The 576,716-nt window shown below is 45.7% G+C and overlaps 2 protein-coding genes across 5 annotated transcripts; both read left to right on the top strand.

Annotated features, from left to right (window-relative positions):
- Nucleotides 1-197,081: 197,081 nt before the first annotated feature.
- Nucleotides 197,082-201,216, top strand: PRMT6 (protein arginine methyltransferase 6). Its single transcript, XM_066247212.1, has 2 exons — nt 197,082-198,565; nt 200,802-201,216. The coding sequence occupies exon 1, from the start codon at nt 197,342-197,344 to the stop codon at nt 198,467-198,469; it is 1,128 nt and encodes a 375-aa protein (XP_066103309.1). The 5' UTR covers nt 197,082-197,341; the 3' UTR covers nt 198,470-198,565; nt 200,802-201,216.
- A 65,779-nt stretch (nt 201,217-266,995) lies between these two features.
- Nucleotides 266,996-571,116, top strand: NTNG1 (netrin G1). 4 transcript variants are annotated; one of them, XM_066247204.1, is made up of 8 exons: nt 266,996-267,825; nt 275,512-276,275; nt 426,821-427,461; nt 482,876-483,048; nt 496,173-496,199; nt 506,306-506,371; nt 508,692-508,751; nt 569,285-571,116. In XM_066247204.1, the coding sequence occupies exons 2-8, from the start codon at nt 276,030-276,032 to the stop codon at nt 569,530-569,532; spliced, it is 1,461 nt and encodes a 486-aa protein (XP_066103301.1). In that variant the 5' UTR covers nt 266,996-267,825; nt 275,512-276,029; the 3' UTR covers nt 569,533-571,116. The 4 variants fall into 4 exon arrangements, with proteins under 4 accessions (XP_066103301.1, XP_066103303.1, XP_066103300.1 ...); XM_066247206.1 differs by lacking the exons at nt 506,306-506,371; nt 508,692-508,751 and adding exons at nt 515,950-516,117; nt 521,469-521,603 and having other exon boundaries at nt 266,996-267,889; XM_066247203.1 differs by having other exon boundaries at nt 266,996-267,889.
- Nucleotides 571,117-576,716: the final 5,600 nt, after the last annotated feature.

The following is a 576,716-nucleotide window of genomic DNA, read 5'->3' as shown; positions in this document are numbered from 1 at the left end:
TTCTGCTTTGCTGTCTCCGAGAAAGGCAGGTGTCTTCCCGCCTCGGAAGACACCTCTGCCGCTGCCGCCTCTCTGCCTCCACATGGGTACAACGTTCTTCTCCCTCCCAAGGGGCCTGACGCTCCGGACCCTTTGTCTCTCTTCCTTTCAGAACGTCTCCCTTAGTGCTTCCTTCCCATTCGCTAGTCAGGTTCAATCACTTTGTTCTTTAAACTTGTTTTAGTTCATTTTCCTTAGTAGCATCTGATCCTAGTAACCACTATCTCTGTAGTAAGAAATAGTTCCTTCCCTCAGTTCTCCCTGACTGCTCTCTCTTCCTTCTACTCGGTGGCTGTCCTATCAGAGTACTGGGTTGCCATCCGTTCTTGCAGGTGGAGATGCCCCTGGGGTTCTGTTTTGGGGACCTCTTCTCCGCATGGCATGCTCCCGTCCATGGTGGTGGTTCTCGGGTCCCAACCACCACGCCCTCTCTCCATGCTGAGCACCGGAGCCACGTGTCCAATTGCCTATTAGACCTCTGTCTTGAAGGCCCCACGACCCTCAAACTCGTCATGTCTGATTATCCTATTGCTCTTGCAACAAATGATCACAAATACAGAAGTTTGAAACAACGCAAACACGTTGTTTTCTGTCACTTCACAGCTCAGGAGGTCAGAAGCCTGCGGCCCCTGTGTCGTCAGGGCTGGGCTCCTGGCAGCCATAGGAGAATCGACGTCCCTGCCGTCCCCAGCTCCCAACCTGTCCTCACATCACTCCAGCCTCTGCTTCCTTCCTTATTTCCCCTCTGACTCCAACTCTCCTGCCTCCCTCTTCTTATGGTTGATCCCACAGGGTCCCCCTGGGCTGTCCACGTCACCTCCGTATCTCATTTCCTTGCATCTTTAAAATCCCTTTCAGGACCAAGACACGGACATCTTTGGGGTCCTAGTATTCTGTCTACCAATGGTGTTCAACACTGAACCAGTCCCCCCCCTCCCCAACTCTCTTCTCCCTCTCACACCAGGTGAATAGCACTGTCACACACCACGCTGTTCAACTCAGACACCTGCAGGGTCCTCCTGATCCTTTTCTTTACCTTCTTGTTCCCCAGACCCAATCACCAAGTCCTACTGATTCTATGTCCTAAATATCTTTCGAACCAGTTCGGTTTTCTCCATCTTTCTGTCACTTACAGAAATCAGGCCACCATCACCTCTCAGCCTTTTCACGGACCTTCCTACCAGTGGCCTGTCGTCGTCTGCTCCATGTTCCTGAGCCTCATGATGCTGATTCTGACAGTTCTCTGCTTGACGTCCATCCAGGCTATTTCCTTTCCCCCCAACTAGAAATCAAACATTAGGGCCCTGGCCGGGTAGCTCAGTCGTTTAGAGCGTCGTCCTGATACGCCACGGTTGTGGGCTCAATCCCAGGTCAGGGCACATACAAGAGTCAATCAATGAAAACGGAACAACAAATCAATGTTTCTCCCATGCTCTCTCTCTCTACCTCCCCCTCTTTCTCTAACATAAATAAATAAATAATGTAAAATACAAACACTACTAGCTGATATATATTTAAAACACATCTCGCGCTGTCCCATCACCATTCTCCACTTCCTCGCTGACCTCGAGCTCCGTGAGCTCTTCCAGCCCCAGGTCACCGTGAGGAGAGCTGCTCATCCTGTCTGGAACACTATGTCCTGTCTGAACCCTACTTGACTCAATGGCCGCCACCCAGACCTCATGCCCCAGCTTTGACGTCATTGTACTGGAAGCCACCATTCTTCCCCTGGTTGAGCTCCTCACCACCCAGCCTCCCCTCCCGTTACTCTGAGACTTGACCAATTCAGCGTTATTAGGTGACTTTCAGGTTCCTTCTCTGCACCGCCCTTTGTACCATACTTTGTTCTCTGATGCTTAGGGAGGAAGAGAAAGAGCAGAGGAAAGAACAGCTGGAGCAGAAATTGTGGAATAATAACTAATAAGTAAGATTTGCCAATGGTTCGTGTTGGGGCTGGATCTGGGATTCGAAGCCAACGATGTGAGGCTACAGAAGCCGTCCTTTGCCCTCTGAATTTGTGTATTCAAAACTTTAGATTGTTCATCCAATGCCTTAAAGAGTTTTTGCTAATGCTGTATACACCCGTGGTATTACTTTGTATTTTTCTATAAACGTTTGTTATTTTAAATTGAGTTTATATTACAAGGAAGACTTTCATCCTTGTCAACAATGGACTGTGTGTGTGAAGGTATCGATACAAATCCTGAGTCTGTTGGCCTGAACATTGTCACTCCATGCCAATGGACACTCCTTCCATTCTTAAGATGGGAGAACAATGGAATTGGCAAACCTTGCCTATTCAGCAAGTTACACAAAGGTATATGCCTCCTTTTCCGGAAAAATTATATACGCATCACAGCAAGGAAAGAAAACAGATACTGCTCACAAAAATTAGGGGATCAGGGAAGGTGCAGGTCCTCCAGGACTTTCAGCCTTTTGTCTAGCGCATTTCCACCAATGAAATCAGAGTTGGTTTTGCATCTCATTTGCATAATCGGACAACTTTCTTTGACTTGCCATTTGTTTTTCTGATGTTCTTGTTTAATAAAAAAATCAAATGCTGTGTTTTTGTTTTTGTTTTATAGCTTCATATTCATTTTGAAATATTCCCTAATTTTTGTGAACAGTAGGTTTGGGGAAAATGCTACAAGAATCTTTCCTGACCAGAGGTTCCACTTTTTAGATTTTTTTATTATTTATATCAGTAAACAGAGAGTGACTTGCTCCCGGTGAAGACACAGGGTGACACCACGTCTCTGCTAAAATGACACCTGATGTCACCCCAGCACGTGGGTTGGCTTTCGGGGGATCAATAAGTCCCCTCTGTAGCGACTGTGTGGCCATGCCTGTTGGGCCCAGCTAGGAGTTGGGTATCCACCTTTCTCGAATTCAGAGCCCTGCGGATGACTGAAGTCACCCCCCCCCCCCCCCCCGCTTTGGCCAGAGGACTACAGCAGTGGTGGAAGGTCAGCTATGGTGTTCAGTGTTGTCTAGGGCAGAGGAGAAAGAGAGAGGAGAAAGAGGTGGATCCACACAACAATCTTTGACTGGTGTGTAATTAATCCTTCTCTATGTCCACCTCATTGAAATGGAATAAAAGGAGAATTAAACTCAGAGAGGGTTTGGTGGAATCCCACAATAATTATAGAAATAAAAGAATGCTTCTGAACTCTGGCTTGACATTGTGCCTGTGAAGGTCTGAGCCCTGAGATCAGCTCATCTATTTTCTGTAAAACTGGGTGATTACCTAGTGTCAGCCGAACATCAAAGATGCGGGTTCTCTTTGCTGCCATCAAGGGGCCTTGGCGGTACTGTTCGGAGGGAGAGAAGGGAGGTGTGTCCAGGGGCGGTAAGAACAGTTGTGCGCGTCAGGGAGCTCATTGCAGAAGGCTCTGGGAGAAATGCGAGTGGGCAGCAGGCAGATCAAAGTCTCGCTGGAGTTCTCAGTGATTGAAACGCCAGGCTGGAGAGTCCGGGGAAGATTTCAGTGGGGGCTGCAGGGCCAGCGAGACAGAGAGCGTTTGAGAAGGGCACAGAGGTTTCCCGATCAGAGGCGAATTAAATGAGGATGTCCTCAAGGTAAGCGGAGATGGCAGGAGGCAGAGCGGATGTCCCCATGGGACGGAGGGGGTTAGGATACGTTTCTGGCAGAGTCGAAGTGCATGGGAAACCCCTTGTTGGATGTACCCGGGAGGCGGCGGAAAGTGAGTGAGATGACCCAGCAGAAGCACAGAGGAACCAGAACAGCAACAAAGGCAGAGACCCCGCCCAGGTCGGTCCTACCCGTCAGGGGAGGCCAGAGGGCAGAGGCAAGGGCCCCGCGATGCAGGTGACGCTGTGAAGAGCGACATGGTGGAAACAGATTGGTTGAAAATCAGTAACTCGGAAATGGAGAAAGAGAGCTTGGGGAGACGCTCAGAAGGAGAGGAATAGAATGGGAGCTTCATGCCTGTCGCACCTGATCTTGTCACTTGTGGTTCCTGGAGCCTCCATGCTTCCTCTCGTGCTTTGTACTTCAAACCCACTGAATGCCCCAGATGGAGCCCCTTCTCTCCATCTTCCTCCTGGCTAACGCCTACTCACACTTACTCTTGCTTACCTGTATGCCCACCTTCAGATTTTGCCCTCACACTGTCCTTTAGTAAAACTGTGTGCCAGCCTGACCAGGCAGTGGCGCGGTGGATAGAGCGTGGGCCTGGGATGCGGAGGACCCAGGTTTGAGACCCCGAGGTCACTGGCTTGAGCACGGGTTCATCTGGTTTGGGCAAGGCTCACCAGCTTGAGCCCAAGGTCACTAGCTTGAGCGAAGGGGTCACTCGGACTGTTGTAGCCCATGGTTAAGGCACATATGAGAAAGCAATCACAAAACAACTAAGGTGCTGCAGTGAAGAATTGATGTTTCTCATTGCTCTCCCTTCCTGTCTGTCTGTCCCTCTCTCTGACTATCTCACACACACACACACACACACACACACACACACACAAACCCCCACAAAAACAAACAACCAAAAAAACATGAGTCAGCCTCTACCATACACTGAGACCCTGGGTGGCTGACCTACTTGTCTTTTTTCCCAGAAAATACATGAGCTCTTGGAAGCAAGGCTGTTAGACCTATTTCTGAACCGGGCGAGACCCAGCTCACTGTAGACGTATCTAGACCACTGCTCAGCCCCTCAGTGAGCACTGAGAGAGTTTGGCTGGATGAAGTCCATCTCAAACAACTTTGGTGACATATTGACTGGAGGTAAAGGAGGACTCAGGCAAAAACAATTAGGAAGAAAACACTGGAGCTTCTTTGTCAAGGGCACACAGTGAAAGTGGGCTTGTAGGCAGAGAGAGCGGGAAATGACTAAATGCCTGGTTTTCACTTCCATTGTCATGGTCCCGGCTGCTGGACCAGCACCTTCTGAGAACCTCGCATAACCAGCATCTCTCTTCTCTGTCCCTAATTGTGTTTCCTCACTTTCCTTGCCTGTCTCACTCCTGGCTTACTGCCTTCAAATCTCCTGATGGAACACTAGCTCGTAGTCCCCCAGCTTGAGGACTGGGACGGTTTCACTCTCTGATGGACCTCAGTGTGAAGTGAACTGGACACATCAGTGAGTCTCGCTTCCAAGGAAGTGAATGACTTCTTGCCTGTACTGGTTTGTCTCAAGATTATTATTATTATTATTTTTTTTTAAGAAAGCCAGGTAGAGAGAGGCTCCCAACCATTCTCAGTATAAACTGTATGACAGTCATATAGGACAAAAAAGTATAGGAGGTTTAATTCTGTTTTTCATGATGGGGACCTAACAATACATTTCAATAAAAAACTGAGGGGGCAAAACTTCAAGTCAGTGCCAAGACATTCCCTCATGTGCCTTACTGTCCAGTAGGGAAAGCAGATGAAGGTTTAATTATCAAATAAATGAACCAATAAATAAATGAATAGCTAAATGATATCACAAAGGACAAAAGTATCTATCATTAATTTAATGGTTGGATTTGTTGGAATTTTAAAAAATGGTTTTAAATGTCCTTCGAGACTCCGTTAACTCAAGAAAATTTCAGTAAATCGTGAAGATATTAAAATAATCCTTCACAGGTTTTCTTTTCATTGGAAAACAAAGCTCTTATTGTAACAAGACCAATGTCGAAAAGATCCTCAAACCCACCTGTCCTTCACAACCCCCCCCCCGATTTCTACAACACTGATATGACCACACTATGCCCGGCTTAAATATTTTTGGTTGGTTCCTGTTACCCACAGATGAAGCCCAAGTTCTTTTACATAACCAGGGTTTGTCTGAGGTTCTGTGATCCATCCACTAGCTCTGAACATTCATCTCTATGTCTACCCAATACCCCGCTGCCTCCAGGTCTCCACCTCACACACATGAACACTTTATGCTTCCTAATATAAAACCAGCGGTTCTTGGATCGTCTTCTGAGAGCGCACACCGTTCACCTTGCATAAATCACTCCTCGTACCTGCAAGCCCTCCCTGCCATTGCTGCTGACTCTCTCCTGACTGCATTCTCCTAACTCCTTCCTCCTTCGGGACAGAACTTCTACGTCTCTCCTTCCTCCCCCAGGGAGTGTGGCAAGAGCTCCTTCTCCCTCTCACTGCTCTCTGTGTCCCCCAACCCCGGCATCCTTTGCGTGCCTCTGTCTCCACGACTGCCACACCGGGTTGATTCATGCCATCTCTCCTGCTAGTCTATAGGAACTTGAAAAGCAAAAACTGTTTATTACAATATTTTCATATCCCTGGTGCCTCAGCCAACACCTGGCATATAGTATACACTCAATACACATTTACTGAATAATCCATGCATCCAAAAGAAATTTGTGCCATTAACAGTAATAAATATGTCACACAACGCCATGATGCTCAAATAAAAGAGCAAGTAATAAAAGAACATGCTTTTAGCCCTGGCCGGTTGGCTCAGCGGTAGAGCGTCGGCCTAGCATGCGGAGGACCCGGGTTCGATTCCCGGCCAGGGCACACAGGAGAAGCGCCCATTTGCTTCTCCACCCCTCCGCCGCGCTTTCCTCTCTGTCTCTCTCGTCCCCTCCCGCAGCCAAGGCTCCATTGGAGCAAAGATGGCCCGGGCGCTGGGGATGGCTCTGTGGCCTCTGCCCCAGGCGCTAGAGTGGCTCTGGTCGCAACATGGCGATGCCCGGGATGGGCAGAGCATCGCCCCCTGGTGGGCAGAGCGTCGCCCCTGGTGGGCGTGCCGGGTGGATCCCGGTCGGGCGCATGCGGGAGTCTGTCTGACTGTCTCTCCCTGTTTCCAGCTTCAGAAAAATGGAAAAAAATAAAAAATAAAAAAAAATAAAAGAACATGCTTTTAAACTAATTTGGCAGGGCCTGGAATTCTGTTTCTGTAAAAGCTGTCATGTATCAGAAGCTGATCCAGGGCCCAGCAGGTGCGAGCCTGGTTCTTGGGGAATGTGACAAGGCATAAGTAAGTAGTAGGCACTTTTTTTTTCCTTAATGGCTATAGAGATAAATTGGTCTTAAATGCTGTAGTCTTAAGAGGTTGGGCATAATGTTGGTGACTAACATTTGGATGGTCTTTTAAATAATGTAATTTGTAAACACAAGTACGCAGAACAGTAAGCTGAGAACGGCTCGATCAAGCCACCTTCATAGCAAACTTAAAGCCTTACTGAATTTTTCTGTTTTAATTTAAATATATATGTATATGTAAGTATTTAAATATATATATATTTCACAATAATCTTACTATGGCCTGCACTCAGACTGTCACGGATAAGAGTATCAGATTTTTATGGCTGATTTTCTGCGGCATAGCCGATGTACAATGAAGCCTTCGATGTTTGCTTCATAAGGAAGTTTAAATACAGATTATGTGACTCCTCCTTGCAACACTTTCTGCTTTCTGCCCTCGTTCTGCGGGGATTTCATTAGCATAAGCCCGGCTCTTGTCCTCCAAGCCCTCATTGCCTCAGACAAGCATGGGTTTGAGACAAAACCAAGCTGTGACTGACTCAGGTGTGAAGGCTGCTTCTCTCGGCAAATTCAACCCAGTGAAACGAGTGTGTTCCTTCCCATCCCCTTCTGACAGCGTTAATACTGTATGTTAACTGTTCTCGTTTCCTCTGCTCTGTGACTATTTTTCCCGGGATCCCACGGAGGGTGATGGATGTTCAGATACACGTGATGGTTTCATATAGAGAAAGAAAGATTAACATCGGCTAGTAAGGACGCCGGGTTACAAAATCTTAGATTAGCCTAAATATTAACACAATATTAATGCATGCTTTTGCAGATTACACAAGGAAGGGTCCGGTAAATAAAATTCCAAGCTGATCATCATTGTCAGGAAAAAAAACAAACAAACATAAAACCTGGTTTCTTAGGGTATCATTGATAATACCTTGTCCTTGTGACTAACAAAGAGATGTACCTTTTGGTTTACCAGTTAGCCCAACTGGAAAGATACTCCCCCTTCCCTCTAAAGTAAGAAGCTGGGGCAGACAGATCGACTCCCACATGTGGTGAACTAGGATCCCCCTGGCAAGCCCACCAGGGGGTGATACTCTGCCCATCTGGGGTGCTGCTCCTCTGCAACTGGAGCCATTCTAGCGCCTGAGGCGAAGGCCATGGAGCCATCCTCAGTGCCCAGGCCAACTTTGCTCCAATGGAGCCTTGGCTGCAGGAGGGGAAGAGAGAGATAGAAAGAAAAGAGAAAGGGAAGGTGGAGAAGCAGATAGGCGCTTCTCCTATGTGCCCTGACTGGGAATCAAACCTGGGACTTCTACACGCCAGGCCAAAGCTCTACCGCTGAGCCAACTGACCAGGGCTGGAAAGATACTTTTTAATTGTGTTCAAGCCATGCTAACAAAATTGAGGGGAAGATACAGATGTTAACCACTACCTCAACCCCTCGCTGAACTGTAAGGCTCTGCAGGACAGGGTCAGTGTCCTTGGTCACACTGCTCAGAGGCTCTATGCATGTCTCATAAACTTGAATTTCACTGTAATATATATATATACACACACACACACACACACACACACACATATATGTATATATATAAAAGTTGACTTAGAACATGAATCAAGGTATAAATTTTTAAACCAATGCTCATTTTCCTCCCTCCCTGATTTCTTTGTATATATTTTTCTTATTATTGAGCATTTATTTTTACACATAGCCTCATGTGCTTTATGAAACCAGGCCGAACATAAAAACAGAATGAAAGAAAGAAAGAAAATTCAGCCTGACCAGGCGGTGGCGCAGTGGATAGAGCGTCGGACTGGGACGCGGAGGTCCCAGGTTTGAAACCCAGAGGTCGCCAGCTTGAGCATGGGCTCATCTGGTTTGAGCAAGGCTCACCAGCTTGAGCCCAAGGTCTCTGGTTTGCACAAGGGGTCACTTGATCTGCTGTAGCCCCCCACCCCTGTCAAGGCACATATGAGAAAGCAATCAATGAACAACTAAGGAGCCGCAACAAAGAACCGATATTTCTCATCTCTCTCCCTTCCTGTCTGTCTGTCCCTATCTGTCTCTGTCTCTGTCACAAAGAGAAAGAAGGAAGGAAGGGAGGGAGGAGGGGAGGAAGGAAGGAAAGAAAGAAAAAAGAAAATTCAACATTTTCACAGAGGAAGAAAGGGGAAATGGGCGAATTCACTTTTTTAATGGTATTTCTCATTTACTTTACATTAGAAGAGTATTGTTTCACCGGAGGTTTCTGGGGCAGCAAAGAGTTTATGTAAAATGTCTTAGCTAAATTGGACTCCTCAGGGTGAAGCAAGTTTACTTGTGAAATCCAAACCACATCTTTATTAACCAAAGGCCATAATGAAGGTTGAATTTCTTGCTGGAAGAAAATATATTACCTTGGGTATAGGGGTTAATCTATAACCCACCTCATGAATCTGCTTATTTTTCCTGCTCCCCTCAGACATTAGCCAGCAAAAGCCATTACACATACATTAATTACACCAATTAGTCCCAACTGCACATACCCATACATTCAAGACTTGATTATCTGAGCTAAAAAAAAAAAAAAAAAAAAGTGATTAGGTATGGCACAAAAAATACAAATGAGCAGAAAAATTCAAATCCCATGTACTTTGAAGTAATGAATGCATTATACATTTTTGGCACAGCTCAGTCACCTTATTATGCTTTTCTTAATTTAATAATGCGATTACATTACATTTCCTAATCGCACCCAAGTAACGACGGGGAGAGCAGGTCCAGATTGATGGCGGGTTTGGGAAGAGCCGGCCTGCCGTGTAAGGATGTTGTCGTGGTCTTTGATTTCTTCTTTATCTATCAAATATGTTTTTGTAAATCTAGCTGCATGTCCTTCTTACTGCTGCTTCAATGCCCCACAATGTTTAACACACACACACACACACACACACACACACACATTCTCCTCACAGGTGTGACAATAAGGATTTCATACATCCATTTCCTGTGACGAAAGGAAGTGGGAAGGCAGCCAGTCCCTACCCAAGCGTCATTCTAAACTTCCCTTCCGTTGGATTTGGGGCAGCTGATACTTTTTTTCAGTTAACCTTTATAAGGTTTGGCCAGTTGCGATCACCCGTTGCAAGACAGCACAGTTAAATGCAGTGGTTGTCAGACTGTAGGGTGCAAATCCACATAAATTTATAGAGAGCTTGTTAAAACACAGATTGCTAGGCTCCCGCTCCCAGAGTTTTTGATTCAGCAAGTCTAGTATGAGGGCTATAATTTGCATAATTAACAAGTTTTCAGGTAATGCTGATGCTGCTGTCTAGGGAACCTCACTTTGATAATCACTGGTGTAATGAGTAAGAATGTAGCTTCGGTGGCCGGGCAGCTCAGCTGGTTAGAGCATCATCTCCACACGCCGAGGTTGCGGGTTTGATCCCTGCACGAATGAAACAACAGATTGATGTTCCTTTCTCTCTCGCAATCTGTCTCTGTCTCTCTCCCTTCCTCTCTAACACATCAATGAATGAAAATTTAAAAAGAATTAATATAGCATTATGGGTTTAATCCCAGCTCACCTAGCTGTGCAATCTAGGGCAATATATTTAACCTTAGTTTCAGTTTTCTTATCTGTGAGCTGAGGGTAATCACAGCAAACCTACTTCGTACTTGTTTTGGTGATTAAATGAATCGTACAATTCTTGCAGGGAGCTCCTGTCAAGATGGCAGTGTAGATCAAGGCAGTCACCGGAACCTCCCACAACCACATCAAACTTACAACTAAATTACAAAACACCATCATTCAGAAACACCTGAAATCTAACAGGGCAGAAGTCCTACAAGTGGGGAAGAGAAGTCCCTGTAACTTCTGGCTATAAAAAACAGTGGAGATTGAGACAGAGAAACAGAGGCTGCTGGAGTCCCAGGCAGCTCCTCTTAAAGGGCTGATGCACAGACTTACTCAGACGTGCTCCCTCTGAGCTCCAGCACTGGGGCAGCAGCTTGAAATGCAATAGGGACACATGGGGAAGAACTGAACGGTGTGGCATCAGAATGAGACCTGGAGGGGCAGCTTTCTTTCAGATATCCCCAGCACTAGCCAGAGCTGGACTTGGTTTGCAGCGTGGCCTCCTCCGAGGCACCTCCAAGCCCAGCACAAGTATTAGGCATCTGCTGATTGCTCTGTCGCTAATGCCAAGTGGCCCTGGACAGAGCACAGGTGGTGACTGACATTGGCCTACACCTTCCAGAGGCCCCAGGCCAGCACACCCAGTGAACAGCTCAGAGCACACTGAAGCACCACTCAATCACTTCCACAGGCAACACACTCAAGGAACAGGCTCAGGGGGGCAACTAAGCCACAGGGAAGCAAGTTCTCAGTGGGCTGGGCCTGCACACAGCTGATGCTCCACCACAGTCACAGCCAGTTCTGACAGGCAGTTGGGCTGAGGGGAGGGAACAATTCCTCCCACCGACATGCCAACAACAATCAAGGCTCAACTACAACAGGAGGGTGCACACAGTCTACACAGGGGTGCACGACGGGGCCCTACATAACACCTGCTACGTAAGGCCACCCTGCCAAGTCCAGGAGACACAGCAGCTCTGCATGGACGCAAGCAAAGGGAAGATGCAAACCTAGACGCAAAATGAGGAGACAAAGAAACAGGTCCCAAATGAAAGGAACAGAAGAAAACTCCAGAAAAAAGAACTGGAGAGTTCCAAACAAGGGTTATCAGGATGCTCAAGGAAATTAGTGATAACTTCAACAGCATAGAAAAAGGACATGGAAAAAATAAAAAAAGAACCAGTCAGCCTGACCGGATGGTGGCTCAATGGATAGATGTCAGACTAGGACATGGAGGACCCAGGTTCAAAACCCTGAGGTCGCCAGCTTGAGCATGGGCTCATCTGGTTTGAACAAGGCTCACCAGCTTGAGCCCAAAGTCACTGGCTTGAGCAAGGGGTCACTTGGTCTGCTGTAGCCCCCTGGTCAAGGTACATATGAGAAAGCAATCAATGAACAACTAAGGTACCACAACAAAGAATTGATGCTTCTCATCTCTCTCCCTTCCTATCTGTCTGTCCCTATCTGTCTCTCTATCACAAAATAGGAAAAAGTCAGAAAACTGAAATGAAGAATAAATGAAAGAGACTCAAAAGTGGAGTAGATGAAGCAGAGAATCAAATCAGCTCTTGGAAGATAAAGAAGAACAAAACACCCACTCAGAAAAGAAAAAAAGAATCCCAAAAGAATGAACATAGCTATAAATAAGGACCCTCTGGGACAACTTCAGGCATGCCAACAATCACACCATGGGGTTCCAGAAGGAGAAGGGAGAGACCAAGGAATTTAAAACCTATTTGAAAAAATAATAACAGAACACTTCCCTAACCTGGTCAAAGAACTACACATTCAAGCCTAGGAGCCACAGAGAGACCCAGACAAGATGAACCCAACGAGGCCCACACCAAGACACATCGCAATTAAAGTGCTAAAGGTTAAAGGCAAAGAGAGGATCTTAAAAGCAACAAGAGAAAAGCAGTCAGTTACCTACCATGGAGCTCCCATAAGACTGTCAGCTGCTTTCTCAACAGAAACTTCGCAGGCCAGAGAGGAGTGACATGAAATATTTAAAGTGATAAAAAAAAAAGGCCCTAAAACCAAGATTACTCTACCCAGCAAAGCTATCATTTAGAATTGAAGAACAGCTAAAGAGTTACCCAGGCCAGAAAAAGCTACAAGAATTCATTACCACCAAACCAATATTTCAAGGAATGTCAAAGAGTCTTCTTTATGAAAAAGAAGAAAGACAAAGACCAAAAATATAAATAATAATATGACAATGAATACATATCTATCAACAATTACTTTAAATGCAAATGAATTCAATTCTCTAATAAAAGACACAGGGTGGATAAATGGATAAGGAAACAAGACTCTTGCACATGCTGTCTAGAAGAGACTCACTTCACATCAAAAGACACACACAGACTGAAAGTAAAGGAATGGAAAAAATATTTTATGCAAGTGGAAATTAAAAAAAAAAAAATCTGGGTAGCAATACTTATACCAGACAAAATAGATTTTAAATCAAAGCCAATGACAAGAGATTAAAGAATGACTTAGCAATTTGACTTCTTGGTATTTATCCAAAAAAACCCAAAACTTTAATTGAAAAAGACATATGCATTCATAAGTTCATTGCACCATTGTTTACAATAACCAAGATATGGGAGCAACCTAGGTGTCCATCAATAGATGAATGGATAAAGAAGAAGTAATGCATCTATGCAATGGAATATTACTCAGCCATAAAAAAGAAGGAAGTCTTGTCATCTGCAACAACATGGTTGGACATAGAGAGTCTTGTGCTGAATGAAATAAATCAGACAGAGGAAGACAAATGCCAGATGATTTCACTTATATGTGGAAGCTACAAAATAAACCAATGAGCAAAACAGAAACAGGCCCAGAGATGCAGAGAACATTTTGATAGTTGCCAGATGGGAGAGGGAGGGGGAGATGGGTGGGGGGATGGGTGAACAACGTGAAGAGATTAAGAAGTTCTAATTCATAGTCACAGAATAGCCGTGGGGATATGAGTAAGCACAGGGAATACAGTCAACACGATTGTGACAACTATGTGTTCTGTCAGGTGGGTGCTAGACTTTTCCAGGTGATCACTTCGTTAGTTACATAAATGTCTGATCATTAGGTTGTACACACACCTGAAACTAATATAATATTGTACATCCACTGTATTTTAAAGGTAAAAATATTATTAAAAATTACTTTTAAAACATCACATGTATTATGTCACACACATAAGCTTTCCCCTTCAACTCCTGCCTTGCAAACCCCGTCCATCCAAGGAATGCACTTTCTGGAGCACCAGCTGCCTGAGGGACTCGGTGGGAAAGCGGAGTGCCACCCCAGCAGTCTCCTGAACAACAGAGAGGGGCCCACCAGACGGGCCACGCCCCTTCAGCCTGAGGACGAGCCAGGGAGCTCCTTGCCCAGTGGAGGTAGGTGCGCTGGGGCCAGCAAGATGGGCGGCAAAGGTCTGGCTGGGAGACTTGGGAGCCAGCCAGTGGCTAATGGTGGAAAGATACATGCTCGGGGTTATGTGGGAAGAATGACCGGCTTTTATCTATGGGCTGTTTCAATAAGACTCCAACTGTTTTCTTCCTCTGAAGCGTAAGGGGTGGGGGTGGGGGGGATTACAGGCCACATCTCTCCGAAGAGTCTCATCAAGATGGGGAGATTTTTTCTATTAGCAGTGGTGATTTCCCAAATTTTAACAAAGGGGTGGTGACGCAGGCCAAATATATTAAGAGTATTGAACACGAAATAACACCGAAATTACCTGATTGGGTTGGTGCCAAAAGAAAAGACAGAGAGAAGTCGGCTGGGATTTAAAAATGTAGTTTGAGTCAGCTGTTCCGGACTTGCAAAGTGACCCGGCAGCACCAATTCTGAGGAGGATGTATTTTGAGTAACAGAAAGGCAAAAGGTGGAGTGTCCTAGCCACAGGGTGCGGAAGGAAGGGGGGAACGGCGCAGGGAAAGGAATTGCTCTTAGTAAGATTTTAGAGTGGTCTGAAAAAGCAATTTCCTGGTTCCCTTGTCTGTTCGTCTGCAAGGATGGTTTCTGAACTCAGTGGCCGGGGCGGTCACGCATCCCCGTGTGTCAGAGCTCAGTCACGTCCACGAGCCTCCTGAGACCTGAGCTCTTTTCTGAGCAGTCCATGAGCTCCCCTGCCCCGCCCCCCAGAGCCGTGGGGTGGCCGGGGGTGGGGAGGTCATCCTGAGCGAGCACGCGTTCTGCATCCACAAGCAGGACAGGACGAGGTACTTCAAAGCCGTGTCCCCTCCTTGGGGACCCGCAGTGAGCCTGGACACAGGCCCCCACGGCTCTGCGCGTCTGCTGGCTGACCTGGCACTTGCTCTGCTCTGGATGCAGCAGCAGCGGGGAGCAGCCCAGGGTCTGGCACAGCCCAAGGCAGCCTGGAACATTTAGAAACAGAGCAGCGTGCTGGAAAGCTCTGAGCTGGGAGACAGGTGCAGGGAGGGCACGCCACTCAGAACCTTCCCGATCGCAGACTGATTCTGAATTGTGGCGGGGGAGCCAAGACTAAGGTTAAGACAGGCATCCGGGGCCTGTCCTCGGACTCTCACAACACCACCTGTCTGGACATGGAGGGTAATAAGCCTTAGGAAAACCTTTTAATCCCATTTTCTCTAAGAGTCTGGAAGCCCGAGGGCAGGTAGGAGCCAGGACTGGAACCGCGGTGGGAGGTGACTGCTGCTGCGCGGGCACCTGCAGCCCGAGGCAGTGCCGCGTGTCAGCCCCTCGCGGCAGCGGGGACACTCCTTCCTGTCCCCCCTGTCTCATTACAACTGTGCCGGCAGCTGTTTTCTGTCTTCACTTGCAGTCTTGAGCTTCTAATGTTTTCAAACTGGGGACAGGGGGTGGAGGAACCACAGCCCGTCCACCTTCAGCAGAAAAGCAGTTACAAAATGATCTGCCCCTTCCCGTTCCCATTCCCTCAAGGAAGAGGAGTGAGGAATGGGGGGGGGGTTGTTATATAGGACAAGGGTCTCAAGGCTCAAAATCTGGGCAGTTCTTACAAAATGCTATTCTTTTTTTTTTTTCTTTTTTTAAAATGAGAAGCAGGGAGGCAGAAAGACAGACTCCTGCATGTACCCGACCGGGATCCACCCGGCAAGACTTCTACTGGGGGTGCTCTGCCCATTTGGGGCCCTTGTTCAGATGCTCCTGAGGTGGAGGCCATGGAGCCTTCCTCAGCACCTGGGGCCAAATAGGGCCATGGCTGCAGGAGGGGAGGAGAGAAAGAGAGAGAGAGACAGAGACAGAGCCAGAGAGAGGTAAGAGAGAGGGAAGGAGTGGAGAAGCAGATGGGTGCTTCTTCTGTGTGCCCTGGCTGGGAATCAGACCTGGGACTTCCACACACCGGGCTGGTGCTCTACCACTAAGCCAATGGGGCAGGGCCACAAAATGCTATTCTTGATAAATGTGTAAAGCTAGCACAGTATTTTTCTGACCAGCTGTAAAGCAGGATGAGCTTGAGAGGAACCATACCAGAAAAATGTAGCCAACTGCAGAGAAGAAATCAACATGTAACTGATAAAGGAGTGTATATAAGCAATGGCCACCCTCCTTTCCAGGAGGTAGAGCTTCAGCTGTGAATCCCTGTGTCCTTTACTTGCTGCTAGTAAACAAAAACTACCTTACCGCAGACAACCAGGTCTCATTCTTGAATAGAGCACCCCCAGGAGGAAACCCCTTGCGTTCAACAACAGTAGCCTTCTGACTTGAGCATTCTGGCCCCTGGATTACAGCTACCGTGATTTGGTTTGAAAAAAATAAACTAATGACCTCCTCCTACCCCAGTCACCACTGTGATTCAGTTTGGGAACGTCCTGTGTCTTACTCATCTTTCCGTTTTCTGTATTTGATGATGCTTGGACACTTAGGGGACCTTGCTGAGCAGGGAGAGACTGCTACTCCCAGGGCTAGCTAATTCCTAGAGATATAGCAAAGGAATCCCTCCTGAGCGATATTTTCATATGCCGATTAACCCACCCAAATCCCACATTCCCGACCACCTCCATAATCTAACCCTCACTCACCCAGCCAAAGTTCCCCTTCCCCTTCCCCTTCGCTCCCGGGCCAGCTACCAAACTGAAGACCACCTTTACGGCTCACAGGGCACCAAAATTCTTCAAACCACCAAACCCAAAATGGTGAACCAGCCCTTCCTTGCCTTCCATAGCGGCTTCTGCCCTTGCCTCCCAGCTGACCTTGGAACTATCCCAGGTAGCCCTGCATGGATAGCGTGGTGTGCCCCTCCCTTTGGCAACTGTAAGTGATAAAGCTCTTCTTTCAAAGGCAATTGTCCCCATGTCTGATACCTTACTTACATGATTAACAGTAATCCTGGTACAAATGAAGACATTCTGGGAGTCATTTCTACAGCTGTTAGGGTAGACTCCTGTCCTTTCCCCTGTTCAAATATTTTGTTACACACTGCTGCCTGTATTAAATTGCTTAGTTCATAAAATACCCGGGTGTTGTCTCTTTCTTCTATGACTTACATGCAGCCACATGAGGGAGACTAAGAAAAACTCTCACATTCTTCAAAGCTATAACCATACGGTATTATTAAAAGTCACATGCGTAAGACTAAGTAAGTGAAGGGAACAGTCTGGCTGTAGAACGGAGGATGTGAAGAGCCCATGGGTAGAAAGCCTACCGAGTTATGGAGCATTAAGAACAGTCTCAGGTAAGCTGAGATACCACCAACGATGCACACGGTGTGTGTCCACCACGGAGTGCCGACCTGTTTTCCCGTGGGGGGACCCAAGCTGCCTCTGACTCCCACAGTGAAGATTCTCACACGTGTTCCTTTGCGGACACAAAAAATACAACAGTACTCGCAAAAGGAAATATTTGTTGGGATAAAGAAACCATGTTCTCAACAAAGGTATTAAGTGTGTTTAACAAAAATTCGGCAAGAAGGACCAGGGCCACAGCCACGCCTTCTTCAGCGCGCAGTGATTAGGACCTGAGACCTGAGTCCGTGAGGACACAGCACCAGCACACACACGACTCCCGTCACCCACAGACCTAGACTACACCACTCCGGGCGGGCTGCACATCTCACACTTCATTTGCCGGCTAGGGCTTCCTTCTCTCTCCCGTAGCAGAGCAGCCGTGTTGGCATGCTTCCACAGAGGGCACCGAGCAGGTGCCCGCCCCACACGTCCCATCCACACAGCTCGGCCGCCACCATACCAGGGCATGGCCTTGGGGGTGACAGGGGAAGACAGGCTGTCTCTTTCAGGAACAACCCATTATTCACATAAACCAAATGTAGGAGCTCTATGTGACCTACAACCAAAAAGAAGAAGCCAAATCAACAGAGGTCCCCACCCCCAAAGGGACAATTGAGTGTAGCAGGATGGCGGGTACAGAGAATGTCTCCCTGGCTCGGGATGCTCATCACCTATCAGGACCAGAGTGGCATCTTATCTAGGTGTTCAGGTGGGCTGTGGTCATTTCCCTTCACCCTCTAAAGCAAAGACTTTACTGTGACTTCGGGTCCTTTCTTTCCCCAAGGACACTACGGGTTATGCTTCACTGGGACCAGATGTTCCAATCAGTGTGTCTGCTCATTTCCTCTGAGACACAATAATTATTTATTTGTCCTTCCAACACACTCAGTCACCAGCTCTTTTTGCAGGAAATGTCACTCGTGCTGGGTGTGCTCAGCTGACCCCTTCTAGCCTCCTGCGCTAAGTCTGTGCGCCTGAACGCAGACCACAGCACCAAAGCCCGCGCAGGCCAGCCAGTGACGTCTGAAATCAGACACGCGGCTTTCATTTCCAGTGTTTCTCTGTTTCCCTACCAGCATCCTAAAGTCTACCGAGTTCTCTTGAAATGCCAGTTCTACAAAGATGGAGGGAACTTCAACGGATACTTCAATATAAGACTCACAATTCTGAGTTAAAAGTACAGTAGCAAAAAAAAAAAAAAAGCATAAATATAAAAGATTTGAGCAATAAAAGAAAAATATTAACCTAATAGACCTATGTCAAATCTGTATCCAAAAATTGAACAGTTCAAGTGGACATTTCACGAGTTGTGGCGTCTCAAATTTCGTATTTCACTGTTATTTAGGACTGTTATATTCTTATAAACTTTCAGCACAATTTCTTCTTTGACTAATGAATTCCCTAGAAGTATGTTTTTAAACCAAGTATTAAAAATTTAATTTTTCTCTACAGGGGTATGCTTTGATTCCTTTATCTTTTGTGTACCTACTGTAGGTTTTCTTTGGTAGTTACCATGAGACTTACATAAAGCATCTTACATTACACCATTGAGGCGGAACAATCCACTCATAATTTTATGGTGTTTTTCATGTATGCAGTGAATTGCTTTTCTTTGGCTGTTTGAAGACTCTCTTTTCATCTTTAACTTTTGACAATTTAAATATAATGTACCTTTATGCAGGTCTATTTCGATGTATCTTCTTTGGTAATTTCTTTAGGTCATCTCTAGGTTCATCTCCCAGTTCTTTTTCTTAGTTATGGAAATTTTTAGTCATTATTTCTTTGAAGTATCTTTCTGCCCTGTTTTTTCTCTTCTCCTTCTGGGATCCCTATAGTCCCCTAAGTCCTTTAACCTATCATCACTTTCTTTTTTATCCTTTTTTCCTCTATGTCACTTACCATTTCATATATTTTTACAGTTTTTAATTTCTCTTTATTGCATTCTGGAAATTACCTCAGAAATACCTTTCTTTTCTCTGAATCACCCTCCAGCTGTGTCTATTATGCTGTTTAATACACCCATGAAGGTCATTACCTGATCAATTTATTTTTAAATCTCTAGAGACTTCTGATAGTTTCTTTTTTTACCTTTGCAATTATATTCTTACTTTCTTTAAAGACTCCCCTTGCATAATCTACCTATGTTTTTTCTCATCCCTATCGGAATATATGGCTCTGGTGATCTTGCTTCGAGATCACCATTGTTTTTCATTTATGTGAATCTAGTTGGCCCAACCTGGGAGAAGTTTTCTCCAAAGAGGATCTGCTTTTGTTCTGAACATGTCAGAGGCTGAGACTCACAGCGGGTGTTTCAGACATGGCTTTCCACTCCTGGCTATTTCAAGGACGAATATGCCTGTGACCAAGTCCCCACTCAGAATCCGTCTCAGAGCAGCCACGCCCACTCTGTTTCTGCATCTCTGGGCGTTCCTGGATCCCTGACATTCCCGATGAACCCATTGTGTTCTAAACTCCATATTTTTTCTTCCTTTTCTTTTTCTCAGAAAGAAATAATTATGAAAAGAATTCGATTGTGTATAGCAAAACATAAAAATAAAAGATAGAGACTATCATTTTCTTTGAAATCTGGCTAACTTTTAAGCACAATAAACAATATTTCTGCTGGGATCCGAAAAGATGTCGAAGATCTCCGTTGCCATGGTAACACCCAATATTAGCGATCTAAACTTGGGCTTATATGTAAAACTATTGAAAAGAGGTGGATGCAGGAAACCCCCAAAGGAACTGTTTTTTTCAGCGAGAACAGTCCTTTATCCATGACTGTCAAGCGGCAGCGGTTTCTGGTGACAAGGACGCAGCAGGAAGCCCGCTGAGCCTGAGTCGGAGGGGCCGCTGGTTGGGGCGTGGGGAGGGAGGGACCCGCGGGAGGTGCACACATTCTGCGGGATCTCAAAGACAGCAATAATTTACCTGACCTGAAATTTATTTCTGGATTTCTACTCCTGTTTTACTAAAAAAAATAAAAATAAAAAGGGCAGCAATGGTATAGCTAAAAAGCAGAAAGAAATCTCTGAAGTCATGCGTTCTCATGGTAACTAGAAACAACGTGCTGATTCAAAAGATAACACTGAGGTCCAGCTCCCAGCAGGCTCCAGGATTAAACACTGCGAAGAGCTAAGAAATTACACTTGGGCCAGAACAGCTGTGGAACCAGGAGGAAAGCTAACCAGAAATAAGGTCATTTTTTAAATATATATTTAGAATAAACTCAAAATTCTTTACCCTGACTTTTAAATTTCTACATATTATGGTCCCATCTGATACATACACACACACACACACACACACACACGTGTGTGTGTATGTGTGTGTGTGTGTGTTTATATGACCATTTTCATTAAATTTGTTGGGGTGATACTGGTTAATAAAATTATGCAGGTTTCAAGTGTACATTCTGTAACACACCATCTGTGTATCGCATTGTGTATTTACCACCCCAAATCAAATCTCCTTTCCTCGCTGTATATTTGACCTCACTGACCTTTTACTATCCCCCCACCCGCCTTTCCTTCTGGTGACCGCCAGCCATACTATTGTCCGTGTCTATGAGTTTTTGCTTCTTGGTCTTGTTTGTTCATTTGTTTGCTTACAAGTTTTCTATTTCACATATGAGTGGAATCGTATGGTTCTTGGCTTTTCTGTCTGACTTATTTTGCTTAGCATAGTGTCAAAATACATTCATGTTGTCACAAATGGCCGCATTTCATCTTTTCTTATGGCTGAGTAGTATCCCGTTGTCTATATGTACGACATCTTCTTTATCCAGTCATCTAGCAAAGGATCCTTTGGTTGTTTCCTTGTCTTGGCCATTAGTGGAGGGAGTGGGTGACTGCTGGGTCTCAACCTCATAGCTCATGGTTGTGGTGATCCGGGCTGGGGCTGTCTACAAGGTCAGCCATGGCGCCTCCTGGAGTGTGGCGGTAATCAGGGAGGCAGCAGCACGGGGGCTGCTCAGGGCTCCCTGGGATCCACTCCCCACTCCTGCTCTCAAGTGAACCCAAGTCTTAATGTTTTGAGGAACCACCATACTGTTTTCCACAGTGCTTGTAAGTTTACATTCCCACTGGCAGTGAATGAGGTTTTCTTTATCTCCACAAAAAGATAAAGGTCAATGTTTCAAATTGCTGCCTAGGCCAAGATAAACTTGATACTCAAGAGAAATCTGAATAATTACTCCCTCTTGTTAGTAGCCATGCATTGGAAAGAAATGGCACATGCTTTGAAATAAAAACAAAGCAAAATAGATGTATAAATAAAATTCCACCATTATCTCTATACAGCCATAAAATATTGTGGGATACATTAGAAAAAAGAGACATTTAAAAAATCAACAAATCAAAAGATAGTACCATAGAATAACCCAGATATTGAAACTAGGAGAAAAGGAATTTTAAACTAGTATTATCATGCCTGACCAGGCAGTGGCGTAGTGGGTAGAGTGTCAGACTGGGATGTAGAAAACCCAGTTTCAAGACCCTGAGGTCGCCAGCTTGAGTGCAGGCTCATCAGGTTTGAGCAAGACTTACCAGCTTGAGCCCAAGGTCACTGGCTCAAGCAAGGGGTTACTCAGTCTGCTGTAGCCCCCCAGTCAAAGAACGTATGAGAAATCAATCAATGAACAACTAAGGAGACTAAGGAGCTACAACGAAGAATTGATGTTTCTCATCTCTCTCCCTTTCTGTCTGTCTGTCCCTATATGTCCCTCTCTCTGACTCTCTCTGTCTCTGCCACAAAAAATAAAATAAAATAAAACTAGTATTATCACTCTATTTAGCTTGTGGCACTGTCATGGGCAGGCTCTGTCCCTCGAGTAGAGATCACTGCTCCTCTCCAGAGGGCTTACTCTACGTTACTCTTTCTCATTCCAGGTGTCAGTAATGATGCCCTCTCTTTAGCCAGTGAGGCCCAGAGCTGGTGACAGCTGCTTTGCAACTAGCTGCATGTTACTTCACCTGAGGTCCTCCTACCTCATGTGATTAGTCCTTTTCACATAATATATAAAAATATTTTTAAAAATACAGATGTCCTAGAATGTGTTCTGAAAAACAAAAAAAACATATTGCATGACCTTAACAGCATAATAAACACTGTAGAAGAAAGAGTCAGTGATCTTGAAGAAAGGGCAATAGAAATTGCCTCAAATAAAACACTGAGAAAAAAGATAAGATTGAAAGACTAATGGAACTATCAAAACAGTGCCTATAACTTGTGTTATAATAATCAAATTTGAGGCAGAAAAACATTTTTTTAAAAAATAATGACAAAATTTTTCCAAAAAAGTTGATGATAAAGATAAATTCAGAAAATCAAAATTTTTATAAATCCCAAGCAGCATAATTTTAAAGGAAACTACAGCAATGTATATCAAAGTCAAAATACTGAAAACCGGAGATACAGAGAAAATCCAAAAAGTATCCATAAAAGGAAAGAAACATAGAACACACAGAGGACCAGTGGTCAGAATGATATTTGACTGCTCATTAGAAACATAAGCTAGAGGATAATGGAATGACATCTTCTAACTGGTGTGGGGGGAGGGGGGCTGTCAACTTAGAATTTTATAGAATGCTGGGCATGTCCAGAAATAGTATCTGCCACAAAGAAATGTAGGATAAAGAAACGAGAGGATTTGTTGCCAGTAGACTTACTAAGAATTGCTACAGGAAGTCCTTTCAGATAAAGAGAACTCATACAAGCTCATAAATGCCAATATATAAGACCAAAGAAATCTGGAAATAGTAAATAAGGGAAATATATCATGATGCTAAAATGACCAGTTCATTAAAAAGGCATTAAAATCCTGTCAATACACGTAATAAGAAAACTTCAAAATTCATCATGGAAAGATTGAAGAATTAAGGAGAAATAAACAAATCACAGTCATGACTGGAGACTTTAACACACCTTTTCTCAGCAATTGATAGAATAAGTGAACAAAATCCAATAAGGATACAGAGGTTTGAACAACACTATAACCAACGTGACCTAATAGGTACTTATTGAACTATAAATTCTGCATATGTGTCTTTTTCCCAGCACCCATGAAACATTTGTCATCACAGACCGTTTAAGCCAGGCCATAGACATGTCTCAAATATCAGAGGACTCAGATCACTCTGAGTATATTCAATTGTTTGGGAGACAGCCTTCCAAAATTTCTCTAAGGGCATTGGTTGTTTTCTGAAATGCCCCTCCTGCGATAAGAGATCGTTTCTTATCCCCTCTTCTGATCTGCTTGATTGCGAGTCAGCTCTGTTAGAAAAGCTGCTTCTCACTAAGTCAACTCTTCGTTAGCCAATAAGACCACAAGCACCAGGCACGTGACAACCCGAGGGTTTAGGAGCCGCTGTCATTTATACATCAGGGCAGACTTAGAACGTGACGATGGTCACTGAACGTACAGCATTAGAACTGGAGGTTTCACTGAACTGGGGGTACCTTTTTTTTTTTTTTTTAGGTTCTTTACTTTCCATGACCTGCTTTTAATTCTGAAAGGAGACAGTGATAGAGAATGCAACACATTGAGTGACGCCCAGCGCGTGTCAGGGAATAAGAGAGAGTTCTGGGCAGTACAGGATTTCTCTCCAGAGGACGCTGGCAGGAACGAGAGGTGAAGGGGCAGCCAGCACCCGCAGGGGTCCCTTCCCAAGATGGCCAGCCCCGGGACAATTACCATCACACAGGACAATCGCCTCTTCGGTCTCTTAGGCGCAGAGACAAAATACATCAAAGCAGTTGCAAGGCTTGGCTTTGCGATGCTGCTGCTTTTCTGTTTTCGGGGTTTCCTGATCCTCTGAGTGATTTATTTATTCGTGTTCGTTTTGTAAGTAATTCATTAATATTAGAGAAGGGCCGGGGCTTGATCTTCCGTGGGAGAGGGCCCCCCGCGCAGAGAGGAGTGTTTGTTAATGTGTTCCGTTGCGTGTCTCCGCCCTCCCGTGAGAATTCCATCTACTTTCATTCTGTTCCAACTTGGCTTTCTTAGATCCGGGGGTCACTGTGAGGTTATGAAACGTTAGCCAACTATCCCCGGTGACCTGTGAGACGTACGTAGGAGAGAAATGCTGACGTGGAGCATTCGGTTTAATTTTTGATGCTATTTTGTATCTTGAAAAAACTTCAAAAAAATATAAAAATGAAGGCGGAGAACTACCCAACAGGGCTACTGGGCTAAGAAACGGACCTGAAATACAGTCTGCAAGCCTCCATCTCTGCCCCTCACCTGTCATTTTACTCAGAGTAAACCACCTCCTCCCTGTTGTATCAGCATCTTCTGTTCACTAGGAAACACAATGAAACTCACACTATTGAAATGGGGGATTTGGGAGCTGAAACGGATCACACAGTTCCTGGCGGAGAAAACGTGTCTGCCTCTGGTGTTGGCAAAGTCACACGGCGGAGTCTGAGGAGACGAGAGTCGGGACTCCCCACCTGAGGAGTCTTCTGCAATCCTCTACTGACCACAGGCCAGCAGTTCCTGGGCAATTTATAATGACAAATAAGAAATCGAGGTGTTCTTTTTTTTTTTTTTTTTTTAATGGGGTTATTTGCTTCATATTTCTGTGCATCTAGTTCCTTAAGTAGAACAGGAGGGTCTCGAAAGTGACATTGATGTTGTGAATTCCTTACACAAATATCTTTCAGATCCACCGACCATCCAGAAACACAAGCAAAGCATCACCAGGCAAAGACGGGGCGGCTGGGCGAAAGCCCCATTAGGAAAGTCCAATGATGTATCTGACAGCCCGCGGATTATAAAGAAAACTCCACCTTCTATAAAGGCCGCAGCCGGTGGAGTTCAGGGCCAAGGCTGGGCTTCCTGAAATGAGTTCCTGCCCGGCTGCCTGTCTGAGTCTGGGCTCACAGCATTCTGTAGAGACCACACGGTGGTTGTGACTTTTTTTTTTTAATGAGTTTTGGTTTTTTTTTTGTATTTTTCTGAAGCTGGACACGGGGAGAGACAGACTCCCGCATGCGCCCGACCGGGATCCACCTGGCTCGCCCACCAGGGGGCGATGCTCTGCCCCTCCGGGGCGTCGTTCTGCCGCGACCAGAGCCACTCTAGTACCTGGGGCAGAGGCCAAGGAGCCATCCCCAGCGCCCGGGCCATCTTTGCTCCAATGAAGCCTTCGCTGCGGGAGGGGAAGAGAGAGACAGAGAGGAAGGAGAGGGGGGAGGTGGAGAAGCAAATGGGCCTTCTCCTATGTGCCCTGGCCGGGAATCGAACCTGGGTCCCCCACATGCCAGGCCGACGCTCTACCGCTGAGCCAACCGGCCAGGGCCAATGAGCTTTTTTATTGTTTATGGATATACAATATGTAGCTAAATGGTAACACGGACAGGAAATATACTCACGGATTTCATAACAGTTATTTCTGGGAAGGTAGGGAGGAAAATGGGATTAGAGAGTAATAAAAGATCCTAATTATACCTTCAATTTCTTAAGAATTTATCTGAAGCAAATAGGGTAAAATACTAACATCGGTTAAAACCAGGGGGGGGGGGGTGAGGACCTACATGGAATTTATTCTCTATATTTGTCTGTGTATTGAATATAATTCATAACTTAAAAATATAAATAGTATTGCTTTGTAAATATAGTTTTTAGAATTTATAGAAATTGAATGCTATGGTAAACACTGTTCTGTATCTTGCTTATTTTACTCAACGTCTGGGTCGGAGCGTCATCCACATTGGCTTACGCAGATCTAGTCAATTCCGTTTCGTGACTGCCGTTGGTATCCCATCATGGGCTACGTTACCGTTAATTTATCTGTCATTCTGCTGATGGACATGTAGGTCATTTCTAAGTTTTCTAGATGACAAGCAGTGCTGCGGTGAACAGTCTTGTAGGGACCTTGTGTGCAAGAATTTCTCTCTAGAACAGTGGTCTTTAAACTGGAGCATGTGTACCCCCGAGGATACCCAAAAACTTTTCAAGAAGTGTGGAGGCATCATTAGATGTTTAAAAATTAAATTCTCAAATCCTCAACCGGAATGTGCATGTGTATTCCACATGTTGAGCTCAGCCACAGGCCTGGGTATGGACCTGTGGCTAGGGAGTTAGGCTGGCTCTTTCTCCCCTCCCTACACCATCGTCCTTCTGTCATTTGACTACAGGAAGATGCAGTTTGCACCCAAATCAAATGTCATTTGCGATTTTATGCATAAAACGCTACATAGCTATATACCACCATCTTCTCAGAATTCCCCAGAGGTGTAGTGGTCACGTGACACCGTCTGGCCAATGAGATATTAGGTCTGCTACGAATTAGTGGGAAGATTTTTGGACTTCTTGAGGCAAACACTGCCTCTTGCTCCTTTTTCCTGAATGTACTTATGATGCCTGGAGGGGAAGCAACCTTCTTTCCAACCCTCCCAGGAAGGCTTGTCTCAGGGAGAGCTGAGTCTATTCCTTTCCTGGTTGGTCTAAGGATCATTCCATTCGTGTTGCCGAGGGTTCGTTTAGTTACCGCGTGTGTGAACGAGTTCTGCAGACTTTCCAAAGTTTGCTGTCAGGTCCTGGGAATGTTATCCCTGCTCTTAAAGGAGACACATGGTGTGGTTGCGCATCGTAAAGGTCATAGGGGATTCTGGGTGAAGAAACCTGTTTATCCTTCCTTAATCAACATTTCAAGAAGCATCACTGACCAGAAAATTATTTTATTCAGGGCCTATTGATATGTTTTATAAATATTCCACATAGCACATACTGGGAAGCCCTGGGCAAATGCCTCGTCCAGGAAGAGCCTGTAGGGCCAGCCCTCTGCTCTCTTCTCAGTCCCGACAGCAGTACTGTTAGAAAATATTGGTGAGTTTATTCGTGCCAGGAAGCGGCGTGACATTGCTCACGCAAAAAGAATAAATCAACGTCACAAAATGCACCATCAGTTTAATAAGAGTCTGTATTTATTGAGCACTAATTATGAGCCAGGCTCTGCAATGAGTGATTTACATAACATTATTTTACGAAACTGTCACTGCAGGCTTATGAAGCAGGTACTTTGATCATTCCCCAGCTTACAGATGATGTAGCGAAGATTTAGATAGGTTACGTAACACGCTCAAGGTCACAGAGCTTGGAAGTGGATGAGGAAAGATTATAATCCATCACTCTCTGGCTCCCCCCCCCTGCATTTGTCCTTCCATTAATAGACGATAACCTCACACATTAATGCGTGGGAATAGATAAAGCTCTAAATAAGCGACAGTCAACTTTAAAAACATGAGAAAGGTACTTGCTAAAATCATGGGGTGATCAAATGTTTAAAAAAAAATTGGGAAAAGCCTCCAGAGCAGAAACATTAGCTTTATAGCATTTGCAAATCAGTGAGTTTCTCTTCAGGACCCCACCCCCAAGGACATCTTCATGGGAATATGGGATGAGTCATAGTCAAGTTCATCAAAACTCAGTGGAGGGGCCCTGGCCCGTTGGCTCAGCGGTAGAGCATTGACCTGGCGTGCGGGGGACCTGGGTTCGATTCCCGGCCAGGGCACATAGGAGAAGCGCCCATTTGCTTCTCCACCCCCTCCCTCCTTCCTCTCTGTCTCTCTCTTCCCCTCCCACAGCCGCAGCCGAGGCTCCATTGGAGCAAAGATGGCCTGGGCGCTGGGGATGGCTCCTTGGCCTCTGCCCCAGGCGCTAGAGTGGCTCTGGTCGCGGCAGAGCGACGCCCCGGAGGGGCAGAGTATCGCCCCCTGGTGGGCAGAGCGTCGCCCCCTGGTGGGCATGCCGGGTGGATCCCGGTCGGGCGCATGCGGGAGTCTGACTGTCTCTCCCCGTTTCCAGCTTCAGAAAAATACAAAATAAATAAATAAATAAATAAATAAAAAACAAATAGAAAAACTCAGTGGAGGTAACTACCACTCTAGTTAGTTATGAAGCAATGGCTCTTGTGCGGAGCAGGTAACGCACTCAGTGTGTGTCCCTGTCTCCGCTGGCTCGGTGTCCCAGATCCCACCCGCCAGTGTTTTATGGGATCCCGGATCCCTCTCCCCCCAGTCCGCTGAACACCACTTGTCATCCACCCCTTCCGCTGACTCACCGGCATCTGGAATCTCTCAGTGACTCTCACTCTGATCTCTCTTCCTTTATATCTCTGACTCCTGTGTCTCTTTGCCTTGGGGTCCGAGCCTCTCCTCCTCTCCTTACTGAAAGAGCCCTCCTCCTGGTAGGACTTGCTGTTGAATGTGAGTCTCCGACATTCATTGAGATAGGGGCCTCTTTTATACAATATATATATATATATATATATATATATATGCTCAAGTGTCATTTTCCAGATCAAAAATCACACAATTTCCACCCTAGACACTGAATTATTGTCTATTAAGTGACATCACTCAACTGTTAAGTGACATTAAACTGTAAATTCTGTATCATTTATTTAGCAGAAAAAGTATAACATTTTAGATACATATTGACAACCTGAGAGCTGTCTGAAGAGTGTGGGTTTGGGAGGCAGAGGAAGAGTAAATGCTGGCTCTACTGCTTATACCCACGTGACTTACTTCACCGCACCATGCCTCAGTTTTCTCGTGTGTAAAATGGGGATAATTATATTAGCTGGTCCATAGGGTTGTTATGAATATAAAGTAAATTCATGTATAAAAAACATTCATGAGAGTAGCTGGTTTATGGTCAGCACTCCATGACAGTGTAGTTATTATAATTTACAATGCCAACAGACCCGCTCTAATAAACCAGAGAAATGATTGACAGATTTTCTTAGGCTGACCAAGAAAACTTCCTCCTACATTCATAAATATGTGCTTAAGATTTATCGTCAGTCTATGCAATGACATACAAGTACTTTCTACACATACTTGCCCAAAAATAGAAGAGAGAGAAAAAAAAAAGAACTTAGCTATTTTAAGATATTGTTGTGATAGGAAGAATATGGGATTTGATATCAGAAGAGTTAGCTTCTACCTCTTAATAAGTCTCATTTATGAGTTTCAAGAACTTCTGAGCCTCTTTGGTTTTAACTGTAAAAACAATACTGCTAACCACAGCAATGTCCCAAACTCAGGTCAGTAAAATGAAATAAAATATTGAAACCATGTTATAACTTAGAAGTCACTGCATCCTTCCGATGGGTAGCGTTTTGTTTCACAGAAAGCATTTCGGACATCAGCGCACGGCACTACAGTCACTGAGCAGAGCTTTGTACCCGGCGATCCGACACGGGCCGGAGGTTTCTGTCCGTGTATTCTGGTTCTCCTAACAGCCTACCGCACAGGTCACGTGTGGGAAACCCACGGCTCAGAAAGATTGCAGAGAGCTCAAAGTTATTTGAAAACAACATGCCATCACATGACAGGATTTATATCTATCAATGAGCACAACTCAAGCTACAAAAATAAACCTTAAAATGCAGGAGTTTTCAGAAGAAAAAAATATATACATATATATTTCTCAGTCACTTAACAACACAACGGGGGTGTTTCGGGGCAGTGAGCAGCTCTGCTCCCTCTGGACATTCAGGGACCCAGGTTCCTTGCTTCCTGTGGACCTGCCCTCTCTCCCTGGACATCGAAACCCTCTGCCTTCAGCCAGCAGCAGGAGAAAGAAAGACTGCATGCTTCACAAGAAGGTCTCAGCCCTGAAGTGCCACTTCTCACCCACGCTCATTCTCTAGTGGTGCCAGCTAGGCATGGGATCACATCAGCAGCAAGACGGGCCAGGCGACGTAATGCCAGGGTGAGCAGCGGCCCCAGAAATAACTCCACACTCTACGAGAGGGTTCGTTGTCAGCCAGACCTGCTAGAGAACGCCATATATAGAATAAGGGATAGAAGTCAGTCATCCCCTAAAGGAAAACCCCGGGACTCATTGGGATTTAGAATTCAGAAATGTTCAAATTTTAGGAAGATCATCCAATCCCTGTACCACACAGTACATGACACCCACGTGTGAGTCTAGAGAGGACCGCCTATAATCAAATACAGCAGTGGTATTTCCGCATGGAAACAACTTAATATCCACACTCACATGGGATAACAAAAGATAGAAATCAGCTCGCATTAGTTGAAGACAGGGTTTGCCACCCAACAGGTATTCCAAAAACATAGGCCACATGGCTAACCCTTGAGATCTCCGAGCTGCACATAGGAGCTGTGAATGTGGCTCTGGGCTACCGCTGGGACTCACAGACACAGAAGGGAAGCGCTCGCGGACGTGAAGAACTCCGGCTGGAATGGACGAGCTCACACGTGACCGGCCAGTAACCATAGGCTTCGGCTCCAGAGCAAGTCAAATGTTTTGACCTCGTGCATTTCCAAATGCACAGCCACAGCGTGGTGAGGCCAAGTGATAGAATAAGTCCTTAGCCCTTGATTACGTAGCCCGAGCAGCTGCTGCATGACATTTTGGCCCCATGTACGACACCAGTTAGATGAGTTGACACTTTGAAACTGATCATCAAAATGCTAGTCCTCTCCAATAGGCCCCTGTGAATGAGTCATAAGCCTTTCAACCCCATCACAGGAAAGCTTATGTTTACCTTTACGAAATCACTGTTCCATGTCGGACTCCTTTTTCCATTCAAATTTAAGAGATAATTGATGGGTTTCATGGTGTGCTCTATAAGTTGCCTGTAAACCCTGAATATTCTCTTTGACTTAGGACCTTCCTGAAGCCAAATTTTTTTATCCTGGTGCCAAATGCAGATGACCACAGGAGATACACACTATTTTGCTATGAATTAATCATGGTGAGCTTTAATCGTTAGTGATTCAAGTCTGCGAACAGCAAAATCTGGTGATGTAACCTTGATGTTAATTTTTTTTTAATTATATAATTTTTTGCAAATATAGGCCAGTTAACTTCTCTCGTGATTTCCAATACCTTAGCCGATCTCCAGGGCTCTAAACAAAGGCATTCACCTCAGGCAATTTCGAAAGGCTTTGTTGTATGATAATGAGAACTTAAACAGCACATACAAAAACCTGATATTTATTTAAATAGAGTCATGAATTTAAAAAAAAATTTTAAAAACCTGATAGATTGCCATATTCATCTCCTGACAACAAACTGTTTGAAAAGGCTGTAAAACCTAAAAATAATGCATTTTAATTTTGCTAACAGCATGAAGCAAAATTGGATGTTTTAAAATTAAAACCATATAGGGCATTGACTGGTGGGTCTTCAGTCATACAATGAGGCTGTATGTGATATAGTATTTCATATTAAATCTTAAGACATTAGTTCAAATATTTTTATTGGTTTAAGAAAGAGATTATATTCGGTGGGACACTTGAATCTATGTAAACACAAATTAAAATCATAAGTTTAAATAAATAAATAAATAAGAAAGAGACTATGACCATTTATAATGGCTTCCCGAACCCTGCAATTGTTCCCAAATTCTTTATCAGAGTCGTGATCAGACCTTACGTAGTTAAGATGTGCTTTTGTGACTAGTAGCTTGAAGATGCTCGGATGAATATACAGCAGATAGATATAATACACAGGGCAGCCCAAAGATGGTGTGGAAAGACCAGCTTTACAATACCAACTGTGTGATCAATGGGTGACTTTGGGCAGGTGACTTTTTCCTCCCTGGGAAATTGAAGACATTGGACTTACCGATATTGAGAGTCCATTTCAGCTCTAGCATACAATGGTTTCACATAATATTATTTCAGAAATAGGAACTGGTTTTACTAGAAGGGGTGTATACAGGATTCTACGGTTTGTGGCTCAAGTCACACATGTGACAGAAACTCTTAGTCACCTCATCCTGGTTTTCCTGGTTTCTCTGTACCCAGTGCACATGAATCCAAGTCCAAGTCCCATCAAAAAAGTTAAACTTGCCCTGGCCGGGTAGCTCAGTTGGTTAGAGCATTGTCTCAAAGTGCAGAGGTTGCTGGTTCGATCCCTGGTTAGGGCACATATAGAAACAGCTCAATGTTCCTATCTCTTTCTCTCTCTTTCTCTATCTACCTTCTTCTCTCACTAAAATCAATAAATAAAAATTTTTTAAAAGTTAAACAGGGCACTGACCAGTTGGCTCAGTACTAGTGTGTTGACCTGGTGTGTGGAAGTCCCAGGTTCAATTCCTGGTCAGGGCACAAAGGAGAGGCAATAATCTGCTTTTCCTCCCTCCCCTCACCTTCCCTCTTCTCTCTCTCTCTCTCTTTCCTCCTGCAGCCATGGCTCAATTGATTTAAGTGTGTTGGCCCTGTGATGCTAAAAATAGCTCTGTTGAGCCTCCACTTCAGGGGCTAAAAATAGCTCGGTTACAAGCATCGGCCCCAGATGGGCAGAACATCAGCCCTAGATGGGGGTCACCAATTGGATCCCAATCAGGGCACATGTGGATGTCTATCTCAGTATCTCCCCCCCTCACTTAAAAGAAAAGTTAAACAGGCAAGGAAGACTTTATTGGAGACTATTGCAAAAGAAGCAAGAGATTGAACTCAACTCTGCTGAAACAAAAGGCAGACAGATTTTTAAGCACTAGGACAAGCCACTGGAAAAGTACTGTACTGGAGGACTGTAGAAGTCAAGGTGATGAAGACTCTACTAGGATCTGCTTGTCATCTGTGTTTGCCAGTTGTTGCTTATCGAAATTAGGTCCCTACCCTCCCACAGATATTGGGAGCTGGGGGCCTAACCTTCCTTGAGAATTACATTTCAAAGGGATGGCCAGGTCCTTGACAAGGACATTCCTAAGTTGTATAAGATCTGTATCTCAAAGGTGCCAAGACAGAATTTACAATCTCAAATTTTCTTTTTTCTTTTTTTTAATTGGTGCCCTGACCAGGGATTGAACCTGCCACCCTGGTATATGGGAACAAGGCTGTAACCAACTGAGCTACCCAGCCAGGGCTACCATCACAGATTTTCTACAGTGAGTGTTCAAGGAAAAAGGAAAGTCAGGGATTCAGGGTCAGAATGTAACCTGCCTACCATTTAGTCAAACCACAGGGAAAAGTAAGGCCATCTTGGTGATGTGTCCTTGTAAACTGAACACTGTAGGATGATGGAGGCCGAACAGGAAATCCCCAGAGGTCAACAACACCTAGGAATGAGCCCCACTAATGTTCAAATGCTCACAGATGTGACAGGACATTTGAATTAACCTCTTAACAGGCAGTTTATTTACCAACCTTTCTCTGGTACCCAGCAGGTGCCTGGGTGTCAATAATACATTTATATTAGCATATATATATTATTTCCATATAATTTTATGTCTATATAAAAAATATACAACATACAGATATAAACAGAGAACTGAGGAAGCCTACTAAAAGGAGCCAATTAATTCTCAGTAGGAGCTCTGATAGCTTTGTGTCACACTTGAATCTTCCAAACCACCATTATTACATCTTATTTAAAAAAGAAAGAAAGAAAGAAAGAAAGCCATTCAGGCTAAAGACATTGAGACGTCACTGCTCTACTTTAAGTGTCCGGCCTGGAAATTTAATTTAAATCAAAGCTCCATAATTCCCTAAGTAGTCTCTACCCCGGGTTTATGAGTTATATCAAACCCAAAGGCATTTTGGATGTGTCACATAGCCTTCTCTTCATAAGTCTGATCAATTCATTCTTTCTTTAAAATTCAGAACTTGTGTAAAAAATTAGGAGGCATGTCACTCCTCCGCACTTCAGCAGAATGTTAAATAACTCATCCGGGAGACCATCAGTGAAATACCCTTTAAGGATCTGAAAACACTTGCTACACAATTAATGATTTTCTTCCTCTTTCAAGAAAAAGAAATGACTCTAATAAAATAGGGTTGCTATATATACTATTATTAAGAAAAAGACACCAACCTGGATATGTCCACAAAGTAAATTACATATACATGTTGCAGATAGAAAACATTTGCAACATGCTGAGAAAAAAACAAAAAACAACTTCCCTTGTTCAGAAAGCGCCCTTGTTTGCTATTTAATAAACAGAGAAGGAACTCCTGGTCAAAGCTCACTCAGATGTTGTTATGAAGGTGTGACGAGTTATCATTGTGGTCTATTATTTCTGTCCCAGAAGAAATCAAATCAGAACGTCTCTGTGCCTATCCTGAAGTCATGCCACCGTGCACACAGAGCTTGCCTGAGACTGTGAACAAGCACGTCTCCTCTCTGCCTCCAAGTGACCTCTGCCCACGAGGAACCTGGAGATGCTCGGACACACACACAGCACCCCTCCCCTCCGGCCAGGGTGCTGAAAACCAAGGGTGGCTATCTGCAGCGGTGTGCCCACGAGGGACCTGGAAATGCTCGGACACACACAGCACCCCTCCCCTCCGGCCAGGGTGCTGAAAACCACGGGTGGCTATCTGCAGCAGTGAGCCCACGAGGGACCTGGAAGTGCTCGGACACATACAGCACCCCTCCCCTCTGGCCAGGGTGCTGAAAACCACGGGTGGCTCTCTGCAGCGGTGTGCCCAGGAGGAACCTGGAAATGCTGGGACACACACACAGCACCCCTCCCCTCTGGCCAGGGTGCTGAAAACCACGGGTGGCTCTCTGCAGCGGTGTGCCCACGAGGGACCTGGAAGTGCTCGGACACATACAGCACCCTCCCCTCCGGCCAGGGTGCTGAAAACCACGGGTGGCTCTCTGCAGCGGGGAGCCCACGAGGGACCTGGAGATGCTCGGACACACACACAGCATCCCTCCCCTCTGGCCAGGGTGCTGAAAACCACGGGTGGCTCTCCGCAGCGGGGAGCCCACGAGGGACCTGGAGATGCTCGGACACACACACAGCATCCCTCCCCTCCGGCCAGGGTGCTGAAAACCACGGGTGGCTCTCTGCAGCGGGGAGCCCACGAGGGACCTGGAGATGCTCGGACACACACACAGCACCCCTCCCCTCTGGCCAGGGTGCTGAAAACCACGGGTGGCTCTCTGCAGCGGGGAGCCCACGAGGGACCTGGAAGTGCTCGGACACACACAGCACCCCTCCCCTCCGGCCAGGGTGCTGAAAACCACGGGTGGCTCTCTGCAGCGGGGAGCACACTCACCTTTTAAGCAGACTCATTCTTTAGTGTCCTCAAACATCCCATTTTCATTTTTACAAAGAGGCAGAAGGAGGCCTTCTATCCAGAGAAGGAAGTCATCCCTAATTGGTGTAGTTCTAAAACAATGCACAAGTGGGCCCTGGCCAAGTGGCTCAGTGGATTAAGCTTCATCCCAGCCCACCGGGGTTCTGGGTTCGATCCCTGGTGACGGCACGTGAAAGCAGCAATCAGTGAGTGCACAACTAGATGCAACAAGTCAGTGGAACAACGAGTTGATGCTTCTCTCTCTCTCTCTCTCTCTTTCTCTCTCTTCTCAGTCAATGGAAAAAATAAAAAATTAAATGAAATAAAACAATGCAGAATTGCATCATCACCCTTAATCATATTACACTAGATTATCATTATCTGGTTACCCATTTGCTTGTCCACCAGCCTGTGACCAACTCAAAAAGAAGAATTTTAATCCATGCTGTGTTTGACACAATATTTAGTACGTGGTTGGCACACAACAAACATTTTCTAAAAGAATTCACAAAAGCGAAGCTCATGAAATCTGAGAGGGATAGAAAGCTAGGGAAATGGGCACATCATCCGAGGAGTTCCACACACAACACCCCAAAGCATTTCAAATCGAGCTAAAAACCTCATACATGACCTTTCCAAAACTTCTATTCAAAGTTTTTAATAAAGGACCCAAAATATAGCTATGAAGAAAAATTGGCTGAACTGCATGCAGTTCATGAAGAAACCCTGTCAATTCCAGTTCACAACACGCTCAAACTGAGCCCACGTGAACTGGCCTGGGGGGGTGTGGGGGGGAAATAAGGCGGGGTTATCGCCGCACTCCAGGCATCACCATCCTCGCCCCCGGGATCCGGGATCCCCGCCTCGGCCACAAGGGGCGTGAAGCCCTTCTGCCGTCTTCACAAGGAAGGGCCATGTTGAGCTCTGCGGAGGATGGAACTCACTGTTGAAAAGATCTACCTAAGACACAGATAGCCAAGGTCAAAGACCGTGCAGAGAAACTGCACAGAGTCCCCACAGAGAAGCAATAAGCAAGATCTGAGCATATTAATAACTCGGGAATGGGCGCTGTCTGGCCAGAAAATAACTGCCTCCCAGTGGAGCTGGAGCCTCTCCGAAAAGCGACAGTGTGAACCCCGCCCGGGGATTTCAGCATCAGAGAGCGGCCCTGGGAAGACGCAGAGCACGAAAGGTTAATTACAAGACCATAGTGGAGCTGGACAAGCGAATGGTGATCAGCGCAGCAGGCAAAAGGAGCCTCTGTCCAGCCGGGAAGAGTTTGAGCTCGACTTGAATGAAACCATGAGAGGAAACACCTTTCTGGAAAGACAGCTTGGTGTTGAGAAGGTCTTCAAATCTGTTCACCGGATGAAAAATGAAGCTAAGGATTTGTTGGATGGGGGGGTGGGGGGGGGGAATTGGCAGAACCGTGGAAGCAGGAGAAGCCCAGAACACCCATGCCTGCCCATTCTTTGAAAGCTGTGCTGTTGGACGTAGCCACCTAAGCCCAAAGCAATGGCTCCACGGAGATCACCAAGAAGGGCCTGGCTCCGGTCTAAACATACTGGGTGTATCAGGTGCAACCTGTCACATTACCCACCCCTCCTCCACTCCCCAATGCCCGTGGCCTCAATGTCCCCATCCATCTTAAAGTGAACTTACTGTCGTAAATAGGGCATCCCATTAGACCTTCGTGTGTGACTGGTCTCCAACCCGTGCAGGTGTTCTGGTGTGAGTGAGGGCAGGGACAGGACGGCAGTGACCGATAAGACAGCAGCAATCCATGTGCTTTTCAGCCATAACATGTTGGGACATATTTGGAATTTGGGATGTCACCTTCAGGAATTTCCTCACCATCACTGTCATCCCCACAGGGTCTAGTCAAGATGCTTTTAGGAAAACCAGAAAGCCCTTGATTGGTCTGTCCATTCAATTGGTTCACGCACGCCTTTAACATAGATGAGCTCTCAATCTGTTAGCCGTCCAAACTGTCATCCACGTCTACTAGAACGAAACCTGCAATGCCTGTGACACAGTCAGGATCAACATCTTAAACTTGTTTCCAGAATTTGAATGGCAATCAATCAGATAAATTTTTTTTTTTTTTAAATGATAGCAAGCTACCTCGATGCCTAGCTAGAAACTGATGAGTCTTCCTCTCACGGGCTTCCAGCGGTGTGCTAACACAGACTTCTGCTTGAGGCTGAAGGGAAACTTCATTTTGACCGAGGTCAGTGGAAAGTCTTTCCTTTTTTAGGGACTTCCTGACCACTAGTCTGTCTGACTCTCCTGGGTGTGGCTGACCTCACTCTCTGGCCTCAAGGACAGCCTGTCAGGACGGGCTGGTCTTAGAAACTATGGTTTCTGCTAACAGTCTTTATTTAAAACCTCACTGAACTGATAGAGACATCTTTCAAAGGAGATTTACATAGGAAGGTAGTTGTCAAAAGCCTGTTTTTCAAAGGAGTAAAAGAACACAGGATAGCAAATGACCTGCGGTGTGTATCCTCATCACTGATAGTCATGAATGGAAGGAACCTTGCATTTTTAGACCGGAGTAGAAGAACACACTAATTTCAGGTATATTATTCTCAGCTTAATAACTTTTCTTTTGTTACAAATTATTTTCTAGGAAATAAAAACTAAAAAAAGTAAATGTGTCTTGGAGCTTGGAACATAATTTTTATGTACTACTAAAATTCGGTAGAAGAGATAAGTCAATGCCAGGCTTCTTAAAATTTTTTCTTAATTTGCATCAAAAAGATAGGCTTTTATTTAACAAAAAAGAGAGAGAGAGAGAGAGAGAGAGAGAGGTGTTCAATTTTTTTCCGGCTGAGTGATAACCCATGATGATATTTAATACAGTAATATACTTAAATCTCTCGGTGGTCTCACATGGTGATAAAAAGCTATCTGGGCTTCTGTTTGCTTTTATTTAACTTAAATCATTAAATATAAAAAATAAAATATACTTTTAATTTTTTTTTCCATTCAAGCAGGCTTTTGGTAACATATTTTGGAGACATTTATACACTGCTGAAAGCATTTTCACATTTGATCGTTTAATTTAGTCTTGTAAGCGTCCATTAGAGATGGGAACTCGTGCACGTGTCCCCCAAGGGGAGTGGGCAGGGCACCTTCCACTGCAGCGGGGGTTGTGTGGGGGGGAGGCCAATGGCCTGGGAGACATTTTCCGGCCACGGGGCAGAGGCCCACCACCACAGCCCGGTCTCACGGTCCCTTCTCTATTCTATAAAGTGTTGTTCCGTCCTGTGTCTGATGGCATTGTGTTTCCCTTGGTGACTCTTAGCCCCAAGATTCCGTGAGCAGAGAGTTTGGCCTGTTCCCAGTGGCTGGCAGGGTGGTGATTGTAGCTGTCCTCCATGAAGGTAGAGCCCACCACTGGCAGTGACCATCAGTGCTGGTGCCATGCCCAACACCTCCCAGACCACCTAGATTTATAATTCCTCCGTCTCTCCTGGCAGGAACACCATCATCCCCTGTAGGAGTCCCTTGGGAGAGTTAGGCGAAGAGCCATCAGAATCTGTCTCTGTGCCTCCAAAATATTAACTTTTTTTTTTTTTTTTTTGTATTTTTCTGAAGTGAGAAGCAGGGAAGCAGGGAGGCAGAGAGACAGACTCCCATATGCGCCCGACCAGGATCCACCCAGATTGCCCACCAGGGGGTGATGCTCTGGCCATCTGGGGTGTTGCTCTGTTACAACCGAAGCCATTCTAATGCCTGAAGCAGAGGCGCCGGGACCAACTTTGCTCCAATGGAGCCTTGGCTGCGGGAGGGGAAGAGAGAGACAGAGAGGAAGGAGAGGGGGAGGGGTGGAGAAGCAGATGGGCGCTTTTCCTGTGTGCCCTGACCAGGAATCAAACCTGGGACTTCCACATGCTGGGCTGATGCTCAACTGCTGAACCAACTGGCCAGGGCAGATATTAACTCTTTATGCTATTTGTACACACCAAAAAAATGAAGGATCCTTAAAGAAAGTCCCAAACTCCGTAGCAGGGCTGACAGGCAGGGCGGGGCTGGGGCAAGACCTGCGGTCCACACTGTAAGGAGATGTTCCTTCTCAGCATCAGGCTAAGAGGCCTTTCACGAGCTGACCTTCTCCGCTGCCCTCCCAGTCTCTAGGCCTCACATGCGCCGCCCCAGGCGCAGGGAAACACATACTCCTCCAGGGGGCAGGGGGGTTGGGGACGGTCCCCTCAGTAGGTAGGGCTGCCACAGCAGACATTTACCTATGAACACAGTGCTACCCGACAAAATGGCAGCTTGACCGACCTAATGCCAAGAAGAAATAGAATGCCCCGATTTTCGAAACAGGTACCAGAGGGTTATCTAAATTTGACAGCAAGATCCGCAGATGATGTGGCTCCCTCCGCTCCGTCACTGAGTCCGCATGCTAGTGAAGAATGTCACCACTCATTCTAGAACAGGGGTCCCCAAACTATGGCCCGTGGGCCGCATGTGACCCCCTAAGGCCATTTATCCAGCCCCTGCCACACTTCTGGAAGGGGCACCTCTTTCATTGGTGGTCAGTGAGAGGAGCACATTGACCATCTCATTAGCCAAAAGCAGGCCCATAATTCCCATTGAAATACTGGTCAGTTTGTTGATTTAAATTTACTTGTTCTTTATTTTAAATATTGTATTTGTTCCCATTTTGTTTTTTTACTTTAAAATAAGATATGTGCATAGGGATTTGTTCATAGTTTTCTTTATAGTTCGGCCCTCCAACAGTCTGAGGGACAGTGAACTGGCCCCCTGTGTAAAAAGTTTGGGGACCCCTGCTCTAGAAGGAAAGCACACCCCAGCAAAGCAGAGCGCTCGGTAACGGCGCTCAGGAACAGTCTTGTCAGAACTTGTTCTGGCATCAAACTTGGTCCCCCAGACAAGTCGCCAACTTCTGCACATCAATCTCCCTTCTCCGTGGGCCACTGGGCCAGAGCGTTCCCGGGCTCACTTCACCTTCTTCCCTGTGTTCTTTCTCTCCCGTAAAGCAGAGGCCAGCCCTGTCACCTCAGACTGCCTTCTCCCTTTCATCGTCTTATAACGAATTCTCCTCCGTTTCCAACAAGCAGTCTGTCCTGGGAACGAAGTCGGGATAAAAGCTTCAGTAAGAGCTTAAGTCCTTTAGAGGTTTTTGCATATGTGTTTCTTTTCTCCGAAAAAAACCCCGAAAACCTGTGACAGCACATGAGACACAGTCCCTGTTTAATAAATACTTGTTGGGTAAACAGTGAGTACATGGATGGATGGATGGATGGATGGATGAATGAATGAATGAAGTTAGCTTAAAGGTCATTTTCTTGGATCAGCCTTCTCCAAACCACCAGGACAGCTCGTGTTCCTGAAGGAAACCGGAAAAATGTCACCCCCAAATGCGCCATTTTGGCTAACTGTTCTGAATCAACCACACTTAAGAAACAGTGGAGCAAGAACACTGCGACCTTCCTTTCTCTTCCTAAGAACAGGGGCTAACACGCCCCATGTGAAAGGCACCCTCCTTGAGCCAGGAGGGAGGGACCGGAACTCATCGCCAACGACAAGGAATTTGGGGCTGAGAGACCTATACAAACCGACCTTGTTCAGCTCGCCCTCCTCTTCCTAGTCACTTCTTCATCATCTGCTACTCCGTGCCCAAATCCTCCCTTCCTCACAAATTTACGGTCTCTTTGTTTAAAAGGTAGGAAAGCTGACTGCTCTCGGCACCCCTGCCGGTCTGTATGTACTCTCTTGCGAAGGCTCCCATGGGACATTCTAATGAAATCTATTCTTTTCTCTTATTAATACGATCTACCTCACAGTTTAATTCTTTGGCCCAGCCGAAGAGCCAAAGTAGGTAGAAGGGAAGTCCCTTCCCCTCCATTCCCTACTGACCACTCTGGTACCTTCCCATCCTTCTCCTCCAGGGCGCCATTGGCCATTGTATTTAAGCAATTAACTAGGTAATTGTCTAACTTACCTATGACAGAATGCTCTGAGCTCCGTGACAGCAGGAATCATGATGTCTTATCAGCTGTCGTTATTCCTCCTGGTGCCTACTACTGAGCCTGGCACGGGCAGGGAGCATCAGCTTTATTGAAACAATAATGTCAACATTTGCGTATCTGTCACCAAATGAATCGACGGTAAGTAAAACAATCATGACTTAGGGAGACGCTTAGATATGGGAAGGGAGTTGCAGTTTAGATGCCCCCCCAGTTTTGCAGGTAAGGGCACAGAGACCAGAGAAGCTGAGCGACCTGCTCAGGGTTTCATAGCTAATAGCTAGCCAGGGTTGTGTCTCAGGCCCAGTTCTCCCCACCTCTGTGGCTTGTGCTCTGAAATGGAAACACTCCGCCAAGCTGTCCCATTTAAGCAATGATACATTCATTTAAAGCACCAGAGATCCCATTTTAGTAAGAAAAAGGATTTGTAGTATGAGATGAATCAATCAGCCATATGGAAGGAAGGGGAAAAAAAAAACACACACACCAAAAAACAGGCCGAGAGCTTTCTTTCACTTTGCAGAATATAAATTGTCACAGGAATCAAATCTGGCACCTTCTGTAGAGCAGAGGAAAAAGTGATCCCACGTTGGATGCAAAATGCAACTCGCATTTGGTCTGTTTGTGAAACCCTCAGGAGGACACCGAAGGGCCTCCGGAGTTGGGGACACCATTACTTTGGTGATCAGCGTTTTGTGGACTTGTCCCCAAGCAAGGAGATGAGGACCTGAACCATTACAGCCAACCTCAAACATAATGAATGCGTTAGACGTCAAAGCAGCCAGCCAACGTCAGGCAGCCTCTCCGAAGCAGGGGGCGGTGTCTCAGGACCTGGCGTCCCCAGACAGAGGCAGGGTCAGGGGCCAGGAAAGGGCCCAGCAGGCCATAAAACACTGGCATCTGTCCCTTCTCCTCCTTGATCTGGCTTCCCTTGCCTTCAGCAGCATTCCAATTTCACAACCAGATTCTAAAGCCCACCCGCTCATTAGAAGAGAAGTCTAACAGCAGCCACCAGGTCTCTGTCTGTGACTGGCACCCAACTCTAACCATAACAGGTAGATAATGGAGCTTATGGACGTTAATTGTTAACTCCATCTCACCTGCCACATGCAGATTCCACAGACTGTCACTCCCGCGCGATTCTGCAATACTGCCTGGGCCACTCGGGAATCTCAAGCCCCCCCCCACCCCCTTTTATGGTCTTTATCACAGAATTTCAGAATTGGAAGGTGTTTTAGAGATCACCAAGTACATCACATGGCACATGCAGTAATCGTCTTGAAAACATCTGTCTTACAGACTCAGGGGGCCTCTGTGACTCTGTGATGGAGATCGCTGCCCCGCGAGGCAGCCTCACGCCTCTCATTGTTGGACAGCTCAAAATCGTTGGAAAAATCTTCCATCGTTAAACCAGCATTGACTTTCCTGTGGCTTCTGGTCCTGTGGTTTCCTCTGCTCTCCGGAATTGCATACATGTTATAAAAAAAAATGTAGCATAGCCTGCCCAGACGGTGGCGCAGTGGATAGAGCGTCAGACTGGGATGTGGAGGACCCAGGTTCAAACCCCCAGGTCGCCAGCTTGAACGCGGGCTCATCTGGTTTGAGCAAGGCTCACCAGCTTGAGCCCAAGGTCGCTGGCTTGAGCAAGGGGTCACTTGGTCTGCTGTAGCCCCCCGGTCAAGGCACATATAAGAAAGCAACAATGAACAACTAAAGTGCTGCAATGAAGAATTGATGCTTCTCATCTCTCTCCCTTCCTGTCTATCTGTCCCTATCTGTCCCTCTCTTTGTCTCTCTCTCTGTCTCTGTCACACACAAAAAAATAAAAATTAAAAAAAATTTTAAAATACAGCATATGAAAAACAGCCCTGGGCTCTTAAAAACTTGGGCTCCAATGCTAACTCGGGAACTCAGTCATCATGCCGCCTTCCCCAAGTTCAATGTCCTCGCTTATGTAATCGAGGTAACACCGCAGGGCACTGCCGCGAGCATGAAGCGAGGTCCGTGCTGCCTGGTGCCAAGGAGTCCAGTCTGGTGGTGAAGAGTGGACTCTGGGGCCAGCCAGCTTGCTCTGCAACCTGGCCCCACCACTGAGTGGCTGTGTCATCTCGGGCCAGTGACTTACAAACGCTCTGGTCTCATCTTTCTCATCTACATAAGGACAATGATACGACCTGTGTCCAGGCTGCCCCTATCTGGATAATAGCCAAGCACAAGAGTGGAAGCCACAGTGGGCTCTCAGCCAGCACCGCCCAGAGCTGACACCACTCTCTTCCACTCACAGTCGTGAGTGTTCGAAACACAGAGTTTATTCTTCTAGTGTTCACTAATTATTGTGTTATTTTCCATACAAACAACTGTCAACCCACTTTTGCTCCGCCCTGTCTGTTGAATAAGTCAGACACAAACAATAAATACTGTCATTCCACTTCTGTGAGGTCCCTAGAGTCATCCAGTTCATAGAGGCAGAAAGTAGGAGGGCATTTGTCCGAGTCTAGGGGCTGGGGACACAGGGAGATAGTGTTTCCTGGATACAAAGATTCGGTAGGAAAGGATGAAAAGTGCTCTAGAAGTGGATAGGGGTGATGGCCCCGCGGCAATGTGAAGGCACTGATTTACTGACCTGTGCACTTAACCCTGGTTAAAATCCTCAACTTGGTTATGTATTATTATCACAATATGAAACTATTGGCTGCCTCACACTTCAGGGAGGCGGGTCTCGTTTTAGGAAACACTTACTTCATATGTATGCCTGTTCCTTAGTCCTGAGGGTAGACATATTTCTTAGCATGGATCAGGGTTAAAAAGCCACTGACCCAGGGGCCAGTGATCAAAACCATAGAACAAAGTATATACACTATTTTTCCTGAGAGTTGCCCTTGCTGAATCCCAGATTCTTAACAGTTCTTGCTTTTGAAGTTCCCGAAGTAGTTGCAGCAGGGTTTATAAACACACACGTCCACATCCACACACCACCTTCCAGCACTGAAATAACTCTGTGCTCTGACATTCCTTTCTTCTCTCCTGCTCACTTCTTCCTTTCCTCAGGGGGTCAACTTGGACATCCTCCTTCTTAGAGTCCTCCTTGACCTTGACTGTGACCTTGACCCGGGAAGAACATACTTCTCTGTTAACGGCATTTATTATTCTATCTACTCTGCTTCTTTGTTTCGGCCTCCTCTGCTCAGTGAGAACCTCTAGGAAGTGTTGATCTTGCTCACTTCTAAATCTCCAGGATTTAGAACAATGCCTGACACACTATTTTTTAATAATTATTCATGAATGATGGCTGCCTATGAAGTAGAACTGCCTCATAACCAAATCAAACTAAAAATATATCACCTGCCCTGTTAGATAGCCTAGAATAAATACCAATTCATTTTTATCCCTGTCTTTTTGATTCGTCATGGTCTATCCTCCAGAGAGGAGGACACAGCATAGATATTTATTTCCTGATGGCTGGCATGGACCCTCCTTCCAATATGAAGGTGTGGAGCTGAGAGCGAAAGGAACGGATGCAGTGAGACCCTCAAAGCAAAGGGACTTCTACTTTGGAGACATGAAGTGCAGACATGATTGTGAGGGCTTACAGCCATGGGGACACTGAGCTTGACTTTTACTCTGGGTTTCCCGGCAACCACAGATGTGTCTACAGACTCCTCGCCCCTACAACCTTCGCTCGTTCCTTCGAAGATGTTGCTTACCCAGGTGCATCTTTAGAGGGAGGTATTATCCCCAAGCCTGCAGACACAACCCCGTGAAGCTCTGCTGTACTGCTGTTCGCTCCTGCCGTTACCTTCTTACTCTCTTCTTGCCTCCGAAGCGATTGAAAGCTGGAGAGACACTTGACTCACACGCTGTCAGGATTGCAGGGAGGGGGCTAGCCTGGCATTTGGGGAGGGCTGGGGAGGGAGGCTGGAAGCAGGTAGGTGAAAGGTCAAGTGGAGCCCTTCCTGCCCCTCCCCCTTTCTTAACCCACTGCTCCTACTGCTGGATCCTCTAAGGGGGGGGGAGGGGCATACAAGAATCAACTTTGAAGCCTTCATTTTCACTGTCGAATCAACCTCTCATGGTTATTTAAAGTGCAATTTGGTTCCCTGATGCCATTCTCCACATTGCATTTAGAATCTCCTGCTAATTTTCTTTTCCTTCGCTGGAGACACTGATGAATATGTATGAGCACGGGCTCCCGGACCACCCCTGCAGCACGCCATCCATAAAGGGCTGACCAGGGACAGGACTGCGTTGAAGCAGCGCTCCTCAGGGGACAGGCCCCTCCAGGAAATTCTGACCTTGACCACCTAGAGTAGCCATCAGAGGTTGCCTGACCAGGCCGTGGCGCAGTGGATAGAGCGTCAGGCTGGGATGCAGAGGACTCAGGTTCGAAAACCCAAGGTCATTGGCTTGAGCGTGGGCTCATCCAGCTTGAGTACAGGGTCACTGGCTTGAGCCCAAAGGTCACTGACTTGAGCAGGGGATCATTCACTCTGCTGTAGCCCCCTGGTCAAGGCACATATGAGAAAGCAATCAATGAGCAACTAAGGAGCTGCAATGAAGAATTGATGCTTCTCATCTCTCTCCCTTCTTATCTGTCTGTCCTTATCTGTCCCTCTATCTGTCTCTGTCACACACACACACACACACACACACACACACACAAAGGGAAAGCTAACAGTTGCCTTTATAGCGAGCAAATCACAATCATAGGCTCTCACTGTTCCCGAGGGCCCCCCAAGCCCTTAGATTCGAATTAATTTCCCCAACATTAAACACCATGCTCCATCCAGCCTCGGACATCCATAGTCCATCCTTGGCAGGGTACCACAATGAGATGTGAAAATGTACTTAGTATCTACATTTTCAGGTACCATGTTCAAGAAAAGAGAAAAAACAAGGAACGTTTCTAAAACTTTAGAGAAGTTTTGTCTGGCCTGGGAAAATGGAAATGCAATGCAAACAAGGCGTCTCTGCTTCTGAACACGGAAGTAGAACAGAACCTAATAAAGCATCGTTTCCAGCGAGTAAAGTGGCCAGTGCTGTTCTGGTACCACAGGGTTCTGGGACCGCCTAAGGCAGGGGTCGGGAACCTACGGCTCGCGAGCCAGATGTGGCTCCTTTGATGGCTGCATCTGGCTCGCAGACAAATCTTTAATAAAAAAACATAATAACGTTAAAAATATAAAACATTCTCATGTATTACAATCCATTCATTTCCTACCGCTCATGTTCATGGTTGCGGGTGGCTGGAGCCAATCACAGCTGTCCTCCGGGACAACACCAACTTTTTATTGGATAATGCGTAATGTACATGGGTCGTTGTATGGCTCTCACGGAATTACATTTTAAAATATGTGGCGTTCATGGCTCTCTCAGCCAAAAAGGTTCCCGACCCCTGACCTAAGGGGTGCCTCTCGGGCCAGCTAGAGGGGAGCCAGGCTATGCCAGGGACAAGGGGCTAAGCTGGAGAGCCAAGGTGCTGAATTCTGTACTTTCTCCCCCCGCCTGGAATACTTTTCTGCACCACTGCATGATTCTTTTTCATACTCTTCAATTCTCAGTTCACATGACACTCAGAAAGGCTTTCTCTGACCCCGCCTTACCTACTCTTAGTACTCCCGATATTCTTGACTTCATGTCTAGCTTGCGTTTTCTATAGTCTTATGCATCTTTTTTTTTTAACGATTTTTTAGAGAGAGGAGACAGAGAGAGAGAGAGAAAGAAACATGAATTTGCTGTTCCACTTATCCATGCATTCATTGGTTGCTTCTTGTATGTGCCCTGACCAGGGATCAAACCTGCAACCTTGGGGTGTTGGGACGACGCTCTAACCAATTGAACTACACTACCAGGGCCATTACATATCTTAAATTATCTTATCGAGGATTTCATTTTTATCTGTCAACCCTTATAGAGAATGTAACTTTTTTTTTAATTTTATTTTTTTATTTTATTTATTCATTTTAGAAAGGAGAGAGAGAGGGAGAGAGAGAGAGGAGAGAGATAGAGAAGAGGGTAGGAGCAGGAAGCATCAACTCCCATATGTGCCTTGACCAGGCAAGCCCAGGGTTTCAAACCGGTGACCTCAGCATTTCCAGGTCGACACTTTATCCACTGTGCCACCACAGGTCAGGCTAGAATGTAGCTTTCATAAGAGCAGGGACTTTATCTTCCCCACAGCTCAGAGGATGACTGTGCATGGTAGAGGTACTCAGCCAATATTTGTTATGTGAATGAATCAATGAATGAATGATGGAATGTATTCATGCATGTCACATATAGGCATTGGCATGCACACTACATACTCTGCCACCTCGCAGACTTGCCTTGATTGGACATGCATTTCCTCCTGATGGGGGGTAGGACAATGCTTTCATTCCTTTCTAAAGGATCTGAGATCTTTTGTTATATTAAGGATGCCTTATTGCTGCAAGAGGCCTCATGTAATCCTCACAATCCCTGGAAGAGTGGAGTTCTTACCCCACCGCAGAGATGAGGAAAGTCACACGCAGTACACACACCAGGATTCTGACTCCAAATCCCTTGCTGTTTCCTTCAAATGAAATTTTGAGCCTTTCAATGTGCGTGGAGCTAAAATGAGAGAGACGTGAGTGTTGGTAGTTTACCAGGGTCCTTTTGCTTCTTTTTCTTTCTCTTGGTTTTCATGTGTGAGAGATGGGCATGAGGAGAGGGAGAGAGAGTGGAGGGGGGGGGGGAGAGAAAGAGAGAAAAAGAGAGAACAGACTCTGTGCTGGTGTCCATCCAACATTGCTACATTTCCTGAAATGAATAAGCTAACACTTTTTCAACCTGCCTTTTAGCCTCCTGGGTCAGGGCTATATATTAGAAAAAACATAGACTTTGAAGATGGAAAATACAAATTCTAATACTGACATCATTCTGTATTAACTCTGTGGCTCTGGCCAAATTACTTACCCTTGCTAAATCTCAGTTTCCCCATTCCTAAAATGAGAATGACGTCATTCACCTCATGAAGTTGTTATGACACTTTGCTGAGAGTTTGTCTTTAAAAGTCCTAACGCCATGCTGGGCACCCAGAAGGTCTCCCTCCATGAAAGTTTGTTCTTCTCTTCCTTTTTAGGTTCCATTTTTTTCCTTTTCCTTATTCTAAACATAGTTAGAAACTCTGCACCCAGTTACAATGGAGTAGGAGAGAAGTGGGGTGGTTTACCACTGATAATTCTCAGGAGGCCATCCGGGTACCCTACAATTCAATGCAATTCTGCACAATCTACCCAAAGATATTCTCCAAGGAGTACTGGGGGGGCCGTGAGCGAGGGACTGTGGATGAGGACCAACTGTACACACAAATATATTTCTTATTCTAAACCATAATACCACAACCATACATATCACAATTGCTTATTGCTTAGGCCTATCTATATTTACTCAAGTAATAAATGTTTTGTTTGCATCCACTATTTTTTTTATATATCTCTCATAAACAAAGTTGAGGTGATTGTTGGTGTTAGGGATCTATTGTGTTTCTGACCTTTGACCCGGTCCTCCTGATAATCTACAAGTGCGGAAGAGAAAGCTGTTGGAGGGGGCGGTTTTATTTTTCTAGTTGAAACTGTAACTGAACTTAAAAAGAATTATAGAGTCTTAACATTTGGAAAGAGACTTAGAGGTCATTAGTTTCAAAAGCCAGCTGGAAAAAACTTGCCCGGGGAGCTTGGTAAAAATCAGGCATCTCCACCCAGCCCCATCGAGTCTGGTTCGGGAGGTATGGAAAAATACCCAGAAATTAGTATTTTTATGAAGCTCTCCACGGGAATCTGATGCACGGCCAAGTTTTAGAATCGGTGAAATATAGCAGTTTTCAAATGTTGTTAAATCAGTGGAAGACTTTTTTTTTCACTTCTTCACTTGGAACCTTAATATGTAAAACTAATAAAAGTTGAGCTGTTCTGATGAAAAAGGACGCTGGGAAGCCCTGTCTGCTCCCGCCTGGATGAGGCCTGAGGACCACCAAAGAACTCAAATGGGGGGCACTGTTTGCAAACTACTGATTTGGATCGAGTCTTCCAAAATGTTACTGATACCTGGTCATTCAGCTCCAATTAGAATGCTCCCAGGATGTAAATCTTCCTCTTATAAATAGTCTTTACAATTGAGACATACTTAGTTCTTATGTGCTAGTTATATATTGCTCCCCCCAGAACTCCACAGGTTTGTGTACTTACATTATTCAATAGTTCAATTAAGCATAAAACTAAAATTCCCCCCGGGGTGAATGCGACCCTTAACTTCTCATCTCTGCCTCCTGGGAGTCCACCCAGCCTCTTACCTCTTTCCCCCTTAATTCTTTCCCAAATCCTTCTCTTCTACACAGATAGTCATAATACAACAAAGAAATAGCACGAAGAACGAGGAAACATTAACCATTTTCTTTTTTTTTCTTTTTTTTCTGTATTTTTCTGAAGCCGGAAACGGGGAGAGACAGTCAGACCCCGCATGCGCCCGACCGGGATCCACCCGGCACGCCCACCAGGGGGCGACGCTCTGCCCACCAGGGGGCAACGCTCTGCCCCTCCAGGGCGTCGCTCTGTTGCAACCAGAGCCACTCTAGCGCCTGGGGCAGAGGCGGAGGAGCCATCCCCAGTGCCCGGGCCATCTCTGATCCAGTGGAGCCTCGGCTGTAGGAGGGGAAGAGAGAGACAGAGAGGAAGGAGAGGGGGAGGGGTGGAGAAGAGATGGGCGCCTCTCCTGTGTGCCCTGGCCGGGAATCGAACCAGGGACTTCTGCACGCCAGGCCGACGCTCTACCACTGAGCCAACTGGCCAGGGCCAACCATTTTCTTTTAAATGGGAAATCTGGTCCTTTGACAAAGAGAAAAAAAGGTAAACTAGCTTATCTTGATGTAGTTTGTAAATATAACTGTTTATTCTACAGTACCAGCTCACCAAAACATTTTGAGCACTGATTCTGTGCCCAGACATAGGCCAACACTGAGTACACAAAGAAAAGTCCAATTTGGCTTCTGCCCTCCATAAAATCACAAAGACATAAACAGCTGTAACATAAAGAATGAGGAAAGTGCTGAAAAGTCGTAATAGGAGCTAAAAGGGGATGCAGATTACCTCCAGGGGCAAAGAGACGTTTGAGTTGGGCCAGGAAGAAGAGTCAATGCAAGAACCAGAAGAAGAAGTTAAAGAGAAAAAGAAGAGAATGAAGAGATCAGAAACATGACAAGAAATCAGTCTTCTCAAGATTAAAATATTTAAAAAAGGAATGAAACACTTGGAATTTTTTCCCCCAAAATAATGAGAAACACAAGATCTCTAAGAAATCTCTCATTTTCAACTGTGAATTCTATATAAATCCGAGCTGGGAAAGAAAACAATGTTATTGTATCTGCATCACAACTCAAGAGAGATGTGTTAATCTGAGATCAGCAGGATAAACTTTATTTTGTTAAAGAATCTATGGATGAGGGTTGTGGTTTGATGGGGCAAGAATTGCTTATTTCACTGTTAGCCTTATAAGACTGTTTGACTTTTTAAGCTATGGCTAAAAGCATTTCCAAAAAGAGCATTATAGCAACACAAAAGATATTTAAATTCACTTGAGAAGGAAAACATTATTATGGATCAGCCTGCTTGCATGTTATTAAATTAGCATCCCTGCCCCCAAGACCGCCCCACCATTGCAAAGAAGCTGGGACCACATTTCCCAGAATCCCCTTTCCTGCTAATGCAAGGCCTGCATGCAGGATTGGAAATCCTGAAGAAAGCAGAAGCCAGCCTCTCTCAGAAGATGTGGCAGCCAAAGGCATGGGCAGAAAGCAGACCTGAAATTGAAAACAGCTTATGGATGACCTTGAGGACCATCCAAGTCAGTGATACAGACTAAGAGAGTTTAGTGGGAGCTCCCCTGAGCTTCTTGGGATCTTCAGCCAGGTCCAGGAAGCTCTTGAAATGCACAAGCATCAACGCTTATGAGTAGACAGTCTGTGATTGCATCCTTGATCTTTGAGCCTTACTCAGTCCCTTATACTAAAGCCCTCTATACTTGGAATATATAGACTGACTTTTTCCCTGGCTGAACCAGACGCAATCAGTTTTAGAAAATTCTTCATTAACTTGCTCATTATATCTACGTGGTCATAAATACAGTGTGGTCATGACAATCACCGTACTAGAAATAGAAACCGAGGAGAGGATGGTGGGCAGTCAGAATGTGCTCTGTGGAGCCGGGTCCCCTGGGTTCACATCCCAGCTCAGCAACTTTCCGGCAATGTTGCTTTGGGAAGAGTCTTCACTCCGGGTGCTCCATTTTTCTCACCTGTAAAATCGGAATAATACTAGTACCTATCTTGGAGGGTCACCAGGAGACTTAAATGAGCTAACACAGGGAAGTGTTTATAAAAAAACCTTTGGCAGTAAGTAAACTTCCAACATCTGTGACCTGTCGTTATCATTTTTAATCTTTGAAATTTCTCAGATATCTCCTAAGAGCTCCCACATGGTAAATCATTACAGAAAATCCCTCCTTGGCCAAACTTTAGTCCAATGACTCTGAGCCCTCCTTTTGAGGAGGTCCTGTCCTGGGCCTGCTGAGTCCAGGAGTAAGTAGCAAAAAAGCAAAAGCAAAAAAAGCAAAATCCTCCTAAGCCAGGTTAATAAAAAATCTCCACCTCTGCTATCAAACAAAGCTGGGTTTTTTTTCCCCTGAAACCTTGATACTTAACCAAATTCCTCTTAGTAATTTTCCATTCACTCTCTCAGCCTGCCTGTCAGCTATAGATCCCCATGTGTTCCTCCTGTACTCAGTGTTCCTCTCCCCCATTGCAACAGTCTTTAATAAAGCCTTTCTTGCCATTTGTGACAAGTGTCCAGTAAATATTCTTCTGTAATAGTTAAAGGACAGATAGAGAGCTTCCCAGACAAGACCAAGCTAAAAATGTTCATCATCACCAAACCAGTATTACATGAAATATTGAAGGCTCTTATTTAATAAAAAGAATTTAAAACATATATTTAAAAATATGAACAATACAATGGCAATAAATACATATCTATCAGCCATGGAATCTAAAAATCAAAATAAGTGAAAAAGCAGAACAGAAACAGACTCATAGATACAGAAAAAAGTTTTTGATGGTTGTCGGATGGGAAGGGGTTGGGGAGTGAAAAAGGTGAAGTAATTAAGAAGTACAAACTGGTTCTTACAGAATAGTCATGGGGATGTAAAGTACAGCACAGGGAATGCCGTCAATAATCTAATAACTGTGTACGGTGTCAGGTGGCTATGAGATCTATTGGGATAATCACTTTATAAGTTATATAATGTCTAATCACTCAGGTGTACACCTGAAACTAATATAATATTGTATGTCAACTGTAATTGAAAAATAAAAAAATAATCTAAAGAATAAAAATTTTAAAAACCAGTAGCAGAAGAACAAAATCTAATTTTAGAGAAATCCTTTTACACGTAATCTAATCTAATAGTCTTTTTACACTGAATCTAATCTAATTTAAATATTCTCTTTAGAGTTGGCCTATTCTTTTTGTATTTTTTATGGCCTATTATTTTCCTTCTTTTTTATACCCCTGTTTAAAATGCCACCTGGGTATGCAGGAGGGCCTTACCTGACCTTGTGTCAGTCTTTGGATGAGTGCCCTGTTGAGTCCAGTAGTGTCTGCCTGGCTTTAATCCTCTCCTTGGCTGTTGAGCTCCTCTCCTTGACTGTTGAAATCGTGATCCACCATTTCTCAGCTTGATCAGAACATGGCGCTCTGTCTCTGCTGTCGAAGCCTTTCATGAGCTCTCCATGGTGCTGAAGACCGCTATGAAGTCTCCTTGAGACTCTGCTTGCACCTGGTTCAGCAGCCTCTCCCCTCTCCAACCCTGCTCTGCTGTAATGACACATGCCTTCCTCTAGGGCCCCCATTGCCTTCATACTGGTGCTCAAATCTGTGTGTCCATGCCACACAAGACTCAAGGGAGGCCCTCACGTACAAAACAGACCCTCTCTGTGATCACCTATGATTCTATATGGGCATGGGCTTAGTGATCTCTTCAGCTCACTATTGAGAATAGAGTAAGAGTCCTCATACATCTAGGATTTCAAAACTGACAAGATCTTGTGAACCTGAAGATTTCATTCAACATTTCTCCAACCTCAGTCTCAGTTTCTTTTAGTTGTCTCTACCCACAATCCTCTCAGGATCAAAACAAGTAGAGCTCCCTTTTAATTTTTCTGTGTCATATCTTGTGATAACTTCAACTCAGTATGGAAGAAACTCTAAGACGTGACATCAAGCCCAGTGATTTATAGTTTAAATGGGAGATAAAGGACATTAAAAATCTTTCTGTTTGAAAAATATCCAATTACTTTACTGTAATAGTTTACTAACTCTCTATTTTTCTACAAATTTCTTTTATAGCAATTCTAATTTCTACTCCAAGCCCTCAAACACACGAATAAAAACAGAAGCGAAATACTCTGGTAACAGAGCTACTAAGATTAAGTAGAAAGATTAGTAAAGAGGATAAAAACAAGATATAATACAAAAATCAATAGCTTTTTCTATACTGGCCAGCACTGCTTGAAATTGGAATGGGACAAAATAATTCTTTACAATAACAACTTACTAAATGCTACGGCACTAATTTAAGAAGAAAACTCAAGATTTATGTGAAGATCGTAATAGAAAACCTTCTTATTAAAAGGCACAAAACCAAGTACAAAAAAATGAAAAGACATAATCTTTTATTCTGGGGAAGACTTAATATCACAAAAATGTTCATTTCTTCCAAATTAATATTTACTTTTAATTCAAATCCCAAAGTTTTTTTTTAGGAGAGGAATAAAATTATCTTAAAGTTAATGTGGCAAAATTAAAAGACATGATAAAAAAAACAGTATAATATAGTAGGGCTAATCCTACATGGTATTAATAAATTTCCTGTAATTCATAATGTCACAGGAAGAAAAAAATAAATCAATGGAAGAAAACAGTCTAGAAATTATCACAGCATATGATTCACTGTTTGACAAAGGTGGTTTTCAATCAATCAACAAAAATATAGTTTATTTAATAAATGCTATTGGCACAATTGGCTTACCACCTGGAAGATGATAAAGTTGAACTGGTCCCTCACACTGTGAGATACAAAAATAAGTTCCTGATGGATTAAGGAAAAAGCAAACTACCGAGTAGAGAAATGGTCAAATGATACATATAGGCAAATTTAAATGTGATAGATCTGTAGTCCATAGACTTATAACCTCATCTGTGGTTAAGGACATACCAACTCAGCTATCACTGAGATGTTTTGGTCATTATCATATTGACAAAGTTAAAATTTAAAAGAGAAAGATTCTCTGGTAAGGATGAAGGTAAAATATAATATAGGAAATAGAAATCATTTTTTCATCTGGTAAATCAGTATCTTTTTTTTTTATGGCAGAGATAGAGAGAGCCTGAGAGAGGGACAGATAGGGACAGACAGACAGGAAGGGAGAGAGATGAGAAACATTAATTCTTTGTTGCGGCTCCTTAGTTGTTCATTGATTGATTTCTCATATGTGCCTTGACGGGGGGGGGGGCAATAGCAGACCCAGTGACCCCTTGCTCAAGCCAGCGACCTTGGGCTGGTGAGCCTTGCTCAAACCAGATGAGCCCACACTCAAGCTGGTGACCTCGGGGTCTCGAACCTGAGTCCTCCACATCCCAGTCCGATGCTCTATCCACTGCTCCACTGCCTGGTAAGGCAATCAGTATCTTAATATATATTAAAAATAAGAATACAGATATCCTTTCTACCAGCTAGAGTTCTTGGCTACAATGAGAGATATGTGCTCTGCATGATTTAAATAGATATGTATTGAAAGGAGATTAATCATTGACTGAATTCAGAAATACTAGAGAACGATGCAAAGACAATGGACAGGGGTCATTGACATCTGAACAGCTGGACCCACAGCCAAGGGCAAGCCCAGGAACAGCCAGGTCAGGGGGTCTCTGATTCTTCCAGTGGACAGTGAAAAAATGGTGTTGGCACCCAACTCTAGTCTTAGGAAAAGAAAGGCTTTAACCTCTCAATTTTAAGACTTGGATTCTTTTTTTAACATAAAAAGGAAGTTAAGAAATGAATTATCTCTTTAGGTGAAAACATCCTTTAAAAAGTTTTGAGTTTATATATAGACACATATTTGAATGATGGCCATCACTTTTTAATGATCATTTCTGGGTAGTGGAATATTTTGGATAATTTTTATGCATTTTTAAAGGTGACTAGTTTTTATAATTAGGAATATCAACCTTATTAAAACAACCATGCCATTATTTGATCAAAAGTAGACCGGGTCATTGACTTATATTGGAAAAAGAATTATATGACTTGAAATACTTTAAACCTGTAAATATCAGATTAATTTTTTCCATAATAGGGTGACTGAGGAGAATCAGTCCCAGATCTGATTCCTGAATTAGATTTTCCCTATTTTTCAAGGTTTCCTCCTCCTGGTTCAAGGAGGCTGCAGCACCTACTGTATTTTGACCATATGACTACGTTCAAAAGTCAAAAACATAGGGCACAGCCTCTCTCCCTGAGGACACTGCTCAGGAGTGTCCTCCTTCGATCTCACTGCCACCCACACCCCTCAGGACCCTCCTGAGTTAAGGAAGGGAGCTCTTCCTGACATCAGAGCAAAACTGGGGTTGTTACCCAGGAAAGGGGGAGAAGGAGGCAATAACTTTTGAGGAATTAATCTATGTTGTCCACTAGACAATGTAAGGAGAGAGAGAGGCTTCATAAATAGCTCTGAATTTCTTTCGAGTTTTATTTTTATGTCAAATGTAATCAGGAATTACACTTCAGTAGTGAAGTGTGGCGTTTTCATGAGATTGCTATCTGTTTTGCTTCTTCATCAGTCCTTAAGTACATAGTTTATATGGTAACTATCATTTCTCTTTCCAATATATTTCCTTGAAGCAATGGAATTTATGCCGGAGACTAAGGTTTAAAACATTTAGCCAACCGGTGGACTCATAATCCAATGATAGTTGTCTGTAAATCAGGGAGAATTAACTATATAGGAATTAGCATTTAGTTGAGAAATTATGGTGTTTTCCATAATCTTTGGGAAATTAATTACCAACAAATTAAAACCCCAAAGCTCTATAAATGTTTTCTCCAAAAAACAAAAAACAAAAACCCAAATGTGATTTTTGTTTTTGTACAGACTTTTGTTTTATAGTTTTGCAATACATTGGGTTTTGAGTGAGGAACTTTAAGGATACAATTTAATAGAAACTGGACGGTGCTAGTCAAAGATTTTCATGCAGCAGTGACTGATTTCTTCCTCCATTTTTTCCCCCCAAATCCCAGCTAAATGGCCGATTGAGAGTATTGGAGAAGCAAATACAGACCTTAGTGAAAGAGGCAAGTCAGTTATAAAATTCTTATCCCAGAAACAAAATCAAGAGCGTTGAAGGAAGCTACTTTTAATCTCTATGAACATTTTTTTTTTTTTTTTGTGGTCCAGAAAGGCTTGTCTGGCCCCTACATTAAGAGAAACTGGCGAATTTTAAGGGAACATTCTCATTGAAGAGCAGTCAGATTGGTTTGGGAATAAGTAGGTATCCATTACAGGTAATGAAAAAGGTATCCAATTGCACCTAACTGTTCGTTTTCCTCAAGATCTGCATCTCTTTGTATAATCTTTAAAAGAGGGTAGTTAGGAATCCTGCTTAATGTTTTGCTGTTTTAATAAAACATTCTATTTTTGTATTAAATGACACATAGTCAAATCTCTTTTAGTTAATTCCATGGAGCCCACGGAACCCACTGAGTGAATGCATGTCCTAAACCCAAGCTCAACTCAGAGGGAATGCACCGAGCTTCCCGTGAAACACCCACCCCGATTCCAGGACCTCCGCTTCAAAGGGAAGAGTGGCTGTGGTCCGGTCCCTTTCCTTCACGAAGAATCGGACCATGACACCTACGAACACTAACAGGAAGAAAGAAAAGAAAGAGAAAGGGTAATCCAGAACGCTGACAATAAATACGTGCAACCAACCAAAACATTAAGCCATCAAATAAGACCAAAATACGTCAAGAGTATGTATTTCGGCCAATGAAAGCGCAGCCCATTTTATTCTTTCTCTCATCCATGTTTGGTTAGTAGCTTGAGGCAAACAGAACAAGTGGGCAAAGGTTTAGAACCAGGTTGCAACATGTGGGGCATTAGGGCCCAGTGTGGAAACAACTGTATCTGACTCAAATGCACTTTGAATTTGAACCAGTCGTTTAGATGCCGTATTTTTTTTTACTATTTCCTCTTCTTTAATCAAATAACCTTGTTATTTTCTGTTATTTCTGGGATCCTTCCATTTTAAAATGTGCAGGCTACAGCCTGACCAGGTGGTGGCACAGTGGATAGGGCATCAGACTGAGATATGGAGGACCCAGGCTTGAGACCTCGAGGTCACTGGCTTGAGCGTAGGCTCATCTGGTTTGAGCAAAGCTTACCAGCTTGGAACCAAGGTCGCTGGCTTGAGCAAGGGGTCACTCACTCTGCTGTAGCCACCCCCCCCCCCCACCCCCGTCAAGGCACATATGAGAAAGCAATCAATGAACAACTAAGGAGCTGCAACAAAGAATTGATGCCTCTCATCTCTCTCCCTTCCTGTCTGTCTGTCCTTATCTGTCCTTCTATTTCTGTCACAAAAACAAAACAAACAAACAAAAAACGTGCAGGCTGCAACCTGGGGTTTTATTTGGTAGTTTCCAGCTGGCTGTTATAGAACCGTCTTGTTTGTGTGGCTGGAAGAGTGGAAATTTGGGCGGTAAGATTTAATTAAGATGAGTCATTTTATAAAAGAATTGGCAATGTTTTCTCCCTGAACGATGCTTCAGTAGATGCTTCACAAGCAGAGAACATCGCTGACTGATTTGATTATTGAAAAATGAACAAAACCTGCATCAAATCGCTCCAAACTAATTCTGAGTTTGAGTCATTTTGCCTGATCCTGTGGAAGTCTAATATTTAAACTCCAGTAAATTACAAATTGAGAGACAATGAAAATTCTTAAAGGAAATCAAAGAAGACCAGCAGACATCTAAGGTATTTAAATGGAATATTCACTGGTAGGGCATCAGAAAAGAAATAAAAGACCTATTTGAGATTCTTTCCTTCAATGTTTGTCACTTTATTTTGAGACATGGAAATAAATTCACAAAGATGTATATAATAGGCACAGGCAAGGGAATTCTGAATAGTCTCTTTCTCCTTCATGGAATATACAAAATGTCAGGAGGAAAGATTCCGTCACTGTCCTATTCATTCATTATTTCTGTTTCCCCCTCTCTTTCTTCCTCTCTGTCTCTCTCTCTCTCTCTCCAAAATTTTCCAGAGAAAGTGTGTCTCTAAGTGGTAACACAGCTTTCCTAATTCAATTTCCAGCCCTCGGTTTTATGCAGAGGCTATAAGCTTAAGAAGAAAACAAAATCCCAGCGAGGAGTGTCCACTCAAGGGTTAAAGCTGTCATGTTAGTTTACTTATTTTTCTTTATTCTGCATCTCAGATGGGGGCAACAAAGAGCTCTACCAGTGGGAATTAATTACTTAATCATAGGAAATTCTTGAAAGTGGCCATGTGCTCTAACTGTCAAGCACAACACTCAGCAGACTCTCATCGAAGGGTGTATTTGCAAAATAGGAGAGAGCCTTGGATTCCCCGGAGACAGAAAGGGAGTCTGCAGGGTGACTGTAAATTGACTAATGAAAGCTGCTACAAGTTGAAAATATCCCTTAGTTTTGTTTTTTTTTGTGTGTGTGTGTGGTATTTTTTGTATTTTTCTGAAGCTGGAAACGGGGAGAGACAGTCAGACAGACTCCTGCATGCGCCTGACGGGGGGGGGGGCGACGCTCTGCCCACCAGGGGGCGATGCTCTGCCCCTCCAGGGCGTCGCTCTGTTGCGACCAGAGCCACTCTAGCGCCTGGGGCAGAGGCCAAGGAGCCATCCCCAGCACCCAGGCCATCTTTGCTCCAATGGAGCCTTGGCTGTGGGAAGGGAAGAGAGAGACAGAGAGGAAGGAGAGGGGGAGGGGTGGAGAAGCAGATGGGCGCTTCTCCTGTGTGCCCTGGCCGGGAATCGAACCCGGGACCCCTTGCATGCCAGGCCGACGCTCTACCACTGAGCCAACTGGCCAGGGCTATCCCTTAGTTTTTAAAATTTTTAAAAAAATAAAACCTTTAAAATGTAACTTCCATAAACTTTATTTTCCTTTGTCTGATTTTAGCTCAAATCCTGATAGCCATCTTATTTCACTACCCTTTTAGCGACTTTTTTTTTTTTTTTGCCTGACCGCAACAGGTCTACCTTAGACTAGAAAATGGAAGATGCCCTTTTAAAGGATAACGCCTTTAAAAATACCTACAATAAAATTGTCGTCTATACATCTCAAACCAAAATGCTCATCCTTTCTCACAGTGATGGACTGACAGCTCTGTCCTTCAGAATTCATATGTTGAAGCCCTGTCCTTGACGTGATGGCATCTGAAGATGTGCCCTTGGGGGGGTCAGGGTTAGATAAGGTCAGGAGGTTGGGGCCCTCACGATAAGATTAATGCCCTTGTAAGAAGAGACACCTGAGAACTTGGTGTCACTCCAGCATGTAAGGACACAGAGAGAAGGTGGCCATCTGAAAGCCAGAAAGAGAGCTCTTGCCAAGAACCAAATTGGCCAGCACCTTGATCTTGGACTTCCCAGTTTCCGGAACTGTGAGAAAACTAATCAATTAATTTCTATTGTTTAAGCTGTCCAGTCTATGGTATTTCGTTATGAACCCCAAACAGACTCATACATGTGGTCTATAAGACACTGACATGATGCAAAGACTTCCTTGTTTAGGATGCAGAAATCAGACAGACCTTACCTCTGCGTGACCCTGAGCAAGTCATGAATGTGTCTTCTGCTATATCTTTACCTAAAAGATAAGAGTAATAATGCTTGCCTCATTCAAGAGTGTGTCAATTCAAACAAGATGGAACTAAAGGCTTCACGGGGTGTATGGCAAGTAGCAAATACTGAAATAATATTTATTGTTTGCACCCACCCTCATCACTCTACTCTGTACGGGGTCATCATAGTCGCTTCACAGAGAGGAGCACAGCATCTGACCTGATCTAGCCCCTACTATGTTTACAGAACTCCAGCAGATTCCGTCTTTATTTCTACCAGTCCTTCATCGCACATTAATCAGTACTTGTTGAGGCCAACAAGAGGTACTGCAGGGCTATACATCTTCTGAAATGCGTTACCACTTTGCTGGAATAAGATGTTACCCTCTAAAACCTGGTTGTTTTCCAAGAGGCTTGAAACAGAATTCTAACCCCAACTGAATAATTTAATAATGATTCAATATAGTAAATATTTTTGAACACTTGATATATGCTGGAAAAGTTGTCCTGGGAGCCGTGGGGCACACAAGGGCAGCTAAGACAGGGCCTGTCCCCAAAGAGCCCAGAGCAGGTGGACTAATACCAAACAATACTAGCAAGTGACCACCACTGACTACTATATTACTAGTGTATTACTACTGCATTACCAGTACTACCCATACTACTAGTACTACCATTGCTAGTGCTACTAATAACATCTAACATCTGTAGAGCTCTTCACAAAGTGCCTCCACCCATTTCCTTACCATTCTGCCCTCCAGCTGCTATTCTTAACTTAGTCCCAAATGAGGAAACTGAGGTTCACACAAACCCAACAATCTGCAAACTTAATTCTCTTTTAATTAGGAATAGCAAGAAAACATCAGTCGGTGCTGGCACATCTTTCTCAAAAGTGATGGAGGATTAGAAGACACAGGAAGCAATTCTATCCCCTCCGGATGCTCCGCCCAAATCGTGTCTGGCTGGTTCCCAGGGCACCTGTTCTTCACTACTTGAGGAAATCAGCCACCGTTCTCATTTGCATCAATTAACATTCTGAGAACTCTAACCGATGCTGTTCATAAACTGTGTTTATACTACATTGCTTTCTTTTATTTTTTTTAAATTTTTAATTATAAAAGTAAAATATGCTCATTACAGGCAACTGAAAAAATATATATAGGCAAATATTAAGGGGAGAAAAAATTAATCCCTAACTCAAACCCAAAGATAACCACAGTTAATATCTGAAGATATAAAGGATGGCACAATAGTTTGTGTGGAAAATAATACAATAATTTATAAACAAGAATAGAAGAATAAAAAAAATAAATAAAAAGAATAGAAGAATAAACTCAGGGTTCTAGTACGCACAACTGTAAATCTAATTCTACTTCACCCATGTAATTCTCTCTAGCTCATTTTCCTTTTCATTTGTGTGTTTCTGCATGTATTTTTATTGGGGAGTTTACTTTAAAAACAGATATGTTATGCTGTATTATTATTTATTTTTTGTATTATTATTGTAATAAACTTCTTGGGGAAAATGTTTTATTTCAAAGAATAGGTGCAAAGATGTTCCAGAGTTGCTGTAAATCTTTTCCCAGGCTTTCGCTACATAGTTGCTTTAGTTTTCCCTGTTGTTACTGCCAGCATCCTTCTGTCTCAGGATGCAATCTACATTATCATCACATTGCATTTAGTTGTCATGTTGTTATTGATGTCTGCTGACCTGTGCCAGTTGCTGAGTTTTTTCTTGTTTGTCTTCTGTGAAGACTACTGATCAGGTATGCCATAGAGAGCATTCCTCTACTTGGATGTTTTTCTTTAATGTTCCCTCCTGAGGAGTATCCTTATCATATCATTTCAGGAACTACATACTATCAACATAATGTATCATTGGAGAAGTAAACCTTGATCTTTTCTTCACTGAGATGAAAATTAGAATATACACTAAATACCAGTAAAGAAATGTTTTTCGCTCCAGGTCATCAAGATTTCAGTTTCATTTTAAATCTATGAACTCTGTCAATGTTGAGGTTTTCACAGACTTCTTTCTGTTTTCAGTAACTTCCTTTGGAGGCTCAGTTATGTAAATTTTAGCAAGCCAGTAACTAGGCTTCAAAAATATCCAATGTGACAATCATTCAGAAAAAAAAGGGGTTCTGCTTCTTACAGCTTATAAATTTTTGACACAAGTATTCTTTTACATGGGCAACACAATTCCGAATGAAATGGCAGAGGGTGAAGTCTGATCCCATTTCTTTACATTTAGCGTCCCCGTTTTGATGACATCGTTTAATGTGCAATTCTATTCTACAGCAATGTCAACATCCCAAAGCCTCACGGTAAAAGAAAATGAATTTCTTGACTCTTAAGATATATAATATAATCTGGATGCAAAAGCTTTTACAACTTTCTGTCATTATTCTCTCACTATCAGGAGACAAACATTTATATAGGGTTTCCGTAACATCTGGTTGTATCAAAATATTTGCTTATTAATTTAAATATTTTATCTCCTCAAAACATTTTAAAGTAATGTACCAAGGAATTTGCTTACAACCAATGATTCCTTTGTTAATATTCCTTGCAAAAAGATATTTAAAGTGAGGGAGGAAAGCATTATAGGCACTCTGCAATGCATATTTGAAGAGACTCTCCTTAATTGTTTAATGAGAGCTTAATCTTTTTGTACTATTGGACTAATCTTGAGAGGAAGATAGCTTTCTGGCTTTAATCAAAAGTTTGTCCATTAAGATGAGAAAACATATGTCTCCAAAAATCATCTAAATAGAAAATATTGAAAGGGGTCACAGGCTACGATACTTTAAAATAATTCATTTTCAAAAAATAAATTAAGTAAATATAAAAACATTTTCTAAAAACATGAATTAAACATGTATTATGCAATATTGGAAATAAGAAAAGGATCATTTTCACTACTTTAATAAAATTCTGAAAATGTCACATTAAAAACATTCCTGATTGTCATATGTAATCATACATATCGGTTTCTGGAATTGTAATATTCCATAGTCCCTTTTAAAAATCAATTTAATTGCATTTTATTCTATTATTATTTGTTCTGAGTAATGTTTATTTTTACTTTGAAAAGCAAAAATGATTATAAAATTTAATCAAGCATCAGATTTTGAATCCTTATTAGTAAAAATAATAAAATAACTACATAAGAATGAAAAAGTACATTTGGAAATGTTTTGAATCATTTAGATGTTATCTATGTAAATCTGATAAAAAATCATAATTATAATTATACTCTCTACCACTCACTGATCATGACCGCATGTCAGGCATTGTTCTAACTATTCTATAAACTTATTTAATCCCCACAATAAGCCTATGAGGGAGATATTGTTGTTATCCCCATTTTATAGATGAGGAAGCTGAGTCACAAAGAAATTTCTTAATTTTTCTCAAGGTCTAATGCAGTGATGGGTAATCTTTTGAGCTCGGTGTGTCAAAATTTGCCAAAAAACCAAGCATAACTCGGTTGGTGTGTCATTTCAAGAAAAAAAAACATAATTTCGCGATATTTATAGTTTAAATAACAAAAATGTATAATTGTAATATATAACTGTATTTAATAAACCAAAAACTAATTATTTAACTTACCTGCTTAGTGACTTCTTTGTTCATCTGTCAGTCGGTTTCTTTTGTTGGTCTTGATATTATTTAACCTGTGTGGGTGCCATGAACTAAGATAAGTGAGGGGGAGGGGGAATTCTTTAACTAACCTGCCTATTAGTGACTTTTTTTTTTTGCTGAATTTCATTGGCTAAATCTTCAATTGAAGGTTGGTATTTTGTACACTTCAAGCCCAAGCAAGCGCTACTGACTTCATCTGTCAATCTGTTTCTTTTGTTAGTTTTAATATTATTTAACGCTGAGAATAAGGTCTCACAAAAGTATGTAGAGGGAAAAATTGTGAGTAAAGCCATTGCTATATTTTTCAGGATACTAAAAGTGTCTGGTAATCGGTTCCAGGCACTCCAAATTTCCTGTTCGTAGTGGCATTCCTCTTAATTCTCCAAGGGGCACCTTTCCAGATTCTCAAGCTTTGACCTCAAGTCGACAAACACCTGAGCCCAGATGCTGTCCTGAAATTCTGCAAGTTGCATCTTATGTAAATTAAGATGGCTGCCGCTATTTCTAATGGTGGGAAACGGCACCCATAGCACAGGCCCTTGCCTCTCCCAGCCTCCCCCTCACTTATCTCAGTAATGATGGTCAATTAGAAATCCAGGACACCCCAGAACAGTAGATTGGATGATGGTTGCTGTGGTTATGTGGTTGCTGGTAAGGGTGATCACATCGCCCCCAGAGATGCACCCCCCCGGGGCATTCTGCTGCTCCCTGTAGCCGGAAGTGAAGTCAAAGATCCCCTGACGGCCTAACCGGAAGTCCCAGGACTAGACGCTCTGTGCCGGAGTTCTGTTGTTTGGCCTATAGACCTCCAGCACAGAGTGTCTACACTACAGCAAATGTTTTATCCTCGGCTACTGCACCTGGCCATGCAGGAGCCGAGGATGAAACGTCCTTCTTGGCCTGCGGCCCCATACTTCTCTGGTATGCGGCTGCATGCAGCCACGTGTCATCGAAAATGGCTACGCATGTCAGTGCTGACACGCATGTCATAGGTTCGCCATCACTGGTCTAATGACTAACAAGTAGTAAATCTAGAGTTAGAACCCAAGTGGGCTAGATTCAGGGTCTGTGCTCTCAAAAAAACATCCACTGAAGAGTTAACTAAAATGAATGAAGGGGATTTGAGAAGAGGGAGGCAAGGAGAGGATGTGGTGCCTTTGCTCCTCCAGAGCTGTCTCTGCAGCGGATGCTACCTAGGAAGTCTCGGCCCTGGGTGGTTAGCTCCATGTGTCCTCCAGAAACACCAGGGTTGCTGGTTCGATCCCTGGTCAGGGCACATAGGGGAAGCGACCAGTGGACGCACAGCTCAGTGGAACAACAAACGAATGTTTCCCTGTCTCTTTCTCTCTGTCCCTCTGAAATCAATTAATAGAAAAATAAAAGAAAGTCTTATGTACTAAAACCACTATTCTGCTATTCAACCATTTAAAAGCATTTGCATTTAAAAAATATTCAAATATTAAATTTTTGTAAATTTATAACATTTTAAAAACTGGTTTCAATTTCCTTCTCTATAAAAAAAAAAAAATTGACCATTACAGCTAATTAGTGTGTTACCCTCACTGAACTTCCCCGGTCCCGTTAACTTGTTAAGACCTCTCCTCAAGTACTTGAAAAAATAACATTTCAGGCCCTGGCTGGTTGGCTCAGTGGTAGAGCGTCAGCCTGGCGTGCAAAAGTCCCGGGTTCGATTCCCGGCCAGGGCACACAGGAGAAGTGCCCATCTGCTTCTCCACCCTTCCCCCTCTCCTTCCTCTCTGTCTCTCTCTTCCCCTCCTGCAGCCAAGGCTCCATTGGAGCAAAGTTGGCCTGGGCGCTGAGGATGGCTCCATGGCCTCTGCCTCAGGCACTAGAACAGCTCTGGTTGCGACAGAGTGATGCCCCAGATGGGCAGAGCATCGCCCCCTGGTGGGCATGCCGGGTGGATCCCGGTCAGGCGTATGTGGGAGTCTGTCTGACTGTCTCCCCGTTTCCAGCTTTGGAAAAATACAAAATAAATAAATAAATAAATAAATAACATTTCAGCTCAGACTTCAAAAGAAAATACTAAACAGATCTCCCAAAAAGTGCAGAAAGGAGAAGGAGGGAAAGGAGAGAACAGGGATAAGAGAAGAACATTCTAGATGGAAAGGGGAAAGCACATTTAAAAGGTCCTGAGGTGAGAAAGAGCCTGGTTTTCAGGAAAATTAAAAAGAGCCCAAAGTTATACACTGCGCTGAGAGGTCACAGAGGACGAACCTGAGAGTGTCTGCTGGACTGGAGGTTGAAAGGAGCCAGCCAAGCGGTAGGATATTTAAGAATCACAATGAAAACGGATACCCAAATTCATCAACCTTTAGAGTCAGCATATTTGACAGCAAACTTTGACCAGACTTTCCCAGGGACAGACGCAGAGTAAGACACGTGTTCGTAATTGGACAAACTCTGCTCTAGATCACCTGGCTCGCCCTGGACCAACACGATTCCAAAGCAAAATGAACGCCTCCGTGCTATTTCCCCGTTTTGTGTTTTTAATCCTCAACAGGTTTTCATTTCTTTGCCCAAGGAAGAATCACCTCTAAAGGAGCTTGCAGAAGGGTCATTACACCTCGAGGGACGTGGCCCTACCTGGCAAACACAAAAGGAAAAGCATAGGATGATTGAGGGATGTGAGAGGGTGTTCGGGGGGGGAAAGAGAACATAAGGAAATACAGTTTCCAGACCTTGCGAGATACCCCCCGAGGATGTGACTCATTGAACACAAATGAGTCCTCATAAATATCATTCACATTCCTACTTCTGATTTGTAACCCCTCCACTGGGAGCTGTCATACGATTTTGATATGGTTTAGTACAGGTGATGTAGAAGAAGGCAATCACTATTCAATCTGCTACAAGTTACTATTAAAATCTCTTAACAATATTTTTAAATAATGGGTGGGTGGAAAAGTAGAAGGGAATTAGTTGTACATTGTAATGTGACAGGTCTTTTCATAAGGGTTAGGACATCTTCTAATTCATTGTTGAATTTAAAACCCATCCACTCTGGATCAGTGCAGAGAAAATTTATGCAAGAATACTGTATCTGTTATCCCACTTCTCTCCTTAATCATAAATAATTTCCCCTAGAGAATGGGTCCAACCAGCCAGTGGCACAATGGATAGAGCATTCGCCTGGGATGCTGAGGACCCAGGTTTGAAACCCCGAGGTTGCCGGCTTGAGTGAGAGTTCACTGGCTTGAGCATGGGATCGTAGACATGACCCCATGGTCGCTGGCTTGAGTCCAAGGTCACTGACTTGAGTCTAAGGTTGCTTGCGTGATTCCAAGGTCGCTGGCTTGAGCAAGGGGTCACTCACTCTGCTGGAGCCCCCCAGTCAAGGCACGTATGAGAAAGCAATCAATGAACAACTAAGCAACTACAACAAAGAATTGATGCTTCTCATCTCTCTCCCTTCCTGTCTTTCTGTCCCTGTCCCTGTCTGCCCTTCCCTCCCACCCTCCCTCTCTTGCTAAAAATAATAATAATAATAATAATAATAATAATAATAATTTTAACTAGAGAATGAATGCTCTGATAAAAACTGAGACAGTGACCATGAGTACCATCCTACTATTTACTAAACCACATTTGAAGAAGGAACTTTTTACTATACTTCTATTTATAATTTTTAAAGAAGTATATTTTACATTAATGGCAGTGTTACCAAGTCCATCCGGCTAGTAGAGCCTTGATTGATGATCAATGAAATAAGCCCGTATTTAAATTTCAAGTCAGTTTTTAGCAAAGGCATTATTTGAGTGTAATATAACATTGCAGTGTTGAGGATGTGTGATCTCAGACTCTACAGAGCTTAAAAGACTATGGATTTGCTCAGTTACCTTCACCCCAATGTGCACTTTATAAAGAGATGCTGCATTAGCTGTTTCCCAGATTTCAACTCAAACAAACATGTACCTACTGAGGGCCTTCAAGGCACCCACCCCATGTTTACACAATGCACGGTGATGCAAAGGTGCCTGAGACGCTCTCTGCCCGGACATCTCCCATTCTAGAAGGGAAGCGAAGCTATCCACACAAAGAAGGATAAGTAGAATGCAAGAACTGCTAACGAAGAAATCCATGAACAATTAATGGTTAAGGGCACACAGAAGGAATAGAGGTTAATGGCTGCTAAACCCGGAAGAAAAAAAAAAAGTGGTATTGGTCCTAACTGAGGAAGACAGAGGGCTCAATAAGGCTTCATTGAAGACAATGGATTTAAATTATAAGGGCGCATCATCCAAGTCATACATCACTCTTCTCTAAATATAGTGGCTGTGTCTTTATTTAATAATTATCTCATAGGTTTGTAATTCAGGGGGTTTTATAAAATCTAAATTGTTACATGATTGTCGTAAAACCATTATTGCAGCAGCATCATGGCTGTGTCCACAGCTCCAGGCTAAGACTCACGAAGAGGGCAAAACACTGTGAATGCTGCCATGAAGGGCTTGGATGCAGTAGGTACGAAGAGAATACCCGGGGACGCCCAGGCGACAGTGCAAGGAAACACGCAAAGGATTTTCACGGGGATTTTCTGCGGTGCCCATAGACTGGCCCACAGCTGGGCCCCAGCCACAGACTTCTGCATTGGAGAACTCAGGGAGCCAGCCAGTGGCCTCTGTTTGCGCTCCGGCTGCAGGTAGAAACCACAGATATTAAGCGTGGACCTGTTATTGACCTGCGTGCATAGAACAGTTGCAAGATATCCTGTGACCCATCGTCAGAAGCAGGAATCCCGACACACTCTCCTGTACGAGATGCTTTGAAGGAGGACAGGAAAACCATGATCAAATACCAGGTCGAACTCTTCAGTTCATTTGGTGTCTTCTAATAACGTCACCGGCTCCTGCTAACCTAACCGTTGCTGAAGAATGCATTTATCTTACGTAGAAAATAACGGAAAGTGAGAGGGCAACCTTCTTCCGCACCGTGTTTGCAAATTTACAAACGAGTGTTGGACGCGTACCACGAGCCAGTCTATGGACTATTTCAGATCTGACCCTGAAAGAGGTAAACTAGGAATTCGATCATTTAAATTCCGTAAGGCTCTTGCTGACTTTTTGGAAAACATTGAAAACAGACACTGAGAAGACCGTGCTGCCTGCGCCCCTGAACGACCTTTTTCGCCTGAAAGCTGGCAGGGTGTTTATTGGTGGGGCATGGGCCCTGTGGAGATGGGGGGGGGGGGCATGGCTGGAGTGGAGACACCCGAACCAGCAGCCCTGTGGCATCAAGGGTGTGCTTCCCTTTCCGTCGCTGAGATGACACAGCCCGTATTAAAAAAAAGAGTGCTTGAATCCAAATCTACTCTGAGGAGATCTGCAGGGTTTGCTCTGAAACACTTGCCCACCTGCTTCCTGAGGGAGTTCAATGCCCCAGGGAGCCACCCGGGTCTCGGGACTCGGGACTCGGGTCTCGGGTGGCCGGTGACCCTTAGGTGGCATGGAAATAGGCCATCAGCAGGTTGCTGAGGGCCCAGAGGTGACAATGCCGCTTCCCAAAGTGCCGAGCTCATCCAGAGAGTAGCTCTCCGGAAACAGAGCCCAAAGTGCAGACATAGATTCATTAAAGCAAAGTGAAAAAAAAAAAAAAAAAAGTTAGAGAAAGGAAAGGGAAATACCAAGAGATACCCTTGCGTAGAATACCGCTTAACCGAATAAATAATGCACCTCATAAAATATGTATTTGTTTTGTGAACGCCAGGTATGCCACAACATCAGTCACAAAAATCACCCTGGTTTTGCAACTGAATAATGAATACGGCGCCTTGAGATAGCTCGCTGCCAAGAGGGATAAAAGAGAGAAGCAGGCAGCGCCTGCGCAGACCTCAGACTGACCCGCCTCCCCCTGCGTCTGGGGGAGGAGACACAGCGCATGCCCAGTGATGAGGCCGTGGGGGCCACGGCGCACCGGGCCCTGAATAATTCGTATCCTTGGGAACCATGGGTGGAGGTCGCAGGAGCCTAGCTGCTGTGGGAGGAAGGGAGGCTATTGAAGCTATTGAAGCACCGAAGGGTCCCACAGCACGTGGGGGAGGGGAAGGGCAGAAAAGCTGCGTTCGGCAATGAATCTTCTGATAGCCCTGTATCCAAGCAGAAGGGCTGGCAGATAAAGGATTTGATCCGCTTCCGCACAAGAGCATTTATTCTCTTGCAGTACTAGTCACTCGTGGGAAATGAACATCTTCATGCACTTAGGTCCAGTCTGACCACGATGGACCAGCATTACCCATTGGAACCCTTGGGTTGTTTAACCCTGGTTTGCAGATGAGCACAGATTACCTGACAGAACATACGTGGCCGGGAATTTTCAGAACACTTTCCAGATGGTTCAACGGAGACACTTGATTGATCAGAGACGTAGGCATGCTGAGGAGGTGCCGCTGTCTAGACATGCAGGTCAGGGCCATCAGCAACCCTTCCCCCACCAAGCCTTCAGCCTGTGGTCACTATGCAGCCCTGACCTTCCCACGCTGACAGCGTGTGAGCTCACATTCTCACTCCGCCACAGTCGGAGCGAGGGCTTGACAAATTCATTCCCATGTCCTGACAGCTCACGCAGGGCATAGTTCTGGGAGCTTTCAGCCGTTGCCGAAATCAACATTTTGATTTCCAAATGGTAGTAATCCGTAAAGAAGAAATGTCTCCAAAGTACTGATTTCTGATAAGGAGTGAAGATCTGCATAAAAAGAATTGCTTTAAGAGTCTGTGAATAAGGGTGCGCTGGAGCACAGAGGGAAAGAGGACGGAGGCTATAACAGGACAAAAAAGAGAAGGACGTGGGTTGTGGGAAGTACTGAAGGAAGAGAGAGCCGCCATCAGTGGTCAGTGGCCTGCTGGGAAGAATTCAGCCAGCACTCCTCTGGCCCTACAGTAGACAGTGCCTTTTTGTCAATGTCCTTTCCACGACCTTCTTCCTGAGTAGTATTCCGCTGTATGTATGTATGTGTGTGTGTATATATATATATATATACCACCTCCTCTTTTCCTAATCATCTATCAAAGGACACTTTGGTTGCGTCCATGTCTTGGCCACCATGACTCATGCTGCAGCAAACACAGGGCTACATATAAATCTTTGCGATTAAATTATCTCAAAATTTTCGGGTAGATCCCCAGAAGAGAGGTTGCTGGGTCATATACTATTCAGCCATAAGGAAAGATGAAACGCTGTGACTTGTGACAGCACGGTTGGACCTTGAGAATATCGTGCTAAGCAGAATTAAGTTTGACGGAAAAAGTTAAGAACCACATGCTTCCACTCATATGTGGAATATCAAACTGAAAGCAAAAAAAAATGGACAAACAAGAAAATGAATGAACAAAAGCCCAGAGACATAGCCAGCAGTATGGCAGTTCGCCTCTGGTACCTGAAAGAGAGGTGGGGAAGGGAACTTAAGGATACCGTGGGTCAACTATATGGTGGCAGGAGGAGTCTTAACTGTGGATAGTGGGTACACAATGCAACATACAGATGATGTATCACAGAATTATTTATTTTTTGCTCCATAAGATGTGCTTTTTCCTCCAAAAAAGTGGAGGGGAAAATACCCGTGCATCTTATGGAGCAAAAAATGTGGTATTTTATTAAATATTTTAACACACCATTTGGTTCAGAATTTTTTTTTTCTCATTTTCCTCCCTAAAACCATAAGTGTGTCTTATGGTCAGGTGCATCCTATGGAATGAAAAATATGGCGTATGCTTGAAACCTCTATCATCTTATTAACGAATGTCACCCTAATAAATTTAGTAAAAAAAGAGTAATCCTTCTTTTTCCTTCAAATGATTGAAGTCTGTTAGGCACATACATTGGTAGATGTTTTATAGGAAAGGAAAATGAAGGAAGAAAGCTGTTGTTTTCGAAGGCAGAATGTCTCTTAGTTTAATACGTAACTTGCATGTGTGTTATAAATGATCTAATCTCAAATGTTAAAGGTCATATCTAAGTGTAAGAATTACTGTCCCTTATTATAAAGTGAAGAGAGGCTGTTTCAATGTATGAATAAGATGGGCTCTTTGTGACCCCTAATAGAGATACGAAACAAGATTTGTCTTGAATTATCAACATTTCCCCTTGAAATGAGAACACGCCAGGAAAGACCTCTACATTCCTTTTTTGTTCCCTCAGAAATCAGTCATTCAAAAATTCGGTAGCCACTACCAGCATTTTCTGCACCTCTAAGAGATGGTAGTTTTCTACAGAATAAGACAAAGCTGAAATTATTTCCACAAACAAAAGAGAAATGGGCATAGGATCAGACTGGGGAAAAAATCATGGAGTTTTAAATGGAGGAAAATGTTCTGAAATAAAAACCTATTACTGTAGCCCTAGAGCAAAAGGTAATTTATAGGTAGACCAGTAAAACATGTGTTGCTCAATAACACAGTCACTTCACCTGGAATCTAGCCAATCAGCAGTGTAAGTCTCTAGCATGGATCTAGATTTTTTGTTATGCTGCTATTAGTCTGATAGCTTTGAATGACTTCTACTTTTAGACAACAGTTTGGGCTATTTAAATCTATAATTCGCCGTACATTTCTTCTTGAACATACACGCTGACATTGCTTATTTTCAGAACAGGGAAAGCAAATGGTTATAACACATGGGCTTCAGAAGCATCAATTATTCAGGGATAAAAAAGTTTCTGCCACTAACATTTCTTTTCAATTTCTTTATAAGGTATGATTTACATACAGTGAATTTCATTCCTTTTAGTGCACTACTTTGTGAAGTTTGACAAACACATACAGCCATGTAACCACCATCACAAGGAAACTACAGAATAGTTCAACAATCCCTCCAGATTCTCCCCTGCCCCTCAGTAATCAACCTCTCCCACACCCTCAGCCCCCGACAACTATTGATCTGTTTCCCTTCCTTGGAGTCTTTTGTTTCCTAGAATGTCATATCACTGCAATCAGATAGTATGTAGCCTTTTAAACCTGGAAACTTTCACATAGAGAACTGTGATTTAGCTCCATCTATGTTGTTGTGTGTACCAGGAATACATTCTTTTGATTGCTGAGTAGTATTTCATTGTATTACAATTTGAATTAATTCCAGTCTTCAGAGATTGTTAACAAAGCCACTATAAATATTAACATACAAGTTTTTGTGTGAATATAAGATTTCATTTAGCTTGGATAAAGACCTAGGATTAAGGTGAGCTAAGTGGTATGCTGAGTATATATTTAATGTTACAAAAATTACCCAACTGTTTGGAGAAGTGGCTATACCATTTTAAATCCCTGCAGGCAATCAGTGTGGGAGTTTCAGTTGCTCCACACCCTTGTCAGCACTTGGTATTGTCTGTTATTTTATGTGTTTGTGGTACCTATTTTAATAGATATGCTGTGGTCTCATATAATGGTTTTTAGTTTTCATTTTCCTAATAATATGTTTTAAGCATCTTCTCCTGTGCTTATTTGACATTTTTGCCTTTTCTTTGATGAAATACCTGTGTAAATATTTTGCTTGCTTTTTGATAATTATCTTATTACTGCATTTTAAGAGCGTTTATGTAAGCTGGAAACAAGTCCTTTTCAGATATGAGATTTCAAATATTCCAGTCTGGGTCTTTTAATTCTCTCAACAGTGTCATACATATGGGAAAGGGCTTCATTTCAATGCAATCAACTTATCAATCTTTTTTTTTTATGGGTTTGCTTTATATATTCTACCTAAGAAATCCTGGTTTAGTTCAAGATCACAATAATTTTCTCTAATGTTTTCATCTATTCTATAGATTATTCACAACAAAGTTTAAAATATATTAGTATTCATGAAATATCAGTGATAGTTAAAACAATGGATAATTTTTTTATACAATTTGAAAAAATACAAAGACCTTCAGTAGATCACATACTTGAAAATCCTGCAATCATTATTTGTTCCCTAAAACATAACAAATCACACAGCACAATAGTCAATCACCAATTTATTTATTTATCAAGTATTCATTAATGGCCCTACTATTTTTCAATTATTCTGTTAGATGGTGAGGTCAGAGAGTTGAAAATGTAGTTGGTCTCTTCCCTCAGGAAGTTCACACCAAATACAAATACATAAATAACTATTTAATTACCAATGTTTTCAGCTATGAAAGAAAGTTAAAGAAAATAAAGAGAATGTAGAAGAAGAGATAATTCAGTCTAGAAGCCTAAGGGAAGCCATCCTTAAAGATAAAAGTAACATGCAAACTGGAAGCATAATTAGAAATTACTCTTGGAACAAGAGGGGAAAAATTCACATTCTAGACAGAGGAAACTGCATATTTAATGACTCTAAAATAGGAAATAAATGAACATAGTTGAAGAACAGAGCAAAGGGCAGGCCAATAGGGGATTATGTAGTGGTTTTCTCATTTTCATTTATATGAGCATCACCCAGGAAGCTTGATTAAAATCAAGATGACCAGGCCTCGCATATAGAAATGTCTATGGTCTAAAAGAACAAGGTGATTATCGTGTGATGTAGCAACCACCACACCCCAATAAATTCTGGAAGAGAGAGAGACAGGATAAGAGTGGTAGGGAGAGACAGTGGGTGGGAACTAAGTCATTCAGAGGAAGGAGAGTTGAGCCAAGCATTAGCCTAAACCCTCTGGGAAGCCTCTGAAGGCTATAAACTGGGGATGAGACAGGACCCAGTTTGCATGAAAACTAATTCCTTGGGAGTGACATCATCAAAGCACTTCTCTCTGATTTGGATCATCAGCCACAGGGCTGTCCTACATATTCACAGTCCCACCCTGGCAGGGAAACAAACTCACAGTCCCATCCAATAGTCAAACATGCAGTCTGACTACAACATCTGGCAGCCTAGGGCACATCCGATGGCCTGCCTGGGCAGGGAGCCAAGTTCGCCAACTGCTGGGTGCACCTTCCAGCCCCACAGAAACAGGGAGCATGAACACAAACCCCGAGAAGCCCTAGCGCCCATTCTACAGTACTGCTCAGCCACCGAGCCCAGACTATAATCCAACCCAGTGGCTGAGCCCAGCCTAGGGTCCTGCTCAACTGTTGAACAGCCAGTGACCCTGCCCATGTGTGGAACAGAGCTGGAGGCCCCACTTGGCCAAGAAGCCAGGCCAGTGACTTTGCCAGACTGAAGAGCACAGTCACTATCAACAATGGATTTAGGAATCAAGGAAAGAGTGAGTGTGAACAGCAACATAAATAACATGGAACTAACAGGCGTGCCACAGCAGCAGAGTGCACGTTCTTCAATAGCACACGTGGAATGTTTTCTAGGGTAGATCATAGCACATTTTTGAGGCCAGGTCATATTGTTGGCCACAAGTCTCAACAAATTCAAGAAGATGCAAATTACATCCACTATCGTTTCTTAAAACAGTGGTATGAAACTAGAAATCAGTAACAGGAGGAAGGTTGGAACATTCACAAATATGTGGAAATTAAACAGCACAGTTCTGAACAAACACTGGATCAAAGATGAAATCCTAAGTTAAGTAAAAAAAATACTTTGAGACAAAAATGAAGAACACACCATAAAAAACTTACTGGATGCAGTAAAAGCAGTTCTAAGAGGAAATTTTTTAGCTATAAATACATTTATTAAGAAAAAAAAGAAAGATTTCAAATAATCTAACAATTTGCCTCAAGGAACTAGTAAAAAAGAACAAAATAGGCTCAAAGTTAGCAGAAGGAAGGAAATACAAATTAGAGCAGAAACAATTGAAATAGAGAACAGGAATACTATAGAAAAGATGAACAAAACTAAGAATTGTTTTAAAAAAAATACCCAGAAAGTTGACAATGAGCTAGAGTAACAGAAAAAAAAAGAAAACAGATTCAAATAAATTTATAAACATCTGTCACCACAGAACTACAAAGGCTCCTAAGCGACTACTCTAACCAGTTATATGCCAAGGAATTAGATAAACCTAGAAGAAATGGGTAAATTCCTAGAAATACACACCCTACATACACTACATCATGAAGAAATAGAAAATCTGAAAAGACCAGTAATGACTACAGAGATTAATCCACTAATCAAAAACCTCCCAACAAAGAGCCCAACACTTCAGCATCACACTGTACACCTTAAATTTGCAAGAGGTGAAATGTCAATTATATCTCCGTGAAGCTAAAAAATAAATGCTTAAACCAAAATTGCTTTGGCTTCCAGGCAGATAAGAGGGACCACAAAATGGATTGGAAAATCCACTGGGAGTGAGTCCGTGGACCTAAGTGAGTTCTTAGGCAAGGGTGGCATGTAAAAATAAAAAGAAAGTAAAAAATCCATAAAAGATAACTATATAGTTTTTGTTTATTTTAAGAGAAAATTTATTTAGAAAGTCACAAGAGGGAAAAGAAATGGACTTTAGGAAACAAGTTATAGAGTCAAAAAAGGAGAACTTAGCCTGACCTGTGGTGGCGCAGTGGACAAAGCATTGACCTGGAATGCTGAGGTCGCCAGTTCGAAACCCTGGGCTTGCCCGGTCAAGGCACATATGGGAGTTGGTGCTTCCTGCTCCTCCCCCTTTTCTCTCTCTCTTTCCTATCTCTAAAATGAATGAATGAATGAATGGAAGAAGAGGAGCTTAGGAGAAAGAGAAATATGCCTGGGGCGGGCGAGGAGAAAGGTGCAGTGTGCTCCAGGGACAGACATCGCCAAGATAACTAATTATCAATTCATCTCAAAAGCTCTGGTCCGCTTGCCCTGTCACAGTCAAAATAGGCCAGCTAGTCAGTGTACTCTCTAATCTCTGGGTTTTGCCTAGGAACTTCTGGTGAGCTTGTATGCGGTTAACCAAACATCTTCAAACCGCTGCTACCCCCTTCTTTATATTTCAATTTAGAATTGTTTAAAAAAATGGGTTGGGTATGCTTAAAGACAATAGCTTTCTTCAGACACTTTAGAGAAAGCACTCCCAAATCTGGTGAACTGTTTCCGAATCATCACACTAAAATTTAAGTCGAAGCTTCTCTACGTGGATGTGTAAATTCCAACACTTCTAATCCAGTCTGGAGAGTCCTTTCCTCCTGCTACCATGTGCTCTCCGCTTCCCTCCACCAGCCCCACACACATATCCCTGGCTGCTGACATTGCCTGAGGGGCATAAAAAACCTAAGAGCATAAGTTGACATCATTTCCCAGTCCCGGAGACACAATGATCTGTGTGAACACAGCCAGGAAGCCAAGCCATAGTTGTGAAACAGTTTAGGCAGTAAATGTCTTCACTCATTTTTGTGTGTGTGTGTGACAGACAAAGAGATAGAGAGATAGGGACAGACAGGAAGGAGAGAGATGAGAAGCATCAATTCCTCATTGAGGCACCTTAGTTGTTCATTGATTGCTTTCTCATATGTGCCTTGACCAGGGGGCTATAGCAGACCAAGTGACCCCTTGCTCAAGCTGGTGACCTCGGCCTTTTGAACCTGGGTCCTCCACGTCCCAGTCCAATGCTCTATCCACTGTGCTACCACTTGGTCAGGCTCTTTCTTGTTTTTAAGTTAAAATATATTTTTCTTTTTTATTAATTTTACAGAGGTAGGCAGCTGGACAATGAGAGGTATCAACTCATAGTTGCTTCACATTAATTGTTCACTGATTGCTTGTCCTATGTGCCTTGACCAAGCAACCCCAGGGCGACCTCGGTATTATGGATCAATGCTGTATGTCCACTGCACCACCACAGGTCAGGCTACATTTCTTTTAAATGCTCTTAATGGCCAAAATAAACAGTTGGCAACTCTTTGTCAGACTTCCACATTTTCTTAAACTTAAAGACTATAAATGTCTGAGACTTTAAAACACTGATAAGACAATCAGATTAAAACTATCTCTTCATCCTAAGCAGCTCCCATTAAAATACCTCACACACAGAAGCAACTCACTGAATATCTTAACGGGTTTAACCGTTTTTCTTCCTGTGAATGTTCTCATTAGAAATCAAATCCTCCTTCCTTACTCCCTTTGTCCTATATTCTAACAACTTAGCACGTGACCGACGTGTGTGCCTGGTGATTCTGTAGAATGAATCGGTGTGTTTCCGCCATATGCACAAAGTCAGATTTACTCTAACTCAAGTCCAGGCACTCATGAGAGGGACGAGGGAGGGAGAATGAAATAGTATGAGCTTTCCACTTGTCATTCCCCTCGCTGAGCATATGCCCCAGCGAGAGCATGAGATGGAAAATGGGATTCTGCCTTTTCCTCTGCTGGGTTCACATCCCACGCATCTCTCGTAGTGATCATCTTGTGGCCACTCTGAGTATTCTAGCTTTAAAGATATGTATTACATATAAAAGGACTCCGAAAGTCAATGCAGTTACTTCATCTGGTACTCAACCAAAATAGAAAAAAAAATCTATCTGTTCCACAGCCAGAGGGAAAACTGGCTGTACTGGACTTACTAAAAAGGGATATCAGTTTCCAGCTTGGCACCTTCCTACGGGACTTTCAAGGGCGAGTTTGCCTACACTGAACTTTTGCTGCACCTGCTGACTCGAGACTTCATTCCCACCTAAGATGCCACTCTGACCGCAGGCCACTCCACTCTAGCCTACGAAGAATTTCTGACTGTGACATGTAATGTACTGGATGCAAGGCGTCCTCTACTCCTAACTGCTGATTCCCAACATCCAGATCACCGGCCACCATTTCAGAAGTGCCGTGATTGATAACAAACAAGCAGAGATGGCAAATCACAAGAAGAGGGGGAAAGGTGTACCGTAAAGGTCCCGTAGCAAGGGCCCAAAGGAAAAGGGCATGAGGGTGCGGGGAGGTCTGGAGAGCGCGGGGAAGGGGACAGCACAGTGGCTCAGCATCAACCTACCGTTCTGAGGCGGGAATGTCAGCTCAGTGGTGCCTTTTACTTCCCCTAAGAGAAGCTGAAAATTGGGCTTTATATATGAAAGGCTCCCAAGGAGTTTTAAAAATAATAGAGAACCCTCTGGGTCAAGACCACAAGAAACAAGATCCGAAGGTGTGACTTAACACAGTGACCCTCCACGGGCAATCTCTTGCTACCACACTTTCTTCACAGATATATATATGTAAAAAATAACCATCTGAGCAAATACAGTTAATTAACATTCCAAAAATTGCATGATGTGTGTTTTTCTTTCTATTGGGGTATTACAGTATTTTGTTGAATAAGGAAAAAATGCAATTTGTAGTTTGCTTGAGAGAAAGTATGAAATAACCCCCCACAGAAGAGGACATTTCAGTCTGTGCCTGGAGTTCTTTCTCTTGATTAAGAAGAAAGGTTTGCAGATACCTGTTTACCTAAGAGTTAAGAAATAAAATTATTTAACCCTGGCTGGGTAGCTCAATTGATTAGCACATCGTCCGGATATACCAAGGTTGAAAGTTTGATCCCTGGTCAGGGCACATACAAAAGTCAATCAATGAATGCATAAATAAGTGGAACAATAAATTGATGTTTCTTGCTTTCTTCCCTCTCTTAAATCAAGAAAAGAAAAAAGAAAAAAAAGAAAAGAAATAAAGTGATCTAAATAATTCTCTGCATCTGGAAGACAAATTAGATTTATTCTTTACGGGATCACAGTACTAGATCGCTGTCGTACATACCTGTAAACACAATTTGATGGTTTCTCTAGACTCAAAAAAAAAAAAAATTCTGTAGCCCCCAAATCAAGCCTTCAGTATGACTCGGGAAATTCTCATCACAGGTTGCATTTCTGAGAAAGTCAGGGCTCTACCAATATAGTTGTTGGCAAAGCATTGTCTGACTTTGATATACACAACAGCCGAAGCCATAGCTTGGAGGTCGGACCCTCAAATCATTATTCCATACATACCAAACCTATTTGCTCATTTCTATAATCATTCACGGAGCACAGAAACCATCAGAGGGGAATAAGTCCAGGAAGGCAAATTGTGCTGCTTATGGCCATAAGGGACGTAGGGCTCGGTAGAGTGGAATTACTTTCCTAGCAAAATAAATCAGAGGGGCTCCTCGAGATTTTTAAACCTCAAATCATGAATGATGTTTGCATTTCTTGTTGGCTTTTAGTTTCACATCCAACATATGGCGAGTAAAAAAAAAAATATCCAAACCCATCCCGGACATGAAAGGGGAAAAGCTACTTCACAATGTGAGGGGCCCCCAATAGCCTGGTGGCCAAGGTTGTATATCTACCTTTTTGCTGTACATCTCTTTCTGATGAGCGTGTTTTAAACCTGCAGGAAAAATAGTTCCATCGGAACTACTGTGTCTATAACTATTGTCTAGTAACGTATACTGCCTGGCGTAGTAGAATAAACGTGAGAACCACTACGAGCTTAAATATAGGAAATCTCTTAAGAAACCTGGAACGAACTCTCATCTCCTAGATATGGGATAATGTGACGTGCAGTTAATCAAACGGGGGCAACAAATATCTTCCTGTCACAGCTGGGCCAAAATTACCCAGCAGAAATTGGCAGTTTTTCCTTATGGGCAAAGAAAGGGGGAAGGGGCGGGATGAATTGATATTGACTGACGTTGGGTTTCCTGATCGTTGCTGTTCCGTGTTAGTGTGCCAAGGTCGTGGGAAAAGTGATGTTCACAGACATGCCCAGAAATTTGACGGGAGACATTCCCCATCTCTGGCCCTTAAGAGGACCCATCTCTCACAAAGAAATACTTGATGACTGCTCTGTATTTATTCCTATTTTATTTTTTAAAAGGATCTCAAATAATTATTTATCACTCATAGGCAAGGGCTATTCGAACAAAGGCAGGCATTTTAATTACATGTAGTCAATTCAGAATTCTTTTTTTTTGTTTGTTTGTTTTTTTTGTTTTTTTTGTTTTGCATTTTTCTGAAGCTGGAAACAGGGAGAGACAGTCAGACAGACTCCCGCATGCGCCCGACCGGGATCCACCCGGCATGCCCACCATGGGGCGATGCTCTGCCCATCCTGGGCGTCGCCATGTTGCGACCAGAGCCACTCTAGCGCCTGAGGCAGAGGCCACAGAGCCATCCCCAGCGCCTGGGCCATCTTTGCTCCAATGGAGCCTTGGCTGCGGGAGGGGAAGAGAGAGACAGAGAGGAAGGCGCGGTGGAGGGGTGGAGAAGCAAATGGGCGCTTCTCCTGTGTGCCCTGGCTGGGAATCGAACCCGGGTCCTCCGCACGCTAGGCCGATGCTCTACCGCTGAGCCAACCGGCCAGGGCTCAATTCAGAATTCTATGTTTCGTTTTGTTTGCTTAATCTTCAGAGCTATACAATGCTGGTGGGATTCAAAGGTGTAAAACAGTCTGCATGGTGGGGGTGCTATGTGCCGTCCAGAGATCATGAAATTAATGAGGTCAGCTATAAAGGGGCCAACTTTTTTTGAACTAGTTTGATTTGAGCAAAGGGGACTCGTTTTCATGTAGTCTTACAACATTTTTTATTAGAGCGATTTAATTTTATGACACTGGTCCAAAGACTTTGCTAAAAGTCAGGGAATTCTAGCTCTCTCTCTCTCTCTCTCTCTCCCCCCCACACCTCCATCCCTTTCTCTCTCCACCCACCATATTTTATTCTCCCTATATTGAAATACAGGGCCTAATTTATTTCATAACTTAGAATCGTATATAATTTCTTATCTACTAGAACACTCAGATTCTAAGGGTGTTTATAGATTTGGGGTGAGTTTTGAATCTTGAACTCAACGTCAACAACAATGTAAGCTTTGTGTACCTCTCTCTACCTTCCCCAGTTTCCAAAACTTGTTTTAGACGCTCCTACGAAATGCATAGAAAATTTCCACCTCTCCCAATAGGAAATAACCGCCACAAAAATAAACAAACTATTATTTCTAACCCAGGTATGGAAAGATATAGGTGTTGAATCCATTTCCATGAATTGGAAAAGAACATTGCCTCAGTTCTCTTATAGCAGTGTTGAGCTAGACCCCCACAGAGTCCTAGGGAAATGATGAATTAAAAAGCTGTGTAGAACACTGTAAAAACATATATATCCGTTTGACACATTCTTATTACTACTCATAATAATGATAATAATAAGTTCACCATCAAAATCACAGCCTTTCATTTATCCCTTTGTTCCTTCCCCGTCATTATTCCACTGTGAAAATCAACACAAAATGTTTGGGCACCTTCTGTAACCCTGTCACTGGAAAATAGGTAGATGACGTTGTTCTCACCCTGACGTAACGTCACGTCTCATTGGCAAGCTACCAATACACACGCACAAGCTTTTGAAAAATCATATATAGTTGATAAAAAAAAATCATGGCTAATATATAATCTTGTATTGTGAGGGATGGACTCAGAGTGTCACACGAGGGAGAGCACAGTTTTAGCGGAGTCATTGGGGGAAATTTGACAGGAGGTATCTGTGTGGCTGGCCTTGACATCTGGGTAGGATTTCATGAAGTATGGAGCAGAGGGCACGTGTGCTGTGGGGGCCCGCGTGGGCGTGGGCGTGCATCCAGGAGGAGGGACAGGTGCCAAAGGTACTAGATTTCATGAGAACAACCCATTTAATGAGGAAAACGAGGGGGTACACCTGGCTTTTCCAGGGAGTTTTGAGCTATGTGGATTTTTATTTAATAATGAATTAGAAACATCACATCTCTTTTACCTTTTCCATCATCTTAATGATTACTATTTTCTTATCTTTGTTATTTTTTAATCGAATTTTGTGTGTTTTCCCTGTTGTACCCATCCTATCTCTGTGCTTTCAGTCACTTTCATTATATTTTAAATTGCTTTAAAGTATGGCTTCACTTCCGATATGTTTTCTTTGTCCCCAACATTTCTTATCAATATTTTGACAAATAATCACTCGTTTTTAACTTTCTTCTATCACGTGGGTTGTCTTATCGGGCCCTTATATTTCTTTTTTGACGTCTTTGAGAAGTTACGTAGCTACTTCCTTCCTGTATGTTTTTAGGCAAGAATTCTTACGGTGTGTTTCCTTTGCAAACATCTGCTTCCGCCTCGTTTCCCTCCTCGTGTCCTTGTTGGCCCCTGAATTTCCCCCCAAGTTTGACTGAGGCTAGCGACCTGCTGGAAAAAAAAAAAAAAAACCATGTAGCGGAGCACTAGGGAGAATGTACTAGAAGACAGGGAAATCTGTGGGCTCAAATAGTCTCTACCCTATCAATCATCTCTCCTGTCACCGGGGCATGACTCCCGTCTGTGAGTAGTCGCTGTGACTCACAGATGGCCCCATCCCATGGAATGTTTCCCGTGCCACAACCTCATCTTTGCGTCCCCGCCCCACCCCCACCCCGGGAAAGGACGCCAGCCAGGCTGCGGTCATTCCCTGCCTTGACTGACAGCTGGGTTTCCAATCAGGGCCACCGCCCCTGCCACGACGCACTATTAAACGTCTATTCCACAGAGGAGGCTCTGGACTTTGCTGCAGCCACTATGCCCCCTGGATCCTGTCATCTTAAATCAGAGAGTCCCTGGCTAGGCCTTTGTCTGGCTGGTAGCATTTACTTTTTTAAAAAAAAAATCGATATCCACCCATGTTCCAGAAGGCATGTGTGGGCTCTCATCACCCTGCCCTGTTTGGGACCCAGATTTGACATCATTTTGAGGATGTGCAGATAGTTTAGAGTTTGATATTTTAGCCATTTCTTGTGTCATTTGAGCTAGATGTGGGTTTGTTTGTTTTATTAAAATCACTGGTCATTGTTTTTAATGGATCTGAGAGAGAATAAAATCGCCTCGACCCCACCCTCTGAAACCTGAAGCTTCTGGGCATTGAATGAAAAGTCTAGAGAGACAGTGCAGCAGTTTGATAGTTATGCAAAGAGTTGACCTGTTGTTGTGTCCCTCAAAGAGCTCAAGAGCTTTAAAAGCTACACAACTCCAGGACAGAAAACACTTCCTTTAGGAATCTGGACCTTTAGGGCGTATTCAGAAAAGCAAGGAAACAAACTGGCCAGGATATAAAAGAGAAATGTGATCCCAGCGTCATTAGAAGCAAGAGAAAGTCGCCTGCCTTGTTTCTTCTAATGTGAGACCTGTGAACGTTAAAAGCCACCCGCCCCGTTCATCGGCTTGATTTTAAAAAGGTACCTGCCCTAACGCACTCTCTCTTTCTCACTCTTAACAAGGAGAATAAAAAGTTTCTGCCCTGAATGATTCCACCCCTTACAATCCATCCCCCCCCCCACAACCTGACCTGCAGTGAAGTCAAAATGACAAATTTGTGACATCATAATAATTTTTTTTCCTCCGGGAACAAACTGTGAAGCCATCAACACAGGACGGTGACTTCACCGCAGGATCACACAGAGCAGCTGGCTGGAGAGAAGCGAGGAGCGGTCCCCATCGAGCACACATAGATCTTCCGTAATCACCAGGGAAATTCAGAAAATTACTGTCAAAGTAAATCGCATTTTGTATAAATGCCGTCTCCCTCCAAGTTCAGCCCAGCGTGATCGCCCTTCTTTATTTACAGTGTTGCCCTTTTCTCCTTAGAGACCTTTAACAAAATCTCCTTTTCTGTTTCATGTATCATTAAAATGACTTAACTAAGTAGGAACGGGACATGCCTGACATTTATTTTTAATTATTTACATAAATAAAGAGGTGCTCTTATTTTATACCTACTGCAGTTCTGGACATTTCTTTCTTTCTTTTTTTCCAAGTGGATTTAATGCTCTTGTTAGCAGAAAGCCCTGAACAGGTAAGACCTATTCAAGTTGTTAGTTCGCCAGGCGAACGGGTATGCTTTGACCCAAGAGAGACTCCGTGAGGTGATAAGGGCGCTCCAGTGATTATTGTGTGTGTTTCTATTCAGATCGACAAATGGTGACGGTGAGGGAGAAAGTAGAATAGATATTCTGTGCACCTGACAGGCCACGTGGATACACATGACAAGTTAAATCATCAGTCAAGGACAGATGCAGGGTGTCAAGTGAGCAAGGCCGACCACACGGGCCAGTTCAGAGGAGACTGTCGTGACCGTGAAGGCCCCGGGACTGAGAGGTGAGGCTCTGCAGTTGGAGAGCTCAAGGTTCACATCTCACCTCTGCAATTGCACTGCTAGTGACTTCACTTCTTGAAGCAGTGATATCCTCCATTATAAAATAGAAGCGTAGGTGGGAAAGGTCAGTGGTAGCCCTATGGGAAGCACTGAACAAAGCTCCTGGCATCGTGAAAGCCTTCGACAGACACACCCAGGTAAACAGGAGTGGCAGTTTTCAGGTGGGACCAAGGAGCAGAGTCTGATTTCAGATCAGTTACCTCAGAACAGGAGTTAGAATGGGGAAACTCAGGAAGAGAAAACCATTTGGGGAATTCTCAAAAGGGCGCTAGTGAAGGGTTGTGCACAATAGATTTGGAACTCAGATTCACAGGAAGGGGCCAAGAAAGCTGTCAAGAAGTAGGCTGGGGTCAGTTTGTGGAAAACATTAAATTTAGGCTACATTTAGTGTGGATTGCTCATTATTCAGTCAAAAATTTTATTGAAAACCTACTATCTGTCAGAGAGTCACTGAGGCTGTGATAACAAATGACACAAAGTCTCTGGCTTCGTGGAATTTAAAGTGAGCAAAGGAAAGATACTTGATGGCTCTGAGCTAGGACATAATGTGACACCATCTATATTTTATTAATAGAAATATAGCCTGACCAGGAGGTGGTGCAGTGGATAGAGCATTGGACTGGGATGCAGAGGACCCAGGTTTGAGACCCCGAGGTCACCAGCTTGAGTGCAGGCTCATCTGATTTGAGCAAAGCTCACCAGCTTGGACCCAAGGTCACTGGCTCGAACAAGGGGTTACTCGGTCTGCTGTAGCCCCACGGTCAAGGCACATATGAGAAAGCCATCAATGAACAAGGTGTCGCAACAAAAAACTAATAATTGATGCTTCTCATCTCTCTCCATTCCTGTCTGACACTGTCTGTCCCTATCTATCCCTCTCTCTGACTCTCTCTCTGTCTCTGTAAAAAAATAGAAAGAAAGAAAGAAAGAAAGAAAGAAAGAAAGAAAGAAAGAAAGAAAGAAAGAAAGAAAGAAACTAGAGAAATATTAAAAAGATGGATATAATCAGAAGACATGAATGTTCATAGGGGCCAGAGTTTTTCTGTAGAATGCTATATTGCAAGGACTCAGAAATGATAAGAAGAGATTCAAGATTAGACTAGAGCCCGTGAAACCAGAGAGAAAGATTGGACAAAGATCGCAAAGAAAAAATTATGAGATAGAGACCAAAAGAATGTGGAAATGCTAAATTTCAGAGTAAATACTGTTCTTGGTTTTAAATGGATTTAAATATTCAAGAGAAAACTCAGCAGATAGATTCCATAGATTCGTGACTTCTTTCTTCCATTCTTCCTTCTCTCTCGCTCTCTCTTTTTGGAAGCTGTTTCCTTAGCAATAATGCTCAGCGATGCAAATGGGTAAAATCTTTGAAAGCCGATATTAAGAGATCAGAGAATAAGTGGAGAAAATGGCTACATTCTTAGATCTTCTGGAGACGGAAGAAAATAAAACAGACTAAGAAACAGACAGGAAGAATACATGCTTTATAACCTAATATTGGCATAGATGTCAAGGGAAGAGTTTCGTGATAAAGGAAGTGGTCAAATGTGTTAAATGTACCAAAACACCAAGAAAAATGAGGACCAAGAAAGGACCGTTGAATTTGACAAATGAAGACGTCATCTGAAGCCATTGCAGAGAGCGGTCTGTCTCACTGTGGTGGTGAGAGAAATCATTAGATGGCAGGAAATGGAAGCGATAAATAGACCCCAATCATTGGACGCGTTTGGTGTTAAAAGATAGACTTCTAAGTGTCTAAGTGTCAGGCGAGCGAGTCACTCATTCCTCCCCTTTCCCGTTCCAGATGTTACCAGTGATCCCACACAGGCATTTCAGAAGTGCTTGCTTTTAATCAGAGGGAAAACTGAGCGAACCCATGTAAATACGGCTGAAGGCAGACTCACCAACATTGCAAGAGAAGAATGCATTCTGACGATGCCCAGTAATTGCACTATTTTTGTAGTCATGGCATGCAATTCATTTTTTTTTTTTAAATATGACACAGAATTCTGAAACCCTTCAGAGACAGGAACTATATTTAAGAAGAGGAGTCAGGAGAACCTTTGACTGCTATGTGCTGAAATGATCCCATCCGTATGGAATTCTAACATGCTTTCTCCCCGTCACAGCTAGATTTACAGAGGAGCCCTCTCATTACCAGACACCTTCCCCTCTTGAAGATGACAGAAACCTACAGCTATCAATCGCGAATGGGCGTCGTTCTCTTGCATTGCAATCCACTCTACAATGCATTTTCCTTGTAAAGTCCCAAGGGTAAGAGAAAGAGAGATCTATCTGCAGCCGGCTGCTGTGAAGCTGTCAAACATCTGAGCTGATTTGTCTCTCTGTTTCACGTCTGAATTAGCACAACAGTGCTGGGGCATTTATGTCTACCGAGGTGAAGGCAAAAACAAAACAAAACAAAACAAAAAACTAAACACGACACCCTTATCATCCCTCTCAACCCCTATTATCACAGAGCACATGCAGTCTGGTTTCCTCAGATTTGTATTTCTTGATTAGATACTACCTCTATCAACACCTCTTCTGAAAAGCCCTTCATTCAGCCCTAATGATGGAGGATTAGAGATCCAGAGAGGTGATCTATCCATCAAGCAACCAAAGACTCCATCTTAGAAATTTCTCAAGTTATCAGTATTTTATGCACAATCTGTGTCGCACAGACAGGAGGCTGACTTTTCTGTTTCTTTTTAGAGCTTTGTATTATAACAATAAAAACCCTTAGCGTGCTTTCTCTACCTTAATTTTTTCTCGTATTCAGTGGCTGAGGCGGAAGGACTTCTTCTATAAGTAATATATTATATTTTCCCCAAATCTCGTACCAGTTGATTACAGATTCCAAATGGCTGTCCTGGTACCTGAAGAAAGTCATTGCCCACGCCGGTTGGTGGCCTTTTATTAGAAGTTGTTGCAAGTGTCTACATTGTCATAAATTTTTTAAAGAAAATATGGGAAGTGAGCCTCTGATATTTTTCAAATGAAATATATCTCCTACGGTTCAAATTCAATCATGAAAAAAAAAATAATACCCTGTAGAAAATATGTGGAAAAGTATAACACATCTAAGACATGGTGAGTCCGCCAACTGGCTCATAGTGCTAAGAAGATGAGAACTACTTGTTCCCATAAAACAAGACTAAGCAATGTACTCCTTTAAGCAATAACGTTTTCTTAACAGTTACAAACTTAACGCCTACAGGAGCCATGATGTAAGTATGGCTAAAGGAGATAACAGCCATTCAGGTCTAAATTATTTGTTTGATTGTTCTTATGCTAATAGTATTTATTGAAGCATAAGGTATATACTGTCAAATGCACATATCAGAAGTATATTTACTGCTCACAAAAATTAGGGGATATCTTAAAATGAATATGAAGTGATAAAATATCCCCTAATTTTTGTGAGCAGTATAGCTTAATATTGGCAAATGCCTATCATCAAGATCAAAATAAATCATATTCCCAGCAGCCCACAAATTTCCCTTTCTAGTCAATACCTCTGCAACTCCCCCTCCCCAGAGATAATTTCTATTTGCTCTTCTGATATCTAGCATCATAAGCTATTTTTTTCTTATTCTTAAAATTCATTATATGTGGAATCATACAGAATATACTTTTCTGCCTGGTTCTCTTTTTTTTTTTCTCTCCATAGAATTTTTTGGGGATTCATTTCCATGTTGTCGTGTATGAGTCATCTGTTTTTGTTTTGAATGTTGAGCACATCCCACTAGACGGCCATTCCACAGGTGGTTAATGCAGTTTCCGGTTGACAGGTACTTGGGTTGTTTTCAGTTTGAGTCCATTATGATTAAAGTTGCTGTGACCATTCTTTTAGAAGTCTTTTTTTGTGGGCACATACGTTCATTTCTCTTGGCTAAATTAGGAGTGGAATTTCTGGGTCATAGTTTCCTGTTAACTTTATGGAAACTTTCAGTGTTCCAAAGTGGAGAAAATATTTGTAGTCCCATTGGCAATATATATGAGAGTCCCTAAGACTCTCATATTAGGGGGAGTTTCCTAAAAGGAGGAAATCAGAAGGAGGACCTGAGCCCGCTCTGTGCTGGAATGTTCCCATCTGTCCGGAATCTGAGCGTGGCTTGTTACAAAGTGAGAACACGGGTTCAGTATTGTCATGTCTTCTCTTTAATTTTTTTCCAAGAAATCAAGAGGTGCCGGTTTTTAGGTGAAAGTTTCTGATTTTAAAATCCTGGCAAGTAATTCAGTTGCTTTAAATAAGCTGACCCATGAGAACACATTCACCAGCCAGACTCTTCCTGCAGGCCACCAGCAGGAAGATTCTGAGGTACTCCTTACTTCAGTCACTCCTTAAACAGAGTCATCTAAACAGATCCAATTTCCTGATAACATAGACTGTTTATAAGGGTCAGTTATATTCTGTATCACTACAATCTTGGAAGTCACCAAAATCTCCTGAGGTACAAAAGAAGATCTGTCCCAATACACCGTCACCCTAGAGGTCTAGGATGTATTACGTTACCTCAGTTCTGCCTTTGGTAATTTTTCCATCTCTCTTGTTCTCAGCAAGTCATTTGTAAGCTCTTGATGGCATAGATATGACCATGCTTCCCATTTCAAAAATATTGCTTATTCATCTCCATTGTAGAAATCCAGATAATGACCTTTTCTTAAAGAACTGTGTAACTAAGAACAAATAAACTTTGGGTGAAGGCCTGGAAGGCACCTCCATAAGTAAAGAGAGAGATTTGGGGACATCGATTTGGGGACATCTCTCTTTCAGCTTAGAGTGACCTGTTTATTTGCTGGATGAGCCACATTCCAGACAGGAAACTTTGGGAGAGTGCTGGATTTTTAGATAGCTAAATATTAGCCTAATATCAGTAAGGGATTTCATTCAAGGACAAAGACCCAAATAAGGGACTGAGAGGTAGCAGTATAAGATGCCCTCATAACGCACATTTCTTCAGAAAATAAAAAGGATCTCCACACGTTAGCCTTTCATTATACAATAGTGTAGTGTTTTATGTTATTTACTGTTATTATTTATAAAGGCTGATATGAACCATTGGTTTTTAAATGTCTATTAAATATTTTCTTGAAATGCAGAAAACACTCCCAACTCCCGGGGTAATTTTGAAACAATAATTGAGTGTTTACTATATACCTGGCACTATCAAAGCATTTTACATTGCATTGTCACCTCTGACCCTCATGCCATCCACTGAGCAGCGTATAGTGATTATTGCCAGACCCATATATTCCAACTGAGGAACCCGTAGCCCAGACACATTAGCAAATAGATCAAACTCATCCATCAACCTTAATAGATGGTGGGAGCAAAAAACTGAACCCAGACATTTTTCTTTTAGAGCCCATGATATTATCCACAACATTATACGTTCTGTGTCTACGTCTTTTTCTCCTCCAGGTTGAAATTTTAAGTAAATCATTTAATTAACGTCACCTTTGCAAATTACTTTAATAATGTGAAATACATCATTGCCATGGTTTCCTACATTCTGCTGTGAACTATCAGAAACCACTACTGAATGAGCAACACATTCTGCCTAGGCTATTTCTTAACAAGCCTCTGTATTCAAGAACAAAATTGTTAAGCCAAAATGCTCGCCTACATAATAGGTGCCTTAGAGGTACTATAAAGAAGGCTGTAAATGGCCCGTTGTATTTATTTCCACAGCCATATTTACAATATATTCCCAAGGAGGCGCTGACTATGGGAGAGAGTTTGACATGCCACTTAGAAATCAACTGATTGGTATCCTAGGTATTTAGCAAAAGAACAATTAGCTTTCTATTAGAAAGAAAAGAATCTTGCAAAATTGTCCGTAGACACGGGGCTAGCTGCATACCGTTCCCTTGCGCTAAATAATTAATCACCTATCTCTAAAAATGTTTCACTTTATTGATTTATGAGGGAGGCTTTTCCATGTTTGCCGCTCTGACAGCTGTAATTAGGAATGAGTACGATTTCTAAGTTTGAAATAATATTAGCTCGGCAAATAAAATAACTTTTAATATGAATGTGTGAGTGGGTTTGACTGTGTGTGTTCTTGAAAAACAACTCCTACAGGAATGCAACATAGGGGGTCTTTGAATGTAGATGTTGCCCACCTGTGATGTCACCAGCCCTCACCGCTCTCCCGTGTGCACTGGGATTGGAAAGGTCCCCCTGAGGAGTCTCTGTGTGGGCAAAGGCACCCTCTGCTGACGGAACTTCCGCCCTCATCTGACAGGAACCTCGTCACAGGGCTACTGTGCCCACACTGCCCATCCAGCTCCTCACTGGGTCATTGCACAGCGCTGGACAGCATGCACTGGCTTCTTCCAGCGCCAACATGAGGAAGTAACGCATTCACTGGGCCCTGAGGACTTAGCGACTTCCTCTCCCAACAGGAATCGCTGTTCTCTCCGAGTCTGCAGAAAATATGTATAGAAGACATTTTTTCTTAAAAAAAAATTAAAATACAAATAATAATACAAGGAAAGGGGGGGGGAGAATTTTGGGCTTAAATGTAAATTCTAAACACTTGTCTAACAGAGTGCATGTTAAAATTTGTCCTGATACCTTGAAATAATCGCCGTTTTCATTTGGTGGTCTAGGAATGCTTCCCAACTGTTATTACAGGAAAAAGAGTGACCAGGATGAAAAGAGTCTGGTAAATAACAACATCATCACTTAACAGAGAAGCCAGTGCTGCAGAAGCTATCAATGCAGGACAACATCAGGTCAGGGTCCCATCAACTTGCAAGAACCAAAATTCACTTGGTGAAGAGCTCTGCTCATACCGCTAGACACGTGTAGAGGATGTGGAAGGCATGACAACGCCAGGCCATTCCTTCTCCAAAGCGATCTCCATCCTTAGGGACGGTCTTTGAGGCTGTTCACGCTATGACAGTATGTTCTCACTAAGCACTCAGTGTCTGGGATAATTAAGCAAATGTAAGCACGCCCAAACCTTTCTATCCATCAGGAGTCCTTGAACCAGTTGAAAGACACCCCCCAGAGAGAGAAGACAGGGCCCTCTGTTTCGGATTCAAACAGGGTCCTCTCTAGTGCCCTCGGCAAAGATCCTGAGAAAAATTGTATGTAAGCGATATTCTAAGAATATTTTGGCCCCATTTCCCTGGGAAACTAGTAAGTTCTCTGTGGGGTTGCTCAGGTTTTTAAAGGCATGCCATGTTTATACAGAAAAGAAATGATAGTCATTGTTCTTCTTCCCGTAAGGACAAAACAGAAAGAAAATGGGGTAAGAATGAACCCGATGGTTTTATAACATCTAGAAGGTATATCTTCCTTAGAGAAGCGACTGATAGCAATTATTGGAACATATTACAGAGTGTGTTTGTGTCTCTGGAGGAGCAAACTGGTGGCTGGTGGACTGGATCTGGCCACGAGACTCCTTCCTCTTGGCTTGCACTGTATTTGAAAACACTGAGAGATGCGTCGTGGAAACTCGGCAAAGATACGGCCAGGCTGACCGCAGTCAGCTGGGGACGGGCAGTGGCTGTGTCCTACGCACAGGACACGCTCTCCCCTGCTTACCCTGCCCCCTCCACTGTCTGTTGGCTGCTTCGCACATCTGTTTTACCTGCTGGGCCCTCACAGTAACTGTCTTCAACTCCTTTCAGCATCCTAGCTAGTCATGATATACTTTATTTCTGCTCCTAAAGTTTCAAAAATATATTACTTCTTTTTTTCCTCCTCCATCTTGACGAGATGTGGAGAATGAGTAGCCATCATGCCTTCAAAGGTCTCAGTCTCCTCCAAAAGACAAAGAGTCGATTCAAAGCCAACAGCCCAAATAGTCCAGAATCTCTGGAAATCCTAAGTGTTCAAACCTTCTTCTTGAGAGTCAGTGCCTTCTGAGAACAGCACGTGGGTAAGAAAATATTTCAGCCATCCCCAGCCTCTGTTTAGTGCTGGGTGCAAATTAAATCAGGGTGAAACATAGGACTCCCTCAAGGTCAGACCTTCTAAGTCCCATGTCACTTTTCAGATACAATTAAATAATGTCTTGCTTGAAAGCTCAAAGAAATGAAATACTTCCAATAAAGAACTTCTTCCAGGAATGGTCATACTTCTCTACCAGCTAAAATCTAGCTCAGCCTACAATTCAAGTTCAGGAAATCAAGAACAGACACCCCAGCACTGAACCGGAGCCCCTTCCGGCAGAAGTCTCCAGGGGCAGCAGGATAACTCATGAATTTGACACAAGGACCTAACACCCCCTCCGCTACAGAATGAGATTATTCCAGATACAGTTACAAATGAAAAGGAACATTGATAGTGACCAGTAGAGAAATACACGCACAGTGCGTATTTTCTTTTGTCAAACTTTGTATGTGAAATTGTGCCAGTTAAAACAACTTAAAAATAAAAATGTTACAGTACCCCAAAAAATTAGTTAATACTTTTATGTACATTTTTTAAAAAAAGGCAAAGGTTATACTTAGTAGACATTACTTATATACTTAATATATCTGTTACTGTACAAATAATACATAATAATACAGTCTATAGTAAGTAAAATTCCATACGATAAAAATATAGGCTCCCTGCTTACCATTGACGCAACATTCCATTTTCTCAATTTAATTTTTAGTTTTAAGACAAATGCTGGTAACTTTAAAAGAATGATTTTCCTTTAATGAAATATTTTCTTTTATAAAATACAAATAGTTTACAATATGGACCCAAATTTGCACTTTCCAAACAACAACAAAAAAATTGTACCTTACAGTTTGCCTTGTTTCACTTTTAAAAATTTTAAAGAGAAGTAAAAACCCCACGTGGTCACACAGGAGGACAGAACGGTAGGGGCTCAGGGCGTCTTCCTGTCTTGACAGATTAGGCCCCCATACATTTTTGATTGGCTGTCGCTTAAGCATTTGCCTTATTTGGGAAAGCCTAGGTGGCTGCTTGTGATTGGTTGTGTTCAGATTTTGGTTTCTTAACCTTGAGGCACTTGCAGGCTTAGGCTGGGGTTTGCTCAGGTCAGCTGCTGAGGTATCAGGACCGCCTCAGTCTAGTGGGCTCTTTGTTTCGTTAACTGAACAGCTTTTCACTGCATCTCATCTGCTCTGTTCCCTGATTTGCCTCTGGGGCTCAGAAAGGGGCATAGTTGCTTGACTTGTCCTTCATTCTAGCTGCTAGGAGACTGAATGAATAGCAGGACTGAAAATAGACGGATGTTCTCTTGTGTGATAAAAGGAGAACATTCTAGACCCCACCCCAAAGCACTTCTAAACTCAAGGTGACCAAGCCACGGTCAGGAATGGAAAGGTATCGGTACCAATTCTGCTGCTGGTGGCATCTCCTGGAACAAACAGTGTTTGTCAAGCTTGTGTTTGGACATGAATCGTATGGGGATTCTAACTCCATAGGTTTGGGAGAGGGCCTAGGATTTGCATTTCTGACAAGCTCTCAGATGATTCTGATAGTTCTGGTCCCAGGCCTCACCTCGAGTATCAACGGCCCAGAACAACCTTGTCTAACCTCCTTCCGTTGCCATGGTTCTGTCCGGAGCTCCCAAGGGACTTGGATAATATATATTGTCTCACTTTGGGCACCTAGGACAAAATTCCATAAACTGAGTGGCTTATGAACAACAGATTTATTTCTTACAGTTCTGGAGGCTGAAGTCAAAGATGAGCATGCCCACGTGGTGGGATTCTGGCGAAGGCCTTCCTCCAGGTGGCAGAATGTCAGCCTCTCGCGGTGCCCTCACTTGGTAGAGGCACTATGGAGGGCTGGGGGTCTCTTTATAAGAACACTGATCCCACTCACGCTGACTCTACTCTCCTGACCTGAGCACCACCCCCAAGCCCTACCTCCTAACGGCATCACACTGGGCATTAGGATTCCAACAAACAGATTTTGAAGGGACACAAACATTAACACCATATTATGTATGAACCTTTAAAAAAGCAGCAGTTAAAGAGAGAAAGAGATCCTGGCAGTGGTAGAGCGTTGGCCCAGCATGTGGAAGTCCCGGGTTCGATTCCTGTCCAGGACACACAGGAGAAGCACCCATCTGCTTCTCCACCCCTTCCCCTCTTCTTTCTATTTCTCTCTTCCCCTCCCACAGCCAAGGCTCCACTGGAGCAAAGTTGGCCCCGGGCACTGAGGATGGCTCCATCGCCTCAGCCTCAGGCGCTAGAATGGCTCTGGCCACAACAGATAAATGCCCCAGAGGGGCAGAGCATCGCCCCTGGTGGGCATGCCGGGTAGATCCTGGTCGGGTGCATGCTGGAGTCTGCCTCTCTGCCTCCCTGCTTCTCACTTCAGAAAAATACAAAAAAGAGAGGGGTGGGGGGGTGCATAATTAGATGGTGGGGTAAACATAAGTCTGAAAAACCGTTTGGGTAACTGTTGTCAATTGTTTAAATTGAACTTCCAAACACTGTAGTAGTTGCTCAGTTAAAGTGTGGTTAGCCGTATTTGACACAAAATATTATAGCTTCAAATATATTTATCTTTCAGTTCAAGATCATTTGGTTCACTTCTAGTGATCTTCCTAAATGAAAATCCGATGATGCGAATGATGTCGCAGTGTTACTCTGATTGGGAATTAATTTTAATAGTCATTATCCGTGATGGTTTCGAAGTCATATTTAGGCAACTGCTCATTTTAGATCTGCCCCCAATACTATAAAAGTTCAAATTAATGTGTTGTTTATCAGTATTTACGTATTAATAAAAATACTATTTTGGGGGGGTAAAGTTTGACATAGAACTTGAACGGATTCTTGGCACTCCTCTGAGAATCTAGGTTAAAACTACTGACCAGTTCTAGATGTTTTGGTGATAAACTCCACCTGCCTAGTGCCATGGAGAGATTTCAAAGTCATTTCTTTGATCCAGACTCCAGAATCAATCCCTTAGTACCCTATGTCTTCCTTCCCTGCAAGGTAACCAATTTAAGTGAAATAAAGCGATATTTAATGGAGTAGACTGTTCGAATGACCCTATCTCCTGGAGAGGGCATCATCATGAATATTTATTTAATCTCTTTTACTTTTCTCAGGCTTTGTTTTAAATTATGTTCACCAGTATAACCTCGGGAGTTGAAAAATCTATTTTTTTTTTCATGCAGGCATTGAATAATCAACATACGCCTGTTGCCTAAGTTTCAATGAGAGTTCTATAACTTGCTTTTAAAATATTCATCCAACGCCATCCAGCCACAAGTAACAGATACACTTCCTCTTTCCTTTAGATATTTTAGAGTTAGGAATTAAACATAAAAAGCACATAGAACTAATACCACTGAAAGGTGAAGTCAAATACATCATCTAGTAAGCTAGCACAAATATGACATGTTGATATGTTCTCAATGACGTGGGGAAATACGCAAATATATGGGATGCAAAATTATATCTCTCTGAAATAAGTAAAGAAGAAAACAGTTTGTATAAACAGTTTTAAGACTGCGCACCCCACAGAGCAGTGTTAAATTTTTATACTAGCTTGGGCAAGAATAACTCATTTGTAAGTTTTCCTTATACCTGCTTTAATAGGAATCATTAAAAATCTTGAGTGAAATTCTAACCTGCATTTTGAATAACTGAAAATAACTCGTGAGTAAATTTGGTCCATGATGATTCTTTTCCCACAAGATTACCATTATTTGAGTTAGTGAGAGGGGGAAAATATATTATATATATATATAATCTTTTCCCAGAGAAATTCTATTATACTTCCTCCAAGCCCTAACCAAAAATAGAAAACATGTATTCCCAGACTTGTGGTGAATAGATTTTTTTCTTTAACGACCATTAGGTACCAATGGCTCTGTCTCAGGCTGTCCTGCCTTGGCCCCTAACGCGGCTGCCAGGGAAATCCCTCCTTAGACATCCTAGGAATAAAATCCTAACGAGTTCACCTTCCAGAGAACCAGTGCTAAAAATGGTATTTATTAATAGGCTTTGTGAGAACTTGGAACTACAGCAAGTCCTTGAATCAGGTCATTTTGTTCAAGGTCATTTCCTTACAACTTTGATGAGGAAAGAAAAACCAGTCCCCACTAAGCCCGCTGTCTGCGAGGAGCTGGCTCCTTCTCCCCAGGTGGGCGTGGCGCTTCTCCGGGTCTCTGGTTTCCTCCCACGCCCCAAAGGGGTACACACTCGGTGAGCTGGCGTGTCTGTGCTGTCCCAGTCCGAGTGAGTGTGGGGTGGGTGTGCGAGGCCCTGCGATGGTGGGAGGGGGCGCCTGTCCAGGGCGTGTGCCCACCTTGCTCCAGGAGCTGCTGAGAGCGGCTGTAGCCCCCCGCCCCCCCATGACCCTGAACTGGAAATAAGCTAGTTGGAAAATGATCATCTTAGCTATTTTATTAAGCCTTCTTAATGTATGTCTAGCTCGTGTTTATTTCAGTGTTAACGTTGTGTTTGGGCCTTTATTGAAATGTTCGTGTGACCAGAAAGATGCCCTAGGAACTTAACTCTTACTTATTTCAATTAGCCCAGGGTAAAATTGGCTTCCTCATAGTGTTTTTGCTTCAAGTTGCAGTGTCTATGAAACTATCTATCGATGACGTTACTATATAAGGGATGAAACTGTACATTAAACCGTCACTTAGAACCCTTTGGACACCGGAAGCATTCTGAGCTGTAAACAAACTTACAAAAATCAGCACACACAGTCTGAGGCCTGCCACGCTAGTCAGCAGAGTCATGAGAAGCTAAGGGCTGTGGATGTGCAGCTTGTCTGGTAGACAGGAAGCTGCTGGAAGGACAGAATGGGGAAAAACCAGGCTGGTTTTCTATAGGCAGAGGGGTCAGACACGGGTGCACCTGTCTCCCTACTTGTTCAACCTGCACACAGAACATGTAGAGAATAACTGGGCAAGACTCAGAAGAGGGAGGAATGAAAAACTGCTGAAAGAGGGACCCGCAGAGGACACCATCTCGCTGGCAGAAAGGAGCCATGACTTAAAACGACTCCTGATGAAAGTGAAAGAATAAAGAGCCAGAGGGGGGACGGAGCCGACCACAGAGAAAATACGCAGCTTTAGCACTGGCAGTGGAGGGGCTGAGGTGGTTACAGGTTTTGTTTATGCTGGTTCAACCATTAGCTCGAATGCAGACTGCAGCCGAGAAGCCAAGAGGAGGCTGAGACTGGGCAGGGCAGCAGTGGAGGAATCAGGAAAGGTGTGGAGTTAGAGACCAAGGCTGAGACCACCCACCCCCTCGTATTCCCTCTCCCTGTGTATGGATGTGCAAGGTGGACGGCGAAGAAGGCTGGTTGGAAAAAAAAATGGATTCAGTTGAAATATGGTGTTGGAGGCGAGTTCTGCAGATATCCTGGGCCAACAGAAAGAGGAACATGTGGGTCCTAGAGCAAGCCAAGCCTGAAACGTCACTGGAGGCAAAAATAGCAAAACTGAAGCTGTCCTGCTTGGGCACCGCGAGAAGGCAGGGTTCTCTGGGAAAGACGATAATGGTGAGAACTAGGGAAGGCGGCAGGAAAAGAGGAAGACTGAACAATAGATGGACTGACTCCATAAAAGAGGCCAGAGGCACGAGTCCGCAGGAGTCGGTCAGGGATTTGAGGACTGGACACTGTGGACATCACCCATTCATAGTGGTCACCAGGAGTGAGTTCCAACTCAGCGACATGTAACACACACACACACACACACACACACACACACACTCTGCTTTCACTTCTCTTTCGCTCAGCTGCTGTACCTCCCACACACAGGATTCCGTGAGTGACTAATGAATAGTGCGTAACATCATGCCTCGTACAGAGAAATTGGCCCATAAAGTAGACGTTTCCTCTCTTTCTCATTGCTCTCCCCATAAACCAGATTCTGAGAGTCTCAGAAACAGACAGCTGCCTCAAGTTGTCATTTCATTGAACGGTTCACCTGTCAATCTGAGATTTGAGAGCCAGAGAACCCGAACACGAATCCGAGAGCCAGCACCGCCTGGCTGAGTCATGGACGTGCTCGGTCTCCTCATTAGTAACATAGAAAACCCACGCTCCCCTCTCCGTGGGGCCACTGTGAAAAAACCAAACGAGGTCCTGTCTGGGGAGGTGCTCTGTGAGCCAGGGAGGGACCAGTAATGACACCGAGCAGAACGCTGATTCTAAATTCCACAAGCCCCACTGGAACACTCAGTCGTGTGGGAAAGAATAAAAGCAATCAAAAGAAAATTCTTGTTCCTAAGCAAATGTCTGTCTTCATCTATTTTCTTCTCAGAAAACTGAACACAGAGTGGAAGGGCAGCTCCCTGGCTATACAGAAAGCAGCGATTCCAGACCCGTGACAACGCAGAGCCTAGGATCAGATCACCATTCCTCTCCGGCCCGGTCCTTCCTTGGTGCTGTGGGGAAGGCCCGGGGCACTCAGTCCTGCTCGCCTTGAGTTTCCCCTTGACCTGCAAAAGGAACCAAAGCTCAGCAAGCTCCGAGCCGACTCTGTTCACAGGTGTGAGACTGCACGGGGCCCCACCTCGCAGCTCTTCCTGTGACAGCGGCCGAGGCTTTCCGTTGACCGTCCGTTCAATATAACCCTGCTGGGTGAAACATCTGAGGATAGCACTGAGAGCAGAGCGGCGATAATAGTTCACATTTCTCCAGCGCTACCGCAAGGCCAGACGTTGCACGGAGGTCTTCCCGTGCACTGATTTATTTTACCCTCCTCACAACCTGTGAGACAGGAAATGCCACACCCATTTCCCAGCTAAGCAACTGACAGTGACAGTGATCACTGACTGCTTCTGCTGCAGACTAACCTATGGCTTTCTGTACTTTACTGCATCAAATTCCTCACAGAATTATGTGGCCAAAATACAAGAAGGAAGGAAGGAAGGAAGGAAGGAAGGAAGGAAGGAAGGAAGGAAGGAAGGAAGGAAGGAAGGAAGGAAGGAAGGAAGGAAGGAGGGAGGGAGGGAGGGAGGGAGGGAGGGAGGGAGGGAGGGGGGAGGGAGGGAGGGAGGGAAGAAAAGAAAAGAAAAGAAAAGAAAAGAAAAGAAAAGAAAAGAAAAGAAAAGAAAAGAAAAGCCAAGAACAGGACTATTACACAGTAAAACTCAAATCCTGCATTTTCCACGGTGGTGATCAGAGACTGTTCAAGTGCTTCACAAACTTAGTACCCAGCCCCCTAACCACAGAACGTCGGCAGTGACCCTTCCCTGGACATCGACAACAGACATTCTACTCATTTCTCAGTCCTCTCGAGGGGACCATCAGAGCCCTTTTTGAGAATGAAATTATAAGGAGAATGGCAAAACATTTCCTTGGATTTATCCAGGCATGGACTTTGAATATTTTTTCATTAATTCATTAAATGTTCAGTGGGCATATCCTGTTTGTTGTGAGGTTACAAGTGAAGGTAGGTATCACTGTGCTAAAACGAAGCAGCACACAGTTCATGTTTTGTTTTTTGGTGTGTGTGTGTGTGTGTGTGTGTGTGTGTGTGTTACAGATACAGAGAGACAGAGAGAGGAACAGATAGGGACAGACAGACAGGAAGGGAGATGAAAAGCATCAGTTCTTCGTTATGGCACCTTAGTTGTTCATTGATTGCTTTCTCATATGTGCCTTGACCGGGGAGCTACAGCAGACTGAGTGACACCTTGCTCAAGCCAGTGACCTTGGGCTCAAGCTGGCAACCTCACGGTCTCGAACCTAGGTCCTATGCATCCAAGTCCGACACTCTATCCACTGCACCACCACCTGTTCAGGCTTCATGTCTTGTTTAAAGTGTATAAAAGGAGGTAAACCACAAATAGGAATAAGCATTTAAAAGAAAGAAAGTGACATGTACTCTAAAACCTGTGCAAATTAAAATGTTCTTGGAACTTAGAGAACAGTAGTCATTACTAGTTGGAGAAAGACCCAGAAGTTTCCACAGAGAAGATAGGGTTTAGACCTGGGTTTTGAAGGAAAGTAGACTTTGGGTAAGCAGAGTCTGAAATGAAGAGAGTTCCAAGCAACAGATCCACATGCATCAAGATACAGACGGCCCACACATACGACATTGCGGAAAGTGGTAACGGAGCTATGGCCAGAGCAGTCAGGCGTGTGGGTGCTGGAGGCTGGGTTCTGGGTGCTTGGGGCTGGGTTCTGGGTGCTGGGGGCTCAGTGCTGGGTGCTGGGGGCTCGGGGCAGGCAGTGGAAGACTAGGAAGAGGAGCCCAGAAGGAGAATCAAGAAGGGTGCTGAGGGTCAAGCTGGAATGGTGAGGGAAAGTCATTGAACAATGCAAACAGAGAGGAGCCAGGACACAAATGATCTTTTGGAAATATTTATCTGACAACTTTGTTAGACTGGATTGAAGAGGGCACAGCTGGAGGTAACGAGGCATACAAGGAGAGTCCTGCCTGTGTCCACAAAAACAAACAAACAGAAAACAGTAATAGAAGAAAGGGGAAAGGGGTAGATTCAGGAAACGTAGCAAACATAGGCTCAACTCTTTGGCCCCTGATTTGACATCAGTGGGTCCAAGCTTCTTTCACAGTGAGCTTTGGAGGTTAGGTGAATTCATGGAGTTATTTACCCAGCCAGAAAGTATCGAGTTGGCGAAGTGCGGTGTGGGCACTGGAGATAGAGAGGTAAGTGGTCCCCGCTGCGGGCGAGGGGCGGGGATTCATGCCGGGTGGAGATGAGAAAATCACCAGGGCGAGGGGAGCTAGATGCGGAAGTCCTGGGTTGGAAGACCTGGCTGAAAATCCACGATGTGTTTAATAAACAGATAAGACGCGTCACAACCCAGCTCTGTCTATTTGTGAAGTACTTTGCTGACTCACTCAACACACACTTTTTTTCAAGTACCGTGTCTGTGCTTTTATCACTGCACATAGAAGACACAAATATCTACGTGCTGTTGACACTGCTTGATTCATATGTCTCCGATCTGCCCGACTCTCTTTACTCCCCCCCCCAATTACCCTAATTCGGGCCTCAGGCTCCACTCACCTCCGCGCCTCGGTCTGCCAGGCCCCTCCCCTGCAGGTTTACCCGTCCACAAACCTGTAAATCTGTTCTCTGGACCGGGGTCTGAGTGGTTTTCTGAAACGTGAATCTGATCGCGTCCGTCTCTCACAAAACACCTCTCAGCGGCTTCTCGCAGCTTGAAGGATCAAGTCCAAATTCGCTGTCAAGACCCGCGACTCCTGCCTCCTCCTCTCTCTCTCTTTTTTTAATCTTACTTTTATTAATTTTAATGCAGGGACATTGATAAATCAGGGTACATATGTTCCGAGAAAACATTTCCAGATTATTTTGACCTTTGATTATGCTGCATACCCCTCACTCAAAGTCAAATCGTCCTCCGTCCCCTTCTATCTGGTTTTCTTTGTGCCCCTACCCTCCCCCCACTCCCTCCCTCTCCTTCCTCGCCCCTTCCCCACCCCTCCACCCCACTCCCGGTTACCATCACATTCTTGTCCATGTCTCTGAGTCTCATTTTTATGTCCCATCTATGCATTGGTTCATATAGTTCTTAGTTTTTTTCTGATTTACTTATTTCACTCCGTATAATGTTATCAAGGTCCATCCATGTTATTGTAAATGATCCGATGTCATCATTTCTTATGGCTGAGTAGTATTCCATACTATATATGTACCAAAGCTTTTTAATCCACTCGTCCTCTGACGGACACTTGGGCTGTTTCCAGATCTTTGCTATTGTGAACAATGCTGCTATAAACATGGGGGTGCATTTCTCCTTCTGGAACTGTTCTCTGGTGCCCTTGGGGTATATTCCTAAAAGTGGGATGGCTGGGTCAAAAGGCAGTTCGATTTTCAATTTTTTGAGGAATCTCCATACTGTTTTCCACAGAGGCTGCACCAGTCTGCATTCCCACCAGCAGTGCAGGAAGGTTCCCTTTTCTCCACATCCTCGCCAGCACTTATTCTGTGTTGTTTTGTTGATGAGCGCCATCCTCCTCTCTCGCTGCCTAGCGTCTCCTCTCCATAGACTTTCCTCCTGCGCCAGGCTTTCCTCAGACAGCCCGGCCACCAGCTGCACCATCCTGGCGCCCCCTGCTGGCTCCTCCAGGGTGGGCCCCTGCTGTGTGGACCCTCTGCCCTCCTCGTCTGCCTGGCCACTCTTCATCGCTCGATGACCAATCCAGACTTCTCTCCTTGCTCCCCAGAGCACAGACCTGATGGTTCCCAGAACGTGCTTTCCTAACACACTGTATTTCCGCCGTCGGAGCGCTTCCCAAACTGCGTTTCCATTTCCTGTTCATTCTGAACTGCCTGTCACCCCCCCCCCCCCAGACTCCCAGACTGTAATTGTCGTAAGAAGGGAGTTATCTTTATCTAACTCACAATTGTATGACTAAAGCCTAACAGCACCTCAGACATAGCAATTAATATTTATTGTATTCATGGAAAGGGCTTACATCCCAACGCAACTGAACACTGCATTTTATACCAGTGAACCCTCCCTATGTGGTATTGTTATCCTCATCTCCACAGAATGGCTATTATTTGTTATGTATTTGTCTAATGGGTCGTGAACTGCTTGAAGTCAGGGATTGCACTTTATAATTTCTGTATTCCTTATATTTTCCAAGCTGACTTGAACGTGATGGGCATTCAATACAATTTCACTACGTGAATACAAGTCAGTGCCTTACACATACCCTGGTGTCTAATTTCCCCAGCAGCCCGGTGTTATATTTATAGAGGCGTCTGATCATTTTGCAACTTATCAGCACAGTCTATTTTCTAAAATTCTAGACAGACAATAAATTCACAATGGTTCGTATCATAAACCTCCCCAAGACATTCACTCAAGTCAATTCTGTTCTGTGTTATTCTTTTTTCTTTTTTTTAATTTTTGGGGTGAGAGGAGGGGAGATAGGCAGACTCCTGCATGCGCCCTGACCAGGATCCACTCAGCAACCCCCATCTGGGGCTAATGCTAGAGTACAGAGCTATTTTTAGCACCTGAGGTTGATGTGCTCAGAACAACCAAGCTATCCTCAGCACCCAGGGTCATGCTCAAACCAATCAAACCACTGGCTATGGGAGAGGAAGAGGGAGAGAAGGGGTAGAGGGAGGAGGGAGAAGCAGATGTTCACTTTTCCTGTGTTCCCTGAGCAGGAATTGATTCTGCGTTAACTGACAAACTGAAACAGAATTCCCCTTGGGCACCATATGGACCAACTTCCCAAGAGCTACTTGGGGTGCTCGTAAAACATATAGGTCTGAGGGTCCCACCCATAACTCCTGAATCAAAACCTTACACATATGCCCTGGCTGGTTGGCTCAGCAGTAGAGAATCAGCCCGGCATATGGAAGTCCTGGGTTTGAGTACCAGCCAGGGTACATAGGAGAAGTGCCCATCTGCTTCTCCACCCTTCTCCCTCTCCTTCTTCTCTCTCTCTTCCCCTTCCATAGCCAAGGCTCCATTGGAGGAAAGTTGGCCCAGGTGCTGAGGATGGCCCCATGTCCTCCGCCTCAGGCACTAGAATGGCTCTGGTTGCAACAGAGCAACGCCCCAGATGGGCAGAGCATTGCCCCCTGGTGGGCATGCTGGGTAGATCTCGATCTGGCACATGCAGGAGTCTGTCTGTCTGCCTCCCCCTTGCTTCTCACTTCAGAAAGATAAAAAAGATTAAAAAAATAAATCTTACACATCCGATTAACAAAGTTTGAGAAGTACCGAAACTGTCACTCACACTGACCCTATAAGATTTCATTTTCCGTAATGTAACCAAATCCAAACTGTTGTCCTTGACAGAATTCACATCACATCTGTTCTCGGGTATCTCTATTTTAGGATCTAGGCACATTTCAATTACCAATTATAAAACAAACACGCAAAAAAAAAAAAAAAAAAAAAAAAAAAAAAAAAAAAAAAAAAACACCAAACGCCGCCTTCCTTGTAAGAGCACTTCTTCCATAAACATTATCCTGTCTTTGTTCTCTAAGGTAATCACATTTTGGACATTATTTAGTAATGCATTGCCACCCTTGCAGAAGCACAATTGATCCTGGGATAGGACACAAAGCTTGTGCTGGGAAGAGGATGTATTTACTGTCTAAGCACATCCATATTTAGAAGGAGGACGCTGATGAGGCAAAGGCTGCCCAGATTAATAGGTCACCAAAAACTGAGAGAACCCAGCTTCTGCAGAGCTCTCTTAAGAAAGCCCTCCGGATTTTTATTTAACATAAGGGCCATCCTTTAAAATGTGTTTTGTGCGACTTCATGATCTTGTTTGTGTTAGTGTATATATTTATAACAAAATGTAATTATGGGACTGGCTGAGAAGTATATTTATCTATCAATCATAGAAGCTTCCCCAGGTGAGGATGTATCAATTTTTTCTTTGTTCATTTGAACAGGTGATGAGGGAACCATTTTGGTGGTTGGAAATGTGTTGATTACAGAGGCTTGGCTTGCGTGGCTATTTTATGGATGGTGATCCTGAGAATGTCACTTTGTCCTCTGGTCTTTCATCTGCTGTGTTTGTGAAGGTTCTTAGGACTGTAAGCGAAGAAAAGCAAACTGCTTACTTCAAAAAAGAGAGGATATTAAGCTATTTCAGAGATTTTTAAAAAGTTAAAAAAAAAAAAAAAAAAAAAAAAGCAAGCCCGTTCAGGTAAAGGACGGAAAGAAGTCATGAAATTTCAGTAGCAGCTCACACTGTCACCAACATATCTCAAAAATCAGGCCCTGGCCGGTTGGCTCAGTGGTAGAGCATCGGCCTGGCGTGCAGGAGTCCCGGGTTCAATTCCCGGCCAGGGCACACAGGAGAAGCGCCCATCTGCTTCTCCACCCCTCCCCCTCTCCTTCCTCTCTGTCTCTCTCTTCCCCTCCCGCAGCCGAGGCTCCACTGGAGCAAAGTTGGCCCGGGTGCTGAAGAAGGCTCTATGGCCTCTGCCTCAGGCTCTAGAATGGCTCTGGTTGCAACAGAGCAACGCCCCAGATGGGCAGAGCATCGCCCCCTGGTGGGCATGCCGGGTGGATCCCGGTCGGGCGCATGCAGGAGTCTGTCTGTCTCCCGGTTTCCAGCTTCAGAAAAGTACAAAAAAAAAAAAAAAATCAACTCAGCCTCATTGTCCCTCAGGTCAAAGTTTTACATTCCAGAGAATTCCTCTCCCAGCGTAATTGCATTGAGATGAAGATTTCTGTCCAACAAGAGTCCCACAAACTACGTTAAGAAGGAGATGGCAGGTTGGGAAAAGATATTTGCCATGTCCAAAACTGACATGGTATTTATGATCAGAACACAGCAGGAAATCCTGCAAATTAACTAGAATTAAACATTTTTTAAAAGCAACCCAAATAGAAAAATGAATGTAAGTAATGCAGACGATGGTAACATGTTCTAGTATCAAAGACATGCAGGTCAAAGCCACAGTAAGAAGTCATTCTAAAGGTCTTCGTTCAACAAAAATTAGAAAGGTGGTCATGCCAGGTGTTGGCAGCAACTCAGGGAGGCTGGTGCCTTCAGGCACTATTGCTGGGAGTGTGAACTAGGGCAGCTATTCTGGAGAACAATCTGGCCCTACCCAGTCAAAATAGTATGTGGACAACTGAGCATTTCCAGTTCTATTTTGGAAACGTGTCCCAAAGGGGACATGGGCAAGGATATTCCCTGCAGTGATATTTGTGGAGCCAAACTTGTGTGTCCGTCACTGCAAAGAGTGACAGGTAAAATGTTTTGCATGCAAGCTGTGGAGTTCAATGCACAGTGCAAGCATCCGCCTCGGTATAATCACAGCCATATGGATGGATTTAAGGGCACGGCTCAGAGTGAAAAACAGAGGCTGAACCAAATATGTTACTTAATGCCATTTGTGCTCCTTAAAAGTTACATGTAAACAAAAAGAACAGCATACATTTTTGCAAGAGTGCATAAGCAAACGAAACGATACAAGTTGTGTAGAGTTGTGTATATTTGAAAATCTGCCTATGGTAGAGAGAGGAAGGGAGATGGGTGTTGGGAATGGGGGCACCGTGAAGGGATCATTAGATAAACGACAAAAGGGAGGGGACTTGTATGGACCAACGATGACAATCTACCTTGAGAAAACTAGCTAGCCATGTGGCTGTTATATGTTTACCTATGTTTTATTCATGTAAATCTGATCAAAAATAGAAACAGAAGTCCACATAAATGCATTATTATCTCGATCATGGGAAGAAGAATCCAGGTTGAGGAGTGAAGACGCTGGATACGAACATGAATTAGAAGTAGCTACTCTCCGCTGTTAGGAAAATATTGCGATCCATCATTCCTTTTACTATCCCAGTACGTTTTACAATGTTCCGCTTTTACTACCCTGGTTTCCTAAAACCCCACGGTATCTAATTATAATTGCACAACTACACACATTTTCCCTCCAGCCCGACCTTTCATTCTTACTGGCTTTGACATCCATGTCATGACCCATTCAACAATCCCTCTCAGGTTAGGGCCCCTTCCGGTATCCGCCCACCTCTCCCCTGCACACGCACGCACCGGCCTGACGGTGTCTTAGACCTCAGCGTCACCTGGTTATATTCTTCTCAGGTCCTCTAATAACTTCTCCCCCCTTCTCGCATTCACTGAGCCTGCTACTTCCCACCGCCACTGAGACTCGAATGTCTCAAGCACAACAAAATTAAGAAAGTTGATTAAAACTGACCTAAGTCGGCCCTGGCCGGTTGGCTCAGTGTTAGAGCATCGGCCTGGCATGTAGAGGTCCCGGGTTTGATTCCCGGCCAGGTCACACAGGAGAAGCACCCATCTGCTTCTCCACCCTATCTATCCTCTCCTTCCTCTCTATCTCTCTCTTCCCCTCCCGCAGCCAAGGCTCCATTGGAGCAAAGATGGCCCGGGCGCTGGGGATGGCTTCTTGGCCTCTGCCCCAGGTGCTAGAGTGGCTCTGGTCGTGACAGAGCGACGCCCCGGAGGGGCAGAGCGACGCCCCCTGGTGGGAAGAGCATCGCCCCCTGGTGGGCGTGCCGGGTGGATCCCGGTCGGGCGGATGCGGGAGTCTGTCTGACTGTCTCTCCCCGTTTCCAACTTCAGAAAAATACAAAAAAACAAAAACAAAAAAACTGACCTAAGTCTTTAACATCTAAAACATCGCCCCTCCTCTCTCAGCAGGCGGTCTCATTTCTGACTTAAGGGTGCCACCCACCCTGCACCGTAATTCTCCAAATGTTGGTCATTGTCCGTGTCGTCTCATCATTTTTTTTCCTGTTCTGTTCTTTCTTTTACATTCACAGGAACAGAAGTTTTCCTTCTTTCTAATTCCTCCACCTTAATCATCAATCTCAACCCTTTCCAATTCCTGGGAAACCTTGCTTCCGTATTTATCTCACCTGTCCTAGTAGTTCCGGATTCTCCCTCCTCACTGGGTCCTTCTTCTCCAAGCCTGCCTGCATCTGCACTCACCCAGAGAACCAGGTCTGCACTGAAAGCGTCCCTTCCACCCGAACCCCCTCACCCCGATCCTACGTAGCACGGGCGACATTTCTTAAACGAGGCATTTGGACACATACCACCTTGCATTGTGGCTTTTTAATTTTTTTTATTTAGGGTCATTCTTTCACTCTACCGACCCCCACCCCACTCCTCCATCCACCCACACATAGGGACACACGCAGGTGATTTCTTAGAGCGCAAACTCTCAACAACATAAGGAACAGTTTTGTTCGCTCTGTGGACATATCCTTTTGATAGCAAACCCCAGAAATATGAATTATTCACAACTCTCACTTGCGTAACTTCCGCTGCTTTTTAAATGATTTCTCTCCGTTTCTCTGCACGCCAACCTCCCCTTTTTCTACAACGCACACACCTGTACTGACTAGAAAATGAAGTTCCTCTCTTCCGCGTGACATGCAGTTCTTTAGCGTAGAGCAGGGGTCCCCAAACTTTTTACACAGGGGGCCAGTTCACTGTCCCTCAGACCGTTGGAGGGCTGGACTATAAAAAAAACTATGAACAAATCCCTACGTACACTGCACATGTCTTATTTTAAAGTTAAAAAAAAAAAAAACGGGAACAAATACAATATTTAAAATAAAGAACAAGTAAATTTAAATCAACAAACTGACCAGTATTTCAATGGGAACTATGCTCCTCTCACTGACCACCAATGAAAGAGGTGCCCCTTCCAGAAGTGCAGCGGGGGCCGGATAAATGGCCTCGGGGGGCTGCATGCGACCCGCGGGCCGTAGTTTGGGGACCCCTGGCATAGAACATCATCTCCCTCAGATGCACCCCAACCCTTTCCAGTGTCATCTCCCACCAGAACCCTTCCGTCCTAAGAGTTCCATATCCTAGCCTCATCAAACCACTTGCATTTCTGAAAAACAACCTGCTACCTTTTGTTGTTGTTGTTTTGGGTTTATTTTTATGCTTTTTACTTTCTGGGCAATCTACCTGGAAGGTCTGTTCCCGTCCCCACCTCATAAACCCTTACTCAGCCTGTAAGACCCGTCTCAAATAGCATGTCCCTGGTGATTGTCACAGGCACGAAAGTGAACTGCTGTTCTTTCTGTTCCCGGGGCTGTTAGCCCTGTGTGGTGCAGCCATGCTAACTCCCATCACACTGTGTCGTGGTTACCTACGGAATATCTGCTTTTACCATCCGAGTGCAAGCGGGGAGTAACCAGCACCCCAGCCATTGCCTAATGGAGAGCTTATAAAGACTTGGGACAGCCTGACCAGGCGGTGGCGCAGTGGATAGAGCGTTGGACTGAGATGCGGAGGACCCAGGTTCGAAACCCAGAGGTCGCCCGCTTGAGCACGGGCTCATCTGGTTTGAGCAAGGCTTACCAGCTTGAGCCCAGGGTCACTGGCTTGAGCAAGGGGTCACTTGCTCTGCTATAGCCCCCTGGTCAAGGCACATATGAGAAAGCAATCAATGAACAACTAAGGTGTTGCAACAAAAAACTGATGATTGATGCTTCTCATCTCTCTCCTTTCCTGTCTTCTTGTCTGTCTGTCCCTATCTGTCCCTTTCTGTCTCTGTCACACACACACACACACACACACACACACACACGACTTGGATAAATAGAAGAAAGGAAGGAAGGAATTAGTTGTATTCATAGCTACATGTCTTCCACTTCATCCACTACCCACAGAATTGTTCGGAGCAATAGTTACTGCTCAGTAAAAGCTTGCTGAGTGTATAAACAGAGGGATAAATTAATGAATGAAATCTTCTGTTTTCCGATGTCTTGCCTTTATCAAACCACCCCTACACACGCTACGTCGCACACACTCACTTAAATTTGTTATTAACCATTGATATTGGTAAGAGACCATCCTCTCTCAGTGTTATGAGTCCCTGATGCATTGAAAATCATTAAATATCATTTAAAATATATTTATAAATCTATTTTAGCATACTATTTATTGTTATAATATCAGGAATAGATTAATCGTAATCTTTCTCTCATGAACATTATTTCATTATTAATGTCCCTATTTATTTCATGTTTGTTTGTTTGCTTATTTGCTGAATGTGAGCCTATCAAGCCACCTACTAATGAACTAATGAACCCGTGACACATTATCTACCTCTGGATTCTATAGTCCCGCCTCCCCTCCCCACTGTGACAGAGCAGCCTCTGCCCTGAGGGGTGTTTTTATCATTTCCTTGTTGTTCTTTTCTCCTTTCCCACATATAGGTGTATACTTGCTTTGGAACTGTATAGAAAGTAAGGTCTACTGGAAAGTTCTGTCCGTTTTTAGAATAAAACAAAATACAAATTCTTCTGACTTAATTCATGTGGCACTCATCTTGAATATTTCCACACTAATCCTACCTTTCGAATATGGTCCGAAATGGTTTGCTGAGCTGAATTAAGCCTTTCTGCGATCTCCGATGTTGTCAGAAAAGGATCTTGCTCCAACATGGTCTTAACAACATCGTCATCCATCAAAGATGGTCGCCCAGAACGTGTGGCTTATCAGAAAGGTCGAAATCACCTGTTTCAAATTTTTCGAACCATTTTCGGCATGTCCTATCAGAAACTGTACCTTCACCAAACACTTTCAATAAATTTCTACATGCTTCTGTAGCATTTCTTCTTTGTTGAAATTCATAAAAATACAGTGGCGTAAATGAAGTTTATCAGTAGCCATGGGTACACTATCGCTTCACACATAAGACTAACGTGAATCAATTTTGTTTTAGTTAATTTGCTACGTCAGTATGTATACATTAAGTGGTAAAAATAGAGAGGCACACATGTGCCAAATAAACATGCTTATGTGTCGAAACTTGTGATAGAAACGGACAGAACTTTCTGGTAGACCATATATATATATTTATATATATATATTTTTCATATATATATATTTATATATATATATTTTTCATATATATATATATGAAAAATCAGCTGATTTCTGTTTTTCCTATAATCTCCCTTACCCAAAGGGGGTCCATTCCAACACCCCCAGTGGATGCCTGAATGTGCGAGAGTCCCAAGCCCCTATATATATACACACTATGCTTTTCCCTAGAGGACACACATTTTCATTAAAGGAGCACATATGGCGTCTCCCTGGCATATCCAAATGGCCAGCATCACTACTCTTGTGCGTTGGGGTCATTATTAAGTAAAGTTAGGGTGACTTGAACACAAGCACCTGCAGGAGCTTGACAGCTGATCTGATGACAACTGAGGCGGTGACTAAGCGACGAATGGGCGGGAAGCGTCTACAGTGTGGAGATTCCAGACAAAGGGAGGCTTCAGTCCCGGGCGGGACAGAACAGGACAGCGCGGGATCTCATCACGCTTCTCAGAACAGCGTGCACTTTAACAACCTACGAACTGTTTGTTTATGGGCTTTTCATTTACTGTTTTTAGACCGAGGTTGACCCTGGGTGAGCGTGGGTGAGGGTGACTGCCGTAGCTATCATGGCTTCCTTGAGGACGGTTCAAGTCCATCGTAGGACCCTCCTCTCAGAACGCCTCCTCTCGGAAAAGTCTGGGTCCTCTCAGACATGGTTTCCGAGCACTTATACGGTGATAAAAATCAGTATACTTTTAGACAGACTGAAGGAACGTTACAGCTGAACTCGAAGCACACTGCCCGATGATTGATTGATTGATTGATTGATTTTAATAAGGTCTACATTTTCAAGCATATGAGTCCACAGCCAACTATCCAAATGCATGCGGGATGACTCTATGGCTCACTAATCAGAACACAGTCTCTTCTCATCTAACTTGGTCCTTCAGGAAGCAGATTTTTCAGCCTGCTTACCGTGCATCTGGAGTTGAGTGTCATACCAGGTACTCCTGTGCTTGGTAACCCTCCTGACTTACCTTTGTCAACCAGTCACATAGAGGAGGAGCTGTGTGTGTCAGAAGCCCAGGGTGCAGTGGTGGGCATGCAGTGCTCACCGGCCAGCAGGAGATGGTTCTAGCAAGAGAACTGGCCGGGGAAGCAGCCGCACAGCCTGCCGCAGCGCCGTGAGGCTGACCCCACAGAGGGAGAAGGCGAGAGCGGAAGGGTGAAGGCCGCCACTATAGTGCCAGCTCGGCCACTGTTTGTCTGAGCGTCCTTGAGAAAGTTCCTTCATTCCTCTAAACCTCAGTTTGCCCAGCTGTGTAATGAGGCTGACAACAGCACTGACTTCACGGGGGTGTTACAAAGAAAACACAATTTCATATTTAGACATTTCTCAGAAAAATATCTGTCACTGAACACCAGCCAATATAAGTATTAGAGAAGTCAATAAGTGATGTGATTTTTACTGATACCTCATAGTTTGCTTGCTTCTAACTTTGGCTACATTTTGAGTCCTTAAAAAAAAAAAAGAGAGTAATCATAGTAGTCTGTTGGCATTTTTTTTCTGTGAAAACCTTGATATTGGAAACTATGGCATCTCTGGTAGAACAAAACGTTGTTCTTGATAATTATGGGTTGGAATTTATTTTTTTCCTTTAGTGAGAGGAATAGAGGCAGAGAGGCAGACTCCTACATGCATCCCAATTGGGGATCCACCCAGCAAGCCCACTAGAGGATGATGCTCTGCCCATCTAGGGCTCGTGCTCCATTGCTCAATAACAGAGCCATTTTCTAGTGCCTGAGGTGGAGACCATGGAACCATCTTCAGCGCTCGAGGCTAACTTGCTCAAGCCAGTGAGCCATGGCTGCAGGAGGAGAGGAGAAGGGCAGATGAGGGTTGGAGAAGCAGATGAGCACTTATTCTCTGTGCCTTGGCCAGAAATCAAACCCGGGAGTTCCATATGCCCAGCTGATGCTCTACCACTGAACCAACCAGCCAGGGCCTGGAATTTTATTTTTCTATACATGCAAATCTCAGGTGAGGACATTGCATTGACCTATTTCGTTCATGCAATTATGCAATGAATGTTTATTGCGCTCTTACTTCTATGCAGAAAACTGTGCAAGAACTTAGGTGAAGATAAAGCATTCAAGATCCTTTGAATTCTCCAATAATGATGATGGTGGTTATATAATCCATGAAAATAAAATGTTGCCAGCAGACTCTGTTGATTTTTCCAGGAGTTATTCTGCATACACGCAACAGGTAACTTGAAGAGTGCTCTCTTTAAAACTGAAATAATTTAGCCAAACTGAAACGACACAGACCTTAATGCCGCAGGGATAACAAGTGAAATCCATCATGGCTCAATGGCACGAAAATAGAAGTCTTCTAAGGCCGAAGTTCTGAATGAGAGCATTCTATTTTTCCAAATACAATTTCACTTCAAAGTGTCCTTTGTGACCCCCAAGAAGTGAAAGACAGTTGTCACTTTTCTGACTTGGAGTGGTGAGCACACCATATAATGTACAGATGATATATTATAGAATCGGACACCTGGACCCTTATATAATTTTATTAACCAATGTCACCTCAATAAATTCAGTAAAAAGTCTTTTTAAAAATAAAATTTCTTTCTATACAAAAAAATAAAAAAGAAAGCTGTCACTTTTCAAAACATAAGAAATTAAAGGTGTATTCTGTTTTTGTTGTTAAATGTCATTCTTAAAATTAACTATCCCTATTTACATAGCTCACTTCCCTAAGACACATAAACCAGAACTCACATTGTAATAAATTGCCTACAAAATGGAACTTAAAAATGTGCCATGACAAAGTACGTAAACTTAGCGTTTCATTGGTAAGTAAACTGTCACAGAGACTCTCAAGGACTCCCTGTTTGATGCCATCTGAGGTCAATGGGATGGAGTACTCTACAACAGTCTCATAGAGCAGTGATTTTCAACCTTTTTTCATGTCATGGTACATACACTAATTACTCAAATTCTGTGGCACACCAAAAAATATATTTTTTGTCAAGCTGACAAAAAAAAATAGTTATAATTTTGATTCATTCACACCAGATGGCTATTGTAGTGTGTTGGCTGTTGTCTTTTCTTTTTTTTTTTTTTTTAAATGACAATCTAAGGTAAAGAGGTCAGTGCCCCAGACTAAAGAGTCAGGTATTGCATATTTCACGGGTTGAAAATCACTGATAGGCAAGAAGCTAAGACGCTGCTCATTTTGAAGACCCATGTGCTCCATGGAACCCATTGCTGCAGTGACAACCGCTAGGACCGGGACCGGATTGCCTCCGCACAGAATGGCTCCTAGTAGCCCTATGGCTGCATCTTAAAAGATGGATAGCGTGGCCCTGGCCAGTTGGCTCAGAGGTAGAGCATCGGCCTGGCATACAGGAGTCCTGGGTTCAATTCCTGGCCAGGGCACACAGAAGTGCCCATCTGCTTCTCCACCCCTCCCCCTCTCCTTCCTCTCTGTCTCTCTCTTCCCCTCCCGCAGCTGAGGCTCCATTGAAGCAAAGTTGACCCGGGCGCTGAGGATAGCTCTGTGGCCTCTGCCTCAGGCGCTAGAATGGCTCTGGTTGCAACAGAGCAACGCCCCAGATGGGCAGAGCATCACCCTCTGGTGGGCATGCCGGGTGGATCCCAGTCGGGCGCATGCGGGAGTCTGTCTGACTGCCTCCCCGTTTCCAACTTCAGAAAAATACAAAAAAAAAAAAAAAAAGAAAAAAAAAAAGAAAGAAAAGATGGATAGCGTTTCAGCAGGATGAAATTAAATTAGAAGAAGAATGGTTTGTGTTAGGAAACAGTCCGCTGTCTAATTGACCAAAGCTTAGGGATTGTGATGGAGAGTAGAGAGCCCTGAGGCTCGAATTAGAACGGCCTGGAAACACGAGTGTCCATCCCATCCTGACCTCTTCTTGCACGGGAGGAAACTGCCTCACAGAAATGACGCACCTTCCCCAAGTCACACAGCTAATGGCTGAGCTGAGACGCGCCTCAGCAACCCGGCTTCCCAGGCGGGTTCACTTTCCATTACCTCATAGTCGGGGAAAGATAATGGATGAAACTGAACACCACACCCAGGTTCTTGGCTTTCCTCTAGAAGCGATTTGACACTGAAAACCGTTGGGTGGCGGAATGTCCTAGCCAGGGAGGTAAACATCTGGCTTAAGCAGCACTGTGACAGGGGAACTGAACAGGGAAGAGGCTAGGGCAGGGGACAGACAACATGCTTCCATGGCCGCGGGGCTGAACCAGGGTCGTGGTGCTGGGGACGCCTTGGATGGGACACATAAGAGGGTTACTGTGGAAGGGGAACCAAACAACCGGATGGAGAATCAGAGGAGAGAAATGAGAGGGAAGAGAATGCCCAACCAGCTGTGCCACTGCGGGCACGTTACTGAAGCTCTCAGTGCCTCCTCCGAATGATGTCCTAAGTGGCTTCTGCCCTTATTCTGTGCATTATTACATCATCACAGACCTAACACATCACTTTTTTGTACACAGAAGACACAGAGTAGAGGAGAAAGGACTCTGAGCTCCGTCCCAGCTCTTGTCCCTGGCAAATTCCTTCTCAGCCCTCCCTGTCCCCTTCTGTGACACCAGCCATGGCCTGGGTGATGTCAGACACCCCTTTCAACTCTCACGACAGTGGTTGTCACTGTCATGTGACCATAATGTACAGCGGGCCAAGGGCGGCCAGCGAGAAAGATGCTTCTGCCCGGAACGTCTCCGACGTTGGGGGAGGGGCACCGCTTGGACGACCAAGTGGCTCCGCTGTCTGAGCTCAAGGAGAATCCTGCTTGGCGGCTCGTCACCCTCCCGGGACTCTGAAGTCGACCACGTGGCTGAGGAAGTGACAGACGGAGCTCTAGAAAGATCTGACCCAGCAGCTCGGCCCTCCGCGCAGCTAGGTCCAGAAATAACACCCGGCGGGAGGCCACCCCACTGCGCGCCCCTGGGGCAGTCCCTGCCGCATGCCTACAGGGGTCGCAGGCCCTGGCAGAGCATCAGTTTGGGAGCTGTCTGTCCTCAGCCCTCAGGAGGATACCATGCTGAGCATCAGGCAGAAGACCTCTTACTCTGTCACCCATACTTGGTGTCAGGAACCTGGGACCCATCACGCTTTCTTTACAGGAGGCTGCCACACGTCTTCCGTTTTCACTGTGCCCAGCCACCAGCCAGAGCTCCAAACGCACACTCTTCTCAGTGGTTCCTCTGCCGCTGAGCCAATGCAAGCGCCCGATGGCACAGTATGATGGATAGGTCTTTCGCTATCAAATAATCCATTATTCAGAATGCTTCATTAAGAGTGACGACTCGAGTCGATGGCCAGGGTCGTGGCCAGGCGGCTCGTCTGCGCTTGAATGCACTGACCCCTCCCTCTCTCCTTGTCAAGTGATATCAAGAAACAGATTCATCAGGAGGAACGGCCAGATGTTTGCTTGTTAATGATTCCTCCATAATCAGAAATGCGATGACCACGGGACACTTCATCTTGTCAATTCTTGTGACAAAGAACATGCCTAATTTATCATGAGCTCTGCAGAAAACAGCTCCTGCTTGTCCAAACCACACCAGAAAACAGAATAACTAGACTTGAGTCCTCTTTGGGCCAGAATCTCAACATGAGCTCTGCAGAGCTTGTCCACACTGCTTCTGCTTCCAGAACATTCTGTAAACATAGCGTTGGGGACTTGAACCAGCAGCCCCCAGACGCCACGCGCAGTGCTGAGCTCAGTCGAGCATTGGGCTACCGTGAGCTTTGATTGGGATAGATGCCAGGCTCTTCCGTCTGGCCCGTGGTCACTGTCAGCGCTCTGCCCACCCACACAGCGTGGGCACGCCCCCCGGCGTCTGCCACCCTCCGCGCTCAGCATACCTGTGCACTGAATCATGCCCTCCTCGCTGGCATCCTAAATGCCCCACAGACCACAGAGCTCCTGTCAAGGCGGACCGCATCCGCCACTTCTCGCTAGGACTTGTCCAGGGACGGTCGGGCCTCTCTTTGTACCTTTGTTCGTCCCTCTCCCAATCCACTTTCAAACACTAGCTGGAACAACATCTATAATATAAACCGCAAGTGTGATTTTGCCCTTGCTATGCTCAAATCCCTTGAAGGGCTTCCTGATACTGTACTTGTTAGGGGAAAAGCTAACAAACACCTAGACGTTTCTTCACAACCTGGCCACAGCTCGCCCCTCCAATTCCTTCACTTCTCTTCCTCTTCCTCTTCCTCTCTCTGCTGCTGCTTCTCATGGCGTCCTCTTTTCCCAAAGATGCCCAGGGCATCCCCACATCAGTTCTTTGGTACACACTGTTCTCCCTACTTGAAGCACGTTGCCTTTGATCTCACTAACTCCTACTGATCTTTCAAATTCTGGCTTGAATGATACTTTCTCAGGGAGACCTTTCCTGACCCTGGAGTCTAGTCTAGGGCCCTGCTCTATTCTCTTAGGGCATGAGTTCCATTTTAAACATACATACATATTTGTGTTATTCTTGACTTACTGCCTGTATCCACCACCCTAAGCATCAAGGGGGCAGAGGCGGGCTCTTTCGTCTGCCTTGTAACCCCACACCTAGCATAGCATCTATACATAGTATCAGAGCTTTGTTGAATTAATTCATTAGCTGCTTCTTCAACAGCTGCATTCCCACACAGCCAGGCTTCTGTCCTAATCAATGGCTAGCATTTTTTGAATACTTACTACATGACACTGTGCTAAGAGTGTCACATGCTTTATCTTTATTGGCAACCTATAATGTAATGCAGTCACCACCCCCCTCCCCTCATTTTATAAATAGGAAGCTGAGCCACTCAAGGTCACAGTAAACAGAGATTCAAAACAAAGCCTTCCAGCTCTCCGGGACTATATTCTTACACAAGTCTCTATGCGCTGTCTTATAAGAGAGCAGGTGAACTTTGTGGGGCGGGGAGAGCAGTCAGAAAGCGTGCGTTTTGTAAAAAGTCTGGCTATCCACTGTATTGGCTTCTCACTGACCCATGGACACCGTTTTTCTCTGTATTTGTCATTGCCAGCGACAGTTACTCTTACCACGCCACGTTGAAGGGGGCGACTGTGTTTCGGGTTTCCGTAGGATATGAACCGGCAGACAGGAATGAATTGCAGCCTGTGTCTCCCAGCTGCTTGAGTGTGTTTGTTTGAAACACAAACATGTAACATTTCTCCGTGATAGCCCTCAATACCGGACTCCCTGCTTGGTGTCCTTGCCAGCCAAAGACTGTGGGAGGCGGAACAGTATGCCGGTGGCAGGATTCACACCGGGGAAAGGAAACAGGTATTTCCAAGGAAAATGAAATACACCCTTATTTGGCTTTAATCAAAATGGTGAGTGACATACTTTAATTTTTTTTTTTTTAAAGGGCAACCAACTCTCTGGTCATAGCATCTGAACCTGCAAATCTAACCGTCAGGAATCCTGAAAATAGCCAACTCCTCCCTCTTACCAATACACCTTCAGGTCTTTGCTCCTCCCAAACTGTTCCCTTGGTGACAAGTCTGTTCCCTGGGTGACTACAGATGGATTCCTTCATGATGTCACACAGACAGTGACTTTAATCTGAAGAAAGGTTTCAGCTCCTGAGGCAGGAAAAACAGGACACAATCATGGCTCTCCTGAGGATTAAAAAAATGGAATTTTATGGGAAGCAGAGACAAGCCTCATTCTGTGCTAAAACTTTGAGAAAACGCTCTGAAGATCTGTTTCCACGTTCTTGTCCATTTCGGCTGGTTCGGCCCCGTGTCTGGATTCTGAGCAGAAATGTCACAAGTGAGCACTATATACTTGGCCTCTCTCGTTACTGAAGTGACAGTATTTCAGTCCTGAAGAGAACCTCCGACAGCTCATCCTGTTAAACCAGCAATTTTCTACCCTTCTCACCTCTGGGCACATTAATTGCTAAAATTCTGTGGCATACTAAAAAAATGTATTTTTTGCCAACCTGACAAAAAATATATATAATTTTGATTCATTCATACCAGATGGCTATTGTTGTATTGGATGTTGTCATGTTTTTATTTTAGAATCTAAAGGAAAAATGGTCAGTGCCCCTGACTAAATAGTCAGATATGGCATGTTTTAAAAATTCTTATGGCACAGAAGTTGAAAATTGCTCTATTAAGCCAATTTATGGAAGAGAGCTTTATTATTTTTTTAAATCTATTTTTGTGGGAGACTTCAACTGCAGTCATTAATACTCTTTGGCATTTATTATTTATTTTTTAAAATGTTTATGCTCTTTGTTTTTTTGACAGAGTCAGAGAGAGAGGGATAGATAGGGACAGACAGACAGGAGTGGAGAGAGATAAGAAGCATCAATCATCAGTTTTAGTTGCGACACCTTAGTTGTTCATTGATTGCTTTCTCATATGTGCCTTGACCGTGGGCCTTCAGCAGACCGAGTAACTCCTTGCTCGAGCCAGCGACCTTGGGCCCAAGCTGGTGAGCTTTTGCTCAAACCAGATGAGCCTGTGCTCAAGCTGGCGACCTTGGGGTCTTGAACCTGGGTCCTCCACATCCCAGTCCGACGCTCTCTCCACTGCGCCACCGCCTGGTCAGGCTGTTTATTCTCTTTGTGTTTTCATTCTTCCTGTTAAATATCAGATATTTCAAGAGAGGGCAGGGAATAAGGCAATTAAAAACTCTGAAGTGAGCCAAAATCATTTTTACAATACAATCATTTTTCTCTGATTTCCTGCAGATAATAAAATAGCCCAGTCCCATGGGGCAGAAACGCATAATTGATGTTCACCTAAAACTACATAATGTTTTTTACAGGAATTATTAGGAGGCAAATGAAACAGTCTGATGCTGACGGTTTCTCTTGACCATTGTTCTAAGAGTCCTGCATCATTTTATGGAGTGTGTTCAGCAGGAATGAACCTAGTCAGGTTTCTAAATTAAGCCTTTCACACCACAGGTGAGACTTGGAATGGCTTCTTCTAGATGACTTCACTTTCATCGCGGCTGCCACTGAAAACATGATGTTGAATGTTCGTGTGTGCCCCCTTAAAATGCTACATTTTGGTTCTTCCAGGACTGATCACCTTGGAGACACAGATGAATATACCAACAGAACATATGACAGAGCTTTTAATACCCCTGTCCGGCTTGCATTTCAACGCCGTCGACGACTCTAGCTCCTTTTTAAAATCCCGCAATAACTAATCACCTGCCAACTCTCTCTCTCTGTGACTTCTACATGAATATTCCACGAGGACAAGGAAGCACAGAGATATCATCACATTAGTGGCAGGAGAAGGAGAATTGGGAATCAAAAGTGAAAAAGAGAAGAACTAAATTCTAACCCAGATTCTGTTGTTTATTTCTGTGGCCTTTATACTTGTAGCCCACAGGACTTGGCTGTTCTTAGATTCCACTGTGATGTCTACATTATTTTTTTTTTACCTTCTTACTACCCAGAATATCGATGCTGATATCATAGTTTGACTCTCCAATTGTGAAGGCAGTGGCTTAGAAGTAACCTTTCAATGACTGCGCATTATAAGGAGAGATTGTATTTTATCCCAGTTTTCATTCTGTTGATGTTCCCTAAAGTCACAACAGTTATTAACAGACAAGAACGACAAGGTGACTAAGGTAAGCACCTTAGGGGCAGAGACATTCTTTACCATTTTGGATTGCCATTACAAGGCATACAGTAGGCACTTAATAAAAACTTAATGAATGAATGAGCCTGTGATAGGGGAGGAAGTGATCTGGACCCATCACTGACCGAGGAAGCTGCCGCCCCCAAGAGAGTGGCATGAATTCTCTGGACTGTAACAAAACACTCTGATGCGCCCTTTGGTTCTGGGAGAGAAAAAACTCAGAAGGGAGAGGGGACAAAGGAGAACTAAGTTACTCTTTCTGCCTAATTAGATACAAGCGTGGATGTTTCCATGAGGATGGGGAAAGTGGAATAAGTTTGCAGGGGGAAAGAGAAGCTCAGACCCACCCCCCACTCCTGACCTACATGAGACAGTCATTGAGAATGGCCCAGGGACTTCCAAGCATATGGCAAAATCTCAATTTTCAATTGTTTGCATATAGCAAAGTAACCCGTTGTTCACAAACTTCAGTAAATGACTGCTAGTCACATATGTGACCTGCATCGCTGATACCCTGGACAAGAAGGACAGATGGTTATCCAGTTGCGAGGAGCCATTGGAAAACAGCTGGACATATTTGTACCGGCGGGATGGGCCCCAACGACTTGAATTGAGTGGTCGCAGCAACTCGGGGAAGCATGACTACCAGACGTATAAGCCACTCAAGTTGCCCCGTAAAAACAGAGCAACGCATTTCACAAGCCAGGACACCCCCCCATGCATCTGTGTCACCAGGAGCACAAACACTATTACCTTCTCCTTTAAATATGTTTCCAGCCTTCCCGATACTGGTAACACAAATGGTGTGGAAACTAGAAACGCGAGAAGTCAGCCTATGCCACATGGCATCTTTTTGGTCTATTTAATTGTGGAGTGTTGGGTGGTTGCTTAATGGTTTTTGTTTGGTTGGTTTTCTATCGATCTTGAATAGCAAAAAAAATAGCTCTCTGACCTCACTGAATTTTCACAACAGGTCTATATCATCAGCAAGATCGGTACCTTTATATTACAGTTAAGGAACGTGTTCAAGAGTCACATAGATAATCAGAGACAGGGAGTGAAGCCAGGCCTACCCAACTCCAAGACCTGCAGTTATTTTGTCTTTTGAAATGAACTAGAAAAAAGAGGTGTTCCACTCTGGAAAGGGAAACAGTGGCGTTCCCTGGAAATGACTCTCTGGCCCGGACAGGTCTGGGAGATGGGAGGCTTTGTGCAGGCCTGTCTCACGGAGAAAACTCTCAGCCCCGTGGGCTCACAGATCAAGAGGAGAACCCTGAATCTTCCCTGTAACACCCAGGATACCCCAAACAAGCTGGGCTGGCCCGAATGCATGCAGGATGGGAAGGAATTTAGCAATGTGGTTAAGAGCACCCGAGGGCCACCCTGGGGTGCACGGTGCAGTCCTGCGTTCAGATCTGACTGCAATACACACTTCTCTGTGGCTCTGTTTTCTCATCTGAAAAACGGGTGTTTAACGGTGTGTACCTCCCAGAGTGGCCATGAGGAAGAAATGAGATAACCTAGCGAGGTTACCTGGCATATTTCCTTCAAAGAAAGCTGGTGATCAAGGTGATGACACAGAGCATCACCCTCGATGAGGGTGTCAGCACGCCCACTGCGCGGAACAGAAGCGTCCTGGATATTTGTGTGTGGATATTGCTCTCTTTGCACCAGAGTCCCTCCTCATGTTTGGCCCAGCAGTCTTGGTGAGGGAGTAGCAAACGTCTTTCCAGTAGGATTTGTATCCTGTTACTTTTGCTGAGGACTAAAGGCAAGAAAACCCACTGAAGATAAACGGAGTATTCTATATATACAGACAATGATAAGAGGGGCAGGTCACTACTAGCTGTTTGCATTACACCTTATTGGTTTAAATTATACAAGTATTTAAGGAACAGCGACTCTAAATACTATAGCCTCCCAAAGGACCAAGGAGATAGGACAAAAAAAATATTTCCTGAGTGGGCCGTGTTGCTTTTGAAAGTTCTTCTTTGCCAACCTAAGAAATCATAGCAAAATCCAAGCTAATTCATGTAAAATGAATAAACGGATCTCCCTATATAGGTCACACAGAGGATGAGAAAAGCGACACCTATTTTCTGGCTCACTGGCAAAGACACACACACACACACAAAGAAGCAGACACTCTGCTAGCTTCTAGGTGTGTTTGACTAATTGAGAAAACACTGAATTTTGCACAGATCCGTCTGTCTGCCGAAGGCCACATCTTACCACCTGGGAACATAGTTGCTAACGTGAATTCAAGCAACGGCACTCAGAACCATTTCAGTACCCGGCGGAAGTTGCAGAACGTGGGAGCGACGTGGTCTGTCTCCTGGACAGACAGACGCCAAATTAGCCGCCATATCCCTAAAGGGTTAAACCACAGCGATCCATTAAAGGGGGGGAAGAGAGGGAAATACTTAGGAAATAATCAATCTTCACTGCTGTATGGTACTTCTAACAAGCTGCTACTGTAATGAAATTAGGCTGCGGCTTTATTATCGCACTGGAAGTAATCGTATTTACTTGTTCAGCCAACACATCGGCGCGGGGCGGTGAGAGCAATCAGCCGCCGCGCTTGTTAGCGCACTGATTAAGTATGTTGTCACCCAACTTGGAGCTAATTAAAGGAAACTGAAGCTGTTTGTGCATTAGCCAATGCGGCATCAACTTGAACTGAGGTTTCTAAGTTGCTTCCTCTTTTCTCTGCCATAGTTTTTTTTAGATCACTTTTCTTTATTACTAGTGATCTCACCCCGAGTTACCAAAGCCTGTTAGAGCTAACTATAAATCTTTGCGGGGGGGCGGCAGGGGGAAGGGGGAGTGTTGTTTATAATCGCTATTCACACCTCTTCGCATCTGACTTGAGAAGACACTGCAAACAAGAAGGACTTGAGCACTACGGAAGCCCGAAACGGAAAATTAATTAACGTAAGTTTTAATGGGACGCCTCTCTTTGCGAGCGGACCTATGAGTTTTTTAAATTAAGTTTCCGGGGGTGACATCGGCTCATAAGATTATCCGAGTTTCAGGGGTACAGTTCTATGCCACATCATCTGTACAGTGTATTGAGTGTTCACTGCCCCAAGTCCAGTCCCCCCACACACACTCACACAGCTGTCCATTGACCTCTGCACCAGGGGTCCCCAAACTTTTTACACAGGGGGCCAGTTCACTGTCCCTCAGACTGTTGGAGGGCCGGACTATAAAAAAACAACAACTATGAACAAATCCCTATGCACACTGCACATATCTTATTTTAAAGTAAAAAAACAAAACGGGAACAAATACAATATTTAAAATAAAGAACAAGTAAATTTAAATCAACAAACTGACCAGTATTTCGATGGGAACTATGCTCCTCTCACTGACCACCAATGAAAGAGGTGCCCCTTCCGGAAGTGCAGCGGGGCCGGATAAATGGCCTCAGGGGGCTGCATGTGGCCCACGGCCGTAGTTTGGGGACCCCTGCTCTGCACCCTCTGACCCCCGTGCTGCTGTCTGTGTCGAGGTTGTTTGGTCATTTGTTGCTTTCTGTTTAACATCCCACATATGAGTACTGTCATATGATTCTTGTCTTTTCCCTTCTGACTTATTTTGACAAGCATCATTGTGACCCCCAAAGGCAAGGGAAGAGAGAGCAAAAGTGAATTTCAATAGAAGTAACCCTGTGGATGGGCTTACGGGTACACATCAGGCGGCTGAGCCAGTGGCACCAACCGGAACCCGGAGATCTCTGTGACTCCGCCCCCTGCCTCTCCAGTCAGCTGTCTGCAAGTATCCCGGCCCATGGTGTCGCCACGGTCCATGCCCCTCTGGTCAGTAACCCCGAGACCCAGCGGTCTCAGAACTCTGAAGCTGATCTAGTATTTCCAGAAGCAGGTGGGTGTCAATGGGCTGTTTTTCCCCAAAGGCTAGCTCTGAGATATTCCCGGTGGCTTTGTTCATTCCCCAGTGAAAAAAGCAACCCCAGGGCAGTCCAGATCCCAAATAGAAAGTTCCTGGAGGGCTTCAAAGAAACAGAAGTGGGGGGGGGGCTCAGAACAAAGGATGCTATTACCTTGCTGTTCCAAACCCACTTCACCAAGGTTACCTTCCCCAATGAGAAACTATCAGTCCTTTGTAGTTATATGATGCTTTTAACTTTTCTAAAGCACTTTGACCTGTATTCCTTTAGAAATCAGGAGCTGGCTTTTATACCGAGTAAGGACATAAGTGATCCTAAGTTGCTTGCTTCGTGAGGTTCCAAGCTGAACGTGTTGTCAAGATTAATTAGAGCAAAAATGCTCCAAGGAGAATCAAACCAGTGCTAGCAGGCAGCATGCAGGTGATCAGGAGAAGACAAAGCCTGCCATTTCAGTGGGTAAGAATTCAATAGTTTAAGTCACGTAGTGGCACCTCTAAGCGAGACTAAATGCACGGGGAGCAGCTGGAACCACTCTTAGCCACAATCGATTGGTTGTGTTTTCACAACACCAGTCAGCCAGCCAGACCCACAAAGGTTTTCACTCCAGCTGGTTATATTGACTTTAAACTCAATGACTGTGGCTTCTCTGATTTTGAAAATTATAAACCCAGGAGACAGGCAATCTGGGACCAAAATTGTGGCAGGAGGAGGTAATGTTTTTAAGTTTTTAACTGAAAAAAAAGGGGGGGGCTACATACACAACATGGAATAGGAAATAGAAAATAAAACTAGGACAGATAGTGAGCAACAACACAGCCATTGTAGAAGGTTCATTTTTAAAGAATTGTTAGTCTATGAAGCAGTAAAGAAGTACTTTGGGCAAGTCACTGGACAAGGTGTTCCTCTAGGATCCCCTGCAACATGAATAGATCATCAGTCTGTGGGGAACCCCTGCAAAGTGTGCTTTACCAGCATCTGCATCTGTAGCAGCATGGAGTCATTTGTCAGTCAAAAGGACCTAACAGGAAGGCAGGAAGGCAGGGAGGGAGGGAAAGAAGGAAGGAAGAAAGGAAGGAGGGAGGGAGGGAAAGAAGAAAGGAAGAAAGGAAGGAGGGAGGGAGGGAAAGAAGAAAGGAAGGAGGGAGGGAGGGAAAGAAGAAAGGAAGGAGGGAGGGAGGGAAAGAAGAAAGGAAGGAGGGAGGGAGGGAAAGAGGAAAGAAGGAAGGAAGGAAGGAAGGAAGGAAGGAAGGAAGGAAGGAAGGAAGGAAGGAAAAAGAGATAGGAAGGAGGGAGGGACGGAAGGAAAGAAGGAAGGAAGGAGGGAGTGAGGGAAAAGGGAAGAAAGAAGGAAGGAGGAAGGAAGGAAGGAAGGAAGGAAGGAAGGAGAGGGAGAGAGGGAGGAAAGAAAGAAGGAAGGAAAGAAGGGAGGAAGGGAAAGGAAGGGAAAGGAAGGGAAGGGAAGGGAAGGAGAATCCATTTCTACACTTGGATTGAGTCTAGAATCCGTTAGAATTTTCCATGAGCTTCCTTCTAGACACAGTCCCAGTACACTGTGCTGTTGGGCCCTTTTTTAGCTGCCAACTTAATTCATCAAATGCTTTAACCGAAAGCCCCGGAGAGCTGATGCAGCCAGAGGTATCGGACCCTCCCAGCACCGCTGAGGAGACATCCTTCCAGAGCAATGGAGACATGGCCCAGGATTGCTTTTTCACTAAAAGGATGTAATTGCTAATGTAGTTATTGATGTGATGGATCTGTCCCAGCCTGCCTTATTTCATTAGGGCTGTTTCCTTGGCCATTTTAGGATGAAATTTCCTAGGTACCTTACTAAAAAAAAAAAAAAAAAAAGTCTTTCTTTTTTCAACATGTCATTAAAATTGATTCCCGTTTTTGAAGGGCTCACAAGACCCTAAGCACTATATAATAATACATGACTGTATTCCCTCAGCAGTTTGTACAAACATGCCTCCCAGTGACAGAAATCAGCCTCCACCTCTGGCCCCTGAGGTGCCTGAGCTCCTTCCATCCACTGATGGCTCATTGATCCTCTTAAACAGCCACTTGCTCTTTCCTCGTTCATCGGAATGTGGGCAGTGCGGCAAACAACAGCTGTAGGCAAAAGCCTTGGCCTTTCCTCGTGTAGGGTGTGAGTTTTGAGATCATTTCTCTGTTGCAAATTAGCAGACCCAACTCCTTCTTCTCCTTCTGTCAGCCCAAGAAAGGCCGCGGGGAGAGCAGTCATGGACGCGGCTCTCCAACTAGGTCCCCAGTCCGTTCGCCACCACAGCTCGGGGAGCCTGTTTCTTCAGAGATGGCAGAGCGTTTGGCTCAACTGTGAGGGATGAAGCGACTCGTTTTAACTCTAAAGATAGTATTTCCTGAAAGGAACCCAGGTAGACACTCAGTGACTTTGAAATACACATTTTCAGGAGTGACTGGCGGAGCCCCGCCCCCCGGCCATGGCAACAGTGAGTGAAGGAGTCACCTGCCACGCTCCAGTCAAAGTGGCGTGGGCCCTCCACTAGAAACTCGCCGTATGACTTTCAGAGGCGTATGACTCAGCCCCAGAAATTCACTCTCGGCTGAAAACTGGCACAAGGCAATGAAACTTGAGAACACAATTTTTCTACAGAAAAAAAAATCATTTCTGTCTTTTAAGGTTATAGAAACTTTTTATTTTTTTATTTTTCATGCTCACATAACGCCAATAAATCTGCTTTACATACACATTTCCTAGGAGTTTATTGAATTTCAATCACCGATGATGTTTAGAGCTCTAGAATATCTCTTTCCATACCTCTGCCTAGCCCTCAGCGGAAGGTTTCCATGCGAGCCAGGCTTGGGACTTTGCAGAACTGAGCGGGAGGGAAGCACGAGGGGGGTGGGGGGTGGGGTAGCAGACCCAATCCCGTTTCCCCCAAGAACTTTCTCTGCTTCCTTTCTTTGCCTTGCTTCCTTCTGCACGTTACTGATAAGTTCAGTCTCCTTTCTTCCTTGGGTTTCTCAAGAATTCCTTTTTAAAGATCTGCATCACGTCTAGGGAGATGCCACTATCAACTCTAGTTGGAAATGAAAAGAGAATGCTACCTTTTTTTTTTTTTTAATAAAGGATCTCTAGAAGAATCCGCAGCAAGAAGGGCGACGTGAGTGGTACCTCTAACCCCATCGATGAGGAGCGTTGGCTTGGCTGCTGCGGAGGGTAAAAGACACCCTGTCCCTTTGGGAGACAGGCAGCCATCCTGAAGCAGTCGCATCAGAAGGATGGATGTATTTTTCAGACAGAGGAGTTACAGACCTATTCTTGCAGTGGTTTCTTTGGAGAAAACCCTTTTTTAAAGTCACACGTCTTTAGATGGCACTTGCTCCATAAAAGCTATCACACTTTAAGAAGATCTTAAAAAAAATATGAAGACCCATTAATGAACCCCAGCATTTCTTTCTTGAAACCACAGAAAGGCGAATGTATCCTTGAAGCACGTTCCTTGCTCCAGCCTCATACCCCTGGTGAATGAAGAGAGCCAGACCTAAGCCTGGTCTCCGAGGGGCTGCACAGCCTTTCGGCATCCAACCAGCTACTTTAGTTCCATTGATTTAGCCTAATCGGGACAGTCAAGGATAGATTATGAAAATCCTTCAGAGAAAGAGAGAAAACTGATGTTAATTATTTTAAAAGGTGGGTGAATGAGAAGGAATGAAATCAAGTTACCACATAATCAGCATCTGTTGTGTCTCGGGTACTTGGCTAGGCATTTTCCGCTTATGGTTTGAGCTTAAGGAGCCAGAAAAAGAAATTCCAGTTAATGCTGCTGCTGCTCTCTCTCTCTCTCTCTGAGGTTAAAAGAGCCTAAATCACCAGGAAGAAAAGCGATGTGTGGAAGTACCAGGTTAGGGTACAATTCCACGCTGCCCGTGGAAAACGCTCTTTTACACGTTCATGTGAGGACACATTACACACGCTCCAAATTCACCGGTAGAGTCACACGCTTTCCTGGGGGGGGGGGGCACATGGAAAAAATGAAGCCCCACAGCAAGCCATAAGCTTAAAGTGATTCCGACTCTTCCAGTAAGTGTGAGGTCAGCGAGGAGAAGTGTTCTCACGTCCCGGCTCCCTCTGTATAAGCGGAATATCTATCCCCAAGGGGCAGAGTCCTAGCTTGACAGTTTTTTGTTGGTTGGTTGGTTGGTTTAAAGTTGAGCTCTCTCTCCCAGGAGAGGAATGGAATAGTCCAGGTGAGGAGAAGAAGAACTGGTGGAAACTGAAGGCATTTTGGCTCGTGTACAGCCGGCAAAAAAAAAACGTCTCCAGGGGCCCAGTTTGAAGGGGTGTCACCCTGAAGGGCACAGAGAAGACACCACAGCCCACAGGATGGACGAGGAGGAGTTAGTTCCACCATCGGAGGTGAAACGATTCAGTTTGACGCGGCCCGGACTTTGAAGCCAAGACCACCAGCCGAGCGCACTTGGCAAGCTGCTCAGACTCCTGGCTCGGAGAACAGGCTGGGCTTTGGGGCAGGGCGCGCAGAAACTGCTGCTGGGCCTGGGGACTTTGAGCCAGGCCAGCACACACGGACAGAAACACTGTCAGCGGGGCCCTTTCAAAATGTAACAGGCAGGGGCAGACACTGTAATGGAGGCAGCTTCAAAACCTGGGGAGGGGGGGGGAGCTGGCCAGTTGGCTCAGCAGTAGAGCATCTGCCTGGCGTGTGGAAGTCCCAGGTTTGCTTCCCGGCCAGGGCACACAGGACAGGTGCCCATCTGCTTCTCCATCCCTCCCCCTCTCCTTCCTCCCTATCTCTCTCTTCCTCTCCGGAAACCAAGGCTTCATTTGAACAAAGTTGGCCTGGGCGCTGAGGATGGCTCCAAAAAAAAAGAAAGAAAGAAAGAAAAAAAGCTAGGGGGAAATCCTGCCCAGGGAAGAGTTCTGAAATAGCAAAAAAAAATATACATTTTTCTCCTAAAGAATAAACAGACGTCCTTATTTGATGGTGGTGGTGGTTTTGTTTCGTTTTGTTTTTGTAATGTGTTCACCATCCTGGCCGGATGAATACACGGACTCCTCATTTCCCCGTAGATATATTTTCCCAAACGGATACAGCCCTGGGTGGAGGGCTGGCTGCCTTTGGAGCATCTGCTTCTTTCATTTCCACCTGAAAGTCTGGACGAGGCCGGATGGGGGGAGAGACTGCCTCCCTGCCGTCCGAAATTTTCTCCTCATCTCCTGAACTCATCGAACGTTTTCTTCTTTCCAAGCAAATTATTTGTGAGATAATTACGCACAAATAGATCAAAAATACTTTTCTCTCGTTTGAGGTCTTTGTATTCGTGAATCAATTTAGATTGGGGAGATTTGATTTCTATTTTGATGTTCAAACCATAATTAAGGCAGTTGTAGGTTTGTGGATGAGCCCTTGATAGATCTTTGATGTATCATGAATGCCAGCAAGGAGAAATTATCATTTAATTATCTGTGCCTGGAACCGTTCAGTTTGTCTTGACTGGGGGAAAAAAAAAAGCTGCCCAAAGTGCTAAACTATTAATTAACCCAACTTCCCTCAGTCTAATCCAGTGGTTCTCAAAGTTTTTGAAGTTGGGGAACATTTAAAATCCTACAAATAATTGTAGGTGCACTATATACAAATTTCTGAGAAATATGTTATAATAATTAAGTCAGATACTAAAGAAAAAATATATAAAGTCCAAGCATGCTTTTATGGTAATTAAACAAAATAAATACGACAAATTAAATTTATTCTGACATTAAAAAACACATTTATGTTACATTTTTTTGTTATGCTTTTTAAAATTTGTAAAAAAGGAGGGTTAAAAAATTTAAAAATGACAAAAAAGTTATCTTTATATATATATATATATAGATACATTCTTAGTAAGCTAAATTTGGCAGGTCCCAGCACAAATATGTTAAGTTTTTTCATTCTTGTGTTTATGAGAAACATGAGCCTGATGTGTCCTAATGGTTTCTTCAATGTTTGGGCATCTATTTGAAAGGCAAACTCTCATTTCCTCATCAATACATTGAAGAATTCCTCTCTTTTTACTCTGAATTGTGTTGAGTGCAGAAAGCCCCCACCATACATATCATCTTAACTTACACCAAACAAAGGATAGAAGAAACTTGCCTCCAGTCTTTCTGGGGAACATGGGGGGTAGTGTAAACAATCCAGCACCACAGCTTAACAGCCTTTTGCAACCTAATCAGGCAAGTAAGGTGGGGGGTTGGGCAGACTGTCAGCTTACAGCCAATTCCCCACACCTCTGTCCCCCAAAGATCTAAACTCCAAAACCCCTGTTGGTGGTGCCAACAGGCACATATTTGTCTGGAATACCACAGGGCGCACCTGGAAACCTTCTAGGGTGCACCAGTGCGCCCTGGCACACACTTTGAGAACCACTGGGTCTGTCCTTCCCACTTATGCTGAACGTTCTAGAAGCTGGAGAGGAGAAACGCGCAGTTATGAGCATGTGTCTGCCGCTGTGATAGACACACTGTCCCTGATCCAGGCTGAGCACTGACCTTGCAGGCTTCCTCTCCCCTGTCCTGGGCCAGGCGCCCCACACCTCACTGCCCCAGACCCCTGGCATTGGACTCACCTCAAGCCACGTTCCATGTCCCGGTCCCTCTTTCCCACCCTGACCAACACTCATCTGCTGGCTGTCTCCTTGGACATAGCAGCTGAAGAAAATCATCAGCAAGCAAGACTCAGCCTCCGGAGCTCAAACTCAAGAGTATTCCGTTCCGGAAGCCGAACACTTCAAATTAGGTGAGCTCTTTTTATGACGTGCTTTCAAGAACTGTGGCCTTTGCAGGATTCCTCGCAGTTACGATCGTGCAGCTATCTGTGTGACGTCTGTCTTTACGACACTACAGTAACATGTCCGAGAACGGGAACGTGGCCGGTCTCAGTTCCGGCCGTGCACCTGGCACTGGGGCTGGCAGATAGTAGGGCCGCCCGGAATCCTGGCACTGCTGGGACACGTGGTTGAATGTATCATCCCTCCTGCGGCGCATCCGACTTCTCAAGGGAGAGAAGGGCGGGGCATGTATGTTGCTTGGGCTGGGCTCTTCATGTTCCCATAGGATCAAAAGCATGACCTCACGGGTCCTCTCCGTAACCCTGCGAGGAACGGATCGTCGTTCTTAGATGGGCTCCGTATTCGGAGGGCCATCGCTGGGCGAAGGTCTGAACCCACATCTGTCAGACTTCCAAGTATTTTCACCACGTTCACTTCCTTTGTTCCCGGAGAAAATAATCTCCATGACACAAGGCACAGCATTTCCTTCTGACCCTTCCTTCCCATGACAGAGATGCTCTTTTACGTAACTTACGAGCTTGTAACCGGTCTCATGGCCTCGTCTCCTGCGTCCTAAAACCCTTTATCCATACAACAGCCAGAGTGGTCTCAGACTAGCGGTCATGCGTGCCGCTCTCCTGCCCTGAATCTCCCGGGTCCTCCCGAGCACCTAGAATAAAGCCCACACGCCCTGGGATGGCCAGCGAGGCCCTCTGGGCTCTGGCCTCGCCTCTTCCCTCGGCTGCCTGTGCCCACCGGGTCTCCGTCACGCCTGTCCTCTTCATTCTCCTAGAGGACACCAGGCTCAGTCCCGTCTTAAGGCTTCTGCACTCTCCTCTCCTCCTGACATTCCATTCCACTGCCCGGGCATCCACGGCTGCCTCCTCCTTCCAACGCAAAGTTCACCTCCCGCGGGAAACTCCTCTGACTCCCAGTGAAAGTGCCACCATCCCCCTGAGTTACTTCCCATCTGGCCAAGACCTCGCCCACCCACTAACTCCTCCTATGCAGGCTTATGTGTCACTTCCCACGAGAAGACAGCCCTAGGCCATCAGAGAGAAGTCTTCCAATAACAAGCTTAAAAAAAAAAACCCCAAAAAAAAACAAAACACCACTTTCATTTTACTTTGCTAAAATTATCAATTAAATATTGGCCTTAACCCTTTTAACCAACTGGTATCTTGTTTACTTATTTGTGCCATCTCCCAAAATAAGTCTGTAAATTCCGTAAGAGCAGGGATCTTACATGTCTTTTTTTTTTTTTTTTTAAATCACCCAGAGATAAGTCAATGATTCTTGTTTGTGGCATTTACACTGTAGGGAACATTTTTAAATTATTTAAAGTGACTATTAGTTAAAGTCATTAGTTAAGTAGTTATTATTTATCATGTATAATAGCTATCATTTATTTATAAGTGTAATTATAAATAATTACTTTTATTAATTGAATTTATTTAGGATGACTTTGGTTCTATAATTACTTTAAGCATCTATTTAATTATTTGAAATAATTATTATTTTTATAATTATTCAAATGCTTTAACTAAGTGAAGCGTGATGGGCATTACAAGCAGAGAAAGCCCAGAGAACAGGGTGGCAGGAGAAGAGACAGGCACCTCCTCTAGTCTGGGTGGAGGTCGAGAAGGCCTTCTGAGTGAGTGACGCCTACGCTGAGATCTGGGATCGCGCAGGAGTCAGCCGGGCGGGGGCGGGAGCGGGGGCGGGGGCGCCCAGGGAAGGGAGAATGTTTCAGGCAGCTGTGAGCTCATGCACGTGACCCGCTCCACCCCAGAAACCCTCTCGCTCTCCGCCCCTTCGCCCTGCTCTCTTCACAGAACTCACAAGCCGTCAACACGTCACTGTCTTTCTTTGTGGTCTGTCCCTACAAGCCATTAAGAGAAAGTTGCACGAGAGCAGGGCCTCTGTCCGACCTGTTTACCTCCCTGCTCGGGTGCGGGTGCGCAGAACAGGGGCTGTCACTGAGGAGGTGACTTCGAAATGACTTCGAAATGAATGAGCAGAGAGACCGCTTACCTTGAAGCGGTCAAGGTAAGAAGACAGTACACAATGAGCGCTAAGGATGTGATGTGCAATGGAGGAGACGATGATGTAAGAGAAACTGGGGGGGCCCCTCCCCCGGGGTGGGGGGGCAGAGCGGAACAAGGGAACATGCTCAGGAAGGCTGGGCTTTATCCAGAAGTACAGCCATGTCTCGGTTTTCGTCGACTTCGGTTATTGTCTGTTTCAGTTATCGTTGGTTTCCGTTTTTGTCGATTTTTTCCGGAAAAATTTGTCTCGGATTTTGTTGGTGTGCCCACATGACCTCGCTGTTAATTTTGCGAAAACAAAGAGCGACCCACGCGCCCTCCTGCTCAGTGTGGGCTGTGAGCATCACCCTGAGGGTCTAGCCAAACAGTTCCATTGCTTTCCAGTGTTTTTGTGCTTTTTTTTATTGGCTGCGAGTGCTAATACTACAATTAAATGTGATTATTGCGGACAATAATTGGATTGGCATTGATTCATATGGAAATAATTGCCTCGGTTTTCATTGGCTGGTATTTTGCTGATTGTTTTCGGGCGAATTATCAATGAAAACTGAGGTATCACTAACGAAAACATGTAAGTCTTCAGCAGCTGTGCTCTATGATCAAATATGTGGTTTCAGAACACCACCTTAATGGAAGTGTAAAGAATGGATTAGGCCCTGGCCGGTTGGCTCAGTGGTAGAGCATCGGCCTGGCGTGCAGGAGTCCCGGGTTCCATTCTGGCCAGGGCACACAGGAGAAGCACCCATCTGCTTCTCCGCCCTTCCCCCTCTCCTTCCTCTCTCTCTCTCTTCCCCTCCCACAGCCAAGGCTCCATTGGAGCAAAGTTGGCCTGGGCGCTGAGGATGGTTCTGTGGCCTCTGCCTCAGGTGCTGGAATGACTCTGGTTGCAACAGAGCAACACCCCAGATGGGCAGAGCATTGCCCCCTGGTGGGCATGCCGGGTGGATCCTGATCGGGTGCATGCAGGAGTCTGTCTGACTGCCTCTCCGTTTCCAACTTCAGAAAAATACGAAAAAAAAAAAAAAAAAAAAGAATGGATTAAAGAGGGTCAAAACTGGAGGAAGAGCTGCCAGGATTGGAGAATTTTACAGGTGTCCACATGAGAAGCGAGAGCCTCTTGGACAGGGGTGGAGGCCATGACCACAGAGAGGAGCAGTTGAACTTTAAAAAGTATTTGAGTGACAGCATTTCATTAATGGAATGCATAACTGGACCTAGCACGTGGAGAGAGAGAACACAGCGTTGGTTCCCAGCCTTGAGCCACAGACGAATGAATGAAGGAGCCACTGCCTACGCAGGGAGGAAGAGAGAGTGTTCAGCGTGCAGGGTGAGAGTCCAGTGACCGCGTGGGCGGAAGGGACTCTGATCCTTCCCCGGGGACAAGTCTAGTAGGTGGACAGACAGACATGTCTGCAGCTCAGGTTGGACAGACCTGAGAGACACGTGTGAGCGCCGTCTGCACTGCTGCTGGTGAGCTGGCTCTGTCTCTGCCGTATATCGATAAGACTCTACAGTTAAACTGCCTGAACTTAAACCTGGGCTCCCCTCCTCTTTTGCTGAGTGATCTTGGCCAAGTGACTTATTATCTGCAAACCTCAGGTTTCTCACCTGCAAAATAATGTCCACAAGAGGACCCGCCTCACAGGATGGTTCCAAAGGTGAAATGAGATGAAAGAGGTAATTTGCGTAAAACATAGCCTTGTATAGAGCAAGCTCTTAATAAATGTTAACAAGTCTTAGCCATTATCAGCCAGTTTGGCCTTTTATGAAGGCTACCATATTCCTGGATGTATGTTAAACACCAAGAAAATGCCAAGGCAATAGACACTCACGGGTTAAATTTTTGTTCTACCTTCATCCAAACGCAGATTACACAGTTCCAAGTCTTCAACAATGGTGATACCTGGGTTCCGGTTGACAGGGTGATGCCTTTCATTGTTACAGCAAATGCTGACACCACTTTTGACACACTCTATGCTGTGTTTATTCTGTTCTTCAGACTGTACTTCTGTTGTCTTTGCTAAGTATATAGTTACTGGAACACAAATCTGCAGTATGTTAGTGAGGAAGCACTGATAGGAATTAGAGCTACTTATCCTAAATCCTGTCATAATTATTTTTTCGTGACTAATCAATGAAAAAAGCATTCAAATTGTAATATTATGCTTCCCAAAGGTACACGCTGAGACTTGCCACTAAGTGGCTCCCTTTTTACCTATAATAGATAATATACGTCTGAAAGCATAAGTAATTTGATCGGCTGTCATTACCTTGCTCCTGTCCTTCAGCAAAAGGCGCTGTGGAACGGAACCAGAACACGAAGGAGAGACAGAGATCCATGTGTGTGGATACAACACACACACACGCACACACACACATTCTCATACACGGGCTTATATGCATACCTACAGAGCAAATCAAAATGGAACGTGAATTATATACACAGAATAGTTTCTAAAAAGTAATGAGTCTTCGCTCCGGAAAGGACCCTGCAATCCCATAGTCCACTGGACTCCCACAGACGTAGCATTTGAAGTCGGAAGGGATGGGGTGAGTTGACTGAGATCCTGCAGAGGGTCATGGCAGGACATGATAGAATGCTGGTCTCCTAACTCCCAGACCAGTGTTTCTCCACGATGCTGTGATTAACAGATTTATTATTGCACTGTACTCAAAATTGATTCTGACAGAATCGTGAATACGCTTGTTGTGTTCAAAGTTCCATAGCTCCGCTAGTAACTAACCAGACTCAAAATGCAGTTAAACTGGTTGTCTCTCTCTCTCTCTCTCTCTCTCTCTCTCTCTCTCTCCTGTACTTAACCATATATTATAGCGTTTAAAAAAATAATAATAATAACCCAAGCTTAGACAATTGAAAGATTTATACGGCAAGTCATTTCTACAAAAGATTTGAAAATAAGGCTGACATCTGTTACAAAGAAGGATTAATGAGGTATTACTTTAAATGATGAATTCTGGCTCTATTTCCCATGAGAACAGTTGGTAAATGTACTGTTCTAATTAGGGATGTGGATCAAAATATCACTTTATTCTAATCATGAAGCCTATTAAGATTTTTATTAATACTATCAGTTTTACTAACTATGTACATCACACATGTTTAAATGACAAGCACAAATACTTTTCCTCTGGTGAAAAGCAATCTTGTAAATAGTATTAACATTTATAATCACTGGTTATTAATTTAGGACTCAAACACATTATAATTCCCTTCCACCCTAGCACGCTTTCTTCCTGATATGTTGGTACACATAGTATGTCATTAAAAGCTCATAAGGTCCTACGAAAGGCGTGACAGGGAACGCAAGGCTATACCAAGAGGTTCGCAGGTATAGCTTAAATACTGGGCTTGAATGTGGCATAAAGAACTGGTTTCTCCGAAAGTAATTTTCAAAACAAAGCACATACTATGAGCCAGACCTCTCAACTACTGATCCTATTTCCGTCTGAATGCTGTTACCTGACTTGTCCCAGCTGGTACCGTTCAGCCTTTGGAAAGAGAGCCCAGAGAATAGATAAAACACGGCTTAAATCTTGCCTGTATCGCTTACTTCTTCCGGCACTGAAGGCTGGTGACTTACACCCCTAAACTCTTCCTACCTTCATGTTATCATGTCTATTATACGGATAAATTATGAACCATTTCTTTAGGGTTCTTACAAGGATTGATATGAGAGAACTTATGGGCATAACATACCATTCCTCCAAGAATCATTTCCTCAATACTTATCAAGTCTCTCGCCTAATGTTTGTGATTAGCTGTTATACCTTTGCCAGAAATGTATCAATACTAAGCCACTGGCAGGTGGCGGTGGGGGGGGGGGGCAGGGGGGGATGGAGGAAGTTAAAATGAAAATATATGTGTGTAAAAAATATACTTAACTGCTCGCAGATTTCTACTGACAACATGCTTATTTTTAAATGAATGTTTGATTGTTTATTTATGGAAAATAATTATTTTCATCCTAGCACAACCACCACAGAAAATTACCTCGCTTTTTAAAGTTTGCATTACAATGTGCTGGAAGGTAAAACACCACACCATCCTATTACATAACAGACACTTGGAAATGCTCTGTCACCAGTGTATCCTCACTGCCACCACTGCATGCGGTCACCTCGAAGGACCAGAAGGCAGGGGTGGGTGGGACGGAGGTCACAGTCAAGGCTTAGATGGGAAAGGGGTTACTGGATGGTTTTCACAGATGGAAAGGAAAGAACCTTATATGAGGAACAGTGTAGGAAGGTAATTCGTTCATTTAAAAAAAAAAAAACCCTATTGAATATACATCTTCAAGGAACAGTATATTATAAACAGGGAAATCTCATCCCCCCAAAAAATGTTTAAAGCTTAGTCCGTGTACATGTGTGCTCCAGTCTAACTGATATTCCTATTTAGACTCATTATTTTTAAATTTCTTAAAGCATATTTGGAACAGCTTTTCACCCAGTAGGCCAACCAAACAGCCATGATATCTAATGACAAGGAAGTTTCTGGAAGCCGTAAACCTTACTTAGCCTTTACTTCTAGAAATATGTTACAAGCGACGGCGGCCACCCCAAAGCCATTGCCCGTTTATCCTCTGAGCCTGTGGTTGTTCTTAACAAGACACCCGCCCTCTGTCTCGGCAGTGAGCTAAATCTTTGCATGAGGACCAACTCAGAATAAAATTTTAAAGAAAGGTTTACAAGACCCGTATCTAGAATGTGGCAGGAAAACAACCTTGACAGTGACTCACGAGAACATTTGTTCTTACAACGTTGATGCCTTGATTGAAGAGAAGCGTGCCAATGAGAAAAACTGGCACTACCTTCTAGCTACCCGAACGTCCTCGTCAGGACGTATCTTGGAAACAGCGATAAAGAAACGGGTATTAGCCTTCTGACTGAACACACATCGCAGGGCACGTCTCAACAGTAATCCGGCCATATCCAGCTGATCGCTTCCAATGCAAAGTCAGCAGCAGCCTCTTATCCGAAATCCCAAGCTCAAGTAGCTGTCAGCACTTCCTCATAAACTGCCCTTGTTGGCTCCAAACCCTCTTGTACGGCTCGGGCCAAACTCTGAGCTGGATAAACCCAGTTAGCTGCCTCTCGGCTGTTGTCTGGAAGCTGAGCGTCAGTGAGAAGATTTATACAACTGAGTAAATTCGTAGCACCACGTCTTTTGTGATCATTAACCTCCTCTCCTGACAAAGAGTCCTTGGCTGCTTTTCTGAATCCCAGGCTGTCTCGCCTTCTTGAGGAATTTACTTCATTGGCTAGTCTTTCTCTCTCTACCTTAAACCTGTCCACTCAGTTGGGTTATTATTCCTATTCACATAGAAGCACAGTCTGCTATTTCTGATCTTAAGAAAAAGAGTGGAAGGCCTGGCCTGTGGGGGCGCAGTGGGTAAAGCGTCAACCTGGAATGCTGAGGTCGCCGGTTTGAAATCCCGGGCTTGCCTGGTCAAGGCACATATGGGAGTTGATGCTTCCTGTTCCTCCCCCCTTCTCTCTCTCTGTCTCTCTCCCTCTCTCTGTCTCCTCTCTCTAAAATGAATTAATAAAAGAATATATATATGTGTCAAAATTAGAATTTAAAAAAAGAGAGTGGAAGTATGTCGTCTTCTAATAGGTACTGTTCTGTAAATAGATTATGTTTGATTATATACAAGACGTTTAAAGAATTTTCTTCTTGTCCTGACTTTACCTTTCACTTCCTGTTTACCCTTCAACTCACCTGCACCTGTTACCTGCCAGCAGCCCTTCACCTGACTCCCTCTTCCTCAAGGTAATCCCGACCTCCATAGTGGAGTTTCAAGCATTTGACCCAACTGGCCACTATTTCTCAAAACACATGCTCTACGGACTCTCTGACATTTCCTTTCCCACAACTTCTCAGGTGATTCTTTCTAAATCTCCTTTGCTAGCTACTCTTCTTTTCAGCCCTTCATTGTTAGAGTTCCTTGGGTTCGGACACAGAACTTCTTTGCTTAGACTCCCTTCCTGAGTGGTCTCATCCATTTCCATGCTTTTAAATACTGTCAGTGCTAAGGATGCCCAAATTGACTTTGCCAGTCCTGACCCCAAAATGGTAGACACTTATCCAATTAATGACAGCAGGTCCTTGAATACCATTGTTTCATTTGATGCTATTTTATTATAATGTTGAGGAGATGCCACAGGAACCTAACTTTAACTTTGGTTTATATCAGGGGTCAGGAACCTTTTTGGTTAAGAGAGCCATGAACGCCACATATTTTAAAATGTAATTCCATGAGAGCCATACAACGACCTGTGTATGTTACACATTATCCAATAAAAAGTTGGTGTTGTCCTGGAGGACAGCTGTGATTGGCTCCAGCTACTCGCAACCATGAACATGAGCAGTAGGAAATGAATGGATTGTAATACATGAGAATGTTTTATATTTTTAACTATTTTTTTTTTTATTAAAGATTTGTCTGCAAGCCAGATGCAGCCATCAAAAGAGCCACATCTGGCTCGTGAGCCATAGGTTTCCGACCCCTGGCTTATATCAATTAGACTGTGAGAAAATTAGTTTTGTTATAATCATTTCATGTCAAGTCACAGAACCAATGAAGAGTTAAGTGAGGACTTACCATACTTGACCTGGACATTTATACATTTTGGGGTCATTGCAAACCAACTTGTCCAAAACAAAGAACCTTCTCCTTTCCTCCACTGTCCAGTTCAGTGGCTCTCCATTTCTCTTGGAATAAAGTCCAATCTCTTTAACAGGGTCCCCAAGGCTCTACATGACTTGGCTTTCGTCCAGATTGTCAAATCATATTCTGTTTCTGCACGGCAACCTCACTGAGCCTATTTCAGTTCCTAGAAAACACCAAGCTCTTGCCTGACTCAGGTTCTGCATGTTATTTCTTCTGTATAGAAAGCCCCTCCGCTTCTGCCCACCCATCAGTAAACAGTCTTGGCTGAAATAAACTCATCTATTAGGGTTCAATTCAAATATTATAACCACCAACTCCCCAGCTGTTATTCTCTCTCAGAGAACCTCGTGAATTTCCTTCATAGACGTCAACACAGTGTTTAATTATATAATTGTGCATGTCTCTGTCCAACGCTTCTAGTAGATGGTAAAGTCCACAAAGCAGGGAAATTTTCTGTTTTATTTGCCACTGTGACATACCGTCTGGTCCGTAGCCAGGGTTCAACGGGCATGAATCCATGAACTAAATGAAAGAAAGTTCACTGCTAACTTCCTAAACATCTTAAGCTACTTAATCTTTGCAATGATATTACATATGATATTGTTCACATGAAATACAAATATAAAACATTTAGTATTTGTGTCTCATCTAATATCAGAATCTACATTAGGTTTTGCACATGGCAAAACCATCCAGAAAGTTCTCGCATTTACGAAGTGTCTTCATTTTGTATTATCACATCTGAACTCCCAAGCCTCACTTTTGTTAGCAGATGAGGCAATGGCAGCTTAGAAAGGTTAAGAGACTTGCTACAATTCACATTTCTAGCAAGATGGCAGGTCTGCAGATCCTCACGCCCAATGCTCCTTACATTTTATTGCTCCACGACTAACTTCTGAGCCCTTTGGCAGAACAGGGCAGAAGCACAACTTTAATGGCCACTTATTCCCTTGACAGACAATGATAAGAAACATCAACTCTGAGGCCACGAATAATATTTCATTACCAAACTCACTCCCCGCTCCACGCCAGGACAATTCTAAATAACCTTGGCACCAGAATGAAGACATTTAAAATGATTCCATCTAGAGACAAACCGTGCCATCTCGGTTCCCTGGTTCCACCCACTGATTGACGTAGAACAACCGTGTGGAAGGGGAGAGACCCCCTCATTTTGAGGTAGAGGATGATGATAAAAATTTTAACCGGCTAGGCCCATCCGTCTTCCACAAACCTGTATACTCATCAGGTAACCCACACTTTTATTTTGGTCATTATCTTCCAAGTTCAAACACACAGGCAGCAAAACCCTATTCCTACAGCCAAGCAGGCGGGTTCTGTGACATTAGCCCACCTAGACTCCTACGGAACCATTTGTCAAAGAAGTCCTGCTTCATTGTGTGCTAAGAACAATGATAACAACAGGTAAAACATTGGCTGAGCGGTTGCAATGGCCGGAGCATCGTGCTTCACTCTTTAAGGCTCTATTCTCAGGTCGCTAGGTCTGCCGTTTTGTCGGTAAAGATACAGAAACGCGTGGATCATAGAAACGGGCTTCAAGGCTGCTCGGCTGGTAGGTTGTGGATCTGGTTTTTTCTCTCAGCTTTGTCTACTAACGCCAGTTTCCTCCACATGCCGGCCATACGGACTGGCCTTTTCAATGAGCTAACCTTCGTTTCTTTACCTTCAAGGCGGCGGTTTTCCGGGAATCCAGTGTCTCCCTGAGACTCTTCTAATCCCTCCGTTATGAACGGGTGTGAATAACAACACAGTGGTAATTATGTGAGCTGAAGGATGTGTTAACTGACTCTATTGTGATAAATGTGTCACAACATATACACGCACGTGTCCAATCATCACATCGTATACCTTAAACTTACACAATGCTCCATGTCAATTATATCTCAGTCAAACCGAAAAAGAAATAGTAAGAGTGGGTGGGAGACATGATTGTGAAGCCGGACGGAAGCACGGAAATCCCACGTTTCCACTCACCGGCTGTTGGTCTGGGCACGTTCTCTCACTTCCGTTTCTTTGTCTATACAATAAGAATAGAAACAGTTATAAGCTACTTCACAGGATTCTCCCGAGAAATAAATAATGCATGTCATGCATCAGATCTCCTCCCGGCCCATAGGGTACGTGTCCCACAGGTAATAATTCTTATTACATTTTTTAAAGTGGTTTTTTTTTTTTAATATGACTATGGCACTTATTAGCTGTGTGACTTTGAGCAGCTGACTTAACCTCCCCAGCTCCATTTCTCCTCTCCAACGGGGACTACAGTATTACGCCTGCCTGCTCATATTGTCCAAATCGGTTTTTGTTCCAACGGGGATAGTTTTAAAAACGAAAAAAAAAAAAATGTTAAAATAATTCAAGTAATAAGATTTTTAAAATATTCACTAAAGTTGGTATAATTTATATTTGGTACACCTAGATGATAGCTCTGTACAAAAATAATTATGAAAAGATAGTTATTTCTAAAAAAACAAATAACATCTATGAAACACTTGTCATAGTTACCTACGCATTAAAAATACCTTAAACACAATTATTATTTTGGTATATATTCACATAATTTAAATAGCTCCTTCATTATCTCTCACATGTCTTATCATTTCTAAAATAGTTGTTTTTTAACATTGATTTAGTTTTAATTTCCCTTAATAATGCCTAGAATCATCCTTAAAATTACATTCTGTAGTCAATAAATTTGAAATTCTTGATACCTCCAGTTGACTTTTCTATGTAGAACATTATATTTGAGAAAATATGTAAGAAGATATTCTGTCTACAAGTGCTGAGAAATATTATGTTCAGAGTAACTTCTGCTAAATGCAGGATAGTCTAAATTTTACGGAAATATTTCAGCTCAGATATTTTCACAGACACTATTGTTTGTGCTAACTTTAGGTAACAATGTTCAACAACTGCTTTCATAATTACAACTTGTCACCATATTGACTCTCTTCATTCTTTTGAATGTTTTACCAAATTTGGATTTTCCCAAATTACAGACCCTCTCAATTTCATCTTCTTATGATACAGGACATAACTTTCTACAAGTAAAACCAGGAGCTACCTCAAATTCCATTTTAAATATGTTTGAACCTCTAAGGAACTATTTTGTAAGTCATTCTAATTGTCCTACAATTTTATTGATTTTTTTATAACCTCATTCTCTAATATTTTATGTTGTTAAAAAAAATAATTGGAGGCCCTGGCTGGTTGGCTCAGTGGTAGAGCATCAGCCTGGCGTGCAGGAGTCCTGGGTTCGATTCCCGGCCAGGGCACACAGGAGAAGCACCCATCTGCCCCTCTACCCCTCCCCCTCTCCTTCCTCTCTGTCTCTTCCCCTCCCGCAGCGAGGCTCCATTGGAGCAAAGATGGCCCGGGCACTGAGGATGGCTCTATGGCCTCTGCCTCAGGCGCTAGAATGGCTCTGGATGTAACATAGCAACGCCCCAGATGGGCAGAGCATCACCGCCCCGATGGGCATGCTGGGTGGATCCCGGTTGGGCGCATGCAGGAGTCTGTCTGACTGCCTCCCCATTTCCAACTTCAGAAAAATGCAGATGATAATAATAATAATAATAATAATAATAATTGGAAGTACATTTAATCACAGTATAAGAGTGGAATTTCAACTTTGAGGCTTTGGAAGGATCTTTATGAAAACAAAACATGCAGGCAGGTAGATGCTGAAATTTATTCCTATGAAAGAAACATTATAACGAATTACATAAGGAGGGTGTGACTGTTGTACATGACTTAGTTTTAAAAACCTATCTTTTGTAATATCTCATCTGGTGATGGGCCACACGAAGAGGAAATGTAGTGTTGTATATTACCCTGATGATGTGTGTGTGTGTGTGTGTGTGTGTGTGTGTGTTCAATACCAGACCTCTCACCAAAACTTTATAGTTTAGTTCCCTGTGTATGTAATATAGGATATCTGTAAATTTGGATAATTACAGCTTCAATTAAAAAATATATACTGTAGCTTATTTGGATTATGACTTATGCATGTACCATATCAAATGTCCTGGACATGTCTGTTTCATGAGTTTCTTAATTTATGAGGAAGCCGCTTCTTTTTAACCATACATTATATGGTAATGCAAAATTTATAGTCCTATTATCACCATGGAAACAAATACATCTTCAGTGTTCACCTTTATAAATTAACAAAGATGCTCAAAATAATGTCAGATGTCTCATTTTCAATATAACAGACATTTCAAGTTTACTTAAATTCTGTGGATTGATTTAAAACTAATCACTCCATTCCAGGAAGGTAACTCCCTTTTCTCTCTGCAACGCGAGGACTGACACGAATGTACATGAACTCATTCTGCTCTGGCAGTGACAGATCATTACATTTGAATGTGAAGGAAGGTCTTCAACCATGACAGCCACATGGGAGCAGCGATCACTTCTCTTTTCATAGATATACGGGAAGTCTTAGAATCATCCACAGTGAAGTTAATTGACAACAGTCATTCCTTCGCTGTCTCAGCGGTCCAGGGGAATGCTTCCGTCTCAGCCCCGGGGTCTGCGACTTCCCAGTGGGACCACTGGGCTTCTCGTGAGGGGGACTAGTTAGGAACCACCCCTGTCACTTGTGGATAATGTCGCCCCACTTCCTTAAATTATTATTCTTCAAATGAAAATATTAAACATGCAAAGCATCAATTCTTTGAGAGTCTTAATCTTGGCTTTATAAAACATATTCCAGACATAGAACACATTTTATTTGGGGTTTTCGTTGAGGGAATTTTTACAAGTGGCTCCAAAGCACCTTCACGGCGTGTGTTCGAGTATGTGTTGTTCTACAGGAGCTCATTTCTTTTCTTAAGGATGAAAAACCTTTTTCTCCTTGCTCTGATTTTGGGTTTGCCCGTTGAAGGCAACATTGCTGCTTCTGATTCCGATTTTTTAAATCAACTTTTGATTTCGTTTAGAGTATTCCGAAAAGTATGCACATCTTTTTCTCTTTCCATGCCCTCTGGTAAAGTATTTAAAAGACCTGTGGCCTGTAGCGACTAGTCAAACCCTGGGAAATGATAGCAAACATCACTGAATTTTTTATTTATTTATTTATTTATTTTTATTTTTTTTTTTTATTCATTTTAGACAGGAGAGGGAGAGACAGAGAGAGAGGAGAGACAGAGAGAAGGGGGGAGGAGCTGGAAGCATCAACTCCCATATGTGCCTTGACCAGGCAAGCCCAGGGTTTCGAACCAGCAACCTCAGCATTTCCAGGTCGACGCTTTACCCACTGCGCCACCACAGGTCAGGCAATTTTTTAGAATACTGTATTATTCAGACAGCCTACGAAGGCAACAGGACGACTAGGAATCACCTGGTAACACTGCCAGTTTAATGGCCGATTGGTTTTTAGAACTTGCTGTTTCTCGGAATGCCAATTTTATGTCTTGGGACACCACTCATAAGTTTTGTGTGACATAGTTTCTTGTTATTTTATTGATTTGAGAGAGCCTAGAAAGGAGGGAGGGGAAGAGAGTGAGAGAGAAAAAGAGAGAGAGAGAGAGAGAGAGGAACATCAATCTGTTCCTGTATGCGCCCTGACTGGGGATCAAACGGGCAATTTCTACGCTTCGGGAAGATGTTCTCACCAACAGAGAGCTATCTGGCCAGGGCAGCATGTGATGTAATTTGTAAGTATCAGGTCTACCAGAAAGTTCTGTCCGTTTCTATCACAACAAGTTTCCACACGTAAGCACATGTTTATTTGGCGCATGTGTGCCTCTCTATTTTTATCACTTAATGTATACATACTGACGTAGCAAATTAACTAAAACAAAGTTGATTCACCTTAGTCTTCTGTGTGAAGCAATAGTGTAGCCATGGCTACTGATAAAGTTCATTTATGCCCCTGTAATTTTTACGAATTTCAACAAGGAAGAAATGCTACAGAAGCATGTAGAAATTTATCGAAAGTGTTTGGTGAAGGTACAATTTCTGATAGGACATGCCAAAGATGGTTCGAAAAATTCGAAACAGGTGATTTCGACCTTTCTGATAAGCCACGTTCTGGGCGACCATCTTTGATGGATGACGATGTTGTTAAGACCATGTGGGAGCAAGATCCTTTTCTGACAACATCAGAGATCACAGAAAGGCTTAATTCAGCTCAGCAAACCATTTCGGACCATATTCGGAAGGTAGGATTGGTGTGGAAATATATTATTTAATAAAGTTTATTGACGGTAAGAAAAATTTATATTTTGTTTTATTCCAAAAACGGACAGAACTTTCCAGTAGACCTTATATAAACTTACAACTCTTTACTTTTCTGGAACAACGACTCCCCATTAGCGACAGAGAGGGCCAGGAACATACGCTTAAATGTAGCAACAACTACAAGAATGACTAACTGCCGAGATGGTGACCGTCTCTTTCCATCATGTCCCTGTCCCTCTTTGTCCAGACTGCATGACTGCCTTTCAGAGGTCCAGAATGACCTTCAGCATCCCCAGTCCTCAGAGTCCACCACCTTCCTTCAGTGACCCGCGCGAGTTCACACCTCACACAGCGACAGGCGCAGAAGGAAACGCTCGCTAGTGTGCCGTCCTTCCTGAAACGGTGGGATTGTACATTTGATTATATATTTATTCCACTGTCGGGGTAATTAACTTTTAGAAAAGTGTACCTAGGGAGGCAACATATTACAGACTACTTTGGAGGTTTGAAACATTGAACCAGGCCATCATGTGAATGCGACTATATTGCATCAGAGAACAAAGTCAGATGACCTTGCAGCCTCTTAGAGCTTTGAAATAACTCTAAAGTTCTGATGCCAGGGATTAACCCATTGAGCCATCACCCTGGGTGTAAGTCTCTTGACCCTTGGAGGCCAGTGTGAGTCTCCGTAATGCTCAGTACTGTTTAGTTACAGTGGGGGGAAGAGAAGTCTGATTAAACCATCATCCAAAAAGAAAATTAACTTAGGTTTTCTTCTTATTACTATTCCTACAACTACAATTTGTGTCTACTGAAAACATGGCCATTACTTGTAAATTCCTATTTCAGAAAAGCAAGTTATCAATTAGAAGGTTATGACAAAAGTAAGGGAAATTCATAAAATGCACAGAAATTACAGCTCAATCCGAAGTGGGCATATCGGGACATAAGTAGGAACACATTTTTGACTTCCTGATACGCTGGCCTCTATCCCATACCACTAATTACTTCTCGGCTCCGATGGGCAAAATCACTAGGAGTTTGCATGGTAATAGGTAAAAAGATATGTCTCTTTCCTTTTCCTTTTCCTTTCCCTGTGGAAAACTGTCCGCATTGTACTGCAATGCTGAGCACGTTATTCTTAGCAGCACGTCTGCTCAGTTTATGGCAGCTTGGGGAATATTAAATGTAAGATTAATAAATAATTACAACTATGTGTCCCATATTCGACCCGTATTCAAAAGGAGTTTTGACTCGGGGAGGCGTTCGAGAGGCGTTCTGAAAACAATACACTCGTACATTTCAGTGTAGATGTATTTCCGCGTTAAAGTACAAATATTTACACTTTCCCTGCAAACTTCTCACACAGAATTATTCTATCCATTAGCAGTCTACGCCGACCTCCGGGGTGCGGAAGAGAGTCAAGAGTTTACGGGCAGGAAAACGCGGTAAGAAAACACTTTGGGGCAGAAGGAGAAGGGCGTTGTCGACGTGGAGAATCGGAAATCAGAGGCAGAATCTTTAATAAGGTGGCATGTGATTCTCAGCTGGCATCTGCCTCAGTTACAAGGACAGCGGTGCCTCGTTACTGTTCCGGAAAGCGCTTTCAGATTAGCTCGTTAACAAACCAAGCAGAAACTCCCATTTTCAGTCTTCCTGCCTCTCCCTCTCCACCTAGGACCACCGTGCAAGATGCGCTTAGCTTATCTACCCCTGTGCAGTGATACCATGTTGGGGTGACAGCGTTTGCATGCCATGTGGTAGAGTCATAGTGAACTGAGGTCCTGGATTCTCTGGGGGAAAAAAATGAACCCACATGCCTTCTTGATCAAGTCTATGTGTTATCTTTAGGGTCCTATGGAATGCTCTCTGTGGCTTCTTTGGCTGGATACGAGAACACGTCTAGTTTCAGCTCTACCATTTGGTAGTATGCCCCACAAATGTTTCTTCAGCAATTTGGGTCACAGTCCTACCTCAGTCCTGCAAAGCCATGAATGCGACATGCCAGACAGCCTCTCTCTTTCCACGGCTTGACCAGGACTAAGCAGCACGGCGTAGACTAACACCAGGGCACTTGGATTCGGATCCCAGCTCTGTTCATTCCGGCTGTGTGACCGGGGCAAGCTGCTTAACCTCTCTGTGCTTCAGCTTTCCCATCTGTAAAACAGGCTTGGTGATAACGTCTCATGGAGTTGTTATAGGAGGCTTTGATGAGCTGATACACATCAAGCACCTAAAACAGCCCAGAATTATTCTCTGTGGGACTTGTAGGGCAGCGTGCGAGCTCGGATTCCCTATCGATCCTCTCTGTCCCCAGCTCACAGTGCCCTAAGAACGGGCTTTGTTCCGCATAACTAGGAGAAAATGGTTGAGTGAGGTTAAACTAGCTGACAGTCCCATCCTGTCCCATCCAGTAAGTAACACCCCATATTCTAATCCTTACAGGCCTGATGTCAGACCTGTGCTTCCTCCTCTCGGCTTCTCCAGCGTCTCTAGAGATTCTGCAAGCTGATTCCTACTCTGCTATCCTATGTGCCCGCCCCAAGTTCATTTTCCGCAGAAATAGGTAACAAGCCTGACTGTTGGACACAGAGTGACTGAAGAGCAATGCTGGTTTACTTTGTCACACTAAAGAAGAACGGTTAAGGCCCTGGCCGGTTGGCTCAGTGGTAGAGCATTGGCCTGGCGTGCTGAAGTCCCGGGTTCGATTCCCAGCCAGGGCACACAGGAGAAGCACCCATCTGCTTCTCCATCCCTCCCCCTCTCTTTCCTCTCTGTCTCTCTCTTCCCCTCCCGCAGCCAAGGCTCCATTGGAGCAAAAGATGGCCCGGGCGCTGGGGATGGCTCCTTGGCCTCTGCCCCAGGCGCTAGAGTGGCTCTGGTCGCGACAGAGCGACGCCCCGGAGGGGCAGAGCATGGTGGGCATGCCGGGTGGATCCCGGTCGGAGCATGCGGGAGTCTGTCTGACTGCCTCCCTGTTTCCAGCTTCAGAAAAATACAAAAAAAAAAAAAAAAAAAAAGAAGAAGAACGGGTAAAGCAGCAGAGTCTATGGCGAGGTGTCTATAACATCAGCTCTACCACCGTCTGGGTGACCCTGAGCTGAAACTCTCTGTGACTCAGGCGCCTCCTCTGCGGAGTGGGCATAACAGTACCGAAATCAGAGGGTTATTTGCACATGAACTCAATTAATAAAGCATTAGACTAGTTCCTGGCATGTGGGAGGTGCCTGTTAATGTATTTTATCACTACTGCCGCTACTGTGACTTGAGAGGCTGGGGGCGGGTTAGAGAAGAGAGACGTCTGTGGCACTACAGAGGCATAACCATGGTCCTACGGGCATGAGTAACTGTTTCCCGCTTTTACCCAAATAGAAAGTCTCCTTCCTCACAAACCACGGCTGTAGGTACAGAAGGACACTGATCCCCAAAGAAGAGACACTGAAAATGCCCAGTTTAGAGATACAGACAGCTGGGAATCACAAAAGGCCCAGGGAACAAGAACATCGCAGGAAGGCAAAGCCTTCCACAGAAACGAGCTGTTAGAGAGGCAGGTCTAATAACCAGCCTTTGAGCAAGTCCGGGAGCAGCGAGCTCTCCCGGGGCAGCCGGGCGCATCTCCATGGATACACCTCTTCAAAGCCTTCCCTTAGCAATGAGCCAAGAGGAAAAGGAAACGGACTTCAGGAATTCCGTCCAGCCTTGAAAAGCTGTTGTGTTATGTCAACGGTATAGAGCGCTTAGGATACAATGTAACCTTGGTTGCTTTGCCCTAGTGGTAGAATCCGAATGAAAAAGTCCTTCCAGGGTCTTGTAAAGGAAGTGGTCCACACGGGCTGGCCCCCACGCAGCTGTTAGGTTTGAGAGACTGGTGACCACAGTAACTAGCACCTGCCACGGTCCCTCTCAGGAAGACTTGCTCTTTCCGAGTGGGCCCTTCTCAGATTCGCCGCGGAAGGGTCGCAGTTCCCTGTACGCTGTTTCCTTTGCTTTCAGGGGAGGAAATAAAGTGAGCAGATTCACCGAGAGACCCGGGGAATGGGCCGCTAAGGGGACCGTAGATGTTAACGGAACCCTCTCTCTCCTTGTCCTGTGGCTAGCCCTCTCCTAAAACCCGAGCTCTGCAGGATTTGGAATAGAACTTTGAACATGATAGAGCCGAATCATCAGTGGGTTTTAAACCTGACCCTGGATCAAGGAGCGAAGGAAAGCACCCTCTGATGGCGTGCAGGGAGGTCTTCGCAGTGGGGCCAGTGGCCCCGGAGCAGAACAGAGGGGAACGGACACGGGAAAGACAATGTTTAACTGAATCGAAATGGGCGGCGACTCTGACATGCGCAAAAACTGAAGCTTTGAAATGACAAATTAAAATGAAGAGTGAAGCAAGCAAAGGCTGTGTTACTACTCTCCTTTCCTGGGAGCTGTTAACTTGTCTGGGGCCATGGTTCTTGGGTTCTAGAAAAAGCACTGGTCCATAATGAGGTGTTCAATCATCCCGCACAATATGAAGAAGTGTAATTTATCTGATTGAAAGCAGTGTTTTCCACCGTTGGACCGCGGACCAGTCTGCCAGAAATTTCATGCCTGTCGGCGAAAGAGTTAACCACCCTGATGTTGTATGAAGGTTATAGACCCAAGGATCTTAGTCGAATTTGCTCATGCTCAAGGTGATTTCTGCCTTAGTGGTCCCCAAAATAATTCTACTATTTTCACCGGTCCCCAAGTGTAAAAAAAAAGAGTTGAAAACCACGGATTTCAAGGATTATGCCTTACTCCAGGAGGATGACCTAACTACATTTTTGTATTTAAAAAAAATCTTTTCTTGGAAGAGATGGTGATGACACATGGTCGTTTGTTTATCATTCCAATGTCCTTACTGATCAAAATTATAGATCAAAACACTATGTCCCGCCTGACCTGTGGTGGCGCAGTGGATAAAGCTTCAACCTGGAACGGTGAGGTCGCCGGTTCAAAACCCTGGGCTTACCTGGTCAAGGCACATATGGGAGTTGATGCTTTCTGCTCCTCCCTTCTCTCTCTCTCTCTCTCTCTCTCTCTCTCCTCTTTAAAATGAATAAATAAATAAAGTTTAAAAAATTAAAAAAAAAACAACAACACTATGTCCCCACCCCAATCAAAAAGAAAAAAAAAGTTCTGATTTGTGAAAAACAGAAGTCTGAGACCCAACACTCTAAGTGAGTTCTCTTTCAGAGGGTAGGTCAAAATTCCCTTGGAAACATTGTCTAAACAGACAGACACTCCCTGTCCCCCCTACTGCGAACTCTCAGAAGGGGAGGGGGAAGAAGGGGGAGGGAGATGTGCATCTTTATATAAGGTCCGAATACAGACCCTAACTGACATCCACAGTTCCTAGGGAAAATGACCCACCATCACCCTTGGAAGACTCAGATCTTCTTTGCTTTTGTATACTTTCTTGAATGGTTTTACCGCTGTGGACAGGTGACAAATAGTTTATAATGAATCTTCCTGAATAAGACAGATAGTATCTCAGGAAACAAGCTCCTCTGCTCCACCTAAAAAAAAGACCTTTGCAGCAGCAGCAGCAGCAAGCAAATGACAATTCTTTTCATGAAGAATCACAATATTAGGCTCTAGGGAGAGAATGAATATATTCTTCATGGGGTAGCGGCAAACTAAACAAAGACCTTGAGCTAATTTTAATGGAAAAAGGTTTCTATCTACAAACCGAGTAAGAAGACATCTTCTATAAATATATATTTCTTGAGTTCTAAAAAAAAAGAAGAAGAAAACTACACAGAGGAATACTAAAACAAAGATTCAAGGTGTGTAAGGTGGGAGAAAGTAGAAAAGTAACTTTAACCCTCTGAGGCAAAGTGTTTCAGATCCCGAGTCCCTCTCGACGGATCAGTCGAATACTGTCATTTCGTGCCAACCCAGTGGCTTTCCTCCCTGACCTGTGGATATACACACTGACTTCTTTAGCACCTGGTTTCCACGAGAGGCTTTGTTTCCTTGCAATGTTATCACAGCTAACACTATATCAGGCACCTCCCCTCGCCCCACCCTATGACGCCAGTGTGAAATGGGTCTCAACTTTTCCTATGCAAACCCCACGTGTTCCCTAATGCCTATTTTGTTCATGCCAACACTGAGCCTTTAGCATGTGCCAGGCATTCGCCAGGCCCCAGAAGGCCGTGCAGGGTGACTTTAAGCAGTTATGTGTTGTCACTGTGGAATGTGGCTAGAAGACACCTTGAATAGAAACAGGGAGAGGCATTAGGAGGCAACTGAAATAAGAGGACGATTGTCAAAGTATGGTCCCCAAGTCGGAAAAATCCAAATCACATGGCAATTTGTAAGCAATGTACATTGTCACGTCCCATTCCAGACCCACCAAATCTACAGGCTCCGTCCCAGCCACCTGCGTCGCAGCCAGCCTTCCGGGTCGCAATGATGTGCCCTGACGTCTGGGAACCCCTGACATAGAGGAGGAGAGACCTGGGAGGCCAGATTAATGGTGGTGGGTTTGGAGAGCAGCAAACACACTCTCCAGAGGTCACTGAACTGGAAGACACGGTGACCGGTTCGACGACAAGGAGGAAGTGAAATAAAAAGTTGACGCTTCTGAACGGCGTGACTGATGCCTAATGGAGCCTTTCAGAGATAGAGAAATATAAGAACATTTCAGATTTGGGGCGTTCGGTGCAAAGCATAAAGGCTTCTTCCATATTGGGATGTGTCAGGTCTGAGATGTCAGACATTCAAATGGAGACATCGTGAATGGTGGTTTAATAGAGAGATCTGAACATAGGAGAAAGGATTAGGATAAACAGTGATTTCTTAGGGGTGATTAAAGTTGAAAACCAGGGTGGGGGAAGAGGGCAGGATGAAACAAAGGAACATGAAATTCACCCAACAGAGTGTAAGAAGGAAGCGAAGACAGACTCCAGGAAGCAGTGATATCGAAAGAGTAGATAACAGCAGAACCTAGAGCAGTGGTTCTCAACCGTTCTAAGGCCGTGACCCCGCAATACAGTTCCTCATGTTGCGGTGACCCCAAACCAAAAAATAATTTTGGTGGCTACTTCATAACTGTAATTTTGCTACAGTTATGATTCGGAATGTAAATACCTGATATGCATTATGTATTTTCCGCTGGCTTTAGGCGACCCCGCTGGGGTCACGACCCACAGGTTGAGAACCGCTGACCTAGAAGAAAGCAAAACATAACTGTGGTATTTTATAGAAATTCAGCAAGGCAAAGCAGCTCAAAAGGAGGAATTAATCGATAGTTCTAAATGTCACAAAGAGATTAAGGGAAGGAGAGAAATCTGTCCATTACGTTTAAAAGCAAAGACAGCTGTGCCTCTGCTGAGAGAGATTCCCATGGTGAAGGAAAGTAGAGTAGGGAAGAAAACGAATGAATGAGGACTTCTGGTTTCAGTCCCCACACGTAAAAAGCTTAGAAATCATCACTCTTATTGTGGTAAGATACCAAGGAATTGAAAAATTAATATTGATGTTTTAGGAGAAAAAAGTCAAGTTTCTTGTCCTCTCCTTCCTGTAGAGAATAAAGAGAAAGAAATGTGAAAGTTTCTGGCTTGCAGAGACATACTGTGTAGAAAACCCCTTTTTTACTAGGAAGCCTAAAAGGCGTTTTATAATTTGGGCTAAGCATACAGAGAGATTTTGTAAATATGATTTTTATACTTGTGTGTGATTTGTACCAACTCAGGATAGACAACAGCATTGTATTGTAAAAAGATTTTGTGCTGGGGAGACTAAGATTCCCCTTTCCCCCACCTCTGTAAGAAACAGGGTAAACACCTGGCCAGGTGTGGGGAGGGGAGGGAGAGAGTAAGCAAATCTTTTCCTCTCCTCTTTTTTCCTTCTTTAATGGGACATTCGTGGACTCTTAACCCCTGGCATGATGTAGACTCCCCCTCTCCTGAAAACATGTAATCAATGTGTATACTTCTAGACCAGTGGTAGTCAACCTGGTCCCTACTGCCCACTAGGGGGCGCTCCAGCTTTCATGGTGGGTGGTAGCAGAGCAACCAAAGTATAAAGAAAAAGATAGATTTAACTATAGTGAGTTGTTTTAGAAAGATTTATTCTGCCAAACTTAGCAAAAATCCGACATAAAGTACTTGGTCGGTAATTATTATTATATGCTTTAACTTGCTGTAACTCTGCTTTATACATTTTATAAAGTAAAGTTACTTCCCTACTTTATAAATCACCATTACTGTGGAACTGGTGAGTGGTTCGAAAAATTTTACTACTAACAGAGACACAAAAGTGGGCGGTAGGTATAAAAAGGTTGACTACCCCTGGTCTAGATAAAGGAATGGCAAACGAATGCTAGAAAATTTAGGAATATCTTTTTATATGTAGAACAACATTTTCTGCTATTGTATTTATTACCTTGTAAATTTTAATATGTAGAAATATTTTTTTATAAATCCTATAGACGAATGATATAAGCTTGCTAATAAATTGTGTCATCTCTCCCCCTCCTCTTTTCCTGCCAACCTGTGTGTGATCAAAGGTACATAACCTGCCTTAGGGCTATAGTCAGGGCGCATGATTTGGGTCAGCTATGCCCCGTGTTAGCCATATGCGGCCAGTATATTATTAAATCTCCTTTTTTTTTAATAAAACTCCTTAAAATTCATTTGGACTTGGTGTCTCTACGTAAACCCGGTGGATCTGTACTCTATAGCATTATCTTTACCACAAGAAAAAGTTGGGCAAACTAAAAGTAGATGATTTTCCTTAGACCGAAGACCAAAATGAAATTTCAGCGCAAACCATCACCCCAAAATCTGGCGAGACGGCTCATCCAGGAAGAAAGAGGCCAGATGTATTTGTCTAAAGTAGACACCATAGAGGCCAGATGTGTTTGTCTAAAGTAGACACCATTAGAGCCATAAACTAACAGCAACATGTAAAGAGTAAGTTGGGCAAATTTCTGGAGAATGACGATGGACTGGCGTGAGTTTGAGAAACTCCTGGGCACCTCCACGATCTCATCATGAACGCGTCTTCCCGGTGATGATCCAAGAAAGACCCCTCCCTGAAGTGGTCATGGACAGTGTTTTGATCCCTTTCTCTTCACCCCATTGATGAGGAAGGGATTCCACTCTAGGACTGTGGGGATGGCCAAACACACAACAGCCAGCAGTAGACCCATGGGCTGGACAGCAACTCAACAGTCAGATCCACTCCTAGTCCTGCAGGGGAGGACGCCTCACACGACGCAGGGACACCTGGGGGGGGGGGGGTTCGCTGGGGAACAGAGTGAACCATCAGGCCCGGAGAGGCAGGCTCTGCAATAGCAAGAAGGCAGAGAGCCCCTGAGTTCCCACATAACGAGGTGATCTCGGCCGGTTTGAGTAACTCTGCCGGCTGTCAGGAAACTGAAACCCACTGCTCGGGATAAACAGGAGCCTGTGTGTGGTCCAGTGGATGTGGAAGAGTTGCTAAGTCGGGGACTTGATCCAGCAGGGAGGGCACAGTGACCAGGGTTGCTAGTTTCTATATTTGATGCTTTGACACTGGGCCTTGCTGATTCTGGAGAGCCTGCCCGCCCTTCCCCCAGGGCGAGCCAGTTCCTAGAGACAGCGAGTGACATCCCGAGAGCACACCTGTCATGTGCAAACCGCCCACACTCTCCGACCTGACCGAGTTCTTCCCCTTCAGCCCAGTTTTCTCCCGCTCTACTCAGCCAGGACCCGGTACCAGACAACTAAGGCTAGTCTTTATACCCTCAAACCTCTGCTATTCCAACCAGCCAATCCTACGCCTGTCGACCCTGCTTGGCCTGTTCCTTCCTGGGGAAGTCACAATAAAGGCTCCCCAACACAATGTTTCTCTGCTCCTTCTGTGTCCTGACTGATTGTGGTGCTTCCCCATGCGGCTCTGGGTCCGCGCTGTGCCTCCGTCTGTAGGGATCTATCTGTAAACTTCTCCCTTCTTGTCTCTGTGTGTCTACTATCCCTGTGTCTGCACCTCTCATCTGGCTACTTTTAAAACAGACGGGGAGGCCCTGGCCGGTTGGCTCAGTGGTAGAGCGTCAGCCTGGCGTGCGGGGGACCCGGGTTCGATTCCCGGCCAGGGCACATAGGAGAAGTGCCCATTTGCTTCTCCACCCCCCTCCTTCCTCTCTGTCTCTCTCTTCCCCTCCCGCAGCCGAGGCTCCATTGGAGCAAAGATGGCCCGGGCGCTGGGGATGGCTCCTTGGCCTCTGCCCCAGGCGTTAGAGTGGCTCTGGTCATGGCAGAGCGACACCCCAGAGGGGCAGAGCGTCGCCCCCTGGTGGGCGTGCCGGGTGGATCCCAGTTGGGCGCATGCGGGAGTCTGTCTGACTGTCTCTCCCCGTTTCCAGCTTCAGAAAAATATAAATAAATAAATAAATAAATAAATAAATAAATAAATAAATAAATAAAACAGGCGGGGAATTTCAAAGGGGTCATTCAAGCCACCCCCCCCCCCCCCGGATTTTCCCAGATACAAGGCAAGCACCTGATATTAAGTGCCAGCCTTCCACCTCAGGGAGGAAGAGAGGAGAGTAACCCTTGTGAATTACGTCCGGAGGCTTATCAGACCAACACACCTCTGATCCAGAGAAGGGAATCTAACCAAGCCCATCCCAGTAGCGGAAAGGGCATTTTTTCCATTTTAGCCTTATCTCTGCTTCCTGTCTCACAAAAAGAAACAAACAAACAACATGCTCAACAGGAGTCAAGATTTCAAGAGACCAGATAAGGGCCGCTGAACCCAAGGAAAGCCGGAGCCCACAGGAGGACACACTAGCAAAAGCTGCCGGCGGGAACGTCCTGTAACAGCCACAAACGCAGACCCAGCGCTGCTCGAACCCCGAGACTTCACTGGAAGCCTTGGGAGAGTGTTCTCCTTTTTCTTTTTCTTTTAACATATTAATTGACTTTACAGAGAGAGGAAGGGGGAGAGGGAGAGAGGGAGGGAGGGAGGGAGGCAGGGAGGCAGGAACATCAATCTGTTCCTGTCTGTGCCCTGACCGGGGATCGAACTGGCAACCTCTGTGCTTCTGGATGATCCTAAGCAACCGAATAATCCAGCCCAGGCAGAACAGTGTTTTGCAACTGCCTGTCCTGTCCGCAGACCAGCCTGCCAAGAATTCCGTGCGGGTCTGCGAAAGACTTAACCGCCCTGATGTTGTGTAAAAGACTATAGGCCTGATGATCTTAGTCTCCCTTGTGCTCGCAGTGATTTCTGTCTGAGCGGTCATCAAAGGAATTCTCCTATTTTCACCGGCCCCCAAGGGTAAGAGGGTTGAGAACCACCGATTTAGAATGTCTCTGTCCCCCCACATCGCACAGTCACCCCACGGGGGCCGGTAAAGTGAAGTGGACTTAGAGCTCTCAGCCTCTTTCTGAGGAGGAGGTGTTAGGAATTCCCCAAGGCAAGGGAGGAAACAAAAGTCAACATCAGGGATGCTGCAGCCTCTGGTACCAATAGCTACAGAAAAATATAGAAAAATATAAAAGATACAGCACATCGAGCCAGGTCACCGTGTGCCCTCACTGAACCCCTAACTCCCTCAGTTCCCACTGTCTGACACAGAATGTCTAGCATGTGACAAAATGTTACTTCTTATGACCTTGAAAATGGCTACACAAACACCCAAATGCATCAATATTAACCAATTACACCTCTGATAAATCTCTATTTCACATGTGTGGAAAAAAATGAAGTGTTAATGTGTCTCTTTAATACTTCAATGTAAAGTCTTTCGTACCTGAACGCAAGCACGCTCTCTTTTTGACCCGATGATGAGACATACAACTCTCTGGGGGGGGGGGGGGTGTTTTTCTCTGGGAAAGGTGGACCCAGGGTGACAGTAAAGGGACAGGAGATTGTGTCCATAACAGAAAGAGATGAAAGGGAATCGAGTGAGTCGCTTGAAGGGCGACAGCTAAGCACTAGTGGAGGTGAGGTGGGGGTAGCTGGCTTGTTCAAAGCGGAGCCTGAAGGCGGAGACAGAACTTAGAAATACACAGAGCAGACAGCACTTCCTTGTCATTGCACTGCCCCGTGGTGAACCAGCCGCTTCAGGATGGCAGTCAGCTACGGTGACAGGGAGTCTCAGACCAGAGCGCGAGACCAGCTGCCGGGGGGAGGGGGGGTTTAAAGGGGATTCTCATGCTGGACAGGAAGTTGCAATGCCCCTTACAGAAATCGTGATTCATGATGATCAAGTCTGTGGCTTAGGAGACTAAGTAAAATCCTGTGATCTCCTAAGATGGTAATAGAAACTTACTTTTTGTTTTTAGTACCCCTACATAACCAAGTGCTTTATCCAATACGTTTTAATAATCGCATACTAAAAGAAACAAAAGAATTCTGTATAAAGACCTTCTAGAGCACTGACACTAATGCTATCTACTAAATCTTAGCTATCGCTACTTGCCAAGCACTGTTTTAAATGCCATACATTTGCTATCTCATTGAATCTTCCAACAATCACTGAAGTATTACACGGTCCCCATTTTACAGAGGCAAACACGGGGATACAGAGTAAGAAGTGCCCTCATAAATGGAAAGGCTGGAATCTGAATGCAAAATGTATCATTACAGATCACAACTCCACTCCTCACAGGTATACCAGTCTGTCCCGTGTGTGTGTTTTTTTTACTGAACTCATCTTTTCTTGCATTGATATATGTATTCGAACAGGAGAAAAGTCAAAAGGGGCGCAAGAACAATCATCGCAGTATCTGGGTTGCTGTCTACTAGCTCCTTCAACAGCCCTCGTTCATCTTTCAGAATCTCCTCCGGTTATGGGCGTTCACAGTGAACTGCCACGCGCTCAGAGAAGTGTCCTTTCTAAGTGAGATTTAATGTATACCTCCCACAATGCGGCGTGGCAAAATGACTTTCAGCATCAACTCTCACCCACAAGATAAAGGACTCCAGCCACTAAACAAGACAGGCACACCTTTTACAAACAAAACTTATTCATTTCCTTTGTTTCTAGTAAAGAAGACTGAACTGGTAATTATCTATCTGTAAATGGATTTTAAAGAAATTATTATAACTACAGACAAAAATGTATGTAATGTGTTATTTATTGTAATAAAAATTCCTAATTGTCTAAATGCCCCATGGAAAGGTAACAGTTAAGTAGAGATTGAAAGTCATGTTTTGAAAAACAATAATGTCATAAAAATTTTTCATTATATAATATTAGGGGAAAGGATCTCAATATATGCTTAATATATATAACTTTTTATTGTTTCACTTTCAATTTATTTTTTATTATTCAATGAGAAGAGGATAGGCAGAGAACGACTCCCTCATGCACCCAGACCAGGATCCACCTGGCAAACCCACTAGGGGGCAATGTTCTGGCTATCTGGGGCATTGCACTGTTGCTCAGCAACCAAGCTCTTCTTAGCACCTGAGGCAGAGGCTATGGAGGCATTCTTAGCGCCTGGGAAAAACTCACTCCAATTGAGCCATAGCTACAGGAGGGGAAGAGAGAGAGAGAAAGGGGAGGGAGAGAGGAGGAGAAGCAGATGGTCACTTCTCCTGTGTGCCCTGGCCGGGAATCGACACCAGGACACCCATATGCTGGGGCGACACTCTACCACTGAGCCAACATGCCAGGGACCCAATTTTTCTGTGTACATTTAAATAGGTAGTTTTTCTTAATAACATATGCCTAAGGTTTTTAAAAATTTCAAGTGTGACCATATCTTTTCAACCATCAGGTTAATCCATTCACATTTATTGTGATTGTAGCTGTATTCAGATATGTTTCATTTTGTTCTTTTTATTTGCCTTGTATCTATATTTTGGTCTTTTTCATTTCCTGCTGTCTTTGGATTTCGACTTTATTTATTATAATTAGTTATCATGATTCCATCTCTCCCCACGTTTGGAAGTTATTCCCTCCATTTTTATTATTTTAGTCTTCACAATGCACGTTAAGTCGTTTGATATATGCAACCGATTGTTAAAATGGACTCTTTCCTGCAATTTCAGCTAAAACCCTAAAATCACAACCAATAGGTGCACATCATCTCTCTATATTCAAAAACAAATACGTTAAACTGTTTATGAGGAACTTTCAAAGCTGGTGACCAAAACCATGTTCCACCCCTGGGCTACCTCCGGGCCACGGGCGAGAAGACGACCCACTGATGGTGGATCAGGGCTGAAGGCTGGCTGGAAGGTGTTGTCTTTGAGGGGCTGCTCACTCTCCTTGCCCGTCCCCACCCAGCCAGCCAGGGGACAGGGGATGGGGGGGATGTGCAGAGAAACACGGGACACTAACTGGCCCTCCTCGGAGTTGGGGGACCGCAGTGCTGCTGGAACCGGACTCCCCCCTGGAGACGTTTGAAGACGGGTGCCTGGGGCCACCCCAACAGCGGGGCGAACAGAGAGGGAGCGGGTATCGCCAGGTGTCACTTGGCCTTGTGAGTCTGTGGAGAGCCAGACTTGCCTTGTTTTTAAGCAAACCCCTCTCACTTTAGAGGCCCAAGAAAGTAACCCAACAGAGACAAATCTGTGTAGAATGAGCCCACCAGGGAAGCCAGAGCCGGAAGGGAGAAACACAGCACCTGGGCCGGGCATTTACAGGTTAGGGCGTGAAGAAGAGGAGTCCCCTGGGGAAACCCACCCGACGGCCACGTCAGAGAAAGAGCCAGAGTTTGTGTGTCTGCTGAAGAGAAGTCTCGACACACGATGTTGACACCCTGGGACCTCAAACACTCTGGGACGAAAGCCTACATAAAAGGTGATGATAAATGTGTCGCTGCACTAAGAGCCACAGCGTGCTCTAGCCATCTCGAACACAGTGGCAAAAACCATTAGAGTCTGATACTCCAACTATTTCTTGCTCTTTACTTTGTCGTAGACACCTTCTTAGCAATGTACTTCAAAAGGTATAAACATCAAATATCTCTACCGGACAAGAAGGACACTCTTGGTCCTGGCCTGTTGGCTCAGTGGTAGAGTGTGGCCTGGCGTGTAGAGGTCCTGGGTTCGATTCCCGGCCAGGGCACACAGGAGAGACACCCATCTGCTTCTCCACCCCTCCCCCTCTCCTTCCTCTCTGTCTCTCTCTTCCCCTCCCGCAGCCAAGTCTCCATTGGAGCAAAGTTGGCCCAGGTGCTGAGGATGGCTCCATAGCCTCCGCCTCAGGCGCTAGAATGGCTCCAGTTGCAATAAAGCAACGCCCCAGATGGGCAGAGCATCTCCTCCTGGTGGGCATGCTGGGTGGATCCCGGTCGGACGCATGTGGGAGTCTGTCTGACTGCCTCTCTGCTTCTAACTTCGAAAAAAATAAAATAAAAATAAAAAAAAATAAAATAGGACACTCTTTGCCAGAGTATTCATTAAGACACAGAATTGTCTGAAATCTTTTCCTCATCCTGGCGATCTTGGGTCCCTCTTGCAGTAGATCTGCTGGCCGGCCTGTACTCTGACCTTCCTCTGCCCACCCCTACTGTTTGACCTATTCCTGTATTTAACACCTCTGCTCCTTGCTCAGAAACAAGTCCTTCTTTGGCCATTTTACCCAATCATAACAAAGTTATAAGGAAACACTATTATAGCCAGCAGCCAAGAGCTGACTATGTCTTTAATTGTGTGATTGGGGACTGAAAGATATTGAATAAAATAAATGGGCAACAAAAACAGATGCTTTTTTAAAAAGCCTTCAACTTCCTCTAGATGTCTTAAATAGCAAATGGATTCTTTGCTTTCCAACGTGAAGACCATCCAAACAGCCAAGAACACATGGTGCTCTCTACTGCTACAAACTGCACACTACACATGTCCCCCACATCACGGGACTCCGTCAGTGACAGGCGCAGCAGAGAGCCACTTGTGTGGCCACCTCGAGCAGCAGCCACTACCAGCCAGTCACCATCATTGCCAAGGCTCTGTTTCTTCTTTTAGGCTCTTTTCTGAAATCTGAAACTCCACTGACATTTGCTCAAGTGTAAAACTTCCACTAAGCCTTGGCTCCGCTTCGGTGTGAATTTAAGCTCTCCAGCTCGTGTGTGGATCCGGGCTAGATTCCAGCTTCTTCTGCTCCCTGCCCGTACCCACCGTCAAGAGCCGTCCTGAGACCACTGAGACCTTAAGGGGAACAAACACCCTTTGGCTTCATCCATCCCTTTATGCCGAATGCACACGGGCCAGGTGGCCTTCTTCCCAGACTTAATCCACTTGACAGTTCTTTCTGCGCTCTTCTGAGGAGGACGGTATAGGGAAACCCTTTCTTCTTTTAACTCGGGGCATGTTAGAAGATATTGTTTGTGTTTGTCAAAGAAAATCAAAATCAGGATATCTCAATTGTCTGTCAATCTTCCAATCACCCCTGTAAGTAGTTAGACTCAAGGGCTGTGACAGCAGTGAATCCTTTGGGGAAAAAAAACCTTAAAATTAAAAACACTAACAATGTAGCCTGACTAGGTGGTGGTGCAATGGATAGAGCACTGGCCTGAGAGGCTGACGACCCAGGTTTGAAATCCCAAGGACACTGGCTTGAGTGCAGGCTCATCCAGCTTTAAGCACAGGGTCGCTGGCTTGAGCGCGGAAGTATAGACATGACCCCAGGGTCACTGGGTTGAGCCCAAGGTCGCTGGCTTGAGCTAGGGGTCACTGGTTCAGCTGGAGCCCCCCAGTCAAGACACGTATGAGAAAGCAATCAATGAACAAATAAGGTGCCGCAACTATGAGTCGATGCTTCTCATCTCTCTCTCTTCCTGTCTATCTATCCTTCTCTCTCTTGCTAAAAAACAAGAAAAAAAAAAAAAAAACCCTAACAAACAATTTAGCTAAATTTTTCAGGTTTAATGACATTAACAATATAACAACAAAGTTGCCAAAGAAAAACCCCAACCAAGTACAAACTAAAAAATTTCAAAACTGATTTTTTTATCTCCTAACTTGTGTGTTTCATAATAAGAGTGAAGACTGATTTGTATATAGAAAGAACAAAAAAAGAAAAAAAATTATTAAGTGGTGCCTCGTCCACAGGAATGGTTAAAACAAAAGAGACACAAAAGGTTGTTCTTGATTATGAGATTGTGATTCTGTTTGGTGACTTTTTCAGGCAGGTATGCTAAACCACAACAAAAAATTTTTTAGTCCTAAAATTTGTTTTCAGTGGAAGAGATAGGTATATATCATAGTTAAGAGTTTGACGGGTGGGTTTCTATGGTGTGACCTCCCCTTGCCAGTGAATTTGTGTATTCTTCACTATAACTGCTATTCTCCCACTTCTCAGAATTACACTGTTGTTGAAAACTGAGTTTCCTGCTCATCATTCTAACAGGCCAGCGTCAGACAGTGGTGGCTGACCTGGTCAGGAAATGAGAAAGAATTTCCCATTATCCCAAACCTGCCTCAACATTTTAGGATTTCTATCATCTCTGACCCTACCCACCCACTCAATTCCAGTACGGCCCCTTCCATTTAGTCATGTAAGAGTGAAAAAATGCCCAAATACATGTCCCAATTCCCCCTGAGAGGGAGCCTTAGGAACCCTGGCTGAGAACCGCTTAATGAGACGGAGTCTTCCCGCATACCAACAGAAACCTCTCCCGAGTCATTCGTTTTCAATACGATGCGTTCTTTCAATAGAGACATCAAGGTGCCCAGACTTCCCATGTTAAAGAAATGTCATTTTATAGATATACGTGGGGTTTGATAAATGTCTCCAAAGTCAATTCAAGAGACAAAACAGTAGATAACAAGGTGCTGAGCGCAGCCAGTGGAACTGGATGTTTATTAATAACTGTTGACTTTAGTGTGATTGGTTAGAGCGATTTCATAAATTTGACATTTCTCTCTGCTGTTGCTGTCTTGAGTTTCTGCCTGGTTGCCTCTAATTTCCAAGATCTAAAGTAATTGCTATAAATAGCCAGAATTGCCTCATCTCCATGACACATTTTCATACATTCCTCCAAGTGCTTTATCGGCAGAAGCAGTTCCATTCAGCCACCCTGCTGTAGGAGAGCCTAACTAAGATAGATCCACTACTCTGAGTAGAGGACTGCATCTAAAACAGATTCCGTATGTCAAGAATTCGCACTTTATGAAACATTAAAACAAATCTGTCATCCAGGAAGAGGTTATATTCTTTCTTCGTCGAACTTGTAATCGCGTCGATATTTAGCGACCTTGAACTTATCTGTATGAAGGTGCAGCAAAATCCCATCCGAGCTCATCTTTCTCCCAGGTTAGCTGACAGCTGACAGGCGCGGGAAGTAGTGTGAGGCGGAGGGAATCTGAGCACCTGAACTCGGGTACCATACGGGTACTGGGCTGAGATGAAGGGGGCGACCCTCGGAAACTAGGGTTACCAGCGGAAGAAAAAGGAGAGGAAGCGAGAAGCGATTCTCAAAGAGATGGACCGGCAGGCGATTCAGTGGCCACCTAAGGCAACAGCGGCAGCACACTCGCGTGCAGGGAAGTTAATTGATTTTCGTTTTACAAAGATATAATGCTGCGACTGCAGTCCACAGCTGTCGTAGAGGCGTATCGTTTAAATTCTTTGGCACATATATCTGACAGAAGGCTATGTAAAATTTAAGGAATAACATCTACTTGATTCTTGGATTTGGAAATAATTTTACTGAAGACTGGACAACAGCCTTTTTTGTTTTGAAGAGAAACTTTTATTTATTTTTATTTTTCCAAAGTTAGAAGCGGGGTGGCAGTCAGACAGACTCCCCTATGCACCCGATCGGGATCCACCCGGCATGCCCACCAGGGGGCGATGCTCTGCCCATCTGAGGCATTGCTCCGTTGCAGCCAGTAGAATATAGGCCCGGCATGTGGAAGTCCCAGGTTCGATTCCCAGTCAGGGCACACAGGAGAAGCACCTACCTGTTTCTCCACCCTTCCCCCTCTCCTTTTTCTTTGTCTCTCTCTTCCCTTCCCGCAGCCAAGGCTCCATTGGAGCAAAGTTGGCCTGGACGCTGAGGATGGCTCTGTGGCCTCTGCCTCAGGCACTGGAATGGCTCCAGCCCACTAAGCCAACTGGCCAAGGCCAAATGGAAACTTTCTAATGTGGGAAGTATCAGTTATCTGCAATAGCAGCGAGTACGCACGATGAACCCACATGTGCGTATTGTATTATTCAGTTTTAGCCACTTCCATCACAGGGCCAGTCTTGCTCTTTGAGCATGCCTTAATTTTTACTGCTATCTCAGTGGGTGAATTTCAAAGCAGCTCCCCAGAAAGCCCGAACGTAGCCTGCAGAAGCTCTGGAGGTCCATCTCTAGTTTCTGAAGAATAACTTGGGAAAGATTAAAATCCCAGATAGAACCATCAAATTAAACACACTACTCTACTTTTTATTTCTCCAAAAACTTCACCCAAACCACAGTGAGGGGCCTTTGTCCCAGCATCACCCCCCATAACAAGAACAGGAGAGAGGACAACAGCAGTGAGGTCTGCAGACTGGACGCGGGTAGAGGGGTGGGGCCAAGCAGACCCCAGATGACCGGGCAAAGCTGAGACCAACCCCGTTCATCTCTGAATCTCTGACAAGCGCCTGGAGGGAAAGCTCTGAGTCCCGGAACGCTAACAGCCATTCATCTCCACACGGGGAGGGAGGGTGACTCTCTGCAGAGTCTGGCCGCCCTAAGATAGCCCTAAAGACGGAGATACCAGGGTCTTCACAACTGAACAGCCCAGCCAGGTCACCCTACAGCAAGGCTCAGGGATGGCGAGCTCCCTTCTCAGTCTCACAGCCTCCGATCTCAGGTTTTAGCTGCCCAGTTTCGAATATGAGACAACTGACTAGTACCAGGCATCTGAGGAAAATATCCAATAACCTGTATGAGAAATTAAAACCAAATTAACTGAACGGGAAGAGCAATTGGAAGAAAAAAACTGGAGTATGGAGTGGAGAGGACACTTAAAACACACACACGCACACAGATCATCAATCTCCTCAGAGAGACAAAAGAAGATAGTACAACCAAGAAACAAGAATAGAATATTATTTTAAAGAGAGTCCTTGGAAATAAAAAAAAAAAAAATCTGATAGCAGATATGCGAAACTCAATAGATAAAATATTGAGTACATAGGCCACAAATGGAAACAAAAAAGAAAAAAAATAATAAACGGGAAATAGAAGTAAAAAAAAATAATAAGAAACAAGAGGACCTATCTAGATAATCCAAACTCCAAATAATAGAAAAGAACAGAGAACTCAAAGAGAAAAATCATCCAGGAAATAACAATAACAACAACAATTTCCCAGAACTGATGGAGAAGCCCACCAAGTGCCAGCAAAAATGGTAAAAATACAGAGTATCACCGTGAAATTTCTAACACCGAGGACAAAGACAACATCCTATAAGCAACCAAATTGTGGGGGGCGGGGGCAGAAAGAGCCCAACTACAAAGACACAGGAATTGGGCAGCCTTGGGTTCCCCACAAAGCAATCCAGTAAAGCACAGTTCACCATACAGGGCCGCTCTGGGTAAATAATAAATATCCCTGGTCTCTGTGATGTGAACACAGAAATCTGCTCCATCCAAAATTCTAATCTAGCTACACATATTGAGAGGATGAAGGGGGAGGGGGAGGGGGAGGAGTAGGGAAGGGGGGGAGGGGAGAGCAAGTTATTTCTCAGAGAAGGGAAAAACAGAGAAGGAAGAAAACTTTCTTCCTATCAAACCTTATTCACTGAATTATTAGATTCTTAGTGATCTGAGTATTAAGCACTTGAAACATCTACGATTTTGATTCAGATTTTAAAACAGCAGCATACTCTTGAAAAAAGGAAAGCCATTGTTTCGTGTTTTTGTGTTATTTGTAAATTGGTATCTCGTTAAGGTCAGTTGAATAGACGCCTCATGTAATCAGGACACCTGTTTACTAACACGTCTGATGAGGCGCAGTCCTCCGTGCACACCAGAAAGCTGCTTCAAGGCTGATTGCAGGATGAGCTTTGACCAAAATTTTGCAAGTGAAAACAGAAAACAGCTGACCCACAAAGTCTTTAATTGTCTATGGGGCGCGCAAACATTTAATTAGCCGCAAGGTGTTGTCAAGGTAAGACCATCCCGATGGCTCAGCAGATTCACTTGAGAAGATCCTACAAAACACTGACTGAGATGCCGATATTGGTGGGTAAGCTCGCAACCGGGTCCCAACGTCTACGGTACGCTCTGCCTCGGGAGGAGCCTGCGGGACCCTGTGGAGCTTTAACACACACCTGCACGCAGTCTTGAGATGATGCTTTTCAACCACTACCAGGGGTCCCCAAACTATGGCCCCCGCAGGCCGTATGCAGCCCCCCTGAGGCCATTTATCCAGTCCCCCCCCCCCGCCGCACTTCTGGAAGGGGCACCTCTTTCATTGGTGGTCAGTGAGAGGCGCACTGTATGTGGCAGCCCTCTAACAGTCTGAGGGACAGTGAACTGGCCCCCTGTGTAAAAAGTTTGGGGACCCCTGCATGAAAGGACAGTACTGACTTGGCCACGGCCCTGCTCTCCGTTATGAGCTGACAAGAAGCAGATATCCCCGACTCTTTCTGGTGAAATCGTCAATTTACTCTACCTAATTTTTAAAATTTCCTCCATATCACTAAGAGTTCTACCTGCGTCCCTGTGCACGGGGCGGGACCCAGGCTCTTGTTCTCCGCTGCCGCCACCCAAACCACCCTGAATACTACAAGGGTATAGACACTTGGAGACGAGGAAACTGTGGTGGGAGTCCTAGGGAAATCAACCCGCTTAGAAGCATGGCTGTTCTCCCTCATTGGATTTCCTATCTTGGAGTATGTCCGAGGAGATGCAAAAACGGTGTGGATTTTTAAGTAGACTAATATTTTAATATTAATAGAAGGCTCACACCAGATCATAAATATGCACATGGAAAATTCTTTCTGCCTGGTTCAAAAGAAATGCAAAGCTGTCTGATCTAAATGAGTTAAAAAGCAGGTCACAGAAGTAACTGCAGAATACCTTTATTCCCGATTTCTGTCACCAGGGTTCCAATTATTAATGTTACACTGGAAAACGTTAATTATCCTAAATTGTATCCTTATGTTAACATTAAAGTTAATGCAATGAGAATCACTTCTAATAGTTTATTTTATAATTTGCACGGTTCTCTCGTTGCTAGTTTAATAGCCTTTGATCTTATAGGCATTCAACAGGGGGAAAAAATTAAATGCTGTAAGCTTTTTTCAAAACGCACTCCTTTTAATTCTTTAGAGAGTTGCTTCTTAAGAGGTAGCTATGTCCATTTAGTTAAGAATCTTTGTGCTATCATTTTTCTGTGAGATAAAATAAAAAAAAAATCTGTGGTTTAGTACATATTTCTAATTGTTTTCATTATTTAAGAACTGTGACAGGATCACAACTGTTGCGACCAAATGACTGGATGGGAAGAATTCTGAGTCACTTTACTCTTTGTTGGTCCAGAGAGACCCAGAACAGTCTCCAAGTGATTACTATTTCATTTGACAAATGCTCACAGACTATTCTTTTCACAATGCATTTTAGAATCCTATCCAGGTGCATTAGGAGAATTACTATTGTTGATCAATAAGCTGTCTTTGCACTTATTGACAATATAATTATAGCCCTGGCTGGGTAGCTCAGTTGGTCAGAACGCTGTTCAAATACACCGCGATTTCAGGTTCAGTCCTGGGTAGGGCACATACAAGAAGCAACCAATGAGTGCATAGCAAAGAAGAACAACAAATCAATGTTTCTCTCTCTCAAATCAATAAATTAAAAAGAAAGAAAGAAAGAATAGATTATACCTATCCTTACATGTTTATCATGATTCTTCTAAGATTTCTGACAAGTTAACATTATCTTCAGGTTTCCTGTTTCCTGCAGTCTAATTTGTCTGAATGAAGATATTTCAATAGTTCCAACACTGAAAACTTCAGAGGCTGCACAGAGGACATTTCGGAGAGGCAAGGAGTAGGTTCATTATGCACAAACTCTCGCCAACCATTAAAGGCTTTTCCCAAAGAGATTCCCTCTCAAATACGCCTGGCTGGCCCCTTGTAGACTGAAAATCTCCTCCTCTCTAAGGAATTAGGATTTCAGTGTTCTTTCGCTGACACTACCTTCCTTATTAAAGGTAAAGACAACTTTTCCTAACACAAACGACAGACGCAATTTTGGTTCTGTGTTTTTGACACTGGAACATATATACAAATAGCCATTTAGGTTGTCTACAGCCCTTTTCATAAGCCTTAATGTATTCTATTTTGTACAGTTCTTTGGTTGATTCATATCCATCCTTACCTGGCTGTCCCTCATGCCTTGTTTTGTGACGTACTTTCAGAATATGAGCCAAACTGACCTCCAGTCAGGACAGCCACTAAGTAAAATGCTGTGCTACATCGTCCCACAACCACATCAAAACTACAACTCAACTACAGGACGACTGTCGTTCAGAATCGCCTGACATCTAGCTAAACCAAAGTCCGGCCATGAGGGACATGAAGCAGCAGCCACACTGAGAGGGGGAGGAGGGGTGAGACACAGAAGGACTGGTCCCACACCCACGGGTAGCTGTTACCTCCACTGTCGAGGTCCCCCACCCCTTGGGGAGTAACAGTCCCCGCCCCACACCAGCCCCCACCCAGCCCAAGGTCCCCATGCCTTCTGGCTGTGCAAACCAGAGGGGACTGAGGCTGAGGGAGCCCAGACTACTGGAGTCCCAGGTGTTCCTCTTAAAGGGCCCGCACAGGGACTTACTCAGACTCACAGCAGCTCAAAAGGTGCCCAGGGTGGACGGGGAGGTGCTTAGAGAGGCCACTGTTTCTTTGCAGAGCTGCCCCCCCCCCCCCCCCCCCGCAGAGCCTGCAGACAGGCGCCCTGGCTGAGTCTCCCGCAACCTGGCTCCCACACTTGCCTAACCTGGCGATTCCCGGAGGCCCCGCCCCGCCCCACCCAGCCAGCGGCCCACACAAGCCACTCCCAGCGACTTCCATAGGAATGGCCTGTCTTGGCTCACGCTGCTGCGTACTTTTCTAAAATCTCTCAAACAAGCCGCATCTGGCTCCACGTGCCCCATGCCTCTCCCTGAGTGACCCAGGCTCAGCACCAGCTGCAGCTGGCCTCGCTTCACAGCATGGCCTCACCTGGGCACCTCCAAGCCCAGAACAGGTCGCAGCCACCTGCAGATCACTTTGTGCTCAGGCACAGTGGCCCCAGGCAGGGCCCCAGAGCCAGCGCACCAGGTGGCTGGCTTCCCACCACAGTAGAGCACCACCTAACTGTTTCCACAAGCAACACAGTCAAGGGCCGGATTCGGTGGGCACTGGAGTCCTGCCGCAGTCATCCCTGCTCCGCAGAGCGGGCCCCTGCACAGCTGATCCTCCAAGGCGGTGGTCATGACCAGTCCTCACAGGCAGCTGACTGGCCTGGGGGTAAAGCCCTCCCATTGACGTGCCAACAGCAATCAAGGCTGAACTACCATAGGACGGGGTGGAGGTGTGACACCCAGAGTGCCCAGCTCAGGAGAGTGGCAAGGCTGTGCCCCTGGGCCTACAGGACACCTGCTGCATGAGGCCACTCGGCCAAGCCCGGGAGAGGCAGCAGCTCTGCCTGATCCACAGCAACAGACACAGGGAGGCTGCCCCAGTGAGGAGATGAAGAAATGTCCCAAATGAAAGGGGAAAAAAACAGTGGGGCCTGACCTGGTGGTGGCACAGTGGATGGGGCGTCGGACTGGGATGCGGAAGGACCCAGGTTCAAGACCCCGAGGACGCCAGCTTGAGTGCGGGCTCATCTGGTTTGAGCGAGGCTCACCAGCTTGGACCCAAGGTCGCTGGCTTCAGCAAGGGGTTGCTTGGTCTGCTGAAGGCCCGCGGTCAAGGCACATGTGAGAGGGCAATCAATGAACAACTAAGGTGTTGCAACGCGCAATGAAAGACTAATGATTGATGCTTCTCATCTCTTTCCGTTCTTGTCTGTCTGTCCCTGTCTATCCCTCTCTCTGACTCACTCTCTGTCTCTGAAAAAAACCAAAAACAAACAAACAAACAAAAACAAAAAATACCCAGTGGGAATAAAGGAGAAAAAAAAGACAGAGACACAAAGAGCTTTCCCGCAAATGGCAAGAATTTGTCCCATGCCCTTCATGTGGCTAAAGAAGGCAATCAGTAGATGCTGCCACGTACCACCTCTCTGCCCACTTTATAGTTAGAGTCCCAGATATGCCATCCACATAGTTGACTGGGACATGCAGTCCTCGGCTTCGACCTTGACACTAGTAAGTGTTCATAGTGGGTGAGTCCTGACACAGGACATGACTTGATCTCTTTTTCATAGAGCCTTATTGTTTTTTGTTTGTTTGTTTTTAAGATTTTATTTATTCATTATAGAGAGGAGAGAGAGAGAGAGAGAGAGAGAAGGGGGGAGGAGCAGGAAGCATCAACTCCCATATGTGCCTTGACCAGGCAAGCCCAGGGTTTTGAACCAGCAACCTCAGCGTTTCCAGGTTGATGCTTTATTCACTGCGCCACCACAGGTCAGGCGAGCCTTATTGTTTTTGAACAATCTATAACTGCCCTGTCCAACAGTGGTAGCAACTAGCCAGTAGACTTAGTATTATATATATATATATATATATATATATATATATATATATATATGATAGCTTATTAATAATTTTATTTGTTTGTTGGAATGATAATATTTTGGATATATTGAGTTAAATAAAATATATTGGTCATACTAATTAACCTATATCTTTTTACTTTTTTAATGTGTATCCAGAGTTAGCCAATCTGTGAAGTCAAGGGCACAGTTCTCCAGACTATCAAATGTGCCCAAGACTTCTGACACCAACTGCAAGGAGTTAGAGCCCAACTAAAAAGTCAGAGGGAAAACTGCCCTCACTTGACGCGAAAAATATTAGTTCTAGAGGTTTCCAAAACCACCTTCAGTTTTGATCATTTGCCAGGTGGATTCAAAGAACTCAATGAAAGCTATTATACTCGCCGTTATGGTTCATTTTACGGAAAGGATACAAAGAGAAATCAGTCCAGAGAAGCGCCTCGAAGGACAGAGTCCAGGAGGGTTTCAAACATAGAGCTTCCATTGATGTCACAGGACTATCCCTCTCCTGGCATCGATGTACGACAGCACACGGAGCACTGCCACCTGAGGGAGTTCACTCCAGCTGTGGGTCCAGAGCTTTTATTGAGGCTTCATTACCAAGGCAAGACTGACTGACTGGTCTCCCACATGGTTGAACTCGGCCTTCAGGTGGCCTGACAGCATGACGCAAAGCCCCCTCTCTAAATCGTATCGTTGGTCTTTCTGGCGTGAGCAACTCCCAATCTAAGACGATGTGGCTCACATTGTAGTTCTCTTAGGACTTACCTGTACCTTTCCCTACCCAAAAGCTTGTGGTCGATCGTATCATACGAAATCTCATGTAGATTCATATAACCAAATTGTGCCTTCTGTCCTCTTAAGTATTTACTTCTTTTTTCATGTCCAGTCAGGCTTATTGAGCACTCTCTCCATCATTGTTTATCTTTCTATGTCTGTTTCAGGTCGCTTAATATATTTCCCTGTTTCAGAATCCCTGATCTATTTTTAGCTGATCACCTGGCAGATATCTTAGTAGATACATTTTCTCCATCCTCGAAGCTCCATTTCTCCCCATCATGAGTTTGGTCACCTTAAGCCATTCTCTAGGAAAACAATGACATCGTCTAGCAGCAAAGTTCTTAATTGTGTTTATCTCCTCCTTTCTCCTCCACAGTCGATACTTTCTATGGAGAAAGGGGAGCCCAAGGCTTTGTAGACCCCAGACACACTCTCGAGATCTTTTATAGAAGTTGTATCTACCCATTATGAATAGAGAAACTAGAATCAGATTCCGTAACTTTCACCCGGTCCCCTGTGTAACTGCTCCAAAGACCAAGTCCTCTCCCCAGTTAGTCATTTCCAGACAAGATGTAGCTCTCTCTTGATCAAAACACTTTGACCAGTGTTATGATATGAAGTTGTTGGTCCATCCATTCAAGTTGTGTGACATTTCATCTTTCAAAAAGATGAAAGAGAAAGTTTCTTCAGTCTGTAATGGAAACTTGGTAAACAGTCCTTACATGGCCAATGCATTTTAAGATTATGAGCTTGGGGGACAGGACATGTGAAGACAGACCAAGAAATGAACTGCTCAGCCCCGGCTGGTTGGCTCAGCGGTAGAGCATTGGCTTGGCATGTGGAAGTCCCGGGTTCGATTACCAGCCAGAGCACAAAGGAGAGGCAGGCGCCCATCTGCTTCTCCACCCCTCCCCCTCTCCTTTCTCTCTATCTCTCTCTTCCCCTCCCACAGCCAAAGCTCCATTGGAGCAAAGTTGGCCCTGGGCGCTGAGGTTGGCTCCATGGCCTCCGCCTCAGGCGCTAGAATGGCTCCAGTTGCAGCACAGCAACGCCCCAGATGGGCAAAGCACCACCCCCTAGTGGGTATGCTGGGTGGATCCTGGTCGGGCGCACATGGGAGTCTGTCTGTCTGCCTCCCCGCTTCTCACTTCAGAAAAATACAAAAAAAAAAAAAAAATGAACTGCTCAGTCTACAAACTACTTCACACAACTAGTCCCATTTACTTTGCACGCATTCACCTACACCTTGTCAGAAGAAAAAGGAAGTTGCTAGGTTTAATGAGACCTCAGTGAAGAAATACTCACACTGTACATTCCCGTACACGCCTTCCCACTAGCAGCGAATGAGAGTTCTGGTTAAGCCACGCCTCCACCAGTGTTTGGTGTTGCCAGTGATTGGGATTTGGGGCGTTCCGTTAGGTGTGTAGTGGTATCTCCTTGCTGTTCTAATTTGCGACTCCCTAATGACCTGGGATGTTGAGCATCTTTTCGTCAGCTTATTTGCCATCTGTGTATCTGTCTCTTTGGTGAGATGTCTGTTCTGCTATTTTGTTCCCTTTTCAGTTCTGTCGTTTGCTCATTGTTGCAGTTGGAGAGGTCTCTGTGTATTTTGAATTCAAGTCGTCCTCAGAGATCTTCCTCCTTCTGTGGCTTGCCTTTTCAGTCTCTTCAGAGGGTCTCTCACACAATATCTTTCACTTTTATGAAGTCCACCTTACGTTACTTCCCAGAAGACTTAGTGTTCTACGTTTATATCTATGATCTGAGTTTTTAGGGCTTTTTGGTTGCTGTCAATTTCTAGACATGGGATCATTTTAATATTTCCTTTAATTACTGATTTCTAATTTCACTAAATTATAGTAGAAGAAAAAAAAAGAAAGAACCACTCTTAAGGAATGTGTGCTGCAGGACTAAAACCCACCTATTTATCTATGTCTTTGCAACTGGGATTCCCCCTTCCCGGACCCCAAGAGGTTAAAACAGGCCATTAACTATGTTTAGTTTGGGCTTATCTTCCTACACCACTGCATTCTTTCATGGGCATATGCCAGTTACAATGTATACACGTTGTTTTTATGAACACATTAAGTGGGCATGATAATCACGAATGCCAAAGCAACCAACCAAGTAGTTCCGTTGTGATTGGCCCTGGAGGTGGACATTGTAGGAGGTGCAGCAGCCTAGGGCACTTCTGTCGGTGGCTTCCGCTGCCCGGCAAAGCCGCGGAGGACGCCTCAAATGGGTAACGCATCTGCACGTACGCGGTGGGTCATCTTTCCTGCATGCGTATTCCGCCTCGCTGACTGTGCACACCTGTCCTACTTTGGTGAATAACAATAAAGACACTCCTGCAATGCCTGATGCTGCAAGGCACCAGCCACTGGAAACCTGCTCGGTGGCTGGGGATGGGGACATCACCACGTGGTGTCAAGGACCCCCCCCCCCCCCACTGCAGCATCTTGTGTCAGGCCAGGAGTGGGGGGGAGGGGCTAAGCCCTGATCGAATATTTCTCCTGCCTCACTAAAACATCTTAGGGAAATTCCTTAACTTTTGTTTCCCCCACCTTTTTTTTTTTTTTTGCCTCAACCATCCACCTGAAGGGTGAGTATAGTTATATCTGTTTCAGTTGCTTCAGAGGGATTATGAACATTAATTGAGGTTATTTTTTTATTATTATTCATTTTTAGAGAGGAGAGAGACAGAGAGAGAGAAGGGGGGAGGAGCTGGAAGCATCAACTCCCATATGTGCCTTGACCAGGCAAGCCCAGGGTTTCGAACCGGTGACCTCAGCATTTCCAGGTCGACGCTTAATCCACTGCGCCACCACAGGCCAGGCCTAATTGAGGTTATTTTTTAAGTAATCAAAAAAGTCACATGTTTGTAAAGACGATTTCTTAAAGATTTTATTGACCACTCATTTTTTTACATATATCTTTAATTTTATTATAAGAAATGAAAACATTGAAGAACACTAAGTGAAATATCCCTCGTAAGTCCCCCCAACCCTGAGATAAGTGAGCACTAGTAATTTTGTAACTACTGGTTGGCTGGGCAGCCGCTATGTAAGTGTGACGCCTCAGTGTTACTATCAGACATTTTTTGAAAAGCTATTCTCATTAAATTAAACCAAGCCACATTTTGATCCTGTGGGGGTTCAGGACAAGCCTTGACCACATATTCTTTAAACGAGACCATTTTCCGCACCATCACACAAGTGATCAGTGTCTTTCAGGGGACAGGTATGAAATTCTATTTCTAGTTCATGAGCCTGAAGAAGTCTTCTGAAACAGAAGCTATACTGTTTAGATTGCCCATTAAAAGATATTAGAGCAACAATTAAGAATCTTCCAGCCTGACCAGGCAGTGACGCAGTGGATAGAGCATCGGACTGGGATACGGAGGACCCAGGTTTGAAACCCCGAGGTCGCCAGCTTGAGCACGGGCTCATCTGGTTTGAGCAAGGCTCACCAGCTTGAGCCCAGGGTCGCCGGCTTGAGCAAGGAGTCACTTGGTCTGCTGTAGCCCCCGAGTCAAGGCACATATGAGAAATCAATCAATGAACAGCTGAGGAGCCACAACAAAGAATTGATGTTCTCATTCTCTCCCTTCCTATCTGTCTGTCCCTATCTGTCCCTCTCTGTCTCTGTCACATACACACAAAAGAATCTTTCGTATGATCACCTACGTGTGGAATCTAATGCACACAATGAACTGATGAACAAAAGAGAAGCAGAGACAGGGTCACATGGCACAGACTGAAAGCTGTCAGAGAGGTGGGGTCACATGGCACAGACTGACAGCTGTCAGAGGGGCGGGGCAGAGGGGACTGGATGAAAAAAGGTAGAGGGATTAGTTAAAAAAAAACATATACACATAACCACAGAGATACAGACCACAGGGTGACAACAGCCAGAGGGAAAGGTGGTAAAGGTCGGGGGAGGAAGAAAACGGGGTTTGAAAAGACATTGCTTCATGCAGAGGGAGTACCATGCGGTGTGTAAGTGCTATAATGAGTTGCACGCTTGAAATCTGTGTGGTTTGGCAAACCATGTCACCCTGATAAATTACAAATAATTTTTTTAAGTGGCTATTTGGAAAAAAAAAAAACCTCAAATGTTTCTGCTACTCAGGGGTTTGGCTGCAGGTGAAGACCACACGGTTTCAGGAAACCTTTTATATTCCTTCTTTCTTGTCAAGAAGTGGCTGTCCTTCCCCTCCACTGCTAATGTGTTGCCTAACGAATAGCTGTGTGACCACCCAGTGGTCACACAGCGCCTTCTACCATTATTCTACATCCATGGAAATCTCTCTGCAGTCACCTCGTCGCAAACGACTCGGTGGCACTGGAATTAATCACCCAACTCTTTATCTCTAGAAAAATAGGGACTCCTTGGCTTTTTGTCACTGGTGCCGTGAGGAGCCCAATGTAACATTTGCATCATTTATAGTGCTCTGTAATTGCCTTAACAGGGCTAATTAGTACCCCGGATTTTGTTTCCCAAGAGCTTGCATATTTTTAATAGGTTTGCTCTGTTGTTAAATGGTCTCAGTGACTTTCCATGAAGACCTAGTCCAGACAGAGGCAGACGGCATCAATACAAAAACTAATAATCTCAGAATGCTTTTCCCCACGATTTTAAGTTCCCATATTTCGTGTTGAGTTTTTTGTTTTGTTTTGTTTTGTATTTTTCCAAAGTTAGAAGCAGAGAGGCAGTCAGACTCCCACATGTGCCCCACCAGAATCCACCCGGCTTGCCCACCAGGGGGGCAATGCTCTGCCCACCTGGGGTGCTGCTCTGCAGCAACTGGAGCCATTCTAGTGCCTGAGGTAGAGGCCACAGAGCCATCCTCAGTGTCCGGGCCAACTTTGCTCCAATGGAGCCTTGGCTGCGGGAGCGGAAAAGAGAGACAGAGAGGAAGGAGAGGGGCAGGGGTGGAGAAGCAGATGGGCGCTTCTCCTGTGTGCCCTGGCCGGGAATCAAACCCAGGACTTCCACACACCAGGCCAACACTCTACCACTGAGCCAACCAGCCAGGGCCTGGTGTTGAGTTTTCACCAGTACCTAGCAAACTACATTATTAGTGAAATTTCCAATCTCTTAAGAGCACACATGGCATGATTTTAAGTTCAGATTATTTAGAAGTAAATTTTCAGCAATGCAAGTTAAATGTGCCTTGTTACAAATAAAGATAAAAATGTTTAATGTTAGTTCAGGAGATATTTTCCAAATTTCTTCAGTCAAAATGTTAAATAATCATACACCTGGCAAAGCACTTCCAAGGGCCTTCATAAGCGTTATCCATACTAATGAGTCTTAAATGTTTCAATAACTGGTGGGACATAGATGCTTTAAAGATTTTTACGTAGAGATCAATATTCTGTGTATGTTTCTTTTTATGAGCGGTTTTACCACATTTTACAAATGAAGTAGAGTATAAAGATTGGTGGACATTCTGCCAATTAATGTAAAGGAAGTCGTTTGTTTCCATGTATTGCTACAAAAAGAAAAGCTTACGGAAGATACTCAATGGGATAGGAATCGTATCATCTAAGAAAGATACAATTGATGGTTACTTTGATCTAAAAATACAAGAAAAGAAAAAAGAAAGAGAGAAATCAAAAGCTGTCCTCCAGAGATCAGATATTCTGAGAAACGGAAGTCAGGGAAGGGCGCCCACAAGGACATTCATGGAAAATCCTTGAGGCAACAGAGTGCCCGGCGTATGCAAGGAACAGAATTGGGGTCCCTGTGGTTCGACCACAAAGGCAAGTCCATCTTTAATTAGAATTCTTGTTATGGTGACTGAGATTTCCACACACTGGTTTAAAACGCCTGCTGTCCGACACAAGGCAAAGGGGAAACCCCTCTGAACGAAATGCATAAACATACTGAGCACAATCAATAATGTGGTCAATACGCAAACCACATTTATGTTTAGGGGGAAAAGCCACTACTACTGTGATTTATAAAACAAAAAACAGAGGCACCGCTGTTTTGTTTGGTTTTGGGTTTGTTTTTTTTCCTGATGCCTTGGAAAATTACTTAATTAAATACATTTCTCTGAAAAATTAAAATCTAAGTTACATTTAATATGAAAGTAAAAAACAATTCTTTTTAATTAAGTGAGAGGTGGGGAGGCAGACAGACAGACTCCCGCATGCACCTGACTGGAATCCACCCAGCATGCCCACCAGGGGGCGATGCTCTGCCCATCTGGGGTGTTGCTCAGTTGAGACCGGAACCATCCTAATGCCTGAGGCAGAGGCCATGGGGCCATCCTCAGTGCCTGGGCCAACTTTGCTCCAATAGGCAGGGGTCCCCAAACTCTTTACACAGTTCACTGTCCCTCAGACCGTTGGAGGGCTGCCACATATAGTGCTCCTCTCACTGACCACCAATGAAAGAAGTGCCCCTTCCGGAACTGCGGTGGGGGGGGCGGATAAATGGTCTCAGGGGGCCACATGTGGCCCACAGGGCCATAATTTGGGGATGCCTACAATAGAGCCTTGATTGCGGGAGGGGAAGAGAGAGAGAGAAAGGAGAGGGGAAGGAGGAGAAGCAGATGGGCGCTTCTCCTCTGTGCCTTGGCTGGGAATCGAACCTGTGACTTCCACACGCCAGGCTGATGCTCTACCACTGAGCCAACCAGCTAGGGCCCATATGTAACATTTCTTAAGGAACATTTATTTTAGTAATCACAACAGCTTTTGGCAGATGGTAACGCCAGTCTTCCCGTTGCTCAGAAAAGACATCAGGTTAGCCTTGTATGTTCTTCTTCTTTCCCCCATATCCAACCCATCGGGAAATTCTGCCGGTAAATTCAGCAGAATAGACCAGTGTGAGAACATCTCACCACCTCTGCGGCCTCTACTCTGTTGGCAAGCTCCATCACGTCTTTCTTGGACTTTTGCAATAGCATCCTAACTGGTCTTCTCATTTCTTAATTTCTTATAATCCATTCTCAACACAGAAACCAATGCGATCTTCAAAAACATGTCATATCTGTCCCTCATTCGCTCAAAACTCAGCAATGATCCCTCATTTCATCGGAAGTAAAAGCTGACTCCTTTACAAGGGCCTACAAGGCTCTGAGCAATCTGGTCCATGCCATCCACATTGCGTCTCGGGTTTCCACGGCAACTCTTCTCTTCCCCCTCCCTCGCTCTCCAGTCCCACTGCCCTCTTGCTCGTTCTCACGCTTGGTCTTGACTTAGGGCCTCCACCTAGAGCTTCCATCCCCCAGAGATTTGCACAAAAGCCACTCACATCCTTCTTGGCTTTGCTCCAATGTCACCTTCTCAGTGGGGTCTGCATGGATCACCTTATTTAAAATGGCAATTTATACCAGCCACATGGTATTCCAGTTCCCCTTAACGGATTCCTTTCTGTCTTAATGTTAATAGCACTCATCATTTTCTGCTGCGCCCTATAATTTACTCATTTTGTTGTTGGTTTCTAATCTATCTCTTTTCACTGGAATGAGATCTCCACGGGGCAGGCTGTTTGTCCATCTTGATCACTGAAACAGCCCAGCTACTTAAAATAGCTCCTAGGACATGAGAGACACTCAATACATATTTGTTCAATGAATGGATGAGGAAATCAAACAAAAACTTAAATGTAAAGAAGATGAAATTATGAAATGCTGGAAGAAAGTTGTGTTGGGTGGGGTGGGGTGGGGGGAGGAAAGCCTTTTCTATTGTATCTCAAAACTTTAAAGCCATAAAAAGAGAGACATTTCAATGAATTTTTAAAAACTTTTTAAATCCTTTGCACACAAAACACCACATGCCAAGACAAATCCAAAATCACAATAAATGATTTGACTCTCATACCATGGGTCAAGGTTAATCCTTATAGTATACAAAGAGCTTCTAGAAATTGATAAGGAAAATTCTAACAACGCAATAGAAAAATGAGTAAAGAGTATGAGCATACAGTTCTTACATAAACGGTCATGATAATGGCTTTTAGCCATATAAAAAGATATCCAAGGGCTCTCATAGCACAAAGTAAATCTGTCCGGGGATGCTGCATTGACCCATCAGACAGATAAAGCCCAAGAGGCTGACAGAGCGCTCTTTAACTGAGCCTACAATAGCACCTTCACACGCTGCTGCAAAGGCAAAGCCGGTCCCACCCCTGTGGAAGGCAGTTTGCTGACATCTGACAAAGACACAGCTGCAGAGACCTTTAGACCTAGTGCCACCACTTCCGCGCATGTAGTCTGCGTGAATCTACATGCATATGTGTGAGAGGAGGTCCGTGGGAGGTTATTTATTGTCCGTAGGAGGAATATCCCAGCAAAATACTAGAAACCAACACACCTTCATCAGTAAGACCTTGGCTAAATAAATGATGGCATCTCCATCAAGTGAAATATTATTCAGCTGTATAACAGCATGCGGTGCTCTATGCTTTAACACAGTAGATGCTCCAAAAATAGTGTGACATGAAAACTGAAAGAAGCAGAACAATGATATCTTGTGTGTGTGTGTGTGTGTTTTTTGTTTTTTTTTTCTGAAGCTGGAAACGGGGAGAGACAGTCAGACAGACTCCCGCATGCGCCTGACTGGGATCCACCCAGCACACCCACCAGGGGCGACGCTCTGCCCACCAGGGGGGCGATGCTCTGCCCCTCCGGGGCGTCGCTCTGCCGCGACAAGAGCCACTCTAGCACCTGGGGCAGAGGCCAAGGAGCCATCCCCAGCGCCCGGGCCATCTTTGCTCCAATGGAGCCTTGGCTGCGGGAGGGAAAGAGAGAGACAGAGAGGAAGGAGGGGGGGTGGAGAAGCAAATGGGCGCTTCTCCTATGTGCCCTGGCCAGGAATCGAACCCTGGTTCCCCGCACGCCAGGCCGACACTCTACCGCTGAGCCAACCGGCCAGGGCGTGTGTGTTTTTTTTTTAATATAAATAAAAATATTTTAAAAACACTGGAAGAGTATATTAAAAAATAATAAAAGTAGTTAACTTACTGGGATGGGAGGCAGGGATTGGGCAATCCCAAGGAGATGGTGGGAGGAAGACCTTTCATTGTGCATTTTTTTTTCATTTCTTTAATATTATTTTTGAACTGTGAGAAAATGTTTCTATCCTAAAACTCAAATGATGAAAAAAAGTTGTGGAAAAATAGCACATGAGAAAGCTGTGTGTACGCTACGCTATTGAAATGCCAATGAACTTCATTTTATGAACAGCCTGGTTGGAACACTTGATACCAAATACGAAACCAGAGGAAAAGGACTCTGGGATGACTGCAGTGAGGGCGGAACCAGTAAAGAATTCATTGCTCTTGTTTATTAGATCCTGGAGGCCTGCAAACATGTCAGGAATCCAAACAAAACAAGAGAAGTCGTATTAGCATCAAAAACAACCACTGACAGTGAGCAATGCCACCTGCAGAATGAATAAACAGGTGTATAGCCACTTAAAGATTAACTTCCACATAATAGGAACAAATAGATAAATAAAAGAAAAGCCTTCCCGCCGAGACTAAGAGAAATTGGACCACAGAGCAGGAGCAGCACTACTGCTGAAAAAATAATTAAGACGGTGGGTGATGAAAACAGGGAAACCAGAGAAAAATCTTCCTTACATGTTGCCTCTGTCGGTCCCTTTCTATGTGGAGTTCAAGGTCCTCAGTTGAAAAGATACCTCGGTGCCAATGCTCTTGCCTTTGGGTTCAAGGTCCTCAGTTGAAAAGATACCTCGGTGCCGATGCTCTCGCCTTTGGGTCCAAAAACATATAGTTAAAAAGTGGCAAACACCGACAGGGGGTTTCTTCCAGTATGGCTTCTAACAAGAGCCTTGACCGAAATCTGAGCCAGCAAAGGGGTACAACTAAATTATCTAAAAACTGTAATTAAAGGAGAATGGAAGAATGAATGCAACGGGGAATATTTTGCCTAAAGAAGGGTCAGAGAAGGAGCAAGTTGAATTAGCAGCCACAAGAACACATTGTGTTTGATTATCAACCATTGTAGGCCTTGGGAATCGGAGAGCAAAGATAAAACAGTCTCATCAAAGAGCTTAGATGATAGGACGTACACATTGAAACTTTTGGAGACGTGTGTGACTTACGGGGAGACCCAGCATGGAAATGTGTCCTATAGAGCAGTGGTCCCCAACCCCCGGGCCGCGGACCGGTACCAGTTCATGGGCCATTTGGTACCGGTCCGCAGAGAAAGAATAAATAACTTACATCATTTCCATTTAGGTCTGAACGATGTTTTATTTTTAAAAAAATGACCAGATTCCCTCTGTTACATTCATCTAAGACTCACTCTTGAGGCTTGTCTCGGTCATGTGATACATTTATCCGTCCCACCCTAAAGGCTGGTCCATGAAAATACATATTTTCTGACATTAAACCAGTCCGTGGCCCAAAAAAGATTGGGGACCACTGCTATAGAGAATAGCATGTCACTATTAAAAATATTAGGAAATGTCATACAAAAATCTGGATTTTCAGCTTCTCTTCAAAAAATGGGACAAAGAGTATTGGCAAGTGTTGAGGGAAGGAAGTTTACCAGGTGCCATAGGATGTATTTTGCACTCAGAACAGAGGAAGTTTAGAATAAGACAAAAGACAATGTTGACAAGTATGTTAGTCAGCGTGGGTGGCCATCACAAAATCTGTGGACAACAGAAATTTATTTTCTTACAATCCGGGAGGCGAGGTGTCTGACATCTGGGAGCCGGCAGTCAGGTCCTGTAAGATCTCTGAGGTCCTGCACGCCAACTCATATGGGGGAGAAATGTCGGTCTCTTTCTCTCTTCCCCTTCTTAGAAGGCTCCTGAGCCCATCATGAGAACCCCATTTATGACCTCATCCAACCCTGATTATACTTCCCAAAGGCCCCATCTCCAAATACCTGTCACATTGAGGGTTATGGCTTCAACGTACATATTTGGACAAAGGACAGAAACATTCTGTCCATACAAGGGGTCAAAGGAAACTAATTGTGGTGTGAGAAATGAACACATTAGAGAAGCCTTGTTGGAGGACATAGGATTTTTCAATCATTTCTTTTTACTCTTTTGCATTTTAAAGCTGGTATACTTAAACATACTTCTCCACTCCAAACTTTACCCTCTAAAGTACACGTGTCATGCCCCAGAACATAGGGTCTTATAACTCTTCTTATTCCTATCATCACGCTAGAATAGGCATGTATGTCCCGTTCCATACCAGTTATGTACATAAAGCCAAGGGGCCAATCTCCCAAACCACATGAGAAAATCGTTCTCATTCGTTTATATTTAACGTTCACGGGAAAAAAAAAGTCAACCTTTTTAGTGAGCAGAGATTTGGAATCTAGTCAATAATTTGATAGATAAAATTAGCTAATGAATTAATTTGGTGATGCTAAATACAGTCAAATGAGGTCACAGGTTTTACTTTAAAAAGTAATTAACCTGTGCATATTCTTTAACAATCCGGAAGCCTTTCATTTATTCCCCAAACAGCTGTTAAATATTTAATTTTTAAAACCATGCTGCTGAAAACCTGCTTTCACCCATAAAAGCCACCATATTCACATCTCTATTATGCTCCATTCCAGCTCCTTTGGAAAGCAGGTGGCTTGTGCTGCACAATCAGCCACATACTGAAATAGATCATCCAAACACCACACTGTCAAAGCTCTTGGAAGAAAACATTTCGCCCATAACACAGTCCACCCCGCACTGGTGACAGATCTGGTCCAGGCAGGTCCTGACCGGTCAGGGGCTCACTCATTCTATGCCCAACTTCCCCTTGGTAGTTGTCATGGTTACAAAGCTGGGTCTGGAATCAGGGTTCTCCTTGGTCAAGGCAAGAGAAGGACCAGGTTGCCTTTGATACCAGCTTGAGCCCAAGAGACCTCACAGCCTCTGGACGACATTGCAGATCTGAGAGCCATCATTACCCATAGCTCTACCACTTTGGCAAGAGCCCAATCTCTCCAAAATTTGGTTCCCTAATCTGCAAAGGCGGTACAAGAATGATGCCTGCTGCCTGGAATGATGATGAAACAAAGTCTTAGGAAGGAGGCCCTTAGACGCGGGTCAGAAAGCAGCCGGTTCGGGCGTTACTTCTGCTCCTCTCTGCAACCCCGTCATGATGGAAGTGTTTTTATTATCTTGTCAGGCACAAAGGCAAGTGACAGCTAATTAATTAGAGACGAGGAAAACAACTGTATGGAGCATCTATGGCAGGGGTCCCCAAACTACGGCCCACGGGCCGCATGCGGCCCCCTGAGGCCATTTATCCGGTCCCCACCGCACTTCCGGAAGGGGCACCTCTTTCATTGGTGGTCAGTGAGAGGAGCATAGTTCCCATTGAAATACTGGTCAGTTTGTTGATTTAAATTTACTTGTTCTTTATTTTAAATATTGTATTTGTTCCCGTTTTGTTTTTTTACTTTAAAATAAGATATGTGCAGTGTGCATAGGGATTTGTTCATAGTTTTTTTTTATAGTCCGGCCCTCCAACAGTCTGAGGGACAGTGAACTGGCCCCCTGTGTAAAAAGTTTGGGGACCCCTGATCTATGGATTTCTGCCTCCAACTGGGAAGGTAGGTTATAGCGTCAGGATGGAAATGTTCCTGGTAGAGACCATCACCCAGACGACTGGTTCTTAGAGAGCTGAGATACCTGGTTCTGAAAAAGACTTCTCACCGATCTCTGTATTTTGGCTTTTTCACCCACACCTCGGGAGTTCTGCGGTGGGAAGTGAGTGGGCTTCTCACTTGCCCCATTATGACCTGCTGGGCATGCTGCCCTCCTGGGTCCGCTCTCTGTTACCCTCAGTCAGGCAGTTCCTTTCTGGCTTTCGGACATTTGTTCCTTTTCTCTCGCTCTTCTGTCCTCTGTGTCCTTGTGCCTTGGTTCCTGGGTTTCACACAAGTTCATGGCTAGGCCCACCTGTTCCTGGGAGAGATAATCTTTTTGCTTCTATATTTTTCTGATGTTTCTACAAAGCACAGGTATTACCTGGATAGTAAAAAATTAACTTTCTATACATAAAAGTATAAAGTAATATCAATTCCAATCAATGCTGAAATAGCCTTAATTTTAAAATTTCTCACCTCTGTAAGAAGCGTTCTTTGCACCAACAGTGGTATGGAATTTTCAATCCTGTGTGGGTCTCACAAACCGCAGATCTATACATCTGACTCCTCCCTGATCATTAGAAACAAAACCTAAGGGAGAAGGACCCCGGCACACATACAGGGTGGGGGCAAGGAGGGTTACAGTCGTTCTTATGGACAATAATACAGTAACAACGCAGGAGTAAGCTGTGTGTTCTGTACTCCCCACTGTAACCCTACATGCACCCCCCCACACACACTGTCTTTCCAACAGTCTCCACAGGTGAGTCTGACACCCAGGCAGGTCTGAGGAGCAGCGTTTAGAGAACACGCAAAGGCTCCCTAGCGATCCATACTTTAATCCAAGAACTAGCACTCCACCCAATAATTGCATCCAATGACGTCCTTCATCGTCTGTATATGGGAAAGTAACCATTTAGTTCAGGAAGAAGACAGACGAGCAGAGAATACATAAAGAACAGCGTTTCTCAGGGTGACTACAGAGCACAGTTTAATCCAGACCCGAAATACCTACGAAGTGAAGACAATGGGCAAAACAGGATCTGTGAGGCTTATTCCAAGGTTGTCTTGCTTTTCTATATTTCTAATGGCTAAGGAGCAATTCCTTAGAGGATTACGGCCATTGAAACCCACGCTCTCATTCTTTTTACTAGCAATTCCTTCCAAAGTATATAAAAGTATATTTCAGTTCTTTTATATTTTTAGTGATTATACAGATTTTGTTACTTTTATTAAGCCATTTCATCTTCTCCATACTTGATGCAAAGAAATACAACAATGTGGGGGGGGGTCATCATTATTATTCACAATAAAAGGGTCCGCTTCATTCTGCAGCCTGGCTGTGCTGTACAGGAGTGAGCACTTCATGGCTCAAGTACATCAAACTAATATTTTGATTCCGACCCATTGAAGAGATGCTCACACCGATCTGGTAGTTGGGCTCACTCCATGGGAGCTGGGACAGTTGGAACCATGTCTGTGTCATGCCCAGGTCTCAGCCACTAAGACCCATACAGGAAGAGATAACCACCAACCTGTCCATACATTGTATCTACAGACTCTTTCTCTAGTGTAAGGTGGAAGAGGATACTTTTTCTTTCTTTTTTTTTTTGTACAATATTTTTCTGAAGCTAGAAACGGGGGGAAGCAGTCAGACAGACTCCCACATGCGCCCAACCGGGATCCACCCAGCATGCCCACCAGGGGACGATGCTCTGCCCATCTGGGGCATTGCTCTGTTGTGACCAGAGCCATTCTAGTGCCTGAGGCAGAGGCCATGGAGCCATCCTCAGCTCCCGGGCCAACTTTGTTCCATTGGAGCCTCGGCTGCGGGAGGGGAAGAGAGAGACAGAGAGGAAGGAGAGGGGGAGGGGTGGAGAAGCAGATGGGCACTTCTCTTGTGTGCCCTGGCCGGGTACCTGGATACAAGTATTGTCCCGGTCACAAGATGGCTAGATTGATACTGTGTTTGTTACAACCGAGACAGGGTAGACATCAAAACCACTGTCAGATTAAGAAACTTCTACAATGTATCTCAATTCTTCAAATAGTGGGGAACAGTTTCTTGCTATTGTTGTTGTTAAGTGACAGGTGGGGAGATGGGGAGGCAGAGAGACAGACTCCGGCATCTGGCATTGCTGCTGGCTATGAAACTCATCACCAAAGGCAAACAAGCAAATTGAACCACCTGGTAACTAGGATAGTAACCGATGATACTTTTATTGTTTTGGAAGTCCAGGTTTGCTCCCTTGGTCTGTAGCAAGGGCAAAAGAGATTGGAAACCAGGTCCGCAAGCACGCCCTGGGGCATAATCGCTGGTCGCTGTGAGAACGGGCACTCCATCTCTGTCCGGCACAAGCGGAGGAAGCCCTGAGCACTTGGCGACTTGGTGTGCAGGAACTGCGTTAGGTCATCCGCCCTGCTGAGCCCGTTTCTCCTGCAGGTTCAACTCCACGCGCCCGGCTTTCTGGACTACCTGGTTCCCTGGGCAGCAGGGTTCGTGGCTGTCAGCCGCCACTTCAGGGACAGCTTCCGAGGCAGGTTCCTTGGGTGTATTTCAGTGTTTAAGAAGCTAGTCAATCCAAAGGATACTCAAGTTCGCTTGCTGGGTGTCCTTCGCCGAGAGCTGACACTGAGATAAATATGTGCGCTTGAGCTGTTCGCCATGCCTGCTGGCTGTTTAATCTTCCTTTTCTTGTTTTTAATTCTAAACTCAGAGGGTGAAACTCTGTGAGCCTCCCACTTTATTTTATTCACCCTATTGTGTCCGACAAGCATCCCTGTTACATCAATGTCACAGATCATCTCGGTAAGTGCGTGTGAACACTGTCACTTTGCATACTTCCAGAGCTATTCATTTCACTGTATTCACTGTATCTCCGAATGCTGCCCCACAGTAAATAATGCATCACGAAGATGCCTTACTCTATTTCTGAAGCCTACATACCGCAAGGCCAGAGCACCAGAGCTTTATTAATGTGAAAAATCAATCAACCTTATTTTGTAAAAAGGAGAGAGAAGGTAGCTCTGTCAGTAAGGACAACCTGGCTTGAAGTTGTGACTTACACCTGAGAGTAGAAAAACGACCCAGGAAGCATGCGTGTCTGATTTTGCTTCCTGTCCTTGGAGAAAGTCTTCAACTCGGTGAACATTTAAAAAGGAAAAAAAAAAAATCACTGCATCACCCGGGTATTTCCGCACACTGACCCTGCAGAGAAAGCATAAACCCAACAACAGCAACGATGGTTATAATGTCATTTCATAGCACTGCACAAAGGGCTTCAGTCTATGTGGGTGTGAGAGTGAACTGGATTCAGGGTGCGGCCATTACACTCCCCCACGACATCCTACGGCAGAAGTAGAGAACCCGGCAGTGTGCATCAGAAGTAACGCCAGACTTCCTCAAACCGGCAACAAAAACGTAGTGCAAATCAGATACCCACAGAGCCATGCAGGAAGGATGTTTGCGGAGTACAAGAATCAGCCTGGAGTGCTTGAGAGAGGCACTGGGCATCATTCGCAAACCACAGACCAGCAGGTGGACTCTGAGCTCTGTGTATTGTCGGTTCACACCCTCGGGAGCTGCCTGGACAAAATCCGGGACAGGCCCCCATGCAAGCAGGGTAATGAGATGGCAGAAAACAATCAGCCACTCCAGATAGGTAGGTGGCCATTTTAGTAAGCGAACTGAACAGCGTTCTGTCTTGGGTGCCGACAGACTTGAATCCATCAGAATCTTACAAGTTTATCCAGAGGTCCTAACGGGTTGCAGTCACGTCCAAGTGCTTGGCAACAGCAGGTAGAAGGTAGATTCCAAGCCCCGGGCTCACGGCTAGGAGCCTCCGATGGCCCAGATCTAGCTCCAAGGTCAACCAGCGGTCACGTCCTCTCCATAACGTCCTCCAGCGCTGGTGAGCTGCTCCCTCCTCCGGTTCCGAAGGCCCAGTGAAGTGCAAGGATGTATAAGGCGCTCAATAATATCAAGTGACTGGACCAACCAGGGTTCCTCAATATCGTCTCCTGCAGCCTCACTGATGCTCCCAGCACCTAGCTCTTCTGAGTAAAGCACGTGTGAAGATCAGATAAAACACAATGTCCCACGGGCTTTTTTCCCCTGTCAGCAGAGGACAGAGATGGGAGAAATGGGGAGCTCAGTTGCCTTCTCTGTGCAAAGGCGCTCACAGGTTTGGCATGGTGTATGGCACAGTGCCTTTAGACGTGGCTTTAGAGAGCTGGATACGACAGCAAGGTCAGTGAAGAAATCACGGTCATGTGCAACCACATGGATTAATTTCTACATACATTATATAGAGCAAAAATTCCTGGGCTGAAGACAATTCACTTAGCCTCTTCTTGTCTATTTTCTGATCTCCGAATGGGGTTGTGACAATCTCAGCCACATAGGTGTTGTGATGGTGGAGTTGCCTCTGGTGCATGCATGAGATAAATGTTGATTATTATCAGAACACGTAGTTACTCTTAGGACAATAGGTGCGGTCCTGCATGAGGCACTAGGGGGAGGAGGTAAGGAATGGGTCCCTGCCTGCAGGGAGTTTACACCCAGTAGAAAAGGTAAATAAGAGCTGGATGTGGCTGCTATGTGCCTTTGTTTCACAAACCGTGAAAACAGGGATAATAACATCCACCTCACAGACACTGAGAATTAAACATAATTCTCTAAAATACACTTGATCTTAGCCAAAACACCGAGAAGCAATAATCCCCCAAAATATCAATTCTATAAAAACAGGGATTTGTCTGTTTTGTTTACCCCTCTACTTTTCAACACAGATTATCATATCAGGTATACAGTAAAATTTGTTGAATGAATGAATAATACATACAAAACATGTAGGCAATGCCTAACACATAATAAACACATAAGGTTTAGGTACAGTATTATGAGGCATTTAAAATATAATATAAACTATAATAATATATAAATATATATAATAAATTATTTTTATAAAATAGAATATATTAAGAGTCAAAAGAACGTTCAGGAAAAAAAAACGCTATAAAATTCCTGGTAGAAATAATTATTTTCATTTCAGAGGATCTGTATAAAAACAAAAACCTGGTTAAACAAATTATGGTATGTTCATACAATGGAAGATTGTAAAAGAGACCAATGAAAATGAAAAAAATACTGCTCTACGCAGATATATGCATGACTCTCAACAATAACAAGCAAAACAAATTAGACACAAGGGAACACATACTATATGATCAGATGTATGTGAAGTTCTAAAACCAGGTCACTAAGCCTTTTATGGTATTCCAAGGATACATACCTTGGGACAGAGGGAAAGTACAGGACTGGAGGGACACAGGAGCAATTTGGCGGTGGTAATACTTTCTTTTGATCTGGGTGGTGGTTCTAGAATAATCATTTCTTCTACTTGTATTATTGTATTAGTAAGCTTTGTTCTTTCAAATATTTTTTTTTTTTACATTTTTCAATTACAGTTGACATACAATATATTCGTTTCAGGAGTACAACATAAAGATTGGAAGTGAGCTTTGTTTTTGCTCCGGTAACAAATAACCCCTCTCTCTCCTTGCTGTCCTGACAGGAGGGCGCGGCTGGCTGGGTTCTTCTGGCGTCACTTACCCTCCCCTCAGCCTGCCTTAAAATTCCAGGGGTCTTCTCTTGTTGGACCCCCGACTAGAAAAGTAGCCATGATATGGGATCTGCCTTTACCCATGGCAGGATTCAGAAACTCGCCGGCAAGGGACTGATTTGAACTGGGGCCCTTCCTGAGGTCAAAAGTAAGCTGTCATTTTATGAGGGAGCCTGGGAGAGGGTCACATGACAAGGAACAGCCAGCCGCCTGTAGACGCTGAAAGCAGCCCCACCCCCCACCCCCATACACCCAGGAAGAAGAGGGAAACCTCAGTCCCAGGGCTGCAAGGAAGTGAATTCTGCCAACAGCCACAGGAGCTTGGAAGAGAATCCCAAGGTTCAGAAAGGCATGCGGTGGGCCCACCACACCCCAGCTGCCGCTTTGCAGAGGACCCACAGCAAGGCAGAGCCTGAACTCCTGACCCAGGGACACTAGGGGATAAAAAGTGTTTGTTGTTTTAAGCTGCTACATTTACAGTAGTTTGCTAGACAGCAATTAAAAATACACACACACACACACACACACACACACACACACACACACACAATGCTCTCCATTCCCTTAACTCTCCGTGCCACCACACTGGCCCCGGTCCTCTTCGGATTGTCCAGTGCAGTCAAATGTCAGTGTGCGTGGAGTCAGCAGGAGGGCTGTTAGAACAAAGGCTGCAAAGCCCGATCCCTGAGAGTCTAACCTGTGAGACACAGAGTGAGGTCCGTCCTTGTGTAATTCTAACAATTTCCATGTGATGCTGATGCAGTAGGTCTGCAAGTCCCACCTTCGGAACCACAGCTCAACCGTGACCATACTTCCTCCTGTGCGCTTTAAATGCCCCCCCATAGCAGAATACTACGAGGCATGAGTATTCAAGCAAGTGGTTAGCATCCTTTCACCGTAAACGTTTCCACACAAGGAGGAAGAGAAGATCGTATTAAGTTACATGTAGAAGGTTTAACACCTGGCTGTCATGAAGCTGCCTGACTGCTGTTGCTCCTGGGACCAGTGAGCGAACGCTTATTCCCACGGACACGCTGATACATGACTTTCCCCCGTTATAATTCACACTCCTTTTTTTTTCCTGTACTGTTTTCATTCTAGCAGCCTGATTTATAGTAGCAATTGTTAAATGTCATAACCTATATTTATACTTATAAATTGTTCAAATGCCATATTCAATACTCTAAGAGGGCTCAATAAATTTAGACTGAATTGATAATTATAGATTACGTTCATGGTATCCCTGTTGCCACTACCTAAACAATTCAGTGCAAACATGTTTTTAAAGAATTACAACTACTCATAATAATGCCATCGAGGAACTCTGAATTTGCCATTCATCTGGTTAGTGTTAGGCTTCCTAACTGGGCCTAATACTATAGATCCAAGCGACACTATAGTTCCTAACCTTCGATCCGAGAGACACTATATATACACCTCAAGAGACTAACGTACACCAGGCTTTTTATGTTTGATGTTCCAATTTGTTTAAATGGAAATATTACCACCTTTTATCTGTGTTTTCTACAAAGAATTTTTTATTTTATTTTATTTTTTACGGAAGTGCCGTTTTCTATGCCAGCAACTTCCAATAAACTGCAGAATGGTAAGAAACTCATTTTTAAAGGAATACTACTATCAAAGAGATATTTATAAAATGTTTCATGTCATTGCTCCTTTGCCCTTCCTCAACACACACTTTGAGAATTACAATGAATTCCTGAAACCCTGAAGGGACTACCTTCTTATACTAAACTTTCAAATACATGTTTAAAAAATAAACCTTCAAATTAAAAAGGAGAACAAGTTCAAAATAAGTATCTGTGGAAGCAAATCACATGGGTGAGTCCAAGATAAAATAATATGGGGAAGAAGGTTGAGAGGTAATAATGGTATGGTAATCTGCTTCAGTATGATAATTTGCCTATAAATAACATAACATGAACACAAAAATATAAACTCCTGGGCAATGGGAATATTTTTAACCCTGTGTTTATTGGTATGTTCCCCGTTTCTTAACTATTTAGTACAGATTAGAAGTCCAGAATGGTTTTTCAGTATATGAAAGATTTGATGAATGCATGAAAATCGATCATGGCTTCCCCAGTCACACAAAATACAGCTCTGACCCTGTGTGTACTCAGCACCCACCAACAGTCGGGGGTGTGGAAACAGTTCAGACTTCAGCCCAACATGCTAGATTCTCAATATAAAAGTGGAGAATTCAAAGTCTTGGTGTTCCCACGTCCACGAAGTAACATGGAAAAGCCAGGTACAGAAATAGCTCTGGTACAATGGGATAAAGGGAAAAAAGAGAGTTATATATAAGTATTATCAGGCCACAGATTGGTTGAAAAAGCTCCAACTAAACAACATCTGAGCACTTTCTAGAAAGATGAGCGTGAGGACAAAAGAGTACAGGCACCCAGAGCAAAGGCACGGAGATGTCAGAGTTCACAGCGCTTCTGAAGAACAGTCAGTGATGGATTTTAAATTTTTTCTCTGTAACCTGTAGCAAGACATACATACAGAGCCAACTGAAACAAGTTTTATGAAATAATATTAATCTTGACTCGTTTTATGCATTTAATATTTTCTATTCTACTTTTTTTATCTTATTTTTGTATTTCTCCAAAGTGAGAAGCAAGGGGGTTAGGAGGCAGATAGATAGACTCCTGCATCATGATGCGCCCGAACAGAATCCACCTGGCATGCCCACCAGGGGGCAACGCTCTGCCCATCTGGAGCGTTGTTCTGCTGTGGTCAGAGCCATTCTAGTGCCTGAGGCAGAAACCATGAAGCCATCCTCAGCACCGGGGCCAACTTTGCTCCAAAGGAGCCTTGGCTGCGGGAGGGGAAGAGACAGACAGAGAGAAAGGAGAGGGGGAAGGGTGGAGAAGCAGATGGGTGCTTCTCCTGTGTGCTCTAGCCAGGAATCGAACCTGGGGCATCCACACGCCAGACTGACGGTCTGCTGCTGAGCCAATCGGCCAGGGCCCTATTCTACTTTTTAAAATGCTGGCAAAAATGTACTAAATCAATTTTAAGGTCCATTTGTTTGAAAAACATTGGGTTTGGTCATTAAGCAGATGTGGCAAGCAGACCACCGAACTGCAGACACATAGATCACTGCCAGCCCAGCTCCAACCCTCCTCCCACCCAGAGGGGTCACTGCTGAGCTTAAGTTTGCTTAGAGAAGGGCTATGATCTAGGCCTCTTTTCTACCTAAAATTGCTCAGCACAGTAGAAAAGATGAATAAAAAAGTCCCTCCCTAGATCAAGCCAAAGTGCAGGAAGGGAACAGCCATCATATTTAGGGCTTGCCATTATTCTATCTGAAAAGCTTAGGAGTGTTTGCAAATAAAACAACTCTGACATCTGGGAGCGTCTATATCTGGATGTATCTCAGTATTTACTAGAGTCAAATTGTCACACTGAGCCACAAAAAGCAGAAGTCTCCTCTTTTGCCTGTGAATAACAATTTCATGGTTTCCACAATTGTCTTCTCTTAAGACTGTTGAGTACTTTCTCCGTGCCGGGTTCTATTCTAGTGCTAGGAACTACCACGCGAGGAAACAAAGGTCCCCGTCTCTTGGAGCTTTGATTTTTTTTTAATTTATTCATTTTAGAAAGGAGAGAAAGAGGGAGAGAGAGAGAGAGAGAAAGACAGAGAGACAGAGAGAGAAAGAGAGAGAAGGGGGGGGAGGAGCAGGAAGCATCAACTTCCATATGTCCCTTGACCAGGCAAGCCCAGGGTTTTGAACCAGCGACCTCAGCATTTCCAGGTCGATGCTTTATCCACTGCGCCACCACAGGTCAGGCCTTTGGAGCTTTGATTTTACCAAAAACAAAAACACAAATAAATACACTCAGATAATAATCCAGCTATGAATAAACAGTGTCTTGGGTTAGAAAATCGAATTTAAAGTAGCCAGTAAAGGAGCTTCTCAGAATATAATGTATCTTTTTGAATGTTATTAGGGTTAACACTGGTTAACATCACTATACAGGTTTCAGGTGCCCAGTTAGGATATAATAGTTAAGACCACTGAAGGGAAGTACTAAAAAGAAAAGCAGTTTCTCAGGCCCTGGAAGAGTGCAAGTGAAGATCTGAGACAGGAAAGAGGCATGCTGTCAAAGAGCCGTCTCTCTGGAGCCCAGCGAGGAGCTGGAGAAAACAGCAGAAAATGAGACGTGAAGTGACCTGAAGTTACAGGATTGTTTCCGTAACTGGAAATAGAAGTTCCTGAAGGATGGCACGGTTCGGTTGGGGCTTTACAAGCTCCTTCTCAGAGCTGTGCAGGGAATGGCTTAGGTAGGGGGTATGATTAGAAGCCGAGAGATCTCGTAGGAGGCTGATGTCCAAGCAAGCGAAGATGGACGATTAGACTTGGCTGCTGGCAGTGGAGAAGGAGAAGAAAAGAGGATGCAGATATGTTAGAGGTAGAACCAACAAAACCGACGCTCAGCATTTTCTAAAAAGAAATCACAAGTAGGTGAGTTGGAAATTGTAGAGGAATGAACAGATTTAAAAGGGAAGGAAAAGATGTTGAGGAAGGAAAGAATGGAAGAAGCATGGACTAGGGAACAGCCTTGAAGGAATATATTAAAGTGGTCATATTTACAGCGGGAAGCCCATGTCCTGCTGCAGGCCTCTGTTTTCTTAAAACAAGGTATTAAACCAGGCTGAAAGAGGTAACTGTTCAGAGGGCTTTGAACCTTAAATGGTCAAGTCTAAGGCCACTGACAAAAAGAGAATTTACCCAATGAAAATGAATAAGGAAGCAAAATTTAACTAAGATCATTTTTAGTAGGAATCAGTGGTTCTCACTCTGGTTGCACATTCAAATCCCCATGGACCTTTTAAAACCTCTATGCCCCGCCCTGCTCCTCCACTGGAGTGGTTTGATTGAATTCGTTTGAGGTGGGACACAGGCAGAGCTTTGTGTTTGTTTGTGTTTTTATTTTTTATCTCCATGGAGCATTGTAATGAGCAGCCAGAACTGGGAGACCTTAGAAGTACAGCTATGAATGTCAGGGCAGTAAACCTATTCCATTAAAGGACGGATTCATTCCGAGGGCAGGGTGAAGAAGTTTTCCCACCAGATAAGAAAGACAGGCCCATGGGTTGAACCATTTTCTTCTATGTGATTTTTCATTTTATTCTTAGCAGATAAAAAAAAAAAAAGTTATTCTTACCTTCTTAAGAACACAGACACTTATAGACACCACACAGGTTTAAAAGTGTCCTTTACCTCTACGATGAACAACAAAGAGGTCAGAGGTTAATGATGGATGACTGAGAGGAAGGGAATCCTGACCTTGCCCAGACACAGGAAAAAACAAGTAGGGGCCCTGGAAAGTGACCCCAAGGGAGCAAGGGTTCAGTTATTTGGGGGGGTGATGTTAATTGAGGAGCAAACTACACCTGGCAGTGGGGTTCCTGTACCCCATCCCTGCCCCGTTCCAAGACTTCACTCTTGCGAGAACCACAGAATTACCAGGGCAGGTCTAAAACGCCACGTTAATCATTCTCCTGTAAAAGACACCAAAAACATAATTCCTGGACGGCAGCGAAGATTCCGGGTTGCAGGTGGGTGAATGGGTCATTGAAAACCAGAGTAGTTATATCACCTGCCCTAATCAGTCAATTAATCTGCGGTCTTCTTGGAATCAGAACCAGGGCTGAACATTGTTAGAGGTTTTTGTTTTCCTTCGTTCCACTGACCCCTGCTTGGCACCCTGACTCCACTCAAAACAGAAAAGCAAACAGTGCAACGCAATTTCTCAATCTCAGCGCTTTACGAGTTCCGCCCGCCCAGGTGAGGCGCTAACGTGGGACGGGTGCCGCCCATATGCTGCGCTGGGACACAATCTGGGCAGGGAACAGGAAAGAGAAAAGATGGGTTTTTAGTTTCGAGTGGGCGTGTCCACTTGAGGAAGGGAGCGAAAGCAAAAGGGAATTGAGGGCGAAGGGACAGCAGGGGAACGAAGACTCGCGTGGGGACCGCGGGTGGGAAAGGGACTCCGGGACAGCGGAGATGGGAGAGCGCAGCTGGCAGGCAGCCGCGGGCACCGGCCGGCGCACCTGTAGAAAGTGGGCGTGCGATCGCGCACTACAAGTCCCAGAAGCCCCCGCTTCCTGGCGTTCGCGTCGCGCCGCGCAGCGCCCGCCGGGAGCCGGCCGAAACCGCCAACATGTCGCAGCCCAAGAAGAGAAAGCTTGAGTCGGGGGGTGGCGGCGTAGGCGGGGAGGGAGCGGAGGAGGAAGATGGCGGAGAGCGGGAGGCGGTCCTGCTGCGACCCCGGAGGACCCGGCGGGAGCGGGACCAGCTGTACTACGAGTGCTACTCGGACATATCGGTGCACGAGGAGATGATTGCGGACCGCGTCCGCACGGATGCCTACCGCCTGGGCATCCTGCGGAACTGGGCAGCGCTGCGGGGCAAGACGGTGCTGGACGTGGGCGCGGGCACCGGCATTCTCAGCATCTTCTGCGTCCAGGCCGGGGCCCGGCGCGTGTACGCGGTGGAGGCCAGCGCCATCTGGCAACAGGCCCGGGACGTGGTGCGGCTCAACGGGCTGGAGGACCGGGTGCACGTGCTGCCGGGGCCCGTGGAGACGGTGGAGCTGCCGGAGCAGGTGGATGTGATCGTGAGCGAGTGGATGGGCTACGGGCTCCTGCACGAGTCCATGCTGAGCTCGGTGCTGCACGCGCGGGCCAAGTGGCTGAAGGAGGGCGGCCTTCTCCTGCCCGCCTCCGCCGAGCTCTTCGTGGCGCCCGTCAGCGACCAGATGCTGGAGCTGCGCCTGGGCTTCTGGAGCCAGGTGAAGCAGCTCTACGGGGTGGACATGAGCTGCCTGGAGGGCTTCGCCACGCGCTGCATCATGGGCCACTCGGAAATCGTGGTGCAGGACCTGTCCGGCGAGGACGTGCTGGCCCGGCCGCAGTGCTTCGCCCGGCTGGAGCTGGCCCGCGCCGGCTTGGAGCAGGAGCTGGAGGCCGGGGTGGGCGGGCGCTTCCGCTTCAGCTGCTACGGCTCGGCGCCCATGCACGGTTTTGCCGTCTGGTTCCAGGTGACCTTCCCCGGAGGCGACTCGGAGAAGCCCCTGGTGCTGTCCACCTCGCCTTTTCATCCGGTCACGCACTGGAAGCAAGCCCTGCTCTACCTGAACGAGCCCGTGCAAGTGGAGCAAGACACGGACATTGCCGGAGAGATCACGCTGCTGCCCTCCCGGGACAACCACCGTCTGCTGCGCGTGCAGCTGCGCTACAAAGTGGGCGACCAGGAGGAAAAGACCAAAGACTTTGCCATGGAGGACTGAGCGTTGCCTTTGATCCCGGCTCCCTCCCGAGGCGTCCCAGCCCTGCGTGGTGGAGGCGAAGGGGGGTCTGAGGAGAAAGGGAGCCCCCACCTGCAAGTAGGGGGCATTATCTTCTGTCTGCCTTTACCCTCAGGGCTCCTGGGGAGTGAGAGGGGCTTAACTCTCACTTTAAGGAGGTTCTGCTGGCGGCATTTATTTAAAAAGTGTCCCCAGTGCCCCCAACGATGAAAAGAATGTCTTTATTAATAGACTTTTAAAAGCCTCAAAAGCACGTGGTACCAAGCACTTGTATTTCTATTTTTTTGTTTGGGGGGCACTAAAGACAATGTCAGTTTATGAAGGTTCCATGCACACTCCTGACACCTTGCACCTTATCTAAGTCTGAAGCCAGGGAGAAGGGTAAAGGTTGATAGTTAGACTCCATAAATTTCCAGTATGACTTTGATATCGCTCCAGAACCATATTCTATTCTCTAATTCCCTTCCTTTGCAGTCGCCTCTAGGCACACAGTGCTTCTTCCTAGTTCTTAGAATAAACTTCACTACTGGCCACGAGGAAGAGAATGAGGAGGCAGTTTCTACAGCCCTGTTCTCTTCACACTGACGACTTCCCTAGGGTGCTAACGTTGATGAACACATCCCTAAGTAAAACAGACTTGACAGAATTGTACAGCCAACCCGGGAAATCTAGAGGGTACATTTAGGAGGAAAAAAGACCTGAAAGTGAAGTAGTAGTCGATTTTTTTTAATTTTTGTCTTTACTATTAAAATTTAACCAAGAAAATGTTTCATACTCCATAATACATTTGTGTGTAATTTTATGAAACAGGCTGAGTTAGAACGTTTCAGGACCTGACTCAAGGGCTTAGTCATCACCGTGGGTAAATTATTCAAACTCACTCAATTAAAGAAAATATTTTCCCAGCTAGAAAAGTTCACTCCTTCTCTTTTAAACTCCCTCATTTAGGCGGATCGTGTGACTTGACCTACTTACATCAAGAGAAAGTTCCTTTTTATAGCGGGTTTTTTTTTTTTCTTTTTTAGCTCAGCCAAGTGTGAAAGTTGTGAATTTAGGGAAGTCATTTGTAATGAAGTGTGAGTCATGTTATCAAATTTATTTCACTGATGTTTCCCTCCTCATCCCTGTGGCAAATAAAACGTTGGCATTCTGTTTTTATAGAGGAAATAAGAAGTCTTGTGTACTGTCTGAGTGATAATGCTTCTGCCTTTTCAATATGGTCAGTTCTTAAGGAGTGTTAGAGCCCCTTCAGAATCTAGCTTCAGGGGAATTCACACTATGATTATCATGTGGTATTTTTCATACTATTAGCTTTTGTATGCTAATAGAAAAGAGGTGGAAACCTGGTCCCTACAGTACTCCCAACAGCTTTGTTCAGAACTACTCTTGCTTCTTGATTTCAACACGTTAGAGAACTTAAGTACAACTAATTTGCTAAAATTTGATGAATATGAAGATCTGCCATTATGCAGGGTAACATAAATGTACAAAATGAGACTTCACAAGGTCCTTGGATGGCTAGCAATACAATTATAGCTGTAACCTTTGCTGCAAGGTAGTTAACAGCCTGTGTAAATGGTCCAGTCATAGTAGGTTGGCTGTGGTTTTTAGCTAGAGGTATAAAATAGCTTCTTATTTGAGGGTCAACTGTATTTTTAGTCAAACATTTAGAATTTAAGTGTATGGTTTTGAGAAGATTTCTGGGTTTTGGTTTTGTTTTTGTTTTGGGGTTTTTTTGTATAATCCCTTTGCTGTATGAACAAATGAAAGCATCTTCCAAATTCCATTTTTACAGATGTTTTCTAAATATGTGAGTCCTATAATGTTCTTATTACCATTGTAAGCACACAAAGGGAACATTAGGTAAAACTTTGGCTAACTATAGAAGTAAAAGGTAAATATTTCATATTTAGGCAAAGTACACTTTAAAATCCTTATTGTTGCTATTTCCCCAAAGAGGAACTATAAAAATGCAGCTACTAAAGCAGTTAGTTGAGAGGCAGCATAGCTTAGTGCTCAAACGCTTGGACCCTGGAGCCACACAGCTCCTGCTGGAACCTACGTGCCACGCTGTGTGACCTCGGGCAGAGCACCGAGCCGTTTTTCTCGAGTGCTGTCTTGCAAACTGGGGGTAACAGTAGATAGGTGAGGAATCAGTGAGTGAAGGCATGTCGGCGCACAGTGCTTGGGACCTCAGATCTCAGTGTCCCATAGCTGTTCTAATTACAGAAAAGTCACGGGCAAATCTGGAGCGGCCGGACACAGACAAAACGGGCTACACAGTAAATACTCAACGTCTTGGTTTTTTTTACAGGTATTGTTTGACAGTTTCAGGATGGCTGTAGATGACCAGCAATGGATGACACTGGACACCGGATGATCCAAGGGAAGCCCAAGCCCTCTGGCATGAGAGCACTTCCAGAAGGACGAGAGGGGGAGAAGCGCCCGCCTCTGGGCACTGCCCAGTCTCGTTGTGAGCTGGTGCTGATTGCTTAGGGCCTGCTGAGCCGCGGGAAGGAGCCACCAGCCCTGTGAAGAGCCACATGGTGAAGCACCTGCTTTCCTCGAATCACTGTCATTTACTTAGCACTGTGACACTTTCCCAAAGATTTCCACAAAGTCACTGGACTGATAGACAGTTTATTCAGTATACACTGTAACAGTCACTGTGATAAGCACTTAGGATACAAGCCTATGACACTAGTTTCCACCTCCAAGTAGGTATGTTCAGATGATAAACCAGAAAAATCTAATAAATACACAGTGATGGGATAAACACTGGGATGGTGTAGGTGTTAGGGAGGGCGGACTTCACTTTACATTCTAGGAAAAAGTCACACAGATAGCGAATTAGCCTAAGGTCATGTAGCTAATTTTTTTTTTTTTTTTTTTTTTTTTTTTTTTTTTATGTATTTTTCTGAAGCTGGAAACGGGGAGAGACAGACAGACTCCCGCATGCACCCGACCGGGATCCACCCGGCACGCCCACCAGGGGCAACGTCTGCCCACCAGGGGGCGATGCTCTGCCCCTCTGGAGCGTCACTCTGTCCCGACCAGAGCCCCTCTAGCGCCTGGGGCAGAGGCTAAGGAGCCATCCCCAGCGCCCGGGCCATCTTTGCTCCAATGGAGCCTCGGCTGCGGGAGGGGAAGAGAGAGAGAGGAAGGAGAGGGGGAGGGGTGGAGAAGCAGATGGGCGCTTCTCCTGTGTGCCCTGGCCGGAAATCGAACCTGGGACTTCTGCACGCCAGGCCGATGCTCTACCACTGAGCCAACCGGCCAGGGCCCACGTAGCTAATTCTTGACAATTGAATACACGTCTTTCCATTTCTTGCCCCAAAGAAAATTTTTAATTAATCTTCCTGTGCTTTAATTTTAAAAATATAAGTTCATACCTCTGGAGTGGGTCTTGACTCGTTCGACGAATGAAGGAAAGAGGGTCAAGTCCTTGAGTTGAGGAAGTCTCGTTAGAGATCCGTCTCACAGACTCAGAGATCCGCCTTCGTATACAGAGTCTCGAGACTGACAAATAGTAAGCACTCATTGAAACAACCGTACCCGTTTCCCTAACAGAGCTAATGTAATGCGGCCCTTTCTGAGGTCCTCGGGAAACGGAGTGCTCAACGCAGGTAGCAGAAGTAGATGAGCTCTGCCATTGTGGCTATCGGTCCATGCAGCTGGAGAGCCAAGACTCATCTGATGAGACTTAGTTGAGCTAATTGTTCAATAAACATCGTCTAGCAATTCAGTTCTGTGATAAATAGGCAAAGCCTAACCTCAAAGAGCTGGGATACAGTAGCAGGGGTCCCCAGACTTTTTACACAGGGGGCCAGTTCACTGTCCCTCAGACCGTTGGAGGGCCGCCACATACAGTGCTCCTCTCACTGACCACCAATGAAAGAGGTGCCCCTTCCGGAAGTGTGGCGGGGGGCTGGATAAATGGCCTCAGGGGACTGCAGTTTGGGGACGCCTGTAAGGGAATAAAATGACCTACATCAATAATTTGCCATACATTCTTCAGCCTGGGAAGACTTTATTCCAACTAAATCTGGCCTCTGCTGCAGCAGGGTTGAGAAGCCAGCCCTCCTATCAATTCCATCCTTGAAATGTCTCCCAGGTGCAAGAAAATAGTACCTATCATTACATAGATTATGAGATATCAAAAATTCCTCCATGGTGTTAGGTCCAAAAATCAATCTATGTCTTCTAAATAACAGGTTTATTTCAGGTAATGGATACAGCGTGTTGGGTGATGGTCTTTCTCACATTGGCTGTTAGAAGACTGAACCCAGTTTATGACTCACTCCTTTTTAGCTTTATGTCTGGCTCCATTTCCATACCCCAATTTTTCTTTCTTGGTTTATTATCCCTCTCACTTAGAATAAATACTGCACATTTTGTTGACATTTATGCATCTTTGTTCCCTTCTAATACTTTCTGGCACTAAAATATGTTCCTACTTTCTGGACTACCTGTAGAAGTTCTGAGGGCCAGGAAGTGAGAGAAAAGGCTAGAGGATTCTGAGATATGCCCCCTATGTTTCCTATGAAATCCGGTGTCCTAAATTGTTCATGTGGACGGGAGGCTGATTGGGTCACATCCTCTTGTAGAATCAAGATTTCTGAACGTGGGAAAAATTTGAGACGTGTAGACAGCCTTGAGGGAACTTTGAATGCTCTACAGCTCTTTCTAAGGCTCGAATAGGCCCCCGTGGCATCTTAAACACAACGGTAAGGAAAATGGACGATTCCCAAAGCTGTTCCAAAAATGTGTCAAAATATGATAGTTTAAAGTGATGATAAGGACAGAGATGATACAAGGAGACTATTTTTCAAACTCTCATACATGCTTGGAGGAAAAGATGTTTGCAATAAGAAATCTTGGACCCAACTAAAGACAAAGAATTTTATAAAAACTAAGACATGACCATTGTCTACATAGTCTCTCCCTAGGTGACCTTATCCAGTCCCCATTTTTTGTTTTTTGTATTTTTCTGAAGTGAGAAGAGGGGAGGCAGTCAGACAGACTCCTGCATGCTCCCAACCGGGATCTACCCGCATGCCCACTATGGGGCAATACTCTGCCCATTTGGGGTGTTGCTCCATTGCAACGGGAGCCATTCTAGCACCTGAGGTGGAGGCCATGGAGCCGTCTTCAGTGCCCAGGCTGAATTTGCTCCCATGGAGCCTTGGCTGTGGGAGGGGAGGGGAAGAGAGAGATAGAAAAAAGAGAGGGAGAAGGATGGAGAAGCAAATGGGTGCTTCTCCTGTGTGCCCTGGCCAGGAATCAAATCCAGGACTTCCACACTCTGTTACTTTCAATAGTGTAACTTCTATATATCATACTAATGACTCCTTGAAGGCATGATAACAGCACAGATCATCGACATCAGCTCATGAGTATTGGTGAGTGTTTATTGAATGCTTCTTACATGGGAATACTGTTTTTGGTTTTGTTATATCAAGAAGCCTAGGACTAAGTCCCTGGCCTGAGAAAGCTGAGTCTTAGGTGAAGAGTAAGCATCTCAGCTTTCCAAAGATAACTTACTATGATGCAATATATGTTCGATGCCAAATGCATCACCATATTATAAGAGTTTGGTCATTGCAACATGGAGGAGTCTGAGCTTCTCGTTGAAAGTGGAGAAATGGAACTTGATCTTGCTAATTCTCAATCATGCCAAGATTCTACTTTAAGTACTCTTCAATTGGAACATTCTTTCCTTACACTACATGTTACATGTTCTGCTCTTCTTTCTGTTCAAATGTCACTTCAGAGTAGCTTTCCTTGACTACAATGATACTCACCACAGATACTGTTCTCCCCTTATTTCATGAAATTTAGCTGTTTGCCTTCTCATGACATGAGATTGTGAGAGCAGGAGTCTTGCCTCTTGTTCCCCATTGTATACCCATTGCCTAAAACTTTACCTAACACAGAGGAGGTGTTTGATAAGTAGTTGTTGAGCAAATGAGTCTTGTATACCAAGTGGAAGTTACATAAGAAGGCAGAGTTGCTATTCTAGGCAAAGGCAATAGCTTGAAAAACAAGTGTTCCTTAGTTCTCTTCCATCGTGGATTAATAGATAGGTTTCTACTCTACATGGAAATTCAAGTGACGCATGGGGTACTGACAGTGTTACTGATGGACAGAGGCAGTGACTGGACTGGTGACCCAGCTGGTCAGTGCACAGCTGGCGAATCTTCCGGGTCTCACTGTTCCCTGAGCACACAGAATGCAGCTTGTTAAAGAAGACTTGGTTGGATCCCGACAAATAAAATTTTGCAAGGCATCAGACAAAAGTGCTGAAAAGACTTTCAAAACAACTGGTTTAGTTTTTAAGATTTCCATGAAGAAAAGAGAACTAAAAATTAAGAGACTAAAAATTATGACAAAGGCTTAAAAATGAAACCAAGATAAAATTTATTAAGGTTGATGAAAACTTTTTTTCTTCCAAACTGTATTTCGACAACCAGTGTACTTAGACTTCAACCCGTCTACTGTTGAACAAGTAGAGTCCTGCCAATGTTCTCTTCCCCACCAGACCTGAGTGGACAAGATCCCCCCCCCACCCCCGCTCCAAAATTCCAAAAAGCCACTGAAGAAATTACAAGCCCGAGCCCTCCAATCTTTGCCAGGAGATCGTCCCTGGCCTCGTCCACGTGGCGTGGGCAGAGCCTGCATTCCTTCCATTGAGGTAAGAAGCAGACAGTTTCTTCTCACTAAATTAGGGCTCTGAATAGATCAAGCTCACCAAAGGTGGGCTTCATGATAGACCACAGTCTGGGGCAACAACCAAGGTGAGGCTAAGTACACATTTTGCTGAAAATATTTTGAAAAAAATTTTATCGTAATAGTATTTTTTCACTAAGAAAGTAATGCATTTTGATTATAGCAAATTTCAAAAGACATGATATATATAGGAGAAAAATAACAGATCACCCACAGTTTCTTGCCTTTAAAGTATTTCCTATTCCAGCTCTTATGCATGCTTGTTTTTGAACTTCCTAAAAATCATATCATGCTGTCTTCTACCATCTTAATTTACTTAATTATAACACCACCATGTTTTATTCTCCAAATAGCACCGATTACCACCTGAAATTATTTATGCCTTCTATACTGATATTTTCCAAATCAAATCTACATATTATAGAGTAGACTCCTCTCTGATTCACTCAAGAAATCAGTTAATTAATGAATAAATGGTAAATTAATATTCTTATACATATTATCTTACACACAAGTATTTTCATATCTTTAGGGTAGATTTCCCTAAGTAGCTTCCTGATGTTAAATTTTAATAAATTCCAACAGATTGCCTTCTGGAAGGCTATCAAAATACATATTCCCAACAAAGATAGATGAGAAAGTCAGTTTCTTTTTTTTCTTTTCTTTCTTTTTCTTTGTGTGTGACAGAGATAGAGAGAGAGAGATGGAGAGAGAGAGAGACCAACAGACAGAAAGATAGGGACAGACAGACAGGAAGGGAAAGAGATGAGAAGCATCAGTTCTTTGTTGTGGCATCTTAGTGGTTCATTGATTGCTTTCTCATATGTGCCTTGACTAGGGGGCTATAGCAAACTGAAGACCCCTTGCTCAAGTCGGTGACCTTGGGTCCAAGCTGGTGAGCCTTGCTCAAACCAGATGAGCCCGTGCTCAAGCTGGTGACCTCAGGGTTTCAAACCTGGGTCTTCTGTGTCCCAGTCCGACAGTCTATCCACTGTGCCACCACCTGGTGAGGCAGTATTTTGATATTCTCACTCGCCTGGATTTTTTTAAAAAAATTATTTTAAAAATCTTATGGATAATAAAATGCTAGCTTTTTATTTTGGACTTTATTACCCTAATTCCTAGTGGTTGACTATCTCTCCTTATATCCACTGGCCCTTTGCATTTTGTTTTCTGTGAACTTCCTGTTTATCTCACCTATTTTTCTATTAGATTTTATGGCAATGGGGGGGGCTTTATTAATTAGGAGTAGGCTGTTGTGTTATCACACATTCATTTAATTTTTTTAAATTCATTAATGTAGGGTCATTGAGGATGTTTCCATTTCAATGAACAGAGATCTAGTTGTTTTGTTGGTAACTGCTTGAGTTTTGTTTTGTTTTTTTTTCTGTTTAAGCGGCTTTTCCTAATTGAAAGCTGGGGAAATACTCCCAAATTATCTTTCCTTTTCTTTATTTAATTCTTAAATTTAGATCCTGAGTCCCTATGCATTTTGTGTTTTGTTCTGTTTTTTTTTTGTTGTTGTTGTTGTTTTACAATCTGAGGTAAGGATTCCTGTATTGTCCATGTAAAAGCACAGAATTTGCTTAATTAATCCATCCAGATTACACTTTTAGTATAACTTGGGTCTCCGCGAATGCGCTGCGTGGTTTGTGGGCTGATCGCGCTGGAATGACGCTGGTGCTGTGATCCGAGCACAGGTCAGAAGGCGGCTGGACTCAGCCAGGGCGAAGGGACCTTGTTCTCTCTTGCCTGGCACACGGCATGTCGCGCTGGGCCCTGCCTGCTCTCGGGCCGACTGTGTTTCCTCCTATCGCTCCCAAGGGAACGGAGTGTTCTCGCGCTTTAAGGTGGAGTTCCTGGCTGAACTGTTGCACAAAAGGCCTTAGATGAACTTGACATCCCTCTGTGAGAAAAATGCTATTACTAAGAGGAAATCAAAATACTGTGTTCCAAACAGAAGATGGTACATATTTTTAAAATTTATTTATTTTTAAATTATATTTATTAGGGTGACATTGGTTACTAAGACCATCATATAGGTTTCAAGTGTACGTTTCTAAGATACACGGTAGATTTTTAACTGAACAATAACTTTGAGACCAAGTTCTGGTTGGCAAAATAATAATAAAATAAAATTGAACATATTATTGTTCCTCAAAAAACAAACAAAACAACTGAAAAAAAAAAACAAAACCTTAACCGATTTACAAGTTTATTGGAAAGAAATTTATTTAAAACTGCACTGTCCATGCCAAGTTCTACTCTAACGTGTTAAAATTGCTTCAGAATAATGTTTGTGGTCTGTCTATATCTAATCTACACATATGAAATGTGACATTATTCTAAAGTGCAATTACTTCTAGAAACCTTAAAATAAGAAGTGTTTTTAATTGAACATTTGTCTCACAATATATTAACTGTAAGTCACTTTATCTCAGAAAGATAGGCAACATTTTAACGAGATCGTGACAAAAATGCACTAAATCTATTTTTAAAAATGTTTTATTCCCTGCAAGTTTCAGCCTGATGTGATTTTAAAATAGCCAAGTTATAAACCCCTGAAAACTGGAGTTTATAATGGAAATACTGACAGACCCTTAACTTTCAGAAAGACGAATGTGCTGCCGAAATCACATCTGGGTCGCGGCGCCACGTGACCAGGCGGTTGGATGGAGTGGTTCAAATATGAAACGGGTGAGATGCTTGCCGAAATATTTTCCTACGTTTCTAAAATTTCAGCAAACTCATTTCTTGTTTTGGAAACTCATTTTCTGTCAACAGTTATAAGAAACAGATGCGAAGGCCCACTATCTCTCTTTCTGTTATGCTCCCCTCTTTTTTTTTAATTTTCCGAAGCTGGAAACGGGGAGGCAGTCAAACAGACTCCCGCATGCGCCCAACTGGGATTCACCCGGCACGCCCACCAGGGGGGATGCTCTGCCCCTCCGGGGCGTCGCTCTGTCGCAACCAGAGCCACTCTAGCGCCTGGGAAGAGGCCAAGGAGCCATCCCTAGCGCCTGCGCCATCTTTTTGCTCCAATGGAGCCTCAGCTGCGGGAGGGGAAGAGAGAGACAGAGAGGAAGGAGTGGGGGGGGGGGGGGGTGGAGAAGCAGATGGGCGCTTCTCCTGTGTGCCCTGGCTGGGAATCGAACCCGGGACTCCTGCACGCCAGGCCAATGCTCTACCACTGAGCCAACCGGCCAGGGCCTATGCTCCCCTCTTTATCATCTCCTGGGGCTGGTTTTCACAAAGCTGCCCTGTCTCAGCACGCCGCCCCTCCCTCCACCAGCTCCTTATTCCGGACAGTCCTCACTCCCCATGTTATGTCTTCACCACATCTGATTGGCTGCAAGTCCTGGGGAGGGTGGGGATTACTGCCAAATATGTTCCCATAACCATTAACCATTTAGCCTTGATCATCACTGCTATCACCTTCGTCCGTGCCACCAAACCCCTGGCCAAGACCATCACAATGGCCTCCTGACTTGCATTTCAGGATAACCAATATAGCCTGTGAGGGCTGGTTTGCATTTATACAATTCTAGCAAATAAAGCTGGAAGAGTGACAGACTTGGAAAACCACCATGTTGTGACTCATGATGAAAGAGTGGTTCTCTGCAATGATCCCCTGTAGCTGCAAAAACCAGGAGGGGAGAGGCTAATGGAGCCTCTTTCATAATGGAGGAATCCGGATGACATGTCAGAATCCATCAACTGCCCTAGTCACTAAAAGTAGGAAAACCAGCTGCTATACGTCTTAAAATGTAGTGAACACCAACAGGATGTATTCTTGCCTAAAGGTTGAACCTGGGTCTAGTTAGACCTCTAGATTTATGGGACGTATAAGGAATGGAGGAGTAAGTTAAACAACACTATGAAAAAGTAATCAGCCAAATCTAGAATGTGAGAATTCTACAGACAAACAGTGGCCCAATTTCTCCAACATTATCAATGGCATACGGAAGGCGGTAATAATGGGGGGTAGTTATTATAAAATAAGAGTCAAGAGACATCAAACACCTGAGTGCAGTATGAGTCCCTTTTGGATCTGAGTCACACACACCGTTTGTAAAAATTATATACATATTTGAGACATTATATTTGAATATGGACTCTATAAAAAATTAAAAAATTACTGTTAATTTTTAGGTATGAGAATGGCAATGAGGTTACTATTAAAAATGTTCTCATCGGACATATACAGAATGAAGTCTTTGTGGGGAAAATGATGTAATGTGTGGGATCTGTTTTAAACTACTCCAGGAAAAAAAGAACTGGAAGAAGGAAGAATGTCAACACACACTGATAACTGTTACTGCAGGGAATGTGCACAGGGCTTCTCCATTCTTCTAGTCTTTATTTTGTGTATATTTGAAATTGTCCCTAAGAAATAATTTTCCGAAGTCCATTTAAGTCCTCTTTAAAAATAGTGATACTACCTTAGCAAATGTCACAGCAGGGAGACAGAGAAATACACAGATTTGAGATACATTTTTATTTTTTTTTTTAATTAATTTTAATGGGGTGACATTGATCAATCAGGGTACATATGTTCAGAGAAAATATCTCTAGGTTATTTTGACATTTGATTATGCTGCATTCCCATCACCCAAAGTCCAATTGTCTTCCGTCACCTTCTAACTGGTTTTCTTTGTGCCCCTCCTCTCCCCCAACCCCCTCCCTCTCCTCCCCCCCACCCCGTAACCCCTACACACTTATCCACATCTCTGAGTCTCATTTTTATGTCCCACCTATGTATGGAATCCTATAGTTCTTAGTTTTTTCTGATTTACTTATTTCGCTCAGTATAATGTTATCAAGGTCCATCCATGTTGTTGTAAATGATCCGATGTCATCATTTCTTATGGTTGAGTAGTATTCCCTAGTATATATGTACCAAAGCTTTTTAATCCACTTGTCCACTGATGGACACTTGGGCTGTTTCCAGATCTTCGCTATTGTGAACAATGCTGCCATAAATACATTTTTAAGTTAATGGGAATTGTTAATGAGTCAGAAGAGGAGGTGAAGGGAAAAAGATAGAAATCATGGCGATTCCAGAGGCGGAGTAAGGTCGGTTGAGGCCCCTGGTGCAGAAGAAAATATTGGGCTCCTGAAAAAAAAAAAGAGAGAGAGAAACAGGGAAAATAAAAATACATGTTAACCATATTTTTAAATAAATAAAAAAGATTTTGTACTATTAATGTTAAAATTACACATATGAAACCAAACTTGGTGTCATTAGAAAAAAGTGTAACATTAGGGTTTTGCAGGGTCCTTCAGAAGTCGGAGCCCAGGGCGCACGCCTGGTATGCCTAGCATTAAATCCGCCTCTGGGTGATTCCTTTGTTTTTGACTCGAACCGCGTAGAGAATGGTGCCATGTACTGAATTAGTTCAGACTTCAGAGGAACAGGTTTGGGGATGGATGAAAACCCAGGTTCAGACCATGAGACCTATATTAGTTCTGTGTTGATTTCATAACAAAATATAATATCTTTCATGGTTAAAAGCAACACAACTTATTATCTTACTGCCCTGAAGTTCAGAAATCCAAAATCAGTCTCACTAAACTCAGGACAAAGTGTTCCTTCCAGAGCCTGCAAGGGAGGAAGTGTCCTTCTCCCTGACTTCTGGAGGCTATCTGCATTCCTTGGCTTGTGGCCTCACATCCTAGCCTCTTTTTTTCCTGTGTTCCCATGGTCACATCGCTTTTTCTGGCTTTGACCTTCTTGCATCCCTCTTATGATAACCTTTTGATTACATGGGGCCTCTCATGACAATAAAATTCACGATAAACTCCCCATCTCAAGGTCCTTAATTTAGCACACCTGCAAAGTCTCTTCTGCCATGTAAGGTAACATAGTCACAACTCCAAGGACTGGGATGTAGACATCTTTGGGGGAAGGATTGGGATGTAGACACCTTTGGGGGAAGGATTGGGATGTAGACATCTTTGGGGGACTGTTATTCAGCCTACCTCAAGGTCTGATATGACTGAGGTGCCTGGTAGGTATCCTTGTGGAGATGTCAGCTGGGTAGTTATGAACATGGAGGTCAGAAGAGAGAACTGAGAGACGGCATTTGGGAGTTATTGGTGCATAGATATGACGTAAAACCAAGGAACAGTTGAGTCTGAGACATTCCAGATTTCGAGGGCAGGCATCGCAGGTGACCCCAGGAGTTCAGAAAGCTGAGCAAGGACTGCACCTGAAAAGCCCAGAGAGCCCATTCACGTCGTATAGAGAAGTACATTGAATGTGGCCGCGCCGTCAAGGAGAGAAAGTGTCCCTTGCACCTGGCATCATAAATAAAGCTAGCAATCTTTCCAAGGGCAGACCCAGTCTGGGCGAAGTGACCTGGGGCTGGAACGGATCCAGTCAAGGGAGGCACAGCTCCCCTGGGAGGAGCAGTGACCGCACAGGGACGGGCCAGAGGAAGAGGTGGGCCACGGAGGAGCTGCTGTCCTCTTCCCAGGAGGCAAGACAAGAGCATGTGCTTGCTCATTGATAGACACGGCTGGTAGGAAAGGAAAGGTTTATAGTGAAGGGGAAGGAAGGGGAAGGGAAGCAGGGCATCCCTCAGCGAGGTAACAGAGAGGGTCTGCAGCAAAAGAGAAAGACTTGGGCCGGGAGCAGAGCACCTCCTGGGATTGAAGAGGGGACGGCGGGCAGCAGTGGGGTCAGCAGGTCTGTTTGCAGAGCAGGAGGGAGCCCTGCTTTCGTCAGAGTCCCCTTAGTGACGAGCGATGCACGTGGAGTGGGGGAGTCAGTTGCTGCGGGAAGGTTGGAGCATTGTCCCACCAGATACTATAAAATCCCTCTCAGAGGGCCAATTTGTCCCTGGCCATAAAGGAGGAGGGTGGGATAAAGCCTTCCCTTGTGATAAGATGGATTTGGGAGGTCAGTTTCCTAAGTCTGCTACTTATGAACGAATCATTCTGGAGGGGTAATTACATCATAGTCAAATACAATAAACGACTAGCTTAGAAGAGAGGGTTTCTTCCGTGGTGTCGCAGCACATGTGTGTTGGCCGCTTGAAATACACCGTGCAGACGGCACTGAAATGTTCGCCATCTTGTCACCTAAAAGTATGCTAAAATGATAGACTCCCTCTGTAGGCGAGCAGCATTTTCTCCTAAGCGTTGATGTCAGTTCACACCCCAGAGCCCCCGTGAAAGTGGCTGTTTCATCCCAATTCAAATAGGACAGTCATTTCAACAGTCTTGCTTTGCAGCAGAATAATCTTTGCTCATCCTCTCACAGGCCAGGAGCAGATGAAGTCCCAGTGGCTGAAATTCCAAGATTTCCCAGGTTCAAAGTCTTCTCACATGACCATCAGAAGGGCAGAAATATACAGGGGAGGGGGGGGGGTCAAAGGTAGGCAAAGAGTCGTTCATAAGGAAAATAATACAGTAATTAATAAATAATAATGCAGGAATAAACTTTCACATACTCACAGCTATAAGCCTATGTTTGCCATACGCTATATTGCTCCTGGGCTAATAGCCTCCACCCCTATATTAAGGGTTAGGATTTAAGGTTGCAATTGCCAGCAATGAAGAGTTTTGTGCTTGAATTCTGTTGTGAGGAGTGCGAACCTTGGGAAGTATCTTTTAATGCAGAACCACAGTTTTATCAAGAAGGGAGCTGTGTCTCAATCTATTCTCTCTGATAGGAGTGAAAGGTATGAAGTAATCTTAGGGGAAAAAAAGGACTTTACTGGGAAAGCATAACAGGATTATTTGTTAAAATACAATCAATTAGGTTGTGTTCTCAAGAAACATTTTGGTTGCTTTGATTAGATTCACAGAAATAATCTGGGTTCTTGATTTGATCCAGGAAGTAACTTGATTCAGGATTATTAGCAAATGATCCGCTAAGGCGGTGGTAGTCAACCTGGTCCCTACCGCCTATTAGGGGGCGCTCCAGCTTTCATGGTGGGCGGTAGCGGAGCAACCAAAGTATAAATAAAGAGATAGATTTAACTATAGTAAGTTGTTTTATAAAGATTTAGTCTGCCAAATTTAGCGAAAACCCGACATAAAGTACTTGGTAAGTAATTATTATTATATGCTTTCACTTGCTATAACTCTGCTTTATAAACTTTATAAAGTTACTTCCCCACTTTATAAATGACCATTACTGTGGAACCGGTGGGCGGTTAGAAAATTTTACTACTAACAGAGATACAGAAGTGGGCAGTAGGTATAAAAAGGTTGACTACCCCTGAACTAAGGCATGGAGAGGATTCTTACTAAATGGAGTTAAAAATCAACTACAATATTTTAAAATGTTTCTGCTAATTTTGTTTAAATAAGATAACACCTAGCCTGACCAGGCAGTGGCACAGTGGATAGAGCGTCAGACTGGGATGCAGAGGACCCAGATTCGAAACTCTGAGGTCACCAGCTTGAGTGCGAGCTCATCTAGTTTGAGCAAAGCTCACCAGCTTGAGTCCAAGGTCGCTGGCTTGAGCAAGGGGTCACTCGGTCTGCTGTAGCACCCCGGTCAAGGCACATATGAGAAAGCAATCAATGAACAATTAAGGAGCCACAACAAAGAATCGATGCTTCTCATCTCTCTCCCTTCCTGTCTGTCCCTGTCTGTCCCTATCTATCCCTCTCTCTGACTCTCTCTCTGTCTCTGTCAAAAAAAAAATACCTATAACACCTAATTTTATCTCCAAATTCTGGGTATGCTTTCCGATGGCTGCCTGTGTACCACAAACAACATTAGTATTTTGCTTCTATAATGGAAAGCTCTTTTGTGGGTATTTTAAACTTTTATTCTTACAACCTTCCCTTCAGAAAAATCAAAGTTTATTATTCCCCTTTTTTCTGGAAAAGAAAGGAAAGCACTGACATGAACAAGCACTGTCCCCAAGCACACCAGGTGTCTTTGACTTCCAGTTTAACCCTTAGGGCACAGAAGTTTTGTGAGTGAGCGTCAGAATGTAAACTAAGTGCCGCATCCAGGAGATGATTGAGAGAAGGTTCCAACCCCACTTGCTCTGTCTTTGGAATTCACCAATTTACCTCCAGCAAGACCCAGTTCAGTTCACCCAGCACGGATCAAAGAGCCGCCATGTTTAAGGCCTGTAAGACCTTTGTCAGAAGGCAAACGGTATCAGTTAATGATCATTTGAAACAGAGACCTGGGCCCATTCAGTAGGTCATTGTTTTTTGAAATTAAAAATGACAGAATGATACATAGGTGGATGCTAGTCAACTTCAATTTTGTTGCTTTTGCTATTGTTTTTCCCGTGATAACGATGAATTTCTAACTCACCAATTTTCAGAGCAATAGACAGAATTGTTTAAAGTTCTTATTTCATTCAAGGGGGGGGACTATAACTATATGTTTCATATCTGACTCTAAATTGGGTAACCAGCTGCCATTACCTTCCCAGTGGGGGGGGGGGGCTCCGTTCTTGATGTAGCTGGTTCTGTATGGATAAATGCTCAATCACATAGTTGCTAAGTGAGGCTTGGTGTTTAGTCCTCTGTTACTTTGGTATATCCCTAATTACTTAACATAGTCTCTTAGAGGTACTAGGTACTTAATAAATATTAATTAATTTTAAGTTACTTTATTCTAACATTTCTGACTCATAAGAATGTTATCTTAAGAAGGATGAGTCTGGATGATTGAGTAGGCGAATATGCAATTGAAGGACTTCACAGAGATTGGAAGTGGTTTTGTCAACAAAGAAGTTGAAGAGAAAAAAGAAAAGAGAGAAGAGAAGGGAAGGGAAGGGAAAGGGAGAGGAGAGGAGAGAAGAAGAGAGGGGAGGGGAGGGGAGGGGAGGGGAAGGGAGGGGAGGGGAGGGGAAGGGAGGGGAGGGGAGGGGAGGGGAGGAGAGAAAATATGAAAAAGAAAAAAGAAAAAGAATCACTTTAAGAGAAAACAGTTGGATTATCAAAGAAGAAAATGGGCCTACAAGGTGACTTTTACTGTGCAAAGTGGTGTTTTCCAGAAATCCAAAACATCAAGTCATTGGCTGAGTAACCAGAAGAGTGCCGCTGGCGAGGAAGGGTCATGATTCAGGGCAGGAAACCTGTAGAGGCACCCACCTGGCCACGGCGGCGATTTGGTGATTCAGTCGCGTCCCAGAAAAGGTCTCAGACTGAGCAGAGAAGCGAATGCAGCCCAAGGGGAAAGTAATGTCACATCAGAATATAGGGCTTACACATCAAGGCTGCATAAATCTTCTGAGTCTACATCAGTTCGAACTAGTAGTTTTTAATGGAAGTATCTTTATTGTTTTGAGTTTCTACTTTGTGCTAAGCAGAGTTCAGGGCTGGGGGCTAAGGAGAAAACTTGAACATAACAGAAAATAAATGCAGCTGTATATGTTTTTGTATTGTCCAAACAGGACTTTATGTTCTTTAGAGTAGTTTTAAGTTCATAGCTACATGAGAGGAAGGTGCAGAGATCGTTCCTATAGCCCCAGCCGCCACGCACGCATGCGCAGTCTTTCCCGTTACCGGCATCATTCGCCAAAGCGGCACATTCGTTACGACGGATGGGCTTACGTCAAGAAGTCACAGCCAACGTCCACAGTCCTACATGGTCCATTCTCGGTGCTGCGCGTCCTGTGGGTTTGGACAGATGGAGAGTGACGTGTGTTCCTCATTATAATATCACTCAGGGTACGTTAACTCTCCTAAAACTCCTCTCTGCTCTGCCCACTCACTCTCTCCTCCCCTGTCCCCTCTTCCTCCACCAACATTGATCTTTAGTTCAATCTTCACGGTGTTGCCTCTTCCAGAATGTCCCTGGGTCGGAATCGGTCAGTGCTTAAGCCTTCTCAGATCGCCTTCTTCCACTTAGCAATACGCACGTCAGCTGCCTCTCTAGGTCTTTCCGTGGCTCAATAGCTCCGTTCTTTTCAATGCTGAGTAACGATCCACATTTTGTATGTACCAACGTCTATGTATCCTTTCACCGACTGAAGGACATCTTAGTTGCTTCTGAGCCTCAGCGATTATGAATAAAGTTGCTGTAAAAGTCCACACACAGGTTTTTGGGATTCTATATATGTTATTAACTCCTCGGGTAAATGCCAAGGAGCACAGTTTGTTTGTGTTTTTTTTTTGTTTGTTTTTTTTTTTGTGCGTGTGCATCCGCAACAGCCAGACAGCATTTGCTGCGGTCTGGGCTCCAGATTGGGACCATTCGAATAGGGGAGGAATGGCACCTCCTTATTGTTTCAGTTTGCACGTCCCTGAGGACATGTGATGTGGAGCATCTTTTCCTGGGCTGATTCGACATCTGTGTATCTTCTCTGGTTCTGTCTTTGCAAAGGCGCTCAGCCCACTTTTTAAAATCAGTATGTGTTCATTTTTAAGAGTTCTCTGTATCCTTTGGATAACAGTCCTTTATCAACAAATAGTTCCCCCCAGCCTCTGGCTTGTCTTTTCATTCTCCTGATAATGTCTATTACAGAGCCGAAGTTTTAAACTGTAATGAAGTCCAGTTTATCAATTGTTTCTTTCATGGCTTGTGCCTTTGGTGTATCTAAAAAGCCATCTAGGCTTTCTCCTGTTATTTTCTAGGAATTTTCTAGTTTTATGTTCTACATTTGTGTCTAGACCAATTTTTTTTTTTTAATTTCTCCAAAGTTAGAAGAGGGGAGGCAGACAGACAGACTCCCGCATATGCCCAACCGGGATCCACCGGGCATGCCCACCAGGGGGTGATGCTCTGCCCATCCAGAGCGTTGCTCTGTTGCAACAGGAGCCACTCTAGTGCCTGAGGCAGAGGCCATGGAGCCATCCTCAGCGTCCGGGCCAACTTTGCTCCATGGAGCCTTGGCTGCGGGAGGGGAAGAGAGAGACAGAGAGGAAGGAGAGGGGGAGGGGTAGAGAAGCAGATGGGCGCTTCTCCTGTGTGCTCTGCCCAGGAATAGAACCTGGGACTTCCACATGCCAGGTCATCACTTTACCACTGAGCTAGCTGGCCAGGGTCTAGACCAATTTTTTACACCGTTTTTTGAAAAGTTTATCTTTGCTCCATCATATTGTCCTTGCTCCTTTACCGATTAGTTGACTGTATGTGGGTCTAGTTCTAGGCTCTCTATTCTCTTCCACTGATCTAATTGTGTATTTTTCGTTCCCAATACCACACCATCTTGATTAATGTAGCACCACAATAAGCACTGACGTTGGGTATTGTTGATCTTTCAACTTTGTCCTTCTTCAATATTGCGTGGGTTGTGATGGATCTTTTGCCTCCTCTCCGTAACCTGTACAATCAGTTTGTTGATACCCACAGAATAACTCACTGGGATTTTGGTGGGGACGGCATTAAACCTACGAGTCATTCTGCAAGTCGGAAGGTTGTTTGAATTCACTGATGCTCAGTTTAGGGCCGTTTGGCTTCCTCCTCTTCTCCAGAGTTTTCAAATTAATGGCCCGAGTTTTCTTAGGCTCAACCATGTATCCGCTCGAAATGTTTCCTCCTTGAATTCAAACAGTCTTAAATTCAAACAGTTAAGGATCAGAAGATTTTACTTAAAAATCTGGGCTTTAGACTTGGATGGCATGGCAATGCCAGCCCGGAGTTCCCTTTGACAGCGAGCAGGTGACACTGAACAGCAGGCAATCTGGTTTCCAGACCGGACCTTTTTCGTGAGCGAGGGGCCAGGGGCCCACCTGTTTACTGACATCTCCATATCGACAGAAATTGCTTCTCCATTATCCTGTTGTTGCTGAGAAAAAATCAGAACAAACTATTTTTTTCAGTCCTTGCAAGGAACCTACTCATTCTCCCTAAATACTTGGAGAATATTTTCTTTACGGAGCATACATGTTGAGCGTTACATCTCAGGACACTCCGCTCATAATGGAAAAATCTCTTTGGCCTTCTCCAGTTTGGTCCCTGCCTCCAGACCTCCTTCCCAAATGGCAGGTGTTGCTGGGAACTCTTCCTATTTGTTTCCCTGTCTTACTAAAACACCAGGTTACTCTCTCTGGAAGGATTATTTAATGCCAGTTTATAGTGTCTGCTTTCAATTTTGTTCAGTTTATCCTGTTCTTGAAAGATGTTTCGTGAAGTTTATAGCATATGCTTGAAACTAATCCCTAGTTTCAAGTTTCTAGCCTATTTCGTTCATTTCGGTACATTTCAGTGTGGGCTGAGCTATCTAAGCCTTCTCTCATTCCTACACATTTCTGGAAAATGTCTTCACTTAATATTTGATCTGCAAGCTATACAGTGTATGGTTCATTAAACATCTTAATATAACTCCATGATAAGAGGGCTTGCTTTATTCCCTTCAGAGATTCCCTTTTCAAGGACAGGATATATGCCTCCTGTATGCAGTCAATAAAACTAATTACATAGGGAAATTTATGAGGAGTTTATTCATGGCATTGCTACGTGAATTAATACTTGGCTGGTTTCACGGATATTCAACATAGTATGTCATCCCTTTTCTTCTACCTTAATCTACTGGTCAATAAACAAGATACTTTAAATCTTGGATTTACTCAGAACATTCTAAGAACTCCCACTTAAAAAATGTTTTTTCTTATGCAGATAGAATGACTTTTCTAGCGTAATCATGAGATGTGTTAGTTCTGGGTCTGCAGGGAAACAGAACCAATGGGCTATGTACTTATATCACTGTCTATCTATCTATCTATCTATCTATCAAGAGAGAGGGATTTATTTTACGGAGTTGGCTCACACAATTGTGGATGCTTGGCAAGTCCCGAGTCTGATGGGGTGACCCAGCAGGCTGGAGACTCAGGGAAGAATTGCAGTTCTACTCCAAAGTCAGTCAGTTCACTTGCAGAATTCCTCCTTATGTGGAGAGGTCACTCTTTGTTCTGGTGAGATTTTCATCTGATTGGATGAGCCCACCCACATTGTGAAAGGTAATCTACTTTACTCAAAATTCACCAATTTAAAAGTTAATCTCGTCAAAAACCGCCTTCACCAGCCCTGGTCAGTTGGCTCAGGGGTACAGTGTTGGCCCAGTGTGTGGATGTCCCAGGTTCGATCCCAGTCAGGGCACACAGAAAAAGCACCCATCTGCTTCTCCACCCCTCCCCCTTCTCTCTCTCTTCTCCTCCTGCAGCCATGGCTCGAATGGTTCCAGCACGTTGGCTTCCGGCACTGAGGATGGCTCCATGGCCTTGCCTCAGGCACTAGAATAGCTCAGTTGCCAAGCAACGAAGTAACACCCCAGATGGGCAGAGCATTGCCCAGTAGGGGGCTTCCTAGGTGGATCCCAGCTGGGCTCATGTGGGAGTCTGTCTCTCTGCCTCCTACTTCTCACTTAAGAAAAAAAGAAAATCTTCACCAAAAATATCCAGAACCATGTTGAACCAAATATCTGGCCACTGTGGCCCAGTCAGAGTTGACATGTAAAACTGACCATCACAGAAGATCATTTTTATAGGTGTGCTTACTTCTAAAAGTTGGTTATATGGCAGATTTGGGTTATTGGGAAAGAAGATCCTGTCTGTCAATGAACTGTCCATCTACTATTAATGTGAACTGACTGGAACCCTGGCTATTTTAAACCAGTGTTATCAGAACACATTACAGGAACTACATACGCTGGAAGAAAAAAAAAAAAGAAACAATTGGGCAGTAAAACATATCGATGAGCAGTTATCGACAGCTTTTATCCAGACATGCATTTGCAGGAACCGTGAGGCCGTATCTTTGCAGCAGGCAAGTTCTAGTCACACGCCTGCTCGGGCCACAGCGCGCAGGAAGCTCAAGCCCAGAAACGGCAGGGACGGAACAAGCAGGAGGTGCTCCAGCGCCCCCAGACAGATCTGGGAGGTGAGGCCGCACCGTGATGTGAGCGTGTCGGAAGGCGGCCCTGCACTTCTGTGGAAGGCATGTGCTCGGGACATGATAATTTGTGAAAGTACTTACTTTCTACATACCTTTTATTTCCCCACAAGGAATAGAAGAAATTATTGGTTTTTCCCTCTAGAAATATTTAATGACTATATATCCTTGCCTTTATTAATTTTTTTTCAGTTTTGGGAGTAACTCCACAGTTATAGTTTGCTCACTGCTTGACATTGGACACTTAGCAGCAATACCTTGAAATATTCTTCCTTTGTGTCCCCCATCCGCATGCAGGGACCCCCAAGGCCAGAACTTGGCCTTGCAGAAGCTAGATCAATCATTTTCTTTCTATGTAATATACTTATTCTCCAACTGTCTTAAATAATGTTTTAGTTACTCCCAATAGAATTAGTAGTGGTTCAAGTTCTTCACCATTTTTTTTCCCTGCAAAATAACCACCATCTAAAAAAAAAAAAAAAAATCAGTATTTGTGTTGATGTCACTCTTGTCCTGAAATAGTGTTCACCCCTCTTCCAAGCCCTGCTTTAAATGTCCCTCCTTCAAAAAAGCCATTCTGCCTCCAGGGTTCCGGCTCAGGGCCGCTTCCTGAGGGCTCACTGGTGTTCTGTGACGTCCCGTGTGTGTGTGTGTGTGTGTGTGTGTGTGTGTGCGCGCGCGCGCGCGCATAAAGGGACCCATGACGCACTCTTCGCTGGGCATTCAGAGTGAAGGTGAATGTGCCATAAAGAAAGACTTCCCTATGACTTCAGGAGAGTCAGCTAGTGTCGTCCCGCTGACTCTGAGCTGCCCCGCTCCGCCCAACGCTGGAGGGTGGAGGGACCAAGACCCAGTACCCCCCGCCCCCCACCATCAGGCCCTTCGCTGTCCCAGCCCCTGGCTTCTCGCGATGTCCACCAAAGGCTCCGCCTTCTCTTCTGTTTTGAAATTTTTACTGGGATTAGTTCTAAAACTTGAGGCATTCCCTCTGCTGATGACTCCATCGTCCAAACACCCCCGTGCTTCACGTGCTTCTCGACTCTCGAGTCCTGGCTGTGCGCCACGCCCCAGGGACACCGTCCCCACCGCCGGAACTGTCCCCACCACTTACTTGAGTAGACACGTAAGCTCATCTGAAGCAGCCCGGACAGCAAGGAGAGGGAGGAAAACCCAGTGTTAACTTCCCAGGTACAAACAGAGGAGACGTTCTCATTCCTCTACGATCGATGTCCACGTGGGCAAGTCAAAAAACTCACTAAGTGACATCTCCCCTGGAACCCTCAGCAACAAACCTTCCTTTTCAGGTGGTTTCCGGAATGCTCCCTGCAGTTCAGCGCTGGCCTGTGACCAGCTTCGTTGGTGTCCTCTTAAGTGGAAGCGGCTTGTCTTCCGTTCTCCGCCTGTCACATCGCGGGGCTACGAGGTTCTGACCTGTCTGAGCTCTGGGTGGGGCCGCTTCTCTGAGAACGCTGCCTGGGCCACGGGGAAAGGATGTGGTCTTCCCTCAATCCTGCTGGGCTCGGCTGCCATTAAAAAGGAAGAGAGATGGGGTGGGGTAGGGGTGGGGGTGGGGGTGGGGGTGGGGGTGGGGGTGGGGGTGGGGGTGGGGGTGGGGGTGGAGTGAAAGAAAGAGGGGAGGAAGGAAGGAAGGGAGGGGGGGAGGGAGGGAGGGAGGAAGAAAAAGAAAAGAAAAGAATAGAAATGAAAGAAAACAGGAAAGTAAACAAGCCTCATATAACCCAGGTGGAAGTCCCTACCACCTCTCCTGGGCTGTTCAAACCCTGCTGGCATTCCGTCATTCCGGGCCATTCCCTGCCCTCCCTTCAAACAGCTCTTCACACCATTGCCTGTGATGTCCTTTGTAAACCTCCAGGTCACACAGTGCTGATGGCATTCTCACCCCCTCTTGCCTTGCTCACTCAGATTTTCTCTCCTCTAACTGCATTTATTTGTCTGTCTGACTTCTCCTTCTAATCTCTAAACCCCTCCTCTTCAAGGACTTTCCCTTACTTCATTTTGATTCTGCCAAGAGTACAGTGGACACTGCCTCAAAGCATGCCTTGGGAGTCTTCTGTGTACGAAGTTGTAGAGAATGCACGCTGTCTTCTGGCGCTTACATATTTCACTTACGTTTGAGGATGAAATTTCAGATAAACTAAATTCAGTTTCAGACCAACTATTTTATTAAAACATTAAAATCTTCCAGGGAAAAAGTCATTTATTTTTCAACACCCCCCCTCCCCTTGCCAAAGGGGACATTTTATAAGTAATGTTTCCTGGCCAGAAATTTTTACTCACAAATTGACTATATAATATATAATATAATATATATATATATATATATATATATATATATGGGTTTTGTTACTGTTGTTCAATTTCAAACAGGGTTTCTCAACCTTGGCACGAGTCACATGCTTTTGACTGGTGACTCTTTATTGTGGGACTGTCCCAGGCATTGTGGGATGTGTCATTGCATTTCTGGTTTCTACCCGCTAGGTCCTAGGAGTCTCTCCCTCCAATCTGGTTTTGACAACCAGAATTGTCTCAGACATTGCCCAATGCCCCTAATGGGGTAGGGAGTGGAAGGATCTAACATGTCCCCAGTTTGAGAATCACTGATTTAGAACCACTGCTTAGCACTTATTAGCATTAAAAAAAAAAAAAAATTCAAACCAAGTGGAAGTTGTGGGCAAATTTCTCTAATACTGATGTTTACGAGTTACTAGAAAAGTACACTCCAGCCAGAAAATTGGGCCATGTAGTAAAAAATGGGGTAAGATGGTTCACAGAACATAATGTTAATGAATGATATACCATATTTTTTGCTCCATAAGATGCACCTGACCATAAGACACACCCGGGGTTTTAAGGAGGAAAATAAGAAAGAAAATATTTTGAACAAAATGGTGTGTTAAAATATTTAATAGAATACCGTACTCTTTGCTCCACAAGATGTACAAGCATTTTCCCCTCCACTTTTGGAAGGGGAAAAGTGTATCTTATGGAGCGAGAAATACGGTATTTACTATGTAAAACAAAACCAGGGAAGAGTAAGTATCCTTCTCTGAAAACTGTGGTGATCAGCCACTTGAACCATGTCAACCATATGGCCATTTTCCTCAAGCCCACAGAAGAGATTTGTACCTTCCCCTACTATAGCTATATAATCAAGCTATATGTCTAGAGTGTTTAATTTCGAAGATTTTTCTTCTCAGCTACTGAAAGTCTTACGGTATATATTTTTTTTATTGCCGTAGTCAATGTTTATTTATTGTAATGCAAGTAAATGTTTGTGAGTTTGGCTGATCTTTTCTAGGAGGATAGTTCGAGAATGATTTTAACAGTTGGAGTTTGCAAAAGGATTGTCATTATATTGTCTAATTTTTCTTGGTATTTTGAATAAGTGTCTTTCAAATTGTGGAGATATTACGCTCTAGAAAATGGCTTGAGAGTTCTGCAGTAACAGCTTTTCATTTGAGTTATGTCTTAATATTCACTTAAAGCATCGACTTCAGTAGCTTCCAATACGGCATTATGAGCCATTTGGAATTTTAAAGGCATTCATAAATAAACGCATACTAGAATAGTTCCAATTGGTTGGATAAGTGATGTACATTTAAAAAAATTAAAATAAAATAATGTCAAAAGGCATCTACACTTTGGTTAAATAGAGTGTCTTTGGGGTCATTAAAATAAATTCTTCATCATACTAAGTGAGCCTTTCAGAAATGTTGTTTTTGCATTTTATTACAAATAACAAATAGTACACAGAACTAGCAAATGCTGAGAATTAGGATAAAGATTTCAAATAAGAAGAGAGTATCAGTTTATTATTCTGATGAAGAGTGAAAATCCAAAACCTGTTGCCATTTGATTTCAAGAGCTTGTTTTTTTTTTTTAATTATTAAGGACATGGAAGCAAAAAAATATATATATACAAAACAATCAGAAATTTTGTATTACTTTGTATTCAGCATGCATAGTGTTTGGAGAGAATCAAGTTAGATCACATAGGCTGAGAATTAACTGAGTAATAGCTACCATTTTGTCAGTTTCTAATATATTCAGAGACTTTGGAACAGAGGACATACCACATATCTTCATTTGCCTACATCATAAATTTCTAGCCTGCCTCCCCTTATCCAAGTCAAGAATGCCGAGGTCTGCGGGAACCGCTCTGCCACATCTCCCTGCCCAGACCTTTGTGGGCCTTCTCAGGGCATTTAGCTGCTTTACTTCCGAGCCAGCTGTGGCCATGGGAACTGTGTCAGGAATCCGAACCTGCCACGACACATGTGCAGCCATCGCTAGTGATGTCCTATCTGGCCCTGTGGGCTGGTCAGATGGAAAACACAACCTCTTTACTGGTCCGGTAGTACCTGTGTCCCCCTGGGCTCACGGTCCGGCCGCCTCCACCATCCTCTCAGATGCTCACCTCTAGTTCCGCCCTTTCTTGAGCAGCCCCGTCTTCTTCTCCAGTAAAAGAATCAAGATGGCTCCTTCTCCAGTAAAAGAATCAAGATGGCTTCAGACAGAACTTGAAAGTAGCTATTAATTACCACTTGGCCAAGAGAAGCAGGAACCGAAAGTTTAGCTCCTCATCCATTCTTTCTATTCTCTCCTAACAGTGAGAATAAATCAATATTTTAATAGGCCTATAAATTATATATATTGCCTCTATCCATATTTCTTTATTTCTCACACAAAAAAAATATCTTGCGGTGCACATTGCCATTTTATAGACTCAGAGTGACACTGAGGATGCCTAGTCATTTTGTCCAAGGTCGCCAAACTAGAAGAGACAGAGCCGGGACGGCAGCCCGACTCTCTGTGGACACAAGCCCCTCCGGCGCTGTAGCAGTGTCACTGAATGGCTGGGTTACTGAAGGACCAGGAGCTACTTCTGAATTTAACCCGTGCTAATGACCGAACAATAATTTCCATCCCGACGTTCGGTGTCTGTGGTAGATGGAACAGTCCCCGTACAAAGATGCCCGTATCTGAATCTCCTGAACCTGTGAACATGTTAGGTGACAGGCAAAGGGGAATTAAGGGTGCTGACGGAAGTAAGGTGACTAATCGGATGACCTTGAGATGGGGAGATGATCTTGATTTACCCAGGCAAGCCCACTGAAATGCCAGAAGTCCTTAAATGTGGACATGTGGACAAGGGATGCGGGAGAGGGAGTTTGGGAGGGATGCAACATGAAATGGTCTTAACCGGCCATCGCTCAAGGGGGCAACGGCCAAGGCAGGCAGGCAGCCCTCAGGAGCTCCTTCAGGAGCTAGAGCAGGCGAGAAGACACGCCCCCTAGCAGGCATCCCCAAACTACGGCCTGCGGGCCACATGCAGCCACCTGAGGCCATTTATCCAGCCCCCTGCCGCACTTCCGGAAGGGGCACCTCTTTCATTGGTGGTCAGTGAGAGAAGCACTGTATGTGGCGGCCTTCCAATGGTCTGAGGGACAGTAAACTGGCCCCCTGTGTAAAAAGTTTGGGGACCCCTGCTAGAGTTTGTAGAGGGGAATGCAGTCTGATAGCATCTTTGTTTTGACCAGTGAAACCTAGTCTGTACTTCTAAACGCCAGAAATGTAAGATAATTCATTTGTGTCATTTTTCAAACACTAAGTTTGTGATATTTGTTACAGCAGCTGTAAAAAAAATCTGTTGTAGTGTTTTATGGCATTCTAATCACATTAGAAAATAAAACAAAAAAAATTAACCGAAGAAGTGAGTATTCCATTATCATTAAGAAATTCTCAGACCAAGGCTTTATTAAAAAAAAATACACATTCAGAGTTTCCAAAATTTTTCTTCACTTTTATTCAGGCATGTTTTTTATTTAATCATAAATTTTTTTTTTTTGTATTTTTTTCTAAAGTTAGAAATGGGTAAGCAGTCAGACAGACTCCCGCATGCGCCCAACCGGGATCCACCCGGCACGCCCACCAGGGGGCGATGCTCTGCCCATCTGGGGCGTTGCTCTGTTGCAACCAGAGCCATTCTAGCGCCTGAGGCAGAGGCCACAGAGCCATCCTCAGTGCCCGGGGCCAACTTTGCTCCAATGGAGCCTTGGCTGCAGGAGGGGAAGAGAAAGATAGAGAGGAAGGAGAGGGGGAGGGGTGGAGAAGCAGATGGGCATTTCTTCTGTGTGCTCTGGCCAGGAATTGAACCCGGAAATCCTGCACACCAGGCTGATGCTCACCACTGAGCCAACTGGCCAGGGCCGTAATCAGTGATTCTTTATGGTGCACCTATTATTAACTTGGTGGGTGGGAGATGAAGAGAGGCAAAGTAGACAAAGTGTATGTTCTTCCTAGGTTTATGGTCAGAACGTCACAAAATTTAATTCACTTTATATACAAATTGCTCAAGTATCATGAGGGTTACAAAAGAAATTCAAGGTAAAGTCAACTCTGGATCCACAGATGAGATGATGTCGAGTCAGGCTCAGCCCCGGAGCCTCCTTCTGGTTCGTTCCATCAGGAAACTCTCGTTAATAGGAAGTACCTTGGGGACTGCTTTGTTGAAAGAAGAGCTATGTAAGGAATGGCCCTTAGAGGAGATCTTGTCGATAAAATAAATGGTGTCAAATGACCTCATTTCCTGTTCTGTCACTGTAGAACCAGTGAGTTAAAAGATACATTTTTTTAAAGCCATTATAATTTCCTTAAATAGCATTCCTGTCCATTCTCACCTTTGTCTCAACTGCAAGTAATGAACCTCTAAATTGTCAAACATCAAATTATGCTGCATAACAGATAAACCTCCTGCATAATTTGTACACATTTTCTTCCAATGGTGATGAGGAGGAGGTAGAAAGTTGTGCAACCTAATGTTAACTCTTTCAGTGAGAACAGTGGAGAAATCAAGACCATTTCCACATAGCAATATGTACTAATTCAAAATTAAATAGAAAATAACAGGGCGTATTCTGATCTTCCCTAAGACTTCTGATCCATGTATATCACCTTCTCCAAGGGAAAGAGTGAGCATCCCTCTCCTATGGGCTTCCATGTATGTGTTTGGATAGGTATGCTATATGTTTATCATATACAGCATGATAGAATTGCTTGTAATTATCTATGTTCCCCCACCCCCATGTGATCAACTGAAGTTTAATGACTTTTGCTTGTAACTTGACACTCTGAATAATGATTCAACCTTACAGAGTGCACGGCACATTATAGGAGTTCTAATAGTGTTCACCAGATTCAAGGTTAAAGTAATACATTCATGAATTAACAAATAGTTCTCTGTACCTTAAAGCAGTGATTTTCAACCTTTGTTTCTCACGCACTCATAAACTAATTACTAAAGAAAAAGGGGCCCTGACCTCTTCTTCCTTAGTAACTAATTTATTTGTGCCATGAGATGAAAATGGTTGTATTTAGTCAGGGGCATTGACCTTAGTAATTAGTGTGTGTTTGTGCCATGAAAAAAAAGGTTGAAAATCACTGCCTTAAAGATAAACTTGAGACTTTGGGAAAACTAAACAACTATAGAAAAAAAGAAAGAAAGAGAAAGAGAGAAAGAAAGAAAGAAAGAAAGAAAGAAAGAAAGAAAGAAAGAAAGAAAGAGAGAGAGAAAGAAAGAAAGAGAGAGAGAAAGAAAGAGAGAGAGAGAGAAAGAGAAAGAGAGAAAGAAAGAGAGAGAGAGAAGAAAGAAAGAAAGAAAGAAAGAAAGAAAGAAAGAAAGAAAGAAAGAAGAAAGAGAAAGAGGAAGGGAAGGAAAGAAAGAGAAAGAAGGGAGGAAGGAAGAAACGGTGGAAGAAAGGAAGGAAGGAAGGAAGGAAGGAAGGAAGGAAGGAAGGAAGGAAGGAAGGAAGGGAGGGAGGGAGGGAGGGAGGGAGGGAGGGAGGGAGGGAGGAAGGAAGGAAGGAAGGAGAAAGAAAGAAAGAAAGAAAGAAAGAAAGAAAGAAAGAAAGAAAGAAAGAAAGAAAGAAAGAAAAAAGAAGGGAGGAAGCTAGAGGAATGAATATTAGTTTTTTGAGACCAAACCAATGCCCATTGCTCTTCAGATCTAATAATGAGACATATGACAGACACTAGCTGATTGTTTATTCCAAGGCATGAGGGCAGATGGGATTCCATGCATAAGTCAACCTTGGAGGAAAGTTCAACAAAAAAAATCAGCAGAAATAGGTATTTCTCCAACAACTGTTGCATGGCCAGTAGTTCTACTAAACAGATACTTGTTTGGGTTGTTTTAGAATTCCTACTGAAGAATTATGTCTACTGCAGAAATCTTGAGACCCCAGCGATGTCTGACTACATCTCACTCAGAACCAGTTCTCTCTCTTTTTATTGTTTGAACACATCTCATTCAGAGATTGTTATACTCATCTATACTTAAACACAATTAGACAATCAAGAAGAAGGTCAAGCACGTCTGTCTTCACCAACATTGAGTCTAAATAACAAATGCAAAGACTAAAGAGTGAAACAAACAACTAACCAAAACACCTCACTAAATTTCAACAGCTGAGGTGGTTTGCTTCCCCCTGATTCGCTTGACTGGATGTTAAAGAAGTACAATTTTCTGAGCCCCTTGGTTTCTGCCAAATCACAGCAGCCAATAGTCAGAGTAAATCAATGCATATTCTTCGTCTAAGTCCCTTAGGTGCTGTTGAATTGTAATAAATGCAACTCTCCACTTCAGTGAGCTGGGCGGGGAGCCAGGAAAAAAGGAAAATCTTGAATTTAGAGTCTTGGCTTTTATCTGCAGCTCAGCAAGACGTTCCACATTTTAAAGAAGATGCAACTTCGCATACATGTAAATAATGAAACTAGAGCTTGTTTTCATTGGACACAAGACACCACATTCAGTTGGGGAAATAGTTCTTTTTTTTTTGTCTGGTTAGATTTGGGGATGATACACCATTCCTTAGACCGGCCTTTTATCATTTACTGTGTATCTTTGGAGAAGTATTTCCCATTTTTGCTGTCGTGATTTTTAAACATTTTAATTTTAGATTCAATAATCTTTTGTATAGTAACAATGAACTTAGAAAATGTAATACAGTCTCTGGTATTGTCATTATCAGCTGTATCCCCATCAGAGAGAAGAGCTTAGAGCTCACCTGGGCACCTGGGCAGGTGAGTACCTGAATGGGCACAATGTAGTTTTTGGTCAAAGCCTTCTAGATCAATTAGTTCTTATATCTAATTCACTTAAAAAATAATTTGGAACTCTGAAACACTTTATGGTTCTGAGAAGTTTATTATCTTAAAATTGTAGTTCACACTCATAGAGATAACTAAATAGCGAATGCTTTAACCATAAAGCTCCCGATAATTTCTCCTATTAAAGACTTTATCTCTTTGTGTTGAACTAGTAAGACACCGGATACAAAACTTAATTAAATTTTAAAACCTGGTAGATACATATGTGGGCTGGGGAACAGCAGGCACTGGGTATCTGTCTATGAAAGCAAACTTTGTCTCGTTTTCAGTTTCAAGAGACTATGCACCAAGATTTGTTTTAGAAGATAGGATGAATGGACCCGTTTCTTTTATTTGACCGGAACCCAGACTCTGACTGACGGTCTCTGAGTCTCAGCAGCTCGTGAGGACAGGGCTAAAATATCCTAAAGGACAAGGGTTGGGTCCCATTTCTTTTCTTCCCCTAGAATCTCTCATGCATCTGTTTTCAGAGTACCAACTGAGTGGCACTCTGCTAAACATGGATTGTCCGGAGGCGGGCTGTATTTTCCAAAGACAGCGGAGTATTGATTGAGCGGCACTCCGCCCCACACAGATCGTGTCAGAGCTGCCGTCCCGCCCCACATGCCTCTCTCCCATGTGACCTGGCTACTGCTCCGCAGGAGGTGGAGTCTGTTCTTCCCCTCCCTTTCCGCTGGGCGGGAATTTACAACTTGCACATGAGCAGTAAGGTGTAGTAGCGATGAGCGTGCCTGACTTTTGATACCAGTTCCTAGGAGGTCCTGCATCTTCTGCCTCGTTCTCTTGAAACTCTTGCTCTGTGGGAAGATCGCCAACATGTGAGAAGTCTGACTAGCCCGAGACTGACGGGTGGAGAGTCCATGTGGAGACACACCCCAGCCCACTACTTTTGCCAAGCTGGTCACAGTCAATGCTACAAGAGTAGGGACTTGTCCAGATAAACCCTGCTTGGATTTCTGACCTACAAAATTATAACATAATAAGATGGTTGTTGGTGTAAGCCACTAGGTTTTGGGCTTGCTGTGACTAGTATATAACCATATAAGTACTACTACTAACAGCTAGCATCTACTGAGTTCTTATGGCTAAAGTACCTATTATATACTCAGATTAGTACCACTATTACCTGTATTTTCCAAAGAGGCCAAAATAAAGTGGCCCCAGGTTACAGGCCAGGGAAAAAATAGAGCCAGGGTTCAAATGCAAGACCCGTGTCTGACCTCTGTGCTCAACAGAGTCCCTGACCTCCAGAGCTCACAATGTATTGGAGAAATAGACCCGCAAATAATCATAATAACATGTGACAGGCATCAAACTATGGGATTCACAAGACATCATGAGAATTTAGAGGAGAGAAAACATGATTCTTCTTGGAGTGGGAAGGAGATGGGGTAAAGAGAAAAGACTTAGAAAGATGTTGTAAAGAAAGTAGAATTTGTAGAATTTAATGATGTGAAGATCAGGTGAGTGAGTGAGAGAAGAGCATTGGCTTTCTCTCTGTCTGTCTCTCTCTCTCTTTCTCTCTTTCTTCATTCTCTCTCTGGCAGAAAAATATGCTGAAGCAAGAAAGACTAGCAGGACAAAATAAACAACAACAACAACAAAGAATGAGGAGGCAAGTCAGGAAAATTAGCATGGTCCATTTTGATCCATGCTAAACCTTTGGTATTTTGTCCCTATAACTGATAAGGAATCGCTGGAGAAATTCTGATTGGGAAGTAGTGGAAGAAAACTTGCATTTTTACAGTATAAGTCTGGTTGCAATATGAAAGGTGAGTTGGACTGAATTCAGAAACAGGTACTCAATTGCATATTTCATATTGAAGAATAGATGGATTAATTAAAATGGTCATTTTTGTTTCTTTCTGCCCTAGACAATTTTCCTTATCATTCACAGCAAAACAATACAGAATATGCAAAAAAAAAAAAAACACACACACAAAGGTAGCAATAATGGTAACTACCATTCAGTGAACTCTTATTCTGTGTGTCATTTAATCCTGACAGCAAACTACAGAGGAAGAATTACCGTCTTCTTTTCATAAAGGGGGAAACTGAGGCAGAGTTTACCCAAGGATTAGACAGCTGTTTGGTAGCAGAGCTGGGGTTCAAGCCAAGGCAGCCCAATTCCAACTGATACTGCAAGTTCTGAGACAGAGTTCAGTGTTGGCGGATCTTGAAGCAGATGTTTTCACCCAGACTTAGTAAAGGTTACTGTTGAGTCATGCACCGGGTGCTGGGACGACAGAGTGAAGGGATACTCAGCAGAACAGAAAGTTAGGAAAAGTCTGTCTTGAGAAGGTTATTCATGAGTGAATTTCGAAGTCTAGATTTCTTCCTTCATTCATTCACTCATCAAACATTTTTGAGTGTCTGTGATGCCAGGCACCCCGCCAGGAGAGTAAGAATGATGCTACCTCCTGGAAGCGCAGGTTGTAGCGTGCAGAGTGAATAAACAAGAGAATCACAAGCCCAGAGAATGTCGCAAAGGAGAGGTACAAGTTCTATATAAACACCTCAGAAAAGGACCCCTCACTTAATCTGGGGAGGTCAAGTCTAAACCAAGTGCGGGTGGGCGAGGGAGTTACGCGCGGGTGAAGTGGGAGAACATGACGTATGGGGAGTCCCCCAGGTGGAGGGACAGTCGGGGTGGCAGGCGGAGAGGAGGGGGAGTGTGAAGAGCTGCAACCCACTGAGTGTGGTGAGGACAAAGCGAGTGACAGGCAGGGCCCAAGCCATGAAGAGCTCCACGGTGTCACCCAGACCACAGGACCATTTGAAGGCGTGTTAAAATCTGATTCAGGACGTTAAATCTACTCTCGCCACTGTGTGCAGAATGAATTGAACGGAAGAATGAATTCAAAGAGTGGAACTGGGGGGAAAGTGGATACATTTTAGACATGTTTGGGAGTTATAATTGATAAGATTCCGTGATTGATTGCATATCAAGAGTGAAAATAGGAAGGACAATTTAAAGGACAGCTCATCCATCTACAGATTGTACGACTGGACAGACAGATGGCTGCACCAAATATGGGACGTTTTATAACACTAGAAGGGAGGGGGGGCGGGGAGTTTGGACGGGAGTGGGTGCCAGCCAGGAGACCAGTTCAGGTTGGCCACGCCCAGTCTGAGGTGTCTGTACACGAGCCTAGGTGAGAGTTAATACAGTACATGGTCAGCTATGTGGCGTTGGGAGTGACGTCTGGACTAAAGATACAGCTTTGAAAATTCCTGGAAATTATATACAGTGTGTTCGTAAAGTCATGGTGCACTTTTGACCGGTCACAGGAAAGCAACAAAAGACGATAGAAATCTGAAATCTGCACCAAATAAAAGGAAGACCTTCCCAGTTTCTGTAGGATGATGTGGCAGCATGTGCGCATGCGCAGATGATGGCGTAACACCGTGTATACAGCGGAGCAGCCCACGGCCATGCCAGTCGTGATGTGGACGGTACAGAGGAAAGTTCAGTGTGTTCTGTGGCTCACTAAATTCGAATCCGTGACCAAAGTGCAATGTGAATATTGGCGCGTTTATAACGAAGCACCACCACATAGGAATAACATTACTCGGTGGGATAAGCCACTGAAGGAAACCGGCAGTTTGGTGGAGAAACCCCGTTCTGGTAGGCCATCAGTCAGTGACAAGTCTGTAGAGGCTATACGGGATAGCTACCTAAGGAGTCCTAAAAAATCTGTGCGTGAGCCCACATCGAACTGCACTGAATAGGTATAAAACTGGGAAAGTTTTGTTTTTTTTTATTTGGTGCAGATTTCACATTTCTATTGTCTTTTGTTGCTTTCCTGTGACCAGTCAAAAGTGCACCATGACTTTACGGACACACTGTAGATATCTGGTAAATGAAATGATGAAATGGCTTGGGGTGGGGGGCAAGACAAGACAGGCTTGGATAGGGGGCTGGGGGACATTTCCAAATCGCATGTGTTATGAGACAAAGGACACAGAGAGGTTTCCTAGAACTAACAGTTAAAACCGACAAGACAGCATGGTAGAGAGAATTTTGACCAGAGAAAATGTAGGGCTAAGAATGGCCGTGTTGGACTTGGCCACCTAGGGTGACATTAGTTTCGGCGGGGTGTTAAGGACAGGTCCCAAGAGGAAGGAAACACACCTCTGAAGAAATCTGAGGGGTTCTGAGGCGTAGAAGACAGTGACTAGGGTGAGACAGGGGTCCAGGGAGGTATTTTATTGTTTCTTGTTTGTTTCTATTTTCTTTTTGTTTTTTCTTTTTCCTTTTTTCTTCTTTAGAGTGAGATTGAAGGCAGAGTGTGAAGGTTCTGTTCAGTGTCCTCCACGCAGAGAAAAGTGAGTGCTTGTATGTCGAGTCCTGTTCCTTCCACTAGGAAACACGCGTTGTTTCAAAGAATGAGATCAAGGAGATAAAAACAATCGCAAAGATCAAGATCTGCTTGGGAGGCGAGAACATGACCAGCAAGTTCGTTGCTGCCATAATTTTAAGAAATCTTTCCCAGAGTCATTTTCTTTTTCCTATGACCTGAAACACATCGGGTCATTCACACAGCCACTAACTCTTCCCTGCGAGGGCTGTGGTTCTTCGTGCATGCGGTGAATAGCTCCACTGGTTATTGGGAGGAGGTCAGTTCACCACGACGCGTGTTATATCTGCCCGATGAAAGTCCGTTTGCCAGTCTCCCAAATGTCTAAACTCCTTTCCGCATTCCAAACGAGAATCTGTCTCCTAAAAATAACGATAGATTCCTGATTTCTAAAAGCAGGGAGAACACACAGGCTGCTAGCTCCCTTTATTGAAATCCAACCCTTGAGATATAAGTGGAATAAAATTTCTCACTGAAAAATTAACAACAGCAGCAGACTCCCTAGGGAGATCATTATTGGTCGCTTCCTGAGTGAGAATCGGGGAATAGCATCTCTGGCTAGAAGCGGGGTAGAGGCGAAACAGTGGTGTCCGAAGCCGTACGTGATACGGAGGGTAAGACAGCAGGTGCAAGCAGATTGTCTAGCTCCTGGATATTTCCTCCACTTGCAATTTTTGTCATTTTTTGTCACAGTTCTCCCCCACCTCTACCCCTGATCAGCCGAGGGGTCATGGTGGGCTTGGTACAAACAGCGCAACCTGGCTGCCCACGGCTGGGAGAATGGGTAATTAGATATGGTAGACACGGTGAAATACCATGCAGCATTCAGAAGCAATGAATTAAATGTGCATTCATAAACACGGCGGACATTAATCTATGCCTGAGTTCTCTAAAAAGTGTGAGAAACAAAAAGAGAACTCTAATGTCATGTTCAATGCTATTTCCATAATTTTTTAAAGAAAATATTCAAAACAATATTCCCCAAGGAGAGGATGTACAAATGGACATATCTTAAACAAAATAGAGTAAATGTCTTGGCTGGGGGGGGGAGGGCAGAGGGGCATGGGACCAGTGACTGTTGAAGGAAGGAGTAATTACTTAAAATAAAACCAGGATTGACGGTGACAGCGCGCCATGAACCTAGACTTGTGATTACTAGAACTCTCTACTGCCATCCAAAAAGTCATAATAGACAGAGTAACCACAAACAAATGTAAAACCTTGTACAACAAATGTGCAAGTCGGTTTGTAGTTAAAGAGATTTGCAGAAGATTGAAAGCTTCCCAAATGTGAGTTGAGAAGCTGGTGGGCTTTCTTCTGCTGAGACACGTCGGGTGAAGGAAACATTCAGCAGCCATCTCTCCCTTCAGACTACTATCGACCCATCAAACTCCCTAGCAGTTCCAAAAAGTGCGTAGTGAAAAGGGTCACCGGGGTACAAAATAAGATTTTTGAAGGAGGTGAACCTTTGGTGAAGGAAAAGGAAACTTGGGAGAAGAGTTAAAGAAATCTCAGTAGGCTAGTGAACACTTTGAGAGGCCGATCAATTTTGTCAAGCTCGTGTCGAGACTGCTTTCATTCATCATAAACTATTTTGGAGAGGCAAAGACCTAAAGGCATTGCCAATTAATAAATACAGAAAATCTATGTACTAGAAAATTTTTATTAAAATTAATATTTCATAGACCTGTGGTGAATGTCAGTTGTGACCCGCACGACGCCGTGACTTTGAGTCGAACAAAAGAAGGTTAAAAACGTCCTTCGCATGAAAGTTTTATATTCCGACGGCACAAAGGAATGAAATACTTTCTCATCCGAAATAGCAGTTGTCTGGGAGGTTCTTTTATTCTTTCCTGGGCACATAGTAAATTGAGTCTTTTCAACAGGAATGCAAGGGGGAACTTTAAAGATAATTAAGAAACATAAAATACGTCAGTCTCCTCAAACGTAGTCGGAATATGAGTTTTAATCTCTCTCCCTCAACAGCATTAGTATGAGTTTAAGTCGATGCTCTCATAATTTTTTTTAAAAAAAATGTCTATCATTTCTATACTAAGAAAAAATGTCTAATAACTGTGTACAGAAAAATAAAAGATCTGTGTTTTTATAAATATTTAGTAAGAGCCGTACTTAAAACGGATTGCTGAGAACATAAGCAAAAGTATTTCTTAAATGTGTTAATATAGAACTTAGCAGACTAAATAAATAAATATAGCAAACTAACTAAATAAATAAAAGGAGAGAGAGAGGAAATCCTGTAATAAAAATGAGGTCGGGTGACTGGCTCTGGTATAAGTGTGGGCATTTTGTTTTCTCCTGAATGTCAGGGAGCTCACAGGCAACACAGCAGGAAGGGTCTCTCTGTCCCCTTCTGACAATCTTGACCGTGAAACTGCCTGCAGGACAGCGCGTGTCTCGCTGGCTGTAGCATCAAAACCTAAGCCGAAGCCTTGTGGTCTCTGCTGTGTCCGTGAGGTTTCTAACAGTCCTGACCGGCGGCTGGAATGTGAGGCAGACCCGGGGGTTCCCACCAGCAGCTCGGGGGGGTGAAGGCTGAGTGCCTCCGCTCCAGGGCGCAGGGGTCAGCTTTCACGCGCGTTCACTCAGGCGGTCTCCGCGTGGGGGGCTGGTCACACTTACAGCCCGCTGGCTCACATGTGCCTTTCTCGTCTCCTCTGCAACCATCCACACTGCCCACTAGTTAGGTCTGTTATCAAGAGAGATGTGACTCCCGGTGCAGACGTATTGATCCTCAGGACAAGGCTTAGTTCACCCTGAGAGGTTCTTGATAACGTTAAGGACTTAAACCTTCAAGCAATCAACATTTGACAGTCACCCCCCTGAGCCAAGGTGCCGCAGGGACCCCGACTCAGTGCCAGGGGTTCCTCCTCAGGACCGTTGTCATTATCAAAGCAACACCAAGATGCCACGGGTCCCTCCCAGCACACATGGAGCACAAAGAAAATTATTCAATGCTCTAACATAAACTACAGAATGTCACCAAAGGCTGAGCAAACCTGGGAGACAGGTTTGAAACAACCACAGCAGACCCATAACTACCATTTAAATATCTTATTTTTAAACATCTCCAACACAGAAACAAATTTTTTGTATGCCAGCTAGTACAAACATTTGAAACACAAAATAGAGAGTGTGCCATTAGATGACACATGCATCCCTCCATATAACAAACCCTTGAAGATTCTGCACCTGACCTTTACCTGGGCCCCATTCTGACTGCGCTGATTCTCTGCCTGCTCGTGAGAGGAATTACTGCCTGGGCAGTCCTTCAACCCGTACCTGGTTTTGGCCTGTTGGGTTATCAGCTGATTATCTGTATGCTCAGTTGTGGGTGTCCCTGTTCATCTCATTTGGACCTTCAGGAAACATAAACTCACAAGTCTTAAATTCCTTTACACAGTCAGACTGTCTCTAAAATTGTGAGTCCTTGCTCCTTTAAAAGACCAGTCTCTTATGGATCTAAATTCTATAGGCATACTAGGACTACTGCAAGGTGACATAAGCTTGCAATTTTTAAAATAGCAAATATTTATGGAGCTTTTGTTATTATGGCCAGACATACTGCTAAGCATTTTCCATATATTACTTTATTTTTCTATAACTTTATGAATACAGACTATTATTTTAGCCCTGTTTTAGAGATAAAGAAAAACAAAACACAAAAAAACTAAGATTCTGGGAAGCTAAGAAATTTGCCCAAGATCACATTAACTAAGTAGCAGAGTTAAAATTTATAGTTTGTTGTGTTTGTCCTCAAAGCTTATGTTCTGAAGGACCACACTACATAGCCTTTATTACTCACGGCTACTAAGAAGGAATTCTACCATAATTCATTTGCCAGATAAGTGAACTGTGTAAATTCAGAACTAAGCTTTCTTTTAATTTACAACATACAACAGAAAAGAGCATTTTTGTCACTCAGACATCTCTTATGATTTGCTAAATTCCCAAATGAGTACTGAGATCATAAACAAACAAATGGGTTTCAGTGAGACAGAAATATCTTTTTTTCCATTTTATGCCAATATCATCTTTCTTTTACCCAGTTTCTCATGCTAAGTTGCATTCATAGTCCACCGATTAGAAAAGACAACAGAAAACTGTTTCCCTAACATTTCTCCTACCCCTTTATATAAGTGCTCCAGCTATTAAGCCACAGGGCTCTATGTATTTCATTTGGCAATGTTTGCAAGTCTAAATAGAAGATTAAATAAATTCAATGACAACTGACTGATAATAATGTGCGAGACCACATTAGAGCTTGCAACTCACCTTCAAGCTCTTTACTAGTCCTCGTAATATTCTTTTTTTAAAGTGAGAGGTGGGGAGGCAGAAACCGACTCCCACATGCGCCCTGACCAGGAACCACCTGGCAAGCCTCCTTCGGGGTGATGCTCTGCCAATCTGTGGTTGCTGCTCCGTTGCTCGGCAACTGAAGCATTTTAGCGCCTGAGATGGGGCCATGGATCCATCCTCAGCTCCCAGGGACAACTTACTCAAATCGTTTTAGCCATAGCTGTGGGAAGAGAAGAAGGAGGAGGAGGAGGAGGAGGAGGAGGAGGAGGAGGAGGAGGAGGAGAAAAAGAAGAGAGAGAGAAAAAGAGAGAGAGAGAGAGAAGGGGGTGGAGAAGCAGATGGGTGCTTCTACTGTGTGCCCTGACCAGGAATCGAACCTGGGACTTCCACACACTGTGCCAATGCTCCACCACTGAGCGAACTGGCCAGGGCCATCCTCGTAAGGTTCTAATTACCAGTGTGGTTAGACACTAAATGCCATTTCAATTGTTTTTCTCTCCCTTTTCAGACAGCTCAGCATGGATAAGCTGTGAATCATATTGGAAAACAATGCTTATAATAATTTTTATTGCAAAATATATTTTAGATTTTTCATGCTAAGAGTTCCCCTATGAGCTCATAAACTGCTGAAATGAACTGAAGGCTTAGAAGGCTCCTGTTCTCACTCCTGAAATCTCCGGAGTGGGGACATGTCAGAACAGGGATTGTTCTGTGGTCCCAGCCCCTCCCACACATAGTGTCTGCATGGGGCCCCTCCCAAGCGGATGTCCTGTTCCCGAAACAGGACCGGGCAGAGAAGATGGTCAGTGGAGGGCAAAAGGGAAATAGATTATGGTGGCTCCAAGGACCAGAGCCACTGCAGGCCACAGCCAGATTTCCTCCATAGCCTGTCACTCAAGCACACTGACCATACCACACACAGCCCCATGCTCTCTCTTCCAGCAAACAGGATCTTTTATGCCTGTTTCAGACTTCCGTCAACACCACAGCCGCTCACCACGGTGAAAATAACTTGGAGGGAAAACCAACCAATGAAAAAAACAAACAAACAAACAAACCACTTTGTCCCTCTGAATTAAAGTGGGGATGAAAGTATCGGGGATGTTCTATTCCAAGGAATACGGTAAGGAGGCTTGAAAAAACAATTCCAGCTGCCCTTCGCCTTCTTGGCAATATAGAGTCCCACAGTTTGAAATTCCTCCAGGATGAAGGCCACTCTGGCATCCTCTGACAGCGATGCTTGAATTACAGAACCTTCCAGACACTGTTGGGCTTTGACAGTTTGGTTGATGGGAGAAGAGAGCGAGGAGAAGGGACTGCATATTTTATTTTGTGGTCCTGAGTATAAATGTCTCTCAAGCGAGAGTCCAGCAGTTCATGCCATGATTTTAACCATGGTTTTAGACTGTGATGGATTGAAACAATTAAGGGGCCTCTTACTGAAAAGGGAGGCGGAACACGGAAGACGCCTGCTTCTGGTCTGAGGACAGAAAGTTCTAGAAACCCATAAAATAAGGTGTCTGAGATGGTGAACGTTCAAGTGTTAGATGACAAAAAGAAGCTGTTTTCATGAGTGCCGAGATAAAATTAGGGAACTTGGGAGATAACCGGGTGGCCTCATTCACTTCTCATAATCGCAGATAAAGTCCTGACACTGGGACCCGGGGCAGGGGGCCGCAGGGTCTGCCCTCTGTTCACGGTGCGGTCACGCGGCCCTTGCCGGGCTGACTCCATCTCTCAGTATTGACTGACACTGAAAAATGCGGGTGAACGTTTATTATTCTAGGGAGCTATTGAGAAGTACCATCTACCTCATCCGAGTAATTACCTGATGTCACAGAGCGGGTCACATCCTTATTACTGTTCAGAGATCTAAACATTTAGTCTTAGACGTGAAAAAAAACTGTCTCTTCAACCACTTCTCCAAGGCCAAGGGTTAGTACAAACATATGAACAGAGAGAGACACGCCTTCAAAAATTCCGCTTTGATTTTTCTCCTTCTATCGAATGATCAACTCGTTTTTGCCTTTCCCTCCACAGGTGGCCTCCCTCAGGCAGCCCCCAATACGGAGTCGGTCATCCTCGTGGTCCAGTGGCAGCATTCCCGACCCATGGCTGCCGACCAGGGGCCAGGGAAAAAACTCTCTCACAGAGCTCTACCAGGGTGCTAGAGACCCCCCTCCCACACACGCACGTTTATTTATTTCTCATTCCACCATGGAAAGGATGTCCTCTGAGCCCCCTAAAGTGGAGGAGCAGGTCTTCAATAAAAAATATTCAATATTCCAAACACCCTAAGTCTTTGGCTGCCAGTGTTCCAAGAGAATTGTGGCATTTTGACTTCTTTGGTATAGCCTATTTGGGATCCATATTTCAACCAACCTACAAAAAAAAAAAAAAAAAAGGAACCATTTCTAGTTCTTCCACTTAAAACATTAAATCTACCATGTCCCCTTAGTGGGCCTACAGCAATATTTTAGGGTCTGATGGCAACTTTATATTCCTTGTACCATGATCCTGCACCTGTAAGATCCATTCCTACCCAGGTAATCCAGGGTTCTGTCAAACTCAATCAGCAGGTCATGTGATTCTCTTGGTGAACCTTGCACCTGGTCACAAGTCATGCTTTGTACCCAACTCCTCCGGGCCTGCTGAGACTTGCGTCTGGCTGTAGATCTGGAACGGTGACAAGAGTAGGTCCCGAGGCTGACCAGCAGTACCTTGCAAGGCAACTATGTCAGAGGAGGTCATTACGGGTTCTTCAGGGAAAGGTAGACTGACCGGTCCAGGCAGGGGAGAACAGGCTCTTCCCACTGGCAAAGAAAGCTCAAAAGATTGGAGGACATTGAGTCACCAGAATCTGCACATAGGTCCCAACCCAATTTTCAGGATCTCATTCCTTCCCACTCGGTGCCGTAACTTGAAGAGACTCTTCAAGGTTGGGGATTCAATTTCCTTACAGCTCACGCACATACAGGACTGGGCTTCGGGTTTGATTTTTAGAAATCATGGTCCCACTATTACAGAAAATATGAGGTTTTTCTCAGGGTAGCCCTAAAAGCTTTCAAATCCTTTATGCAGACCTTGAAATGGGAATTTAAAGCACTGTGAGCTCATTGCTTTAACTTCCTCAGCACAGTTAAAAGCAACCAACCAACTCATTATATTCTGCATTATTCTGGATTTTTACTAAAATATCTTAAGTCTGCAAATACTTGGTCACCCAGAACCTTGCCTTCCAAAGGCCCTTGATTACAGATATTTAAAGGCCATGAATCGAACCACTGTGTTATCTATGCATGCTGTAGATCACCAGTGTTCCCTTTATCATGAGATACAGAATCATTGTCTGTAAATTTAATCATATTAGAGAGAGAGAAAGAGAGATGGATTTGTTACAGGGGATTGATCTCGTTCAATTGTGAGACTGGGGTTGGTTAAACAATCTCTTTCTTTATTCTTCATAATTGTGGTGGAACCTTAAGTCCACAGACCAAGTAGAGTCAGAAAGGGAAGGTGCATGGAGCATGGGGAAGAACAAGAACCCCAAGCAGGAGCTGAACTCATGAGGATAAACTTGTCGCCTCCAATGGTAGTGTTGGTGTTCTGCAGAAGCTACGGTGCTTCGCTGTGAAACACGGCACCCACACCTGCCCCAGGAGTCAGAGAAGCCAAAGGAAGACCCGGGAACGTTGGAGCAGTTGCAGACCCAGCTGCTGCCTGTGTCGTCAGGGTGGGAGGTGACCTACAGAATGGCTGCTGTCCCCCAGATCTTTTGTTTGTATTTTTTTGAAGTGAGAAGCAGGGGAGGCAGTCAGACAGACTCCCGCATGCACCTGACCAGGATCCACCCGGCATGCCCACCAGGGGGCGATGCTCTGCCCACCTGGGGTGTTGCTCCACTGCAACTGGAGCCATTCTAGCACCTGAGGTAGAGACCATGGAGCCATCCTCAGCTCCTGGGCCAACTTTGCTCTAATGGAGCCTTGGCTGCAGGAGAGAAAGGGAGAGATATAGAGAAAGGAGAGGGGGAAGGGTAGAGAAGCAGATGGGCACTTCTCCTGTGTGCCCTGGCCGGGAATCGAACCTGGGACTTCCACATGCTGGGCCAACACTCTATTTCTGAGCCAACCAGCCAGAGCTTGTCTTCCAGATCTTGCAAAAGAATTTCTCCTGGATCCATTGTAACAGCAAATATATATATTGGAAAGGGAATTCTGGGAAATGTAGTTCAGCTTATCCAATTTGACACATCAGAAAGCCCCCATTCACTCTGAGGACTGTTTCCATCAGAAATTTTCTGGAAATTTTTGATATTTGATAGGAAATGAAGTGTGTCATGCAGCGCTGGGTGACTAAGAGCACATACGAGCAAATAGAAAATATCTTTAATGGAGAAAGGAAACAGCAGAAGAGGCTCCTGAGTATTGTAATAGAAATTCATCTACCTTATTATGCTATATTGTCTTCTGACTTCCTGTATTGATACCTTATCCAAATCTGCTATGTGTTTATTTCCCTTGGAGTCTGGTAAAGATTTGTTTTTCTCACGAAAAGTAGATGTAGGTGAGCTACGTGATTTCCGTGGTAAAATACTTAAACTTTGACTTGTCTTTCACTCCTTTGAGCTATTCTTACATAATTATTTTTAACTTGCAAAAAACAATTATAGGCTTATCTATATATCATAGAATGGACGATGAGTTTCTTAAACATATAATGGTTCAAAGTGTTATATAGCAATACTTGAGAGTTGACTCAACCATTAAGTGTAACAAAATAACAATTGAAAAATAAATTAACAATAATTATGGCCAGATTATTATGTTCCTACAGGATTATTTGCGTTTTTCATTTTCATGGTAGGTTATAAAGTTGAAATATTTTTATGCTACTAATATCTTTACTATTGACTTTAGGATATACAATTTGTTTAAAAAGAATACATTTTCTCAATCCTTTGCGTTTCTGGGGTGGAGAAAATAGCCATGATAGAGACTGTCACACCTATGAACTTCCTGCTTAGAAATTGCCAGTTGCACATTAAATATTTCCCTCTCACTCACCTGAACTGTTTTTCCTCTCTTAGTTCACTACCACTTACTGAATAATTTATATGTGGCTTATTGACTTAACCTTCCAAAATTTGAAAGTGCAGAATTCTGCTATGTACTGATTGTCTTTTCAAACACGATGTCCACCTGGGGAAGGGTGGAGAGTAAGAAACAGAAAAATAAAGGGGTGGTCAGGAGGGCCGTAGAGAGCCCGGGCGGCACATAATACGGACACGTAAGCAGCCCTGACGAGTCAGAAAAGGTTTCTGCAGGAAGTGAGCCTGGAGGATATTTTAAAATTAGGAAATGACATGGCAGAAGGTAAGAGAGAAAAAGTATGTGCAAAGCTCAAAGGTCAAAAATAAAAAGACCTGTGCAAGAAGCCACAAATAATGGCGTTGGCTTAGAGTAGAGATTATGAGGTGTGAGTGGGCCGAGGTAGCAGGGTTCTTCTAAAGGGCAGGAGTGAGCTGGGGGCTTCCACTCTGTCCAGAGGACAAGAGCCACTGAAGACCAGTGAACACAGGGGGGTCTGATTAACTTGTTATTTTAGGACAATTACTCTGGATGACTCTGTAGAATGAAATGGAAGCAAAGACTGGTGGCAGATGAACCAGTGCAGAGGAGAAAGGTGGTTGTGACCTAAACTGAGGTCTTGACAATGACCTTCAAAAGAAGTGGATGGATCTAGAGACCTTGAAATGGTGAATTTCCCCAAGTCTGATTGGGTGAGAGGAAGGGGGGTGATCCAAGGCGGTGCTCAATATTCTTACTCGGGCAGCTGTTTGGATGGTGGTGCTCATCTCTGAGTCAGGGAGCAGAGGGAACAATGTCCCTTGCATTTGGTGTTATTGTCCCCATTTTAGAAATGAAGTCCAGAAGCTATATAAATCACAAAGTCACAAATCTAGGAAGTGGCAGAGTCTGTGGGATTGTGTCCCTGAGCCCTGAGTCCCTGCTGGGACAGGAGGTGCTGTGATGTGCCATCCAGGTCCCCTGTGGGGACCGAAGGCTTTATTCTCCCAGCCACTGGGAGGGTCTCTCCAGGAAAGGAACCCCACCAGCGCTTCTCAAAGTACATCCCCAGATTGTCACTTAGGGGCTTGCTAGATAAGCAAGTTCTCAGGCCACATTCCATCCAGACCTAATGACAAATCCTGGCAGTGGGACCCGCATATCTGCTTTATTAAGGTCTCCTGGGCTCTGATTGTGATGTGTGCTAAAGTTTGAGAGCCACTGACTGATGCTAATGGGAAAATTCCCGCCCCTTCCTACCCCTTAGTCCCGGCTTGGAGCGACTCTGAAGGGCTGTCGCAATTGCTTATTCCTTGTGCAGTATTCACTGAGCCCGCAGAGCAGAGCAGAGCAGCCCAGCTTCGCCCTCTGCGCATGAGGGCGGAGGACCCTGTTACTGTGAGTAGATTGAGTTCCTGGGAAAGGTAGCAGTGAAATTTTTCAAATGCTCGCTGGTGGTGAATGGAGCTGGTGCAACTGGAAAAGAAAGTAAAGGCACCAAGGGCTACAATGTATCAGGTGCGTGAGAAATAATAATTGTTACAATGATAAGGATAATGCAGTTATTTGGTTATGTATAGGGACAATAGATGCTTTGGGAAAAGTAACAAAAGGCTGAACAGTTAAGGGGTAGCTATGAAAACCCGGCATTCTCTTCGACAGCATATAGAGAGATTGGTTTCTTGGAGCCAAATGGGAAAAAAAATGCTGAGAACTAGGCCTCAAATTTAATTTACAAAGCAGCAGATCTCCAAAGAAGACTGAATTCTTAACCCAAGCAAGTGTGCTATGTCAAAGTTAGGACATACCTGGGAAAGAGTGGGGTCCCAAGAGGCAGGATGTACTTGGAAATCTTAAACTGCCAGTTTGTAGCGACCCTCTGGGTCTGCCGAAGGCGCTGTTGGGGACAGCACCCCAGTGGCCTGATGGTGACGCAGAGACCCATGCAGTGAGATGACACCTGCTCCTTCCTGGCCTCCAGAATAATAATTGCAGTTCAAATCTTGTCACTCGGACACGACTCGGCTAGGAAAGTGCCAGACTCAAGCGCTGGGGGAGGAAAGGACTCCGAGGGGGAGGCAGGAGCTGGTGCACGGGCGCCAGCAGGAAGAGCATGTCTGGAAGCAGACATCAAGGTTTGCTGGATCAAGAGAGACAGAGACAAAGTTAAATAAGAGGAAATTGTTGATGTGGGATCATTCTCATGGGGTACAGGACTTAGCAGCCTGGCAGGGAGCCTCAGGCAAAATGCTGCCAGGCTTGCGGGGAAACAGTGCCCCCCATTAAGTGAGGTAGAGAGGTGCGCATTGCCATGGCAGTCGTTGGGAGAAGGAAGGACACGGGGCCGGAGAAGAGAGCTTCTGGAAGTGGATTTATTACGGGAAGTAAACCCCCAGCTCTGTTCTGAGATACTCCTCTACCAAAGCAATGAGGGATTCACTGGCGAGAACGTTCTCATCTTGAGCTGTTCAGTGGGGGCAGGGCTTTACAAGCCAGGGCTGGGCATGCTGTTAGAGAACTAGGCTCTCAGGTAGCAACGCAAAGATAGCGTTTTAAAAACAGTGCACTCGGATGTGGCGGGTTCCGAGGCTGGAGCTGACTGGCTGGTCTCACTCTGAGGTCCTGGCTGGTGTAAGCTTGTGTGTACCACTGTAGACGCCAGTTACAATATTGAAACCCATCTGCATTCGTTGGTAAGCAGCCATTGCAGTCAGCACGCTGTAACTGCCCCCTGCCAACATGCCATCTCCCCACAACTACAGGTGGAGTGGTTGGCATGGCATCCAACAGAAGCCCGTGGTAGTTGTATACAGTAGGGGCCTGGGCCATACTGGTTATTCAGCATTTTGATGTTTTCAAAGGTATTAAGCTTATTATGAAGATTTGAAGAAAAGCCTAAACTATTCCTTTTATCACATATATTATGTATGTTTAGATGTTATCGACTCTACTTTTTAAATCATGTAACTTTTATTTATTTATTTTTTTTGGAATTGATACATTTACAGTTTTCATTTGCAGGAAAGCACTTCAAGACGGTGTGGGCGCCATAGCATTCTGGGAAAAGTGGGGCAGGTGACAGAATTAAAAAATAAATAAATAAGATGACATGTTCCCTGGTTACAGGGTAGGTTGAGACTATCAAATACATAGGCAATGCTAATTACCCACCTCACTTGCATTAATTCACAACTAATAAACAATTCTGTTTTTTGCAAAGCCCTACAGTTTTATATTAGAGGCATCCCTTTGAATCCAAGATATTTTTAAGCTTTCAGTAAAACATATATTTAAATCCCTTCACTGGCTGACCTATTATTGAAAATCATTGTTGGCAATAAAAACACGTTTTAATAATTCTCCCAAATCAAAGAGCCCCCAGCCAAATATTCCCCAAAGTGTGAAACAACAAAGGCAGAAGATGAAAATTACTCACTGATGCTGTCTGGAATTTCAGCTTAATTTTTCGCAGTTGCTCAAATATTAATAACTTGCGATCACGTCCTTTTAAACATGCAGACTCTGCTCAAGCCTTTAAAAGTAAAGAGCTGAGCAGGAACCAAGCACCACGCTGTCGGGAGCAGGCCCAGCTTGTAGAAGCAGGAACCAGGCAATTGCGAGACATTTCAGGCCCGTTATTTTTATGCATTCCTGGAGACTGCATCCTACGTGGGGTGACTGTGAGGAGCGAGGGTCTACGCGGCGGGTGCAGGACTGCGTGGGGGTGTTTCACACCTCATCAGACACCAGCGGGAACTGCTGAGGGGATCAATGCGCGTGGGTCTCTTACCGCAGGTTTAAACAGACAGAAGCAAAATGCCAATCAACTGAAAGCAAGGCCTATGGTACGGTTTCACTCAGGCAGGTGTCCCCAAACTACGGCCCACGGGCCGCATGTGGCCCCCTGAGGCCATTTATCCGGCCCCCCGCCGCACTCCCGGAAGGGGTACCTCTTTCATTGGTGGTCAGTGAGAGGAGCACTGTATGTGGCGGCCCTCCAATGGTCTGAGGGACAGTGAACTGGCCCCCTGTGTAAAAAGTTTGGGGACCTCTGAAGGCCGAGAAACAGCATTGAGTGATTAATTAGAAAATGATTATGTATTTTATATATATGGTATACTATATCTATATATACATACATACATACAAAAAAGTAGGTTTACAGTTGTGAGCACGTGAAACATTAAGTTTACTCTTGTACTATTTATTAATTATTGTGTTTTCCATACAAACACTGTAAACCTGCTTTTGCCCTACCCTCTCTCTATAAGTATCTATAATATGTAAATATATAAAAAATATATAATATATAGATATATAACATATAAATATATAATATATAGACATATAATATAAAATATATAAATATTAAGAATATTTTTTCAAATATAAAACATATAAATATATATGTGTATTTTGCTTTTCAAAGCATGAAATAGAAAACAAAAAAAAAAAACCTTCAAAATCCCACTTGGTTATGTGACTGAAGCTGCTCTCTTACTAATATTAAAAGCACAAGTAGGAGACATTGGAATGTGATTTTTCCTGAAAGGAGGCAAGGGCAGCATTTACCTGCTCCGCCATCTTGACCAGAAGCTGTCGGAATGTGGCTTTTCTTACAAAAACCCTAATCTGAGGTTTACCTCAGCTTGAACTGTCCCTTGGTGGGAATCTGCTATGTGCCTTATTTCCTTTCCCAATACAACAGGAATGATAATATAGTAGTAACTACTCCATAAATCTGCGCGGGCGGGAGTAATGTATCCCAAATGTGGAAGATGTCACCGGGCATGTTGTACATGCTAAATATATACCAGCCCCTGTTGTTTTGTCAGATGGAAAGCCACACAGTCTGTTTAGGTCAATAGCTCTACTATCTCGTGGGCAAAACAGGTGTGTGGGGCACTGGAACTTAACTGGTTTGCCTTAACTCTAAGGGCAAATGCACTCTCTGTCCCAAGCAGCCCACTTACAATGGTTGTGGCACAGGTGCGCGCTGTGGCTGGGGACAGTCTGAACGAGGCAGCGTGTGGTGAGTGCCCAGGAAGAGCTGACGACGTCTAATGTTTTCAGCACTTGGCCGCACCCTTGGAAGGCAGTTCAGATGACAAAAGCCCGCCTTTCTTACCTTTCTTCACTCGTCAGGAGCATCAGAGGCGAAGTGTCCAGAGATCAGTCCGGCTAAGCAGGCAGGTGCTAGATCGTATCTTTCCTTACAGGTCATGATGAGGATTCGGTTTCCATCCCCAAAGCCACGGAAAGCCATTAAGGGTGTTAAGGAGAAAATGTCACGTGATGAGATATGCTCATGGGAAGCTCGCTGGCTGCCGGCAGCCAATGAGTGAACTGGGGGGAGGCAGGCGCTTGGGGAACATGAATGCTAGGAGAGCGACAGGTGCTCCTGCCGGGGCCTGGTGAGATCGTTGTGGGGACACAGGCGCTCCTGCTGGGGCCTGGTGAGATCGTCGTGGGGACAGAGAACAGACGAAAGTGGGTGAGGTTTTCTTCCAGAGCAGGGGTTGGGAACCTTTTTGGCTGAGAGAGCCTTGAACGCCACGTATTTTAAAATGTAATTCCATGAGAGCCATACAACGACCCGTGGACGTTAAGCATTATCCAATAAAAATTTGGTGTTGTTCCAGGGGACAGCTGTGATTGGCTCCAGCCACCCGCAACCATGAACATGAGTGGTAGGAAATGAGTGGATTGTGATACATGAGAACGTTTTATATTTTTAACGTTATAATTTTTTTTTAAAGATTTGTCTGCAAGCCAGATACAGCCATCAAAAGAGCCACATCTGGCTCGTGAGCCATAGGTTCCCAACTCCTGTTCCAGAGGGTCGAATTCAAGTGCAGACTGTGGTACGGACATCCCTGAGTCTCATTCCACATCAGTAAGGTAGGGAAGTTGTAATTATCGTCCCAGGTAACTGCGGGGCTGGGGGATGGCGGGCTTCCTCCCTGACCGGCATCGATCCTCATCCTCACTCATCCACGGAGCAGGGAACGGTCCCGGAATGTTAGCTTTGCAGTGTTCTTGTCAAGGGGCGAGCCCAACTGCAGCCGCTGAGGCCTGAGCCCTCTCAGGCTTGGGCGCTGTGGGGCGCACGTAGGTGGCCCAGGCCATGCTTTGAGACCCAAGGGGTACATCTCTTGACTTTATTTAAAATAAATAAATAAACAGAGCAAAAAGCTTGAGAACCCAGCACCAGTGTTAGATCCGAGAGAGAGAGATCATTGATTGACTCACGTGACGTGCTCTCCACGTGCCCCTGGAGACGTGTGAATGCCTGACTGTGACTCCGGGCCTTCCGTCCCAGAGGCAGGACCGCAGGCCCGAGGGTGCTGGTGCCCTTTCTTACCCGTTTCTTTCCTTCACATGCTCTTTGCATGAGCCTTCCCTTTTTAAGCGCCAGGGGTTAAGACAGCATATTTAGGTCAGCACTTTGGGGGGAGGCTGCTGGGAAGTCAAGCTACCCCAGAAGCGCCCTGCAGGAGTCCCGCCCCTGCCCACAGTACGCATCCCAAACGTATCCGTGGGGCTGGTTAATTGGAACATTTGGCAGGGGTGTACGGGGTCCCCTAACTCCATTTCCAGGGGTCAGTCAGTCAGTCATCCCTGCCTGGAGTTCACAGTGCAATTGACACCAGTGGAAACCTCATGTGCATGACAATCGCGCGTTGTGCCACGGAGGTTCAGGTGGCCATCAAACCTGGAATGCAGAATGGAAAAGGTGAATTTTCTCCACGTGCAGAATAACGCTCCATCGAGTGAGTCGGCAAGAATACGTATAAATAGTCCCGTTAAAGGAGCGGCAGAAAAACCCGCAGGGTCACGTTTTCCTGGAGCCCCTGCCACCGAATGGGTAACCTCTGCACAAACCCCTCCCTCTGCCACCCTGCCTGAGTGCCCCTTCCTCCACGGACCTGCTCCTCCTGCATTCTGAGTAATTGAGAAAACGCGCCCTGTCTCTCTCTTAAATACCATTAATTCCCAGCAGCTCGCAATATTATCATACTCTGAACACTCCAGCAAAATGCAAACTCTAATGTGTTGCACAAAAGCACAGACAGGGTCACAATGAAAGGAAAGACACAGGTAGCCTCCTGCTATTGTTCCGACAGAGACACACAAAGAGCGACAAATAGAAAGAACAGATCCCCGCCCCACGCAGGGTCTCCCGGGGACTCAGGAGGCTTCCTCCGGATCATGTCTAAGGCTGGCATATCCATTAAGTGGAAAACTGAATTTGCCACTCGGAGGGTATTCTAGTCAAGTCTCAGTGCAGCCCTGACGAATCTCCCCAGAAATGGCCTTGCTATTCGGGAGAGAAAAGAAATAAAGCATTGCGGACACCGAAGAAAGTGAGAAAAAAAAAATTTTTTTTTAAACTCAGGGTGAGACTCACACCTTTAAACAAAATGTGTGAGGTGACAAATAACAGAAGCTACATGTTAGATAGTTCTGTGCTGCCTGCCCACCCCCACCCCCACTCCCACTCTCCACAGGACGAGAACGGAGTTTAGCTAATACTGTGGGGGCTGTTCAACCCCATCTCCTTGCTCCTGGCCCCTTCCGCGGCCACATGTCTCTAACGGTATCCCCCGTGGGGCTTAATGGCCCTCCTTGGATCTCTGCCTTCTTCCAACACAGTGTGGATGCCGAATCATTTCATCTGTGTTCTGTTGCACAATCAGAATTTTGAAAAAATAAAAATGACAGGATTATTTGGATTTTAAGTAGCGGTCCACCGAGAAACGATGCCACCACCAAGCAGTGACAGGTGCCCCAGCTTTTTACTCCTCAAGCCCCAGCTCGATGCATGGACTCTTTCCATGTCGTCCACGTTTGTGGGTCCCCAGCGCACTGTGCCAGGCGTTTATCGGAGGAAGTCTTCTTCTTAAGTCCGGGAAGAGATTAGTATGTTTTCAGTTCCTGCACTTGGAGCAAAGAGGCTGGAGTCGCAGCACAGGCTTTGAGAGTAGAAGGAAGCTGGGAAGGCAACCACCCCACAGCATTTTGAAGAAGAAACCCAGGCTCAGTCAGGTCACAGAGGTGGCATTCTATGGCAAGAGAGGCAGGGCTTCGAGGCCAGACAGCACTGGGTTCCGTGGGAGAGTCCAGAATGGACGAGCCCGCTCCTTCGGACAGGGCGGCCTTGGTGTGTTCACCAGGAAAAAGGTGTGAGAACGTCTCCCTCACAGGCCTCTTGCAAGGCTGCAATTAAATAGTGACACCTGTGTCTATCACGGGACAAGCCACGCCAGGTATATTATTTGTCCCTCTTCCCTTACCTCGGGGCACAGCCCTAGTCAGTGGAGGTGACCACACAGGTCCTGGCCTCGCTCCTACAAGGTCCCATCTTTGATTAGCCGGGTGGAACTGTAGTTGACCTCCTCATAGCTATCCTCATCACAGAAACTCAAGCAGCCAAGAAAACGTGTCTCTGATCCACAGGGTGGGGTGGTGGGCGGGGGGGGGGGGGGCGGCGAGCACGTGGTAGCCCACCTGAAGTGCAGAGCTGCGTGTTCCCCATTCCCGATGGGCTTCCCTTTCCTTGAGCTCCAACCAACTTCAAAAGGAGGTGAGTTCCCCCGCTGCGGATGGGTCTCCGGGCGAGGCTAGTCTTGTCCCTCAGCCCCAGAAGCAGGTAGATACTCCAGCTACGTCCTAAGATACAGGGTGCGTCACGTTCATGCTCACGATGGTCACTATGTCAGCGAGCGGTACTGGGGGAAGGCGCTAACATGTATCCGGGGAGCCCCCACCAGGAATGACGCACTGCTGCAACCAGACTGCAATAGGTGCCATTACCCCCACGGACACACCTGGGCTCAGAAGACAAGGAAATGGCCCAGGGGAATGGGGTAGGACGCGTCAGGGCTGGCGCACCTGACTTCAAAGCTCGAGCTGGTTCCCCGGCACTCACAGCCTCCCGGAATGGTTCACTTTAACACACGTTGGTCAAACCTGCTCAAATGAAGTTTCTAGCTTGAATGTTGCCAAGACAATTAGGGAGCACGAGGGAGAGGGAGTCTCCGCTATTGGCCAGGATGGCGCAGTGGGAAGTTCTTAACACTGAGCAACTCTAGAAAGATGAATGGACAGGGTTGGAGCACTTCAAAACCTAGCAAGATAATTGGATAGAAAATAAAGCCTGCCCCTCCCTATCTCTCTAGAAACCACAGGCTTGAACAGGAAGGCAAGCTAGTCCTTGGCATGAGCGTCCACCGGTCCCCCAGGCTGGGGCACCCGAGTAAACGCTTTCCTTTGCCCCAGCATTTGTCACACGAGCTTGGCTTTCATCGCTGAGAACCTGTGTCCTGCGAGCCAGCCGGGAGGGCGTGGACCTCGGTAAGTCCCTGTGGGCCCAGGCTGGGGTCCCAGCTGCCTGTGGCAGGCCCACCCCGGGAGCAGGGCTGTGGGGACATCCCAGCAGCTGCCCAGAGCTTTTCCTCGGGGACCTTTACTGCAGTCCTTCTCAAGGTGTCGGCCCTGGAACTCTTGTCTGGGGAAAGGAAACAGGTTCCCGGGGAGTAGACGGACCCCGAGACTGGGTAAGTCGAACCAGCGTGCACACTGGGGCTCCTCTGTCCCTGCCGCTTGGGCTGGTGGCCCTGACAGCTGCCAGCGAAGTTTCGATGAGCCAGCCACGGGACTTGTGTATTATCCCCTCTTCACCCGTTAGAAAACAGAGGTTCAGAGAGGACGAAGTCCCTTGTCAAGATCACACAGGTCTCATGTACAAGAGTCAGATCACATCAGAGTGGTCTGCCTCCTAAGGCAATGAGGTCCCTTCTACGAAAGCCCCAAATCTAAACATATATCCCAATGGCCATCCTGGAATATTTGAAGCCGTTAAAAGTCCTCACGTCATGTTCGAAACCAGGGATAGAAAATTAAGTGACATGAGGCTCCAGGAATGGGGCTGTCACCTCTGCCTCCCGTCTTTCCCCTGACTCCTGCCAGTCACTTAGGATAAACACCCCTCCCCCCACCTTCCAACGCACTGTGGGGACTAATGGATTTAATTAGAAAGCTCAGGCAAAGGGTGAAATTTGTTGCAAGGATATCCCCCCTTTTCTCGTACCCATTGTTAATCCACGGCGGAAGAACGTGAGTTCAGGTCACGAACTGCCCTGACACCTGAAAAGCAATGGATTGAATTTACAACCATATCCAGGGGTGTGCAATCGAATGTGATTACTCTTTTATTTTCAGTTTCTGGTCAATAAGGTCTTTGGATGTTTTTACTATTCAATAATAGATTTGGGGACGGCAGACTCGAGGGTGAGAAAAATATTTAAATGTTCCTGGAATAGCTGCAGGAAAAAAAAATATTTCAATTTCTGCTTCTAAGTTCTGCAAGAATGACATGATTCTGACGTGACAAACGGTCAAATAGAAATTCTGGGTTTGTATTAAGATTGTATTGTTTAAAGCTAGCCCGTCGGAACTAGGAGCATCATGTCATTAGTCTGCAGCTAGTACCTTTCCATCTAACAAAGGCAATCATTTTTATTTAACACCTGGGATCACAATTAGGCTTTTATTGGTTTAGTGTTGCGATGTCCTCAGCTGTTGCTGCCTTTTATCTCTCTGCATTGGTACCACAGGTCATAGGTCACAGGTCATGGTCAGCTGTCAAAGGCTGGCGATCTCCACGCTACGTTATTGTTCCACATAGCACACATTTGTAAAGATTAGCCAGAGGACCCTCTGAAATAATTCTTCTCCCCCACCCGGGGCTCACAGAGATGTGTACTACGTATTTATTTATCATGTGTTTCTGTGCCTCCGCTTCCAGGCAGGCTCCTGGGGATTTCCCATTCGTTCTTTCAGTATTACCTTGCCTATTCCAGGTGGCCATTGACGTCCTCGTGGCACACACAGAACTAACTCATGAAGCTCAGGGAGTAGAGATCTTCACATAAATCTAGCACAGGCATAATTAAGAGATGAGCGAGCAGCTGACATCAATCATGGTAAGAAGGTCATGGGAGTCACATCCCAATGCATACTGTACCCCTGGAAAATCTTTTTACTATCTCAGAACAACTTTTAAGAACATTCTCAGTGAATGGGAGGATCTTAAATTGTGATTTTTTTAAAATCATAACGCCGCCTTGCAGTGGCTCGATAGCTACTGATATTATTTTCCTTTATTCTGAAGTGTTAACGTGTTGTCCCTTTGCGGCCAATACAAGAATGATACTTAGGATTTCACACACAACCTAAATTTAATAAGTTTGGCAAAACTGGACTAGGGGACAACTAAGCCTCCCAGGGTGACCTTGGTGGTGATGTCACGAGTCCTAGGCTCTGTGACACTCAGGCTCCGAGCTTGCTAGCGCCCGACAGACCATTCCTGTCTCTTATTCTTTACAATTCTTATAAATATGTGCAACAACATGAGGGCTGTCTTCCAAGATTGCCTGGTTTGACTAGTATCTTACTATGGAACGAGGGACAGAGATGTGATTTGTAGAATTTGTAAACAAGTACTTATGTGACATCCTAAGAGAAAATAAGATTCTTTTTTCGCTAAAACAAATATTATTTCATGTGAGCCCCGTGCCTTTCCCAGAGGTGCTCAAAATAATCAACTGAAGTCTTGAATTCAGCTGCTTTTCCTCTGAAGCATATTTTCCTGTTTATTCATATCTTTGGCAAGAATGCTGAAAAAAAAATGTTATTTCATTACATCATATATGTATTTTTGAGGACCCCCAGGAAAATGCTTGTCTGGTCTTATTACAAAGAACATTTTCTAATGTATGTATACATGTGTATATACCTGACATTTTAAGGAGAGAGAGAGGGACAGGAAGGGAGGGAGATGAGAAGTAGTTGCATCACTTTAGTTGTCCATTGATTGTTCCTCGTATGTACCTTGACCGGGGTGTCAAGTCAAGCCAGTGACGCCTTGCTCAGGCCAGCGACCTTTGGACTCATGTTGATGACCCTGCGCTCAAGCCAGCAACCTCACTCGGGTTTCGAACTTGGGAGCACAGTATCCCAGGCCGATGCTCTGTCCACCGTGCACCACCTGGTCAGGCTAGATTTGTTCTTTGATATTGTTGATCGGTCAGCTCGGGGGATGGCTGGGGTACGTGGACATTACAAACAAGGCATTTTAAGCCTTATCTCTCACTGCACTTGGTTTTCTGCTCCTTTTGGGGGAGGGTCCTATTTTATGTTCTCTTATAAGTGCCCTGAAATCCCTTCTGAAATATGGGAATAGCACAATTTTAAAAATGGGCAAAGGAGTTTTCAGAAAATTTCCCAGAAAAGTAGAGAAATGAAATCTGCATATAAAAATCAATGATATTAATGAGAAGTAATAATGCTGGCTGACATCAGCTGTGACAAGGACTGTTAGACCTTGCTTTATATCCACATCCATATCTATCTCTATAAACTACGGTTCTCCGCGGGGTCAAACAGCTTTGTGGAGGGCTATGTGATACACAAACAGTGCAAATATGGTTGGTTAAGCCTCAAAGAGTTGATGAACATGAATCACCATGATTTGCTGTACATTTCAGTCAGACCTTGAAAACAAAATCCTAACTCTCTGGCCATAGTGACCACTTTCAACATGCCGGGGACTCTAAGGGCCCTTGTCCTTCTTATTTCTTGGAAATTCTCCCCACAAATGCCTGGGGGAGTAGGTCTCTTCCCTTCTTACCTCTTGGCTCATTGTCACCTTCTCTCTGAGGTCCGTATTGACTGGGTTATTTTACATGACAGGTATTCCTCAATGGCCTGTTCTTCCTTTCTCTAGTTTCCTTATCTTTTGCTCTTTCAAACTTAGGAGGAAAATCATAATACTTACTAATTAGGTTTGTTGTTGATATCCTTTGTCCTCCAACAAGAATAGAAGGTTCACAAATACAATCTGGTTTTTTTGTTCACCACTAAACCCCAAACTCCCCGGACATGGCCATATTTATGCAGTCAACAAATTCACCATACATCTGGTTGACTGAAGGAAGGAAAGGTCTGTGCGTTTTGAACATTTGAAGAAAACTGAAAATCTAAGAACTTTATAGGACTTTGTATTCTCATCTAATTTAAAAGGACTGTTTACTTCCAAAAACTGTTTTTAACATAAATCTGTCAGAAATCTTACATGGTGTTATCTCTCTCTCTCTCTCTCTCTCTCTCTCTTTCTATTTCAACATCTATTATTTGAGTATCAATCATGACCTCCTAGCTTCATACAGTAGACTCCCTACCACTCTTCCTGCTTCTAGTAGCTCTATACTCTAATTCATTATGAACAGTATTTCCAGAAACATTTAGAAAAACACCATTATTCATTGGTCTTCCCTGCTCAGAACTCTAACTGCTTTATATGATCTCCTGGGTAAATCTCAAGCTCTTCACTTGGGGAATTCAAAGGGCTCATTTAATTTTCCAAACATACACCCCCTAGTTTTCTAACATGATACCTTATTCCAGTGGTCCCCAACCCCCAGGCCGCGGACCGGTACCGGTCCTTGGGCCATTTGGTACCAGTCCGCAGAGAAAGAATAAATAACTTATATTATTTCCATTTTATTTATATTTAAGTCTGAACGATGTTTTATTTTTAAAAAATGACCAGATCCCCTCTGTTACATCCATCTCTTGACGCTTGTCTCGTAAGTTCGACAATTATATTTAAAAATACCACAGTTTTTATGCCGGTTGCATAATTTTATTTTGTGCATTTATCCATCCCACCCTAAAGGCCGGTCTGTGAAAATATTTTCTGACATTAAACTGGCCCGTGGCCCAAAACAGGTTGGGGACCACTACCTTATTCCAATGATTTGCTTCCCCACCGCCTCCTGACATTGGCTTGACCTCTCTGCCTTTGCTGGTGCCCAGGCTTCTGCTGAAATTCCCCCCACTGTTTACCGTCCTTCCTCCTCCCCCCTCCAGCAAACACGCCCTGGTCTTTGCAGACCAGTTACACTCCCTTTTAGTCAGTTCTTAGAACTCGTATTTCTGCTTTCAACCTTAGACTGTGTGATATTGTTGTAAAACTGGAGTGACTTGAGCAGAGGCGTGACAGCATTTACGCCTCACCTCCTTCCCAGAGTATCTGGTGCAATGTTAGAAGCATACTATGCAGTCGAAAACAAAACAAAAAAGCTTGTTTATTAAATAACTAAATGAAAACATCAATGTAAGCATTTTTTCTGACATAATTATGGAAGGCTCAATATTATAATATGGGAAGTAAATAATAATATGTACAGTGTTTTTAACCAAACAGCACATATTTATTCTTCATGGCAGTTCTGTGAGATACTCAGCATTATCCCTGTTATTCCCATTTGATGGCTGAGGAGAGGGAGAGGGGTCAGAAAGAGTCAGTGACCAGAGGCCATCATGCGACTGTTAAGCAATGTATGATGGACTTAAACTCTGCTCATACTGTATTCCATAATGACTTCAACTTGAATGCACACACACAAAAATATATGCATGTATATAATACATATGCATATTTATATGTGGTTTGATTGGTAAGTTTTTTGTTGTTGTTGTTGTTTGTATTTTTCTGAAGCTGGAAACGGGGAGAGACAGTCAGACCCCGCATGCGCCTGACCGGGATCCACCCGGCACGCCCACCAGGGGCGATGCTCTGCCCCTCCGGGGCGTCGCTCTGCCGCGACCAGAGCCACTCTAGCTCCTGGGGCAGAGGCCAAGGAGCCATCCCCAGCGCCTGTGCCATCTTTGCTCCAATGGAGCCTTGGCTGCGGGAGGGGAAGAGAGAGACAGAGAGGAAGGGGGGGGGTGTGGAGAAGCAAATGGGCGCTTCTCCTATGTGCCCTGGCCGGGAATCGAACCTGGGTCCCCCTCATGCCAGGCCGACACTCTACCGCTGAGCCAACCGGCCAGGGCCTGTTTGTTTTTTTTTTAGAGAGACATAGCGAGTCAGAGAGAGGGATAGACAGGAATGGAGAGATGAGAAGCATCAATCATTAGTTTTTCGTTGCGCATTGCGACACCTTAGTTGTTCATTGATTGCTTTCTCATATGTACCTTGACCATGGGTCTTCAGCAGACCAAGTAACCCCTTGCTCAAGCCAGTGACCTTGAGTCCAAGCTGGTGAGCTTTTGCTCAAACCAGATGAGCCTACGCTCAAGCTGGCGACCTTGGGGTCTCGAACCTGGGTCCTCGGCATCCCAGTTCGATGCTCTATCCACTGCGCCACTGCCTGGTCAGGCGGTAAGTTTTTAATCTGAAATGTTTTGGAAGTTCTGACCTTTATGGAAACCTGGCTGTAGGAATTAATGAGTGCATGTTGTATAGATAATTTAGCTCTTTCCCGTAAAGAAAGTCCAATAATCAGGGACTGGTTTTGAAGAAACTCAACCAGAATAATATATTCAAAAGCTTTTAACACCTTATGACTGCATGGTAGGTTTCAGAGAACTGGTGTTTACGAGTCGAGTAATACACCTTGAGAAGAGATTTATGGCAGCTTAGAGGGAATACATATCTTTCAGAAATTGGGCCTTAGTAAGCACGGTTACAAATTAACTGTATTATGTAACAAATGCTTTGATTTCTCCCTTTCTTAAAAATATGACTTCAAAGTCCTGGGCCTCCCTTCTACCTAATCTTTCAGGGAATCAAACCTATATCCCACTTAATGCTATTATATAGACATTGATATACGACTCTCAGAAATCAGAGAACCAATTCTATTATCTGAGAATTTGAAGGATACATTTATTTTTGTCTCAGCTTTCATTTAAGTTAATCCCAACCTCAGAGCAAAACTCAACATGCAAAAGCAGGAAGAAATCCTAAGCTAGTGATCCTCAAAATTTAATGTGCTTAAGTAAGAATCACCTGGCCTTGGCCAGGTGGTGTCCGTGGGTGAAGAGCCATGCTGGCACACCAGAGGTCGTGGGTTTGAGCCCCGGTCAGGGCACGTATGAGAAGCAATCAATGACTACCTAAGTAAATGGAATATTAAGTGTAATAACAAGTTGATGCTTCTCTCTCTCTCTCTCTCTCTCTCATATCAATGGAAAATTAAAATAATAATAATAATAATTACCTGTGGAGGTGCTGGCTCAGGAACCTGCTGTTTAGCAAGCCCCCCAAGGCCATTCGAAGGTAGAAAGTCCAGGAACCCCACTTTGAGACCTACTTCCTCAGGTTCATCAAACTCTACTTCCTTGTTTTACTGATGACCTAGTTAAGGCCCAGAGAAGAGAAATGACTTAATGTAATCATGCAGCAAGGAAGTGTCTTAGCTAGGGCTGAGTCTTAGCTCCTAGCCCAGAGCTATGGAAACTCAAGTATCACCCTGGATTTTCTAAAAAAAAAAGAAAGAAAAATTATTTGAAGGATCTAAACCTATAATGGTCTCATTTTTTTTTGTTGTTGCTGATGTCTGGGCTTCTGCATCTTTAAATGCCCTGTGAGCAGTCATCTTCCCTTGTCTATTCGTTCATTCTTAAATAGGAGGACAATTGCAACATCTTGGTAATACATACAGGGTGCTACATGGTAACTGACAGTCTAGCTCTGTTTCAAAATTGCCAACTCAGCCTTCAGACTCATGGGGGCAGATAGAGTTTCAGGAAAGTGGCTAAGGAGAGGTAGTTTCCTAAGTCTCATTTTACATAGGTATCAAGAAAACTGCGGTGCATAAGGCAGAAGGCAGCTGGGATGTGTGAGGGGGTAGATAAAACGCAAGACCTGGTTATTCCCTCTTTCCTCACAGCCAATCCATCCCCTGCCTTTTTTGGCCATAGTCAGCTGAAGAGCTTGACTGATTATTTCATATTCACCAAAAAAAATAAAAGGAAAAAAAACCACACCAAAAAACACCATTACACGTTGAATTAGAGATGTGCTGATTCCTGTAAACACTTCTTGCTGTTCCATCCGTTATTCATCCTAATTTCTAAATTTCTTGAATTGTAGCATCTTTCCTATCTTGTTTTATTATTGTTTTTCTGCCTCCTTTTTTTTGACTGACATTTTCCAGCGGGAGTTCGAAATACACTGATGCAGAATAAGCATGAACTCAATCCATGGTGGAGTGACTGGGGACTAGTTCTACCATCTAAGGCTTAATTGGTGTCTATAATTACTAACTTCTCAACTCTCCATTATGCGTGCGTGGCTTATTCCTGATTAAATGTTGGCACCTCGGGTTTCCTGGTCACCAGCCTGCTCTGCAGTCACATGCCTGCTGTCACTGCTTATCCAGGGAAATCCAACGAATTTTAATACCATTCTGAGCACAAAACCTCATTAGGAAGGTAATCTCCTGCCAAAAGAAGGCGTATAATGTATTCCGAAGCAAATACAGAAGTTTTAAAAATTATTTGCTATTTTAGATCACTCTCTTCTGTTAACACAGATTACTTAGAACTCAGTGGGCGGTGTCTGATCCCGTTTGGTGAAGATATAAAGTTGCTGTCCTTGTAGGTCAATCGTGAGGAGATATTGCTATTGTCACACACGTCTCAACCTAAATAGCACAGGATACTTCCTCTTTTAAGTTTTTATCTCCCCTTGGTCTCAATTCTTGGTAGAGATTTTCAGTGTCGAAAGGCTTGAAGCACCCACCACAGAGGCCGCCGCTGGGGCTGACAGCGGCAGTCACGGGGCCGTGCCAGGACGTGTGGCAGTGTGCTGAGCAGTTTCGGTGGTTTTGGTCTCCTGTCTTTGTCCCCTCGGCCTCCTGGTTGGGAGGCTTGTGCTCTCCTGTCTGCTGTATGAACACTTAACTCATCTTTTGAGATGTAGGTGGTATATCTCTCCATCTATTCAGCTTTCTCTGGGGGGTGGGGGTTGTTTTTTGTTTTTAATATTAATTGAATTTATTTGGGTAGCACTGGTTAACAGAATGATCTAGATTTCAGATGTACCATTCTGTAACACACCATCTGTATACTGTATACTGTATACTGTGTGTTCATCATCCAAGCAAGGTCAAGTCTCCTTCTCTCGCCATTTATCCACCTTGACCCATCCTACCGCCCCCAACGCCCTTTCCCACTGATAATCACCGTACTGTTGTCTATCTATGTCTGGGAGGTGTTTTGTTTGTTTGTTCTTTTTTTTTTCCAAGTGAGAGGAGGGGAGATAGACAGATTCCCGCATGTGTCCAGACCATGATCCACCTAGCAACCCCTGTGGGGAACTAATGCTCTGCCCATTTGGGGCCATGCTCACAATCGAGCTATTTTTAGCACCTGAGGTGGAGGCTCAGTACTTGACCAATCGAGCCATAGCTGTGGAAAGGGAAGAGAGAGAGAGAGAAAGAAAGAGATAGGGGAAGGGTGGAGAAGCAGATGGTCACTTCTCCTATGTGCCCTGGCTGGGAATCGAACCTGCAACATCCACATAGGGGGTCGACGCTCTACCACTGAGCGAACTGGCCAGGGCTCATTTTATTTTGGCTTAATCTCCTCTTGTTCCAGGATCTCCAGGGAGAATCATTGCCTGTGGGTCTCCGGCTTGTCCCAGCTCGGTCCCTACTACGTCAGTGCACTGTCAGTTTACAAGTCTGCCTCCTCTAACAGGCTGTAAGCTATGGGAAGGGTGGCCTCGCTCTTTCTAATGCAGTCCCTGGCACATGGGAGGGCATAAACTCATGTCTGAGGAAGAGAAAAGGGAGAAGGAGAGGAGAGAAATGAATAATTTTTATGGTATCATAGAAATGTTCCAGTCGTGTGGGATGCCAATGTTTGGAGAACTGACAACTGAGTTTTTCTGCCTTATTGAACTAGGAAGAGAATTCATAATGCCTCTGACGTCACTCTTCCCCATCACAAATCAAGGCTTTAAGAGGATCTGTCACTTTCTGTAGGACAAGGATTCTTCCTGCCGCAGGAGACGGCAGCCACTGGGAGCTGAAGTCCACTCGGCCATTTGCTCACTAGAAGCCAACACCAGCTTACAGGCACTGCCTCCTTCGGCATAGACGGGAAGGGGTGGGAGCCACAGCACTGACACAAACAGTGGTCACGGGGATCATTCGAATATCAAACCTCAGCCTGACCAGGTGGTGGCCCAGTAGATAGAGAATTGGCCTTGGATGCAGAAAACCCAGGTTTGAAACCCTGAGGTTGCTGGCTTGAGCGCGGGCTTACCAGCTTGAGCACGGAGTCACTGGCTTGAGCATGGAATCATAGACATGACTCTATGGTCACTGGCTTGAGCCCAAAGGGCGCTGGCTTGGTCACTGGCTCAGCTGGAGCCCCGCAGCCAAGGCACATATGAGAAGTAATCAAAGAACAACTCAGGTGCCGCAATGAGAATTGATGCTTCTCATCTCTCTCTTTTCCTGTCTATCTGTCCCTATCTGTCTCTCTTTCTGTCTCACTCTGTGTGTCTCTCTCACACAAAAAAAAAAAGAAAAGAAAAAAGAAAAGAAAAAAGAAACAAAAACCTCAAACCAAACCCAGAAGCAGGAAGTCAAGAAGAGCAGGGAGAGACTCCTGAGTAGCACACACGTCACCCCAATGCCACCACTGTGATCTTCGATTTCTCTTTTCTGTCTACTATTTTCCTGTTCTCGGAGTATCTTTCGCATTGGGGGTTCTCACTGCAGCTGTTCACCAAATTTCACCTCGACCGTGACTGCATTCTACCCACATTTGTGGGACAGGATAAGGACCTCTGACAGTGTCTGCAAAGCCACGGAGGGGCCATCTTCATAGCTTGGGCCAATGGGAGAGGTCTGAGAGAGCTCGCTGAGCCCTGTGCCATCATCCGAGCTGTGTGCCTCTTTGGTCCTCTTGGGTGTAAAAGGAGTCTCCAGACTTGACCATTGCAACTACGTGTCCCTTAAGCAGACTCGAGTACAGCATTCAAAACGCACATTACAGTTAGTTCAAGGCTTTCCCCAACATCCTTGTGCACCCCTGACTGGGGAGTGGTGCGTGGCCCCCAGCCCTTCGCACAAGGCCTGGCAGGTAGTGTGGGCTCCATCAATATTTGTTGAATTGAATTGAAGAACCTTTGGGAGAGAATTGATTTTAAAGTTAGGCAAGGGGTATCACTCAATCTGCCTTCATTTTTTTTCCTTCTCAGTCTGAAAAGGCTGTTGATTTTGTTGTTGGAGAGGAAATGGAACTATGGAAATTACATGTGAGAAAATCCACACAGCTGTTGATTTTCGAAGACTGAACTTTTCCAGCCAGCATACTGGATAAATTAGATTTCTCTCTCTCTCTCTCTCTCTCTTTCTTTCTTCCTTTTTCTTTCTTTCTTTCTTTCTGTTCATGGAATAAGTTAAGATCTTAGACAAACTGAGTGCAACCAACTATAAAGTTATACAAGCTTCCTGAATTGACAATATGTATATATATGTCTAAAAAAAATAAGAATAATAAAAAAATACCTAAACACTAAAATAGATGTTATTAAAAAAAGGCTCAGGGTGTCATAATTTTGACAGATTTCCACTGGTTTGATAAAAATGTCTAAAAATAAAATTGTCACATGCTTTGGAAGCATAAAATTAAAAAAAAGTGATTTCTTCTGGGTGAGATACAATACACAAAAATTAGAAAAAAGTAATTCTTCTGCAAACACTTCTAGGGCCCTAAAGTTGGAATAGTAAAGAGACATGCAATATTTGACTTAAAAAGGTTATCTTTTAGGTTAGCATACTTCCTCCTAAAAAAAATTACCAATACCCACATTTGAGTTTTTAAAAAAATCTATTATTTTAACCAAGCAGGCAATTTGATGAGTTTTAAGCTATTTTACACAGTGCCATATTATTAGCAAGCACATGGGTGCTAATGGCCATGGTCTCTCCATCAGTAATTAGCTACCAGTGGCTGAGGCCACTTGCCATCCTTTATGTTCTAGAATCAGTTAACACAGTCAATATGTGTATTTTATTATATCAAACAGTACGTCCTCTGGTCTGCTGTAAGCCTTCAGAAGAACTGAAGGAAATTGCAGATATACCTATGTAGGGCATGCAAAATACTTTGATAATTTGGGCTTATAAATTTAAAATTTCAAGGTAAGCGCATTTGGTCGTCTAGTGATAGAGCACCGACCAGAGGCTTAGGGCTTGTAAGAGGTTTAAATGTCAAAATATTTAAGTACTAAAAAGTCCTGTTAGGGAAGGACTTCAAAACCTATCAAAATGACATCGCTAATGGCTATGTAATAAAACATGTCCCTGAGTACAGAGTGGGGGCAAGAGGTTTTACAATTGCTAGGAAGGATGTTTCTTCTGGGGCAGAGGAAGCAGTTATGAGAAGCCTCTATCACGTTGTATACGATTGTCCAAAGAGAACTTGTCCCTGATTTGGGTATTTTAGACACCTGCGTCTTAATCTAGTGGGAGTTAGTTCCTGTTACCAAAGGGGCCATAATCGAATCCTGAGAATGAACATTTATCTTCTACCTACTTTATGTCGAGTACCGACAGCATTTATAAAAGGCACGTATCTTTTTTGGATCAAGTATATTTCAAATACACCACCACTCCCAGTTTGGCAGATAAATGTTACAGTAGTGCTTAAACAGCCCTGCCAAATCTTTACAAAGAAGAGTTTTAAGCAGCTAATAAGCCAGAAAAATGAACAACAGTTAGAGACATACTAGGGTTACCAATAAACGAACATCTAGGTTGAAGAAGAATGAGGAAGGATTGCATGGGAACCAGCCTGAGATCTGAAGCCAAAGAACTAAAAGATCAAACAATTCTTCTCTAAAAAAGGAAGAGTGGAAAGGTTAAATAAAAACAGAAAAATCGTTCTTTCCAAAGAAAGTTAAATATATATAGACAGAGAAAGCAAAGGATGATAGGAAAAGTAAGTTTGTCCTAAGTTATTTTCCCTAATGCCCAGAAAATTCCCAGAGTAAATTTCTGATTTGGTGTATCTTATATAAACACATGTGCAGAGGTATATTCTGGAGAGAGAGAGTGTGTGTGTGTGTGTGTGTGTGTGTGTTAGTTCACAGGTTCTCACTTTAAGGGAGAAGATTAGATCCACCCAAAGTGCTTTTTGGAAAGGAAGACCCTTCCCAGCCCATCCCTGCTGGTGGCAGGGTCAGGATCTGGAAAGGAAAGGGGAATTCATGTTGAACGTTTTCTTCTAGGGATTCTGATTCCTTGTCCAGAGTTGGGATCCACACGTTGAGTTGGTGGTTTGCTGAGGCTGTGAACAGATCAGAGCAGATATTTGAGAGAAAACGTCACCCCTGGAAGACTCTCGCTCCTGGAGTGGGAGAAGCTGCCTCACGGAAGAGGGACCCCATTCATATATCAGACCCCTTTGGGACCGATGTCTATGGCCTAATCCGAGGACCCCTGGAATGAGGGCAGGCTGAGTACAGGAAGAGGGGAAGGGGGCCCGTTCGAAAACTTTGGCAGATGACAGGGAACTATACTCCAGGTTGGGAGCCAGTATCACGAAGATGTTGGGATAGATACTTGTGTAGATTTCTTTTCTTTACTGGAGAAGAACCTAGAACCATGAGATAAAGCTGAGAATAAAAATTCAGAAGGGGTTTTCTAGGACTGAGCAAAAAGTGCAGGAGGAGAGGTCAGGCTGAGAGCTGTGTGTTTCCGGCCAGGGGTCAATGGGAAGTGGGGGACCCCGTGGGCGGGGTCCTCAAGTCCTACTGGCTCCCCAGAAGGGCCTAGGCTGGGGGAGGGCTGTAAGGGAGAGTTAGAAGGTGAGTGGCATCTCCATGGATTGAATCAGCCTATTTCAACCCTGGAGGAGGGTGGGTGGGGACTGCGGGAAGAGCCAGGAATGGCCGCTGTCAGTGGATGCCTTCTAGAAGTTTCACCCTGCAAAGAACTCTTGATGTCCTGTGGGTGCTTATGCACGGAGCTGGGCAGGAGGAGCGCAGGTGACTCCCAGCTTCCTGTCCCGGAGCCAGTCAAGGGAGGGAGGACTTGGGGCTTCTCAGGTGTTGGAGGGTCCAGGCCTGGGACTCCCTACTTCCTTCCTGGCTGCCCAGGGCCCAGCAGGGTCCGGCTGTGGGCTCGGTTCAAACACCTCCCCTAGCCCCCTTCCCTTATCGCTACCCCCAGTGGTCTCAGAACTGCCTTGCTTTTAGCTCCGCGCCTTCGCTGTGGGGCTCATATTAGTGACCGAGAGTTCACAGTAGCCTCGAACACACCTGAGTCCGGCTTCTCTCTCCCTCACGGGATCCTGAACTGGGAGCTTTCCCCAGATCCAAGTACTCAATAAACTGCAGACATGCTTCCTCCTCAGTTTACCCCCCAAGTCTGTGGACTCCGGGACACGTTTCTCACCAAACCAAGCACGCCATGCCCAACTTTCCCTTACTGCTCGTGCCTGGTGGTATAAATAATATAAAAGCCTATTTCTGTTGGGTTTTGAGATGCTGACAGAGGTCCGAGACCAAAGTGTTGCCTGACTGCAATCGTTGGCCTTTCTAACTACAGTCTCTTGCAAAGTCTCGATTTGAATGTTGCAGGCGTTCCGGTGTAGTAGGTCTGAGCCCACTGGCGAGAATGACACCCGGGGGCTTAGGGGGTATTTGTCTGTCTCCGGGGAAAGATAACGAGGCCTGATAATGCGCCACTCTCTCTTAAACTTCAACTTTTCCAGAAGAGCATGAATTTTTTAGACGAGGAGGTTCTAGGCTTGCGCTGTAGGGGTCTCTAGCTCGGCAGGGGAATTGCCAGCTGAAAACCACAGTTGCTATTCTTGCCAGGGGCTAGGGGCGCGCTCCGCTCGGCACGGCTTGGGGGAAAACCAGGAGTGAGGGATGGGACAGGCAGGGGCGTAAGTGCCAGGTGCTGGAAGGGTCCCTGGACACCTCGCTGTGGTGAGCGAGCGCGGCGCAGGGGGGGGGTGGTGCAGGTGGTCTGGAAGACTCCGCAGCCGAGGTGGAGCGGCGGCCGGGCGGCCAGAGCAGCAGCAGCCGCTGCAGCAGCGAACGGGACGGAGTTAGGACCGCTCGGAGCGTTCAGGTCTCGGGTAGTATAAGGTTTGCAATCCTTCCACTTGCTGCCAGTTGCAGAAGAAGATCCGCTTTTAAGTGAAACGTACATGCCACCCCTCCGCGGGCTGCTGCGGTTTCTCCGGGCTCCGGCTCCCGGGTCTCCCGCGGCTCCCGCCCCCGCGCTCGCTCCCGCCTTTCAGTGCGCCCCTAAGTTTGCCCGGAGCTCGCCGGCCGCTTGGAGCAGGGTCCGGCCCTGCGTGGCGGGCGGGCGGGGCGGGGAGCCGGGCACCGCAATCCAGACGCGTCGTGGGCCATGTATATTTCATCAAATGGACTTTGGGTGCGTCGCGTCTCGCGGCCATCAACGCTCTGGGCAGTGACATTTCTGACTTGAGTGGAGGAATGCGCGAAGGGAGCCCGGGCGGAACCGGTACCAGAGGATCTCCTTGGCGCCAATGCTGATTGTCCTGATTTATGTCCCCTCGGACGGAGCTCAACGTCTTCATCTGAAATACAATGAAAGCTGTCGCGAGTGGGGTAGAACCGCCGGGCTGCTGGTTCTGATCCCCCGGGGATCGGGAAATTGTCCTGCAGCTTAACGAATTAAAAGGAGAGAGAGAGAGAGAGAGAGAAAATAGAAATAGGGGAGAAAATCCCTCCGTAAAAGTTTAAGGCGAGAAGTGGCAGAGGCAGTGGCTCGAGGAAGCACGGAGGAGAGCCGGCAGGCGAGGGACTGGGCTGGAGACCGCGGGAGGCTGCGATTCCATCATTAATATCCCCGGATTTTTTGGAGGGAGCGGCGGCACCTTCCCCATCCTCGCGTCCTCTCAGCCCACCCCTGCTCCCTCCTCCTCATCTACCTGTCAAAGTCACTGATCGTTTGCATTTGGGAAGAGGACGTCAACGGAAGGAATTCCCCCCTCTCGGTAAGGGCTCCGTCCGAGAGGGGGCGACGCGCCGGAGGCTCCCCCCAGGGGCCCAGAGGGGAAGGTAATTAAGCGGCGGGGAGTGGCGGGTGGGCCAGGGGCTCAGGGCTTGTGGAGTCCCCTCCCGCTGTGCGCCTGCTGGAGCGGACTAGGGCTGCAGCTTTGGAGAAGCCGGGTCCACACCCCGGCCCCTCAGGCTGTGCCTGCGTCCCCGGGAGGCTCCGCGGGGAGCCACCACCATCCATGGAGCGAGGAGCGCCACCCTCGGGCTCCGGCTCTGCTGCCGCTGCCGCTGCCTCTGCCTAAGGCGCACTGGGCTGGGCAGGGCCGCCTCCCCGCGCAGTCAGCTCGGCCCGGTGGGCACCAGGGCCATCGGGCCACAGGGTGAGTGCCGCCACGATGTCCTCCTTCAGCCCCTCTTCCCCCCTGTTGCCCCTCCTCCCGCCCCCCACTGCCAGCCACCGAGGGAGGCCAGGCTCCTGGTGGGTGAGGAAGTTTGCGAAGCACGGGGAGGAGGGGAGGAGGCAGCGCGCAGAGCCCTTGCGTGCACGCCCGTGCGCACTCCCACCCCCTCGTCCCGGGGCCCCGGGTGGGCCCCCCAGCAGGGACGCAGCCGTGTGTGGTATGCAGAGCCCGGGCACTGGGTTGTGCCTCCGCTGACAAGACGGACTGGCACCCAGCGAGCTCTCGCTCCGCACACCTGACCACACGCCAGGCACTGAGGGTCTTTTTATTTTTCTCTTTCAGCGATTGTCTTTGTTTTATGGGGAAAACTTGCCCTCTTGCCGGCCCAGTGCAGCTGGTGGTCCCACTGAGAGCTTTTGAAGTTCCCTTTATTTAATCCCCTTTATTGATGCGAGATTAAAGCCTTACTATCCCGTGTTGTGCATCTGGGGAGAAGGGAAAATACAAAGACTTAAGGACTTGGTGGAGAGATGCTGTTTGGATCATTTTCCCGGGTTCTTGACTAGCGTTGCGTTAATCGGTTGGTGAATCCGGCGAGGGACAATGAATTGCTCTCCCATATGGATCTGTGCATATCTATATGTAATGCAAATAATACTGAATATTATTGGGCCCAAAATAACCAATTAAGTGATTCATACACAGGAAAACTTGGATAAAAAAAGAAACTGCGCCCTCTGCTGTTTATTGACTGACCTCACCTGGGGACCTTTTTTTTTTTTTTTTTTTTTTTTTCCTTTTTCAAGAAATTCATTTAGAAGGTTGTCATTTTATGGAGCGAGAGAGGAAAATTGCTAGCGGGGGTTTTAAAGCGACTGTATTTGGAAAGGTCAGAGGGCGCCTTCCAATCGCATGGGTTTCCGGAGAGTTGAGGCTTTTGTTCCCCGTTCCTTGGCCCGTTCTTCTCTTGACCTGGGGAAAGGTGAGGGAACGGACCCCTTATCACAGCTCGTCAATCTGCGGAATGGAAAATTCTGCGCAAGCTTCAGCGTTCCCCTAACATATGGTGTATCTGGCAGTAGCTTTGCTCTGGAAATAAGGCCCTATTTTATGACTAAAATACTAAGTTTTCTTATCTTACAGAAATGGAAAAAAAAAAAAAAACCCAGCAAGATCTTCCAACAAAACCATTTATTCAAATATACTAAATGGTTAAGCTTGTTAGGAAAAAAAGTTTTCCAGACATTCTCTATTTCTAAGGAGGGGCAGAGTTTGGGGGGGGGGAGTTGTTTAGCCCTCGATAAGCATCTCTACCCCCCTTGGGGAGGAATTAGCCACCCCTAGTTTCCTTAAGTATTTGGAACTGTGTCACTTTGAAGGCCTAATGTGCCACCGCCCCTTTCTCTTTGGCAAAACAAAACAAAGCAGCTCCATAACTGTCCAAGATTCTCTCGGAAGATGAGCAACTTCCAGTTTCCCATTGAGACAAAACTTGAATCTTTGCATGTGGCTCACCATCCGGAGACAAAAATTCATCAAGTGTTTCCCCTGCCTGCAGTCCCTGCTTCCGCACCTGAGGGGTGTATTTCCTCCCCGTTTCTGGGTGTCATGATGTGAGCTCTGCTTCCCACTAAAGGCTAACGCGAGGGCATTCAGCATCCCATGTATTTGTCCTATTCATTTGGCGATACTGCCTCTGGTGAAATTTAAATGGGATACCCTTAAAACGTTTTAGGAAGACACTTTGCTTGCCCAGAAAGCTGTATTTCCTATTGAAAATTTTATTTTGTGCATTAAAGCCATGCAGGCTATAGAAATGTTTACCTGAAACCTGCATACTCTTATTGATCCATGTCACCCTGTTAAATTTAATTTTCTAAATTAAAAAATAAAAAGTAATACAGGTTACCTTTCTTCAGGAGGAGGCTAATAGTGTATTTTGCAGTGTCCTTTTGTATATTTGTAATTGGAGCCAATTACAAGTCTTTGCTTCTGTTGTTATTCTGGGAAAAAAAATGTCAGGTAATATGCTTTAAAAAATTAAACAGCTACACATTTAGTGAAAATGTTTTCTAAGTGTCGTAAGATTTCGAGAGAGAGTTTTAGTTACAAAAGCCCCAAGTTACTTGGAAAAAAAAAAAAGATTTCATTCAATTCTAAAAGTCAATTATATATGTTCACAGAAAAATGTGTGTGTGCGTGTGAATTGTACTTTAGGTCCGAAAGAGGTTTAGGCTACTTTAAAAAACGAATCTGCTCTGCAGAACCGAGAGTTTTGTTTCAGAACTTCAGGTGGGTGTCGACGTTCACCACCGTGTTCTCTCAGCCTTGTGTCTCCAAACTCCCTTCCAGGGGCGGGAAAGATTTGTTGTTCTGTGATAATGAAACAACAGATTTCTTCTTGGCTGAACTGCTCCAGAAATGATTGTATGTATTTATCCCATCTTCAAACATCCTGCCAGATAGACGCTAATTTCTCTAATCAGTCTTCTCTTGGTGAAAACAGCAATCTTTCTACTACTAAGGAGCGCTCTTTGGTTTTATTAAGAACCTCAGGATAGGTGGTTGCTCAGACGACCCAATCAAGTATGAGTGTAAAAACAAAACAAAACAAAACAAAACAAAAAAAAACCCAAACAGAAAAATGCCAGTCGGGTTGCGGAACACACGTTAAATTCCTTATATTTTGAGAGTTAACAAAAGGCGAGGAGCAAATGTTCCCACGAAGGTGGCATGAAAATTCAGTCTTCACCACCAATAAATACATGCAGAGAACGTTCCATATACGTGAAGTAACGCACCTAGCCAAGGCCACCATGCCGGTGTTAGAAGCTGCTCATTCTGACAGGTTATGGAATTTGTACCTATATCTTCTCTCTTTCTAGTTTTCACCCTATGGAATAGGACAATAGTCTTTTTGTTCCTTCCCATTAAGAAACAAGCATATTTATTAAGCCTTTAATGTCTGTGAGGAAGGAATCAGTCGACAGCTGTCTCTTTCAGGTGCCCCTGAGGAGCTGAGTGTTTATGGAATAAATAGCCTACTACCCCCTCTCCCCCACCTCTGAGCATGATTATATAATGGAATAAGGCAATCCAGATCGTTTGTGGATTCACTCTCGGTATCGTCCTCACAGTTGATGACATTGGCGGTCGGCTTTGGAACATCACTGTCCATAATTTTGGTCGTTATGACTTCCATGTCATATTTTTTTTTTTTGGGGGGGAGGCTTCTTCTCTGCTGAAAGAAAGGGCTCGTGAAATACCTTGTGCAGCATCCACTTAAGGAGGAAGGCAAATAGCTACAGAGTCCCGAAGAAAGAGAACAGTCTCTGTTTGCAAAGCCATCTGATAGAGCATTTTAGTCCAGATCAATACCATCCATCAACTTGTGGGCGTGGCATCATTTCACGTTTTTTACTTCGGTGCTGCAAATGTATTCAGCGGTCCGAGGTCTAGGGAGTCCTCCCAGCATATTAATGGGCGTTTGCATTCAGGAGGACTCCCGAATGCTTTAGCGCACAGGTACAGGTGAGGTTGCCCGGACCTCTTCCGGTGCTGCTCACAGGGAGCTGATGCACGCACCCGAGATGAATTCTCTAGAGATGCACCCACATCTCTAGAGAATTAGTTTCCTCATGGGCCAGAGGGGATTCGTTTAGTATATTAAATCCCCAAACGTGTGATGGGGCTGTCCTTCTCATAATCACTTTGCCTACTAGCTAGTTGCTGTGATGACCTAGCTTGTAAGGCGCTATTGATGAGTTTCACCTGGTGGGAAGCCCAGCCCTATGGGTAAGCAATGAAAATTCAGTCTTCACCACCAATAAATACACGCAAAGAACGTTCAGTCTATGTGAAGTAACGCACCTAGCCCAGGCCACCGAGCCGGTGTTACATTGCCGTTAGGTAAGCGATGTTGAACAGAATGTTTTCAGCTTGTTTCATTTTCTTTGAAGACGCCATGATTATAGTTTCGTTGAAAAGCTCCTGATTTTGACAGAGGCCTCTTTTCCACTGTGCGCCACGAGGGCTCACAGCCTTGACTTCCCACTGATTTTATATTAAGAGGATTTTCTCTGCCGTGGACATAGCGCCGAAAACTGAGGGAACCCTGGTATAAAGCGCACATATAAGGTGACGTGCGCTACCAACCTCCAAAAAACGAGAAGGGAATCAAACGGTCATGTTCAAGAACAGCTCAGCGCCCCTCTGCCCCCGAACTCGAACATGCCATGGGCAGTATCTTTTTCCTGTGTCAATGGGAGCTCATTAAATGTAAATTCCGCCGACAAACTGAGCCATGCCATATTAGCGCTTGCCAAGGCTTGACATTTTTAATACATTAATAGTACGTCTGTAATGTAATGGAAAACTATTAATCACAACTGGTTATGTGCCAGAAATGGAAGCTATAATTGGCTGCCTCTTGTCAAGAACGTCTGTCGCACAGGCCTGCAAATGCCTAATATTCAAATACCTTGCAGTCCTCTGCATTTTTTCCCTGTCAGTTCTCTGAATTCGATCAATGGTGCGGTCCATAATTCTGTGTAATGACCATCATTAGAATTCTGGTGTAGCTTAATGAGAATTCAGTACCGTGGGATCACTGTTGAGTCAAGAAATAGTCATGGGTTCCCATGCATTTCCTATGGGTCCAAATTTTTCATGGATATATATATATATATGTGTGTGTATATTTTGTAGTTTCAGGAAGGCCACATGTGGATAAAGACAGTAAACAAAAATAAACGGAATAGGGAGATCATATCCATTGGTTAAAAAAAGGGGGGGAGTAATCTCAGGGAGAATTCAAATAAAGACTTGGGGTCCTATTTTAAAAAATAACAGGAAGAATTCACCCGCAGTGTTCAATCAGCTCAGAGTCATTGCCATCAATTTCGGGTCCTCAAGAATCCAGCGTCCTTGGTAAATAAGTTGCTGTGTATATATTTGAAATCAAGAATTGAAGTTAATAATTTCTGATTAGTGGGTTTTCTGTTGCTTCCGTTGTAAACACCCCCCACCCCCCAAAAAAACACATGCCATGAAAGTGTTTGTTCTGGTTATAAAAAAGTAGTCAACATTGTTGAAAAGTGTACATTTATTTTATTTTAACACCTTTTGGGATTATCACTTGTCAAATTGTTGGAGGTTTCTGAAAATATCAACTTACATATACTGATGAATCCGGAGGGGGAAAAAACAAAAACCCAGAAGACTATAGTAGCCACAGCACATGCTTCTCTGGGATGTTGTTTCTTTTTGGCTTAAGATTCAAATTGGCCCTGGCCACTTGGCTCAGTGGTAGAGTGTCGGCCTGGCATGTGGAAGTTCCAGGTTCGATTCCCGGCCAGGGCACACAGGAGATGCGCCCATCTGCTTCTCCACCCTTCCTTCTCTCCTTCCTCTCTATCTTTCTCTCCCCCTCCTGCAGCCAAGCCTCCATTGGAGCGAAGTTGGCCCAGGCGCTGAGGATGGCTCCATGGCCTCTGCCTCAGGCGCTAGAATGGCTCTGGTTGCAACAGAGCAACGCCCCAGATGGGCAGAGCATCACCCCCTGGTGGGCAAGCTTGGTGAATCCCAGGCACATGGAGAAGTCTGTCTGACTGCCTCCCCACTTCTCACTTCAGGAAAAAAAAAAAAGATTTCAAATTGTACTCAATTGTCTTTATGTTCCGAAGAAGAGACAGATTCAGATGAAAACTGCTAATTATTTTTTCATAGGCACTCAAATATTCAACTTTTCCTAATAGGAAACATCACAGTTTTCAACGGTATGATAACATTTTATGAATGGGATGTAATGAAAATGGTAGTTGCATCCGTAAAGCAATTATTATAAATTACTTTGCTATGGAAACACAATTCAACCATCTGCTGGCATTTCATAGTTTCTGTGGCTTAGTTCATTTTAAGATGTTGCATTATTTAAATATAGTGGATTCCTTTTATAAGATTGTTGGATCATAGTGAACATCTACATTTAAACTGCTTCATGTGACTTGAGGGGTCTCTAATGGCATTTTCTAGAACTCTGGGCTTTTTGACCCTTTTCAATGGTTTAAAAAAAATAATTATTTGGACTATGACAATATGAATGAACTGATGAAGCAAGAGCAGTTTTTGAAACCTGGAACCCAAATCTTATAATTTGTTTGGATACTGACAGTGATTGACGAAGAGATAAGTTACTAGTTAAACTCACCAATGAGTTCTTCCCATTGCTATGCGGGCTGCATTATCAGTTAGCCAGAAGTATTTTAAACCAGTAATTTTTATTTTCTCTTAGCATTTGTGCCGTATTATTCTGCTTCATGGCCTGTTAAGTCACCCTCAGCTATTTTTAAATGTGCATTTTAAATTGTGCGTTTTACTACAGAGCCTTTAGTTTTAAAGCAGCGTATAATATTGGCCTTTGGGATAAATTCTCTGCTGTTACAGAAAGTAACTACAGATGCAGATGTCACGGCTGTAAAAAGATGTAAGAGAATAGAGAATTCTTATGAAAGGAAAATTTGCTCCTTGGGTTTCATTTTGAATCTTTTCTTTTCTTCCATCCCCACCCCCCACCCCCCCCACCCCCGAGAGCCATATTATCTTTATGACTAAATGCAGCCAAACAAAAGATGCTAAATTCTCCCACTATATAATGGGCAATTCCAAAGGGACAGGCTGGTGCGAACAATGCCAGTTTTCACTCCAGACAACAAAAGCTAAGAAAAGTACAAGGAATTTGGAGATTTTTTAGGGTCTCTTTGCCAAGAGACAAAAGGCTTACAAGGAGCTGTCACTTCTTTGTCATTGTTATTAAAACACTCATTTCCTCCTCTGTTGTCCTGGGAGATGTTCTAGCCCTCCCATATGTGAGGCATGTTCAAGTCCAGCTGCTTGCTTTCAGCTCGGTCAAGATGGAAATATCACGTTTGAAGCAAAACCCAGCAATTCACCTGGCGCGCGCGCGCGCACGCACGCACGCACACACACACACGCACGCACACGCACTCACAATCATGTCTTAGTTATGTGCAAGAATTCCTTCATGCTGAAATTCTCCCCAATGGGAATGATTTCTGTGGCCCGTTCATTCTAGTCAAGCAGCTGGGGGTAAAGGTTACTTACATCACACCAGTTTGCTTTGTTATTTTGTTTTTTTTTTTTTTTTGCTTTTTTCCAATTTGCTTTGTATTGCATCCAACCTCCCCAACATCCACCTACCCCTACCTTTGGGAATGTGTTGATTCTGGGATAGTAACTCTTATTCTCGTTGTTTCTGAAAAGGGCGCCGGTGCCAGAAGAAGAGAATGATTGACGGGAAACAGACACCAGGAGAAAGACACTCCCCCTTCTGCTTCACGTCCTGACATCAGAGTGCGTCCGAGCAGCCCTCGTGAGCGGTGACCATCCGGGATCCCCCAGGGCTATCGGATGGACAGCCGGAGGGCGATCCCTTTGCTGAGTCATTGCCTGCCACTGGAAATTACCAAGAACCAAACTAGTCCCCAGTCCAACAGCTATGTTCTAGGATACCGAAAAACCCGAAAGCTGCTGTTGACACCTGACGCAGATGTGTGTCGCTAGCCTTCCACCAAAGTCTTCAGTATCCCTGGACACGTGCAATATTTCAGTCCTTGCCCTTTGGTTTTGGAATCAACTGTGAGGTCTCGTCCTCTTTTTTTAATTTTTTTTTTAAAAAATATATACAGCTCTCCTTACGTATCGACGCAGATGTATGTAAAATAGAGACCACAGATAAGCAAACCCTTCTAGTCACCAGGAAGATTGCCAAGAATTTAGAGATGTATTTGTCAAGATTCCTGTCCATTCACGCCCTTTGGGTTACGGTATCGTCAGTGATGCAGCCCTACCCTTTGGTGTGGGGACATTACGATGTGTGTAAGACTCAGATTTACACAGAAGAAGGGAAGGTTTGGGATTACATGGCCTGCCAGCCGGAATCCACGGACATGACGAAATACCTAAAAGTGAAACTGGACCCTCCTGATGTTACCTGCGGAGACCCGCCTGAGACGTTCTGTGCAATGGTGAGCCAAACCCTGGGGCTAGAATAGTTCCTAGTACGTGGGGGCTTGTTGTACATGAACACCAGTGAGGTGACTTCAAAGACGCAACCCGTGCAGCGAGCTGGGTATGCGGGTGGGGAAGATTTGGGCCTGATGGTCCAGGGAGGCTTGTGTCATTCGGAATGAGAATTCACAGGGCAATCATGGGTCTGGGACTTACCTGCCACTTTCCAGAGACTTCACGGCGACAGTATATATATACATTATCAAAGACAGCGTCCCGCGGAAAGTTCAATTTCAGATTGGAGATGGGGAACCCGATTAGGCCATATGTGTGTGATATGGTGAGGATAAAACCCTTACCAAACTTCAACAACGGAGCGTGTATAACACGCAGGCCAGTCCCAGGTGTCATGGCTGTCCTCATCCGGGCACTGCCGGCGGCATTTGGAAATCTTTGGTTAGGAGAGCAGCGAGAAGAGAAGCAGATGAGGAGAGAGGGGCTCGTGCATGTGGGGAGGGAGCTTTTCCAGAAGCGTCTGATTGGTCCATTTACGCAGTTCCTTATTTTCGAGAGTTGCGGCTTTCCGTGGGTTTTGTAAAGGTGGGCTTTGGTGTGCTAGAGACATAGTCGCTAAAAGGCAAGGATGTGGGGGGTACCGACTCAAGAGCAGCAAGTCCTCGCCTCGCTGGCTGGTTCTGTGGCTTTCAGCAAAACAACATGTTACAAAACCGGTTGTCCCACAGGCTAATTGACGTGAACACGAGTTAAGTTACTATGGCCTCTTATCGGCGGCGTGGACTAGTCAACATGGAGCGAAGCCGTGTTATTTGAGGATCTGCTGTAGTGTCCTTTGGACCAGCAGAGTGACCAAATTCATTGTTTTTCAGGGCATAGATGAGTCTTTTTCTAGGTGGAAAGGTAAATGCGGTGTGGGAAGGGAACATTGGAGTGACACGTTGAATTTTCACTAGGGACATTGCTGAAAATATACCTGTAAGGCCATTAGTATAAGAGTGCAGTGGTTAAAATGATGTAAGTCTGCGTGTTAAGGAATTCAGATAGTGCGTGCATCGGGTGTCTGCCGCCACTTGTGTTTTATTCTTTTGTTACAGCTGGTCTTCATTCAAGGCTGGAACTGGGATTCCATTTTTCACCTAGCAGATATCATCGTTCGGCAGATTCTAATAGTATTCTTACCTGACTTTATTATCTTGAATCTGGCCAGGCATTTTCAGGATAGTGAAACTATTAATCAAAGTAGCATCTGTTCACGGTCCCCCGTGAGTTACATTAGCATAAGATCATCCCAGACCCAGCACCGAAGAAAAGGTTTTTGAAACAGGAAACGATTTTGAGCAATAAAGAGTGTTTTCACCTAAAAGCTAAGGGCTTGCCATTTTTCAGAAGTGCCTTTGGGGACTGGTTTGAATTATAGGCTAAACCTGATTTCATGGAGAGTGAGAAAAAGAGCTCGGCGATTAGGTGTCAGGATGACTAAAGTGCCCTGGAAAACTAAATATTTCGAAGAGAGGGCCCATCTCTCCAGGAGGCAGGCTAGCAAAGAAGCTGCATGTTAGGAACCAGAGACTTCCGACCCAGGAGTGTATTCCAACGCATTCGCAAAACTGCAGTAAGTCTGTAAAAAAAGAGCGGAGACGTCTGTTGGCTTTCCGTAAGGACAGTTTCTCATGTCTCACCCAAGGTCAAGTTTAAGGTCTCGTTGGTAACCTGGGGGTGGGGGTGGGGGTCTGCCGTGCAGGTGGCCGGCTGTACGGTCTTTCACGCCTTACAGCGCGGGATGAGTTCTGGGCCAGCTCTTCGTGTTATTGGGAACACTCTAGCGCACGATACCGGTTCCCGTGTGCTCATGACAACATGCCACTTCTGGAGACTTGTTTAATGATTTGTACATCTAAGGAAAAGAGCAAATCTCCTCTGGTAGGAGAATGTCTCCTGGGCCCTGTTCCTGTGCGTCATATTCAAGGGCATATGTACTTGGGGTCTGTCTGTCTGTCCATCCCTTTCGCCCATCACGAGTGGGAAGGGGAATGTTATAGAACGTCTCCTGCCTGCCTTTCACAGGGACATGGTCTAAAACGTTCTTAAACAAGCCTGTTCCTACCAGTCCACTGGGCAAGGGATGCAAAAGGCCAAAAGGAAAAAAAAAAAAAAAGAATTCAAGTGATACCACTCAGCTTCATTCCCGTGGTTGCCTGTATACTTGATGTCTTCATGCGAAACTCCACAGGACAGTCTTTTTAAGAGGCCACATTTTACCAGGATGTCGATGCATGGAGGCCTGGGTGGATTTAAGGTTGTCATTGGGCTGAGTCGTTTTCCAAGGGAGAGAGCGAGGTTTGTGAGATGTTACCCGTCAGCGTGTACTTTGGAATCCGTGAGGGGCCTAATGGACTGAACCATCTATCCCGTCAGTGCGCACTTTGGGACTATTTGTCTGTATGCATGGTCTATGCCAAGTCAGTGATAACGGCCCAATCTAGAAGCACACTTTCACGGCAGGGTTGGACTTCTCATAAGGCTCTGCATGTAAGAAGGGCTCCTGACCCCAGGCGGTGACTCTGTCTCGGGGTGCTGTCACATCACACCCTGCTGAGGTGCTCCTTAGCCCAAGGTCTAATGGGAATCCACCAAGTCACTTGTATCATGACGCTCACACTCTCCCCTCTGTGACACATGCTTTTGTACCTGCTCCCCGGGTCATTATGGCCTATTACATCAGGCTAGCTGCCAGGGAGCGAGTCATGGCTCGCCCCTGATCTGTAAATATTTGCTGCAAAATGGTTTCAGTAATCAGCTGCTCAGCGAGTGACACCCTGATTAGCTGTGATGCTAGCAGTTCTGAGTACCGAAGGGACGTTTGGTCAGAGAAATGCCCTATCATTCCTGTAGCCCGTTTATTTTCTGTGAAGTTTAAATTCACTGGCAGTGCACTGAGGGCCTAGCTTGCTGTTCTGGCCTTTGCTACATCATTCTCTGCTATCTACGAATGCTGCACGTACTTTATTTCTATTTATTTATTTTTTATTCATTTTTACTAGAAACAGAGGAGAGAGAGAGAGAGAGAGAAAGAGAGAGAGAGAGAGAGAGGAAAGAGATAGAACAGGGGGAGGAGCAGGAAGCATCAACTCCCATATGTGCCTTGACCAGGCAAGCTCGGGGTTTCGAACCAGCAACCTCAGCATTCCAGGCCGACACTTTATCCACTGTGCCACCACAGGTCAGGTGCTGCACGCGCTTTAGACTGAAATCTGGAGACAGAAGGGCCATGTGATTCCATTTAACAATAGCTCTCTGCTTATTAGCCTGGGTGACTGCCTTAATAACTCTTTTGTGTCTGGTGACTTTAAGTTGTGTAAGACCAGCAGTTTAAACATTGGCCTTACGGGAGAATTCTGCCGTTTCTACTCAGGATAGTGAAATGGGAGACTACAGAGAGCTACAGATTTATATGTCTATAGGTATGGATTGTGCCAATTGAGATCTTACATTTTCTTTTTAATTTGATAGCTTTTACCTTGCAGGCAGCGTAAAAAAATAGCTCTGTTTTTGTTCAGGCGGAAGAATGCTGAGGGCGGCAGAGGCCTGAGCACCGTGTCTCAGGCCGGGTGACCACGTTCATATGGGTTACAGGCCTCTTGGAGCTATAGAAAAGCGTCCGGTGGCCCAGCTCTGCCAGAAAACACAGGTCGTCTGGCAACGGTGGCCTGTGCAAGTCGCACAAAGAGCAAACGCGGGCGACATGGGCCCGTGTGCCAGGCCGAGTGACAGCACAGGGCCGCGCCTCATTCTCTCTGTGCATTTGGGCTAGCGGAGCTGTCCTGCCGCCGCGCCACACCCCCAGTGACTCACACGTGGCCAGCTGATCTGCAGTGACCTCTAGCCCGTGTGGCTGATTTCCCTGGTAAGTTCAGCAGGAGCTTTGAGGAGATGCCCGGGATGGGAGGAGTCCCGGGCGTCGGCTGTGTCCGCGGTGCAGAAGTGCTGATCAGGGCTGTGGACATGGGTGCCCTTGCGTGCGGCGGGGGTGGGGGGTGGGGGGTGGGAGTGTGGGGGGGAGTTCAGAGCCAATCAAAACTAAATTGGGAAGCCAAGATTATTAAAAAGTCTTCTGTGCGTGTAATTTTGGCATAATATTATGAGGTGGACATTAAACATTTCCCTTGGAGACACTAGGCATCGTTAATGTAGCATGCCTTTAATTACAAGTAGGTTCATATTACCAAAAAAATGGGGAAAAGAGAGGGCTCAGAGGGGTCGTTAGCAATACCCTCATTATGTTTACTGAAGTAATGAAAAGAAGGGGTGTAATTTTTCTAAATAAAATGTCAGAATTTGAAATGGAAATGGATTTTCTTTACTAATGGGTGCCTGCACTCTTGATAGGCATTTATTCAAGCACCATAGCAGGTCTATTAATGATCATTTTATATTGTGCTATTTCCAGATAGACTCCTATTAAGAAGGGGGAAAAAAACTTTAATTATTGTAGGCATTGTGGATAGAGCATATTTTATTCTGTTCAGATGGAATTTACGAAGGCAGTAGAAAGTCTCTGTGTTTTTTGATTTTAAAGGAGCCCAGTGGGATGAGCAGGTCTCAGGGCTATCCATAACTTACATTTCTGATTTGACATCGGCCCAGGAAGGCCATCTGGTGGCTATCAGGTGGCCTTTGAGAAGTTATAATTTGATAAACTCAGTGACGTTTTCAATGACAAGGCATTAATATCAATTTTCCCCAAACGGGAAATGACATTGACTTATGTAATGATCGAACAATCTTAAAAACACACTCTGTTCACATGGAACATAATTCAATAAATGAATGAAGTTTTAATAACAGTGACATATTTCATCTGAACTGATTTATCCCTTAATTATACCAGAATGGAATTAAAAAAAGAAAAAAAAAACCCACTTCCATTCCTTCATTATTAACACTTTATTGTTATTAGTTCATTATTTAGATTTATTTCTTAGAAAAGTTTAATTTATGTTCGCCGTGAGTTAAAGTCCACGGAGATCAATCTTTCTGAGATGTCACTGTGGCATTTCCTTGTTGAGGGACCTACAGCAGCTCCTTGTTGTCTGTTGCTTCAGGTAGGAAGTGTGCTACCAGAGCTTTAAATCTGCTCAGTTTGCACAACCCTTCTTCCGTTCCTTCTCATCGGGCTCCTGTGGCGTGCGCGCATGCGCAGGGGACTTGAGGCTAGTGATCTGATTGGAAGGGAACCCCTGGACTTGAGGGTAGTGATCTGATTGGAGGGGAACCCCTGGACTTGAGGCTAGTGATCTGATTGGAGGGGAACCCCTGGACTTGAGGCTAGCGATCTGATTGGAAGGGAACCCCTGGACTTGAGGGTAGCGATCTGATTGGAGGGGAACCCCTGGACTTGAGGCTAGTGATCTGATTGGAGGGGAACCCCTGGACTTGAGGCAAGTGATCTGATTGGAGGGGAACCCCTGGACTTGAGGCTAGCGATCTGATTGGAGGGGAACCCCTGGACTTGAGGCTAGCGATCTGATTGGAGGGGAACCCCTGGACTTGAGGCTAGCGATCTGATTGGAGGGGAACCCCTGGACTTGAGGCAAGTGATCTGATTGGAGGGGAACCCTGGATTTGGCTGGAAACTGCATGGGCATAGATAGCTGTGCAGGGTTTATGGGGGCGGCTATGGGAGGGAGCTGATAAAGGTGAGGGCTGTGCTAACCAAACCTAAAACCAACCCCGGTCACACCTTGTTCCCAGACAGTATCCTCTGTAGGCACAAGTGCCCTTGTCTCTCCCTGTTGGGATCACACCCCACAGATATCATCCCGGGTGACTGCGTGCGGAGTGGAGTGAACAGAGCGTATAGCACAGGCACGGCCTGGTGGTAGTGGTGGTGGTGGTGAGAGTCCCAGTCACAGGGCATATGGCGCCCCCGGCCCCCTCGCCTCCGTAGGCAGTATGGGAGAGCCTGAAGCGCAAGGGATACCCAGCGGTGTGTGCCCCAAGGGTGGGGAAGTGAGACCAGCGCTCAGAATTTAAAGGTTGAACACTGTTTGCATATTGAAGGGCTACTTGGAAAATGCTCTCTGATAACCGAGTGTCTAATGTTATATACAGTGTCTAAAAATGACAAGTAAACAGGGTGGGTGAGACGCAGCATTTAAAGGACGGCACAGTGGCCTCGACGTCTTATAGCTATCTGGGAGGATGGAAGAGGAGCTAAGTGTAGCACCTGATCATTTAGACCTGTGTACACGTATGTATTTCTGCTTAACTCTGGCGATGTTGGAGTGGGCCCCGTAGATAAACCCTGGCCCATACCCCCGGAGCTCCAGAGGCACGCTAGGATTAGGGGAGGCATTTAACTGAATGCACGATGGATGCAGGATGTTTGAAGGCGAAACAGACTTCAAGATGGGAACTGCCTTGGAGCTGAGCACTTTGACTCCCCCCTTCAGCTGAGAAGTGTGAGAGGACGCGGCCTAAGCACACCGTAGTAAGCCTGGACTCTTTTGGGCCCCCCCCCCCGGCGTATTGTTTTTGAGGGGAGGGGGCTGACGGCTTGCTTGGCTCAGCTTTGGAGTTCTGCTGGTATCTTGAGCCTCTGACCTTGAGGACTGGACTCACCCCCTCATCTCATGTGTTCTTTTCCTACCTGGACAAGCAGAAGACATTCCTCTTGCTCATGCTCAGAGACTCTGCTGCTCTCTACTTATCCTAATCCCACCCAGCCTTCAAGGTCTCACTCAAGTTCATGTCTCTACACTCTTCCTGTCAAGTTCAGCTTATCGTCTCCTGCCCATTAACCTCCTTTCTTTCTCTGTGTGCATATATGATATTATAACAGATGCACATACAATATATATATAATTGTGCCTGTGTACTCTATACTTCCCCCTACCATTTAGCCCTTTAGTACATTTTATTGTTTTGTATGCCCACGTACGCACTGTTGCACGCGTTTACGCTGTCCTGGCTCTAGGACTAGATCACTGCTCTTTAAGTGAGAGAGCATGTGACACAGCCTACTGTATAAGTCGTTGTGTAACTTCCTCTTGTTATTTCAACCTGGGGTTTCTGAGACATGCCGTTATGTAGTTCTCCGATGCAGAGAACGCCACCTTCTTCTGCTTTTCTGTCTCAGGGCCTTTGCTATGCTCCCAGGCAACAGATAAATAATACCATGTTTTTAATTGACCGATTGATTTTTTTTTTAAGTGCAGTATTGATTTTCCAGAATGTTTCTTCCTTCTTCAGAACTTTGATCAGGAACCTAAGGTCTGTTTTTTCCTCTGTAAATTAAGAGACGGCTAGAGAAATTGAGTTACTGCACTGGGGCAGCTTGTGATGATGTCCTCAAAGGACAGATGGGAGAGGCAAGTACTCTGAGCACTGATGCTGAGAGGGTATACGAGGGACTCTTCCCGTTTCTGATTGAATCCTTTAAAAATATTTATCCATTTGCCACATCATGGATGGATCTTGAGGGTATCATGCTAAGCAAAAGAAGTCAGACGGAAGAAAGTCAGGAACCATTTGATTTCACTCAAATGTCGGATATAAAACTGAAAGCAACAAATGAGCAGACAACCCAAAACTCGCAGACACAGACAGCAGTCTGGTGGTCACCAGAGGGAGAGGGGGCTGGAGGGCCAGTGAAGGGTCGAGGGGGTCAAATATATGGTGACAGAAGATTTGACTTTGGGCGGTGGGCACACAATACAATACGCAGATGATCTATCATAGAATTGTATGCTTTGCACCTACAGGATCATATTAATCAATGTCACCCTGTAAGTTTAATTAAAAAAGTATTCATCCAAGTAGAAACTTTGGAAAAGATGGAGACCTCACACACAGCACCCAAGTCGTTTTGCCGTATTTCTTGAAAACCTCGCTCCCTGACGAGAGCATCTGTTTTGTTTTCTAGAATTGGTATCACATCGCAAGGGGTTTTTTGCCGTTTCTCTTTAGCACTCTTTTTAGCATTTACTTATTCTGTACCCGTAGAAAATATGATTTTGAAAGCCATCAATATCTTATTATGTGGATATACAGTATTTTATTTAATTATTTCTCCCCTCGGATGACTTGATGTCATTTCCACTTCCTTTTTCTTTCTGTTCAAGTGTTGTGAGGATAGGTCCAGTCTTCTCCATTAAACATACACCTCTTCCATGTCCCAAGCCTCCCGTATTCAATGCGTATATTGGGGGATGTTGAGCTCATTATATTATATTTAGTTGAGACTCAAGGGTAGGGCTGTAGTCCTGTGTTCTCAGGGATGGAGTCACCACTGAACGGCATGGACATGCTAGACGTCAGTCATGGGGAAGAGGACACGGGTCTGGAACCAGGATGCGCGACTTAGAGCCCTCTCTCTCTGGGGCTGGCTGTCTCTGTCTGGACAGGAGAGAGCGCCTGGCGGTGGGAGGAGGACAGCTTCAGCCACGCGGTAGAGGGCGGAGTCAGGAGACGTCTTTGGGAGCAGCAAGCTGAGGACAAGCAAATCACACCTTGTAAACTAGACCTGTAGCTTTAAAACTTGCTTTAAATTGATCCACCGTGAGAAATGCTTTTTATATTGCCACTCAGGAAACACACACTTATCCACACAGGCAACAGAAACAAAGGCTTCACGAAGCAGGACGAACTCTTTCTGTGTGCTCTATCCTCCCATACTGTTTTTCTCTTCTTTAACAAGTGATTGAAAATAGTATATGGGCCCTGGCCGGTTGGCTCAGCGGTAGAGCGTCGGCCTGGCTTGCGGGGGACCCGGGTTCGATTCCCGGCCAGGGCACATAAGAGAAGCACCCATTTGCTTCTCCACCCCCCCCCCTTCCTCTCTGTCTCTCTCTTCCCCTCCCGCAGCCAAGGCTCCATTGGAGCAAAGATGGCCCGGGCGCTGGGGATGGCTCCTTGGCCGCTGCCCCAGGCGCTAGAGTGGCTCTGGTCTCGGCAGAGCAACGCCCCAGAGGGGCAGAACATCGCCCCCTGGTGGGCAGAGCGACGCCCCTGGTGGGTGTACCGGGTGGATCCCGGTCCGGCGCATGCGGGAGTCTGTCTGACTGTCTCTGCCGGTTTCCAGCTTCAGAGAAATACAAAAAAAAAAAAAAAAGAAGAAAAAGAAAATAGTATATGGATCGTGAGCCACAAACTAGATGCAGCCTGGTTTTTGGAAACTTGCGCAAAGGAGAAAAGACTGCATACATCGTTGGGTGACTTCCTTTTTCTAATTCAACGTCAAGTCTTTGAGATACACTATTATGTAGCATCATGCTGTGTGGGTAGTTCTTTACCCGGTCTTCTGGTTATGGACAGTTAGGTTGTTTGGTTTATCACTTTAAGGCTCTCAACCTAGGTCAGATTGTCCTCCAGAAAAATAGTCTTCAAATTGATATTCCCACCAGCATTTTATGAAAATGTTTCAGTCATTACATCCTCATCAATACTAGGCATTGTATTCTTAAATTTTCCTCTAATACAGGGCTATAGCAGATAAATGAAAATAAGTAGTTTACCCAAAAAGCTAATGAAATTATCCTTATTCCCACCACCTTTTCTGCTAAGGTAGTCTTTTTTGGGGGAGAGGGGGGTTTGTTTTTTTTTGTGTTTTTTTTTTAATTGGCATTGATATAGGGACAGGCTGGATGGTAAAAATGACATTTCATTTTTTAAAGATGCGTTTATTTGCTTATTGAAAAGGTTCATTTCTAATGTTCCTTGGCTATTTAAATTTACTCCCTGGAGTAGTTTTAAACGTTTGTATTTCTAGCTCCTTTTCTAACTTTTCTACTGTAACCCATTACTTAAATATGTGCATATATTATAATATTTTTTTTAATTTAATATCTGTGCCCTTTACACAGACACCATTTTCTTTGTCAGTTGATCATGTTAAAAAATATGAACATTCTTTCTCCCAGAAGAACAGGTCTGGCTTCAGGGACTCTTCCACACCCTTTGTTTCATGGACATTTTCCACATTCTTGCGCCGGATCTTGCTGGCACGGAGCCATGATCTCGGGGCCAGGAAGGATTCATCCGAGTGCCCCCTCACAGCTGTTGGTCCTAATGGATGAACCCTGAGAAGCTGGCATTTGCCCGAAGCAAAGTGTCCCTTTCCCCACAGAGCCAGGCCTTTTGGAAGCAGTTGCACACCAAAACGTCCTCTCAGGCTTAAGTGGCCCCTGTGATCTCTGCCTGTCAGACCAGGTGGCAGACTGGTCCCGCCTGTGCCGTTTCTAGGTTTCTGAATTCCTTTCCTTAGCAGAGGGGAAGCGATGGAAGTTGTTTCGCCTGTAATATCGGGAGGTTGGCGGGTTGTTAGGTTTCTTCTCATCTTTCTGGGAGCAGGTAGAGTCACGGTGTCGGTTCCATGAACACGAAAGGTGCGAGTTGAGGAAGAAACTAGAATTGGCTTTCACTCTTTGACCTTAACCTACTTGGAAACTGGTCTCTAAAAGATGAAATGGGGAGTTGAGCTGGATGTGGCCTCAGCACGGAGAAGTAGCCCTTCCGTTCCAGGGGGGTGACGTCCACCCAGAGGTCCCGCAGCTGCCGTGTCACCGGGTCCTGTCTGAACAGTGATCATACACCCCTCACGTCTCTCTGTTTCTCTCCCGTTGCTCCCTTTTCCTCTTGGAAACCATAGAATGAGGAAATCCCACTTCCGAGGAACTCTCTCCCAGCAGGGGAGAGTCCAGTGGGTGTGGTCAGCTCAAGTCACAGAAGAGGATGTGTTCATGGCATAGAAACCGAGCAATGGTGGCTAATGTGTTCACTGGAGTGGGTTGTGATGCCTGGAGCACTCCGTGTGGGTTTTCAGAGATTAGGAAGACGAATCTCATATATGCTTTTGGGGACCATTCTCACTGCTGCCTCTACTGTGGCTCAGAATAGAGTTCTGTTCACCCACCACTGTGGTCACTGCTTTAATAGTGCCTCGCACGGTGTGAAGCACACACAGTAGTCCTTACTGCCCGCTTGTTGAGTTGAACTTGGTCTGTATGTATACAAAGAATATCTGTTGCTGATATTTATCAAGAACTTACATGATGTCACACACTGTAGAGAAGGCTTTGACTTTGTTGGGTAATCTGATCCTCAATCCTATCATTAACCTTCTTTCATGAATGGGTAAAGTCATCGAGGCAAGAGATTAAGTAACTTTTCCAACTAACTAGGAGGGAATGGGATAGAAACCTGCCTGATGTGCACGTCCCAGCCTTAAACTGTGTCGTGAACTCTTCCCCTAATGTGATTTGTTTTATGTGGGAGAAAGCCCTTCGCCAAAAACCTTTTTAAAAATCACATTTGTGATTTCAACTATGAGCTACAATCCTGCGGTTTTTGTGTTTTTTTTTTTTTTAATTTCAGAAGCCTTTCATCTAAAATAACTTAGAAAAATTGGATTCTGTAAACAGAGTGCAGGGAATGTTGGAAGTGCACATTACGTGATGAGTGTCTTCATTCAGGGGTAAGGGAACCAATCAACAGTGTTTGTTTCCACTTCTGCTTTCTTATCCATCAGTGTGATCATATAAATGGGAAAAAGCTGTGAGAAAGCATGTAGCCTGGAATACATACTGTATTCACCATCCCAAGCCTGAATAGTAAGTCAGCAACTGTTGCCTAGTAAAAAAAAAAAAAAATCAGGTTCTTGTGGGTGAAGTGTTGAAAAAAGTAATTAGCAGGGTATTTTTTATTTTTATAGTATCAGTAACAACTATTAATCATATAGCCAGCTGCCTTCCTGCTGTCTCCCCTTGGATGTCTAGTGAGCAGTTTCAACCATGTTAAATTGAATAAATGAAACTCGATTTCTTTGCCCCAAATCTGCCTTTAGTTTTTCCTATTTCTGTTAAACATTAGCTTATAATTACCTGGCTGCACAAGAGAAAATAGCTAGGAATTCTCCTTAACTCTTTTACGTCCCTCGCAACACCTATCAACGAGTCCCCTTGTGCCACTTTTAGAATATCTTCCGAATCAGACCACTTTCCATCGTCTTCGCCGCTCACTGCCAGTTCCCAACCAGCTTCGTCTCTGAGCTAGACTCCTGTGGTCTGCTGTCTTCTCCGCTTCCTACTCTCATTCCATCATCAAATTTACACGTGGTTTGTAATGTAATAGTAAAGTGTATAATATAATAGGAATATTGCATCACTGTATAATTATAGGATCTATATGTGTGAAATTTTAAGAATCTGAGTGAGACGGGTCTTTGCCTTGTTTCATTTCCTCCCATAATTTGTGTCTCGTTGAGAATTAAGTCCAAACCCTTTCTACTGTCTGGAAGGTCTTATGAAATCGGTCCCTGTATACCTCTCTGCACTTTACTCTGATCTTTCCTGCCTTGTTCAGCCCTCTCTACCTGTCACTTCTTGGGGTTCTTCATAAAGCTAAGTTTATTCTTGCCTTGCTGTGTGGACCCACATTTCTCAAGATGCTCTCATAGCTTGTTTTTCTACCTTTTGTTCAGGTCTCTGCTCAAAAACCTGTCTCAAAGGCTCCCATCTTCTCTCTGGGACACTATCTAAATTAGCATCTCCTCCCACCCTTGATCCATCCCTGAACCTGCTTAGTGGTTCTTCACTGAACATAAAATCTGGAGCAATAAATGTTGAGCTGAACCCTGAGCAAACACCTTTGACACAAAGGTGATGGTTAAATTATTTAGCGAGTGAAGTGGCACTAAACCGACCAATCAGAAAGATGTTAATGGTTACGCCGTGCTGCATGCCGTCTGGGAGAATATGTTACAACGACCTGTTATTTGTTGTATTACATACATGGCTCATTTCTTTATATTTCTTTTCCCCTCCACAATACCAGCTCCACGGGGCAGGAATTCTGTCTTGTGTCTGCTCATAGTAGGGCTCGATAGATATTTGTTGAATGAATGAATGAACTGTTAGAACAGAGGTATGTTAATTTGATCATAACATGCATATTAAAGATTATTTCTCTGATACATACACGGTCTTTAGGATATAGAGACTGCAATGGGGGTCCTCAATCTTGCACAAATCATAAAAAATTGATATTTTTTCCATTAAAAGCATTGTAAAGTACATAATATATTTATAATAAATAGTTGTACAAGCATGACTTAGAAGGAACAGTAGTAATGTTACATTGTGTTTGTTAGGATTGACATCATCGTTGTCTCCGCCCCCTGATGCATTTCTTGCCTCCCTCACCCAGAGGAAACAAGCCTCATAAATTCGGTGTATTTCCTTCTAGCCCCTGTTTTTATATTTTTATAACAAACTTATAGGTTCATAAACAACATATAGTTTTGACTTATTTTTTTTTAATATTACCATCCTGAAAAATGATTCTGTAACTTGCTTTTCATTTAACATTATTTTTTGCAAATTATCTAGTTCATACATATTAAAAGTTTTATATATATCATATAATGAAATATATATATATTTCATTGTGTAAGCACATTCTTTATTAGTGAAAATTTAGGAAGTTACTCTTGGGCTTTAGTTTAGTTTTGAGTTTATTAGCCACTCTACAAGAAAACATCCTCTATCTGGGTATAGGAGCAAGATTTCATTTTGTTTTGTTTGCACCCAGAAACCAACCTGTTAGGTTGTAGACGAAACTCAAATGTAGTTGTAACATTTGATATTCCTACCAATAGATTATAAGGATTGCTTTCTCTGTTTTGTTTTGTCTTATTTACTGATATACTTTCCCCCTATTATGTAATGAAAACATTTATGAAATCGTGTTTCTCTTATTGTCTTAGCTATCAGGATACTCCTAGTTAGATTATATGCTCTATCCTAGCAACCATGCTTAATTTAGGATTTTTGATAGAACTATATGTGCCTTGACTCTGAATCACTCATCCCTGTTTTAACTGTTTAGTGGTAAATCACTTGGACGCTGCATGTGCATCACTAATAAAAATCCATAATGGGGAATCAATAGGAGGAAACATAAAATCTGGAGCAATAAATGTTGAGCTGAACCCTGAGCAAACTTCTTTGACTAGATGTTTGTTTGGAGTGCAGCAAGTGTTAAGAGTAGCAAGCATCTTTGAATCTGGCCACCTGAATTGAAAGGTATACTCTGACCTGTACAACTTACACAAAAATCACAGCTTGAAAAATTATTCTTAGTATTCAGTTTGTATATAGCTTTCACCCCCCCCCCTCTAAATCACAGTCTTCACTACTGGACTATAGCAACATCCTGCTAGTGCCTATAAACCGGAAGTCCCCTTGCTTCCTTTGTGAGATGATATAGAAATATTGCCTCATCCATCACTAGAATGACTTGTCTGAATAAATACGGACTGCGAGGGAAGGGTTCTGTTTCTGATGAAAATCCCAGCCAGGACCTGTCCATTTAAGACTGACAGTGTAGGTAGCTAAGTATACATTTTGTACATTTGCTTCTTTGGAGCAAGTTGGGACTGTTTTAGAAATAGCAACAATAAGACACACATCTCTTTATACCATCCTAAGGAAAGGCCAATTAACTGCCCCTTCTAGGTAGGAAATTTCCAGGATTGCTGGCTCTTGGACAGTCAGAAGTGAAATTGTCTAGCTTGGAAAAGGGCTTGCCTTTAGAGCTGTCCTGTTTCGATTCCAACAAATTGGAAGGTTCAAGTTCTAATGTAAGTTATTTTAGTTCTTTGCTCCCAGGACGAATAAGGTAATGCTATACCTAGCACCATCCCTGGCACAGAGGAAACGCCAGTAGTTACTAACTCTTATCATTGTGATCATCATCTTTTCCGCCAAGAAGCTGAAGTCGTTCCGAGCCTCATTTCCTGCTTTGAAGGGGTCTTGTTTTCCCGTTACTCTTCCCTTCCGTGGGCTATCTGGCCTTCCTGGGTGTTCCTAATGACATCTGATAGATGTCACCTCACTGCTTGTGAGGCTCTGGCTCCAAGCCAGGTATTTAAAATTAAAATAATTTCACAACAGTTGTTTTAAAATAAATGAAATGTATTCTAAATAACACCATTAAAATCATCAGTCATGGCTACAGTGGCATTTGCCGTCAGTTGATCACGGGTCAGTGTTTCAACAATTGCACTAGACATGCCTGACAGCAGCATCATGTCTCCAAAAAAAATATATTAGCAAAATGAATAACTATATGAAAATAAATAAAAGCTCATTTTATTCATAAAATATTATAGTGAGCTTAAATGTCTTGGCTCTCACGGAGGCTTAGAACTGAAAGAGAGTGTCAAGGATAGAAAATGGACGTGCTGGGTCCTAAATCAATTTTCCAGCTCCTGTGTTATCCCCTCCCTTAAAAGTATCCAGTGTTTCTGCTCAACAAAGCAAAGCCCTGCAGGTGAATCCTGCAACCCACAATCCTCACTGGCTCCCCTTGCGTTCTATAGTTCGGGTGGTATTTTGATACAGTGTGTTCAGTGAAGGCAACACACAAGTTGCATTCTCAAGGTGACTCAGAATCGGGAAAAGGTTCCATTTCCTTCCAGGAAGTGGAGCCTGGCATCACGGCTTGGACAGGAGACAGAGAGTTGGATTCCAGCCCTCTCCTCCCCCCTGACTTAGCTTCTCTGTGATGGGGGCAACCTGCCCGCCCACCCGTGCTTGCTGGTCCTCGGTATCCTTCAGACTTCCATTGTTGCAACTTGATCTTGTTCGCGACTCACAGGCATCTGGAATGGTGAAAATAAAAAACAACCAAAAAACTGTCGCAAGTTGTACTGAAACTCCCTTTCTTGGCGTTGGATAAGAAAACCCAGAAATGTTTGTCATTTAATTTAGCAAATACTTCTTGAGCACCTACTACGTGCAAGGTACTGAGCTAGAGATGTAAAGATGATCAAGACAAATCCTTGCAGAGCTCACGCTCGAGATCCGGAGAAACCAACCAACAATTCCCACTGTGACAAATCTTTCAACGAAGCGAGTGACGTCTCTAGGGGCATATGTCCTCTTGAAGCTGAAGCTGGTGGCGACAGGAAAGTGAAGGTCATTCTTGAGGGAAGTCTGGATGTTGTCCAACGCTAGGTTTGTTCAGTGATGGTTATGGCTTACTGATATTCTTGGAGCTGTTCAGCACACACCCTTATTATTGAAACTCCTACAGCAAAGTAACTGCTTTTTTCATGAGACTGGACATCTAACTCCTTTCCCTCACTGAAATGATTTTTGAAACTTTATTATTTTTATTTTTACAGAGTCAGAGAGAGGGATAGATAGGGACAGACAGACAGGAACAGAGAGAGATGAGAAGCATCAATCATTAGTTTTTTGTTGCGACCCCTTAGTTGTTCATTGATTGCTTTCTCATATGTGCCTTGACCGTGGGGCTACAGCAGACCGAGTAACCCCTTGCTCGAGCCAGCAACCTTAGGTCCAAGCTGGTGAGTTTTTTGCTCAAACCAGATGAGCCTGTGCTCAAGTTGGCGACCTCAGGGTCTCAAACCTGGGTCCTCCACATCCCAGTCTGATGCTCTATCTACTGCGCCACTGCCTGGTCAGGCTGAAACTTTATTTTTTAATTACAATTTGCATTCAGCATTATGATTAGTTTCAGGTATACAACATAGTGGTTAGACAGTTGTCTACTTTGCACGGGGACCCCTCTGATATTTCCAGTACCCACCTGGCGCCATATGTAGTTACTACAATACTATTGACTACACTCCCTGCGTTGTATTTTATATCACTGTGACTAATTGTAACTACCAATCTGCACTTCTCTTTTTAAAATTTCTTTACTTGATTGATTTTGGGGGGGGGGGCGGAAACCCATCTATTTGTTGTTCCACTTATTTATACATTCATTGGTTGATTCTTGTATGTGCCCTGACTGGCAACCTTGGCATATCAGTAGAACATTCTAATCAACTGAGCTACCCAGTCAGGGCCCAATCTGTACTTCTAAAGGCCCTGCCCCTCTTTCCCCCAGCCCCCTAGCCCCCTCCCCTCCAGCAACCACCTGTCTATTCCCTGTGTCTATGAGTCTGTTTCCTTTTTTGTCTGTTCTTTAGACTCCACAAGTAAGTAAGATCACACAGTATTCATCTTTCTCTGACTGACTTCACTTAGCCTAATGTCCTCTGAGTCTAGGTCCATCCATGCTGTCCCAAATGATAAGATTTCCTTCTTTGTTCATGGCTGAGTAGTACTCCACTGTATATACGTCCCACAGCTGTTTTTAATGCAATTTAAAAGCAAGACTTCTTAGGCATGCACCCGCCCTGTCAGAATGGGAAGCTGTCCTTAACAAGACAGCGCCTCATTGGTGATTGTCGGCTACTGGTTTGCCTCCCAGGCTGGAGGGCAAGGACAGAGCCATATTCTCAGTTGTATCCCCAGCAATTAGTTTAGTGCCTGGTGCACAGTGAGCCCTGGTATCTGACTGTGGAATGAGGGGTCCTGCTCACAGTCTGCCCTCCTGAAGCTCGGCTCCGGCCACTACTGCTCTTTGGTTGTGATGATTGTCCCTCACTGATCTTTTCTGCCACTTGAGTTCTTCTTTGCACTGTGTGTGACATCAGAGTAACCTCCAGCAGAACCTGGCAGAAGGTGACCCTTGGGGATAGTTCACGGCAGTATTTAGTTCTTTAACTGAGCGGTGTTCCCTCCAGTGAGTTCAGTCCTGCGAGTGATTATGTAATTCCTTGCTCCACGGAGCCCTGTGCTGGGGGCATAATGGGAGCCCTGTGCTGAGGGCATAATGATGACAGGCTAGGCTCTCCCTTCAGGAAGCTTTATAAAGTAAACTGTGTACTAAGGAGAAGAACACACAAGCGATGCTGGCCTCCCACAGGAAGAGCAATGGGTACACCGAGGGAAACGATTCGTATCAAACTCAGAGATCAATAGTAGCTTCCCAAGGACCCGGCCTTTGAGCTGAGCTTTGGGGGGAGAATGAACTGCTCTGAGATGCAAGCAGAAAGACAAGGACATCCCATCTTAAGGGAACAAGCAAAGTCTGTCGTTAGCATTTCTTTTCAGGTAATTCTTCTTGTGGGTCTAGCTCAGCAGTGGTAAACGTTATGATGGTGCCATCCATGGAATAATCCCAGTCCTGTTCATCCATCCTGTGTCCCTCCGTCACATCAACCACTGCTTATACAAGGCATAGTCCCCCACCCTCTAATCTGTCAATCATTAGATGACCACGTAGGTGAAGGTCCTTTATAAAAGACGAAGTTCTGCATACATGGGGGACATGCCACATAAAAGGACGATGATTCTTATTACCTGCTTGTCTGTAAGCTCAGTGGTCACAGGTCACAGGTACTTAACAGAGGGCATAGAGATTCAACTCAGTAAATATTGAATGAACCCTAACCAAATACTTTTGGACGAGTTACCTATTTCAACCTTCTGTGTTCTGTTTCTTTTGCATGGCTTTTGCAAACATGAAAACAATTAACTTTGACACCTATAGAGGACAAGTACAAGACAAAGTCACTCCCAAATATACCAGGCCCTGGGTTTGACCCAGGCCTTTGCCACCAAGAGTTTCTGTAGAGAGATGAGAATTACACGATGGCAGCATACAACAACACGCAACCATAGGTGAGTGGAGACTAGAGTCACTGCTACTGCCGTTAAGTGTCATGAGTTTAAGGGTCCTTATTCAGAGACGGCAATAATCAGAACAATCTCGAGGAACCTAGAATCTGAATACAAACAACTTAACCTGATATTTGAGTCTTCCATAACCCTAATACCAAGCTTAGTTTTCCTTCTTCTCCCTCAATACTGAGTCAAGACTCTGTGACATTTTTCTGGCACACTGGACTCTTGGATTTTACCACAGTCTTCCAGGAAGAAACATTTATGGAACTGCTTAAATGCCTGTTTTATTTGACTTGCTCTGCAGTGTTCTAGAACAAATCTTCATAACTCTATGAGCCTACCGCCATTCTTTGACTGGCATGAATTTATGCATGATTACTGAGAAGGAACTTTATTCTAGAAAAATCTACCCATTAATGACGGAGCACCGGCGTTACATTCCCCCAGTTTATGAAATAGTTGGGATACATAAATATATACAATTCATTATTATCAGTGTTTCTGAAGTGTCTAAGTTCAAGTCCCAGATTTATCATACTAATAATTTAATCTTTGTAAAAAAAATTTTTTTTTCTTTTCCAAGTGAGAGGAAGGGAGATAGACTCCCACATGCACGCCAACTGCAATCCACCCAGCAACCCCCATCTGGGGCTATGCTCTCAACTGAGATATGATATTTGTAGCACCTGAGGTGGAGGCTCCACAGAGCCATACTCAGTGCCTAGGGCCGATGCGCTCAAACCAATTGAACCATGGCTATGGGAGGGAAAGAAAAAGAGAGAAGAGGGAGGAGAAGGGCTAAAGATGTAGAGGGTCACTTCTTCTGTGTGCCCTGACTGGGAATCAAATCTGGGACATCCACATGCTAGGCTGACACTATCACTGAGCCAATTGGCCAGGGCCTGTAAAAATATAATTTAAAAATGGTTTTATGCATTTTTGGGTCATGTTAATCCTTATATGGAAAAGCCCCATTATATAAACAAGGAAGCTGAGATTTGAAAAGGGACTTGCTCTCATTCACAATAACTAATAAATGGTAGATGTTGGATTTTCACAGAATTGTCAACTTATAATCATGAGAATCTTTCAAGTATGTTGTACTAGGCACTGTCCAGATGCTTGAATGAAAGCCTGAACAGACGTAAGAAAAACATAACTACATCGCCCTTGATTTTTCAGTTTATTTCAGGGCTCTACGTTTTCTTTCCACAAATATGTCTTCTGTTAATTAAGAACACTGTCATCATCATTGACACTCCTTAGCTTGGGTTGTCACAAGGCTTACCGCAGAAATAATGCCAGAGCGGATTCCTCGGGGCTCCACAGGATCAGAGGCATTGGGCTATTGACAAATTGACACCGGAAAAGAACCAGGAGCTCTCGGGAGGAAAAGTAGCCTGCGGTTTCAGAGTGTGACTAACGGGAGCTTCGCTGTGGCGCTGGGCGGGGATTTAGTGTAGCTGGGGTCTAATCCTAATCGGGGCAGGGCGGTTTTCTAGCGGTGCCTCCACGGGCTGCTCTTCCCTCCTTTTCTTTAAGGGATGGCCACGGTTATTATAAGAAGTCGTCGGGAATGTTCTCATTTCCATTTTATAGAATCATGTCAAGGAAGAAAGACCCCAGCGCTAGATCCTCATCAAAACCATTTCCATCCCTGGCCGGTTGGCTCAGTGGTAGAGTGGCGTGCAGAAGTCCCGGGTTTGATTCCCGGCCAGGGCACACAGGAGAAGCGCCCATCTGCTTCTCCACCCCTCCCCCTCTGGGTCTCTCTCTTCCCCTCCCGCAGCCGAGGCTCCACTGGAGCAAAGATGGCCGGGGCGCTGGGAATGGCTCCTTGGCCTCTGCCCCAGGCGCTAGAGTGGCTCTGGTCACAACAGAGCGACTCCCCAGAGGGGCAGAGCATCACCCCCTGGTGGGCAGAGCGTCGCCCCTGGTGGGCGTGCCGGGTGGATCCCGGTCGGGCGCATGCGGGAGTCTGACTGTCTCTTTCCGTTTCCAGCTTCAGAAAAATACAAAAAAACAAAACAAAAAAAAAAAAAACCCAAAAAACAAAACCATTTCCAGAAGCTATAAATGAATATTTACGGTTAAGTAGCTACTAATCTGTGAAATAAGATACCATGTCCAAGAGAATATTTTTCTGATAGGCAAATCATATATATCTGAATATTCTAAATATTTTCTTTCTCTGTATCGGTAGAAACGGGCAGTATCTTTAAGCAGACAGTGTGCTGCTGTTCTTGCCTGTCCGTGAGCTCCTCTGCTCCCTGGAGGAGAATAGAGGCGGACTGACTCGGGGAAGACATTTGCGAAGGTCAACGAAATAAACCCTGAAGTAAGTCTACTTTAAAATCATCATCTTTTGAATTGCATCCTGGATGACCAAGCAAACCAACACGGAGTAAACTTTTCTTCTTCATACCTATAGCAATATCTTTGATCTCTCCACTATTTGGCTGAATCCTCCGATCTCAGGACGGGCCTGTCAGTCTCGAGACCGCAGAGGGCTGACTCATAGGAACCACCAGCAATAGCACCTGCAGCAAAATCGAGAGGTTACTGGATATTTTTCTGTGATCTCATGACATTCTAAAAAATTGATCAAATTGACCCATTTCAAATATGCGCCGCGTTTCTGATAGACTGAAATTTGCCCAGACCGTCACGAAGTCTTCCAGAGGCCAGCTAGCCTGCTTTTCCTACCAAACCGTACCCAAGGTTACTGGTAGACCGACACTAAAACTAGCCGTTGCAAACTGTACACATGAATTACTTGACCCTGTAGTCGATGTAACCACAGTCTGTTTTCTTGAGTGTGTGGATCTTACAAGGAGTGGAAAGACATTTTTTATAAGGAGTGGCAAGAAAGAGTATTTTAGAGCTTCTTGATACATGGTGTGAACTGCCCCTTTGCTAATGAAATCCTGTGGGGCGTACATCACCAGGGAGGAGACAGGCTTGTAATTGAGCAGGAATCCAGCTAGATTTGGGTGGAGAAGTACCAGTTCTGCCCAGACTGGCCCTTGCCAAGCTGCAGGGAGGCAGCCCTTCCGTTTGCTGCCTACCCTTCCTGGCTCTTTACAGCTCTCCTTCCCGGCTTCCACCATTGGTGGCTCAAGCAGGAGTAGGGAACCTCCAACAATGAAGGCCGTCATAGGCATCATCGCTTATGCTGTGACCTCTTCTAGAAATGTCTGCGTGTTTATAGAATCTCACAAAGGAGAAAAAGGCTATCTGATGATGAAAGTTGAAATGGTGGGTTATCTATTTTAGGGCAACAAAGCTTTCGACCTCTGTTCTTTCTCTGGTACAACATCCAAGCTGCCTTGTCCCGGCGTGCTGTGTCATAGCCCAACCAGAGAAGCAGAAATGGAAGAGGATGTATACATTTAGAGATGGATTTCAAGGACTTGGCTCACGCGATTGCCGAGTCTGGCTAGGCAAGTGCAGAATGGCGAGGCAGGCTGTCAAGAAGGACAGGTTGGAATGCTCCGGCATGATCTGAAGCTGCTGTCCACAGGCAGAGTTTCTCCTTCCGGGAAGCCTTGGCTCTCTGCTCTTGAGGCCTCTCAACTGATTGACCCAGGCCCACCCACACCATCTAGGAGAATCCTTCTTACTTGGGACGGTGAACACACAATGCAGTGTATCAACAATCTATTGTAGACCTGTGCCCCCGAAAACCTATATAATTTCATTCACCAACGTCAGCCCGTAGAAAAGTTATTTTTAAAAATAACTTGAAAATAAAACAATAGGGATGGGATATTGTATGATATTCAAGCTGAGGTGAATTCTTGACTTTCCTTTAGGGTGGAGTACCATTTTCATTCCATGATTATAGATGGAGTTAAACTGAAGATGCTAATTATGACTAACAATATCAAGAGTCTTAAAAAAAAAGAAATAAAGTGAACTGATTATGGACTTGAAGCAAATCTATAAAACACCTACACAGCCACACGTAGATCAGTGTTTGTGTAACTAATGGCTAGAGTCACGTAAGGTGATGGATCAAAAAGATCATTACGTCTTTGCTTTAGGAATTCTAAGAAAATCCATTTTCAACATGGATTGGGTATTTTGTTTTCTTATGTAAAGATTTAGTTTAAGGCCCAAAGGAAGTGAAACAAAAAGTGTATTGGAGCCTAAGGAAGATAAATAAATTATTTCTTTTTCCTTGGACCATGTCTTTGTCATGCTTCAAAATTAAAGCGGTTGACAAGTGCGGCTGTGCAGGCAATATTTTATTTATCTTCATGATGAGCTTGTGGATGATCATTTAATAGGACAATTATAATTAGCAGCCTTAATGAATGACAAATCAACTAATTACAAGCAAAAATTATTGTTACTGATGATACTGGCAAAAAAAAGTAATTATTTAAATGGCGGCAATAGTATCATTAAGGTTAATAGCAGATGATAATTATTGATGCTGATGATCAAAACCAGTTGCAAATAAATTAATTGGATGTACCATTCAGTATCAGTTATGTTTTGTTTTAAAAGCAGCTATTCTAGATCAGGTTGAGAAAACATGATAATTTAGCAAGTTGTCATGGCTGACCCCCAAATCAAATGTAGACCACTATTTTCACATTGAAGGATATACTGTAGTTTTTTGCTCCATAAGACGTACCTGACCATAAGAGACACCTAGGGTTTTAAAGAGGAAAATAAGAAAGAAAATATTCTGAACCAAATAGTGTGTTGAAATATTTAATAAAATACTGTATTTCTCGCTCTATACAACACATGGGCATTTTCCCCTCTACTTTTGGGGGGTGAAAAAAAAGTGTGTCTTATGGAGCGAAATATGCGGTATTTAGGCTTAGAATTCCCTTTTCTATTTTTGGAATTCTTTAATAAGCATAGAAGATTAATAATGGGACTCTCATTACTTATAGCAACATACAAATATTTAGTGTCCCAACCGCCATTTATTACAAAACAAAATTTCATTGTGTTGACATCTAGCTAGCCATTACTGTGTGATAAAATCAGGCTTATGGGTCTCATTTTGTTAGTTCAAAACCAGGTACATTATTACTATTATTATTATTTTTTTTTGCATGACATTTTCTGTATTTCAAATCAATACCCCACTCTGTGCCCTTTTCAATATTTAAAAATATTAACGGCTGAGTTATTGATGTTTAAAAATGTTCAGTAGATATTCTTCTTACTTTTTTCTCATTGCGTATGTGCTTCACTACGACACTGCTCGTTTTCCCTGCCCACTGTGCTCCAGCTCTGAGCGTGGGACTCAGGTTCCTTCCATCCCCCAACAAACAGCCTTTTCCGTCCCCTGGTCTCTTTCCCTCGTCTCAAAGCCATGGGCAGAGGCTTGGGAAGGATTTTGAGATTTTGGAGTAAGGATTTTCTTCCCCCAAGGTGCCTGGCTGCCTCAAAGACACGGGGTGGTTTTGGGGTCTCAGTAGCTTGCCCTGAGGGGTCAGACACTGAGACTCCCAGCCCTGCTCGGAGGGCTCCATGGGGCTCTGTGACTGCTGTCATCCTCAGCATCGGCCACTACACACCACTGCATTTGTCACTCCAAACTCCATTCCTCATCCCTCAGAGACGTAATTTTCCATCCGACCTCCCAAACACCCAAACCATTTCCGGAGACTCTGAAATGACAATGATTAACCTTGTCCAAGTCAGTAGGGTTACCAAAGGCTAAGTGTAGCCACCACGGATTTTCTCGTCTCACATTCACATTGGGACGTAGAAATATTTTTACCAACAGGCTGGATAGTTAGTTGGTTGGTTGCTTGGTTGCTTGGTTTTTTGGGAGGGGGTTGGGGGGTGCAGATGGTGGCGAGAGATCAGAAAACTTTGGAACTAAATGGTAACATCTTCGGTCCGGTTTCCTGTCTTTCCCAGCATGACAATCTCCTATATATGCCATTTATTTGCTTTAGTTGTTATGTGCTATTTTGATAACCAGTTGACTCTACAGCAAACATTTGCTTGTTGGCTCATTTAAGTCTCAAACAATTATACAGGTTAGGAATCACTGTGTTCATTTTACCATTGAGAACCCTACGACTCAGAGAGGTCAAATAGTTTTGTCTATAATTCCAAAGCTCATGAAGGGCTAATTTGGGATTCGTTCCTAATTTCCAAATCGTGTTCTGCCAAGGGACACTTTGGACACGCTGTGTAATCTATTAGTAGCTAAGCTCTACTGAGCACCTAGTAGGTGGCAGGCACTATTGTAAGAACTTGAAATTACGTTAACTCATAACACCTCCAGTTGTGAGGTACTGTTATGGCCCCATTCCTCTAATGAGGGAGGTGGGCACAGAAAAGTTATATAATTGCCTAAAATCATACAATGAGCACAACCTTGGCGGTCTGGTTATGGAGTCCTTGTGTTTAACCTGTATTCCATAATGTATGAAGTCAGAATTCCAGAGTCCAAGACTTAAAATCATCTTATAACTGAACTGTCATTAGGGGGAAAAAAAGGTGACCACTTTCAGTGAAGGCATTTTTTGGAATGTGGGGATCATTTTAAAAGTTGTGTTGAAAGGAAATAGGATTTTTATAGAATCAATCCGCTTAAGAGTTTGCCTTAAATTATAGCCTGCTTGTCCCAAATCCTCTCACTAGGGACTCTTATAAATATAAATTTCTACATTAAAATACAAATCTAGCATTTTAAAAGCAATAGGTACTTGATAGAATATTTATGGTGTAGGAGATAATTTTCCTTGGCACGTTCTAAAGTAGAGAATTTGGTGGTGTCCTGCTGTCCATGTGCTGTGAACAGGAATCACCCCATTCAGAATAGGAGACTTTTCTGTCTCCAGAATGGTATGAGATTAGTAGAGGAGGGCTCCGTAATAAATAGACTTGTCCACAAGAACATTGTCACGGCCCTGGAGTAGGAATGGAAATTCTACTTCACTTCCAAGCTGTTATGTGATTTTTGTCAAAGAATCAAGTAGCAATGCTTCAAAGATTGATTGAGATATTCCCAGCCAGGATGTGGTTGTTTTTTGTTTTGGGGTTTTTTTCTTAACATCTTCACAATTCACTGTCCTAGAATAGAAGTCTTTTCCATTTTATGCTTCATGTCTTTTTGCCTTTACGCTCTGATTTACTTTTACAGTTGGGATGTAGTCTAGTCCGGGACATGGAAGAACTTCGGAGCCCTTGGAAACACCAGTTCCAAAGGCCTGGTTGAAGGGGTTGGTGTTTCTCTTTTTCAGTAATAGATAAGTTGAAAAGCCTGGGGGAAAAAAAAAGTTGTTTTGTTTGTTTATTTGTTTGTTTTTCTTTGGGCAGGAAAGGAGGGAAGAATTGAGCCAAAGTTTCTTTGACAACAAAATAAAATCCACAACACTTAGCTTTGCCTGAAAAGTTATACCCAAAGCCGGCATCCTTTGTTAACAGCCCAGCACACCCAGTACCTTGGAAGTGAAGGTTTTACAGCTCTCAGGATCTTAAGGAAACCCGGACCCATCTGGGGAAAGTCTTGTGAGATGTTTCAGAAGTCCTTGTTTACAACTGTGAAACAGAGGAAGGAGAGGACAGCCCTCTCTTCTTGTCCTCCACTCCTTCATTTTTGTTGCCTACCACTAAGATAGACAAGCAAATCCTGAGCATCAAAAGCTTTTGTGAAGACTTGAGTGCGTTAGTGCAGTGGTCCCCAACCTTTTTTGGGCCATGGACCGGTTTAATGTTAGAAAACATTTTCATGGACCGGCCTTTAGGGTGGGATGGATAAATGTATCACGTGACCAAGACAAGCGTCAAGAGTGAGTCTTAGATGGATGTAACAGAGGGAATCTGGTCATTTTTAAAAAATAAAACATCGTTCAGACTTAAATATAAATAAAATGGAAATAATGTAAGTTATTTATTCTTACGTTATTGGGGGTTGGGGACCACTGCTCTAGTGAGTATTTCTTCTTAGTCTTGGAATTGGGATTTGAGTTTTAGAACTCCATTTTTACATGGAATTTAAATCCCATCCTAATTCCTTCAGAATCGTCTGATCTTGATTAAGCAATGCGTTGTCCTAGTCGGTGCTGCTATGGGGAGAGAAACACAGTCCTGTTCAGGATTAATGTGGCGTAAGAAGCCCTATGTCCTCTGTCCCACAGTAGAAAGACATGTCAGGACTTTTTATCTCATCGTGAGATGTAGGTCTCCTAAAAAACCGAAACTGTAATTTTAGTCCAATAACTAAAACAGAGCGGACAAGCAGAGCGTCTCAATGCCGGACTTGCTTAAATAGCATCTGGGTTTGAATCACCTATATCTACTTAATGACGACATTTAGTGAGTGTTTCATGCCACATTTTATTTCTGTTCTTCACATAATAAGCCCCTGAGGTATCTATTATTATCCCCAATTATTAGACAAAAAAAAAAAAAAAAAAAGGATCACAGAATTTCAGGGACGCCCTGCTGATATTTGGGCTGTAGCCTCTGGAATCCCACATTTTGGCTGGATGGTTGCTCGTTCATTTATTATGCTAATGTGCATGGCTTCTTGCTTAGTTTCTTAATTCTTTCTCATCTTCCTCCTTCTCTGACACTTTTTAGTTGGTCTTCGTAATAAAAAACTGTAAGTCTTTTTATTGGCCAAGCTTTCCCTGACCGCCCTGCCCCCCCCCCCCAGGGCTGGTTTTTAGGACTCCCCAAAGTGTAGCCCTAACTTCCTGTGTGTGCCCGTGATAGCCTTTACTGCACGGGACTGTGACTGTGATCTGTTTGTGTGGTTCACCTGTCTGAGCAGGGACCTCATCCCCTGCTTGGTGTTAGGATCTCCTGCGGGGGGGTGAGTGGGCAGGTGTTAGGAAATGGCGGTGTCTGGGACCTACCTTTGGAGGTGAAGTTCCCACCTTTAAAAAAAAAAAATTGCCTAGGTAATTTTAATGCAAGTTTAGGGTGGCAATTATATATTAGCTTACAAAGTCTTTAAGGGCAAGGATGATTCAACAGTATTTTCAGAATTCAGTACACTTGCTGATACATAACACACACTTACTAAATGATGGTGTTGGGTTGTTTGGTGGGTTGAATGAATGGATGAATTTAAAATGCCGACTTATGGTGGTGGTTGAAATAGAAATATTTTATTTATTTGCAATGTACTGCTGATGGATGCATGACTGCTGGGATACCATTAGGTATTCAAGGGCAGTCCTACGAGGGGCTTCCCATTTGGCTAGTGCTTTCTGATTTTCACGACCACGCTGCGCATGACTAGCACACCTCTGCACAGCGCTTCTCCTCGGCTGCTTCCTAAGAATTCCAACCCGAAGAAAAAGCAGTTTATTAGGTAGGATGAATGATTGCAACCGTACTGCAGTCAGAAGGTGACGCCTCTTTGCACATCTGTCCTGGGATTTGAAGAACACATTGGTATGTTATATTCCTGCTCAAATTCTGTGACGGAAAGCAAGAGGCATTTTAGTAGAATTCAACAACCTGCGAAGGGAATCCAGCCAGCACACGGCAGGCTCTCGCCTTGGGCACCTTAATAGGAGAAATTGATTGTTACCCTAGGTGGCCGTCAGGATATTACTAGATTTCTCAGAGCCATAAGGACATTAAGTGGGGTTTTCAGGACTGTAATATATCCTTCAGGTCTCATTTCAATGGTAATCAATGCTCACAGTCCCCCTTTGAAAGCACGGGAAAACAGGCTGGTATAATTAATGTCGCTGAGGTATTGTTTTCCCCTCTGCTTTCTGCTTTGTTTTGTTTTGTTTTGTTTTTTCCTAAGAAAGGCAAGTTATAAGACAGATGTCTTCTATGAAAAGCTATTACACAATTTGAAACAAAAAGCCAGTCTCTCATAATAGCGGGGCATTGGGGGATCACGAGGAAACCTCCGTGAACGAGTTCAATCATAGAAAACTCTCGGGCGGGCCCGGGGCGCAGCGCGGCTTGCAGATCGCAAAGGCGTTTCTACGATGCACGGGGAGGTCCGTCCAGAGCTGGCTCTAAGGTCCGGTGCGTAAAGATTCATAACTCTGCCAGTTGGTCACGTCTCCGGCTCAGATCATGAGTAATTTTTAGTGTTGACAAGTACCGATTCTTGCTGGGGGCCAGGTTGAAATCAAATTCAGCAATTCAGTCCAAATCAATAGCTACTTTAGTGAAGCGCACTCTTTTCAAGGCCGGGCACTCAGAGGGAAACGGAGTTGAGTAAAACAAGGTTCCTACCCTCAAGGAACTTTTCCTTTAGGTGGGCAAGCTGCAGCTTCTGATTATAAAGTCAAGTCTTGTTGCAAAGAAATGAATGGTGTATGGAGTAGCTCAGTGGTAAGGGAGGTTGAATTAGGGCTAGTTAAGTGGTTGTCCATTCCCTATGGACAGCCCCCCCCCTTTAACTACAATCAGCAAACTCATTTGATTAGAGAGCTATTGGAAAAGTCTGTGGTATATGCATTATTTGTTTCTGAAATGGCACCAAATATCACTATGCATTTTTATTAGACATGAAAAGCGTACTTTTAAGTATCTGAATCCAAAGATGCTCTGGAGATAGAATTTCACCGAAGTTAACCCTTATAAACGACTCAGTTGTATTGATCTTCAGCTAAGAAATTCAAGGATTGCCTCTACTCATTTGTTTAGCAATTTACAAATCCCAGCATCACCATTAGGAGCCTTGGGGGACAGGAAGGAACCACCTATATATACTCTTCAGTGAGGCTTAAGGTTGCTGTGGTACTCACTGAATAGGAGCATATTGAAAATTTGCAGGCCACCTACAATGTTGTCCCATGATAGGGAATTCACAAAAATGGATAAACAGGACATAATTTTTGGCAATCTATATTTGCAGAGGTTTCTGATTTTCATTTACCACATCCAGGTTGCCCAAAATACTGCCCTTTCTCACTTGTTCTTTCATTTGTTCTGCTATCTGCCTGGTTTGGAGTTCATCTACCTGTCATTTGAACACATGTCCATAGTCTACAGCGGCGTCCTTCAGCTTGGGCACAACTAATGTTGTGGGCCGGTTCATTTCTTATTGTCGGTGGCTGTCCCGTGTATTGTGGGGTGTTGAGCCACATCCCTGGCCTCTACCCACTGGTTACTAATAGCACACACCCCCCGTTGTGATAAACAAAAGTATCTCCAGACATTGCCAGGTGTCCCCCACCCCACCCCCCCCAGGAGGCCAAATTAGAGCCATTCATCTAAGATGACTTCCCAAACCTTCTTCCTCTGTCTCACAACAGTTCATGACAACTGCCCTTTTCATCGTTCTAAGTGTTGCTATCATATGTCACTCCGGTGCCCCAAACGTTCAATGATTTTTTGCCCAAGTGTCCGCATCCTCACCCCCCGTCTTGTGTAAGTTTTTTCTTTTTTTCAGTGAAGTATTATGAGCACAGGAGAGCCGTGGCAAGCAGGTGTCTGGCTCCGCCTTCCCCTCTCTCATGTTTCAAAGGAAACTTTAAAATACGGTTTCTGATTTACTTCTAGCTGTTTTCTGGGCTCTAGATAAATGCTTCTGTTGGTTTGACTTAACAATTTTAGACCATATCTACTGGCTCTCTGTTTTAAAGATAGAGGTTATAACTCAATCATATATAATTTGCTACTTCTATTTCTTTTTTGTAATTTTGACATTTAAGTGAGTATTTTGTCATATGTGGTAACCTTTAAATCGGTGGTTTTCAATCCTTATACACTTGGGGATCAGTGGAAACAGGAGAATTATTTCAGGGGCCACTAAGACAGAAATCGCCCTGAACATAAGTGAATCCGCCTAAGATCATTGGATCAGTAATCTTCAGACAACATCAGGACGCTTAACTCTTTCATGGACACACTCACAATTTCTGGCTGATCGGCATGGGTCCACGGATCGATGGCTGGAAACATTGCATTAATTAATAACACATTGTCAGTCAGTTGACTTCTAGGACCACAGTGTTGTACCTCTGAAGCTGGGTGGGATCAGGGACCCAGTTGAAAATCTCTCCGACTCTCCCATTGACAGGAACAAGAAACTATGATAGAAGCGAACTTGAACTTGACACTCAAAGCTTATGCTTATGTGATTTCCACTTACATTGCAAACTGGTCACATGTCCAAGCCTGATACCAATGGACCTAGAAACCTTCCCTCTAAGCTTGCTCCTCCCCCAGCCCCGCCCTCCCCACAGGAAGGAGCCCCAGGGAGGGGCCCTGAGGGGTGGGCTCTATAGAGGGGGTCATCAAGTTGGAACAAGAATACAAAGTACCACACTCTGGATGGATCTTAGGACCTTCCCCTTATTCTTGTGTTCTGAAAGTTTGTGATGATCGAGTCAGATGCCTCTTTTACTCATTCATCTGTCGTGCTGGGCGCTTGGAGTTTCTTTCTAGTCCAAAAGACTGATACCTTCTTTTGGGAAAGATTTCTCCCTGATCTCGTTAATACCTTCTCTTTTCTATTCTTCACTCACTCCTCCTCCAAGTTGAACCACCGGAATTGCTTTTATATGTATCTTTATTTTAATGTTTCTTTTTAAAACATATTTTGTGATTTTTTTTGTCTTTTTGCCCTGTGATGTTTTTCCAGCCGTTTATTTCAACTGAGGTAGAAAACATTGACAATAACAAATGATTGTTTTGTTTTTCTGCCTCAAATATTTTGTTCTTATTCTGTGAATACAAACATTCTTGAGTCTCTGAGTAGATGCATCAGATTGTTTCAATGTTCTTTTCTGTTTTCTGAATTATTTCCGTCCCCCTCGGGGCTTACCTCTCTGCTTGTTTATCTCCGCTCTCCTTTTAAGAGTTTTCTGACGAGAAGCGCTTGGAGGAAATATGCTGCTCACAAAAATGAGGGGATATTTGATGGCTTCATATTTATTTTGAAATATCCCCTCACTTTTGTGAGCAGGGCAGGTGGTCCAGTTCGGCCTCGCGAAGAAGCCTGCCAGGCAGTGAGCGTCCAGTATTCCCGAATGCAGAGGCTCTGCTTTGAGACCCCGGTATCCACACAGGAACCTCACTATTTTTTTTAAGTTTTTGTTTGTTTGTTTGTTTGTTTATTGATTGCCTTTAGAGAGACAGAAAGAGGAAAAAGGGAGGAGGGAGAGAGAGAGAGAAGCATTCATTTGTTGTTCCAGTTAGCTGTGTATTCATTTGTTTCTTCTTGTATGTGCTCTGACCGGGGATCGAACCAGGTCCTGGGTAGTTCTTAGCATCTGCACTACAAGGAGTGCCTTACATTTTCTGGCCGACAGACATGAGCAGGGATTGATATCCACCCTTAACAACAATATAGGAATTATTTAAATGTATGCTTGTCTTCAAAGAGCCCATACTGGCATGGAAGGAAGACTCCATCAATCAATTGACTTAGTAAGCATAATAATTAAGCAGGTCTGTCTTCCTGTGGCCCTTCCCAACGTCAGTGCCAATGCTAGCTGATTTGATGAGGGCCTAGAGCGGAAACTTTCCTTTTTTTTTTTTTAATCTAAAATGAATGGTAATGCATTTTCTATCAAGATTCAGTAAACACGTATGTATAAATATAAATATGCATTTAACTGAACTAGAAGTTTCACTAAACGCTGCACTAGATACAGAATGATTTTATATTTCCTTTCCTATTTCCTATTTTAAAATTCTAATCAAGACTTACCAAACTTGTTCTATGACTCACCATTTCATAGTGTGAATATAGTGCTTCAGAACATGGTCCTCAGAAGTAAATACAAATGTTCCCTGGGTTTTCAAATAAATGTCACAAAATCCCTAACGTTCTTTTCTTAACATTTATTTTAAAACTCACAGCCTTTAACAGAACAATTCTTAGTAAGCTTTGTTGCCTGGGTGTTTTTTTCTCCAAAATTCAAACTTAGAGGTAAACCCACAAAACTAAAATGCAGAAATGACCCGGTGGTGGCCTCGGATAACAATAGGTCGATGTGGTCATTGTCATTGTCATAATTAGGGTATTGTTTGGTTGGTATTGCCTGCTTTCTATGGCTTGGAATTCACAATGTATTTCAGTTTTCATCCGAAAGATTTAAGTGTTCTTGCTTCACTTTGGTCCACTTATCTGTTTCGAGGTCCCCCAATGGACGGCTAGAAACAAGTAGTCCCTGGAGCCCTCTCCCAGATACGTTGACGGGAAATTGCATATCACACGTGCACAAGATTAGTCGACAACTCTTTAAGACTGATTAACCAGCCCTGGCCAGTTGGCTCAGTAGTAGAGCGTCGGCCTGGCATGCAGGAGTTCCAGGTTCGATTCCCGGCCAGGGCACACAGGAGAGGCGCCCATCTGCTTCTCCACCCCTCCCCCTCTCCTTCCTCTCTGTCTCTCTCTTCCCCTCCTGCAGCCAAGGCTCCATTGGAGCAAAGTTGGCCCGGGCGCTGAGGATGGTTCTGTGGCCTCTGCCTCAGGCGCTAGAATGACTCTGGTTGCAACAGAGCAATGCCCCAGATGGGCAGAGCATCGCCCCCTGGTGGGCATGCCGGGTGGATCCCTGTCAGGCGCATGCAGAAGTCTGTCTGACTGCCTCCCGGTTTCCAACTTCAGAAAAATACAAAAAAAAAAAGACTGATTAACCTCTGGGACATACCAAGAAAGGCATTCAACAAAAAACAGGATGTGGGTGCTGTCATCTTACACAAGGAGGAGGAGCCTGCCTTCAGAACTGCTTTCTTAGAAAACTGGAGACAACAGCAGCTAAGTCTAAATCAAAGATACACTTCAGCGCAATAGCCCAGGACTGGAAAGAGCTGTGGGCACACCCCTAGTTAATGTCAATTGATTAGGTGTTAAGTAAGTGAGGGTCTGTTTTCAGGTGTTAGGGAATTGAGTCCTTCTCAAGGAGCTGGAATGTTGCATAAAGTGCAGTTTTAAGTGCATGCTGTTATGCTACCCGAGAAATCTTAAGTGTTGGTTCACGTGGAGGAGAGAGAAAGTACAATACGCTTAGGTAATTTTTTTTTTCTCCAGTGGGGGTTGGGAGGAAGATGGTTTTTTAAAGTTTCCCAGAACCCTTCCCCCCAGAAAGGGCGCTGTGGAGGATTCCCTTAAGTACTAGCCATACAAAGCCTCACTGGCTAAGGCCTCGTATGACTTAATTAACCAGGTGACGAGAAAACAGCAACATTTTCATTTTGATGAGCTGTTAGCTCCCTCCCCGTCTGATCCCGTGTCTTTATGTCCTCACTGTCTACTCTGACTTGGGGCGCCGGCTCCCTCATCACTTGGCGAGACCTTTCTCTAATTTCTTGTGACACAGGATGCTTCCATCCACAAGAGCTGTGAGGTGAGGCGGAGAGGATTCCTGCAGACTAACATGCTATATGCAGAACATTCATTTGCATTATTCATTAGATAAGAGCTCTGATTTGCATTTCATTCCAGTTGTCTCCTTTAGGTGAAAAAATCCTGGAGAACTCTCCGTGTTCTCCCCAATTTTTTTTTTATATTAATAATCACTATGAGGGGAATTGGGCTTGATCTCTGTCCTAGGTTTTGTCCTGCACTGTTTGCAGTTTCTCTTAAAAAATAAAAAAAAATACCCTGAGCACCCACAGGTCTCCAAACCAGTGTGCTTCCCCCCCCCTCCCCTGGATTTAAAATATTTAAAACTGTAACATTTGATGAAAGATCTGAATATATAAATACATTTTATTGAAATGCAAACTGAGACATTTATTTATGATCCGTATCTAACATTAGAAATGGCAGGGAGGAGGGCGTGGGAAATCGCAGGACGGAGAGGCTCAAGCTCAGCAGCCCAGCCTCCTTCAGTCTCATCTGAGCGTCCCGCCCCGGCTGGACGGCCGCAGAAACATGCTGCATGCAGATCAGGAGATACTGCTGGTAGTAAATCCTTCCCCTCTTTTTTTTTTTTTTTTTACTTTTTCTGAAGCTGGAAACAGGGAGAGACAGTCAGACAGACTCCCGCATGCGCCCAACCGGGATCCACCCGGCACGCCCACCAGGGGTGACGCTCTGCCCACCAGGGGGCGATGCTCTGCCCATCCTGGGCGTCGCCATGTTGCGACCAGAGCCACTCCAGCGCCTGAGGCGGAGGCCACAGAGCCATGCCCAGCGCCCGGGCCATCTTTGCTCCAATGGAGCCTTGGCTGCGGGAGGGGAAGAGAGAGACAGAGAGGAAAGCGCGGCGGAGGGGTAGAGAAGCAAATGGGCGCTTCTCCTGTGTGCCCTGGCCGGGAATCGAACCCGGGCCTCCGCACGCTAGGCCGACGCTCTACTGCTGAGCCAACTGGCCAGGGCCAATCCTTCCCCTCTTGACGGTCAGATCCAAGTGATGAAATTTTGCTTTCCTTTTTCAGATGCAATGGCCAATTGAGATTATAATTTTTTGTAAGCTTTTAGCCCCATCATCTACCCCTCCCCCCCACACACACAAAAAAAACGAAAACCCAAACAAAACAGTCCTTGATGTCCTACTATGGGTAGAGCTCGGTGTTAGCCTCTGGAGTTCCTGTGATGGGAAAAAATAATAAAATTGTCCTTGGCTGTAGTCTCAGTTCGCCAGGGTCCCAGTGAACCTCCGTGCCCTCACCCTTCCTGGGCACAGGCGTGGCAGGCTTTGTGCACGTCCTCTAAGTGGTTCTCTGCGATGATTCTGAGTTGTGAGCTGCTCAGGGGACTCTGCTCCCATTTTGCAGGCTCAGTAGGAACCCAAGGACAAAGAAGAAGCAGGATATCATGCGGATGGCAGTCCTCTGTGTCCTGCTCAGGAGAGAAGGGAGCAGAGGAGTCAGACTCCTTGTCCTGCCTGCGGCATTGTTGCTATGTGGTGGCCCTGGCGTTCCATGGGAGGTAATCCAGCGTTCTGGATCAGTCACAGCATTCGGGACTGACATGGTGTTCCCATGGTGGCGGGGTGACAGCGGTAACCAGGAACATGGTTGTATGGCCGGCCAGGATGGCTTGTGTGGGGTGACGCTTTCCTATGGGGTTGCTCATTGTTTTATCTGCTCAGATCCCATGAGTGGAATGGATTCTTTTGTTCTATTTTCTTTGTGTCTCCCAGAGGTGTTAATTCCTCCCAGAGGTGGGGAGGTCATCCCATTTTTCCTTGTGCACTGGGCTCCCCTTCACCCAGATGCTGTCTGTTCTTGGCTGCTTTCTGGGACTAAGGCTGGGACACAGAGCAACTTCTTTGTGGCTTTAGGGCCATATCTGGCAGGTGGCAGCATTTAAGGATTTTTGGCATCCCCATAAGGAACACCATTTTTTGAAATAGCCTTTATTTGCTTCAGACTGAAACTAGAATCCTGTCTAAGATTTTGGCCAGTGACCAGTTAGGCCGGTGTCATATGGTGTTTTCCTTGCAAGAGCAAATGTTGAAAAATAGTTTTCCCGCCTGACCTGTGGTGGCGCAGTGGATAAAGTGTTGACCTGGAAATGCTGAGGTCACCGGTTCAAAACCCTGGGCTTGCCTGGTCAAGGCACATATGGGAGTTGATGCTTCCTGCTCCTCCCCCTTCTCTCTCTCTCTCTCTCTCTCTTTCTCTCTCTTTGTCTCTCTTCTCTAAAATTAATAAATAAATAAAAATAATTTAAAAAATAAATAAAATCAATAAAAAAATTTTTTTAAAAAGCAAAAAGAAAAATAGTTTTCCCACTTCAAGCATTCAAACGTTTTCCAATAATAAAGTGCCTTTTCACTTATTTAATTAGGGCCAAATGGTGACCTTTAAGAGTAACAAACATGAATATTAAAAATTGGGGTCAGCTTATGTTTAGTTTTATTAGTTTTGGGTGATGGTGCCATTTGGAGGACATCAATCTTTTGCTTTTGTTAATGTCATAGGGGGCCTGTTGGGCCATGCTTCATAAAAATGTCACCAGTGAGCTATTTCTACTTAGAAGACTTATTGTGGTTTCAGAATCTTGGATGAATTAAAGAGATTACATTTGAATATCTCATATACATTTCAAAAACTAACAGGGCCAAAGACAACTGTGATTTGCTGTCCTGCCCACGTCCCGTCCCCTCTCCTCCCCTCCCCTCCCCTCGAAACCAGGACTGATCAGCTCAGCAAGTGGTATCACTAAAACCCTCCTAGTCATTCTCCATCCCCCCTCCTCTCCTCTCTGTGGTCTCATTACTCTTGTTACATGAGAAACCACCTCAAAACTCAGTGGCACATGGTAAAGACAGGTGTGTGTGATGAGAGATAGTGTCATGGTCACCTTCGTCCATAGCTATTCACACCCTTTCCACGTGCTGAATATACCCAGTCCTTCCTGCCACATTCCCGGGGGGGGCTCATCTTATCACTACTTGATATGCATAATGTTTTCCTCCAAATCAGGACCGGGTGTCAATAAGGCACTTTGGAAACACTAGCCACAGTTCCTCTCAATCTCTCCAGAGCTGTGTTGTACAAAAGACTCCAAATAGCTTCCTTCCACGTACCCAGCATGCAATGGGGTCAGGCATAGGATAACCGCTATATACTGCGGTGGCGCAGTGGATAAAGCATCCGTGTGGAACGCCGAGGTCACCGGTTCAAAAACACACCCCCTTTAAAAAATAAAAATAAAAAAGAGGAGGATGGGAGGCTCCCAGCAGTCGCTGTCCGAGTCCAAGGGCAGTTTTGGAATCCGGTTGGGCACCCCTCACTAAGTTCCTTGCTAAGGACTCACGTCTCCTCCCCAGCATGTGTTTCATCCCAGCTTTGGACTCTGCCTTCCCCACCCGTCTGGTTTCCCTCCCTGTGCTGCTCCACCTTTCCACAGGGAGAACAGCTGGGTAGTTTTCTGGTCCTGTTTCCTTTCCAAAATGGTTCAGGGGTCCAAAGACCCCACCCCCTTCATCTCGCGGTGTTCCAGCTCCTTTGGGTCCAAGCCGAGGCAGTTCCTTCTGGGCTTCCTGTGGATCAGTCTATCAATCGGCAACATCAGACAGAAGCCACGCCCAGGCACCTCTCCGGCCCGCCCCCTTTTCTACCGTGGACTCCCTGCAAAGCTGCCGTGGGACTAACCTCTCAAGAATCTGGTGCCTGTTCGTTTTCAAAAGCATGCCCTTAAATCCAGGCGGTTTTGTATGTATTGGAAACGTTTATGAGGCACCATCTTAAATGTTTCTGAAGTTTTAATGAACGATTTTACGATCACCCTCTTGTCTTCATTCCAATGTTGAGAGGTTTTCCCAACAGGCCTGGATTTGGTCTTTGCACGGAGGCCCTTTCTGTCTTTGAGAACCTTTTGTGGGGAAACTCTGAATGAGCATTTTCTCTTCCTTTTGTCAAACTCAGCAAGGTCTTTCCTATTTCCTTTAAGGCTTGCTTAAAAACTGACCCCCCCCCCCCCCGCCATTTCTAAATAAGGTTACTTGCTGAGTTTTTGTGGACACTCTGTAGCCGGTACAAGTTGGAAATCACCCTGTGCATGTATAACTTAGCCTCGGAAGTTACCCCTCATTCGCTCTGTGTTCCGATTGGCTGGAGCATCGCAATCACTTCCAGCTTGAAGGGAAGGAGAGTTAGACTCTGCTCATCGATGAGGACTTTCAGGGTCACATTGTAGGAGAATGTAGGGCATGAAGTGTCATTCGTCTTTGAAGAATGCCACTTGCCACACCCTTATCCTGTCCATGACCAAAATTCCATTGATCCTTCCTCCCAAACGTATCCCAGGCCTGTTCAGGTGCCTCTCCGTGCGCCACTCACGCGAAACTCCACAATCCCTCTTCTGAATGACTGCGTTAGCCTCTTCTCATCTGACCTTTCTACACCTGCTTTCGCCTCTTCTGGCCCACTCACCACCAAGCTGCAAGGAGAGAGATATTAAAACTATAAATTGGCTCGCGTCGCTCTGTTTACATCTCTGTGGAGCCTTCCAACTGCACGACGTACAGTAGCACCCACAGACCTCCCAGTGGCCTGAGAGGCCCTGAGTGATGTTCCCCTCCCCTGTGTGTCCGACTGCCTTGGAGGAGAGGTAAGCCTCCTTCTCCTCCCTTCGGTATTAGTCTCCAGCCCCCGCCCCAGGTGTCTTAGACTGACCCAGCCAAGCCACCTCGCACCCGAGGCTTCCGCCTGCCTGAAATCTCTCTCTCTGGTTCTCCGCCAGGCTCACTGTGCATACTCCTGAGTTTCATGTTAAGCGTTACCTTTTCAGGTCAAGGATGATAATAATAACAACAGCTAACTTTTGTGTGACTTAGCTCGACACATGTGCCAGGCCTTGACCCCGCTCGTCCTGTCTGGATTACCTCTCTAACCCTCACCACACCCCATGAAGGGGGTTCTGGTGCCGTTCTTAGAGGTTGTAAGGAATGCTCCCCCAACCCTCCTCCCGTGTGCTGTGTGCGTGCGTACACCACGTCCTGTAGTGCAGGGGTCCCCAACCTTTTTTGGGCCACGGACCGGTTTAATGTCAGAAAATATTTTCACGGACTGGCCTGTAGGGTGGGACGGATAAATGCACAAAATAAAATTATGCGACTGGCTTAAAAACTGGTATTTTTAAATATAATTGTCGAACTTACGAGACAAGCGTCAAGAGTGAGTCTTAGACGAATGTAACAGAGGGAATCTGGTCATTTTTAAAAAATAAAACATCGTTCAGACTTAAATATAAATAAAACAGAAATAATGTAAGTTATTTATTCTTTCTCTGTGGACCGGTACCAAATGGCCCACGGACCGGTACCGGTCCACAGCCTGGGGGTTGGTGGCCACTGCTGTAGAGTGCAGAGCGGTGCCCAGGACAGTGTGCCGCCAGGGTCTGCCCTCTCAGCCACCAGACCCCGCCATCTCTGCAGAGACACCTGTCCCTTATTGTGTTCTCAGCCACAGCACCTGTGTCTTCTCCTCACCCTGCTGACTATGCCGGGTAGGTTTCTTAATTTTATTATTAGTTATTATATTTACTTGTCTATCTTTCCCACTGGTATTGAAAACTTCCGTTGTTGCTGGCTGTATCCCAGCATCAACACAGCGCACGGCGCGTAGTTGATGCTCAGTACTTTTTTTTTTTTTTTTTTTTTTTTTTTTTTTCTGAAGCTGGAAACGGGGAGAGACAGTCAGACAGACTCCCGCATGCGCCCGACCAGGATCCACCTGGCACGCCCACCAGGGGCGACGCTCTGCCCACCAGGGGGCGATGCTCTGCCCCTCCAGGGCATTGCTCTGTCGCGACCAGAGCCACTCTAGCGCCTGGGGCAGAGGCCAAGGAGCCATCCCCAGCGCCCGGGCCATCTTTGCTCCAATGGAGCCTTGGCTGCAGGAGGGGAAGAGAGAGACAGAGAGGAAGGGGGGGGGTGGAGAAGCAAATGGGCGCTTCTCCTATGTGCCCTGGCCGGGAATCGAACCCGGAACTCCTGCACGCCAGGCCGACGCTCTAGCGCTGAGCCAACTGGCCAGGGCCTCCATACTATTTGATGGGTAAGTGTACGGGTGTGCTGGCTGGTGTGGAACCACCAGTTCTCGGTGTGGCGGCGGGGGCGGGGGCGGGGGGGGTGGCAGGGGCTGACTTGTAGCTTCTCTGAACTTCCGTACTACCACCAACAGGGGACTGATTTCATGCTGCAAGCAGTTTGACAAGGGACTCACGAGATTCTTGAAAACTGGGGTTCAGAGCACTGAATGAATGAATGAATGAATGAACGAATGAATGTTGGAAAGGACAGAGGAGCCCACCCGCAGTGACTGGTTTTCAAGGGGCTAGGGGGCTCCCTTCTCTCCGTAAAGAGATCACAAACGTGGGTGGGGGCTCAGAGCACAGCTCTTCTGAAAGCTGCAGGCGGGCAAGAAGGAGTTAACGCTGTGTCTGAGATACTAAATCTCTACCACAAAGTAGCGAGAAACACCGAGACCAGATACTGTCATTTCTTCATCTTTTTTCACTGCCTCAGGTGTTGGCGGGGACACATATGATTCGGAAGCAAGGGCAGGATGACTTTGTTTTATCCTCTGCAGGGAAGGGATGGCAGGGATTTGAGCAGGAAGCAGCGAAAAGGAAGGAGAAGGCGGGGGGAGAAGCATTAATATTTCACATTAGGTGTAAAAAAGCTCAGTTACAGCTTTGGCGAGTACAAGAAACTTCCCTGAGAATATGGGTTAGATTTTCCCCTCCCCGAATGATCACACAGAAGACTGATTTGGGGGAAGGGTCCAATTATTGGCCTCTGTAGACAATGTAGAATGGCATAGGCATGACTATTTTTAATCACTATATGTCAGTCAGCAATGATGACAATATCTTGACACTTCTCAATTACAAAACATCCATTGATTTCTTTTTTTAATCAGCAGTCCCACCGTGTGAATCTGGAGGTAGAGCTGAATGAATCTGCAGCATTGGGTGGGATTGTATTTAGTGCCTCGGGTGGGAAGGTCTTGACTTCACGTCGGCTGGCTGCAACAGCAGGGTGGTCAGACAAGGGGTGATGCTTAGATGTCTTGTCTCAGGCGTGGCCGAGGTGTACTGTGTCGCCTGTTGAACTGGCAGGTGTATACCTTGGCCCCATAATCCTGCCATCCTTTCACACTCTGCGAAAGTAATACCTCCTATTATACACGTTCACTCGGGGATTGTGAATGAATAAATTCTAAAATGCTCTCCATGCCAAAATCCGAATCCACACTTTTAAAAATGCATGTGTAATTAATTTTGCTTTAAAATTTTTGAATGAATACCAAGAGAAATGCCACGCTCTTCATTAAGTGCCAGGTGTGAGTCTAAAGAAAACACCAACCCCTTCTCCCGAAATCAGCTCAAGACGAACACATTATGTTTGTCTCTCAGGGTAATCTATCCGTCGGTCAGTGGACCCAGAATCCTCTAGACAGTTCACAAATCCACGTGACAGAGCAGATTTTAGCATTAGAATTCCTGACTTAGCTGAAAAAAAATGTTGAGAAATTAGATGCAGCCCAAGAGTTCCCTATTGATTACAAAAGTGAGGATCAAAAGTAACTTATTCCGGTCTAAGACGGGCATTCATTTACATTTAAAGTGGCCCCTCCTGGAAATCCCATATTGGTTAGTGGCACACAGATCAATGACCTTTATTAGAGTATTAATTCCATCCCATTTGATGGAGTTCCTATGATAAAATGGGCATTGATCTTCAGTCAGATTTTGGGGTGTCTAAGACTGGGTGAATTTAGAAATGCAAATGAAGCTTAGGGAGAGATTTGTAACTCACTCTTAGTTGGATTTTTTTTTTGGCTTTTTGTTTTTGTTTTTAAAGAAAAACCAGTAGTCTCTAAAGGTAAAAATGAGAGTCAAAGTTCTCAGCCTCAGCACCGTCAGAATCATTCTTCGCTGCTCTAATAGCTTTGACTCAGTGTTTCCTCTACCGTTTGGGCATTGTACTCTAACAGTGAAGGTACCTTCAGAAAATGTTCCAGTAGTCTAGTCTCTTAAAAAGGACATGATGGGGCCCTGGCCAGTTGGCTCAGTGATAGAGCGTCAGCCTGGTGTGCAGGAGTCCCGGGTTCGATTCCCGGCAAAGGCACACAGGAGAAGGGCCCATCTGCTTCTCCACCCCTCCCTCTCTCCTTTCTCTCTGCCTCTCTCTTCCCCTCCTGCAGCCAAGGCTCCATTGGAGCAAAGTTGGCCCGGGCGTTGAGGATCGCTCTGTGGCCTCTGCCTCAGGCGCTAGAATGGCTCTGGTTGCGACAGAGCAACGCCCCAGATGGGCAGAGCATCACCCCCTGGTGGGCATGCCGGGTGGATCCTGGTCGGGCGCATGCAGGAGTCTGTCTGACTGCCTCCCCATTTCCAACTTCAGAAAAATACAAAAAAGAAAAAAAAAAAGGACATGGTGGTATATATAATTCATCATTTGTCCAGTGTCTCATCTGATACCAGAATCCCCTATACATTACCCTGGACAGATGGACATTCTAGTGTGAACATATCTAAAAATGAAAAATTCAGGCCCTATGATAGTTGGCGCTAACACCTACATCCTAGCAGCTAAATATCAGTCAAAAGTAAAAAACAACAACAATAGCAGCCTGACCAGGCGGTGGTGCAGTGGATAGAATGTTGGACTGGGACACAGAGGACCCAGGTTCGAAAACCCGAGGTCACCAGCAAGAGTATAAGATCAGAGACATGACCCATTGTCACGGCTTGAGCCCAAAGGTCACTGGCTTGAGCCCAAGGTCACTGGCTTGAGCAAACGGTCACTGGCTCTGCTGTAGCCCCCCTCATGTAGCCAAGGCACATATGAGAAAGCAATCATTGAACAACTAAGGTGCCGCAACGAACAATTGATGCTTCTCATCTCTCTCCCTTCCTATCTCTCTGTCCCTATCTGTCCCTCTCTGTCTCTCTCTCTCTGTCTCTGTCATACACACACACACACAAAATAGCAACAAGGACAAAAAAACACCCACCTTATTTGAACAGCTGTCTGTATACAGCAGTGTTTATAGCAGCATTCTCCATGATAGACAAAAGATGGTGTGGGTCAAATAAGTTTGCAAATATGATGTATAGGTTTGCTCGCTTATATCAATAGTTTGCATTGGGTGTGGGGGACAGGCTGTAAGCAGGCAGGATCCTTATAGCCTAAGGCTTTAGTTTTAAGACTAAGCCTTTCCCACCCTTTTAATCCTAAAGTCTTCTCAACACTAAGCTTTTCCCCACACCCTTGACTGTTGCATGATGTGAGGTGGTGCATTTTTATGAGGAATCCCATTTATGCCTCAGATAAGTGACTTTGTATCAGAGACTTCCTTGTTTGATATTGGCTTAAAGGTTTTGGTTTCTACTCTATAAAGTGAGACAGACCAGGGTCTCACTCTCTCACTCGGTTCCTGAAATTAACATTACATAGGAAAAGCAGCCAAGATGGTGGAGTGCCAAAGGGGAACCCAGTTTGTGCAGAGTTTGTGCAGAGAGAAGGAGATGGGAAACAGAGGTGAATAAGGCTGGTGAGGTAGAAACCTTTGATTTTAGGAAACTCGGATAAGTCAGTGGCTTTGGGAGCCCTGAATAGAAAGGGAAGTGTTTTCCCACTGTGTGTATTTCTTGCCCCCCGGGTGCAAGCTAGGATTAAAGCTAATGACCCACTAGTTCTTGGCTCTGTTGTTTCATTACTGTCTGTTCGAATCAAATGTGAACCTGCATGGGCCAGGCGGCTGTGATGGTGGCCGTGGCTACTGGCCTTACAGGTGGCAACAACTCAGTGCCCACCAACATAAAAATAGATCTACAAGATGAGGTATATACACAGAATAGAATATTACTCAGAATTTAAAAGTGAATAAAATTCTGATACAAGGTGCAACATGGTGCACCTTGCAAGATATTATAATGCTAAGTAAAATAAGCCAGACACAAAAATGCAAATACTGTACAATTCCACTCAGGTGAGGTGTCTGGAATAGTGGAGTTCAGAGACACAAAGTAGAAGGGCGGTTTCCAGGACCCGAGTGAAGGGGGGTGGGGAGTGACTGTTTCATGGATACTGAGGTTCAGTTCGAGAAGATAAAAGTGCTTTGGAAAGGATGGTGGCGATGGTTGCACAACAGTGTGACTGTACTCGATTCCACTGACCTGTGCGCTGGAAAATGGTCAAAATGACAACTTTGGTGTTGTGTATATTTTTCCACAGTTGAAAACAACAGCAATAATCATATAAAAGCCATGATGCTTTGGAAGAAGCCAGGAGTCCACAAGCATCGTTAGGACTTTCTTTTTTTTTTTTTTCTTTTCTTTTTTTTTTTTTTTTTCTTTTTTCTGAAGCTGGAAACAGGGAGAGACAGTCAGACAGACTCCCGCATGCGCCCGACCGGGATCCACCCGGCACGCCCACCAGGGGCGACGCTCTGCCCACCAGGGGGCGATGCTCTGCCCATCCTGGGCGTCGCCATGTTGCGACCAGAGCCACTCTAGCGCCTGAGGCAGAGGCCAAGGAGCCATCCCCAGCGCCCGGGCCATCTGTGCTCCAATGGAGCCTTGGCTGCGGGAGGGGAAGAGAGAGACAGAGAGGAAAGCACGGCGGAGGGGTGGAGAAGCAAATGGGCGCTTCTCCTGTGTGCCCTGGCCAGGAATCGAACCCGGGTCCTCCGCATGTTAGGACTTTCTCACTGTGCTGGGCATGTGTGCCTGCCTGTCCGACCCTTGCTTTGTGCCTCTGGCCATCTTTCCACACACCCTTCCAGATGAATGGGCCTCTCTGCTGTTCCTGGGAGGTGGGACTTTCTTCAAAAGCCTTATCCCAAGGGGTGGCTTGGGTTCTGTTGGGCAGATAAAATATATTATGCTCACTTTGTTAAAGATGGCGCTGCCCACATGAAAGCTGTCGCCCAGGTGATATTAATGTGTGTTGGGGGCAGGCTGTGGGCAGGCAGAATCTTTATAGCCTGGGGCTTGGTTTTGGGATTAAGCCTTTCCCACCCTTTTTGATGTGGGGTGGTACAATCCCATCATGTCTCTGATAAGTGACTTTGTATTAGAGACTTCCCTATTTTGTATATTGGATTAAAGGTTATGAATCTACAGTATAAAATGAGGGCAGAACGGGAGCTTGCTCTCTTGCTTCCTGAGATTAACATTAGAGGAGACAGCCGAGAGCAGAGAAAGGCCACGTGGAGGAGGCCAGGAGAAGCAGCCAAGATGGCAGAGTGCTGCGAGAGAAGCCAGTTTGTGCAGAGTTTGTGCAGGGAGAAGGAAGGAGATGGGGAACAGAGGTGAATAAGTCTGGTGAGCTAGAAACCTTTGATTCTAGGAAACTCGGATAAATCAGTAGCTTTGTGAGCACTGAATATGAGTGGGTTTTGGAGCCCAGTGTGTGTTTTTTGCTTGCCCGCCGGGTGCAAGCTAGGATTAAAGACTATGGCCCACCAGTTTTTGGCTCCGTTGTTTCTTTACCGACTGTCTGAATCCAATGCGAACCTGCATGGGCCAGGCGGCTGTAGTAGTGACCCTGGCCACTGGCTTTAGAGGTTCCAATGTGTTTCACTATGTTTCCCCACTCCGCGCCCAGGAATCCTCTCATAACCTCCAGGCTCTGGATTCCAGCTGTTAGCCCCAAAATGCCAGTGCCTGGAGGTTGGCCCTGCCTTCCTCCTGCCAATCCCCAGGGACTCTAGAGCCGTATATACACTGCTCACAAAAATTAGGGGATCAGAGAACGTGCAGGTCCTCCGGTACTTTCAGTCTTCGGTATGGTGCATTTCCACCAATGAAATCAAAGTTGGTTTTGCATCTCATTTGCATAATTGAACAACTTTCTTTGACTTGTTTGCTTTTCTGATGTCCTTGTTTAATAAAAAAAAAATCAAATGCTTTTATTTTAATCGTTTCGTATTTTGAAATATCCTTTAATTTTTGTGCGCAGTATATTTTTTGCCTGGAACCTTCCTCTCTCTTCCTGACTGTGCTGTTTTGGGAGAACATCTTCCCTGAGCTTATTTTTCTCATATTTCCAAAACGTGCATTTAGTTTTCGAAGTTAAGATGCAATTGCCGCGCTCCGACGGGTGAGACGGAATCTGTTACAGTTGCAAGGCCACGTGTGCGAGTGCATTATGCATGCTTGGAAATTACCAGCGACGCCAAGGGACTTGATCTTAATGTTCACTTTAATTCAGTTGGCTCGCATTATACAATAAAATCTGACTAATTGTGAATAATGGAATTTTAGGCTACAGTGGTTTCCTGTAAAATGAGAAGCACTGACTATGCTTTACAAAGAATTAAATTTTCTTTCTTTTAAATCCCGTGCATATCACAAACAAAGTAAGCAGAGACTAAAAGGTAACCTGAGATAAGACGTAGGAGGCTTGGAATTCAGGATATACTGGCATTATACGGTGTAACACATGCCCTTAAATGGATGCCGGTTGTTTAATTGTTAGTCAGAAATGAACCTGATCGGTGCCTAAAGCGCCTTTTCCTGTGGGTGGTGGGACAACTTCCTCCCCTGGAGGGCAGGACGCCTTTCAGTGGGTTGTGTACCTCCCCAAGAACTCCTTCCCTGACTTCTTCACTGGTGCTGCCTCTCGATGTCCTACTTCCTGCTTCCTGCTCCCTGCTCCCTGCTCTTCTCCTTGTTCAGGCTCCTGACATGACCTCGGCTTCTGCCTAGTGGCTGCCATTGTCTTCAATGTCAACCTTTCTGTGTTTGTCCTTCTTTCTTCCTTTTCCTTTCCTTTTTCCTTTCCTTTCCTTTCCTTTCCTTTCCTTTCCTTTCCTTTCCTTTCCTTTCCTTTCCTTTCCCTTCCTTTCCCTTCCCTTCCCTTCCCTTCCCTTTCTTTCTCTTCCCTTCCCTTCCCTTCCCTTCCCTTTCCTCCTTTTCTTTTTCAGTGAGAGAGACAGAGAGAAGGACAGATAGGGACAAAGAGGAAGCAAGGGAGATGAGAAGCATCAATTCTTCGTTGTGGCACTTTAGTTGTGCATTGATTGCTTTCTCATATGTGTCTTGACAGGATGAGGAGGGGCGGACTCAAGCTGAGCCAGTGACCCTTTGCTCAATTCAGCGACCTTGGACTCAAGCCAGTGACCTCTGGGCTCAAGCCAGAGACCAAGGGGTCATGTCTATGATCCTGCACTCAAGCTGGTGAGCTTTTGCTCAAGCCAGATGAGCCCGTGCTCAAGCCGGGGACCTCAGGGTTTCGAACCTGGGACCTCCACGTTCCAGTCTGACCTCTATTCACTGTGCCACTGCCTGGTCAGGCAGCCTTTCTGTTTTTCAAGCCCCAATTCCAGGGTACCAACTGAATGTTTCCATGTCTCATAATAAATTGAAAGTCTAGATATTTGGCACGGACCTCAGTCTCTTCCTTCTCATTCACCACTGTTACCACAGTCCCTATTTTTCTCTGGCCCGAGCCCTTGCCTACTCTCCTAAGTAATTGTAAGCAGTACCAGTATTGCTGAGCACTTACTATCTAGCAAGCACTTTCACACACAACAGCCCTCGGGAGTGTATTTAGTTGTATCCTCAGCTTACTCATGAGGCAGTTCTGTCTGAGGGAAGTCGAGTAACTTGCCTCCAAGCCCCAAGTGAAGATTCTGGCGTTAAGACAACAGGGTGCTTTGGTCGGATGGCTCCCTTGGTTAGAGCAATTGTCGGAAGTGCAGAGGTTGCTGGTTCAATCCCCGGTCAGGGCACATACAGGAACAGCTTGATGTTCCTGTCTCTCTCTCTCTTTCTCTCTTGCTAAAATCAATAATTGAAAAAAAATTTTTTTTTAAAGTAAAAGACCACAGAGCTCCTCATCTTTAATGCTGGGCTTTGCCAATGGATCATCACTTCCTACGACCTCTTAATATCTCTTGACTTTATCTCATCTATATTTTCTCAATTGCTGTTTAGTTCAGTTAAAATTTCACCTGGAATATTCCAGCTCTTAATCTGCCTTCCGTTTTACCACACTCAGATTCGTCCCTTCCTTGACTGCCACCAGAAACACGGACCTCCCTCTCTCCCTCCCTCCCTATTTTTTGAGTGACTGAAAAAAGAAAAGACTGACCATGTCCCTCTCCTGCTTACACTTTTCAAAGGCTCCACCTGGGCTCCCCAGTCAGACCAGATCATTAACATGACAACATACTTCGGTTCGACCCTATTTTTAATTTAGAGCGTCTGGTCTGCGGTGACTCAGCTATAGAATATGTGTTACACAGGCTTTTAGGGATTGACCTGGAGTTTCTGTAGGAAAAATGCATTTCAAATTCTAAATAGCTTCCTCACAGAATTTGAGACATAGCCCTCATGCAAGCTGTGGCCCTCTTGCATTTGAATCTGTTGAAGTCTCTTTGCATATTTAAAGACCACTTAAATTGTTTCCCATATGTACCTAGGGAACAAGAAGGTGCGTTGGAAGATGCCTATGTTTTAGAGTGAGGCAGATTTGTTTTTGGAATCCCACTGCCGCCATGTTTTTCTGTGTTAATGGTTAGTTTACTTAATCCTCAGTTTCCTCTTCTGTAGCATGAAGGTGAATCCTTGCACGTGGATGTGTCAGGGTGGGGGAGGAGGGTTGCCAGTTACAATACCGCGCATCCAGTTAAATTTGAGTTCCATGTAATCTGGCAAACCTACAGGGGGCGCTAAGATATCTCTGTGCCATACCTGCGGGTACGTGAGACAGAAAAGAAAGAGTTTACTAGACTGCTATTAGACTGTTGAAGAGTCTAATGAAAAGCCACAGTAGTCACCACTTTGGAATTTTCTTCATCAGAAAAGGTGTAATAGAGAAAGTGACTTTTCACCATTCAATTGAATAATACGCTGATAGCTTTTTTTTTTTTTTTAACTTTTCTATTAATTTGAGAGAGAGAAAAAGAGAAGAATCAACTCGCTGTTCCACTTAGTTCCATTTAGCACTCATTGATTGCTTCTCATACGTGCCCTGACCAGGGATCCAACCCGCAATCTTGGCACGCTGGGACGGCACTTTATCCACAGAGCCACCCAGCCAGTGCCTCAATGATAGCTTTTAAGTTCCACCTGATGAATAAGAATGGGTGGGCAATATTTAAGATCATCAGCTATTAGATTTGGAAAGGACTTTAGTGGCCATTGTGGCTACTCCCTTTTATACAGAAAAAGGAGCCTGACCCCACCCCCCTAGAGAGATCAACAGATTTGCATACATCTACTTCCAACCTCAGCTGGTCTTTTTTTCTACGGGGTCTCTCCTGCATCCCTGCCTGGACTTATTAGAATAAACCTGCATGCCGTGACAGGTAGGATACGTTCCATCGTCTCTGTGGCACCTTGCCTGGCATCATTGGGATGTATGGATGTAGCTGATCATTTGGGGCACCACGGCATGTGATCATTGCCATCATCTTGGCCACTGCATTTTTAATCATAAACTCACCTCCATATAAATACTTTTCTACACCTTAACATGGGTCACATGATTCTACAAAAATAAGGGTCTTATGTCCAGACCCTTATAATAATACAAACTTTTCCCCATTCTTCAAGGTGTGATGATATCTTGTTATCAAAGGTAGAATCCAGTGTGACTTTCACCATGAGAGTTTATTTGGTTATTTTTTAAACTTAGTAAGATGTACTTTATTCTTAGTTCAGAACAAATTCTACAATTGACATCTATGGAAAATGTGATTATTGACTTTAAAATGATGTCACAGGATTAGGCTCTGGCCAGTTGGCTCAGTGGTAGAGCATCAGCCTGGTATGTGGATGTTTTGGGTTCAATTCCTGGTCAGGGCACAGAGAAGAAGCAACCATCTGCTTCTCCACACCTCCTCCTTCTTTCTCTCTTTCTCTCTCTCTCTCTTTCTTCCTCTCCCACAGCCATGGCTCAATTGGTTCAAGCATGTTGGCCCTGGGCGCTGAAGATGGCTCTTGTAGAGCCTATACCTCAGGTGCTAAAAATAGCTCAGTTGGGAGCATGGCCCTGGATGAGCAGAGCATCGGCCCCAGATTGATATTGCTGGGTGGATCCTGGTTGAAATGTCTGCAGGAGTCTGTTGCTCTATCTCCCCTCTTCTCACTTGGAAAAGAAGAAAAAAAAAGTAACGTTCAACAATTACTGGTTGCTCTTTAGGCGTGATCACAGTGTTGTAGTTACATTTAGAGACATGTGCTAAGGGAGGTGCTCTTGAATCTGCTTCAAAATTATGCTGAGAGAGGACCCAGATCAGGTAGGGAACAGAGGAAACAAGGTTGGCCGTCAGATCACCGTTCAAGGTGGATGATGGGTACATGGAGGTTTCATTATACTATTCTGTCTGCTGTGAGATATGCTTGAAATTTTCCACAGTGAGAAGTTGAAACTTTTATCCTGATTTCCAAACTCCAGTCTTAATCCACTGAGCTATAATCCATGAAATATAAAAATTTCATGCTCATCTTTAGGGGACAGAAATAATATTTACCTTAAAATCCAATACTTACTTGTTTCTCCCCCCTCCCCCAACCAATCTGCTCACTGTGAGAGTCATATGTAATAAAAGGAATTTTACGGCTGGAGGCTCAGAGTCTGATCCCAGCAGGTGTCTGCTTTTTGTTAGTTGTGAACCTCAGGCAAGATACAGAAACTCCTCAGGCCTCAGTTTTCCTGTTTTTGTGGAATAAGGACGTGGAACTGGGGTCTCCTCCGGTGGTCAGCCCCAAATTTGTTTGACTGGATGAGATCACACAGGCTTTCCAGAATCACCCTGAAGCTGGCTCAGGGTGTGTTTAATTTTTATCCTGCCCTTATTAATGGAGCAGTGGGCTATATTCTGAGGACAAATGATTTTTAAGTTAAAGATATTAGAAATAGGATACCAAAATATTGCGTGCTTCCTATGAATCTTTTTATTTAAGCCCTTCTGAAATTAGCTGATATATATATATAACTAATTTGATATATAATAAAAAATATATATATATATTATTGCTATTACCTAATCCATGAGTTATAGAAGTTATTTCTCACTTTGAAAAGCTGAACAGCGTTCTTGGTGTGAGGCTAGAACAAACTCGAGATTTGAAGGGTGCACCCTCATTTTAGGATTCCAAGATTTTTTTTCTTAATGATACCATATTTACTCTCTATATAGTTTAATGATTTTACTTATGGATTCCATTCAGTTATGTCCCTAGCCTTCTTAATAAAGTCATTGATATATTCTTATATAACAGGGCCGTGCCAATTTTATTGTCTTTTTTTTTTTTTTAACTATCCCTTGTTCCATAGTTTGACATAGATTTTGCATGTTGTGTTTAGTTCCTGAAAGCCCTCTACCCCATTGACTCCTTTTTTTTCCCTTTGTTAGGTGAGCTTGGGGGTTCAGAGGGGGCTGGAGTAAGAGGGACGCTTTTTTTCCAAAGGCGAGACTCCAGTACGTGGAAGACAGCCTTCCCTCACTGCAGGCCGACACGTTTGCAACTTCCACCCAAGGAGCGAGTTTTGCTGCAGTCCCGTAATCATCGCAAAACATCTGCTTATGAAAAATAGGCACTGGGTACTACGCTGCAGAACCGCTACAAGTATTATCTCAGTGTCACAGCCAAATTCATCCATCCAGCCAACGTTTAATGAATGTCTTCTAGGTGTGTTCATTATAGACAGGGATCCCACAGGAAAGAAGACTGGGGACCAATTACCACCAGAGGACACAGATTTCCAATTTTAAACTGATTTATTCATCAGAAAAAAAAAAAAAAAGAAAAACGTTACTAAGAGACACTGACTTATTCATACACACAGTTCTCTTGCAGATACTTCAGAATTACCATAATTAATTCAAAGTCCCAACGCCGGTCCTTGTAAAGTGAAGTGACTGTTTGAGCAGAAGCCATGATGAAAGGTCCTTACGAATCCCATTATTTCCACCTTTTCAAACAGATCCTCTCTGCTTACTCAGTATCTCAGTGATCATCTATTTAGTCAATAGTAACTTTGTGGACCGGGTTGGTTTGTCTGATCTCTGCTGTAGTCGCCCCCCCCCCCCCCGCCATGTAGTTCCTGAAAGCCCTCGGCCCCATTGACTCCTTTTTCCCCTCTGTTAGGTGAGCTTGGGGGTTCAGAGGGGGCTGGAGTAAGAGGGACACACTGCCTCCCACTGGGAGGATGGTTGGCCATTCTTGTCCAGAACATTGTCTTTTATGGGGAGAGCTCTGAGCACACTCACAAAGATTATCTCTCCTTCTTACCCCACCAGATAGGAGACTCTTTGGAGTGAGAGCCTGGTGGGTTCCTGGAGATAAAACCCATGGAAGTTTCGGGCTCCTGGAAGCAGATCATTGTTAGGTTAGTCCGCACGCAGCACCTAACAGTTCATCAATAAGCCTCTGTACGGGTCGCCGTCAGTTCAGGGCTTCAGCGGGGTCTAGTCCACATGTGTTGACCAAAGCTGGTGCCTCTGCATGCATCTGTCTCCCCCAGTTTCCATGGGGTTTTTTTCTTTTCTTTTTTTTTTTGTATTTTACTCAAGCGAGAAATGGTTGAGAGGCAGTCAGACAGACTCCCACATGCGCCTGACTGGGATCCATCTGGCACACCCACCAGGGGGTGATACTCTGCCCATCTGGGGCATTGCTCCATTGTAGCTGGAGCCATTCTAGCGCCTGAGGCCGAGAGGCCATGGAGGCGTCCTTAGCACCTGGGCCAACTTTGTTCCAGTGGAGCCTCGGCTGCAGGAAGGGAAGAGAGAGATAGAAAGGAGAGGAGGAAGGATGGAGAAGCAGATGGGTGCTTCTCCTGTGTGCCCTGGCCGGGAATCGAACCCGGGACATCCACATGCCGGGCTGACGCTCTACCACTGAGCCAACCGGCCAGAGTTTTCCATGACTTTTTAATTTACCCAGCTTCATTCTTTTGTAAGGACTGGAGTGATAACTTCCAAGCTCTTTATGTGTCAGGCCCAAAACCAGAATCTGTTATTGCCTAATGTTGAGACCAGGGTGCCGAGCCTCCAAGTGTGAAATTGCAATGCCCGCTTTGAGCACAGACCCTGAATATTTCCTTTATAATTCCCTTTACATAAATAAAGCCGGCTTTTTGTTAAACTGTTTAATCAGATATACACATATATATATGTATTCATTCAGTGTGTATACCGAACAATGAATTTTCACAAACTGAAAGTCACCTGTACTACTGACACCCAGTTGCAGAAACAGAGTGTTCCCACCACCCCCAGAGACATCTCTCCTGCCCTTCATACCTTCCTGATTGTCCCCTGTCCCCCCAAAAGTGCACTGCTCAGCTTTTTACAGCATAAGCTACTGTGTTGGAACCCTCTGTCCATGGAATCATACAGAATGCTCTCTTTCACATCCAGCTTGTTTGTTTTTGACATTACGATTTTTAGATTCATCTGCCTTGTTGTGCATAGAGTGTTCATGCTCATGGCTCATTGTCTGACTTCATGACAACTTACTTGCTCACTGTACCGTGGGTGAAGATTTGGGTAGTTTCGAGGGTCGTTGGAATTTTCTAATACACAGTTTTTGGTGAACAGATTTATGCAGTTCTCTTAAGTATGTACCTTAGAGTAGAATTGCTGGCTCGCAATTTATTCCACCGTCCAGCTTCCCTGGACCCCGACAAGCAGTTTTCTGAAGTTGCTGTTCCCCCCAGCACTCCCCCCCCTCAGCAGGGAAGGAAGTTTCGGGTGTCGTGATGCTCACCAACACTATCTCCCACCTTCTCCACTTCAGCTGTTCTCCACATGTAGCGGCATTTCCTTGTAGTTTTGATTTTCTTGGCGTGGTGGGTAACGACTTGAGCGGTGTCTGTATTCTGGACATTTGCACGTGCCGTTTATCACGATGAACTGTTAATCAAGTCTGTCTTCCTGTTCAGCCAGGCGCTCTTTACAGGAAGGGCTGACCGCATTCACCTTGGCGTTTCTCAGAGTCTGTGAGGGAGGTGGCCCTGAGCCTGGTTTCTCGTGGTTGCTCAGCGACAGGTTGCTTTTTATGTATTTTTAGGGATCTCTTTACTCTGCTTCTCCTTTTGATCAACTTCTGCTCCAGACACTAAGGACCAAAATGGACTCTTCCATGGAGAAAAGTGCATATATTTAGCATCTAGGGTATATTCGTTTAACGCTGAAAATGCTTGAACACTTTTCGCCTGTCGAGGGTGAGGCGACGTGTGTCAGCAGTTATGAAGCTGGTTCCAGTGATCCCACTGCCCTTGGTGTTGCCAGCACCCCGCCACCCACCTCCTCACCAGGACTGCGGGGACAAGAGCTGGGGCTCTGGTCTTCAAGACGCCCCAGTGCCCCAAGATCTCCAGGGCCTCACGTGTTGAGGTCATGCGGTGACTCGCGCAGAAGTAAGAGAGAGCGCACCTTGGCGCACTTGGGTATTGACCTTTGCCACATACGTCCTAATGCAACATGGAGAGGAAATGCTTTTATGGTCCTTCTGCTGTCCCCTCTGCAGTCCACAGGGCTGGCTGGGGGGAAAAATGCAAGCCACTGGCACTCGGAATCATCTCCCCCTTCCAGTGACCAAGGCTGTCTTCCTGGGTTCAGCTTGCCGGCTCTGTTCTCCTTCCCTGGGGCAGGATCCCTCCTAGGGGCGCTTCCGTCTCTCAGGTGGGTTGTCTTCTGTGGGAGTTTCCCTCCAGGAACGCCTGTCCTCAGCTGTGCTCACCTGTACTGTCCCCACCCCCATCCACACACAACACCATGTATTTATTTATTTATTTTATTTTTCTAAAGTGAGAAGTGGGGAGGCAGAGAGACAGACTCCTGCATGCGCCCAACCGGGATCCACCCTGCATGCCCACTGGGAGGTGATGCTCTGCCCATCTGGGGCGTTGCTCTGTTGTAACCAGAGCCATCCCAGCACCTGAGACAGAGGTCGTAGAGCCATACTCAGCATCCGAGCCAACTTTGCTCCAGTGGAGCCTTGGCTGTGGGTGGGGAAGAGAGAGATAGAGAGAAAGGAGAGGGGAAGGGGTGGAGAAGCAGATGCGTGCTTCTCCTGTGTGCCCTGGCCGGGAATAGAACCCGGGACTTCCACACGCCAGACCAATGCTCTACCGCTGAGCCAACCAGCCAGGGCCATGCAATATTTATTTGTGAAATTCTTATCCTACAATAAAGATAACCATGTAGGGTAATAGAAAGCATGTCCAGTTAGTTATCCAGGATCCGAACCAAGAAAGCATGAACTTGACGTTTTGGGTGTGGCTAAGCCTCTTTGCTTGGTTTCTGAGATTCCAACTCCTTTGTTACTTTTTAAAACTTCCCGCTGACCTTTCCTTCTTTGCTGCCTCCACGTTTCCTCCCCCCATTCCACGCACTTGTGGCTCCTTGCTCTTCTGACCTGGCCTGCCCTCACTGAAAACCTTGCCTATGGCTTTGCTGACTCCTGTGTGATAGTTAACCTGTTTACTTTCAGTCGGGCACAGATTTTGACTTTTTTTGGTCTATTTAATGCAGGGGTCCCCAAACTACGGCCTGCGGGCCGCATGCGGCCCCCTCAGGCCATTTATCCGGCCCCCACCGCACTTCTAGAAGGGGCACCTCTTTCATTGGTGGTCGGTGAGAGACGCACATTGACCATCTCATTAGCCAAAAGCAGGCCCATAGTTCCCATTGAAATACTGGTCAGTTTGTTGATTTAAATTTACTTGTTCTTTATTTTAAATATTGTATTTGTTCCCGTTTTGTTTTTTTACTTTAAAATAAGATATGTGCAGTGTGCATAGGGATTTGTTCATAGTTTTTTTTTATAGTTCGGCCCTCCAACGGTCTGAGGGACAGTGAACTGGCCCCTTGTGTAAAAAGTTTGGGGACCTCTGATTTAATGAATGTTTAGGGGGAGATTACTGTACACCAAGCACTGTAGGCTTGGCGGCTGTGCCTCCGAGTGTATTCCTGAGGGAGGCACACAAGGCGGATCCTCGTGGTACAATGGTGACTTAAAGTAGCAGGATGTGAAAGGTGGGGGAGGAGCCCCCATGGGGCGACAGCCTGGACAGGTGACAAGCATCTCCTCACACCGGCCGTGGTTTCTCTCCTGCTCAGCGCTCGTTCCTTCACGGCTTTCTCCTGGTCGCAGCCTCTGACACACGACCTTGGTTGAGCCAATTGGTGTACTCCATGCTGCTTCCCAGGAAGAGGTCCAGGAGTTGTCGTGTGACTTAACTGGGGCCAACGGAAGACATTTCCGGGGATTTTCCTAAGAAGTCTCTTCCCTCTCTGGTCCAAAGGCAGATTGCGTGTGGCCATGAAGAAAACCTGTCTGTAGGGAGAAGAAAGGAAACCATTATGTTGGGGGAAGATGGAGAGTGGGACCCGGAGAGAGATCGGACGGACAGGTGTGTCCTTAGACCGGGGAGCCGCTGTGCCCAGCCCCATAGCGGTTTTGTCCGTTAGTACATCCCTCTTTTTTATTTGAGTTGGTCCAGGTTCTGTGTAGGTTGGATAGGTTAGGAGTCTAGACCAGTGCAATGGAAAGAGGTGTGATTAAATATTTCCTGAAGGAGATGATGCCAGAGTTGAGAGTCAAAAGAGGAGGGGAGGAACATTCCAGGAAGGGGACACACCCTGAGCGGAGACAGCAGTGGTCTGTAGATGTGCTCGGTGAGGACGTTCATGATGCGGGGGAGGGGCGGCTGGGAGGGTGTCCTGTCCGAGAAGCTCTTAGCGGCGAGATCAAGCAGCGGAGCTCGGGGTTTTACTCTGAAGACAGTAATAAAATAATGTGTTTTTAGCAAGATGGTCTGATGACTATACTTCATAATAATACTACACTGAACCCTGGGAATATGCTGACAGTGGATTGTAGGTGCACAAAAAAATGGTAGCTATGGGAGACGTGTTCATTAGTTCGACCGCAGTAATCATTTTACTGTGTGTATGTATATCAAATCATCATTTTATACACCTTAATTACATATATGTGTATATATGTATGTGTGTGTGTGTGTGTATATATATATATATGTGTGTGTATATAGCGTGTGTGTGAAACATGGCTTAGTTGCCCTAATCTTGTGTCACTTGAGGTCATTTGGAGAAAGACCCGGAGTGGAACAAAATTGAAGGCAAGGAGAAAAGTGACAACAACTCCCCTGGTGCTCCTGTCAGAAACAGTGAAGCCTGACTGGTGGTGGCACAGTGGAGAGAGCATTGATCTGGGACGCTGAGGTCCCAGGCTCAAAAGCCCAAGGTCGCCAGCTTGAGCATAGGATCATAGAGCTGATCCCATGGTCACTGGCTTGAACCCAAAGGGCACTGGCTTGAGCCCGAGGTGGCTGGATTGAGCAAGGGGTCATTCGTTCTGCTGAAGCTCCCCTGGTCTAGGCACAGATGAGAAACAATCAGTGAACAACTAAAGTGACACCACTATGAGTTGATGCTGCTCATCTCTCCCTTCCTGTCTCTCTCACCAAAAAAAAAAAAAAGAAAAGAAAAAAAAAAGAAAAGAAATAAAAACCTGAATTAAGGCAGCAGTTCTGGGGACAGACAAAAGGGACAGCTCTGAGAGAGAATAAAGATCTGACACGGGCAGGGTGGGGTTACCAAGTAGACGGACAAGGAGGCCCAGGGTCCCCCCTGGAGGAGGGAGCACTCCGCCGAGCAGGTAAGGAGGAGGAGACCGCCCGCGGAGGACGTGGCGCTCACCAGCCTACCTGCGGACTCAGGCTGCCCTGCATCTCGGCCAGGTGCATCGGAGTGAAATACTACTTTCAGTACATCCCTCCCTCTGTGGAAAGGCTGTGCAGGGAGGAGAGGTTTAGATTAGTTGATCTTTAAGATTTCGTCAAGTGATATTTTAAACAAAGAATTGATTATCTGTCACTACCAAGGCATCTACACAAAAGGTTCAAATTCTAATCTCTCTCCCTGCCTTTTAAGCCTTCCATTTTAATTTGGGCCCCGCGCCTGTCCAATCCTTCTCATGCCATGCTCCACAGTGCTGTGCTCCACTCTGGAGAGGTCTGGGCCTTCCAGGCGCTGGGAGACCCTGAGGTCACCACGCCCCCAAACCACGCCCCCAATCTGGAACCCTCCCTCCCGTTCCATTATTTGTCCCTTGGCTCCCTTGGGCTCCTCCAGACTTCTTGTGGGGGTCCTTTCCTCCCCCACGCTGCCCTCTGTCGTGTAGCCCCTGAGGTCACCACGCCCCCAAACCACGCCCCCAATCTGGAACCCTCCCTCCCGTTCCATTATTTGTCCCTTGGCTCCCTTGGACTCCTCCAGTCTTCCTGTGGGGGTCCCTTCCTCCCCCACACTGTCCTCTGTCCTGTAGCCCCTGCGTATGGTCTCTGAGTGTCCGCTGTGCTCAACTCCGACTTTGTAATGCAGTCGCTGACTTTGTAATGTAATTCTCTGCTGTTCAGTTCCCTAAGGGTTCCACGTGAGTTCGTTTGCTTTGTGAAGGAAACCAGCGCTCCTCAAGGGTGTCTGGTGTCCGGAACAGCGCTGGGTGAATTGGGAGGCAAGCTGTGGGACAGTTCCAGCTGGTCTTCACCGCAGCTGGAAGCCTGCCCCCTCCTGCTCTGTCAGAATTCCATTCATACACTGTGTAGGATGCAGGTCCAACTTTATATCGTCCAAGCCCCAGACTGAATTAGTGTCTCTCTCTTCTTTCTCTCTCTCCCCCACCCGCACCTCCTCTAGATATGTAATACATATATAATGTATATTTCAACATGCACGTGTAAATGTATGTATATTTTTTAGCATCTCTCTCTCCCAGTATTTCTCGATTTAAACCAGCATCTCCCATAATACGTATAAGAGGCAAACGGGTTTGTTTTAATATTCTAAAACCACCATGCCAGGTGCTGTTGCTACTTGACCTTGGAAAGACATTTGCAGACCAGAGGACCTCCTGTTTGTATCCCGTGGAGTCCCCTTCGCACATCGCAGAGCAGAGAGGGAGCGGAGGCCGCACCCGTCCAGGGAACAAGCCTATCAGCGGACAGAAGGCAGGGGATGAGCCCTCTCACCAGATTAAAGAGGGGAGGGCAGCGAGTCATTAGGAAACACAGAGATGTCTGCTTAATTACTTGAAAAATGTCTGAGCCAGTGCATTTTATGACACCTGGGGGGTATAAACATGCCCATAAATTTAATTAATCTTCTTTCTTCTCTCATTGCACCTGGACGGCCTAAAGGCAAAGAAGTCTAATGAAAGTCCAAGCAGGCACTTCTCCTGGACTTCCACAATTCATTTGGGCAATATTCATGAAATGAAATACCGAATTTTCCGTCAGCTGATGGGGAGAAATGTATTTGGAAAAATGCAGCCCAGCAGTTAAATTATTCCCCTGTCAAGTTCTGATCAATGGCTCCTTCCATCTGATTTCCAAAAAAAAAAAAGAAGAGCTTAAATCTCTTTATGGATATATTAAAATATATTTAATGCTCATAAATCTCTAAAATATTATTTGTTTTCCTGGAGGAAGGCGTTATATGAGAAATTAGGCCTCAGGGTTGGTCAAACCCATAGAGCAAGTAATCCAATTTGCTCTGTATTGCGGTAACATAACCACATATTTTTGTTAAAAATCTTTGAATCTGTGATATTACTGCTTTATTAATTGTAAACTTAATAGTAATGATCTGGCTTGAATACCTACCTATTATAATGGAATTCTATCCCTCAAAAGGTGATATTTGCCAGAGACTGTACTTTACATATTTTATTTTGAATCCTCATAAAAGTACTGCAAGGAAAACATTATCCCTTTCAAAATGGCTCCCAGAGAGAGTAAGGGACTTATTCAAGGTCACATAACCGGTAAGCGCTGAAACTTATCTTTAAGTCCAAGTTCCTTTGGGTCCAAACTCCGTACTCATCTAATTGGGTTACATGAGCGGCAGTACCACACCTTTTATTCATCTTGTTAATTCAGTGTCACTGCACATAGGAAAAGTTCATTGGCATAGCTTGTTTCCTAAAGGACTCTTGATGTGATTGAGCTTTGAGTAGTGAATTATTCACTGGAGTCTCTGAACTTGGCCCGAACAATCTACCTCCCCAGGAATTTATAGAAGAAAATTCCAGAGGTTTGTGAGTCCATTTAACCTGAAATACAGGGTGGCACGAAAGTAGGTTTACAGGGGTGAGTTTATCACACACAGTTTAGTTTTCTTAATCATTATGTATTACTTATTGTATTATTTTCCCTACAAACACCTGTAAACCAGTTGTTCCTATAACACACAGAAAAGGACCATTTTGCTTATGCTGTAGGGTAAGGGGAAAGAAAACATCACTTATTGTACACCTACTGTGTGCTCAGCATTATGCATGTATTAATTCGCTAGCATGTCATGTGGGTGATGGAGGTGACCAGAGTCAGTGCCCACTGGGGACACCCCAGGGTAATGACCCCTCTTGAAATTCTGCCTTTAAAAGACACAGGTACCCTGGCCGGCTAGCTCAGCGGTAGAGCATCGGCCCGGCGTGTGGAAGTCCTGGGTTTGATTCCCGGTCAGGGCACACAGGAGAAGCACCCATCTGCTTCTCCACCCTTCCCCCTCTCCTTCTCTGTCTCTCTCTTCCCCTCCTGCAGCCAAGGCTCCATTGGAGCAGTGTTGACCCGGGTGCTGAGGACGGCTCCATGGCCTCTGCCTCAGGCACTAGAATGGCTCCAATAGCAGTGGAACAACACCCCAGATGGACAGAGCATCGCCCCCTGGTGGGCATGCCGGGTGGATCCCAGTCACAGGCATGCGAGAGTCTGACTGCCTCCCTGCTTCTCTCTTCAGAAAAATACAAAAATAAACAAACAAATAAACAAATAAATAAAAGACATGGGTAAATGTCGAGCTTCATAGCCTACCACGCGCTGGGATGACTTGAAAATTGCTCTGTTAAAAGCAGAATGAAACGTTTCCATTTCAGCTGGGAAACCCCTCGTGCTGGCATGGGACGCTGGCGTTAGTGCTGTTTTCCGTCTGGACCTCTGGAAACTCAGGGGCTGTGACTGTTGAGTGGGTGCATGCGCTCGTTCAGAGTGATCTCATTGTGCACAGCCCAGCCCCTCACACTTGGTCCAATCTTTTGCATCACGGCTCCCGCAATGTCTGGAAGCAATGACAGGCACAAGAGCGAGCCTGTCTAAAGGGACTACTACCCCGAGAAATCACGCTCAAGGACCTATTATTAAGATGTGGCTGACCACCAGCACTAAAGCCCCAGCCTTTCCTTGTTCGCATCTGTGCTCCACGTCGCGGGTGGGCGTGCAGACTGAGGGACGGAGCGTGCGTGGAGAGCCAGACCTGGGGGTTGCTTCGCCCCGAACACATTTTCTCCAGCTACCTACTAAAGCCCTCGCTGCCTCCTCGCCGTCCCCACCTCCTGGGTTATCCTCTGAGGCCAGTTATTAAATTAGCTATGACTGGTTCCTCAGTGACATTTTAGACCTAATTAAATCTGGCCGACAAACTCTCGTGGCCGTCAGAAATAAATTTTGCCCTGGGCGCCGCACCGTCGTGCGTGCCTGAGTGTGACTCTGTGCCCCTGTGCTCTCTCTATGTATCATTTGAAGAAGCTGGTAAACAAGCCGTGCTGCTTTTTGAACATGGGACATTTTTTTTTTTGAAAAGCCAGCCTGTGATTTTACGCCAGCCTGAGCAAGGTGTGGGGGAGGGGGGAGGGACCAGATACACGCACATGTTTGCTCATGCTTTAAACCTTGATTCACATGAACAGAGGTTTGCCTTTCTGACCATTTAAAATATATCCTTTGGCCCTGGCCGGTTGGCTCAGTGGTAGAGCATCGGCCTGGTGTGCAGAGGTCCCTGGTTTGATTCCCGGCCAGGGCACACAGGAGAGGCGCCCATCTGCTTCTCCACCCCTCCCCCTCTCCTTCCTCTCTGTCTCTCTCTTCCCCTCCCGCAGCCAAGGCTCCATTGGAGCAAAGATGGCCCGGGTGCTGGGGATGGCTCCTTGGCCTCTGCCCCAGGCGCTAGAGTGGCTCTGGTCATGGCAGAGCGACGCCCCAGATGGGCAGAGCGTCGCCCCCTGGTGGGCGTGCCGGGTGGATCCCGGTCGGGCGCATGCGGGAGTCTGTCTGACTGTCTCTCCCCGTTTCCAGCTTCAGAAATAAAAAAGAAAAAAATATAGGCCCTGGCCGGTTGGCTCAGCGGTTGAGCGTCGGCCTAGCGTGCGGAGGACCCAGGTTCGATTCCCGGCCAGGGCACACAGGAGAAGTGCACATTTGCTTCTCCACCCCTCTGCCGCGCCTTCCTCTCTGTCTCTCTCTTCCCCTCCCGCAGCCAAGGCTCCATTGGAGCAAAGATGGCCCGGGCACTGGGGATGGCTCTGTGGCCTCTGCCCCAGGTGCTAGAGTGGCTCTGGTCGCAACATGGCGACGCCCAGGATGGGCAGAGCATTGCCCCCTGGTGGGCAGAGCGTCGCCCCTGGTGGGCGTGCCGGGTGAATCCCAGTCGGGCGCATGCGGGAGTCTGTCTGACTGTCTCTCCCTGTTTCCAGCTTCAGAAAAAAGAAAAAAAAAAAAAAAAAGAAAAAAATATATATCCTTTATCTCTGGTGTCAGCTTCTGAGCAGATGCTTGGCATACAGGTGGGGAGAAAGGTCTCTGTGGCCAAGTTCCTTGATGTTCCCACCGGCCCGATCCTCTCCACACCGTCTCCACGCAGAGAGCTACCTCATCGGGAGGACCGGGGGCCGTGTCCCCTGAGAAGCAGCTGTCTGGGTAGCTTTGGTGGTCAGACGTTCGTGGGTCCCTACGGATTTTACTAAATAGGATCTGATTCAGTTTTCCTGCCTGGAATATTGCAGGTTTTTGTTGCTATGTTGTGTTTTTTTGTTTTGTTTTTTTTTGTTTTTTCAGTGCTCCTCACTGGATTTATATCTGCTTCTCCTTCGGAGGTATTGCATGGTATTTATCAGAAGCTGTGGGATTGCCGCGCGTTCGTTTAATTATGCAGGGATAATGAGAGATTAAATAGCATCCTCGCTCACGTTTTGCCGCAGAGGCCGCATCTATAATGCTTGGAAATAGGGATGTTTGTGTCGGACTGACGCCAGTTTGCTCCCCGTCGCTACAAATACTGGAGTTGGCTCTGAGACTCGGAGGTTCAGCTTTTCACCTGCCCTGTAACAGTCACTTCCTTTATAAGGTGACCGTGAGCAGCAAATGAGATGATGCATATTTCGGCCATTAGCATAGTACCCCTTGTGTAGTAAACGTTTAATAAACGTCAGCGAGGACTGCCTCTGCTGGGACCATGACCCATAGTTTCCGGGGTTCGCTCTAGAACAGTGGTAGTCAACCTGGTCCCTACCGCCCCCTAGTGGGTGTCCCAGCTTTCATGGTGGGTGGTAGCGGAGCAACCAAAGTATAAGTAAAAAGATAGATTGAACTATAGTAAGTTGTTCTATGAAGATGTATTGTGCCAAACTTAGCGAAAATCCGACATAAAGTACTTGGTAAGTAATGATTATTATATGCTTTCACTTGCTGTAACTCTGCTTTATACATTTTACAAAGTAAAGTTGCTTCCCTACTTTATAAATCACCATGACTGTGGAACCGGTGAGCGGTTAGAAAATTTTACTACTAACAGAGATACAGGGCGGTAGGTATAAAGAGGTTGACTGCCCCTGCTCTAGAAGAATGAAAGGTGACCCCGAGGAAAACACTAATTTCCCGTTTCACCAGAGCAGAAGATTTTGGTGGGATGGCGTTGAAAGGGTTAGCAGTCTTCCTTGGGTGGTCTTGACTTTGAAAGGGTTTGTTCAGGGCACTTCTGGGATCATCAGACATCACCAGCAGGGGTATTTATATCCATCTGATAGGTCAAAGGCTGGTGAGAAGCACTTGTTCGTAGGACAAAGGAAAAAGGAGTACAAATTAAAACAAAAACCGAAAAGCCTAGCCTGTGTTCAATGACAGGTTCTTTGTGAGAATATGTCTGCCCATGCCAGCTTTTTGGAGGGTTAAGATAACATGGATTAAGGGTTCAAATATGACTTTGGAATTAGACAGATCTGGGTTTGAATCCCAGCTGAACCACTTTGCTGTGAGCCCCCGTGCAAGTTCTACAACCTGTGTGAAACCTTATCTTCCTTCTTTTGTAAGAATTAATTTAGAGGCTGAAAGCAAATTAGCAGCCAGCCCGTCAGGAGGTAAGCCGCGGTAGTGATATTTTTTTTTCTCTCTGTATGAGAATGTGACACTGGTGCGTATCCAAGCAGACAATCTTTCTATCCCAAGCAAGTGCTCATGTGTGTCGGGGTAAAATTGAGAATTTGTTTTTTAATCCTCGGTTACTCAACTGATAGAGAAATTTGAATAATCCAGAAATTCTTATTTTTTTTTTATAGATGCCCTTCCAAATAATTAACATTTTAATTACTCCAAATGCCGCTAGGGATAGCCACCGACAATGAGAAGGAGACCACGCTTGGTGGGCTCAGAGCTGCTCCGATGCAGGCCTGACGTGAGTGCTAGAGAGAGGCCAGTGTCGTCCTCATTTTATAGACAAATCCAGTGAGACTGGGCGAGGTGAACGGGCTTGCCCCAAGTTATGCAGTTTGTGAGAGGAGACGGGATTTGAGGTGGAGCCTGCTGTCCTTCAGACCACTGTCGGTCTCCTGGCAGTTGCACGGCACATATAAATATCACAGGTAACGACCACACTGTAGAACAACATCAGAACCCCACGGTGTCCTAGTAAACTCTGTGAGTCTTCTTGATCTGACCGCGCTGGTCCCCGATGGTCAGTGCTAACCGTGATGCGCTGTTTATGTCTGCCAACCCCTCCCCCTTCAAATGCAACCATCACACAGTCAGGAAGTAAAATGTTGCATCCTTCTCCTTTTCCGCCACCTCTCGCTGTGTAAGAGAAGAGTTTTGTCATTAGTGTGACACGGGTTTTATTTCTCAGGAATAGAACACGAGTTAGAGCAGCGGTTCTCAACCTGTGGGTCGCGACCCCGGCGGGGGTCCAACAACCAAAACACAGGGGTCCCCTAAAGCCATCGGAAAATACATATTTATTATACAATACATTTTTAAATAAAATATGTATTTCCGATGGCTTTAGGCGACCCCTGTGTTTTGGTCATTCGACCCCCGCCGGGGTCGTGACCCACAGGTTGAGAACCGCTGGATTAGAGTCACAGGCCCCCAGGGCAGCTGTGTGCGGACGTGGAGGTCAGCACCCTCCCACGGGGCCATTTGCTCCCCACCTGCAATGCTAGTGACCCTACTGTTCTTGACCTTCAGCTTCCTCAGCCTAGGGCTGAAATAAGTGTGGGATACTGGCAACACACAGTATGTCTGTATCCGTCTGCCCGCTCCTGACTGTGCGCATCCTCCATCTCTGCGTGGAGATTTCCTCACTTGCTCCACGGAGGTTTGCTCGGCCTTTTCTGTCAGCTGGCTTCCTCCTCTCACGATCCAGCCTCCTGAGCGATGCACTGGGGCTCCGTGATGTCCCCAAGCTGCTCCCGTTCTCGGTGTCTCCCTTAAATATAAGGGAGGGGTCTTGACTGGGAAGCACCGAGGTTGGCTCTGTTCTTGGAACTCCTCAGGATGACCCCTGTCTGTTTCAGATAACGGGGAACCTCATTCTCCCTCCACCCGGAGTCTGCTTCGTCCACTGGGGGGACCAGAGTGGGGTGCAGGGCCAGACTCCCTCCTCCTGGGTCTGGGTTTCAGCCTTCTGTCTGGTTGCCGTGTGACGGTGGGCAGTTCCTTCCCCTCTCTCTGCCTGGTTCGTTCATCCACAGGTGAAATGGCCCACACTCTCGTACTTACCTCCTAGGGAGGTGTGCAGCCAGCAGGAGGGCTCAGTAAACGTTCCCCACTGTGACTATTGTTTTTGAGCTGGCTCTGGCTCGCGGGATAGTGCAGAGATTTTCATTTGCTCTTTTAATAGCTATTTTGTAACCTCATCTCCCTAGGACTCAGCTGGAGGATGGCAGGGGAGGCGGGGGTAGTAAGCCCTAGGCTTTATTGAAAAATGTCCTGCTCTCTAGTTCTGTGGTGCTAACCTTAACTCACATCTGGGCGCCTTATTATTATTCCTGCCTTCATTCTTACTGTGCCCTCGCTCGCTGCTCCCTTGAGCAAATCAGTCCTGTTGGGACTATTCCAACAGACATCCAAATAGACCAAGCTATGGCTGTTATTTTGAATTCTTGGCTAACGTTCCTTTTGGCTCACATTGGAAAACAAGTATTCTCTCTCCCTCATACAAACAAGGACTTACATCTTTTCAGCATGAGAAACCTTCCATTATAATTCATTTCTAAGACTGACTTTAGTAGACTTGAATCTCTTTGAACGGCACTTTGTCACTGGAGATTCAGTCAACATCACAGCGAGGTGATTGTCACCTAAAACCCCCCAAATATCCTTTCCGTGATATGAACTGGTTCTTCTTAATTTTTTTTTTTAATTTTTATTTATTTTTTTATAGATAGTCAGAGAGAGGGATAGACAGGGACAGACAGACAGGAACAGAGAGAGATGAGAAGCATCAATCATTAGTTTTTCATTGCGCGTTGCAACACCTTAGTTGTTCATTGATTGCTTTCTCATATGTGCCTTGACCGCAGGCCTTCAGCAGACCGAGTAACCCCTTGCTGGAGCCAGCGACCTTGGGTTCAAGCTGGTGGGCTTTTCCTCAAACCAGATGAGCCCGCACTCAAGCTGGCGACCTCGGGGTCTTGAACCCGGGTCTTCTACATCCCAGTCCGACGCTCTATCCACTGCGCCACGGCCTGGTCAGGCTGAACTGGTTCTTCTTGAAGCCAGAATTCAAGACTAACAAAAACATTTACTTCAGTAATTGACTAAACAATCCTGAGCTATGTGACATCTAGATTGCGGATCCTCTATGCTTCTTTTGTTCTTATTTCAAGTACTGTGTAAGTGTCGGGTAATCAACAGAAGCTATTCTTTCATCAACTTTAAAACATGACATTTTATTTTTGCCAGGTGAGACTTAAATCAACAGGGCTTCTTCCCTAAAGGCAAAAGTTGAGACAATACTTCCAACACAAACAGCCTTAACCCTTCACCAACAGCTCAAGTGAACCCGGGAATGAGTCGCTGTCTCTCTTCTCTTTCTCACTCTCTTAATACTGGAATGCTGTCCAGCACTTGCTTTTTACGTGCCAGCAAATTTCAAGTCTGTGAGCTCAGACTCCGTTGCTGTTTTGTGAACTGTAAAATCCATTTTTTTTTTCAGGCGCTTCTGACCTAACACGTCAGTGAGGGTGCCGGGGCTCCGTTCTAGCAAGCTCCTGGCATGCTTACAGAAAGTCCGCCGCTCCCTCCTGGGGAAGCGCGGTTCTGGTCTCCACGCGAGGTCTTCCCCGACCCTCGATGTCAGCACACCTTCTGCGAAGCCAAGGAAAAGCGACAACAGTAATTATTACTATCGACTGAGTGCCTACCATGTGCCATCCACCGGGCGAAGTACAGTGTGTCCGTAAAGTCATGGCACACTTTTGACTGGTCTCAGGAAAGCAACAAAAGACGATAGAAATCTGAAATCTGCACCAAATAAAAGGAAAGCTCTCCCAGTTTCATACCTATTCAGTGCAGTTCGATGTGGGCTCACGCACAGATTTTTTAGGGCTCCTTAGGTAGCTATCCCGTATAGCCTCTACAGACTCGTCCTGACTGATGGCCTACCAGAACGGGGTTTCTCCACCAAACTGCCGGTTTCCTTCAACTGCTTATCCCACCAAGTAATGTTATTCCTATGTGGTGGCGCTTCGTTATAAACGCGCCAATATTCACGTTGCACTTTGGTCACGGATTCGAATTTAGCGAGCCACAGAACACACTGAACTTTCCTCTGTACTGTCCACATCTCAACTGGCATGGCCGTGGGCTGCTCCGCTGTATACACGGTGTTACATCATCATCTGCACATGCGCACATGCTGCCACATCATCCTACAGAAACTGGGAGGGTTTTCCTTTTATTTGGTGCAGATTTCAGATTTCTATCGTCTTTTGTTGCTTTCCTGTGACCGGTCAAAAGTACACCGTGACTTTACAGACACACTGTAGTTGATGGGGACCTCAGAATGCACTCAGGCGGTGGGCAGTGTTAGCCCGCAGTGTCAGAGATAAGGCCGCGAGGCTCGAGAGGTTGAGCAGGGCACCGAGGTGGTGTCGCTTCCAGACCTTAGTAGTGTTTTCTGATTCTATGAGGTCATAAGCCGGGCTCAACCAAAAACATCCCTGGCAGCCAGGGAGGAGTCCCACTTGGTGTCGTGGGTCTGAGGACACAGTGGCCAGACTAGAGTGCAAGGAATGCGGTCCTGGCCCACGGTCAGCCCACCCGGCGGGGAAGCACCCCACCCCACCCCACGTGCGTCTCTGTTGGGCTGGTCATGGCTCCCGACGCCCAAGTGACTGCCCTTTGTGCAGTGAGGACCACGTCCAGAGCAGGAGATGGGGAAATGCCACGAGAATGCGGTGGCACCCAGCCTCAGGGACCGCCTTCATGCCAGACCTCCTCGAGGAAGGACTGACAGCCTGCCACCGGGCCAGCCAGCTGCAAAACAGACCGGAGCTGCTCTTCCTGGGCCAAGACATGGGGCCGGCAGCGAGTCTGAAACGGTAGAAATGTCACAAACGGGGAAGGGCTCTCTGGATGGTGGCCCCACCTAACTAACTGACTGAAGGACACGCAGTTCCGCGCCGAAGACGTCCATGTGTCCCCGGTTGGCCCAGTGCTGGCCTCTCAGCCGGGTCTGGACACACGTGATGTCATTTTCTCCTCACAGGCTCCTTCTCTGAAAACCAAAGGGCAGCACCGAGCTGGGCGGAGGGGTCCTGGGCTGCCCTCCCGGGCTCTCTGCCCTGGCTGTCTGTCTGTCTGTCTGTCTGTCCACCCGCAACGACGCGTTGTACTGTGAGAACTGGTGACGTGTTTGGCGCCTTTCAGTGTTGTTTTTGTTTATTTTAAAATGAGAACTTCTGGGAAGGATCCTGCTCAGAAAGCAGAAACCATTGGAAAAAGGCTGACAGGTGGGTGCTGGGGTGTTCGTCCACCGCGTGGGGCGCCGGGAAGCTGACCCCCTAATATCTTCTCTGCCTCCCCCCGTCTAATGTGTTTGCTATGCCAGGAGAGTTTGCAGAAAGTCTTCAAGATTTTATTATTTTTATTATTATTATTATTATTATTATTATTGCTTAAAAATACTCTTCTTCGGGTCCCCAGCGATTCCTTCGCCTAAGTGGCCTTGCGGCGTGTTTCTGCATTGACTGTGCATCCTACAGTATGTGACGGCGGTAGTCTGAGGGGGGCGATGGGGAACGGGGTGATGGCTCCCCTTGAGAAAGGAAAACGCTTTTCCCCCCCAGAGTTGCTCTGGCTCTGAAGACCCCCGGGACGGTGTTAATGACCCCAAAAGTGAATTGGTTTCTAAAGAAAACAGTACTCTGTGGCCTCGGGGAATTTGGTTTACCTGTAAAGATGGCCAAGACTGGTCCTAGAATCGGCCACGAAGGGAAAATATGGAATGCCAGCCGAGGGTACCGAGAGAGGAAACGCGAGGATGCCAGTACTGACCCTATAGCGCACAGTTCCGCGTCATTACTATTGTTTGCCGGATTATTTTATCTGTTTAGATGCTGGTTTTACAGTGACTCGTTAAAGAGTCATGAAGCAGTGACATCAGGAGACATTTCTACTTCTGGACCTTGCCGGGCCTCGAGGGACGGAAGGGCCCAGGGTCTTGGCGGGAAGACAGGATGGCCAGGGGCGGCCCTGTGCTGCCGGCTCTGGTCCTCTCCTCGAGGGACTGTCTGCAACCCTCGCAGGAGCTGCCCCTTGTGGGGGACCAGAGAGGGCTCTAGGAAGGTCAGCGGCTGAGGCGTGGCTGGCCACAGGGCAGCTGGACGCTGGGCGTTATTAAGCTTCTAGAAAGACGGAGTCTGCAGAGTAGAATTTGAATCCTGACTGTGTACCGTAGCGAAACAAGTGCTCTAAAATTGTTTCCTCACCTTTTCTTGCCTTTTATTTTTGACCTTGGGTATGTTTCCTTATATTAAAAATGGGTCACATTAATAATATTACGTTTGATGGATTATTGTGCACTTCAAATCACGCATTATACAGGAATGTGATTTTTAAACTGTTATCAGAAGAGCGATTTACTCTTGTGTCTAGGTCTGCCAGGAACCTTTAACACATATTAGATGAATTCCCAGAGCCAAGAAATGTCGAGTAGGTGGCATTTGACTCACTGGTTGGCTTTGGCAGATAACACAGCACCCTGGTACAAATTACTGATCAATTTCAGAGATGAGAGAAGTCTCTTGTACCTCATGGTGTGCTCACCAGAATGGATAACCTTTGATGGGTTATCCATATTTTGACTCCAGTGGATAAAAGAGGTATTGTGGGCCCTGGCCGGTTGGCTCAGCGGTAGAGCGTCGGCCTGGCCTGCAGGGGGACCCGGGTTCGATTCCCGGCCAGGGCACATAGGAGAAGTGCCCATCTGCTTCTCCCCCCCTCCCCCCCCGTCCTTCCTCTCTGTTTCTCTCTTCCCCTCCCGCAGCCGAGGCTCCATTGGAGCAAAGATGGCCCTGGCGCTGGGGATGGCTCCTTGGCCTCTGCCCCAGGCGCTAGAGTGGCTCTGGTCGTGGCAGAGCGACGCCCCGGAGGGGCAGAGCATCGCCCCCTGGTGGGCAGAGCGTGGCTCCTGGTGGGCGTGCCGGGTGGATCCCTGTCGGGCGCATGCGGGAGTCTGTCTGACTGTCTCTCCCCGTTTCCAGCTTCAGAAAAATACAAAAAAAAAAAAAAAAAAAAAAAAAAAAAAAAAAAAAAAGAGGTATTGTGGCCAAGTGGGAATGAACTTGGACTTTGGAGTCAGGTCAAGATGGCTTAAAGTCAGATTCTGGTAATTAGTCAGACAAGATACTTGGCCGTCAGATCCTCTGTTTCCTTACCTGTAGAAGAAAGGTAAACACCCGTATCTCCTATTGCACATAAACGACCTGTACAATGAGAGATGACTGCGATGACCATGATGACGATCAGAACAGTTCGTTCAGCCTAGTAACCTCCTATGCCAGTGCAAACAGCCAGAGGTGCCCATCCCTGTACCCACTGGTGGCCTCTCAGTTCTGGATATGGCTTTTGGGGTCATCTTGGCATGCCAAGGTCAAGTGACTAGGCTTTGGAGTTTAGCAACCTGACTTTAACTCCTGACTGCCATTTACTGTAGGTAAATGGTGGTTTATTCAAATAAGTGCTTTATGCTTAATATGTTGCTAGGTGTTTCCAACAGACTGCATATGTTGTGTGTGTTTTTTTCTAGGACTAATCATTGTATCTTGCTGTTAGTTCATCTCACACGACTAATCATTTGCTCGTTATGATATTAGTTCATTGAGTTATCCTACATCACCAGATTAATTATGATTCTGAGACTCTACCTCTTGTTAAATTACAGTGCCTTACACACAAGGGAAGATGAATAAACGGATACCACCCAGGTACCCCTTTCAGGCCAGTGAGGTGTGCAGATTGAAGGAGGGCCGACTCCCAGTATCTGTTAGTTGTCCTTCAATGTCATCTGTTCCTTCTTTGCCATCTTGGATGCTGCTAGACCGTGGGAGGCCAAAGAGGATGAAAGGACATTAATATAGGGCTGTAATGGAAGAAACACGTTTAGTGCATAGGTAGATGGACCCCTCCGTGAAGAAGCCTCAAATAGAATCAGTCTAGAGCAGGGGTCTCAAACTCGCGGCCCGCGGGCCGCATGCGGCCCCCCGAACAATTTTGTGCGGCCCGCAGACTAATCCACGAAGTTCAAAATATTTTGGATAAAATTAAGTAAGCCTAGGGGCCTACTTGTATTTTTCATTTCTCTAGCATCCTAGCTAGATATTAGCTTAGTTAACAGCAGTTGTGATGCAAACTACAGTTTCTGGTCATTTTGTGACACTGAGTAAACTGCATGTACGATTGTGCTTGTTGTACTGATTTTTTTTTGTTTTCAACTGCAGTGAGAAAAGTGTTGCATAACAGTTGCCTTTTGTAGACCTAGTGCGGCCCGCCAAAAGGCTGTGATCTTGCTCTGCGGCCCCCATGCTGAGTTGAGTTTGAGACCCCCTGGTCTAGAGACTTGCCAGCCGTTCCCCATAGATCCGTGTGGGTAATTTGTACTTTGAACAGTTTCCCTAGAGGAGTGAAAGACAGAGGCCTCCTGGTGTGGTCTCTCTGCAGGGCAGCCTGGTACCTCGTGAGCGCTCAGCAGCCCCAATTCCAGGGTGACTTCCACCCGGGCTTTGTTAGGGCAACCCAACTTGACCGTCTTTGTTCCCTAGCTACAGAAACATCACCCGATCAGACACCCTTTTCACCACAGTAATATCTTTTCAAGTGAAGGCAAGTGTCGATCCAGAAAAATAACACGTGAAGGACCCGCAAAGCAGAATGGAGCTCTTCATCGGTGAAAAAAATAAATTCCAAAACAACCCGGGTTATGCCCCATACTTAGAGAAATCCCCAAGTGGCTGCTCAAACCGGTTCTCCTCGGTGAATCTTTTCCCACTTCCATGGAAACCAGAAGCTCTGGTTTTTCTTGCCTTCCCTGGTTTCTTTCTCCCTTTTCTTTTTAATAAATATTCCTTGTTGTTCTCTCTCCCACTAATTAATGTCACCGTGTGCCTATATTGCTAACCATTCAAAGAGAGCCGCTCCTTTGAAAATACAATTTCCTTTTAAATGCATCATCATTCTGAAGTGGTCTCATACATTTTGTTGCCGATTTGGGATCTGAAACGATGTAGCTATTGATATTAAAGGCGGCCTGCTGTTCGTCTTGGAAGATATTGTATTTGTGTAGTTAACAGAAGCGAGGAGCCAAATTTAATTTTCTTTCCACTCTGGAATGCTTTGCATCTTGTAATCACCATTGATTGCCTACTTACTAGTCAGAATCAATAAAAAGAGTAGATGTAAAATTGCCCAATCTTATGTGTTATAATATAATAGTCTAGTCAAAATGGAGGGCACTAATAGCTTTCAGCTGCACAGACATTATCTGCTAATGACGGTGCCTATAGCTCAGACGACAGAGAAGCAAATAAAAGTTGGAAGCTCAACTAGTGAACTTTATTTTATCTAGGATGCCATCTATGCCTGGGTTTTTTTTTTTATCAGAACATGTGTTTTTACTGTTCTGTGGACACTATAACCTGTATTAACTTTGTGACATGCTAATTGCCTTTTCTTCCCAGTGACACGAAGCACTGTGTCACCTTTGTTTCAAGATTGTCTCGGATATGACTGATGCATTTGCCCAAAAATCCATCAATCCGACACTACGGAAACATTAAAGCATATAAACCTGTGTGAGAAATAACAGCTTTCTGCTTCAGGTTTCTATAAATCAGCAAAACCCTGAAGATGAAAGATAAGCAATATTACTAGACACTTGGAGGCTTAGGCAGCTCCTCTAGTGTGCTTAATGGGTCTCAGCAAATAATTTTATTGAGCTTAAATATTTCCCAAATGTTTGTGGTTTTTATATGAAGCCTGTTAAAAGGCTGGCCTCCCACTGGGAGTAAGTAGCCTTCGGATCATTCATTGGTATTCAGACGCGGAGGTCCTTAAGCAAGCGTCTTTGATTAGGGTGTTGGGAAAGAAATGCACTGCGTACCATTTCAGAGCCTACCCCCCTAAAAAGGAGCTGCATGGAGAAAAATCAATCTTAACAATTGATAAATTACATCCTCTATTGGAAAAGAAATGTGCCCGTGGCATTTTGGAAAACATTCAGCATGGTAGTCAAGTTCCTTTAGTCCGCTTCCTGACAGTCCTGGTCTGTCACTGTTCCGTACACCTGGAAACGAGGCTCCTTCCCCAGACAGCTTTCCGATACAGCGATTAGGGGCTGTCCGTGGGACGGAAACCTCATTTGTAGATTTTGATTATGGATTAATTACTTCATTGTCTGTTGCCTGTTCAGGGCGGCTGATGCGTATGAGCGTCTGTATTGGGGCATTTTTTCCTCCTGCCTGTGGCTCCTTCTATGTTAAGTTCCCCTCACTGGGAGCACGTAGTTAAGAACCACCTTTAGCAGTCCTGACTTGACAGGCATCTATCCTAAAGCAGGACAGAACCTTTATTTTGGAGCCAGAGGGGCACTGGATTCACGGCGAAGACCTACTGTGCCATTGTGCCTGCCTTCTCCATGTCGCTGTATACTCCAGAGACGGGCCTTTCGGTACTTGATTTTTGCCTTTATAAGGGATAAAAAAAAATGTAATAGAGTGGGGATAACTTGTACATTTAAGAACATAATAAAATTAGAGTCTAGGGATATTGAGATGCTCAAGAACGTTTGTTTTGTTTTATTTGGGGTTTTTTTTTTGGGGGGGGGTTTGGTTACTTTTTCCCTAGACATAGATAGATGGTCAGTGAAAGTCACATTTAGTGCTTGAGTGGTTACTCTATCCTGAGCACTGTTCTAAATGCTGGATGTCACCTCCTTTGACCCATACAGCTATTCCATGAGGTGGGCACTCTTTCCTCCCTATTGTCTAGGCAAGAAGACCTGGGCACAGAGACATCAAGTCACGTGGCCACGGTGACACAGCCGACAAATGACAGAGCCCCTGTTTGACTCTGTCCTCCTCCACTCACTTCTCACAACACTCTCATTCCCATGGAAGCCCAGAGTCAACCGGGTCCATGAATAAAACATTAAAAGTTGGGAATTACCGCATTGGATAAAGGCTAACTGCTAAAATGGGGCTGCTGCTGAGCCCACTGCTTTCTGATCTGTTAGCACTGGAGATGAGCACGTGGTGTCCTGTGTCCCAGGTGTGGGGCTAGGACACGGAGAGGTGGGGCTAGGACACGGAGAGGTGGGGCTAGAACATGGAGAGGTGGGGCTAGGACTTGGAGAGGTGGGGCTAGGACACAGGGAGGTGGGGCTAGGACACGGAGAGGTGGGGCTAGGACATGGAGAGGTGGGTCTAGGATGCAGGCAGGTGGGGCTAGGATGCAGGGAGGTGGGGCTAGGATGCAGGGAGGTGGGGCTAGGACATGGAGAGGTGGAACTAGGACTTGGAGAGGTGGGGCTAGGACACAGGGAGGTGGGGCTAGGACATGGAGAGGTGGGGCTAGGACACAGGGAGGTGGGGCTAGGATGCAGAGAGGTGGGCCTAGGATGCAGAGAGGTGGGGCTATGACTTGGAGAGGTGGGGCTAGGATGCAGAGGGGTGGCCACCGCCCCAGCAGAGCATCCCAGGTAAGAGTGCGTGAGAGCTGCCCTTGGGAAATAACAGCAGCTAACTTGTATTGAGCACTGTGCCTGCTAGGCCCAGTGTGATGCAAGGCCTTGTTTAATTTTAGCTCCCTGTAATTATTCCCGTTATGTCAATGCAGCAACTGGGGTTTTGAAAGGTTGGGCAGTTTTTCCAGGGTGACAGAGCTGACGAATGACAACAGCAGGGCTCAAATGCCATTCCCATGAATTCAAAGGCAATGCTCTAGGACTTCCGGGTTAGCTCTGACCTGTAAAAAGTTTGGAACTCGTCAGCCCTGTCTTGCAAGGAAAACTTGGAGGAACTGAAAATCCAGAAGTTTTCTTGGACCCATCAGAGACGAGGTTACCAGGCAAACAGTCACTCCAGAATCTGGAAAAAACAGACTCCCTCAGATGGACACTGCAGAGATTGGCATCCCTGTAGCAGGAGCCTCCGGGGCCATAACCTGGTAGGAATGATCACTTAAGTTGCCGGATGCTGAGTGCCAGAAGTTCTGGGGGACCGCGACCTCAGAGAGTCCCCCACACAGAAGTCCCACCAGGTTCTCACGCTGAAAATTCTATTGCTCCTCCGCCAGGGTAATCACTGTGAAATAGACTCAGCGGAGCTCTCTCTTAGCTGAGGAAGGGGCACTCACCCCAGCCCCGAGGTCCCTAACCTTCCCATCTCATAAGGTTGGCAGGGAACCAGTGTGACATCCTTGATGCTGAAATATGAAGTCTGTTTCCTGGAGGAACATGAACTTTTGACCGGATAATGTGAGCCGTGTTCTTCTGAAAACTGCAGGGATGAGAGATCATTTCTGCAGTTGTGTAGTCTGCAGTTCAACCCAATGAGAGCCCATCCTCTGGTATTGGGTCTGTCAGACCAGGACTGATAGGGGTGTGTAACCTTTGGAGTCAGGGTATTTCGAACTAGTTCTTGCAAAATGAAAAAGAATAGTTTTTAAGCAGCAAACTGTTTTTTTTAATTTTTATTTAGAGAGACTAGAGAGAAAGAGAGTCCACCAATGACATGCTGACCAGGCTGGGTAGAATCAGAGTGGGATGGCACATTAGATGAAGACCTGTTTATCTGGGACAGATTGTTCGAGAGAAAAAAAAAATAGACTGGATGTTGTGCACGTCTTCCTCAATAGGAGAGGAATCATGAGGGGAACTGAGTCTAGTCCATGTTGCACAAGGCTTTCTAAAACTGTGCCGGCCAATAACATGGTCACAAACTATTTAGATTTAAATTTGAGTTAATCAAGAATACATAAAGTTCAACACTCAGGTTCTCAGTTGCACTAGTCACAGTTTGATTGCTTAATGCTCTCATGTGTCCAGTGGCTACCACATTCCCATCAACACAGGAAGTTCTTTTTATTTTCTTTTAATTAAATTTATCAGAGTGACATTGGTTAATAAGATTGTATGGGTGTCAAGTGTCCATTTCTGTGATAAATAATCTGTATATTGCATTGTGTGCCCACCACCCAAAGTCAGATCTTCCATCACCATATATTTGGCCCTTTCACTCTTTACTACCCCTCACCTCCCTTTTCTCTGGTGACCGCCATCTTGTTTGTGTATATGAGTTTCAGTTCTCTATCTTACATATGGGTGAAATCATATGGTTCTTAGCTTTTCATGACTGACTTATTTCGCTTAGCACGATATTCTCAAGCTCCATCCATCTTGTTGCAAATGGCAGTATTTCATCTTTTCTTACGGCTAAGTAGTGTTCCATGGGTTATATGCACCCCCACATTTTCTTTATCCAATCATCTGTGGAAGGATATTTTGGTCATTTCCATGAATAATGCTTCAGTGAACACAGGGGTGCATATATTTTTTGCAAATAAATGCTTTCAAATTTGGGGGGAGATACCCAGAAGAAGGATTGCTGGGTCGTATGATAACTCTATTCTTAATTTTTTGAGGAACTGTCATAATGTTTTCCAGAGTGGCTGTACCAGCTTATAGTCCCACCAGCACTGAGTGAGGGTTCCTTTTTCTCCACAGCCTCGTTAACTCTTGTTTTTGCCTGTTTCTTTGATAATAGCCAATCTAACAAGTATGAGGTAATATCTCATTATAGTTCTTTTTTGTTGTTTTTTTTTTTACAGTGAAAAAGAGAGACAGACAAGAACAGAGAGAGATGAGAAGCATCAATCCTCAGTTTTTTTGTTGCGACACCTTAGTTGTTCATTGATTGCTCTCTCATATGTGCCTTGACCGTGGGCCTTCAGCAGACCAAGTAACCCCTTGCTTGAGGTTTACTTTGCTCAAACCAGATGAGCCCGCGCTCAAGCTGGTGACCTCGGGTCTCGAACCTGGGTCCGCCGCATCCCAGTTCGACGCTCTATTCACTGTGCTACCGCCTGGTCAGGCCTCATTGTAGTTTTGATTTGCATTTCTCTAATAGTTGGTTAAGATGAGCACCTTTTAATGTATCTGTTGGCCATTTGTATGTCTTTTCTTGGAAGGTCTGTTCAGGTCCTCTCCCTATTTTTTTTTTTTTTTGCATTTTTCTGAAGCTGGAAACAGGGAGAGACAGTCTGACAGACTCCCGCATGCGCCCGACCGGGATCCACCCGGCACGCCCACCAGGGGCGACGCTCTGCCCACCAGGGGGCGATGTTCTGCCCATCCTGGGCGTCGCCATGTTGCGACCAGAGCCACTCTAGCGCCTGAGGCAGAGGCCACAGAGCCATCCCCAGCGCCCGGGCCATTCCTGCTCCAATGGAGCCTCCGCTGCGGGAGGGGAAGAGAGAGACAGAGAGGAAAGCGCGGCGGAGGGGTGGAGAAGCAAATGGGCGCTTCTCCTGTGTGCCCTGGCCGGGAATCGAACCCGGGTCCTCCGCACGCTAGGCCAACGCTCTACCGCTGAGCCAACCGGCCAGGGCCCTCTCCCTATTTTTTAATTGGTCTGTTTGTTTGGTGTTCAGTTGTATGAGTTCTTTATATATTTTGGACATTAACTCCCTGTCAGAACTGTTGTTTGCAAATATATTCTCCCATTTGGTTAGCTGCCTTTTTGTTTTTGTTGTCAGTTTCTTTTGCTGTGCAGAAGCTTTTTAGTTTGATATAGGACCATTCATTTATTTTTGCCTTTACTTCTCTTGCCTTTGGGGTCAAATTCATAAAATGTTTCCTACAACCATCATCCTTAAGTTTAGTACCTATGATTTCTTCTGTGCAATTTATTGTTTCAGATCTTATATTTAGGTCTTTGATCCATTTTGAATTAATTTTTATACTTGGGGACATACTGTAGTCTAGTTTTAGAAAGTTCTATTAGATAGCAGCATTTTAACATATGCAGGGCGTAATGATTCAAGAGAGAAATGCAATTAATGTCTTCCAGAAACAAGTTGCAAAGCAGCTTAAAAAAAATTTTGTTTTTTAATTTTAGAAGTGAGGCTAGTAGAGCTCCTGCAGCATAATTATCCAACTTTACCAGCATGCATTTGGAGGCATATTGGCCCCTTTCAAGTGAAACGAAATATCCTTATTTTACAGATTAGGAGACTTAGTGAAGTCAATTCAGTAAATGACAGTCAGAAATTGAAGTCTGGCTGCTGAAGTCCAAAGCCTGTTCACGTGGCCCTTGCTCTGAAAGATGTCCCAAAGCCCGTGCCCGTGACTGACAGGTCACCACTGGATGCACTTGTGGGCACCCCGGGCTGTTCCCAGCCTGCCCGGGAGCTTGGGAGCGAAGCTGTCCACCTTGCTTTGGCAACAGCCAGTTTTAGATAATTTATAAGATCCCTTTTGCCAAATAAATAAATAAATAAGTAAAATGTGGATGGTCCTGTACACCCTGATCTTTGCAAAAAGTTATATGCATTTAATGCTTTTCATTATCCAGCTAAGCACCTGTTTCGTGAGTCCAATTTGCTTTTCATTCATTGTTCAGTTAGTGGGAAAAGGCGAGGAAATATTTTATGTACGGTGTAGACACACTTTTACAAAATAACTGGAAACGAATGTATGTTGGATCAATTAAAAAGCTTAAAAAAATAAATTCACTTCCCTGATACTAGAAAAAGGTCTCAATTTCTCAAGTTGTTTTGAAATTAGGTGAAATGGCTTTATTTCATCAATCCTCTGGGTTTTCAGCTTTTTCTTTGGGAAGATAAGAGGCTGCTAATAAGTGTCTTTAACGTTACTGTAGGTTTGCGGGTTTTTTTCTAAAGAAACTAATTACTTTGTAATTTTTACTTATTTTGCTCTTCACACCAAAGACTTTTGAAAATAACTATTGAGATTTTTTCATTTAGAAATTTTTCTTTCTTTTTTTAACAGTGAACAAAGCAGCTCCTTACAAAATCTTGTGGGGGCTGTGGAATTTCAGTTAAAGTTTAATACTTTTCAGGCTGTGAGACGGGCCTTCTGTGCTCCCGGTCTCCAATATTTTGGAAAGCCTTGGATCATTTGTGACGGACAGTTCAAAAACACAGTGATCTGTTGTGTCTCGCCCATGTCGTGCTGGAGAATACTAAATCAATTAGGAACGCCATCAGAACCAGAAATCAAATGTAAAAGAGTTCCCTTGGCTTCCTGCATAATGACCTTTGCTCTTTCGATAAATTACTAATGGGTTCTTGGACAGAAGATCTCCCCGAACAGCCAAGTCTAGAGAAAAATGGAAAGGATGAAGCCAGCAACATTTACTGTCCAGAAAAAACAAATAGCCTTTGGTGAACGTTCTATGCAAAGAACGTCCATCCAGGGGTCGTCAAACTTTTTATAAAAACCGCCCACTTTTGCAGTGCTGGTCAACCTGGTCCCTAACGCCCACTAGTGGGCGGTCCAGCTCTCATGGTGGGCCAATCGCAGCGCTGTTTGGTTGCGGGTAGGGACCAGGTTGACCAGCACTGCAAAAGTGGGTGGTTTTTATAAAAAGTTTGAAGACCCCTGCAGGGATAAGCAAGCCATTAACCGCCACCTGCGAGCCCTGCTGATAGTTGTCTGGAGCCCCCACGCTACATTCTGTGCAGACTCTATATTCTGTAACTACAGCAGCTCGAACAGCGCAGAGCATTGCCGTGACCAAAGCAACAGGACGTCCAGGGTGGTAACCCAGTCCTGCCTGGAACACCCTCCTCATTTCTCTAAGACGGTGCAGCCACTGGCTCGAGGATGTCACTGTCGTCCTGTGTCTTAATCATTTGATTCCTTGAGTTGATCTGGGGCATTGTTTGATGCCATGCACATATCATAAGGCATAAAAAGGTGGAGGAGGTTTATATAATTTTCTTTAAAAGCCTGAATTTATTTATTTATTTATTTTGTATTCTTCTGAAGCTGGAAACGGGGAGAGACAGTCAGACAGACTCCCGCATGCGCCCGACCGGGATCCACCCGGCTCGCCCACCAGGGGCGACGCTCTGCCCACCAGGGGGCGATGCTCTGCCCCTCCGGGGCGTCACTCTGCTGCGACCAGAGCCACTCTAGCGCCTGGGACAGAGGCCAAGGAGCCATCCCCAGCGCCCGGGGCCATCTTTGCTCCAATGGAGCCTTGGCTGCGGGAGGGGAAGAGAGAGACAGAGAGGAAGGAGAGGGGGAGGGGTGGAGAAGCAGATGGGTGCTTCTCCTATGTGCCCTGGCCGGGAATCGAACCCGGGTCCCCCTCACGCCAGGCCGACGCTCTACCGCTGAGCCAACCAGCCAGGGCCTAAAAGCCTGACTTTAAAAACGCTGACCCCACCCCACCCCAGCACCACAGTGCCCATGAAGTATATGTGTATGTATGTTCAGCGTGAAGAAAAAATACTACAAAGGCTATCCCAATACCACGTAACCCACGGCTTTGGAAAGTGGTGGCGAGAGAACACCTTCCCACCCCACCATGCGGTTGTATTAAACAGTGAGACGAGCGCGGGTCAGGGGCTGAATTTGGCAGAAGGCGGGGAAACTTCCTGGAAGATGTTGTAAAGAAAACAGCGCACGTATGCACGTTGCCTGTGATCGAGGTCGGACAGAATGGGCAGACAGCTAGCTCCTGGCTCACCCGGACCCTACCTACGCCCCATGCTGATGAGATAGAGGCTGTCGGTTTTGTATGGAAAATGAATAAAAGTTCGGGTCGCCACAGCAAACAACACGCCTCTTTCCTTCAGCCACGTAACCTTCTTCTCATCTACTTAATGTTGCGACCGGATCTCTCCAAGCCGTCTGCAACCTACACGCTTCCAAAGCACCTTTGTTCTGTTGAATTTCCAAATTTTAAAGGGGAAATTGTTTTTTTTTCTTCTGAAGGATTAAGTGCAGTGAGGGGACAAAATAATGCAAAGCCTCGTTTGGGAAGAAATAACGCTTTGGGATGAGAGGTCACTACGGCGTGCCAGTAGGTCTGCGCAGGGAAAGGGAGCCTTCTGATTGCTCCGAGGGGAGGTCGCCAGAGGGTTTCTGATGAAAATTTCTAAGCCTTGATCAGAGCATGCTGCGGCTTGTTGAAAATCCCCCTAACTTGTGAAACTTGACTTTCTACTCCTTTGAAAAATAATATAAAATATATTCGCTCACGTTGATATGCCGCGTGGTCTGTTGCTCCTTGCAGCCTGGCCACATTCCCGCCCAGGCGTCCTGCTCGTCCTAATGTCGGAATCGAAGTTTTGGAAATGGGCCTGACCTGTGGTGGCGCAGTGGATAAAGCGTCGACCTGGAAATGCTGAGGTTGCCGGTTCGAAACCCTGGGCTTACCTGGTCAAGGCACATATGGGAGTTGATGCTTCCAGCTCCTCCCCCCTTCTCTCTCTCTGTCTCTCCCTCTCCTCTCTAAAATGAACAAATAAAAAAAAATAAAAATCTACGAAGTTTTGGAAACGGGAAAGTGACCCCCTCCCCACAAAGTTGGCTCTAAAACTGAACACGAACTGGGACTAGATCAGTCAATGACAGTGCATCCCCAAAATGGAATCCTGTGTATCAGTTTAAAAGATCCGAACAGCCTCTAAGGCACAATTAAAGGGGGGGAAAGCCAAAGTGTCCCCACTGTTCAGTGCCTTGGTTTTTGTCACTCAGTATGTCCATGTCCATGTGCCGAAAATCCATTGGAAAGAATTACGTAAATATTACTACTGCTGTTGAGCAAGGCAGAGATGACAGGGCACAAGGGTTGCAGGGGTCCCCAAACTTTTTACACAGGGGGCCAGTTCACTGTCCCTCAGACCATTGGAGGGCCGCCACATACAGTGCTCCTCTCACTGACCACCAATGAAAGAGGTGCCCCTTCCGGAAGTGCGGGGGGGGAGGCGGATAAATGGCCTCAGGGGGCCGCATGTGGCCCGCTGGCCGTACTTTGGGGACGCCTGGTAGGGATTTCTTCCTCGCTCGGCGGTCCTTTGCACCTGAACTCTTTTACCATGAAGATGGGTAGACAGAGTGAAAGGAAGAATGAGGCGGTCCCTTACACCTTCACTCTTTACATCTATTACTTAGAGTCTGAAGTTGATTGAGACTTGTCATCCTGCCCAGGAAAGTGGGAGTGTGTGCGTAACAAGTCAGGATGGTTTTGTTTTATTTCGAAATGAAAAACTATCACCAACTTCCACTTGGGAAATATTTTGAAGGGAAGTCCACCATTCAGTAATGAAGCACTTTTCAACCCATGACAATAATTACCAGAAGAGAAGCACATGTTGGTGCAATACATAAATTTGAAATATACACCTATTGTTAAAATGCATAAGATAAAAACTTTGTATACGAGATCACCTATTTTTTTATATGTATGCTTTATGTATATATAAGCCTATAAGTAAGAGTGTTAGTATTAATCCCGTGGAGATAAAAGTTCTAGTTGCATAGATAAGAACTTTAGAATTTTGAAGTATTTCCTTTTCCTTAATGTTGCCTGTAACTTGAGAAACTCACGCTTCTGAAAACTCAGGAGCGTTGACTATTTGGTTCCCTCTCCACACCCCCCACCACGTCATTTAACTCATCTGGGAGCGGGTGCCGGGGGAGGCGTCTCGTGTCACGTCCCCTCGTGTGCCTGCCGCTCCGTCCACATCAGCGCCACCATCTAGAAACAACAGCCCCCCTTTTATTCTCTCAGGGACATCGGCCGGCACTGTCTGAGCTCGTGTTAGAGCTTTAAACGCTTCCACTCTGAATTCCTGCTTCCCGCTTCTCTTCTGGAGAAAAAAAATGACCCATTATTTCCGTAATTTTGTATATTGCTATCCTTTTGCGGTTCCGTCCTCTTCAGTCTCTCTCGTCCCCTTTCTCCCTTTCTTCTCGTCTTCTGAGTCCTGCTTGCTGGTTCTCTCTCTTCCTCTCTCTCTCTCTCTGTCTCTCTCTCTGTCTCTCTCTCACACACACACCCTGCATCAGGTGAAGGGTGTGGAGCTGGCAGCCCGAGCAGGACCTGGTGTCCCGCTGTGGCACCTGCCAGGTGCTGTGCCTCCCACAGGTGACTGCCCCTGTCATTTGGAGCCTGCTGTATAACTAGCATGCGACCCACACACCCCGAGTCCTGAAAGGGAAACACATCTGGTGTCACAGCCGGTTTACTGATAAGATTTTATCTCTCCTCCCGCTGATACCTAGAGAGCGGGAGCCAGGTGGGCAGTAAATAAAGGAGATGTATCGCGGGCTGGATGTGTTAGCTAACTGTGCTTTCTCAGAACTGTATCAAAAAAGACCCAGGAGTGTTCATCTCCTACGTCCGTGGGGTGCAATGAGGGGCTGTGTGGCGGGGGGTGGGGGGGGGTGGGGGAGAGAGGCGTGGATCTGCGCAATTGGTTTCAAACGGTGAACATTTCTTACACAATCAACCTAATCCGAACAGATGACCCCCAATCCAGGGGCTGATAAATGATAATCATGGCAGCCTACGTCTTATGCCTCAAGAACCTTAAGCAAGCCCAGGGCTGTACTTGTGGATTAATTGAGCATGCATAATTTACCCACCCCAGTTTACATAAGTGTAAGTATTTTTCTCATTCTGGTAAATAGGCATTTCCAGCTTCGGGAGAGAAATCAGAATATGGCTGCCCGATGAAATGAGCCATCAGCCTGTTCAGCTATTAGAAGGAAAAGGAAAAAAAAAAAAATCACTGCTCTTACTGCCGCTGCTTAGTTTTTAAATTGAAATGATTTTTCAAGTTTAATTTGCTTTTTCTCCGTTTACATATATTTCTTTTCATTCACATTTATGGCGTTGATTTTTTTTTTTTTTACCCCTGCTTGTAATCAATGCTCTTTTCTTGTTCCAGTTTAATGCTGTTGTATTTGCATTATTTAGGAAATGTTAATCTAGGACAGTACTCAGGACAGCTGGTTCATTTAGGTGGACAGGGGCGGGGAGCACACAGGTAGAGAACAGTGCTCACGCAGACGGGTCAGGGGTTCAGCGCCTTCTCGCGTGATTAACATGGGCTTTTGGGTATATTAGCCATTAATACCAAGTCCATATTTTTCATTTATAGAATGGGAATACTAAGAATGCCTGTCCCACAGACGGTTGTGTTTGGTGTTCCTGTAAATGTAGCCAACAGCCTGATTTATTTAGAGCTGGGCTTGTGCTAGGCGCTCAAGAAATGCTACTTATAGTTATTATCTTATTCAGACAAAATTTATTTTACATTCCTAACAGTAACGTCTGAATGTCTACATTAGTAGTTTAAGGCATTTATTTCTTGGTGAGAATTTATCTAATTCTTAATAGTAGGCTATAACGTGTTTTAGATACACTGTTTGTACAGTGGTTAGTTGCCTAATTATGGTTTTATGGCAAATTTATGCGAGTTTATGTGTAGGCAGGTAACCTCGGGGTGTGTTCGGCGTGTTCAACTTGCTGGTGTCGAAATGTCTGCCTTTGAGTTTTATTCTTTTTGTTTAAGCCAAAAGGGCCCTTGTGGGAAATAAAAACTTAAATGCAACTGTTCATAAAGAAATACTACTATATTATGAATTTATTAATCCCGGTTTTACAATAGGGAATCTATCTGAACCTCAACCCGTTTGGTGGGCCTAGTCTTGAGAGGCCGAGTTTCAATTTGACTTTTCTCATCAGCTCCTGTTTCCTGTAATATATACATTCTAATTTTAAAAGTAGTCTTTTTATTTATGCTAAAAAAATTTTCATTGCCATCGCTGCTAATGCTGAAATCTTAAATTTTGATAACTCAGAGCTTTTGTGTAATAAGTTATATAAATACATATATATATGTATATATATATAAACATTTTAGGTATAACGTAGAGAATCTGGCTACCTAAAGGAGCCTCTCAATGAGTCTTATAAAATCTGTGATCCCGTTTATAAAGGACGCAAAGTGTATTTGTATCATAAGTTAATTTTTCATAGTATGCAACTCCCACACGTAAGTGGTAAAATCACTTGTATGTTTCTCTCTTGGTGAGAATTACAGCTTGCAGCCAGGCATTGATCAGGTTATTCCTAGAGAGGCATGTCACATTTTTTGTCACTTCTCTGTGGCTTATTGATGTGGCTGTCACCCCAGAGACCCCGGGAATTCAGAGATGAAGCTGCCTTTCTGCTTGCTTTTCACTGAGGCACATTTCAGGAGACCGCTGCTGGGCCCTGGTGGAAGAAGCCGAAAGGGTAATTGTCCGTGAGAACTATCTCGGACTTCTGCGGCTTTGCATCCACACACACACACCCTCCCGCTTGCTTCCTGAATCCTGAATGGGACGTGTCGTTCCATTAGTCACGCTACAATAGCACCCTCTCTGCTACCAGAAATAATGGCGGCTTAATGAGCTGGTCTTTTCTTTGTTCTTCTCTCTTTCCCTCCCAAATCCTGTGTTAAATACGAGGTCACAGAGCCATGAATGGGAGAGGAACCCGCTAAGGGGGTCATTAATTGCGAGCCCAGGGTTTTGGAGTCAGAAAAGTGACTTCAACTACCTCAGACTCAGTTTCTTCTTCTGTAAAGTGGGTACAACGATACTAATCCATCTCAGCTGACGACTGGGAGGATTCAATGAGATCATGCCTTTCCATGTGTATTGGTGGCTTCTAATTAGATCTACATGGAAGCAGTGAGCTTCCTCTTTTAATTTCTGCCTGGGTGACATGGGGTTGAGTCCTTGTCTTAATACCTGATCTTTTCTTTTCTCTCGAAGTCACGTGGTCGACTTTTTTTATTCTTGGCCATCTGCCACTTAAATAAGAAGGTCTTCCTTTCTCCCAGCAAATGAAAGCTCTTGTGAGTGCCAAGCCCTATGACCAGTGAAGTGAGGGTCCCATTGGTGGGCTCCGTCTGATCTCCAGTCCTCTAGGGGCTCTGCTCTCCTCTGCTCAGAAATTGTGTGCCTGGCGCCCCCTTCTCGAGAGGCTGGAGCCCCACAGGTGAGGTTCAGAATGGAAAGAGGCCCAACCTCACCAACCGCACCTGTTCATTTTAGGTCAGTTTTATAGGTTCCTGCAGAATTTGTTGTTGTCACTAGAAATGGTCTTTGGTCACTATAGTGAACCTTGGTCATTTTTTTTTTTTAGCTCTCTTACTACCCATGTGCCTTTCTGTTTAAAGGGAAAATCTCACTATGTGTAATATGATTAGAATATAGCACTCTGTCTCTGGATACAGAAGTCAAGAAAGTGAAATAAGCATTTCTATGGACTTCTGGCAGCCAGGGCTTAGACAGGTGCTCTTGAGTTTGCCAATGAGATGCTTTCGTTTCAGGCTCTGGCTCCTGAATAGAACGGTGAGGTATCCATTCACGATCACTTACGCGATGGTCAGGGGCAGCGTCACTTACTGGATGGCCACGTATGATGTCTCTTTCAGTTGCTTGGAAGGGAACTAGCAAGTGGTGAAGCCAGTTTTCAGTTTGAGGAAGTCTAGGGTTTTAGATGCCATTAAAAATTTGGTGCTACAGCCTGCATGGGAGAGATAAGGAGTTAATCTCACCAAGAAATTGAGATTATATATGCATATTCCCTATCCACTTGTCCTCAAGTCTTCTGTGACTTGAGACCAGCATTTTTCATTGCTTGTGGCTATCAATTTGAGTTTCCTGCTTCTGTCATGACAATCACAATATAAGCAATTTTATTAATCTGTTAATTACTATTCAGCTTCCTTATTCTAGTCACATCCCAAGTCTAAGGGGGTGTTCAAGATGGAAGGTTGTTTGTTCCTATTCCAAAGTGCTGAATGTCATACTTACCTTTCATGAACAGGAAGAGGGTGGTTGTGCTCATCTCTAGCTGCTTATAACATTTTAAGAATATTCCTAGTTCATCAGAAGTTTGGATATCATATTGATTGAAATTAGAAAGTTAGTTTGCGGAGTTGTGCAGGCATTTGGATGTTATCTCGTAAGAAAGCACTGCTTTCAGTATCCTCTGAGATAGAGGCTTCCCAGAGCGTGTTGTTTTGATGACGCTCTCCTAAACAAGAGTCCTGTGGTCAAGTGAGTTTGGGGAAAAACTACAGAAAATATCTTCTTTTTGAGCATCTATACTATATATTAGTTTGTATATATTATCAGATCATATGTATATTACATGAGATTATATTATATATAATATATACTCATTATATATATACTCATTATATATGTGAAGTTACTTTACATTGATTGACTCAGGGTTTTTCAAATTTATCTGACTACCAAGACCTTTCTGGTAGAATAACAACTATAAGCATCCCCTGGAATTAATAGTTAATTCTGGAATAATTAACCATAGTGTATTTGGAGATACATTTTGGGAAATGTTGCCATGGTATGTTTCTATATTGTGTGTGTGGTTGGTTTTGTTGCTGTTGTTTTTGCATTACCTACTTTTGACAACAGCTGCCTGAGGCTGACATGCCTCCATGGTTCACTCCTGCCTCCTTGCTAGTCCTGTGAGTGTGAGCACGAGATTTCATCTCTGTCTGCATCATTTCCTTATGTGGAAAATGGGGATAGTAGCATCCGTGTCAGAGAATATTTTGAACCTGAAATGATTTTCATAAAACCAAACGATTCCTGTGTGTAAGTGCTTTGAAGAGTGCCTGACATGTCGTAAGCATTTTATGAATGTTGGGTTTTTTTTTATTAGTTTTAATGGGGTGACATGGATAAAGCAGGATACGTATGTTCAGAGAAAACATCTCCAGGTTATTTTGACATTTGATTATGCTGCATTCCCATCACCCAAAGTCCAATTGTCTTCCGTCACCTTCTAACTGGTTTTCTTTGTGCCCCTCCCCTCCCCCAACCCCCTCCCTGTCCTGAATGTTGGCTTTTGTTACTGGTTTCTCTTCTCCAGGCTAAGTCAAAGTCTTCATTGACACCCACTTTCGAATGGAATCTTTTATCGACACATAGGTTCTCTTTAAACCCAGTAACTGATTCACTACTTGCTGAGTGTGTGCCTGAGTCCAGATTTTTCTATTTGATGATCCCCCCCGCCCTGTTGTAGTTCAAGGCGTGTTATTATGAAAGTCATGGAAACCAATGCACGTAAGTAAGCATGGTGCTTACTGCATGAATCCAACAAGCCATCACGCCAACGTCTGAAAACAGGAAATTGCCACCTGGGGTGAGACTGAGACGAGACTTCCTCCATCTTGAGCCGTTTCGGTCTCCTCCGGGCCCCTGCCCCTAGTTCTTTTCGTAGACTGACTTCCTCTGTTTGCTCCATTTTTGCTCTTTTCCTGTATTTTCCTCGCACGTGGCTAAGTTCAGCTTGCTAAGGCCGATATCACCTGGCTTTGCATCTGGGCTCCCACAACTAACAAACTCCGTCTCTCAGCACCTGATTTCCAAATTCCTAGGAAAAAAAGTATCTGACTGGCCCAGGCCCGGCGATGGCTTGGATTCCTGGCTCAAGCGCCCACTCCAATTCCTGTTCGCTAACGTCTAAGCTGGAGCTTTACCTGGTACAAACATGACCACTTAGAACAGCCCCTCTGTAGGGGTGGTGGGCGGAGAATATTCCCGATACTAGAGGTGGGCGGGGTGCTGCCAACACTGAGGAGGGGTCACCCTCTTCGCAGCAGGAAAAGATCTCTTAATATTTTTTTACTAGAATGTCTGGGGTTTTCATCTTCCTACCCAAGAAGAACTAAAGGATTCCAGGAATCGTGTTTTGTAACCAAACAATCGAAACCCACAATCTTAAGGTCATGGAAATGTCTCAACACAAGCCTCAACTATCCGCAGGTGGCTTCACTCAGATTCCCTACGATAAAAACACAGCCTTAAGGAAGCCCATCACTCAGTAGGTCCTGTCCTAAAGTGAGGCTGACCACCGTATATATTACATTCCGGGGCCAAGTGTCAGCTGGACCTGCAGTCTGGTGGCTCCCGTGAGCTCCTGCAGCAGCCCCCCCTGCAATTATGGTTTGGTCTTAGTGAAGTTCATGACATATAGGGAAGGAGCTGATTATCTGCCATTATTAAATTCAAGATCCTCCCCCCCCCACCAAAAAAAAGGAAACAGCTGATAAAGGATTTGTACTTACCCATTTATTCTAAGTCATCAAAAATAACTCTCATGCAAACCATGTCCCCCGGGGTGGAAAAGTCAACTAATTCTTCTTCCCTGTTTGTGCATCCTAGATCCAAGGGGTGGGCACTCCTTTGGCTCCCCATATCTTTCATTGCATTTCCTCTTCGTTCATTGGGGCGTCCATCATTAAGTTTACCTGCCCTTACCCAGGAGGCAGTTATTGGTCTAGATCAGGCATGGCCAACATATGGCCCGTGGGCTAGATCTGGCCCATGTAATGAGTTTATGCAGCCCGTGATTAAATTTTTAATATTCTCCTCTGCTACTTTAAAATCTCAGCTACTCAGAAGTGGAAGCATCTTTGATTATTGGAAATTGAGATATTTAAGAAGATAGTGATACGCGAAAAAGAATTTCGCATGTGACTAATCTAAGGTTAACTTCCAATAATTGGTCGAATGGATTCATGATACTTATTTTTTTAAAAAAATTCCACTATAGGCCCTGGCCGGTTGGCTTAGTGGTAGAGCTTCGGCCTGGCATGCAGGGGACCCGGGTTCGATTCCCGGCCAAGGCACATAGGAGAAGCGCCCATTTGCTTCTCCACCCCCCCCTTTCCTCTCTGTCTCTCTCTTCCCCTCCCGCAGCCAAGGCTCCATTGGAGCAAAGATGGCCTGGGCGCTGGGGATGGCTCCTTGGCCTCTGCCCCAGGCGCTAGAGTGGTTCTGGTCACGGCAGAGCGACGCCCCGGAGGGGCAGAGCATCGCCCCCTGGTGGGCAGAGCATCGCCCCTGGTGAGCGTGCCGGGTGGATCCCGGTCGGGCATATGCGGGAGTCTGTCTGACTGTCTCTCCCTGTTTCCAGCTTCAGAAAAATACAAAAAACAAAACAAAACAAAACAAAACAAAAATTCCACTATAAAAATTTACAACTTTTGCATTCATCTGTACTCGATATGAACTGTTTGACGTTTAGCAATGGATGTGTGAAACCCACATTCTTTTAGGCGGAGTTTGCTGGTGCGCACCTAAGGTCAAACAATTCGTTGTTTTTGTGGTCAAGTGTGCTGAATCAAGTGGCATTGTAGCATAGACAATAGCTGCAGTTGATAACTGAAAATGTGTCCAGGCTGTTTGTAAAACGAATAATTGTTTTATTTGCGATATAACCCTTTCAAGCTCATTCTATTAATTAAATATTGTTTCGATGGATTGCGATATAGTTTGGATATTTATATGGTATGTAATTATATTTTTATTAAAGTATATTTTTATTAAAATAATATTGTATGTTAAAATTTTTTTCACTCACATTTATTCATAAACAAATTACATAATAAAATTTTGTTTACTTAAACGAATCGTTTTTGTATTTAACATTTTTAAATTTTAATATTTTGTCCGGCCCGTGAAAAAAAGTTTTCTTTCTAATCTGGCCCCGGGGGCAAAAAACTGTTGGCCACGCCTGGTCTAGATGGTATTCCAGTCATGGTGGGGCTGGTGTTCTGCCTGCTTCCTCTTTTATTAAAAAGCGTTTGTTCCTTTTGTTTCCATCTGCCAGTGCTACCTGCTCTCCCTCCCTGAAAACAAAGGCACGGGCATCCTGCACTGCGTCACCATTTGTGCCACACTTTATTCTTGGAATCAGTCTTTTTTTTTTAAGCTGGCTAACACATTCGCGCTGCCTCTGACAACCTCTAACTACGAGAACGATGACACAGAATCGTGTACAGTGAGCGAAGGCGTCACTCTAGAGAGCCGATGAGATTAATTACTATTCGGGACAGTGCTTAGATTAATTATTTTGTTTGTGTCGTCTGTTCCTGAAGTGGTCTGCCTGCTGGCCGCGCCGAAGATGGATGGCTTATTCCGTTTTACCGCGTGGTTTCTGTGGGGAAAGCATCTTTTAGGATTCATCACTTCTGAAGGCCCGGGGGATTTGGTTGACATGAGACTACTCCAGAAAAGCTGTAAAATGGAGACCAGGCTGTGGGAAGTATGTTCTTTAAATAAATACCCACAGTGGGGGGCGGGGGGTAGCCATCGGGTCTGTTTACCATCGGGAGGAGCGATCGATGATAAAATTGAGTTAATACGAACGGTGCCATCTGAAAGCCCCGCACACCTGTTGGATCGCGGCATTGAGGTGGACAAGCACTTCCCAGGGTTTTCTTGGTCTCTAGGAGGCTAAAAATAACAGACCATGATTTGGTGGTGGTTGGACCTCCCTCCGGGTGCACGCCCCTTTTCCCAGGAAAACCCACACATGGTGATGGTGACTGCTGATGTTTGAGTCAGACAGTCGGGCTCAGAGATCCCAATTCCTTCCAAGGAGCCCATGACTTCCAAGGGGCCCTTTAAGGAAACCGCCTGGGGTCACTTGAGGCCTGAGGACACGCGTCATCGGCCGTGATCAAGGGGCTGACCGCCAGCTTGAGGGAAGGACTTACAATAATAGGATTGTGTCGCACAGGGAGGGCTCGACAAATTTAAATAGAAAAGTACTTTTGAGTGAAACAAATGAGCTAAGATGAAAAATAAGACAGGCTTTTGTGAAAGGCTGGACTAATGTCTGCATTTGGGGACCAAAAAATACATTGCTTAACCATGAATGTATATTGTCTCTATCGTGACTTTGAATGCTTATGGCTGTATTAGACAAACAGTGTTAGGACTCAAAGCGATTTCATGTATCCCTGCCGAATATGCTCTACTTTTGTCCGGAAGAGAAAGGCTCAAGAATAGCTCTCTCTTCCCTAACTGTTTTGTCCTTATTATTTAGGTCTATTAATCATCGTCAGGAACACACTACACCAGTGACCATGAATACTTAGACATAGGGCAGCTTCAGACTTGTGATATTATGGATTAAAATTAAGCAGGCATTTTAACAAATACACATCCTTGTAAACGAGATGAGTGCAAATAACTAGAAAAAAAGAAAAGTAAAATAATGAAAATGGAATAAAACCCGCCTCCCGATTGGGTCACAATTTTCCCTGACGGCTTGGAATTTCAGAAGAGAAGCCACTTACAAACAACGACATGCTTTTCGGGCATTTCAAACCATATTGAACCCAAGGCGATTAAACACCACAACCACTATGTCATTACGGCAGAGGTAATTTTGCTCCGTAAAGGTCCCGTAGTTGCCAAAGCAGAACAGCGTCCCAGAGAGTAGGTGCGGAGACATTGATAGATGAGAACCCGAGACAGGAGCAGGCGTGGTTGAGTCAGCCGGCTTTCTAGAGAGGTTCAAAAGCTAAAGCTAAACAGAAAGACATCCGCCCAGCTGAAAATATACTGTACTTGGAGACGTACTTTTTGACTAACTGCTTCTTTTAATGTGTGGCTCTGAAGCTGGAATTAGATGGGAATGGACTCTTGACACATTCTTTTCTCACTGACTCCCTTGCTGTTTCTGTGTGGGGTACTTGTCTGAGTTCAAGTCCAGGAGGAAATTCTAGTAATTCGAGTCATTTAGCCGTTAACTCTGTCCTCCCTTCCCCTCCCCCTAAATTCCTGGGTTCTGACAGGCTGAGTTTGCTATCTTGGGAAGTGGGGCTGAGACTATTATGGGAATAAAGTTGCCTATAAAACAAGTTTCCCATGGTTTGGAAAACTCAGGGTTCAGCATATTTAGAAATAGCCTGAAATCCCGAAAAGCAGGGTCGGTTCCGCACAGCGTCCCTGACACCTTCCTCTCGCCTCTCATACATTATTCCGTCTCTCACAGCCAAGACCTCTTCCGATCGATAAGTCGCTCGCACTGTTGAACTCTTAAACTCCTTGAGAAAATTAAAAATGTGTCCGGGAACGGTACGGGGCGGTTTATGGCCGTTGTCTTCATTGTGAAAGCGGCATGTGCAATGGATCCGTGAGGGTGTGACTTTTAAGTTCATGCAACGGCTTTCCTGTATTGTTAGTCGAGGTCATTTCATTATTTTTACGGCCACACCTCAGGCATTTCAAGGTCCCTGTAATTACTCAATGGCTAAATGTGGCTGTCCTTTTAAAACAAAAAATGACAGCATCGATCCATTGTTGTTCCTGACCCCCCCCCCCCCAGTTTAGTTTAATCGCCTTTTCCACTGGCCTCTCTCATCGGAGTCCTCATGGAACCAAATCTATCTCTCAGGAGACACTGACCCAGGTGAGGAGTGAGGGGTGTTTCCTGGGGCAGCATTCACTCATTCATTCATTGTTCAAATCATTCATTCATTCAGCCAGCCAGTCAGGGAGTGAATATACTGAATACTTACACGAGATTTCAGACCCTACGCCTCTATTTTCTGTAGGAATGGAAGTCATAATCCCTGCCTTCTGAGAGCTCAGGGTTCTATCAGAGGGCCTGCAAAGGAGCAAACCGTTCACCGAAAGAGCCTAACGGGGCCCAGAGAGGTTCCCTAAAGCGTCCCAGGGGAGGACTTCACAGGAGCTCACAGAGAGGTGGTCCAGGCACAGGGGGGCTTCCCCTGCGGGACTTGGAGAGAGAACCCTGCTCAAGACGTTGCTCAAGCCCAAAGGAGGCGGGGACAGGGACAGGAGGCAGGAGAGGAAGGTCAGTCAAGACGGGAAGGTCTTTGTGAGCCGTGCCTCCGGCTGGCTTCCACCCGGCAGAAGCGGGGGCGCCCGTGGAGGGGGTTAATCCAGAGAATGTCTTCTGTCCAATTAGCATCATATTCGGAGCTGAATTAATCAGCCACCCTTTATGCCTGTTCTTTACCTGTCAAAATCTCCAAACGGGTTTTGTTGTTTATTTTTTTTTATTTATTTTTATTGTCTAAATTGAGCTGGTTTCTATTTCTGACAGACTTGACTTTGAAATGTTTTTGCTTACCTGAAAGATAGGAAGGTGTTTTTTTTTTGCGGGGGGGGGGAGTTCTTGTCAGAATTTCTAATTTCTGTCTTCCTTCCTCAGCTATCTGTTTGAGACCTCTTCCCAAGCTAACTTAGAAAGGCAAATCTACTCCAAAATATATGGGGTTTAAAAAAGAAAGATGATTTGCTATTTATATGACATTCACTACCCACCTGTATAATTAGCTGGGCTGAATGGACCAGCTTAGGAACCAGTCTGGGGCATAAGTTCTAAAGTTGAAATGAGAAAATATTGTAATTGCTGTAAGACTATCACCAAAGTTCACTTTTGTTAAAAGTCTTTTCCACACTAGAGAACAATTAGGTTGACGGGGACATTTGAGAAAAGTCTGCTTTGTGACGTGTTTGTTTCAAATACTTATTTCATAGTTTAAATGTTAGTGGAGAAATAAGAGAGCGTGGGGTCGAGTGTGTCCTGCCTCAGTGTCACAGCTGTTCAGAAACAGAGACTCTGCCCCCTTTCACAACGAAAAGATGAAAACCCATCAAGACAGTCATTTTTGGACATCTTCAAGAATAAGTGGAGCCTGACCAGGCGGTGGCGCAGTGGATAGAGCGTCGGACTGGGATGCGGAGGACCCAGGTTCGAGACCCCGAGGTCGCCAGCTTGAGCGCAGGCTCACCTGGTTTGAGCAAAGCTCACCAGCTTGGACCCAAGGTCGCTGGCTCCAGCAAGGGGTTACTCGGTCTGCTGAAGGCCCACGGTCAAGGCTCATATGAGAAAGCAATCAATGAACAACTAAGATGCCACAATGAAAAACTAATCATTGATGCTTCTCATCTTTCTCCATTCCTGTCTGTCTGTCCCTATCTATCCTTCTCTCTGACTCTCTCTGTCTCTTTTAAAAAAAGAGAGAGAATAAGCAGAGTTGCTACACAGCTGTCCAAGTCACTGACTTTGGATCTGATTGTGAATATATACAAAAGCCTGTCTCCATGTGGCCTCAGGCTGATGGTAGCCCAGTGAGCCTTTCCCCCCAAGAGTGTGTTGTTATTTCAGACACTGTCAGTGAGAACAGGAGCCCCACTCCCGTTTCCCAGTCCCGGCCAGTGGGATCGAAGCATTCGTTCTCCGGGAGACACGGCCCGGTAATCCCCGGCTTCGTGTGCACAGACCGCTCAGCCCGGCGTACATGGGACCATCTACGTTCCGGTTTATAGGATGAATTTCATTAGGTTGAATGCTCTTGTTGGGCTTATGTGCATTTTTATTTAATGTTTTGCCCAGGGCTACTCTTAATAAGTCTCTTAATGGCCCTAAGAAATTTCTTTCTTTCTTTCTTTTTTTTCTACTTTAATAGTAGCTAAGAAAAAAAAAATCCCATGGTGTTGCTAGAAAAATTGTCTTTGTCACTACATTAAAATCATACAGGTTCGGCCCTGGCCGGTTGGCTCAGCGGTAGAGCGTCGGCCTAGCGTGCGGAGGACCCGGGTTCGATTCCCGGCCAGGGCACACAGGAGAAGCGCCCATTTGCTTCTCCACCCCTCCACCGCGCTTTCCCTCTCTCTCTCTCTCTTCCCCTCCCGCAGCCAAGGCTCCATTGGAGCAAAGATGGCCCGGGCGCTGGGGATGGCTCCTTGGCCTCTGCCCCAGGCGCTAGAGTGGCTCTGGTCGCAACATGGCGACGCCCAGGATGGGCAGAACATCGCCCCCTGGTGGGCAGAGCGTTGCCCCTGGTGGGCGTGCCGGGAGGATCCCGGTCGGGCGCATGCGGGAGTCTGTCTGACTGTCTCTCCCTGTTTCCAGCTTCAGAAAAATGGAAAAAAAAAAAAAATCATACAGGTCCATCTCTCTGAATTAGTCATTAATGCCTGTTACTTCATCTACTGCCTTAATGGAATGATCCAAGAAAAAAAATTGCATAAAAGTAAAAAAAAAAACACAAAAAAACCCAGTTCTATAATAAACTCTCTGTATTTTATTTTATTTTAAAGAGAAAAGCATTGTGGTGTCGATTTATTTTTTAGGGGCATGCAGAAGCAGACACAGTTTATGATAACAGCAAAGTCTCACGTGGTGGTTTTAATGGCTCACACAATCTAGGCCACGCACTTACTTCCTCAATAAAATCCCTGTCCAAAGTGGCCATTATTAGTTCCTTTCCAAATGAGGAAACCGAGGCTCAGAAATGAAAGGAAACTCTCTTGTGTTTATCAACAAGCCAGTGGCAGAGCGGGATTGGAACTCAGGGACCTGTCCCCACCGAGGTCCCAAAGGCCACCTCACTGAGCGCCTCTTAAGCAGAGCAAGAATCCGGTGTCCTGCCGTGGGCACACTTTTTTTTGGCAAGCCCGACCGCAGAGGGAAAGACTTTAGTCTGAAAGGGTGACCATCTTCGTTCACACGGAAAAAAAAAACGTTTTTTGTTTTAAATGATATTGAATTTATTGGGGTGACCATGGTTAAAATTATACAGGTGTCAAGGGCCCAATTCTACAACACATCCTCTGTGTGCTGCACTGTGCGTTCACCACCCCAAGTCCAGCCTCCCTCCATCACCACCTACCCCCCCCCGCCTCCCCTTCCCGCCCCCACCCCCTTTCCCTCCTGCAGTCCTCACACTGTTGTCTGTGTCTAGAAGGGAAATGAATTAAAAAAAAAACACATTTTGTTGCTGCTCCTGTTACTGCTCGTTTATTTGTTTGTTTGGGTTTTTTTGTTTGTTTGTTTGTATTTTTCTGAAGCTGGAAACGGGGAGAGACAGTCAGACCGACTCACGCATGCGCCCGACTGGGATCCACCCGGCACGCCCACCCGGGGCAATGCTCTGCCCACCAGGGGGTGATGCTCTGCCCACCAGGGGGTGTCACTCTGCCTTGACCAGAGCCACTCTAGCGCCTGGGGCAGAAGCCAAGGAGCCATCCCCAGCGCCCAGGCCATCTTTGCTCCAATGGAGCCTTGGTTGCGGGAGGGAAAGAGAGAGACAGAGAGGAAGGAGGGGGGGGGGTGGAGAAGCAAATGGGCGCTTCTCCTATGTGCCCTGGCCGGGAATCGAACCCGGGTGCCCCGCACGCCAGGCTGACGCTCTACCGCTGAGCCAACCGGCCAGGGCTGTTTGTTTGTTTTAATCCTTGGGATGGAAAGGGAAGGGGCAAAGCTTTATAAAGAAGACAAAATGTTGTCCCTGAAAAACCCCAAGTGAACATAATGAGTATGCTAGGTAAGAGAGTGCTTCAAGACAGCCCTAAAAGTTAATCAGCTCTCTGACAGAGGTGACTGAAATTTGATTGGAATGATAGACAGGAAAGAGAAAACCATTAAGGAAAAGCTGGTCTTTAAAAAGGCACTATCCAAAAAGATTGAGTGTTTAAAGCCAGGAAGCCATTCAAACTATAAGCATGAGTTTCTAAAACACACACACACACATATATATATATATATCTTATAATGCTGGTCCTATTGTTTCCATTTTCTTCCTTTATTTTTGCTTTTCTGTGTTTTCCTGTTATATTTCAATTCAACCGAAGCTCCCAAGCAATCTGTAATTTAAAATTTTCCAGTCGTTTCTATCTGCATTACGGGTCCTTTCACACAGAAGTCTTCGCTAGGTCAAGGTGGCAGGTGTGTTCATTGGGAAAGACTCGGTGTTATGCAGCATAGGAATAAATCGACAAGGGCCCTGGAAAGGATGATCAGTATTAAGAGTCAGACTGTGTAAGGCATAAAACGTAAGATCATCATCATCAAAACAGACACAGCGGAGCCCTTAGAAGTCACGTCCTTTAACTCTAACTCATTGTTTGGAATGATTTTTGTAGATATCAATCCAGAACCTTTTAAAACTCATTTCTAGGCCTTTTTCCTGAATATCTATATTTAAAAATATATTTTTTTTTCATTGATTTGAAAGAGAAAGAGGGAGAGAGAAAGAGAGAGAGAGAGCGAGCGAGAGAGAGAGGAGCATCAACTCGTTTCACTTTAACTGCCCCATTTGATTATGCACTCATTGATTGCTTCTCATACTTGACCTGACCAGGGATCCAACCTGTGACCGTGGTGCACAGGGACACACTCTATCCACTGAGCCACCCGGCCAGGGCCAGCTGGATTCTTTATTTTCTTTCCTAAAATATTATTCTGCTGGTGATGAATACTTTATTTACATTTGCTACTTTTGTTTGGCCCTCACTTGGTGTTCCTCCCCCACAGGATAAAAACCTCAGTGTTACTGTCCGCTTCATTCAAATATCAACCAAAATCTTCCCTCCTGCGTTGAAGGGCGTGTGCTCTAGATGCCAGAGAGTTTGCAGGCTGATTTCTTTTTATTAGGACTTTTTTTTTCTTTAAATGATTGTTCAGATCTTTAGAGTTTTCTTTATATCTTGAGTCAGAAAAATCATTTAAAATTATTCTGTTATTTTAATTATAATTCTGTTGGTTCAGACTCCAAGGTAAAGACAATTCAGCATTGGGCTCAGAAACTTGTTAACAAATGCTGCTGCAGGTGAGAGGGACCCCTTTGACTTAGGACTGGGGGGGGGCATTTTGTTTTCTCCTTTTGAATGCAAATTACAGGTGATGGGAGGGGCAACTCTGGAATGCACAGGAAAACACATGAAAATTTTGATCATGCTCCCATGAGAGTCGACAGTGATTGAAAAGTTAAAACATTTTTTTTTTTTTTTGTATTTTTCTGAAGCTGGAAACGGGGAGAGACAGTCAGACAGACTCCCGCATGCACCCGACCGGGATCCACCCGGCACGCCCACCAGGGGCAACGCTCTGCCCACCAGGTGGCGATGCTCTGCCCCTCCGGGGCATCGTTCTGCCGCGACCAGAGCCACTCTAGTGCCTGGGGCAGAGGCCAAGGAGCCATCCCCAGCGCCCGGGCCATCTTTGCTCCAATGGAGCCTTGGCTGCGGGAGGGGAAGAGAGAGACAGAGAGGAAGGAGGGGGGGAGGGTGGAGAAGCAAATGGGCGCTTCTCCTCTGTGCCCTGGCCGGGAATCGAACCAGGGTCCCCCGCACGCCAGGCCGACGCTCTACCGCTGAGCCAACCGGCCAGGGCCAGTGATTGAAAAGTTAAAACACTCATTTGATCATCTCATAATAGTTGTCTGGAATACTATTATATAAAAACGAGTGAGTTTTTCCATATTCCCAATTTTCTAAAGCCATTTCTGATCACGCGGACTCTACCCCGACTTTGAAGAATGGGGGCGGGGACATAACTGAGCCGGCTAGATCCATACTTTCTGGGCCTGCTTTGGGACCTCGTTCATACTCACTTCAAAGTGAAATGCGGGGACCGTGGATCCCCGTTTCACTCTGGAGCCCTTCAGTGGGGAGAGGGGGGGCTGGGCCTCCAGTAGCTGCAGGGGCAGCCGCCTTTCTAGCACAAAGGTCAGTGGCGGCGTCAGCAACAAGACAGAAAGTAACCACCGCTCGGAAGGGACCCATATTAGCATCTGGCCTCTGACCAGGGTCTTCTGCAGCAGCGGCTCCCACCTTGACCACATCACCTCTGAGACGGTCTGGGCTAAGTGACCCTGGGCTTGACATCCCCGCCCGGCTTCTCTAGGCGGCACACGAACCGCATCGCCGCCATCGTCCCTAGGCTATCCTGTCGTTAAGCCGCTGATGTCTCGAGGTCCCCAGAAGTTAAGCAGGTGAACGTTGCCCTCCCAAACTATACACATCCTGCTCTGGACTCTTTTGTTGACATTTTTGCTGCTTCTGTTGCCTGATAAACCTGGTAACTGGAAGCCACAGAGTCAAAGCCTGTGTTTTCCATCGAGAAAAGAAGTCCCAGAGGGAACTGCTCACCAAGTTCAGGTCCTGGGCAGCGGAAGGCCAGACAAGGTCGTCTGGAGAGCCTTGACGAACCAGAGCTTCAGCCCAGGTGAGCACTCCTGCAGGGCTGTAGTTTCAATGGGTCAGAGCCCCAAGAAGTAGGAGTGCTGGTCATATTAGTTGTCCGTTCATTTATTAATTTTTTTCCAATTATTCATTTCTTAATTTCCTGATCCCACAAATAACTTACTGAGAGCCTGCCAGGCACCAGGCACTATTCTAAATACTGCAGATACGGAAATGGGCAAGGTCTCCATAGTCCTCGCTGTCATGGATGGACAGTCTAGCAAGAAACAAACACATTAAGCCAATAAATACACAAAGGATTATTTAATCACGAGTGTGACAAATGTCATGTAGGCATGAAAAATTTTCTTAAAATACCAGACAACTCACACTAGCCAATTTGCCAACAATAAGTTGATTTATCAACATCATGTAAGAACTGCTGGCAGTTAAATTTATTTTTCTTCATTTGCATGTTTCACAGGATTTTTTTTTAAAAATCTCTTCGTAAAAATACAAATAAATATTACAGTTAATATTGTATCTCCAAGTCTGTGGTTTGATCATAGATGACAAGTATATTACTTAAAAAAGATAACTGTATTATACTATGTAATTTGTTGGTTCAACAAGTATTACGTAAGGGAAGTACGAGATTTGTATAAAGCACTCTGGCTGAGCATGTGAGCCCTAGAAAAAGTTCATTCTAGGAGAGCTAAGATACACAGTGAAATGACCACAAAGCAAAGAATATTGCATAAGGCCCGTGAAACTGAACATACGTAAGTGCTGTTTATATATTGTGAAATGAAAAACTAACAATTCATGGACTGAGAAAGGCTTTTGCCCTGATTTATACGTTTACATAATAAGTTTTATTAAGGTATTTATGAAAAAAAAACTGTTGTACATACACAGTAATGCAGGTAGTAAATCGCATGAAATCGAAATGATCCCAGAAAGTTTGGGGCACATAAATGGAGAAGGGGAGGGAGGCTTGGGGGTAGGTTAGGGCGGCCGGAGGGGGCAGCTATGTGAAGGATGGCACAGGAGCCACAGAAGGCGATTTATGATAAACATTCAAGGTGTGCCTGGAGACCAGCAGGAGGCCAGTCGGTTAAAACAGAAATGCATCTTATTGTTAAAGAAAAGACTGTTAAGGTAGGTTGGGATCTAACTGTGGTGAACTTTGAATGCCCAGCGAAGGAGGCTAGACTCTGATAGGTTATACGCTGTGGAAGGTTTGGGGTCAGGGGAATGTTGTGATCAAAGGAGAAAAATCAATCTGGCTGCAGCACATGCAATAAGAGTGATGTGGTGCATTTTAATTACTCAGGGTAGTAGCCGGGAGTTAAGAAAGAAATAATGTGAATTAGAAGATCTTAAAAATCTCTTCTGTTGACCTGTTGACTGGAGCACATGGTGCCCACAGTTCCCGGAAGCCTATTTGTGTTCTGCGAAAACATGAGAAAACAATCTCCCTTTGCGCCCAAAAGAAGGGGTGGTAAAAGACAAAACAGAGGGTTATTGGTAGGTCCATCTGTTGGTAGTGGACAGAGCTGAAACACTTTCTGCTCTGCTGCACAACTTTATTCATAAATACGAGCGTTCCTGGTCAGGGTAGCAGAGCCTGTGCTGAGAAGTCAGCCCACTCGACGATCTGGTGGCGAAGGACTGGAAGCCGTGATCCCCAACAAATGATGATCTGACTCGGGTGTGGACTACTGCTGTAGACAGCTCCGACGGAGGGGAAGAAAGGCCCTGGAATCGACATCCTCCTTGCGAAGAAAAGGGGAGTACACAACCCACACCTGTGTGACGTGGCAGACCCTGTTTGTGTCCCCAAGTACATGGCCGCCTGGCCAGGGTTCCTGGGAGAATGGACCCGTGGATAGGAGAGGAAGTGGGCGTGTGAGAGAGTTAGCAACACTTCCGAACCAGCCTGCTTGCTTGCTTGCTTTTCTTTCTTCTCTTTCTTTTCCTAACCTGTACGATAGTCAGGCTTTTTATACCTTTGAGGCCAATACGAACTTGAGAGGTGCATTTTCGACTGTTTCCATTTAGGCATTAATCAGGAAGTTGGTCTTTTCCGAAGTGTGAATCATGAATGGTGAACAGGAAACGTTTTAAGAGCGTAGTAGGAAAGATATGAGCGCTTTGGGGACGGCTGCTTAGTGGAGAGAGATTGCTAATGAATACTCTCTGTTTCCCAGCTCTTGTCATCGGGGGTAATTAGCCTTAACAAGGCAAGTTAAAGAAATCCTCTCCCAGTCTTGTATCGTGTGTGACTTCCCACTTAGCATTCGTCTCCGTAAGCCCGTAACCCCGGGCAATCCCTGCTACTCCCCACGGGGAAGGTGTGTTTCAGAGCTAGGCTTATTGCACGTGCCGCTATTCATTTTATGAAAAAAAAATCCATTTTAACATTCATTTTAATGTTTGAGTATTCAAGGATTTGGCTGTTGCATTGGTAAGCATTGTTATTGTTAGAAGAAAAATAAAAGATAGAAACAAGGCAGAAGAATGATAAATCAGGACCCAAATCTGTCTTCATTAAATAGTCTAAAACTCCACATTATAAAGAAATATATTATGCTGTTTCCCTTCGGAGTTTTCTTATAGTTTGTCGAACCCTTCTAAGGAATTATTGCTGCTAAGCGAACTTGGTTGATAGATGTCAGCAGATGACGGGAGATTAATCTCGAATCCTAGCTCTCTAGTTGTTTGATGGCCCCGATCTATGGCGACTTCTTACCGCTTTGCCGGTAGAGTGTGCACACACAGCACTCACACCCACACCCTCCTGCCTTCCAGAATCCGTAACCGCATCCCCACCCCGTGTTGCCACTGGGTTGCTCCATAAGGTGACAAGGAGAGAGACTTCCTGTGGACCATCTGACCTCCCACACAGTTTGTTGCAGGTTGTTGACATGCTCCCTTCCATTTTTTTTCTTTGTGAAGGCTGGAGGGGCCGTTCATTATAGAGCTGTCGCCATTGAAAAGCAATCCCAGAGTTCTAGTGGGCGAAGCCATTTTAGTCACTGAGTAAAATCCTTGGTAGTAGCACGAAGTTACACTCTTGTTCGCGTCTTGTAGTGTCTCTTTAAAATACTTAACAGTTTCTCCGGGTTCTTTCTGGAGATTTTGTTTTTCTTTTTCCTCTCCTTGTTCAGACGTCTGCCTTGCAATACCATAAATTTAACTAAGCAGGTAGACATCAGCAGCTTGAAAGCAGTTTTGCTATGATGTCTTCATAATGGTGGTCTATGAGATGGTGTTGCTTTTCGGATAGCTGGCTCCGTGTTTTCTATTCATGCTCACATGCTATTGAAAAGCCACAGAGGATTACATAATGTATGCCAGTATGAAAAATATCATTCAACCACCATTTTAACCCAAGCTTTTTATTCCAAGGTAATTTATTATTGTGCTTCTGCACAATAAACTGCTCCAAATTTGATAAAACCCAACCCAAGTCACCTTTAGTAGAAATAAAGATGTAAAAACAGTGAATAGCTCTAAAACAGAAAGCAAGCTAATATGTTGGCCCAATCACAACCATATAGTATTGTCTTATATTGTAAGATTTTTTTACCTGTTGCCTGTATTGAGTGTCATGCTTTAGTCAAAATTGTTTTATCATTTCTGCAAATAATTTTGCAAGATATGAAAATCCTGTTGTGGGTTGCTTATTTGCTCATTGCCTGTTGTACTTTTAAAACCCGGGTTTTGTAATGAGGCAGATCTCAGCCTGAAATGAGCTCTTTGAGATCCCGTCTCAGCAAACTCATAAAATGGTATATGCCATTGCCAAGACTCAGTTTCCTCCTTTGTGAAGTGGGAAGAGGAAGTATACTGTGATGATGGAAATGAGCAATGGATAGCATTCAGCATGCAACTTTCCGGTATTTCTGTTGTTATTCATCACACTGCCAGAGCGGCTATTTATTAGAAGCTTGTGATTCAGAGCTGCACTCATCTGCAAAATACAAGCATGTTTGCTCACTTCCTAAATGAAGCGTGTTTGCCCAAAGGCATTGTCCGGAGTCCCTAAAGTATGACACCTGACAGATTTCCTGGAACTTAAAAGTTGAGTTTTTCAGTGCAAGTAGTGTTTAGAAAAGAAGATTTGTTCGCAGGAATCCGTGCTTGCTTTCTTGCCTGGTATCTGATTTCTTTTAAGAGAACACCCTTTATATATCTAAAGCACCCTTGATCCATCACAATATACGTTAAGATGATTCTAATAATGAGAAGCTTATCCAGGGAGTTCGTGTCAAGGAGAGAGCTCCTTAAGCCACAGAAGGTGTTCTGTAGATTGAGCCACAAGGACGGAAAGGCAAATTGCCTACCACCAGAAGTAGGCAACAACATTTAGACATAAATCTAAAACTAATAAAATTTAAACAGCTACAGTGACTTTGTTTACAGAGGTACAGATTATGATCTTGGTCTGCAGGAAATATAAATCAATTCAAAATGTATTTTAATTGAGGCCCTGGCCAGTTGGCTCAGTGGTAGAGCATCAGCCCGGTGTGTGGAAGTCCCAGGTTTGATTCCCAGTCAGGGCACAAAGGAGAAGTGCCCATCTGCTTCTCTACCCTTCCCCCTCTCCTTCCTCTATGTCTCTCTGTTCCCCTCCCGCAGCCAGGGATCCATGGGAGCAAAGTTGGCCCAGGCGCTGAGGACGGCTCCATGGCCTCCATCTCAGGCTCTAGAATGGCTCCAGCTGCAGCGGAGCAATGCCCTGGATGGGCAGAGTATCGCCCCCTGGTGGGCATGCCGGGTGGATCCTGGTCAGGCACATGTGTGAGTCTGTCTGACTGCCTCTCTGCTTCTATATAAGTTTGGAAAAATACAAAAAAAAAAAGTATTTTAATTGAGACTGTAAGCACAGTTATCAGACAAAACTAGTTGGAATCCAACAATCTGATCTAAAAAAAATGTATCCTCTTCACACCTTTATTAGTTTTGCTTATAATTTCCAAGTTTCCCTTTTCCATTTTATTATAGATTCAGTTTATGAGTAATCTATTTATATACACAGAAGATTATATATAAAACAATAAAAACATGTTGGTAACTGACAGGCACCAAGAACTTCAATAAACTTCCATGAATAAGAGTCCCAAATAATTTAATTATAACATCAAACTGATATATTCCATTGTAACAGTTATTTTGGTATAGATTGGTATTTAATTAAAAATAGGTAACAGAGGTATTCAAACTGTAATTGAAATCTAAAATTAAAAAAGAAAAGAAGCACTAGGCAGAACAATATAGATAATAAAGGTGACGTGATCATGTACAAGGATGCATGACACCGAAGCGTTGTTGACCCTCTGGAGTCTGGTTAAATTGACGTTTCCCCATATTTGAGTCAAAAAACTGCTCCTAATCTGAGACAAGAATGTGGTTAGGTCTAAAGCTTTACAGGGTAACACTCCAGTTGTGTTTGCCTCATGAATATATATTAGTGACTTCAGAATCTAGGCCATGAACTGTCTTTTACATGCATTGAAAAAAATGACATTAATGGGAAGAGGGAATTACAGGGGAGGAAAACACTGTTCTGTCAAGCTTAGTACCTGTTCTAAGAACAATAATTCAGACTTTAAGGTAAAACCGTCTCTTCTAGTTAAAATTTCCTTCTGACCAAGTAGTGATGCAGAGAACTTTTAAAAGTCAAATGGTGGCCCTGGCCAATGGCTCAGTGGATAGAGTGTCATTGCGGTATATGGACATCCCAGGTTTGATTCCAGGTCAGGACACACAGAAGAAGTGACCGTCTGCTTCTCCTCCCCTCTGTATCCTCTTCCCTCCTTCTCTCCCTCCTCCTCTCCCTCTCTCCCTCCTCTCCCTATTACCCTCCTGCAGCCAGTGGTTCAGTTGGTTTGAGCGTGGCCTTGGGCACTGAGAATAGTTCAGTTGGTCTGAGCTCCTCAACCTCAGGTGCTAAAAGTAGCTCAATACTCAAGAATCAGCCCCAGGTGGGGTTGCTGGGTGGATCTTAGTCATGGTGCATGTGGGATTCTGCCTTACTACCTCCCCTCTTCTCACCTAAAAAAAAAAAATTGAAATCATACCCTTGGTGTTTTTGAGTGATTCTGCAACACATTTTATTGAGCGCCACTTCCTGTTAACACCGTGCCTTTCCCAGTGGCCCAGTTCCTTATTAGCATCAATAATAGTATTGTTGGCCCTGGCCGGTTGGCTCAGTGGTAGAGCGTCGGCCTGGCGTGCAGAAGTCCTGGGTTCGATTCCCAGCCAGGGCACACAGGAGAAGCACCCATCTGCTTCTCCACTCCTCCCCCTCTCCTTCCTCTCTGTCTCTCTCTTTCCCTCCTGCAGCCGAGGCTCCATTGGAGCAAAGATGGCCCGGGCGCTGGGGATGGCTCCTTGGCCTCTGCCCCAGGCGCTAGAGTGGCTCTGGTCACAACAGAGCGACACCCCAGATGGGCAGAGCGTCGCCCCCTGGTGGGCGTGCTGGGTGGATCCTGGTCGGGCACATGCGGGAGTCTGTCTGACTGTCTCTCCCCATTTCTAGCTTCAGAAAAATACAATAATAATAATAATAATAATAATAATAGTATTGTTTAGCTTTTCTCTTCATACTCTTATTAAATACTACTACTAATATTCTTAAAGGGACCAAGATAGGTTATTTAGCCTGTCTTCTTGAATAATTCTTTTTTTCTCACGTGTTTCCTTCTCGGTATCTGCTTTCAGAACATAGAATGATAGGTATTGGGTCTTCCCTGGAGAGTTGATGTTACAAACTAATGACTATACATTTGCTCCACACATTTTTTTAACCCTCTGCTGGACTGATTGGAGCACCAGAGTCCTTGGTGGTTAATAAGTGGAGCATTTGACAAAGAATTCCACCAGGAATATGTTATTCAAATCAGCCCCCCAGGGCATTTCGCTGCACTGAATCCCCACTGGTACCTGGAGCCTAATGATGAGACATTCACCCTTGGGGAGGTCATTTATGTGCTCAGCCCGGCTCTGTGGAATGCCTGAAACCCCTCAGAGGCAGCCACACACGCCCAGAAGGAGCCTTCCCCGCCACCCCTCTGTACATACTTAAGCAGGCAAAAGGCAATGTGCATTGCATTTCAGGCAGAGTTGTTGAGGGGTGACATGGAAGTTTGATAGTGTTCACTAAGTCACTTGAAAAGCCACTCTTTAAAAGGGATGCGTTTGTACGATTTTGGCTTCCAGCGCCGGCGTATTAAGGGAACTGGCATTATCATCATATCACCATTAAGTATAAATGCTCAAGCAGTTTAAAGCACTGAAGTCGGAAGCACTTAAAAGCCCTAGTAAAATTGTCTGTAGGACACAACTGCTCCAGCGCCTCATAAATACTTAAAGATCTCTTAGTATATTCCTTACTATCGTTGTTTCTAAGCAGCTTGCTTTTTGCATGATGATAAGAAGCAACGATCAATAATTTCCCATTTCTTAGTAAAGGAATGGAATGTGCCTGTTTTTTTTCTCCTTCTCTGAAGGTTATTGCTTTTTATATGCTCTCTCTTCCCTCTCCCTCTCTCTCTTCCCTCTCCCTCTCTCTCTTCCCTCTCCGTTTCTCTCCCTCTCTCTCTCTGCTGGCACCAGGCCTTGCTCGATGGTGTGGGTGACCCAGAAGCTAACAGATGTCAGCATAGGGAGGTCCCGTGTGGCATGGTGAGGTGTGAGGGCAGTAGGGGGCCGGTGCCACGTGAAGTGGAGTTGGGGTGAGAGCTTGGACTCAGACATTGGGATATTCAGATCCTGGTGGAAGAAGAAGGTTTAAGCTTGTAAATTAGGACAAGGTCTGAACTCTCTACAGTTATTAAAAACTCACCCACTGCTTAAAAGGATGAAGGGATTCCATGAGATTTGCCTTTGGAAGTGCAAAATGAAAAACAATGTAGCCATTGTTGCTGGTGGTGGTTGTGGGTATGTATGTATATATGTGTGTCTGGAGTCTTTCATTTGTTTTTTTGTTGTTGTTTTGTTTTTGGTGGCAGAGGGGGGCTGTTAGTTTCGAATTCATTTTCTTTTCTTTTTCTGGAATATGAGGGACAGGACACTGTCAGAGCAGCCATTTCTCCCCCTTCCCTTTGTTTCCTCCCATGAAGTCTTCCAGGATTGCCTCACGGGAGACTTACACTGAATAGATGTAGATATGTAGAAAATGAGTGGAGTTTCTTTTTTTCACACCCTGATTTTTTTTCAGTTTGGAACATGAACTACATACTTCTATAGTGGTTTCGTGTTTATGCATGTTGTGACACATATGAGTCTGGGCAGCTCACTGGTTACGCTCACAGTCATGTAACCCAGAGCACCCCAGTCAGTGGCTGTGGGATAATTGAACTGACCGCCTGTGGTCTCAGGCCACCAAGCTTTGTCACGTCACTTCTCAACAGCTGTTGTTTCTGACAGTGCTTTCTCCCTCCCTTCTGATTTTGACCAATAAGTATTTTATCTCGTGACTGGACCAGGTGCTGGGACCTGAGAATCAAGGCACAGCTCTGTGCACATGGAACTTACAGTTTTTTAATATCAACCACTGAGTAAGCTCCTGCGTGCCCATCTTCCATGTCAGACTTGACGTATGTGTCGCTACTGGGTTTGTACAAGAACCCAGTGAAGCAGGTGTCAAGATCATTTCCAGTTCCCGAATGAGGGCATTTGGGCTGGAGCAGTGGCCTTCCCGAGGTCACAGCCGGGGGTGCTTGGAGTCTGGCCCAGGGAAGCCATCTCCAGGGCCCGTGCAGGGAAAGCAAACAACACTGCAGTCCAGTGCCCAGGCCCTTGGTCAGTAATATGTTGGAGTTATGAGGGACCACACTTTCATGGTGACCACAATGGTTTGAAATCCTGGAGGCAGCAGAGATGGTCCTTCAGTACTTCTACAGAATGTCACCTAAATATATATATTTGTGTGTGTGTATTTTTGTATTTTTCCAAAGTTAGAAGCAAAGAGGCAGTCAGACAGACTCTCACATGCGCCCGACTGGGATCCACCTGGCATGCCCACCAGGGGGCGGTGCTCTGCCCATCTGGGGCATTGTTCCACTGCAATTGGAGCCATTCTAGTACCTGAAGCGGAAGCCATGGAGCTGTCCTCAGTGCCCGGGCCAACTTTGTTCCAATGGAGCCTTGGCTGAGGGAGGGGAAGAGAGAGACAGAAAGAAAGGAGAGGGGGAGGGGTGGAGAAGCAGATGGGCACTTCTCCTGTGTGCCTAAACCGGGAATCAAACCTGGAACTTCCAAACGCTAGACTGATGCTCTCCCGCTGAGCCAACTGTCCAGGGTTTAAATATATTTTAAGTACGTGAAACATACTCTAAATAATGAAACAATCAACAATGCACCTGGAATCATTTGACATTAACTTAGTCTTAGGTAAGCTTCACTTGTTGGGTAACTGTGGCATTTTAGAGAAAAATAATGTATTTCACTGAAAAAATTTAAAATACTACAGGAAGTTTTGAACACAAATATGTTTCAGAGAAAAATCAAAAGAGGGATTGTTTGTTTGTTTGTTTTTACATGCAGTTTCTAATGAGTATACATCTGACTAAGGTCATGGTTTTCCGGATCTTAGAGGTTGAAGTCGGAAGCTTCCTCAGAAAGGATCATGTTTAACAAACAGTTGATGCCGCATATCTTGTGAGAAGGAACATGTATAAAGTTTGTTGTGTGGAATTGAGCATATCTAATTTATAGGGGTTTAAATGACAAGCCTTTTCTAAATTCCAGAAGGCTTTTAAATTTGCATTCTTATAAATAAACCAGTCTCTCTTAGAAGCAACCTTAAGTCTAATAAATAAATAAAACGCAACCATTATTTCACATGACATTTTTCATGCCAGAAAGACACGATTCAAGATAAAATACGCAGTAATTTATAGAAAGCGGTGCTATTAAAACTACATGATATAGTTCCCCCCCCCACCCCCGCTCGATATTGACTCTACTTACCATCCATCCCCTGCACTCAACCACTCATTCGCTACTTTGTTTTAATATCTAGATATTCTCTCATGGGTTTCCTCTTGTTACAAACGTCTTTCCATTTCCTCCTTGCCCACGTGAATCCATGACTTCCTCGTGGATACCTTGAACGGGCAAAACACTACCCTCTTCCAGGAAGTCTTTCGAAAGAAAGAAAGAAAGAAAGGAAGGAAGGAAGGGAGGGAGGGAGGGAGGGAGGGAGGGAGGGAGGGAGGAAGGAAGGAAGGAAGGAAGGAAGGAAGGAAGGAAGGAAAGAAAAGAAAGTAATCTCTCAATTTTCTTTTCGAAGCTACAGACATAAGGTGAAACACTGTCATTAGGCGTTTATGTTCCTCCAGTTCCTATACAAGTAAATTTGACCTGTGCTGAGTGAAGGGCTTGCTACATGTTGCCTTTTCCTTAAATTGTTTCATGTCTTGTTCCATATATCGGGTCTGAAAGTCTGCAAGGACACAGTTGACTCTCTTGTCCCTTTCATATTCCCACGCATGCAGTAGATCCTCAATAAGTGCTTTGTGTGTGTGTTTGTTTTATTACCTTTTGAAAATCAGAATGAAGTGCTTATGCTAAGAAAACCCAACAGTGAGGGTCTATAATTCATTCAACCTCACTGCCCAGAGGTAACTTCTTAGAATCAGTTCTGTTTTGATTCTTGTGGTGGGTTTACCTCCATAACTAATATGCACTTACCTCTTTTTCTTCATGAGACATTTTAGACACCTACCGATTCCCTAATATGGATTAGGAAACTCTAATAATAAAGCATTTTTTGTATTAATTGCTCTCCTTTTCCCATCATTGAGTGATTATTTTTATTAATTTTAGCCTTTTATTGATTATCTTTGTAAGTTTAAAAAAAAATGTTTCTTGTCCCATCAGCTGCAGTGAGCTCCCAGAGTCCCCCAGTGTGAGACTTTTGATGCCCTAAACTTTCTTCTACTTCTCCTCCTCCCACTCCATCAGTCATCTTCTCTTTTTTTTTTTTTAAAAAAAAAGTTTTTATTCATTGATTTTAGAGAGAAAGGGAGGGAGAGAGGGGGAGAGAAAGAGAGAGACAGACAGGAACCTCAATCTGCTCTTGTATGTGCCCTGACTGGGGATCGAACCAGCAACCTCTGTGCTTGGCAATGACGCTCTAACCAACCAAGCCATCTGGCCTGGGCCAGTCATCTTCTCAATTACTATTATTTTTATGTTATCAGGAGTCTCAATATTTGTATCATATTTTGTGCTGTAACCATAACCAAGGCTTTCATTCTTGCCCCTAAATTAATTGGAAAAGTAGTTACAAGTCGAGTAGACCAGGTTTACTGTGGCTCTGTTGATGTTGATCACGGATAAATTGAGTTCTAAGTCTCCATTTCCTTCGCTACAGCACCAGTGAGAAGAATATTTCTAGCCCAAGGTCAAGCAGAGTCGTTGAAAATTACCTCCCTTTGCTTAAAAGTATGCCACATGATGTTTTAGTTCATATCTGCTTCAGATTAAATCTCAGTGCCTCCTTTTACATTTTTTTTTACCCACTTGTTTTCTTGTTAACAATAAAATACATGTTTATCATAGTCTGAAGATTTTCATCTTTTCCATGATAAAGTCTGTTGCATTCCTTAGCTTTTTATCCTGTTGACTTCCCTCTTGGATGCACCTTAGAGTCAGATTACCTGACGACTCACATGACGTTATGACTGACCAATCAGGGAAGAAGAGGCCATTGGAAACGTCCGTGTCAGTGACTGGTTTCTAAGGCAGCAGCACAGCTAACGCACTGGGATTTCTTCCTTCTCTTCTTCTGGGTTGACTTAATTATCTGTTGACACTCTCGAATTCTTCTGTTTCTCTTTTATTTTTTTTTTTTTAGATGACATCATCAGCTTCTTCAGGAGAGAAATTTGGAAAACTAACTTTACATAAATGACAAGTCTTTTATTTTGCCTTCTTCTGGATGGATAACTTGGCTGCCAATGAAATTCTCGGTTGAAACTAATATTCTTCCAGAATTTCGGAAGTGTTACCCCATTGGCTTTTGGCCGGTACTGTTGCCAGTGAAAGAGTCGAAGTCTGGTGCTTTGTGAATTCCTGTTCCTTTAATGGCGCGCACGCGCACACGTGCGTGTGTGTGTGTGTGTGTGTGTGTGTGTGTGTTTTACGCTGGCATTTGTTTGGATCATCTTTTTAGCTTTGATGCTCTTATATTTCCTAAGGACGTACAGGTCTATTGTGGTGTCAGACTTTTTTTTAACTCATTGTTTTGGTCATTCTGCAAGACCTCTCAATCTGAAGGTTAATTTGCTCCTTTAGTTGTGGAAATTATCTTTATTTCTAATAATTTCTTATGTTCTGAGAATTTCTACGTGTTTTCTGTTCTGTCCTTTTGCAACTCTCTGAGATGTGCCTTGTCTGTCCTGGATTGAATCTTACCTCTTCTTGCACGCACGAGTGTGTGTGTGTGTGTGTGTGTGTGTGTTTCCTTTTACTCAATCTTCAGAGAAATTTTATCAGCTTTATTTCTAAACCTTTCCAAAAATATTTTATGGGTTTTGAAATCTTATTGTTGGCACTGGACTGAGGAAATAGACCGATTTTAATATAAAATTAAAAAAATTGGCCTGACACTTCCGTCAATTAGGTTTGACTCATTTACTTTGTTAAATGGATTAATGTATATAAATTGAGGCAACCCAAACTGTGATTTGTGGACTGTGGCAGGTGTATGAGTTGGTTCTGACCTGCCCATGACAAAGAAAAGGAGTTTGCTCCAGAATGTAAATGAACTGAGTTGCTAAGCACACTATGCAGTTAGCTGACATTTTTTTTTCCCTAGCAAGACCTTGCCAATGAAGAAAGTAATATATTGATTAACATTTTGGCAAACGCCACAGACCCTATCACAGACGGGTACCAGTGTTGTTGCTGGTCGGCATCAGCCCTTGGACCACACTTTGTGAAGATGGTAGAAAGCACTTAGAATCATGCCTGGCAGAGAAAGCATTCAATAAATGTTAGTTGAGTCTGACACATGCTTTCCTGGGAATGAAATTTGCAAACTCCCCTGATATCCACAGATAGGATGCTTAAGCTGTTTATTTCTTTAATAAAACAACAACGGGAACTTTGCTAATTTCTCACAGGGAAAGTTTTGTTATTTTTTTTAGTTTGGCAAAATCCCATAAATCCCTTTGGTTTCTCCAACAGAAAACATTCGCTTATGTTGCTAATGAGTCATCACCGAAACGGGGCCGAGCTGTGCTCACTGCCAATCCTTGCCTGTCTGTCCTGGCATGCTTGCCGAGAGCCCCCCCCCCCCGGTCCGGAGACTTTGTGCCAGCTGATCCTAATTAATACTCTGGAATCTGCAAACCGTGGTGTGATCTTTGCTAGTGAGGAGGGGTAGTGAGTTCATATATCAGCATCTGTCTTCCATCATACGCTCCCCCCAGAGTTTAGAAATGATCTCTCCATCTCTGCTCACCACTGAAGGCGAGACATTTCTGCAATGCACCTGAGCAAGTTCAAGCTCTTGAATATGCACCATGGCAAGCCAGGCACTGGCCAGTCCTTTTCAGGGGGCATTCAGGATCCTTGGTTCCCCTTCTGAGCACTTTTGCCAAAGGAGGAGCTCGGCCCAAACCCTAGCTGGCTGTCTGGGGCAAATCCACCTCGGTTCCAAACAGCTGTAGATTTCAAAGATCACGTAACGGCCCCTCCTCCAGTCTCAATCCAGATCATCCTGGAATGGCCTCGTTTCTACACAGGGCTCTTACCGTCTTTGCACTCCGCTCCAAGAACAGCAGAGACCACCTTCCCCCTGACTTCCGCCGTGCAGTTCACGCAAGGTCAGATAGGCCGCACCCTCGTCCAACGTGGTGGGAGTCCCCGTGACCTTCCTCGGACAGCACTGCTCTGTGCCCTCTCAGGACCTGCCTTCTCTTCTTTCCCAGGATGCCATGTCAGTTCAGGGCACTGCTCAGGGCCACTCTTCACAGAGCCTGCTCCTGCCCGGCTGCTAAAACCCAGCCTGCAGGCTCCACCCAGCCCAATCCCTGAGATGAGGATTGACAAACCCAGGTGAGTTTTGTCAGTGCAGACAACCCTTTTAGTTTGCCACTTCCCTCCCGTTTTCTAAACACCTTCAGTGACGTTATTCCTTTGTAGAGAATGACAGCCTTGGAGTGAGCAAGTCAGCTCAGTTGCTGTCTGGCTGTTTCCAAAGGGTTAGCATCATCAGGCCTGGGCCATTTCAGATCCGATCCCCATGCCTTGTCACTCTTTCTCTGCTCGATCCAATTCGCACGCGACTGCCGTAGTACCTTTCTTAATTCCCAGCATGCGTCCCCATACCTGTGTGGCACAGCCCGCAGAGGCTCCTGATGACCTGACAGATGGGACCCACACCCCTGCCTGGGGATTAAGCCGCAGCATGAACTCAGCCACTGACTCTGGCTGTCCTTCTGTTAATCAGTCACATGCCCTTAATTATCACCTCGCATGTTGCTCAGATCATTATACCTGTCTGCCTCCTCATTGTGGATTCCGTTTTGATGTCTCCTCTTCAAACTCCGTTCAAATGCCCTCCCCTTTTATAAGACGGTACCCGAGAATCTCAGCCGAGTGGGATCTCCCCCTCTGTAGAACTCCTGCTGGAGTTACTGTATTTTCCTTTTATTTACTGGTGTACTGATCTCCTCCCTTTTGGGTGTCATCTCTCTAACGGGCGGGTGCTGCTCCTTTGGGCACCGGGGGTCACCACCGAGGGTAACACAGTGTCTATCCTTCACGCGGGAGACAGGTGATAAACAGACAGTGAGTGAATGAATGATCGATTGTCTTCCACTACGGCAGAATCAAGAAAGCAGCTATATGATGCTCGCTTCAGGAAGTAGGTTTGTGACAGTCTGAAGAGAGGCAGAAAGAAACAGGGCCACGCTGGGTGAACAGAACCTAGTTCTTATGGTACCGACCTAGCCGGCTGGATCGTCCACCCTCCCAGCAATTAATTTATCTTAAAGCATCGATGTATAGATGCTGCTCAGAAACCTTCGTTACATGTATGCAAATAATAGTATTTGGACTGAAAGAGGGTAGAAACACCTATTATATCTTTGAATCCTTAGCGAATCTCTACTTAAGAAAAATTGATGTCGTAATATTATTCACTTCATGGAAAAGTTTTTAACCACCAAAAATTATACTTCGTTGTTTGCTATAACATGGAAAATATTTCCATGCTACAAGTAAAAAAGTAGGATAAAATTATATATAATATAATTTTGACTATGTTTTTTTTGTTGTTGTTGTTTTTGTATTTTTCTGAAGCTGGAAACGGGGAGAGACAGTCAGACAGACTCCCGCATGCGCCCGACCGGGATCCACCCGGCACGCCCACCAGGGGCCACGCTCTGCCCACCAGGGGGCGATGCTCTGCCCCTCCAGGGCGTCACTCTGCCGCAACCAGAGCCATTCTAGCGCCTGGGGCAGAGGCCAAGGAGCCATCCCCAGCGCCCAGGCCATCCTTGCTCCAATGGAGCCTTGGCTGCGGGAGGGGAAGAGAGAGACAGAGAGGAAGGAGGGGGGGGGTGGAGAAGCAAATGGGTGCTTCTCCTATGTGCCCTGGCCGGGAATTGAACCCGGGTCCCCCGCACGCCAGGCCGACGCTCTACCGCTGAGCCAACCGGCCAGGGCCTTGACTATGTTTTTTTTTAAAGAAAAAAAACAATGCATGAGAAAATATTTGAGGACAAGAGGAACATCTCTAAAACCTCAGTGATTAGGTGTGATGGCCAATACCATGGTACTTTTTTCTCTTTTATAGAATTTTGTATATTTTAAGTTTTTATTAATGGATATTATATTATGGTAAAAAGTTATTTGAAAAGGAAGAAAAAGTACCTAAGAGAATGAAGTCCAACTCATTGATAGCTATTGTTAAGTTTATTAGTCCACTGACTTGGAGTAGAGAACAGAGGACGATGTCCCTTAGGAAGAAGCCTGGTACTCCTGCCTTGAATACATATTTTATTAGATTAGTCATCTCAGTGGGTAATTTATATCTCATTGATTGCCACTCATATATAAAAAAAAAATCTATATTTTGACATCTGCTAAGTTTTTGTGGGATAGTTAGGAAATGCTGAGTTCGCCCAAAAATTGAGTTTATATTCTTCAATGCTGTAGAAAACTGTGGGTGAAATTTGGAAATAATTTTGCATAACTATCCAGAATAATTTCAAGCATAGCGGATAAGTAATGTCACTTCTTTCTAAAGAACTATTCTGTATAGTTTGAAAAGAGAAGAAAACCTGACTCCAACCAATTTGAAAGAGGTGGACTTGACTCTGTGGTCATTCAGCTTTCAAATTTGCTCTTTCCTGAGTTTGGATTACATGCTGATTGGTGATGAATCTCAGGAAAAATGAACAGCTAAATAATCGATGCACCCTTTTAGAAAAGTGAAGGGAAATGGGTTCCACTTACTATTGTCATTTTTATTTATGTTAACTTTCTCCCATTCAAACGCTTGTATTCACCAAGGGTTCTTGAGAACTCAAAAGTGCATATAACAATGATCAAATACAAGAGACCGCTGAGTGCTAAATTTTATGGCAAGACTAAGGCAGTATTTTTCACATATGAGAATAGTGTTTCTGCATCCGATCATCAATTCTAATTGTGGTGCTTGACATTCAGTGTTAATCCACCCGCTCTAAAGTTTATTAAAAATGGCAGCAGACACATTGGCAGTGCAGAAGCCGGTCAGGAACTGTCGAAAACAATGAGAGCTTTATGATCAGCCGTGAAATTGGGGTTATTTTAGCAATCCGCCTTCTGCGTGGAATCCACAGGTGCAGAATCGATAGCCCAGGATTAGTGCTGGCAGTTGCGGATAATCCCAGCAGCAGGTCTCGAAAGATCCCCCAGTGGAGAGAAAGGACCTTCATTTGTTGTTTCTGCCTTTGTTCTCTTTTTCATCAGACGCGTGGAGTGCCTCACCCTTACCCGCTGGAATTAGCGGTAGAATTAACAATAAAGAATAAATGTCAGCTTTTCCTCCTGAAGGAGCAGAGCACACCGAGGAGCCTGTGAGAATAGGAGACCTGCAGTCACTTTGTCATTTGTGAAGGTGTGTGCTGCAGAATCCCTTAAGCAGGTGTGTAAGGCCGTGGGAGCTATATTTTCCCCTCTGGGAGCTATTTAGGTTTTAGCTTGTGTTATCTAGAATTATCTAGGAGCCACCTTCAAACCACACTTCCTTCATTATTCAGGTGCTAGTGGACAAATGAGGCGGACCCAATGGCGTAGAACAGTGGTAGCCAACCTGGTCCCTACCGCCCACTAGTGGGCGCTCCAGCTTTCCTGGTGGGCAGTAGCGGAGCAACCAAAGTATAAATAAAAAGATAGATTTAACTATAGTAAGTTGTTTTATAAAGATTTATTCTGCCAAACTTAGCAAAAATCCAACCTAAAGTACTTGGTAAGTAATTATTATTATATGCTTTCACTTGCTGTAACTCTGCTTTATAAATTTTATAAAGTGACTTCCCTACTTTATAAATCACCATAACTGTGGAACTGGTGGGTGGTTAGAAAATTTTACTACTAACAGAGATACAGAAGTGGGCGGTAGGTATAAAAAGGTTGACTACCCCCGGCGTAGAAGGTGGCCGAGGGTGGGAAGGGGACCCTCTAATTTTCTTCTCCTGTTTGCCGAATGGGTAAGACCTGAGGACCGCCTCGGTGTTCCTCAGCTGTAGACTGCAGCGAGTCTCTCAGGAAACTCAGTTTATGCCCACCACCGGTGGTGAGCTGTTCCAGGGGCGCCTGAGCCTCCTGCTGAGGACGCGGGATCCATCCATGGAAAAATAAGTAAGCTGAACCTGACAGCCCCATGTCACGGGCACCCGTTAATGAACACTGTGGTACATTGCACGCCGTGACGGTCCTTCTACAGTTCATACCTGCTTCCCCACAGATCATGCCGGTTTGTTGTGTGAATATTTGTTGTGGCTGCACGTTTTGAGAAGCAAATAGGATTTTATAATAAATGGGTGCAGGTAAGAACAGAGACATACCTTGTCAAGCCCCCCACCCCACCCCTCCAGGTGACTATTTCAACAGAATAAGCGTCTTCATAAATGTGCGATTTTTTTGTCTGCTGGTCATGAGTAGCAGGACTTACAGAAAAATATTAAATATTGGTTATTGATGGGATTTATTGTGACATCCATAATCTCTCGTATCCCAATTCCAAAGAATTTTGCCAAGAAAAGGACACATCTCATCTTTCAAAGTTATGTAAAATGTGAATGCACTTGTCAGGCCAACAAAGGTTTGGGGCAATCAGGTGACACGAAAGACCATACCCTTCGCCCATAGGGACAATGATGTTTTTACACTTATAAACGCTTTTTAAATCTCTGTGAAGCGTATAGCTACTTACAGAAGCTTTTCTTTTTTTCTTTTTTTTTTTTTCTGAGGCATTTTGGAGACGCCTTTCTTCTGCATGTATAGGATTCTTATTGAAACAAAGGGATAATAAGTGTATTCATTTATGAAAGGAAGAATAATGACGACCAGCTGTGGACACAGAAACCTGACTGAATGTGCATAGTGCATATCAGGCTTTATGTATTGTATTTATGTCTTATAGTAAATTGCCATCTTTTTAAATACCTCCTCCCTACCCAGGGTAGAGAGATAATACGCACTTCAAGACATTCTGCCCTAGGCTATGCCCGGTGTATCGCTCCTTCAGGAACCAAGTACAGCACGGGATACCCACATGCCATGGCCCTCACTTCTCACCACAGGTTCTTTGGTAAATTCGCACCTCAGAGAGTGTCTACTGCTTGGCATCTGGCCAGAAAAAAATGGAGTCCAGCTCGTTTAGATTGGGAGAAGCAACAGTAGGACCAAAGGCTGAGTAGGTATATTTAAGAGACATCTTGAAGGCCTTGAATGCGAGGCCAGGGAATGTGACTTTTTCTTTATTCTCTAGGTAGGAGGTCATGGTGAGGAGCAGGGATTTAGAGTTCACCCACGCTTTGTTGGAATTCTGGCTTTACCATAAGTCCGTGATGGCAAACCTTTTTATAAAAACCTCCCACTTTTGCAGTGCTGGTCACCCTGATCCCTCCCGCCCACTAGGGGGCGTTCCAGCTTTCATGGTGGGCGGTAGCAGAGCAACCAAACGGCGCAGATTGGCTCACCATGAAAGCTGAAACGCCCCCTAGTGGGCGGGAGGGACCAGGTTGACCAGCACTGCAAAAGTGGGTGGTTTTTATAAAAAGGTTCGCCATCACGGCCATAAGTTGAGCTCTACGATCTGCAGTATGCTCACCTGTGAGGTGGGGGCAGTACTCCCCTCTTAGGTGATGATGAGGAGGAGGATCAATAGTACAAGGGAACAGAAGACAGGCTTTGTAAACTGCCTGGAACTTCAGCAGAGTTCGATAAATGACAGCTGTCACTAATGAGAAGCCATGAGGACGGAGGGGCAGGATTCTGAGCATGAAAGTAACGTATTCCACCTGTAATGTAGGAAGACCACTCTGGTGATCCGTGGTAAAAAATAATATGCCATGCTAATGAGTGAGGCTGATAATGGGAGAGCCTATGACTGTGTGGGGCTAGCAAGTTTATAGGATCTCTCTCTACCTCGCTCTCAATTTTGTAATAAACCTAAAACTTTTCTAAATATATAGTATTATTTAAAAAAAAAAAAACACAACTAGTCAGTGAAGGCATTCAAGATGGCAGGAGAGTAGGTAATTTTGAGAACATCAACTTTTAAGGAAAGGTGGTATAGGATGGAGCCAAAGAATTTGCAATGAAATCGTTTGTATCTCTGAAAACCTCAATTGCCGTTGCAAGGGACTGAAGAGTGACTGTGGGGGTGGGGGGCGAATAGAAGGAGTAAGGGTGAAATACTGTCCCAAGGAGCTCGAGAGTGAATGGAAGTCAGGAACCATTTATATTCTGAGGAGGTTTGACTCCTGTATTTTATTGGAAGGTTATACGTTCAGTCGGATTGGATTAACCACTCTGAGGTCTTTTTTTTTGAATCAGGGTTCAACGATTTTCTTTCCTTTCTCTTTCGTTTCTCAGACGACTTCATAAGATAAAAGTCAGGAAAACACAAGTGTACGCACAGCAGGCCTCACTTTGATAAAGTGTGACTTCCTCTAGCCAGCTTTCTCTCCCATTGACCCCAATGGCTATTTCAAAACCTTTGCGTGCCTCCAAACTCCTCTTCCTCCTCTTCACTCCCATTGGGCCGAGTGCCCCAGTGAAAAGATGGAAACCATCAGAGACGTTTTCACCTTTCCACCATCCAGTCTAACAATGTAGGTGCCTCTGCATCTCCTGGTCTTCCCTCTCCTTCCACCATGGAGCAGGCTGACCACCCCCTCCTGAGGAGCCTGTGTCATGGGCCACTCGCTTCACCTCCCATCTACGTAGCTTCACGTTGCTGCCCACGTATCAGTCCTCAGGCAGGCTCGATCACAACCAAACATGCTTAAAGCCCTCCCTTTGCATTGTATCTCCCTCTACCTCCTTTTATGAAGAAGTTGCTGCACCTGCAGCTTCATAAACTTTGGCCAACTTTTTGCCTGTGATGCCTCTCTTTGCCTTGAAGCATTCCTCCCTGGGCCTCCACTCCCCTCTCCCTCCCCTCTCCCCTCCTCTCTCCCCTCCCCTCTCCCTCCCCTCTCCCTCCCCTCTCCCTCCCTTCTCCCTCCCCTCTCCCTCCCCTCCCCTCTCCCCTCCCCTCTCCCCTCTCCCTCCCCTCTCCCCTCCCTTCTCCCTCCCCTCTCCACTCTCTTCCCCTTCCCCTCTCCCCTCCCCTCTCCCCTCCCCTCTCCCCTCCCCTCTCCACTCCCCTCTCCCTCCCCTCTCCCCTCCCTTCTCCCTCCCCTCTCCCTCCCCTCTCCCTCCCCTCTCCACCCCCCTCTCCCTCCCCAGGCCGCTTTCTACTCATCTTTTGAGTCTTGACTTAAATATCACTTTTTTTTTTTAGAATTAGTCTTTTCTCACCCCTCGTCTAAGGAGCTTTGCTTTGTTATGCTTCCTATACTTCTAATCACTTCTTGTCATTCTTTCCCAAGAGACTGAATTCCACAAGAGAGGAATGATGTGTCCTGTCCATTCTTCTATAAGGAATATTGCATAGAGAAAGCATTCAGAAAAAAAAATGTGTTGAGTATTTTTTGCATATTTTTATTAATAAATTCCCTAGTACATATATTAGGATGTAATCTACGGAAAGATTGATTTAGAGTCAATTGATTTTTTTATATTAATTGACTTTTATCTATTGATATGGGGAGTAAAGCAAGGAATATTTTTCTATGAAATTATATTTTTTTCACTAAGCACAATTATAGTTTCAAATATGTTTCCACTGAAAAAGTGTTGACCTCAACATATGATATATCCATCTTTAACATTTCTCTGTTTACTTTAACAAGCATTATCTCTTGGCCATATGTATTTAATTTTTCAGTTTATGTATTTAATTCTATCACTAATAACTTAGTCAACCAGACACATAATGTTTATTTATATGCATATTAAAATATAGAGTAGAATGATTTCACAATCCATTAAAGTTTGCTCACGATTTTTTAGATAACACACTCACTCATGGCATCACCCACTGGCCTTCATGCCAAGATTTTTCACAGAGCAGCCCAGCTAGAAGAGCCAAGCAAAATGCAAGGAAATAAAATAAATAAAGAATGTGTTGATAGAAAGTGCCATGAAATGACAGCTAAGAGACCTGGACCCTGATCCTAACATGGTCATTGATTAGTTGCGTGATCTCGGAGAAGTCATTTGATCTTCTTGAATGTCCGTCACTTGTGAAATTAGTGTAAATGAACTACACCCACGTTTTAATTCAGAGGATACGTTGATCTGAAATGTGTATTGTGCATATGAGCATACGTGTCCTGAGCTTGGGGAGGGGTGCTTAGAAGTCAGGCACAGTCCTTACCTACAAATAGCTTATCTTCCTTTATATGAACCCAAACCAGCGCAGTCCAAAAGGAAATAAAAACATGCAGTTGTACTTGAGATGATTAAATGCCTAATTTGTACAGAAGAGACCATTGATGCCACAGAGCTTAGAGAGAAGCAGAACTTCTCATTAAATAGTAAGACCCTCTTCCCTGTCAATACAATCCTAAGATTGAGTATTAATCATCTAATTATGTGCTTGCATGTAGAACCTCCTCGTGAATATGCATTGAGTAAATGAATGAAAGATATGGGTAAATCGATGAATTGCAATATTTAAATCATTGATCCTGCAGAAATATTTTAAAGAATTTTATACAAATATAAAGATATGTATGTACATATGTTTACATATATGTATGTATGTATATATATGTATAATCTGTGTGTGTATATATACATATGTCTTTGATAAATGTAAAGGAAGCATTTCACATAAAATAATTTTTCAAGAAATATAGTTTATTCACTACTTGAAATATATTAAGTTTTTATATTATATCCCACACCAAAATATGTATGTTCCAAATGGTTTGAAGATTAAATAATGCCAAAGAAAGAAAATATATATGGATATTTTATTTATTGGCATGAAAATACATTTTTCTAAACTGTGGAGGACAATACTGAGAGATACGACCATATTGAGATTCAAACTCCACTCCATCAAAAACATTTGTAAAAAAATATGCAAATGAAAAACCAGAGGCATTTTGCAATGGATCTGACAAAACTAATATCTAATATAAGGAACTCTTTCAAATAAATAATAAAAAAAGAGATGTACAACCTAAAGATTTTGTTAAATTAAAAGCAAAAGACACACACACACACACACACAAAGCTTATAAGAAAGAGGAAAACAATGAGTCAATAAACATGTGAAAAGCTGTTCTACTTCATTAGTGCTTAAAAATTCAGAAAGAAACAAAATGTTTGGTGTTGATAAGGGTGTGAAGAAACGGTCACCACATGTCCTGCTGCTGGCAGTATAATTGTGACCTTTCTGGCAGACAATTTAGAAATACCATAAGTGTTAACAGTTTTAAAATGTGTGTGCCTATTGATCTAGGCATTCCATCTTTAGAAATTTAACTTCAAGGGATAATCAGAAATTTAGGCAAAAATAAATGTACAAATATGGATTTCTTTATAATCATGAAAAAATGAGAAATGGCTACATAAGCATTTTGGCCAGAGTAGATGACAAATATACACAGAAATTTTTATAATCTTTTGTGAAAAGCAATGTGGCGATTTACATCACGAATTATATATATATATATATATTTTTTTTTTTTAATATTTATACCTTTTGACGTATTGACTCATTTTCTGGGAATTTCTCCCAAGGAAATACTTGGAAATGCAGAAAGAACTAAATTCATGAAGGTATTCATTGCAGCATGACAGCAATTTATAACTTATTGTTGGAGTGAGGACATCTGGTAGGCAAATGGTAGCGTCCAAAAAGAGAAGAGAATGTGACCATTACAGATGTGATTTATAAAATGTTTCCAGTGTCTTGGAAATATGCACATATCAGGTATTAAAGTGAGGAAAGAGACTGTGTCCCTGGGTTCCAACCAGTGCTTTGCCACCACCTCCCGGGACTTCTCTTAAGCTTCAATTTTGTAATCTATAGAACAGGTGGGGGCATCCTTGCGCATTCCTTATCGGGATGCTGTGAGGATTACATGAAGTAATGAATATAAAGTACTTAGCACAGGCACATATCACTCAATGAAACTGTTACATGTTTTTTAATGGGGCACATGATTCCTTCCAAGGATAGTTATGACTATCTGAATATACAGTGGAATTAATTTATCTCAACATTAACAGCGGCTATCTTGGAATGGTGCAATGATATGTAACGTGTCTTCTTCTATGTATATATTTTCCAGACTTTTCTACTTTCATAAATTTGCAAGTATATTGATTTTGCTTTTTTTTTTTTTCTCCATGGTGTTTCCAAATGGTAGAAAGCAGACAAAGGATTCTGAAAAAAAAAAAGAGTAAATCAGACAGGCAGCAGCAACACCCTGGACATTGGCCACCAGGGCAGGGCCATCGTCAGCCAGCACCATCTGCCTTGTAGGCAGTAGTCGGAGTCCTGGCCGCTGAGGTGGAGCTTGGTGGCAGAGCCGGCTTTCTGCAGCTGTGAGGTCTGTCTGCATCACTGTGCTGCCCGAGGCCAGCAGGGATGCCGGGACCCCGCCTGCAGAGACTGTAATATGGTGGGATGAGGTGGGGTCCGAGGGCTTGAATTGTCAACAATTACTTCACCTGTGATTCTAACTCACACCAACAATTGGGAACCCTTGGGCTAGCGCGTGACGTTCACGAGGCCAGAGCTCCAGACTGCATCCTCGAGGGACTTCCACAGTGAGCTGCCCTGTGTGCCCGCGGGCTGCGTGCCCACTGGTTGCCATATGTCTAGCCAAGGCCGGGCCAGCCCAGAGCATGAATGGGAAGAGGCGAATGATCTCATCCCCTCTCTCTCTCCATTCCACCACCTACCTCCCCCACACCACTAACCAGATAACACCTTCAGCCATAAAAAAACACACACACAAAACAATGAAATCTTGCTATTTATGACAACATCGGTGGACCTAGAGGGTATTATGCTAAGTGAAATACATCAGACAAAGAAAGACAAGTAGCATATGATTTCATTTTTTGTGTAGACTCTAAAACACCAAAATAAATGAAAAAAGGAAAAAAAAAACACCACACAACAGAAATAGACTCATAAACACAGAGAACAAAAGGATGATTTTTGTTTACCATCACTTTGTTCATCGACACCAGATGGGAGGGATGTTGGGAGGATGGGTGAAAAAGAGGAAAGGATTAAGATGTTCAAACTGCCATCTATGGAAATGGTCACAGGGATGTAAAGTACAACGCAGGGAATACAATCAATAACATTGTAATAACTCTGGGTGGTGCCAGATGGGTCCTAGACTTACTGCGGCAATCACACCATCAGTTATATAAATGTCTAATCACTATGCTGTACACTTGAAACTAACATAATATTGTATATCAGCTGTATTAGAAAAGAAAGAAAGAACCACATAATCCAAACATAAGCCTTCTTATTGGGGAGTCAGCGGTTAGTAGTCGCACCTTGGTCTAAACCAGGGGTCCCCAAACTTTTTACACAGGGGGCCAGTTCACTGTCCCTCAGACCGTTGGAGGGCCGGACTATAAAAAAAAAACTATGAACAAATCCCTATGCACACTGCACATATCTTATTTTAAAGTAAAAAAACAAAACGGGAACAAATACAATATTTAAAATAAAAAACAAGTAAATTTAAATCAAGAAACTGACCAGTATTTCAATGGGAACTATGGGCCTGCTTTTGGCTAATGAGATGGTCAATGTGCTCCTTTCATTGACCACCAATGAAAGAGGTGCCCCTTCCGGAAGTGCAGCGGGGGCGGATAAATGGCCTCAGGGGGCCGCATGTGGCCAGCGGGCTGTAGTTTGGGGACCCCTGGTCTAAACAGTAAGAGGACATATTTAAAAAAGAAATGAGACCTTGACGGCTATCAATGGTGGGTGATGAAGATCAGATGAAGCAGATGTTCTAAAAAAGCAAGTCACCGCTTTAATGGAGTATATGCTTTAGAAGGCGAGGTCGTTTTGCTTTTCCAGTAGGTGATAGAGATCAGCGCATTCACAATTCTTTCATGTTTGTTGGGAATCCCTGGGCAGCGTTTTCCCCATGTTTTTGTTGACATCATTTATTTATCAAGTGTGGCACATGGCCTTAAAACATAATGCACCGTGGGTCTGAGTTCATCTCAAGTTCAGGGTGTTCTGACACATCCAACGAGCTGACCCGGTGGGAGTCAGAAGTTTTTTTCCATCCAAAATGCTGTCGACCCAAGTTCACGTAATAAGTGAAATCTTTGCAGCGCTCAGACATCCGATCCTGACTTGCCCTTTTGCAAAATCCATTCCTGTTTGCTTTTGAGAAGAACTTTTAATTAAAGGCCTCCTGCGGACTTGACACGGTGTTCCGTTCTCGGTGTCGGGAAGGGGTTGTAATTACCTGAGGGTTGGCTGGGATGTGCAGGAGGGAGCACTGTGCTCTTGCCTTTTTGAAATGGAGCCAGTGGAGCGACTCATGTCCCTTTGATTTTCCTGTAGGTCTCACTCAGCCTCCTCTCTTTTCTTCTGCTTCCCTTCGGACGGACGTGATTGTTGTTAAGCTTCGCTATCGAAGCCTTTCGTCCATTCTTTTGGTGTATTCGTCGGAGAGACATCCATCTTTGCTTTGCTACCTGTCAGCAGCTCCTCCTGCTTCTGGAGGGGGAATTAAATAATCCAGTTTCTTCCATGACTTTGGAAATAGCACATGTCCTTGCTGTTTGTCATTCGTTTTCCTGTGTCTTAATGGAGATGTGTCTGACGGCATGTAGCTTAGACAGTGGAATCTGGAAGGGAGCGGCGGGTTTGCGATGTAAGGACAGAGGCACAGACCTTGTCATCTGCCCAATGTTACGGGGACACCAGGTTTCTTCATCTTTAAAATGCAGTCCATAACACGGATTTTGCAGGTTTGCCTAACTTGACAATACTGTTTAGAAAGAACCAGAGACATTGAAGCCACTTAATAAATTCTATCTATTATTATTGTAACTGTAGATAAAGTGCATCTCATGCATAAAGTATAGGAATGACACTCTTATAAGACAGAATGGAGGTTCAAAATTGTTTCAACAAATGCTATGTTGAACAAGTAGGAATGATGTATTCAACAGTTTTTAATTTTGCAACCAAAGGCGGGCTACTAAGTCAGAAGGTGTTTTAACCTCTTTCTTTTGCTATACTTCACTGCGGTATTTGTCCGGCTTTTGCCTGCCTGGGACTTCCCATTCTCCTGACCTGCTCTTCCTGTTTTCTTTTTTTTTTTTTTTTTTTTTTTTTTTGTATTTTTCTGAAGTGAGAATCAGGGAGGCAGACAGACTCCTGCATGTGCCCAACTGGGATCCATCCAGCATGCCCACCAGGGGGCGATGCTCTGCCCATCTGGGGCATTGCTCCACTGCAACCGGAGCCATTCTAGCGCCTGAGGTGGAGGCCATGGAGTCATCCTCACTGCCCTGGCCAACTTTGCTCCAATGGAGCCTTGGCTGTGGGAGGGAAAGAGAGAGACAGAGAGAAAAGAGAGGGAGAAGGGTGGAGAAGCAAATGGACGCTCTCCTGTGTGCCCTGGCCAGGAATCAAACCTGGGACATCCACAAGCCAGACTGACACTCTACCACTGAGACAATTAGCGAGGATTCCTATTTTTTTCTGACGTCTCTGGCCTATCCAGCTCAGTCTCCTTTATGATCTTACCTGGCTCAGTGTATGCTCTCCAGGGTGGCTCCTCCCCAGGCTCCACTGCCAACATTCTGCCCTTTCCAGTGTATATAGCCTTCCGTGGGTTCGCCTCCTGGTTGCTGGTGAACGCTGGGCTCACATCGCCAATTGCTGACTCAGTGTCCCCCCGGAATCCTACATCGTCACTGAGTGAGAGAACACCCATCGAGTTCTCCTAAACTTCCTCCTGCCTTCTCCCAGTCGCCCCGGTGAACAATGTCACCATTTCCTTAGACACGGAGACCCGAGGTCTCCCCCATGGACCACGCGCTCCTCAACAGCGTGAACTTCCTCTCGTTTGCTCCCACGTCACTCGTGCCTAGCCCAGTGCCCGGAGGACACACAGTGTTGGGGATCGGCCGTGGCAGCCCACCTTCCTCGGTCCCCCGGAAGTGCCTATGCAACACTGAACAAGGAAAGGTGCTTCAGCCACAAATGCCAAAGTGAGTGAGGATGGAGCTGGGTCCCTGCTGCACTTGAAATAGCAACGGGATGATGTGGACGCCACAGAGAGCGAGCTCACTGCCCGTGTCTTCCTCGCTGGCCCTGCCTTGTTCTGTGCGGTAGACCAGCTCCCCCACGGTTCCTCTCAGCGCTGACCTCTCTGCATTTTCCCTCTGTCACCTGCCGTTACACTCTGTGTTAAAAGACAAAAGAGAGAGAGATGCCGGTTCATTCTTCCTTTGGCCTTCAGTCTCTTGAGTGGGCCTCCAGTCTCCGTTCCACGTGTCCCCCTAAGTCGGTACAACAATGGCCAGCGTTTCTCGAGAGCTTGCTGTGTGCTAGGTCACTGTGAGTGCATTGCATGTGCTACATTATTGAATCGTGAGGATCCTCTGGACTATCGACCCATTCTGGACCGAGAGTTCCTTTTCCAGCTGGTCCTAGACTTTGGTCCGTGACTCACTTCTTTAATTGATCTCTCTCTGTGTCCGTCTCCATCCGTGCTGGAAGACAGGAATCGTCTTCCTGGTCTTCTTGTGTTCTGAACCAAACCATGTCACTTCTGGAAGGGACCCTACGCCAACATCTCCAGGCCCCAGAGGACAGGTTTTAAGAACAGCTATTCTGAAGAGCGTGTACTTTATACGCAATCTTCAGCGGCATCACAACCAAGCGCAATCTCGGACATTGTTTAGGACCTGATGCAGCCAACTCACTGTGACCACCTTTTATTATTATTATTATTATTATTATTATTATTCACAAGGGGAATTTGCATCTGATCAGGCAGTGTGAGATATTAAGGAAGTATTATTAGTTTAAAAAGTTCAGGGGATAAAATGGGGGTGCTGTTGACAGAGAAAAACCCCACACAATGAAGACACTGTCGGTGACTGTTGAACTCGGGTGATGGGTACAGAATGGGTCACTGCGTTGTTCTTCTCCTTTAGTGTCTGTGTGAAGATCTCACGTGAAAGATTGAACAGATGCCGGTTTCTGGCACACGCCCCTCCGTCTGTGCTGCGTTGAGGTCACTGGGCATGGAACCCTGCAACCGGCATTCTTAGAAAGCTCCTGGGGTCGTTCTGAGGCGCTCCAGCATGCGACTGAGGCGCTCCGGCACGCGAGCGCCCCTGGTGGAGTTTTAAGTTGGTAGGAATCACATTCGTGGCCGCTGCCGACAACATCCAGGCCAAACCGGACCTTCCAGGACTGCGGTGTCAACACAGCCGTCTCCGCGACGGGCAGACAGAGCATCAATCCGGCCACACGGACAGAGCCGCCTCGTCAGGGTTCGGAAATAAACGCCATCTATTTCATGAGATAGAAGAGATTTTTTTTTTTGAAATTACCTTTTTTTTTTTTCCCCTTAATGAAATCAAAGAGGACATTGCCTCTATTGAGCCAAAGCAGGCCCGGGTTAAGGAGAGCACACTACATAATGACAATGACAATAACTGAAATAAAGATCTTATTCGAAAGTAGTACAAAGCGGACCTGACGCTGCACATAATCACATCAGCCGTACCCAGAATACGCAGAAAATGAAATCACAGGTTTAAAAAAATGAGCCGGAATAGAATAGGTAAGAGAGGTCAGTGATGAAGATAAAACCTACAGACTCAACGAATGAACCCAAATGCATCACTGAAGATAGAATAGCCTGTATTTTAGAATTCCTGGGAGCAAAGGACCCCAAAATAGCAGTTACAAAGAGTTTCTCATAGCCCAGATACCTTAGTCACCAGGATAATGACACAGACTCTTTCCTGTTATCACCCTTCAATGATAGAAGATGGTGATGACGACTTACGTGCAAGTTTCAGAGTAGACACGTCAGACCTGCCTGAAGACGATGGACAAGTCTGCTGTTCCCGGGGGGCGGGGGGAGTCCTGACTTAATCATATGAGAAGACGTCCCCCAATATGCAATGTAGTGGAGGATGTGTCACCCAAGAACCTGTTCTGCCAAAGTGACTCACATGCATATAAGGTCGTTGACGAGAAATCACGAAAAGGCTCTTGTATCCTCTGGCTCATACTTTGTGATGATATTCTGTTGCATCAATCCTAAATTGCACTTTTCCCCCCCCATCATTTTAACACCGCTGAAGTCAGGATGCATATTTTCATCCACGGTGTCCTACTTTGCTGTCTGGTAGGTGGCAGCTGTGACACAGTTGTCCTGTCTTGCACATGCACAGCCTGACCGGGGTTCCTGTTGACATGACCGGACAAAGGTAGCCCCTCGATGTCTCAAAAATAAAAATAATAAAAAAAGATCCATTTCAGAGCGATAGGAGGAAGGGCGATGGGTCCAGATTCCTGCTGGAAATCCTTCAATTGGCATCTTCTAGTAAGCTAAAAAAAAAAAAAAAAATGTAATAATCATCAAAACTTGCAAAACACGTGTCAGGAACTCGGGGGAGATGTCCTGCAGATGGTGAAAGTGCTTTGTTCGAAGTGTTGCTCTGGGGTGGGGTCCGTGGGGCACGGTCCTACTGTGCTCCCTACCGGTCTGCAGCATCTGGGGTGGGGTCCGTGGGGCACGGTCCTACTGTGCTCCCTACCGGTCTGCAGCATCTGGGGGTGGGGGTCCGTGGGGCACGGTCCTACTGTGCTCCCTACCGGTCTGCAGCATCTGGGGGTGGGGTCCGTGGGGCACGGTCCTACTGTGCTCCCTACCGGTCTGCAGCATCTGGGGTGGGGGTCCGTGGGGCACGGTCCTACTGTGCTCCCTACCGGTCTGCAGCATCTGGGGTGGGGTCCGTGGGGCACGGTCCTACTGTGCTCCCTACCGGTCTGCAGCATCTGGGGTGGGGGTCCGTGGGGCACGGTCCTACTGTGCTCCCTACCGGTCTGCAGCATCTGGGGTGGGGGGTCCGTGGGGCACGGTCCTACTGTGCTCCCTACCGGTCTGCAGCATCTGGGGTGGGGTCCGTGGGGCACGGTCCTACTGTGCTCCCTAGCGGTCTGCAGCATCTGGGGGTGGGGGTCCGTGGGGCACGGTCCTACTGTGCTCCCTACCGGTCTGCAGCATCTGGGGTGGGGGTCCGTGGGGCACGGTCCTACTGTGCTCCCTACCGGTCTGCAGCATCTGGGGGTGGGGGTCCGTGGGGCATGGTCCTACTGTGCTCCCTACCGGTCTGCAGCATCTGGGGTGGGGATCCGTGGGGCACGGTCCTACTGTGCTCCCTACCGGTCTGCAGCATCTGGGGGTGGGGTCCGTGGGGCACGGTCCTACTGTGCTCCCTACCGGTCTGCAGCATCTGGGGTGGGGGTCCGTGGGGCACGGTCCTACTGTGCTCCCTACCGGTCTGCAGCATCTGGGGTTGGGGTCCGTGGGGCACAGTCCTACTGTGCTCCCTACCGGTCTGCAGCATCTGGGGTGGGGGTCCGTGGGGCACGGTCCTACTGTGCTCCCTACCGGTCTGCAGCATCTGGGGGTGGGGTCCGTGGGGCACGGTCCTACTGTGCTCCCTACCGGTCTGCAGCATCTGGGGTGGGGTCCGTGGGGCACGGTCCTACTGTGCTCCCTACCGGTCTGCAGCATCTGGGGTGGGGGTCCGTGGGGCACGGTCCTACTGTGCTCCCTACCGGTCTGCAGCATCTGGGGTGGGGGTCCGTGGGGCACGGTCCTACTGTGCTCCCTAGCGGTCTGCAGCATCTGGGGTGGGGTCCGTGGGGCACGGTCCTACTGTGCTCCCTACCGGTCTGCAGCATCTGGGGTGGGGGTCCGTGGGGCACGGTCCTACTGTGCTCCCTAGCGGTCTGCAGCATCTGGGGTGGGGTCCGTGGGGCACGGTCCTACTGTGCTCCCTAGCGGTCTGCAGCATCTGGGGGTGGGGGTCCGTGGGGCACGGTCCTACTGTGCTCCCTACCGGTCTGCAGCATCTGGGATTGGGGTCCGTGGGGCACGGTCCTACTGTGCTCCCTACCGGTCTGCAGCATCTGGGGGTGGGGGTCCGTGGGGCACGGTCCTACTGTGCTCCCTACCGGTCTGCAGCATCTGGGGGTGGGGTCCGTGGGGCACGGTCCTACTGTGCTCCCTACCGGTCTGCAGCATCTGGGGTGGGGGTCCGTGGGGCACGGTCCTACTGTGCTCCCTACCGGTCTGCAGCATCTGGGGTTGGGGTCCGTGGGGCACGGTCCTACTGTGCTCCCTACCGGTCTGCAGCATCTGGGGTGGGGGTCCGTGGGGCACGGTCCTACTGTGCTCCCTACTGGTCTGCAGCATCTGGGGGTGGGGTCCGTGGGGCACAGTCCTACTGTGCTCCCTACCGGTCTGCAGCATCTGGGGTGGGGGTCCGTGGGGCACGGTCCTACTGTGCTCCCTACCGGTCTGCAGCATCTGGGGTGGGGTCCGTGGGGCACGGTCCTACTGTGCTCCCTACCGGTCTGCAGCATCTGGGGTGGGGTCCGTGGGGCACGGTCCTACTGTGCTCCCTACCGGTCTGCAGCATCTGGGGGTGGGGTCCGTGGGGCACGGTCCTACTGTGCTCCCTACCGGTCTGCAGCATCTGGGGTGGGGGTCCGTGGGGCATGGTCCTACTGTGCTCCCTACCGGTCTGCAGCATCTGGGGTGGGGGTCCGTGGGGCACGGTCCTACTGTGCTCCCTACCGGTCTGCAGCATCTGGGGGTGGGGTCCGTGGGGCACGGTCCTACTGTGCTCCCTACCGGTCTGCAGCATCTGGGGTGGGGTCCGTGGGGCACGGTCCTACTGTGCTCCCTACCGGTCTGCAGCATCTGGGGGTGGGGTCCGTGGGGCACGGTCCTACTGTGCTCCCTACCGGTCTGCAGCATCTGGGGTGGGGGTCCGTGGGGCATGGTCCTACTGTGCTCCCTACCGGTCTGCAGCATCTGGGGGTGGGGTCCGTGGGGCACGGTCCTACTGTGCTCCCTACCGGTCTGCAGCATCTGGGGTGGGGGTCCGTGGGGCACGGTCCTACTGTGCTCCCTACTGGTCTGCAGCATCTGGGGGTGGGGTCCGTGGGGCACAGTCCTACTGTGCTCCCTACCGGTCTGCAGCATCTGGGGTGGGGGTCCGTGGGGCACGGTCCTACTGTGCTCCCTACCGGTCTGCAGCATCTGGGGTGGGGTCCGTGGGGCACGGTCCTACTGTGCTCCCTACCGGTCTGCAGCATCTGGGGTTGGGGTCCGTGGGGCACGGTCCTACTGTGCTCCCTACCGGTCTGCAGCATCTGGGGTGGGGGTCCGTGGGGCACGGTCCTACTGTGCTCCCTAGCGGTCTGCAGCATCTGGGGTGGGGATCCGTGGGGCACGGTCCTACTGTGCTCCCTACCGGTCTGCAGCATCTGGGGGTGGGGTCCGTGGGGCACGGTCCTACTGTGCTCCCTACCGGTCTGCAGCATCTGGGGTGGGGTCCGTGGGGCACGGTCCTACTGTGCTCCCTACCGGTCTGCAGCATCTGGGGGTGGGGTCCGTGGGGCACGGTCCTACTGTGCTCCCTAGCGGTCTGCAGCATCTGGGGTGGGGGTCCGTGGGGCACGGTCCTACTGTGCTCCCTAGCGGTCTGCAGCATCTGGGGTGGGGGTCCGTGGGGCACGGTCCTACTGTGCTCCCTAGCGGTCTGCAGCATCTGGGGTGGGGGTCCGTGGGGCACGGTCCTACTGTGCTCCCTACCGGTCTGCAGCATCTGGGGTGGGGGTCCGTGGGGCACGGTCCTACTGTGCTCCCTACCGGTCTGCAGCATCTGGGGGTGGGGTCCGTGGGGCACGGTCCTACTGTGCTCCCTAGCGGTCTGCAGCATCTGGGGTGGGGGTCCGTGGGGCACGGTCCTACTGTGCTCCCTACCGGTCTGCAGCATCTGGGGGTGGGGTCCGTGGGGCACGGTCCTACTGTGCTCCCTAGCGGTCTGCAGCATCTGGGGTGGGGGTCCGTGGGGCACGGTCCTACTGTGCTCCCTAGCGGTCTGCAGCATCTGGGAAAAGCTTTGAGATGAAAAGCCTTCAGAAGTCAGAAGCAGGAGAAAGCACAGGAAGAGGGAAAGAAGAGAAGGCATTCCCAGTGTTCCCAGTTGCTCAGAAGATACTGGGTAAAAACAGACTGGTATGGGCAACTTGGTGCTTTGGCATGCTTCGGCCAAGTCAGTCTATATATTTTTTAATATTCATACAAGGGACACTCGTCCTAACCCCCTTGTGTAAATGCCGCCCTGCTCGAACTTCCTGAAGGTCATCTTTGCCAACCATTTGTCAGCTCTCTCCGTAGCATTCCCGTATGATCCCAGCGAAATCACAGTTCCCGACTCCCAGCCTTTTTGTGTCACAAGCCTTTTATCTCACTGACTCTCCCCTCGTTCCCTGGGACCGTGTCCTCCCCCTTTGTAGCTAGAACCGAGTACACTTTCGGGCCGGCCCTGTCTGGGTCTTGGCCTCAGTCTCTGCTCTGATCCATGCAACCAGCATAGCTTGCCTTTAGACACAGCCTGCCATCTGGTTTTACTCCAGGTTCTGGGATGAATCCTGGTCTTAGGTAAAGGGATTTAAAATAGATCTCCACGGTTTGGGATCTGCTACAGATTCGCTTCCCGCTTGGTGTCAGTCGTGTTCCGGAGCACCTGTTCTGAGAACCTCCCTATTCCTATGACCCAGTTCCCCCGTTGGTACCATTGGTGGTAACCAGGTGATTGCCAACCCGCCTGGCACGTGATCATTTTTTTTTTAAAGTTAATTTCTCAAATATATTTTTTTATTTTTATTTATTTTTTTATTCATTTTAGAGAGGAGAGAGAAAGGGAGAGAGAGAGATAGAGAGGGAGAGAGAGGAGAGAGAGAGACAGAGAGAGAAGGTGGGGAGGAGCTGGAAGCATCAACTCCCATAGGTGCCTTGACCAGGCAAGCCCAGGGTTTCGAACTGGCGACCTCAGCATTTCCAGGTCGACACTTTATCCACTGCGCCACCACAGGTCAGGCCACATGATCATTTTAAGAACAGTGCTTTCAACTGGTCCTACGCAAAGAATATGTCCGTCAGGGAGTCAAACAAAGAAATATCATCAGTTAGGTTTTGTTTGGGAACTACCATAGCGTACTAAAATTCCGGTCATAAAGAAAAAAGAACCCACCTAGATTTGGTTCTTTCCATATTCTGCCCAGTCCCCTGGGTCCCAGTTTCCTCGTAACCAAAATTAGAATAATCACAGTGTATCCCTCGCAGGTTTGGTTTCCCGATTTATTTGTTTTGAGAATCGAATGACTTAATACATGTAACATACTTGGAATAGAGCAGTCCTGGCTCATGACAGGTCTACAAAGAATATTTTAGTATTATTGTGGTAGTAAACAAATTCATCAGTTATTTTTCTGAAGAATTTGGCCTTTTTGGTAGTTCAGCTATGTTATGTTCCGCGTGAGGGTTCAAACCACGCATTTTGTGTCTGGTTTGAATATTTTGTCAAGTGTGGCTCAGTACCGAGGATGCTGCGCGTCTGTCAGAGCAGCGTGGTTGAGAAGCCGTGCTGACCCACTTCGGTCTGGTAAGTTTGGGTCCTCACGATTTTCCTCAGCATTTGTTCTGGCTTGCTGCCTTTTATGCGATGCGAACACACACGACTGGCCAGAGGCCGTAGGATGTTCCTTTAGAAAGGCCACACAGCACAAATGACGCAAACAGTGTCCTTGCTCTTTAGGCCCTTGTTCCCTTTTGTCTGATGTTTCTCTTTGTTACCGCAGTCGAATAGGATTCGGCCATTGTCTGTTGATAAATTACCGGGTTTAAAGTTTGGCGACATCCACTTTAAAGCTTGGGCTATCCGCTCTACAAGGAGTAGTGTAAATATTGTCCATCCCCCCGCCCCCCCACCCCCCCACCCCCCGTCGGCCCATGAGACCTCAAATACTGTACTAAAACAATACTGACCCTGCAGCGAGATAGAAAAGAAGGCTGGCAATAACGACAATGTGATTTTACACTTTAATATCTAATATTAGATCCAAAGTCCAATATAAAATAATCTAATATTTAAAATTCAATATCTTCTGACTTCCCAGTTCTGAAATCACTTGAGTAGACCCACGCCATCCATTCAGGACAAATAGATTTTTCCACTGATATGGGCCTGAACTAATATCGAGGAAGACCCGAAATTGCCTCCAATCAATCCTTATATCGGTCGGTGCCTCTTCGAGAGAGTTAACCACCACAGATTAATGAAATTAGAAGGGGAGGGACAAAGGAGACATTTACCCAATGAGTTTAGTCTTAGAGAATCCTGGCTACTAACTAGAAAGATTTAGCCAATCAGAACAGAGAGCTCTCTGCCTTGGGAATACATTTCCTTTTTCTTTTCTTTTTTCTTTTCTGTTTTTGTGGTTTCCAAAATTACACCATCGGTTCCAGCAGCGCTTCCTCACACTTCACCATTCCTTCGTGAGTGTGTTTAATTTTTCCTTTCCCACTACATTTCTTCATGCTCTGTCATCGAAGATTGATCAGGCTTCAAAGTTCATTCCTTGATCCTTTTCCCCGTGAAACAACTGTCCCTTTTTTCCTCTTTTACTTCAGACTGCTCCAATGAGTGTTATGAATTCATTTTATCCCCTTCTGCCCATTTTTTCTTTTTCTTTTTCTTTTTTTTTTTTTTTTATCATTCCACCATTCTCTAGTCAAATGGCTTCCGCCTCAACACTCTATTATAACAAGTATTTCCAAGGTCATTGGCAACCACTTTCAGGACAAATCAAAAAGATTTTTCTTACTCCTTATCTTCTCTCAAGTATCTGGCATTATTGATCACAGCCTTTTTTTATTTTTTAATCTTCTTCTGAGACTTTAAAATAATTTTTAATTTTTTTTAGGCTATAAATTGCCTTTTCACTTTCTTGGAGGTCTGATGACATTTTTCTTTCTCCGTATGCCTGCATTCACATATCTAGATTTCTCTATACCGCATACATGAACTCACATGTGGGTTGTAAGCTGCCAGCATAACCAGCTCCAGCTAAATGCTACTCTTTGCATTTTGACCAAATCCCCAGACTCTCCTTTCTCCCGGAGGAGTTGACTGATTCTCTGCATGGCTGGTCCAGAAGAGGTCACTCCAGGCAGAGTCACTCCACCCTTGATCCTAAATTCTGGAATAATTTAAGAATAACGGGCTTGGCCTGACCTGTGGTGGCGCAGTGGATAAAGCATCGACCTGGAATGCTGAGGTTGCCGGTTCAAAACCCTGGGCTTGCCTGGTCAAGGCACATATGGGAGTTGATGCTTCCTGCTCCTCCCCTTTCTCTCTCTCTCTCTCCCCTCTCTCTCTAATAAAAATGAAAAAAAAAAATCTAAAAAAGTAAATAAATAAATAAATAATTAAAAAAAAAAAAAAAAAAAGAATAACGGGCTTGAGGAATTACTAATTACCTTTCCAGAGCCACATAAATGTGTCCTGCTGTCATTGGATTTTTTGGCCATTCACTTGACATTCTTTTCTATGTAATTTTTGAAGACTATTTCAGTCCTTGTGGCTGGTCTGCCTTTGGCCTTTTCAACTATGAAAAAAAAGCACAGGCTCAAACCTGTTGAACCAGTAAAGAACATGTATGAGGTATCTGTAATAAAACCATGAACGGCTTTTCTCTTCTCCAATATGTCAAACCCAAACACCTCTACCTTGCTTTCAGTACTCTCTAAATTCAACTTCACCTTGTATGTTAGGACTTACCTCCCACGGCCCACCTCACAGCCCAACCCCCTGGCCTCGCCCACATGAGGTTTAGTTCCATCTTTCTAGACACTTATCTTGAGTATGTTCCAGGACACAGCTGAAACTCCGTCCCTTCCTCTCTAACATTGCAATAATAGTTGCCTCATAGGGAATTGTGAGGATCAAATGAGATGAGAGATATAAAACCCTCTCACGATTTCTAAACAGTAAGGGCGTTTGCTGATCATTGACCCCTTCTCCATTCCAAAAGGAGAGGTTCTCCTTTGCCTATGTAAACCTGAGACACTTTTGAAAATAAAGACTGCCTCCTATGAATCTTTTATAATGGCTTTCTGACTTTTATTTTATATTTTTCTGAAGCTGGAAACAGGGAGAGACAGTCAGACAGACTCCCGCATGCGCCCGACCAGGATCCACCCAGCACACCCACCATGGGGCGACGCTCTGCCCACCAGGGGGCGATGCTCTGCCCATCCTGGGCGTCGCCATGTTGCGACCAGAGCCACTCTAGCGCCTGGGGCAGAGGTCAAGGAGCCATCCCCAACGCCCGGGCTCCAATGGAGCCTTGGCTGCGGGAGGGGAAGAGAGAGATAGAGAGGAAAGCGCGGCAGAGGGGTGGAGAAGCAAATGGGCGCTTCTCCTGTGTACCCTGGCCGGGAATCGAACCCGGGTCCTCCACACGCTAGGCCGACACTCTACCGCTGAGCCAACTGGCCAGGGCAGCTTTCTGACTTTTAGACCCCTCTTAAAGAATACATTTGTTTTTTGCAAATAGTGTCTGCAAGTTAGACAATTTGTTTATATCTAACTTTCCAAAAATAACCTTCTGTAATACATTTTATTTTAAAAGTGATACATCTTTCACAGTGTTGTCTTACTATTGCATTGCAGCGGATAGAGAAGAATCGGCCTCTTTACAAACGAATCTATAATGTGTAACATAACCCTTGGTGCATGAAAACTGCTTAATATTTTTTGCCACTTAATTTACTTTGATAGACTGGCAGCCACTCCACCCTTACAAATAAATGAAGATTGTATTTATGGGAATCCAACAAGAGAACTATGTATCTGTTGATCAGAATAAAACAGCTCACATTTTAAAGACATACTGGTATATTACAAATATAATAAGTGTTAGTATATTATGTCACTATTATAGATATATAATTTGAAATATCATATGCATTATATATATTATATATTATATATCTATAACTCAGGTATGAACTTGGGCAAGAAAATTGGATTTAGAGAAATACATTTCAGTGTAGTCATGCTAAGATGCAACATTTTCGTGGGAAAGGGGAATTAATTGAAAAGAAGGAATAGGAAGAAGGAAGAGCTGTTTTAGTTCAGTAGGCCCTCAAAGACACCACCTATGGTCCAGACAGTGGCAAGACCGGATCTGATGAGCCTAGGGCCGGTACACCTCCAGAGGGGGCCACTCTTTCTAAAAGAGAAATGCAATATTACAGACACAAAATTAGGTGCCAGGCCTGAGAAGCAGCCTGTGTAATTGAGTGCCTCTGAGGAGTAAGCCTCATTAGCTTCCTAATGAATCAACCTCTGGACCCAGGTAGAATTGTCAGGGTCCCTGTAATTAGGAAAGCCACTTAAGCAGAAGCACAGTCAACAAAGACCACATCCTTCTTTTCCAGCAAAATACGTACGCTTCCTTTTCTCTCCACCCGTTTCCACGTATTCACATCTCCCGTGTTTCAAGGATTTGCACCGCTGGGGCACATCCGTGCCGGGGCGTCGCAAAGACACAACCAGCTGACTCACCGTGGCTTCCCTCGATTTTATTTAGCTCTCCGTAATCGCGCAAATTACTCCTGTAAACGCGGGAGGATGCTGGGGGTTGGGTAAACAAGGCGAGACGGAGAGCTTCCTCCCTGAAGCCGCCAAGAGAAACACTGCAGGACGGATGGAGAGAGAGGAGGACGCAGTGAACCCCCAGGAAAGGGCTGGGGCGGAATCGCGGCTCCCGCCATTCGTCTTCGTCCTCCTGCCTCCCCACGAGCCCCGGGGAACTCCATCAATCACGCGCGCCGCCACTCTGCGCTCAGACTGGGACACAGGGTTTTGTTGGCTTCTGTTTTGTGTGTTACACCATATATCACATCGTACAAATTCCATCCACAACTTCAGGGACAGGGCAGTTCGTGAGGCTTGGTTAGCCCTTTGCTCCCCAGTCACCGACCGCTGGGCAACGCCCTCCCATGCGTTTGGATCTACCTAAGTCACCCCAGTCATCCTGTTTCCTCTCCGCTTCCCTGCCTTTCGATGCTCCTTACTTTCTCTACATCCATACATTTTTTGTTGCACACTTATTATATGCCAGTTCTCTCTCTCTCTTCATAGAATCTAGTGGAGAAGGCATAAAAATAAAGAAATGGAAGTTGATCTGATGAGTTGCATGATAATGTATATGACCCACTATGGTGTGTGTGTGTGTGTGTATGTGTGTGTGTGTGTATATATATATATATGTAATATTTGTATATGCACATATATGATATATATGAGTGTGTGTGTGTAAGGGTGGATAGATAGATAGATATGATGAATTCATTAAATATGAACATGAGTGAGTAAAAAATAAAAACTACAGAGACCAGATCTTGAAGGATCTCACAAGCCATACTAAGGAACTTGAACTGTACTCCCAAAGGTAATGAGAGATCCCTCAAAGAGTTGTAAGAGGGGGCATGACACCTTTAAACTTGGATTTATTTATTTATTTAATTTTTTGACAGAGACAGAGTCAGAGAGGGACAGAGAGGGACAAACAGACAGACAGGACAAACAGAGAGAGATGAGAAGCATCAATTCTTTGTTGTGGCTCCTTAGTTGTTCATTGACTGCTTTCTCATATGTGCCTTGACTAGGGGGCTACAGCAGACTGAGTGACCCCTTGCTCCAGCCAGTGACCTTGGGCTCAAGCCAATGACCTTGGGCTCAAGCCAATGACCTTGGGCTTCAAGCCAGCAACCTTTGGGATCAAGCCTGTGACCATCGGGTCATGTTCATGATCCCACACTCAAGGCAGTGACCTTGGTGTTTCGAACCTGGGTCCTCCGCATCGCAATTCAACTCTTTGTCCACTGCGCCACCACCTGGTGAGGCTAGACTTGGATTTTAGGAATATCACTATAGCAACTCTGTAGAAAATGGGCTGTATAAGGACCATACAATATGGAGAGAGATCATTTAAGAGGCTCTTACAGGCCTGACCTGTGGTGGCGCAGTGGATCCAGTGTTGACCTGGAATGCTGAGGTTGCTGGTTCAAAACCCTGGGCTTGCCTGGTCAAGGCACATATGGGAGTTGAAGCTTCCTGCTCCTCCCCCCTTCTCTCTCTCCTCTAAAATGAATAAATAAAAATAAAAAATAATTTTAAAAAAAGAGGCTCTTACAGTGATTCTGGAGAAAACACATTTCATATTTTAAAATCTGAAGACATATTGGCAGTGTGATCAAAGCTGTGGTGATGGGTGGCATTGAGAGAGCTTGGTTGGTGAGCAGCTTGAGTAAGAAGAAGGAATGGAAGCTGATTCGCAGGTTTCCTCCTTGGAAAAGGGAAGAAGTTGCTGTCATTGTCAAAGTCCAGGAACACAGGTGGCACATGTTTAATGCTAACTGCTAACTATTGAGCACTTCCTGCAGACCTAGGAGATGCTGAACACTTAATATGCATCATGAAATACATATGATGACATTGAATTTAAGGAAAGAGAAAATCATGGCTCAAAAAAAAAACACAAAAAACCCCCAAAAAGCAGCGTGTCCCAAATGCCATAATAGCTAAGTGGCAAAGCGGGAAGTCAAACACGGACAGGTCGAACCCAGAGTCTTGGTTCTTTTATTTTAAATGTATTGTGTTGACATGGTTTCAAGTGTCCCACTCAATATAATACACTGGTGTTTACTGAAGTGTGGTCCAGAGGGTGTCTGCATCAGAATCATGCGGGGCACTTGTTAATTAGGTTCCTGGGTCCAACCTGATCTGTTGAACCAGAATTCTTGATGGAGGGGAGGGGGGGGTGGACTCACCAGGTATTTCTTATGTACTTAAACTTGATACATCACTGCAGTACATATTATGTGTCATAACTTGGTGGGAAGAGGATGATAGACTCACTTTCTTTAAAGGATGGAGATGTTGATGTCAGCGTGTAGAGAGTGTCACCCAGGTTGCCTAGGGGCGCAGAGAGCATTCTCAGGCTGACTTTGACGCAGGGCTGGTGGAAGCCACAGTCGCGGTCTTGGTGAGGCCAGCGTGCCTCTGGCCACTGGGGGAAGCTGGGGTTGCGTGTCCTGGGCAGGAAGGTGGTGGAAGGGAACAGTTACCACCACGCCGAGCTCTCCTGCCTCCTGCTTCTTCATAGTCTGTTCACTGGGCTTTGTCACACACCTCCACATCTGTCCCAAGCATGCAATGTCTTTGTGATAGTTCCCTTAAAAAAAAAAAATGCTTGCAAGTTCTTTTTGTATTGTACTCCATAAAATATCTGTCTTTAATATAAAAAAAACATGTTTGATTGGGTCTCAAGGGGCGTAATGGACACTCCAGGGAGTTGCACAGTGTTGCTGGTGACTCTGTTTACCCTCGAGAACACCCAGTACGTTCCCTCCAGGAGCCTAAGTGACGAACTTGGGAAACTGGAGAGAGACGGTTGCTTGCGGAGGGTTCCTCTCCACGACTCGATTGCGAACATTTTGTTCTGTTACCTGTGTTCTTCACAACGTTTAGAATCGACAGCTAGTGAATTTGGAAGAGAGCAGTTTGATGGGAGGGAGGCGTGTGAGACATCGGAGTGGACTCGCCGGAGAGCCATTGCTGTGGGAGGGGCCCCGTTGGGAAGCTGTCCGCCTGTTCCTCGTGATTAAGTGACCACTTCAGCTGGGGACGCTTTGGTTTTTCTCTCCTCTCTCGAAGCTGGTAGCTTTCAGAAAATGAACTTCAAGTGGATCCCGGACTTGCTTTCTCGTGTGGGGGAAGAAAGAAGCGGTTTTTGAAAATCTAGCCCAGAACTTTCAGCGTGCAACACGCGCAAACTAACTTCCAGTGCGTGGCAGTGCCAGGAGCCCTCACAATCCCCGCTTCACGACGTTTTAACTCCCCGCAGGTTACTTCCACTTAACATGCGGACAGCTCACTGCAGCTCTGTGCGGTTAAGATCGAAGTGTTTGTTTTCTGATCTACATTTTTGAGATGCTCTATAAAACAAAATACCACACCACAGGTTTTTAAGTGCTATTATTCTCTAAGACAATAAATTTTCAAAAGCAATTTCCTTACCAATTACAATAATGTCATCTGACTACAGTGTTTTTCTGTCGACAGACAATGTCAGAATCCCCTTGATTCCATTAATATTTATTTTGTCTTCAGTCTATGCAAAGTCATGGTTTAGATCGCTCTACGGGATCCATTTCTGTGGCTTGTGGCTGGAGAATGTATTTGTCTCCTTCTTAGAAACTCGGTCTTTCTTGACCTCTGCAGCCTCCACCACTTTGAAAATCCGAACCGTAATCCTCTGTGGGGATTTACACAGCTGTCTATTATGGCCCATAATCGGGGCTGCAGCTTCCGGGGTTCTCGTTGCGGAAAGGTTAAGCCCTCCTGCCTTTATTCCCGAGTAAGAGCATCCACACGTTGTGAGTGTCGGGCAGCAGACCCAGGACAAGCAGCCGCCTCTCTCGGGCCCAGGGCCCGTGTTTACGCCGGGGAGGAACCCGTGGGGTGCACGAGGCGTTTCCGTGGAAAACAGAGCCGTCAGTTTTTAACTCTGGAGTTTAAACACGAAACCCTTTATCCCCTGTTATTATTCTCAGAGCGGCCATATTTCCTAAACTAAAATTTGGGGTTCGTGCTCTGACAAGTGCGTAAGGACTCTTGGTCACCGCAGTGTCAGGATTGTCTCAAGTTGGGACAGCCGCGTGGTCTTCGGGCTATATTGTCACCACACATTGGGACCCAACGTGTGCCCGTTAATTAGAGCAGGTTCCAAGCGAGAGTTCTGCCTTTTATGTTCAAAAAGCACGCCGCCTTGTGGGCCTTTTCTGTCTGAGACATACAGAGTTTATCCCCATGGCCAGGGCCACCAGACCCTGTCGGTATCGATGCTGCTGACAACTCTTAGATCTCTGGAACAGACGTCTGCTGTCTGAGATTTCCCTCTGTTCTCCCTAATGCCCGTAACAAAGCTCTATAAGACCTGCTTCCAAGTGCCCATCAGTAGATGAGTGGATAAAAAGCTGTGGTACATTTACACCGTGGAATACTACCCAGCCATAAGGAGAAAGAAGGCAGTCAACCTTTGGTGACAGCATGGGTGAGCCTGGAGAGCGTGGTGCTGAGTGAAATAGTCAGAGCAAGACAAGGACCATAGGATTTCATGTATAAGAGGAATCTAAGGAACAGGATAAACAAAACAGAACCAGACTCATGGACACAGAGGACAGACTGGCCGCTGTCGGAGGGGAGGGGGTTTGGGGGGACTGGGTGAAGAAAGTGAAGGGGTTAAGCACAGAAACAAACCTTATAGACAGACAACAGTGTGGGACTTGCAGGAGGGAAAGGGGGAAAAGAGGACGATGGTCAGGGAAGGAGACTTGACTGGGGGTGGTGACCACGCAGGGCAGTGCACAGATGATGTGTCATGGAATTGGGGACCTGGAACCTGTATACTTTTATCAACCAATGTCACCCCAATAAATTCAACAGAAAATGTTTTTTTTAAAAAGCTGTACGACCTGCATGGAGGCCCTCAGATGACCATAGGTGTCAGCTCCCAGGTGCTCAGTAGTCTCAGTGTCTTCAGAAAAGTCATCACGGAGGTGCCTTCTCCCCCGGAGCCACCCAAGAATCCGGGAGCAGGAAGGACTTGGGGAAAGGAGGACGGACTGACACGATCCAACAAGGGACTCAGAGTAAGGGCCCCTCCCCCCAAAATCACAGGTCTGATATAGAGACCAATCACCGTCCTCCCAGAAGCTGCCCTGCATGGCTGGCTCCCAGGGAGCCGTGATGAAAGAGGAGAAAAGGAGGCCACATCTCCCTGGGACAGTCCAGCCTCGTGGTTCATCAGAGCGGGCCACTGACTAGCTTCCACTCGCTCCGTCCGCCTCTCAAAGCTGGGCATTGGCGAAGCCTCCGTGAGAGACGGTTGGGACTGCTCTCCGGGGACGCCATTTATACGCCCTTGTGAGTTTCAGTGACCGTCACATACCAATAAAACAGGCAAGGGCTAGCCAGATGCAAATAGGTGTGAGCTAGCTCTGTGTCCCTGTCTTTCACAATCAGTGTAAGTGTGACTCCAAAGGTTTCTCACAAACACTTGTATGTCCACGCATGCCTGCTTGGCATGTAGGTTTCATTGCAGAGCTTAGGTGACTGGGTATTTCTTTCAAAGTGTCAATAGTCAGCAGGAAGGCGCTAGAAGCAATGAAAGCATGTCTCAAAATATATTTATCCCTCTAAATTCTGAAAGCTCAGTAAGGAAGAGTAACAACGTATATTCCACTTTGGCTACAAAGTGCTAATTAAAAACTAACTTCAATTCCCCCAGAGGTACAATATTACTGTTATTTTTAAAATGAAATTAAACATCACCATTGTCTTCCGCTTTTAATTGTTATAAAAATATTTAGCTGCCCTGTCTGCTCAATTATTTAGGCTCCTCAATGGTGTAAACGTTATCAGCGCTGTCATAAATATTCTCTGCTTTGTCTGTAGACAGTTAAGGACCTGTTGCTTGTAGGACTTTAGATCTACTTTAGGCTGCCTGCGGCTACACAATAATTACTTATACTTGCTAATGCTCGAATCTGTTGGATTTAGCAGCAAGAAGTTCTTTGCTTTCACAAGTAGGGGGAAGCTGTTTTCTTATATAAATTTCTTTGTTGATGGTATTAGGGGGGATTAGGGTAAAGTTGAAGTAGTTGGAAATGTAATTAACCTAATCCCTTTAACAGCAATTGTTTTCATATTGATAATTCTCTATAACAACAGTATCACAGATCACAACTATGTGAAATATTAATGCTAAACATTTTAGCATAAAAACATCTCTCATCCGGCTTTCTTTTTTCTGGGATTTTCGGCTTCTTTGGCCTTCTTTTTTCTTTCTCCTGAGCACCTAAAATGCAAGCTTTCTTCTCGGAGGACCAGAATAATATATATTTTTTATCATGTTAATTTTCTCTCACTGTCATTGTCTTCTAGTAAGTTATCTTAATGGCCTTCAAATCATTAATCTCCTAAAAGAACACAAGTAAGAACTAAGAACAGGTCCATTGATTTCTTTTCCTTTATTGTTTCCTTTTTCTTTTTTTCTTTTTTTGCATCTGCAGTCATCTGGTGTAGATTCTCAAGTGAAATGACTGTTTACTCATCAATTTCAATAAATTGTGCTGTGACAATTACCACTAAGAAGAGTCAAGTCAGATGAAGGACGAAACTGTCACTCCCGTTGACCTCTGACCGCCTCCGGGGTAAACTGGGAATTGTTCTTAATCTGCTCAAATGTCACATGATCGAGGAGAGACTTTCTGTGTGTGACCTCCTACTATAAAATTACAGTCACATCCCTCTTGCTGCCCGGCTACGCTTCCCTTTAATAGGCGTTATTTTCCTTCATAGCCCGAGACATTATAAAACATATACATAGTTGTTGACTCATGCATCTCCCCCAACTGAGATGGACACATCCTGCAGAAAGCAGGGACTCAGATATGTTTACTGCTGGGTCTTGGGAGCCAAGATGAGGACCCTACACGTAGTGATATAGTGGGTAGCCAATATTTATCAAATATATGAATGCAGTAGGCGATTATTGCACGCATGTAGCTTTTCTCTCATTTTCCAGGGGCCTAAAGCACCAGATCAGTGTGAAGCAATGAAATTGTCTCCTTGTCCTGCCATGCTTTTTGATGGCTGACACCTGGATGGAGATGTCAGCATTTATCCTGAGCTGGCTCTCCTGCTGAGCCCTGGCCAAAGTGTCCCCGTGATAAAAAAAAAAAAAAAAAAAAAAAAAATAGAGACCAGAGACCGAGCGCTTTACCAGACACATCTTCATTAAAGAGCGAAACCTTCGGGCTGTGTGGTCTGTTTGGTGTCCACGTGGTTACAATTTTAAGAGTCATACAGAGCAGAGAATCTCAAAGGATGCTCTTCGGGACACTAGCCATGTGTTATAAAAAGAGAAAGTTGCAAAAACGATAAGGGGGCCCATGGCCAGATGAGCTTGTGAAACTAGTTACTGCCTAGAGCTGAGGGAGGTTGGACTCCACGGCGTCTCAGATGGATGGTGATGCTCATTGGGGCTCTCTGACACAAGACCTTAGGCTGTGTTTCCCAAACTCCTTTGCTCTCAGGCTCTTCCTGTTGTACCGGGCAGCCCTGCTCTAAGGCTGAGGGAGGTTGGACTCCACGGCGTCTCAGATGGATGGTGATGCTCATTGGGGCTCTCTGACACAAGACCTTAGGCTGTGTTTCCCAAACTCCTTTGCTCTCAGGCTCTTCCTGTTGTACCGGGCAGCCCTGCTCTAAGGTTGAGGGAGGTTGGACTCCACAGCGTCTCAGATGGATGGTGATGCTCATTGGGGCTCTCTGACACAAGACCTTAGGCTGTGTTTCCCAGACTCCTTTGCTCTAAGGCTCTTCCTGTTGTACCGGGCATCCCTGCTCTAAGGCTGAGGGAGGTTGGACTCCACGGCGTCTCAGATGGATGGTGATGCCCATTAGGGGCTCTCTGACACAAGACCTTAGGCTGTGTTTCCCAAACTCCTTTGCTCTAAGGCTCTTCCTGTTGTGCCGGGCAGCCCTGCTCTAAGGCTGAGGGAGGTTGGACTCCACGGCATCTCAGATGGATGGTGATGCTCACTGGGGCTCTCTGACACAAGACCTTAGGCTGTGTTTCCCAAACTCCTTTGCTCTAAGGCTCTTCTTATTGTACCAGGCAGCCCTGCTCTAAGGCTGAGGGAGGTTGGACTCCACGGCGTCTCAGATGGATGGTGATGCTCATTGGGGCTCTCTGACACAAGACCTTAGGCTGTGTTTCCCAGACTCCTTTGCTCTCAGGCTCTTCCTGTTGTACCGGGCAGCCCTGCTCTAAGGCTGAGTTGCCCACAGGGAGTCCAATGACTTGGGAGCTGAACGGGCTGGGACAGGGGCAGGAGAAAGGGGTCCGCTCCTGACTGACTTTGCTCTGTGGCCTTGGGCATGTTACTTGACACTTCTGTGTGCTCTCAGTTTCCTCTTTTGTAAAGTAGGGATGAAAAAGGATCCCCAGGACAATGTGGATAAAGCATCTGCCTGCCCCTAAGTGCTAAAGAAGAGGTAGTGGTTGTCGATACCTTTGATTGAATACAGGAATGAATGCTTTTTAGACAGACATCTACACGTCTCTTTTCTAAAGACAGTATTGTTGGTATTGACCCGTTCCCAGAATCACTCTGCTCAGCCTCTCTCTTTATCTCTGCATCCTCCCCACCCCCCACCCCCCATCTGAGAAGCTCTGTGCATCCAAGCCGAAGTCGAAGAAAGGCTATCCTTCGGCAGGACTTACTACAAACGTCTGATAACTCACTCAGAGTGTCCTGCAGGGTGGACAGCCTGTGTTGCGATACCCTCGACCTCGGACGAAGACGCTTCTGTCAGGAGGGAGATGGTAGCATCCGCGCTAACGACCGTGCAGATGGCTACGTGCTGATGGGTTTTGAAGGGATTATACTTTTCCTTCAGTAAATTTTCGAATGAAGGCGTGATCTGTGTAAATCTGACCCCTTCCAGTAAAATATGCATTTGCATATATTTAGAATTTATAAATCCCGACAGATTCCACAATATTTATAGCCCTCCGTAAAAAGCCCTTGTCTGTTTGCTAAAGCTTTGCGTTGGGCTCTCCGGTATGCTTAAGAGAGTTTAAATAATAATAAATTTGGTGATTTATTCCACCAAACAGAAACTTATTTTCCCCACTTGGCTCGTTTTTTTGAAAGGGGTTACTATAAATAGTGCCACAGACGCTGGGATCAGGAATAGGGAATTGAAATTCGAGAGAGAAGTACAGAAACATTCCCATTATCACCGATGCCTTGGATGTATTTTTGAAACGATTCTGTTCCTCAGATAACGTACCTTCTCTTCTTTCTCCTGCCCCAGCTCAGTTATACACGAGTCCCCGAGACCTGTTGCCAGCTTCAGGGCTCAGTTGCATTAATAGGGAAGAGCGAGTAGAAGAATTAGCTGACGAGGTAGGGAGAAAGTCGCCTCTGGGGAGGCCAGAGCGGTTCTCCAGTGTTCGTCTTACATTTCACCGGCGTCAGCAGTAACTGAGCATCGACGTCCAAAGTGTAGATTCATTACTTGAGACGCGGCTCATGCATCCTGCAGGTATGACGACAGGCTCTCAGTTCATGAAAAGGGAAAAAGAAAAAAAAAAATCTAATTGTGATTACAAAAGAAAGACTAAGGGCAATGTCAGAGGGTCGATTCCTGCACCTATCGAGGCTTCTAATTATCCAGTGCAGGACCTGCAAGAAATGCCTGAATGGTTGGCTCTAAAAATGACACCATTTCTTTCCTTAAACAACAATAAACAAAAATCAGGGAGGCAGTTGTTTGCCATCAACTCTCCTGATGAAAGCTGAAAGCAGCCATTTAGGGTGTGGCGTCAGTGGTGTTATCACTTGTGGTATATGACAAGGAGGCTGATTTCCAGCTTCTTCTTTTGACTGGACTGTGAAGGAAGTAGCCTTCGTGAGAGGGAAAGCAATAATAATGGTTAACATCCCTGGACAGCTGACTGTGGCCGGCACAGGGTGACATCTCGTTGATTGCCTGGCTCTCATTTTAAGTACTGGGCATTCCCGCTCTGCTAAGTTGGAGTGCACACCCGCGGTAAACCTTCCCTGAGCAATCCCCTTGCCTCTGGCTAACAGGATGGCAGATGTTTGGACCAAGCCCCAGAGCCTGTAGCATACATACCACATTCGAACGATTTGCGGTGAGCAAAGTAAATGCTTTAAAAGCAGGCTTTATGAAGCAGGGACCCAGTTAAGTATGATGGATTTGAGGCAAAGCAAAAGGAAGCCCAGTGTCGCGGGGGGGTGGGGATTGTTTCCTGAACGGGACACAGGTATCACGGTTCATTGCTAATTCTAAAGCTTTGCTTGAAAAATGGCTTTTTAAAGAACTGTGCTCTTGAGGAACGTCCTTGAGGCATGGAGGAATTTGCTGGCTTTTCCTACAGCATCTTTCTAAGAGGACGCGGCGGTATTGAGCCGTGCGACACTTGCTCGGTGGCTTTGTGCTTCTGGGACCACATTATGGGTCGGACGCATATGGGATAAATAAACGGTTTCCTTTTTTTTTTTTAAGCCCATGGAAGGAAACAAGACAAGAAGATTCGCATATTACTTTTAAAAAAAATGTATGCAATGAAACGGGAGACTCCAGTTAGGGCAGATAAAAATGATGACTGCCAACAGGTTTTTCTCTCCCCTTCTTTTTCTTCCCTAGCCTCTTCCTAAACACCAGCAATGTGGCCACACCCGTGTCAAGCCCATGTTCTGACATGTGGCCACACCCGTGTCAAGCCCATGTTCTGACGTGTGGCCACACCCGTGTCAAGCCCATGTTCTGACGTGTGGCCACACCCGTGTCAAGCCCATGTTCTGACTTGTCCCTTCTGTGTTCTCCTTCCGCAGGGCAACCCGTACATGTGCAATAATGAGTGTGACGCTAGCACCCCGGAGCTGGCTCACCCTCCTGAGCTGATGTTCGACTTCGAAGGGAGACATCCCTCCACCTTCTGGCAGTCTGCGACCTGGAAGGACTACCCCAAGCCTCTCCAGGTGAACATTACTCTGTCCTGGAGCAAAACCATTGAGCTCACAGACAACATAGTCATCACCTTCGAGTCAGGGCGCCCGGACCAGATGATCCTGGAGAAGTCTCTCGATTATGGGCGCACATGGCAGCCCTATCAGTACTACGCCACGGACTGCCTGGATGCTTTCCACATGGACCCCAAGTCGGTGAAGGATTTATCCCAGCACACGGTCTTAGAAATCATCTGCACCGAAGAGTACTCCACGGGCTACATGACCAACAGCAAGATCATCCACTTTGAAATCAAAGACAGGTTCGCGTTCTTTGCTGGACCGTGGCTGCGCAACATGGCATCGCTCTACGGGCAGCTGGACACGACCAAGAAACTCCGGGACTTCTTCACCGTCACCGACCTGAGGCTCCGGCTGCTGAGGCCGGCCGTCGGGGAAATCTTCGTGGACGAGCTGCACCTGGCCCGCTACTTCTACGCCATCTCAGACATCAAGGTGCACGGGAGGTAAGCGCAGGCGCGCGGGCGTCCTGTCCCACGCCAATGAGAACGGCGTGTTCCCTCCGAGAAAATGCTAGCGTGTGGGTCCGGGTGCAGGAGAGTGACGTCTGTCCATTTCCACTGGCCCCTCCCCCACCCCGTTCCCGGGAACATGAGCCTACAGGTGGGTTCTGGGGCGCTGGAGACCTTCCTTCCTCAGCAGTAGTAACTTGTGACCCCAGACTTGTTGTCATTAGACCCGAAGCTGCTGGTGGAATTTCTTAGAATTTATACAAAAGAAAGAGGAAAACGTCTGAGAACACGGACTGAAAAACAGGAAATGCATCTTTCTGTTGTTTTCAGATGCAGGAGACGGTTTCCACATGGTACAGATAGCGATGTTTTGGTATATTGTATATTGCATGCGCACACAAAATATTCCTGGAGATGAAAGCTGAATTTCTTTAAATTTATTGCATCAGAACTAAAAACATCCAGGAAAAAACAATGCGTTTGTTCAAAAAAAAAAAGGAGGGGGACAAGCTGTGTTGTTCAGCTGTTGAGATGCTATTGTCTTTAAAAAGCTATCCTGCCGTTTAAAATGTGGGCCCGAGTCAGGCTCCGTGGTGGTGTGGGTCAGTTACAGGTGGCCAGCACTGGAACATTAAGGGTCACAGTCAGGCATGTCTTTGGTTTCGACAATGTACCAGAGACAGAACTGAACAAGTTTCCAAGAATTTTGAAGATGTTTAAATGAAAAACTTTGATAGTTAGAACCGGGACCATCAAAGTAGAGATTTTTCAATCCCATTTTTAAGTGTGGTATGTTATCAAAATAACCCACTGGGATATTTTGCATGAGATAATTAGTTGGGGAAACTAAAGGTGAGTGGATTATCCAGCAAAATGGAGAAAAGAGAGAGAGAGAGAGAAAACAAAGCAAAGAAGTGATCATTCTAAAAAAAAATGCTAACGAGGCTTTAAATCAGAATATATGACAATAAGGATATAACCAGTACATACATCACGTAGGTGTGATTAAATAACTGTAAAATTTAAAGAAGGCAGGATTTATGGGCTAGCACCCAGTCTTCTCCATGGTGGCCCAGTCCCCAGGAGCTGGAGAAATGTTGCGACACCCTGGCCTGTTGGAGAGCTGTCTCCACCCATCTTTGATAAGAGTGCTGCTACACTTGTGCCCTGGAAGGAAGAAGGGGTCAGTTACTACTGTTAACGGACGGGCCAGAGGGGGCGCCCAGAACGGTGTGGGGAGGCATGACCTCAGCATGGGGGTCCCAGTTCCAGAGTCTGAACTGTAGAAAGTGGCAGAAATGGGCGGCCACCAACTCTCAGCTTTGTCTGAACTTCCTGTTCCAGGAAGAGTCGAGGATCGTTAGCAATGGAACTTCTTGAAAATTTTTTAACCAAGGTCTTGGTGATGTACGGTGATGATTCCTTTAAGTCGAAGTAACGTTTCTGAGAGAAACATTCCCCGGTACGATGGTGAGCACACGCATGGGTCCCAGGGTAGAGAAGACAGTCCGTGCGTTAGCAGGACATCTTGAAAGCACAACAGGAAGCTGCTGTCTTACGCAGGAGTTTGTTGTTTATGATCAGATGTAGCCGTTATGTTCCTGAATGTTTCAGCAGAGGATGATCAGTTTCCAGTATCTTATTCTTGGGGACGGTACTATATAAAAATAATTGATGTCGTTATTATTAACAACAACATTACACAACAAAACAAGTGGTATTCTGTTCATCTACAAAACTGAATGTCCAACCTAAGGAGCTGAGATTGGATTTTGGAGCCAAGTGTGATCTCCGTGGTTAGGGAGAGTTCTCTAGGACTGGTACCGGTTCGCAACCCCCAGGCCATGGACTGGTACCCCGGTCCGCAGAGAAAGAATAAATAACTTACATTATTTCCGTTTTATTTATATTTAAGTCTGAACGATGTTTTATTTTTAAAAAATGACCAGATTCCCTCTGTTACATCCGTCTAAGACTCACTCTTGACACTTGTCTCATAAGTTCAACAATTATATTTTAAAATACCACAGTTTTTATGCCAGTCGCATAATTTTATTTTGTGCATTTATCCGTCCCACCCTAAAGGCTGGTCCGTGAAAATATTTTCTGACATTAAACCGGTGCGTGGCCCCAAAATGGTTGTGGACCACTGCTCTAGGTCAGTTTCTCTCGTCTAAGCCAAAGTGCTTCTAGCCCAACTTCCCCAGCCTTCTCCTTTCCCCTTGGACACGGCGGTCTCGTCAAGCTTGTAGGTTGGGAAGTAACCATTGCTGGGGCCTATTTCCCTTGTTGCATATTCATCTTTGCTTCCTCAGGTCCTCTGATAATTTTAAAAAAGAGTGTAAATACAAACTTTCAGGCCACAGGCGTTTTTATGCATTCTTTCCTGAGGTCAGATGATTATCTCCCTAGCTGGCCTCTTAGGAATTTCAGAACCCATGTGACTCAGCCCTTATGCCTCACGCTGGTGGTGTCCCCCAACTGCATTTCAGTGGTTCTGAGGCCTTTGGAGGCGCCCTCCCCACTCCCCTGGGACTCACCACCACTGTCTTTCCCTATTCACCAGTCTGCAACCGAGAGAGAGAGAGAGAGAGAGAGAGAGAGAGAGAGAGAGAGAGATGCTGTAGAGGTGAGCCCTGGCCCTAAAGTCCCATTCTGTCACCTCCAAACTCCATCCAAATTCCTCAGGGCAAAGCTGATGTTGGCGTGTGCTGTGCTGGGTACCAGATGGCCCAGGTATTTTTAGCCTTGGGGGAGGGACCAGAGAAGCCAGGCCTGATGGCTCGGGCGTGTCTCCAGCTTCTCAGTTATATAAGGAACGCGGAGCCTCTGAAGGGAGCTGCTGCTTGGCTCACAGATCGCTCGCGCCGAAGCTGATAGACGTTTTACCCTTGAAAATTTCAGCCTCGTTTGTCTTTTCCTAGCGCAGCGCCTCGTTCGACCGACCGTAGGAGCGTTGAACGTTAATTGATGATCTCTAAAAGGGAGCTCCAAAGGTTCCTTTTCAACAATATCCTAAGTGGAAACTTTCCTAAAGAGCTGTTTCCGTCAACAGCTCCTTCCTCCATGGCTGGAAGGATGGCGGCATTCAGGTGACTTTCCGCGTCTAGGAGATTATTATAATGACCTTCGTCTGTCACGCCACTCGCCACCCCCACCCTCACCCCTCCCCCACCCCCCACCATAATGTGGGAACTGCTGTGAGTTATTTGAGGAGTGTAGGGAAATTTGTCACCTCCCAGTGGGTAAGGAAGACGAGATTGTTCACTTTGCAATCTTAAGCTGTGCAACAAAACCAGCTGGAGCACCTTTGAGTTGACTGAGCCCGAATCCAAGCTCTCTGTTTCTCATGCACCCATGAATGCGGCCTCTGTGTTTTATCCTGGCTAGTATTGCTTGGTGTGAAAACGGTGTTGTGACTGTCATAAGACAAATGTTGCATCTGGGTTCTTTTTAGCACGTGACACATCTGATACCTATTTGGTGGTAAAATCTACCATCCCATCATAAAAATTGCAAACCCTTCCCCCCCATATGCTGACTGTGCTGCCTCCTTCTCCCTCTCCTTGTGCGTGGATGGAGATGGTGGAAGGAAAAAGATGACTGTTCGCGACCTCAGCGACTCTGTGGTCCTTGCATTATTCAGTCGACCTGATAATCCCCACAGACTCATTCTGACTCAGGGACGTCCTCTCTCAGCAAATCAGGGTGATTTTCTCCCGGGAGTAATAGATGAGTGCGGTGTGTCCAGACCTTAATTAAAGAGTGGCTCTCTTCGTCTTGATCTCATTTTAATTTACAAGGTAATACTACAATAATATCGCAAATGGAAGGTACATTAAAGGACATCAAGTAGCATTAACTGTATTAAATTATGGTACTCGTGTTAATTAACTGCCGGAGCAAGATGGTTCTAATGGGCAAAAAGGTCGTCCGACGCATAAATAAAACCCACTCAGATGAGAGGTGAGGGGGAGGCTGGCAGAGGAGAGCTTTGTTCTGAACATCTTTTTACACCGACAGAGACTTAGACTCGTGGGGTTACTATAAGGTCCGGCATGTTTTCTTAGTTATTCACGGAAAGTTTTGATTTTTTAAGTGTTTGGTTTTCTTCTGAGCATTTCATAATTAAATGGAAAAAGTCATTTGTCAGATGCATTCATTTTATAGAATAGAAACGCGGCCTTGTTTATTGTTGCTTTGAGGTGAACAGTTTCGAGGAAGGAATGCAATTTACTGTAACGGTTGTTAAATCTGAAAGACAAGTGAACGTTTGATAACATGCTCATTTATTTGTAACATGTGCCCTCAGCCACGTGTCCAGGGACTGGGTTCAGACACAAGATAATCAGAATTCTTTTTCAACCTCAAGAACATTAGGACAGAATTGTGAGATCTTTGCTCAGTGGCCCTACAACACTCTAGCCCACATCCCTGTTACTTGGCTTGTTACACAGTATCCCTAAACATAATTATCACCCGTTTTTCTCAATGGTGTTTACCCACGTCTTACCCTCCGCACCTACCCAGGCTCTCTACCCGTAGTTGGCTCTCCGTTACTATAATATTTGCAGACCAGACTTTGCCTTCTGTGCCTCCGTTGTTCAGGAAAGGCGCCAGGGGGCGCTAGCACGGAATCTCTACTTCTACACACTTGATGGTGCTGCCCAGCTCAGAACCACACCATCCCTGTCTTATCCCAGGACCTGGAAAGGCCCAGGGACAGAAGCCAGTCTAACTGGGTGTCGGGAGTGACAAAGGCCCCTGCACTGTCACCCTCAGAAGGAATCAGATAACGTTTTGTAAATCCTTACTGTTTAAATGTCACCCCCTTGGTATTTGCTAAAATTAGGACAGCGGTGAGATTGAAATTCATTTTTTTGAGGGAATTTCAGAGAGTTAATGGAGAAACATGCCATATTAGGGAAGCCAGAACACTGGGGAGAGTTTAAAAGTATAAAAGCGATAGGGCGTTGTTCATGTTTTCTTAAATAATATTTTGGGGAAAATCCCATCACACGTAAGTGATCTGATGAGTACAAGAGGTTTACCAGTCATCCTGCAAGTCCTCCGAGCCTCCTTCCCAGACGTAATGTGAATACATTTGCCAAAATATTTACTCTTCACCTCTCGTGCGAGGGACGCCAAAGCAGCGGGTCTGGCGTTTGCTCGTCCTCCCCAATTAGTCCTAATTATTGAAGTTGGGTTTTACCACCGCCTAACAGATTCTGCTTTTATCACACCTTCTTCCTGTCACCAACAAATACTTCTCCTCCAGCCCGGGACAGATGCCGGGTTAGACAGTGGACAGACGGAGACGTCTGCACACGGCGTAGCCAACGCTCGCAGGAAGCTGACGCCCAGCAGGGGCACAGACGTGTCAACAAGCAAACAAACTGAAAAGAGGTGGCAGCCCGGGTTCAGGGCCTTTCCCGTGTGAGTGTGGCAGGTGTCCCGGCCCAACGGAGAAGAAGCTGGTCTGATCTGGAAAGCCTCACGGAAGCTTGGGTGAGGTCTGCAAGCTGGAGGGTGTCTGGAGCGTGTGCTGGGGAACGCCAGGCAGCCAGGGCAGAAGGGAGTATTTTAGGTGATCATTTATGCTGAAACAAGAACAGCACACCCTGGGAAGGAGCTCCAAAGAGCTGGGAACTGGTGGAGTGGACCATTCCTGGGGGATGGCTTTCCCACATTTCCAAGGAGCACTGAAGGAGGCTCACATTTTGATCTTGGAGTCCCCCATGCCAGACGAAATGTGAAATGACAGGGGTTCTCATATGTCAGCTAAGTGCAGGCGAGGAACAGTCTAAGGCAATGGCATTGGAGGGCAACCCAGCATGGCTGTCTTTAACGAAGGGACGAACGTGGAGACCAGGAGGACTGGCCCATTGCTGAATTGCAGGACTACTGTAACTCCCCAGTCCTGATGGTCAAGTGGTGAGTCCAGAAACGCTCCCCAAATTCCACAAGAGCCGGCCCTGGCCGGTTGGCTCAGTGGTAGAGCGTCAGCCTGGTGTGCAGAAGTCCCAGGTTCGATTCCCGGCCAGGGCACACAGGAGAGGCACCCATCTGCTTCTCCACCCCTCCCCCTCCCCCTCTCCTTCCTCTCTGTCTCTCTCTTCCCCTCCCGCAGCCAAGGCTCCATTGGAGCAAAGATGGCCCAGGGCGCTGGGGATGGCTCCTTGGCCTCTGCCCCAGGCGACAGAGCATCACCCCCTGGTGGGCTTGCCGGGTGGATCCCGGTTGGGCGCATGCGGGAGTCTGTCTGACTGCCTCCTCATTTCCAGCTTCAGAAAAATACAAAAAAAAAAAAAATCCACAAAAGCCATCTCAACACAATGGTTTGACATCTGCTTACCCCGTCAATAGAGACTTGGTGGACCAAGGATATATGAAGGAAGGAAGGGCGGGAGGAAAGACATTAGGAGGAATCCAGGCGGAGAATCCACTGAAGGACCTGAAAATGCTTCTCTGGTGTTGCAGGAAGGGGCTCGAGCTGGAAGTCCTCAAGTTTGGATGCTGTCACCTTGAGAGTGGCGGTTGAAGTTTAGGGAATGCGTGACATCGATCGGACAGGAGTTACTTCCCGTGTAATCAGAAACCACTGTGGCCGTTGACAGAACATTTGCAGCACTCTGTAGAATCCTGTCGTTGAAGGGGTCCTTTCTGAAGGAAGCTGAGAAATCATCTGAGAAAGAGGAGGCACTCAGAAGAGGGGGGATGAGTAAAGGAAGTTCTAATAGCCCATTAATATGTAAGTAACAATCTGCATAGCACGCAGGTTGTCAGGTGCTCGCCCCTGAGGGGGCTTCTTCCCATTCACCTTCACCAGAGACCTGCCAGATAGGTGTCGTTTAACTCATTTTCCAGGTGAGAAACACTGAGAGCCTGAGAAGGTCCATGACTCAAGAAAAAAAAAAAAAAACCTCACACATATTGAAGTGACAAAGTCAGGCTGCTAACTGCGCACCTTCTGCTTTCTCGTGCTCTGAGAGCCACATAAACCTGGAGGGACCTCGGCATATGCAGGAGACCCAGCACATGCCCAAAGGAGCCATCGTTAAATAGCAGCGACGAACCCATGAGTCTCGAGGCTCCTTCATCTCAGGAGGCTCTGGGCGTGGCCTCCTCCGTGCTGGCGGGCTCAGGGTATTACCGTGCGAGCCGCTGTGTGTCTCTCTGAACTCCTGGCCTCATTTTCCCCAACTTTATAATGTGTTATTGGGCTTATTTGTCATATTGGGTCAGGTCTAGGTGTTTCACTGCTAAAATAAAATGGTGATGATAGTTTCTCATTTTATGAGGGAAGAAAAAAAAAAGGAACTGAATTTCCTCAATATTAATTTTTTCCCCTATAGTTTCCCATAAACCTTTAATACCAACAACTACTTTTGCTTCAAGGGCATCATTAAAACAGTAAAATAAACGACACATCGAGTGCATAAACTTGGAAATGGGCAGCTCCCTTAGCTTGTTTTAAGGAAGTTTACCTTGTAATGGTAGGCAGTCTGCTTTTTTCTTTGAACTTCCCCATGTGAAGTCGCATCTCTCTTCTAGAACTAGATAAGTGTCCACTGCCTCTTCCATGTAACAGAATCTCATTATTTGAAGTCCATACTTCTATTCCCCCAAGTCTATCTTTTCAAGGTAAATGGATAGTTAGCTATTCTACCATCTAAAACTTTTTAATTTAAGTTGCTCTTCTCTTCAAAGGATAATGGAGTTCAGTAAATAAGAGTATTCAAATGAAAAGCTCAGGAACCATAATTAAAAATAAAACACAACACAGGCATTGCTATTTAAGTCCGGTGGAAACACTTAGAGCAAAGCTTGATGCTGCAAACCCATTTTAAGTGGACAACTGAGTGCAATTCTGATTTGGAGCAAAATATATATATATTACATCCTTAAGGATTTCTTGTATTGAAAAGAGAATAGAGGCATCAGCAGCTCATTTTCCTCTGAGGTTTGCACCATGATAGGGAGAGAATATCTAATAATCCCTCAAATTAAATCATGAACTTTGTTAGTATGTGGAAAAACAAGCCAGTTAAAGAGCGTTCTCTTTATCCTCTATTCCCCAATGTCATCGATATTTTTAAACTAGTGGGTCATTAAAGGAAAGATGTCTCCTTTTTAAGAAACACAAGGATACTTAGGCAAAATAACCACATCATAAAAAAAGTGAAATAAGTTCCTTCCTCTCTTAACTTCACTTTGTATAGAGAGCCACGGCCCAACAGCACCTGTCTGTGGGTGCACTGAGCTTCTAACTTCTGGAGCCGTGACTTTTTAAAACCTGAATTCAGCGGTTGGCATCTTTGGAAGGTCTTGCTGTTTCCTGTCCCTAGGTTGAGGGGTGTTTCCTGACACATGAGGAGGCCACGCCACTGGTTGGTATTTTGTGTAAGAGTTTTTAAGCATCTGTTTGGCCATTGGTTCAGTAGAGACACCAGCCCCATTCAGACTGCAATACAGTACCAAATGAATCAAGGTCAAGGGTTTTATCTAATCATTTGATCGTGCCAGAGATAGGTTGATTTCATTGCAATGTAGACCTGTTTCCACTTCAGTAAGCCACCTTTAGAACTAAATACAGTGTGTCTGTAAAGTCATGGTGCACTTTTGACCGGTCACAGGAAAGCAACAAAAGATGATAGAAATGTGAAATCTGCACCAAATAAAAGGAAAACTCTCCCAGTTTCATACCTATTTAGTGCAGTTTGATGTGGGTTCATGCACAGATTTTTTAGGGCTCCTTAGGTAGATATCCTGTATAGCCTCTATAGACTCGTCACTGACTGATGGCCTACCAGAATGGGGTTTCTCCACCAAACTGCCAGTTTCCTTCAACTGCTAATCCCACCGAGTAATGTTATTCCTATGTGGTGGCGCTTCGTTATATACGCGCTGATACTCACGTTGCACTTTGGTCACGGATTCAAATTTAGCGAGCCACAGAACACACTGAACTTTCCTCTGTACTGTCCACATCTTGATCGGCATGGCCATGGGCTGCTCCGCTGTATACACGGTGTTACGTCATCATCTGCGCATGTGCACATGCTGCCACACCATCCTACAGAAACTGAGAGGGTTTTCCTTTTATTTGGTGCAGATTTCACATTTCTATCGTCTTTTGTTGCTTTCCTGTGACCGGTCAAAAGTGCACCATGACTTTACAGACACACCGTATGTTCGTTTAACCAGAACAAACTGCATTGCATATAAACGCATGATCGCCATTTCTGCCTCTTTTCTGTCGGTAACAATAATGGTGCCTAAACAAGGTCCATCGGTGGCAAAGGGAGAAAGGACTTTTTTTTTTTAATTTACTTATGTTTTGGCAAATGAATTTGTTTCTGAGCTTCCACTTGAAAAACCTTGAGTGAGTGAGTGAATATGTGATTCAGGAGCCTTACAAATCCCACCGGTTCACAGCTCCCAATCCAGAATATTCTCTAATTAGGAGAGCTCCTTTCTGCTTTCTGACCAGTGCTTAAGACAACTGATACTGTGCTAGGAGTGTCCTGAGAGGACAGAGAACAAAACACTGGGAGCTCGAGATCATTATTGATCTTATTTTAGAAGGAAACATTGGCTAGAAGTCAAGAGACATCACTTCCAACTCTAGCTGTGCACAGAACTCCGTGAGCTCAGAGTAAGTTCCAACCACTGTATACATGGTCTCCTCATCTGCACAATGAGGGGTTCTACTGGGTTACTGTGTCTCAGAATGACCCTTCCTGTTATACACGGTCTCCTCATCTGCACAATGAGGGGTTCTACTGGGTTAGTGTGTCTCAGAATGACCCTTCCTGTTATACACGGTCTCCTCATCTGCACAATGAGGGGTTCTACTGGGTTAGTGTGTCTCAGAATGACCCTTCCTGTTATACACGGTCTCCTCATCTGCACAGTGAGGGGTTCTACTGGGTTAGTGTGTCTCAGAATGACCCTTCCTGTTATACACGGTCTCCTCATCTGCACAATGAGGGGTTCTACTGGGTTAGTGTGTCTCAGAATGACCCTTCCTGTTATACACGGTCTCCTCATCTGCACAGTGAGGGGTTCTACTGGGTTAGTGTGTCTCAGAATGACCCTTCCTGTTATACACGGTCTCCTCATCTGCACAATGAGGGGTTCTACTGGGTTAGTGTGTCTCAGAATGACCCTTCCTGTTATACACGGTCTCCTCATCTGCACAGTGAGGGGTTCTACTGGGTTAGTGTGTCTCAGAATGACCCTTCCTGTTATACATGGTCTCCTCGTCTGCACAGTGAGGGGTTCTACTGGGTTAGTGTGTCTCAGAATGACCCTTCCTGTTATACACGGTCTCCTCATCTGCACAGTGAGGGGTTCTACTGGGTTAGTGTGTCTCAGAATGACCCTTCCTGTTATACACGGTCTCCTCATCTGCACAGTGAGGGGTTCTACTGGGTTAGTGTGTCTCAGAATGACCCTTCTTGTTATACATGGTCTCCTCGTCTGCACAATGAGGGGGTTCTACTGGATTACTGTGTCTCAGAATGACCCTTCCTGTTATACACGGTCTCCTCATCTGCACAGTGAGGGGTTCTACTGGGTTAGTGTGTCTCAGAATGACCCTTCTTGTTATACATGGTCTCCTCGTCTGCACAATGAGGGGGTTCTACTGGATTACTGTGTCTCAGAATGACCCTTCCTGTTATACACGGTCTCCTCATCTGCACAGTGAGGGGTTCTACTGGGTTAGTGTGTCTCAGAATGACCCTTCCTGTTATACATGGTCTCCTCGTCTGCACAATGAGGGGGTTCTACTGGGTTACTGTGTCTCAGAATGACCCTTCCTGTGAGGCCGTAATGCTCAAAATACATTTGGGAAATGCTGTTTTCAATATGTTCTTCTAGGAGGGTCACCGTGTCTATATCAGCATAGGAGATACCTTACAGCAGTGGTCCACAACCCCCCGAGGCCGCGGACCGGTACCTCTCCGTGGGCCATTTGGTACTGGTCCGCAGAGAAAGAATAAATAACTTACATTATTTCCGTTTTATTTATATTTAAGTCTGAACGATGTTTTATTTTTTAAAAAAAGACCAGATTCTCTCTGTTACATCCGTCTAAGACTCACTCTTGACGCTTGTCTCGGTCACGTGATACATTTATCCGTCCCACCCTAAAGGCCGGTCCATGAAAATATTTTCTGACATTAAACCGGTCCGTGGCCCAAAAAAAAGGTTGGGGACCACTGCCTTACAGTAAAAAAACACTTTCGTGTTATTTACGGAGGGCCTCCCAAACTTCCTTAGCCAAAAACATCTATTAATACTGCCAAGAGTCAGCACTAACAGAACTCTCTGGGGCAGCAAGGTTCCTTTGATCATCATTGGACTCTTCCTCTGACATAAGGAAGTAAATGAAAGTGCCGTGTGTGTGTGTGTGTGTGTGTGTGAGTGTGAGTGAGTTACTTGCTGAGAACAGACTGATATTTCACAGTGAGGTCTGATTTTAGCTGTCATCGTTCCCATATTGTTACTGCATTGTGAAAGAAAGGAGGCTATTATAGGGAAGGCTAGTCTTCACAGAGAATACCTTCTTCTTCCTTTCTTTTTCTTTTAACTGTGCCTTCTGTTTTCTGAACTTTGGGGAGTCCTGTACCCTTAAGAGTCACAGGAAATTAAGTGCCACCGTTGGGATAGTCAGGGATATTTTGGTTTTGTTTTTGAGCTGGAGGAATTGTGATGGGAAAGACAGCAAGGATGTAAAAAATGAAAAATGCCAACTGCTCCAATCTGGTGTGTTCTAGAGATAAATGGAGAGGCTGGAGGATTTCTGTTCCTCCCGAATTGTAAGCTCTTCAAACTCTAATTACACCAGTCAACTGAAACCATGTCTTTTAAGGAAAATGACACGAACTAATATTTAAAATACTCCTTTTTATTTTATTTTATTTTTTCCATTTCCTTGAGACCACAGACTGGTTTCGGTTAAGTGCCTATTGCCTCTTCCCCTGTTTCTCAGGGGTGTTCCTGAATGACGAATCGGAGCCCATCTACAGCTCCGATAACACTCAACGCCGTCTAACGGCTGAGGGGCCAGCGCCCGTCTAGGCAGATTTCACTCATTCGGTCTCGCCAGAATATCAGGGAAGCGAAGCTGTTACAACATATGGGTGACATCCATGTGTAATTATAGCTCGTCCAGTGCTGCCGGGAACAGGGGACAGATGGGGAGAGGTAGGGTCCAAGAGACACCGCGGAGGAGGCCTCTCGGGGGTCAGCGATTTGGTGGGAGCAGAGAGCATCATGAACTCCCGTACTAGAATTATATGGGCAGCAGTCTGTGCCAGCAGTCAGAGTCATAGCATTTGTGGCAAAATCATTTCTTTTAGAACAGAACGAAATCATGGAACTCCCTCTTCTTCTGATGGGAAATATTGAATATATAGAATGGTTAAATACATTAGCAGAATTTAGACCCGGAGGGAACTTCCGTTTTACGCATCGATCTGCCCCCAATGCCTAGAGAACCTAGCCAGGCACATCGTAGGGTTCGGTAGGTATTGGTTGAGGGAGCGAGTGGATGGTTGTGGAACACCCTGTGAGCGCGGTGTAAACCAACCACTCTATGAACGCCCTTCCCAGTAGCCTCCTGTGGCCACCTTGGTGTCTCCCTCACCTCAGACCGCAAGGGAATTGGAGCCCAGACCCATGTTTTCACTAATGCTTTTTTTTACCGAATACACTGGAATTGCAAAACTTGGAGTTTCGACTCATTGTCCAAAGTTAGAGAATCAAATTTATCAGAGTAATATAGGCATATGCAGGCTAAATGAACGTCACCCTACTTGCACAAGTATTGTTTCTTTGATTATTTGTCTGATTGGTGCTTTTAAGACCAGAAATGGCGACTCACATTCCCCCCCCACCCTGAGTAAGAACAAGTCCATGAAAAGGAATAAACTCGTCTGCTCACCCTCAAAAAATATTTAGTAAAATCCCAATGTCACCGTACGTCTCAAAGTTGTGTCCAAATGCTGTTTGTCTCGTGGGTTCAGCAACTAAGGACTTAAAAATGTGTATAAGCCATCTATACCCTTGACTATCCCAGTTTTCCCCTCAAGTACAGCTATTTCTTTAGAAATAGGCAGATGGCAGTAATTATTATCTTTACCGATTACAGCCCGGATATTTCCGAGTGCCACCAGGATACCTAGGAAGTCTTTTTACCTGTCTCTGTGTAACCCTGAATGCATTCAGATCATTAGTAACTGGTGCTACAGGACAATGCTTTGATTCTTCAATGAGATTCTTGACTCCGCTGGAAAATACCCCAGCGATATAAGTGTGGAGAATAAGATGTCAGTTGTAGAGTATATTACAAAAATATCTTGGGCATGTTTTATTTGCTTTGGGAATTTTTTTTTTAAATGAAAGAAATAAGGAAGGAAGGAAGGGAGGAAGGAAGGAAGGGAGGGAGGGAGGGAGGGAGGGAGAGGGGACAGGGAGGGAGGGAAGGAAGGAAGGAAGGAAGGAAGGAAGGAAGGAAGGAAGGAAGGAAGGAAGGAAGAGAGAGAGAAAGAAAGAGAGAAGCTTCTCAGGAAATCTTAAAGAAGCCAGAGAAGTCTCTGACAGTGTGGTGCCTTCTTTTGCGGTCCTACCCGGGATGAGCAGATCGTTTGAGAAACTTCATCCCCGTTCACTTCAAAAGCCCTGTTTGTTGCCCTGACTTGTGGCTGACCCCAGATCAGAGGGGACATGGGGGGAGGCTGCTTTTCTTGGTTCAGAGGGACAACTCCAGGTCCTTAGAGTCACTCAAATGCTCTCTCCTTCTCAAAGCTCCGCCCACTTCTCTAGCCACCATGTGTCTGGGAAGTCAGCCAACCACCATCTACTAGATGGGGTCTTTGCTGTATTTCAGAGTGACCCATACTGAGGAAGAGATAAATCAGGCCCAAAAGTAGGTAGTGTTATTATCAAAGGGGACCATGGCAACCACCTTCTTAACCTCAGCCGCCACATAGAATGTGACATGTACAAAATGCCACCGCGTGGAACAGGAACTTGAACTAGGCCAGGGCATGTCAGAAAGACACTCTCCTTAAAAGAGGAAAGAGGTTCATTCTGGAAATTGCAGTAACCATTTGATTCCATTTTTAATGTAATGCAGCATTTTAAGACTAATTTGTTTGTGGCTTAAGAAAGAAAAGAATCACCAGTTATGTTTGGCTAAATAGAAATGATGTTACAAGCTTTATGGGAACATAGCAATTGGTAATAATAAAAAAAAAAGGATGAAAAAAATCATTGAACTGGGGAACCAAGTCACATGGACGCTAATCTCAAAACTGCAACATGGGGAATAACACAGTCACACCCCTGCTGGCAGGTGGAGGGGAGTTCCCAGACCCCAGTGGGCGCCTGAAACCATGGAGAGTACCGGACCCTGTATGTACTCTGTGTTTTCCTGTACACGCTTACCTGCAATGAAGTCTTAATTTATGCATTAGACACTGTAACAGATTAACAATGATAACTCATAGTAAATAGAACAATTAAACCAATACACTGTAATACAAGTTATGTGAGCTCTGTCTCTCAAAATATCTTCTTGTTCTGGAGTCGCCCTTCTTGTGATCCTGTGAAATGATACAAAGCCTCGACTAGAGAACTTTTCACCTTGGCAATTAATGAAAGCACTTGAGCCTGACCAGGCGGTGGCACAGTGGATAGAGCATCGAACTAGGACGCGGAGGACCCAGGTTCGAGACCCCAAGGTTGCCAGCTTGAGCGTGGGCTCATATGCTTTGAGCAAAGCTCACCAGCTTGGACCCAAGGTCGCTGGCTTGAGCAAGGGATTATTTGGTCTGCTGTAGCCCCATGGTTAAGGCACATCTGAGAAAGCAATCAATGAATAACTAAGGTGTCGCAACGATTATTGATGCTTCTCATCTCTCTCCATTCCTGTCCATCTGTCCCTATCTATCCCTCTCTCTGAATGTCTCTTTGTCTCTGTAAAAAATAAAACAAACGAAAAACAAACCAACAAAAAAGAAAGCTCTTGACAGCTTCTTTTTGGCGTATCCGAATGGCCAGCATCGCTGCGCTCGCACTTGGGGCCATTATTAGGCAAGATGAGGGTCACTTGAACACAAGCCACAGCCCATCTGTGATAACTGAAATGGCTACTAAGTGACCAGTGGGAGGGGAGCGTTGTACGGCGTGGAGACACTGGGCCACAGGAGGATTCACGCCCCAGCTGAGCAGAGCTGGAGCAGGCAAGGTTTCATCACGCTACTCAGACCAGTGTGCCGTTTAAAACTTATGGATTGTTTATTTCTGGCATTTTCAGACCACAGCTGATCATAAGGAAAGTGAAACTGTGTATGGTGTGGGAAAAGGGGGACTACTGTACCTACTTCATGTCCCTTGCAAGAACTTGGAAAAATGCAAAACACCATACAAATGGATATAAGCACTGAGATATATAGTGCTTACTAGTTCCTGGCCATGTACCAGTTGCTGGAGATACAAAGATGGAAAGCCACAGCCCCTGTCCTCAAGTTGCTACCATATGGATGCTTCAGAAGTTGAGCTATAAAGCAATGTGATCTGTGCAGTGATAGGGCCAGGCACAGGGTTGCTATGGTAACAGCAGGGAGGTGGAGGAGGAGGAAGACCTCTGGGATGCCGAAAGCTTTCTGGAGGACCTTCTGATATTCTCTCCATCAAGGTTATTTCTAAATAATTACCTGCATAGCTTAGGGAGAACCACATGAAAGTGTTTTGATGTATTCGTTCAAATTTTTTACTATAATCTACTAATTGAAAGTATCTAATGCCCTATTTTAACACTAGTACTCACTTAGAAAGACACACTTTCTCTTCTGCCTTCCCTAACAGAGGTATATCCAGAAAATTTATTCACAGTACAGTTGGTTCCAGACGCACAGAACTATTGAGTAAAATGTGGGTTTGCAAGACTGTGTGTTGTTCCATCAGACCTGATGACAGGCTCAATTTTCAATACAAAGTTAATCCTGTTTTCATTAAACATAAATGTTACTTATGGAATACAAGAGTCCTGCAGAAGCAAAGGGCTATCTCCCAGGGTTACATATTTAATATTTGCTTAGCATTGATGAGCTTCAACCAGGAGGCTTCTTTGCAATTTGATTATTTGCTCCTTTCCTTAATATCGATCATTCTATTAGATTTTGCTGCTAACAACAGCATACGTAAAGATTCCAGTGTTATTTTCCTACCAAAATAAGATGCCAGAGGACATCCCGTACCACCACTGAGTTTTTTGATACAAACGAGAATAAGACAACATTAAGTTGAGGTATGAGCTTGTTAACCAGCTCTGGTTTCCACGGGGAGGCAGCAAAGGGGGCTGCAAGCAGGGAGACCATGGTTCAAATCCCACCTCCTCCACTGGCCACTGGCTAGACTAGAGAAAAATCACATAACTTATAAAGATCTCAGCGTCTCAGTTCCCTCTCATCTACACAGTTCCTAATATTTCAAATATTATCGATGTAGGCAAAATTCAAGTACATGTTAAATAAATGGTGGTGATTTAGTATGAGGCCAGGAAGGGTGGTTACAATGGAATATTAGGACTTTGAACGCAGTTTGCTTTGTTGTCAATTATGTTTTGTAAGAGCAGACTGGCCCTCTCAGTATTAACCATTCATATTTTTTTCTTTTTCTCTGAACTTCTCTTTTCTATACTGTTGGACTGGCCTTTTATTTATATATACTAATATGTCATTTAGACTTTAGCGTACCTTCATTACTGCACTTCTGTTACTGTCTGAATTGTTTCCTTTCCCTTTAAAGACTTCAGTGGGTTGCATTTGGTCGTTCCTGTATTTCTAGAGTTCTTCGTTGGTAGAAATCTTCATGAAGATGAGAACTGGGAGTTTGCAAAAAGGGCAGAGCCCATTGTGCTGGCTTCCTGAGTGTGGCTCCCTGGGTTCTGGAGATGGGCAGGTGTGCTGTCCCTGTTCCCCAGGGACGCAGCCATGCGGCCATCCCACTGGTGACGGACAGCCTGCCCTGACATTCCTCATGGAGGGCTCTTGAGAGCACAACCGTGGTTATGAAAGATTCATTGTTTCACCCCACCATCTGAACACTGTCACCTTGACATGCAGTGACAGAATCATAATGTCCACTGACCCTGTCAGTCAGCGAAAAGGTAGAGAAAAATGTCTCAGGATTATCTGAGATGGAAGAAAACTTGGGAGCTTCTTTTCTATAAAATGTGATGACGGGCCCTGGCCAGTTGGCTCAGTGGTAAAGTGTCGGCCTGGCGTGCAGGAGTCCCGGGTTCAATTCCCGGCCAAGGCACACAGGAGAAGCACCCATCTGCTTCTCCATCCCTCCCCCTCTCCTTCCTCTCTGTCTCTCTCTTCCCCTCCTGCAGCCAAGGCTCCATTGGAGCAAAGTTGGCCCGGGCGCTGAGGATGGCTCTGTGGCCTCTGCCTCAGGTGCTAGAATGGCTCTGGTTGCAGCAGAGCGACGCCCCAAGATGGGCAGAGCATCGCCCCCTGGTGGGCATGCCAGGTGGATCCCGGTTGGGCACATGCGGGAGTCTGTCTGACTGCCTCCCCGTTTCCAGTTTTGAAAAAATACAAAAAATAAAAATAAATAAATTTTAAAACGTGATGACGAATGCTGTTCTGAGTTCCGTCTTTCCCCTGGCTTCAGGGAATCACTTTGGAAAAGCAGAATAAGCTCTCCAAGCTGGGGAGTCAGGGTCAGGAGCTGGAGAAGCCTGTCCAGTCAGAGACCGAGCCATGGGTTGTGAGGGACATGGAGCAGAGGGTTAGCAGGTGAGCTCACGGCAGTGGACCACTGGGTGAACGAGATACAATACAGAAGGAATGATGTGTTAAGAAATGCCTTTAAGGCCCTGGCCAGTTGGCTCAGTGGTAGAGCACTGGCCCAGCGTGTGGAAGTCCCAGGTGCAACTCCCAGTCAGGGCACACAGGAGAAGCGCCCATCTGCTTCTCCACCCTTCTGCCTCCCTTTCCTCTCTGTCTCTCTCTTCCCCTCCCGCAGCCAAGGCTCCATTGGAGCAGAGTTGGCCCGGGCGCTGAGGATGGTTCTATGGCCTCTGCCTCAGGTGCTAGAATGGCTCTGGCCAAAGCAGAGCCACGCCCCAGATGGGCAGAGCAGCGCCCCCTGGTGGGCATGCTGGTAATACCAGTAGGGCACATGTGGGAGTCTGACTGCCCTGCCTCCCTGCTTCTAACTTCGGGGAAAAAAAAGAAATGCCTTTAAAAGGCTGATTAAAATTAGTCCCTCTTTGTAAAATGTATTTTTTTGGTTAGCATTCTTCTTTCATCTGTATTATATATTGAGTATGTTCTATTTTCAAGGCAAAGAGGACTTCTTAAAATAAGCATTGGAAGTAACTGACAAGCATTCTAACATTTAAAAACAAAATGTGGCTGACCTATCAGGGAATTCTGATATGCAAATGATAACCTCCTGAGTTTTCTTTTAGGAATGTAATTTCAGCATTACCATAATTGTAGGATGGATATCATAGTTCAGAGTTAAGTGCTTTAAATCCAAATAAAACAGTAAAGTATATTAAAAAAGAAAAAAAGATGTAAAACACAGTTAGAGGAGGGCTCCATACATGGAGATCTGTGTCTTTACACTTAGTTAATTAGTCGCTGCTGAATGTTTTTGCTTTGCTCTGTGGCATGTGTTACATACATCACTGCAATATGTTAAATGCAAACGGTTGCTAATAGAGGAACCATCTGCTCAGTGCCGGAGAGTTTGTTAAAAAGAATGTGGTAAACTGACTTTGGATAATGTTGCAACACGCAAATACCAAATTTCTAAAATGAGCTGCTTCTGTTAACCCCAACATTACTAATCCTCCCCTGGCCTTTTGGATTCTGCAGTCATCGTGAAACCCCTCGTGCAGCGGTCTGAGCTGCTTTACTGCAGCCCACCGGACACGTCTGTCTCGAAGGCCAGAGACCCGGGGAGGCATCGGCGTCCCTCTGCCCCGAGGCCGGCCGCGTCCTGAAACTGCGTTCAGGGACTGGGAACAGCCAATAAATAACCAGGTGATCCTCCCTAGAACATCTCTGCTACCACGAATAAGACAGACGCTCCATCCCTGTCCCTCCTGGAAGCTAGTCCTTTAGAGCGGCGGGTCTACCGTCAAGGTGCAGGCTGATGATGAATCGTCTTGGGTATCCAGGGCTGTTTGCGACCTCCCCCTCCCGTCATCCACCATACCTTATTTCTCCAAAAGATCATCAGTGCAAAGGGGAAGCCATGATTTCTCTCCCAACATACTTTATTAGATGCTGTCACGGAGCTTCCTAATAATGTTTGCCGGACTCACCGGTGACAGGGTAAAACATGGGGGGATTAGTCATAGGACAGGAATCGGAACCTCCGGGTTTACTGGTGTCATGCTCGACTTTCTGGCAAAAAAAAAAAAAAAAAAAAAAAAAGGGAGTGGGGAGTGCTCCTTAATCCTGGCCTTTCTAATCAGTTCCCGGCCAAGGTTGCCATCAGTTTGTTTAAGAGCCCTCTGCCACGATGATCTATTACATTAATATCCATCGGAGGTGTGCTGAAATGATGCGGTCCTCAAAATAGAACCGTGGCCATGAAGAACAAGCTCAGGAATGAACTGTGTGGATGAAAATCTTCAAGCACACAAGTTCACGAAAGCCAGGTCTGACGGCTGCTTATTGGCCCACTGCTAACTTGGCTTTCTTGACCCTACTTTTTTTTCTTCTTTTTTTTTTTTTTTTTTTAACTTCCCTCCATTCCTCTCTTTTGGCTTTAACGGTACCTGATTTAAGGCTGTGCTTTTGGGGACGCGCCTGTGGAAGCAGAGGCTGCAGGGGAGCTCATTAGCCCAGCGGACGATCCATCCCTGGATGAATTACACAAAATGAAAAGCTGGCTTCCGAGGGGCCACCGCCAAGAGCCAGGGCTTTGTGGAGGTGGGCGGCCCTGCGGCGCCGTACAAGCTTGATTTTTTTTTATTATTAGTTGTTAAAAAGGAATCTTTTTTTGTACTGAAAACATTTCCCTTTGTTTGTGCTCATGAAACGAGGAGCCTCCCGGAGGCTGCAGGCCTGCGATGATGACTCCGCTCCGTTGCGGAATGAGCACTTGCTGGTTTTCCGAACGGGCCGCTCCACTTGAAAGTTCCCCAGAACCAGTCGGGGGCCCAGGGGGACGGGCGTGCTAATCAAACAGGCGATACCTGGGAGGCAGAGGGTGCCGCCGGCTGGGAAGGCAGCAGATCCAGCATCTGTCTACGGGGTCTCCAGCAATGATCGGGAGCCTTGACGAAGCCCGTGCTTCTGATCCGGAGCCATGGGGGGGAAATCCCTTAGGTTGTCTAATTACATTAGTTTATGGAGCTGTGCTACCACTTGGGTTCCCAGAACGCCACTTGAATTTAATTTAGATTTTTTGTTGTTGTTGTTGTTACTTCTTCCCCTCCGAAAGGAAACCTTCACTGTGGAGGCATATTTATTATTTTTAATGCTAATGTTTGGAAACATTCATGAATCCATTTTCCCACTTAATTACAGGGAGCAGGAGGAGGATGGATTCATTAACCTGACCGATGACATTTTACCCAAGTGTCAATGGGACTGTAAACGGGAAGTTTCTTTGACCCAAAAGTACGGTCTGGTTTTCCTGGGGGGAGGGGGTTGTCTGTTTGTCTTTTCTTTCTTTTTTATTTTTTTATTTTCTCCTTTTTAGAGGAAAGGGCACCTAGGGCAGTAGGAAGGGGCCCAGCAGCCCTCTGCAGAGACGTGGCATTCATCCGCCCGGAGGCTTTTGTGCAGAGAAGTGCATCTGGGTCACTGCTGCTGTCCTCCTAGCAGGTGGAGTCCTGCGGGCCGCCCGGCACTCTCTGCCCACGCTCAGTGACACGCGCCCCAGCGGGGAGGGTGGTCAGACACATCCCATCTGCTCGGCTTTTCATTTTTCTCCAGATCCTCTTGGAGAGGTGGTGTTTGCCCGCAAATGTGTCACTCTGTTGTATTTTTGAGGTTTGGGCCCAAAGATATCTCAGAGAAGGTACAGCAGGATTTTCAAAGCCTCCCTGAAACACTTTGTATCTTATACGTCCTCAATTCCAAAGCGCTTACCTCACTTTTGTTCTGAAAGCTCCTCTGGACCATCAAGTTGACCCTACGTAGCTGGACAAAGGCAGGCATTTATCCATTCTCAATGACAAGGCTAATTACTTGAACCTTGCCTTCCTCTTTCACAACGTGATGCTCAGCTTTAAAACAGCAGAAAAGGTTGATTTGTGAGTCAGATGTCTCATTTAAAAAAAAAAAAAACCCAGATCAAAGCAATATATTTTATTTTTCTTCCAGGAAAAGTCGTCCCACGCCATTCAAACACCAATATTCGCGGGGGCCCATTCCGAAATGTCAGATGCAAACAGTTCTGCCTTCCCAAGGAGGATGAGACGCGGTGATTCTAAAACATAACAGAGCTCCCCCAGTGTGGAGGGGTCCGATCATGGGCGTCTCTCCAAATGTTTGCGTTAGTCTCCTTTGTCAATCTGGGGATTGAAATCTCGTGTTCAAAAGCTGCCTGGTCACCTGGGTGGCATTGGGCATCTTTATGCTGCCAGATGTCAGAATTAGTTACCAAAATACAGGAGAGCTGACATTTTGAAACGGGTTATACGCCGGAACGACTTCTTGTTAGGTCAGGTGCAGAACGAGCAGCCCTCATTCTTTCCGTGACCCCACAGAGCCCAGAGGGTGATTTTCCAAGTTCTGTAGATGGTGCTGAAGGGTGGCGTGCTCAGCTGCTGGCCGGATAGTTGTGACCTGCGGTGGCCCAGAAGTCACCGACACCAGCTGCGAGGGAAGCCAGTTCCTTCGGCTCGCTCTTCTGAAACGGCGTTTTTTTCTGGGCTGGCAATGTCAGACGGCGTTTCGTGTGATTTGTGATGGCACCCCATCAGCACAGAAGCAGTGATCTAGAAAGAACCCACCTGCAGGCCGATAACGGTCCTCATCCTCAAATGTCTGGAAGGCAGCCTTTTAAGTGCCTCGGAAAGTTCTGGCCCCACAGGTAAACCCCATGCTGAGAGCATGCTGCCTGCCTGAGATTTGTGCTCTTCCGTCTCGGTCTCCTAAAAACTTGGTGAATTTGACCTTTTCTTTTTTTATCCCTAGACCATGTATCTTACATAGTGAGCAGTACCTTCTCATTTCCAAACTGAGGAAATAGTCTTCTCGGAATTGAGAATCTTCATTATTCCCTTGGCACCGACCGTGTCATTTACTGATCTGTTTTCTGAGAAGGGGTTTCCTGGAAACACCCAGGCTTTGGGATATCAGGAATAGGACCATTGTACCAATCAGGAACAAACAAAGAGGGAAGACCCAAGAGTCCTGGCTTTTGGGGTAGAGTCTGGAGTTTCCTGTGTGGCTTAATGGGTTGTGGTCTGACGTGCTCAGACTTTGCAATTTCCATAGGTTTCAAAACAGAGAAATGTCTGAGACTAAGAAATACTGGACTCCAGCTGACCCATAGCAGCTGAAGGTTTCCTCCATCACTGGTGCAGCTTGGGGAGAAGATCGCTCCCCAGAAGCTGGGTCTCTGAGGAAACCACATTTCTTTGGCTCTGAGTATGAATTGAACGTGGTGGGCAGGCAGCAGCAAAATGGGGCTTGGGGAAGTCGTCTGGCCACCTCAGGGATTGCAGGCGGGAGCAGAAGACCACTCCTCTGAGAGCTCCCAGGTGCTGGGTGAGCGCTCCCTCTGCAACCGGATCCCAGGTGGTCCCAGACCCTACCTATGTGTCCCCTCCCTTGGGTGACAGCTTGACTGCATGGGCAGAGAGTGCTGTTCTGGACCCAGAATACATTTCTCTCAAGGTGCACTCATAAATATGTTATATATTTAGATTTATTTATTTTTATTTTTATTTTTTGGCAAGTTTTGAAAAAGATCTTTCGGAGATGTCAAAACAAGTGAAAAATTTATATCCCAGATAAAATGTTCAGTGCCTGGTTTAAAAAGAAGCTTTGATCAGGCTTAGGGGGACCAGAATAGCATTTGGAAGTTATTGCTAGGCAATCTTGATTCCACGTGTCCCTTCCAAATTGCTTAGCTCTGTCTTCAGTCTTGCACCGATAACCGCCAAGACATTCTTATCTTGTATTTGCCTTTGTAAAGAGCCCACACTTAGTAGGAGTTCACCCCCCCAACTATACTCCCACCCCCACATCCCCCATCCTGGCTAGTCTCTCTTTTTTTACTCTTGGAAAAAATAAGTGTCCTTTCTGGAGGGTGTACTGAGCCCGGGAAACAGTGTAGCAGAGCAGCTGTCGCACATTAGCAGTAGAAGGGAGAGGAAAACAGAAAAAGGACAAGACAGAGCAGGTGGGAAGAGCTCCGTATTAGCGGTCACCTTTGTCGTCGGACAGCCTGGGTTCAAGTCCATTTCTCCATCATCCGCTCTCCCTGTATGCTGGGCGCATGCCTCGTCTCTGAGCTCAATTTTTTCACATCAGCAATGCAGGAGTAAACTGGCCTCAGGGGTCTTGGAAGAATTAGTGAATAGCACCCACCCCCTCCCTTTGAGATGTGATGCTACTTTTTGTGTTATGTTGGGTTGCTCTGTATATGAAATGCTCAACTGAATAGTTTATTTCAATGAGTACAGTTTTAATTCTATACTTGTGTTAAGTTGGGTTGTTGTTTTTTTCAAATCAACCCGATTATTATTATTACTATTTGTATTTTTCTGAAGTGAGATGCAGGGAGGTAGAGAGACAGACTCTCTAATGCACCTGATTGGGATCCACCTGGCATGCCCACCAGGGGGCGATCGCTTTGTTGCAACCAGAGCCACTCTAGCACCTGAAGTGGAGGCCATGGAGCCATCCTCAGCACCTGGGCCAACTTTGCTCCAATGGAGCCTTGACTGCAGTAGGGGAAGAGAGAGATAGAGAGAAAGGAGAGGGGGAAAGATAGGGAAGAGAGAGGTAGAGAGAAAGGAGAGGGAGGAATGTGGGGAAGAGAGAGGTAGAGAGAAAGGAGAGGAGGAAAGGTGGGGAAGCAGTTGGGCACTTCTCCTATGTGCCCTGGCTGGGAATCGAACCTCAGACTTCTACACGCCAGGCCAGGGCTGTACCACTGAGCCAACCAGCCAGGGCTCTACCTGATTATTTTTAATAGTCTCTTGTTTCCCACTTGTGTTTCAGTTTTTTCTTTCTTAAGGTTATTAGACATACTTATGTCAATATATAAAAAAAACAACTTCCAAACCTGTAAGAATTTCTATGAGTTTATTTGAGCCAAATTGTCGACAATTGCCAGGAAGCAGAGTCTCAACGGATTGAGAACACGCTCCGGAAAAAGGCGGTTTCACCACGTATTTCATCCCTCAGCCTCAAAGGGGAAGACGACACAAGGGGGTCACACAAAGCCCCTTGGCAACTGGCGTGAGAGGGAGAAGCCACAGTGGGCACATCTCTGGGATTGAATGGAAAGTCCTGAACTTCTTTTCCAAAGGCGGGAACATGACAGTTAACAGTTAATGATTCACATGATAACAATCATAAGGACAGGCTCTGCAACCCCTCACCAAACGCTTCTCAAGCCAACAATTAGGATTGGTAAACACCTTCCCTGGCAGGCCCCACCGGAGCCAGAATTGGCGGTGACAGTGGTGTGCAGGAGCCCCTTCCCCCGGTGACAGAGCAGCAGCCTGCAGTGGCCGCCTGCCCCTTGGAGGGCGTTCTTTCCTGCGGGCCGGAGCCATGACAGCAGGCGGACCAGTGAGCCGCAGTGTGGGTAAAAACCAATCCGTAAGTCTCTGTTTACACGGGCTGGAGCCATGACAGTAGGCCAGGGGTCCCCACACTTTTTACACAGGGGGCCAGTTCACTGTGCCTCAGACCATTGGAGGGCCGTACTATAAAAAAAACTATGAATAAATCCCTATGCACACTGCACAAATCTTATTTTAAAGTAAAAAAACAAAATGGGGACAAACACAATATTTAAAATAAAGAACAAATAAATTTAAATCAACAAACTGACCAGTATTTTGATGGGAACTATGGGCCTGCTTTTGGCTAATGAGATGGTCAATGTGCTCCTCTCACTGACCACCAATGAAAGAGGTGCCCCTTCTGGAAATGCGGCAGGGGCCGGATAAATGGCCTCAGGGGGCCACATGCAGCCCGCGGGCCGTAGTTTGGGGACCCCTGTAGTAGGCTGACCAGTGAGCCGCAGCGTCGGTAAAAACCAATCCGTAAATCTCTGTTCACACGGGCCGGAGGAGGTGAGCAGACGTGCGGTGAGCACGAGAGAGGAAAGAAAAGCCAACAGTGATGCAAGACTGTAACATCTTCTCTGGCTACCTTAGTCCTCATGTGTCCAAGTCTGGGACCGCAGAACCCCCACACAGGCGTGTGAGCGTCGGCAGGCTTTAATTCGGACTACTTTATTCCGGTTGCAGGCGTTTCGTAGTGCCTGAAAAATGGAAGTCATCTCATCCTTGACTTGACAGAGCTGATAGAAATAGTAGAGGAAGGAAGGACCAGAGTGTCTGGATCACTAAGTTCACGTTGAAAGAAGAGGGGCTGCCTTTAAAAAGCTAACGGAGGAGGAGAACTGGGAACCTGTATTGTTTAACATAAGAATATAAACGTACTGCTTTTGCTGGCGGTATTTAACAATTTACTTTTCACGTGACAGCTATACATTATTTTTTAACCGGGCAGCTGGCCCTTAGCTTTTGAATTACATGGGGTTATGATGGTGAGTTGATACAAAATAAAGGGGACTATTGATCGGAAACATTTGAAATATAGATGAAGTCATTTAGTTAGAATATTGAAGTTGCACTTAGGTTTCATATATCTCAGGAACATTTCAAAACTCCCAGTTGCAGAATTTATCGCATGATATCTGACCTTACTGTGTAAGTCAAATTACTTCTTTGAAATGTCTGACTACTCTTAAATAATGGCTTCAGCCATTCAAATCTATGATGAAGATTTCGAATAGACAGAATTTAAAATGAACTGTTATTGTGAACGCCATTTTAAACACTGAGAAAATGTTTACGCATCGTAAGAAAGCAGTAGAGATTTTAGGTACAACAATATGAAAAATCTGAAAGAAAATATCAAGGGTATGGATTTTTTTTTTTTAATCTTTGTGAAGAAAAAAGTAATCGAGAGAAAAAATGTTAGTCTGTTGACTAATAGAGCCCCTCACTATGAGTTACAGGCAGACCTCAGAGATAATGTGGGTTTGTTTCCTGACCAGAGCAATAAAACAACTAGCTCAGTAATGTGAGTCACATAAATTTTGGGGTTCCCCAGTGCATACAAGATATGTTTACACTATACTGTAATCTGTTAAGCGTGTAATAACATAATGTCTAAAAAAAAACAATGTACCTTATTTCCCCATGTATAAGACATACCCTTTTTTGAAAAATTTGGGGTCTAAAAATTGGGTATGTCTGTATACAGTGGTTGTCGAGTCATTTATGACATGTGGCATTTCAAGTATGGCTAGACGGAACTGAGGATGAGGAAATATATGAAGACAGTGATTCGTCATCAGACACGGATGAGGACAAACTAATGGATGGGAGTTTTGACAGGGATGAAGAGTTGCATGAATTTTATGATGAATAAAACTTGAGTTCAATAACTTTATGTAGTTCTTTTTTTTTTTCAAATTTTGGGCCCCCAAATTAGGGTGTGTCTTATACATGGGGAAATACGGTACATACCTGAATTTTAAAATATTTTACTGCTTAAAAATGGTAATCACCATCTTGAGCCTTCATTCAGCAAGTCATAATCTATTGGCTGGTGGCAGGTCTCGCCTGGGTCTTGGTGGCTGCTGACTGATCAGGTTGGTGATGGCTGAAGGTTGGGATGGCTGTGGCATTTTCTTAAAATAAGATGACAATGAAGTTTGCCACATTGATGGACCCTTCCTTTCACAAAAGATCTCTCTGTGGCATGCGATGTTGTTGGATATAGCATCTTGCCCACAGTAGAATTCTTTCAAAACTCGAGTCAGTCCTCTCAAACCCTGCCGCTGCTCTGTCCACCACGTTTCTGTGGCATTCTGCATCCTCTGTTGTCATTTCAGCGATCTTCACCCAGGCTTAGATTCCACCGCGAGAAACCCCTCTGTGCTCGTCCATAAGAAGCAGCTCCTCCTCAGTGCAAGTTCAATCAGGGGATTTCCACAACTCAGTCCGATCTTCCGGCTCTACCTCTAATTCCTCATCTCTGGCCGTATCCACCAACCACGTCTGCAGTTACTTCCTGACCACTGACGTCTTAAACCTGTCAGAGTCACTCACGAGGGTTGGTGACCACTTCTCCCAAACTCCCCATAATGCTGACACGTTGACCCCTTCCCGTGAATCCCAGATGTTCCCGACGACATCTAGAACGGTGAATCCTTCCAGAAGGTTTTCAGTTGACTTTGCCCGGATCCATCAAAGGAGTCGCTTCCTATGGCACCGGCAGCCTTACAAAATGCGTCTCTTAAGTAATAGGACGTGAAAGTGGGAATCACTCCCTGATGTATGGATTTCAGAACGGATGCTGCCTTAGCAGGCATCGAAACAACATTAATCCCCTTGTACATCTCCATCAGAGCTCTTGGGGGACCAGGGACATGGTTAATGAGCAGTAAACTTTGAAAAGAATCTTTGTTTTCTGAGCAGTAGGTCTGACCAGTGGGCTTAAAATACTCAGCAGCCCCTGTGGTAAACAGACGCGCAGTCACCGGGCTCTGTCCATTCTCGGAGCGCAGGCAGGGGGGATGCAGGCTGGTCCTAAGGGTTCTTGGAATGGAAAATGAACACGGGCTTCAACGTCCATTCACCAGCCGCACTGGCCCCCGAGAGTCAGCCTGTCCTTTGACCTTGGAAGCCGGGCACTGACCTCTCCTTTCCAGCTGGGAAAGTTCTAGAAGGCATCTTCTTCCCACCTGGCCGTGTCGTCTACACGGACACCCGCTGTGGGGTGTGGCCTCCCTGTCTCACGGCTCAGCCTGGCCTTCGGGGTCACTCGCTGCCGCGCCTGCCGCAGCACTGGCGGCTTCACGGTGCCGTTCTGTTGTGGGGACGGTTTCTGCCCTGGGCCGCCGGCACCGCCCGGCCTCCGCTAGCCCCAGGCGTCTCTCCTGCCGCCCCCGCTTCTCTGTGTTCATCGGGCTGGAGAGAGCTGGGGCCGTGCTCTGGCGCAGGCTTTGGGGTGAGGGAACGCTGGGGCTGGTTCTAAAACGTTCTCCCTCTTCTCAGCAAGAGGCCATTTCTTTCTTTCTTTCTCTTTCTTTCTTTCTTTCTTTCTTTCTTTCTTTCTCTTTCTTTCTTTCTCTTCCTTCCTTCCTTCCTTCCTTCCTTCCTTCCTTTCTCTCTCTCTCTCTCTCTCTCTTTCTTTCTTTCTTTTCTTTTTTTTGTATTTTTCCGAAGTTAGAAGCGGGGAGGCAGAGAGACAGACTCCCTCGTGCACCTGATCGGGATCCACCCGGCATGTCCACCAGGGGGCGTTGCTCTGTTGCGGCCAGAGCCATTCTAGCACCTGAGGCAGAGGCCATGGAGCCATCCTCAGTGCCTGGGCCAACTTTGCTCCAATGGAGCCTTGGCTGCGGGAGGGGAAGAAAGAGATAGAGAAAGGAGATGGGGGGAAGGTGGAGAAGCAGATGGGCACTTCTCCTGTGTGCCCTGACTGGGAATCAAACCTGGGACTTCTACATGCTGGGCCAACGCTCTACTGCTGAGCCAACAGGCCGGGGCCCATTTCAGTTTCTTACCCTTAATGTGATCACTGGAGTAGTACTTCTATTTATAGTTTCCTTCAAGAGCTCCTCCTTTGCATTCACAATCCGGCTATCTGTTTGGTGCAAGAGGCCTAGCTTTTGACATGCCTTCCTCACTAAACTTAATGATTTCTAGCTTTTGATTTTAAGTAAGAGATATGTGACTCTTCCTTGTGCTTGAAAACTGAGAAGCTACACTTAGAGGGTTTTTAATTGGTCTAATCTTGATCTTATTGTGGCCCAGGGGACAGGGAGTCCCAGAGCTGAGGGAGAGAGACGGAACGGTAGGTCCGTGAAGCAGTCAAGTTCACTGTCCTCTGGACGTGGCTCTTGGCACCCCCAAACCATCACAGTAGTGTCATCAAAGCTCACTGATCACAGATCACCATTACCATGATAGTGATAATGAAAAAATTTGAAATATTGTGAGAATTACCAAAATGTGACAGAGAGACAGAAAGTGAGCAAATTCTTTTGGAAAAATGGTGCTGGTATGCTAGCTTGACTTAGAGTTGCTACAAATTTGTTAAAAAAAAAAAAAAAAAAAGCAGCTCTCAACCACAATAGAGAGAAGAGACAAAATGAGGTCGGCCTGTATTTTTTTTAAGTTAATTTCATCGCACCTTCTTGAGAAAGAGGATCCCCTGGAGTTGAGTTTTGGCGCCAGCATGGGTGTGTAGAGATAGTATGTAATCTTTTTTTTGACGCCTGTGTTTCCCCATGATGAATTAGAATTAATCCACAGCAAATGGCCACTTACACACAGGTGGAGCCGCCAGTGGGGGCTTCCTGTTCTTTTTGTTCGAGACGAGTCTGTCAGCCGTAACATATTTCTTGATCTCTAATTCATCAGCTGCCTGCCTCCTGTTGATCTAGCCCACTGAAAATTTGATGATCTTTTCCCAGAGTAATGGAAAAAGCCTAAATTAGAATATCTGTTTTGAAAGTAATGAATTCTAAAGAACACCTTAGGGTGATCCTCAAATCATTCCACGCAGGGGGGAAAAAAAAAAGCAGAGAGTTTAACAATACCCACATGCTGATTTTGCTCGAAAATGTACAATTGGAACTGAAATGTTGGCATATTTCTGCTCTTCAGATGTTATAAACTTGCCACAACACCCCGTGGTGAGGACAGCTTTTGTGTGTGTGCCCCAGAAGCGAGAGTTGAGCTGTGATTCGAGGGTTGCGAGCTGAGCCTTGAACTGACAGATTAGTTTTTGCTGGGCGTTCCCTGTTCATTCCAGCCTTGACAACCCCACCATAAATCAACGTAAGGATGGCAAACTCTTACAAACCTGATCATTGTCTTCCAAAAAATAAAAATAAAAAAAAAAAAAGAAAGAAAGAAAAGTACCATGGAAAATCCTGACATCTCTATCACAGAAAGCCATTCCAGTTCGGTAGAAACATAAACAAGGCAACTAAAAACGGGTCCTTGTAGCTGCCTCGACGCTGGGAGCTATGGAGGTTTGGACACTCAGACTGAGCTTACAGGCAAGAACGTGTCTGACGTCGGTGGTCACTGCTGTAGGTCTCTGTGTTTGTCTTCTCCTGACAATGTAATTACACCCTGCCTGCCCAATATTTCTCCTGGCGGAAGTTGATAAATATAAGTCACAGTTCATGATTGTGAATCACAGCCTGAAGCAGTGTGGCATGACATTGATTGCAGAGAAATATAAATAGCAGGTGATAATAGACAGATTGACTCAATCTGAACCCTATCACAGGCCACTTAGGACCTCAGACGATCAGAACCACCTAAGATCAATCTCAGCTTCCCAAGAAGAGACCAGGATGCAGAGTGGACAGGTCCGTTCGTCAGAGAAAGGCTTTTTTATCGTCTCACTCGCCTTATTCGTGTTATAAGCTGGTTATTCCTCTGGAAATAACCCCTCTCTGCAGACTGGAGAGTAGGTCCGAGGAGTCAGGGGTGACGTTTTCTATCGATATTATCAGTCTGTCTTTGGCAAGCCCCCTTCCACCCCATTTCATAACCATGTTCTTGGGTTGGGGACTTCCTCTCTTCGTGATTAGGACACTTACAGGTGTCTTTATTTGCAGTGACTGCTCATAGTGTTAGGTGACTGAACAGTTAGAAATTGAACACGTACACTGTGCTAATTCACCTTCAGATTTTAAGGAAAAAAATACTTAAGAAGAGAAGACGAAGGAAAGGATGAACAAGACATGCCGGTTATGATTATTACAATAGCTTTATTAACTCTGTGTTCTGCGTACTCACAACGGCATACCTACTTTTGCCCCACCTAGTATATATTGGAGATAATAATTTATTCCAAAACCAACTACCATTAGGTGATCATGCTATCTATAAATGCATAATTTATGTAAATCCAAAAAGGTCTGACCCAGGCTAGTCCTCAGGTGTATTTTTATTTGATCTACACAGTGCTTTAATTTTCTTTTTAATATGAACCCTAAACTTTCCAGATAGTTGCTGCCCACGTTATAGCTTGTTATCTGACACAGGGTCTGCTAACCTGCCTGACAACTGAAGGCATTTCAGTCATGACCCTTCCGTACCCCCCCCATCCAACAGATTGATTTAGAAACATTGACTCTTTGAGTAGAATGTTTACTGTGTACCTATTACCATATTTCCTCATCTATAAGACACTCCCATGTATAAGATGCACCTTAATTTTGGGGCCCGAAATTTGAAAAAAAAACATGTAATACATCAAATTATTGAACTCGAGTTTTATTCATCATAAAATTCAGACAACTCCTCATCACTGTCAAAACTTCCATCCATTAGCCTGTCCTCATCTGTGTCTGATGACGAATCACTGTCTTCAACAAACGAGCGTCAAAACAAGCACGAAAAAGTGAGAAATGCAAGTAAAAAAATTATAACTGCGGCAGAAGACGCACCCAGTTTTTAGACCCCAATTTTTTTGGAAAAAAAGTGTGTATCTTAGACACGGGGAACTGAACCTGATGTGAGCGAAACAGTAGATTTTGTCATTTTAGGCAGTGGAGAAAAAGAAATCAGGGTAAAGGAAAGAGAATGAGATGACTACTTTAGAAGTGGTCTGAGAAGGCTTCGCTGAGGACAGGATATCAGAGCAAGAGCTGCCAGGCGTCCCCAAACTACGGCCTGCGGACCGCATGTGGCCCCCTGAGGCCATTTATCAGACACCCCACCGCACTCCCGGAAGGGGCACCTCTTTCATTGGTGGTCAGTGAGAGGAGCACTGTATGTGGCGGCCCTCCAACGGTCTGAGGGACAGTGAACTGGCCCCCTGTGTAAAAAGTTTGGGGACCCCTGAAAGCGATGGGAAGGGGTGAGCCATGTAAAAATCTAGAGGAAGAACATCCCAAGAGAAACAGGAAGTGGGGCAGGGCAGAGGGGTCCGGGGGGCGCGGTGGAAATGAAGGCAGGAGACTTGAACAGCTGCCAGATTATTTAGGTCTTACAGGCTCTGAGAAGCCTCTGGAAGACTTTCAGCAAAGAAATCAAGTACCTTAATTTATATGATAATGAATAGGTAATTTCTAACTCATCAGTAGTACATAAATATTTTCACTTTTTTTAAATTTCTTAAAATAACGTGCAAAATTAAATCATGCTCTTGAAATTGCATTGGTATTCTTTATCTGCTCAGCTAACCAATATGGTAGATAACATAAATCGAGCACCTACGGTGTACAAAGTCATATGCTAAACTCTGTTTACAGTATGAAGATCACTTACTACATGGCCCCTGTCCCAAAATGCTTAGACACTACTTTCTAATGTCCATTCTACCAGTTAATGAGTATTTTCTGTTATGCCTCCAATATACGTTACATTTTTTCTATGTTTATTAAAAAAGCAGACTACAGGCCTGACCAGGTGGTGGCGCAGTGGGTAGAGTGTCAGACTAGCTCACAGAGACGCAGGTTTGAAACTCTGAGGTCACCAGCTCGAGTGTGGGATCATAGACATGACCCCATGGTCACTGGCTTGAGTCCAAGGTCACTGGCTTGAGCAAGGGGTCACTCGTTCTGCTAGAGCCCACTGGTCAAGGCACATATGAGAAAGCAGTCAAAACAACTAAGGAGCTGCAACAAAGAATTGATGCTTCTCATCTCTCTCCCTTCCTGTCTGTCTGTCCCTATCTCTCCTTCTCTCTGACTTCCTCACTGTCTCTTTCAAAAAAAAAAAAAAAGCAGACTTCAGAACCTTAGTTTTGTTATTGATCAACATATTTGACACATAAGTCTGTGTCTAATGGGACTTCTGTGTCACTCCCTTTAACTAACTCACTAATTACGTCACTTTAAAGCAAAGCATATTGCCAAATGGAAGGTCACAGTTCCACAGGAAAAAGGCAAGATATCTCTGAAATGGGTTTGAGAAACAAATCTTTTCCCCCCTGCGAGCACCTCTGCTTGCTGCTGAAAGCTGGAGTCATGCCTGACACTCAGGAAGTGATTTCCGCGGGGAGGGAATGGCCCAACCAGGCTCCGCCCTACTCCAGGACCCCAGGGGGAGACGGTGTTTGCCGTTTCAATTCTGAGGACCACTTTGTAATCGTCCAGTCTTATCAAATGAGCATCTTGGCTTCTGTTACCAATTCTGTAGAACCTTGAGTGTGATTGACAGGGTCTGTGGAACATTCAGCAAGAACAGGCTGCTTTAGGATGACAGAGACAAGGACAGGGACAGGGAGAGCCCTGAACAAAGAGAAGGGGAGGGTCATCTCACACCCAGCCCTCACACAACCATCAGGACCCCCTGCGTACCCCACAGGCTCCCATCCCTGAAACCCACCGCATCCGAATTCCTCTGGCCTCTATGCACTTCCTCCAGAGCCCCCTCTCGGACAGTTCCCCAAGTCTGCTGAGCACCACGTTATCTCCATCTCAATTGCGCACTTGCTTTTAAAAGGGGGTGGTTATATGTCACCCACAGGAGTAACTGGAAAGGCGGACGTGCTGGGGGCATCAGAGGAGAATCACAGGCAAGAGGCATTTTGTTCCTCCTTGTAATGTCGCCATGATGTTCAGTGATGCATACCAGATAGTGTGTGGCTGTTGGGGACATGTTTTTGCCTAACACCGTGGCCAGATAATGGTGAGTGCTGTGACTCGACGGCCGGGGTCCGTGAGCTGTTCTCCTCTCAGCCGGTCCTCCAGTTAAGCAGGATCTTCGTGGAAGAACGAACGTGCCTGTGTGCGCTACCCCAGCACACGTGAGGCCGCGGCTGACAGGCACGTGGTGCGGTGCGGTGGGGAGGACGTGGGCGTTGAGACCCAGGTGTGTGCTCCGTCCCGCCGCTCAGGGAGGGGTGGGTGTGGGGCAGGTGCCCCGCCCTGGGAGGCTGCCGCGGCAGCTGTGAAACCCGGAGTTGTTGCGAAACTTACACACAGAAGATATGTTAAAACACTTTGTAAACTGTAAGGCACAAGGCAGATGATGCTATTTTCATTTTAAGCCAAAATAGAATAAGGGCAGATGCAGTCTTCAAGATCTTTTTGATTTAAAAAAAAAAAAATGTTCTCTACCTTTCTTAACAATATTTCGTTGGTTTTTTTTTTAAAACCTTGATTGCGTTGTGTGCCCATCACCCAAATTTAAATCATACTATTTCTATTATGGCTGATTACTTAAATGGATACTTATTATCACATCATAGTTTTAATAAAATAAGTATCAACAGTTTATTACAGAAACACTGATACATTCTTATGAAGTCAGGCAAAAATATCTAGTTAGCATTTAGTCTATGTCAGGAGTCCTCAACCTACGGCCCACGGGCCACATGCGGCCTCCTGAGGCCATTTATCCGGCCCCCACCACACTTCCGGAAGGGGCACCTCTTTCACTGGTGGTCAGTGAGAGGAGCATAGTGCCCATTGAAATACTTACTGGTCAGTTTGTTGATTTAAATTTACTTGTTCTTTATTTTAAATATTGTATTTGTTCTCTTTTTTTTTTTACTTTAAAATAAGATATGTGCAGTGTGCATAGGAATTTGTTCATAGTTTTTTTATAGTCTGGCCCTCCAATGGTCTGAGGGACAGTGAACTGGCCCCCTGTGTAAAAATTTTGGGGACCCCTAGTCTATGTTCTCCTTGTCACTGGTCACAATGGGGCAATCCAAAAGAAGAAAGCGACAGTCCACCCCCTTAAAGCTACATGGAACAGCAACACAATAAGAATGGTATTAGGAATTGTCCAAAAAAAAAACAACGATGTTTCCTACCAATAAACAAGTCAGAGGGATCACCAGTGATGGATGATTTACTGACGGTTCATATTAATCTTTCTTGGAACTCTATGGCCCATAAGAAACAATTAGATTCTTGCTCCATTTTTGAGAAGTTAAATGGTCATTTAAAAATTATACACATGAATATATTTACTGATTAGCTTATAGGTAAGCCAATATAATTTGTACATATGCATCTTTTACAGTCTCTTTCTACATTTGATGTAAAGATGTCTATAAATGTAAAAACAAAAAAAAAATTTCAAATTCAGCCATGATTCGGAATAGTCTTCAATGAAACATAATCCTATTTTTGCATATTTTTCTCTATATGCCGCTTGGCACCAGATATCATTTGTAAGGACTACTTTACATAATCCCTCAGGATCCGACTTCATAAAGATTTTAAAGTCTATTTTAAAGGTCTGAAACTACATCGAGTTTGTTTTGCTTGGGGGAGGGCAGATCCTTAGCACGCCACTGTGATGCCCGAGCATTATTTCATTTTACCTTCCTTCCAAGCTCTATTAAACAGTGTGAAATTAACCTCTTTTGTCTCGCTAGCAGCGGTAAACAATTCAGCAGAAAGTCAATTTTCTTTTTGTTCGTAAACGCACGGTGCTCCCCCACTGTGCCGAAGTGACTTCTCCACTTTGCCTCTCCAGTAAGCGGATGACTGATAAACACCCTGCGCACTCCGTCTGCTCTGCTGGGGGCACCAGGAGCAGGTGCCCTGGGTCTGCAGCAGCTCACCTGGGCAGCCCGTTAGTGTGGAAAACAGAAAAAAAAAAAAACGTGGCGGAGCGTTAAGCCGTGTTTCTAAATGGTACTGTCACCGTGTCCACTCCGATGGTAATTTCATCTCCAGGAGTTGAGACCTCACACGCGAGAAATTGTCCCCCTCCAGCGGCACGGCAGGAGAGAAGGGGGCGGGTGCCAGAAGGCGGCGTGTGGCTACCGGAGCGCTCCCTCCAAATATAGATCAGAAGTTGTGGGTCATCGCTCCCGTCTCAGAAGGACTTTTTTAGGATGGCGACTGAGCAGATGTCAGGGCACTTCTAATTAAATATAGACCCCAAAAAAATCTGTCTCCAAGTGAAGTTTGTTATGACACAGTCTCTCCGGAGACCTGGAAATTCACAGCTAAAATTAACTTTAGAACAAAAGGGGTTAGAGTCAAGGATGAAGTTCCAAAGAGCCACCAAAGGGCACCTGATAGAGTTATAGATCTGTAGACAGAGGCTCCTCTCTCTCTCTCTCTCTCTCTCTCTCTCTCTCTCTCTCTCTGTGTGTGTGCGTGCGTGCGCACGCGCGCGCGTGTTTAAAGGCATTCAAAATAAAAGGGTAAAATCAGACTTCAACTCCCTTCCAAATTATTAACATGCAAGCTGCTGGGATAATATAAACTCTTCCGCATTTTATCTCTAGGCTGAAATGATGCAGAATTAATTCATCTTGTGTATTGAGGATGTAAGATGTTCTCTGAGCTTTCATTCTTTTCTGGGAAATTTGGGAGAAATGGTATGGAATGATTTTGAAATATTTCTTCCAAGATGTTTTCAATTCATTTGGGTCCACAAAACTGCAGACCTTTCCGTTTTTATGTAGAATCCTATTTCAGCCGCCCGGAGAAGCTCAGGTTTCTCTGTCAGGGTTCCCGTGCAACATCTTGATTAAATATTTATAAATTTCTTAAAATGTATATGGCCTGATCTATTGAATACTCTTATATTCATTAGTCTTCTTTTACAAGGGCCCACCAAGCAGGAACGATGTCTTTTATCTGTTTTCTGTGTGTCTCCCATACTCTGGGTGCTTAATAAATGTTTAATGACATTAAAGCCATATGATAAATCACTACTGGCTTCCAGGTATAATTGGAAAATGGAGCTGCATTCTCTATGGAGACTTGGGCATTCCCAACCTGTGCCCGCCCCAAGCAGGAGTATAGATCTTAATATTTGCCCAAAATAGATGTTTTCTTCCATACAGGACCTTAAGAAATGGAGATCAGAAGTAGAAACAAGCAGGTTTGAAATTCTTGAAAGGCGGCACCGACTTTTCTGAGTGTCGGACACTAGCACACTTGGTTCTTATCAGACACCCAGCCCAAAATGGTTGAGTGAATGATTATCATTAGGAGCTAACAGGCTTCATTTGTGAACTGTGATCACATTTACCCTCTGGCAAACGTCTTTCTGTGTGATTCTAAACCCCTAGATTAGAATATTATTGTACACATAGGTTTGGCGTTGCATCAGGACCAAGCCTGGAATGGCAAAGGTATTCTTAGAGAATGACAATTTTTCTCATTTTTGTGAAACAAGACAATATGCCACAAAAATTTTTTTTTTAAATGTGCATGTATTTCTAGTGTGTGGACCATCTAGATTTTGCTAGTCCCTAGCCAACTGGCATGACTCTGTGCTCAGATCTTTAAATAAAAAAATGACCGAAACATCCGCCCAACATAGTGTAGGAGAGCCCGTGTTCTGTGGCCAGACCCCCTCGATGTCCAGGGTTCCCGGAGGGGTTTTCCATCTCCTCATTGCTTTCTGTCCCCCTTTCTGATGTCTGCTGTCTTCGGTCCATCTCCCCCATTCGACCGCGGCTCCCTCTGCTCTCCGCCGCATGGACGCGGTTTGTGAAACTCAGCCCACAGTGTCGGCTGCGCGAAATACCGCATTTCTCCATTCTCTTTCCCTAAAAGAAAGAGCCGGTGGTAGGATTTCTTAGTACAAGTCCCTCAGATCACCCTCCTTCCTGACAGCCCTTGAGCGGTGAGTCCTGTTGCTCTCCACTCCGCGGATAGGATAGGGGACACAGGGCCGAGAGAAGTGAAGTAACTGACCTAACATTGTTACTAACACGGATAAAGTGCTAGCCGCCGCGCTGAAGACTCCTCCTCTACCCTTGAGCTTGGCTTCGGGGTCTACGACGATTCACAGCCTCCTTCCTGAGACGCCCCCTCCTCCCCACAAGCGCAGTGTAGGAACAGGGAGCCCTCGCTGAGCTCTGCCTGCGGAACAAACAGCCTTTTTCGGAGCCCTCCCCGTGTGTGTGTGTGTGTGTGTGTGTGTGTGTGTGTGTGTGTGGTTTTCTCGGATGCGAACATGCCGTTCCAGCTTCCTCTTGCTCAGTGTTAACGTGGTCTAGCTGTTCCCATCCTTGTGTAGGCCACACATAGTTGTTCTTGCCTTTTTTTTTTTTATCTCTGTCGTAATTGGGTGTTTGGATTTAGACTTAATGCGATTATGGATGTGGTTAGGTTTAAGTCGCAGCATCTTGATGTTTATTTACCATTGGTTCCCATTCTCCTTCCCTTTCTTCTCCTCTGTTCTGCCTTTGTTTACATTAATGCCATGTGATGATTCCTTTGTGGGTCTGTTGGCTGTGCCTCTTCGGTTGTTTCTATTTCCGGCTTGCTGTAGGGTTTATAATACACGGCTGGAAGTTACCATCGTCTGACTTTGTAGTGTACATCCCCTGGCAAGTCTGACTTTTAGTTCCTCCCTGTTTCTGACTTGCTTTACTCTGATTTTTTTTTAATGTGTACGGTATGGGGATTTCCAGCCTGGCTGATAGAGCGAACATTATTAGGTGACTTGTTGTCTTTCTGGGTCCCCACCAGCCATCCACTCTGCTCCTCGGCCATCAGCCCAGGCACGTGCCAGAGCCCACTCTTCACTTCCACAGCTCCGTTCACTCAGACCCGGTGAGAGGGGGCCCTCCGGGAATCGTAACAGCCTTCGCCTGCTCCTGTACTGGCCTCACAGCTCAGCCTCCTCGGGGGTGACACTGAGGCCGAGGAGCCGGGGTGTCGCTCTGCCGGAGGGGGATACGATACAGGTGTCCTGGGTCTGGTGTCTGTGGCCCATGCTCCCCGGGCCCCTCTGACCTGCTTATGTGGAGCTAATCAGGCGGCTTGCTGCACACCTGTTTCCCCCAATTTGTGGACATCTGTTTTCTCAAAACAAGGTTGTTAAATTTAACAGCACCTGATGGAAGGTTTGGAGGGCACTGAAACACCACCACCAGAGTGACTGGCAAGTGTTAGGGTCTCACATTCAATCTCGAGTGGCTCCCGGTTCCTGGTAGGTGTCACACGGGGGTGATGTGGTGGCCGGGGCAGGAAGCCGCATCTCCACTGTCACCAGCCCCCACACCGCCTGGTCCCGGTCCCCAACTCACCAGCCCCCGGAGAAGGGCCTCGGGGAAACTGTCTGGAAGCCTTCTCTTCCTCCAGGAGGGATTCCTACCCCTCCCCAGAGAACGGGGCCAGACCTTCCCTCCCAGATGCAAACAACTGGGCCAGTCAACAGTGCATTTCTCCAAGTCTGTCTGACCTCGTCACCTCGGAAGCACCAGAGTCCGGCCCATGAGGCGTGTGCCAAGTCCTGTCCGGTTCCCCTTCAGCGAGAGGTTAAGCGAGACCAGCCCCCTGCATTCCTCCTGGCGTCAGACCATTTCCTAGGGGCAGAGACTTGGGCAAAACGATGGACATATGTGCCGGGGACAAGGGAGTGTTTGGGGGCATGGGCAGCACAGGTTAATTCAGTGGGGAGGCTCCTCAGAGACTCGGGCTTGTGCAGAGGACACACCAAATCTAGGTCACTAACCGGAGAGCTGCGTCTCCACCAGAGGCCTCTGCATGGGGGCTGCTGCACAGGACCAGGGCTCCCTGGGGAGACGGGGTGGCCTCTGCATGGGGGCTGCTGCACAGGACCAGGGCTCCCTGGGGAGACGGGGTGGCCTCTGCATGGGGGCTGCTGCACAGGACCGGGGCTCCCTGAGGAGACGAGGTGGCCTCTGCATGGGGGCTGCTGCACAGGACCGGGGCTCCCTGGGGAGACGGGGTGGCCTCTGCATGGGGGCTGCTGCACAGGACCGGGGCTCCCTGGGGAGACGGGGTGGCCTCTGCATGGGGGCTGCTGCACAGGACCGGGCTCCCTGGGGAGACGAGGTGGCCTCTGCATGGGAGCTGCTGCACAGGACCGGGGCTCCCTGGGGAGACGAGGTGGCCTCTGCATGGGGGCTGCTGCACAGGACCGGGGCTCCCTGGGGAGGCGAGGTGGCCTCTGCATGGGGGCTGCTGCACAGGACCGGGGCTCCCTGGGGAGACGAGGTGGCCTCTGCATTCTGTCGCATGAACGAGAAGCTCACTCAGAGCTTCCCGAGCGAAGGACGATTTTGCAGCTCGGATGTAATCCGCGGCAGGTGTCTCTGGAAGAGGCCCCAAGTGACAACTTTGCAGCTTTCATAAATATTAAGGCACATTCTTCACTAACTAGCCCCATTTAATGTGAGTGCTTATTTAAGAAAAATAAATGAAAAGTAGAATAATTGGGAATGCTCGCCATGCGAAAACCGCAGCTCAGAGACGTTCAGCAACGTCCCTGAAGACAGCTCTCCTTCAGTGGCCGCCAGTGAACACAGCGCTTCTGCCGGTGACAAGACGCCAGGTCCCCTGGGGGCTCCTGGGTCAGCAGCAGGAGCGTGGCCCCTCCCAGCCTCGGCACATGGCCTGTGACCCACAGCAGGAGCGTGGCCCCTCCCAGCCTCAGCACGTGGCCTGTGACCCACAGCAGGAGCGTGGCCCCTCCCAGCCTCGGCACACGGCCTGTGACCCACAGCAGGAGCGTGGCCCCTCCCAGCCTCGGCACACGGCCTGTGACCCACAGCAGGAGCGTGGCCCCTCCCAGCCTCGGCACACGGCCTGTGACCCTGCGGGGTGGCTCTGAGGAGGTGAACGGCTGAGGGCACCACTAGGAGAAAGCGCCCCTCCCCGAGAGCTGCTGAGTTGGAAGCGCTCAGAGTGAAACCATCAGGGTCAGAGGCCCCACATCCAACCACCACCGGATGCAGAACCCAGACGGCTGCCCGTGAACCCTGGTGAAAAGCGGAGAGTCGGAAGCACTTCCGGCAGGCGAACAGCCGTGGAATAGAGAGTCACGGCCCCCGGGACTGGGAATGAGGAGAGCAGGGCCGGGGGTCCAGCCTAGATCCCGGGGCAGCGGACTGTCAGGGGCGGAGGGAAGCCAGAGGGCGGGGACAGAGTGGGGACAGAGAGCCTCGTCCGGCACAGCTGAGAGCATGCGACAACCTGAGGTCCCCAGAGCCACCCCTAGGGGCACCTGCTGCTCCTGCTCTCTCCGGGGTGGGGGTGGGGGCAGCCTGCTGGCTTCCCGGTGGGGCCCTGACCCCAGTCAGCAGCTACCCCCCCGACCCACACGACCCGGACCCCTCCGCGGGACAGAGGGCACGCCGTGGGGCAGACCCGCTGTCAGCCTCGCACCCTGCTCTCTGTCCGGGAGCTCCGTGTTTACCCGCGCATTAAATAGAACCCTGCAACAGAAAGCCCTCATCTTCATGCCTGAGATACATTATCTAATGGCGCATCTGCCTGACTTTTACGACACGCCTTTCATTCCGCTAAGTGAGGTAATTGACCTTTACTTTGCTACCCTGTGGATTAAAAGGCTCCTCCATGTCAGCATTTGATATCTGCAGCCCTGCCCGCCAGAGAAGCGTCTCCACTTACTGCTGTCAGACGGCGGCTCCCAGGGCGGCCGGGACCGCACACACAGTGGCAGCGACTCTACCCATCACGCAGCTTTTAGTAGCAAAAGCCCGGGTCACATCATCTCTGCGGCCCCCGACCATGGGCCATAAGACTTCCAGAACTTTCCAGGTTGGTTTCAGATGACGTTGCAGCCTCACTCCCTGCCTCCTGGGGTGCTGTTTAGGGGTCAACAGCATTTTTCAAACGGGGTTCAAAAGTGCAAAGTTTACAGTCATGTCCAAACTGCACCGTTGGTGGGAGAGAGAGAGAGAAAAATATTAGTGTAATCGGTGAGATGAAGCTCCCTGTCAGTCGGGTGTTCCCAGAAACATCTGTGCGATAACTCAGCACGCGGGTTACAGAGAACGGTGCCAGTGAGGAATTTGGAAGCCTGGGCTCTCTCTGGTGCCCCTTAGCCTTATCCTCCCACAACCAAAATGATGACACGAATAATGAAGGCAAGTGACGATGACGGAGCTGAGGATAAGGCTAGCAGACGTTCACTGCGTGCCAAACACTGCTCTTAGATGCTTTGAAGATAACCATTTGTTATTTTTCATAACAACTCCATATGAGTTAGGTACTAAACGATCCAGTTTTACAGACGAGGAAACTGAGGCGTGTAAAAGCTAAGTCACCCGCCCACGGTCACAGGGCAAACAAACAGTAGAGCCGGAATCCAAACTGAGGCATTTGGGACTCGAGAGGCAGAAGACCCGGATGCAGGTTTGGGGTCCAAGTGCCTGTGGACGCAGGAAAATCTTAAATTAACTGCAGTGTCTTAGACGTAGTCAGTGTTTAACAAAGATTTCAGAATCACCGATCATGACTGTCGGGTGGAAACTAACAATTACCGAGCTGACCTATTTGTGAGTTGTTTCTGGTGGTGCTTGACGGGCCATCTCCTTCAAAAGTCACAACAAACCAAGTCACTCATTAGTGTCCCTGTTTTACAAATAAGAAATTAGACAAGCAATGTCACTAGCCTAAGCTCAGACAGTTTAAAAGTAACCACAGGGATATTTATGTCCAGGTATCTTCTAACTCCAAAATAGGGTACTTTCCACCTTAATTTTAAAAGTCAGTTAATTTTACAAAAAATAAAGAGACAAACAAAAACAACACCAAATTTTTTATAAGAATGGTATAGGGTTAGAAGTGGACAAACTCTAAAATTATCTAGATATATTCTAATGCTCACTTCTATTTCTCCATTTTCCAGAAGAATCTGATTGGTCCAACTTATTTTTTCCAAGGAAGCCCATAAATTTCATGTCGTTGACCAATGTATGGAATGACCGCGTTTGGGCCATGCAGTCCATCTAGTTCCCTGGTCGGCAAACTGCAGCTCGCGAGCCACACGTAGCTCTTTGGCCCCTTGAGTGTGGCTCTTCCACAAAATACCACGTGTGGGCGCTACCTCGATAAGGAATGTACCGACCTATATGGTTTAAGTTTAAAAAATTTGGCTCTCAAAAGAAAATTCAATTGTACTATTGATATTTGGCTCTGTTGACTAATGAGTCTGCTGACCACTGGTCTAGTTCAATCAGCTTGGGAGTCGGTGGGGTTACAGAGAAGTGACGTGGCTCACTGTGCTAGGATCTGTTGCTTTCTGGTGACAGAAAGATGGTTCTAATCAATTTAAACAAAGCAGAGGTCATTGCGGCTCACATAGCTAGGAACAGGGTACAGCCGGGAGTCAGATGGGCTGGCTGACCGGGCTACACAAAGTCACACGGCTGTTGCCCCATCTCTGGGTTCGCTCTCCTTTGTCTTGGCTTTTTTCTTCTGAGATTCTCCATGCTATGGTCACATGGCCATGAGCCGTTCCTGCTGCCGACTACCAGTTTAGCAAAACCATCAGGAAATGGACTTGCTTACTCTCATTATCTCAACAGAGACCCCAGGGACCATTTTTATAGGGACTGAGTCACGTCTCTCATCCTTGAACCCACTGTGGCATCCGGAAGGGAAAAGTGATGGGTGGGCCAAGCCTGGCCTCTCTCTCTCTCTCTCTCTCTCTCTTTCTCTCTCTCTCTCTCTGCCCACCCTTGGGGCCACAGGCTGGGGCCAATCACTAGCCTGAGCCTCTTAGGCTGGGAGAGAGAGAGGTGGTCCCAAGGGGTTGTTTCCAAAGGAAGAAGAAAAGACTCGGGGTGCATGCGCATGGATGCACACGGCAGTTCAGATCTACCCACACAGACTAGAAGGTGGGGTCCTTCAGGCAGCCAATGTCGGGGGTGTTTCCAAACACAGACCAGACCCTTGACATTTCAAAGAAATTAGCCCCAGAAAGCTCGGGCAACCCACCCAAAGGGAGTCAGCTAGTCAGTGATTGAACCCAGGCTCCGTGAACGTGTATTACTGGATGCTAAAATATGATGACCTAACCGGGCGGTGGCGCAGTGGATAGAGTGTCGGACTGGGACGCGGAGGACCCAGGTTCGAGACCCCAAGGTCACCAGCTTGAGCGCGGGCTCATCTGGTTTGAGCAAGACTCAGCAGCTTGTGCCCAACCAAGGTCGCTGGCTCGAGCAAGGGGTCACTTGATCTGCTATAGTCCCTGCCCCGTCAAGGCACATATGAGAAATCAATCAATGAACAACTAAGGAGCCACAACAAAGAATTGATGTTTCTTGTCTCTCTCCTGTCTGTCCCTATCTGCCCCTCTCTCTGACTCTGTCTCTGCCACAATAAATAAATAAATAAGTAAAATATGATGACTGTGATCTATGTTAATTTTCCCTTCTCATTAAGACCTTCTCACACACGGGTGCCGACCTCACCTCTGACTATGTAGCCACTGAGTGGGAAGGACTGACCGTGATGACGAGACCGATAAACCCAACAGCCGCCGTCTAATATATTCCCGACCACATCCAACCTGTGGGGTCTTTCCGGAAACCGCCGCTAGTCCTCACTTCTGTTCTCAGCTTCCCCATGTTTTGCGTTAGAGCCTTTGTTACTAATCTTCATCTTAAGCGACACAGTTCAGGTCACTGGTCACAGCAAATAAGATCAGGCTCCTGTGGTGGTGCGGTGGGGTTTTTTTACTTCTTTTTTCTCTTTCTGTCTCTTTGCTACTCTCTCTCTCTCTCTCTCTCTCTCTCTCTCTCTCATTGTTAAACTTTAGCTTCTCCAAGGCTTGTTAACAAAAGCAGGCCACCAAATAAGGGGAAAAAATATACACACAAAGACTTCGCCCAGTGGCCTCTTCTCTACTGGATATTATTTTATTTCTCAGAAAAGGGAGGATTAGGAAAAAGCTATTTCCCCCAATTTTCCATACCACCCATGAGAATCTAATTTAATTTCTCTCTTGAGTTTCGCGGTGAAAAGCCAGAGTATAGAATGAGGTAGCTGCGGTGTATTCTTTCGCTCAGGTTTGACTTGTATTCCAGCCATAGAGCTATTTATTCAGCCTGCTTCATTTTTAATCAGACTCTAATATAACCATCCGAAGAAATAAGACATCTTTTTAAAAGTGGGCAAGTATGCCTATTTATGAGATCTGAAAACTTTACCTGACACTCTGAGCTGATAAAGGAGTCTTACGGTATCAGACGTCCTCAGCTCTGTGGCCAGAGCCTTCCTGAACTCGGGCTTTGCGGAGCACAAGAGAACTGTGGATTTATTCCTTCCTTCTTTTCCTTTTGTCCCAGTTTCTCATAAAAATATAAAAAGAGAATTATATGTTTTTTAATCCAAGAAAGTAATTATTGTGGTATAGTTCACATTAAATTGGAAATTAAAAAAAAAAATAGGTGAAAGAAATATTTCTTTTCTGTGTTGTTTTGGGTTTTTTTCCTACAAAGAGAAAAAAAAAGAAATCAAACTTAGCCATTGGTTACCATAAACCACAGAACGGATGAGTATTTGTGAAAATAACGTGCCAACATGAGCAATCTTTATGATTCCTCGTTATCTCAGGAATATAAAAACCAGTTTTTGGAAACAGGAAAGCTGGCTATCTGAGACAAGCTTGTCTCCTTGAAGTGGGGGCACATGCCTGGTCACGTGGCCAGGGTCGCTGACAGTGAGCGAGGACACCATTGGGCCTCAGGCTCCTTCTAGCCCCTCCCCCTCGCCTGTCATTCAGCGGACCGTCCCTTCTCGCGGCTGCCAAGTCTGACATCCCTCCGGCATTTCAGTCTGGATCCCACACAAGAAAAGAAGGGAAGGGCCAAGGGAGAGGGCACAAAGCCAAAGGAATGGTCCCATGTAAGCTGTTCTTTTCCAAAAGTGTCCCTGAGCACTCCATCTCGTGACTGCTGGTCACAGCTCCTTGGTCAGAACCAGGTAAGATGGCCAACCCGGGAGGCAGGGGAGCCGGGAAAATGAGCCTTAGTGTCTCCCACGTGTTTTATAGAAGAAAGCAAGAGAGAAGGGGTTGCGTGAAGGACTTTTCTATAGCCAGGCCATGGGTGTGCCATATCTCCCTATAATAATCACCGCCACTTACTGAATGCTTACTGTCTACCGGGATCTGCGATATGGACTTGACGTGGACTTTTTCACTGAGCCTTTGTAGCCATCCTACACTATAGGTACTGATAGTCCGTATTATAGAGACTCAGACCCTGACACCCAGCGGGTTTGTGGGAGAACTCGGCCTTCAGCTCTGGCCCTTTTCCATGGTCCAAGCTCCTAACACCGTATTGTTCCCCGCCCTTATAAAATCTCATGCCCTGAACAATGATCGTTTGTATTTCTGGGACTGGGGCCTCGGCAATTTTCTGCTTTCTCAAAAAGAATCGGAATATAGCAGTTCACCGTGCATATATGAAGCATCCATGGTCACCCAGTAATGGCTACTTGGCCACGGGTTAGTTTCGTTCTAATTTAACACACGCTTTACACCCAGGCCCTTCAGGTTGATTGGCTGGGCAGAGGGCAGAGGGCAGAGGCGGTCCAGATTGTGCCCTTATTAAATCTGTCTTTTATCCGCACACCTCTTATCTAAGCGCACCCCCCCCCCCCCGTGAGTGCAGTAAAGGGGGCACGATAATACACCTGCTTCAGTCTCGGACAACGCATCACCTCAAATTTATAAGCTCCTATTTTTATTTTATAGTCATGGTACTCTCATCTCCCTGGCAAGATTCAAGAATGGGGGGGGGGGGGAGGCTATGTTTCATATTCTCTAAGAAAAACAGCAATTTAGTGAATCATGTAATCAGATGCTCCGTTATGGGTAACTTTAGGGTTTCAAGTAAGTTTAAAGGGAACTTTTAGAGGGTTTTCTTTTTTTTTTTTTTAATACCCTAAGAATCTCTAAGTTGTATATTGCTTAAATTTACAAGAAGGTTTTCTCTTCCTGGTTTTATCAATTTTGGGAGCAAACCAATTGCTTTATCCATAAAAAAAAAGTAAGATCTCCTTGTTCGTAAAGAACTGATTAAGATATTTTTATATTCTCAGAGAAAACTGTGTAACAGTACATATCTCTGCTTCAAAAAAAAAAAAAAAAAATAGGCCTCTATCAGTTTTGAAAACTAACTTTTTCCAAGAACAAAGCTGAGGAAAGCCCCGTGGACAAGGGGCCACATTAGGTTCTCAGTGTGTCGTAAAAGAATGGGGTCAGAAGCAGGAGGGAAGCCCGCCCTCCAGATTTGCAGGGCGGCTTCCAGGAGCCCTGGCACCCCTTCTTTCCTGGATGCATCTCTTAAAGGGCAGGAATCCAAATGCTGGCTGGGTGTCCTGCTCTCTGTGGCTCTGTCAGTGCTGCTTTCCACCAATTGTAACTGGATCTCTATGTCACACTGACCTCTTGCCACGGCAGAGTTTATGAAAATCTGTCTTCTGGCCCTGGCCGGTTGGCTCAGTGGTAGAGCGTCGGCCTGGCATGCAGGAGCCCCGGGTTCGATTCCCGGCCAGGGCACACAGGAGAGGTGCCTATCTGCTTCTTCACTCCCCCCCCCCCCTTCCTCTCTGTCTCTCTCTTCCCCTCCCACAGCCGAGGTTCCATTGGAGCAAAAAGATGGCCCGGGCTCTGGGGATGGCTCCTTGGCCTCTGCCCCAGGCGCTAGAGTGGCTCTGGTCCTGACAGAGCGATGCCCTGGAGGGGCAGAGCATCGCCCCCTGGTGGGCATGCCGAGTGGATCCCGGTTGGGCGCATGCGGGAGTCTATCTGACTGCCTCCCCGTTTCCAGCTTCAGAAAAGTAAAAAAAAAAAAAAAAAATCCGTCTTCTGAAAAAGATTCTGCTTGCCAGCAAGAACTACTGTCCGAGTCCGGGTTTTATTAATGCAGGAAAAGAGTGGTGGAATTCTAGACAGGTGGGAGCCCTCTCTTTCCTCGCCGGGTCAGGATTAGACCAGGCCCACTTGATTATCTGAAGACCTGCTCTTGTGCTGTAAGATTATGCTTGGTCATAGTCATTTTGATATTCGTAAGTGCTGCGTTCCGGGGACTGTGTTCAGATAGGACTCAGATGTGTCTAAGAGGGACTCCTGTTAACAACGCCCTCAACAAAGGAGAATTGTCTCTCCGCCTGCAGTTGGGAGGTCGGTGCCCCGGGGGCTGGGAGGGTGGCTCTGCTCCGCCCGCCCACCGGGACCGCCCTCTTCTGACCGCAGTGCATGTTGTCCAGAGGCCCAGCTTGCACCCGCATTCTCACTAACATAGTCCGAGGCGCCAGACACCGTGCTCCTATTCCAGGGAGTAAACGGGGAATGGAGGAGAAGTGCAGGCCCAGTGCAGGGGGCACAGACACCACGCTGCGAACGTCCCGTGGGCTGGGACGCTGTCCCGTGGGCTGGGACGCTGTCCCGTGGCCACACGTAGCTAGAGGAGGTCTTGGGAAATGCCGTCTTTACACTTGGGACCACATGCCCACCTTCGCTGTGGAAAAAGAAAGGATACATGGATTAGCAGTCTCTGCCCCGTTGTACTGTATCAGTAACGCTCCGGGCGCCCTGAGGTGGGTGTGTGTTATCCTCAGGCTGCCGAGGAGTAGTACACTGAGCTTGCGGAACCCACCTAACGTACCTGCTGAGGCTCCAAGTCCAAACCCTCACCCGCTGCGTCCGGTCGTCTCTTCTGGATAAATACCATCTTTCTCTTAGTTTATTACTTTTTAAATTTATTTCATGTACAATTCAATGGGTTCCAGTATATTCAGAAGTTCTACAACCATCACCACTAGTGAATTCATGAACATTGTCATCACCCTAGACGGAAGCCCAAATCCATCCGCGGTCACTGCCCACCCGCCCCGCCCCCAGCTCCCGGGAGCCGCTCACGCACTCTGTCCGTGTAGATCTGCCTATTCTGATATTCTGGGTATCTCACACACCTGGAAGCGTGTATTATGCATTCTTTTTTATTGTCTGGCTCCTTTGACTTGGCCAGTCTTCAAGGTTCATCCATGCTGTGGTATCTAACAGCACTTCATTGCTTTCTTTGCCCAAGAAATATTCCCCTGCGTGGATAGACCACATTTTGTTTGCTCATGAGTTGGTAGAAACCTGTGTTGATTCCACTTTTTGGCTATTATGAATAATGCTATTATGAACAGTAGTGTTCATGCTTTTGTGTGGACATGGTTTTAATTCTCTCGGGCAAAATTCCGAGAAGTAGAATTATTGGGTCCTGCGGTAACTCTCAGTAGTGGTAGCTGCAGCAGTAACTATAGAAATAATAATCATTGAAACTAACATTAATTAAGAACTTTGTTACAGGTACCGTCCAAGGGGCATATATGCATTACCTCATTTGACCCCCCCAAAACCATTCTTTGAAATACACCCAGTCATTGTCCCTGTCTCACAGACAAGGCCACTGGGGCCCAGCCCCACGCAGCAAGACCGCGTGCCCTGGGCAGTGGTCAGAGCAGAGCTCTGGAGACCCGCTGCCCACAGTTGGAATCCCTGCTCCATCTCAGACGAGCTGGCAAACAAGGGCTTCAGTAATCAAATGCATCCGCCATAGTTACCGGCGCCAGCCTCATGGCGTCACTGTGGGGGTGCACGAACTCATGAGTGAAATAATGCAGAAAGCACTTAGGTCAACGCCAGGTGCCAGGAAGTCTTCAGTCGCTGCTGGTGCTGTTTATTTCAGTCACTCATCCATGGCCTCACAGCAAGGAAGTGGTGAAGACTGGATCTGAACCCAGGCTGTCCGAGTCCAGCAAGTCTCCCGTTTCAAATAAGGAACTGAGGTGGAAACTAAATTCTCTTGTGTCGAAGTGAGCAAGAGAGAGAGGACAAGGGCTGCAAAGGCAGAGAAAATACGCGAGAGGCATTTTCTAACGTATCTCCTTTTGAAAAGACCTCGGCAAAGCTCTGACACTTAGGCCTGCTTGTTTTCTAAAAGCATTTGTCTACCTAGTACCAATCCAAGACGGGCTGTAACGGGAGCTTGACCCGGGTTCAGTAGTGCCTGAAATGTATACCCTGGGTGTGGAGGATCATGAAGGAAAAACCTTTATTCATTAGAATATATAATAATATCTCATCTGGGAAAATTAGACGCAAGCATTTGACCCCAGAAGCACATTGCTGGGGTCCTCTTCCAGGTCTGAGAGGCTTCAGATGCTCAAACTGCATTCACTACACGATGACTCTTCGTCTGGTTCAAAAGTAGCCAAAACCTTGACCTACCCGGCAACAGGCCTGGCTTCCCCTCCGGTGTTGCTTCAGGAAAAGCCAAGTTTCAAACTTCTTTGTCTCAGTGTCTCCGAAACGCTCGTAATAGACTGTGTCTACAGACCTCCAACTCACAGGAAATTCTGGTGGATAACATGCTTCCCAGAATAAATATATTAAATTATGTAACTTTTAAAAAACCAGGCAGACCGTATGGGTTTTTTTTTTTTTTTTTTTTTCTTACCTACTGGCAGGTGGCACAGACCTAAATGTTGGAGCCTTTTTAGAAGCAAGATGAAATTGAGTCGTGACAGCTGGTCACTGACATACAGGAAGTGCAGGCTGGTTGACAGGAAGAACACGCGGCCATTCACGGTTTGCATTGCAGATGAGAGCTCCCTTCTTCTGAAGTCCGTCTTTGTCATGCCCTTATTTAACAGTGTGGGCAGTCTGTCACTTATACACAGGTGGATCTTCCGGGTACAAGCCAGCCAATAATTAGTTCTATCTGCGGTATCTGGGTGTGAGTTGTTGTTTTTATAAACAGAATTGGTGAAATGGCTTAGTTCTCCGGAACATCAGGTATTTAGTTCACTGCTAGCAAAGCCTGTTAGGTCTCCCCGTGGATAGGTCCTCCCCCACGTGACGTGAGGGCAGTCATGGGAGCTGGGTGGCCGTGGAAATGGACAAGGACGCTGTCAGAGACGAGTGGCTGTTCTCAGAAGTCACAAGGCCGGGGTCCTGACGCCAGGAATCAAGAGCGATCTCCCAGCACTGTGAAATCCATACTGGGCCCCGGGGAGGAAAAGCCACTCTGGCAGGAGCTGTAGAGAGAGGATGTTAGCGTCTGGTTGGAATGGCTGATGGGAGTAAACTGAGCGTGGAGAAAAGGAGAGGGAGTCATTTCCAAACATGGCCCAACGTTGGGGTGCCCGAGCGCCCCCCTGCTCGTGCTCAGCCCTGGCCCAGCGGTCCCCACGGCGACTGGAGATGTCACAGTGTCCGCCAGCGCCCGAGCAGCCGTCCACCGAACCTCACCGGAACCGGGGCGAGCCATCCTTGCATGAGAAGCTGAAGCCAAAACACGCACCTTCCAGACGAACGACGCTGCAGACGCTCTGCTCCTCCTCGCCCCTCCGCTGCGCTCTCGTGGGTCTCTCTGGCATTGTTTCTTAGGATAGCTCGTGGGGTGGGTTTCAGGCATTCGGCAAGTCCTCTGGAGGTTCAACTCAATTAAGCTGGGTTTACAAGTTCTCACTAATTGTATAGAGTGCCCTCTGCCCATGACAAGGTTAGTGAGGGCATGTGGCAGTTTTCGGCTCCCAGCGTGGAGCGTTAGGGTCAGTACGACGCCTGTGGGTTCTCCGTTGTCAGTTCCTTGCTGTGCTGGACACAGGAGAACAGGCTATGAGGTTCCTGCTTTGGGGCAGTTTACTTGTGTTTATTCGTCAGGTATTTTTTGAGTACTTACCATGTGTCAAGGCCAAGCACCTTGACACGTGGCAGGGGAGTTTCAATACTTCCAGACAGACGTGCTGCTGCTCCAGGAGCTTGTACTCCAGTGAGGGTGACAGGAGAATAAGCAATCAGTACAGTACAGTACAGTACACTGCGTCTGCAGCGGAGAGTGTGGGCTCTGTCACGTGACCGGCCTCCCCCTGTCCAAGGAGCACATGGGAAAGGCATCCTGGTGGGAGATGTCGATCTCAGAGGAACTTGTTGACCAGGTTATAGAGCGTGGACTCTGTGCAGGGAGTAGTGGAACACCTCTCAATGGTTCTAAACCAGGATGACCCACATCTTCTTGTGTAAATGATTGTTCCTAACTATTGTGTTGAGATTAGGAGAGACGGGACCATGACGGGAGGCAGTAAGTTCTGAGTAGAAGCCACCATGATGAACCAGGTCACAGATGACGGTGACCTCAAGTGGGAAAAGCGCAGTGGCTAGAACTGGGCGTGTCTGAGAGCTGTCGAGGAGGAGGAGCCTCAGAGCTCGCCGAGAGGCTGAGTAACACTTTAAGATGTGATCAGACAGGGAGAGGAGGAGTCATTCTTGACCAACTCACTAGAACAGGGGTCCCCAAACTACAGCCCACAGGCCGCATGCGGCCCCCTGAGGCCATTTATCCGGCCCCCACCGCACTTCCAGAAGAGGCACCTCTTTCATTGATGGTCAGTGAGAGGAGCATAGTTCCCATTGAAATACTGGTCAGATTGTTGATTTAAATTTACTTATTCTTTATTTTCAATATTGTATTTGTTCCCATTTTGTTTTTTTACTTTAAAATAAGATATGTGCAGTGTGCATAGGGATTTGTTCATATATTTTTTTATAGTCCGGTCCTCCAACTGTCTGAGGGACAGTGAACTGGCCCCCTGTGTAAAAAGTTTGGGGACTCCTGGACTAGAAAGTGATGCAGTTTACTGAGCTAGGACCTGCAGGAGGAGGAGGAGGAGGGAGAGGGAAGCCAAGGAGTTAGCGTTGGGTAGGTTGAGTTTGCAACGTCCAGGAGACAGAGCCGTGACGGAGACCCGGGGCTTACCAACACATTGATCAGCTCATCTTCCCCTGGTGATAAGAAGGGAAGGAGGGACTTCCAGGATCTCCAGGGTCACACAGGATCTCTGAGTCTCCTGAACTATTTTCAAATGTGTGAGCTTATTTTGCATATATATATATATATATATATATATATATATTATTTTAGGACCAAAAAAAAAAATGATGCAAGTTTGCTTTAAGTTGCCTACAACTCAAAGGCCATTAAGGACCACAGATGCCAAAGAGTCCCTTAGGCTGACCGTGCTGGGCCAGAACCCTGGAGAAGAGGGTTCTGGAAATAAGACTCAAGAACCCAGCAGGGAGAGAGGGTCGGGGGAAGGGAGGGGTGTGCAGAGCCCGATGCCCGAGTGGTCAGGAAGACAGGGCAGCGACCCTCTGGCTTTTCCAGGTGGAGGGCGTGGCCGGTCTTGGCGAGAGAAGCTGTGCTGGTTGGAAAGAGCGAGTGGGAGGTGAGGAGGGGCCAAGGGACAGCGATGGCGACTCCCTCAGGCAGGGAGAGGAGGCTGATGAACCGAGTCCAGACGTGAACGACGAATAAGCTTTTGGACAGGTGACGAACCATTAACTGGAAGAAATTGGAGAAAAATAAGACAAAACCCTCACCCATCCTTCTTTCTTTCACTCCTTTTGTTATTCAAAGATTGTCTTCTCAGAGCATGCAGTCTGTGGAGTGGAACTTGCCTGTAACTCTGAGAGTGACTACGAGTATGAAAGTACGAACAGTGACAAGACACACAGGCCGGTTTACAATCACCCGTCACACACGAAACCAGCGTCGTCTTTGGGGGGTCACGCTGTTCGCTTCCCCATTTGGAATTCTTAACACCAGAGAGGGTGCTAAATCAGTCCGCACTGGTGCTTCTATCGCTTAGGTTTCTGACACCTTCCCTCTATAGATAGATAGATAGATATATAAAACACACCCAGAAATAAAGGTGCTAAGGCTGGAAGGAGACCAGTAGCTCCCCGTGTTCAAGGGCTGTTACAAGAGCGAGCTCGTGATTAAGCGCTCTCTCTTGTACTTCGCTGAATGATTTCTCTCTTACCTTTTTTGAAAGACTGCACTAACCTTAATGTTTTTAAAGGTTCCGTTTCTGTGTCTAGGTTGAGTAGGTATTGTTGAAGGAGGAGCCTCTCGGCTCACTGCCTTTTGTAAGTATACAGGGGGCTGGGTATAGCTATACAGATGTTGCAGATGGTAGCCGACCCCCCCCAGGAGGCTGGGGCGGGGGCCCGGGTGGGAGCCCTCTGCGTTAGGAGCCAGGTGATGCCGCTCTCGGTGACCGTCTCCTCATCCCGTCGCCTCCTTGCCGTAACTGTGGGTCAGTGTTCCAAACAGCTCCTCCCGGCCCAGGAGACGCACTTGGATGTTACTGTCTAGACGTGACAGACACCAGCATTCATTGTTCAACCATGTTACGTTCCTCCAAAGAGAGGATTGTTTCTTTCCCCGATTTGTGACATCTGCCGCAAAGAGAGCAAAGGCAAAAGCCTGCTGTATTTCTCTGTCTTTATGAAACTTGGCTTTCTATACTTTTGTCCCAGATCCTGGAAGAGGCCAAACTAGTTTAAACACACACACACACACACACACACACAGTAACATTTTCCGTTTCTGACTGTGCCAGGCCTTGGTCCTCTCCTCTGTGTGACACGCCCCCTCCCGCATACACTGTTCTGACCTCCGGTCACGGCCGCGCTGTCCACCTGGGTCCCCCTTCCCCAGAGGGTGCGGCTCGTGCTTGGAGACTTACACTTTGTGACCTGCCACCTCAGCCAGCGTCAAGTCGCTCTCTGCAGTTACAATCAAAGACTCCGCCGGATCGGGGAATGTATTTTTGCGGAAACCGCACCTTTCATACCCCTCCCCCACCACATGTCACAGCCTCATGCGCAGGCGCCCACAGCGAGGCCTTTGCCAGTGACCCCAAAGCACCGCCGCGCTTGGACAGTGGTTTTCCAGGACTCTCAGCATGTTTCCCCTGAGCCCTTTGACCCCTTCCTGAGACAGCCCTGTGCTCCCCTTCCTGCCGTGGGCGGGGAATCTGGGGGCTCCGGCTGGGCGGAGGTCTCGCTGGCGAACGCTTCCGCTTCCGACTTGAGATGTCAAGTTGGAGGGGTGAGAACCGCTGATTGTAACCTCTCGGGGTCTAGAAAATATCATACATGAGTAGCAAATTGTCTTTATGGTTCTGTTTTGTTTTTGTTTTTTGGTGTTTTTTTGGAAAGAAGAACGATGCTGTGGTTAAAGGGAGGACAGGGTGGAACCCCGAGGGCTGGCAGTCCGTCCATAGAAACTGTCACAGATTCCATTACGTCACAGGAGGAGCTGTCCCTGGGGCCACATCTTGGATACCAGAGCACTGAGCCTCTGGTTCTCAGGGTGTGCTGTGAGGACAGGCTGTGTGGAACCCCCCCCCCTGCCCCTGTGTGCCACCCCCAGGGGAGGTGGGGAGGGGGGCGCTTGTTGGAAAGATTCTGAGGGTGGGGCTGCAACTCCCCCTTGTACCTGGAGCCTCCCCAGAGGAAGCAGTCCAGCCCCACCCCCGCCCCGGGGACAGATGGGGAAAGCCCCGGTGACCACTGAGACCAGTCTGACTGACAATGGACTCTTGTCTCTCCTCTGCCTAGGTGCAAATGCAATCTCCACGCCACTGTGTGCGTGTATGACAACAGCAAACTGACCTGTGAATGTGAGCACAACACGACAGGCCCGGACTGTGGGAAATGCAAGAAGAATTACCAGGGCCGACCGTGGAGCCCGGGCTCGTACCTCCCCATCCCCAAAGGCACCGCGAACACCTGTGAGTACCCCCGCCCCAACGCCGCATTTTCAGCACCATGAGACGGCTGTTCTTGTGCCTCTCAGTTTCACTTGCAGTAGTGCTTTGACTCCTCTCGCCCGCCGTCCCCTCCCTCTTCAAAAGACAGCGAACGCTTTCAGTCCCTATTGTTCCGCCTTTAAGCGCCTTTGAGCGCTGGGATCATCGGATCAATTCAGGCTCCCAAGGTTCACATCAAACGGGTTGGGAAATGATGGAAGTCACGGGAGAAATTTCTTTTTTCTAAGTGGATGAGACAGGTGCTTTCTTTCCTTCCCCAAATCAGTTTCCTATTAAAATAACAAAGACATTCGCCCTCCTAGATGGATAGCTTGGTTGGTTAGAGCATCATCCCAGTATGCAAAGGTTGTGGGGCGGGTTCGATCCCCGGTCAGGGCACAAACAGGAACAGATCTATGTTTCTGTCTCACTCTCTCTCCCTTCCCCTCTCTCTCTGAAATCAATAAATAATTTTAAAAGATAACAAAGACATTTAAAACGCCCAACTCTGACACCACAAACACCTTCCGGAGAGTCTCTAAATGCTGACAGCCCCATTTCTCCCTTCGGGCCACCTGAGAGACATTTCATTCAGTGGTCCCCTCCCCTCCAAGCTTAGCTACAGCCTAACGTGGCCCAGTGACACAACTGGCTTTTTTTTTCTAAATCCCAGTAGTTGAGATGTCATGCCCAACCTGGATCCTGTTCGTAGAGGCCACCTTTAGGTAAGGAGTGTGACCGCAGGAAAGAAACGTTTGTGTCTGTGTGACAAGGGCACAGGCATCCCCTGCGTTTACAGAATCCGTGAGTGATGCCCTGTGACACGTGTGTGGCCCACCGACATCCCTGGACATCCCCAGGAAAGCACACTGTGACCCGCTCGGGAGAGAAACCGTTACTCCCAGGTCACCTGCCCAATTCCGCGGACGGACCCATCAGCCACTTTTGCAGAAGCCTGGGAGCCGCCCTCTTTCAGAAGCGGAGAACGGGTGCGGCTGAGAAGACGCCCATCCCGGTAAGAAGCAACAGAAAGAACATGAAGACTTGAAAGGCCCCTGGCTCCGTGCAGGGCAGGAGATGTTATCGGGCAGCCACTGGGAAAGGCCGGCCCTATACAGCCAGTATCACAGGCACCAGGGCCTGATCAAGCCAAACGTAAGAGTAGTGAACCATGGAACAAGCTGTGAAGTGCGGGGCATGGGATGATGACAGGATTTCTATGAAGCAGAGAAAACTTACAGTAAGGGTGTTCGGTTTCTTTCTGTGTTGAAGAGAACAACCAACAGGCTAGCTCCTAAAATTAATACGTAAAGCTCTGTTGAGCAGAAATGTTGATTTTTCAAGGAGATTTTATGAACAGAGACTCTTCTGGCCTTTCCTCAACTGCTGCAGGCCTTGACGCCTGCATTCAGAAGGAATCTCATGAGGTCGTTTGCCGCGCTGCCCTGTGGCCAGCTACCTAAGCATCACTATCACCACAGTCATCAGAGCGAGTTTAAAAGCTTCCCACAGTGACCACGGCTCCGATTTCATTTCCAGCGTCTGCTGCTTCTAAACATGGGACAGGACGGAAGGAAGTGAAGTTCACCAGCACGGGCTGGCATTCCAGCTGGGCCTTGGGCAGGCCAGCTTGTCAGGACCCCGAGAAGGGCAGCTGGGGTGGACTGCTGTTGAAGGCAGTGACTTCTACGCTACACAACCCTGTTCCTCTCCTCATAACTGTGCTTCAGAGTCTTGGTTAGGCCAGGGCATTGGCCCCGGGATAGCCTTCTTGCGCCAGCCCAGCTTTTACACTGGAACAAATTTGTCACATTCTCCACGGAAGTGACTTGCACACCCCTAATACTACTACTATTGCCGAACAGCAGTTCTCTCCATGGCCAAGGGCGTGCAGCCTCTTTCGGTTTTCCTTGTGGATTCCGTTGTCCATGGATCCCTTAGTTTTTCCTGTCCTCCTCCAGATGGTTCGACTTTTCCCCATCTCTGTTAAAACAGGAAGGTGACAGATGGGACACAACAGCCAAGGAGGCTCGAGTCAATGTTTGGACTCTCAATATGGTGGAAATCAGATTAAAGATAATAGAGATTATCCGCAATGGTCCTGTCTTGCAATGGAAGGAACCCCTTAAACTCAAGTCTCTGACACATCAGACTGTGCTTTAAAATGTCCAAGTATGAAAGTAAGCAAGCTAGTGGTTTAGCACACAGACCCCAGGACCCGGTACCGGTCCGTCCATTCCACTGGCCGTGTGACCTTGAAGAAATAAACTAAGCTCTCCAACATTCTGGTCTCCCCATCTGTAATGTGAGGATAATAGCAATTCTTACCTCATAGGCGTTTGGGGAGAACTGAATAAACTAATGCATGTAATGTGTTCAGCATAACACCTGTCTCACAATAAGGATTCAAAAATAAATGTATCTTCTGGATTCTTTTCACGAGGCAGATTTGTCCCTCACTGGATGACGATTTTGATTATTATGAAACTTCTTTCTTAGCACCGTATTGAGTGTCTCTTCATTTCCAACCATTTTTCCTCCTTTTTAAGTAGAGAAAGAACTGCATTGGCCCCTGCTTCTTTTCTTGTCCAGGTTGCTATCATTGACTCCTTTTTTCCTCATGTGATAAGGTTTCTGCATCTCTTACCTGGTTGCTTGCCCAGGAAGTCCTCTAACGTTTCAGTGTGGAAATCTAAGTCAAGCACAGGACCTGTAGCGCTGTTGTGATTCTGACGTTTTCTTCTGCACACACGTGCCTGCCCTCATGCATGCACACACATGCGTACACACACAGGTGCACGCCATTTGGTGAATTACAAGTCAGTCCTTTAAGAGGGGCTCTTAGGATATGCCATATCCTAACTCAACAATGCAAAACCTCAGAAGTAAAAAAGAAGAGGCCACAGTCTCTGATCATCATCAACTCCTCAGTGACTTAGAAACAACCCCTGGACTGGGTCATCTCTGGGTTTAGCAAAACCTCAAGCAACCAGAACAACTTTTGAATAGGAAGGCCAGTTCCTGCCCACCTCTTGCAAAGTAACTAAGAGGCTTTTACTAAACCTGGAAATGAGAAGATCTCCCTTAAAAGACTCAACTCATGGCCCTGGCCGGTTGGCTCAGTGGTAGAACGTCGGCCTGGCGTGCAGGAGTCCCGGGTTCGATTCCCAGCCAGGGCACACAGGAGAAGCGCCCATCTGCTTCTCCACCCCTCCCCCTCTCCTTCCTCTCTGTCTCTCTCTTCCCCTCCCACAGCCAAGGCTCCATTGGAGCAAAGTTGCCCCAGGCGCTGAGGATGGCTCTGTAGCCTCTGCCTCAGGCACTAGAATGGCTCTGGTTGCAACAGAGCATCGCCCCCTGGTGGGCATGCTGGGTGGATCCGGTCAGACATATGCGGAGTCTGTCTGACTGCCTCCCCGTTTCAAACTTCAGAAAAATTAAAAAAAAATAAAAAAACTCATCACCAAGAGGTGCTCTAAATGGGGACCTTGCTAGGAATCCTATGTCTCAGGAAGTCCTGAATTCTGGAGCTACTCCAAGACCACTTTCGTTGGTACCATGTAGAGCCAGGGGAGAAGCATGCAGAGCCCTTAACTCGAAAACAGCCACCCCAACCTGTGACACACACCACAGTTCCCAGTGCGTGTCACCACAGTGGACCCTGCGGAGTCTGAAGTAAGCAATCTTGTGATGGTCTTAGTAGTCGCCATGTTTTATTGAAGACCCAGTGACTTACCTGGTCTTTAACGCCATTTCTCTCTCTCTCTCTCTCTATCTCTCTATCTATCTAGATATGTACATCAAAATCTTTCCCTTCTTTCTTGACAAAAATACATAGAAATTGTTTTATCTGTCAGACGTCTTTCTCCTTTTTTCTATCGATCTTCATGCTATTGCTGGTAGAATTCTATTCTGAATGTCCTTTGAGTGCTATTTCTGTCTTCCAAGTAGACAGCAACTCTGTCCGCCTTCATGCTCGGCCATGTTCCTCTTGCCTCTCACTGTTCAGCTGATGAAGAAAAGTGTTAAGTAGTGTCTCTTTCAATTCTGACCCCTGTGGAATAACACACAATGTCTTTCTACATAGAGATGCTGAAACCTTAATAATCCACCTTTAGGAACTTTGACTCCAGGAAAGATAATATAATATTATCGATAGCTCTGTTTTTCCACTCTGTTCATCCTTAAAAGAATTTATGGCCAAGAAAATTTGAAAAAAAAATGCTATACTCTGTACTCTTGGATGTTCACATTACCTTATTTTTTAAAAAATGGAGAATTTCTTCATTGGAGCTCCAAGTCCATCTTTCACTTTCCCTTATACCAACACGGCCTAATATTCTTCAAAGGGAGAAAATTAAACTGGTCTGACATTGACATTATTTGTTTGTTCAGAACTCCAACTTGAATTGTTACACAACAGCTAGGGCTCCTCTGAGTGAGGGAAAGTAATTTGATGGCTGTTATTTTCTCTGCTGTTAAATTTGCATTGATCAATTCATATTTTCCCCGGTGAACATGTGTGTGTCACTATCCAGACAATTTCCAAAGTGCTCTTAAGTGCATTCCTTCATTCTTCACTCACACAACCTTATCAGGAAGAGGCTATTGCTTTCGGGCGAGAGGCGTGCAATCTGACGACCTCGGGAGGGAAGGAAGCTTTGAGATCACCCAGCTAGTCAGGGTGAGGAGGAGGATTTGAACCCAGGGGTGTCTTGACTCCAAGGGCTGTGCACTGCGCTGTTTGGTTCCACAGGGGGGTTCAGTGGCTTCCTCTGCCCTCCTCTGAGGTCTGGGCTCCATTTCAACAGCTGTTTGAACAAGGCCGCCTTCTCCGAACCTGCTCCCTCCTGCTTCTCTACTTGTCACTTCTCTGTCCCCAGAGACCCCCTTCTACCCTGGGTGTAAATTTCCTGGCTCCTCACCCAGCCTCTTCTCAGTCCACAGTTTTTTCCTCGACATCCTGATCTATACCTGAGTTTTAATCGTTAGTATTATTGGGTTTCATAGGAATCAACCACTTATAGCCTGATGAATTTTTCCTGATAAAGCCAGACAGTTTTTCTAGCTATAAAGAGCTCAAAGTCAACATGCTGCCTACTGAGTTCATTCCTTTCTTTCTGCTCTCTGTTGAAAGTCTGTTCATTTTCAAGACTGTTCCTCAATGCCAGCTCCTCCATGCAGCCTCCCTGGGTTCTCCCATGCAAAATCAAGTGTCCTTTTCTCTCCAGATTCTTGACAATGTATGTCCACTCACAGTTGATTCTATATAACCAAAATTCTAATACTCTAATGATAGTTACTGTTGAGTAAGCTTGCCATGGGCTCTTATGCTCTGTAAAAAGCTTTATGTGCTTTCTGGCATTAAATCCTTACAATGTCCCCATGGGGTATGTACTATTTTTTCCCCATTTTACGAATAAGGAGACACAAGCAGATAGAAGTTAATAAATTTCCCCATGGTCCCACCGTGAACGCATGACAGAGCAAGATTTAAACTCAGGTCTGTTTGGTCCCAGGAGCAAAAATGTTAGCAACTGAAGAACGGGACTGTATATACTAATTCTAGGGCTTCATAAGTATTTATGGAATTATTTGGTGACTGAATAAGTAACCCTATGCAACCCTGTAAAGTACACGTGGGTGTCTTAACCCCCCATTGTCTTCCCTGTGTCCCCTGTAAAAATGTGGCCGTGACAGCTCTTCAGCTCTAGCACAAGGGCTCTCCTACGGGAAGAGACCCACTGAGATCCTGGACAATACGAGTGGGAAAAGACCCCCTTTGTGTTCGTGGGAACTCACGACCCACCCGGCCATGTAAAGACGACACACTGACTGGCTGGTTTTCACAGACCTCCACAACCTTCATGGCCCTGGCGACCGGGCCACCCACCTCTCAGGCTCGGAACCTGCCAGCCCAGTAAGAGAGGACCTTCCCTGCAGAGCCTCAGGTGTATGAACCAAACCGCAGGGCCAGGCTGTAAACCAGAATACCAACCTATTCATGGGCAACCGTCAGCCTACAGCCTCTGATCTGAAACCCATGGGGCCAGATGTGATTTGGAATTCAAAATTTTTAGCACTTTCAAGGGTACTAGAGTGTGCATATATTATATTGCAGCAACGCCCACAGCAGAATATCCGGTAACACCACTTAATTGAAACCCAGTTTCTTTCCGAACTGGCTGAGACTTGGGCAGGCTCTGTGTGTTTGAGTTTCCCCCATCTGTGAACACAACCTGAGTGCTGACCTCACAGGGTTGTCATAAAAATGGAACAAACTCACACACATAAGGTGTTTGGGCCGTGGCAGGCACAGAGTAAGCGCGTGATGCATTAGCTGCTGTCGCCATTGTAATTTCACTACGATCTAGCACAGGGGTCCCCAAACTTTTTACACAGGGGGCCAGTTCACTGTCCCTCAGACCGTTGGAGGGCCGGACTATAAAAAAAACTATGAACAAATCCCTATGCACACTGCACACATCTTATTTTAAAGATGTGTCTCCCCTGTCTCTCACTCTCTTCTCCTCCCACAGCCATGGCTTGAATGGACCAAGCAAGTTGGCCCCAGGCACTGAGGATGGCTCCATTGCCTCGCCTCAGGTGCTAAAATAGCTTGGTTGCTAAGCAACAGAATATGGCCCCAGATGGGTACAGCATGGCCTGGTAGGGGTCTTGCCAGTCGGAACCTGCCAGCCCAGTAAGAGAGGACCTTCCCTGCAGAGCCTCAGGTGTATGAACCAAACCGCAGGGCCAGGCTGTAAACCAGAATACCAACCTATTCATGGGCAACCGTCAGCCTACAGCCTCTGATCTGAAGCCCATGGGGCCAGATGTGATTTGGAATTCAAAATCCAGTTGGAGCCGTTTTTGTGTTTTAAAAAAACAAAACGGGAACAAATACAAGATTTAAAATAAATAACAAGTAAATTTAAATCAACAAACTGACCAGTATTTCAATGGGAACTATGCTCCTCTCACTGACCACCAATGAAAGAGGTGCCCCTTCCAGAAGTGCGGCGGGGGGCAGATAAATGGCCTCAGGGGGGCGCGTGCGGCCCGCGGGCCGTAGTTTGGGAACCCCTGATCTAGCACATGGCCCCATCCCCGCCCCATCAGCAAATTCTCCCTTTGGAGACAGCAGCTTTATGGAGAGACACCTGGTGCCCAAACGCCAGTTCACGCAGCCACAATATGAACTAACTGTTACAGTGTTCAGCATAGTCAAGTCCTTATAACCAGTGTGTTCTCTTCCTGGTAATTAAGTCCCCTTGAAGAGTCAGCTAATCATCAGAAGGCTGCTTGGTAAGCATAGGGTCAGGAAATCCTAAGGACTCAAATGCTAATAACGTCAGCATGTGGTTGGATGCATGTGTCAGCTAATGACCCTGACATAGCATCCGTCCTCAGGGCCAGCCTCCCTAACGTCCAGGGGACAGCAAAGGCCTGAGAGTTTGCAGGTGACCCACCCCTCTTCCCAAGACACTGCCAGGCCACCCTGCCGCCATTCTTCCATCCGTCAGGTATGACAACACACTAATGTCACCTGTTAGGTTTGTCACGCACACTCGGGTCCCAGAGCCCTTCTGTTGGTAGATGACATCATCCTTCTCTGATTGGATCACTTATATGATGACTTCACAGTGTAATTCTGTGACTCCCACATACTCCCCAACCAGGCTCCAACTGGCAAGACCCCTACCAGGCCATGCTGTACCCATATGGGGCCATATTCTGTTGCTTAGCAACCAAGCTATTTTAGCACCTGAGGCGAGGCAATGGAGCCATCCTCAGTGCCTGGGGCCAACTTGCTTGGTCCATTCAAGCCATGGCTGTGGGAGGAGAAGAGAGTGAGAGACAGGGGAGAGGAGAGGTGGAGAAGCAGATGGTGGCTTCTCCTGTGTGCCCTGACTGGGAATCGAACCCAAGACTTCCACATACAGGGCTGATGCTCTACTGCTGAGCCTCTTCCCTTTACTTTCAAGCTCCTGGACGATAACATGCCCTGTACCTCCTGCCCACAGCCGTTTGGACCAAGGACCAGGGACCAGGGTTGGAAGGGTGTTGGAAGTATGCAAACGTTACCTTCCTCATCACCTACATCTTCCTCAGCTGGGCTTTCTGCAGTGAGAGCCCCCAACAGCCACCGCCCGGCTAGACAAGGATTTAGCCCATTCTCAATGGGCTTTTCTCAGACCCACCATCACAAACAGCATTTCCACCGGGTGTGAAGCCTGCAGAACCCTTGTGCCTTCCGCCCCCGTCCCGGGGATTCTCCCTGGCTCTCCAAAGGAGTCGCAGCCGTTCACCCTGGTTCATCCGCTCTGGGACAACAGGGTGCTCGCTTTGGGGATCTCCATCAACTATATAGACTGCCTCATGCCTAGTTACGTGCCCTTGAGCCATTGACTCGGTGGGAAGGTCAGCAAAATTGAAAAAATAAAAAAGAAACATTATATAGTTCTACTAGTTTCTCACCCTCCTAATTGCCATAGAATGCCTTTAAAACAAACATTATCACCCTTATTGTGAGCACAGGTGAGTTCTTATTTAGAAATGAAAGCATTTCTGTAAAAAACAAACAAAAAAACCCCAACATTAAAATATTTATGGGTGTGGGGAGGGCTGGTGGAGGTGCCTACACGTCTTGTTCTATTCGGCTCGGGCAGCCCTTTGGCTTACTCAGCGTAGGCACCAGTCTGACCGAAGTCGTGTTTCTATTCTAGAGGCAGCAACAGTGCTGACCGCACAGAGCACGGAGTGCAGCGCCTTCCCTTAAAGCCTGTGCGTCACTGGGCTTCCCGTCCTTGGGGCAAGGTCAGGGGGTCCGGGAGACAGGCGTAGGGACCGCGTGCTCTGGAGTGGAATACAAAGGGCCCACTCAGACAACACCCTCCCTTCTCGTGCCTGCAATTTCCTCTTCTGTAAAATGAAAGGGCCACTAAGATGATCTCTTAATTCCCTGCTGGCTCTCTTATGCAGTTAATGTATCTGGTGTCTTCCTTCCTTCCTTGTCTTCCTTAATTGTTTTCCTTCCTTCCTTCCTCCCTCCCTCCCTTCCTCCTTCCCTTTTCCTTACTTCCCTTTTCTTTCCTTCCTTCCTCCCTCCCTCCTTTCCTCCTTCTTCCTTCCCTCCTTCTTTCCTTCCTTCCCCCCTCCCTCCCTACCTCTTCCCTCCCTCCCTACCTCTTCCCTCCCTTTCTCCTTCTCTTTCTTTCTTTCCCTCCTTCCTCCCTCCCTCCTCCCTCCCTCCTTCCCTTCCTTCCTTCTCCCTCCCTCCCTACCTCCTTCTTCCATTTCTCCTTCTCTTTCCTTCCTTCCTTCCTCCCTCCAACCCTTCCTACCTCCCTCCTTCCTTCCTTCCTCCCTTCTTTCCTCCTCCTTCCTTCCTTCCTTCCTTCCTTCCTTCCTTCCTTCCTTCCTTCCTTCCTTCCTTCCTTTCCTCTGTGCATCTTTCGCACATATTTTTGAGGTTGTTTCAGTGATAGCTGTAAGCTAGTGAAGCTTAAATTTAAGAGTCCTTCACTCGGCTCCTCCTAAATAAAAAATATATAATAATAATTTCAGATGTAGCTATCTAATTGTATCTTGGAAAGTTAATATTCTTTTTCTCAAAGAGAACCCCCAGGTTCATCTATGCTCGGGCCCATAGCATCTATATTTGCCTCCCTGGCAGGGAGGGGGGAGCTTAGGAAAAATTACAAGTATTCAAATGGGAACGTAAAAGGAAGAAGTGAGAAAAAGACTAGAAAGCACTCGGCCAAGCGTTAAGTGCGGGTCACGCAGCTGAGCGTGGAGTTGCACCCTGAGCCCGAGTGTCCCGGGGGCAGGGCGGCGAGGGCCCCGAGGGTGTCAGTCCGCCTCTCGGAATGGAAAAAGCGGGCAGAGAGAACAGAAACCGCCGCTCCCACGGACCTCTGAGCGAATCCCTCCGCGGGACACTTCCGAGGACAGATCGTACGATGACCGAAGCGGCCTTCTCACTGCGACACCTTCTAGCAAACAAGCGATACCTCTTTGCGGCGACATACACGGAGCGGCCTTGCTGTCCCAGGCGCTGTCCCGGGAGCGGGTAGAGACGCAGCGAGCTCTCAGGCAAACACGTGGTCATGAAAAGAAGGTGACAAGTTGCTCGTGGAAGCCAGGAGAGAGAGGGGAGCAGGAAGGAGGTGGCTAATCACGCCAGGGACATAAAGAGGGGAGGGAAGAAGACACGCTTCCGAGTTCAGTTTTCAAGGTAAAAATATTCTGGACATAGCTGTGGTCACTTCGCAGGAGATGATAAAAACAAAACCAAACAAGAGCACAACGCCCACATGTGTCCGCAGTTTTTCTGACTCTTATTTCCACGGTTTGCGGGCACTGTCACTCGGACGAGATGGAATCCCATTCGCTGATCCGCCCTCACAGAGCCCAAAGAAACCCACTTTCGAGATATGGATTGTAGCCTTCCTCTCTCTGTTTCCTGAAACATTGGAACGATGTCTCGTGACTTACTCGTAAGCTTTTTCTTAATGGCTGTAAAGAGGTTATTACATACTTTCGTTATCTCTAGAGAACCAAAAACCAGGAGTCTGGACATTACATCAGAAACGTTAAGAAAATTAAAAAAAAAAAAAAAAAAAAAACCACTTGGGAACAGACCAGCTGACATCCCTTGGCATTCAGCTGTTCTCAACATCAAAAATCTGTATTCCAACGAGCAGTTTAAAAAAATCTTCTCGAAGCTATTCCCATTTGACAGCGATGGAGTAGAAAGTGAATCGCCTGGTAGCATCTCAAAAAAAGAAAAAAAAAATCGCCTGCCACAAAATGAGCAACAGCCTGAATGTTAGGCGTCCACACGTTAGGTGATAGGAACGAGCCTCGTGAGAAGAATCGGCTCTCATCACAGCCTTGCTGATGGAGGTTTGTCTGGCTGCCGTGAACATTTCTCCCCTGCACCAGCCTGGCATTCTGCACGCTTCTGACATAGGTTACGGCAGCCAGCGCTCCATCAGTCTGAGGGGCTGGCTCTCCGTGGTGGGGGACCCCTGCACCCTGAGAACTTCGCCTTGCATTATGCCTGGCCCTCCAGCACCCTGCGAGCTTGGAAACACATGAGCAGTCTCTTCCTGCGTCCTAACTTCCATTCTCTTTGACAAGTGACACAAGGCCAGCAAGCTCCTCGCTGGGGAGTGGGATTTTCAATCAGGGGGAAATTTGGAGCCTCTGCCATTGATACTAAAATTATGATGCAGCCATCATTCCTCACTCAACAGGGGATTTGCAAAGGCAAAAAAAATAAATAATAATATATATTTTTTTAAATTTCGTACCAAGCCCTGTCACGTTGCGGCAAGGGTAGTCAGCTGGAGTGTCGGGTCAGGAATTCAGCGGTCCTTTGTGGACGCGGCGTTCAGCTTGAACTTCGGTTCACGGAAGGGAGTTAAAACATGGAAATGGATACTTTAGGTTTCCAATGTGGGTGGGTCAGCGATCGGTAATTAAGCCGAAGCAAGCACCATAAACCCCGTGCATCTAAAATCAAGAGATTTTAAATGTATCTGATAACTGAAAATAGGACTTTATCCCTTCCAAGTTTATAAACAAAAAAACAAAACAAAACAAAAAAAACATGGTAAGCTTTAATTTCTCCTTCTCCCCTCCTTCCTAACACATAGGAAAATGGCTCTTGGTTTTAAAGAAAACAAAGCTAGAAATCTCTGCGTCAGATAACAGCCATCGGTTAAAATAAGCAGAGGGCAGTCGTGCAAAAGTAAACATGAAAATAGAAGTTTAATGATTCCTGCAGTTACCACCTGTTAGTACAATTCAGCGAGGTGATGAACACGTCTGAGCAGCTCATTAACGGCCACCGTTTATTGACTGTGTACATGTGTCAGACGCTGTTATGGATTATCTCATTCAATCCTCAGAGCGGCCCTTTGCAGTAGATACTAGGAGCCCCCTTTCTGGTGAGGAAAGGCATGTAGCGAGGCTGGAAACTGGACCGAAGTCACTACCCAGCTAGTCAGTTGCAAAGCGGGACCGTCATGTCACGCAGTCCTGTCTGGTGTCCATCTCATGCTCTCATCCCAAATTTAGTGGAGAAGATATCAATCTCTGGTTGTTAATTAGCACCAGCTATCATGGGGTTGCTTATTCGATGAGCCGACTGCATCGAAAACAGTCGTCATAGCAAAGTTGGATGTAGCACTGCCTCCTGCCTAGCCATGTTCTGGGTGCTTTGCATGTGTCAATTTCTATGACCCTTGCAACAACACGAAGAGGCAGGAGACTGAGCCACCAGAAGGGTTAGCCACTTGCCCCGAGGTCCCATGGGCAATGAGTGTAAGAGCAAAGCTCCCAGCCCAGACAGCCTGGTGCCTCTGCTCTTGGCGAGGAGTCTTCGTCTGGACGCACACTAAATCCACGCCCACGGTGGTACCAAGCCCAGCGCATTCTGAAATGGTCCCACCACCTCAGCACGCCTTGGCAATGAGGTGGAAACTGAAAAAAAAAAAAAAATCAATGAAGTCTGTGATCAATATGAACAACCTAATGTATTCTTGAATTATTCTGCTCAATTAAGTTTCTATTATGGAATTTAATCCTCATACCTGGCAAGTAAAAGAGGAATAAAAAATGATGGGTATGTGAAATTAATCAAATAACGTGCCAAATGACTCTCATCAGCTAACGCATGCTTCTCATAACGTAACACATTGAAAGAGATCTATGGCATTGTGTGGCTACATTTGCAGAGGCCGATGCTCTGTTTGGTACTCCAGGCCCAGAACATAAGCCTGTTCTGAACCACAGACCAACGTTCATTAACCTGAGAGGCAAACGCCAAGTGTTTGATGCCCTGATGCTGCTGTCTTGGGCAGCTGTTGAAGTCTAGCATTAATCTCCCCACTCTGGTGAGCCTGGAGTTCTATGGAGAAAGTAAGAGGGTTTCGGTGGCTGGACAGATGTGGTTTTCTCTCTGTGCTCTTCCCTGATGATCCGCATGTGGCCAAGCGTTCAGTTTCTGAGATGTTCATATTGAGTGAAAGACGTCACGTACTGATAAACATCTAACAGCTTTTCTTTTCTCTTTTCTTTTTCTTTCTCCCTAGGTATCCCCAGCATTTCCAGTATTGGTAGTAAGTAAAAAAAAAAGAAAAAGAAAAAGAAAAAAAATCCCCGAACCTGGTCTTGGCTAGCTTTGCTTTGTTGTTCGGCTCCTCAGATCTGTTTTCCCGGCATCCATTTCTGATGTATCTTCACGGTGGGTCGGGTTGTGTTTATTCTCTGCACGGATATGATAACATCACAGATAAGACACGTATCTGTGTATACTCCTCTGAGGATTAGGCTCTCCTGACTGCCTTTGAGCGACGAAGGCTACCTGCACAGAGGTGCAATGACTCAGGTCACCTTAGTGCATGTCGCAGAAGCATAAACAGTCCGGTTTACCCAGACTTAGTAACCAACACACAATTGAACTCTCTCCCTAAGACCGGGTATGGACTTCCACCATAATTTAGAAAAGCAGAGAGTGGAGGCCACCGACCGCTTCAGGCGTATTCATTAGAATCTGGGGGGAAATACCGCCACACCAGGGGGAGGGAATTTCACTGACGCACTAAGCTCAGTCTTTGTGAAGACCTGAAAGATGCTAGTTTGTGATCACGAGTCTATCTGGGGGCATGAAGGAAAAAAAAAAATAATCGGTCTGTTTCTCCATCCTAAAACACAATGGCCCATGTTTATCTGGTTACGTAGGTATAAGTTTGCTAAGGAAGAAGCATTAAAAATATATATAGCCAGACTTTAAGAGTCAGGCTACTAGAAATCTGTGCCAGAAATCTTTTCATTTAGAAATGGAGGCCACGGAAGGAGACACACCTGACCAGCCCTCTGTGGGACTGTCGTCCAGCACCACTGCACAGCATTTTCTAGCGAAGAGGGAGGGGCAGGCTGTGGCTTCCACCACGTATATATTAATAAAACGACACCCCAGCATTAGCCCCAAAAGCTCACTGAAGAAATGCCCCCAGAACTGCTCAGAGCAGAATCTCGCCTATTTTTACACGTCGCACCATTACTGATGACCAAAATCTTTGTATGACCCACTGGAAAGACAGTGCCGAGGAAGCCGAGATTAGGCACTGTGGTAGACAGGAGGGTTTCCACGGCGGTCTCACCCCTCGTCGGCTGGTCCTCTGGCCTGTGCCCCGCAGGTGACCGCAGAGTGACAGGCTGACGCATGACTATCCCCAATGCGCAGCTAGAAAGCCGTCCTCGGGTCATGTAGATAAAACTCCCCGAGTCCTACAAAGGCCTCAGCCAGGTGTCCCAATTTATAGATCACCCCTGTCGCCCTCCGCGTGCGAGCAGGCCCGGGCACGTGTTCAATGCCGTGACAGGCAGCGGCTTTGCAAACAGAAGCGGAGCGCTCACGCGCACAGACACCAGCCCACGTGGCCACCTCCTCCTCGGCGCGATCTCGTTGAGACGCGTCACTGCTGGCTACGAGCTTGCAGATGAAAACCTTCAGCTCCACGAGGCTGGTCTTCCGGCTTCCGGGGCGCCCTTGACATTGGCCGAAGGGAAGAGACAACCCGCCCCGTGCGCCTTTCCGGCCTTCACAGTCACAGCTGCACGTGCATCTCAGAAAAACAGGGAACCAAGGGGGAGCGAGGGAGCGAGGCAGGTTACCGAGGCCGCCCCGAGGCTCGGCCGGCCCCAGGCTTCAGAAATGGATGGACGGAAAGCGGGTCTCCGGGGCCGGGTGTGTCTCCGTGGGCGTGTCGGTCGCGTGCTGCATGGACCTCTGACTGTGCCACCCACTCCGCCATCCCCATCCAGCCGCCTCCACCTCATGCGCCATCTCTGAGCATCAGCAGATGTTGACCTTTTACACCCCGAGTCGGGAAATTCCAGTTCTGTCGTGCTTTGTTTTATTTCGAAATCACTGGTGACCCGAAAGGATGCTTCGTTGTGCCTTTGGAAAACAAGTTAGCCTTTGTTAGCAGGAACCGTAGGAAAACTGAGCTCCTTCCTACCTAACCCAAACCCTCGAACAAATACAGTGACAGCCTGTAACCTGCGTGCCCCGAGCCTCTGGCTGTTGTGCTTGACGTGCAGTGGGTGTGTCCTGAGATTTCTCCAGCAAACAGGATGTCAGGGCTGCCAGAGGCCACCCGCACGGGGACTAGCTTGCCTTTGGCCTGGCGTTCAGGTCAAGAGACTGACGATGAAACCATCAGAGATGATTGTCTCTCTAGGCTCCTCATTCGCACGTTCCTTCTCTGTGGGCTCGCAGGTGTTCCGGTGGGTCCTCTCCTCTCTAAAGAGCAAAGAGTTCACGCAGGACATGGCTCACTGTCCATTCCAGAGGGCGCAGGAAGGGGGTTTCCGGGGGACACACCTTGGCCAGGGTTTCTCCTTTTGTGCCACAGAAGGAATCAGTAGACCCAGTCCCCACCAAGTTTAGGGAAAGATGCCGCCACAGCAGATGTGACACCCATGAGAGCCATCGTCAAAGCGCATCTCAAGGAAAATGCATGATGTCTCTTATCGACGTGAACTATTGACGTACGCAACCATAAGTTCACATACATACGGTGGCTATGCATTTGGGAGCTTTAGTAGATTTCAGCCTAGATCCCGAACTATCAGAACCTGTACTGAGGGAGGTTCAGATGCCTGGACAGAGCGGTCATCCTTTCCGATCATCTGCTGCAAGTTTTTTGTTTTGTTTTTTTAAAATCAATTTCCCATTGAGGTCATCTGTACCTGCTGTTTTTGATCTGTCAGGGAATAGGTTTTCCAGTCATCCCAAGGGTATTTGATTTAAAACTTGGTCATTTCGATGTGCTTTGGCCATGGCTGAAAAAACACTGGTGATATTGTCAGCAATTCATGAATCCCAAAATAGACCTGTAGCTTTTTTAGCCTTGTGACCTCCAGTTACCTGATGTGGTGATAATTTATTCAGGGTTCTTTTTTATATATAACATGTATCATGCACTTATAAGTAAATATTCACGATTTTTTCCAAGTGAACATTTGTTAATGCTGATGACCCAAAATAATAGCAGGTTTGGTATGGGTGTCCTGATTAAAGTGGTAAATTAATGATCACCTTCTAGTATTATCTGACCCTCCATCCTGAAAAGCAAGTGCTTTCACTGCTTAGGTTAAACAGTAGGTTACAGAAAATATAATTAGAACAACAAGAATTGGCCTAATGTGCAGATAGGTTTGTGTGGGTGATTGTCACAAAAAAAGAAAAGCAGACAAGGTGAGTCAGAGGTTTAAAGGTAGACTATCCATCGGAATGAAAGATCTCACCGCAAAACACCATTTCAAAACACTGAGAATTTTGTAATAAATCAAGCTATGTCTTTAAGAAGCAACAAACGGAGAGAGCAACACATTTTGTAAACCCAAGTATACATTATTTCCTTCAATTCCATGCAGATGCTTGACAGCGCGGCGCAGAGAGCTTGGAATGTGGGTGGAGGGACGTGGCTGTCCACTCCTCTCCGAAGTGCTCAGTTGGAAACACTAGTTCGCTTAAAGGAAATATTCCATGTTCCTGTTTTCTCTTGTAAGGGACATGGGGCTTCACCACAGAGTTAACAATTCCTCTCTAATTTCACTTAATTGGCAGGACCGTTAAACAAGGGAGTTGTTACCGGCAGGACCCATCGGTCAGCCTGTCGAGAAAGCCCCGACATGTTTTCATACTTGAAAACGTTAGACGCCGGCTGGAGACCTTGTAGAGGTTGCTCCCCATACAGCATCCACGCACTCCTGTTCGGTCCCGATGTCCTGGGGAGACCCCGGGGCGCGAGGAAAACAACCAGGTTAATCACCTCGCCACCCAAGGGTTATTAGTAGTCAATCTCCTGCTGCCCAGCGAGCTGCCGTGTTTGTTTTCTTCCCTTCGCTTTAATCCTTCTAAATCCCCCAAGTAAGAGTTGCATTTGAATTGCCCTTTAACTAATTAGGTTTTATATAACAGTGGGGGAGGGAGGTGGAGAAAAATGATCCAACTAGAGTAGTGCTACGACACATTGCATGGGGAGCGACATTCATTCTGAAGTGTTTGCTGATGTTCTAGGAGAGCTAAGGTCCCAGGGGAAGTACCTCTGGGGCTTCATTCTCTCACGTCCCCTGTGTCCTCATCTCAGACCCATTTCATACTTGTGTGACTAGCATCTCACATTCATGCAGCCTTCTGTGGTAACCCTAAAACTGAATGAACATTAGGACACAGCTGCTTCCTTAACCCTGAGGCATAAACCAAATAGTGACATGAAGGAGGGGGGGAGTATCCCCTACCTTTAAAAAAAAAAAATACCCAAGAGGTTTAGCGATTTTTATTGACAACGGCCCACCTTGAGCAAATCTCTTTCTCCTGCGTTAATCTTTTCCCAAGTGAATGTACAATGTCAAGCCGCTTTTTAAGTGTGAGCTGATATCCATAGCTGCTGTTATCTCTATGGAGTGGGAAGGGACTGGGAATTCCCAGCTTAAATCAAGATCTGCCAAGTTTTCGGAAAGGTGCTAGGATGAGTCTTCAAACACGTGCCCACGAACCCCACACTAAGCACGTGGGTATCACTGACGTGTTGGGGTACCAATAGTGAGCTGGCCAGTGGACAGCTTCACTTCCTGGGGAGAGCTGGAGCTTCTGCTTAGCACTGGCGGGACCTACTCCCACGTGTACAGAATCCCCTTGGCAGGTGCTGAACGTGAGGCTCAGAGTGCCCGAGAATCTTGCCCAATGTCACATGGCCAGGAAGGCCCATCTGGCTCCAAAAGCTAAGCTCATAACCTTATACCCAGTGGGAAAGGTCAGAAAGAGAAACTGTAGACTTCATGAGTCCTACCCCAGACTCTTTCCAACCCACTGCGCTGCACCTCAGGCCCGGTGACCCCTAAATAGACCCATTTCCGTGTAGGGCCTTCTAGTGTCCTGAACGAAACCGGAAATCCGTCCCTGGTGCGTCACTGTGCTGTCAACAGAAGTTATAAGTACCGCGCCTGAGGAGTGAGGGAGGGCTGTCTTCTTGCGGCCCCAGAGACCTGCACCTGCTGAGGAAGAGGTTGACATGGGCAGATGTCAAGTATGTCGTAGGACACAGGACACTTCGTCCAGTAAGCTGTGCAGAGAATAAAACCTGCTCCTCCTTAGTCTATGACAGTAGAAGTCCATTTGTGTTTTAATCAAGACAGTCACTCACAGCAAAATGACCTACCACTGAACTGTGTCTTCCCGACTCGTTTAATGATGCCGCATTTCTGGGTAACAGCTTGCTGTGGAGACAGTGAGATAACCCTCACAGCCCCAGGGATTTCTTCTGGAGAGTGTTAGGGCTCTCTGTGGGTTCCTTTCTGGACAGCAATAGTCCCTGGGGAACAGCAGTGGGACCCTGTGACTCTGTCCCCACCCACCCCAGAGGGAGCATGCTGGACAAGAGCTCGGTGGGATCCTCCCCACAGTGGCTTCTCGTGTCCGTGGTGGCAGTTTCCCACAGTTTAGAACCAAAAAAAAAAAGTTTTTAAGAAACTTAAAAAACACTGGTCCAACAACATCATTTTCCAGAGAAGACCCTTTAAGGCTTAAATGGACTGTCTACGTCACCTGCATAGTAGCCAAGACCAGAGTCCAGCTCTCTGTCCAGTCTCTCAACTGGGGCTCCTGACATTGTACCACGATGTTCGACCCGGCCTTCCCGTTTAATTAGATTACTAAAGTGTGAAAAGCCACATGGTAGATTATTCTAGAAAAAACCTGATGGGAGAGCATGGTGACAATTTACCCTGTTTTTAAAGGTTGTCCACAGAGTGCGCTGAAAGCCGCCTACGGTTCATGCTCAGCGAATGCCATGTATGATGGAAGATAACTCAACACACTAAACCAACCCTCCCTCGAAAGCTTTCTTGATGAAAAGACATGTTTTTAGCCTTCTGCTTTAAGCTTGCTTTTCGGCTTGACACACTGTGGAGTTAGCAGGAGAGCGTCGGGTTCAGCGATTCTGACACGGTTCTTCCGACTCACAGCACAGTGTTCCTCGGGGCACAGGGTAGGGAAAACCCCTCCCAGAGCCTCCTCCTTATTACGAGGATCTCCATCGTCCTGACTCATGAAGACGAACCCCCTGGTGTCACAACCGAATGGTCACACGGCAGTCTTCTGAGTTCTCTCATCCGTGAAAAACAGGGATGATACGTATGGACTCACAGTCCAAACTGATGTGCTTCTAACCTTCAAAGAAACTTGGAAATTAACATTTTATCTTGAAATGTTAAAAATCTTTTTCACAGTCTTCCAAAATATTGAATAATTTTTAGTGCCTTCTGAATAATAGCATTAATCAATGTAGACTCCGGAACTGGACTATTCCCTAAAGTAAGCTTTTTAGCACATCAGAATCACTTGCTTTGGGAACAATTAGAAATTGCAGAAAACAAGGGGGGCCACACATTATTTTCTCAGCTTTAATTCAGCAGGAGGTGTTTATGCTACTGTTTGGTTTCTATTACAACAGCAAAACCCAGTTAGAATACTAAGAGCTCACATTTATGGAATGCTCACCACAGTGACACCCAACAGGAACTCATTCATTCCTGACTGCGGCCAGCAGGTCGTGTCATCACCCCCTCTTTACAGATGAGAAAGTTAGACACACAGCAGGTAAGGAATTTGTCCAAATGGTAGAGCTGGGATTCGAGTCCAGCCCACGCTCTATGTAAATGTGTCATATCTCAAGTAAATTTGCCCCGAATTGCTGTTTTCTAGGCTACCCATAGATGTAATTTGAAAATTCAACAATGACAATAAGAGTAATAGCATCCAATGAGCATCTCAGGTATTTTGTTTCTTTTGAAGGGAGGCTACTGTGGACTATGCGATTGTGGTCTCCACACTCCCAGAGCCAGTGTCTTTAGGGTCCAGTTCGTTTTCCCAGTTGCATGGGGCCAGGGTCTTTAAGAAGAAAAGGTTATTTTTGAATGATTGGCCATCCACAGTCGCACCAGTTGTATATGGTGATCCCTCTCCTCTCCCCCCCCCCCCGTTAATAATTCATCAACTCCAGTTTGGGTTCACCATGACAATCAAAAGGCTCAAAGTCAGCTCACGCAGCAATGATCTTTCCGTCATGCAGGGAGGAACTCTTCCTTTTCTGGATTCTCCAGGGAGCACACACCTCATCCCAATGGGCTTTGTCCTTCCGTGACTTCAGTGTGATCGTGAGAGGGCCTGTGGGGTGATGGAACCTAACAGCTGAGAGACACCTTAGAGACCTGTTAGTCTCGCGGCTAGACTCTAGCCTGCCTGTCTGACAGATGAGGAAACGGTTCCCGTAACCGACTGAGACCACACCCCTCACCTGCTAACTCCTCGGGCCCTTTGCCTTGCAACCGACTGCCATGTTGGTACCTTTATATTGGCCCAAAGATACTCCCTAGTTAACTCATAAAATAATTAATTCTGCAACAGTTCCCCTGAAGAGGCAATACAAATAACATTTGATGTGTTAGCATTTTTTTTTTTCTATTTGCAATTTCTAACTCCTGAAAACAAGTGGCTTACAGGTAGGAAAAAAAAAAATCTCAGAAGCTTCTTGGATAGGATAATATGGAATTTATCTCAATTATACTATTAATATAGCCTCTAATGTGCCTAATTGACTTCTGGGAATTAAACATTTGTTATAATATTAATTGAATATTTCTGTGTGCTGGCATCTTAGTGTAATAATAGTAACCAGAAAATAACTTGCTAATTTTAAGAGTTTCTTTTTCACTGCAATTATAAAATAAATTTTTAAAGATTAAGATAGTAAATTAAAAATCTCATGATGGCTAAATAGTAAAACAGGTATGCATAGACAGTAAATGCTGTTGGAATTCAGCGGCCACAAATGTCTATATCTTTTTTTTTTTTAGGACTCTTTCCCTTCCAATGAAAAACCATAGCAAATAAATTTGTCCCATTGGAGATATGTATAGATTACATTAGGATTTTATACGATGATGGTTGTTGGTTCTGACTTTTAATTGTTCAGGAAAGTTAGGCATCTCACATAATAAAAATTACTTGGGGAAAATAATGTCTAATTATCTTCCCAGAAAATACATGGGCTACCCTCTCCCTCCCTCCAAGAAACTATCTTAAGTATACAATACAGAAGAATATATTCTAGGTAGGGATCAGATTTTAACAGAGTTGTCTAACTTGATAATTCCATACAGGTCAAGAAGTTAACAATTCAGAAGTAGAATGACTTATATTAATTTTTATACATGTAGGAAGATCCTTAAAATGGAACCCCAGCATCCTAGGAAAAAGAGTCACAAAACACTAAGAAAAGACTCTACTAAAATATTAGGCATACACAATTATTTAACATATTGGAATATGGAAGAAACTTTAATTTATGAATTTAATTTCCAAAACTCGCTTCCAAATTAACGTTAAATTTTTTTGTCTTCGCTTAAATTTCTTGGCAAAGTTTATTCACAAAATAATTAATCACGTTACTTTAAACCCATCAAGACAAACCCATCACTGAAACTTAGCACAGCACCTGTCTTTACCCCTTCTATAGGAAAAAAATAGAACCATTCCAACAAACTGAAATGCTTTTCATTTTGATGCTAAGAATATATAAAACTATAACAATGGTTTGATGTTTTTTTCTAAACAATTTCTAGAAGTCATGTTAATGCCCTGAAAATGCAAATTTATAATTCTTTTTTAAAAAGCAATCATCGCAATCCAAATGGGCGTGTCTTCTCATGCACCCCAAATGCTCAGGTGAAAAGCCCACTCAGTCCACAGCTTGTGTATTTTGCCTATGTTACCAAATATCTACTGAGTGATGACACCTAGGCACAGGTGTGGAAAATTATTACATGCATTTTTTCAGTTTGCAAATTTTGACAGATGTAGTGATATTAACATTAAGATTTCCTTAGCCTGTGTGTGTATACACACAGCACAGAGCAACAGCAGATCAGCTTTCTAACACATATAAAAGAAAAAGTTCTAATGGAAGTTCCAGGACTTACAAGGATGTTATTAGCTGTCATTTAATTATGAAGGAAACAATCTGATCATACTTGTTTACAGTCGCCTAGCCAGTTGATCTCAATCCTTCTATCCTTAGATAGCGACTGAGTGAGGTCTTCTGTGAGGCTCTGCACTTCTCAAAGAGAGCCAGTCTAACTCCGGAGGTGAGAAACAGACCTGTGACATTTAAACTAGCCACGCTGGAACTCGGGTCTGTCCCCGTGGCAGTGAGGAGTCAGGAGCACAGGGACCCACTCCTGGGGCTCAGAGGTGAGCACGCTCCTCGTGGACTTGGGTGGTCCCAAAGGACCACCCAGGAGGTGGTTTTGAGTGATGAACCGGCTGTTTTCATCATCATGGTGGCCTGCGCACCTTAGGAAAATAGTTTTCGAGCTTCCGGTCCTAATCCTGGTTGTTCTGCCTCTCCGGAGTCATGATTTGTTACACTGGTGAATCTTAGAAAGAAATTACATCAATTTTTAGATTAACGGCTCTTGTAATTATTTCTGGGTTGGAACCAATCATTCTGGAAACATATTTTGAGGTTAAAAATATATCGTGGAAACATACGGCACCCAAACATCTGAACCTTAGGCACGATCGGACCCCTCCCCCCAGCCACAACCACCGCCACCGCCACCAGCCACCCCTCCCGTTCTTTGAGAAATTGTGTAAATAAAAGTGGGAAATAAATCCACTTCTTTGCAGAGATAATGGCTCACACTTAAAATGGACCCCAAAGAATCTCTCAGGAAAGACTAATGCAGCCAGTTCATATCTGTAAATATAAATTGCAGAGACTGGAATCCTCAAGTGAGAAATTATTTCTCCTCTGTTATCTTCTGGCTCCAGGCCTCAGCTTTCTATGAGGTTTGAATTGCTGCAGTCCCTCTTTGGTTAGGTGTGAGAAGATGCTACCTACTCTACCGCCAAAGTAAACGTATAGAGCCGGGTTAGGGAAGGGGCTCGAGATGTAATGTCCATTCAATGTTTTGGGAGTCATCAATTGCTTGCTCTTGTTTGGTGCTGGGGTCATGTTTCGTTGAGTGCATCACAGCCGAGTTGAAGAGCAGATGTGTGGTTTGTGTCTTTGTCCAAATGACTTTCTGTTGCAACCAAATGACATAATAGCTGAAAATAATAACATACCCTGATTTCTCCTGATGCATGCAGCTCCTTCCAAGTTTAATAGGATATGGCCGAATATTTCTTCCCTTGAGGTTTCTAACCCAAAACAAGGTAGGAGCATGTAAAGTTCCGACTGATAAAAAAAAAAAAATCCCACATGTTGAGTGGGAACATCCCACATACAATTTTTTTTTTTAGCACTATATAAGAGCGTTAACATAAATGCCACGTCTTTGAAAGAATCATAGTTCGAATATGTTTTTCTCTAAGATGAAGTGTCCCAGAAATACTCCGGTGAGAGATCTGGTGGGGGTGGGGGTGGGGGTGGGGGGATGAGATGACCTAAAAGTTATAAGCGTGTCATTAAATTTACGCGGAGTGTCAGGCAATCCCAGGAGAAGCCCAGAGCTCTCTGCCGTGTGCCCGTGGAGGGCACCACTAATAAGTCTTAGAAGCTTGTGAGCAGCGTAGGCGTCCCTCCGCCATCTCCCTTTCACTTCTGTCAACGGCCACATTCGTTGTGTGGAGGGTCGGGAGGAAATAAACGTCAAGGCAGTATTGCCGCCCCCAGAGGGGACCCATTTGCTGTTCTGGTTGCCCTGTATTGACTTACAGGAATTTGAACCTCTCTCTCTGCTTCTCCCTTTCTCCCTCCCCAACCACATCAATCACAGTGTATTTTCTCTGCTGGGGCTCTCCCTCTTGTAATCTTTCCCGAATTCACAACCATTCCCATCGGCAGCAGCCGTGTTCTGTCTGTCCTCCGGGCAGTCATTATTTCCTGACTTTTTCACATCAAAAAAAAAGAAAGAAATCCACGTGCAGAAGAGACTGACAGACAGCCGTCTGATAGTGCGGGGAGGAGACAGAGCTTTTAAAAACCGGGCGAGGAACTTCCTAGGAGGCAGGGTGATGTTCAATTCCCGCTAACATCTAGCCCAGAGCTATACACAGATAGGCGTGTATAAATAGTTTATTTTGAGAGAAAGCTGTATCCTTTTTGCCTTCTTCCCTCTCACCTAAGAAAAAAGGCCCATCTTTGGCTTCACAACTTCACCTTCCTTCCTAACATACAGGATGCTCCTTTTAAACGCTCATAATACACGTGCAGGGGGGAGTGGGCAAAAGGACCAACCAGAAGCCAGCAGCCGAGCTAAATAACACATTAGCAATTTGTAGAGGAGTCCAGCTCAGAGGGGCTGTCTTCGGTCCTTGATCTGAGTGACGCAGAGATGTCCTAGACGCATGTATTACTTGTAAACAGAATTATCTTAATCATCTGCTCAGAATGAATTTTTTTTTTCAACTTTCTGCCTACTGAGGTGGCAGAGCGACAGCTCAAACTCACCCATTTCAGGGCGATTCTGTGAGGCCTCAGGTGAGGTGTGGCTCTGTGAGACCGTTCACCGTGAGATGTCACTCACTTGGTGTTTCTCACCCAGTCTCAGAGCTTAACAAATTACACCAGACGGGATCCAATACCAAACACATCTCCGGCATGAGTTTCGGAGAGGAGCAAAATTATGCATTGTTCAAAACCCGCAACAGACCCATTTAATTACTTGGCTGTGTTTTCTGTTGAGTGTCAGGGGACCGAGAGCTCTCAGAAATGTCGTTAGTCAATGCCGGCTGCGCTGTTTTAGAATGTGGATAATGAGTTCAAACGAATCTATTTGGGAAGCGGCACAGTTGAATGAGGTGTTTGAACCTGAAGTTTTCAGCTAAACGTGCACTTCCCAGCAGAGGCCGGCCTCGTGCAGCCGTAATTTATCTTGTCGACATCTGCAAAGAACACCAGCCGCTGTCCTGTCTGGGCTCTTTTCACAAGCAGCTCCTCGTGAATAATTGGAAGAGAAATAGCAGGCAGACTTAGAGAAAAATCCATCATTAACAAACCGGTATCACCACAAAGGTAATGAATGTTGAGAAGAAGGCTATGTTTTTGAAAGGGAGACAGGTTCAAGGTGACTCTGAGACTGACATCCAGTGGTTGGCCACTGTGACCCTTTTCTGCGATGTCTGATCTCACTGGTTTATATGTAGGTGAGCATATAGCCCCATAGAGAGAATGACACGGAGAATGAAGGCGATGCTATAGCTCATTAACTCAACACAAACTACTATTACAATAGGGAATCCCAGTCTCTAGAATTGTTACAAAATAAACTTTGCATAAGTGGATGCTTGATTTAATTGGGAATTATTCTGGCCCCTGAAAACAAAGCTTCATAAACTTTAATTCTGGCCGTGTCAAACCATTGTCAGCCGCATACAAGATTTCTTTGGTGATTGGTACAGAGTCCCAGAAAGTAACGTGCAGATAGTCTCTTAATTTAGGGCTACGTTTCAAGTGGGTTGATGATACGTTATTGCAGTTTGAACATTTCAAGATTGTTTCTAATATGCTGTTCATTCTTTTAAACCTATCCAGTTGCTCCCAAAGTAGCTTTGTCAACTGTTTCTTCTGTTCAAGTTGCAAACCACAAGAGAGGTAGGAGTTCTTGGATTCATACAGTGATTTCATGGTGTTACGTGTTGTGAAACATTGCACTGTATGAATCTGGAGTTTCTGTGAAGTGTACCCATCAGCTTATTGGCGAGGCATGCTGACTGATACTGATCAATGCATCCGACAGTACTGAGAATGTCATCTGTAAGGGGGGGGCGGGGGAATGTCATCTGTAAAGGGGAGCTTACTCAGAAATTTGCTGCAACATCTGTTTTCTGAAAAATTAACATGTGAGTAAGAACTATATTAGTGTAGGTTCCTGGACAACACGAATGTTGGAGTATTAATGTTGCTATTTGTTTGCATTAGAAATATGGAAACCCACTTAGAGTGAGTTTCAGGGACGCTTTCTACGAGAACAGAATGGCAAGTTCTGTATTATGGTGCCCGTTTGACATGCTAACACACCCAATACCTTGGAATTTACTTCCAAACATTATTTGGAATGAATCTGAACAAATACCAGTGAAGATCTGCACTGAGTTCAGCATTGATCATGACCCAAATATAAGAATTATGTTACCTTCTTTAAATGAAAGTGAGCAGCATCTTATCTGTGACTCGTGAATGGCCCATTCAGCTAGCCATCTGTCCCTCACAGAGCGAAGGTTTTTTTCAGGAAACGTGAAACCTCTTGTTTTAATTTGGTCTTGTCCCTTTCAATGTCCTCTGTGACAGACGTGTCCTGTTTTCCACCCTTTGACTCTTGAGCAGATGTTATGTTTTCCTCTTTTCCTTTCCCTTTTTTAAGGAAGCACCTCTTACAAGTAAAATATATGTATTAACAAAAATCTGACTTCAGTTTGACCCACTCGGTGAAAATGACCCAAATATCTCCCCTATTCCTCACTGAATGCAGCCGCACCAGTTTCCAGATTTTAATCAACATCGAGCTACATGGGAATAGCAAAAACGATAGTAGCTGAACCATGTCCTACACTTCCCTTACACCGTGCTGTTCTTCCGTGGGGAACACAGGCGCTGCCCTTTTGAAGGGTTTCCACCCGGGTCTGAGACCCAGGGAAGCTGGGTTCTGTAGGAGCTGAGCAGCCCCAGGGCAGGTCCTGAAGCCCCTTTGGGCCTGTGTGTGCCTCCCGGGAGGCAGTCATGGAGGCCCCAGTAGTTGACACAAAGCAACCAGAGAGGTGACAGAGGAGGGACGCAATGGGGACTTGCACCAAGGCCATCTCTTTTATGCGTGTCAAGCACGCTGGATGCACGAGAGGCCCGCTGACCTGGCGATGACTTGCACCCTCCCTCGGTGACTCTCTGGTGTCTCGGTGTCACAGCACTGACAGGGTCCTGGCACACCTTCGGAGGCAGGAAGAAGCCACCTAACGAAGTCGAGCTATCATAGAAAAATCCACTTGGTCCCCAGTGGTGTGCTCGGAAGAGCTTGGGAAGCTGCAGCAGGTTGCGAGGCGGGTGGGGCGGGGTAGGGACCCGAGACGCTGCACTCCCACCTGTGGGCAGGCCCCCTGGGGGCACAGCGGCTCCCTTAACACAGTGCAGTGCAGGGGACATGTTTTAGGGTTCTGATTCATACACCCTCTATCTAACGCCATCTTCCCAAATCCTTTCTTTCTGAGTGACTGAAATGAGTTTTCTCCAGCTCTGACTTTGAATAAGCGTTCCTCATTAAGCCAAAAAAAAAAAAAAAAAAAAAAATCTAACGGGGCCACGTTCAGAATACTCTATCTTATACTGACATAGGTAATGTGGGCAATGGAATAATGTAACTAAAGGCAACATAGGGAACAGTAAGAAAAGAGACAAGGAGAAATGTAAGCCCCTCCTCTTCCCAGCATCCTGTCTTCTCCACCCTCTTTCTCTGCAACCTTCTGTTTGCCTGGCACTTCCCTCTGTCCTGGTCGTCCCCACCAGTCTCAGAAAGAGCCCCTAAACCTGCAGAGAGCTCGGGGTCCCTCCTGGTCTAGAACGCCATCTTTAAACACGCCCGCTTCACAAACAAACGTCTAGCTTCCTTTGCCCTTAACTAGCCAGGGGCTTCCTTAGGACCACACTGTCCTAACTGCCTTACCTGACCTCAGACATGTCTGGTGGGGGATCTGGGTTATCACAGCTTGGGGGTGGAGGCCAGGAATGCTTCTGAGTAGCCTATATTATGCAGAACCACGGAGAATTGTTTGGCCCCAAGGGTCCGTAGCGCGAAGGTTGAGGGGGCCTGCACTGGGCTTCGCGGGGCCGGACCGCGCTCACGCTGTCCCCTGATATGTGAGGTGGTTCTCGGTCACCATGAGTGGACAGCATCCGCCATGCCCTGCGGACCACGCAGGTGTCTTTGAGAGGCCACCGCTGGGGTTGTTCACACAGCAGTAATTAAAACGTGTCTGAAAAAAAATATATCGTCTCTAATGCCAGTTGAGGTGGAAAAGTGATATACAACCAGAGCGATTTTCAGATATCTGCTTTTTCCTGCCGAAATCGGCCTGCGCAGACTTAGAGTCCGCCGTCCGCCCACGCCATCACTAGTTCAGCTACGTCCTGTGGTGTGGCAGCTGCTTTGCTGAATAAACTCTCTGACATTCGGGATATATATGGCCAGAGTCACGGAATTCGAGTGGCCGAGGAAGGAACTGAAAGGTTTTCCTCCGTGTCGTCCCCTGCCTCCCCACGAAGGCACCTTGGGAGCATCACTGAGTCATCGGGCCACCCACTAGGCAGCGTGTTTTGAGTGTTCAGCGTGTGCCAGCTGATGTTCTGAGCTCTGTGGTGACAGCTGTGAACAAGACAGACCCGGTCCGCACTCGTGTATTTCCAGTTAGAGCATGGGCAAGGTTTTGTTTTTGGGTGCTATGAGTTCTATGAGACAAATTAAACAGGCTCAGGAAATGGGGAGGGGGGGCTAGGGTGTTCGGGTCCGGCGTTGTCACTTTAGATAGAGCGGTGAACTCAAAACAAAGTGAGGAAGCAAGTCATAGGGACGTTTGGGGGAGGAGTATTCCAGACAGAGGTAACAGCAAGTGCAAAGGCCCTGGGGAAGTGCTGGGCCTGTTGGCAGGGCAACGTGGAGGCGCTGAGCTCCCAGGAAGCCAAAGGGCCAGATCCATGGGGAACGCATGAGCTCAAACTCTGTTCATCTGAGTGAAAAAGGGAGCCATGGGGATTATGAGCAGAGGGATGTCATGACTGTTCTAAGTTTTGAAAGAGTTACTCTAACTGCTGAGTGGAGAAGAGACTTTCATAAAGATGGAAACCAGGAGAGCAGTTTGGGGACACTAGCAATAACCCAGGTGTGTGTGTTTGGGGAGGGGGTGGAGGCGCGGTGATGGTGGCTGTTACTAAGGATGAGATGGTGAGAGGTGGTGAGATTTAAAATATATTTTCAAAGCACAGCTGGCGGATCTGCTGATGGTTCGGTTGCCAGGGATGAGAAAATGAGAGGATGTCAAGAACAAATCCGGGAATTCTGAGCTAAGCAAGGAACAGAGTAGTGTTTGACTGAGCGAGGCTGGGCCCCCTGGGCAAGGAGCAGGTCCGGGAAGGCAACATAGAAACGCAGTTTTGAGCTTGTTGAAGTTGGGATATCTCTACCCTGTGCCTAAGTGGGGGTATGAAGGAGGCAACTGAGTTTATCAGTCTGGATGAAGTTTCACTTGCTCGCTGGGAATAAGTATTTTGGGAAGGGGAGCATATAATGGTTCATACAGTCATGAGGCTGGCTTACAAAGGGTAGGATCCTCGTAAAAACTCTGGCTCCGGGGAGAGCCGAGCGAGCAGCGGTCCAAGCACTGAGCCCTGAGCCATTTGAGGAGACGGGACAAAAGGGAGGGGAAACGGTGGTGGGTGGGGAAGCAGAACGGAGAGAGAGTTGCGGCCAGAGCCCCCTGCTGGCGAGGGGTTGCCAGAGAGCTCTGAGGGCTCCGCTGAAATTGACGGTCATGAACTTAAGAGTGAGACTTGTTTCCAAACGGTGGGAGGCGCAGCCAAGGTTCTATTGGAGCAAAGATGGCCCGGGCGCTGGGGATGGCTCCTTGGCCTCTGCCCCAGGCGCTGGAGTGGCTCTGGTCATGGCAGAGCGATGCCCCGGAGGGGCAGAGCATCGCCCCTGGTGGGCGTGCCGGGTGGATCCCAGTCGGGCACATGCGGGAGTCTGTCTGACTATCTCTCCCCGTTTCCACCTTCAGAAAAATACAAAAAAAAAAAAAAAAAACGGTGGGAGGGAAACTTCAGCCACACTCAGCTGCCAGGGTGTGTGGGCATGGGGAAGTGGTCAGTGGGAATTAACCAGGACTAGGTTTGCCCAGGAGACGGGGGCCAGGGCGTAGGGGACAAGGGAGATGAGAATAGCTAAAAGGAAGTGATTGCAGGGATGGACCGTGCACTCTGTTCTTGCAAACAGGGAAGGGAAGAAATGGTAGCTCGGAGAATTGGAGGCTCAAAGAGTTACTGAGCTATTACTCTTGTCCCTTGGGGTCTTAATACTGATAATGCCTCTTAAACTGTATTATTAATGATCATTAATGGATTCCGTGCCCGTTTTGGAAAGACTAGTTATACAGAACCACATACCATTCATTAAATTTAAAGACTAGAAAACAGGACCACATTTGACATAACTGCAGAGGGTCGTGGGCTGGATTTGAGTGTTGAACTTGGATATCGACAGATACATGTTTTTCTTGGATGAACTTAGGTGGAGCTCAGCTGTCATTCTAGCTGTTGGGCAGATCGTACAGTTCTTCCAACACCCACAAAGGAACCACATTATGAAACTTCTCCAGACGTCAAACTCTCCCTGACCTCAAGAGATTTAGCACTAAATCTGGTGTTAAGTGAGTTTTCCTAACACACTTCCAGTTCAATGAACTTGGATCACGCCGCATCTCCACGGGTTTCCTTAGCCCGTGCTATTTTGTTTTCCATCCGAGCACCTGTTTGTCTCACCCACTAAACTCGCTTCTAGACGACCAGGACTCCTGTGCGGTTCTGCAAAAGTCCTAGGATGAATCTGTGCCCATAAAAGATGCTTTTGAAAAAATGTTGGATCAGTTATATTGTTAGATTAGGCACAGTGAGGCCCAACCTGGGGAGGGGACTGTGAAGGGACCCTTCCAGAGAGGGGACCTCAAGGGTGGACTGTTAGTGCCCACCCCTCGGGGATTCCCGGCAGTTTGAAGAGGTCCTTGAAAAGCCATCAAATTTGAGACTTGTGTCTCCTCCCTGCTCCCACACCCGAGATGGCTCCAGGTCAAAAAGATCTTGCCTGTTTCAAACCCTCAGTCAGGGAAAGCTCTAGAGGCCTTCTGGGTTCCCCTAAGGAGTCAGAAAGGCCAGCTTAAGCACAGTGCAATTCAGCGAGATATAATGTATCAGGCCAAATGCTTGTTGTTTTCCAAGAGAACTTAACTTGGTGATCTGTAATTCTGTTATTGTTATTAATTTGGCATGCCTTAACTCCTAAAGTTTGTGCAAATTTTTTCTCACCCCTTCTCCCACGTTGGAGTGCCAAGGAGTCCTTCTACCTGTACCCTTCCCCCTCTGGGTCCTCCAGACCCTCACCCCCACCCAACCCACGCACAGTGACAACCAGACAGACAGCCTCCCATAGCGGAAGTGGCTTGCCTTCAGGAACCTCCCCTTCTCCTTGCCTCTGGGGGTCCCCAAGATGCTACCCCTATTCCTGGGGACCTTCCACTCTCCACCCTCTTCAGTGTCCTCCTCTGCTTCTATCCCAGTTCTATTTCATTCTGTCAGAACCTTGACCTCAGCTCTCTGCTGTCGTAACTGGCTCTTCCATAAATGAATCCATTATCATTCTGATGAGTAGCAGTATGTTAATAATAATAATAATAAAAAAGGCTAGTCCCCCTTCCTTATTCTTCCTTATTCATTTTTGATGACACTTACTCATTTTTACTCCGGTCATCAAATACAATGTTTCCAAAAGAGAAACTCAGCACTTGGTGAAGCGCCTGGCACATGGTAGACCAACCCAATGAAGTATTTATTGAATGAATGAATGAATGAATGAATGGTCTCAGACAGTGACTGTGTTGGGTTTCCTTGTGAGATAAATAAAAGCCGGACATTAGTAAGAGGAGTATTTTTAGATAAACAAGGTTGACAGTATCACGGTTAATCTTCCCCTTAAATGCCTAGCTAGGTCTACCTCCCGCCATATTCTGAGAAGACGATTTAGATTTTCCACCTAGTTACCCCTCGCCCCTTTTTTCCAGTTTGATTTGACAATGACTGCTACCATTCGAGGCTTTGTCTTCATCACTTCTTTTAAAAAAGATTGAATCAGGCCAATGGCTCCTTGCTTTGGTTGAGATGCAAGAGAAAGAAATATCCGGCCCCTCCCCCCCCCATCCTCATCCTCTCCTCCATCTCTGTGTCATTGTCACCCTCCCCTTCAGAGGCACCTCCAACATTTTGAGGAGACAAAGGAAAAGGGAATCTGGGATGTGTTAGCTGCCTGGTCTTTCTTTCACAGCAGATTTAGCTTGAAACTCGGAAGAAAGAGAAACCTTAAGAGCCCCTTTTTTATGCAAATAACCCCCCTGCTTTTTACACTTTCTCTCACACTTAAAGAAACATGCAGATTGGGCCTGGTGAAAGGCTCTCAGAGGCAATTGGGGGGGGGGACCCACGAAATAGAGAAAGTGTAGGTGTCTAGATCCCTGTTAAATAGGCCATTATTTCTGTGGAGCCCTGACCGAGTTACTCTCTGGGCATAAGTGACAGCGAGACTCTAAACCAGGAGGCCACGGGTGAGGACAACCAGGTCTCTGATGCTCGCAGGCTTCGCAGCCTCCCGTGTAAGACTGCAGATGGGGAGGGGAATGGGGAAAGCGATACAAAAACAGCCAAGTTCTCAGGGTGCAAAAATCAGACGTTTGCACCAGCGGAAACCAAGCCTTCCCCAAATATTAAAAGGTGTGCACCTGCGAATGCTTCTGTTCATCTTGTCTGCCAAGAATTAATGACCTCCAGTCCTGTTCTGAATGTCCAACCTTTCTCTCCTGCTTGAAACAGATGCTACTTCCATGCCAGCCGCCAAACCACCTGTTGTCGCCATGTGTCATGTCGAGTCGCGTCGATGTAACGCCACCCCGCCATCTTCTCTCCACCCCTCATTTTACCCCAGCATGTAGTGTGCTATTACTCTGCTGCCGTATACACTCTGGTATACATCTCTGTTCTTCCTTGCAAGATTGTGAATGCTTCGGCCACTCCAATCGATGCAGTTATATCGATCTGCTAAACACAGTCATTTGCGTGAGCTGTAAACACAACACTAGAGGGCAGCACTGTGAGTTATGCAGGCTGGGCTACTTCAGAAATGCTTCTGCACAGCTGGACGATGAGAATGTGTGCATAGGTCAGTTCCATTATACTTTCAGCTATTCTTCTGTGCCTTTCGAGCGATTGGGGGAGCTGCGTAAGGTGGAGAGGGTGATGTGCACCATGGCTGAGCCAGGACGAACTTTCTCAACGGAGAAAACGTCCTTGTGGCGGACTTAAAATTCACTTGTGCTGGTTTGAAATCATAGATGGGGGGAGGGGTATATATTTTCAATCCTCATGTTACTGTTGCTTTAAAGATAATGAGGTGGAAAATGTTTAGCAGATTTTTTTTCTTTTTATTTTTTTTGCATGAATTCTTAAAACGTGGTAATGTCAACCTAATCTTAAAATCAAGCTATGCATTCAACATTTAAAATGGAAACTCATTTAATTATAGATCTGAGAAATGAGGGTACAAACTCGTGCACATAATTGGTAATCAACAAATATTGATCGATTTAAAATATTGCCATTTGCAATTAAAGCCACTAGCAATTGGTCATGTAGAATTCTGCCTGACTTTTCCAAACATAGTAAAGAAATTCCATTTATTGAATTTTTCTACAGTCCCCAAAAGGAGAAGCAATTTCTCAAAATTATTCTCGATGATTAATTCTTTTAGCTGCGTGAGCCCTGGAACACGGGGTCCACAGAGTTGGGTCCTGGAGCACACCCCCATCCACCATGACTACTGATCATGTCACCTGGAGAGAATCAGGTGGCCTTCTCATCCAAAAATCCTCCTCCTACCTTGTGCATAGTGGGACCTGTCTTTAAGAAAGGGAACTGATAATAAATTTAAAAAGTAAGAAACAATAAATGGAATTTCATTTCGTAATTACTTGGAAAAAACGCATATATTCAAAATGGTGAAGGCAATATATCTGTTACCACACCATCTAGGTTAACTATATAGGCAACCAATTTTAAAGATAGAATTTCTCACACGGAGACTAATTTAAACAGAATACAGGAGCTAAACAATGGCAGATGATCTTTTCATCAACAAAGGAATCCAATCAATCTGCAATTCTGGAATTATTATTCTTTGATTGAAGTATCAAAGTCATAGGTATTGCTAAGTGGCTCATTAAATAGCTGAATGAGGTGTGTGAATTCAGTTGGGCCAAGTTTACATACTACTGTGCATGTCTACAGTATGTCCTATTTTTCAAAGCCTTCCTTACTTATTATTTATGAATTAGTGAAGAAATCACTGGACTTAGAGGCCGGAGAACTGGGTTCAAGTCCCAGCATGCTATTTACTAGCTGTGTGCCTTCGGTAAGTCATTGGAGAACGTCTGGTCACACTGGGATCATATGGGGTGCACAGATAACCCTCGATGAACTGTGGACTGACTAGTGAATGCTTTTTTCCCTTGACCCTCATTAACAAAACCATGCGGTGAGGGGGTAAGTGTTCCACTGATAAATTCCCCTACTTTCTGGTTGAGAAAAGGAAGGCGAATTCACCCAAACCATGCAGTGTTAGCAAAGACTTTCACTTACGGAACGCTCTTTGAATGACAACCACAATCCCACTATGAGCTTGTGAGCAGGAGTTCAGTTGCCTTTTCTAACACTTAGGTTACAAACGATTTGAGGATATGGATAAAAACCAAAAAGACACATAGCTGTCTGAATTTTGAATGCAGCTTACCTTTCACTGAATGTCATTTGTAAAAATATATAAATGTCATACTATAAATATGGAAAACAAGAGAAAAGGCAAAATAAATCAGAACATGGGAATAAAACCTTGTTTTTTCCCAAGGTTTTCCCTTGTTTTTTCATTGTTACAACTTACGTAAGGTTACAATGGTTTACAATTTAATTTCACATTACTTGAAATCTAGCTAAGAAAAGGGCCTACAGAGAAAAGATTTTGACTCCATAGAATTTCTCATACCAGGGAACTTCACCAAACCCCACCATGTTTTACTCTGAGTGGTCTACCCTGACGAAGTTGGGCCTTTTTCCAGTTCTAAAGCAACCTGTGAATGACAACCTCCCCACTTCTATTTGATTGTAAGAGGCATAGGTCTGTCTGCTGTAAACCCACGTTGGATTAGCCACCGACGAGAAGACAGCCCATTCAGAGTTCATCTTTGAAATCACTTGAACTATAGATGAAATGTGGAAAGCTTAGTATACATTTTTGCATGTATTTCTACTTTTTTTTTAAAAAAAATCAAGAGCAGTTGTTTCTTCCATTTCTAGAAGGTTTATTAAAATTATAAACCTTTGGGGAATTTTAAAAACTATAAATCTTTGGGAAGCATTTATTTTATACTCTTTCAACCGAGTAAAGGAATTGATAAGCACAAAGATGAGTGTGTTTAGGTACCCTTAAAATAAGCTACAAGATGCCCCCCCATACCAAAATTCCTTTAATTGTTGCCCTTTTCCTAAGGGGTAAAACTGTCAGAAGATGAACTGAAAATTTTGGCTTACTGGAATACGCGATGGTCTGTCTTTTCTCCTTGGTCTATAGACATACAATGAATCAGTAACAATAAGATTTCAGTCCTCCCACTTGACAGGCCAGGAGCAGAGAAGTCGGGCCAGCTGTGTACAGCTGAAGCTGGAGTTTGCTCTCAAGGGCCAAGGGAAGAAAGCCTGTGGCTCCATTGCCAAGGTTTGCCCTGGGGGCAGCACCAACCCACTCCCTATCCCCCACATTGAAGCTCCCAGAGGGCTTAAGGCAGGAGGAAGCTGAGAATGACATTTGAGAGGAAACACCCCAAGTAACAGAGTTCATTCTTATATCATTTTGTATGGAAAGCCCTAATGAAAATGAGTTGGGTAAATTTTCACAGGATTAAGCAGTCATCTCAAAAAAATATAAATGTCATCTTACTCTTCTCTAATTTTTTTTAAGGCACTTTCCCAATTCTTGAACAATTGGCAATAAGATCCACTGGGGGACACCCATATCTTTGACTGAATGTCGATTCTGTTGAAATAAGTCTTAACCAACTTGCATCATTTTATATTATGGCAAATATAAAATGCAGGCTGTTCCACGTTGCCACAGTGATTGCTGCTTTGTGATTACTGGTGGATTTACTCATTTCCATACAAATCCCAGGCCTAGCCATGTCTCCAAAGATGCATGTAATTACCCTGTATGACGCAGCAATTACATGACGATGACATCCTCGCACGCTTCTGTTTTATGTAAACATGAGCATTAAGCAGGAAAATAGTGGGTTACTGGCTTGTGACCCTGAGTAATTGCTGCTAATTATCCCTGGTGACAACCTTGGCATCAGAGGGAAACCCAGGCTCAGTGGTTGCTACGAAACATCCCTTAGATAATAATGTATTGGTTCTTACTTCCTTGGCACCCAAGATTGGATCACCAGCCGTACCTTCTACAGAGCAAAACAAACACAGGACACTTTTAGCCTATGCTGATTGCAGTCTGACTTTGCAATCAAACCTCCAAAAGTATTTCATGCTGTTTTTAGTCTAGCAGTTCTGCATACTCTTCCTAGTTCCACAAAATAAAATATAATTCTCCAAGTCTATCCTCACCTCCCCAACACCTACCATGGACCATAGCCCCGCCCCATAAGTAATATTTTCTTAAAAACTAAATTATTTGTATGTAAGGTAGAGTGTAGCCCATACCACTTCCTGTCACTTGTTTTTGTGACTGGTTGAGTAATATTATGCTTGCCACCTTTTCCTATGACAACTTCTGGGATGTACCATGGTATAGATGTTTTACACTAAAGAAAAAACAACTTTGTTGACATTTCTCTGCATCTAAAACCTGATATTAATCAATCTTTTATGGGCTAATTGACTAGGGTAGTATGTGATTTCATCTTGGCCAGAGAAAATTCTACTACCTGGCTTACAAAATAATGGTGATTTATTGTCAACTTAGACAGTTTAAATAGTAAAAAAAAATATTACAGTTTTGGGGTAAGTACATACTTATCATATACATATGTACAGAAAAACATTGGAAAGCCAAAACAAAATTAGTATTTAAAAAAAAATTTAAACCCCCATACACGTACATTAAAATGGAAAAATGCCAATTTAAAATAAAACTCTCGTCATGAAGGACAAACCAAGCCAGTGAAGGAGAGAGCATTTTAGAGTTAATTTAGTTTTATTTCTACCTAATTATGTCACTATTAGTCTTAGAAATGTATCAAAAGAATGCTGAATTTAAAAAAAAAAAGACTTAATCAACATGAAATAAATCACAACTCTAAGGTACTCCACATTCTTTGAAGAAATCACCTAATTAGCTCCCATGACGAAAAACAGAGGCAAACCTCTGGACCTCTCCGTAATGTTAAACCTTGAATCTCCATTGCTAATAGATGTTAAATTTGCTGATATTAAACTGAAATTCTCAGGGCTTTCCCTGGTTAGTTGTTTGGTTGTTTTGCTAGGTATGATTTTGTTTTGTTTTGTTTTGTTTTGTTTAACAAGAAAGCCTCTTCATGGGGCCATTTATAAATAAGAGAAGCCAGAGACAGAGGCGTGAGCCCCTCCCTCAGCGTCTACAGTGGGGTGAGCAGCAAGGAAACCGTGTCCCTCCCACTCCACGCGCTGCAAAAACCTACGCAGTTCCTTCCGGTTCAGCCTTTAAGCCAAACAGCGCTTAGGAAGTAAAAATATCCCATATAAGAATGTGTGCGGAATGGAGAAAATCTCCAGTTTCCTTTTTATATCATTACGTGGTCCTGCCAGTAGACATTCTAATGAAAAAGTATGTCTCCAACGATGCCCGTGTTGGAAGTGACCTTGGGATTACAGGATTTATGTTTCCTGCCCGATGTTCTTCTACCTAAGCCGCAGCCAGGCGGCACTAGCACGCCCGGGAGATGCAACCTCCAACGGGTGCTGCCCCGAACCCTCAAGCCAACCCTGCCTGGATGAACAGAGCACTTTCAAATTGCACTGTCAAAATGTTCAGCCGTTCTCAGGGACGGCGCGTGTAACAGATCGGCCCATTTGAATAATTTAAAGCAGATTTTACCCCGGTGGCATATCGATTTATCCTTGATATACAAACTTCTCCCGGTATTCATGAGACCATCTAAAACCTCCCTGACAAACGGAGTCTCCATCACGATCTGTTAGCAGCGGAGAGCGCACTGTCTTATTCCCTAACAAGGTTTCGGTTGATTTCCTCCCGTGTCATAAAAATACAAAAACAAAAACAAAAAACGGTATCACGGAAGGCCTAGCGAGTAAATAAATGGGCCTGCGATAGCCGGTACCTGCCGAAGCATTTCATTAGCGGGCCGCCTTCCCTAAGTAAGTGATGCGCGCTGGTTGCTGAGCAACAGCGTGAGTGTTGAATAACCTGCTGGCCGCGGGGACTTGCCTCCAGCCTGTGTCTTGTCTCTACAGAGTGTTATTGTAACCCTTTGGGCTCCGTCCATGACCGTTGTAATGGCTCGGGATTTTGTGAGTGTAAGACGGGGACGACAGGGCCTAAGTGTGATGAGTGTCTGCCGGGAAATTCCTGGCACGCCGGCTGCCGACGTAAGTAACCTAAGAAACCGTGGGAGCCGCCAGCACCCCCCACGCGCCCTCTGCCCGCGTGTGCGCCCGCGCAGCATGGCTCAGCCCGCTTGTCCAGGCCGCGGGTGCAGCGGCTCAGAGCAGAAAAAGACCCAACCACTTGCTCCCGAGCTTGAAAAGCTACTCAAAGCATTTCCCCACTATCTATCTATCTATATATAGATATATAGTTAAGGTTGTCACTGATGATGACGGAGAGAAGAATTCCAAGAATGTCTTTGGCTTCCCATCCGAATGCCATTTCCCAATGAGTTCTGGAAGTCACTACTTGCCTTTGTTTAAAATCAAGATATTTTTCAAAGCCTGCTTTGGAAAATATTGGAGATTTTTATTTTTCTCTGGGATTTCTTTTCCCGCTTTCTTTTCTTGCTTCCTCTTCATCTTAACGCATCATAGTCAGGAATGAAAGCATGTTTATGACCTGTCATAGTCACTGAGTAGACTTTTCTTTCTTAGGTTTCATTTAGAAGCAGTAAGTGTCCATATTTGGCCTTAAAAAATAAAATAAAAGCTACGGCATGCCCTGGCCTGTGGACAGGAGACAGAGCAATCTATCAGCAGCCCAGTGGGCTTCTTGGAAGCCCAACTTCATCCCCTCTGATAGCTGGCGCAACTTATATTGAAATATTGTATGCAGATCTGTGTACCCGGCCAGACCATAAATTCAGTGGCACAATAGGGACCCAGCTTGTAAGCCCTCACCGCAAAGTGAAGGCTGATGTGTATGTGGTTAATATATGTCTTGAACTCGAAGGTACCCTGGGAATCTAGAGTTCATAAATTAAATGATATCTACATAACTTATCACTACACTTGCTATCATACCCATCACTGCATCTTAGCCAAAAAAAAAAAAAAAAAAAACCCAAAAACCTAAAGGTAATAAATCTAAGGGATATTTAAATGCCAGGGAAAAATAAATGGCAAAAGTCAATATTGATTTTAAGCCGCTGAGGTTAGGCACCATCCAGCAAGCCGTAGATGGATGTCATGGAATTCGGTCCAGCCACATTTCTCTGAGGATTATCAGACCTTATTAAAAGCTTGTCAGGGCAGGTTGGCATGTCAGTGAATTCAGGGAACATAAATTTAAAAATCTGAGGAGAAGCTTCTGTCACTTATAGCCTTTCCTGCTTTTTAATTCTGCACTAACTTTGCATTCTGTCTCTACCCAGTTGGCTTACTCATATGAAAGAGCCACCAGGCAGATTCTCCAGAGCAGCCATAGTCCAGTAGAAAGTCGTGCAAACCAGATAGGTAACCTTAAATGTTTTGTTATCCACATTGGAAAAGAAAAGATAAATAGGAATTGATTATAACTAGTTGTTATACCCAAAATATCTAAAAATATTATCATTTCCACATATAATTAACATTAAAATGACCAAGGACATGTCTTACACTTTTTCCCTATAGCCTTTGCAGTCAGATGTGTGTTTTGTACTCAAACACAATGTCTCAATTAGAACGAGCCGCCATACTGCAAGGCTTCGTGGTCACATATGTCTATCGTATTGGACAGCACAGCTCTAGAGGTTTCTTTGCTTCCTTTTCACTTGAAAAAAAATGTCAGCAGGCCGGAATGGTGTAAAGCCCATTTCTACCCGAGTTACACAGGGTACTTGGCCCCTTTCTGTGGGATATATGGTTATCTATAAGCCACACGTCTACAGAATGTAAGACAAAGTGAAACGTGCTGCCGTACTCATGTCATGGGCGCCAATGAGTTGTGGTGACAGGATGAGAAGTTGGCACTGAGCTGGCCAAGGTCAGGATGCATTCTGGGAGCTGGAGGGTGAGTGTCTCTAGCATGGCAGCGAAAGACAGTTGTTGTCAGAGTCATCAGGCAGCACGCCTGAATGTAAGCGCTGGATAAGGTCATGGTTTAAAAGTCCTACGTGCCGTGGGTTTCCAGAAAGCACCTTGGGGGCTCTGGATGGGTTGGTGGATCCCAGGGGCCGGCCATGTGAGGAGCCAGGACACAGACAACAGCCATCAGTCCTGGGGCAAATGGATGTAGAGGCCAAGAGAAGGCCAGCAGTCAGGAGGAGAGAAGAAACGAACAGAGGAGGGTCCAAAGACAGCTTAAAGACTCGAGGCATAAGGCCTGACCAGGCGGGGGCACAATGGATAGAGTGTCGAACTGGGATGCAGAGAACCCAGGTTCGAAACCCCAAGGTCACCTGTTTGAGCACGAGCTCATCTGGTTTGAGCAAGGTTCACCAGCTTGAGCCCAAGGGCACTGGCTTGAGCAAGGGGTCACTCGGTCTGCTGTAGCCCCCCCCCCCCCCGTCAAGGCACATATGAGAAAGCAATCAATGAACAACTAAGGTGCCGCAACGGAGAACTGATGCTTCTCATCTCCCTTCCTGTCTGTCCTTTTCTGTCCCTCTGTCTCTGTCATTAAAAAAAAAGAGAGACTTGAAGCATAAGGTATAAGGTAACTTTGTAAAGAAGACATGCTTCTCGACAACCAAGTCACATGTTACCCTCCTGATGCAGCAGGACCTCAGGAACGGGAAGGACATCGGGCAGGTACATAAGCTGATCCAGCCTTAGGGAAGACGCATCCCAGAAAGGGGCTGACCCAGCCTCTCTGTATTGATTACTGGAGTGTTATACAATGATGTAATGGCACCAAACTTTCCCTTCTGGAATTGGGAGACTGGAGTTAAGCATGGCCAACCACGTGAGGGCCGTGTGATGCACATGGTCCTCTGGGCATCAGCTGCAGCACCTCATACACCTGGCCTGTGGGTCACTGCTTCATCCTCCTGAGCATTGCTGGGGTCCCTGCTGTGGATCAGGTGCTGAGCTATGAGGAGAGGCTGCAGGGGTGAGGAGAGAGCTGTGTGGGCATGAAGTGTGCCCTCTGGCATGTGAGGCTGCCACCCTGCCCAGCCAGGTAGATAGAAGATGAGCAGAAGGAAGGAAGGGCTGTGTCCTGAGTGAGGCACAGATGGGAAGGAGGGGTTCCCAGAGAGGTTCAGTTCTATTCGGTTCGGTTGAGTACTGAAGGGTTAGTAGGGCAGAGCTTCCCAGGATGCAGCTTCCTGGGCACAGGTGCGTGAGCTACCACACTATGTTCTTCCAGAAATATCCTATAACTTAGATATGACTGGAGGCCAAAGGGGGGGTATGTGCGTGTGCAGGGAGGGTGGACAAGATGTGGAAAAGCACCCAGAGGACAGATCGTGCGGTTCCTTGAATGTCACGCTAAGGAGTGTCAGCTCATTAGGTAGGTAGGAGACGGGAACCGTCAGCGGAGGGGACACAGAATCCATCCTGCAGCTTTAAGCGGAAGAATGAACAGATCAGGTTCATTTTAGGATTCTTCTGGCTGCTCTGTCGAGGAAGGGCTGGAACAGGGTGAGCGTGGACTTGCTCTATACATTTAACATCTTTCAAATGCGTCTTTGAACATACAATAAATAGTTTTATCTCACTCTGGAATCTTCTTTTCTTCCCTCAGACCCGCCCACACGGGGCTGACACTCGGTGTTAAAATACAGAAGCTCTTCTGTCGGTTGGTAAATGGCTGCTTCAGGAAGATCGTAGGGCACCGCCAGCACTAGTGTTAGAACAGGTGTCCATTCTAATCAGCTGGTGATTATCGGTTGATAAGTACTTTTGTGTCACTTGTATGTCTGCACACACATGAATACACTCAAAGATGCCCCTCAAGTCGACCTCTCTCTCTCTCTCTCTCCCTCCCTCCATCCATCCATCCCTCCTTCCTCTGCCCTTCTACCCCCATGTATACTTCTGCTTGTCCTGAGTTAAACTCATCCTTGCATTAGCCACATTGTCACTGGCAGTGATATTAACCTGACAAGAGATCAATGCCCAGAGGAGAGACTGGCAGGGAGGGCCCACAGTAGCCCTGGTAGCAATGAGCAGATATTAAGGTGGGCCGGACCAGGTGGGGGCTGTAGTAGGTAGGCATCAGGACAGAATCTAAGGGAACCAGACACAGAGATCTGGCCCCCTAGAGGAGCCACGTGAAACTGCAGCCGCAAGGACTTGATCTTGCCGGTTACTGACACCATTGCTTATATATCCTGTGCGTAGAACCAAGTGAGTGCATACTTAGGCTTTGGAGTCATTTAGACCTGGCTTTGAATCTCTTCTTCACCCCTCACTACCTGCAGGACAGAGGGGAAATTACTTGGACTCTCTAAGCATAGTTTTCATCAAAAAACGGGGGTAACACTAGGACCTGACACATATGACCCCTGAATTGAGGCTACAAGGGAAATAATGCGGACGTCATGGTACACAGTAATCACTCGATGATTTTTAGTTAGATCCAAGCACACGTCGGTACGTGTCAAGGCAGTAGGCGAGGCTTCGTGTTTGAAATGTATTATCCGCCATGGCAGTGCGGAACACGCAGCAGGACTGGCTACTGTTTGAAGTATCAGACAGTTGACGTAAAAGGGAAAGCTCTTGTTTAGAAACAAGGTTAATAGCAGTGCCTGAGACACAGCTGCCCCCAGAGCAAACGTGCGGCCTCTGTGGGGAGTGGAGAAGTCCAGGTTCATCAGTGAACCGTCTGCCTGAGGGGCCCCTGACCACGTGCTCCGTCAGCGTGAGCTGGTCTTGCTGACATAAACGGCAGGACGCTTGAAACCATCAGAATGCACTGTCTTCAGACAGCACGGAACACGCAGTCCAGGAGAGAGGGCCAACATAAAAAGACTTCGAGGAGCTCAGGCCGCATCAGAATTGGTGTTGAGTTTACTGATAGAAGAACAAGACCCGGAGAGACAAAGATACTTTTACTTTTTTGTTGTTTTTTTTCTTTTTATTTATACATTTTAGAGAAGAGAGAGAGAATTGGGAATTGGGAGACTGGAGTTAAGCATGGCCGACCACGTGAGGGCCGTGTGATGCACATGGTCCTCTGGGCCTCAGCTGCAGCACCTCATACACCTGGCCTGTGGGTCACTGCTTCATCCTCCTGAGCATTGCTGGGGTCCCTGCTGTGGATCAGGTGCTGAGCTATGAGGAGAGGCTGCAGGGGTGAACGAATGGGGGGGAGGGGGGAGCAGGAAGCATCAACTCCCATATGTGCCTTGACCAGACAAGTGCAGGGTTTCGAACTGGCGACTTCAGCGTTCCAGGTCTACGCTTTATCCACTGAGCCATCACAGGTCAGGCTGAGACAAAGATATTTTTAAATGCATCCCTTGGACATCAGAGAAGAGGCAAGAGCCACATCCAGAGAAGAAAACTGAACCTTCTAAACAGGAAGCCACATTCCATGCTTCACATGATATATTACTGGGTTACCATGTATTGGGAAGCAATGAAACATTTGTCACCCACACAGAAGAGACCGGATGTGGGGGAGATTTGTTTGGAGAATGCAATGGCAACAGCCACGCACAGAACCGATGCGGCTGAGGAGATGCATGCTGTTCCTGGATATGGAGAAGACACATTGGGACACCATGCAGTGTTTACTCAAGCCACCAGCTGTCCCCCATTGGTCCCTAATGTGTGTGAGTGCTAATGGCTTTCAGAAGAACTTATATGTAGTCTGAATAATTGGGTTAACGTCCAAAGATTTGGTGACATCATTAAACATTATTATTTGCAAGACGACAGAGCACATAGCCAATCAAGAGTGAGGCACGCATAGCCAGGGGAAGGCTGATACCTGTTGCTGGACCACATCATCTACAGCAGCGGTTCTCAACCTGTGGGTTGCGACCCAGGCGGGGGTCGCGACCCACAGGTTGAGAACTGCTGGTCTGCAGCGTCAGAACACAGGTTCTGGGAAGTGATTGATATACCTAACACCCCCAACAGGGAAATGTGTTTAGGAGGAGCCCCAATGGCCCAATCAAGCAGATTTTTATTACGTTTGGAGTAGAATATAGAGAAAATACCCTCATAAAATTATAAAACCAGGCCCTGGCTGGTTGGCTTAGTGGTAGAGCATTGGCCTGGCATTCAGGAGTCCTGGGTTAGATTCCTGGCCAGGGCACACAGGAGAAACGCCCATCTGCTTCTCCACCCCACCCCCCTCTCCTTCCTCTCTGTCTTTCTCTTCCCCTCCCACAGCCAGGGCTCCATTGGAGCAAAGTTTGCTGAGGATGGCTCTGTGGCCTCTGCCTCAGGTGCTAGAATGGCTCTGGTTGCAACAGAGCAATGCCCCAGATGGGCAGAGCATCGCCCCCCTGGTGGGCATGCCGGGTGGATCCTGGTCTGGTACATGCGGGAGTCTGTCTGACTGCCTCCCCATTTCCAGCTTCAGAAAAATGGGGAAAAAAATTGTAAAACCAGACACTGTGGAAAACCACAGAGCCTTAAGAACAAAAAGACAACAGTTATTCTCAGGCGAAGAATGAGAGAAAGTTTGGGGGACAAAACTTCATGGCTTAGATGTGTCCCTTCCCAGAGAATGCATGACAACTAAATCCACTTTCTACTGCTATTGTCGAAAATTACCATGAATCACCGCCAACTTGGTGGCTTAAAACAACTCTGATCTATTATCTCCCAGTTCCATAACTAGAAGCTCAGCTAGGGTCTCACTGGGCTAAGATCAAGGCCAGAGGGCTGTGTTCCCTTCTGGAGGTTCTAGAAGAGAATCTTGTTCCTTGCTTTTTTAAGCTTCTCAAGACCACCTGCATTCTTTTGCTTGCAGCCTCCTCCTCCTCCTCTTCCTTCAAAGCCAGGAGCTTTCACATCTCTATGCCTTTTTTCCATCGCCACATCTTTCTCTGACCACAGCAGGGAAGGGTCCCTATTGTTAAGGACCCATATGACCAGACCCCACACACACAGATAATCCAAGATAATCTCCCCATCTCAGGGTCCTTCTTTAATGTAATCATATCTGTGAAGTCCCTTTTGTCATATAAAGGAACAGATTCTAGAGATTAGGATGTAGATGTCTTTGGGGAGGGGGCATTTTATACTGCCTACCATGGTAATAATCAAGAATGTCAACTTTTAATGCCAGGAGTAAATATGCAAATTTCATGGAGATAGGATGTAACGTATGCTTGGAATAAAGACCTAAAAGGATATAAAACTTATTCAAAAGAAATAGGTAGGAGAATTAGACAAGAATGAAATATGTCAAGAAAGTGTAGACTTGGCTTGTGAATTAGAAGGTAGAAACGGTGAATGTATTTTTCAGTCAAGACCAAAGATGGAATATAAAAGGTGTTGTGAGAACATAGGGTAGACCACACAACCATTTAGAGCAGTGGTAGTCAACCTGGTCCCTACCGCCCATTAGGGGGCGGTCTAGCTTTCATGGTGGGCGGTAGCGGAGCCACCAAAGTATAAATAAAAAGATAGATTTAACTATAGTAAGTTGTTTTATAAAGACTTATTCTGCCAAACTTAGCAAAAATCCAACATAAAGTACTTGGTAAGTAATTATTATTATATGCTTTAACTTGCTGTAACTCTGCTTTATAAATTTTATAAAGTAAAGTGACTTCCCTACTTTATAAATCACCATGACTGTGGAACCAGTGGGCAGTTAGAAAATTTTACTACTAACAGAGATACAAAAATGGGCGGTAGGTATATAAAAAGGTTGACTACCCCTGATTTAGAGGATATAGGCATCGTCTAAACCCAAATTAGAAAATCCAAATGCTCTGTAATCTTCCAAAATGGGGAAATTTTCAGATATCAAGATATATTCTAAAAACTGTGTTCTAAATGTTGATTTGTGCGGGTGAGAATGTCTTCACCCAAAAGAGTAGAAAAGGCAGTCAGGAGCTATTAATACCGCTCTGGAGACGACAGTGTCCCATAAGAGACCAAATGTTATTAGAAACCTTTAAAGGGTATTGTGCCAAACCTCAAAAAAATTTCAAAACATTCTTGGAGGAAATAGGTAAGACCTTAGACCCACTTTGAAACACTCACACATATACACACGGATTTTTTAAAAAAATGAAAATACACATTTTCCTTAACCGACTCCCTAGAGAAAAAGGGAGCCTTCTAAAACAACCAGCAGGCTCTAGAGGGTTTCTAATGGGGTTTGGAGTAGTATTTACTTAGCCTTCTAATGGGGTTTTGAGGAATATTTACTTAGCCCCTGCTCTATCCCCAAACACTGTGATGTAGATTAAGGGCTAACGAATCAAAACTGGAGAAACGTAGAGTGGGACAGGGTTGTGTTAACAGTTGCTCAGGCGACAAAGCTGTGGAGATCTTAGCTCACAGTCAAGCTCAGTTCTACACAGTGGTGCATCGTGGGTGGCAAACCTCACAATTTCAGGCTGAACAGAGACCAGAGGACACGGCAGTCCCCCAGGCATGGGCCCTGGGCAGCCCATGTCCGGAGTCTAGTCCTTGGAAACAGTGAGGGAAGTGAGCCTGTCTTTGATGAGGGTTTTCCGTAAAAAGAGTTGAAGCAGGTTGGTAAAGCACATGATTTGACACGTTACAGATGTCAGCCGGTGTTTGGAGGGCTCTTCTGTAACAAGTGGACTTGTTGGCTCAGGAAGACAGAAGGTGGACCCATGGGTACACAGCGAGAGGCAGGTTTAGCTGAGCATTTTCCAACAATTATTCTCGCCAGCTGTCAGAGGAGACGCAAGCGGGGGGCTTGGATAGTGAGAAATCCCGAACTCTGCAAACATTCAGACAGACGCTGGACGGGCTCCTACGAGTGAGGCTTTCTGGAGAGTTTCTGCTTAAATAGGAAGTCGAGTAAAAAGACCTCTCGGGCCTCTCCCGACTTTCCAGCTCTGACCTTCAGAACACGAGGCAAAGGGAAGGCACGGGGAGAGAGATGCTCAGCTCGGTTTATTAAGAACCACAGCCGGGCCCACCGCACAGCCCTCAGCTGTCTTCCTAGTCTAATCACCGTCACCACCAGCCCTTCACATGTCCCACCAGCCAGTTCTCAGACTGCCCTCTGCCTTCCCAGAGTCCGACTGCGGACTTGTCTAACTCCTTTCCCTCTGGAGATGATTCCCATCCTGGCTCTCCTGCTCCGGCAGCTCAGGAGGCTTTCTCCTCTTTCCTGTCTACTTCTGTTTTCTTTTGTTTTGTATAAGGTTAACTTCTACACTAGACACCTTGTGATCATGAAGCTGATGCTTCCAGTTGCTTCTCTGAGACGATTTCACCTCCCGGACAGATCCCTTGGGCCAATGGCGTCTCGCTGCCATCTCCCGCTATTTGCTGCCGTTAGCTGAATAAAAGCACCCAGTTCGTGTTTCACCGGTTGGCCTCCCACGTTGAACCCGCTGACAGGCGGAGTGTCGCTTATCCAAGGATGTCCGCGACGCTTCGGAGGTTCCGCAATCCTAGGCGTCTCGTTCAGCTCATTAGGCGCTCACCTCTCTCTTCTCCCCTCCTCTCTCCTCCCTCTCTCTCTCTCTCTCTCTCTCTCTCTCTCTCTCTCTCTCCCTCTCCCTCTCTCTAAGTCGGAATCCTAGTTTTTCATTTCCTTGCTAGCAGCTTGAGCAATCCTCACCTCGCTTGCCGAGCCCGCATCCACAACAGAGATGGAAAAACAAACACGAGGGAGGGCGCCTGAGTTACTGTCTTTCCACTCCCCCGGGTGGGAACAAACACACTTTAAACAGACCCAGCAGGATCCTCCCAGAGGTGATTTAAGAAGGAAAATATTAGGAAGACAGGAGAGGGGAAGTGGTAATTTGTAGGCATTACAAATAGGCTGGGTAGTCCTGGGGGGGGGGAGGCTCATTTTGTCAGCTAGAAGAAGAGTGAACCCCAGGGGGTGTTCCCCGTCTGTGAAATTTCTCCTGATGGGCAGAAGGATGCCACACCGCTCTGTCATGCTAATAACTTTCCAGGTGCAGCTCCTGTGGTCCCTCCATCCTTAACACAACCTAAATTTGGGATTGATAGAAAAAAGCCCACCGGCTTCTAACACTTCAGGGACCCGCTGTCACTCTGAACCGGGGGGCGGGGCTAACACTAGGCGGCTGAAAGGGCTTTAACTCATCAGGTCGCTGAAGACCCTGCTGGCTGGCCGCCGCAAAGCAGAGGCGGATGGGGCAGCTGGGAAGGCGGGAGCCGTCTAGACTCCAGAACACGAGAACGCCCTGCGCAGTGGGGCCAGATCCTGATACATCGCACCCCGAGGCTCCCGGACACTAACGCTCTCAACGGCACATAGGCAGACTGTGGGCGCGAACCGCCACCCCAGCCGCCGCCTGCTCAGCCGCCCTGTGCCCTGCTCCGAGGGGGGCAACTCTCCTTACTGATTGGGCAATCCCTGCCCATTTTCCTGTTTGTTTGAAGAGAATACAGAGGAGGACAGATATGCTCAAATTCTTCTACCCCTGAGACCACAGGACTGTCCAAGTTTAACGTGGAAAGGCGAGTGGCGTGCCAAAACTCACGGGCAAGTACAGGCATAGTTTTAGCTACTGAAAGCCCAGGACCGGAGCGGCAGCACAGCCATGTCTGAGAGGAAGGTGATTAAGAGGCTGAGCAAATGCAACGAGTGAAGTGTCTTCCTTCCTTCAGATAGTACGTCCTGCAGAGTCCCCGGGGCGGAGTCCCTCCTCGAGCCACTCTTGACCTGCTAGTGAGTGTGCGTGTGTGTGAATGTGTGGGGGAGTGATGGTGTGGGTGTGTGAGTATGTGTGACTGAGAGAGAATCTCATAGTCTTCTAACTGCAAAGATAACGTCAAAGCATGAAAATCAGCCCAGCTGATCAAGGGCCAGCCCACTTGAAACTTGCAGGAGAAAAACGTTCATCACAACAGGAGTCTGGGATAGAGGTGCCACAGATACGCCAGGACGGGGGGAGGGGGGGGGGCTCCTGACAGCCACGTTCTAGTGACGCCAGGGGTCTTGTTTCTGGGTGTTACATCTGCCAACTATCCAAGGGATGCTGGCTCACCCACCTTGGTTCATCTCTGTGCCTCTCCTCCTGTGACATCCTCAATGGGGCTTGATGTCCTAAGGATCCCTATTGGTCTGAAATACTGTGACCCTGAAATCTCACAACTGGTCTGACCTGTTTGCAGATGGACCAGTTTCTGAGGAATAGCAAAGTTTATTTTAAAAACAATAAAAATAGTTATTTAGTGTGCATTTTCTATGTGTCAGGAATATAAATACATTACCTCATTTTGCAAGAGAGGAAAGAATACTTTCCTCAGCTTATAGAACGCAAAACTGAGACCTAATTTGGGTGATTTCCCCAACTCAAATAGGGGAGAAGTGCCGACCCAACTCTTAGTGAATATTTATTGTTCACTCAGTTTGCCGTGGCACTTTATAGGATTTTGTCACTTTCACTTTGCAGATGAAACAGGGGCTCTAGTGATTTATTTTAGGGGTCAGCAAACTCTGAAAGAGGACAGGTAGCTTCACGGGCCATGTGATCTCTGTCACAGGTGCTCGCCTCAGCTGCTGCACCCTGAAATCAGCCCTAGACGACACAGAAATGAACGAGGGTTGTCTGTGTTGCAGTAAAATTTTCATTTTACTTATGGACACTGAAATTTGAATGTCATTTAATTTTCACGTGCCATGAAATATCATTTTTCTTTTGATTTTATTTCAATCACTTAAAAATATAAAAAAGCCATGCCCTGGCCTGTTAGCTCGGTTGGTTAGAACATTGTCCCGGAGCATAGAGGTGGCTGGTTTGATCCCCAGTCAGGGCACATACAGGAACAGATCCATGTTTCTGTGTCTGTCTCTCTCTCTCTCTCTCCCTCCCTCTCTCTCTAAAATCAATACAATAAACATTAAAAAAAAAAACATTTAAAAAAATGTAAAAGAAAAAAAAGCCATTCTTCATTCCTAGGCTGTAGTCAACAGGAGGAAGGCTAGGTTTGGCCTGCAGATCATAGTGTGCTTTATTTCAAGCTCACACAGCAGTCAGAAATGAAGAGACGGGGGACCTTTCCAATGGAGTTGAGAGGGTCAGCAGCACGAGGCAGAACAGATTTCGTTTTTCATTGAAGTGTGTCCTCTGCCTCAACCTGGATCCCGCGGGGCATGGATCTAACTAAGTCCTGTCGGCCAGGCCCTAACTCACATTAAGGAAATTGTTGGGATTTCCAGAAACATCAAGGCTCTGACCGTATAATTTCCAGGACAAGATCATAGTCCGTGCCAACCGGTTAACGGCTCCGGAGCCAGCCAAGTCAATTCAGCATCAATTTCGTACAATCAGCAGCTAATGAAAGAGAAGTCAGGGCGGCCATAATGTAATCGGGGCTGCTCACGTCGGTGTGAGGAACAGCCCGCCTCAACCTGCAGGAACTGCCTGTCGCCTCGGGTACCAGCAGAAAGCTCTGCGCAGAGAGCATCGCAGCAATAACGTCAGGCCACCACACCAAGGGCACAGGAGGAAAATACATGCGGCTCCTCCTGAGAATTCATTCTTTTCCATCGCCTTTGACCTCAGAGGTAATTATCCTGAATAAAGTGCGTGCCTGTGCTTTAAACCCACACCTTTACCGGCCCAGTGCTCTTTTGAATATAACTGAGTCTGTTGAACCTAGGAAATTCTGGTCTGTGTGGCTCTGCCTATGGGAATAGAATAATGTCAGGACCCGACTCTGTGTTAAATGCTATCTGCTTTCTGGCCATCTTTGTCAAGTTCTCTATTTTTTTTTTTTTTTTTTTAAGTATAGTCAACCTTCAACTATCCATTACTGCAAGGTAGGGGGAGGAGACCTGTGTAAGTACACAGCGATTGATGGGAATGGGATAAAGTTGGAGTTCACCTAACATGGGCGTAGGCACAGAAACTCGGACCCACACACGGGTTGCCTGCTCTGCCTCCAACCTCGGTCCCCAACTCCCCAACTCATCACTGTAGTTAGCATTCAAGATCATGCAGACATGGCTGGGTAGTTTAGAACAGAAAGAATCGCTAAGATGTATTTTTAACACTGCTCTTTTCTGTAGCCTGCAGAAGTGTGGGATTAATACGCCGTGTTGTAGCTATTTCTTCTAAGCCACGACTCTTTTGAGGAAAATGGGCATATGTTTCAGAGACAGAACACTACACAATAATGAAGTAGTGATGTAATTAGCTTTAGGAATCACAGCTGGACTTCTTTTTAATTAGTATCATTGACCCTTCGGGCTTGGTGCTATGTTAATCTGTAGCCTTTATCATCCAAGTCGACCATATGGACAACTGTATTGTTCACATGGACTTTAAGTACAAAAGGACAAAGTTTGGGAGTTTGCCGAAGGGCCTGTTACCAGGATGACCTGGCAGTTTCTTCGTGATGTGATGACAGGTGACAGTTGCAGCGTTTTCAGTGGCTTTGCTGACCCAGCTTTCCCGAGTGTCCACTTGGAAGATATTTGGATGCATTAGAAGGCCTCTCCTGAGATACTGCACCCCTGTTCTTTCTAATTAAAATAAAAGTGAAAGCTGCTGATGTTGCATCCAGGATGCAAAAAACGACATACAGACGTGATGCATCAGTTCCATCTGATGAGATCAGGTCTTGAAAGGTCTGAGTCACAAAGAGCAAGGAGTCTGCACTTCACCTACGGACAGGCCCATCTCACCAAACACGATTGAATCACTCGTGTTCCGTATGCTGCTGCAGGTACACACGTGAGATGAGATCGCATCATCCTCTGGAGGGAAACGATGCCCTTGGTCTCACCGTGGGTTACTAGACTCGACTGAATCGAGGTGGTCAAAGCGCTTCCTAACGGAGTGCTGCTAGATCTTCTGAGTTCTGTGCCCAGCGATCCTGGCTGGCTGTGGGGTGCCCGACTCATCCACTTGTCCCTGCCATTCTCCGGTCACTCATTTACTTCTTCGTTAGTCACACTATCGTTTGTGGAAAAAAATACTTTCAAGTCTTACTCTGTGTCAGGAATTCTGGTCAAGTGTAGCACCGAGAGACAAATACAATGTGACCCCTGCCCTCTGCGGTCTGGCAGTGCAAGAGGGGTCTCAACCCTGACCGTGCTGGTCACTCTAGTCGGAATCTAAGACTGGTTTTCATGCCACGTCACTAGCTCGGTTTTCAGATCATGGATCTCTCTCTCGGCTTTGACCGAAAACCTCAGCACCGTGTGCCTGACCTGGCGGCTTAGAGAGAATCTAGCTCAACACTCATGGTCAGTCTCACAGATTAGCTCTCCTTACTGTGCCTGGTAATGACGACGCTGCCCACTGTGTATTAAATGCTCGCCAGGTGCCAGGAACCACGGCTTCCCATCCGCACTGCCATGCCAGACCTGCACAGAAGCCTGTCGGCGTTACCCCCACGTCACAGGTACAGGCACCGAGGCCGAGGGAGGCTAGGGAACGGGCACCTCCTCACCCAGAGCCCTGCCGCTCACAAGTGCCAACCTCCAAGCAGCATCACCTGGAAACATGTTTGACAGGCAGCGTCCCAGGCCCCACCCCAGACGGACCTGCATGTCAACAGGATCTCCAGGCGAGCCCTATCACATTGAAGTGTGAGGCTCAGGGGAGGAGGTAACACCTAGGGACTTGAACCTAGGACAGGCTGATTGAAAGGCCACGTGTTTTCTTTGTTTTTATCATTTCCCATCAGTATAATGGTGGTCGGGGAGCCAAGGGCACACGGGTGCCCTTGCAGTGACGTTAGACAAGGCGCGGGAACTCGTACAGGTTCACACGTCCTCCGTGTGCGCGTGCCACGTGGTCCACAAATCCAGATCAGATTAAAACGAGGACAGTCGTGAACACTTAAACAAGTAGCCTGTTTGTTTTCTCTCATCCGCATAATTTAAAAGTGGTTAATATTTGATAGGTTAATAATAAATATTTTAATAGGGTATATTGCGTTGGGTTATGAATCTATCAGAAGGAAATACAAAGTGAGTTCCAAAAGATAAAAACTTTTATTGGGCTTTTATGGACTAGAACATAAAATCTGACGGCAATCACCATCTAATCTGTTCGTGTTTGGAAATGTTTTGAAAGAGGAACCTGTGACCCAGTTAATTGCAATGAATTATTAATTGCTCGTTTGAAAAGCAGCGAGCAGCAGGCACGGCACTTGTTGGAAAACTTTCTCCCTCGGTGGCTTTAACCTTCATGTCATTGGTTTTACAAGGACAGAAGGGAGAGGACAGCGAGATTCTGATCACCCAACAGGAGAGCGTGACGAGACCGTGAACATCTCAGCGACGAGGTGAAGGTTAAGCTGAGGCTGAAATGAACTAGTTGTCAGTGCGCCCGTCCCAGGATACTGATAGGCTGGTTCTCCGGGGGCAGGCCCAGGCATGCGCATTGCGCAAAACTCCCTCGGCAATTACCGTGTGCAGCCAGAACTGAGGACCACGTGGTACATTATCAGAGAGATTTCATCCAACCATGAATCTGACCCAGGGTCAAATTCCAGGATATTCTGAATGCCAAGGGAAACGCAAGCTGCACCCGCCCCCCCAGTAGAGCTTGAGGTCGAAGAGCACCCAACGCAGACCAGGAGCCCCATAGACCATGGACAGCTCCATAAAGACCTACTCCCCCGAGGGCAAGGGTGTTCTGATCCACACGGGCTAAGATCAAGAATCCACCTGGCTCTCAAGATATAAGATGTCAGTGGCCCTTTCTTTCTCAAAAAAAAAAAAAAAAAAAAAAAAAATCAATGTTATCAGTTTCGTCTGTTGGATGAAAAGAACAGACCTTCAAAAAAGTGGAAGCTTTTTCTTTTTATTATTATTATTATTATTATTATTATTAACTAAACCCGGGGATTTATTGTTTAGTGTCAGCAGCGTAACTGCTTTGTAATTGATTTTTTCTGAAGAGAACTGAAAACTTAAGCCACCTTAATTTTCTTTATCTTGACACACATGATTAGCATTACTGCGAAATATATTTCACCAGGTTTCCAATTACCATATTTTAAAATCCACTTCCTCGTTGCAGCCTTGTCCTGATAACATATTTCTGAGGGAGACGGAAGGCAAATGTATAAAGATAAAAATACGGCTGCTTTATTCCTGTTGCTAGCTTTCATCCTCTTTCTTCAGAAAAAAACTATGTTTATATTCAGTTACAGTTTTAAAAATGAATGGGATTATTAAAATACATGAACACCTGTTCATTTTTTTTTAAAAAAAATCTTGGGGGGAAATAAAATTAAGAACATTATGAGCAATGACAGAAAATGAACGATAATGGAACAAAATATAATATTTGCAACGTAGGTAATGTGCCTCAATCCTTCCAGACCCAATCAAATATTTAGCATGCAAAAATTACAGTCCCACACCACAGTCTTAATTGGCCTGTGCAAAATGAAAATAAGAACTGGGGCCTTCTCGTTTAATCTGTGAGAATTAAATAATACGATGATACTGAAACCCTATTCCTTTCACACAGTAAGGGCGCGAAGTGAGCTAAAACTCTAAGTGATGATTCCCGCCCTCCGAGCCTCACTGGGAAGGGTGGAGATTATATCAACACGTTTAGGAAAGCGAGCAAGCTGCAAGCACAGGGCACAGTACATGAGAGCTACGGAAGTCGTAGCTGCTTCCGGAGAGAAAGCAAGCTAAAACAATGAGTGGGCCTTGAGACTCAGGTTGTTCTCTGGTTGTTCCAGGTTTTGGCTGTGATCTGTGAAGTGCAAAAATGTTGGCAGAGATTTTTCTCTCTCTCAAACCAGTGCCTTTTAGTTTTGCAGCTTCCAAATAGAAAAATAAAACCCTCGTGGTGAACTTTCATCCATTGAGTTCACCCCAACTGTAGCAGACCTTCTTTGTCAGTTTTAGGGTCATCCTAAATCTCAGAAATGACCCAGTCATACTACGCCACCTGCCTGCTAGCTGGGTCTTGAATTATGGTGACCCCTTCACCAGCCAGAAGGCAGACTGAATTCTGCATCTGGACATAAACCGACTTCTCGGGAGTGGTGATTGGACAGTCGCCACCCATTGAGTCACCACCAGACCTATGGGCGACGTGACCATTTTTAGCTTGGTGACTCTTGACACCCTGAGGGATTGGTATGTCAGCAATACACTCAGGTCCCTCGTTTTTACTTCACTTGCTTTCTTTTATAACTCGGGAGACTTTCCACTGGGTTCTTTGGCTATTCTTAGCAAGTTCCTGCTATGTGCTGTTTTTCAGCAACGTTAAGATTTCTTATACCAAAAAGATACTCAGACTGAGAACCTTACTTTGAATAGAATAAGGTGGGGGGTTTTTTTCTTCCTGCAGAAGATTATAAAAGTAATATGAGTAACAATTTAACCACATGTTATACTGCCCTGGAAGCAGTGAGACTGAGTTTTATAGTGAACCAAAAGGCACTGAGGAACAGAGGTCAAATTCATACCTCTGCAGCCCTAACCATGTCACTTCAAGAAGTGAAAATGAAGAGGAACCATCACCTGTAAAAAAAAGCAGGGAGAGTGTGAGGGAAGTGTGACTGTCACTAGCAGCAGGCTTGCAAGGGGCTCACTGTTACGATGAGCCAGTCTTGGCTTGGGCTGTGGATTTGAAATGTGCCGTCTCTCTACACACTCTATTGGCATGTTATTTTCCGTGCTAACATGAATTTGCTAGTTGTTGTAACTGCATATTGAGTAAAGAATCAGCAGAGGGGAGAGAAACGGGGTCAGGAGCACCACCCGGAAGGAGCAGGGCAGAACAAGAGGCCCTGGGTTGAGGGACTCATTAATAAATGACAAAACCTGTCTTGACCACTGGCCGCGAACCACACATTGTGAGAGATGCTGTGTAAGCGTTTGTAAAGCAAGTTTACAGACTGGGCACCGCGGGAGGTGACTGCACTTGAGATCGGATGAAAGCACATAAATCAGACTAGAACAGGGGTTGGGAACCTATGGCTCGCGAGCCAGACGTGGCTCTTCTGATGGCTGCATCTGGCTCGCAGACAAATCTTTAATAAAAAATAATAATAATGTTAAAAATACACAACATTCAGCCCTGGCCGGTTGGCTCAGTGGTAGAGCGTCGGCCTGGCGTGCGGGGGGACCCGGGTTCGATTCCCAGCCAGGGCACATAGGAGAAGCACCCATTTGCTTCTCCACCCCCCCTCCTTCCTCTCTGTCTCTCTCTTCCCCTCCCGCAGCCAAGGCTCCATTGGAGCAAAGATGGCCGGGCGCTGGGGATGGCTCCTTGGCCTCTGCCCCAGGCACTAGAGTGGCTCTGGTCTCGGCAGAGCGACACCCAGGAGGGGCAGAGCATCTCCCCCTGGTGGGCAGAGCGTCGCCCCTGGTGGGCGTGCCGGGTGGATCCCGGTCAGGCACATGCAGGAGTCTGACTGTCTCTCCCTGTTTCCAGCTTCAAAAAATATATATATATATACAACATTCTCATGGATTACAATCCATTCATTTCCTACCGCTCATGTTCATGGTTGTGGGTGGCTGGAGCCAATCACAGCTGTCCTCCGGGACAACACCAAATTTTTATTGGATAATGTGTAACGTATATGGGTCGTTGTATGGCTCTCACGGAATTACATTTTAAAATATGTGGCATTCACAGCTCTCTCAGCCAAAAAGGTTCCTGACCCCTGGACTAGAATGATGGAAGCTTCCTGTCCAGAGGACATAGGACTGTCCCTAGAGGCTCTGGTGGTGACAGGAAACTATTCGAGGTCTACTACATAGTGGTCCTGGCTTTGCCTCTTACGCTGCGTCCTGTTGAGCATGTTATAGAACTTCTTTGTCCTCAGTATGTCACTTCTCTGGAGGAGACTATTCTATCTCGCAGAGTTGTTAGGGAATTAAGGGGAAAGCTTGTAAACTACTGAGCACAGTTCCTGGGGCGCAGCAAGGTCCCTAAGTGATCGCCATTATCGGCATTGCTCTACTATCAGCACACTCAAGAAGGTGGCAGAGAACCTTGATGAAGAGCTCGGAAGGGCCCGCAACTGCCCACGGGTTGTTAAACCTGTGGACAAGGAGCCCAATCACAACTGGTGGCGTTCAAGCAATATTTGACAGGACAGTTAATTAGGTGTGTCCAGAAGCCATTGGGGAAAATGCGAGTCTCTAGGGGGGGACAAAGACCTTAGTATGGATTTCATGATGTTCTCAAATTCAGTGCGGGAGGGAAGCCTAGGAAATGGAAGGAATTGAAAGTCCTTCCTCTGCTCAGAAGGTGCCTGACCTTGAAGGTTACTCCCTGGTCCTAGGGAGGTGACTTAGAGCAGCCTGAGATGTCCCCCCCACCCTCAGCCTGGCTCAGGACGCCCAAACTCTTCCCTCTCCTTCTCTGAGTGGGAGGATGGAGCTTCCCATTCACGGGAACCCATCTCCCTGACTTTAGTTCAGTGTCACCAGACAGCGGTCGGCGTCAGGCACGTGTAAGAGGCGAAGAGAGCGTTCCCTCGTGCTCAGTTTTGAATTAGAATCTTATACTTTGTGAAACGGCGGGGCCAGCTCCAAGTCTGTCACTGCATCTGAAGGGAAAGGTCGTCTCATAGTCCTCTTCCCCCAGGAAGGCAAGGCACCACCTGCTCCGAGCTCCAGATTTAACACAGATACCGGAAATAATGTGAGAGCATGGATTTCTGACGAAATTGTCATCCGTATGCTGAGAGTCCAAAAAGGACCCCGAAAACACAGTTCTTTCCTAGAGAAAACAGGAGTTTACCAGGAATCTTTTCTTTCCCTCAGCAGGTACGAGTTTCTGGCTATAAAAGCAAACATTACACACGGAAAAAGTGTCTTTGAGAACACACTAGAGATCATGACTAACCCCCAGTGGTCCTTTCAGTCCAGGACAAGTCCAGCTCTTTTCCTCCGATGTACGCAACCCTTCCCTGCTGATTACGTCTTTCTTCTCAAAGGGCCATGACTTTAACACTCAGCAAAGAGGAATACCTTATCAGGAAATATGCTGGAGTCTTACAAATATAAACACCCACATTATAAACCCTTCATAAGTTAAATAGCATCCAGAACTACGTTACTAATAAACATGCCATGCATCATAAGCGTGCTCGGATGGTCCGCATAGGTTATTACATGGGCTCTTCCCAATAACCCTGCAAACAAGCACTGCTGAGCCCATTTCACAGATGGGGACCCTGGCGATAGAGCTGTTGTAAAACCAAGATACAGATCTGGCCTTGGTCCCACACATCACACAGATTCATCACCATGGGTCCAGGAGACCCACGTTCAGCTCAGCCCTCCTCAGAGCCAGGGCGGATAAGAGGAGCTTGCAGGGTTTGAGTCTTGGAGCACAGCCCAGCCCCAGGGTCAGTCTGCCTTCGGTGAGATGGAAACAAACCCCAGCATGCGTTCCCCGGCGTGTTCACCAACACAGACGCCACCACCAGTGGAGGAAGAGCCTTCCGGATGAAAATAAGCATCAACTGACCGCTGTAACCAGCTGCTTCTCGCTGTCACTTTACCATCCGACAGCAGGAGCCAGCGTTTCTTCCCTGCCTTCCACGTGCAGTGAATTTATTTCTCAGAGTCAACAACTCGCCTGCCCAGGCTCTCCTGGGACAAGCCGGTGACTCCTGGATTCCTGGCTCTCAAGGTCAATGCTGGGACGCACGCACAGGACAGGCCCTGCTTCACGTACACGCACCATTCACACGTGCCATCTCGCGGACAACCGAGGATGTTAACAGAAAGCCTGGGAGGTCATTCTAAGGATGCAAATCACAAATCATGCCATTTGAGCCAAAAGTCCTGTGTTTTTGCAAAAAAAAAAAAAAATAGTCATCACACTGGTGATGGAACTATTTTCTGGCCAGTTCCTCAAGCCAATCAAAAGCTCAAATAAATAGACATCGAACTGTCCCAGACCCCAGGACACTTCACAAGTGACACCTCGAAGAAGGAAACGGCACCCGTAAACAGCTGTCAGATACTTAGTCACTGGATCACATGTGACGGAAGAGATCGGCTCATTCCGACATCAGCACCATGGCCAGCTCCTCGCAGCCTCTTACTAGCGTAAATATTCAAAACACCTTTACAAGAAAAGATGCCACTCTGCATTTTACCGGTGAAGAGACCAGGACATGGCGAGGCGGAAGGCCATGAAACCAGCAGAGCGAGGCTGAAGCTCACTTCGCCCTCTCCCTCTCCAGCCTGCACCGCACATAGCCCTGGCACCTCGGCGGTGAGCCCGTGAGGGCGGGGGGACAGAGAAGAGAAATGAGGCACACCGGGGAAGATCGTTGGAATCAGACACCTGCATGATGAGTTTTAGAAGCAATCGAAAGTCATTTTTCACAACGTCACCCCTTAGCCTGGTGCGGTGGGACCACGTGGAACAGAGTGTTGGGTGCCGGGAAAGGAAGGTCCCCCTCTTCTCTAAATCAGCAGGTGCATCCGCCAGCTGTTCCAGTGCTCGTGAGAAGTGACAGATGCCCAGTTACTCCGAGGACTTCTCAGACAGGCGGGACAGCCCTGCTGTGAAATGGAGATGACCCCGAGGGCCCGGTAGCCACCCCTGGGTAATGAGGGGACAGCCCTGGACAGCACAATTTCAAGGACAATGCGTGGACAAGCCTTAATGGTGGTGGCAGCTCCCATGATGTCATGTCAGTCACACTCCCTTTGTGGCCCTAGAGACAAAGAATGCAAGAATTTTCTTCCTCATTGAGTCACTGGCCTCTGGTGGCAGACACACTGTCTGGCTCTCCTGTCCTGTGCTTGTCATCCCCTTGGAAGGGCGTGTGGGGAGAAATTGAACCGGCTAGACAGAGTGGCTGCAAATGCTATAAACAGTTCTTTTAAAACATGGAGAGCTGTCACGGAATGGTCACCGACGAGGTTTGGAAAGAGGCACCCTTTTCCAGAGGGGATAAGAACTTTCTCCAGGACATAACACAGTGACTCGTCATGATGGGAGACAGTCCGTTTCTTCTTAAAAACTGAAAACCATCTCATGAAAAGGAAGATGAGCAGCAAAGGACAAAGGAAGTGAGATAGGGCCATGGAAGGCCATTCTGGAATGACTTGAGGCTTGAGGTGGGGTGAATGGGTCAGCTTACGGTCAGCAGGAGACCACACAGTGACCCACCCACAGGAAGCCGTGCTACCCTCCGTGGGCTCGTCTGATAAGGCACGGGCTCACTTGGCTGTAAGGTACCTGTGTTTAATGAAATGAAAACCCCTTGGACACCAAGCAAATGTCTATATTCCTGCTTTTAAACTTTAGGAGAGAGAGAGAGAGAGAGAGAGAGCAGGATTTAGTCACAATGGGCTCAAGCAAGTTCTGTCACCCATAGAGGCTTGGAGCCTATTGTATCCAGACAGAACCCTGAAGACCCTGGTATTGTAGGATCACTCGGTCAAGTGAGTCAGTCAAGCCTCTCTAAGGGCTTCAACCAGGAGCCAGTGGACCCACCAAGGGGTCCAGCCTGTTTGCTGATGAGACTCCCAATGGACTTTAGAACAGCCTTCGATAAGGCTCTAGATACAACATTGTGCTCCATCTAGTCCTTACTCACAAAGTAGACTGAGGTGCCTGGTACCAACCAAGAACCCCGATACCCCAGGTTTAGAAGGTCCATGTGGTTTCATACTGGACTGCACAGACCTCTGCTGGCTACACGTTGCAATACTGTTGCTCACGTAACGTGATGCAAGGCGTCCGTCCCCCAGCTGGACGATGTTTGCGCTTCAATGTACAGTTAAGATTTCAGAGACCCTGCCATGAAACCATTCTCCATAAGACTGTACAGAAGTGCTAGGTCTTAAGTGCATGGAATGGCACACTTGGGGTATCACGCATCACGTAACTCGTTGTACAGGTGAATCAACAATTCGGCGAAAATTCTGCACACAACACCATGAATGCATTTAAGAAACTGCTTCCTTTTGGTTTCATTGTGAATCTAATCACCAGCATGTTTAAGTTGTATTATTTAAAGGAAATAAAAATTCCAATCCTGGTGTGTGTGTGTGTGTGTGTGTGTGTGTGTGTGTGCATGCGCGTGCTTTATATGTCTACACATAGAATGATTCCAGTCTGTTCTCTGTCCTTAAAAATACTTTTTTTTTTTTTTGAGAGAGAGAGAGAGAGAAAAATAGGCCAGCGGGCAACATCCAAATTAGAAGGATTTACCCAACACCTGTCACTCAGCATATTTTCCAGCATGAATTTCTGGTTCTTTGGGTATCACCCACACACACACCCCCAGAACTTTAAGTAAAAGAGCAGCGCACATCTGGAGAAGTCTGGAAGCCATGCACTGGAATCCCATGTGCACATCTGGAGAAGTCTGGAAGCCATGCACTGGAATCCCATGTGCACATCTGGAGAAGTCTGGAAGCCGTGCACTGGAATCCCATGTGTACTTCCCATGTTTGTCCCCGTGCAGGAGGACACTGTGCTCAGTGACATGGACATGCATCCATGTGTGTGGTCGTCCAACAGGGCCACGCGGCATGGGCGACCCTCAGTTAACAGTGAATTTGGAAATACTGCATAATATTGTGCTTAATTGGGATGTGCATTCATTCTAGCAGTTGTTTCTGTAAATGTTCCAATGAGGCAAACAGATATTTTGTCTGGTGGCTTATCTAACAATAATTTATCTTTTATTAAGATTTTTTTTTTTTGGTAACAGGGTGATTGCCGCATTCTTTTATAAATATTACAGTTTGGATCAGACATAAGCTGCCAGAATAAATTATTGATACCAGCAGACGTACGAGTCCACAGTCTGCGGATGTGTCCCCCTCCAAAAGTGTTAGAAAATGATGACTCCAATGCTTTGCCATCGTGTGTAAGAAGCGGACGTCAATTTCTCAGCTTTTTGTTTTATGAGTAATGTAAGAAAATTTTTCTAAAGACCTTTTTTTTCATTTTTCTTTCCCAGACTCCTCAGTTAGAGATATTAGAAAATGAACCTATCCTCAGGAAGGGTTTATTTTTATCCATAATATTCAAGGAAAAGGCCCCGGGTTTTGTTTTTTTTTTCATTAAAAGTTGGTCTCAGCCCTGGCCAGGTGGCTCAACGGATAAAGCGTCAATCTAGCATGCCAGAGGTGGTGCGCTGGACCCCCAATCAGGGCACCTAGGAGAAGCAATCAGTGAGTGCACATCTAAATGAAGTAACTAAGTGGATCAATGAGTTGATGCTTCTCTTCCTCTCTCTCAAATCCATGGGAAAAAAATTTAAAAATAAAATAAATACAAGTTGATCTCACTGGCTCTCATTGTCCAAACGCAGATATATTCAGTTCTAACATATTCTCATCAGAAAGCTTGGGCGTGCTATTCACCATGTCTAGTGTCAACTATTTTAAAAACACAATACCACAGAAAGCAAGTTCAAAATCCCTTTACTTCTGATCTGCTAGTCAGATTAATGGGGATGACACATTAGTCCTGCTGCTCTCCAACTGCAGTGACAACCTTCTAAAATTAGGAGCTGCCCATCCAGGGGAAGCAGAAAAACTCTTATCATTTGGAAGTCAGCCTCCTCTGAGGCCATCAGAGGCCATTAAAGGTGATCTCCAGCCATCCTGTTTAGCCTGGGAGTCTTTTGGTTCAAAAGGTAAAAAGCACTTTTTGACCATAAATAAACCGAGAGACAAAATTATTTTCAATGAAGTTTCGATTTCAGAGAAAATAAAGTAGGTCATTACATTGGCCATTACTGAGGTTACTGCCTGCACTGTCCATCTACCGGCTTTAACCTAAAAAAATAGGTATCATTTGCAACTCAGACAGAATGAGCAATGTCATTACAGCTTCCTTCTTAAAGACCTGCAAATTCACTTAATTCCCATATTAACAGTTTTAAGGAAACAGTTACCAAAAAAAAAAAAAAAAGCCTCATAGCCTTTTGGAAGTTGAATAACTCCAGGAACAAAAAGAAACATGAAATCTTTTGCCCTTACCGTGGCTACAGTTACAGGTTTCTATCTGACGGGTCCTCAGTTACAGGTTTCTATCTGACGGGTCCTCGCACAATATTCTTGCATGCCAAATATTGGTGGGCCTATTATCATTCCACTGCCTGTAGTTGTCCTGCAAATGGAATCCTGATTGTTGGGTGCGAACTGCCTTTTCAAGCTAGACGTGGGGAAATATAATTTCTGCCTAAATTTGTTCGACTTCCTACATCTCAGAAAGCATCAACCTAGTTTAGGAAGTTGGACGGATTGCTGTGTCAGAGTCACTTCCGATGCACATTGTTTTATTTACTTTAATTAGTCTCTTTCCCTCTGAAGAATGTCATTATTGGATTTTTATATAGCACTGGTTCACGCTCTCTATTATTACCTGAAGTGTGTCGAGGAAAAAAAAAAAGTGAGAGCGGCTCACTGCTTTTTTTTTTTTTTTTTTTTTTTTTTTGGTGGCAACTTCACAAAGACTTATAAACATGTTGTTCGGGAAGAGAGAGAGATAGGCATTGCATTCATGTGGCTGGAATCTGAAGCCTCGGAGAACTTTACTTCTGTATCCTTTTGTGAGACCCAGGTTTGCAGTGCTGGGCTTTTGTTTCCCAACACGGAGGCCGCTAGCTTCGGGTTACGCGCTCCATTCATCCTCAAAATAGAATACACACTTGCTGAAGGTTCCATTCTCTGTATTCATTGGTGTTAGAGAGGCTTTGAAAATACCCTTGCCCGTGTACATAGATGTGGGCCTAAACAAAGGAACGGCGAGGGGGTGGGGGTGGACAGGAGCCAGGTGGGGGGGGGGAGGGAGAAAATAAGTCACAGAGGGAAAAAAAACCAACAAAAAACTGTATTTTCAATTTGAGGTTATTTCCATCCAGTCAAGTCTTTCGAAATGATTCTCAAAGGTGACGCTTCCTTCCAGGTGGGGGGAGGACTTGGTGTCCCCCCCCCACGGCTGCCCAGTTAGTTTCTCCTGACAAAACCCATTCTGCAGTGCGGCTGGCAGGAGTCTGGTGGGGGGTGGGGGTAAACACCACCGGAATGGAGCATTTTAACCCAGAACCCGGCCCAAAGGAGCTGCCCAGCCCCTGGTTCGGAACCATGCAGAAACGGGTCCACACGGCATTGTCAGACCCAGCCCAGCGGGCACCCCCAGAGCAAATTACTGGCCTGCGGGCTCAGCAGGGGGGAGAATTTAAATCACAGACCAGTCTCCCCCTCCCCAGCGAGTCAGATGCTCACTGCAGGCGGGAAGGCCCCTGGAAGGGCCAGTTCAACTACGCCCACTCGTCCTTCCCGATTATATTCTTTGTGCTTTTCCGTGCTTGAGGACCTTGAGACTAGGAAACAACCTGGTTTTGGGGGGGAGAGAAAAACACCTCAAAGCAGAGTCCTCTGCAGGCTGAGACCCATGTCACAGGCACAGATGGCCAGTCCCTTCTCATCAGGACACTGGTCTCACGCCCTCATGCCATGCGCTGAGGCTGCTCGGTGACATCCTGACAGCTCACCGTGAGCGCGCCCTCGGGTCATTAGCAACCCCTTTTTAGGCGGCAGCGCTCGCCTGCCCTCTCACGCCGGAAGAGGCCAGCTGATAATATCTGATCAGACAGGATGGATTTTACAACCTGGAATAACTTTGGCAATTAAACCTCACAAAGAAATCCAATAGTTCCTCTTCAGATAGGAAATTATTTTCTTGCTGGCGTGTGGTTTAATATGGACTTGTTAGGCATATTTATATTCCTAGCATCGTCGCTGCACCGCCGGCAGGCGGGGGGGGGGGGGGGGATTCTGTTGCAATAACAGCTGTAATTATTAGATAGGCTCCTTTTTGGACAGCAGGGCACCCTTCCGCATTCCCTCCTCTACCACACTCGAAATTAGGAGGCAGCTGAGCTGCGGAATCCGATGCTGGAACCTGTCCAGCCATCACCAAGAATGATCTGTTCTCTGAGGGAGGTTTTCTGCTGGATTGCCAAGTGCATAATATTCCCCTGGAGCAAAGCTGCCCAGAACAACCCGGCTGTGACACATCTCCCAAGATGTTTAGCTCTACAGGGTCTGGCAGCCCAACGCACCGGGGCACTGTGTCCAAGAGTTTCCATGATGCCTTACATATGGCCCCGAAGGTCAGAAGGGTTTATCTAATCCTGAGCTGGAAGGGCAATTAAAATCCATCCCAGCCAGGAGAGTTGCCACAAAATCTCATTATCCTTGCCTTGTTTTTAGGCTCATAAAGGGAAGGCTGATGGGTGATACCAGCCATGGAAGGCTTTCATTTAGTTAAGAAACGTATCGAGCGTAAATTCTGTGCCAGGCACACTGTTCCGGGTACTGAGAATACTCAGGCTGCTCAGAGGCCCGTGGGAAACAGAGGAGTAAACCTCAGGGGAGTGGCCGTCCCTGCGGAATGGTAGTCAGCCAAACATGGGAATAGCCCACCTTGCAAAGTTCTGGTGGAAGAGCATCCCGGGCAGAGGAGACACACCATCCGAAAGCCAGGGGGCGCCACGAAGCTCGGCCAGTTCGGAGAAGGGAAAGAGGACGTGAGCAGAGGGGACCAGTCTGAGATGAGGTTGGAAAGGGAGAGGCAGGAACTAATCCCCGGCCCCCGAAGACCCGGACAAGAGGTGGGGGGTTTTATTCTAAGTGCAGTGGGCACTAAACAGGAGAGAGGCATGACGTGGGGTTTCAATTTAAAAGTAATAATTCTGGCTGTGGTGCAGGCAGTGGATGGTGGAAGGGGTTAGAGGGAAGGCAAGTTTGGAATTAATAAAAGGACGGTGGTCCAGGTGAGAGGTGTTGGTGGCTTGGACGAGGCTGGGTGCAACGCAGGTTAATGAAAATGGATGGATTCAGGACCTTCTGTAGTCTGTGCTGCCCCTTCCTGAGAAACTCAGTATCAAATGTAAACTTGGAGGTGCTCTGCAACAGAGATGTGCTGTTTCTATTTTCCCTTGCCCTCCTCACCCCATGGATACCTTGTAACTGATTAGTACTTGGTTCTGTTTGGTAGAAAAGGAGACAGAAGGGCAAACACAGTAGCAGTCACAGTGGTCCAGCAGGAGGGAGAGCAAAGCCATCAGACGGAATAACAGAGTGATTAAGCTCCCAGACTGGGTGGGATTTCAGGCTCAGGTGTGATGGTAGACAGGTTTTTTTTTTTATTTTATTTTATTTATTCATTTTTAGAGAGGAGAGAGAGGGAGAGAGACAGAGAAGGAGAGAGAGAAGAGAGAGAGAAGGGGGGAGGAGCTGGAAGCATCAACTCCCATATGTGCCTTAACCAGGCAAGCCCAGGGTTTTGAACCGGTGACCTCAGCATTTCCAGGTCGACGCTTTATCCACTGCGCCACCACTGGTCAGGCTAGAAAACAGGTTATTTACCTTCGCCCAGTCTTGGTTTCTTTATCTGTAACACTGTTACGATGCGAGTACCTACCTTACAAAATTGTTAGGAGGATTAAATAAATCAGTGCATGAAAATCAGTGCATGAGAAAAATGCCTGGCCCAGACTAAGTGATCAATAAAATAGATGTTAGATTTTGTTATTATTATTCTGGTTTGACTGAATACCCTCTCCCCACCCCTCCTCAAAAAAGTGATACATATAAATGACATAGCAACATCCACTTTTTCTTATAGTTAACCAAACAGCAAGGGGGACTATGTCGAGAATTATTATTTTCTAATCTTTTTTAAGGAGAAGAGACATTAATATTCAAGAAGCTCTTGTTACTTGCCAGATGTTTCTAGACAATCCTAGCTCATTTAGAGCTCTCCGGTACCATTTCTCGGTAAGCTTTTTACATGCAGTATCTATTCGCATCGTCAAAAGAACCCTCCTAAGAAAGCACCTGTCTGTTGCACAGAGGCGGAAGCTGAGTCTCAGGGAGGGTCGCACAACTAGTGCGTCCAGGAGCCAAGAGCTGACCGAGCTCTGAATGACCGCACCGCCCTTGCCATCTCTCCTAAAGCGTGGGGAAGAGACGAACTAGCCGGTCACTTCCAGTCGCCCCTTAGATCCATCACCAAACAAACCAGGAAGTTTGTTCTGTCCCCCTCCCCCGACGCCACCACAGGTCTTCGTTTGCCCCTTGCCAGGTGTCTCTGGTCAAGAACGTTCTGAACTAGATTCCCGACCCAGCTAGCGGATATCGAGCAGGCATTTTGATGTCATTAGGCAAGTACTCATCGTCAACATGAATTCATTACCGGGCTCCTAGGAAATAAACTGATGAAAGTCAGAAATCACTGAAAATCCTATACTTTTTTTCATGTGGTCACTCAATCTTTTCCCATTATTCTCACATTATTGCTCTTGGCAAGACAGTTAAGGATCTATTGATGTGAACATTGTAAAACAAATCTATTATCACGTAGTTTAAAACTTGGTCGGGCAAATATTTATATTTATCTTGAAATTTTGGCCTGATTCTTCTTTACTGACTGGATTTCTGCCATAAATTTTTATTGTATTTGTTATGTAATACTAGAAAAAAATAATTGCAATTTCACTTTTGTGGTATCTTTGTTCCTTGGGAATTATTTTTTACACTCTTTTCCCAGAAAATAGGATTGATATAATTCAAATGGCAAATGATTAATCCATAATATTAATTAAAACTTTTTTTATGTATTTAAGCGTTTGATCAAAAGAAAGCCTGAGACTTCTCATTAGAAAATTGTCAAAAATTAAAATGTACTTGGGTTTTGCAAGATTTTTTTTTTAAACTGGTGCTACCTGGCCTGTGCAAGGGTCTGATTATGTCCTGAGGAATCACTGCCTGGTGTTTATTATAGTTCTTCATCATTTTGAACCATAAAAATTAGTAACCCCTAAAAATTGCCAAATGCCCACAGTATAGTAAAAAATGCAATGTACCCTATTTTTCACTCCATAAGATGCACTTTTTTCCAAAAAAAAAAGTGGAGGGGAAAATGCCTGTGCAACTTATGGAGTGAAAAATATGGTATTTCATTAAATATTTTAACACACCATTTGGTTCAGAATATTTTTTTTCTTATTTTTTTTCCCTTAAAATCCTAAGTATATCTATGGTCAGGTGCGTCTTATGGAGTGAAAAATATGGTATTCACAATTTTTGGATACATTTCCATTTTGATGGATTTAGGAGATTTGGGATTATTTTGAAATTATATTTCTTCCTAACCCCCCCCCCTCAAAATAAAAAGGCTTGTTTTGAAAACACAAAAGCAATTAGTTGCAACAGGTTGAAGGCTTCGATATTCAAGTTTGAAGTAAGAGCCTGACCCTCCACCCAACCCCCTTTGAATTGTGCGTCTCTTCCCTCCCATAACATAAGCAGGACGCCATCTTTACACCTCCCACCTCTGTGAACCTCTTCTTTCTCTGCAAGCTGTGAATAAGCTGCCCTACTTTGTCTGGTTAAAGCCAGGCCAGCCACAGGCCAGCTTTTTGGCTAATGCACTTAAACACTGTAGGTGGACTCCACAAGCAGAAAGACTGATAGCCAGCAACACCATCAGCACAAAGGAACCGCCTGATGGAACGGGTCAGAGACCTGCCTGAAACACACCCTCCCAGTCTGGAGTGACACTCAAAAGACTTGGCTGTTTATTTAGGGGCACCTTGCGTTAAGAGCAAGGACCACATGGAAACGAGTGACCTGGACCCGAGGGGAAGGTTTAACAAGGCGGCGACAGGAAGCAGAAACCCAGGGAAAGCAGGCTGAATGGGAGCAAAGAACTTCAGATGAACCACGAGGCCTGCGTGCAGCAGCTGGTCCGAAACAATCAGAACGCTGAAGATAAAATGACTCTTGGGTGGGGGTGGGGTGGGGTGGGGGGGTCATACAGCCCACCTAGTGGCACATCCAGGGGACAAAACATGTGTGTCTGAGGCAGAGTCACCACTGTTTAGCCTCAGCACAAGTCTGAATGGGAATTCAGGGGTAGGGGGGGGAGGACCAAAGCCTGTTCACTCGTCTGCACTTTTTTTAAGAGGAGTGCTTGCGATTCATTCATCTTTCTGCTCATTGGAGTGAAATAGCCAAGATAGAAGCTACCCGGGCGCTGGGGATGGCTCCTTGGCCTCTGCCCCAGGCGCTAGAGTGGCTCTGGTCGCGGCAGAGCGACACCCCTGAGGGGCAGAGCATCGCCCCCTGGTGGGCAGAGCGTCGCCCCCTGGTGGGCGTGCCGGGTGGATCCCGGTCAGGCGCCTGCGGAGTCTGACTGTCTCCCCGTTTCCAGCTTCAGAAAAATACAAAAAAAAAAAGATAGAAGCTAAATCCGAGATAGAACTTTAATTTAAGATCTTGAAGGTTTTAAACTTGAAATGTGGTCAGCGCCCCCCAAACAGAGTGGAGACACCCCGCAGGATGACAGGCGCATCTCTGGGCGGGTGTTTCTCGCCCAGTCACGCCACCCCACGTGCCCACCACCCCAAGGTCCTCCTGGCCTTGCCCTGCTCTTCTCTCTTCTCTCCACAACAAGAGAAACAAAAACAAAGGAACTAAAAAAAAAAAAAAATTGCTCAGAAGGGAATTTCTGAGCACTGGGAGTCACTAATGAAATTCAGATTGGTTTCAGTTACATTCTCAAAAATAATTTATCTGTTATGTGATCTTAAGAATGGAGAAATGACTTGAAAAAAAAAAAAAACCCATCATGGGGAATCTCCGGTTATGAGCCAGAAAATAGAGTAAGATGCTTAGAATATGATGATAATAGAGACGTCTGAAGATATAAAGATGAGAGGCCTCTTACCTGCAGCAGTCACGTACGTTCTCAGACTGCCCGCTCCGCACACAGCACCATGCTGCCCCCTGTGGACGGCGACAAGAGGTCCGAGACGCGCCCTTCCTCGGGCTGCTTATGTTTCAGTGGAGCAAACAAGACAGGCACCCGGAACAGGAATGCTCATTGTAGGTCCTGAAGAGCCAAAAAACAAAAACTTCACATTTACTGAAGGACTTTATGTCGGGCACTATTGTAATTGGCTTATGGGTAATAATTCATCTGATTTATGTAACAATCTTGTGGGGTGTTACATTACCTCCATTTTATGAATGAAACAAAGACAGGTGGAGTGATCTGCATGAGCCCAAGCTGCTGGTATTTGGAGGGACCAAGACTGAAGTCCAGGCTGTCCGAACAATCCCTGCATTTATATCCATCTTTAGATCTAGACATCTACCATAAGGTGTCTGAAGGCGGGAACGGTCGGAGACATCTTCCTGGTGGGGGCTGCCCGGGATCTGGACCTTTAAGGATGGGTGGGGAGTTTAGGCACCGACTCAGGGGCCAGCATGTGGCGGTCAAGGGACAGGAGGACAGCCAGGACCCATGGTGCTCTGCTGGGGGTCACAGATGCCCGAGTTCTAATCCTGCTGCTCCATTGCTGGGTGGGACTTGGGGCAAGATCCACAGGTTTCTCATAGAGTGGAAATAATAGTAATAATAATAATACCTATCCTGTGAGTTTAGTGGCACTATTCCAGCAAGACGACATATGTGAAAATGCCTAACCTCTGAATGCGTGTGTCCGTGTGCGTTGTGCAAGACAGCGAGTAGGTTAGGCAGGAGTAGGAAGTTTGCACTGAGGAGAGAAAGCAGACAGTGGAGGAGATTCAGACACCACTCTGGGGACTCCTGACCACAGAGTGACCCAATGAGCAGTGAGGAGCCGCTGAAGGCCGCGCCTGAGAGAAGGCGCGAGAAGTACTGTGAAGACCCTGGGAGGAAGCTCATCTGGTCGTGGCGTCCCCGTGCCTTAGGGGAGAGAGATTTCACACAGCGGGGAGATCGTCTAGAAGCAGCGAGGAAGCCACGGGACTTGTAATTTTTCTGTACAATTCACTTATTCATTCACTCAGAAACACTCAGGCATTCCTTGAGCACGACCTGGTCCCAGGTGCTGCTGCAGGCACTGCGCACACGACAGGGAACAAAACAGAGTCCGTCTCTTCACGGAGCCGATATTCTAGAGAAGTTACGTATATTCAAAAACAAAGAGACATCAGAGTGAAAATGGGTTAGAACAAGATGTTTCAACGCGCGCCCTGCCCACCTTTAACCAGCCCACCGGAACCTCATGCATCCTGCCTACTCTAACCCTGGCCTGCCCCATTCTACTCTAAATAGAAGCACTGACGTCCTCTCGCTGAGTGGCCAGGAGTGTCCCCAGCCTCCCAGTGGCATCCAACCTGGCTCCGTTGTTTTTCTTCCTGCTGCTGGGTCAGGAAGCCGCGGACGGCACAGATCCCAACCACAGCTCGTCCCGCCAGTGTCTGACTAGGGTCTCACAGCTCACCCCTCTTCTGAGACGGAAGGCCTTGCTCTATCCCTGCAGTAACGTCATTGCTCGCCGGTGTCTGACTGGGGTCTCACCGCTCACCCCTCTTCTGAGACAGAAGGCCTTGCTCTATCCCTGCAGTAACGCCACTGCCCGCCGGTGTCTGACTGGGGTCTCACAGCTCACCCCTCTTCTGAGACAGAAGGCCGTGCTCTATACCCGCAGTAACACTGCTCACCGCTGTCTGACTGGGGTCTCATAGCTCACCCCTCTTCTGAGACAGAAGGCCGTGCTCTATCCCTGCAGTAACGCCACTGCCCGCCGGTGTCTGACTGGGGTCTCACAGCTCACCCCTCTTCTGAGACAGAAGGCCGTGCTCTATACCTGCAGTAACGCCACTGCTCACCGCTGTCTGACTGGGGTCTCACCGCTCACCCCTCTTCTGAGACAGAAGGCCGTGCTCTATCCCTGCAGTAACGCCACTGCCCGCCGGTGTCTGACTGGGGTCTCACAGCTCACCCCTCTTCTGAGACAGAAGGCCGTGCTCTATCCCTGCAGTAACGCCACTGCTCACCGCTGTCTGACTGGGGTCTCACAGCTCACCCCTCTTCTGAGACAGAAGGCCGTGCTCTATACCTGCAGTAACGCCACTGCTCACCGCTGTCTGACTGGGGTCTCACCGCTCACCCCTCTTCTGAGACAGAAGGCCGTGCTCTATCCCTGCAGTAACGCCACTGCCCGCCGGTGTCTGACTGGGGTCTCACAGCTCACCCCTCTTCTGAGACGGAAGGCCGTGCTCTATCCCTGCAGTAACGTCACTGCTCCTTTCAGGGCACCCACTGTGTGGGTTTGCTCTAATTCCTACACCTTCTTCTTCACCCATTAAGAAAGGGTTCCTCTGGATGCTGAGAAAGGACTCTGAGCACCTCTTCCTCCTTCCTGCCTCAGGCGTGAAATTTAGTGTCAGTGAAAGTTACGTCGCACAGAATTGCTTGCCGTTGCTCACGAGCTGCTGAAACACCCCATCTGCACCCGGACGTTTTCTCCGTCAGAGCTCTGGTCTGTCTGTTCGTCTCTTCCTTGAAGTAAAATGGACAAGTAGACCTGCTTTTCAACAGGTAAGCAGTTGTTTCGGCGTGTGAGGAACTGTAGGCGTGAAAGACGATTTTATTCCAGCCCCAAACCAACGTGCATTCATTAAAGCACCAAAGACGCTCGAAATGAGAACGATGGAAGCAAACCGGGAGACACATAGGAGCGCACACGATGGGAAGTTGCCTTGCCTGAAGAGTGTGAACACACACACCTGTAGAAACGAGCATCGTTTCTGTGGCTCTTCCGGTTTGTATTTTCACCGTAGGACTTTGGGGAGTCCTGGCACTCGCAAAGCCCTGAATACTAATCGTAAAGTTGAAGCTCTCAGGTTCACGATGGCCCCGTGAAACGGTGGCCTCTGTCACAGATGTAGAAACAGAGGCTCTGGACCTCAGCTCAGAGAGCCACGAGTGAGTGGTGACACCCGTGTTCAAACCCCAGCGTGAGGACACCACTGCAGTAACAAAGCAACCACGTACTAAACTTGGGCCGTTTCTCTTTTGAGCGGCTCAGGAATGCATCAGCAGGAGAGGACAGGGCGAGGTGCAGCGGTCAGCATCGGCTCCATTGAAAAGGTACGCCCGGTGACTTGGCTGTCACCGTGACCCCTCCGCCCTTCCCTAACCTCACAAATGGATTGTAGATCACTTCAACGTTCGGTCCCCGGCAGCAAATGGCACGGCCAAACATTAGCAGTCATTTTTACTTGGCGCGTGGCATCCCTAAACGATTCCTGTCATCGGCTTTGCACATTCTCCCGATTCCATAATGTTGTTTTCCTCACCTTGAATTTATTGACACCAATTTATTTTTGCCTTGACACCGGCATTAACAAGGAAATGGCTTTGTTTCATTCCGACGTTATAACGTCACCTCCCAGGACTGGGTTTGACATTGTCAGGTTGTCAGGAGGTGGTTACAGGGACAGCAGGACCACAGCGGACAAGAGTGAGTGACAATGATTCCTGGGGGGACGGGGGGGGAGGTTAAGAAAAGTTACTGCCATGTGACTTCAAGGGTTATTTTTCATACTTAAACGTCCTGCTGTTTAAAAATCTTAGGAGGGCTTAACCCATCTTTAGGGCACTCTGACCAAATACATATAAGAAAAATTAAATCTCTAAGGAGGCATTTGGCTGTAGCCCGACAAACGGGAACCTCAGATTGTATTTTAGCTTTATAGAGTGCTCAAAAACGTTCTGTCTCCAAACAAACCAACAAACAAAAAACCCACACACATGAATTAATGGCACAATTACCTCCTTTTTGCCTCAGATACTTGGATTTCTCAGTGTTGAATGTCAAAGACCTGTAATTTTTCTCTGCCTCCTACTCAGAATACAGAATGGTCCCACATTTGTCTCTGCCCTGAACGGGACAGTGTGTCCTGTCCCTCACAATTCCCACGTCATTTTAAAGAACACCAAATCCACTCACATGCATTCTTCTACATACCCATCTCAGTAACTATTTCACTAGGAACCCTCCAATTAAACAAAAACAAAAACAAAAACAAAAAAAGGCCACCAAGTTTCTCAAGGCCACGTCTTTTTGACCTGCCTCTTCACCGTGATGCTAGCGAGCTCAGGACCAAAGTGCTCCCCCCATGCTCTGAGCCCCAGCTCACCTGCCAAGGTTGGTTTCCCCTCCCCCGTCTTTCCCCAGCCCGTGGTGTGTGACGGCTGCAGGGAAGAAACCCCAGACTAGACACCATGCTTGTCCTGCTGACATTTTGCACTGTGAAATCAGGCACGGGAAGCCCTGACAAATCATGGTGTGCAATTTCTCGTGTGCGTGTCTCTGGGTTACCTTTTCCCCCAGTCCTTGAAAAAGCTTTACCCGGCCCTGGCCGGTTGGCTCAGTGGTAGAGCATCGGCCTGGCATGCAGGAGTCCCAGGTTCGATTCCCGGCCAGGACACACAGGAGAGGCGCCCATCTGCTTCTCCACCCCTCCCCCTCTCCTTCCTCTCTGTCTCTCTCTTCCCCTCCCGCAGCCAAGGCTCCATTGGAGCAAAGTTGGCCCAGGTGCTGAGGATGGCTCCATGGCTTCTGCCTCAGGCGCTAGAATGTCTCTGGCCGCAACGGAGCGATGCCCCCAATGGGCAGAGCATCGCCCCCTGGTGGGCATGCCTGGTGGATCCCAGTAGGGTGCATGCGGGAGTCTGTCTGACTGCTTCCCTGTTTCCAACTTCAGAAAAATACAAAAAAAAAAAAAAAAAGCTTTACCCCTCCTGACTTCTGCCTTGTCATACTCGGTAGAGAGCTTACCTCCTACTTCTGGAAACTCAAATGACGCCATCAGGGAAAAGTTTCTTTTACTTCCCAACCTCCAACCCATAAACTTTATATCCAGCGTATCTGTAGCTATCTATCTTTCTATGTATCTACTAACAAGAGATATATATCCAGCATTCAGAAAGAGGCAGAGAACAAAAGGCCAATTTTACTTCCTTGTTTACTATTTATTGGACATCTATTCAGTGCCAGAGGCCATGCTAATCCTCATGACAAAACCACGAGAGCAGGTCATAGGTGTGGCGCACACGTGGGGCAGGAATGAGCCTCCCACAACCTCGAGTTGCAGGTGATCTGTTTTCTCTGAGTTAAGTCTGACTGTGGGCCCACCAGCTGGGTAGGCGGTGGGAAATCCGATCAGTCAGCGCCGTGGCCTGATGTTTGAATGTAAACATGTCTCCTCGTGTTGTGTCAGTGCCTGCACCATTACCAGCACGGTGCTCAGACTGCAGGCCCTGTTGGCTCAGGAGGCTGTGCTGGTTCCATTGTCACCGGAGGCAGCGCAGTCTTTGGTGAGACAAAGACTCCCTGTGTCTAGGGCCCTCTTATAATTGTAGGGTCGTGTACGACCCTTATGCCTTGTTGGAGGTCATTTCCGTAGACATTTTGGATGATTGGTAGTTTGAGTAGAAATATATGTTAATGACACGAATGCTGAAATATGGCAAAACTTGATCCCATAATGCATTTCTTAAACAAATTACCTTTATGATCTCAGTTAAAGATACCTTTATTTTCTCGAGTAACAGCAATTCCTTTTATGGGCATTTTAATTATCATCAAAGGACTATCTATTTATTCTTGGTCATTTGGAAAGACTGAAACATAAGAAGATGAGGCTTAAAATTACTAAAAATCTCCTGCCCTCCACTAGCCAGAGATAAACATTGGTCCCATTTGGGTATAATTTGTTGCAGTACTTTTTCTGAGGTTTCCATTAGGTAAAGTATACATCGTGGCTTGTGTCGGTATCCGTGGGGACCACAGCGGGTAAACACTCATACTGTTTTTCCTCCCGACATAATGTCGTGGACTTTGAAATGACGGCTCCCACCCTGCTGTGTGTTGTCACTGTGTGTGACTGCGCCTCCCAACGAACACCGTCTTTCACCTTGGGCAAAGGAGTCGAGGTTGCACCTTTTTATTAAACCCGACAGGTGCATTTTCTGATACCAGATGAGAAACTCTGTGATTTCTCAGCAGCGTTTTTATGAGCGCCTTGCCTGTCTGAAGGTGTTGACCTAAATAGGATTTCAATACATCATTAATGATCGCTTTGGGAAGGGTGCCCAGCCGGCAGCCTATGGGATTCTCAGCGAATTAATTCTTTCTCAACATCAGCAGAGACGCTTTTTTTTTTTTCAGGTTACAAAGCCTGGAAACTTTGGAGGTGTCTGGGCAGCGCCTCGTGCCCCTGCACCGGTCACCTGTCACCTGTCATCTGAGCTGGGTGACTGCGCATGGCAGACAGGGGCCCCTTCAGAAGGCACGTGGCTTTTTAATGAGGTTTTGAGCAGTATTTCCTTTGCTTAGACAAGAGCAGGCATCCCCCCCCCCCCCAATGCAGAATTGATGCTTATATTAGGTGCGTAAGAAGGAAATGGCTGTCCCCAGATGTCAGAACCTGCCACACTGATGACCCAGACATGTCTGACCACCCGGCGGGCGGCTTCCACATTTCTCCATATCGCCCTTCAGCTCTGCCCCTTGGCCTCACTGCGCTGAACCAAGTAGACCGGATGCTGGCACACGGGGATCATGCCACCAGCACCTCTGCCCTCAGATGGCTACAGACACAACAGGAAAGCAAGGCTGCTTCCACTTGGTGGTCCCCGGATTTCAGTCTAGATGCTGTGTGTGTCTCACAGTCCCCAGCCGCACTGTTGCAGAAGCTAAGGGCGGTCAGCGGGGCGTGGGAGCAGGGGGACAGCCTCCAGCTCTGCCCCTCCCACATGGACTCCGATTGGTCTAATCCTCCCACACGGACTCCGATTGGCCCAGGAGAATCCTCCCACACGGACTCTGATTGGCTCAGGAGAATCCTCCCACACGGACTCTGATTGGTCCAGGAGAATGCACATTGAGTAAGAGCATATGAGTCACCTTTGAGAAACCGGGCACACTCCGGTCCCAGTGACCTCGAAGCGCTCGGAGGCATACAAGCAGTTGGAGACAAATATTCAGAGCTACATGCTTGACCCCGTGCCGTCTGCATTTTGTGCCCGCAGGGGACACATTCAGATGCTGTCTTTGAGGGAGGACATTTGCCTCCTTTCTCACTTCAAGTACCTTGGACTGGAGAGGGAGTGGTGACCTCATTACTCTGACAGGCATGAGCCACCCCCGTCCAGCCCTAGGGGACATTGGGGAAAGTATCGGACACGAGCGCAGTACACTTAGGTTGTGTTTCCTCGTTTTTAAAGCGCCTCCCATAATCCACTTGAGGCTCCCCACGACTTGGAGGGGTGGGTGGGCAGGACAAGTGTTATTCCTGCTTTAGAAGCAGGAAGAGAGAGAGGCGCAAAGGGGACGATTTTCCCAGGTTCACCCAGCCCGTTAACGGCAGAAGCCAGACTGGAATCACAAGTTCTTCACCTAACTCTCTTCTTCCCCTCATCATGTTAGTACAACAAAAACCTCTCCCTGTCCTACGGGCACCAGAGGACTGACAGGCAACCGATCCAATGGAAAACAGCCACCCGAGTCAGCACCAGGATTCGGACTCTTGGGCCAGAACAGTCATCACGATTTCATCATAAAGAGAAAGAATCCCTCACCCGTCGCCTTTTACAGTGTGAGGTTTTCCATGAAAAAAAAAAAAACATCCCAAAAAACAGTCACTCAAACCGTGAAGCCCAAGAGCACTCTACAAACACCTGCTTCAGACTCTTCCCCGGCTTTCTGGTTGTCACCGGAATGTGAGGTCGACAGAAGGCGCTGCACTGGGCATCCGGCTAACACTCCATGGCCATCGTCTGGCACGGTCCTGGGTGGGGTGGAGGATGGAGGATGGAGGGATGGAGGATGGAGGGATGGAGGATGGAGGATGGAGGATGGAGGATGGAGGATGGAGGGGTGGATGAATGGATGAATGGAGGATGGAGGATGGAGGGGTGGAGGAATGGAGGATGGAGGATGGAGGATGGAGGATGGAGGATGGAGGGGTGGAGGGGTGGAGGAATGGAGGAATGGAGGATGGAGGATGGAGGATGGAGGATGGAGGGATGGAGGATGGAGGATGGAGGATGGAGGATGGAGGATGGAGGGGTGGAGGGGTGGAGGAATGGATGAATGGAGAATGGAGGATGGAGGATGGAGGGTGGAGGGTGGAGGGTGGAGGATGGAGGGTGGAGGGTGGAGGATGGAGGGATGGAGGATGGAGGATGGAGGATGGAGGGGTGGAGGAATGGAGGATGGAGGATGGAGGAGGGAGGATGGAGGAGGGAGGATGGAGGATAGAGGATGGAAGATGGAGGAGGGAGGATGGAGGGTGGAGGATGGAGGGATGGAGGATGGAGGAGGGAGGATGGAGGATGGAGGGGTGGAGGAATGGATGATGGAGGAGGGAGGATGGAGGATGGAGGATGGAGGATGGAGGGGTGGAGGGGTGGAGGAATGGATGAATGGAGGATGGAGGATGGAGGATGGAGGGATGGAGGGATGGAGGGATAGAGGATGGAGGATGGAGGATGGAGGATAGAGGATGGAGGATGGAGGATGGAGGATGGAGGATGGAGGATGGAAGATGGAGGAGGGAGGGTGGAGGAGGGAGGATGGAGGATGGATCAACACCAACGAAGTGGTGGCTACTCAGGACTAGAACTCAGGGCTCATATCTCCTGATGTATGTTTTCTCCAATGCACCACATCGCCAATCAAGGCCAGACATGAGTGAGAAAGGGTGGGGGGAATGCAATTAGTAGGCCTAGAATTCCAGCACAGAGGCCCTTAGACAGCAGTCGAGGGAGCGCCTCCCATCCCCCAGGAGCTCACCCGTGTGTGGGTGAGGTTTTACATCTCCCATCCCAGGACTCAGTACACGAGCCGCCCTGGCTGAATAAGTGGGGCATCGGCCCAGCTCTGCACCCCCCGGGCTGCACTCTCTCAGATGCCGACATCAGACCCAAACGCAGCACGCATGCCTTTGTTATTAGCCTGCGTGGTGGAGGTTACTTCATTCTCTGACGTCTCTTTGAAAAAGATGGAACAATTTGGAGCATCTTTCCCTCAGCAATCCCGAGCTCATTTCAGGTGGTGAAGGTAGAGGTCACTTTATTAATACAACCATCAAGGAAGGCTGTCATGGTAACCCGTTGCATCAGTTCCTTGAAGTGAGGGAGACAAAGCCAGAAAGAGAAATTTTCAAGTTCTATAAATACAGACCCCGCATTGCTCGGGCGTACAGCTCCCTGGCGGGGCAGGCCTAAATGCGTAGCTTTAAACAAGACCCAAATGGAAAAAAGAAAACTTGCTTTTGGTAATGCGATGGAGCATAGCGACCATAACGAGGACAAGCGACCCTCCAGGTCACGGACAAAGAAGAGAATCCAACAAGTACCAATAATAAGTGCCAGCTGGTACCCTCTGAGCAGATGAGATCCCTCTCGAGGTTTTCTCTCCTGTACCTTCCAGAAAGGACTGAATCGAGGGAAAAGGATTCAAAGTCTCATAATTCACATTTTGATACTAGATGGCCATTTGGGAAGAGGAAACAGGTACCTGCCACACACGAGTTAAAGAACTGAGTCATTTAGCTCCATCCCCATGACTCTCATTAGCCATGCTGCAGGAAAATTAAAAAGATGTGGAAGAGGGAGGAAGAGACGCTTCCTGTTCCTGTCCTCTCACTGTGAAAATCCAAGCCATGGTGGGAGCTCCTGTGTCCACTGCAGATGGCGTGCTTGCCGAAGCTGTGATCACAGTTAGGACAGCACCTTGCTGACTTCAGCCTCTCCCCCGGGGAGGCCCACACTACAGCTTTTAGATATGTCACTGAGTCTAACAGCAATACTATATAACCTCCTCTGTCAGGGGGTCACGGGCTACCTTGGTCACTCCGTCGGAAAGTATTACTAACACTGAAACATCAGGGGTGATAGGTTCCATGCTGTGATATTGGACACGCCATAAATGAATTCTTTTCATCCAAGTTAAAACGATCCTTTAGAATACAGTCAAGCTATGATCAAAGTAGTATTAGCTCTTCCTATCCAGGGGTCATATTGTATCATAAATGAAAATAATCCATTACCGGTGCAAGTGTTGTGTGAGAAGTCTGAGAATGGACCCTCCGTGTTTACCGTGAAGAATCGAGATGTGCTCAGTGCTCGCACTTCACACAGTTAGTTCAGAGTTCTCAGGTTCAGGCAGACCCGCAGAGACTGGCACCGAGTGAGGGGCATGCCAGCTGCTCGGTGCCCATGGGGTTTTCAGTCTGCAGGTACGCACGTCATCAAGCATCAGGATTGTGAGTGTCCTGGTGCCAGGTCGGTCACTGTCCTGGTGGCGTATACCCCAAACCTTGTGTGGAGACGGCTTCTGAAGTTCGGTGTGAGAGCGCCCGTGATTAAGTAGTGGTCACTTCTACGTTCGGGGGAAAGGAAAACGAGGGCATACACACACATTTGCCATTCCCAAGCTGGACCTTCGATAGTTGGGGTTATAGTTGATGTCTGAGCTGATCTGTATTTGGAGCACAGCCAGAACGTGGAAGATCTTTAAAGGATGGGACCCCGAATCCTATGCACAAAGACCTTGCTCATCAGCAGAGCCGCTGGTCCACACAACGGAAAACTGACTGAGGGTCCACACGTCGGTTTCCATCGTCTGGAGGAGCACAGAACGACGCACGTGCCACCGCCCTCCTCCCGACCGGGAGCCCTGGCTCTGGTTCTGGTTCTGGCTCTGTCTCTCCCCAGGTCTCCCTCAGCTTCCTCATCTGGAGTCTCTGCATACCTCTCACCCTCTGACGTCCCTCTCTTCATCAGAGTAGAACAAATTACACGAGGGTGATTTGGGGTTCCTCTGATCCTTTAACGAACTGAGCAGTATCGAGGGTCCATCTTTGATCCCAGTCTTCTGTACTTTCGCCCCCAGGAAGGTAATCCACTCTTTCAACTTCTGGTATTTAGCCGCCCCCGCGAATTCCCATGGCTCTGCGCTGAAAACTCACTGTCTCTGTCCAGAATCGCCAAGGCGCCTTATGCTCCGTGCCCCACTATGCATAAGGACAGCCGTTCATCTTCTCTGCTGCCACTGACACCCTGAGCCAGGCCCTCCCACTCACCCTCCGACCTTAACAGCGGAGGTATTCTCCGGGTGGGGACATTCTGTCCATTGCAGGGTATTTAGCAGCATCTCTGGATCCTACCCACTAGCCTGCCCTTTCCGGAGTTGTGACAACCCCCCCCCCAAAAAAAAAAAATTGGAAGTGTCTCCAGACACTTCCAATTGTCCCCTGAGAGTCACAATCACCCTTTGTTGAAAAGCACTACTTTAGCTTAACAACGAAAGACCTCTACTAAATGTTAATTCCTCAAATTTCTCCCTCCCTTTCTTCTAATTATTTCAGAATCCCTTCCGTCAGATTCAAGAACATGCCACGCTTATTTGCATATTTCCTTCACCCTACCCCGAGTGCCCTTCCTCTCGGACTCGTCCAGCCAGTCTGCTTATCCCTAGACGCAGTCAGTCACCCACAGCAGGAAGCCGTCTGTGGTTCGTTGCAAAGCCTCACTGCGGGCATCCTGTCAGCACCTTCTCCTCTCGGCACCCTTCATGGCCACTGTTTCTCTTCCTACGGCTTAAGGGCTAGTATTCTTCAGTGTTCTCTCTCCAGCCTCCACCTCGACTTCATCTATATTCTAGCAGGATGAAGTCTTCTATTCCTGCACTGTCACCCTTTGTAACAATGACCCCCCATCAGCCCTCTTCCAAATCTGTGTCTCCTGAACTGTCAACTAGCTTTTCCGGCTAATTACAAGACCCCTGCAAAACAGCCTACACCCTCAAGGTCAATACGTCCCCAACAAAGTTCATCTGCTTCCCTTACCACACTCTCCCTCCAATCTTCTTATTATAAACTATGATGCAGCCAAATACCAGAACTGGGAACCTGAGAATCTCTCTTCTGCATGTCAAACGACCTGTCTCTTCTCTCTCCCCAGAGCTCTAACTCAGCCCAAGCCCAGGCTGTTGAAGTATCTGGTCTCCTGGCTCCTGGTCTGTCCTTGTTGTAGTCTAGCCGTACCTTATTAATTCCCCTTTAAAACACTGCCCTGCTCACAGGTCTCGGACTGCTCCCCGCTGCCTGTTAGCTAAACTCTGTAGTGTGCTTCAGAGAACCTTCACGCCCGGGCCACAGTCTACCTTGCCTGTCCCCACTACCCTGCGCACGTCTGTCACTGTGGCCACACCAGCAGTGATGCGTGTGTCACTCACTCAGGCTCCGGTCAGAAAACTGAAACCACAGTTGGTGTTTTAACAGGGAGAATGGATTGAAGGTTTGGCAGATGCTTTAGAATTTAAAAACGAAAGGACAGTGAAGTCCCTGTATAAGCAGGAAGGAGCTGTCACACTTGGGCTGAGGGAGCACAGGACAGAAGACAGGGTTGTGAGAAACTGTAAGTTTGGAGGGGAGACCCCATTGCCCCGGGATCTGCACGTCTAAGGAAGGGTGGTAACTGGCTGCCGCTAGGACCTCCTAAACGCCGAGCAGGGGACCATGGAGGGCACAGGAACCTTTATGGGTGACATGACGCTGGTTCCGAAAATGCTGAACCCTGAAATCAGATGCTGCTGTTGGGAAGAAGAGCATTGCTGGGGTGAGTCCTCTCAGGAAGAGCCGTGAACCAGGAAAAAGGAAATCCCTTCTTCCTCCCTCTTACCTTTGCGGCTCCCTCTAGCGCCCCCTCTGGGTGGAAGTCAGGATACAACTTGCAGGGTTCCAGCTTCAACAACCATAGTGGGTGGGTGGATCTAGGCAGAATTGAGAGGCCATTGCTGATTAACTGGCACAGTGCCTCTCCACGTCCCTGTGCCTTCAGTCACACAGTTTCCCATCCATAATGCTTCTTCTCCCGATATATGCCTGATGCACGCCTGTGTTCAAATACAATCCCCTTTCTCTCATCTTCTTCCAAATAATTATTCACACCGTCATCTGAGTTCCCCTGGCAGTTGGCAAATACTTCTTTTATAGTCATTTTTTGTTTTCATATTGTATCCTAATTATCTCTATATATTCTCATGTATTTGTTTCCTGCCAAACTGTGAGCTCCTTCAGGGCAGGTAGAGTGGCAGCCATGAAATCTGGCAGCCTGCCTGGGTCACGACAGAGACGCTGGGTGGAGCTGGATGGATTTGATAAGGGCATTCTAATGAGATTAATATTACATCATTTCTTGTATATAATTTTATCTTCCCAACCAGACTTGAACTTCATAAGAGCAGAGTTTTCTTTTATTTCTTTGTGGTGTTTAGTACAAAAGTTTCATCATACGCCAAAGAAAAAGCTCATCGGTGTTGGTTAACCACCTACCTTATTCATTATGCACCACGATTTTGGTTCAGAGTGACACAGCATTGGGGCATAAGTTTCTGAATAGCGGGAAAGATCCGTAGTTAGGTTTAGAGGTGTTTCTAGCACACGATTTCCAACAGAGCGTGCCAGGCATATGGTCACGTTCTGTCTTTGTGGAAAGCATAGCACAATCAAGAAACCAAACGCAGAATGTCTTATAGTGAATTTGGAAGTCATTAAATCTATTCTGGATTTCTTTTCTTTTTCTTTCCTGTTTCTTTCTTACAAAAAAAATATATCCCCCCCCCCAATCCATGGAGTGACATCTGTTCCTCATACATTTATTAAATTTCTTACAGTCATCAACATCAACCAGCAGATTACTTAAACGTAGAGCTAGGCACTAAATTTTAATTTAATCACCAACTTTTTGAGAAAAAAAAAAAGAAAAAAAGAAACCTCTGTTCAACAACTGATTTACATTCAGGTCCGAGAAGAAGCAAAATAGGTTTTCCTTTTTCTTTCCTTTTTTTAAGGGGAGTGATATTTAATTAACTATTGATTTCTTCTCAATTATTCAAGGCAAGCCATTATCAATATTGATGGGACAGATACTGCCCTAGCTCCAGGGCCCAAATGAAAGGAAATATCCCATTCAGCAAGCTGCTGCCTGGAACAAAAATGCCAAGAATCTTTAACTTTAAACGGAAACAGTTATTTGGATTTGTTTATTCCTTGTTGCCCCAATTAAACAGATATTTCCTGAAGTGTAAGCAAAACAAAATCCTGAGAACCTATGCATGCCTCCCAAATGAACAAGAACCAAAAAGAGAAAGAGAAGGCTTTTGTCAGTTTCGACCACCATCTAACCTCTCCCCACCTGGCCTCGTGACTCCAGTTCTTGGACATTTTTAACCATGACTCATGAAACCCTATAATGTGGGTCTAACACTCGTGACCATGACACCACCCATGAGAGGTGGCTTGTATAATGCATCAGCGATCTCCTCTATAGCTGCAACCCCACCGTGGCTAGCAAGATTTTGAGCTGAAGGGTTCAGGGGGCCTTAGTTGTCCCTTTTCTTTCACTGAGAGCGAGTTGTGAGTACATTCGAAAGTGACACCAACACATTATGTAACTGTCACCCAGAGGTCACCAAGGAATTGTGGAAGGTGGTGGTAACACAGGACCCTAACACAGAAGCTCCCAGGATCAAGAACCAACTGGGCTAAAAAAGCCCACTTGGTTCTTGATCCTGGGAGCTTCCGCCCCTATTTTTTTCTCAGCTCCCATGTACACAGGGGAATAGTATGTTTGTAGGAAGCCTCTTTTGAAGTTGACATGACCACTAAACATGAGTAACAACAAGGCAACTTTCTCTATTGAATTATTACTTTGAAGATGGGAGTTATTGCTTTTTAAATACTTTGCTGTTGATAGTAGTATTGAGGGGGGGAAGTGTGTGTGTGTAATTCATATGGTACCCCTGGGGAAATTTAACCACGGCATTTTTAAAAAACAAAAAATGTTACAATTTATTTTAAAAAAAAAAAAACCCTCCTTTTTCTGCTCTGCCCCCACCGCCCATTCTGAGTCTCTACATATTAAGTGCTTAAGCAGCATATGTTGCTGGGAAGTGTTCTCTGCTCCTTCGCTCTGTGTTGTTTTAATTTCCCTGGGTTCTATTTAACATTCTGCTAAATCAGTGAAACCTTGATTATCTCAAAGAATAGGAAACCCGGCATTCATGAGGAGAACCGGAATTTGGAAGAAACAAGAAATTATTAAGAGATGAGAGATGAAAAGTTACCCGACAGGGACCATGAATGAATTCGAGTCCCTGGGATTGCTTGTCTTGACTTAGTCACACGGATGGGATCAATAGATGAATATAGTGAAATTTTGGTAATCAGGGTTTCACCACTGCATTTATTAGTATTCCCTGGAAACCAAGGTAACCTTGGCCTCTATGCCCCAACCTGATGAGATTGTAAAAATCCTAATAAGCTGTCAGGGGCAGAAACGACTGCTCTTCCTCACACCTCTCCGCCAAACAGCTTTCTCTCTTCCCGAAGCTGCTGCCCGCCCAGAGCATGCTGCCTGCCCCATGTCCCACCCTGTCCCTTCTCAGCTGGCTTCTGTCTTCATGCATGTGGCACTGGAATCACCTGCAGGGAGAATGCCCCACCCCTCAGAGGTTCTTGGTCATTTTAGCAACAGTGCTTTGCATTTTAATAAGCATCATCTGGCTTCAAAGCTCTGCATTCTTGCATGAGGCACCTGTCCTTTAAAAACAAAAACAAAAAAACCCGGGATGTCAGTGCAGGTCCCACGAAGAGAAGCCACTGCCAAACCAGGAGTATCCCTTTACCTTGTAGTCGATAGCCTAAAATGGACAATGATAATATCCCAGAGCGCAGCCAAAATCTATAGGAAGAGAACTGATGGGGTGAAAACAAAAAGCAGCACAAACTACATGTGTTTGGAAATTGCGGTCACGTGCCTCCTTTGCGGCGGGGGTGGGGGCGGGGGAAGAGCACAAAATCGATAGAGATTTTTTTTTTAAGCTGAAAACATGATGTACCAGATGAACTTAAATTGATTCTGCTTCTCCTCCCCGCGCCCCCGCTCCCCTCCCCCCTCGTTCTGCAGCCAACGTCTGCGACAATGAGCTCCTGCACTGTCAGAACGGAGGGACCTGTCACAACAACGTGCGCTGCCTGTGCCCCGCCGCCTACACCGGCATCCTGTGCGAGAAGCTGCGGTGCGAGGAGGCCGGCGGCTGCGGCTCTGACTCGGGCCAGGGCCCGTCCCTGCGCGGCCCCCGGGCGCCCCTGCTGCTGCTGCTGCCGGTGAGCCTGGCCGCGCTGATAGCCACCGCCGGCCCCCTGGTGATCTAGGCGGCGCTGCAGCCACCAGCCGGGCCAGGCCCTGGGGAAGCATCTACTGACACCAGAACACCGCTCAGACACCCCCACTCAGACGCGGGGAACAAACTCGAAAGGCCTGACTGAACTAAGCCATATTTATCAGCCGCGGGCAGCGCAGCGCAACCGAGTCCAGACTGTTGGTTTCTGACTCCAGAGTGGGCAGCTGCTGACAGTATCCCTGACGATCACATTGCCGGCTGCAGAGCTTATCGCCCACGGGCAAGGCTAGGACAGCGACAGCGCCCCCACCCGAGCGGGAAAGATAGAACAACAAACCAACCAACCTAAAAACGCTTATACCCGCACATGGGGCGCACGGGGACCGCTTGGCTTGGCTCTGCTCAGCTCGGCCCAGAGCGCTCACCAACCGAGTAGAAGCGCTCCTGGCTGGCGGCGCCCTGAGGGTGTAAGGACATCTGCTTCAAGCCGCCCTAGTGGCCAGCCTCAGTCCCGACTCCCTTCCAACCTGTGCTTTAGTGAACGTTGCTCTGTAACCCTCGTTGGTTGAAAGGTTTCTTTGTCTGGTGTCAGTAATGCACGTGTGTTAACAGCCCCTCCGGAAGCGCAAGCCAGTCCTGCCCCGTCTATCTGAGAGGCGCGGCGTCCTCCCTGGCTCCCAGCCGCGAGCACACATCCACTGTCCAAGACTGGCCGTAGGAGAAAGAGAAAGTGTATCTATCCTTTTGTATTCAAATGAAGTTATTTTTCTTGGAAATACTGTAATATGTAGATTTTTTGTATTCTTGCCAATTTGTGTTAACCAGACAATCTGTTCATGTTAGCTCATTTGAATCAGCCGAGACTGACTCCGTCTTCCTCTGTTCTCTTATCGTTTCTGGTTTGTTTCATTGTGCAGAGATCTCTCTGCTCGGGACACGATCGTGCCGGCGTCGGAGAATATCAGTTTACATATATAACAAGTGTAATAAGATTCCACCAAAGGACACTCTGTTTTCTTGTTGCTTTATCCCTGGAAGATTTAAAAGAATAAAAGTTCCTGCATAAATGATTTCAGGAATTCCTATCGCCGTTTCTTAAGATGAAAGGAGAAGCCACCAAGCATTTTCACACTCACTTGACCAATTTCTATGCGGACCGAATACGCTCAGCTGATGAATTTAGTATCCAGGAAGATGGAATGATGTTCAATTGCTTGGACAACTTCTGCAAAAATATAAGACTTATTTCCGCTTGGGAAGATGATAACAGGAAAAAAAAAAATCTAAGCGATTGCCAAGATTATGCCAAAGCCTGTTGGCAGAGTTCTAAGAGACTTTTATTTTTCAGTCATGCTATTTTCACAGATTGATGTGACCATGTGACTCTAGGGATGCTGATCTATGTATCTTTCCAAATACAGTGTTTACATGGAGTGTCATAGGGGTGGCCTGGAGAACCAGGGAAGTCGCAGGGAAATTGAGTGCTTAGCAATTTGACTTGGAATATATTCAGATGAACTATTTAGAGCAAATATCAAATATGCAGCAGCAAGTAGACATTAACTGCTGTTTCTGAGAATAAAGTTTGTTTTAAGTATCACCCAAGGTGTAATAAATTCTCGTTTCTGCCTTTTATTAGGCCAATTACCATGGAAGACAGCGGGGGGGGGGGGGGGGTGCGCGGTGCAGGTGGCGGGTGAGGGGACCATTGCCGAGTTTAAGAGTGTGTATCCCTTTCCCAGGTAACACAGCTGTTAACAGCAGCCTCTCCTGGACTCGCAAACAATTATGCGCCCAGAGTCTTAAAGACAATCAAATCCGGCACGGCTTGGTAGTGCAATAAGCTATGATAGTGGTAGGTCGGTAGCCCACTTCCTATCTGAAGCGGTTACCCCGAATCTGCTACTCCTGGCTGAAATGGGGTGGGGGGGGGCAGACGTCTTCTGATAAACACCTGACTAAAAACTAGATGAAAGAACAGCGCGTCTTATTGGTTTTGTTCCCAGAAACGCTAATTCAAAGAAGGCAATAAAAGGTAAACAGGTAATGCCTGTGCTGCCTGCCACCCCACGTCTAAGTTGATTGAATGTTTGTTATTCAAACCAACAGTCTCTTTTGATGTAAGAAATAAGGAAAGATGGAAACAAATTAGAGCTCTGGCTGAGCGCCAGAGCGGCCAACCAGCAACTGGAGATTTACATGAGACGCATAAACAGCAAATTATAGACCGGGCTCACCAAAGAACACACATGAAAATGCCAACAACACCCGAGGCGACTTATAATGAGGGGGATTTCTAATGTTAATGTTGGAGTTGACGTTGTCTCAGAGTGTATTAGCACAGACCAAAGGCAGGCTGTTGTACCCAGCCCCGTCGCACTTTGTCATTGCCCGTTCCCAGCTTTGTCACAATACTCGAGAGTCAGCCTGCATGTTTCAATACCTGGAATTCCAAAAGCTAATCCTCACAAGTAAGGAAGGCCGGGTCTACATCAGCTCGTCTGCATTTTCTCTCTCTTTATGAGGCTCTGCAAATCGACAGTGCTGGGGAACATCTTGCATCCAGTATATTTAGATAGAGTTTTCTGAATTTCCTGAGATGATGTGATCTGTTTTTAATAAAAAAATAAATAAATAAAAAAAAATAAAAAAAAAACTTCATTTTTACGTATATAACCAATGGAAACGCAATGTTCTTTTTTGTCTGGATTCTCAGGTTTCCCTAAGAGGCGTGTTCCTTTAAAGAGACCCCAACTCAGTGGATTTGATCCATCTGCTGCTTTCTGGCATTCGTGCAAAAGCCGGTTCCACCTATAATATTATATCTGACAGAACATGGTTAGGGTGAAGAGTGGACACTAAGTTGTTCACGTACCTGAGGCCCTAACTCTTGCTCGGGCTCTATTTGGATTAACCAGTAAGGCGGGTTAGTTACTATACAGTCTTGTAGATGAGCTCATCTGTCGTCTTAGTTACTATACAGTCTTGTAGATGAGCTCATCTGTCGTCTTAGTTACTATACAGTCTTGTAGATGAGCTCATCTGTCGTCTTAGTTACTATACAGTCTCGTAGATGAGCTCATCTGTCGTCTTAGTTACTATACAGTCTCGTAGATGAGCTCATCTGTCGTCTTAGTTACTATACAGTCTTGTAGATGAGCTCATCTGTCGTCTTAGTTACTATACAGTCTTGTAGGTGAGCTCATCTGTCGTCTTAGTTACTATACAGTCTTGTAGATGAGCTCATCTGTCGTCTTAGTTACTATACAGTCTCGTAGATGAGCTCATCTGTCGTCTTAGTTACTATACAGTCTTGTAGATGAGCTCATCTGTCGTCTTAGTTACTATACAGTCTTGTAGGTGAGCTCATCTGTCGTCTTAGTTACTATACAGTCTTGTGGATGAGCTCATCTGTCGTCTTAGTTACTATACAGTCTCGTGGATGAGCTCATCTGTCGTCTTAGTTACTATACAGTCTCGTGGATGAGCTCATCTGTCGTCTTAGTTACTATACAGTCTTGTAGATGAGCTCATCTGTCGTCTTAGTTACTATACAGTCTTGTGGATGAGCTCATCTGTCGTCTTAGTTACTATACAGTCTTGTAGATGAGCTCATCTGTCGTCTCAGTTACTATACAGTCTTGTGGATGAGCTCATCTGTCGTCTCAGTTACTATACAGTCTTGTGGATGAGCTCATCTGTCGTCTTAGTTACTATACAGTCTTGTAGATGAGCTCATCTGTCGTCTTAGTTACTATACAGTCTCGTAGGTGAGCTCATCTGTCGTCTTAGTTACTATACAGTCTCGTAGGTGAGCTCATCTGTCGTCTTAGTTACTATACAGTCTCGTAGGTGAGCTCATCTGTCGTCTTAGTTACTATACAGTCTCGTAGATGAGCTCATCTGTCGTCTTAGTTACTATACAGTCTTGTAGATGAGCTCATCTGTCGTCTTAGTTACTATACAGTCTCGTAGATGAGCTCATCTGTCGTCTTAGTTACTATACAGTCTCGTAGATGAGCTCATCTGTCGTCTTAGTTACTATACAGTCTCGTAGATGAGCTCATCTGTCGTCTTAGTTACTATACAGTCTTGTAGGTGAGCTCATCTGTCGTCTTAGTTACTATACAGTCTTGTAGATGAGCTCATCTGTCGTCTTAGTTACTATACAGTCTTGTAGGTGAGCTCATCTGTCGTCTTAGTTACTATACAGTCTTGTAGATGAGCTCATCTGTCGTCTTAGTTACTATACAGTCTTGTAGATGAGCTCATCTGTCGTCTTAGTTACTATACAGTCTTGTAGGTGAGCTCATCTGTCGTCTTAGTTACTATACAGTCTTGTGGATGAGCTCCTCTGTCGTCTTAGTTACTATACAGTCTCGTAGGTGAGCTCATCTGTCGTCTTAGTTACTATACAGTCTCGTAGATGAGCTCATCTGTCGTCTTAGTTACTATACAGTCTCGTAGATGAGCTCATCTGTCGTCTTAGTTACTATACAGTCTCGTAGATGAGCTCCTCTGTCGTCTTAGTTACTATACAGTCTTGTAGATGAGCTCATCTGTCGTCTTAGTTACTATACAGTCTTGTAGATGAGCTCATCTGTCGTCTTAGTTACTATACAGTCTTGTGGATGAGCTCATCTGTCGTCTTAGTTACTATACAGTCTTGTAGATGAGCTCATCTGTCGTCTTTCCCACAAAGTAAAGATTTGCTTCCTTCCGTCAACGCCATCCATGAGTAAGACCTCAAAGAAATCTTTGTCCGCAGGTTCGGTGTTGGTACTTACAGGAAAGTGACTAGACCCCGCCCCCCGTGATGTGAGAATGACGTCCCTGACCCCACACACAGCTTGGAGGAGTAGCTTCCAGCCCAGCTGAAAGGGGCTCTTGCTTAGAGGGGTCCATTCTCTTCCTCCTCCCGCTTTGTCTCAGTAGCGAAGAATCTAGAACTCCCCACCCAGACGTCCTCTACCCATTGTGTGTGTGTGTGTGGGGGGGGGTGTACCTCTTCCAGAAGTCCAAACTCCCGGAGGCGGGCCATATGGTGAGTGCACATCCCCAAACACAAAGGGTTAGCAAGGAATAAACAGTGTGGAGAGATTAATGAGTTGGGCGGAGGAGTATCCACAGGGGAGTCACACGGGTGTGAGAAGAGAGCCCTTGTCATGAAAACCAGAGGTCAGGGGTGGAACAGAAGGTGCTCAGGGTGCAAGCAGATGGACTCGGGCTGCCTTGGGGCTGGGGTCCAGCACAGAACCCTGGGCAGCCTAACCACTCCGCATCTATACCCAAGTTTCCAGTTGCTATGAAAGCATTTGCGTCAAGGTAGCAGGAGGGCCCCTGCTGGGTGGCTCTCCCTGGACATGCCCCTGAGGTGACCTTGAGGGGCCCTTGAGTCAAATCGCTAAGTCAGCACAAATCAGTCACCCTGGAAACAGAAGGAAAGATACAGGTTGGAAGAAGGCACGCAGGCGGCCATTTGTAGTTAACACCCTGCCTCACCTTTTCTCGAACCTGTGGCCTCACTGGAAAGAATAGGAGAATTTTGGGTGGACTGGGACCGCTGTGAGGAAACCCTGAAGTCAGATCTTTGGTCCTGTCACCTTCACTCCCCAGTGTCAACAACCCAACAACACTGGGATATAAAGTCCCTGTGTTCTGTGCAATATGGAAAATGGGCTACTGTACTTCACCCACTGTTATCTGCTAAAGGAAATAACCCGTTTCACAGTTTCTCTGCTCACGTAATGATGCAGAAGATGTCGTAACTTTGAACTACATGTTCTATGTATTTACTTTCAGGACTCTGTACACTTAACGATCTGGAGCCATTTAAGCTTTAGCTTCCGGAATCTGAACTAGAATTCTTTACCCACCATTTTCATGCCCAGTCTTTATTGACAAGGATGGCAGGCGTGATAGTAACTAAGCAGATACTAGAATGTGAATAACCAAATAGAACTCTAGGATTTTTTTTTTCTCTTTTAGAAAACCCGAGAAGACAGCTTTACTGATAGATAGGAATGAAAAATATAGAGAAGGAACACCCTCAGAGTTTTGATCCAAATGTCTGGTTGTGAACAATTCTTTCTTCGCCTCAGGAAAGCAGGACTTGCTTCTGATCAATCTTCTTTCTAAGAAATATCCAGTGTTCACCAGTATTGTGACAATTCTGACCATTTCCACATAGAAGATTGTCTCACTTTGTAACTTGGCTTTTCATTTCTTTCGCACTAAAAGCAGTTCTTCCCTTTACTTACCTAAAATAAATGCCAACAAATTCTAGCACAGACTACCCATAAACATAATATGATGTCAGGAAGAATTAAGAATGCCAACTATTATACGTATTTTGAATTTTCGCCAACAAGCTTGGGGAGGGGGGGGGAGAACTCCTTATAACACCTGCTGAGCTGGGACTCACATGTTACCCTCTTCATTTTTGCATCTGAAGAACCAAATAACTAAGAAACAAGACATACATCATCTCTACCTCACCATTACATTTAACTAGAAATGAGAAACTAACATCTAAGAAAAACTTCCATGAACATCAGAAAAAAATCACAGTATTTGAGATCTATTATCGTTAGAAAAATGCCGCCCCTAATACATCTTCAGTGTAGGACCTGAAACAACATTTACTTGATTCTAGAGTGTGTAGTTCAGCGTTAGGTATTGGAGCTTGTAACAAACACTGAAATGCCCGTGTACCTACTCTTATCACTGAAGGGCATTTTTTTTTTTAACTGATGGATGAATTCAAATGTAGTAGGGACATTTAACATTCAGTGATGTTTTTATTAACCCGAAATGATAGCCGGTAAAATGGACCGTTATTTGGCGAGACCTCATTATGTTAACACTAAAAGACGTCGCTCAGCTGGTTGAAGCAAACCGCAGAGAATTAGACGTAAAAAAAATAATACCCGTCTTCTTAACCTGCTCCCATTTTTGCAGCGGCGTCACTTTGAACTATTATTGGATCAGTGAACTATGAATTCTATGATGGGAAAAAAAAAACTGGAAGAGAGAAGAAATAATTACTCCCCCTCCCACATCCATCTGAGCAGACTCAAGTTCCTACGTGACCAGAATGTGTGGCGCGAGGTTAGAGGCAAACCGCGGGCGGTGGGCACCCTCCAGCCCCCCTGCCCTGACGGGAGGATGTTGGAGCTTGGCTCTAACAAGGGGCAGGCAGTCTAACCTAATAAA

This window comes from Saccopteryx bilineata, chromosome 11, assembly GCF_036850765.1.
Source record: "Saccopteryx bilineata isolate mSacBil1 chromosome 11, mSacBil1_pri_phased_curated, whole genome shotgun sequence".
NCBI classification, from domain to species: Eukaryota; Metazoa; Chordata; class Mammalia; order Chiroptera; family Emballonuridae; genus Saccopteryx; species Saccopteryx bilineata.
The sequence above is the reverse complement of the archived record's forward strand: the minus strand, read 5'-3'. Positions and strand labels throughout refer to the sequence as shown.

Coding starts and splice junctions, on each gene's coding strand:
- PRMT6 (XM_066247212.1), top strand. CDS start 197,342: ATGTCGCAGCCCAAGAAGAGAAAGCTTGAGTCGGGGGGTGGCGGCGTA.
- NTNG1 (XM_066247206.1), top strand. CDS start 276,030: ATGTATTTGTCAAGATTCCTGTCCATTCACGCCCTTTGGGTTACGGTA. Junction 496,200..515,949: donor CAGCATTTCCAGTATTGGTA/GTAAGTAAAAAA, acceptor CTTCCTTGCAAG/ATTGTGAATGCTTCGGCCAC. Junction 521,604..569,284: donor CTGGCACGCCGGCTGCCGAC/GTAAGTAACCTA, acceptor CTCGTTCTGCAG/CCAACGTCTGCGACAATGAG.